This window comes from Lepus europaeus, chromosome 19 (assembly GCF_033115175.1).
Source record: "Lepus europaeus isolate LE1 chromosome 19, mLepTim1.pri, whole genome shotgun sequence".
Taxonomy (NCBI): domain Eukaryota; kingdom Metazoa; phylum Chordata; class Mammalia; order Lagomorpha; family Leporidae; genus Lepus; species Lepus europaeus.
This window is the reverse complement of record NC_084845.1, coordinates 17,444,617-18,014,951: the sequence shown is the minus strand read 5'-3', so window position 1 is coordinate 18,014,951 and position 570,335 is coordinate 17,444,617. Positions and strand designations below refer to the sequence as shown.

Genomic DNA, 570,335 nt, shown 5'->3' with positions numbered 1-570,335 from the left:
AGAGTTTGAATATTTTTCTTTTTTATTGTATTATTTATTTGATTAAATGAATCTAAAAAAATTCCTATACACATTCTGTAATTAACACTTTGCTACATATCAAAAATATTTTTTTCTTTTTCAATATTTATTTATTTATTTGAAAGGCAGAGTTACAGAAAGAGAGGAAGAGACAGAGAGATCTTGCATCCACTGGTTTACTCCCCAAATGGCAGCAACAGCTAGGTCAAAGCCAGAAGCCAGCAGCTTCATCCAGGTCTCCTACATGGGTGGCAGGTTCCACTGCTTTCCCAGGCACATTATCAGGGAGCTGAATTGGAAGTGGAGCAACTAGGGGGCGAGCACTGTGGTGCCAGCATCCCATATGGGTGCTAGTTCAAGACCTGGCTGTTCTTCTTCTGACACAGCTCTCTGCTATGGCCCGGGAAGGCAGTAGAAGATGCCCCAAGTGCTTGGGCTCCTGACACCCATGTGGGAGACCCGGAAGAAGCTCCAGCCACTGCAGCCATTTGGCATGTGAACCATTGGATGGAAGACCTCTCTCTGTCCTTCCCTCTCTCTGTAATTCTACCTCTCAAATAAGTAAATAAATCTGGAAAGGAAAGAAAGAAAGGGGAGCAGCTGGGACTTGAACCAGTGCCCCTGGTTTACTGGCATTGAGGTGGCGACTTAACCCAGTGCACCACAGTGCCTGCCCCCAAAAATATATTTTCAATGTTGTTATTGTTTAACTTTATTGATGGTATTTTATATATATATATATTTTTTTTAATTGGAGTCCAGTGTTGTGGTACAGTAAGTTAAACCACTACCTTCAGCGCTAGCATCCCACACAGGGGCCGATTCTAGTCCTGACTGCTCCACTTCTGATCCAGCGCCCTGCTACTGTACCTGGGAAAGCAGCAGCGGATGGCCCAAGTGGTTGGATCCCTGCACTCGCCACATGGGAGACCTAAATGGAGTTCCATGCTCCTGGCTTTGATCTACCCCAGCCCTGGCCACTGAGGCCATTTAAGGGAGAGAACCAGCAGATGGAAGATCTCCATGTCTCCCTTTGCCTGTCAAATATGTAAACCTTTTCTACAAAATTTCTTTAAAATTTGGGTCCCCTCGGTTGCCCCTCTTCCAGGCCAGCTCTCTGCTGTGGCCAGGGAGTGCAGTGGAGGATGGCCCAAGTCCTTGGGTCCTGCACCCCATGGGAGACCAGGAGAAGCCCCTGGCTCCTGCCATCAGATCAGCGCGGTGCGCCGGCCGCAGCACGCTACCGCGGCGGCCATTGGAGGGTGAACCAACAGCAAAAGGAAGACCTTTCTCTCTGTCTCTCTCTCTCACTATCCACTCTGCCTGTCAAAAATAAAATTAAAAAAAAAAAAAACTAAACATAAAATTTGGGTCCCCTCAATTTTTCTTCTATTGCTTCCAGATTTCTATCACGCAGATTACAAAACTCCAGCTCCCACATTCCCCTGCTACAACTGTAACAGTGCTTTGACTTTTGACTTTTAATCCACCCAGACTTCTATGAGTGACATGAAGGCAGAGAAGTAAATTCTCTGCCAGTGGATGGTCAGTTGTCCCAGCAACGAGCCTTGGCTCATTACTGAGTCGGTCCCCCCAAAGCACAGCACTGCTACCACAGAAGGAGGGATTCTGGGTAGAGGGAGAAACAAGTGTGTAGCCCGGGGCATGGAGGATTCTATCCTATGGAGGTGTCCTGGGCCCCCCTTCTGAGCGGAAACAGCCATTGTGGGGTCAGGAACCACCTCCAGCCCGCAGAGTGCTTCAATTATGCAAGGAAGACAAACCTTGTTTCACAGAGGAGACCAGACTCCTGGTCCCAGTCCAAGAAGATGGACCCCCCTGTCGCCAGCAGACCCCCTGGGTCTCAGAGAAAAGCGCCCCATGCTAAGTGGTGAGAACACTTCCATGGTGACCACCACCCCACGAAGCCATGTCCTCCGTTTTGACACAACTCAGCAGGAGAGGGGTTGCCATGGTAACTCCAAGGCAGCATCTCAGCCACAGACCGGTTGTTTAAACTCCAGAGGACAATCTTTTCCTCCATGGTGACAATTAGAACCCAACAGAGACGCGGAACCTGGCAGCACCAGGACCAACCACGGGGCGGCCGTCCCCTGGCTTTCAAAACACTTCAAAAATGGTCAAAGAGGGACTCGGAGATCTGCGACTCGCCTTGCAGAAGCCGAGTCAGTTGTGGCTTCACTGGGTTGTTTTACTATATGGGTATGAAGTGGTAAGAGATAAAAAGACAAAATGAACATGGTAATGATTATAGTATTATTACCACAAGTTTGCTTTTTTAAAATATGGGGATAGTCAATATTAAGTTAAAATACCCGGCCGATGCTGTGGCTCAATAGGCTCATCCTCTGCCTGCGGCGCCAGCACCCCGGGTTCTAGTCCCAGTCGGGGCGCCGGATTCTGTCCCGGTTGCCCCTCTTCCAGGCCAGCTCTCTGCTGTGGCCAGGGAGTGCAGTGGAGGATGGCCCAAGTGCTTTGGCCCTGCACCTGCATGGGAGACCAGGAGAAGCACCTGGATCCTGGCTTCGGATCATCGCAGCACGCTGGCCGCAGCGGCCATTAGAGGGTGAACCAACGGCAAAGGAAGACCTTTCTCTCTCTCTCTCTCACTGTCCACTCTGCCTGTCAAAAAAAAAAAAAATTAAAATACCCAACCAGGAGCTTTCTCTGCTCTTATCATCTTCAGCTTCCAAGTGATTGTCTTCTGTCTCCAACCTCCATCTGGACAGCGGGCACTGGGGAATCTGACGGAACTGGGTAGAATCCGAGCCCCTGCACCTGCCAGACGCGTGGCTACAGGAGGTACAGTCCCTGCTGAAAGTACAGCAGGGTTAAGGGAAAGCAGCTCCGAGAAGAGACTTCTCAGAGGTGTGCGCTGGGGTGTGGGAACCAACCCGGCGACAGCGACATCGTCAAGCTGCTCTCCCTCTGAGCCTGAAGGGGCAGGGCAGGGAGCCATCTGGCCTCCATGAGTACTGGGGTTGTGGGAAAGGAGACGCGCAATAGGCAACATGACCTCGGGCTGAAGAGGGCAGTCAGGTGCGGAACGCGGGCTCTGAAGCTTAAATCCTGGGTGGGGTAGGCTTCGTGCCGCCGTGGATTAAGCACTGCACGGCACTCCTGCAGCCCATATCCAAGTGCCTGAGACCCAGTCCCATCCCTGCTTCCCATCCAGCTTCCTGCTAATGCACATCCCGGGAGGCGGACGATGGCTCAAGTGCTTGGGTTCCTGCCACTCATGTGGGAGACCCAAGTGGAGTTCCAGGTTCCTGGTTTCTGTCTGCCCAGCCCTGGTTAAGTGAACCAACAGATAGAAGATATACACACCCACTCTCCCTATCTCTCCCTCTCTGTGTCTCTGTGTATCACTCCGCTTTTCAAGTAAATAAAGCTAAATAAACATTTTTAAATAAAGGGATGATTAGGGGATGCAGTGGGGATTCCTGCATCCCATATGGGAGCGCCAGTTCCAGTCCCAGCTCCTCCACTTTCGATCCAGCTTCCCACTAATGCGCCTGGGAGAGCAGTGGAAATGACTCAGGTGACTGAGCCCCTGCCACTCACATGGCAGACCTAGATGGAGTTCCAGGTTCCTGGGGCTTGAGCCAGCCCCAGGCCCAGTTGTTACAGACATTTGGTGAACCAGTAGATGGAAGATGACTCTCTTTGTCACTCTTTCAAATAAAAATAAATGAATTATTAAAAAATAAACCCTGCCTGGTGGAGGAAGGGGCGTTTGGTCTTGCGATTAGGATGCCTACAGCCCATAGGGAGTACCTGGCTCAGTACCCAGATCCGGCTCCCGACTCCAGCTTCCTGTCAATGCATACCCTGGAAGGCAGCAGAATGGCCCATGTACTTGGGTCCCTGCCACCCACTAGGGAGCTGGACCGAGTTCCCAGCTCCGGGTGTCAGCACCCCTGCCCTGACTGATTATTGCGGGCATTTGGTGAGTGAATCTGTGTGATGAAAACTTTCTTTCTCCACGTCTATCTCTTTGTATGTCTGTCTCTCTGCCTCTCAAATAACATTTTTTTAAAGTTTATGGAAAATGGAATTAAAACATAAGTCTATTTTGATGTGAAAAAAATTTTAAATCTATGTAGATGAATGAGTTCTTCAGAAGGATCATGGAAAATGCATGCTATGAAGAAATTATGTAGGGGCTGGCGCTGTGGCATCATAGGCTAACCCTCTGCCTGCAGTGCTGGCATCCCCTATGCATGCAGGTTCATGTCCCAGCTGTTCCTCTTCCAATCCAGTTCTCTGCTTATGGCCTGGGAAAGCAGCAGAAGGTAGCCCAAGTGCTTGGGCCCCTGCACCCACGTTGGAGACCCAGAAAAAGCTCCTGGCTCCTAGCTTCGGATCAGCACAGCTCTGGCCATTTGCAGAGTGAACCAGAGGATGAAAGACCTTTCTCTCTGTCTCTCCCTCCCTCTGTAACTCTAGCTCTCAAATAAAATTTAAAGAATCTTAAAAAAAATTATGTGTGCAAATACCCTCATACGTACCAACGATAAAGTTTAATTTACAAGATCGGCACAGGAAGAGAGTAACAGTGATATCAAACAGAATAATTACAAGAATACCCTGTAATAAATGTTATTTAAACCTTGTGAGCTGTAGGTTTCTGGAAATTTCCATGGAACATCTGTCAATCTGTGGTTGCCCTTGGATGACTGAAAACACAGAAGTGAAACCTCAGCCAAAGGGAGGCTCCCGTACTCCCACAAACCCTTGGAAGGCTGCTGCTCACACATCAGCACCCAGCGAGAGGGGAAGGTAAACGAGCCTCGCTAACGGCTCGGGCAGCATACTCTCAACACTGGAACTTCTAACCCAGGCCACCAGTGCTTCAGGTGTTTCCAAACACGTAACGATTTAGAGAACTCACCACTGACGCCTCATTCTGGGAGGAGTGGCACGTGGGTTCACTGAGTCAGTCACCAGGGACTCTGGTGAAAAGTATTCACATGATCGCAAACTTGCTTTTTTATAGATAGCACACAGCGCTGCAATGGGGTCTGCTTTGTGGATTAGCTTCCATGCAGATCAGGAAAGACACACACAGTTACAATGTTTTCACCTTGAACATAGTAATGGGTGGGAGGCACGTGGGAAAGAAGTGGGGAGATGTCAGCAGAGGTGGAGGGGAGGCAAGTCAGAGAGGGTCAGTACCTTTGCTCTCCATGGTGCCAGGCTTAGAAATATTCCTGAAAAGTGGGGGCCGGTGATGCGGCGTAGCCAGTAAAGCTGCCGGCAGCAACACTAACATCCCATATGGGAGCTGGTTCGTGTCTTGGCTGCTCCTTTTCCAACCCAGTGCCCTGCTAATGATCTTGGAAAAGCAGTAGATGGCCCAAGTGTTTGGGCCCCTGCCACCCACCTAGGGGACACAGATGAAGCTTCTGGCTTCAGCTTGGCCCAGCCCTGGCTGTTGTGGCCATTTCTCTGTAATTCTTTCAAATAAATAAGTAAATCTTAAAATACATGTATTACTGAAGATCCCAGAAACAAGGGGCAGATGCCTCTGTCAGCTATTTAATGCTGCAAAGGTAACTATTACCACTGCTGCTGACGTAAACAGGATGGGGGGTGAGGCCGGAGCCCCTCAACCTCCCTTCACATGGGGGCATCAGCTGTGACGTCGACGGACTGCAGATACAGGCATGTTAATTACAGCTATGCGTATACACACTAGAGCGACTGAATAGAAAATGTCAAATGACTTGGGAGAGAGAAACCAATGTAAGCAATTCTCTGTTATTTCAGGCTTCAAGCATGTGAACACATTGATAAAACGATTTCAATTTTTCTCTGTAGATCATCTCACGGGATCTAAACGCGTCCTTGATCACTTTCAACAGGTGGTGTCACCGCATGGGAGACCCACGTGCAGGAGGGCTCACAAAGAAAACTACCCGAAGAAAACTACCCGACAGTGCAGCTGGGAGAGACATTTACACACACCAGGGACTACCGGCGGCTGGGGTTAACCAGCGCAGGGGCGAACAAGCACAGGGAGGATTGTGATCAGAACAGCTGGGCGGGCAAGTCCCAGTGATCTGCGAGCCACAGCTGTGTCAGGCTCCCACCTGCTCCCCACCGGACTCCACTGAAGTTGGGAGGGAAGGCCTGCCTGGCCCGCAGGCCAGCCCCAGGGCGTGGAATGCTCCTGTTCTTGGGACAAGGCCAGCCTCAGGAGCTCTCCCCATGGATAGTCGGACCCTCTGAAGGGAGACTTGATCAGCACCCGGAAAAGGGGTGGACGTACAGCTTGAACAACATCGTGGGACCTCGTTGAGTTACAGCATGCGGGCTTTTATCTGGGAGTGACAGCAGCACTTGAAAAATAAGTAACTGAAATGGCACTTGCTGATGAGATAATTAAGGAATTTCAGGAGAAAAGGACGGACGCGATCATGCTCTATGGCTTCCTTTAATTAGTCCTTATTTTTCTAGAAACCTTGTATTCATCAGCCTTTTATTGCTAGAACAAAACACCTGATGCACCCTTATGAAGAAAAAGGGGTTTGTGGGTTTGTCTAGTTTGCGATTTTGCAGGTTCAAGGGCGTGCTGCTGGCACTGGCTGTCCTCTGGGGAAGTGTCCTCTTGCCTAGGTCGCATCAGGGCAGATGGCAATGGTGGAAGACCCTGTGAGAGCCAGTGCCTGACGATCCATCCAGGAAGCCGAGGAGAAGCAATCCTGGCCCCCAGTGACCTACCAGCTCCCACTAGGCACCACCTCTTAAAGGCTCCATAGCACCTCCCAGCACCACCACCGCGGGAACCAGGCTACCAACACAGAGACCCTAGGGGGCCCTCCAGCACCACCACCGCGGGAACCAGGCTACCAACACAGAGACCCTAGGGGGCCCACCACAGCCCAGTGATTACAGATACACACTGAAATATTACAGACGAGTGGATAAGGTATCTGGGAGTGCTTCCAAATCACCCGATAAGAAGAATGGGTTGGGGGCAGTGTTGTGGTACTGGGTAAACCCACCACCAGAGACGCCGGCACCCCATTTGGGCGCCAGTTCGTGATCTAGCTGCTCTGCTTCTGATCCAGCTCCCTGCAAATGGCTTGGGAAAGCAATGGACGATGGCCCAAGTGCTTGGGCCCCTGCTACTCACATGGCAGACCTGAAAGAAACTCCTGGCTCCTGGCCTAGCCCTGGCTATTGCAGCCATCTGTGGTAACCAGCAGATGGAAGATCTCTCTCTTTTTCTCTGTAACTCTTTCAAATAGAGTATAAATCTTAAAAAAGAAAGAAAGTGTGGATGAAACCAACTAGCTTGAGGTTGATATTTTAAAGATTTATTTATTTGAGAGGCAGAGTTACAGAGAGGTCTTCCATCCACTGGTTCACTCCCCAAATTGCCACAACGGCTAGAGCTGGGCCGATCCGAAGCCAGAAGCCAGGAGCTGCTTCTGGGTCTCCCACATGGGTGCAGGGGCCCAAGCACTTGGGTCATCTTCTACTGCTTTCCCAGGCCACAGCAGAGAGAGCTGGGTCAGAAGTGGAGCAGCCGGGACTGGAACTGGTGCCCATTTGGGATGTTGGCACTGCAGGTGGCCGCTTTACCCACTACCCCACAGCACCGGCCCTGAGGTTGATAATTCTTAAAGTGTGGGCTCCACCATACTATTTTCTCAGCCTGTGTGTATGCGTGTACTGTCCTGTATTGAAGACAGAGGAATAGAGATGTACAGTCTAAGTGATGAGAGCTCACATTTTGACGTCTCTTTAAATTAAATATAAGGAGTTCAGCTTTAAAATAGAGCTCTCGTTTGGGCAGACTGTCCCTTGCTAAGGGCTTTTACATAGGTTTCTGGACTGAACGTTTGCACTGCGGTCAGAACTCAGAACTCGGGCTCCCGAATGCCACAGAACAGAGAGGCCGGCGATGCACAAGAGGGGAGCAACGCACTGACTCCCACAAGGACTCCCGAGATGGACCTGAGCCCCTCTCGCCCCAGTGTGGCACCCCAGTTCCCGCGTCTGGCTGCATTGCAGTGCCAGGCTGACTTGCCACTTTTGGAGAGGGGGAGGAGACTCAAACAGGAGTGGGGGCAGGGAGGATATGGGCCAAGATTTGGAACCTAGAACCAGACTGTGAGCTGGAATGATGCATACAGCAGGCACTTAATAAACGTTTATCCGGATGGATGGGAACCAAAGGATAGGCACTGAAGAAACATTTGTCCAGGGGTGACAGAACAGGCCTGATGATAGAGCCATAGTAAGAAAGCACATAATTTTGCTGTGATCCGAACGTCCGTGTCCCCTCCAATTTAGACAATGAAACCCCAACTCCCACAGTGATGGTGTTGGGAGATGGGGCCCTGGGGTGATGAGATCGGGAGGACGGAATGAAGCGGCAGGATTGGGATTAGCACCCTTATGAAGGGGGCGGCAGGTGCAGCTCCACGGGCGGGACAGCAAGGTGCTGTGCAGGAGTGGACTCTCACGGGCACTGGGTCAGCCTGCACCTCCACCTGGGACCTCCCAGTCCCCAGAACTGAAGGAAACAAACCTATGCTGTTAGGGCAGCCAGCTTTCGGTATTTTGTTACAGTAGCCAAGGGTTTTCTAGCAGGATTGCCTTAGCCAATGTTCCACACATGCTACTGTTGCCTCTGACAGAGCCCAAGAAGTTTCTCTAGTTCTTAACTCTTTGTTGACCTTGCAGCTTTCTCTGCTATTTTTCTTTTTTTTTTTTTTAAGATTTATTTATTTATTTGAAAGGCAGAGTTACAGAGAGGCAGGGAGAGAGAGAGAGAGAGAGAGAGATCTTCCATCTGCAGGTTCACTCACCAAATAGCCACAGGAGCCAGAGCTGTGACGATCCAAAGCCAGGAGCCAGGAGCTTCTTCTGGGTCTCCCACATGGGTGTAGAGACCCAATGACTCAGGCCATTTTCTACTGCTTTCCCAGGCCATAATAGAGAGCTGGATCGGAAGTGGGGCAACCAGGACTTGAACCGGCGCCCATATGGGATGCTGGCACTGCTGCCACAGTGCCGGCCCCTCCCTGTTATTTTTCTACTGTTTGTTGATTGGCATAGTGCAGCCCCAGCAACCTACCCAGTACCATAAATGTGCAAAAGAAATCCAAGAATCTTAAAGAAATTTAAGATACACAACACTTTCCCAAAATATGAGTTAGGAAAGGCTGTGCGGTCCTGGCAAGAGTCCACATAAACTGTTCCAGCTGAATCTAAACACTCAATTAGGCACTTAATTATCCTGAAGCCCTATTGATCCCCTATTAGAAGTGACCCCACCCCCTTAGACGCAGGTTCGCTTCCCGGAGGAGCCCAGGGCACAGGGGACGCGGCAAGGGGGTGGGGACAGATCAATCAGCGGCTCCCAGCCTCCTCCCTCTGTGTTCTGCCAGCCACGCCACTCACCCACTCACGGCACAAGCCCTTCTCCCCGAATCTGAGCTCTAAGTGCAGGGTTGGTTTCAGGCACTCGTTCTGCGTAGCTCTCCTCTAAGGATGTCAGCCTTCGGCAGCACCCGACCCCTGCTGGACCTTCGCGGGGTTGCTCATCAGAGAGGCTCCCAAAAGCGGGGCCGGGCCAGGCTCTGACGGATGGGGTCAGTTCATGGTCCACGGCCCTCCCTCATTAATAATCCACCTCCACAGGCAGCCGGCTGCAGGTCCCTGCCCCTGGCATCACATCATAGGCTAATTACACTCAGATGCATTTTTTCATACCCTTTGGACAGAGGCCTGCTCATTTCGATCCTGAGACATTCAAGCCTTGTGAAGTTTTCTAGTGATTTTCGGCCCAGTTTCTTAATTTGAGTGCCCTGTGTGGAGAGAAAAGGCATGGCCACCGGCTTCCTCCGAGAACGGAGTCCTTGGGAGACAGGAAGAAGTGACTTCAATCAGAAGCTCCCCAGTGGGCTCACACTGGATTCCGTACCTGATTTCTTTCTTTCTTTAAAAATGTTTGTTCTTCGTCTACTTGAAAGGCAGAGTGACACAGATACAAAGAAATCTCTTCTATCCACTGGTTCACCCCCCAAATGCCTGCAAGATCCAAGGCCAGAACCAGGAGCCCAGAACTCCACCCGGGTTTCTCACAGGGGTGGCAGGGGCCCAGGTGTTTGAACCATCACCTGCTGCCTCCCAGGATGAATTCGCAGAAGCTGGATCAGAAGTGGAGTAGCGGAGACTCGAACTGGGCACTCTGGTGTGGGATGGGGGCATTCTCATGTGCTGGCTTAATTTGCTGTACCACAACACCCGCTTCTCAGCACCTGATTTAGACATCCCTCAGGAAAAGGCACCTACGATCATCCCCACCCCCACCCAACCATGGGACACTCGTCCCAAGGCCCCCAGCGGATGCTTGAAACTGGGTCACTGCTGACCCCTGTGCACAAGCTCTTTGATCTGAAAATGCCCAGGGTCCCCAAGGGACCGCCAGGCACGGCACTGCCGGATCTCACACACATGAAGGTGTGATCACAGCGTGGTCCCACCCTACGTGAAGTCTAAACAAGCCAGACTCACAGAAAGAGCGGTTTCCAGGAGTTGGGGGGTGGGTGGCAGAGATGGGGAGACATGGGTCAAAGGGCTCACGCTTAGGATGGACGTGCCAGGAGGTCCGTTGTGCAAGCTGGCGACGATGGTTAGGAGTGAAGTATCGCATACTTGGAATCTGCTGAAAGGGTAGACCTGAAACGTTTTCCCCGCTGCCCACCCGGAGTGATAACGAGGTAAGGCGACAGGTGGACTAACTTGACCGAGGTAATCGCGTGTAGACAATCCACGTGCATCAGATCATCGCCCTGTACTCTGAACTTTGCACAATTTCATTTGTCGACAATGCCTCAGTAAACCTGGGGGAAAGAGTGCCTGTAACCCGCGTACCGGCCACCTCGCCCCTCGCTCAACAGCAATCACCCTCCAGATCTCCGAGGCTCACAACACGGACAGCAACGGGAACGGGGAACCCGACGGCCGCCTGCGCTACTCGTTTGTTCGTTCCCTCGTGGTCCTCAGAAGCGGGACAGGATTCCCTCCTCAAGGTGGGACAGGACAGTCACAGCGCGGGCTCAGGGGCTGCAATTCAGCTCCTAGCAGAAGCAGCTGCTCAGCCTCTCCAGATTCTGCTTCCTGTTCTATACAATGGGGCTACTGGTGGGATTCACAGCAAATCCTTCCCAGAGAGCACGGAAGACAGAAAAAGAAAAAAAAGTTATATACAGTACTTGTATATTATAGAATAATATATTATGTATGAGGGTGTTTCAAAAGGTTCATGCAAAAATTTTGAAATCCATGCACACAATAAGGGTCTTGAAAAAGTTCATGAAAATGTGTATATTCTGAAAAAAATCATATATGGATTTTAAAAAATTTTTGCACCCAAATTTAGCTTTTAATACCATTGTTGGGGTCGGCGCTGTGGCACAGCGGGTTAAAGTCCCAGCCTACAGGCCGGAATCCCATATGGGCACTGGTTAGAGTCCCAGCTGCTCCATTTCTGATCCAGCTCTCTATTATGGCCTAGAAAAGCAGTAGAAGATGGCCCAGCCGGCGCCGTGGCTCAACAGGCTAATCCTCCGCCTAGCGGTGCCGGCACCCTGGGTTCTTGTCCCGGTTGCCCCTCTTCCAGGCCAGCTCTCTGCTGTGGCCTGGGAGTGCAGTGGAGGATGGCCCAAGTGCTTTGGCCCTGCACCCCATGGGAGACCAGGAGAAGCACCTGGCTCCTGGCTTCAGATCAGTGCAGTGCGCCGGCCCAGTGTGCCTACCGCGGCGGCCATTGGAGGGTGAACCAACGGCAAAGGAAGACCTTTCTCTCTGTCTCTCTCTCTCACTGTCCACTCTGCCTGTCAAAAAAATTTTTTTAAAAAAAAAGGAAGATGGCCCAAGTCCTTGGGCCCCTGCACCCACGTGGGAGACCCAGAAGCAGCTCCTAACTCCTGGCTCAGCTCTGGCTGTTGTGGTCATTTGAGAAGTGAAACAGCAGAATGGAATACCTCTCTCTCTCTCTCTCTCTGGCTCTACCTCTCTCTGTAATTCTTTCAAATACATAAAATAAATCTTTTAAAAAAATCCCATTGCTGCACGCACGTTTGAAGCACTCTCGTGTATGCATCCACTGCTTTAGGATGGCTGGACAAGCAAAGACCGTCCAGTTAGGCTCGGCCTAGTAGACATTCTCGTCAACTCTCCCTGCTCTTCTCTCACCTGACCGAGTCTGTCTGTCTCTCTCGCCGCCTTGCCCTTTCTCTCCACGAACTGCCACACACTGAGGTGCAACTCAGCTCCCACGAGCACGCTCTGAGCGTCGCCTTCTAACTTTCCAGCTCCCAACATGGGCTCCTTGTGCCTCCCTCTCCCCTGCTCTCCCCCACCTGCTGGCCCGGCTCCCCTCCCTGTCTGGACTCCCACACTGAACTCCAGGGCTGATCCCTGGCGCCCCTCAGTGTCCTTGTCTCAGTCCCACAGCCCACCTGCTGGGGTGGGGCCCTGTACCCCCAGGCTGCTGAGCCTGACCAGACGTTGAGGCTGCCAGAGAAGGCCATGTCCCCCAGCCCAGATGGACCCTGACACATGCCTTCCTCGGGACTCCATATGCCAGGGCTGGCAGACTGTGATTGGGTCAGACTATTTCATGATAGGATTTTCTCATCAAAAATTTCCAAACATTGAGCTTGAAGCTCCAATGACAGTTGTGGGGCAGCAATTTCCACAAACGTAAGGCTCCTCAATGGTACAGAGTGTACTTCAGAAACCAACATAGACATCAATGGCCTTTTTTCCTTAAGATTTGTTTTTATTTATTTGAAAAGCAGAGAGAGAGAGAGAGGAACTTCCCATCTATTGATTCACTCCCAAAATGGCCACAATGGCTGGGGCTGGGCCAGGCCAAAAGGTCAGGAGCCTGTCCTCCATCCAGGTCTCCCACGTGGGTGCAGGGGCCCAAGCACTTGGACCATCCTCCACTGCTCTCCCAGGCTATTAGCGGGAGCTGGATCAGCAGTGGAGCAGCCAGGACTCAACCCAGTGCTCATATGGGATGCCGATTTTGCAGGTAGTGGCTTAACCCGCTCACTACAACGCTAGCCCCAGTCAATGTCCTTTCAAGCTAGAATTGTGCACCTGGCTCGTGACGGACCCGATCAATGATATTTTCCTTTAAATTCATAAAGTTCTACCAAGTACCAGTGTGAAGGTTAAGGAAGCCTGGTATTCTAATTTTCTATGTCCAGACAGAAGGCTAGGAAGGACACAGCATTCTTTTTTCTCAAGATTGTTCTGCCAGCAAAACTGCACTCTTACAGAAGAGTCTTATAACACAAAAGAGAGAGAGAGAGATTTTCTATCTGCTGATTCACTCTTTGAGTGGCCACAACAGCCAGGTCTGGGCCAGGCCAAAGCCAGGAGCCCAGAACTCCACCCATGTCTCCCACGTGGGTGGCAGGGGCCCAAGTACTGGGGCCACGTTCTGCTGCCTTCCCAGGCACATTAGCCAGAAGCTATGTTGGAAGCAGAGCAGCAGGGACTGGAGCCAGCGCTGCAGAAGGGGATGCTAGCATGGCAAGTGGCAGCTTGACCCGCTGTACCACGGTGCTGGCCCCTTGTATAGGTTTTTCAAAAATCCTCTAGGAAAGCAAGGGGGAGAGAAATAGAACTCTCTTGAAATAAGTGCCATTCTTGAATTTTGAAACTGATTTAGAAGAGAGCCGAAAGTAAAGGAGTTGATACTCAGAAATGGTGACTGTGGGGGCACAGGGGCAAGGCAGGCAGGAAGTAAGAAGGCTGGGGAGGCTGTCAGGAGAGTCCCTAGACTGGGCAGAGCTGGGAAGGAGCTGATTCAAGGTGGCAGAATCTTCAGGACTCAGATTAACCAGGAGGGGAGATGGAATCTACAATGTGTCTTCTGTTGTGTTTGCTGGGGATGGAGGAAAAGCTGCCTTTGGGACCTGATGAATTGGAGGCACCTGCAGAAGGCTCCTAAAGAGAGGTCAAAAGACAAATGGATTGGCTGGCGCCACGGCTCAATAGGCTAATCCTCCGCCTGTGGCGCCGGCACCCTGGGTTCTAGTCCCGGTTGGGGCACAGGGTTCTGTCCCGGTTGCCCCTCTTCCAGGCCAGCTCTCTGCTATGGCCCGGGAGTGCAGTGGAGGGTGGCCCAAGTCCTTGGGCCCTGCACCCCTTGGGAGACCAGGAGAAGCACCTGGTTCCTGGCTTTGGATCAGCGCGGTGCGTCAGCCGCAGCGGCCATTAGAGGGTGAACCAACGGACAAGGAAGACCTTTCTCTCTCTGTCTCTCTCTCACTGTCCACTCTGCCTGTCAAAAAAAAGAAATAGGAGGCACACACAAAAAAATCACCCTAAAAATAAATAAATAACGAAAAACACCACAATCCAGTTCTGGGATGATCTTTGATCCTGAAGGGTCTGGGGTCACTTCCCAAGGCCAGAAGCTGAAGTCCTTGTTGAAAGCAAAGGGAGTAGTAGTGGAACAGGTTACATAAAGACCACATGATGTGGGTGCAAATTGTGGAAATCTTTACTTAGTATAGAGTTGGTCTGCTGTACATAAAGTTAATGAAAAACGAATCTTATTGAAGAATGGGATGGGAGAGGGAGCAGGAGGTGGGACGGGAGTGGGGGTGAGAGGGCAGGTATGGGGGGAAGAACTGCTATATTCCTAAAGCTGTACCTATGAAATCTGTATTCATTATATAAGAGCTTTCTTTTTTTTAAAAAAAATATTTATTTATTTAATTGAAAGTCAGAGTTACACAGAGAGAGGAGGCAGAGAGAGAGGGAGAGAGAGGGAGAGAGAGGGAGAGAGAGAGAGAGAGAGAGAGAGAGAGAGATCTTCCATCCGATGGTTCACTCCCAAATTGGCCGCAACGGCCAGAGGCCAGAGCTGTGCCAATCCGAAGCCAAGAGCCAGAAGCATCTTCAGGGTCTCCCACACGGGTGCAGGGGCCCAAGGACTTGGGCCATCTTCTGCTTCCCCAGGCCATAGCAGAGAGCTGGATTGGAAGAGGAGCAGATGGGTCTCAAACCGGCACCCATATGGGATTCCGACGCTTCAGGCCAGGGTGTTAACCTGCTGTGCCACAGCACCAGCCCCTATAAAAGCTTTCTTTAAGAAAAAAAAAAAAAAAAAAGACCATGTGACTAGTGGTAAGAAGAGGTTTTTATGGGCAGCAGGTGGTGGAGTGGTGGAGTATGTTTTCCTTGCTTTGAAATGGACGTATCCGTGTGCACATACATACAGTATATTCCTTGCCCCATGCCCCTCTAATCTAACACACAGCATGCTGACATGACAGGGCTACACACAGGTTTCAGTGTGTAAGTCACAGGGTGTCTGCAGTAGTTTGTCCCCCAGTGGGTCCACGTGCCGGGAGCTTGGCCCCAGTGTGGCAGTGTTGGGAGGCGGTGGAGCCTTTAAGAGGACTCACCTGTGGAAGGTGATTAGGTCATTAGTGGCACAGCCATCAGAAGAGAGCGATGCAGTTCTCACGGAACCTGAAGTAGTTCCTGCAAGAGTGGGCCGGGGGCTCAGATCTCACTGGCATCCTGTCTCACCACGTGCTTTCTCGCGATGTCTGCCATGTTGTGGCAGAACCAGAAGGCTCTCACCAGAGACCAGCACATGCCAGGACCATGCTCTTGACTCTCCAGAGCCGTGAGTTCAACAGACCTGTTCTCTTGATGAAGTACCCAGCCCTCAGCGGCAGCAAACAGCCTGAGACAGCAACAAGGGCGGACCGCGGCTCAGCTGGAGGAGGGATGCATGTCGCCTGAAGCCGGGACAGCCTGACCCTGCTGCTGTCTTTCTGTAGAACTTACACGTGGGCGAAGGAGCAGCGGACGCGTGCCAGTGACAAAGGGGCGGGTCTCTTGGATTGCAACCTGTCAGCCCCGCCCCTGGGAAACCCACTTCCTGCTTGGTCCTGGCTTGGAGTTGGCCGAAAGAAGACTTGTGTGATTCAGAAAGGGTGGAAATGAAGCAGAAATCATTTCTCTTGGAAGGTCTCCTTGGAGATTCACTGCCTAATTTCAGGTTCCTCCAACCAACAGCTGAGCCCAGGGCAAGGGGGCGGACAAGACACAGCTGACCACATGACTCCCACCCACACACCCTGCTTCCTGGGTCTTCCCACGGCCCAGCCCTGCTGGTTACACCTGTGAGAGACTTCGGACAGAACTTTGATCCCACACATTGGTGCCAACTCTACTTCTCTAGTGAAACCCCCTGTTTCTGTAAAATACAGTCAAATCAGAGAGGGACAAAAGATGGGAACAAGCAGTTCACTAAAAAGGAACCACAAATTGTTCTTAAACACACGGAAAGATGCACAACTTCAGTCATTCCAGCAAAGCTGATTCAAGTTGCACAAGATAACATTCCTCCAATCGGCAAACACCTACAGGTTTGTTGACGGGGCTGTGGGAAAGCACCTTTCTCCACTGCAAGTGGAAATAACACACGAAGGAGGTCTAAGGAAGCCCAGTGAGCATCAGCCGTCAGAATGACAAAGATGGGTCTTGGCAACTCGGCACTGCTTGCTTCTACAGATAGTCACAGCACACTCCCAGGTGAAAAGGTGTTCCAGGGTGTTCGCTCTAGTGCTGTCTGCAACAGCAAAACAGAGTAAACAACCTTCCATGTGTCAGGAGTTAAGTAGATGATGGTGTTTTCACACAGCGGAATGTTCTGCAACTGTAGTAAAGCCTAAAAACAAGAAAGCTCTTTGTGTATTGGTATGGAAAGATTTTTAAGACATTATTAAGTGAAAAGGGCAAGAGGGAGAGAGAGTGTACTATCGTGTGCAGCAAAGCAAGAAAAATAAAATATATTTTGTATTTGTTTTTGTATATGTAAACAATATCTAGAGGAGAGCACAAGAAACCAATGTCAGAGCATGAAATGGGCGAGAAGCAGAGCAGGCAGATGGGCACAGGATGGAAGGATATTTCGTTGTAAACCTTTTTTCCAATGATATGAACATATTTCTGTTCAAAAGTCAAATGTGCCCCCAAATTAACTGATTTAACAAAAGCAAGTCTTGTATATTTTAAAGACTTACTTATTTGTTTGAAAGGCAGAGTTACAAAGAGAGAGGGAAAGACAGAGAGGGGAGAGAGAGAGAGAGAGAGAGAGAGAGAGAGATATTGATTCTCCATCTGCCAGTTCACTCCCCAAATGGCTGCAACAGTCAAGGTTGGGCCAGGCTGAAGCCAGGAGCCTGGAATTTCATCCAGGTCTCCCATATGGGTGGCAGGGATCTAAGCATTTGGTCCATCCTCTGCTGCTTTCCCAGGCACATCAGCAGGGAGCTGGATTGGAAGTGGAGCAGCTGGAACAAGAACCTGTGCCTATATAGGATGCTGGCACCACAGGCTCCCAAAAGCAAGTCCTATTACAGTTATATAGACATTCCTTTAGAAGTCCATGTGCACATAAAATAATTATTTTTACTTAAAGCATATCAAATACATTTATATGGAGAAATAGTCACATTATTATTTAATTATTATTAAACCTTCAGAAAAGTTGAAATCATTATATGATGAATAGCCCTACATCCTTCTCCTAGCTTCACCACTTGCTAGTATTTCTACACGGTTCCACACTTGTGTGCACAAGCATCTTCACTCTTCCCTGAGCTAACTGACCTGAGCATTAGTTGCAGGATCTTGACACTAGACCCTAAATACTTCCACAGGTTGCTCTGGATAACAAAGACACAGCCCCTACATAACACGCACTATTGCAACAAGGATGTTTAAGTTTATCATCTAACTCATAAACAGCCCATGTTTAAATTTCTCCAGTAATGTCCTTTATACTCATTTTTTTCTGAGCCAAAATCTAGTCAATGAGCCCATATTGCATCTAGCTGTTATCTCTTTCTCTCTTTTTCTCTAGGTTTATTTTATTTATTTGAAAGGCAGAGCAACACAGAGAGGGATGGTGAGGGGAGACAGAGACCTTTCACCTGCTGGCTCACTCCCCAAATTGCCACAATGGTCAGGACTGGGCCAGCTGGAAGCCAGGATCCAGAAACTCCACCCGGGCCTCCCACATTGCTGGCAGGGGCCCAAAGCACTTGGGCCAACTTCCACTGTTTTCCCAAGAGCCTTAGCAGGGAGCTGGATTGTTTGCCAGCATTGTGAGCTGAGACTTAACCCACTGCACAATGTCAGCCCCAAGTTATGTCTCTTTTACACTAACCCTTCCTTGGTCTTTGTTGACATTGATGTCTTTGTGACTCCAGAGCTACAGCTTTGAGAATATTCTTAAATCTAAGTTTTCCAGTTGACTGCTGGAAAATTTTCCAGTTGACTGTTATGTGTATTTAGCAACAGTACTAGCAAGTGCTGCTGTACCCTGCTGGTCCCCCTTATTGGTAATGAAGTTTGATTAGTTGGTTAAGGTGATGTCTGCCTTGTTTTCATCGTAAAGATCCTCTTTTCTCTTATTATGGGTAAGATTTACAAGATGATGCTCTGAAACTTTGTGAATATCCTGTTCCAATGGCATATCACTTGGTGGCTTAGCATCTATGATGATATTTATCCATGGGTCGACTTTGTGGTGTGGTGCGCTAAACTGTCCATATTGGCGTGCTGGTTGGAGTCCCAGTTGCTCTGCTTCCAATCCAGCTTCTTGCTAACGTGCTTAGGAAGACAGCAGAAGAGAGATCAAGTACTTGTATCCCTGCCACCCATGTAGGAGACCAGTTGGATCTCCAGGCTTCTGGCTTTAGGTAGGACCAGCCCCGATCATTGCAGCTATTTGCGAAGTGGAGCAGTGTGTGGAAGATCTCTCTCTCTCCCTCATCACTCTGCCTTTCAAACCAATAAACCTTTTTAAAAATTTGCATGAAATCAATTATAAAAGAAGTTCTTGCAAAAGGTGATTTTCTAGTTGTATCAATTCTTCATTTACCTATTGATTGTCATTCTTTTGTATGTGTGGGGGGGGATGAGTGGTGAGGTGCACTATTGCTATGACTCAAAGTATTTTTTCAATGCATTATAATCTATCACCACCACAATTCTTTTTGCTCAAATTGATATGCCCACTGATCTGGTATCTCTTTGACATATTCCCGCCAACCTTGCAGCGGTCTTGGCATCAGGGAATGAGATGCTCCAGCCTCTGTTTATACATTTCTTGGACCAGACACGGAATCCATCATTTTTCAAGAAACCTTGGTTTCTTTCAGTAGAGAATGGTATTTAGAGACCACAATCTGTGTGCTTGTGGCTTTTGTTGCTCCAGGGTTCCTTATACTCAGTCTGGTTAAAACCAAACCAAAACAAAATTTAAAAACTAGTCTTTGATTTTTAGCTGCCTCCCAACTACTCTCTCTCTCCCATTTTCTTTCCACCTTTCTCCAGGATGTCCTTGGGAAAACATTGGAAGCACTGAAACCTTGAAATCTAAATGGTACAACACCGAAAGGGAGACAACCTCCCTTCTCAGTCCAAGCTGAAATGGGTTCGACCTGAGCCACTTGCAGGAGGCCTTGTAGAGAAAGGGGCTGGAGGTTCTGTTTCCCATCCAGTTGTCTTCCCTGGGGTGGGGTGTTGGGGGGTGGGGGTGGGGAGAAAGGAGAGTTCATCTAATACAAGTATCATTTGAATTTTAAAAGTCTATGTCTAATTGCTACTTATGACTACAGCAAAAATTGATTTTATACACTGTAATTGTATGGTTCGAATATGTAATCAGAAATGCAAAGCTTGACGCCGTTGATTTTAATTTCCATAACTAATGCCCCTCAGTTCACATATTTCAGTCATTTCTGGGCTGAAACATCTTTTTCTAATTAGTGATCAAGATGCACACAGCAGTTCAAGACCTCCTCGTGGCGCGGGCTGCCCTGAACTGCACATTTGAATCCCCCTCAGGATAATGCTTGGCCATTTGTTGAACCGGCCATTACCTTGGCCATCGAGAAATATCCCACAGGGACTCAGTTCTTAAATTCTGAAGTGGTCTGATATTTGCATCCCTGTGCGAGAAAAAGTGTCAGATTTGCCTATGAATTATCAAACATTTTCAAAAGGCACAAAGCTGGTGACAGTTTGCGACACCTGGGGTTGTACTCCAGCATTTCAATAAAAAGTTCTTGGTTTGGGAACAGTCTCAGGACACACCTGACTCTGTAAGACAGACAACAAGCCAGGGGGTGTTTGTCCTGTGAAAACAAAACTCTGGCCACCCCCAGCACTCTTCTATTGAGATCAGCCTTCGTGGTACTACATGTCAAAGTTCCCAAGCTGCATGGGCAGCCACCAGAAACTCTACAAGCAAAATGCCTCAACCAAAAAGGAGTCAGCTTTCCTGGGAATACTCATTTTCTGATGTACACTGCTTTTATGTGGTGTTAAAAATGACAGCGACGATGATGATAACAACTGTAAGTTCTAAAAATAATGTATGGATTCGGTTGCACAGAGCCTGTGTGGTTAAATAACATTCAATACACCTTTGTGAATGAGTAGCCTTTCTTTAATAATCTGTTTTTAAAGATTTATTTATTTGAAAGGAAGAGTTACAGAGAGGCAGAGCAAGAACAAGAATGAGAGAGAGAGAGAGAGAAAGAGAGAGAAAGAAAGTGAGAGAGAGAAGTCTTCCATCTACTGGTTCACTCCTCAAGTGGCTGCAACGGCTGGAGCTGTACTCATCCGAAGCCAGGAGCCAGGAGCTTCCTTCAGGTCTCCAATGTGGATGCAGGGGCCCAAGGACTTGGGCCATCTTCCACTGCTTTCCCAGGCCATAGCAGAGAGCTGGATTGGAAGAGGAGCAGCTGAGACTCGAACTGGGGCCCATATGGGATGCCAACACTGTAGGTAGCGGCCTCATCCACTATACCACAGCACCAGCCCCTCTTTAATAATCTTTGATAGTACCAGGACCACAAGAAGGGGTTGTTAAGCCAAAACTCTTGGGGCCAAGGGATCTCTGAAATAAAGGGTTTACTGAGCTGTTACAAATGCTAGCCCAGATCCTTCATGGGAAGCAGGATACACAGCAGACTCAGAATGGCAAAAGCCCTAAACAGCACTCTGGCCTCAGAATCAGTCTTTAAGGCACTCGGATATGGCTAAAAAGCCCATGAGAGTTTGCAGGCATGGAAAGCCAAGACATTGTGGCAAAAAAAAAAAAAATGACCTAAATGAAAGATCTGTGAGTGAGATCCCAGCGGAAAGAACGGGCCATCAAAGAAGGAAGTACCTTTCTCTGAAGGGAGGAGAGAACTTCAACTTTGACTATGGCCTTGTCTAAATAAGATCGGAGTTGGTGGACTCAAGAGGCTTCCATAGCCTTGGCAGCTCATGACAAGAGCCTCAGGTGATTACTGACGTCATAAATAAGAGTGTCAATTGTTAAATCAACAATGGGAGTCACTGTGCACCTGCTCCCCATGTAGGACTTCTGCCCTTAATGTGTTGTACTATGAGAATTAATGGTAAAACTACTACTCAAACAGTACTCTATACTTTGTGTGTCTTTGTGGGTGCAGTCTGTTGGAATCTTTACTTAGTATATACTAAGTTGATCTTCTGTATATAAAGATAATTGAAAGTGAATCATGGCTGGCGCGTGGCTCAACAGTCTAATCCTCCACCTAGCGGCGCCGGCACACCGGGTTCTAGTCCCGGTCGGGGTGCCGGATTCTGTCCCGGTTGCCTCTCTTCCAGGCCAGCTCTCTGCTGTGGCCCGGGAGGGCAGTGGAGGATGGCCCAAGTGCTTGGGCCCTGCACCCCATGGGAGACCAGGAGAAGCACCTGGCTCCTGGCTCCTGGCTTTGGATTAGCGCGGTGCGCCGGCCGCAGTGCGCCGGCCCCAGCAGCCATTGGAGGGTGAACCAACGGCACAAGGAAGACCTTTCTCTCTGTCTCTCTCTCTCTCTCACTGTCTACTCTGCCTGTCAAAAAAAAAAAAAAAAAGTGAATCATGATGAAGAATGGGATGGGATGGGATGGGATGGGAGAGGGAGTGGGAAATGGCATGGTTACAGGTGGGAGGGAGGTTATGGGGGGAAAAGCTGCTATAATTCAAAGGTTATACTTTGGAAATTTACATTTATTAAAGTTGAAAAGAAAAAAAATGCTAGCCCAAAAAAGAAGAAAGGAGCCAGCATTGTAGTGCATTGGGTTAAGCCATCACCTGTGATCGCCATTTCAAGTTCTGGCTGTTCTACTTCCAATCCAGCTCCTGCCTAATACATCTGGGAAAGCAGCAGAAGGCAGCCCACATGCTTGGGTCCCTGCCACTGATGTGGGATAGCCAGATGGAGTTCCAGACTCCTGGCTTCCAAGGCCATTTGGGGAGCAAACCAGCAAATGGAAAATATCTCTGTCTCTCTGTCTCTGTCTCTCTCTCTCTCCCCTTTCAAATAAAATGAATCAAGATTTATTTTATTTATTTGAAAGGCACAGTAACAGAGAGAGGAAGGGACATCTTCCATCCTCTGGTTCACTCCCCAGGCGTCCCCACTGAAGCCAGGAGCCTGGAATTCCATCCCGATCTCCCACGTGGGTGGCAGGGACCCAAGCACTTGGACCTGTTACTTTCGTTTCCTTAACTGGAATAGGAAGGTCCAACCACCAACAAAGAAACGCATCATGCTGTCTGCCCTGTTCCTAAGGGAACGCTGTTGCTTCCGTTAGGATCATTCTGAAGGGTATGTGACCCAGAAGGTTTGCGTTTTTCATGCACTTTTCTTCCTCTCCAGAGTTATTTTTCTCTCTTGGTCAACTCTGATTCTTATGAAAATCATCATTTCTAGATGTGTTTCAGCTCCTCCTCCCCCGCCCAACACAATGACTCCTAATTCTAAGTGCTACAAAGACCCCAGAGGAAATCACTGTCAATCAGGGTGGGCAGCTCTCAGTCCAAAGTTTGAAAATGCTCCAAACCCCAAAACTCTTTAAGTGCAGACATGATGCCACAGTGGGCAAGTCCAACCTGAACTCATGTGACAATCGAAACACAGCTGCAGGGCCAGCGCCATGGCTCACTTGGTTAATCCTCTGCCTGCAGTGCCAGCATCCCATATGGGCACCGGGTTCTAGTCCTGGTTGCTCCTCTTCCAGTCCAGCTCTCTGCTGTGGCCTGGAAGGGCAGTGGAGGATGGCCCAGGTGCCTGGGCCCCTGCACCCGCATGGGAGACCAGGAGGAAGCACCTGGCTCCTGGCTTCGGAACGGTGTAGCTCTGGCCATAGCAGCGATTTGGGTGGTGAACCAACGGAAGGAAGACCTTTCTGTCGCTCTCTCACTGTCTAACTCTGTCAAATAAATTTTAAAAATTGCTCTTTATAAAAAAATACAGTTGCACTAAAAATATATAAAATTGCCTTTGGGATACACATGTAAAGTTCACACAAAACCAACAAATTTTGTGTTAAGACTCGGGCCCCCTCCTCAAGATATCTCATTATATACATGCAAATATTCCAAAACACAAAAAACTCCCCAATTCAAAACACTTCTGCTCCCAAGCAGTTTGGTTAAGGGACAGTCTAAACCTGAACACATCACAAGTAGAGAAAGCAAACACAGAACATCTGAATAACATAAACAGCTACATTTACCAATGTCTGTACCTTGCAAGCAGCTCCTATCTTTTCAAATACCCATGACGTATTTAAGGCAGTCGTGCACTAAGCTACAGAGAACATAATTTCCAGAATAACAAGGCACAAATGCTTGCCACCACGAAACAAAAGAGTAATGTGATCAGTTACACAAGCTAATCTAATAACCTGTAAACTAAAATCACTCTTTTGGCCAGTCTGGAAATGAACAAAAGTTCAACAGCTATACATCCATGACAGTAACAGCAAGGCACATGGCATCTGTCAGATGGGACATAGCTGCTTAGACTGACAATCAAAGCCACAACACTTTACTAAAAGGTAGTGTTTACTCGGTCCCTGAACTTGGGCTATCCTCTGGCTTGCTTTGGTATGGTAGACTGAAGGTGCAGGAGTGACACTGTACGAGCTCCTGAGCCTAACAGTTCCAGCTTCGCTCTCTTGAAACACCAGCCCAACACTGCCTCTTAGGGGGCCGGCTCAGTGCCTGCAGTGTTGGTATTCCAAATGGGCACCGGTTCAAGTCCTGGCTGCTCCACTTCTGATCCAGCTCTCAGCTTATGGCCTGGGAAAGCAGAAGAGATTGCCCAAGTGTTTGGACCCCTGCCACCCATGGGGAGACCCAGAAGAAGCTCCTGGCTCCTGGTTTTATATTGGCCCAGCTCTGGCTGTTGTGGCCATTTGGGGAGTGAACCAGGGGATGGAAGATCTCTCTCCCTCTCTCTCTAATTGCCTTTTAAATAAACAAATAAATCTTTAATAAAAGAGAGCCAGTGTAGCCCACTGAGGAAGAGAGATCAAGTGGGGTACCAAGGAACCAGACTGACCACCTGACCCATGAGTGAGGCCATCTTGGACCTCCCAGGCTCCTTGATCCACCATCTGACCACAGCGCACTAGCGACACCAGGTGGAATAGGCCTAGAACCACTCAGCCACTAAAAAATTGTAAGACATAAACTGTTGACAAAGTTGTTAAGTTTTAGGACAGCTGCTTATGCAAGAGTTAACAAGCAGTAATTTTATTTATTATTAATCACGGAATTTTGAACTAAGCATACACACATGAAGCGACTGTAGTGGGGAATCTGCTGTGTTGGCAGGAGACCCCAGTTCCCCCTCCTCTTCTCCTGGAGCTCCATGGGCCTCCAGGAGTTGAGAGACTCAAATCTAAGTGAACCTCTGTGGTTCCACCCCTCTGGTGTGTGATTAGTTCACACGTGCGCCAGGTCCCCAAGGCGGCCCAGTCAGTGAATCCTAGCACTTTGTCGCCCAGGTGCTGCCTGTGAACAATAAGGCTGCTGCCGGTCCGGCCCTTGCAGGTTCAGCCAGAACCAGCCTCTCCTGCGGCCCCAGCTCACGGTTCCTCCTAGGCTCAGCTGGGTCCCTGAAGCCAGGGTATTAGAGACTTGCCGGCTCGCTCAGCCCTGGGCCCTTGTGTGCCTCCCTGGGAGCTGGGAGTTGAGTTCTCAGCCCTTGAGAATGTGTTCAGTATGACATTATCCATGTTATTCTTAGCTCCTGAAGAACTAAGAACGGCCGATGTTCCAGGTAAGGAAGAGGCCCTCATCAAGTTATTCCAGACTTCCTTATCCGAGCAGACGCTGAGGGCTGGGACACAGGACTTCATGATGCCCCAAGAGGCGAAGCTGGTCACTCCGTTCCAGACAAGTACCTAATGCCTCTAAAACATGTGCAGGGGGGGAGGGGGGAGGAGAGGGATTTTTTTTCTTCTTTTTCCTTCTGAAAAGTATGTTTATGTGGTTATCAAAAAACCAAATCAGAGCTGGGTGTTTGCCTATAGGTTAAGATGTCCCAAGTCACCGGATCCTGACCGGCTTCCGGGAGGCAGCAAACGACAGCTCTTTAGTACCTGGGGCCCGGCCACCCGCATGGGGGACCTGGGTTGAGCCCCTCCCTGGCTCCTGCCCCCGCTTCGGCCAGGCCCAGCATCTGGGGAGTGAAGCAGCAGGTGGGAGACACTTCTCTGTCCATATCTGCCTCTCAACTAAAGAAGGGGAAAGGTAGTACCAACAGCAGCTGTATCACACTCCTCCTCCAAATCGGGTCTCCTTATGGACGAGCCTGCGCCCCCCAATAACTGGAGGCCCCTTGAGCGCTCCAGAGGGGAAGACCCCAGGCCCTCCGACCCCGGCAGGGGCTGTACTCTCCCGCCCATCCTCCCCCTGGGGAACGCAGGGAGAGCCCAGGGGAAGGGACAGGAAGTTTAGAGGCCGTGAGGCCCAGGGCAACGTGGGCACGAGGGTTTCGTGGGACAGAAGTACACCCCTATGCCCAAGGGGGGGTCCTCGCCGTCCCTGCGCGCGCGGGTCCCGGGACCGCCTCCCCAGGACGCCGTCGGGGTGGCGCGCTCCGGGCGGGCCGAGCTGGGTGCGCAGGCGGCTCCCGGCGTGCCTTCCCCGAGCTGGCCTCCCTGCCCGGCCCTCGCAGGCGGCGGATCGCGGAAAACACGCCCACGCGCAGCGCGCACGGGTCCAAGCGGGGCGCGGGCTGGGGGCTCCGGCCGGGGCTGCGGGGTGGGAGGGAACGGAAGTGCCGCGCAAGCCCTCGGGGTTTCCGCGCCATCAGCGTCTCGGTGGCCAGGTGAACCGCAGCTGTGGGCGGTCGCGGGAGGCGCCGTGGGGCCAGCAGCTGCGGTCACGGCGCAGCCCGAGGCGCCCACTCGCTCCCTTCCCAGCACCACAGCCGCGCCCTCAGGGAACCACCAGGACCCAGCGTCTGCTGCTGGGCTCGCCGGGGTTCTGGGACGTAGCCAGGGGCAGGTCCACCCTGGACCTTCTAGGATAAGGGTGTGGGCTGTGAAGTTTCTCTCCTGCCAGGTCTCACCAGATAATATATTCATTTTTTTTAAAAAGATTTATTTATTTATTTGAAAGAGTTACACAGAGAGAGGAGAGGCAGAGAGAGAGACAGAGAAATCTTCCATCCGCTGGTTCACTCAGTTGGCTGCAATGGCCAGAGCTTTGCTGATCGGAAGCCAGGAGCCAGGAACTTCTTTCTGGTCTCCCACGTGGGTGCAGGAGCCCAAGGACTCGGGCCATCTTCTACTGCTTTCCCAAGCCACAGCAGAGAGCTGGTTCAGAGGTGGAGCAGCTGGGACTCGAACCAGCGTCCATATGGGATGCCCACGCTTCAGGCCAGGGCGTTAACCTGCTGCACCACAGGGCCGGCCCCAGATAATGTGTTCATATAGGGCAACATCGGACAACCTCAGGCACGGGCAGAGAAGACCGCCTGAGAGCTGGAGGTCCTGCCAGGCTGAGTGTCTGGAATAAGACTGAACCTGTCAGAAAAGTCTGTACACATTCCTTGTACCCTGGTCCACCTAAGAATATTCTGGGTGTTTTTTGTTGTTGTTGTTGTTGTTTGTTTGTTTGTTTTTTAATTAAAATGTTTCATTTACATGCACTTTGCTCAGAAATAAAGGCAGAAGCAAATCAGATTTTCTTCAGGAAATAAGGCCATGAAAACAGAAAAGACTCCCCTTGCTAGAAAATTAACTCTTCATCACAAGTCTTACAAATAAATACCTGTGTTGTTTTAAAATGTCTATTTATTTTATTTGAAAGGGAGGGAGGGAAAGAAGAGAGAGAAAAAGAGAGAGAGATCCCATCCACTGGTTAACTCTCCAAATGTCCAGAATAGCTGGGGCCAGGTCGAGCAAAACCAAAGCCAGGAGCCAGGAACTCCATCCAGGTCTCCCACCCATCACCTGCTACCCACCGTGGTGTGCGTGAGCAGGAAGCTGGAATCGGAAGTGGTGCCAGGACCCAAACTCAGGCACTCTGACATGGGCTGTGGGCAGCCTAAGTGGTGTCTTAGCCACTGAACCAAACGTGTGCTCCCAAGTAACAATTCTTGAATTCAAGGAATTTGTCTTACACACGCACGCACACACACAGTTTAACACAACGCTTTACGAACTTTGCCACAAACTAGATGTTGTGCCTAGTGAAACACACACAGAGGTGAAGATTACTGTTTCCTTACCAAAGTCAATGTCGTGTTTTAGAACCAAGATGATTCCAATATGGCGAAATAGGGAGAGAACTTACTGATCTAGTCTAGGGGAAGATAGTTTTTAAAAAAAGTGGAGAGACAGAATCAGCCCTTAAGGCATTCGGATCTGGCTGAAGAGCCCATGAGACTATTTTAGGCATGGAAAGCCAAGACACTCTGGGGAAAAAAAAAAAAAAAAAAAAACCTAAATGAAAGATCTCTGCGAGTGAGATCCCAGTGGAAAGAATGGGGCCATCAAAGAAGGAGGTACCTTTCTTTGAAGGGAGGAGAGAACTTCCACTTTGACTACGACCCTGTCTGAGTAAGATCAAAGACGACGAACTCTAAAGGCTTCCATAGCCTTGGCAACTCATGACTAGAGCCTAGGGAGATTACTGACGCCATAAACAAGAGTGTCAAATTGTTAAGTCAACAACAGGAGTCACTGTGTACTTACGTCCCATGTGGGATCTGTCCTTAATGTGTTGTCCAATGTGAAGTAATGCTATAATTAGTACTGAAACAGTATTTTACACTTTGTGTTTCTGTGTGGGTGCAAACTGATGAAATCTTTACTTAATATATACTAAATTGATCTTCTGTTTATAAAGATAATTGAAAATGAATCTTGATGTGAATGGAATGGGAGAGGGAGCGGGAGATGGGAGCAGTGCAAGTGGGAGGGAAATTATGGGGGGGGAAGCCATTGTAATCCATAACCTGTACTTTGGAAATTTATATTTACTAAATAATAAAAATAAATAAATAAAAAGAAAGACATGCAAAAAAAAAAAAAAAGTGGAGAGAACCCAATCTCAGGGAAAAGTTACAGAGAAAACTACAAAGGAAACTCTACCCAAATTAGAGGGACACTGGGGATCTGTGGCAGAGGCCTTTGTCTTTTAATTAAACTTGTTTCTAACTGACACCCTTGACGTTGTGGTAGAGGCCTTCCCAAGGTCAAAAGAAGAAAGAGAAATCTGCCTGGGAATGAAATGTGGCTTCATCTGCTTACCTATGAATGCTGCAACTGTAATCCCTGTCTGCTTATATGCAACCATGTCAGTTCTGCAATGATGTCAGCCCTTGACAGACAGCAGATGGCTCAGTATGTGTGTTAAAAAAGACATCTTGGGGTTGGTGCTGTGGCACAGTAGGTTAATCCTCCACCTGCGGTGCCAGCATCCCATACGGGCACCAGTTCTAGTCCTGGCTGCTCCTCTTCCGATCCAACTTTCTGCTATGACTTGGGAAAGCAGTAGAAGATGGCCCAAATCCTTGGGCCCCTGCACCTGCATGGGAGACCTGAAAGAAGCTCCTGGCTCCTGACTTTGGATTGGTGCAGCTCCAGCCATTGTGGCCATTTGGGGAGTGAACCAGCAGATGGAAGACACCTCTCTCTCTCTCTCTCTCTCTCTCTCTCTCTCTCTCTCTCCCCCTCTCCCTCTCCTCTCCCTCTCCCTCAATGTCTGTAACTCTATCTCTCAAATAAATAAATAAAATCTTTTTTAAAAGATCTCTATAATGAAAATTACAAAACCTTAAAGAAAGAAATAGAAGATGACACAAAAATATGGAAAAATTTTCCATGTTCATGAACTGAAAGAATCAATATCATCAAAATGTCCACACTACCAAAAGCAATTTACAGATTCAATGCAATACTAATCAAAAAACCAAGGACATTCTTCTCAAATATAGAAAAAACGATAATGAAATTCATATGGAAACACAGGAGACCCCAAATAGCTAAAGCAATCTTATACAACAAAAACAAAGCCAGAGGCATCACAATACCAGATTTCAAGACATACTACATGCAGCTCAATTCACGATAGCTAAGATATAGAATCAATACAAATGTCCATCAGCTGAAGACTGGATAAAGAAATTATGGGATATGTACACTATGGAATACTACCCAGTGGTTTAAAAAAGTGAAATCCTGTCGTCTGCAACAAAATGAATAAAACTGGAAAATATCATACTTAGTGAAATAAGCCACTCCCGAAACAACAAATACCACATGTTCTCCCTGATCTGTGATAACCAATAGAGTACCTAAAAGGTAATCTATAGAGGTGAAATTGACACTTCGAGATGCAGTGACTTTGAACAGCCCTTGTCTCAACTGTAGAGAAACAGTTTCTTTTTTCATACTATTTGTTGAACTCTTTACTTAATATAGAGTTAGTCATATGTGCATAAAGCTAATAAAAAATAGATCTTAGTGAAAAATAAGAATGGGAAAAGGAGAGGGAGAAGGAAGAGGGGTGGGAGTGTGGAAGGTGGGGCGGTTACGGTGGGAAGAATCACTAAGTTCCTAAATTTGTATTTATGAAATGCATGAAGTTTGTATACCTTTAAATAAAAGGTTTCTGGGTAAGAAAAAATTAGCAACAAATAATTGGAAACAAATTATTATAATAGCATTTTAAATATCATCAAGGATAATTTGTACTGACATAAATCAGATCAAAAAGTATGAAACACTTAGGAATAGATTTAATTAAATATATGCCAGACAACTAAGACCACAAAAGCTGAGAGAAACTAAAGAAGATCCAAATCAGAGGTGAGGAACCTTTCTCCTGCAAGGGCCATTTTGGATATCCAGAACACCATTTACAGGCCATACAAAATTATTAGCTGAAAAATTAGCCTGCTACAGATTTGTTATTTATTGTTTGTTTGCTAAAGATTTATTTGTTTATTTGAAAGAGTTACACATAGAGAGGAGAGGCAGAGAGAGAGAGAAAGAGAGAGAGAGAGAAAGGTCTTCCATCTATTGGTTCACTCCCTAATTGGCCTCAACGGCCAGAGCTGTGCCAATCCGAAGCCAGGAGCCAGGGGCTTCTTCCAGGTCTCCCACCTGGGTGCAGGGGCCCAAGGACTTAGGCCATCTTCTGGTGCTTTCCCAGGCCATAACAGGGAGCTAGATCAGAAGTGGAGCAGCCGGGTCTCCAACCGGCACCCATATGGGATGTCAGCGCTTCAGGACAGGGCATTAACCCGCTGCGCCACAGCGCCGGCCCCAGCCTGCTACAGATTTATTGAATATAGAATCCTGCAAGGCTATACCAAATGATTTCATGGACTGGGCATTCTCCATCCCTGAATAAATGGAGATATACACCAACTCAATGGACGGGAAGACTCACAGATTCAGAGTCACGGCCATTTGAACCACCAGTAGGTATTACGTAGAAATTGAGTCTAGCATGTATTTGGAAATTCAAAGGATCAGGAATGGCCACAGTGATTCTGAAAAAGAACAAAGACGAAGGACTGATTCAAGATTCCTGATCTTGGCAGGTGCCGCAGCTCACTTGGCTAATCCTCCGCCTGTGGCACCGGCACCCCGGGTTCTAGTCCCAGTTGGGGCGCCAGATTCTGTCCCAGTTGCTCCTCTTCCAGTCCAGCTCTCTGCTGTGGCCCTGGAGTGCAGTGCAGGATGGGCCAGATGCTTGGGCCCCGCACCCGCATGGGAGACCAGCAAGAAGCACCTAGCTCCTGGCTTCGGATTGGCACAGCGCACCAGCCGCAGCGCACTGGCCGTAGCAGCCATTTGGGGTGAACCAATGGAAAAGGAAGACCGTTCTCTCTCTCTCTCTCTCTCTCTCTCTCACTGTCTAACTCTGCCTGTCCAAAAAAAAAAAAAAAAAAGGTTCCCAATTTCAAGATTCGCCGTAAGCGGCAGTCTGGGCAGCAAGATCAATACAGAGATAAATGGAACCAAATAGGGACCCACAAGCTGACCCACACATATATGGTTAAGTGATGCCTGACAAAAGCACCAACAGATTGGAAAGGAGGAAGGGACAGTCTTTTCAACAAATGATGTTGGTACAACTTGGTATCCATATGCACAAAAATGAACCTTGATCCTCACCTCATAGTGTACACAAACATTGACTTGAAATGCATCAGAGACCTAAATGCAAAAGCAGCAACTGTGAAATTCCTAGAAGAAACATAGGAAGAGTCTTTGTGGCCTTCGGAAGGTACAGAGGATTTTTTTTAATTTCATTTGTTTATTTGAAAGACTGAGTTTCAGAGAGAGAAGGAGAGAGAGCGGGAGGGATCGTCCATCTACTAGTTTACTCCTCAAATGGCTGCAAAGGCCTGGTCCAACCAGGCTGAAGCCGGTTCTCCTACCGGGATGGCAGAGGCCAACCCCTCTGGCCATCTTCTGCTGCCTTCCAAGCACATTAGCAGAGAGCTGGATCAGAAGTTAGGCAGGGGCTGTCCCTTGGTCTGCAGTGCCAGCATCCGATATGGGCACTGGTTCAAGTCCCGGCTGTGCCAGAGAAAGCAGCAGAGGATGGCTCAAGTCCTTGGACACCTGCACCCATGTGGAAGACCCAGAAGAAGCTCCTGACTCCTGGCTTTGCATTGGCATGGCTCCAGCCATTGCAGCTGTTTTGGGAGTGACCCAGCGGATGGAAGACCTTTCTCTCTGTCTGTCTTTACCTCTCTTTGTAACTCTTTCAAGTAAATAAAAAAAAATTTAAAAAAAAAAAAGAAGTAGGGAAGCTGGGAAACAAACCAGCACCCATACAGGATGCTGGCATCACAGGTCATGACTTCACCCACCTACATCACATGGCTGGCCCTTAGAGGAGTTCTCGAACGTACAAAGCACTAAAGCCATGGGCCTTTAGCATAGTGGTTGAGACACTGCTTAGAACACCTGCATACTAGAGCCTGGGTTCAAGTCTTGGCTCCACTCCTCCCCCTAGGTTCCTGCTGGTGGGCACCCTGGGAGCAGGTGATGGTTCACCCTGCTGAGTTCTTGTCACCCATGTGGGAAACCTGGATTGAGTTCCAAGCTCCTAGCTTTGGCCCGACCCAGTCCTAGATGTTGCAGGCATTTGGAGGGTGAACCAGCAGATGGGAGACATCTCTTTCTGTCTTACTCTCTGTATTTCCATCTCCATCTCCATCTTTCTATAAAGCAAAATAAATAAATTTTAAAACATTAAATTTTTAAAAAATTGATAAATTTGACTATCAAAACTGAAAAGTTCTGCTTTTCAAAAATCACTGAAATTACTTGTATCTAGAATACATAAAAAAACCTGTACAAATCAATGAGAAGACGATAAACAACTCACATCTTTAATTTACCGAGATCTAATTCATGTGCTATCCAATCCACCCACTGAAAGTGTACAATTCGATGGCTTTTAGCATATTCACACAGTTGTACATCCATCACCATGATAAACTCTGGAACATTTTCATTACCCCCAAAAGAAAACCTATTTCTTTAGCCATTACCCTCAACCTGCTCCAATTCTCCAAGCCCTAGGCAACCACTAATTTATTTTCTGCCTCTCTATATTTGCCTATTCTGGACATTCCATATAAATGCAATCATATAATACGTGGCCTTCTGTGTCTGGCTTCTCTCAGCAAAATGCTTTCAAGCTACACCCGTGCTATCCCATGCTGTAGGACTCCATTCCTCTAGTTACCGGATAATATTCCTGGAAACGGGCAGATATGTCACCCTTTATGTATGTGTTCATCTGATGATAGACATTAGGGTTGTTTCTACAACTCAATTTTCAAAAATGCAGAAAAGACTTAGACACTTCACAACAGAAATATTCACATGGTCTGTAAGAACGTGGAAAGGCACTCAAGGTGATTAGTCATCACGGAAATGCAACCTGGAGGCACGGTGAGTCACCTACTCAGGTGGTTTAACATCTTACAAGGTGTTTGTGAAGATAAACCAACTGGAGCTCTCAAACTACGTAGGCATACAGAATGGTACAACCACTTTGGAAGACAATTTTGCAATTTCTTATAAAGTTAAAAATACATTTATAAAATGACCTCGCAATTTCATCCCTGGGTATTGACCCAAGAGAAATGAAAACACATCCAACACAGGGACTTGTTGCAAGTGTACATCACACCTTTACCTGTAACAGACCACAGTTGTAAACAACCCAAATGCCCATCAATAAGTGAATGCATCAATACCACTGGCGCATCTGCTCAATGGGATTCTCAGTAATAAAAAGAACAGCTATGAAATCGCACAACATTGTGAAAACATTATGCCAAGCAAAATACTTCCATGACACAGGGATTCATCCTACTATCCTGATTGGAAGACTACACCATGTATGGGAACATCACACGGTACCCCTTAAACATGTACTGTTTTTATGTATCAGTTAAAATTCAAATTAAAAATAAGAATGTATATTGTATGCTTCTATTTCCATCAGATTCAAGAACTCACAATATAGTGCACAGTGATAGACTCAGGTCAGTGGCTGCCTGACCCGGGACAGACCCCGCAGGTGGTTAAGTACTGGTGCCCTGGAGCCAGCTCCTACTGGCTCATGAATACCAACTGCTAAATTCCAGGAATTTGGTGAGCTGGTTCTTGAATATATCCACTATTAAAAAGTAAACTAAGGGGCCGGCGCCATGGCTCACTTGGTTAATCCTCTGCCTGTGGCGCCAGCATCCCATATAGGTGCCGGGTTCTAGTCCCAGTTGCTCCTCTTCCAGTCCAGCTCTCTGCTGTGGCCCGGGAGGGCAGTGGAGGATGGCCCAAGTGCTTGGGCCCCTGCACCCACAGGGAGACCAGGGGGAAGCACCTGGCTCCTGGCTTTGGATCGGCGCAGCACGCCTGTCGCAACACGCTGGCCATGGCAGCCACTTGGGGGGTGAACCAACGGAAAAGGAAGACCTTTCTTTCTGTCTCTCTCTCTCACTATCTAACTCTGCCTGTCAAAAAAAAAAAGCTATTGTCTGCAGGTGGGTGTTGTGGTGCAGTGGGTTAAACCACTGCTTGGGATCTCCACATCCCATATCAGCGCACCTGTGTTCCAGACCCACGTCTGCTTCTGATTCTGCTAATACTGATTCCTGCTAATGCACACCCTGGGAGGCAGCGATGATGATTTCTCAAATGCTTGGGTCTCTGCCACCCATGTAAGAGACCAAGATGGAGTTCCTGGCTCCTGCCTTCAGCCTGGCCCAGCCTCAGTTGTTGAAGGCATCTGGGGAGTGAACCAGTGAATGGAAGATCTCCTACTCTCTCTATCAATCTCTTCATTGCTCTGCCTTTCAAATAAATAAAAATAAATTAAAAATTTTTAAATAATCAACTATTATCTGATTCAGCAAAGAAGTTGCTTGTGCCACTGACAAACAAGTGATATTCTAAAATATGTCTTTGTTTCACTTTTAACTCTAAGTAAATGAAAACAGCAATCACCATGCCAGCCAGAACTACACTGATTAATTGCATCATTGGAATTGATTGGTCATAGATACAACACTGGCAAAAATCAATGAAAACAACTTGTGATGGGGCTGACACTGTGGCATAGTGGGTAAAGCCGCTACCAGCAGTGTCAGCATCCCATATAAGTGCCAGTTCAAGTCCCAGCTGCTCCACTTCCGATCCAGCTCTCTGCTATGGCCTGGGAAAGCAGTAGAAGATAGCCCAAGTCTTTGGGCCCCTGCACCCGCATGGGAAACCTGGAAGAAGCTCCTGGCTCCTGGCTTCAGATAGACGCAGCTCTAGCCGTTGCAGCCAATTAGGGAGTAAGCCAGCGGATGGAAGACCTCTCTCTCTCTCCCTCTCCTTCTCTCTCTGTGTGTAACTCTGACTTCAAATAAATAAGTAAATCTTAAAATAAAAACTTGTGACAACCAATTGGCTATATGGAATTTAGAATCAAGAATATCATACATTATTTTTTGACAGGCAGAGTGGACAGTGAGAGAGACAGAGAGAAAGGTCTTCCTTTTCCATTGGTTAACCCACAATGGCCGCTGGGGCCGGCGCACCATGCTGATCCGAAGCCAGGAGCCAGGTGCTTCTCTGGACTCCCATGCAGGTGCAGGGCCCAAGGACTAGGGCCATCCTCCACTGCACTCCCCGGCCATAGCAGAGAGCTGGCCTGGAAGAGGAGCAATTGGGACAGAATCTGGCGCCCCGACCGGGACTAGAACCTGGGGTGCCGGTGCCACAGGTGGAGGATTAGCCTATTGAGCCGTGGCACCGGCCAGAATATCATACATTTTTTTTGACAGGCAGAGTGGATAGTGAGAAAGAGAGAGACAGAGAGAAAGGTTTTCCTTTTTGCCGTTGGTTCACCCTCCAATGGCCGCTGCGGCCGGCACATCTCGCTGATCCAAAGCAAGGAGCCAGGTACTTCTCCTGGTCTCCCATGTGGGTGCAGGGCCCAAGGACTTGGGCCATCCTCCACTGCCTTCCCGGGCCATAGCAGAGAGCTGGCCTGGAAGAGGGGCAACTGGGATAGAATCTGGCGCCCCAACCGGGACTAGAACCCGGTGTGCCGGCACCGCAAGGCGGAAGATTAGCCTGTTAAGCCACGGCGCCGGCCAGAATATCATACATTTCATAAAGTACATAACACACTTTTTTTTTTAACTTTTATTTAGTAAATATAAATTTCCAAAGTACAGTTTATGGATTACAATGGCTTCCCCCCCCCCCATAATTTCCCTCTCACTCACACCCCTCCCATCTCCCACTCCCTCTCCCATTCCATTCACATCAAGATTCATTTTCTTTTTTCTTTTCTTTCTTTTTTTTTTTTTTTTTGACAAGCAGAGTGGATAGTGAGAGAGAGAGACAGAGAGAAAGGTCTTCCTCTTTGCCGCTGGTTCACCCTCCAATGGCCGCTGCGGCCGGCGCATCACGCTGATCCGAAGGCAGGAGCCAGGTGCTTCTCCTGGTCTCCCACGTGGGTGCAGGGTCCAAGGACTTGGGCCATCCTCCACTGCCTTCCTGGGCCATAGCAGAGAGCTGGCCTGGAAGAGGGGCAACCGGGATAGAATCCGGCACCCCAACCGGGACTAGAACCCAGTGTGCCAGTGCGCAAGGCGAGCATTAGCCTGTTAAGCCACGGTGCCGGCCAAGATTCATTTTCAATTATCTTTATAAACAGAAGATCAATTTAGTATATATTAAGTAAAGATTTCATCAGTTTGCACCCACACAGAAACACAAAGTGTAAAATACTGTTTCAGTACTAATTATAGCATTACTTCACATTGGACAACACATTAAGGACAGATCCCACATGAGAAGTAAGTACACAGTGACTCCTGTTGTTGACTTAACAATTTGACACTCTTGTTTACGGTGTCAGTAATCTCCCTAGGCTCTAGTCATGAGTTGCCAAGGCTATGGAGGCCTTTTGAGTTCGCCGACTTTGATCTTACTCAGACAGGGTCATAGTCAAAGTGGAAGTTCTCTCCTCCCTTCAAAGAAAGGTACCTCCTTCTTTGATGGCCCCTTTCTTTCCAATGGGATCTCACTCGCAGAGATCTTTCATTTAGGTTTTCTTCTCTTCTTCTTCTTCTTCTTTTTTTTTTTTTCCAGAGTGTCTTGGCTTTCCATACCTAAAATACTCTCATGGACTCTTCAGCCATATCTGAATGCCTTAAGGGCTGATTCTGAGGCCAGAGTGCTATTTAGGGCATCTGCCATTCTATGAGTCTGCTGTGTATCCCGCTTCCCATGTTGGATCGTTCTCTCCCTTTTTGATTCTATCAATTAGTATTAGCAGACATTAGTCTTGTTTGTGCGATCCCTTTGACTCTTAGACCTATCAGAGTGGTCAATTGAACACACATCTTTTTTTACCAATAAAATTTACAATATTTTTAAATGTCGAATTATTAATACGTTAAGTAAATAAATGTTAAATATCTAGCACTTTTTCCAAAGAGCCTGCTGATAAATATGTACCAGCAAACTACTAGGGCAAGGGAATATTTGGGGTGACAGAATTGATCTGTACTTTGGGGCCAGCACTGCGGCACAGTGGTTTAAGCTGCTGCTTGCAATAGCAGTGTACTGTATCAGAGTGCTGACTCAATACCTGGATGCTGTACTTCTGAGCCTGGTTTCTGCTAATGCACCTGGGAAAGCAGCAGATGATGGCCCAAGTGCATGAGCCCCTGCCATACACATGGGGATCCAAACGGAGTTTCCAGCTCCTGGCTTTGGTCTGGCCCAGTGCCAGCCATTGAAGCCATTTAGGGAGTGAACCAGCAGATAGATCTCGATCTCGATCTCGATCTCGATCTCGATCTCTATCTCTATCTCTCCCTCCCTCTCCCTTTCACCCTGCCTTTCAAATAAATAAGCCTTCTTAAAAAAAAGAAGAAATTATGTGTATTTTGATTGCAGTGATAGTTTCATCAACATTTGTTAAAACTCATCAAACTACATATTAAAGTGTGAGCATTTGATTGTGTGTAAATTATACCTTAATAAATTCGATCTTAAAAAATGTAAAATGGAGGACAATCCACTGACACACGGATGAAGACCGCAGTGAATTCCAGTTGTTGAGAAAATGCCCTGGGAACCACAGAACAGTGGGTTTCTGTGAACTTCTCTTGAGTCCAGAGAAGGAAGTCACAAAAGCCCCCTAAGCACCGGCCCGTGCCACGGTTGACGCACGGCTGCAACTCCAGGTCCCTGGTCCTGGAGCCATTGCACCTTTGTCTCTCATCCCCCAAAGACATCCCAAGGATCACTTGTCTGCTAAAACCATAATCCGTGATCACAGCCTTTGCAGTAATCAGCTGGAGTAAAGCAAGAGTGGATTTGCACTAAAACACCCTCTTTTATCTGACTCTTGGACAAATTACCCAAGAGAAGCACCTCAGTGCCCAGCTCTTGTGCCCTATGGGGGCATAGTGTGGCCACATACCAGCAAGGAAATCCAAGTCTGAAAGCCAAAGTCAGCCGGGTAAGGGGACAGTCACGAATCCACGTGCTCCATCTGAACGGAGATGAGCGTTCAGAGGGCTTGGAAATAGCCAGCTGCCCACAGAGGCATTCATTTTCCCTCCAGCCAGTTCAGTCTGCTGTGCCTGCATTTATGTACATGTAGGATATATTCGTCTGTATCACGTACACAAGCCAAGCACTTGGGCCATCCACTGCTGCTTTCCTAGGCGCTTTAGCAGGAAGCTGGATTAGAAGCAGAGCAGCCAGGACTTGAACCAGCATTCTGATACAGGATGCCGGTGACAGAGTCCAACCTTGCAACAGATATTTCTGATGTGCAGTTGGCTGTATCTGGAGTTGCAGAACCCGCCGATACAGAACACGGGCCAGTCAGTACCCAAGCCCTTTGCTGTCATTTATTGTGTACTTGTACATTATATTTGATGTGGGATGGGGTGCATTTCTGTATGACATTTTAAGTAGCTGGAGCTCCAAAAATAAAGGGGGTTGGGAGATCACGGGAATGTTAACTCCCTAGTTCACCAGAGGGAAGTCCTGACAGGTAATTCAGCTCCGCTCTTGCCCTCTGGCATGGAGATGTCACAGTGAGAAGGAAGCTGTCACCCCAGCTGGTGGCCATGAAATCTTGAGCTGAGCTGCTTCCGAGGGGAAGGATTCTGTAACTGGTTTTCGACGAGAAACTCTTTTCTAGATGTTTTCTGTCAGACCCCTTTCCCGCGGGACAGACACGATGGCTGGTCTGAAGGTCAGGAAAATGGAGCTGAGGTTTTCCCGCCTGAGGATTTGGGAAGGAAAAGTGGGAGTGCTCTGGGGGAAAGGCCGATGTTTTTCTCTTCCCCCAGAAGGAGCATTGTGAGGAACAATCGCGGCGTGTCTTAGTGACAAGACTGATCCTGGGGCCTGCGATCCTGACATCATACCTCGCTTTAGCAGTGAACGGACTCTGAAAAATAGCCACTGCATACCGCATGCAACTGCATATGAAATCCGGTTGCTCTGAGCAAAGCAGCATCAATATCTATTACTTGGAAACAGACAAGAGGCGAGTCGGCACCTGCTCGACAGACAATCCCACCCCACTCTGTTCTGTGCCTCCAGGTGTTCTTAACCATCCAAACTCTCCTTCTGCCTCTTGGGTCACGTAACAGCTGGATTCAGCAGCACATTTTTGCAACACAACAATTGATTGGCTGCAGTATCATGGCCAACACACGGATACAAGACAGCTTATTAAGCCACAACCTTTAAGTGTATGAGATCACGATATGCAAGACAGTGTGTGTACAAACAGCTCTGAAGCCCAAGCTCAGGGCCACGCTCACTGTGGCGTTCTCCAAGTGAATCCAGGCATATGGCGCCATAATGGAGCGTGAATGTACAGCAACGGAGATGCACGGGGGAGATTAAAGCCTCATCTGGAAGGACATTCTGTGTGGCAAAGGACAACAATTACGGTATTTTTCTGCTTTGTATTCTAATGAGCAACGCGATGCCTTTTGGTAGAGTGTGGGCTCCCTCTGCTGCTGGCAGGAGACAGCAGGACTCCAGGCACTTGGGGCTCCCTGGACACCCGGGCGGAGAAGGTGGCCTGCCCTGGGAAGAGAAAGTCAGGGCGGAACATGGCAGAAAGCTCACCTTTGTTCTGCCGGCGCTGCCCTGTGGGGTTTGGGGACCATCTGTGCTGCTTACAAGCATCAAAAAGTGGAAGTGACAGAAAACACAGAGGAACGGTCGTTGCTGTGATCCACTTTGTGGCTTGTCCCCCAAGGGCTCGTGTGTTTGAACCTTGGTCCTCAGTGTCGGGGGATGGTGGGGCTTTGAAGAGGTGAGATGATCAGAGTTCTCAGGGGACCCCAGGGAGTTCCAGCAAGAAGGCGTCTCAGCAAGACCAGCCCCTCCTGGCTGTCGGGACTCCTGCCTCACCGTGTGATCGCTCTCACATCTGTTCCTGCCTTATTGCAATCCGCCTCACATGAGGCTGAGCTGATGGGGCCACCCAGCTTCCAAAGCTCTGAGCTAAATAAACATCTTCTCCTGACAGAAGACCCAGCCTCAGGCGTGTTGTTATAGCAAAGGAAAATGGACGGACACAGAGGCTTCTGTCCGCATCTCCTGTGTTCAGACTAAATACGTGGCAGCAGAGAGGCCAAGTGGCGCCTCCACGGCCCCTTCTCTTCCTCCCTCACTCCCTCTCTCCTTCCCTCCCTCTCCCTTCCTTCTCTTCCATGAGGGCTGCATTTCAGAACTCTGTGGAGCATTTTGCCAGTTTTTTGGGATCTGTTTGCGTTGTCATGGACTCCCAGCAGCTGACATGTGGGGCGCCAGAGAGACTGCACCCCAAGAAGGTCTCTCCCTTCCCTACATCCGTAGGCAATGCTTCTCAAACCTGGCCATGACCGCTCCACCTCCCACCACCAGCTCCACCTGGACAACGGCTTCGGTTCAGCAATGGACATGTTATGAGAGCAGACACATTGCAGTGCCACAACGCTGAGGCGTCCCTTTGGGCCAAACCAAAAAATAATGCCTTCAACTCCGGCCCATGCTAGAGGTGAGAGGTCATAGACTCCAACCCCAGGAGATGGCCTGGTGTTTGGGGAGTGCAAAGGCCCAGGGGTGCAGGGCAGTCACCATGTTCTTTGAAACTAGAGCTGTGGCCAGCACTGTGCTACAGCAGGTTAAGTTGCAGTCTGCAACACCGGCATCCCATAAGGGTCCCTGTCTGAGTCCCGGCTGCTCCATTGCCAATCCAGCTCCCTGCTGCTGTGTCTGGGAAAGCAACAGAAGATGGCCAAAGTACTTGGGCCCTTACCACTCATATGGAAGACCCAGATGGAGTTTCAGGTTCCTGACTTCAATCTGGCCCACTCCCCAGGCATTGGGCCATTTGGGGAGTAAGCCAGCAGATGGAAGATCTCAATCTGTCTCTGTCTCTCTCTGTGTGTGTGTGTGTGTCTGTGTCTCTCCCTCTCTCTCTGCAACTCTTTCAAATAAATAAATATTAAAAAAGAAAGAAGGAAGGAAGGCCACCCTTGCACCTCTCCACCATCCACCATCCTAAGTGAAACATTCTCTGGCAGTCTTGTTCTTGGCATGATCAGTCTCTGGTTTCTCTCAAAGTTCTAATGGCCACACTTTCAATTAGGCAGAGACACCATGTGCCCATGTGCATGTGTGTGTGTGCCTCCTGGTGATGCTTTACTGGGTAGAAATTAGATACTGAGAGACAGAGGAGCAGCGACACTTATGTGATCACTTATTCTCACCTGCAACCTGCATGGGAAAAAGTCCAACGACATTTCCGTAGTGTGCTTGGTAAAACACACTTAGACTGAAATCTTCATTTCTTCAACACTCGTAGCGTATACTCACTTGCTCACTCAGCTAGGAAGGCACCCATCATCGAGATAAGAGAAGAAAACGGCTTGGCCAAGGCTATGTGGAAGAAAAGGCAGTGAGGGGTCAGATCCTGGAGGTATTTTGAAAAGAAAGACAACAGAATATTCAGGTGAGTTGGATGTGGAGTGGAACAAAAAGAGAGGCATCAAGGTGTACAGTTATGAGGGTGCATTTATTTATTTATACTTGAGAGGCAGACAGACAGAAATATCCCCTACTTCCCAAATGCCCATACCACCTAAGGTTGAGCCAAGCCAGTCCAGGAGCCTGTAACTCCACCCAGGTCTGTCATGTGGGTGGCAGGGACCCAAGTACTTGAGCCATCACAGGCGGCCTCCCAGGGTGTGTGACAGAAGCAGAGCTGGAACTTGCATGCAGGGACTCCAATATGGGATACAGGCATCCTAAGCAGCATCTTAAATTCTGCACCAAAACCCAAATCAATTCTTTTTTTTTTTTTTTAATCTTTACCTTTTAATTCCATCTTCCGCAAACTTTTTGAAGTCTCCTGATGTAAGCCGACCATTGCTGACTGAGACCTCACAATGCAGTGTGAGTGCACTCTGGTGTAGCAGAATGAGCAGCCCCAGCTGGGGCCTCACACAACAGGACTGAGGCTGGACATCCAAGAGCAAGTTGGCCGGTTTTGCTTCTTCTGAAGCTTCTAGTCTCCGCTTGCAGATGGCCACACCCCCTCTGTGTTACCATGGGGCCTTTTCTCTGTGTGCATGTGTCCCTGGGGCCTCTTCCCTTCTTTTAAGCACACGGGTCACATGGGATTAGGGCCACACTTTTCTGACTCCATTTAGCCATCTCTTTAAGGGCTCTATCTCTACATATGGTTGCATTGAGAGCTGAAGTCATGACATGAAGTGACCCCATATAAGGGACTCACACAATACTTATCTGTTTCTGACTGGTTTGTTTGACAAGAAATACATGGATGCTGCTCTCTTTTTTAAGATTTTTTTTTTTTAATTATTTGAAAGGCAGAGTTACAGAGAGACAGAAAGAGAGAGATCTTCCATCCACTGGTTCACTCCCCAAATGGCTCCAACATCCAGGCGTAAGCCAGGCCAAAGCAAGAAGGCAGGAACTCCATCCGGGTCTCCCATGTGGGTGTCAGGGGCCCAAGCACTTGGGCTGTCATCTGCTGCTTTCCCAGGCACATCAGCAGGGAGCTGGATCAGAAGTCGAGCAGCTGGGACTCAAACTGGTGCTCCAATATAAGATGTCTGTTTGCAAGCTGTAGCTTGGCTTACTGTGCCCTGTGCTGGGAGTGAGGTGGTATTTCACTATAGTTTTGATTTGCATTTCCCCAGTGATTAGTGATGTTGAGCACCTTTTGACATGCTTGTTGGCCATTTTTATATCTTTAGAGAAATGTGTACTTGAGGCCTTGGTCCATTTTCGAATTATGTTGTTTTCTCTCCCCTCCCCAGCTTGAGTGCAAATGTATTACATGTCCTCGACAATGCCTTATTTTTTCTTTTCAGTGTCTTGTTTGGCAGCTTCCTTGGCCCTTTTTGCTGGAATACCAAACAGCTGAGCATTGGCACAGGCCATGCAAAGACAAACACCTTGCAGCTCTATTCCTCGGTGATGACTCTGGCTTTCTCCTTCTTGCAGACATTCCAGGCAGGCATCCCTGGTCCTGTTGGCTGGGTGGTCGATCCGAGTGCTTCATCAGTGCTGTTCCCCTTCCTGGGGGCCCAGGATGAACGTGAGCTGTACTCCTTCAGCTGCTGCACAGAGGCCTGCAGAGACTCAGTGGCTTTGTCTGCCTCCTCAGATCCACGGAGTATCCAAAGATCCAGGCCACCGTTCCGTGGATCTTTCCGTGGATACCCACCATGGTCGGCCCACACCTTGGTGTGGAACTTCACAGTGGGTCACCACTCCATGGGCCTGATGGGTCACTGATGCACACTGCGGGGTGATGCAGCGGGATGGGATTCGCCAAGTCTTGTGTCTATAAATCTGTGCACCTGCTGCTTGAACCATGTGGCCACACGCCACGGCCAGTCCCTGTTCAAGTGGGGCTTTGGGGTTGTGCCAATCCGGCTGGGTACTGTGGCTGCCTACTCCACTGGAAAACAGACAAACGGGGAAGAAAGGTTTTTTGTGGTTGAGTCCTATATGATTTATTTAGGTATTCAAGCTATCAATCCCTTCTCAGATGATTTGCAGGTATGTTCTCCCACTCCAGAGGCTGCCCTTTCATTCCGTTGTACGTTTTGATGCAATTTTTAATTTTTTTTAGGTTTTAATTTTGAAGAAGTTCAATCTGTTTTTGACGACTGTGCTTTTGGTGTTATAATTAGGAAGTCACTACCAAATGCCGTTGTCATGAAGCTTTTCCTCGACGGCTTCTTCTAAAAGCTAACTTTCACATATGGTACAAGGTTAGGTTAGGTTTTTCTTGTTGTTTTTGAAGAAGGCAGATATGGGGTGGGCCTTGTGGCACAGCAAGTTCAGCCACCACTTGGCATGCCCACCTCCTGGCTGATCCACTTCCGTTTCAGCTCCTTGCTAATGCGTCTGGAAAGCAGCCTCTGCCACCCAAGCAGGAGACCCAGATGGAGCTCCAGTCTCCTGGCTCCAGCCAATGTGGCCATTTGGGTAGTAAACCAGCGGATGGAAGATCTCTCCCTTCCTCCCCTACCTCTGTAACTCTGCTTTTCAAAAACAAATCTTTAAAAAAAAAATAAGCAAGATATTATGGAGTATCACTGGGCTGACGGCAGTGATCCAGTAGAGACAGAAACATTGACATGCAGATGAGAGAGAGAGAACTGCAGAAGCAAAGTCCGTGAGAAAGTGAGAGAGCTGGGATGCAGGGACTCTCTCCGGTTGTGTCATCGCCTTCCCCTTGGCATCTGATCATCCTTGGCATCTGATCAAGTTTGTATCCACAGTTGTTAATGTCTAAGCCCTCAGCCTGAAATCCTCCTACCCTCGATGTCTCCTTGGCTATACATCCCCACTTGTACTCATATTCAGAGTAGAGCCTGAATTGGCAATAGTGTAAAGTCTTCCTTACCATGGTAACAAGTGTCAGAACAATTTTGCTTTAACTTGTTCAAATGGGGTATTATACCAGAAGTATAAATAGCAGCCATTTGGGGAGTGCACCATTGGATGGGAGATCTCTTTCACTCTTTGTCTCTTTCTCTGTGTCACTCTACCTTTCAAATAAATAAGTAAATCTTTTAAAAGTAAAGTGTGTATCCACTATGAACTGATACATGGCAAACAAGAGCACAAAACCATAATAAAGACAAGAAATCTATAGAAGCACAACACTGTAGTAAAAATCTTTTGAATGCTTCTTTAGTGTTTGATAGACTAGTACATTTTAAAAATTAAGAAGCATTCAGAAGATAAAAATAGCATCCTGTTGGGGCCAGCACTGTGGCGCAGCAGATTAAGCAGTCACTTGAAATGCCAGAATCTCACGTCAGAGAGCCAGTTCTTCCAGTCCCAGCTACTCTGCCTCTTATTCAGCTCCATGCTAACATATCTGGGAAGGCAGCAGAATATGGCCCAAATACTCGGGTCCCAGGCTCCTGGCTTTGACTTGGCCCTAATTCAGCCACCGCAGCCATTTAAGGAGTGAACCAGTAAATGGAAGTGCACGCTCTCTCTCTCTCTCCAAATAAATAATCTTTCAAATAAGTCTTTGTAAAAATAGTATCACGTTGGCTTAACAAGGATGTGCCAAACTTGTCCACAACCAGTAACGAATACATCTTTTATTCCCAGTCCCACAGAACACTTACAAGAATTGATCAGGGGCCAGTGCTGTGGTGTAGCTGACGTCCCATATGGCTGCTCCACTTCTGATCCAGCTCCCTGCTTTCCTGTGCCTGGGAAAGCAGAAGAGGATGGTCCAAGTCCCTGGGTCCCTGCAACCCCCATGGAAGAACCAGAAGAAACTCCTGGCTCCTGGCTTTGGTCTGGCCTAGCCCCAGCTGTTGAGGCTATTCGGGGAGAGAACCAGCAGATAGAAGATCTCCCTCTGTATGTCTCTCTCTCTCTCTCTCTCTCTCTCTCTCTCTAACTCTTTCAAATAAATAAATAAATATTTTAAAATTTTAAAAATTAATCAAATAATACAGTGCAAACCAACTGTAGTGAGCATCTGGCCTAGCAGTTAAGATGCTGGGCTAAGACACCTGTGCCCCATATCAGAGTGCCTGGGTTAGATGTCTGCCTCTGGCTCTGACTCCAGCTTCCCGCAAAGGCAGCAGCGACGGCTCAGACAACCGGGTCCTTGCTAGTCATGTGGAGACCTGTACTGAGCTCCTGGCTCCCAGCGTCAGCCTCAGCCAAGCCCCAGCCATTACAGGCATTTGGGGAGCAAACCATTGAATGCCAGCACTGCACTCACCTGTTTCTCTGTTCTCAAATAACTAAATAACTGTTAGCTCTGGTAAGCAAAATTCAGCAAAAGAGCAGGATAGAAAGTCAACGAACAAAAATTAGTTACATTGCTACATACAAATAACCCACAATCTAAAAAGGAAGCTAAGAAAATAACTCCAGGCCAGCATGGTGGTAAACTGCTTCCCGCCATGCAGTTTCTTGCTAATGCATACCTTGGGAGACAGCAGGTGATCAGTCAAGTGGTTGGGTCCCTGCCACGCACAGGGGAGACCTGGAATGAATTCCCAGCTCCTGGCAATGGCCTGGCCCAGCCCAGGTGTTACAGGGCATTTGGGGAGTGAACTGGAGGAAGAGAAACCTAAAATTAAAGAAATAAATATAAAAAACATCAAGAAGAGTAAAAATAAGTTTAAAAGCAATACTAATCACACTATTTTTGAAAAAGGGTAAAATACTTAGTAATTAACCAAGGAGGTGAAAGATGTAAATAACAAAAAATACAAAACATTACTGCAAGAATTATTTTAGACATAAATAAATGGGAAGACATTGTGTGTTTGTATATTTAGAAAATTTTGTATATTTAGAAAATTCAATATCACCCCCCCACCTCTGCCTCTCTGTAACTCTGCCTTTCAAATAAATCAATCTTTTTTTTAAAATATTTATTTTATTTATTTTAAAGACAGAGTTACAGAGAGAGGTAGAGACATAGAGAGAGAGGTCTTCCATCCGCTGGTTCACTCCCCAGATGGCCACAACGCCGATCCGAAGCCAGGAACCAGGATCCTCCTCTGGGTCTCCCATGGGGGTTCAGGGGCCCAAGGACTTGCGCCATTTTCTACTGCTTTCCCAGGCCACAGCAGAGAGCTAGATTGGAAGAGGAGCAGCCGGGACTCAAACTGGTGCCCATTTGGGATGCCGACACTTCAGGCCAGGGTGTTAACCCGCTGCGCCACAGCGCTGGCCCCAATGAATCTTTTTTTTTTTTTTTTTTAAGAGCACTCAATGGGAAATGGACAATCTTATCAATATATGCTGCTAGAAAACTGGATATCAAGAAAAAAAAAAAAAAGAAGAAGAAGGAGAAGCTGTACCCTTACCTAACATCAAATACAAAAATTCAAAACAGACCAAAGACCTGGGCACAAGAGCTAAAACTACAGAACTTCTAGAAGAAAACCTATGAGAAAAGCTTCATGACACTGCATTATTTCTTGGCCATGACACCCAAATCACAGGCAATAAAAAAAAAAAATAGACAAATTGAATTTCATAAAAATGAAACTTTTTGTGCATCAAAAAAACACAATAACAAGTCAATCCATGGGAGAAAAATTTGCAAAATCACTTATCTGATAAGGAATTGGTGTTTATTATATAATGAATTCCTACAACTCTAGGAGAAAAAAAAAAAGCCAACTTAAAAATGGGCCAAGGACTCAAGTACACCTTCTAAAAAAGATACCCACGTGGCCAACAAGCACATGAAAAGACGATCAACATTACTGTTAGGGAAATGCAAATCAGACGCACAAATCATGTTACCCCACGAGGACGGCTGCTGTGAAAAGGGATGCCTGCGTCCCATACTGAAGTAGCTCGGCTTGGTCCTGGCTGCACGCCCTAGCCCAGCCTCCTGGGAGCCGGCTGGTGATAGGCAGCTGGAGTCGTCCAGTCTCGGCCACCCACTCAGGAGACCCGTGCTCACCGGCACTGTGGTGGACACGGGGAGGGAACAAGCTGCTGGGAGCTCGCCCTGTCTGTTGGTCTCTCTGTGTCCCTCCAACAAATAAATAAACAACAGAAAATGACAAGAGCTGGTGAGACTCTCCGAGAATGTGAAACAGTGCAGCCACAGCGGAAGATGGCATGGCCATCGCTCAACTCCGAAGCCCTGAATGACTGGACTGTCCAGCAGTTCCTCCCCGAAGTGCACGTCCGAGAGGTGCTGTGAGACCTGAGCCTAAATCCAGGTGTAACTATTTTAAATTAGGCCTCCATCTTGTAACTTGGGCCTGACCAGGCCCTGAACCCTAAGCAAAAGTAAATAAATGAGCTCACCTTGCAATAAACTCTCCTAGCAACAGCCGATTAACAGATAACAGACAAATACCTAGAGTCCCTGGTGTCTTCTCAGGGCAGATAAGGCGACTGATAGCTACCTGAGACCCTGCAGGTTGGCACATACACCCCCTATGCTTCGGCCAATCAATTGAAAAGGCATCAACCCCAAAGCCATCCAACCACCTTTAGTAGGTCCGTTCCCGCCACTGGATGCACTAATCAATTCTAGGAGATGTCCTCTGAATTTCCCGTGGGGTGAGATGATTTGCTAAATGGTACCATGATGTATAGAATGTCTCTGAAAACCCTATAAAAACCCTGTTAACTGAAGGGTCGGGGCTCTCAATTCAGACCCAATGCGTCGGTGTTCATTGAGAGACCAGGCCCGGACCTGTAATAAAACTCTCGTGTGCTTTACAGCAGTATTGGCTCCTTGGTGGTCTTTGGGGACGACTGAACTGGGCATAACAGTGCGGGCAGGACCCTGAGCCGGCGAGCCCGCCGAGTGCCCGGGACAGGAGGGGCGGAGAACCCCGGCCTGGTGGCCTGTGGGGTTCTGGAAGATTCTGCCGGCTGCTGCCCCGTGGATGACGCCTGAAGGCATTACAGCCGGGAAAAGAGGCCAGCGCGAGAGTGAGCTCTGTGTGGGTTCACGGACACAGGGTACCCCAGAGCGGGAACGCGCCATGGCGGCAGTCAGGGGCACAGACGGTGACCAACTTCGCGTTGGTGTGCTTAACGCCACTGACCAATGGCGAATTGGCCGCAATTTTTAAAAAAAGCGAGGCGAGGCCCCCACCCACCCACCTTGGAAGTGGGGGGGCGCGGGGGCGGGGCTCACGGCCGCAGCCCCTCTCCCACTTCCGGGGTGGGCGAGCGCCGGGCCTCGACCTCCCGGCGCTCCCGCCGCCCCGTAGGCCACGTGCTTCCGCGTTACGTCGGTGCTGCGTAACCATGGCTACAGGCCAGCGTCAGGACGTTCCCATCACCCCGCGGGGCCCCTCGGAGCGCCTTGGTGCCGCCTCTGTAACCTGCGACAGTGGACGGCTGGCCCATTACAGGCCCACTAAGTGTACCTGTGACTGTTACCCTAGTGGACGCCTTAGTGTTCATTTCACTTTCTCCTCCAAGGCGAAGTCTCCGCCCCAAGCTTCTGCCCGCGGTCCCGCCCCCAGCCTCCATCCGCGCCAAGAATCGATCGCGGGATCAGGCCTCTCCCTGGCTGGATTGGTGACTCCGGGCTGGATTGGTGATGCCTAGGGCGCTGCGTGCGCCTGCGCAGTGCTGAAGGCCGCGCTCGCGCTGACGGGCTGCCGGAGCTCCTTCAGAGTGAGCGGGAGACTAGCCGAGGCTTCTCGTGCCTCCTGCGGACACGCCATGGCGGACGAGGAGCTGGAGGCGCTGAGGAAGCAGAGGCTGGCGGAGCTGCAGGCGAAGCACGGGGTGAGCGCGCCCGCCCTCGCCCAGCGCGGCCCCTGCGGGGCGCCGCCCTCGCCCGGAGCGGAGGGCGCGGCCTCAGGCGGAGGCTGCCGGCGCCGCGGTCCGGGGGCCCGGCCGCTGCCCCCCGGCGGCCTCGTGGAGGGAGGGCTCGGTCGCCCGCCTCAGTCCCCGTCCGCGTCCCGTGCGGGCTTGCCCGGGTCTGGGGGCCGGGCGTTAGTCCGCAGGTGCCCTTCGCGGTGCTGGCCGAGCAGGAGTCCGCTCTTGGAGAACCCAGCGGGCCTGAGCCCTGGAGAGGGTCCGCCCGGGTGGAGGCGGGGCCCGCGGACCTTGGACGCCAAGCCCCCTGATCCGGACTCGGGGCGGAGGGGAGAGGGGCGCCGTGGCGGGCCGGGGTGGCCGGGAAGCCCCTGGGGGGGGGGGGGTCCTCGACGTCCTGTCCCCGAGGCGCAGGTGTTCCCCAGAGTGACGCGAAAAGGTACGGGGGGGCTGGGGGTACAGGGAGCCCCTTCCCCAGTGTGGTTTGGATTCTCAAACATTCCATTGGATGATGATTTTCGAAGCCCGAAACACGAGGGGGAACTCGGTCTGCGAAGCCCCGTGTAGAGTTATTTGGTGAACCGTCGCCAGCACTGCGCGCGGCGGGAACACTAGGCCGTTCCTTGTGTGCAGTTAGTCGATTGAAAGGTGAAATTTTTTCAGGACCCCGGCGATGCAGCGCAGCAGGAAGCAAAGCACAGGTAAGAACTGGAACTCTGCACTGTTGGAAGCGTGGTTCTGCCACGTGTGCGTGTGTGTGTGTGTGCACGCGATATGTAACAGTGTGTGCATCTTCCTGGGATAGTGCTTTCCCCATAAATGATCACCAGGGTAGCTTCATTAGTGACTGGTTAATTAAGTAAACATGTATGGAGCCCCCCTTAAAAACTTGGATTGCAGTCAGGGGTTTATGTTGTTTATACCTAACCGGGATCATCTGAAAACGAGCAAAATAGTGGGAGCGCTCCGGGGGGTGCTGGGAGGATCCTGGGTCCGAGTGCTCCCCAGCTGGTGGTCCGTCAGTGAATACCATTACATGCCTCTGGCTGCTGTTTCACCCCAGCCAGGAGCACGCACTTCACACAGGTGCAGGTCCGTGACTAAATATCTGAAGACCCCAACTTGCGACCTGTTTAGAAATTGTGGTAAAAAACATGTAACATAAAATGTATCATTTCTGCCGTTTCTGAGTGTGCTGTTGAGTCGCTCTGGCTGTCCTGTGCAACAGCTCCCTAGAATGTCTTCATCTTGGAAAACAAACCCTGTGGTCAGCTCCCCTTCCCGCTCCTCCTGTCCTGCTCCCTGTGGTGCCTTCACTCACTCAGCAGACACTTTGTGCTGGTTTTGTGTGAGGCACAGTGCTCTGGAGAAATTGACAAGGCAGAGGAAAGCCGTCAGAAGCCCTGAGGTGAACGACATGACTTCCATCCCTTCTAAGATGTACTTTTTGTCTTTGTTTTCTTACAAGTTAGCGTCTGAATATGGGGTGCATTTTCTAATCAGTTACTTTTGTCCTGGATTTCCCCAGAGAGGATTTACTTTTGCGGCTGCCATCAGTGGGGCACATTTCGGAGACTTCTTAAATTCAAACTACCAACCTGGGAGTGCAGATTCGGATAACAGTCCTGTGAGAGCAGAGCTTGGAGTTCAGATTCTCAGAGGCCCTTTTTTTCCCGCCTCCCCTCCGGGCCAGACGATACAAGCTTCCTTGCAGTCCTTTTCAGCATAGTCGGGTTATTTCTTGTTTGCCTTGTACTGAGGATGTTGCTACTTGATTCCCCAGGTTCGACGTCATCTAGTGAGACTTTTCATTCATAGACATGAAATTATGGTCTATCTTAACAACCGGTAGTGCCTTCCCTTTGGTGAAGTCCAGTACTAGTAGCTAGTGGGCAGGGGTGAAGCATTCAGGAGCTCTAACCATACTTCCTGAACGAAGGGCCCAGCTCGCCCTCTGATTCAGCCAGAGCGTCTCTGTTCTTGTCTGTTCTGTGTATTAAGTTCCTTGAAGGGCTTTTGGGGGGGGGGGGGGCAAGTCTGCTACTTGGGTAGTGGGAAGAAGCAAGGACAGTGCGGAGTTACCATTTTACTCCCCCTCCTCATCTAAAAACAAGCTAGAGTCCTGAAGTACAGGATGGGAGTCTGGATGGCCAGTTGCCTGTGCCCGCTTCACGTAGCCTCCCTGGCATCAGCATCCTTCCAAATGCCGGCATCCTTTCCATAGCTTCTTTTTAATTTTCTTTTTTTTTTAAATTTATTTTTGGAAGTCAGTTACAGAGAGAGGGAGAGATCTTCCATCCACTGGTACATTCCCCAAGTTTTGGCCACAACGACCAGGGCTGGGCTAGGCTGAAACCAGAAGCTTCATCTGTGACTGCCAACTGAGTGCAGGAGCCCAGGGACTTGGGCCGTCTCCGCTGCCTGCCCAGGTGCATTAGCAGGGAGCTGCTGGATCAGAAGTGGAGCAGCTGGAACTTGAATTGGTACCCAGGTGGGAAGCTGGTGTCACAGGCGGTGGCTTAATCCATTAACTCCATAACACCAGCCCTCCCTCTTGTTTAAATATTTATTTTTGGAAGCCAGCATTATAGGCCAGGGGTGTGGGGGACCACCACAAGTTTCTAGCATCTGTCACATGCTACGCACTTCAAAAATCATTGGTAATGGTGGTTGAACTGAAGCTCCATCCTGAGTTATGAAAATGTAGCATTTACCTTCCAGCCTGATAGGCATACACCCATATATCGTAAGGTTGGTTGAGGGCAGAGCACGTACCATAGCAGTCCGTATATACCGTAGATGTCTGCTTGGGAAACACTGCATGAGTTTCTGTCTGTCTGTTCAGCAGAAATGCTGAGAGCTTAGTTCTAATTTTGTGTGACCTATGTTTTTGTTGTAGGGAAGCAGAAATGAGAAACAGTATCTTAGCCCAAGTTCTGGATCAGTCAGCCCGGGCCAGGTGTAAGCATCTTCAGCTTCCTGTTTCCATAACGTTGGCTTGTCAGTTTAATTGGGAGATGCGCATGCAGTTACTGCCGTATCTAGATTAAGTACACGTTTAACCTAAAAAACATGCAATAGATTTTTGTAAAAAGTGTAAAATCTGTAAACCTAGAGAAATGTATTTAACTGCTTAAATTACCTGCTCAGTTCTCTTAACCAAGGAAATATCCTCCAAGTGCACATTAGGTAAAATTTATAGGAAACACTTCTTAAATAGTAGCAATCAGAAAGCTGCTCGTATTGACAGGGTGTTGGAACTTAGAGGTGCATTGTATTCTCAATTACAGTCTGTGTTTGTGGTATTCTTAATAAAAACCAGAAAGAATAAAATGAGCCATTCAGACTAAGCTATGATTCTCGTCTTGCACCTTGAAGTCCAGTGTGAGTTTTGAAGAGACAGCTGTAGGTCTATCGTCATCACTACTGCACACTGCTAGACAAATTGCCTCTCAGAGGGCAGACTTATACTTCTGGAGGCTGAGAACTTTGTTTACCAGGTTTAACTGCAGGCCCATCGCTACCTCCATGTGGCTTTGAGATTGACAGGCCTGACCTTCAGTTCTCTCAGGTTCTGAGAGGGGTCACAACACTGTCTGCTTCACTGGTTGAGACACACGCGGGCTTGTGCAGTGCTTTGGAAATGTCAGCACATAGTTTAAAGGTACAATATAAGTGCATTTAATTTGGACACCTTTTGCATATGTATTTTTTTTTTTTTTTTTTTTAGTAAGTAACTTAGCACTTGTAAAGCCTGAAAAAACTAAAGCAGTAGAAAATTACCTTATACAGATGGCAAGATACGGACAACTGAGTGGGAAGGTATGTTAACCTGTTTTATCGAAACATGGCTTCAAAAGGTCAATTTCATATTCATCAGATGATAGAATTCTTGCTGAGTCATTCCATGAAGAAATTTTTAAAGGAGAGAATCATACCCACCGTAAATCCTAAATAATTGCCTTTCCCAAAATCCTTAGCTTCTCCTCATCACTGACACTGCTGTGGAACCTTGGTGCCTGTACTAGGTTAAACCGCTCCTGCACTGGAACCAGGTTTATCAGTAATGCCGGCGAACATTTATTTGCCAGTGTGGGGAAAGTTGGGCTTGTTCTGCAGAATCCCTCAGTCACTCTATGTGTTGCTATAACGCCGTGCAGGCTGCATGTATTCTGTGAAGCCCTCCTGCACTCCCAAACCCTCTGCTGCCCTCAGCCTAGCAGGATCAGCCCTTTCCCCTGAGCCCCTCACACCAGAGCCACACGTGTGGGAGACGGTGGGTGGGTGGATTTTGAGATTATTCCTTCAAGATGGCATCTAAGCTTCTCAGGGCAGAGGTGGCCTGTGCGTACCCCAGACAATACAGCAGTGAAGTGAACATGGTTGGTACTTCTGTTAATGGTAATGAAGATGTGCTTCATATTTTGTAACTTTGAAAGGGTAAATTCTTTGTTTAAAAAAGTCCTGTTTTTCCTTCTGGTTATCCTAGGTATCAGAACAAGGTTTAATAGAAATCCTTGAAAAAGTAAGCCAACAAACAGAAAAGAAAACAACAGTTAAAGTAAGTTTCCCAAATGCACGTGGCAAAAGAATGTTAGTGTTGGATGCACACCTGCCCTATCAGAATCTCTCAGCCCGTAGATACTTGCGTCTTGTAACACTGGGAAGTTTCGGAAAAAAGGCTGACTATATTGAAGGGGGTGGAAGGCTTTTGTCTCCCAGCCGCCACCCTCGTAGGTCACTGAGTGGTTTTAAGGCAAACAGAAGTGTCTTGCTAAAGAAAGTGGATGTTTTTCTTCTCAGGAATCTGAGCGATGATTTATTAGACATGTTATGACACTCATTTCATCTTCCCCCAGTTCAACAGAAGAAAAGTAATGGACTCTGATGAAGATGACGATTATTAACTAAAAAACTGTTCAGAAACTGGAACTTAATGTAACAGATCTGATAAATGTTTACCTTGTTTATTGTCTATATGCCTTTTAAAAAATAAACTTGTTATGCAAAATAAAGCCATTCGGGCAACTTGTTTTACTACCATAGCCAAGGGACCAGGAGATCTGCACTTTGACTCTTCCCCCTACACCATCAAAAGCTTTCAATGTGTAGCAGCATGGATTTATCCTTTAGAGTTGTGACTAAGTATTAGGTAGGGAAATGCCCTTAGCAGACAGAGAAGCTGCTCCAGCACTCTTCAGCGAGAAGAAAATAGCAGTAACCTGTTACATGGTGGAATTAAGACCCACGAATGGAACTGAATCAGCTTTAACATCTGACCACAGCTAGTATTTCCAAGACTAGGTTCTGAAAGCAAGCAAGCCATTTCTCTTCCTGCAGTACTTACATTTGGTATGAGGAAACTCCTGGTTTTAATCCTTCATAACCTGCTTTTTGAGGCATTGAGATTAAATTGTCTAACAAGTATCATTTCCATCCAACACAACTAAATAATAGTTAAATAATCAAATTCAGTAGGACATAACTGGTAGTACTTAACAATAAGAAACACATTGTAAGAGAAATGACTTAAAATTCAGTTGAGACAGTTCAACAGTTAAAATGTTTTGGTAGAAGTGTTCTGAGTTCTTAACTGATAAGGTTGCAGAAGGCTTCACTTCTCATAAATTGAACTTGTAAAGGATCAACTAAACTGTTTAGTGCAATCTTTTGGACATCTTCATCTTGTGAGACAACCCACGAATATGTTCATAACATGAGTAAGATGGATGGGATTAGTATCAGAACTGTGATGGGAAATGTGTTTCATAGTCCTCATCTCTGATTTAGCCAGCAGAGCTGTATTTGAGATTTACTGTATTTGAATTTGTAACTACAGTTGAAGAAAGTCAGTGCTGGAACAAATGTGACCATTCCTCAATAAACCAATGAGTAGAACCATCAAGAACATTTTTTGAAGGAACACAGGATTATCAGAGTCAAAATTTGGAAGGAGGGGTGCAGGAAGAGGGGCACACATATTTGGCACAGCAGTTAAGAGGTGGCTATTAGAGTGCCTGGGTCTGTGTCCTGGCCCTGCTCCCAGTTCTAGACTCATGCTAATGCATGCCCTGAGACTTGGGTCCTTGACATCCACATGGGAGATGGATGGAGTTCTAGGCTCCTGGCTTTGGATTGGCCCAGCTCTGGCTGTTGTGGGCATTTGGGGATTAAACCAGCAGGTGAGAGATTTCTAAGTGTAGGTCTCTCTCTCTCTCTCTCTCTCTCTCTCTCTCTCTCTCTCTGCCTTTCAAATTCTAAAAATTTTTAAAAATTTGGTCAGGAGTTTTAAAAATTCCAATTACAGGCTGATTTTGCTTTAGGTCTCATGTAAAAATGCTGGAGGGACATTAGACGATTTCTAGCAACTTTGTTATAAGCTGCTTGCAGCTACTGACAGGAATGGGTTTTTAAATTGTCAAATCTTTGAAAGGCACTTATGAATGAAAAGTGGTTCAAGCCGGCGCCGCGGCTCACTAGGCTAATCCTCCGCCTTGTGGCGCCGGTTCTGTCCCGGCTGCCCCTCTTCCAGGCCAGCTCTCTGCTGTGGCCAGGGAGTGCAGTGGAGGATGGCCCAAGTGCTTGGGCCCTGCACCCCATGGGAGACCAGGATAGGCACCTGGCTCCTGCCATTGGAACAGCGCGGTGCGCCGGCCGCAGCGCGCCAACCACGGCGGCCATTGGAGAGTGAACCAACGGCAAAGGAAGACCTTTCTCTCTGTCTCTCTCTCTCACTGTCCACTCTGCCTGTCAAAAAAAAAAAAAAGAAAAAAGAAAGAAAAGTGGTTCTGTACACAAGGATAGAGGTTCTCGAAGACGATGGAATACAGTCCACTCCGGGGACTGGTGATTCTGAACTTCCTCACTGTGAACTGTCAGTACTTGGAATTCAAAAACTTTTTTTTACACAAAATGGAGATTTGGGCATTACCAGTTTGTGATCTGTCAAGTCCAGTTGTTCTTTCCACGGGGAAAGCAATTGGAAAAAACACTAAAATGTTTTTTACTTGCTTCCTCATTTAACAATTCTGGTGCCGTGATGACTTTAGAATCAGATGGGTCTACATGAAACTTGTCAAAATTACATTGCATCACCCAAATCAATAAGTGCTATGGGATCAGAAGTCTGTGTTGATAATGCCTGTGCTGGTAAACTGCACTAGGATGGTACAGACCACAGCAACTTGAGTCAGTAAGGCAGTTTTGTCTAAAAGTAGGGGAAAGGAGGAGCAGTAAACCGCAGTAGCAAAACCGCAGTGCTCGCTTTGTCTGGGCTGGGAGGCCCTCGGCACTGCCTGCTGGAGTCAGCCTCAGTCCAGTGCGTGGCTGTGATCGCTCTGAGTGGCCACGACTGCATATTTCAGTCACACACCTGTAACTGAAACATCCAGTGTACACCCCGTCCAGTGGGACACGCAGAGGCTGAGCAACAGCTCTACAGTGCATTAGAAAAGTATACCATGACACACTCAGAATCATAAAGTTTACTATTTCTTTTCCATCATTTGGCACATTTCCAAGGCACATTAGAAAATTAGAAATCATAAATTACTTTGTAGAAAAATAATCACCGCTCCTTTCTATACATACACAAGCATTTCCAAGAACATGCACAAAACCGTTTCCTTATTACAAAGTTATCTGAGGAGGTACTCAGGACAAACCCATGTTTGCAGCTCTAGACCAGTAACATAAAAAAATAACAGTGTAATCTATAGAAATTTATAAAAAGGAATAAGTGGCCATAAATTCTAACCTAAAGTAACTTTGACCTGGTTTGTGCTGTTTGGATTTGAATCAGAAGACTAAGAAAAGATGTGCCAAATCGACTCTAGTAACCATCTGTCGGGTGTGACATTTAAGGGAGGTTCTCAAAAGAAAGAGACATTCCTGGAAACACTTCTGCGAGTACGCGTGTGCAGTGCTGCGGGAGAAAAATTATACCCAGCTGCTTCCATATTCATGGTGTGGGCTGGTTGTAAGATGTCGCTACAATGAACATCACGATGGCATCTAGGCATCTTTGGGTTCAAGTCTTGCTTTTACAAAGGAACGTTTTCCAGGCCCTGTTTCTGCATTCAGATGTGACATTTCTGCCTGGCCCCCGTGGTACCATGAAACCTAAACTGCTGCTCTTCAGCTCACCCCAAGTGGGGGGATTGTCTTAGCTTGCGGTTTGCTGGTTCTTACTGGTTCATACACATCCCAGAGGCGCCCTGTCAGCAGGAAGTGCTCCTGCTCTGGCGCTGAGACCCACACCGGACTTGAGGATCTGGCCATGAACACTGGAATTTCTGTCCATTCCTTATCACATGCGGTCATTAGCCTTGAAGAGGACGGCCGAAGGGTCTTGTCGCCTTCTTTCCTTCGCCCCAAAAAATCCTCTCTTCAAGCCAGTTATTTGAGAGTGCTAGCGTTAGCACCAGGCTGTGCTCATGCCCACCACCTGGTGTACTCACTTGGCCACAGATTTAACAACCCCTGATTACTGCTGGGACTGGGAATTACTGGCCTCTTGGGGCATGGCAGGGTGGCCAGCGGCCTCAGGGCCCTCGACTGTGTGTCTGCGCTGCAGGCGCCTGCTGCCCCCGTTTGCCGGAGCAGTCTGTGTGAGGCCGGGCGGCTCGCTGTTTCCCCCGTCCGCGGTCTGAGGCCGGCTCGGCTCTGGCAGGACGTTACTCTGTCTCAGGGTGTCTCCTTGCCTCTCTGGCTAAAGAAAAGGTACAAGTCAGCCGATGTCTGCACCGTCCTTTCGTCAGCCCCCGCTGCGCGCTCACTGTGGCAGGGCTCCGTCCTGGACAGGATCATCCCCGTGTGATGTCCCCGTGCTGACAGTCTCTGGGCCTCCCACCAATCTGCAGGCCTGTCAGCTAAGCTGTGGGACATTAAATATGAGATCAAGATTCTCCATGTTCGGCTGGTGCAGTGGCTCAACGGGCTAATCCTCTGCCTTGCAGCGCCGGCACACCAGGTTCTAGTCCCGGTCGGGGCGCCAGATTCTGTCCCGGTTGCCCCTCTTCCAGGCCAGCTCTCTGCTGTGGCCCGGGAGTGCAGAGGAGGATGGCCCAAGTGCTTGGGCTCTGAACCCTATGGGAGACCAGGAGAAGCACCTGGCTCCTGCCATCGGATCAGCGCGGTGCGCAGGCTGCAACACGCCGGCCGTGGTGGCCATTGGAGGGTGAACCAACGGCAAAGGAAGACCTTTCTCTCCCTCTCTCTCTCACTGTCCACTCTGCCTATCAAAAAAGAAAAAAAAAAAAAAAAAAGGAACAAGATTCGCTATGTTGAGAAGAGCCACTGATTGCTCTGAAACAACAGTTTTGAATTTTTTATGTGTTTGTCCCAGCAGGCATCTGCCACGGCTGTAAACTCTGTGTCTCACCAGCAAGGAGGGAAACTTTGTGCTGGCAGAAGTCACCTCACAGGCCCCTGGACTGTGTACCAGCCTCCCGTCTACAAGGTGGTGCAACAGGAAGATGGCCACAGAAGGAGCCTCCCCATGCAGCGTTACCCCGTGCTTGGGGGTGCTCCCTACTCATCCCTTCCCTTCGAGCTGACAGCACAGGGCGGCTGCAAGGATCCCATTACCCCACACACACACTGCAGCACCCCACACGTGCCTCACCCTGGCCCCTCGCACCTGGCTTTCTCTACCTGGAAAGGTATTAAATTTAACAGCCAATGATGTCTAGTCTGGACTGCTCTACTCAAGACTCGCATTTTCTGTAGCTGCTAACCCTTGTGTCGGGGATAAGGAAATGAAGATGACTACCAAGGGACGTGTGTTTACCATGGATTACTTTTGGAAAAGCCAGGTTTTCAAAAATAGGATTATCATGGCCGGTGCCACGGCTCAATAGGCTAATCCTCCACCTGCAGCGCTGGCACACCGGGTTCTAGTCCCAGTTGGGGCACCGGATTCTGTCCTGGTTGCCCCTCTTCCAGGCCAGCTCTCTGCTGTGGCCTGGGAGTGCAGTGGAGGATGGCCCAAGTACTTGGGCCCTGCACCCTCATGGGAGACCAGGAGAAGCACCTGGCTCCTGGCTACAGATCAGCGCAGTGCACCGGCCACAGCAGCCATTGGGGGATGAACCAACGGAAAAGGAAGACCTTTCTCTCTCTCTCTCACTGTCCACTGTGACTGCCAAAAAAAAAAAAAGGATTATCAGCCAGGGTTCAGTAACTCACCTCACGCAAAGAACCTTCAGTAAAATTAGGAACACTTCTACCTCTTGCCATAATCTCCCTTGAAGTCCTTCCCCTGAAACCCAAAATAAACTAAATATTAACCCAACAGAAAGAGATGTTTGGGATGGTGGTGTGAACACTCTGGCCACAAGGTGGCAGCATTAGATGACTGCATATGTGTCCACGGCCGATCAGAAGGGATTGTAAAGCCGCTGCAAAGCAGAGGCAGCTCCAGATACTCACTTGAACTGACCCACAAAGCAAAACTCTCTTGTGAAAGGTTCATTGGGGAGATCGTACATTTTTGAGTTCCCTGTAGAGAAAAGGATAAATTAAAATTGTAGTATATGGCTCGGTGCTGTGGCACAGTGGGGAAAGCTACCGCCTGCAGTGCCAGCATCCCATAGGGGCACCGGTTCAAGTCCCAGCTGCTCCACTTCTGATCCAGCTCCCTGCTAATGTGCCTGGGAAAGCAGCAGAGGATGGCCCAAGTGCTTGGGCCCTGCACTCACATGAAAGACCCAGAAAAAACTCCTGGCTCCAGGCAGGCCAAGCTCCGGCCGCTGTGGCCATTTGGGGAGTGAACCACAAGATGGAATCTCTTTCTCACTCTCTCTATAACTCTGCCATTCAAATAAATAAATGTATCTCTTTTTTTAAGCTTTATTTATGTGTTTGAAAGGCAGAGTTACAGAGAGGCAGAGGCAGAGAGAGGTCTTCCACCTGCTGGCCCACTCCCCAATTGGCCTCAACAGCCAGAGTTGTACTGATTCAAAGCCAGGAGCCAGGAGCAGCCTCCCAGTCTCCCACGCAGATGCAGGGACCCAAGGACCTGGGCCATCTTCCACTGCTTTCCCAGGCCATAGCAGAGAGCTGGATCATAAGTGGAGCAGCCAGGACACGAACTGGTGTCCATATGGGACGCCAGCACTGCAGGTGGCGGCTCCACCTGCTACACCACAGTGACGACCCCTAAATATATTTTTAAAAAATTGCAGTGTGAATAAACTTTCAATTTTTCTGTTCTAATGAAATTTAGAAAATTTTTGCTTACTTAAAAGAACATATTAGCAAACACCTGTTTATTGCTGTGTGAGCTCCCCTGCCCCCACAAGAAAATACATCCTTAACTCACAGATACTTCCTACATTCACTTCATATAGCCAATTATGGTGAGACAGTCGCAGGGTTGTGATTTTAAAAAGAAGAGATGGAACAAGGATCCCTTCTAAACAAACAAAAAAAAAGCCAAAACCACAAAATTTTTTAAGATGCACACATTCCATGTTGGAGGCCTGCTCTGAGAGCCACCTTCCTTGCTAATGTGCACCCCGGGAAGCAGCAGGCGGTGGCATAAATACTTGGGTCCCTACAACCCATGTGGGAGACCAGACCGAGTTCCAGGCTCCTGATTTTAGCTTGGCCCAGCCCTGGTTCTTACAGGCATTTGGGAAGTGAATCAGCACATGCAAATCTCTATCTCTGCCTTTCAAATAAAATGAAAGTAAATAAATTGATAAATAAAAAATTTTTTAAAAAACACCTGCTTTAGTCCCAACACTGCTGTTCTAATTATCATCAACCTCTGAATGCCTGCAAATTAAAAACAAAAACAAAAACAAAAATTTAAAAGTAGCATTTTTCCCTAGATGTCCAGGAAATGGCTTGGAACACCTGGCATGGAATATGAGGCAGGAGAGATAGTGTCAGCGGTTGCCCCTGGCTTCCAGCTGAGCCCTGGAGGTGATGCTGCGCCTTCCTGTCCTGCTTCCTCAGAAATGTCATTGTGATAGACCAGACAACCCGCACCAAGGGAAGCTTGGGGTCGGGGCTGTGGTGTAGTGGATAAAGCCACTGCCTGCGACACCGGCATCCCATATGACTGCCAATTTGAGTCCCGGCTGCTCCATTTCCAATAGAGCTCTCTGCTATGGTCTGGGAAAGCAGTGGAAGAAGGCCCAAGTGCTTGAGCCCCTGCACCCATGTGGGAGACCTGGAAGAAGCTCCTGGCTTCTGATGGGCTCAGCTCTGGCTGTTGCGGCCATTTGGGGAGTGAACCTGTAGGTGGAAGGTCTCTCTATTTCCTTCTCTAACTCTGCCTTTCAAATAAATACAATAAACCCTTTAAAAACTAAGAAACGCTCACCACTTACTTCGGAACACGGATCTCTTTGGTCCACGTATCCCCCACCAGAGTCCGGATCATAACTACATTTACGGTTACAGTTCAGAGGGAGCCAGCAAGTACCCATGCATTTCCAGATACCCCAGGCTGAGATGCCAGGATGAAGGTGAGCGCTCACATTTTTTCCTGATCTTCACAGTAACACACTCCTTGCTGTCTGGCTCGCCAGCAGCCTCTAGCGAGGCGACGCAGCTCGGGACGACCTGAAGTAACTCCATTATCTTGGAATTCTACGATTTGAAAGGAGAGGTGACCGTGACATTCTGTCCTTGTTGGGGAGCCACAGGTCAGCCCTGCCGCGGCTGGGCAGGAAGGGCTCAGAAACAAGTGCAGACAAAACCGACAGGCCCCAGAGCTGAGTGCTGAAAGCTGCCCGGCCTGGGAGCCCGGCTCTGCCTCTGCCGACCGCACCAGCGCCTGGTACTGTATGGCTATCCGGAGGCCTCCGAGGGCCCGCCAGGGAGTGGAGTCCTCAATGCCCATCCTCATCATCATCTGAGAAAGAATTTAAACAGGGTTTGAAATATTTCAAATTCTGTTAGGAAACATCCCTGGAAATAAGTGGGTTGGATTTATGGTGACTTTAACATCTCAACCGTGTCAGAAAACGAGATTAAAATTTAGAATGAAAGGGGACGGCGCTGTGGCGCAGCAGGTTAATGCCCTGGCCTAAAGCGCCGGCATCCCATATGGGCGTGGGTTCGAGACCCAGCTGCTCCACTTCCGATCCAGCTCTCTGCTATGGCCTGGGTAAGCAGTAGTAGATGGCCCAAGTCCTTGGGCCCCTGCACCCGCATGGGAGACTGGGAAGAGGCTCCTGGTTCCTGGCTTTGGATCAGTGTAGCTCCAACTGTTGCAGACAATCGGGGAGTGAACCATCGGATGGAAGACCTCTCTTTCTCTAACTCTCTTAAATAAATAAATAGGGCCGGCACCGTGGCTCACTTGGTAAATCCTCCGCCTGTGGTGCTGGCATCCCATATGGGCGCCAGGTTCTAGTCCCAGTTGTTCCTCTTCCAGTCCAGCTCTCTGGACTGGGAGAAGCACCTGGCTCCTGGCTTCAGATCGGCACAGCGCCAGCCAGAGTAGCCATTTGGGGAGTGAACCAACGGTAGGAAGACCTTTCTCTCTGTCTCTCTCTATCTGTCTAACTCTACCTGTCAAAAATAAATAAATAAATAAATCTGAGCTGGTGCCATGGCTCACTAGGCTAATCCTCTGCCTGCGGCGCTGGCACACCGGGTTCTAGTCCCAGTTGGGGCGCCGGTTCTGTCCCAGTCGCTCCTCTTCTAGTCCAGCTCTCTGCTGTGGCCCGGGAAGGCAGTGGAGGATGGCCCAGGTGCTTGGGCCCTGCACCCGCATGGGAGACCAGGAGGAAGCACCTGGCTCCTGGCTTCGGATTGGCGCAGTGCACCAGCCATAGCAGCCATTTGGGGGGTGAACCAACAGAAGACCTTTCTCTCCGTCTCTCTCTCTCACTGTCCAACTCTGCCTGTCCAAAAAAATAAATAAAAATAAATCTTCTTCAGTTTGTTAGTACTTCCATACTCTCTGCAATTATTTAGCTTTTATAGGTAGAATACATTAAATGGTGAAAGTTTTGACTTTATAAAACATCTTGTGTACTATAACGCATCTTGAGAAGAAAAGCTTACAGTTGTTTTGCATAGCTTCCTGTCTTTTATTTCAGTCTTTTTCTTTTTAAATCCAAGTGTTTAAAAAGGACATGAATAAAACCAGATTAGTTATTTCTGAGCTGGAAATTGGAAACTTTTGAAACTCAGGAAATTGCTCTGACAATGTTTTTAACTGCTCTCAACTTAAGAAAATTACAAAATGTATAAAAAAGACAAAAAAAAAATCTTTAAAAAAAAAATTTCAGAGTGAGAACTGGAAAAGCAAAGAGCCCCCTTCTGCCCAGTCCTCGGCCACCACCCATAGCACTGGAGAGGGCAGGACGCTGGAGTCACAGTTCTACAGAACCAGTGACGCCCACACACTAACACACCCTCCCTGGGCTGCGGCTAAGACAGAGGATGCCGAGACGGGAACAGCGGCCTAACTTGCTGCTTCCCCTCAAGTACTTAACACATGGAAGTGTGCCAGCCAGGTGGCAGCAGGGGACAGGCCTTGGAACGCCACCCCAAAAGGATGGGTCCCCGCTCCCGGGGCGTGCCACCTCTGCCTCGGTACCTAGGCCGCCCACAGGCTTCGGCACAGGGACTTGGAGGCCCCTGAGGCGGGAGTCCCCCGGCTCGGCAGCGCTCGCACTCACGCGTTCGGCACAGTCCACGGCCGTGCGCTGCCTCTTGTTCACGATGTGCACCGACGCCCCGTGCAGCAGCAGCAGCTCCACCACGAAGACGTGCCTCCCCATCACCGCCTCGTGCAGCGCCGTGTTGCCTTTGTAGTTGCAGGCGTTGATGGCGGCTCCGTGCTGGGGAGGGAGGGCTTACGTCAGCAGGGGCGCTGGGAAAGGGGGATGCGGGACCCGGCGGGGAGCATCTCCAAGTCGCTTCAGGTATCGTGGGGAGAGTGACCCTGGGAAGACAGGCTCAGGCACAAAGGCGTGCACCGTGGCGCCCAGTGCTAATGCAGAACATGGCAGAAGCGAGAACAGCCGACGCGCACGGTGCACCTGCAGCCCCACAAAGCCAAGGCTTGGATAAACAGGACAGTACATGAAAAACAGCCGAACAAACTGGGCTAAATGACACGCATGTCTGAAGGCCACCGAGATGAGTTGCCTTTGAGTAACGTGGATCGGGACAGGTTGGTTTTTCCCTGCTTCTTAAATTCTTTGTTCTAAAGTCTACACAGTTTTATCAAGAACCAGGACAGGGCCGGCACTGTGGCACAGCAGGTTAAGCCTGTGACACCGGCATCCCGCATGAGCGCCAGTTCAAGTCCCAGATGCTCCACCTCTGATCCAGCTCTCTGCTAACGGGCCTGGGAAAGCAGCAGAAGATGGGCCATGTGCTGGGTTCCTGCCACCCATGCGGGAGAGCTGGATGGAATTCCTGGCTCCTGGGTTTGGCCTGGCCCAGCCCTGACTGTTGTGGCCATGTGGGAAGTGAACCAACAGATGGAAGATCTCTCTTTCTCTTTCTCTCCCCCTCTGTAACTCTGCCTTTCAAATAAAATAAACTTTTTTTTTTTTTAAGATTTATTTATTTTACTTGAAAGTCAGAGTTACACAGAGAGAGGAAAGGCAGAGAAAGAGAGAGGTCTTCCATCAAATGGTTCACTCCCCAATTGGCCACAACGGCTGGAGCTGCGCCAACCCGAAGCCAGGAGCCAGAAGCCTCCTCCGGGTCTCCCATGCGGGTACAGGGGCCCAAGGACTTGGGTCATCTGCTTTCCCAGGCCACAACAGAGAGCTGGACAGGAAGTAGAGCAGCCGGGTCTCGAACCAGCAGCTATGAGATGCCGGCACTTCAGGCCATGGCGTTAACCCACCAGCCCCAATAAATAAATCTTTAAAAAAAAAAAAAAAAAAGAAGTGGGGGGGCTGGAGCTGTGGTGTAAGGGTAAAGCCACCACTTGCGACGCTAATTTGTGTCCCGGCTGCTCCTCTTCTCATCCAGCTCCCTGCTAATGGCCTAGCTGCTTGCACCCTGCCAGAGAGCCTGGATGAAGCTCCAGGCTCCTGGCTTTGGCCTGGCCCAGGCCCAGCCATTGCAGCCATCTGGGTAGTGAACCAATGGACGGAAGCACTCGCTCGCTCTCTCTCTCTCTCTCTCTAAGTGTGTGTGTGTCTAACTCTGCCTTGCAAATAAAAAGGAAGAGGAAGAAAAAGGAGCACTGGCAACCCACGCTTCAGGTCACAGCACCCCCAGAGGAAACAAGGTGAGGCCCCGGCCTTCAGCCACAGCAGTGTCTGCGTCCCCAACAGAGCAGTGCTGACGCTGAGGCGCCAGCCCAGGCCCATCGGAGAACGGTGAGCGGATCGTGTTCACGAGCCCCGTCCCAGCTCGGCACCCCCGGCACTGGCAGGAGCCTCAGCCGGCAGGGCTGGGGGGGGCCCTTACCTGCAGCAGCAGCGCCACGACTTCATGATGGCCGCCAGAAGAGGCATAGATGAGGGGCGTGTTCCCACTTCCGTCCTTCGTGTTGGGTTTTGCGTGAGAATCCAACAGATACTTCACCACCTGGACCAGACAAGAAGTCTCAACTCCAAGGGGAACGCGCGGCAGCCGGGGGTGGGGGCTGGGTGGGGGAACTCCTCTAACTTGGGACCCTGCTGACGTTTCTCCAGGCTTACGGGGAAGGCTCTCTGCACGGGGCCTCGCCTGTGGGAAAGGAGGCGGCTGGAGGCCGAGGGTAAACGCGGGCGTGGGCTCCGCCGGGCACTCAAGCTTTCGTTTCATCTCCGCACCCACGCTCTGCAGAGGTGGGAATAGGACCCATTTCACAGATTAGGAAGCTGACGCTCCAAGCGCTGTGCTGGGTGTTTATGAGATGGGAGACCTGAATGACAGTCCCTCTCTTCAAAACTCTGACAGAGGAAAACGCAGGCATACACACAAAGACCATTTTCTAAAAGTTCATCATTCAAAAATTATTTATTCTATGGTGCCCCGACTGTACTAAACTGTCTGGCAGGAGTAGAGGACTCTGGGTAGGGCCCTTGATGATCAACCCCAAGCACAGGAGCCAGCTCTCGCTGGGGTCAGAGGTGAATGACGACACAGGAAGGGAGCTGGCTCTCCCAGGGAGCACCGATCTCTTCACCTCTGGTGGAGGGCTGTGCCAGGTGCTGGGGGAGGAAGTGTGCCCATGCCCTGGGCCAGCCACCCCCCGGGGGCAGAGCCCGTGCCTGGAAGTGGCCCTTCTGGCAGGCCAGGTGCAGGGGGGTGGCCTGGCTCGCAGTGCTGGCGCCGACATAGGCACCGTGCTTCAACAGAAGGGGCACGAGGTCCGCCCGACCGTGCAGGGCGGCGACGTGCAGCGGGGAGCAGCCATCCTGGTTGGTCACGTTCACACCAAGCCCACTGGCGGGAACCTTTGCCAGCTTCTAGAGGGGGCACAAGACAGAAACAGAAATGTCATCAGTATTCAGGAAATCAGGCCGAAGGAACCAGACTCATCTGTCCAACAGCTCCCTGTACAAAACTGGAGCGCCCAGTGGGACCCAGACTCTCACAGCGCCCAGGTGAACCCCTAGTTTAGAAAGGTTCGTCCCAGCCGATGACGGGCTTCCACGTGCGGCAAAGCAGCCCCCTGCAGACTGCACTAGCATGCTGGAATGCTGGACAATTCCCTGGAAACCAAGGCTGGTCAACAAATGGTCCTGAAATGACTGGACAGCCATAGGTGGAAACACTCTATGTCAATCCTTACCTCACAGCAAATACAAAAGTCGAGGTGCCTCACCAGGGGCGGGCTTTTGGTCAGCTGACCCAAGTCCGAGTGCCTGGGCCAGTGCCTGGGCCAGTGCCGGGACCTGGCTCCCGAGCCAAGCTTCCCCCAGGGCAGATGCTGGGAGGCAGCGTTCTGTGGCTGAAGCAGGTGGGTCCCTAACACCCACATGGAAGAATTGGATTGAGTTCCCAGCTCCTGACCTCAGCCCGCAGCTGCAGGCACTTGGGGAGTGAGCCAGCAGACGGGAGCTCTGTCTTTTTTGTCTCTCTGCCTCTCAAATAGATAAAAATTTTAAAAATAAAAAAATAAGGGGCAGGCATTTGGCATAATGCTTAACTCAACACAAGTGTGTTTGTGTGTGTGTGTGTGTGTGTGTAAAATATGATCTTGTTTACATAAAAGTCTATAAAACATGAACTAATTCATTTTTAAAATTTTTTAAATATTTATTCATTTGAGAGATAGAGCTATAGACAGAGGGAGAGACAGAAAGGTCCTCCATCCACTGGTTCACTCCCCAAGTGGCCACAACAACTGCAGCTGGGGTGATCTGAAGCCAGGAGCTTCTTCCAGGTCTCCCACGGGGGTGCATGGGCCCAAGCACTTGTCCATCCTCCACTGCCCTCCCAGACCACAGCAGAGAGCTGGATTGGAATAGGAGCAGCCAGGCCGCGAAACGGTGCCCAAATGGGATGCTGGCGTTTACCCGCTACACCACAGAGCCAGCCCTGAACTAATTCATTTTTAAAAAAGATTTAGCTACTTATTTGAAAGGCAGAGTGACAGAGAAAGAGAGGAGACACACGCAGAGATATTTTCCATCTGCTGGTTCACTCCCCAAACACCCAAAACAGTCAGGGCAGGGCCAGGGGAAAGGCAGCCGCCAGGAGCCCCCCCTGGGCCTCCCACATGGCTGGCAGGCACTCAAGTCATCCAGTCATCATCTGCTGCTTCCCCCGTTACATTAGCCAGGAGCTGGATCAGAAGCAGAGTGACCGGAACTCAACCGGCACCGACATGGGAAGGCAGCATCGCCAATCAGCGGAGCAACCCAGCACAGCACTGGCTCCATAGCAAAGCTTTTTTTTTTTTTTTTTTTTTTTTAAGCAAGGTATCATTATTTTGCAATTCAAGGAAAATACCAGTCTATCCGTTTGGGAAAGTTAAATTCATTTTCCTAGTATGGGACATGTGCATCCATAGTGAGACAGCTAACACACAAGGACACACTGTGTACACCACACAATTTACAGCTGCTCAAAAGAAAATGAAATACTTCACAAAACACAGACTCTGTATGCTAAAAACCACAAAATGTTGATGAAAGACACCAGAGAGGACTGAAATACTTGCACAGTGGACTACTTCACTGAAGACAATATACAAAGAAGTTATTTCTACCCAAATTGATCTATAGTTTGTCTGAAGATTTATTTATTTGAAAGGCAAATGACAGGGAGAGACAGGGTTCGGGGAGAGCTGGGAGGTGACAGAGAGAGAAAGAGAGAGAGATATCTTCCATTTGCTGGTTCACTCCCTAAATGGCCACAATAGCTTGGATTAGCCAGGCTGAAGCCAGGAGCCTGGAACTCTATTTGGGTCTCCTGTGTGAGTGGCAGTGGCCCAAATCCTTGGGCCATCTTCCACTGCCTTCCCAGGCACATTAGCAAGAAGCTGGATTGGAAGTGGGGCAGTCGGGACTTGTACCAATGCTCATATGGGATGCTGGTGCCGGTGTTTCTGGCGCTGGCTTAACCTGCTACACCACATTGGCAGCACCGGATCCATAGTTTTAATGTAATTCCTACGAAAATCCCAGCAAGTGTTTCTTCAGACACAAAGTTACTCTAAAACTTAAATGGGAGGAGCAGGCATTTCGTGGTTGAGATCCCTGCATCCCACAGCAGGGTACCTGGGATGGGCAGCTCCTGACTCCAGCTTCCTGCTAACCCAGACCATTGGAGGCAGCCATGATAGCTCAAGCAACTGGGCTCCTACCACCCACATGGGAGAGACCTGGATTGCATGCCCGGCCGCGGGCTTCAGCCCGGCTGATGTGGATGTCTGAGGGGTGACCAGCGCATGGAGCTCCCTCTGTGGCGCCCCTAAATGAACTAACCAGCGTAGTCAATAACAATAAAGTATGTATGACAAGGCACAGGCGCGGGAACAGCTCACACCATCCTGGCAGAGAGGAATGACTTGGGAGGAGTCAGCCACCCTCCCCGGATCAAAGCTGCCTCTCCAGAGACAGGAATTAAGACAGGCAGGACGTAGCAGTGGGGGGACGTAGAGCCCGGAGACAGACCCACGCGATCCAGGGTCCACTGAGGCCCCGGGCAGGTCAGCGGGGGAGGGGCAGCCTTTCCAACAAGCACTGCTGCACCAAGTGGGCACCAGCGGGCAGAAGAAACAGGCAAGATGAAGCTCAACCGGCATCTCACACCTCGACAGAAGTTACCTCGAACTGCATCAAGGACTTAACTAGGAAATGTACAAGCAGCTTCCACAGCAGGATCCTTACTCACGGTGGCTTCTCTCCAGCCTGGGCTAATAAGGACTCCCCACGGCAGCTCCCGGGCTGCCTGTTAACAGGCACGCAGTGAGGATGTGGCTGAGGAGCCCAGAGCTTTCCCGAGGGAGAGACGCACGTGCCTCCCCCCCGCCCACCACCGCCAGCAGCAGCAGCAGCCGCGAAGCCGAACCTTCTGAGCTGGAGCACACTTGGGGCACTGGCACAGCGGGTGGCAGAATTCGAGATCCGCGGCGCTGCCGGCACCCTCCGCCTCATCCAGGTCCTCCTCTGTCCACTCCAAAAGGTAACGCACCTGGGGTGAAGAGCGGGGAGAAACAGGAACTCAGCATTCGCCCCGGGCAGGCCGCAGTGTCTTCCACAGACATGCACGTGCACACACACACGCGCGCGCACATGCTCCTTCATTCCTTCCTCAGCCACGGAGCCATTTCCACGACGTCTGCTACCCTGTGGACGCCAGGTGCGGCTGAGCTCAGGCCCTCCTAGGTCCTCCTAGTGGGGACCCAGAGAGCCGAGGCGGCCACTGTCACAGCTGACTGACGTCAGAGGGAACTTTCTTCTACCTTACAAAGGGCAGGCAGGGCGGCCGCAGTGACAGCCAACACCCCGGGCCTCCCGTGGGACCTGCTCGGACGCTTGTGCCAGCCTCTGCCCTCTCAGCTGACAGAAGCACACCGAATGGCCAACAGCTGCTCCAAGGGCGCCCGGCTAAGCACACACAAGGTCCCCAACTCCATGCTGGGGCTCCTTCCACTGCAATGCACCAGCCATGCACGGAAGCATGGAAAAGAACTCCAAACAGCCCGAATGTATGTCCTAGCAAAGACTTGTTTTCAGAACACGCAATTTGAGAAACAAAAACAAAACATGTGTCTAGACCTGGCTCTAAGTGTCGAGCAGCCAGGCGTGACGCAGGGCACTGGGGACAGCCACCGACTGCCAGCGCTCCCAGCTCAGGCCCTTCCACAGCCCAGACGACTGACCCTCCTCCCCGGGACACTCCCTGCAGAGCAGGGCCACGGAGCACAGAGGACAGGTGAGCTGGGGAGTGAGGGGCAGGTGGCACCTGCGGTTTAGGTGTGGACTCCAGGCACTGGGTAGTTGGTCTCTGCTTGGTCCCTTTGTGAGCGCCCTTGGCTCCCTGCCTGTTGGTCCCCAGTAGGAGGAAGTGCAGACATCAGGGCACGGGACAGCCATTGCTTCCCCACACACATGGTGCCAAGGCCTTCCACCAGGGAAGCCCCCAAAGAACACTGGGTCCTCCTGGGGCTGGTCTCATGAGGAGCAACCCAGCATCAGCCAGACTTCCCCCAGCCTCAGGAACCACACATCAACTTGATGGACCAACAGGGGCCTCTGGGCAATGCAGTGACAATGACATTCAGATTCCTGATATCCCAGTGATTTCTGTGCATACAACTGACTCAGGGCTCCTCCACAGGCCAGCCTGGGAAACCATGCACAGGAACCTCACGTGGGCTGCCTCCCTGCCCACTTAAGCCTATCAGGTGTGTCCACCACCCAGCAGTGATGGTGCGGACAGATGCAGTCCCTCAAGCAGCGACACCCTCTCCAGGTGCCAACTCCTCTCATCCACTCGGCCCTGCCCACTGCTGCTGCAGGTCCACGCCAACACTGGTGGTCTCTGCCCTTGCCTCCACCACCCTCCGTCTCCTTATAGCCCTGCCCGCTCTCACAACCGGCTACCTGCCTTGCTCTCTGGCTCAAGGGCCTGGCTCTGAGCCCCTGCACTTGGCCGGTATACCTGCCAACCTCTCACCACACTCCTGCAACAAGAACGGCCAAAGCACTCGGACCATGCTCACGACCCTCCTGCCAGTCCCCCGGCAGCACGTGCTCCTCGGAGGCGCCACCTTCCGTGTGAAAGCACACGAGGGCAGCTGCGGGAACCCAAAACTCACCATTTCCAGATCGCCATCGGCTACCGCTCTTAGAAGTTTTTCTACCTTAAGTAAAAGAAGCGGAATGTCAGAAACGTGATTTTAGTAATGAAATACTAATGGAAACACAAACCCTCTGCAACCCTAGCAGCTCTCACGAGTCTCTTCGTTTGTGGCATTTAAGTATCTCATTTAGTGTCTTTCAAACATATTCCTACACCTGCTCAGCCGGCACATCCCAGGAGGCTGCTAGCATGCAGAAGACTGGCTGTCACTTGAGATCTAGGGTGCGTGAGCATTACTCACGTGGGACGATGAAGGGGTCAGCTCAGCACTCGTGATCCAGGGGACAGGGCCACGCGGGCGGCCACCCCTCCCATCCCATGAAGGTTTCAGGTCCCCGTCACTGCAGGCCATGTCCCCTGGCCTGCCTTGCTGTGGTGCTGCATTGATCGGGCTCTCCGAGAGCAGGCCACAGCTCAGGGGTCGAAGGAGAGAGACACTAGGGTCAACCCCGTGAGGACCCACCCTGCGTGGTGTGGCCACACTGCCCAGTGACCGATCAACAAGCTGACACTCAAACAGACTCTAAGCTAAATGAGGTTTTTACAAAATGCAGTGTGTGCTCGCAGGTCAATGCTGGCACAGACTTTGCAAGAAGTGAGAGTTACTAACGGTTACTGACTGGAATGCTGTGGGGGTGGAAGGTGGAGGGCAGAGAACACACTCTTACAGATCTGAAGTCGGGGACCCACAGAAGATTCCTGCGCCCCACCCCCCTCACCCCCTCTGAAACACACGCACGCCACACCCAGCCAAGAGCTGCTTAGGGAACGGACCATGGAAGGCAGCACGAGTACAGAGCGCTCAGAGACGCAGCTGCCCCAGCAACTGGGGCGCAGCTGACCAGGCAGCCCTTGAACTGGCCGCCGCGACAGCAGGGCCGCACGTCGTCCCCTGCCTTCCATGGGGAAGCCTCACCTCTCTGTAGTCCTTCTTGGCCTCCTCCTGCCTGGAGCTCGCTGACGCCGACGAGAAGCTGGAGCTGGAGGAGCCCTGGCTGATGGAGTCCCCGGAGCGTGGAGGCGACTGCTCGGGGCCCTGCAGCGGAGCCAGACGAGGGGGACGAGGAGTGACCCACACGCTCGAGGACCAGCGGAGAGGCCCTCGGTCCCAGGGAGCTCACTCACCTCAGCGGACTTCTGCCGCCTGTCGAAGGATGGCTGACGGGCCTCCAGGATGGCCAGAATCTAGGTGGACAAAGGGGACACGGGAAGGGCAGCAGCAAGCAGCACCACCTACTCCTCCCCGTCCTCAACAGCCGCACAGCAAGGGCGTGACGTCCTGCGGGGCGGCCACAGCCCCGCAGAGGAACCAAGACCCCAGTGGGCGGGAACCCACTCAGGATGGAGCAGGGCTCCTCCAGGGCTCTGAGGGCAGGAGAAGCCCAGGCACAGACGGGGCCTCCACGGCACCCAGGCCTGTCCACATACATGAGTGTGAGATTTCTGGAACCCACGGGTCTGTGCAGGAAAGCTCAGGGCCTAGCCAAGAAGGGGCCTGCACCTTCCCTCTGCAGGGGTCCCCTGGCTCTGGCTGGAGCCAGCTCTGTCCCAGGCAAGGGTGGCCAGGCTCAGCTAGGGGTTCTGGGCAACGTGGCTGGGACCGCTGGGTGCAGGGGAAGGGTAAAGTGTGCTCCTGTGGGCCTTTTGCTAAGTGCTGTCACCCCCTACACACACACAGGGTAGACAAGGAGCACAGGAGACAGGGTGTTGGGTGTGCGTAGACAGCGGGGATGGCTTCATGGGAACACACTTGACTCTAAACTCATCCATTTGCATAAATTAAATATGCACAACTTTTTCTAGATCAGTCACATCTCAATATAGCAGGCTTTTTTTTTTTTTTTTTTTTTGAGAAAGAAACTATAACGCTCCCAGATTTAGATGGTGACCAAGCTGGAATAACTCCCTAGAAGAGAGCTGGAAATCATCCAAGGGATGCAGTGAAAGTGAAACACGGGAGCCCGCGTCGGTGCAGAGGGCTAAGCCGCAGCCCGCGACGCAGCACCCCCTGCTGGAGTGCTGGTTTGAGTCCCAGCAGATCTGCTCGTGCCCTAGCTCCTTGCTGCTGCACCTGGGAAGGCAGTGGAAGATGGCCCAAGGGCTTGGGCTCCTGCCACCCACACAGGAGACAAGGCTAGAGCTTCAGACTCCCAGCCTCAATCTGGCCTAGCTCCAGCTGTTGCAGCCATGGGGGGCGGGGAGGGGGGGGCAAAACTAGCAGATGGAAGATCTCTCTGTTGCCCTGCCTTTCAAATAAATAAAATAAAGCTTTTAAAAAAATCTATAAAGCAGAGAGTCAGGCCCGTGAACAGGAGGAGTTAGAGACCTGCTTTAGACAGAATCGCCGATGTGATGCTGGGGTGCCTGTGACAGCAGCGAGGGGCGGGGGAGCCTGCGTCTCTCAGGGGCCCTGCACCCACCAGAGCCGCTCCCCTGCCCCTGCCCTTGCCCTTCAGGTTGCAGAACTGTGTTTCCAGAAATTACACCCAGGGAGAGGTTTCAGATCACTTGTGAGAGAAAGCTACACGCAATGACGTTCAGAATTGAACGAGAACAAAGCTCGTGGCGCCCAAGAAGCGCTGGGAACACAGGGCTCTGGCACACTCTGCCTTCAGTCCCCATCCCCACAGCCTCCTTCCTCGTGCGGAGCCGCTGTCCCCTCGCCACCCACCCCGTGTGCTGGGAGATCACCGGCACTCCGAGGCTGCAGACAATATAAATAAGTAAAACCCATTAGCAGCGAGCTCCCAGATGCAGCTGAGACGGTGGGGGCCAAGCTCCACCCTCAGGCACAGATGCCATTTGTCCCTCAAGGCCAGCCTGAGAACATGGATTTTGGCAAGGTCACGCTGTGGCCGGAGAGGGAAGAGCTACCTTGGAGTTTAAGGCACAGGTGAGCGGCGTCTCTCGCAGTCTGTTCTGGGCGTCGGTGGGGGCTCCGTTTTGCAGCAGTGTCTCTATGATGCCCTGGTAGCCCCAGCGTGCAGCTATGTGCAGGGGGGTGTCTCCCTTCTCGTTGCCGATGTCTAGTCTGCGTGACTGCGCGTCATAGTAGACCAAAGCCTTCACGCACTGCAGAGAAACCAGGACGCGGGCCCACTTAAGAACCTGCCAGCCCTCGGCCACGTCTGCGCTGTCTCCTAGCCCTCAGCCCATTTCCCAGGTCGGCCAAGGTGCCACCCCCAAGCAGTGTGTAGCGAGACATACTTGGGACTCAAGAGGGCCACACTACCTGACTGCTACTTTTAAAAAGGATCCAAGTGCCACTCAATGAGAAATGGTAAAAAAAACAAAAATGACGTCTCCGTACACAGCCGGTTGCCAGAGCAGCCTGAGGCCGCCATCCCCTAGAGGGCCCGCGTGCAGGACTGTCCCCTGGCCTGCAATGTCCCTGGGCACTTGGGTTTGGGGACTGTTCCCATAGTTCCCTCACTGGGCCTCCACAGCTCTGCATGGCAAGGCGGCTGAGGTCGAATGCATGCTCGCCTTTTGGGAGCAGGCACTTGGGCACACGCTGGGCACAGGGTGCTTCCCTGACAAGCCTCAGCAGAAGCGTGGGCCCGGGTCTCTAAGGTGCGCCCCTGGGAGGCCATGCTTCCTACGTGCAGTCACAACGCACTCTGCAGGGAAGCAGCACACACATCCTGGTGACTCTATGGCCGGGGACTGCTGGGAGCTCACCCGGTTTCCTTGACTTGCTCCATGTGCCTTTTCCCTTGGAGGCTTTTGCTCTGCAGCCTTCCACTTTAACAACTCACAGCTGTGGGCGCAGTGATGCGCTGGTCTCATGAGTCCTCCCAGCCAATCACTGACCCTGGTCTTGGGAGACCCTGGCACAGCACCCATGATAGATCACTGCACAGCTGTTAAGAAGGGGCTGGACCTACACTGGCTCGCCTGGAGCATTCCCACAATGTGGTCCCAGGCTAGGACAAGCATGGGGTGTGAGCCCATTTTTGTACATCGACCACCTACCCAGCCTAGGTGTGAATCTGTGTAAGCACCTATGGAGAGAAGCGGCATGGAGAGTAGGTAGGAAAAGTCACACACACACAGTGAAACAGTCAGTGAAGAGAAATGAACATGTACAAAGGTAAGAACCAGATGGTGGCAGCAATGAATGGAAATGATTTAATTTCAAGACCAGTTACTGAGCAATTAAGTTTCAGATTTGTTACTTCAATACAAGCAGCTATAATACATTTTAAAATGTTTTCAGCTTTCACAAATTACCTCCCCAGTGTTCCAATAATCATCAAAACAGAAATGCAGCATTAGCACTAGAGGCAGGCACTTGCCCTGGAGGTTAAGGCGCCAGTCGGGACACCCATGTCCTCAAGGTGCCTGAATCTGTGTCCTGACCACACTCTGGCTCTAGATCCCTGCTGATGAGCAATCTGGGAGACAGTGCAGGTCCTGGCTCCTTGCCACCACCTGAGAGACCTGGATTCAGTTCCCAGCTCCACTGCAGGCATTTTAGGAATGAACAGGTGGATGGGAGTGTGCACCCTCACACACAGGTGCTCTCTCTCTCTCTCTCTCTCTCGATTGCCCTCCTTCCCTCCATCCCTCTTTTTACCTCCCAAATAAATAAATAGGGGCTGGTGCTGTGGCACAGTGAGTAAAGCCTTAACCTATGGTACCAGCATCCCATATGAGTGCAGTTCAAGTCCCAGCTGCCCCACTTCCGACCCAGCTCCCTGCTCATGTGCCTGGGAAAGCGGCAGAAGATGGCCCAAGTGCTTTGGGCCCCTGCACCCATGTGGAGACCTAGAAGCAGCTTCTGGCTCCTGACTTCGGATCAGGCCCAGCTTCAACTGTTGTGGCCATTTGGGGAGTGAACCAGTGGATGGAAGACCTCTCTCTGTGTGCCTCTCTCTCTAAGTCTGCCCCTCAAATAAATAAACAAATCTTAAATTAACCAAAACAAAACAAGATAAACAACAACAAAAAACCACCATTAAGCTAATCAGAAATCCACATTTCTCCACGAGTGGGGGTGGGGTGGGGGGACAGTGACTGGGGACCAGCAAGTGCCACTCACGTCCTCATGGCCGTAGGTGCAGGCCAGGTGGAGAGGGGTGTTGCCGTTGTTGTCCTGGGTGTCGGCGCTGGCCTTGTAGTGCAACAGCAGCAGCTTCCCAAGGAGAGAAGAGGGAGGGTGAGACCCGCAGCAAACACGCACACAGCACGCACAGCTGCCCCGGGAGGCACGGCCGTGAGTCTCACGAGGGAGGCATCACTCGTTCCCTTCTCCAACCTCATCCCCTTACACAGCTTGAGCAGCCCCAACCCAAAATCCAACACTGAAACGCCCCATGTAGGAAACCTCGAGTGCTAACAAGATGCCACAAGTGGAAAATGCCACACTTGACCTCACATTGCCGTCAAAACACGGCCAGCACCAGAACCATTGCAATTACCTTCAGCCTGTGAGTAAGGCATACAGATGTGGGTCCCTGCCCCCAGCTATCCCACCGTGTGTATGCAAATGTTCCAAAACCCAGAAAAACCTGAAATCCAGTACACGTCTGGTGCCAGGATTTAGGATAGAGGATGCTCAGCCTGTACCTCTATTAAAATTGTACCGCTGACCTCATCCTCCCTGTCTTACAAGAGTGGAGAGAAAAGGAGAAAATCATCCACGAGGGACTTTTTCTCTCTTACACGATGAGGAGGTCTCAAATGTAAACCTAACAACCTCGTGCGATGGACTCTGGGAGGCAGCTGAGGCTCGCAGCTCCCAGGGCGCTGCTGTGGCAGAGCCTCCCACAGAGGTAGCACAGCGTGGGAGGGGGGCCCGGCCAGCCCACTCACCGTCACGCTCTGACAGCCCTTCTGACACGCCAGGTGCAGCGGCGTCGCCCCGTGGTAGTCTGTGGCATTGACCGCGGCGCCCTTGGAAACCAGGAGGTCAATGAGGGAGGCCTGCCCTGCAGAACACAAGGATTCACAAGGAAGAAGGAAGGAGCCCGGGCAGCCCAGAGCCCAGCTGTGAAACAAACCACACTGTTTTACCCCTCCTTCCCTGGCATGAAACACACCAGGAGCTGTCTGTTCTGCGGAGATGAACCAGAGCAGGCATCACGCCAGGCTGTGCACACCTGGAACATTTGGGTGGCCCTGGCAGGGGACCTGGCTCGGGCCCAGCTCTCCGAAATAAAAGGAATGGCAAAGAGCCACAGGCATCACAGAAGATTCTGGGGTTGGCCGATTCACAGGATGGAGCATTATGCGGCCATTTAAGAAAATACTGATGAGGAGAAATGTCTCCGTAGGTCCCCGAGTGGAAAACCGCCCAGTTCAGAACAGTGCGAGCCCACACAGGTCACCTACTGTATACATCAGTGCACAGGGATTCCTGACACTTGGGAATCAAACTTCCTTAGAGAGAGGAGGGTGGCTGGTGACACTGGAGGAATTCGTGTTTTCTACCTTGAAGGTGCACTTTTCAAAAACAGTCAAAGTGCTGGGTAAAGACGAGGCTACAGGAACCCCCAGCTGGGGCAGGCATCTGGTGCTGTGGGACACCTGTACCTCACATTGCCGTGCCTGGGCTCCAGTCCTGGTTCTACTCCCAATTCCAGATTCCTGCTAATGCTTACCCCGAGGCAGCAGGGAATGGCTCAAGTAGATGGGTCTCTACCACCCACATGGGAGACCAACTTCAGCCTGGCCCAGCCTCAACTGCTGTGGAAATTTGGAGAGTGAACCGACAGGAGACTGTGCGTGTGTGTGTGTACGCATGCGTATGTATTTCTGCCTTTCAAATAAAATAAAATAAAACTTAAAACTTTTTTAAAAAGGAACCTCTCCCTGACAATTCTGAGGCTGTTCTCTGAGTTGGAGTCAAGCCTTCCCTTGCCAGCCCAGGTAGGAACCATAGACTCGGGCTCTTCAAGCCCAGGAGGCAGCACGGTGGCCATGCAGGCCTGTGGAAAATCTGCTGTTCTTGGGGCCGGCACTGTGGTGTAGCAGGTAAGGCTGCCGCCTGCAGCGCCGGCATCCTATATGGGCATCGGTTCGAGACCCAGCTGCTCCACTTCTGATCCAGCTCTCTGCTGTGGCCTTGGAAAGCAGCAGAAGATGGCCCAAGTCCCCGGGCCCCTGTACCTGTGTGGGAGACCTGGAAGAAGCTCCTGACTCCTGGCTTTGGATCAGCACAGCTCTAGCTGTTTTGGCCAATTGGGTAGTGAACAGTGGGTGGAAGACCTCTCTTTCTTTGCCTCTCCTTCTCTGTGTAACTCTGACTTTCAAATAAATAAATAAATCTTAAAAAAAAAAAATTGCCATTCTTCTGTTTCCAGCCCTTGAGGAGTAGGCCCACTTCACCTGCTTCACCGCACCTCCCCCCATCAGCCAGGCACCATCACTGTGCTTGACGACCCCAGAGACCACGTACCACAGAGGGCGGCCACGTGCAGGGGCGTGTGGCCCCTGTCATCTCTGGAGAACGGAGTGACAATGGAGGGATCGTTCAGCCTCCTGAAACAGAGTGGAGACATGGAGGAACCACCCCCGGCACGGCCTGGCCACGCCGCTCACCGGGGCGGGGACGAGTGCGCTCACGCTGCAGGGCCCCATGGCTCGCCCTTACCCGGACACGAGCTTCTCGCAGTCGTCGCAGAAGCACAGCGGGTGGCACATGGTCTGGGTGGCGTCTCTGTCGTGGTCTTCCTGGCTCAGGAGCCTTTCCACTTCCTTCTGGTCGCCTGATGCGATGTGCTAGAAAACGACACCCAGAACACCGTCCGTACGAAGGAACCGTCAGTGCGTTATGAAAGCATGAATTTTTTCAGAGTCCTCGTAGGAACATGCATTTTTGTTGTTTTTTTTTTTTTGGACAGGCAGAGTGGACAGTGAGAGAAAGAGACAGAGAGAAAGGTCTTCCTTTGCCATTGGTTCACCCTCCAATGGCTGCTGGCGCACCACGCCAATCCAAAGCCAGGAGCTAGGTGCTTCTCCTGGTCTCCCATGCAGGTGCAGGGCCCAAGGACCTAGGCCATCCTCCACTGCACTCCTGGGCCACAGCAGAGAGCTGGCCTGGAAGAGGAGCAACTGGGACAGAATCCGGCGCCCCAACTGGAAATAGAACCCAGTGTGCCGGCGCCTCAGGCGGAGGATTAGCCTATTGAGCCACGGCGCCGGCCGCATCTATGTTTTTATTTACGACATGATCAGCTCTTGGACACCTGCTTCAAAGCAATCCAGGTGAATGGGATAAGAAGGTGGGGACTAGGTGAAACCAGACTGGGGACGGCTGCACAGCAGGCTGCTCGTTTCACAAATGTCAGCAATCTCCCATAATTTAAAAAATAAACAAATAAACAGGGGCAGGCACGTGGCCTGGCAGTGAAGCCACCATTTAGGAGGCCACGGCCCATACTGGAGGGCAGGGTTCCACTCTCAGCCCGGCACCCAGCTCCTGCTTTCTGCCGATGCCCATCCTGTGGGGCAGTGCTGACGCTCACGTGTTTGGGTTCTCGGCACATGCACAGCAGACCTCATGGAGTTTCCTGGCTTTGGCCTGGCCCACTCCTGGCTGTTGCAGGCATCTGGAGAGTGAACTAGGAACCAGTGATGGCAGCTCTCTCTCCCTCTCTCTGTGCCTTTCAAAGGGGGGGGAGGGAACATGCAAAGCAGTAGGAATAGGGCGCGGGGAACGTATCTCTGAACTTTAGCATGGGCTCTGACCTCTCAAGGCCTAGTCCTCTTACACCTTTTTTTTTTTTTTTAAACTTTCATGTGTCATGAAATATTCATCATCTATTGTTTAAAATTTTTATTTCATTTTTAAAAAGTTATTTTATTTATATGAAAGGCAGAGTTACAGGAGATATGAGACAACACCTACCCCTAAAATTCTTATGTCTTCTTTTTTTTTTTAAAGTTACTTATTTATTTGAGAGCCAGAGTTACAGACACAGAGAGGGAAAGACACAGAGAGAGGTTGTCCATCTGCTGCTTCACTCCCCAGACGGCTGTGAAGGCCGGAGCTGGGCCGACCCAAAGCCAGGAGCCAGGAACTTCTTTCAGAGCCGTCCTCTGCTGCTCTCCCAGGCCATCAGCAGGGAGCTAGACCAGAAGTGGGGCAGCCGGGACCCACACTGGTGTCCATATGGGATGCCGGTGCTGCAGGCGGAGGTTTAACCTACTATGCCACAGCACCTGCCTATGTCTTTATTTTATTTATTTGCAAGAGAAGAGAGGGAGGGAGAATCTCATCTGCTAGTTCACCTGCCAAGTACTCACAACAGCCAGGAACTCAATCCGGGCCTCTCATGTGGCTGGCAAGGACCCAGCTCCTAGAGCCATCACTGCTGTCTCTGGGGTGTGCATCAACAGGAAGCTGGTATCAGGAGTGGGGCCAAGACCGGAACTCAGGCACTCCAACATGGGTTGCAGGCATGCCTGCGAGGCAGAGCTAGGCCACGCGCCAGCTCCCTTCTTCTATTCTAATAGCCTCAGCATCCGGAAAAGAGAACAGCTGTGATCAGCAGGAGCCCTCATTAACAGAGAACCCAGCAGAGCTCAGGCCCTGTGACTCCCGGAGGCGCTCCCTCCATGGAACCCACTCGGGCTCCACAAAGCCTGGCAGCATCAGTAGGCTCTCCAAGGGGATCTGCCCTCACCACCCAAGTGCTGCTTCCAGCCTGGGGTTGGCATTCGGCTCCAGCGCTGCCTGTCGCTGTCGCCGGCACGGTAATTAGGTAATTAGCCGTCACCAAGGGGGAGTGCAGCTGCCAGCCGTGAGCCAGACTCTGGCCTCCCTCCCAAGGAGGCCCCTGAGCTCTCTGAAGGGAGAGTGGCCGCCTGCAGTACGAGGGATGGCCCAAGCTGGTCAGTGAGTACCTTAGCTGCCTCCACTGACAGGTAACCAACTCACCAAGGAATCAGGCCCTGAGTGCGCGGCACACACACACACAGCCATCTGCAGCCTGCAGCTCCTCGGCCAGGGCCACCGGAGCGAACTTCACCAAACCAGGAGAAGGCGCCAAGCCCTGAGTCCTCAGTGCACTGCCCAGCACCAAGGGCATCGTGGGAAGTGGGAAGACACGCCGATTCCAAATTTAAAACCTCGGCATTCCCAGCACCCACCCTGGGCCCAAAACGAACGCCGGCGTCCACGCGGTCACCCTGGGGTCTCACCTTGAACAGGCAGTCGATGGGAGTGGAAGTCATCTGCGACAGTAAGCTCATTCTCTGCTTAAGGAACAGTCTGTCACCAAACCCCTCCGACTCCTGCAGGAAAGCCCAGACCGGGGGCGTGAGGTGTCAGGGCACATGCCCAGCCTCGCACCTCAGCAAGGGGCCAGGATGGCAGCCGCTCCCCCCCGACACCTGGCATGCATGGACCCCCCACCCCCACCAGGCAGGTTCAGGGCTCTCTGGAAGTGGCAGCTCTGGAGATGTTCCCCGGGGTGTGTGGAATGCAGCAGGCTCAGGCCATCACCTGGCCGCCTCCCTTCTCAAGCCTCTGCCCTAACACCTGCGTGGCCCTGCACACGAGGAGAGGCATGGGGCAGGCTGGTGCCTCCTTCCCAGTGCCAACCAGCGCCATAGTGAGTACAGCCCAGAAACTCCATCCAAGAGCAGGCGACACACGCCCAGGTCCCAGAAGACACTGGGGGAATGCCACACCAGGAGATTCAAATCCTGTTGTCAAATCCTCCTGTTCCAGGATCCACCCCACTTGGTACATTCAGCTGTCCACATTACCAAAGTCTAATCCTTACCTGAAGTAACTTCTAGCAAGATATTGCAATGCTCACTTGAGCACCTGGACTAAATCACTGAATGACAAGGTAACTTTCTAGAAAGATTCCTGGTGGGAAGTCAAGGGGATTTCTTCCCTGCCGTGCATCCGAGGAACTCACCAAACCCTGCGGAAATCGTGGGGCACCCCTGTTCGTACAGCCCCTGAGCCCTGACTTAGAGGTCGGGCTGAGGACAGAGCCATTCCTGGGGCCACTGCCCCTGGTTGGCCCTACAGAGAGCACCATGATGTCATAGTGAGAGCCAGTTCCACCCCCGCAGCCCTGCGCTATATAAAGCTCTCAATCTGCTTGACGCAGTGGCTTACACCTTAGCGGCTTAGGGCTGGAGAACCTCAGAGACGCTCCTGCCTCGGCTCGGGGCGGCCCCATCAAGGGCAGGCAGGTCTTCCCTGACTGAGTCTCCAGCGAAGGCCGAGCGATGAGGAGGGCCGGGCATCTGTCAGCACCCCGCTGGGAAGGGGCAGCAGGGGAAGGCAGGCAAGGCCTCCCTGCGCTCCCCACCCAGAGTGGGAGTCGCACTGACCCCCACCCGGAGCCATCGCGGTGGCACGGATGAAAGGAGGGTTCGTGGTCATCTCAAGTGTGAAACTTCAGTGCACAAAGAGTCAAGAGTGAAACCTAAATTGATTTCCTAACATTTAGCCCCTAATAACTTTCCAGAACCCTTGCCCTCTGTGCAGACTCCTTTTCCAGGAAGCAACACCTACACCCAGCACTGGCTTCACGCACTCCTAAATGGGACGTCCCCCCTAAGACAAGCCTGTGTGCAACTGGGACAGCTGCCGTTATCACAGACGAAAGCACACACCGGTGTCGCCAAAGACCAGCGGGCCCACAAGATGCACTCTGTCCACGACAGGCCGGCAGCTCATCCCAGGCCTGCCTCCTCAACACGCTAGGCAGGGACTACATCGACCACCACAGGGATGCACAACTTGTCCCGGCGCCTAACAGACAATATCCAAGCAGGAAGGCAGGGAAGGGCCAGACACCGCAGACAAGAGAGGTCTCTTGTTTCTCCCTTGCCTACCCCAGCTGAACACCATCCCTGGAGGCTTCCTTACAGGATACACCAGAGGGCCCAGAACCAGAGACACCCAGGAGAGGGACACAGGAGGAGCAAGCAAGGGCACTGGTGTCACACGGTGCTTCCGATGCAAGGATCCATCGGGAAGCCCATGGCAAAACGGAATTAGAAGGTGAGTTCATTTGGCTGCATCATTTTGAAATCCATGCTCATGAGGTGTCTTCAAATGTTCATGGGAATCTGTGCACATGGCCCCACCTGCCTGAGTGCCACAGAATGCAAGCAAGCAGGATGGCCACGCCAAGGGCAGGGGGGTGGACACCTCCCTCCGGGTGTCGCCAACAAGGAGCATGAGGCTGATTCCTCTGTGGGGCCGAGGAGCCAGGAAGAGGGGGAATTCTCAGACCCATTGGAAGGAACGAGGGGCAGGGCAGCCATGGACAACTCCCCCGAGAGCGGCACAGGTCCTCAGAGCCTCACAGAAAACAATTCACACTAAGAACCCTTATTCCCCAGCTGTGGACATGATTCTGCACACAGGCGTCACGCAGAGCCACGCCTGCACACATCCTAGAACGTTACGCGATCTCTCGCCACATCCACAAATAAACAAGGCAGCAGAGCCACGGCCACGTACACCGGAGATGGGATGGACCACGCTGAGTTCCACGTGACTCGGGGATCAGATCAGACCCCAGCCGAGAGCAGATCTTCACTCGTCATGAGCCCCTGCAATACTGTCAGGTTAGGTGCCAACACAGGCAGGCCGACCCCGAATTTTGGTTAAAAATGCAACTGTGTGGGCAAAGAAAAAGACCAAGTCATCCCTGGCTACTGAGTCTATGTGCTGTTGTCACATTCACTGCAACTTTACGAACTGCAACTGCTGTTTATAAGCAAACACTAGTGTTTTAATCTGTAAAAAACATAAGCTCTTCTTTCAGGGAAAAACATGTTACACTTTCAGTTATGTAAAATAGACGCGGATGGGGACAAGGCTGGAAAATGTGAACGTTCACAATGAGTGAGCTCGGGGCCCTGCCTTCACCCGAGTGCTCCCGCCCGGACAGCTCACACCACTGTCGAGGTGCTTCAGCTGCAGCAGAAAATGAGGGCAAACCTATGGTCCAGTCTCAGGACTCTTCACCTTGCCGACTTCAACTCTGTGATTTCTGTGAGCGCCAGCAGGTGTTGCTGGCTGGTGTGTAGTGAAAGAGGCCAGCAATGCAATCTTGCTTTAAGATCCCACAAGCCCTAAAAGCACTATCTCCTCCTCTTAGCCAAAGCTCACCAACCAGACAGCCAAGAACACAGTAACACAGCCACTGAGTCCTAAACCTGCACCTGTGGATAATCAGTCGCTTCTGGCCTACCATCACCAAGAAAGCCAGATCTCCACTCTGGCTTCCAGGGCTCCAGGAAGCAGGGCGTTAAGGGTGTGAATCCCAGGGACAGCGATCAACCAGGAGCTCGCTGCTCAGTTTGCTGCGTGGTCTTCAGGCCTCACAGCCCCCACGCAGCTGAGGGTGGGCCTCACTCTGGAGAGACCACTCGGGAGCCCCGCAGCCTGGAACCCTATCCCGGGGGCAGCGCAGGGGTGCGGCTCACAGGTGGCTTGGCGGAGAGGCTTTCCTCGCCGGATGTACTCGATCGCTGCCTCCACCGACGTCAGGCAGTAGCCCAGCTCATCCTTTGCTGAGCTGCTAAACCGGAAGTTTTTGATGTAACTCAGATTTGCCATCCTGACAAAAGAAGAAGACGGTTTCAACTGTTGGATACCAACCGACACTTCCGCAAAAACAGCGCTACTGGCGTGGGCGACTGGTCGAACACCTGCGGTCAGTCAGTCCACCCAGGGTGCTGCCTCCTCCAGCTCTATGGAGAGTGTGTGCAATTAGGAAAATGAGTGAAACCACGTGTTACTTCCCCAGAATAGGCTAGTGTCTAGAAAGCTTGTCGCTGTCAGGCAAGCTGTGGGTTCCTGTGGAAAGAGAATGGGCTCTGGGTCAGAAAAAAACTGGAATTAACCTCCTGCTCAGCCCCCAGCCAGGTGCACCACCTGGAACGAGAAGGGGACGCCCTCTGGGCCTCAGTTCCCCGGTGTGTGAGTGGAAGGACAGCCATCCCTGCAGGAGGAAGGGAGGGAGGTCCCTAGGACGCACACAGTCAAGGAGGCTCTTCCCAGGCTGCACTGAGGCTGCACGGCCCAGTGCTGCCATTTCAAAAGAGCATTTCGACAGAAATCATTACCAGTTAGGGATGTCTGTTTTCACAAGCAAATATAACAGGACGGACAGCAGATCGTCAGCACACATGGTCTCCAAGTTAACTGCAAGGGGGAAACACAAGTTCAGAGTCATCCTGAGACTCCAGTGGACCGGCAAGTGCACCAGCTCCCCATGAACACCCAAACCACAAAACCACACTCCAGTCAGGCTACACAGCAGGCAGCAATGAACTGCACCACCTCCCTCACAGGGAAAACCCACATCTTTGGAACATATGTGAAAGAAGGTCATTCCATGCAGACTGGGCAGTTATGGGCAGCCAGGGAGGCGGGGGCAGAGCCATCGCCAAAGCCTCTCTAGTCTCAAGGTCACTGTGTGGAGTCTAACGTCTACGTGAAGCATCACTCTATTTTTTTTTTTTTTCAGTTTGAAAGTTTAAATAATCCATTCCCAGGTTTAAAAATGCAAATACAAAAGAGGGAAGTGGAAACGCTCCCCCAGTGGAAGCCACCCAGTGGCTTCCTGTGCACCCTTGCGGGGACAGGCCAGGAACTCACCATCACACAGTCACACACACACACCCATCATCCCCTGCACACCCCCTGCCACTCGCACACACCTGTGCACTTCCCTCACACCATGAGCATCATCCTCCATCTATACCACAGACCTGCCTTCTCCTCATGAATTACTTCTCAGCTTGTTTTGTTTTACTTTTTATACTATAAAGACTGGAGGGGACAACCTGACGAGCTTACCCCTGTACGTGTCACCGGCGTGGCTCCTTTCTGAGCCTGCTGCCCCGTCACTATCTCCTTGCCCTGATCACGCCTGGCCTGGCTCCCCCACCCCGTCACTAAGCACCTGCTCCTCAGAACAGACGCTGGGACACCGCACCGCAATGCATTCAACATGGCCCTGTCTGCAGGAGCCCTGCGTGCTGACTTGCACTCGTCCCCTGCGAGACCCCCGCCCCAGCACCAACCTCGCTGGCTGGGAGACTGAGTGATGAGCTGCACTACCCTGCGCAGGCACAGCAGCTTCTGGTGAGGGGAGGTGCATCTGTTCAGCTGGGCCAGCTCTCTCTTGGCACGAGGGATGTTGAAGCTGTAAGACCATTCGGAAAGTGACAACTTCAGAGGGCGGCGGGAGGGGGAGGGGGAGGGCCCTCCCTCCCTGACCCAACAATGGACCTCGGGTTCATGCACTTCTCACAACAGACATGGTAATGAAGAACAAAAACAGGTACCGAGAAGTAATGTGACCCAAGGCACAACAGGACAGCTTTAAACCCCATTCAAGCTGCTTAGGTGGCAGAATTGTGGGGTGGGAAAAAAAGTCCTTAGCTCCAGAGGGACTTGGGTACTTCAGACATTTGTGTGCCCCAAGGAAACTTAAATGTGCCTGCGTGGCGGGGTTCCCTCTGATGGGCAGGTGTGGAGCCACATCCTGCACACACGGCCCAGCAGGACAAGTTAGGTGCCACGTGCAGACCGGCTGCTCAAAACTCCCTGCCCTTTAGCTCCCGCGCGGCTGGCACGCTGGCCCATGGGTGCAGGGGCAGTCACTGGGCCCCCCACCGCGGGCTGCCTTCTCTGGTCGTGAGTGACCACACTGCTCCACAGCACCGGCCGGCTCCCACTGGTGTGCCGTGAGGACACAGACGGCGCCCCGGGCCCCGAGCACACCCTTACCTGAACTCGGGCTTCACACCTATGTCTTTTTGCTGAAGATCTTGAAGGCTTCTTGTGATTTTGTTAAAGGCGGCATCCTAACAACAGATTTCAACGTGGCTTCAACTTTCTCATCAGAAAGCACGGGAGGGGGCTTCCACCCTGCACGAAGGTGACTCGGCACCTACCTCGCTCGCCTCTACGGTCCCCACGTACTTAAAGATCAGATCATAAATCTCATGGTGGACGTACATCTGGGAAAACGGCAGAGCCCGGGTCAGGAGGCGCCAGGCGCGTGGGGTGGGGCTGGGGGGCCCCGGCTGCTGCCGCCCTCCCCCTCCTCACCTCCACTGCCTGCTTCATCAGGTTCATCTGGGCCTCCTGCTTGGCAAGCATTTTCTAGAGACAAGAGAAGCACAGTTAGAGGGCCGGGCCTGGCATGGGCAAGCGCCACCGGCTCTGGGAAGGAGGTCCTCCGCTCGCTCACCAGGTGGGAGTCCCGCAGGAGCTGCTGCAGGCATTTGGTGTAGAGCGCGTTCACCGAGTCCTGTGCAACAGAGCAGGGGGGGGCACCGCCCTTACCGTCCGAGGCCACGGCACACAAACCTCGGCGTCACCCACACTGCGCTTCCCGCGTGAACAGCTTCCGGGGCTAAGGCAAGCTTTATCAAGTCAGATACGCGAGGACTTTTCCACTTTTTTTTTTTTTTAAGGTATATTATGCATTAGAAGTTGGCAGAAACTCCCCTCGGGGATTAACACACAGATGGTAACACTACGCATTTTTATACTTCACGGTTTTCAAATGCTCTGCAGTGCCTTAGGCTACGGTTGCCATCAGAGAAAAACATTTAAAGCAAAACTCCCAGCAGTGGAGGCAGCACCCAGGGGAGGCTCAGAGTAAGCAGAGAGGGTGCCGGGACCTGCAGCAGCCTGCGGCAGGCCCGCCCGGCACAGCACGACACGGCTACTGACTATGTGGTGACGGAGGCTCTTCCTCTCGCACTCCCGGCACGCCCGGTGGAAAGAGGCGATGTTCCTGTCAAACTTCTCAGAGTGTCTTCCCAAGAACTCTCTGACGTCCTCGATGGTTTTCAGGGAGAAGGGATCTGAGGGCACTGGAGGCTCCTCTGAAAGAGAGATGGGCGGTCAGGCCGGGAGGAAGGGAGCGCCCCAGCCTCGTCCTGCTCCCACGGGGGCCAGGGCACAAGGGTGGATAGGGCAGCATCCTGATCGTAGGGTACTGTCAGAAAACAGCTTGGTTGCAGGATGGCCTGGGACCCAGGGAGCAGCGTCTGCTCCAGGCCTCTCCCTGGGACAGGCGCCATGGATCTGGACCTGAGTGTGTGACAGGCGAGGCTCAGGTGAGAACTTGAGTGCACTGTGCACACCAGGTGTGACCTCAATTTCCTGGGGCAGCTGCAGAATTACTACTCTAAAAATAACGGACCCCCAAAGAGGCACAGCTGTGGGGCGCGGTGGGTGATCACACTGGGACAGCTGAGACCCAGAGACAAAGCCAAGGCTGTCCCTTTGCGTCATCACATCACAGGTACCACAGGAGCACCAAGGCGTATGTGAATGGTGCCCCTTGGAACTGGGCAATATCCAACCTCTACAACCATACACGGCAGCCCCGTCCAGGCCCCCTCAGCTCGGGATGACTGAGCACTGTAAGTAGTAGGCAGGTTTCTAGCAGGCTCCTGAGGATTTTCTGCGACTCGTAACTTTTAAACTCTGTGGTCAGGAAACAGTTCAGCCAACACATGTCTCCTACCTGAGCTCTCTCTCTTTTCCAAAGGATGGGCTATACACAAGATGCTGAAACTCTCTTCCTTCTCGTTGTAGAAAGTTTCTTCAAAGAGAATGGGCACCGAGAGCAGAGAGGCAAAGCCCGCCCCTAATTTGATCCTGTTCCCTTGTATGAAGACAGCCTGCAACAAGAAAGCTGTCAGTGCACCAGCAGCTGGGGGTGGGGTAGGGAGGGACCACTGAGCGCCTCCCAGGCCACCACCTTAGCTAGAGCCTGCCCGCCTTCACCCCAATTTGGCTTTGCTTGGGGCACACTCTCCCACTTTGTTCTCTGGGAGACTCAAATGTTGCAATGGAAAAAGCACTAGGTTATTTCTGGACTAGAAAAAATCCTGTGCCCTTGGGGGAAAAACCAAGAAGGCTCTCCTGTTTGAATGAGGCATCAAAGTGATGCCTGTGCCCTGTGGCCAGCCTCCCCGCACCCCTGCTGCCCACATCCAGCTCACTCTGGCCATGGCTCGGATGCCCTGGCTGCGGCAGCCCAGACACACTTTGCAGACTGGGTATCCAGAGAGAACCTACTCACTGGCGACCAATGGCTCGTGGTAAGCAGATCCTAAGCAGAACAGTGTCACGCCTGGAGAGCCACAGGGCTGCTGACCCCACCCCCCACCAGCAGACCTCTTGGACACCCCACCCTCCTGGCCCCCACCACCGAGTCCAATGGCCTCAGCTGCCGAGCTACGGGCCCAAGGGCTCAAACCACAGCACCAGCCCTAGCAAGGAGGGCAGTGTAGCCCGGCTCCCTCAATAAGTGTGTGGATTGTGGGGGAACCAGGCCAGGCCTGACTGCAAACAAAACATCCCTCTCTCAGAACCTACATGACTCCATTAAAGAAAAAAAAAAAAAGTTTAAATGCATATCCCAAAGTTAACACTGACCAAGACAACTCGCCATCACTGGCGACACTGACACTGAGAGAAACACCACACCCCTTCCGTGGCATCCCCCAAAGTGCACGACCGACTCTCATCAGACAAACCCCCACCCAGCGGAGGAGGGGGTGTAGAACAGGCCGGAAGGCCAGTGTTGTCAGAGACAGACCCAGAGAAGGCGGGCCGGCTCTCCGCGCCTGACGGCTGCGCCCAATTCACGGAACAGGAACGGGGCGACTGCAGCCCACTCGGGAAACAGTGAGGGGGAAAGAAGCGCGCGGGTGTATATGGAGAGGGGACCAAGGCAGCGAAACAGCCAGCGCCGACCAGGCTCCGGCCCCTCGGCACTCCACTGCCGCTTTCTGCAGACTAAAAATTATGTGGAAACAGAGAGTTTGTCAGAATGAAGATGATCATTCCTGAGGCTCAAGTTGTGTCAGAAAACAAAAAGGCCAACAAGCTCTCCCAGGCATGGCAAGAGCTCTCCCTGCCACAGGTGTACGGGGGAGAGGCACCCGGGCTAGGGGAGACGCCGGCCCTCCCCAGGCCAGGGCAGCAGCCTGGGACCCCTGTTTCTTTCTTCAAAGGCAGGAGTCCCTCCAGCCACTCCACAGGCTGCTCTGTGTGTGTGCGTGCGTGTGTGCGTCACAAGTCACATATGACGGAGCAGATGTCAAAGGCTGGGAACCAGGGTGCCTGCCCCTCCTCCCTAACCGCCCACCCAAACACCGGGGGAGCGACGCAGGCTGGCCCCTCCAGGCATGAATACCTTTCCATTTAAGGTCTGAAAATGCTCGTCCACCGGAATCAACACGTAGGACTCAAACTGACAAGTGGACTGAACGCTGCTCGTCAGGCTTCCTTTGCAGGGCACCAGCACCTGGAAGAAACCAGCGGAGTGAGCGCTAGACACGGGGGCCACTCACAGCTTCTGCAGAACCGGCTGTGCCAACGACACTCCAGCCGGGGTGCCCGGGGGACACGCAGGCCCAGAGCCACCCGGCATCTCTTGCCAAATGCCCACAGCTGCTGCGGCTGAGCTCCTGAGTCGCTGTGCGGGAAGCAGACACCCCCCCACACCAGGCAAGGACGTGCATAACCCTGTCCCACCTTCAGACCTGGGGCATGCTGGGTTCCTCCCAGACCCCAGAAGCCCCCTTCGGAAAACAGTCCAGTTCCCAGGACCAGAAGAAGAGAGGAGTTGGAGAGTCCAGAAGAGGGAAATGGAGCAGTCGCACATAATCCCACCACACGAACCAGAAACACTTCACACTGAGACAGCCTCCTATGCTTTTTCTGTTTTCAGCCACACTGGGATCACAGTTCGCAAGGACGCAACAGAGAGGCCAGAGACCAGGGCCCCTAGCACAGGCTGCCGCCTCCACCAGAGACCCTCAAGGTGCCAGACTTGGGCTGTAGGGCAGGTTCCATCCAAAATGTGCAAAACCAAACGCTGCTCAGAGCACACAGCTCCTCAGCACAGCACAGCCACAGAAGGGGGTCTGGCCACCAGGGAGGCACTCTGCCCTGGCCAACCACCAGCCATGCACAGAGCTCTGGCTCAGGGACTTTTTCTTTATTTAAGAGACAGAGAGAGACAAACACAGAGAGCACAGGCGCATGCCAGGGCGCTCTCATCCACTGGGTTCACTCCCCAAATGCCTGCACTGGCCAGGAGGCCGAAGCCAGGAGCTGAGAACTCAATTCAGGCTTCTCCCATGAGTGGCAGGAACCCAAACATGGAGCCGTCGCCACCGCTGCCCAGGATCTGCGTTGGCAGAAAGCTGGAATCAGGACAGAGCCGGGACCTGGCCCAGGTACTCTGATGTGGGACACAGGCATCCTAACCAGTGGTTTACCTGCCAGGCCAGATGCCCACCCAGGGCTCATCTTAGAAGGATTCTCTCAGAATGTGTGTGCCTCAAGGGATGCCCCAGCAGGAACACCCCCCAGAGGTCCACCACCGAAGGCAGCCAGAGCAAAGTGCTGGAAGCAGATGGCCTGGGCGCCTCTCCTGGTTGCACACTTCCCAGCCATGGCCGGTCACTGTTCCTTGGTTCCCATTTGTGTGGCTGCACACAGGAGTACTGGGAGTGTGAGGCAGGATCAGCGACACACTCAGTGCAGCGCCAGGCACACAACCCCACGGCATCACAGGTAGTCTTTTCCTATGTCCCATGGAGCTCCCAAAGCAGAACACAATCACCAGGATTAAACCAGTGCTCCTCAGGCTGTCACGGAAGAGGAATAACCTGGCCTGCCGAAATTCACTGGCTACCAGTGAAGCAGCTGACCCCAGCAGGAGGCAGAAATGTAAGGCCCCTCCCAGAGCTAAGACTTAATGATCTAAAGAGTTAATATTAAAAATCTTTTAGTTTACAGGAACACCAGAAAAAATGATGGAGTAGGAAGCTCCAGGGGTCAGGCCCTCCAATGCAACCCCTATGCTTGAAAAACCGTCACAGGGTTGGCATTGTAGCCTAGTAGGCTAAGCCTCGGCCTGCGGCACCAGCATCCCATATGGGCACCAGTTCAAGTCCCAGCTGCTCCTCTTCCAATCCAGCTCTGCTATGGCCTGGGAAAGCAGTGGAAGATGGTCCAAGTGCTTGGGCCCCTGCAGCCATGTGGGAGACCCAGAAGAAGCTCCTGGCTCCTGGCTTCAGATCGGCCCAGCTCTGGCTGTTGCAGCCATATGCGGAGTGAACCAGCAAATAGAAGATCTCTGTCTTTCCTTCTCTCTCTCTAACTCTACCTTTTGAATAAAATAAATACATCTAAAAATAAATAAATAAAAAGAAAGAAAAAAAATAAGAAAAGCCATCACAATAGACATCGCTGGAGTTCTGCAATGTGATCACACCACACAGCAAGCAGAGGTGCACCTGATGGAGGGAGAGGCTGCGGCCGGCCCTCTTCCTCCCACCATCTGCCTTGCCTTGCTGCAAAGACAGCAGCCCACACTCCAGGAGGGACTGGCTGGAGCCAGGGTGGGCAGAAGGGACCTTGTCCTCCCAAATGTTCAGCCAAGTGGGAAAGCAAAACAAAGGATACAGACGTTTGTCCTAACTCGTTCCTCCAATCTGCAAACAGTTTCTGGAGTTCCCTGAAGAAGTCCCCTTGAAATCTAGCAAGCCACCTAGCACATAGCAGGTGCTCAGTGAAAGTCTGTTGGGTGACTCTACACTAAATAAATGGTGAGAATTGGGCCACACAGGTACTCTGCTTGGAAGTCAGCTTTTGGGAACCCGGAAGACATGTTGCTGGATTCCAAGGGAGCCTCCAAAAGCCTATTCAACCAATAATTAAGAGACATTAATAAAAGAACTAAGCTTTACCTCCTTTTGCAATATTTGCTTTTCTTACAGCCAAATGGACCCACTCCCAGTGTACATTTCAGAAACATGGAGGATTTCCCCTTGCAGCCCATGGACAAGAGCCCCATGGATACAGACCTGCCTAGCCCAGTCTGAGGAAGCCACACGTGCATAACTAGCCAGCTGGTTATAAGAACAGGGTGACTGGGGCTGGTGCTGTGGCATAGCGGGTTAAGCCACCCCTGCAACACTGGCATCTCATATGGGTGCCGGTTCATGTTCTGGCTGTTCCACTTCCAATCCAGCTCCCCACTAACAGTCTGGGAAAGGCAATGAAGATGGCCCAAGTACTTGGGCCCCTGCCACCTACAGAGGAGACTCAGAAGGTTCTGGCTCCTGGTTTCAGCCTGCCTCAGCACAGCCATCTGGGGAGTGAACAAGTAGATGGAAGATCAATCAATTGATCGATCTCTCTCTCTCCCTGTAGCTCTGATTTTCAAATAAATAAATAGATCCTTTAAAATAGAACAGGGTGACTATTATTACCGTGTAGGGTGTCACAAGCCTTTGTGACTGGGACCCGGAACAGGAGCTCCCCCTGTGCAAGCAGAGAGAGCAGGTAGTTGCAGGAAAGCGAGGCCGTCCCCGGGAAAGGGGGCTAGGGAGAGGTCAGGGCAAGGCCGTCCCCGGGAAAGGGGGCTAGGGAGAGGTCAGGGCAAGGCCGTCCCCGGGAAAGGGGGCTAGGGAGAGGTCAGGGCTAGGTCCCAGCAGCCGTCAAGCTGCAGCCTCGGCTGCCATCCGCAGCTGTTACAGATGGGAAGAGGATGAGGGGCCATCAGCGTGGCCACAGGAGAACGTGAGGGGCGGTTACTCCTGCAGGACATATACTTGTTAAAAGTGGTGATTTCAGGACCGGTGTTGTGGTATTAAACCGTTACCCAAAACACTGGCATCCCATGGGGCAACGGTTCAAGTCCCAGCGGCTCCACTTCCAACCCAGCTCCCTGCTAATCTGCCTGGGAAGGCAGCCACATGGGAGACCTTGAAAAAGCTCCTGGCTCCTGGCCTCAGCCTGGCCCTGTCCCAGCTGCGGCTATCTGGGGAGTGAGCCAATGGCTCTCTCTCTCACTGTCTCACCCTTTCTTTCTCTCTCTCTCTCTCTGCAACTCTACTCTATCTAAAAAGAAAAAAAAAAAAAGTAGTGCTTTCACATTTTAAATTTTTTTTTAATTTTTAATTTTTAAATTTAAATTTTTAATTATTTGAGATACAGAGCCAGCTCCCATCTGCTGGTTGGTTGTGGCCCCCCAAATGGCCGCACTGACCAGGACTGGGCCAGGCCAAAGAGAGAAGTCAGAAACTCAATCAAGATCTCCCACGTGAGTGGCAGGAACCCAACAACCTGAGCCATCACTTCCACGTTAACAGGAAGCTGGAGGTGGGACTCAAACCCGGGTACTCTGTTTTGGGACACAGCATCCTAACAGCTAGGCCAACTACACACTCCTGATTTCATACTTTTTAGAGCTCAGAAAAGGACCCCAAGGAAGATTCCAGGGTAATAAAAACATGGCCTGTGGTAGGCATTTGGCCTAGTGATTAAGTTGCCAGTTGGGACTCCTCCATCTCTTATCAGAGGGCCTGGGTTCCAGCTCCAGTTCCAGCACCTTTGCAGATTCCTGCCAATGCACACCCGGGGAGGCAGCGGTGCTGGCTCAAGTAGCTGGGTCTCCACCATCCATGTGGGAGACCTGGATTGAGTTCCAGGCTCCCAGCTTTGGCCTGGCACAGACCCAGCTGCTGTGAGCATTTCAGGAATGAAACAGTGGATGGCAGTGCTGCCTCTCTCTACCAAAAAAATAAACATTTTAAGAAAAAGAAAGGGGGCTGGCGCTGTGGCATAGCAAGTTAAGCCACCACCTGCAGTGCCGGCATCCCATGTGGGGACCAGTTCAAGTCTCAGCTGCTTCACTTCTGGTCCAGCTCTCTGCTAATGGCCTGGGGAAGCAGTAGAAGATGGCCCAAGTCCTTGGGCCCCTGCACCCATGTGGGAGACCTGGAGGAAGCTCCTGGCTTCAAATTGGCACAGCTCTGGCCGCTGAGGCCAACTGGGAAGTGAACCAGCAGATGGAAGACCTCTCTCTCTCTCTCTCTCTCTCTCTCTCCTCTCCTCTCCTCTCCTCTCCTCCTCTCTCTGTGTAACTCTGACTTTCAAATAAATAAATTAATTTTTAAAAAAAAAGTAAGAACTTTCTAAGAGACGAAAAGGGCCCAATAGCCAAGGAGAGAAATTAGCATTCACCTGCTACGTGAATCACTTGAAAGTGACAGAAAGTGACAGAAAGGGCGAGCACCCTTCTAGAGATCCCTGGAACACAGACGTGGCTAGGGTCCCACTGCAGGTTGGACAGGGGCGGCCCAGTGCCCCATCACTCAGAAGGTGACAACAGAGCAGCTCCTCCCACGGCCGGCTGCTGCTGACAGGGTAGCCGCGCCAACTCCCCAGGCCACTGAGCAAGGCTGAGGAAGGCCAGGAATTTGGGGTCACTGAATGTGGACCCCCATGATCTTAGGAGACTGGAGTAAGAGCCTGGGGCACTGTTCACAACACAAGATGGCGTAACTTAAGAATCTCTCAGGGCCGGCACCGTGGCATAGCAGGTTAAAGCCCCATCCTGCAACGCCGGCATCCCATAGCGGCAAAAGTTTGAGTCCTGGCTGCTCCACTTCAGCTCTCTGCTAATGGCCTGGGAAAGCAGTAGAAGATGGCCCAAGTGCTTGGGTCCCTGCACCCACATGGCAGACCCAGAAGAAGTTCCAGGCTTCGGCCTGGGCAAGCTCTAGCCATTGCAGCCATTTGGGGAGTGAAGCAGCGGACGAAGATATTCTCTCTCTCTCTCTCTCTCTCTCTCTGGACTCTGCCTTTCAAGTAAAATAAATATATCTTAAAAAAAAAAAAAACAAAAAAACAAAGTGTACCCAAAGGAGGCCAACCAAGATTGCAAAGCCCTTACTCAAACTGAGCTCAAGTGGGGTCCATGATTTGCAGCTGAGAAAGGATCCTCCCTCTGGGCGACAGGAACTGTACTAACCGCCAGCAGCAGGACTCTGGTGTGCCAGACACACAGAGCTTGCTGAGAATAAGTGACATTCTGAGAAGATGCCACGCGGCATAGGAGCACACGCTTGTATCTAGATGGCACTTCTAGAGATGCCAGAGAACAAAGACGGGAAGGGTGGGAAGATCCCGCAGCCTGCACGCGTTCTCTGTGACACAGCCACCACCGCGGATGGTGTGACTCCCCCCGGCCGGTGACCACCTCCCGCACGAGAATTAAGCTCTGTGAGGGTGAAGGCTGTGGTGCTTGTTCCCAAGCTTTACTGAACCCTCAGCGCCACAGAGAAGGCCTTCACGCCAGCCATGACTGCCCCGTGGCAGGGGTGCGCTCTCAGGAACGACGCGCTGGGCAATATCGCGCTGTGTGCACACTGCAGAGCGTACGGGCACAAACCGGATGATGTCATCTCGTGGCCCCAACACACCCTTGTACAGTGTGTAACTGGCGTAGTGTTTCATAACTGCTGTGCAAGGAATAGATGACAATGAATGTCTTTGGTGGGTTTGACAAGGTCTTCTTGGGAAATAGGCATATACTTACTCAATTGTTATTTACAATGAACACCATGACTTCTAAAATCCAAAGTAACGCATTTTGGGCACAAACATATGAATCGCAAAACTTAATCGTGAAAACTGGAAGGGACTTTACGCCAGGCTTCTGGGAGCAGAGGCTACGAGTAAACCTAGCTCTGGTTTCCCAGAGGGGCAGCCAAACCCTGCAGCAACCTGTGCTGACCCGACTTGCGCTTGCACAGAACACGGCCTTGACACCTGACGCCCCTGGGCAGTCCACCACGGTGCAAGAGGTGAACAACACCCAGAAAGAAGGAGGGAGACTTCTCAAGCAGACACTGCAGGAGACAAAATGCGTCCAGGACTCCGTGTCCCAAGGTGCTGGCTAAACAAGGCGCCCACCAACTCTGCTGACCTGAGAGCCGGAAAGACCCGCAACACAGGGCCTGCCCTCCCTTCACGCAGCAGGTGCCCAGAGACAGGCTGGTGCCTCCTCCCTGTTCCTCCCATGCCTGCAACCTGGCTGCCCCCCAAGGCTTCTGTGGCTGCGGCCTCTCTCGCCTAAGTTCTTTCCCTTTGAGAAACGCCACCCCCCCAAAACTATGGACCCATGTGTCCACACGCTCCCTTCTCCTGAGGGACTCAGAGGAGGTGACTGGCCTCTGCTCTGCAGGGGCCCTCAGGGTCAACAAACAAGAGAGACAGGGAGATGCAGTGCCCTGCGGGGCACCCCACAACAGAGCCCGGCAACGGACGACACCTGGGCTGCAGGCCCAGTAGGCCTCCTGGAGGAGTTCCCACAGCCCCTTGCCACTCATTCACTGACACATGGGCTGGGGGCTTCCTGGAAACCTCCTCTCAGTCCTCCAGATCTCTGGCATCACCCACACCTGAGGACCACCCCTGGGACCGGGGTACTTACAATGCCGTGGGCCTGGGCCACCTTGCTGCACAGGTCGGGCCGCCACTTCTGAAGAGCCAGGTAGAAAGGATTTTTCAGGAGATCTTCATCATACAGAGCCATATGGACTGCAAGTGGGTCAAAGTGAGTCTCCTGGGACAGGGGAGGAAAAGGCAGTAAATGAGCCACCTTCGGACTTCTGGAACACACGAAAGTCTCCACCTGGCAACTTCCAAGCAGCATCTCTCACATCTCTTATTCTGCCCCAGACCTAACGTGCCGCCAGGGATCACCAGACATAACCCTCCAATGTCAGGATGGCCTATTTATTGGTTCAGTGACGTGTACATTAAGTTCAGAAATTCTTGTTAAGCTCCAACTCATGGCTGAAGCATACATGGCCATTTTCACAACATCCTCCATGACCAAACCCGTGACATTCTAAAGACACACATGTATGTTTAATGAAGTATTTTAAGTGCATGAAAAAGTACTGAGTAATAATGCAAACCTACCATGCAGAATTACCAAATCACAGTATAAGTTCTGTTTTTAAAGTTTATTTATTTATTCTAAAGGCAGAGCAATAGAGAGACAAACAGAGCTCACTGATCTGCGGGCTCACTCCCCAAGTGCCTACAACGGCCAGGGCTGGGCCAGGCCAAAGCCAGGAGCTCTATCCAGGTCTCCCAAGTGGGTGGCAAGGGCCCAAGTACTTGAGCCATCACCCACTGCTGCCCAGGGTATAAAATAACAGGAACCTGGACTGGAAGCAGAGTCTGGGCTCAATCCCAGGCACTCTAACATGGGATGCAGACGTCTCAGCTGGCAGTATAACTCACTGTCTGTAACACTGGGCCCTAAAGAAAGAAAGTAGAGCATATCAATAGACACCCACCCACACACACACACACACACACTCACCATTGTGTCCCTCCCTGGTCCCATGCTCTCCCCCCTCCCCCTTCAAAGGCAGCCACTATCCTGAAGGTATCTAAAGGGCACCTGGCATCTTGCTCCTCCTTCCCTTTCCTCCTCCTCCCCCTCACCGCCCCATTTCCTCCCTTTTGTTGAGACCCTTGGTGCTCGAACAGACCCCTCCAGACTCCTTGCAAAGCAACTGGCAAAACAGATGCTGCACAGGGCAGCTATGAAGCAGATAAAAGTCCCCAGAGGCTAGAAAGAGCCCCCTACTCCTCTGCCAGCTGCCTTCTACCCACCCACCCACCCCACTACACCACCATAGTGGCAAATTCCCTCCTTAACCGGATAAAAATTCAGCTCTAAACACTACAACCACATGCTAATTATTCCAGAACATATCCTTCTCAGTCAACATCACCTTTTCAAATTCCACCCCTGCTGAGCCACCCGGCTCACTCACCCGCTGGCCCCTGCTGCACAGCGATCTAATAAGTGAACGTGTCACAGTTTCTCTCATATCCTACATTTAAGTCGCACCCACCTCTTCAGGAGGACGAGGAGTGGTGCAAGGAACAGCCCTGCACACGTACTGCAGCACGCTCCTGGGAGAGCGCCGAGGGGCGCGCTCGCTCCTCACCGCAGCAGATGCCGGCAGCGCTGGACTCCTTTCTACGCCTGAGTGTCTGAGCGTGCGGCTCTCTTCACATCACACTTAACCAGTGCTTCTTGGTGTCATCAGATTGTTTTACTCCCATCGGTCTGAGCTGTGGTCTGAACGCACGTCCCACCCGAAGTTCATGTGCTGAAAGCGTCCCCTCCTAGGTGATGGCCTCCAGGGGGTGACGGGTTATGATGGCAGAGCTCTCGTAAATGGGATGAGCACCCCCGAGAGGCATGGTGCTTGATGGCTGCTTGCTGGCACCCCACACGGGAGTGCCTGCTCCGCTGCTCTGGCGTTCAGCCTTCTGTTCATACACATCCTGAAAGGCACCAGGTGGGGGCTCCAGTCTTGCCCCGCTGCCCCCCATGGGGGAGACTCATACGAGTCAGGGCTCCTGGCTTCAGCCGGGTCCAGCTTTAGCTGGTACAGGCATTCAGGGAGTGAACCAGCAGACAGATCTCTGTCTTTCTCGACTTTTCAAATAAAATGAAAGTTAAAAAATAAGAAAGACATGAGACCCCGAGAGAGCTCCTTCCACCTGTGAGGCTGCACGGAAGACGCCAGGTCTCTGAACCGGACACCAGGTCTGCAGCAGCCTCACCCCGGACTTCCCAGCCTCCAGAATAGCCAGGGCATCACCTCTGTGGCTTACAAGCCGCCCAGTCTACGGCACTTGTTGTAGCAGCCCGGATGGACTAAGACCGTCTGCGAGCACCAAGTACTGTCTCTCTGTGTTGAGTGTCCTTTTCTCTGATAACGAAGTCAGAAGAATGAAAATTAAATGAAGCTGAACATCATTTCTTTATCTTTTACAAATTGCCTAATTATGTCTTTGGCCTGCTTTTCTTCTGGGTGGTTGGCCTTTCCCCTATGATTAATGTTTTCATACTTCTGGATACTGAAATATGTTGCAAATATCCTCTCCCAGTCTATCATTTGTTTCATTTTTCCAAATGGGTGCTTTCAGAAATAGATGCTTTAGGATTTAGTGTAGTTAGATTTGTCAATCTTTGCTTTTTGGATCTTGGAAAATTGAGCCTTCCCCTCTCCTCTCCACCTCAGCTCCCTTACCTCTTTGCAAAGTGACTTCACCAATCCCATCAGAAAGTGGGGTCTCTTCCCCAGCCCCCTGAATCTGAGGCAAGAGAGCTGCTTCAACCAAGAGAACTGATACTGGGGCCGGCGCTGTGGTGCAGCAGGTTAACGCCTTGGCCTGAAGCGCTGGCATCCCATATGGGTGCCGGTTTGAGACCCGGCTGCTCCACTTCCCATCCAGCTCTCTGCTGTGGCCTGGGAAAGCAGCAGAAGATGGCCCAAGTCCTTGGGCCCCTGCACCCGCATGGGAGATCCAGAAGCTCCTGGCTCCTGGTTTCAGATTGGCACAGCTCCAGCCGTTGCGGCCAATTGGGGAGTGAACCAGTGGATGGAAGACACCCTCCCCTCCCCGCCTCTCCTCTCTCTCTGTGTAACTCTTTCAAATAAATAAATAAATCTTTAAAAAAAAAAAAAAAAAAAGAGAACTGATACTGTCAGCCTCAAGAGGCCTTGCAGACTCCACTCCTGGTGTGTCAGCATCGGACAGCACGGTGCTGGACAAAGTCCACGTGACACAAGAGGCTGGAGGTGGCCCAGGAGCACAGCCAGATTGTCAGCAGACCACCAGCCACATTGGTAAGGCCAGGTGAGGCCTGCAGAAGAACCACCAGGGCAATCCACACACCAGGAGAAATGATAAATTGTGGCAGTTTTACACCTCCAAGTTTGGGGCTGGTTATGTAGTAACAGCAACCCGAAACCACATCCTTTCCAACTCCAAAGCCAGCAACAGACTCTACTAACTGCTAAAAATCTTAAAGCTTGGCCGGCGCCATGGCTCAACAAGCTAATCCTCTGCCAGCGGCGCTGGCACACCGGGTTCTAGTCCCGGTCAGGGCACCGGATTCTGTCCCAGTTGCCCCTCTTCCAGGCCAGCTCTCTGCTATGGCCTGGGAGTACAGTGGAGGACGGCCCAAGTGCTTGGGCTCTGCACCCCATGGGAGACCAGGATAAGCACCTGGTTCCTGGCTTCGGATCAGCGCGGTGTGCCAGCCGCAGCGGCCATCGGGGGGGTGAACCAACGGAAAAGGAAGACCTTTCTCTCTGTCTCTCTCTCACTGTCCACTCTGCCTGTCAAAAAAAAAAAAAAAATCTTAAAGCTTTTCACATTTAGATCCTCAGCCCATCTGGATTTCATTTTTGCATTTACAGTAAATTGAGCATCTATATATATTTTGCCACATTATCAGTAATACTGTCCCAGCCTCATGTTCTGAACATTCTATCCCTTTCACACTGGTTGCTCATGCAATGCTACCTTTGTCACACTTCAAGTTCCCGCGTATGTTTGGCCTGTTTGGGGCTCTACTGTTTCGGTGGTCTAGGTCAGCACTGTCCCATGACAGCATGTGAGAACATAATTATACACACATTGCATACAACTATATATATATATGGTTTTAAATTTTCTAATGACTTTAAAGAGATGACATTGATTTTAATAATTTCTATTAATATATCCAAGTTATATTTCAGCCTGTGATCACCACTTTTAAATTACAGTTTACATTCTTTTTTATTCCTACCAAGTCTCCAAAGTTGGTATTTTACATTCACAGCACTTCTTTTTTCTTTTTTTACTTATTTGTAAGACAGAGAGAGACAGAGAGACAAACACAGAGCTTCCATCCATGGTCCACTTGGATGCCCACAGCAGCCAGTTCTTGAAGCTGGAAGCCAGGAATTTAATCCAGGTCTCCCGTGTGGGTGGACACAATCACTAGAGCTGTCACCACTGCCTCCCATGGCTGCATCCAGGAAGGTGGAGTTGGGAGCCAGGGCCAGGAACTGAATCCAGGTACTGGGATATGAGACACAGACATCCTAACCATTAGGCTAAACCCGGCTGCAAAGCACTCCTCAATTCATTTCAAATGCTCAGTAGCCACATGTGACCAGTGGCTACAGCACTGAACACAGCAGGGCCAGACCATATTATTATGCATGACTATAACTTTATAACAAGCCTTGATAACTCACAAAATGCCTCCTCCCCTCTCTCATGCTACAGAATTGTCAGATAGCAGCCGGCGCTGTTGCATAGTGGGTAACGCCACTGCCTGCAGGGCCAGCATCCCATATAGGCATCAGTTCGAATCCTGGCTGCTCTACTTACAATCTTGCTTTGGCCTGGAAAACAGTGGAAGATGGTCCCAAGTCCTTGGGCCCCTGCACCCATGTGGGAGACCCAGAAGAAGTTCCTGGCTCCTGGCTTCAGATCAGCACAGCTCCAGCCATTGTGGCCATTTGGGGAGTGGGCCAGTGGATGGAAGACCTCTCTCTCTCTCTCTTGCCACTGCCTCTCTGTAACTCTGCCTTTCAAATAAATAAATAAATCTTTAAAAAAATTGTCAGATTATTCCTAGCTCTTTACAATGAATTAGAATCAGATTGTCAACTCCAGGAAAAATCTTGTTGGGATTTTCACTGGAATTGCACTGAATTTATGGGCTGGAGTGTCAATATATCTGTAACAAGAAATCTTATTATCCATAAATATGATATGTTTATTCAGGTATGTCTTCTTCCAGGTCCTGCAATTCAAGTTTCCCATACAGATCAATCCCATCTTTGATTTATGTATTCTGTATTAATTTTGCTTCTGTTGTATGTGAGGTTTTTTTCTTAAGATTTATTTATTTACTTATTTATTTGCGAGGTAGAGTTACAGATGGTGAGAGGGAGAGACAGAGACAGAAAAGTCTTCTATCCTCTGGTTCACTCCCCAAATGGCCACAATGGCTGGAGCTGCGCCGATCCGAAGCCAGGAGCCAGGAGCTTCTTCCAGGTCTCCCACACAGATGCAGGGGCCCAAGTACTTGGGCCATCTTCTACTGCTTTCCCAGGCCATAGCAGAGAGCTGGATGGGAAGTGGAGCAGCCAGGAGAACTCACGCCCATATGGGATGCCAGCGCCACAGGTGGAGGTTTAACCTACTATGCCATGGTGCTGGCCCCGTGTATGAGGTTTTAAAAATGGAATCAGGTTCTGTGGGTACAGCTTTGAAAGCAAAAGCAAAATGGAGTTCTATCAGAGTTGCACTTTACAAATAAAGTAAGAATCAGTGTGGAAGGCACCTACCGCCACCATCAGAACTATGGGTTCTGAAGCCAGAGTTTGCCTTGGTGTTGTCTGTAATTGAAGGGTCTGTGAATACCTGAGCGAGGACCACAAGTCAGAGTTTACCATACCTGAGGAAACAAGCGGTTTTAAGGATGCTGCTGGGGCCAACATTGTGGGCAGCAGGTGAAGACCCTGCTCACAACACCAACATCTCATATGGGAGTGCCTGTCTGAGTCCTTGTTGCTACATTTCTGATCCAGCTCCTGGCTAACAAGCCTGGTAAGGCAGTGGAAGATGGCTCAAGTCCTTGGGCCCTAGCCACTCACATGGGAGACCCAGATGGAGTTCCAACCCCCTGGCTTCTGCCTGGCCCAGCCCCAGCCATTGTGGCCGTTTGGGGAGTGAACCAGTGGATGGAAGATACATATCTCTTTCTCTCTGTCATGCTGCCTTTGAAATAAATAAATCTAAAAAAAAAAAAAAAGTTGCTATCTGCAAATTGTTACCTATAGCTAATTAATGTGAATAGGTGTTTTGTACACTGTAAAAACATTCCACAATTGATCGTCCATTGCCCCTGGTCTGCTCTCCTGAAGACAAAGGAGTGTGGTTTTACCAGTCTATCAGAAAGTCTACAAAACAGGCAGAGAAAAGATGACAGGGGCTGGTGCTGTGGCACAGCAGGTTAAACCGCTGCCTGCAGTGCCAGCATTCCATATGGGCACTGGTTCAGTTCCTGGCTGCTCCCCTTCCTATCCAGCTCCCTGCTAATGTGCCTGGGAAAGCAGTAGAAGATGGCCCAAGTGCTTGGGCCCCTGCGCCCACGTGGGAGACCTGGAAGAAGCTCCTGGATCCTAGCTTCAGTCTGGCTCAGCTCCAGCTGTTGTGGCCATTAGGGGAGTGAACCAGCAGATGGAAGACTGATACCTCCCTCTCTCTCTCTGTAAACTCTTTCAATAAAATAAAATCTTTAAAAAAGAAAGAAGACAACGATGACAGCCCTAACCATGGCATTGCGCCCCTCTGGGCCTCCATCTCAGCCTGTGCAATGGAGAACACCAGTCTCAGTTATCAGGATTCCCGTGAGAGTCACTGTTTCTGCCATACTGCATAGCAATGCAACACCAATTACTGCTACCCACATGGTGCCTTCATGAGAATCAGAAAAAGGAAACCCATCTTCCCCACGGATGCAGTCCTGTGCCAGGGCATATAGCTTGGTAAGCAGTCCACAGGCTGTGTATTGGCCCTGCCTGCCAGCCCTGCTGGCCAGGCACCTCTGAGCAATGAATGACCTGTGCACTTATACACAGAGGTTCTGTTGTTAGTCTCTGATCTTTTCCTTTAAATAGCCACTGTCTTTTTTTTTTTTTTTTTAAATGTTAACAAAGAAACCTTATGACTACTTTAAACAGGGTAACAGAATGACTTCCGACAAAGAGGAAAATCTTAACATTTAAAATTGTAAAAACGGGCAGGTGTTGTGGTGCAGCAGGTTCAGCCACTGCGTGGGATGTCCATTTCCCACATCACAGTGCCAGTCTGAGTCCCAGTCAGTCTGCTTCTAATCCAACTTCCCGCCAAGCATCCTGGGAGACTGCAGATGATAGCTCTAGTACATGGACCCCTGCCACCCATGCGGGGGGCCCAAATGGAGTTCCAGCCTACAGCCCAGCCTGGCCCAGCCCTGGCTATCCCAGACAGGAAGTGAGCCAGCAGATGCAAGATATCTCCCCCATCCACACCCCCACCTTCATTGCCGTGCCTTTTTTAAATGAATAAAATTATAGAAACAGTTGATGCTACTTAAACCTTAGTTAGATACTATTCCCTTCCAAAGGTTTTGAACTTGAGCCTGAGGGCTTCTTTCTTCATTGAAAAAGAGAAATTAGAAGGCGTTTGGCACAGCAACTTGGGTTGCAGCTTAGGAAGTCCACATCCCACGTGGGAGTGCCTGATTAGGGTCCCAGCTCTCTCACTTCTGATCCAGTTTCCCATGAAGGTGCGTCCTGGGAGGTAGAAGGTGATGGCGCTAGTATGGGGACCCCTGCCACCCACACGGGAGACTTGGATAGAGCTCTGGGCTCCTTCAGCCTGGCCCAACCCTGGCTATTATGGGCACTTGGATAGGAAACCAGGGGATAGAGGATCTCTCTTTGTCTGTTTCTCTGTCTCTCTAATAAAAGAAAATTAGCATTAAAGAACACCAAGCAAACTGATCCCCAATACAGTAAATTGGAATAAAAATGAATGAAAACCTGAGTGACCGTCTCATACGTAATAAGTCCCATCATGCCTCCTTGAGAAAACACCAGGACATATGCAGTGTAAGTAACTGCAAAACGAATTCTAACCCTCAGGAACAATGACGAAAACAGCCACCACCGAGGAGAACCCTTGTTCCGAGCTCCGTGACAACTCCTGTACACCCTCATCCTACTGTGGCGCTCACAGTAACCCAGCCCCTTGTTGCAGATGAAGACACCGAGGGCCCCCTGTCTGCCTCAGGTTACACAGACACCACAATTCATTCTTAAACTCATCCCTTTACCCACTATGCCTGCCTGTCCTGCAGAACACATGCAAGAGGCCCCCAAGCTCCTTGCAAATCCTCTTGGGAGGAAGGGCTGAGCGTGAAAAATGCTGCATAAAATCCCTCCCTCTGCGGGCGCCAAGGTCAGCTCTGCAATGGTTCAGGTATCTGAATTCAGTTGTTACCAGAAAGCAGCTCTTTTTATGAGTCCCCAACAGAACTGGACAATGCAACTTTGCTCAGAGCCACAAGAAAACAAAGTTCTTCTCGGTTCCCGACACAGTCGTTTCTTTGTAGCACAGCACAGAAGTACAGATGCTTTGGTCAAAAACCACAGGAGAAACAGGATGTACGGTGTGGTCAGGCTGTAGCTGGGAAAGGGCACCGCTGCCCCGCAGACGGGCAGCTGGCAGAACGCCGCCACCGCCACCTCCGAGACGGAGGGACCAAGGGCAGGCTTTTACCGAGCAACTCACGAGCTCATCTGGAGGTGAGGATCAGAGACAGGGGGCGGGGGCACGGGCGGGGCTGGGGGCTGGGGGAGGCATGTCCGGCAGGGACGGGGCACAGCCCACGGATAAGGAGGCAGGAGCCCCTTCCATGTGGGCACAAAGGCCCCAGGGCAAACTCCCTGACTACAGAAGATGAGTCCAGGGATACACTTTTTCTTTTTTTTTTTTCCCCCTTTTATTTGAACTAAAGAGAGAGAGAGAGAGAGAGAGAATATCTTCCATCCACTGGATCATTCCCCAAATGGCCACAATTGGGGCTGGGCTGGGCTAGGCTGAAGCCAGGAACTTCACCCAAGTCTCCCATGTGAGTGCAGGGGTCCAAGGACCTGGGCCATCCTCCATTGCTTTCCCATGTGCATCAGCAGGGAGCTGGTTCTTCAGACTGGAGCAGCCAGCACTTGAACCAGTGCCAATATGGAATGCTGGCACTGCAGACAGTGGCTTATCCCACTGGACCACAGCATCGGCCCCCCAGGGATGTACTAAGAATCCAAGCAGGGTGGGCACGCAGGTGTCAAACCAGAAGTGAAAGGCCCTGAACGCCACTTCCAACGGCCACATTCTCCAACCGTGCAAACACCCAAGGCTCTCAGCAAGCGCATAGCCTGCTGGGGTCTAGTCCCAAGCCACCTGCTTGCTCGTGGACAGCAAGGCCTCTTGGTCGCCAACGACTGAACCCTTGTCCAGGAGGAGGGATTCAACGAGCTCTGTCCAGGACAGTTGTCAATCCTTCCTGTCTAGTGTTAACTGAATGTAACAGTCACACTTGCTCTGGTGCATAGTGCCAGAGCTGAATTCTTACAGGGGGGTAAATGCTTAAAAATAACTTAATTCCCTGACAAGTTTCCTTTTCAAAATTCTTGGGTTATAAAACCCAAGAGATAAGTGAACATGCTTACAAAACTCCTGGAAAAAGAAAATCCCATCCCTGCCTGGGCTCAGATGACAGGGTAATAAAGAAAACCCTGCACACTCAGAGACCCCAGTCGCCCCTGAAGGCGAGTAACTCTGTGAACGGGAGAGCCACGAGCCCTCAAGTTACTACTGGGCATTTCAGGAGGTAGTGTGCACACTTGTGGCTTTGTGGTCTCCAACTGTCCTGGGGGCCCATGGAGGCCTGAGTATCAGGAACTATGTGGTCATAGTGCATGGCCTGCCTCAGCAGAATCCATCACGGGGGACTGAGCCCACCAGAGACGCACTCCCTGCTCAATTCTCACCGCTGCCGCAGCTGCTCCCACCCTTTCAGGCCCCGCCCAAGGACCCAGACCAGGGATAAGCAATATTCTCCAAATTGTTTAATTTGTGATTCAGAAGGGGAGGGGGAAAAAAAATAAGGAAAACTTTACGCTCACTTCTCTTCGATGCCAGTGGGGAAGCACTTGGCGATGTAACATATGCTGTTAGTCCTTCCACATCTGTGGATCTTAGCCATATTTTTCTCAAAAACCCAGCCCTACATTTGGATTTGGGCCCACAGTAGCTGCTCACCCACTTGTACAAAATGACAGTAGAGTGTTAAGAGGAAGCTGTCTCCTAGGCAGAGATGCTATCTCGCTGAGGCAGGAAATCCACTGCTCCTGTCTAGCATAATTAAGGGACTAGCCCAAGACAGTAGCCAAGCAGGCACAAACCCAAAAAGCACAAAACAAATAGGGTGTTCAAATCTGGCCCAACACAGTGAAAGCTGGAATGTGCAGGGTCGAGGGAGCCCCGGTGCGGGAAGCAGTGTGGCCATGGATGGAACAGGGCAGTGTGGAGGAACACAACTCTCTCACAGAATGCCACCCCATCACCCAGCTCCTGGAGCTGCGGATGGAACCACCATGTACCCTTCTCTCCAACATGCATCTCACGCACAAGGCAGGAGCTCCAAGCTCAGTTCTCAGCAACTCTTGGATTTAGAATCAGCCCCAGAACAAATCAGGTCTGGATTCTTCTGGACTGCATCCTTGCTAGGTCTGGTATGCGTCATTACGTGGCCACATTCCTTTGCTCCTCTGTGAGAGGCCAGAGCTGCTGGACACCAGCCTAATGCTGGCAACCGATAAAACAGGGACAGCTCCACCAGAGCAGAGGTCACAGAAACATCAAGAACAAAACCCAGCAGCTGCCTTCGCCGGGGCAATGCAGTCCAATAGCTACAAGGAGTCACAACTGAGACCCTGAACACAGGCCCCAGGCAGACAGGGCGGCCTGCTCTCCCAGGAATGCTGCCGGACAGGATTATTTAGGGTGACAAGTCAGGGCTGCAAGTGCATAGCAAGTGTCCCTTGGGGATATACATCTACACAACTTCGGAGCCCCAAATGCTTCCCAGCCACTAGCGACACTCAGAAGCACTTGCTCCTGCTCTCCTTCTCCTCCTCCAAGGCCGTAGGGCTCTGTGTCCTCTCGGTCTGATCGCACCTGCCCAGCCAGACACACAACAAAGTGATCTTCCCAACACTGATGTCTGCAGCATTCCTCAAAGGGTTCCCCAACTCTGTAGTCCCCCACAGCCAAACCCTCTGGCGTCGTGGCTCTCACATCTGGCCTCCATCCACTCCACAGTCTTACCTCCCGCTGCCCCCCAACCCCAAAGCTCCCCTTCAAAGTCCCGTGTGGGCAACCTGGGCGTGGCTGAGACCCTCCCTCCCAAAGAATGGCCTCACACCACCGGATAAACTGGTTAAGGCACAAACCACTAAGGGAGAGCGAGCCCTGGGGTCCTCTCCCCCGTAAGACCCATAAACTTAGAAAGTCCCAGTCTGCGTGCACCCTCATAGCGCAGCCCCCTCCCAGGGCCGCCACTCCCTGCTCCCCAGGCGTCCTGAACCCTCACTGGGGTCAGACCACCACGGGCCTCGCCCAGTGCCATCTGAGGGCGGCTCAGAGGGGCGCCGCCTGGCTCGAGAGTTCCCTGTCAAAGAGAAATCCGAACAGACCAAGTCCAGGGCACCTCGGGGTGCCTAGGAGCACCCCTGCATTACTCTCTGCCACTGGGCACCGGGAGACCATCCCCACCCGCCGCCGCCGCCGGCAAGCAGAGAGCCCCTCTCTGCCGGCACCTTCCTCACCCTGGCGACCACCACTGCCCCGCGCCAGGGTCCGCAGCGCACCCCAGGAAACCCCGGCGGCTCGGAGCGCGAGCCACGCCCACAGACCCCACGCCGGAGCACCGGGGCCCCGCACCCGCTCCTCCGCCCGCCAGTCCCAGAGCCGCGGGGGTCAGAGAGCGCATTCACGACGCCGGCCCCCATCCCGCTGCACACGAGGGGCAGGGTGGGCAGAGCGCGCTCCACGGCGGCCGGGACCGGCAGAGGGGCACACAGGGCGGGTGGGGCGGCCCACACCGCGAGGGGCCTGGGGCGCCGGCCGCGCGGAAAGGCGAGAACCCCTCCCCCTCCGCGCTCCGGGGCCCCGCCCGGCCTCCAGGCCCCGAGCGCGGCCGTGCCAAGAGAAGGGAGGCACGGGGAGGACACTTACTTAAAAGCTACATAGTTTCACTGCCAGCCCATCTCGGGACTGCGGGCGGCAGCTCCCGGGTACCCGGCCCGCACCTCTGCGCCCACTACCCTGGCGCGGCTGCTCAGTTCCACAGCCCACCCCCTTACTCCACCGTCGGGCGGAGCCTCGCCCCCAGGGGCCCAGGCCAGCCCAATGAGCGGCCGACTCTGTCCAGAGTGACGTGAGCACAGAGCAATCACTGAGTCCGGCCCCACCGGGGGCGGGGCTCAGGCCGTTCGCCGCGCTTCCTACTCCGGCTGGCCCCGCCCAGCGCCACCAACTGCGCGTGTCCAGACCCGGAGGGGCGGGGCCGAGAGCCTGGCTGGCCCTAGAGATGGGGTCTGAGCTCGGTCGCCTAAAGGGAGTTGGACGGCTACGGACAGGGCAGCCCGGCTGGGAAGGGGCGGGCCTGCAGAGCGCCCCTCTCTGCTCCCCCCTGGACAACGGAGGAGCCCAGCCCTACTGAGCACACTTCTCCCAGTTGCCCGCGGGGTCCAGGAGTCAGTGTCCCCGTGTTCGGATCCCCTCTTTGGCTGGGACTGCGCGCGAGGGCCTTGGCTTCCTCATCCCTAGAATGGGGCCTGGTCGGATGTGCCGATCGTTCCCTTGGCAGGACTCCAATGCATGCGGAGGAGAGACAGATGGGCGGCCCCACGTGACCGCCCCCGCGAGGCCCCGCCCGCTCCGGGTGCGAGGGTGGAGGTGTCCGGCGGGGTGGGCGGGTCCTTGGCCGTGGCTCCGGAGAGGCGCACGGCTCCGCGGCCCGTTAGCCTCGGGGCTGGGGCCGAGGGACATGGGGGCTGCAGCCCCGGCGTCGCGGGCGGCCGCGGTGCAGGCGAAAGCCCGGCGGAGACCCCGCGCGTGACCCTGGGCGCGTCTGGAGAGGATGCCCGAGGCGGCGCGCGGCAGCTGACGGGGCGCACGTCGCGGGTCCGAGTGGGCGACGACAACAGCGCGCGGGGAGCGGGCCATGAGGAGCGCTCTGGCCGCCCGGCCCAAGGCTGGCATCGGGGCTGGCGGCGTCCTGCGGCGCTGAGGGTGTGAGGCAGCGAGGGGCGTGCGCGGCGCCATGGCGCGGGAGGAGTGCAAGGCGCTGCTGGATGCGCTCAACAGGACGACCGCGTGCTACCACCACCTGGTACTGACCGTCGGCGGCTCGGCGGACTCGCAGAACCTGCGCGAGGAACTACAGAAGACGCGGCAGAAGGCGCACGAGCTGGCGGTGGCCGCCGGCGCGCGGCTGACGGGCGCGCTGCGCGACAAGGGCCTGGCCGCCGAGGAGCGCGCCGAGTTCGAGCGCCTCTGGGTGGCCTTCTCCGGCTGCCTGGACCTACTGGAAGCCGACATGCAGCGCGCGCTGGCGCTGGGCGCCGCCTTCCCGCTGAACGCGCCGCGACGACCGCTGGTGCGCACCGGGGTGGCGGGCGCCGCGTCGGCGGTGGCGGCGCGCGCCCTGAGCGCCCGCAGCCTGCGGCACGAGGCGGAGCGCGACTTCGACGTCGCCGACCTGCAGGAGCTGGAGCGCGAGGTCCTTGAGGTGGGCGAGATGATCCAAGACATGGAGATGAAAGTCAACGTGCCCCGCTGGACGGTGCAGGCCCGGCAGGCGGCGGGCGCTGAGCTCCTGTCCGGCGCCAGCGCCGGCGCTTCTTCGGCCGGCGGCATGTCGGTGGAGGAGCGCTCCGGACCCTGCGACCCGAGCAAGGCCCTGGCTGCCACCCTTTTCAGCGCAGTGTTGCTGGCTGCCGTCGCCCTGGCCGTGTGCGTGGCGAAGCTGAGCTGACCCACACCCGTCTGCTACCCCGCGTTCTCCCTGGAGACACGACTACGGACGGGCCGGGGGTCCCGCCTGGTCAAGGGGAGAGGCTGTGAGCCCCGAGTGTGCATGTGTACACGCGCGTTTCAAGCACGCGTCTGCCTGGGTGCGACATGGTCTGGGAGGAGTTAACTTGGCGCGGGCCGCCGGAGCATTAGTCTGCGGGAGATTTAGACCCTATTAATAGAAACGGTCGCCAGTCGCCGTCCCAGATCCTTCCGAGTTAATGGGTTAATACGAGTGCCGCTGGGCGTCTTTACGCGGTGCCCAGGTTCGGTGCCCCCCCCCCCCCCGCGCCCTGCCAGCGTGTCCCATGCTCCGCGAGGGACAGTTTGGGGAAGGCGCTGAGATGGAGGGAAGCGTGGTGGGGGAGGGAGCTGTTTTGCTCCGTGAGAGTGGTGGCTGTGTTGCCCGGACAAGAAACAAATCGCCATGAGATATTGTTGTTGTTGTTGTTATTATTATTACCTTAATCCTTTGGGGCCTAAACTTCGGGGAGTGCAAGCAGTAGGAGTTTGCGCAAAGTGCTTCCTCTAACCGCGCGCTGTTGCGCTTCTTGGCAAGAGCTTATCCGTTATGCACTCAGAGCAGGTGGAAGATGCTTGTTCCTGGAAACCAAGCAGCCCAAGACCCACTGTGTTACACGTGCGTGCGGGAGCGAGCTCACTCCCCCCCTCACCCCCCAGCCAGCCCGGGATCAGAGGCTTTGGCAAAGCCCACGCGCGTTTAAAACGCACTTTCTCCTTCACAGGGGCTTGTTTTTTTGTTCCACTGCTCGCCCCGCGTGTTTGATCCTCCTTCGGAGGGGCGCTGGGGAATCCTCTTTGAAGCACTTAATCCTGTCTATCTCCCGGAATTTGCTTGCCGGCCAACAGAAGAGCCGGCTTTGCAGGGAGCTGCTCAGCTCCCTGCCCACCCCCCACCCCCGCAGGGGGTCATGTGGCATTACTGGCCCACAGATGTTTGAGCCACTCAGCTCCGGGACTGGGAATTTAAGAAGCTTTTTATGAATAGTCATATAAAGAAAAGGGCAGAGCCAGCTCACTTACTGTCAAAGGTGTTTTTAATAAAAGACATTGGGCCAATGAGTCAAACACAGCAACTTTACGAATACCAGTGTACTCATGATATTAAATATATGAAAGCCTCTGTTTACAGTCTACCTTCTGGAAGTCAGAGGTGATAGCAAACACTGGGACCACGGGGACAGACGACAGAATAGTTAAGTGTCCCTGCTTCTTTGGATCAATAAATGAGGCAACGTGGGAAGCCTCAGGTGGGGAGTAGCCAGAGCAGCGCTGCCATTTTACAGCTGGGGGAAAGTGAGACAGAGAACACGGATGCCCGTGACTTTCAAAGGTGATGTGGAATAAAACCCAGAGACTTTGGTTTGGCTGAAAACTGATAAGGATTATTATTTATTATTATTATTTAACCCGGGTGTGAGGAAAGGGATTAAAAGGGGGGACTGGCAGTTTTTCACAAGGGTGGCGGGGCCAAGGCCAGTGGCAGCAGGGGTGCTGTCTGGGTGCCCCAGCCTGAGCACCTCTCCCCACCGCCACCCCATCCCACCCCACGCCTGCTCAGCGTACAGACTCCAGGACTTCAAACAGGAAAAACTCAGGTTGTTTTCATGCATCTCTGATCAGGCTTTTAAAAGACTCATGAGGTCTTAAGCGGACTAAATATTTTATAGCAATAACTAAAATAAGAAGCTCTTCTTGCCTCGCCCAGTTTGAGGGTGGGGGATCTGAACAGGGGCCACACTGCCAGGTCCTAGGCACCTGCAAGCCCCGGTTGCCTTTGGAGAGACACAGAAACCTCCTGAACTCCTGTTCCCATGCACAACACAACCAGCAGTTTGTTCATCCTTCCCCAGGGTCTCTCTTAGGTAACAGGCTGGGATATTCTGTGACTCAGTATTGGGAAATAGGCCCAAAGGCCTAGCCCGAAAGGTGTTCTGTTGTTCCTAAGACTGTAACCCGTTCTTGTCAGGTGTTTTGGTTCATGAAGAAGAATTGTCCCGCAGAATGTATTAAGGACTCAGTCCATCAGTGTTGTATAATCCAGCTGAGACAGACGGGTTTCTCTCCTGTTGCTCTTGGCACCCCCTTGGCAGATCTGTAGGTATTTACCTACAATCAGGTGTGGACCTGACTCTGAGGGTCCTCCTTTCCTGAAATTAGTGATGAAAAGTTAACAACATAGCTGGATTACAATAAACATTCATACTGCGGCCCTGTTGACCCAAACGACTCTCTGACTTTGAAAATGGTAAGCACTAGGAATATCAGGCAGTGTCTGGAGCCACACTGTTGCCTGATAGAACTTCTGCTATGTAACACAAGAAAAATCACTTTCTGCCTTGTGTAGTAGACTGCTTTCCACCTAGTGTCTCTGTTCTGGTTTCTACATAGAATTCTAGATATTGCTTCCTGATAGACAACTGATTCAACTGGGATGATTGACAGCAAAGTTGTTAATCTTCTGTAAAGATTTGGTATGGTCTTATGGCATGATACAAGGGATAGGGCAAAGCATTCAATATGCAAAGACAAGTATTGGAATATCAAGGCACTGATTATCATGGGAAGATAATAGTTTACAAGAATGAGTTATGAATATTGGTAACATAGTATTTGTAGGAGGGGAAAAAGCTAGCAAATTTTTTCATGTGTTTTAACAATTTATGTTTTGAAATGCCACAAGGGAACAATGTCTTTGGTAAATAAGGTTTACAGTAATCTACATAAAGATGTGTGATGGTGAATGACAAGAAAGAGATGTGTGATGCTGAGTGACTTACAGGTGTTTTTGGCTGAGGTCGTGTGAGAACCCAATAATGTTGCATTTCCTTTCCAGTGTGCTCGATTGGTACATCTTTAGCTACTCAGTTCCTTTCCTCTGCTTTGTGAGGAATGCTTGGTAAGGATGAGAACCCCAAACTGTGGGCCTGTGTGTGGGCCCAAGAAGCAAAGTGTTGTAGGACTCCCCTCTGTTCCTTTGGGGGTACTCCTCCCACGAGGCCTGGCCGGCAGTGATGTGCAGGGGCGTCTGCCTCTCTCTCCAAGTACCTCAGCAGGTCATGGACCTCCCTGTGCCTCGAACCCCCCATCTGTGCAATGGGGGTCCTGACTGGTGAACTCAAAGATCCCTTCTGGAGCTGAAAACATTAACTAGAATGTAGTTCAACAACAGCAACAACAACAAAAGAGTTATTCTATTTGTTGGCTTGGTTCTGGATTCTTTTTGTAAGTTTGTTCATTGGTTTTGGTGCATATTGGAATACAGTTTTACAGTTTAGGGATGATCGTCATTTTGGTGAAAAATTAGTACAAAATTCTTTAACATTATGTAATTTTAAAAATCAGCATTGACTACGCTTACTTGATTTTAGTGCACATCAGAATTAGCAAAGGTTTCTAAAAATTCAGCTGTGTGTAAATACTACTTATTTATAGGGCTTAGATTAGGAATTTAAATTCAGAATGTTAAGTCAGATTTCTGTTTTGCTTAGCAGTCAGGCCACCTGAATGGATTCTGAGAAGTTACAGATATAAAATCCATGGGCAGGCATTGTGGTTTAGTGGACCAGGCTGCCTCCTGGGGTGCTGGCATTCCATGTGAGTCCCAGCTACTTCGCTTCCTATCCAGCTCCCTACTGATGGGCCTGGGAAAGCAGAAGAAGATGGCCCAAGGACTTGGGCCCCAGGACCCATGTTGGAGACCCAGGTGAAGCTCCTGGCTCCTGGCTTCAGCCTGGCCCAGCCCTGGCCTTTGCAGCCGTTTGGATAGAAACTGCCTCCATCTCTCTCTCTCTCTCTCTCTCTCTCTCTCTCTCTCTCTCTTTCTCCCCTCTCTCCATAACTCTGCCTTTCAAATAAATAATAAATATTTTTGAAAGATACGTATACAACACCCCATCATTAGTCCTGGAGGTGACTAATGGGTGAGCTGCAATCTGCCTCACGTTGGCCAACAGGAACACAGCCTGAGTTCTTGTGTGTGTGTGGCCTCAGATTTAAGGTGGCATTACAGGCTTCATGTCTACTCTTTTGAGTGAATGATTTCTCTGGAATGATTATTAATAAGTAAAAAATAAAGATAATATGTAACATTTATAACTTAGGGGGGAAAGTACCCTTAAACAATTTCAGCTATCAACTTGTGATTTAAAAAAAATACTCATTTTCTCTATGCACATTGGATTGGAAGTGACCCTCATGAGCCACATATTCACCTCACAGGCTTCATTACATACACACACGTTCAGAGATAACCAGGATTATAAGACTCTGGGTTTTAGACTCAGCTTCTTAACGCAGGTACGACCCGGGAAGAACAGGTCTCCACACGAAAGCTCTTTGTGCGTGACCAACACAAATCAAAGCTGTGTTTCAAGCGCCGCTTCCTCTGGCCTGTGGAAAGTGACCAACAGCTGACACCGCAGCCCCGAGTCCCTGAGGTCAGGAGAAGTTTTTGAGAAAAGCTTCCCATCCCTGACTGATTTTCCATCTCATTCCAGAGGATTCTGGGTGTTTTCACTGCAGTACTACGAGACCTTGGATATCCTTGTGCATAGTGTTTTAAGTTGAAAATGTTAAGACCTGAAGGCTTATATGACCTATTTAAATAAGTTAAACGATACCTCCCACTGTTGGAATGATTTTTAAGGCGTCCTTTTAATATGCTGGACCCCTGCGTGTATGTATAAGTTAGCATATGGAGAAGATTTATACGGAAATACGCAGAAATGAAAATATTTGTGAAGTTGGTGGGATTATGAAAGGTGTTTTTTCCAATATTTTTATGTAATGTAACATCACTTTTACAATAAAATTTTGAATGCTCTTACCATCTAAATGATGTTATTCTGTTATTAGAAATGTAAACTTTTTTTTTTTGACAGGTAGAGTGGACAGTGAGAGAGAAAGAGAAAAAGGTTTTCCTTTGCCATTGGTTCACCCCCCAATGGCCGCTGTGGCCAGGAGCCAGGTGCTTCTCCTGGTCTCCCATGCGGGTGCAGGGCCCAAGGACTTGGGCCATCCTCCACTGCACTCCCGGGGCCTCAGCAGAGAGCTGGACTGGAAGAGGAGCCACCAGGACAGAATCCGGCGCCCGGACGGGGACTAAAACCCGGGTGTGCTGGCGCCGCAGGCAGAGGATTAGCCTACTGAGCCATGGCACCAGCCAGAAATGTAAACTTTACAGTGAAGGTCTCAAATGTAATTACAAATAGTTTTAAAACCTTAACCCCAGAAGCAAAGCAAACCCTTTAGAATCTTACCTTAAGGAAGCACAGTTTGAAATGCAGTCTCAAGACCAAAAAGGTTAAGCCTCCGCCTGCCAAGCCAGCATCCCATATGAACGCAGTTTGGAGTCCTCACTGCTCCACTTGGGATCCAGCTCCCTGCTAATGCATCTGGGAAAGCAGCAGAAAATAGCTCAACTCCTTGGGCCCCTACTACCCACGTGGGAAACCTGGATGGAGTTCCAGGCTCCTAGCTTCAGCCTGGCCCAGCTCTAGCGGTTACAGCCATTTAAGGAGTGAACCAGTGAATGGAAGATCTCGGTCTTGTCTCCCTCTCTCTCTCTGTAACTCTACCCTTCAAATAATAAATAAATAAATCTTAGGGGAAAAAAGACTGAAGAGGAGAGACTCAGCTTAAGAGCACTGACTATGGAATAGGGTACATCTAAGGGGGCTGGCACTGTGGCATAGCAGGTAAAGCCGCCACCTGCAGTGCTGGCATCCCATATGGGTGCTGGTTCAAGTCCTGGTTGCTCCACTTCTGATCCAGCTCTCTGCTATGGCCTGGGAAAGCAGTAGAAGATGGCCCAAGTCCTTGGGCCCCTGCACCCACGTGGGAGACCCAGAAGAAGCTCCTGGCTCCTGGCCTCGGATTGGCACAGCTCCGGCTGTTGTCATTTGGGGAGTGAACCAGCAGATAGAAGACTCTCTCTCTCTCTCTCTCTTCTCTTCTCTTCTCTTCTCTTCTCTTCTCTTTCTCTCTCTCTGCCTTTCAATTAAATAAATCTTAGGTTCAGATCAATCTCATGAACACTCTCCTTCACACCTGATCCCAATTTCCTTATCTTTACAACAGGAGTAATAATAGGCTATGCTTCCTTCTGCAGGCACTGTGCTTTCCTCAGTGACTATCCTCCATGCTCCCTCCTGCTTCCCTGGGACTCCTCCAGGGACCAAGCCCAGCTCCAGTACCGATCGCAAACACACAGCTTCTTAGGAAGACACAAAGGCAGAGGGGAAGACTGGCGCTGTCCTCCTCTCAGCTCTCCTTCTGTTAGGACGCCTTGGGTATAGCCAGGGCTCCTTGCTTCCATCTGTCATTTCTACCTGCACCACCCCCTGCCCCGATCCCACTGCTGTCTCTTCTCAGAGCTTGGCAGCGAGGGGCTGGGCCAGTGCCCGAAATTCACAGTGAGGGATCTTGTCGTGGCTGGAGCTGCTGCCATTCCAACAACAGCTTCCTGCAGCTTCACCTCCCATCAGCTGGCTCCTGGGGGTCCCAGGGAATGTCCTCTGACATCTGTCTCACTGTTTATATAAAATGTTCTTGTTTTTCTTGTCTTGAAAGCCGTGCCCTAGTTTCTCTAATGCGTGGAAACCAATTCTCACCCTCCCAACACTCATCATGTCTTTGGCTTAGAATTAAAAAAAAAAACAAAAAACTTTTTTCTTTCTTTTTGACAGGCAGAGTGGATAGTGAGAGAGAGAGAGACAGAGAGAAAGGTCTTCCTTTTTGCCGCTGGTTCACCCTCCAATGGCCGCTGCAGCCGGCGCATCGTGCTGATCCGAAGCCAGAAGCCAGGTGCTTCTCCTGGTCTCCCATGGGGTGCAGGGCCCAAGGACTTGGGCCATCCTCCACTGCACTCCCGGGCCATAGCAGAGAGCTGGCCTGGAAGAGGGGCAACCGGGATAGAATCCGGCGCCCCGACCGGGACTAGAACCCGGTGTGCCGGTGCTGCAAGGCGGAGGATTAGCCTGTTAAGCCACAGTGCCGGCCACAAACTTCTTAAATTGTTTGTTTTACCATTTCCCCCCCAACCGCCTTTCTTTCTTTCTTTCTTTTTTTTTTTTTAAGGACAGGTACTTTTAAAACTTTTTATTGATTTTTTTTTCCTTTTGTTTGAAAGACAGAGAGACAGAGATCTTCCATCCATTGGTTCACTCCCCAAATGCCTACAACATCCAGGGCTGGACCAGGCAGAGCCAGGAACGGCATCCAATTCTCCTACATAGGTGGGTGACAGAGATGCAATAACTTGAGCCATCAACTGCTGCAGGATCCAGGATCAGAAGCAGAGCTGGGTCTCAAACCAGGAACTCTGATGTCTTATCCCCGGTGCCAAATGCCCGCCCCACCACTCAGATACTTCTTGGGCACTGGCCTACCATGGAGAAGCACATTTCATTAAGCTCATGTGTGCTTTGGGCATAACTCATGTGACACACCCAACTCTGGTAATAATGCTGGGTTTCCTGCAGGTCCATTTTCAAGTAAGCCAATAAGAGGGTACCCTTCATTGGGATATTGAGCTAATATTTTTCCTGAGCGCAGGGCTCATTAAGGTCAGCTACCACTGCTACTATTACTTATGACAATATATTAAAGTCCTAAAAATTGGATGGTTGAGTGAAAGAAACATTGTACAAGAAAAGATTCAATTTTCCATAAATAAAATCTGCTAAAAAGCCAATTGAAGGTCAAAGCTTGATATAGTTGGTAAAAATGAGAAAGAAGCTACGTGTGTAGGGAAAAACAATTTCTACTCGTGAAACAGAACATTCCTGTTACCAGATGTGGAGGGTCTTTGCCCTACATGTCAGCAGACACCAGCTCCAGGAAGACAGTGTCAGACCCCACGGATTAGGAGCTCAGTCCCTCAAGACCACCCTCGTCCACCCTACTTCAAACGCCGCCCCAGTTGGTTATAAATTGGAGTTCCCATGATCCTTCCTCCGGGGGCTTATGGAAGTTATCAGTATCAAAATGGAGTCACTTACATTAAAATGGAGCCAGTGGCCATGAATTCTTACACACACCTGCCAGTGGTGGGATCCATTCAAGAATCCTTCAGGGGCCCGAGGTGTGGTACAGTGGGTTACGCCACGGCCAGCAGCACCACCATCCCATATAGATGCCAGTTCAAATCCCAGTTGCTCCACTTCCAATCCATCTCCCTGTTAATGCACCTGGAAAAGCAGTGGAATATGGTCCCAAGTGCTTGGGCCCCTGCACCCACATGGGAGACCTGCAAGAAGCTCCTGGCTCCTTGTTTCAGCATGGCCTAGCTTTGATCATTGCAACCATTTGGGGAGTGAATCAGCAGATCTCTCTCTCTCTCTCTCTCTCTCTCTCTCTCTCTCTCTCTCTCCTTCTCTGTCTATAACTCTGTCTTTCAAATAAATAAATCTTAAAAAAAAAAAATTCCTAAAACTGCAATATTCCAGATGAGCCACTTGAGTTAATGCCATGAGTTAATGCCAACTCTTACAATAATCCCCAGTAACCAGGGGTCTTTGTTTCAGAACAGAGCTTCCTTGTTGCCCCAACCCTCTTGCATGCACCACCCGTGGTCCATCATAGCAGGTGTATCCTGAATTGTAAGCCTGAGTCTCTGTGTCAGCGGTTTCAATAATTTGCTAGAGTGGCTGTCAGAACTCAAGGAAAACCCTTATATTTGCCAGTTCATCTGAGCAGCCAGAAGAAGAGATGCATAGGGTAAGATACAGGACGTATTGGGAGGGGTGCAGTCTCCACGCCTGTTCTGGGCACACTGCCCTCCTGGCACCTTCTGGGTGTTCAACAACCCAGAAGCTTGTCCAATCTCTTTTTCATAGAGCTTAATTTCCAGCTTTCCTGGAGGTGGGTGGGTGGGGCTGAAAGTTCCAACCCTTTAATCTTTCACTTGGTTCTTCAGGTGATAGAACCCATCCTGAGACCCTAGGAGTATCCCCCAAAGCCACTGTATTCGTGTAAACTCTGGTGTTATCAAAGGTACTGATGACCATGGCAGAGGTCACTCTTTGCTGTAGGGGTTAAAGACAGTGAGGACTTCACTTGGGACGCCTCCATCTCCTCTTACTGTCTGGGCTGCAGTATCTGCTCTGCTTCCTACCCCAGCTCCCTGCCAGTGCACCTCTGGGGAGGCAGCAGGTGACAGCTCAAGAAGCTGGGTGCCTGGCATCCACGTAGGAGACGCAGACTGAGTTCCCTCACTAGCTTCTTCCTGGCCTGTCCCGGCTGCTTTGGGCTTTTGAGGAGTGAATCAATGCATGGGAGATTACCCCTACCCACTCCCCCTCTTTGTAGGTGTGTGTCTTTCAAACAAATTTAATAAGTAAACAAGTATTTTTTTTTTAAAAAGGGACTCACTATAAATAACAAAAGCTACTCTTATCACACAGGGAATCCCAGGGATTTTAGAAGCTCTATGACAGGAACCAGAAACAAAGACAAACATATTTCATATTACATCACAGTATATGTATCAAGGTCTGAGTTACAAAGGGAAATTCAAGTTGACCTACACATTTTTAAAGCCAAATTTATTGAAGTATAATTTAAATACAGTAAAATTCACTCTTTTTAGCCGTGCAGTTATGAGTTTTAACAACTGTATAAAGGGGCTGGCGCTGTGGAATAGCTGGTAAAGCCGCCGCCTGCAGTGCCTGCATCCCATATGGGTGCTGGTTCGAGTCCCGGCTGCTCCACTTCCGATCCAGCCCTCTGCTATGGCCTGGAAAAGTAGTACAAGAGGGCCCAAGTCCTTGGGCCACTGCACCCACGTGGGAGACCTGGAAGACTCTCCTGGCTCCTGGCTTCAGATCAGCACAGCTCCAGCTGTTGCGGCCAATTGGGAAGTGAACCAGCAGATGGAAGACCTCTCTCTCTCTGCCTCTCTGTGTAACTCTTTCAAATAAATAAATAAATCTTTTTAAAAAGTATACAATAGTCTCCGCTTATCAGTGGAGACAAGCTTTGAGACCTGTACTCGATGCCTGAAAGTGCTGAACTCTTTATGTACTATATTTTTTCTACACTTACATATCCATGATAAAGTTTAATGTATAAATCAAACACAGTAAGAGATTAACAACAATTATAAAATAGACCAATTATAATATACTGTAATGAAGTTATGTGAATGTGGCTTCAAACTATGATACTGTATTCACCCTTCTCTTTGTGACAAGGTGAATGATGTAGGTACTAGGTAGTGTTTACCTGAACAAAAATACTGCAATACTAGGACAGATCATTTGATACCCCGGATGGCTACTAAGCAAATAATGGGCAGGTAGCCTAATGGATGAGTCATATCCTGGGCAAGATGGAACATGCTGGCAAGTGATTGCATACTGCTTCTTTAAAAGATGTTCAATTTAAAATTTATTTGAGAGACAGAGAGAGTACCTATTGGCAGGCTCACTCTTCAAATGCCTGAGATGGCGGCCAGTATTGGACAGGGTCCCAAGTCAGGAGCTCAGAACTCAATTCAGATCTCACATATGGGCACCAGGAACTCAATTACTTGAGCCATCCCCACTGCCTCCCAGGGTCTCAGTACTGAACCCAGACATTCCAATAAGGAATACAGGAGTTTCTTTCTTTCTTTTTTTTTTTTTTTGACAGGCAGAGTGGATAGTGAGAGAGAGACAGAGAGAAAGGTCTTCCTTTTGCCGTTGGTTCACCCTCCAATGGCCGTCGCGGTAGGCGCGCTGCGGCCGGCGCACTGCGCCGATCCGATGGCAGGAGCCAGGTGCTTATCCTGGTCTCCCATGGGGTGCAGGGCCCAAGCACTTGGGCCATCCTCCACTGTACTCCCTGGCCACAGCAGAGAGCTGGCCTGGAAGAGGGGCAACCAGGACAGGATCGGTGCCCCGACCGGGACTAGAACCCGGTGTGCCGGCGCCGCGAGGCGGAGGATTAGCCCAGTGAGCTGCGGCGCCGGCCGGAATACAAGAGTTTCAACTGGTGTCCTAACAATTCAACTAAATGCTCACCCCTCTAATTGATTTTTATTTGTGAATTATGATTTAGACAGCCTCCATTCTCTTTTTTAAAAAGATTTATTTTATTTATTTAAAAGACAGAGTTACAGACAGAGGGAGGCCTTCCATCTGCTGGTTCACTCCCCCAAATGGCTGCAACAGCTGGAGCTGAGCTGGTCCGAAGCCAGGAGCTTCTTCCCGGTCACCCACATGGGTGCAGGGACCCAAAGACTTGAATCATCCTCCACTGCTTTCCCAGGCACATCCGGGACTGGAACCAGCCCCCATATAGGATGTCAGCACTGCAGGCTGGGGCTTTAACCTGCTGCACCACAGCACTGGGCCCCTACAGCCTCCATTCTACAAGTAGAGAGCTCCTATTGGGTAATCACAGAACAGTGGGTTTTGTAAGACAGGAACAAGGAAACAAAGAGAAAAAAACTAATTGGTTAACACAGGTTACTTTTTTGTAAGAGTTAAAAGAACCTCTTTTTTTTTTTTTTTTTTTTTTTTTTTTGACAGGCAGTGTTAGACAGTGAGAGAGAAAGAGACAGAGAGAAAGGTCTTCCTTCCGTTGGTTCACCCACAATGGCCACTGGGGCCGGCGCACCACGCTGATCCAAAGCCAGGAGCCAGGTGCTTCTTCTGGTCTCCCATGCGGGTGCAGGGCCCAAGCACTTGGGCCATCCTCCACTGCACTCCCGGGCACAAGCAGGGAGCTGGACTGGAATGGGAGCAACTGGGACAGAATCCAGCACCCCAACCGGGACTAGAACCTGGGGTACCGGCGCCGCAGGCAGAGGATTAGCCTAGTGAGCCGCGGCGCCATCCTAAAAGAACCTCTTCATAACTTTGACTCAAGCAGGCTAGAATCTCCTGTTTTCAGAAAAAAAACTGATCTGTTTGGAGATCTCTCTGCTTCCTTAAATCTTCAGTTTGATTTTGTGTCATTTAGCCTGAGTGACTCCATCTTGGATTGGTCTGGTCTGTTGGAGCCTAATGCAGGAACACAATCCAAAACAATGACCTGCCAAAATTTTTGTTTCACATAATTCAAATGGCACCTATACATTCTAAGAAAACAAAGCTGGGAGCCTGTATTTGGTCCGTTTTCCTTTGTTATAGCAAAGTATCTGAGGCTTCATATTTTATAACGAGATTTGTTTAGCTCACGGTTTTGGACTCTGAAAGTCCAAGATCAGGTGGCCCCATCAATTTGGCCAAAGGGGCCTCTTTGGCTGCATCACATTGTGGTGGGTTGGCACAATGACAGGAGCTCAAGTGAGAGGGAGAGATCTCCTGGCATGACAGGGAGCCAGAGAGCAGGGAAGGGTCAGGCTTACTCTAAGAATTCACGCTTGGGGAATTAACCATATGCAGGGCCCCACAAGAACTACTTTAATCTCTTCCAGACAGCGCCCCCAGTGACCTAACCAACTCTCACTAGGCCCTACCTCCTAAAAGTAGCACCCCGTCTGCCTTGCCACATTGGGGACCAAGCTTCTGACACATGAAACCTTAGGGGACACAATCCAACCACATCTAAATCATGGCAGAACCTTTGCAAAAACCTTCTTAAAAGGTTTTTACGGAAAATAATTTTGATGTGGTGATTCCTGGAGTATAGTATGTTACTGGTCACTCACAGGTGAATTTTGTTTATCCCCACTTATATGCCTTAGTTTTAAATTTTTATTCATTTATTTTATTTTAAGGGGGGAGAGAGGGAGAGAGTGAGTGAGAGAGAGAGAGAGAGAGAGAGAGAGAGAGAGATCTCCTATCTGCTGGTTCACTCCCCAAACACCCACCATAGCCAGGGCTGGGCCAGGCTGAAGTCCAAAACTTAATTAAGGTCTCCCATATGGGTGTCACGGACCCAAGTACCTGAGCCGTCACCTGCTACCTCCCAGGGTGTGCATTCACAGGACACTAGATTGGAAATGGAGCTGAGACCCGAACCAGGTACGAGTCTGCAGGCATCCCAAATGGTATCTTAACTGCTGTGCCCAACACCCGTCACCCACCCCTCCAGCTGGGTTTTAGAAAGGTTAAGCCAACTCACCTGTGACGGGTGAGTCTCAAAGCTGAAGTCATCACTCCATGGCTGGCTTCGTAGATCATAGTCTCTTTTCTTTCTTTTTTTAACCAAACAACTTAGTAATGAATAACAGAAATGAGTTTGGACATGCTGTACTAGAGATTGAAATAAAACCTGTTTGGAGCTAGGAGAACAGCAGTATGACCCTTTGTTTGTTTGTTTTTTGGGGTAGGGACTGAGGGGAGCACAGTTTTTTTTTCCTTTCAGGGTTACACATGTTCTAATCAAGCCCATAAGGAGATTTCTTATTATAAAGAGAGCTGGGAAGGACTGAAGAGTGGAAGAGTAGAGAGTTAAGTGTTTGGGTTGTAAAGTGAGCAACTGTTTGTACACAAAGCTGTCCACTCTCTGGAGACCGAGTGGCACATGAGAATTGCTAGGATCACAGGGGACAGCCGTGTGTGCTTTCTGTCAAGCCGGGGCAGCGGCACTGTGCCAGGCCACTGGAAAAACAGGACAGGGCACTCCGGGAACTCACTGCTAAACTTGGAGCCGCATTTCAAGCCTTGCTGGCTGGGTGACCTTGAGTAAATCATTACGAACTGTCTGTGTACCTCTTGCCCATTCTTCTGCACAGTTTTTTTTCCTTTTCCACTTTTTCTAACCTCCAATCCTTAGTGATATTATTCCACATAATTTTCCCAGATTGCTATTTGTCCTAGACTTTGCTAATGATTTTTTTTGTTATGACAAGTCTATATATATGGGGGGGAGGGGAGTCAAATTTCCTTTATTGAGTCTTGATTTCGAATCAAAAGTTACAGAGGAATTTACCTGTTTTCTTCTAATGCTTAGATGGTTTCTTTCTTTTCTTTTTTCTTTTTTTAATCCACTGTAATAGCCAGCCTTCAGCAGGACGACAACCAGTGACTCTCATCTCCTGGTGTTTTCTGCCCCTCACGTTTATCTAGCTGAGCAGATGATGGACCATGACTTCGAGGCCAAGTCACAAAAGGCATCATGGCTTCTTCCTTCCTCTCTCATGGATCACTCTCTCTAGGGAAAGGTAACCACCAAGTGCTAAAGACATTTAAGTAGCCCTATGGGGAGATCCACGTTGCAAGGAACGGAGCCCTCCTGCCAACAGCCATGTGAGTGAGCCACTGAGCAAATGGATCTGGCAGCCCTAGCCACACTCCAACTGACCTTTTGACCTCACTGGAGGCACTGGGTCAGAACCACTCAGCTGAGATGCTATGATTCCTGATCCACAGGAACTGTGCGATGACACCTGTTTGTTGCGTTAAGCCACCGCCTCATTTGGGAGTAACTTGTTAGGAGCAGAAGGTAAGTACTAATGTGTTCTGGAGGCCGAGCGTATTAGACTTGAACATGATCGCTGTGCCTTTTTTTTTTTTTCTTCTCATACTCACAGACTGTTCTTTGCTTCTGTCTGGTTCTTGGCTACCATGCAGATAACTGAGGTTATACGAGGTCATCACTAGATCTGTACAGAAAGGGGCACCACATTATCACAGAGCCTCCTGAGTCCTGCAGACATGCAGTGTGCTGGCTTTGGGGACTGTTATGTGTCGGTTATGATCCAGTTTCTATCACTTTGGTATATACTCCAGGAATCGGTCATCTCACTCAAGAGTGACCAGCACCCTGGAAAGTGAGCTAATACAAACATTCACATGGTGCTACTTTACAATGAACAGTGTGTCCTTTGTTAAGATACTTAACCTCTCCATAAGTGGTTAGTTGTCTGTAAAGTGGTGTTAGCTGTTCATTTAACTCAAAGACCCGAGAGGAGCTACTTAGAAGAAAGAGAGTTTACTTTGGATTACAGTTTTGGAGGTTCTCAGTCCAAGACTGGGCAGCCCATTAGTCTGGTGTCTGATGAGGATGGTGGGTTGCAGAATGCATGCAGAGCATCAGATGGTAAGCCAGAAAGCAGGGAGAAGCCAGGCTGAACTTGGCTTAAATAATCGCCTTTCTTGGGGGCCAGCGCTGTGGCATAGTGGGTTAAAGCTCTGGACTGAAGTGCCAGCATCCCATATGGGCACTGGTTCTAGTCCCAGCTGCTCCTCTTCTGATTCAGCTCTCTGCTATGGCCTGGGAAAGCAGTAGAAAATGGCCCAAGTCCTTGGGCCTCTGCACTCGCATGGGAGACCCAGAAGATGCTCCTGGCTCCCAGCTTCGGTTCAGCACAATTCCGGTTGTTGCAGCCATCTGGGGAGTGAACCAGCAGATGGAAAACCTCTCTCCCTGTCTCTACCTCTCCCTGTAACTCTGTCTTTCAAATAAATAAAATAAATTTTTCAAAAAAATAAAAATCACCTTTCTCATGAGATTTAACTTCCAAGGGCACACATCAACGACCTAAACACCTCTTTACTAGCCCAGATTAGATGCTAGAATTATATCATGTCTCCAAACTTAATCTGTTAGCATAATTCTGAATGGATGAAGGATAACATAATTGTAGCACATCTCCACCCTTGATCAGTTAACATAATCAACATAATTAACATAATAAGCTCTGCATAATAAATCAACTACCACATTGCATCAAGTTGACTTCCAAAACACTCTTTGGATCATCCCTTTCTCCCTACTCCTCGCCACTTTCAGGCCCTCATTGTTCCTTGCTGATCACACTCCATGGTCTTCCCGTACAGGCCCCTATAACTGAGTCACTGCATTGATGGTCACACCAGCACTGGAATCACCTGCATGGTAGGGGATCATTGACAGTGCAGGCTCCACAGTGCCACCTGGACCCAGCGGATTTGGAAATGACTGTCTCAGAACCACGAGCAACACTTCAGAGAGGTGTCCCCCACTACAGAGTCTGCAGAGACTCAAGGTGTGCGGAAGTTGGCGGAGTCTTCAACAGGCCATGGGTCCACTCTTGGCCTCTACATGTGCTTTTCTCAACACCTGGTCCCACATTCTGTTTCTGGAGATGTAATCAATACGCAGGCATTTGCCCCTTTTAGAAAACGAGGGGGCTTTAGAATCAGGGAGGGGGCTGGCACTGGGCTGCAGCAGGTTAAGCCACTGCTTGTGACACTGGCATCCCACATAGGAATGCACCTCCAGTACCACCTGCACTGCTCCCTACTGCTGAACCTGGGAAAGCAGTGGAAGATGGCCCAAGTGCTCCTCATACACAAAGCTATCCACTCTCTGGAGACTGAGCGGCAGGTGACAATTGCTAGGGTCCCAGGGGATGGCCATTGAATGCTTTCTGTCAGGCCAGGAGTAGTGGCACAGTGCAATGCCACCAGCAGAACAGGGCAGGGCACTCAGAGAACTCACTGGTAAAAATGTGGAGCCAGATTTCAACTCTGGGACACCCAGATAGAGTTCTGGGGTCCTGGCTTTGGCCTGGCCCAGTCTCAGCTGTTGAAGCCATTTGGGGAGTAAACCAGCAGATGGAAGATTTGTCTCCCTCTCTGTGGCACTCTGCCTTCAACTTCTAAATATTTTTTTTTAAGAAAATGAGACTAGCAAAAAGCAACGCAAATATTGGTAGTGACATTTGTGAGTTCTACCCAAGAAATGGCATATTAAAATGCTCACCCCTACATTCAGCCTAGCAGTTAAGATTGAGAGACCATGGGGCCGGCGCCATGGTGCAGTAGGTTAATCCTCTACCTGTGGCGCCAGCATCCCATATGGGCGCTGGTCCTAGTCCCAGCTGCTCCTTTTCCAATCCAGCTCTCTTGTGGACTGGGAAAGCAGTAGAAGATGGCCCAAGTCCTTGGGCCCCCGCACCCATGTGGGAGACCAGGAAGAGGCACCTGGCTCCTGGCTTCGGATCAGCGCAGCTCCAGTCGCTGCGGCCAACTGGGGAGTGAACCAACAGACGGAAAACCTTTCTCTCTGTCTCTCCCTCTCACTGCCTGTAATTCTACCTCTCAAATAAATAAAATCTTTAAAAAAAAAAAAAAAGATTGAGAGACCTAGGCCCCACAGAGTTGTACGTGGGTTCAATAGCCAGCTCCTGACTCCACTGTCCTGCTCGTGTACTACCCGGGAGGTAGTGGTGATGGCTCAGGTAATCCGGTTCCCATGACCAATGTGGGTGACCTGCAGATCCCAGCTCCGGGCTTCAGCCATTACAGGCATTTAGGGAGCTGAGGGTGGGAACACTTTCCCTCTGCCTCTCTGATAAGCCAAATAAAATAATAATAATAATAATAAAATACAATGGTTTATAAACTCAAAGAGTGTAGTCTAACTCACCCCAAACCATAATGAATGTATGATAACTTATAAATAGCAATGGTGGCAGAACTGTTGGTAACTCAGAAGGAGCTGCTAAGAGCTCAGATCTAGGCAGGCTCCTTCCGGAAGACAGGAACACTTGTCTGGGAGGTGGTAGTCGTCTAGCCACTGCAAAGAGGAGTGGAGACAAATCCTTCTCTCTAGGTCTGGACTAAATTTCACTTCCATGAAAGTGGAAGCCACCCAATGATGGAAGACGGCTAGGGCGGTTCCGGGATGCCCTGTCCAGGAGCCAGGAGACCAATGTACCCAAGAGGGCATGGGGCCAGGAAGCAGCTTTCACATTCGGGCTGAGCTGCAGGAAAAATTGGAATCTGGCATCTGGTTCATCCATTCGTTTCACATTAGCAGGGCTAACTTGAGATTGCAAAACTCGGGCATCTGCCCCTTGAACCTGTTTGCCTAAAGGAGAAAGTCCCAGCCCTCGGGTTTGAGCGGGGTAGGCGGCATCGCACCGGGGTTTGCACCTCGTTTCGACTACTGCACATCAGGGGCGCCCTCGGGGGTCTCCAGCTCTGTGTCCAAGCTTCCAGAATGGTGACCGTGCGGCCCTCCTTTCCAGCAGCGGGGGATGACGATCGCCGGCTGGCAGCGGCGACAGCCCCTTGTCCCGCGAGAGTGACCAGGCTGGGCCCCAGGACAGTCGAGGCGGTCTCGCCCCTCCCACAGGCCGGCCCCGAAGGCGACACAGCCCAGGCTTCCTCAACGCCTCGGACTCAAGTCCAAGAAGAGCACCGGGTGGCGCGGAGGTGGGTGCGGGGCCCAGCGACCGGCCTAGGCGCTCTCGCCGCGCCACATCCCGAAGCCGGAAGCCGCGCGCCGCCGCCGCCGCCAACGCCCGCCATGAGCGGCCCTCTACGGCCCGGCCCGACCAGCTGGCGGCGGGCGGCCTCCGTCATACTGGCGGCCGGCTGGACGCGCCCGGGCGCCGCCGCCCCGTCGCCGCCGCCGCCCGCCGAGGGCTTCCGGATGCTGCTGCTGCAGCGCTCCGCCAGGCAAGGCTTCATGCCCAGCGCGCACGTCTTCCCGGGCGGCGTGCTGGACGCGGCCGACCGCTCGGCCGACTGGCTGCGCCTCTTCGCGCCGCACCAAGGGCCGCCGCGCTTCGGCCTGGGCCCGGAGCCGCCCCAGCGCGGAAACCCCTCTCCGGTGCCGCCCGACGGCGACGCCGGGGCGCTGCCGAATGACGTGGCCTTGCGCATCTGCGCCATCCGCGAGGCCTTCGAGGAGGCGGGGGTGCTGCTGCTGCGGCCCAGGGGCCCCCGGCCGGCCGGCGCCCGCGGCGGGGCGGCTCCGGAGCAGCCGGGCCGCGCCCTCGAGCCGCCGCCGGGCCTGGCCGACTGGCGCGCCAGCGTCCGCCGCGACGCGCGCGACTTCCTGCGGCTGTGCGCGCACCTGGACTGCACGCCCGACATCTGGGCGCTGTACGACTGGAGCGTGTGGCTCACGCCGTTCTTCAGCCATGGCCACGGCTACAACCGCAGCCGCCGCTTTGACACGGCCTTCTACCTGTGCTGCCTGCGCGAGCCGCCGCTCGTCTGCCCCGACTCGGCGGAGGTGGTGGGATCCCAGGTACGGCGTGCTCGCGGCGGGCAGTGGGCAGCCAGCAGGACTTGGGAACCCGAGAGAGCGGAGAGCTGGACCGCAGGAAGAGCAGCCGGGACTCGATCCCGGGTCGATAGGGGGTGCTGGCGCTGCGGGCGGAGGCTTAGCCTTCTACGCCACAGCGCTAACCCTTGTTCTCCTTTTTCTAGAGGATTTATTTATTTATTTATTTGAAAATCAGGGGGCCAGCGCTGCGGCGTAGCGGGTAAAGCCTTTGCCTGCATCCCAGATTTGGTAGTGGTTCGAGTCCCGGCTGCTCCACTTCTGCTCCAGCTCCCTGCTATGGCCTGGGAAAGCAGCAGAAGATGGCCCAAGTGCTTGGGCCCCTGCACCTGCGTGGGAGACCCGGAAGAAGCTCCTGGCTCCTGAATTCAGATCAGCACAGCTCTGGCTATTACGGCCATTTGGGGAATAAATCAGAGTGGAAGATCTCTCTCTCTCTCTCTGCCTCTCCTCTCTCTGTGAAACTCTTTCAAAATGAATAAATAAATCTTTTAAAAAATCAGAGTGACAGAGAATTTTCTATCCGATGGTTCGCTCCCCAGACGGCTGCACCGAGCCAGGTGGAGGCCAGGAGTCAGGAGCTTCTTGCGGGTCTCCTTCATGGGTGGCAGGGGCCCAAGTAGTTGGGCCATCATTGCTTTTCCTAGGCCATTAGCAGGAAGTTGGATCTGGTGCCCATAGGGGATGCCAGCACCTCAGGTTTAGGCTGCTTACACAACAAGGCCGGCCACTAGACAGTCAAAGACAGTCAACATGAGAAGATGTCTTTTATGTTGACCTACGGTGTTTATCATTCATAGCACTCTTCATTCCTTTGAGTAGATCTGAATCTACGTCATGTCCCTCCACCTAAATAGGTTCCTCTAATATTTCATGTTCATGTCTTGTGATAATCCTATAAATTTTGTGTGTCTGATAAAGACTTGATGTTGCCTTTTTAAAAATGTTTTTAAAGTATTTTTTTTATTTTGAAAGTGAGAGTTACAGAGAGAGAGGGTGAGAGGTCTTCCATCTGCTGGTTTACTCCCCAGATGGCCACAACTGCCAGCATCGGGCCAGGCCAAAGCCAAGAGCTTCATCTGTGTCTCCCACTTGGGCAGGGGCCCAAGCACTTGGGTCATCTTCCACTGCTTTCCCAGGCCACCAGGAGGGAGCTGGATCAAAAGTGGAGCAGCCGGGACTCAACTGGCGCCCATACGGGATGCCAGCACAGCAGGTGGCAGCTTTACCAGCTAAGCCATAGCGCCAAAGCCCCCCTCCCGTTTTTGAAAGATAATTTGGCTGGGTATAGAATTATAAGTTGATAGATTATTTTCTTTTGAGAGAGAAAGATCTTCCAGCTGGTGGTTCATTTCCCCAGATACCTGCGGAGCCAGGACTAGGCCAGGCTGAAGCCAGGAGCCTGGAGCTCCAGCTGGATATTCCCATGGGTAGCAGGCCTGAAGTGCTTGAGCCGTCTGCTTCCTCCCAGGATGCACACTATCAGAAAGCTGGACTGGAAGCACAGTAGCCAGGATGCAAACCAGACACTCTTAATATGGCATGCTGTCAGCCCAAGCAACAGCTCAGTCTGCTGGGCCACAGCACCCCCCCCCCCCTTCTGTTAATGAAATGTTGAATGAGAAATCTGCTATCAATTTTATCTTTTTTTCTGTGTACTTAATATAGGTGCATTTTTGTGTGTGTGTGTGTGTATGTGATCTTTTAATACTTTTCTCTTAATGATTGTGTTTAGCAACTTGATTATGGTATACATTGATTTGTTTGTTTTATTATTTCCTTAACTATTTCATCTCTCTCCCTATCCCTATTGTCTGGGATTCCAGTCACACGTGTGTTAGACTGCTTCATGATGTCTTACAGTACATTGATGCCGGATTCCGTTTTTCTCGGTCTTTTTCTTTTCCTCTGTTTTTCTTTGTTCTATTGCTGTTTTCTAGTTAGCACTCTGCTTATAAAGCACCCAACCTGCTGTAAATGTCAGCCAGAGTGTTTTTCACTTCAGTTATTTTTCCTCTCTGGAATTTCCTTTTTTTAAAAAAGAAAACAATTTATTTTATGTATTTGAAAGACAGAGTTACAGAGAGAGAGAAGGAAAGTTAGAGAGATCTTCCATCCACTGGTTCACTCCCCAAATAGCTGCAATGGCTGGAGCTGGGCCAGGCCAAAGCCAGGAGCCACAGGCTTCTTCTGGGTCTCCCATGCAGTTGCAGGGGCGAAGCACTTGGGCCATCTTCTGCTGCCTTCCCGGGCACATAAGCAGGGAGCTGGATCAGAAGTGGAGCAGCCAAGGCTAGGACTAGCACCGATATGGGATGCTGGCATTGGAGGTGGTGACTTAATTCATTACACCACAGTGCTTTCCCCTGGAAATTCCTTTTAATGCATAAATACTGTTTTCTCTCATAATGATGATACTTGCCTTTACATCTCTGAACTAAAGGCACAACCTTATTTTAATTTAATTTAACTCATTATTTAAAGATTTATTTGAAAAGCAGAGTGATAAAGAGAAGGGGAGAAATAATCTCTTTGATGGTTCACTCCCCAAATGGCTGCAGTGGCCAAGACTGGGCCAGGCCAAAACCAGGAGCTTGTAACTCTGCCTGGTCTCCCATGTGAGTGGTAGGGGCCCAAGTCATTTGGGCCATCTTCCGCTGCTTTCTCAGGCACATTAGCGGGGAGCTGGATCAGAAGTGGGGAACTGGCACTCTGATATGCAGTGCTGGCATTGTAAGCAGCAGCTTAACCTGCTGTACTACAATGCTGGCCCCTAATCATTTAAAAAATGTATATAAAGGCCGGCGCCACGGCTCACTAGGCTAATCCTCCACCTTGCGACGCCGGCACACCGGGTTCTAGTCCCGGTCGGGGCACCGGATACTGCCCCAGTTGCCCCTCTTCCAGGCCAGCTCTCTGCTATGGCCCGGGAAGGCAGTGGAGGATGGCCCAAGGGCTTGGGCCCTGCACCCCATGGGAGACCAGGATAAGCAGCTGGCTCCTGCCATCAGATCAGCATGGTGCGCCGGCCACGGTGGCCATTGAAGGGTGAACCAACGGCAAAGGAAGACCTTTCTCTCTGTCTCTCTTTCTCACTGTCCACTCTGCCTGTCAAAAAATAAATAAATAAATAAAATTAAAAATGTATATAAATAAATATATATTAGGGCCAGTGCTGTGGCATAATAAGTAAAGCCACTGCCTGCAGCGCCGGCATCCCATATGGCTGCTGGTTCAAGACCTGGGTGCTCCACTTTCGATGCAGCTCTGTGCTATGGCCCGGGAAAGCAGTGGAAGATGGCCCAAGTCCCTGGGCCCCTGGACCCACGTGGGAGACCCAGAAGAAGCTCCTGGCTCCTGGCTTTGGATCAGCCCAGCCCTGCCTGTTGCAGCCATTTAGGGAGTAAACCAGCAGATGAAAGACCTCTCTCTCTCTCTCTCTCTGCCTGCCTCTGCCTCTGCCTCTCTGTAACTCCTCCTTTCAAATACATAAATAAATCTTTAAGAATAAAATAAATTAATATTCATTTAACCCTAAAGCTGTGAAATGCACAACATATGATAAAAGAAAAAGAAAGGTGAACTTCCTACAGACGCTAATACATGAGATCTGTGCAGCGCAGCAATTAACCTTCACATCCTGGAGTCTTGTTCAAAGACCCCCAGAAACTCAGATTACTGAAAATCACAAATGTCACCCACAAAAGGACTGTTGGTTAGGTTCAAAAGACTTCTCAAAGGGCTGCCTTCTTTGAAGGAATTGCAGAATGTTGCTAGCACAGAATGGCTGCGCTAAATGTCATTGATGGCCCCATGAGAGGATGAGAATGCCCCGGTCAGCCCTGTTTTCAAGGTGTTTTGGGTGGCTGCCACTTAGCGCAGTCCTTACGTCTCTTCCTGGGATGCCTACACACCATTTTGAAGTGCCTGGGTTCAAGTCCCAGCTCTGCTTCCCCTTCCACATTCTGCTAATCAGCATTCTGGGGGGTAGCAGGTGACAGCTCAAATGCTTGGGCCCAGGCCATCCATGTGGGAGTTGTAGACTGAGTTCCAAGCTCATGGCTCTGACCTGCCCCAACCCTGGCTAATGCAAGTGTCTGGGGAGTGGACCAGCAGGTGGAAAATCTGTCTGTCTATCTCTGTCTTTCTTTGTTTCTCTCTCTCTCTCTCTCTTTCTCTCTCTGTCTTTCAATTGAATAAAAATACATAACATAAAAAATACATAACATAAAAAGAAAAGTCTTTTTAATGATCTGGGAGGGAAATTAGAAACAAAACAATCTACTCTTCTCTAACTTGTATAGCTTAGCACACAAAGAAAGCCTCTGTCCCCAAAAGATAGGATTAAGCTTCCTACATAGGATTAAGCTTTCTACATAGGATTACGCTTCGTTAAACCAGGGATAGCCTTTCATTTTCACGGTATGTGTTTTCTTGCAAGGTCCTTAGAGGCAACAGTTCCACTTGGATCCTAATACACACCCTGATGAGCTCAGCTTCCTGGAAACACCTGCTGGGTTCTGGGTTCTCCCTCTCCAGTGACTGATTCGCTGCCTCACAGCTACCAGCATTGCACATCCACCACTAACGTGATGAAACAGACAGCTAGCTACTGCTGCAAATTGGCATTAGTGAAACACATGGTGGAGTGCTTTCATCCTGGCGGTGTTTCTTGGACAGACTGGACGGACTGTTAGTATTAGAATCCCATGCTGAGAGTGTGCATCCCCACGGAAACTTCCGCATTGGCCACAGTGATGCGTTTGCTGGAGCCCGGGTTCCTCTGAGGGTGACTGTAGATGCAGACCTTCTTGATTTTCTTAACGCAAGTTTCAAATTCAATATAGGAGCAAAGTCTAGACAGAGGGAGCACCTTCTTCCTGTGCAAAGTGGCTTAGCTCGCCTCTGGTGCCGTTGTGGGTCCTGCCCATACTGTCTGTCCTACTGGAGCGAGGCAGCCAGTGGAGCCCATCCGCCCTTTGGGCAGCCAGTGTAGGCAATACCGTCTTCACAGGCTGCAGGGACCCAGCACCGGCCCAGACGGCTGTAGCTGGAGTCCTCGCTCGCTCCAGTGTTACCACGTTCACCCCTGCTTCAGTTCCCAGAGCTCCTCCCTTGATGTTTTTCAAGTGTGAGTGTAGTTGGCTTAGGGTGGGTGTACAGTAGCCTTTATTCTAGTGCTGATGTAGCTGCACTTCTCACGTGACTTTTTTGGGTCTGCTAGAATACTCCTTATATTCTACAGGGCCCCTACGTGGTAGTTAGAGGGTAACTTATTTTCTCGGGAATCGTCTTTTCCTGGCTCGTGTGGTTTCGTGTTATGCATGTACAGATAAGTGCCTAGCAAAGATTCTAGGACACCAAATCTGAGTTCTATTAGCCGTGGGCCCCTCCTCGCAGGGCCTCCCCAACTGCACACTCTGCCCCCTGGGGTCACTGAGAGTCCTGGATGCTGACCAGACTCTGCCTCCTTGTGGTGCAGCCCTGGAATGACTTCAGGCAGAAGCCACAGGCAATGTCAGGGCTCGCCTTGTTTGTCCTTCCTCCGAGATCACAGCTCTGCCGTGTTCAGTGTCTGGAAACGGCTGTTTCAGAGCTTTTATCCAGTTCTCTGTTTGTTACATTGCAGGGGGGAGGGGAGGAGAGGGCATTCTCTCCCGGCTGGGAGAGGAGGTTCCAATGAACAGTTCTTTACCCGGTTTAGACCGGTGGTTCTCCGCAGGAGGCCCACCCGGTCCCCAGGTACATTTGGCAATGTCTGGAGATGGTTTTGGTTGTCACTGCTGGTGAATTGCTATTGGCATCTGGTGGGTAGAGCCAAGGAATGCTTCTAAACACCCCTGTTTCGGGCATAATACAATAAGGAATTATGCGGCTAGAATCATTAGTGCTGAGGTTCTAAAGCTTAGCGGAAAGAGTAGAATTTGGGGGGCTGGTATTGTGGGATAAGCCCCTGCCTCCCGTGTGAGCACAGTTCAATTCCTGGCTACTGCTCCACTTGCAATCTGGCTCCCTGCTCATGCACCTGGGAAAGCAGCAGGAGATGGCCAAAGGACTAGAGCCCCTGTCACCCATGTGGGAGACCTGGATGGAGCTTCAGGACCAGTGAATGGAAAATCTCTTTCTGTCTCTTTCTCTCTCTCTCTCTCTGTAACTCTGCCTTTCAAATAAATAAATACTTAAAAACAACAACAAAATGTAGACTTTGGAGCCAGGCACCTCCAGAGTTTTATGCCAAGACTCTAGTCAGAGGAGCTGCCTGAATTTCTCTGTCTATAAAATGAGAATATGCAGCATGACCCTGAGAAGTGGAAACATCTGACGTGAAACATTTTAGGTTTGGTGCAGCAGTAAAACCACCACATGGGATATCTGCATCTCAGAGTGCCAGGGTTCATGTCCCAGCTCCACTCCTATTCCACCTTCTTGCTGGTGTGCACCCTGGCAGTGGGGATGATGGCTTGAGTACTTGGATCCCTGCCACCCACATGGGAGACCTGGGTGGGTTACTGGGTCCCAGCTTTGGCCTGCTCATGCCCTGGCTGTTGTAGACATCCAGGAAGTAAATCAGTGGCGAGCTCCATGTGTGTGTGTGTGCATGTGCATGTGTGTGCGTGCCTGCCTCTCTGCTTTTCAAAAATGTTTTTAAAAAATTTAAAAAGCAGGGGCCAGCACTGTGGTATAGAGGGTGAAGCTGCCACCTGTGGTGCTGGCATCTCACATGGGCGTTGGTCCCAGCTGCTCCACTTCCGATCCAGCTCTCTCCTATGGCCTGGGAAAGCAATAGAGGATGGTCCAGATCCTTGGGCCCCTGCACCCACATGGGAGAGCTGGAAGAAGCTCCTGGCTCCTGGCTTTGGATCTGTTCAGCTCCAGCCATTGTGGTCATTTGGGGAGTGAACCAGCGGATGGAAGACCACTCTGTGTCTCTCCCTCTCTCTCTGTAACTCTGCCTCTCAAATAAATACATAAATAAATAAAATCTTTAAAAAAAACTTATTTATTTGAAAGGCAGACTGACAGAGGGAAATACAGAGAGACTTTCCCATATGCTGGTTTACTCCCAAGTAACTATGGCTGGAGCTGGGCCAGGCTTAAGCCAGGATCCTGGAACTCCATCATAGGTGGCAGAGGCCCAAGTACCTGGGCCATCATCTGCTGCCTTCCCCGGGCCCATTAGCAAGGAACTGAATCAGAAGCAGAGCAGCTGGGACTCCAGCTGTTGCTCCAATATGGGAAGCTGGCATCGCAGGCAGCGGCTCCACCTGCTGTGCAGCCACGCCGGCCTCTTCATTCCATCTCCCGTGGCCCTTGTGGAGCACCCTCATATTTGCTAGTTCTCAGGGTCAGTGGCCCAGCAAGCAGCCTCTGAAGAGGACCAAGTCAGCTCCCTTCACAGATTTCTTGTAGTCTCAGAGGGATCTGGAAGAACGCACGCGGGCATCAAGTTTAAATCTCAATGAGATCTTGGGCACTGACCCAACAACCTCAAATCTCACAGTATATATGGAATGAACCTTAGGAAACCCTCCCTTTGTCTTCCACAGTGGTCCTCTCCTTCAGAGGCAACCAGAAGTTTAATCTCAAAGGAGATTTGGCTGCCTCCACCACAGTTCTACGAAATCAGAAGACTTGAGAACTTTGCCTCCCTGTCTGACTTGCACATCTTTTGTTTGGACCGTGCATTGGAAGGAGTGGAAAGATGGCTGCCCATCAGCTTGTTAACTGCTGATGGGGTGGTCCAGCTTTTACCTGGTAAGTTGTGATGCCCCCGTGCTTTTGTTAGAACTCACGTTCGGTATGCTGGGCTGTGCGGCATGGGAATGCCCAACACAGAGACATGAAATACAGTCTGGGTTTTAGAGGCTACAAGGTGTGTATTCAGTAAGGTCAATGCCTATAAAATAGCCCTAGTACTTGTTATAACGAGAATTCTGGATAATATGTTATACACATATATTGTGCTCATTTGCTTTTTCTTTTTTAAAGGATTTATTTCATTTGTTTGAGAGAGAGAGAGAGGGAGAGATAGGGAAAGAGTTCTTCCATCTGCTGGTTTACTCCCCAGATGGCTACAACGGCTTGGGGCTGGGCCAGACCAAAGCCAGGAGCTTCTTCCGGGTCTCCTGTGTGGGTGCAGTGGCCCAAGTACTTGGACCATCTGCTGCTGCTTTCCCAGGCCATAGCAGAGAGATGGATTGGAAGTGAAGCAGCTGGTACTTGAACTGGCACCCATATGGGATGTCAGCATCTCAGGTGGCAGCTTTACCTGCTATGCCGCTACACCAGACCCCACTTTTTAAAAAAATATTTATTTGGCTGACAGAGAAAAGGAAAGAGAGAGAGGGTGAAATAGAGGAAGAAAGAGAGAGCTCTTTCATCCACTGATTCACTTGCCAAATGGCTGCAATGACCGGGGCTGGTCCAGGCCAAAGCCAGAAGCCAGGAACTCCATCTCATAGGCTACAGGGGCCTTAGTACTTGGACCATCCTCTGCTGCTTTCCCAGGAACATTAGCAGGAAGCTGGATCAGAAGTCAAGCAGCCAGGACTCAAACCACCACTCTGATATGGGATGCCACTGTTGCAGTCAGCAGCTTAACCCAGAGTCACAATTATGGCCCCATACATGTTTACTTTTATGTAAATACATTTCCTAGACATTGACAAAGTTCTTTTTCATCTGTGTCACTTTAATTCTGAATTGTGAGCACTGGGAAGCTGGCAGCTTGTTTGAGCTGGTTATTGTTGGCCTGGTGCACATCAAGAGTACTGGTGGTGCTCCACACTGGGGCTTTGTGGCCTGTCTCCCTTCATGGCTGCCGGCTCGGTTCCTGAGAATAGTGATAACGTTTGCATTGCAACCTGCAGAGCCACGATTCAGCAACATTTCTATCAGTGGTGGTTTTTTTTTTTTTTTTTTAAGGTTTATTTATTATTTTGCAAGGCAGAGTTACCTCTCAGAGAGGCACAGGCAGAGAGAGAGAGAGAGAGATCTTCCATTTGCTGGTTCACTCTCCAAATGGCACAATGGCCGGAGCTGAGCCAATCCAAAGCCAGGAGCCAAGAGCTTCTTCCGAGTCTCCCATATGGGTGCAGGGGCCCAAAGACTTGGGCCATCTTCTACTCCTTTCCCAGGCCATGACAGATAGCTGGATCTGAAATGGAGCAGCCAGGACTCAAACCTGCACCCATATGGGATGCCAGCGCTGCAGGTGGTGGCTTTACCCGCTTCACCACAGCACTGGCTCCAATGGTAATTTCTTTAGATTATCAGAACACAATGAAATAGCAAAAGATACTGAGAGTCATTATCTAATATACAAGCTACTGTTCACGAACAGTATACCAGTCATAAGTGCTTATGCATGCAAAGAAAATCTTTGCGGGGGGATGAAGGCGGTGAGGTATTCAAAATATAAGAAGGGAGGCAGGCTTTGGAGATAGTGGTTAGCACGTTCATGTCTCATATCAGAGTGCTGGGTTTGATACCCAGCTCTGGCTCTTGATTCCAGCTTCCCACTGGGGATCCGGGGGCCCATGGTGCAGGCTCCAGTAATTAGGTTCCTGCCACCTGCCTGGGACGCTGGGACAGAGTTCCTGGCTCACAGCTTTGCCCTGTGAGTGAGACCATTGCAGGCATCTGGGGAATGAGCCAGCCGCTGGGAGAGCCGGATGTGCACTTCCTCTTTCTCTTTCTGCCTTCTGCCTCTCAAACTGACAAAGAAAAATACAAGAAAGAAATTGAGAGAAGCTCATATGGTTAGGACCATTTAGCAACTATCTTAGTCCCAAACAGTGATTCATGTGCGAGCAACATATTGGAGTTACTTGTAAAATAATACTCAATGGAATTAAAATTTTATTGTTTTTCAGGGGATGAGCTATACTTGAAAGATTCAGACTTTTTAGAAAAAGTTTTGTCTACTGAAAAAAGTATAGAAGAAGTCATGAGGGAAGGCAAGAAATTTCACCGAATAGTGATCCACAGCCGCCATCAGTATAGCCTTCACGTGACCATTCAGCCGCAGTACAAGCACATCTATCCCAAGAACTACGTGGCGAGTAAGAGCCACTTGTAGGGCGCCGCTCGTTGGCACGCTGGCCTGCTCGAGGTGGTGCTAATAACAATGAGAGTTGATTAAACTTACTTGAAATGTAAGAAACCTGTAAAAGTTCTGATGCAGTGATTCTTAGCTCTCTTGCTTTTTTTTTTTTCTGTAAACCTTACAATATGGCACAAGTATAAAGTTTATAAAGTATTAATGATCTTGCTACCAAGAATTCCATGGGCGATTTCTCATCTCAGAAGTTTAAATAAGATGTTCGACTGCTGTTGTTCTGCTGGGCCACTGTATTTGCACTTTCTTTCCCAAGGTGCTTTACAGAGTAACCCACGAGTTCCTCACACTTGCTGCTGGGAATTAACTAAAAGGATGTGTGATTGGACGGTGAGCAGTTGACTGCGACAGCCTCCAAATGATGATGTCACTGTTTTCTTTCGCATTTTATCTTGTCGATTAACATGCAATAATACAGTTGTACAAGGAAATCTATTTTAGTTAGTATTTTAAAGAAATATGAAGCCATAACAAAAGCCATCACTGTTTTTACTCCAGAGTGGTAGTTAATGAATGCAGAGAAGTTAGAGAGATGTGGTATTTAATTAATGAGTTTTATTTTTGGTACATTTAATATAAGTATTTTTCACCTCCTTTTGGAGAGGAATGTTTACTGATTAAAGGTGAGAAATGATCATTCTTTTTCAAGATCTTGACTGTATCATACAATTGATTGCATTTTTCATGAAATGTCTCCATTCCCTACCAGTAAAATAAAGACATTGGTAAATACAAATGAAGTATGTGTTATTTAATCCTGATTATAGGAAGTGGTTTTCAACCCCTGGCATTTCACTCTCAGAGGACATTTGCTGATGACTGGAAGTCACCACTCCAGGGGACGGGGGTCTGCTGCTGGCATCTAGTTGGGAGAGGTGCCCAACACAGATAGCGTTACCTGGCCAGGAGTGAGTGCTCCGAGCTGAAGTCCATCAGCGTACACTGTGGCTTTGCCAGTGAGGACACCGGGAAACAGACCCATGCCACTCGTCAGCACCACAGCCAAGAGCAGAACCTGCCTCCCAGCCCTGCACCCTTTAACGGGTTAAAGGTTAAACAGGTGGTTTAGATGTCCCGGTAGTTATGTGACTGGTCTTTCTCCGTGGAAGAGCTACAGTTTTGTCGTTAATCTGAGTAAAGCTGCCCCTAGGAATCCCTTCTGGGAGATTGTCACCTAACTTCCTACTTGTGATAGCCTGCTCCCCAGCCCCAAATAAGAGGGTTGTCCTCATGCATGGAAAAAATTAGATTGTTTCAGAGCCCAGCTGGTGCTCACAGCAGCTTTCTTACCTGATGCATTCCAGCTGCCTGGGCCCCAGTACAGAAGCAGGAAGCACACAGGTGTCCCTGCCCCATGCCTAGGATGCCGTCTGTAACCTCAGGAACAACGACGTTTCACATTATCATGGCCTCTGTCTGTTCTGAGCCTTTTGGGTGATGACCTCTGGAACCACCCAGAACTAGGCTGGCCTTGGCATCTGTCATTATTTCTGAGTTTTCCCTCTCCACACCGTACGGTTATTCCACTCCTCCTTGCCCCTTCTGTGGTCACAGCTCTGTTGGTTGCTTCCCCTCTAACTGACCTTTAGACACCCAAGCCCCTCACTGCATACCCTCAGACCCTCTTCTCTCTTTGAGGGAGGTAAGTGCTTCCGGGTCACATCCTTTAAGGAGGGAATTGTTTGCCTTTTACCTTGTTGTTTCCCCTCTCACTGGTTGGAGTGCTTTTAGTGTAGGCAGGCAGATAGGATACAAATCGATTAGATTTGTGAGCTGGAAGACCATGCGTTCACCACGCCCTGTGTGAGCTCATGCCCCTACCTGACCCCACCTGTATGCCCACCTGCCAATCAGACTATGTAATCACTCCCCTTTGGGGCACGGTGGACCCCTCCCTAGTTTGCCCTTGTTCCCCTTGTTGCCCTTGGCCTTGGCTCTCTGCTCTCCTGCCTGTACGCTTGCTCCTGGTCTGCTCTCTGCCTGGTATGGATCCAATTTGGCTTCTAGACTTCTCTTTTTCCTCTAAATAAAGCCCTCACTCTCCTGCACGTTTTTCTCACTGAATAAAAAGCTTAAAAACTTACCATGTTATCTGGTCTATTTGAGCCAGTATTCAGAATTCTTCTCTGAATATGTGGCAAGAGCCCACAGGCTTATTAATATTGAAAATTATGAATAAGCAGTCCGATATCAGTTTAATAATAGGTCTCACAATAATTTTTTTAAAGATTTATTTTATTTTATTTTATTTTTTTATTTAGTGAATATAAATTTCCAAAGTACAGCTTATGGATTACAAAGGCTCCCCCCCCAACACAACTCCCCCCCACACACAACCCTCCCCTTTCCCACTCGCTCTCCCCTTCCATTCCCATCAAGATTCATTTTCAATTCTCTTTATATATAGAAAATCAGTTTAGTATATATATAGATTTCAACAGTTTGCCCTCCCATAGCAACACAAAGTGAAAAAAATACTGTTGGAGTACTAGTTATAGCATTAAATAACAGTGTACATCACATTAATGACCGAGATTCTGCAAGATAATTTTTTTTAAAAAAAAGATTGATTATTTTTCTATGTAATTTCCAATTTAAAAACCAAGGGTTTTTTTTTTTTTTCATTTTCAATTATCTTTATATACAGAAGATTGCTTCAGTATATACTAAGTAAAGATTTCATCAGTTTGCACCCACACAGAAACACAAAGTGTAAGAATACTGTTTCAGTACTAGCTATATCATTACTTCACCTTCGACAACCTATTAAGGACAGATCCCACATGGGACGTAAGTACACAGTGACTCCTGATGTTGTTTTAACAATTTAACACTCTTGTTTATGGCGTCAGTAATCTCCCTAGGCTCTAGCCATGAGTTGCCGAGGCTATGGAAGCCTTTAGGGTTCGCCGTCTTCGATCCCATTCTGACAAGGCCATAGTCAAAGTGGAAGTTCTCTCCTCCCTTCAGAGAAAGGCACCTCCTACTTTGATGGCCCCGTTCTTAAAGATTTATTTTATTTATTTGAAAGAGTTACAGAGAGAGGTAGAGACAGAGAGAGAGGTCTTCCATCTGCTGGTTCACTCCACAGATGGTTGCAATGGCCAGAGCTGTGCCAAACCGAAGCCAGGAGCCAGGAGCCTCTTCCACATCTCTCATGCGGGTGCAGGGGCCCAAGGACTTAGGCCATCTTCCTACTGCTTTCCCAGGCCATAACAGAGAGCTGGATTAGAAGAGGAGCAGCTGGGACTAGAACTGGCACCCATATGGGATGCCGGTGCTTCAGGCCAGGGCTTTAACCCACTGCGCCACAGCGCTGGCCCCCAAGTCTCACCATATTTTTGTATTAGGATAATTTATTTGAGAGGCAGAGAGGTGGAGGTCCCACCTGCTGGTTCATTCCCATATACCTGCAATGGCCAGAACTAGGCTGGCCCGAAGCCAGGAGACAGGAATGTAATCTGACATAGGATTAGGCAGGCAGCTAATTAGGATAGCTGGAGCTTGAGGTACCTTGGGAGCCACAAGCGCCCACTCCCTGTGTAATTCTAGCCTACTTGTCAATCAAATCTATTCTACTTCCCCCTTTCCCAGGATGCATCTGCTTCAGCATGCAGGACCTGAAGGGGGATTTGCCATGTAAACATGCCTAAGGCTCCATTTTAGGATTTTATGGAGGTAACAAATAATGCCCAGGTAGTTTCATATCTGCAGAGGCTACACCACCCCAACCCACACGCCACCCAAAAGAAGGTGCTGGGATACACTCTCCCTCTCTGTCACCACAGACCAGGACTGGAGGAGGTGCTGGGGAGCTCTGTGTTTTCCCTCTCCCACCCTTTTCTCTCCTGGCCACTGCCCACTCATGATGGGTATTTCTTTGTGTGGGACAACCTATGCTGGAACTCCAACCAGTGCCCACATGGGATGCCGCACCGTATACAGTGGCCTTACCCCCTACACGCCATGGTGCCGTCCCCAGCAGGCTAATTTTTAAGTTGGTAACTTTGTGTGGCCTGCAAATGATGTTCTAAATAACTAAATGGCCCTTGGCAAAAAGGAAAAAAAAAAGTTCCCCACCCCTGACTTAGGCCAAGCCAGTTAATTATCTCTTGCCTCTCCACTTTTATTCTTTTCCTCACAATAGATTCTCCGTTGAGTTGGAAAAATGACCTTGCAATTGAAATGTAAGTCAATGTCAAGTCACTGCCCTCATTAAACGTCACCAGTTGAGGGTGAACATTTGGCATGGTGGTTAAATGCCGCTTGGGACAACCACATCCCATATTAGAGTGAAATCAGCTCCTGATTTCAGCTTCCTGCTAATGCACACCCAGGGAGGCAGCAGGTGATGATGGCCCAAATAGTTGAGTGCAAGAGACCCAGATGGAGTTCTGGCTCCTGTTTTGGCCTGCTCCAGTGCCAGCCAACGCAGGCATTTGGGGAGTGAACCCACAGGTGGGGGATCTCAATAAAATAAAAACATGAACCATAATAATAAAAAAATGCCCAATGGCTTCTCTTCCCACTTCAAATGTACATATACCATGCCGACAAGGCCTTGCTGTTCCCTCTGCTCTCATCACGCACCCCCCTATGTCTGTCCTCCCATCAGCAATGTCTTCTCTTCTCTCCTCAAAGCTCCTTCCCGCTTCAGAACCCTTTGCACTGACTGCTGCCTGGAGACAAAACTCGACCTCAGAACAACGTTTGTCCCTGGTTCTCTGTCACTGCAGGCTCAAACAGGTTAAAGACGGAGGAGGCCACCTAACATGTGGGTCAGCGGCATAACTGGAAGAAAAGTTCAGGACAAATGGAAGAGACACATTATTCAAAGAGAGTTTTCCTTTTTTTTTTTTTTTAAACGATCTTTTTAAAAGAGTTACACAGAGAGAGGAAGAGAGAGAGAGAGAGAAAGAGAGAGATCTTCCATCCACTGGTTCACTCCCCAAATGGTCACAACAGCTGAGGCTGGGCCAGGCCAAAGCCAGGAGTCAGGAGCTTCTCTAAATTTAAGTTTGTGGAGGGGCAGGTGTGTGGCGTAGTGGGTCAAGCCACCACTTGGGACACCCACATTCGTATTGAAGTGCCTGGTTTGAATCTGAGCTACTCTGCTCATCCAGTATCCTGCCAGTGTATCCTGGAAGGTGGCAGATGATGGTTCTAGCTGGATTCCTGCCACCCACTTGGGAGAACTAGATTGTATTTCTGGCTTCTGACTTCACCTTGATCCAGCCCGAAAGCCACTGAACGAGCCAGTGGATGGGAATGCTCCCTCTGACTCGCAAATAAATGAAACATTTTTCACATAAGTAAAGTCTATTAAAAATTAATACCTGGTGTGCTAACATTGTTTTAAACATGTTTATTTGGGAGCAAAAATATTTGAAACACATTCATAGTTTTCTCATAATACGCATTTTCCATGAACCTTTTGAAGATTTCTTACAATATATTGAGGGGGAAAGGATGAATGTGCTCAATAACTCTGTATCAACGATATGTGACAGGGGCTGGCGCTGTGATGTAGTAGGTAAAGCTGCAGCCTGCTGCAGTGCCGGCATCCCATATGGCCGCCGGTTTGAGTCCCAGCTGCTCCACTTCTGATCCCCTCTCTGCTATAGCCTAGGAAGGCAGTAGAAGATGACCCAAGTCCTTGGACCCCTGCACCCACATAGGAGACTGGGAAGAAGCTCTTGGTTCCTTGCTTCAGATCGGCTCAGCTCTGCCTGTTGCAGCCATCTGGGGAGTGAATCAATGGATGGAAGACCTCTCTCTCTCTCTGTCTCTTTCTCTCTCTGCCCCTCTGTAACTCTGCCTTTCAAATAAATAAATAAATATTTAAAAAGCAAAACAAAAAAACCAATATGTGACAGTCGCAGAAAGAATTCTCTTTTTTTTTTTTTTTTGACAGGCAGAGTGGACAGTGAGAGAGAGAGACAGAGAGAAAGGTCTTCCTTTTGCCGTTGGTTCACCCTCCAATGGCCGCCGCGGTGGCGCGCTGCGGCCGGCGCACCGCGCTGTTCCGATGGCAGGAGCCAGGTGCTTCTCCTGGTCTCCCATGGGGTGCAGGACCCAAGGACTTGGGCCATCCTCCACTGCACTCCCTAGCCACAGCAGAGAGCTGGCCTGGAAGAGGGGCAACCGGGACAGGATCGGTGCCCCGACCGGGACTAGAACCCGGTGTGCCGGCGCCGCAAGGCGGAGGATTAGCCTAGTGAGCCGCGGCGCCGGCCGAAAGAATTCTCTTGATCATAGGCTCTGAAGATTCTCCTGCTAAAAATACTATAGACGAAAAAACAAACAAAAAAGAAATGCTATAGACTTCTAAAAATTAATCAGAATCAAAAATTTTTAATCAGCAGTGTATGGTAGAAGTCCTGATGATAAGTGTCAAAGTCAATTAATTATAGGAAGTAAGTCTGGATAATCACTCTAGATAAAGACACTGTAGGGGCTGGCACTGTGGTGTATTGGGTAAAGCCGCTGCCTGCAGTGCTGGCCTCCCATATGGGCACTGGTTCCAATCCAGCTCTCTCTTTTTTTTAAGATTTAGTTATTTATTTGAAAGAGTTACATAGAAAGATAAGGAGAGACAGAGAGAGAGAGAAAGGTTTTCCATCTGCTGCTTTACTCCTCAATTGGCCGCAACAGATGGAGCTGTTCCAATCCGAAGCCAGGAGATAGGAGCTTCCTCTGGGTTTCCCACATGGAAACATGCAGAGAGCTGGATTGGAAGTGGAGCAGCCGGGACTTGAACCAGCACCTCTGCTGTGGCCTGGGAAAGCAGAAGATGGCCCAAGCCCTTGGGCCCCTGCACCCGCATGGGAGACTGGGAAGAAGCTCTTGGCTCCTGGCTTCAGATCGGCACAGCTCTGGCTGTTGCGGCCAATTGGGGAGTGAACCAGCGGATGGAAGACCTCTCTCTCTCTGCCTCTGCTTCTTCTCTGTGTGACTCCGACCTTCAAATAAATAAATAAATCTTTTTTAAAAAAAGACATTGCAAATGTTAAAAAATAAAATTTAACCTGTTTTGTTAAAAACAACCTTTTAAAGATAAAAATAATGTGGCTGTAGTTCAATTATTCCAGACTATATTCTCATATATAGGGGTAGTGAAAGGAAGAATAGGAAAAAACATGAGAGGACAGAGTAAATACCTGAGATAATAGAGAAATATCTGTTCAAGTGCCCTTTTTTTTTTTTTTAAACAGGCAGAATGGACAATGAGAGAGAGAGAGACAAAGGTCTTCCTTTTTGCCGTTGGTTCACCCTCCAATGGCCGCCACGGCAAGCGCACTGCGCTGATCCGAAGGCAGGAGCCAGGTGCTTCTCCTGGTCCCATGGGGTGCAGGGCCCAAGCACTTGGGCCATCCTCCACTGCACTCCCAGGCCACAGCAGAGAGCTGGCCTGGAAGAGGGGCAACCTGGACAGAATCCAGCATCCCGACCGGGACCAGAACCCGGTGTGCCGGTGCCGCAAGGCGGAGGATTAGCCTATTGAGCCACAGCGCCGGCTCAAGTGCTTTTAAGTGCAAGAGTAGCTAGTAGAATTAAAGACAGCGTGTGATGTTTCAAATCAGTCAGAAACAAGAGTATAACTCCTCATGCAAAAGGGAGAGCAATGAAAGTAGCAATGAAACATAAGCCAAAAACTTAGAAGAAAGTGACTGAAATTAGAAGACACCAACCACAACCACACAAAAATGGGTTAAATTTATTACAAGAATCTCAGAGTAAATGTTTTAAAAGCCAACTATAGGCCGGCTCCGTGGCTCAATAGGCTAATCCTCTGCCTTGCGGCGCCGGCACACCGGGTTCTAGTCCCGGTCGGGGCACTGATCCTGTCCCGGTTGCCCCTCTTCCAGGCCAGCTCTCTGCTGTGGCCAGGGAGTGCAGTGGAGGATGGCCCAAGTGCTTGAGCTCCGCACCCCATGGGAGACCAGGAGAAGCACCTGACTCCTGCCATCGGATCAGTGCGGTGCGCCGGCCGCAGCGCGCCTACCGCGGCGGCCATTGGAGGGTGAACCAACGGCAAAAGGAAGACCTTTCTCTCTGTCTCTCTCTCTCTCACTGTCCACTCTGCCTGTCAAAAATACAAAAAAAAAAGCCAATTATAAATTGTTAAAAACAGCTTTTTCAGAAAGGCTAAAATTAAAACGAATGAAACACAAAGGAAGTGAAAAGAGCTTAGAGAATATTGATCAAATGAAGAAGTCATTGTTTATACAAAAAAGCAATAAATGAGACAAGCTTAATTTTAGTTCAATAGTGTACAGCTCAAAATGCAAATAGAGGCCGGCGCCGCGGCTCACTAGGCTAATCCTCCGCCTTGCGGCACTGGCACACCGGGTTCTAGTCCCGGTCGGGGCACCGATCCTGTCTCGGTTGCCCCTCTTCCAGGCCAGCTCTCTGCTGTGGCCAGGGAGTGCAGTGGAGGATGGCCCAAGTGCTTGGGTCCTGCACCCCATGGGAGACCAGGAGAAGCACCTGGCTCCTGCCATCGGTTCAGCGCGGTGCGCTGGCTGCAGCGCGCCTACCACGGCGGCCATTGGAGGGTGAACCAATGGCAAAAGGAAGACCTTTCTCTCTGTCTCTCTCTCACTGTCCACTCTGCCTGTCAAAAAAAAAATGCAAATAGAATGTTTGCAGTAAATAACATTGAGTAAAGAAACTGTTAGAAACATCAGGATGACAAATGTATACTGGGGGGACCATGAGCAAGGCTCACTCTAACAGAGGGAGGCTCTTAAAGACAATCGGAGTGTTGGAGGAAGACCCTGGGCAGGCTCCAGGTGTCTACTTCTGGTTTGATTCCGTAGTTGCAATGTCCCATCCCTCTCAATGGTACAGCATGAGAAAACTAGAGAAGTTCTGCTCTACTTCCCATTCTGCTCCCTGCTGGGATGCCTGGACGAGCAGGAGAGGATGGCCCAATTACAAAGTCCTCAATATATAGAACTGATACTTAAGAAGAGAGAAATATGAATTAGCCTGGTCATTACTTGTATCAAATTATAATACTGTACCCCATAAATAAGTACAAAAAATTTTAAAATGAGTATGAATTAGGATTCAACTCAATAGATAATTTATCTTTGTAAATCTGAATATAGATACAGTCAGTGTTTATTATTAAGTTCTTATTTTTTCAAAAAAGATTTTCTTTATTTATTTGAAAGGCAGAGTTACAGACAGAGAGGGAGGGAGAGATCTTTCATCCGCTCATTCATTCCCTAAATGGCAGCAAGAGGCAGGGCTGGCCAAAGCTGGGAGCCTGGGACTCCATCCAGCTTTCCCACATGGGTGGCAGGGGCCCAATCACTTGGATCATCTTCCTCTGCTTTCCCAGGAGCATCAGTAAGGGAGCTGGGTCAGAAGTAGAGCAGCTTGGACTTGAACCAGCAGTCCCCATAGTGGATGTTGGCGTCACAGGCAGTAGCTTTACCTGCAGCGCCATAATACTGGCCCCAAACATCAAGTTCTTTAAAGGAGAAGGTACAATTTTTTCTTAGTAAACTTATTTTGCAAAGTGCATGGTCACGTTATGCCAATGTCACATTATAAGATAATTTGAGTGATTTTTTTTTTTTTTTTGACAGGCAGAGTTAGACAGTGAGAGAGAGAGAGACAGAAAGGTCTTCCTTTTTCTGTTGGTTCACCCCCCAAGTGGCCGCTACCGTGGCAGACTCTGAAGTCTGCAATAACTGGGGCTGGACCAGGAGGTCTCCCAGGGCCCGAGCACTTGAGCCATCATCTGCTGTCTCCTGGGTGGGCACCAGCTGGAAGCTGGGATTGGAGGTGGAGCTGGAACCTGAACTCAGGTATTTTTTTTTTGACAGGCAGAGTTGGACAGTGAGAGAAAGAGAGAGAGAGGTCTTCCTTTTTCTGTTGGTTCACCCCCCAGTGGCTGCTACGGCAGGCATGCTCCAGTCAGCGCGCTGCACTGATTTGAAGCCAGGAGCCAGGTGCTTCTCCTGGTCTCCCATGTGGGTGCAGGGCCCAAGGACCTGGGCCATCCTCCACGGCACTTCAGGGCCACAGCAGAGAGCTGGACTGGAAGAGGAGCAACTGGGACAGAATCTGGCGCCCCAACCGGGACTAGAACCTGGGGTGCCGGCACCACAGGCGGAGGATTAGCCTAGTGAGCCGCGGTGCCGGCCCTGAACTCAGGTATTCTAATATAGGACATGGATGCAGCAGCTTAACCACTGCACCAAGGGCCTGCTCCCACTTCTGTTTCTTAAGCTTTTGGTGTTGTAGCACTAGGACAGGTGTGGCAAATCCAGACCCAAACTACAGAGTCATCATAATCAGTCATTGCTTTCCTTTTCCACTTAAAAGGACCAGTTCTTTCCTGGGCTCTCCTGGGGGCTCCTACAGACCACAGAGCCTGAATCCCCAGCTGCTTTACTCCAACGTGGCCCAGACACCAAATAGGGAAGATATGGCAGCACCATACTAAGTCTTCCTTTTTTCACGACCTTGTTCTCTACCTTTTATGTTGTAAATTTTAGAATTTTTTTTTTTTACAGTTAGAATTTTTATTTACATTTATTTATTTGAAAGACAGAGAGACAGAGATCTCCTGGCCACTGATCCATTCCCCAAATGTCTGCAACAGCCAGGGCTGGGCCAGGCTGAAGCCAGGAGCCTCAAACTCAATATGAGTCTCCCGTGTGGGTGACAGGGACCCAAGTATTTGGGCTATCACTTGCTTCCTCCCAGGATGTATGCGAGCAGGAAGCTGGAATTCAAAGTGGAGCCAGGACTCAAATCCAGGCACTCTGATATGGGATACCAGCATACCAAGCTGTGTCTTAACTGCTGCACCAAATGCTGAAACCAATGGTGCAACCTGCCTGTGTTCTCCATCTCCTTCCGGGCTTGGGACCTTCCACTTACTTCCTGTTGACAGGTGTGTTGGCCCTGCCCGGTATGTGGCCTGCTTACTGGCCGTCAGCACCAGGTGAACGCCATGCTCCCCATCAGCAGCTTCCTGCCTGACTCGCAGGCGCACACCTGTCCTCTCCCAAGGTCCTGCCCCAGACTTCAAGCACACACCTGTGGGGCCTTGTGGAATCAAGCTTTTTTTTTTTTTTTTCTTGAATTTTTTTTTAAGGTTTACTTGAAAGTCAGTTACAGAGAGAGTCGAGCTTATTTTTTTATTTTTCAATATTTTTTTCTATGTGACTTATTTTTAAAAACTGAAGGCTTACTTGAACATCTTGCTCCCCCAAGTACAGAACCTAACAATTCCCATGCTCTCTCTAAACTGGTCTTTTACTATTTTGTTGGTTGTCCTAATCAGCCAATTAACACATTTTAACTTAGAGCTTAAGAAACATTACCCCTACCCCCCAATTGAAATATTAAGGAATTCAGCTGTAACAGCTTCTAGGCCCAGCATCTTTTGGGAGGGTTGTCGAGGTTTATTTTTTAAAAAATATGATTTATTTGAGTGCTAGTTACAGAGAGAGGGAGAAACAGAGAGAAAGGTCTTCCATCAGCTGGTTTAGTCCCCAAATGACCCGAGCTGGGCCAATCAGAAGCCAGAAGCTGCTTCTGGGTCTCCCATTTGGGTGCAGGGGCCCAAGCACTTGGGCCACCTTCACTGCTTTCCCAGGCCATAGCAGAGAGCTGGATCAGAAGAGGAACAGCCGGGACTTGAACCGGTGCCCATATGAGATTCTGGTGGCAACGCAGGCCCAGGGTTTACCCGCTGCGCCACAGCGCCGGCCCGTTTTCCTTCGTTTTTAGGGGACATTATTTTCCCTGCTTGTCTGCTGGATTACTCCTGTCCCAGGCGGTACTCAGAGCCAGGCTTCGCTGCGCTTGCTGGGGGTCGTCTCCTCCGATTCGGAACCACGCGGAGAGCCCTAACTGGGACACGGAGCCGTGGAAGTGAGAACCCTGGGGGCTGCTTGTCACAGGAGCTGCCGACCCCGGCCCACCAGGAGGACGGCACTGGTGCAAACTTCCGCTAAGACAAGCCAGCCACGCACAGAGAGCTGGGGAGCGCGGCCCGCTGGACGCCGGGGGTGGACAGGCCAGCAGGCCCTGCGCGCTCGCGGCGGGGAGGCCAGCCCAGGGCCAGCCTGGGCGCGGGGGCCGAGGTCCCCAAGCCCCCCGGGCGCCCAGGCCCTCGGCGGCCCCACGCCCCTCCCCGCCGCACGGCGGCGCTGCGCGCAAGGCCGGCCGTTGTCCGGGGCCGTTGGGCGCCCCACGTGGCTCCTGGACGCCTCGAGGCCGGCGCGGGGGCGGGCGCCATTACGATAGGCCGGGGTGGGGGGCGCGGTGTGGAGCCGACGGGGAGCCCGGAGCGCGCTCGCGGCGGCGTCGGGTGGGAAGACGAGGCGCGTCCCTGGTGGGGCGTGGCGGCCGGGCCTGCAGGCGCGGGGCGCGTCGAGGGCGGGAAGCTGGAGTCCCCGTGGAGCCGGCGGGCGCGGCCCCCACAGAGGCCTGAGGCGTCCGGCGCGACGGCAGGGGCCGCCCACGGGGCTGCGTGGCCCGCCACGTCCTCCACGCCCGCCACGCTCCCCGCCGGGCGCGCCGTTCAGGGCGAGCGGGCCGGAGGCGCGGCGAAGATGCTGGAGGTGCTGGTGCTCAAGGTGAGCGAGCGGCCCGCGGACGCACGGTCGGGGCCCCGCGCGGAGGCTGGGCTTCAGACGGGGGTCGCTTGAGGAGGTGACGACCCCGGAGGGCGGTCGCTGCGAGCTGTCCTAGGTGTGGCGTTCCCGACTCGGGCACGTTGGCAGGTGTGTCGCTGCCCCGCACACCCCAGCCCACGTCCGCCCTAGGTTAGGGCCCCTCGCGGGGGACCGCGGACCTGGCTCCCGCCCTTCCCCCCGGCGCCCACCGCCCTCGGGGCTCGGCCTCTGCGGCCCTCCCCCCCGCGCCGCCCCCTCCTCACGCGGGTGTCCTGGTCCCCACCTTGGAGACTTCAGGTGCGGGAGGGCTTCCGACGAAGCCAGAGTTTACAAACCGGAGCTAGGGCGCGGGATGGGGTTGTCTGAGTCAGGAAATAATTGCCTCTGTTTGGAGAGGGACGCCGCAAAGGATGGGGTTTTGTGGTGTTTGTGTTATATGGATTTACTCGACCAAAGGGTCACACACCCCGGAAGCCACTGACTCCTTGCAAGGAGGCCTGGCTCTCAGACTTTTAAATTTATTTTAATTTATTTATTTGACAGAGTTATAGACAGAGACAGAAAGGGCTTCCTTCCGTTGGTTCACCCCCAAATGGACGTTACAGCCGGCACACTGCGCCCATCTGAAGCCAGGAGCCAGGAGCTGCCTCCTGGTCTCCCATGGGGATGCCGGGGCCCGGGCACTTGGGCCATCCTCCACTGCCTTCTGGGGCCACAGCAGAGAGCTGGACTAGAAGAGGAGCAACTGGGACTAGAACCCAGCTCCTCTGCACTAGCCAGATGTTATCCATCAGTCCTAAATATGTTAGTCCCAATTCCTCATTGTAAAAGGGCTCTCACCCATCCTGCCACGTGCACACCCGTGGGTGCAGGACTTGGGCAAGAAGTGCTGGGCTCATGCCCTCCTGCTTGGGAACCCGTCTTTGGGTCTGGTCCTGGAACCTCATTATTTATCCCCTCAGCTCTGCCCAGCCTCCACTTATGACTCCGACCTGGCTCACCCTTGGAGCAAATCTTCTGTCCCTTATAGGAGTATTTGCCCCAGTGAGATACAGGTTCTGGCTGTCCTGATCCAGATTGATGTGGTGTTTCCATGGATACGGTGCCCCCTCCCACCCTGTGCCCATCAACCAGTGATGGGGTACCCTCAGGGTGGTGTGCATATAGGATGGGAAATTATTTAGCTTTAAAATTATTTAGTTTTGAGGTGTCCTCTTACACATGAGGATGTCATATTAAGTGAGGTGAGCCAAGCTAAAAGGCACACGTGCTGTATGATTCTGTGGGAGAGTTGAATGGCAGCTGCCAGAGGTTGGGTTTGTGCTTACAGGGTAGAGATTCGGTTTTGCAAGGTAAGGAATTCCGGAGGTGGATGGTGCTCATGGTTGCACAACAGTGCCAGTCTACTTAATGCTACTGAACTGTACACTTAAAATTGCTCAAAATGATGAATTTTATCTGGAGTTTGCCACGACTTTTTAAAAAGATTTACTTATTTGAAGAACAGAGTGACAGAGACCAACAGAGAGGGAGATCTTCCATCCACTGGTTCATTCCTCAAATGGCCGCAACAGCCAGATCTGGGAGAGTCTGAAGCCAGGAACCAGGAACTCCATCATGTGGGTGGCAGGGGACCAAGCACTGGGACCCCCAGGCACATTAACAGGGAACTGGATCAGAAGTGGAACAGGCAGGACTCGAACTGGTTCTTGGTGGTCATGAGACAGGGAACCCGGCAGAGAAGAGAAGCAGCGACCCAGAAGACAGCGGCACTCCCTGAGTGACGCAGACAGAGGCGAGAGCTGTAACCTGGAGAGAGCTGCATCACAAGGCGCCCTGTAGCAGGGCAGCTGTGCTGTTCCTGAAGAGTCTGGCACGCAGGAGACTGCCGCATCTCGTAGGGACGAGACCTCTCCTGGCTAAGGAAGGCAAAGAAGAGATGTTGGCTGACAGTAATGTGAGGAGGGGCTCGCATGCCCCAGCTGGTTAGGTGCCGCTTGTGATGCCTGCATCACACATCAGGGTGCCTGTTCAAGATCTGGCCGTTCGGCTTCTGGTCCAGCTTCCTGTGTGCTCACATGGGAAGGCAGAGTATGATGGCCCAAGTACTTTGACCCCTGCCACCTGTGTAGGAGATCAGAATGGAGTCCCTTCCCCCCTCCCCAGACTTGGCTGTTGAGGGCATTTGGGGAGTGAACCAGCAGATGGAAGAGCTCTCTCCCCCCATCCCCCACCTTGCTCTTGCTGTCCATCTCTCTCTGTCACTCTGCTTTTCAAATACATATGTACACACAACAGCCCGGGCTTTCCTGGGAGGCCATAGCACCCTGATGACTGGGCACATGGCCTTGGAGCAGTGGCAGAAAGCAGTGGTCCTCGGCCTCCCCTGGGAAGCTCCTGGAGGAACTGGCAACTCGAACTGTGGATGTTGCTGTCTGGTAAAACTGGGCCTGGCTTGCATTTTACAGGTTTTAGAAGCAGATTTTTTTTTTTTTTAATGAAACGTTCTAGCAGCCTCAACATTTAACATTTAAAAAAATTTTACTTATGTATTTTCTTTGGGAAAACAGGAGAACAGAGTTCTTACATCTGTTGGTTTACTCTAGAATGCCCACAGCAGCCAGGGCTGGGCCAGGCCAAAGCTAGCAGCCTAGAACTCAGTCCTGGTCTCCCACATGGGTGACAGCGGCACAGTACTTGAGCCATCATCTGCTGCCTGACCAGTAGGTGCATTGGCAGGAAGCTGGCTTGGTGGTTGTGTGGCCTGGGGGTGAACCAGGCACTCTGAGTATCCCAAGCCGTGACCTGACTGCTGCCGCAAACGCCCACCCCTAAGAATGCTTTGTAAACGTCTTTCCTAAATTACTCTCTGGAAAATTTTCAAACACAAAAACAGCATCATGAATGACTGTATGTTCTACACCCACACTAACTGGTTGGTAACGCTTTGCTGCGTTTGCACTTTAGAAATACGTGTATGTAAAAATTACTTTTTCTTTTTTGGTTGAGCTATTTGAGAATGAGTCTAGAACTCAAAGCACTTAAATGATTTTTCTAAGAACAAAGACTTCCTTTTATAGAACTATAATGTAATCATTACACTTGAAAAATTTAATGTTGGTGCAACACTGTTACCTGATATACAGTCTGTACTCCCATTGTCCTGATAAGGTCTACTGTAGCTTGTTTTTTCTGATAAAGAACCCAAAACTACACACTGCATTTAATTGTCATGGCCTTTTAGAGTTCATTAAGGCAGTACATTGGTCTGTCTTTGATGATACTGAAATTTCTGAAGAATAAGGGCAGTCACTTTGCAAAATATTCCTCAATAATCATAATTATAACTATATTAATATATTTGGGTTAGACATTTTTAGTAAAAATGCTACATAAGTTATGCCACATTAGAGGACAAGATGTTTAAAAAAAAAATTGATGCTGGGGCCAGCATTGTGGTATAGCAAGTTAAGCTACCACCTGTGATGTCAGGCTCCCATATGGGCACCTGTTCAGATCTCATCTGTTCCACTTAAGATCTAGCTCCCTGCTGATTGTGCCTGGGAAAGCAACAGAAGATGACACAAGTGCTTGGGTCTCTGCCACCCATGGGGGAGACCCAGATGAAGCTCCTGGCTTCAGCCTGGTCCAGCCCTGGTCATTGTAACCATTTGGGGAGTGAATTGGTGGGTAGAAGATCTCTGTTTCCCTCCCTGCCTCCCTCCCTACCTCTGCCTTTCAAATAAATAAGTAAATATTTTTTTAAAATTCAGATTAATTTAAAATTTTTAACTTTTTATTAGAAAATACATTGGAGATGCAAAAAAGTGTGGAAAATAGTATCAATATTGGGACACCCACCAAACTCTTTTGTTTATTTGAAAGGTAGAGACACAGGGAAAGACAGCTGTCCCATCCTTTTGTTCACACCCCAGATGCCCACAGTAGCCAAGGCGGGGCCAGGCCAAAGCCTGGAGCTGGGAACTCCACCTGAGTCCCCCACACTGAGGACAGGGACCCAGTCACTCAAGCCATGGTCAAGAGGCCTCCTAGAGTGTGCACTGATTAGCGGCAAGCTGGAATCTGCGTCAGAACCTGAACTCCCGTGTGGAATGCAGACCCTACTTGAGGATTCACTGCTATGACAAAAGCCCACCCCTCTTTTTTAATTTTTGTATAACTTAGAGAAAAATTCATTCCTTTTTGTGTAGAATTCTGTATTTTGAAAAATGCATAGCATCATGTAATCACCACCACAGTGAAAATGCAGCAGTTTCATCACTCCCCCATTTTACCATGATGGAGCTCCTTTGTGGCTGTCTCTTTCTCTACCTGTAATGCTTTATAAACAGAAGATTGCTGTTTTCTGCTACTGTTAGTTTTTCCTTTTCTGGAATGTCACAGAAATGGGTGCCTGCAGAGTCACACAGCAGTGGTGGCCTTCCACTGTGGCTTCTTCAAAGACAACACGTTGGCTACTCCTTTGTGCTGCTGCACAGGGTCAGTGGCAGGGTAGTATTCTGTTGTGTAGATACACAACAGTTAGTTTACACTCACAGGCCACTTGAGTTGTTTCAGTTTAGGGAGATGATGAACAACATTGCTGTAATCTTTGCATACAGGTGTTTGTATGGACTCCAGAGTTGATTTCATTTGGGAGAATAACTAGGATGGAATTACTTGTGTTTTAACTTTATGAGAAACTGATGGACTGTGTTCCAACATAACTGCCATTTTGCATTCTTGTCAAAAATGTCTGAGTTCCCTTTCTCTCCTGTCTCTTTCTCTCACTGTCTAACTTTGCCTGTCTAATAAAAAAAAAAAAAAAAAAAAAAAAAAAAGGTGGGGGGGCCGGCGCCGTGGCTCACTTGGTTAACCCTCCGCCTGCGGCGCCGGCATCCTATGTGGCTGCCGGGTTCTAGTCCTGGTTGCTCCTCTTCCAGTCCAGCTCTCTGCTGTGGCCCAAGTGCTTGAGCCCTGCACCCACATAGGAGACCAGGAGGAAGCACCTGGCTCCTGGCTCGGATCTATCTGCACAGCACGCCGGCCGTAGTGGCCATTTGGAGGGTGAACCAACGGAAGGAAGACCTCTCTCTCTCTCTCTCTCTAAAAAAAAAAAAAGACTGAGTTCCACTTGCTCTTCTTCCCTGTATACAATTAGTATTGTCAGATTTTTTTGTTTGTTTTTTAAAGATTTATGATTTTGACAGGCAGAGTTAGAGATCTTCCATCTGCTGGTTCACTCTTGAATTAGCCGCAAAGGTGGGAGCTGGGCCAGGCCGAAGCCAGGAGCCCGGACTCCATCTGGGTCTCCTTTGTGGGTGCAGGGGCCCAAGTGCTTGGGCCATCCTCCACTGCTGTCCCAGGCACATTACATTACCAGGGAGCTGGATTGGAACCCACGCCTTTATGGGATGCAGGCGTTGCAGCAGCTTTACCGGTAGGCCTTAGCGCCAGTTTATAAATTATAGCCATTCTAGCAGGTGGGTAATGGTATCTCATTGTGGTACTAATTTGCATTTCTTTGTCACCAGCTTGTTTACCATCTTTGGTGAGGTATATGTTAAGATTTGTACATTTTTCTAATAATTATGAATTCCTTAAAGTTCTTTATATATTACAAAGTTCTTTGTTAGATGTATGATTTATGAATACTTTCTCCCAGTTTCCTTTCTCTTACGTTTTTCAAGGAGCAGAAGGTTTTAATTTGGATGGACTTTAATTTATCAGTCTTTGCTTATATGAATTATACTTTTGTTAATGTTATCTCTGTCTAATTTAGCCACAAAGATTTCCTCCTATTCTTTTAGGAGTTTTACATTTAGATATGTGATCCATCTGACTTAATTTTTTATCTGGGATCAGGAATGGATGGAGGTTTTGTTTTATTTGCAAGTGGGTATCTAATTGCTGCAGGACCATTTGTTGAAAAGACTATACTGTGTACATTGCATTCCTGCACGCCTTTATCAAACAGGAGCTGACCATGTTCGAGTGCGTCCCTTTGTGTGTTTGTGTCCTATGGAGTTCAGCGCCTGTGCTTTCTCCAGCGCCACCCTCACCTGATGGCTGTAGTCTCACAGCTGAGACTGGGACTTGAGGTCAAATAGTGAGTCCTCCAGTCGTGTTCTTCTTTCTCATGATTATTTAGGCTGTTCTAATTCCTTTGTCTTTTCTTTTTTTTAATAAAAGATTTATTTTTATTTATTTGGAAGAGTTAGAGAGGTAGAGCCAGAGAAAGAAGTCGTCTTCCATCCGCTGGTTCACTCCCCAAATGACTGCAACAGCTAGAGCTGATCTGATCTGAAACCAGGAGCTTCTTCCAGGTCTCCCACGCGGGTGCAGGGGCCCAAGGACTTGGGCCATCTTCTGCTTTCCCAGGCCATGGCAGAGAGCTGGATCAGAAGTGGAGCAGCTGGGACTTGAACCGGTGCCCATATGGGATGCTGGCGCTTCAGGCCAGGGTGTTAACCTGCTGCACCATAGCGCCAGCCCCTAGAGGGCTTTTTTACAATAGAGTCCTTTTTCCCCACTTTGTGGCTTTCCAAGTCTGGAATTTGCAGGTCTAACAAGCAAATTAGGTACAACAGGATCTAAAACAAAAAGATTGAATCGTTATTAGAGTACCTAGGAAATGTGTTCTCTAAACCAGGAGCAGGTTTTCTCACGGAGAGAGGCGTGTAGGCCTGGCCAGGTACGTATGAGGCCCGACCTCTCTCAGTCTTTAATGGGATACTGGAAGAGACATCATAAGGAAGGTGTGAACCTCTTTAGGGAAGACACCCTGTTGACTCCATTACCTAGCCGGCCTGGGAGAAGAGCTGGCTTGGACAGGAGGTTAGTACAGATCAGGCGGCATTTCTAAAAGGAAGATTGCAGTCCTGCCTGTACTGACCCTAGGCCTTGCCCTCAACAGCAGTAGTTATCTTGGAAGCTGGGCAGAGTAGAGGGCTCTTTTAGCTTGGAGCCAGTAGGGTCTGTGGTTCTAACCTGGGATCCCTTCAGCCCAAGGCAGTTTCATTTACCCAGCTCTTGACAGAATTTGGTAGAGGCTGGCTTTTGTCAGGATGGCTGTTTGCCTGGTCTCCTGGCTTTCCAAATTGAAGCCTGATGCCATTTGGTGCCTCACTGGGCTCTTTGATGGCAGAACACTGTGTAAAGTAGCTATTATTTGTCTTGCCACCCATCTTTACATTGCTCCTGCTAAAGCAGACCACAGAGGCATCCTCTAGGATGTCAGTCAAGGGGTTGTTCAGTTCTGTCCTTAATCTTTGGTGGCCGAGCTAGAAGTCTGTAGTCACAGGCATGTTTTGACAGTTTTTTTTTTTTTAAACAACGCAATGCCCATGAGGAGAGCTATGTTCTTTAAGATCAAAACATGAAGATCGTCTGCCTAATTTGTCTATAAATTTTGTTATTAATTTGCCAAAGAACAACTTTAAATTGGACTTTAGAGGGAGCAATGAGCACTGTATTATACCTTTACCTATATTATTTTTAGATAAATAATATATCTTTATGGTTGCAAATACCTAACACAAGTGCAACTTGTTTGACCAGCAGGCCCAAACACAAACATGTCAATGACTTAAAAAAAATTCTTTTTTTAAGTTTTTCTTACCAACAAATTTAGAACAGCCTATTTATCAGATTTATTTAAGTCAGGTGCACCAGAAAGGTAATTTGTGTTAATTTAGCAGTCTTATATGAGTGTTTATCCATAAGCAATCAAAACAAGTTTTTAACAATTTTTACATAGACATACAACCTGCACATACATAACATGTATAATAGATAATATATAAATATACATTGTAAGACTGAACAATAAAGCAGTTTTAGTAAGTTTTTTAAACTGCTTTTAAAATTACCATTTATTGATTAGAATTACCTTTTGTTTTTAGTAACGTGGATTAACCATACCTTTTTAGTTGGAACCTATAGTTTATTGTTAAACTTTTTTTTTTTTAAAAAAAGATTTATTTATTTATTTGAAAGAGTTACACAGAGAGGGGAGAGGCAGAGAGAGAAAGGTCTTCCATCCGATGGTTCACTCCCCAATTAGCCTCAACGGCTGGAGCTATGCCAATCTGAAGCCAGGAGCTTCCTCTGGGTCTCCCTCGCAGGTGCAGGGGCCCAAGGACTTGGGCCATCTTCTTCTGCTTTCCCAGGCCATAGCAGAGGACTGGATCAGAAGGGGAGCAGCTAGGTCTCAAACCAGTGCCCATATGGGATGCCAGTGCTTCAGGCCAGGGCATTAACCCACTGCACCACAGTGCCGGCCCCTATTGTTAAACTTATAATTTTTATCCATTTACAGAGCTGTCCCAAAGTATTGAATACAATAGAGGCATGGAAAAAAGTTCTTTGGGACCTAGAAGAGGAAACATTTAAACTCCGAACCAACAATATTTTAACTTTTATAAGGAGTTTGGTTTTGTTTTGGAGACTTGAAGCCTCTTATTAAGGGAATATAATTGACAAGAGGCACCTGTTCACACAGTGTTTTAGAAGGCATCCGTTGGCCGGCGCCGTGGCTCACTTGGTTAATCCTCTGCCTGCAGCGCTGTTACCCCGGGTTCTAGTCCCGGTTGCTCCTCTTCAGTCCAGCTCTCTGCTGTGGCCTGGGAGGGCAGCGGAGGATGGCCCAAGTGCTTGGGCCCTGCACCTGCATGGGAGACTGGGAGGAGGCACCTGGCTCCTGGCTTCGGATCGGTGCAGCGCCGGCCATGGTGGCCATTAAGGGAGTGAACCAACGGAAGGAAGACCTCTCTCTCTGTCTCTCTCTCAAAGTCTAACTCTGCCTGTCAAAAACAAACAAAAAAATCCATAGGATTTTGTAAAACATTTACCTTAATAAAAAGGCCTTTGAACCTTTTTATTATATCCATTATGACTGATAACAACACAAGAAGATTAGTAGACCTTGTAACTTTGGACATTTGTATGTTAGTATAACAAAGTTTAGCACCATTTTACATCTTGACAGTACTTTTTTTTTTTTAACAGGCAGAGTGGACAATGAGAGAGAGACAGAGAGAAAGGCCTTCCTTTGCCGTTGGTTCACCCTCCAATGGCCACTGCGGCCAGTGCACTGCGCTGATCTGAAGCCAGGAGCCAGGTGCTTCTCCTGGTCTCCCATGGGGTGCAAGGCCCAAGCACTTGGGCCATCCTCCACTGCACTCCCTGGCCACAGCAGTGAGTTGGCCTGGAAGAGGGGCAACTGGGACAGAATCCGGTGCCCTGACCGGGACTAGAACCTGGTGTGCCGGCGCTGCAAGGCGGAGGATTAGCCTATTGAGCCGCGGCGCCAGCTAGTTCTTTTAATATAATCTAAAAAGCCTAAGTAGTTGGTGCCTCTTAAGATGAGAGATATACCTTTTGACAGTTCCAGGGGTCCAACTGAAAATATTAAAGTCCAAAAAATTTGTAACTTTGAGTTTCTGAATGTCAAGGATGTCAGGAAGGCTTAATATATCTGATTGAAATGGGATCTGTTAACATTATGACATAATATAGATCAGATTTAATCATTGTTATAAAGTGATCACTAAAATTCTTTAAAACAAGTACATATTTTTTTAAATTTATTTTTTAGGAATACAGGTGTCATAAGTACAACTTTAGGAATATAGTTGTTCTTTCCACCATACCCGCCCTCCCACCTTCACTCACATCCTCCCTCCTGCACTCCCACCCCTCCTCCTCCCTCTCCCATTGCCAGTCCCATTCTTCATTAAAATTCATTTTCCAAGAACTTTATACACAGAAGACCAACTCTATACTAAGTAAAGACTTCAACAATTTGCATACACACACACGCACACAAAAACTGTTTGAGAACTGGTTTTACAGTTAACTCTCATAATGCAACTCATTGAGGACAGGGGTCCTGCATGGGGAGTTAGTGCACAGTGACTCCTGTTGTTAATTTAACAATTAATGGGGCTGGCTGTGGTGCAGCAGGTTAACGCCCTGGCCTGAAGCACTGGCATCTCATATAGGTGCTGGTTTGAGTCCTGGCTGCTCCACTTCCGATCCAGCTCTCTGCTATGGCCTGGGAAAGCACTAGAAGATGGCCCAAGTCTTTGGGCCCCTGCACCTGCATAGGAGACCAGGAAGAAGCTCCTGGCTCCTGGCTTCAAATTGGCGCAGCTCCGGCCATTGTGGCCAATTGAAGAGTGAACCAGCAGATGGAAGACCTCTCTCTCTAACTCTCTAACTCTGACTTTCAAATAAATAAATAAATCTTGAGTGTTAATTTTTTTTATCTATGACGTCAGTGACCACCCGAGGCTCTTGACATGAGCTGCCTAGGCTATGGAAGCCTTTTGAGTCCACAAACTGTCAGTATTTGGCCATAAGCAAAGTGGAAGTTCTCTCCTCCCTTTAGAGAAAAGTACATCCTCTTTTGATGGCCGCTTCTTTCCACTGGGGCCTCACGGAGATCCTTCATGTAGAACATTTTTTGCCACAGTGTCTTGGCTTTCTATGCTTGAAATGTAAAATACATACATATTTAAACAGACTTTTAAAACTTTCAAACTTTTAAAACTCAGCTGTTTTTAAACAATTGGAACTTAATGAGACAAAGATTATCTCAGTAGGATACAAAAAGACCATTTTCCCAAATATCTACTAACACATATGTATTTCATAAACCTCATTGCTTTTACAGAGGATCAGATTTTAATCTTACATCAAAGAAAAATAGATTGATAATTTTTGTAGCTAACAAAAATTTTTTATAACCATTTAAGACTTTCACACACCTTTTTGCAACTTACCTATAAACCATTTTATCTTTTCCATTCCAATCTTACAATCCATGTCCTTTCTTTATTATTTCACTAAGAAGCACAGTTTTGACTTGGCAACCTTTTTTCCATCTGTTGATTTTCTTGATTTACATTGAAAATAACAAAAGAATATCCCGAATTTCAACCTTAGTTACTTCTGAGCAGTGTTGAATTATTTTTTTTTATAGACAGCTTATGAAAGCCTATTTGTCAACAAATCCAAAGTTTTTCATAGACTGTAAGGTGTTAAGAGTACCTAAGTTTACATGTAGACACATGTATCTCATTTACCTCTACCCAATTTACATTTAGCAACTAAATTGTTGCTAAATTGTTAGGGTTGGAATAGCTGGGGTTCTGGCCTTTTATACCCCCAGGGATGAGAGAACTGACATCAACAGAGACAGGTTACTTTATTAAGGTAAAGAGGGAGCAGCATCCTGTTCTAGAAAAGTCTGGTCTGGAGTGCACTTCGTTCTGGGGTTTTATCTGGTTAAGGGGGGAGTTTGCCACTGTGGGGCAGGGAGAAGACTTTGCAGCTGGTGGATAGTGGAAATAGGGGGCTCTTTGAAGCCTTTGGGAACTTTCCTCAATCTAATTAGAAAGCTGCCCTGTGCAGCTCAGCTATTTAATTAGTTGTTTTGCAAGGAGTCTGAGGGAGGTTGCACCTGGTTCCCCACCAGGGGTCTCAGAAGGGAGGAAATGGGGAGGGGGTGAGCTGAGGGCAGAAGGAATGGGGAAGGGGCAATGAGCCCTTTACAGATAACTTAAGATGCTGGCATTGTATTATACTTTGTCCGAATTAAAGTCAGAATTACATTTATATGGAATTTTATTTTTTATGAAACAACTGGAAATCAGTTTTATCAGCCTGAGATCTGTTAAATGGCCGTTTTTCATTTAGCCATCTGCTGTCTGTCAAGGGCTGACATCATTGCAGAACTGACATGGTTGCATATAAGCAGACAGGGATTACAGTTGCAGCATTCATAGGTAAGCAGATGAAGCCACATTTCATTCCCAGGCAGATTTCTCTTTCTTCTTTTGACCTTGGGAAGGCCTCTACCACAACGTCAATGGTGTCAGTTAGAAACAAGTGTACTTACGTCCCATGTGGGATCTGTCCTTAATGGGTTGTCCAATGTGAAGTAATGATATAGCTAGTACTAAAACAGTATTTTTACACTTTGTGTTTATGTGTGGGTGCAAACTGATGAAATCTTTACTTAGTATATACTGAATCGATCTTCTGTATACAAAGATAATTGAAAATGAAAAAAAAAAACTTGGTGTTAAATTGGAAATTACATAGAAAATCAATTTTTTAAAAAAATATCGTGTAGGATCTCTGTCATTAATGTGCTGTACACTGTTATTTAATGCTATAACTAGTACTCCAACAGTATTTTTCACTTTGTGTTGCTATGTGAGGGCAAACTGTTGAAATCTTTATATATACTAAACTGATCTTCTGTATATAAAGAGAATTGAAAATGAATCTTGATGTGAATGGAAGGGGAGAGCGAGTGGGAAAGGGGAGGGTTGCGGGTGGGAGGGAAGTTATGGGGGGGGACGCCATTGTAATCCATAAGCTGTACTTTGGAAGTTTATATTCATTAAATAAAAGATAAAAAAAAAAAAGACAAAGGCCTCTGCCACACTTTGGGAGGCTTGGTTCCTGCACCCCTGCTTTGCTGTTGCCGTGAGAGCACATGCTCTTGTTCTGCAGGGAGGGCTCTGCTCCTCCAGCACTGAGCACTGTACCCTGAGCTGCTTCCCGCCCTCTGCTTGGCGGGGCTCCCCTCTTTTCTTGTGATGACTGTCCGAGGTTTTTGGTTTTTTTGTTTTTTTTGTTTTTGGAGGCCAGATACTAGTGAAAGCAGTGAAAACAGATTCTATTCAATACTTCCTGAAGAGAGCTGAGCTCCCTTACCAGAGGTACAGAGGTGCCTGGGTGTTTTAAAGGGAGGGCTGGGATTGGCACAGCTCAAGGGAGGAGTGAGAAGAGTTCATTCAGTGTAAATGCGATTATCCCAGCTGTGTGTGCTAACTGGAAATTATGGAAGTTAGCGCGCTGTCTTCTGCAGAGGCTGGGCCTGGCGGCCCTGGCCTCACAGGAGTGGCTACTGAGCAGGGATACACTTCCAGATTTGTAAGCTTTTTTGAGTGAAGTCTGGGGCCTGCCTCAGATGATAGCCAGAACAGTCAGTTCTTCTGGCATTGTGGAGCTTTCTCAGGCAGGCAGGCTTGCTTGCTTATTTATTTATCAATTTTATTTAAGAGTGACAGGGGGCGGGGGAGAGAAATAGCTCCTAACTACTGATATACTTCCCAAACGCCTGCCATAGCCAGGACTGAACTGAAGCCAAAGCTGGCAGTAGGGAGCCCAGTCCAGGTCTCCTACATGGATAGCAGGAACCCAGTTGAGCCATCACTGCTGCTTCCCAGGCTCTGCGTTAGCAGGAAGCTGGAGTCAGGAGCTAGGACTGAATATTGAATCTTTAGCACTTTGGCGGGGGATTCATGAGTGTCATGACTGTTAGGCCAAATGCTCGCCGCTCAAGTAAGCACTTTTTTTTTTTTGACAGGCAGAGTGGATAGAGAGAGAGACAGAGAGAAAGGTCTTCCTTTTTGCCATTGGTTCACCCTCCAATGGCCGCTGCGGCCGGCGCATCACGCTGATCCGAAGCCAGGAGCCAGGTGCTTCTCCTGGTCTCCCATGCGGGTGCAGGGCCCAAGGACTTGGGCCATCCTCCACTGCCTTCCCAGGCCATAGCAGAGAGCTGGCCTGGAAGAGGGGCAACCGGGATAGAACCCAGTGTGCCGGCGCCGCAAGGCGGAGGATTAGCCTGTTAAGCCACGGCGCCGGCCTCAAGTAAGCACTTTAATGAATAATCGCAGTCATCGCAGGGTTGTGGCCTTGTGCTGCTGGAAGCTGGAAGCTGGTTGTCTGAGTGCGGAGGACTGAATAGAGCCACATGCCCAGAGTGCTGTTGCTAGGGGCAGCAGCTGTAACTGCTTACTTACTCTGTGCTCCTTGCCGTCTCCCCCATTGCCGTTCAGGACTTGGCAAGGATGGGAGGGGTGTTGATGTGCAGACATCAGGGCTCCCTCTATGGCTCTGTTTCAGAATTTCTCCCCCTAATCTTCACTGCCGCCGGCAGCTCTGATTCCTCGAGCCACAGTGTGGCTTTCTGTTGAGTTGTTGCCACTCTGTACAACTGGGAAGTGTTCTGGGATAGTGCCCAGTGAAGTTCCTTGTTTCGAGGGTCAGATCACCAGTGTCTGTTGCTTTTGATAGCTCTGCATTTATTTTGTGTTTTTTCAGGGTTCATAATTGTGATGTGTGTGTAACTTATAAACTATTTTGTCATTGCCAGAATGACTGCTGTTCATTTTTCCAGTTATTATCAGAATAGTCAAACATTCAGAAAAATAATACGATTACTAAGATGAACTATTCCTGCCACTGGTAACTTAGACTCCATATCTCTGGGTGTTTCTGCTTCCATACCTTTTCAGTAGACAGAGTTAGGAAAAACATCTGAAAAATCGTGAGTTCTGGCCGGCGCCGTCACCCTGGGTTCTAGTCCCGGTTGGGGCGCTGGATTCTGTCCCGGTTGCTCCTCTTCCAGTCTAGCTCTGTGCTGTGGCCCAGGAAGGCAGTAGAGGATGGCCCAAGTGCTTGGGCCCTCCACCTGCATGGGAGACCAGGAGGAAGGAAGCACCTGGCTACTGGCTTCAGTTTGGTGCAGCATGCTGGCTGTAGCGGCCATTTGTGGGGTGAGCCAACGGAAGGAAGACCTTTCTCTCTCTCTCTCTCTCTGTCTCTCACTGTCTAACTCTGCCTTTCAAAAAAAAATCGTGAGTTCTTTTTTTAAATTTTATTTTATTTATTTGAAAGAGTTACAGAGAGAGGTAGAGACAGAGAGAGAGGTCTTACATCTGCTGGTTCACTCCCCAGATGGCCGCAATGGCCGGAGCTGTGCCAATCCAAAGCCAGGAGCGTCCTCCAGGTCTCCTACATGGGTGCAGGGGCAAAGACTTGGGCCATCTTCTACTGCTTTCCCAGGCTACAGCAGAGAGCTGGATCGGAAGTGGAGGCCGGGACTCGAACCGGCACCCATATGGAATGCTGGCACTTCAGGCCAGGGCTTTAACCCACTGCACCACAGTGCCAGCCCCAAATCATGAGTTCTTAGTGATGTTGTCAATCAAACTTAATTTTGGGGGGCTGGTGCTGTGGCATAATAGGCTAAGCCTTTGCCTGTGGTGCGGGCATCCCTTATGGGCGCCAGTTCATGTTCTGGCTACTCCTCTTCTATCCAGCTCTATTCTATGGCCTGGAAAAGCAGTAAAAGATGGTCCAAGTATTTGGGCCCCTGCACCTGCATGGGAGACCCAGAAGAAGCTCCTGGCTCCTGGTCTCAGATCTGCCCAGCTCTGGCCATTGTGGGCATTTGGGGAGCGAATTAGCGGATGGAAAACCTTTTTCTCTGTCTCTCTCTCTCTGTAACTCTACCTCTCAAATAAATAAAACCTTTTAAAAAATTTAATTTTCTATTTTATAATTCTTTCCCCTGACAATAAAAATCTTGGTTTCTAATAACAATAGTAGATAAGACCCATTCAGAGAAGTCAGTCTGAGTTTCATCTTCATTCTTTCTACTCCATTCTTTTCTCCTGTAGGAGGTAATCTGTATTTGTTTTGGTTCATCTGCTGTCATTTAAAAAAATATGAGCAGGCTGTATATATATATTCATATTTATTTTTCTTACACAAAAAGCGTACTAAAAATGTTCTGAACCTTTTGTATATATGTATGTTTTAATAGGTATTTTAATAATAAGAATATTTTTAATATTTATATTTTTAAGCTACAGGAGACCAAGTAGAACTGATTGCTTTTTGAGTTGTAATACATAATTGAGAATTACATATTATTGATTACCTGTTTTAAATTTTATCTTTGGCTCTTTGGTATGACCATTTAAGACAAAGGTAGTTGTCAAAAATGATAGATCACTTAAATTAGAAAGTTACGTGGTTCTAGGTTTATTTGGTTTTAAAATAAATCATGCATTATTTTATAATCTTTTAAAAATTCTGCAGGTTGAAGATCCAGATTGCTTCTGGGTTATTATAAAAGGATGTAGTCCCTTTTTGGATCATGAAGTCGACTATCAAAAACTAAATAGAGCCATGAATGACTTCTATAACAGCATGTGTAAAGATATAGAAATAAAACCATTAATGTTGGAAGAAGGACAGGTATGTATCTAAATGCACTTTATTTATTGTATCTTTATTATTATTTAAAGATTTATTTAGTTGAAAGGCAAAGTTAGAGGGACAGATAGAGAGATCTTCCATCCTCTAGTTCAATCCCCAAATGGCCATAATGACCAGGGCTGAGCCAGGCCAAAGCCAGGAGTCAGGAGTTCCATGTGGATCTCCCACGTGGGTGCAGGGACCCAAGGACTTAGACCATCTTCCTTTGCTTTCGCAGGCTCATTAGCAGGGAAACAGACTGGAAGTGGAGCAGCCGGGACTCGAACCAGCACCAGCCTTTAATTATCCTATCTTGAAACACTAATCAGGATGTAGGGGTGGGTGTTTGGCCAGGTAGTTGAAACACCACCATGTTAGAGTGTTTGCATTCGGTTCCTGATTCTAGCTTTCTGCTAATACACAGACCCTGGGAAGTACCAGATGATAGCTCAAGTAATTAGGTCCCTGTTATCCACCTGAGAGACCTGGATTGAGTTCCTAGCTCATAGCCTTCACCCCCCTTGGCTGTTGTGGGCCTTGGGGAGTGAATCATTGGGTGGGAGTGCTCTGTCTACCAGATAATTTTTAAAAATATTTCAGAAGGTTAGAATGATGAATGTGATTAGAGTATTTTAACGTTCATGGTTGTTGCCTTGTGTTAGGTTTTTGGGTTGCATGAGACTCAGGCTGATGGTGGCAGGGGGTGGTGCTTGTGTAAGGTCCAAGTGGGGCAATGGGGTAGATGTCATCCAGATCCAGATGTTAGGGCTGTCTTCCTGGCGGTGGGAGCCAGGGCAGGTATACAGACCTTGGCAAAGAGGACCTGGGGTTTGCAGTTCTGGGCCAGTGCCTCCCTCTTTGGTTGCTCATGGCTTTGACCGACTTGGGATTGTTTCTGCTCTGTGCTCCACATCAGGGCTTCTTTGCTTTCGTGCAGCCCCAGCCACCATTGCTGTGGTTTGATTTTCTCTTGGGTCAGCCATCGTTCCAAGTGTGAACTTCTGTAATAGCACGGAGGGGAAGGACATGAACACTCGTTAGGAGGGAGATAAGACCTCATCTGAATTCCTTCCCTCGTGCCCACAAATGTCATTAGTGACCAATTTGTTATTTTTCCATACCAGTGACTTACTGGAGGGATGGAACAGGGTCAGTGGTCCTTTAAGTGTAGTCTGTGTTTGGGAAAGCATGATGGCCTCCTCACAGTGAGCATTTAACCAGGAGGTTAGCACTTTCTCCCTTGTCCTTTTGTGGAGAGGTGGTTAAACAGGACACTGTGAATAGATTTAGGGTCACTTGTTTTTAAGAACAGGTGTGCTGTTATCTTCACGTGGGTTTAACATGGGAGAGAGCGCCACTTGCAAGCCTTGCTAGGGTGGCCCCTCCTTCGTGGCACTGCTGTGAGTGTTTGACTTCATGCTCTCTCCATTCAGTGACTGTCACTGCCCGAATCCACTTTCATTTGTTTTCTTTTTTTTTTTTTTAAAGATTGATTTATTTATTTGAAAGTCAGAGTTATGCAGAGAGGAGAGGCAGAGAGAGAGAGAGAGAGAGGTCTTCTACTCCCTGGTACACTCCCCAGTTGGCTGCGAGAGCCAGAGCTGTGCCGATCCGAAGCCAGGAACCAGGAGCTTCATCCTGGACTCCCACGCCAGGTTCAGGGGTCCAGTGACTTGGGCCGTCTTCTACTGCTTTCCCAGGCCATAGCAGAGAGCTGGATCGGAAGTGGAGCAGCCGGGGCTCGAATCGGCGCCAATATAGGATGCCAGCACTGCAGATGGTGGCTTTACAGGATATGCCACAGCATGGGCCCCTCATTTTTTTTCAATATGGTGATTTCTCCCATTCCTTCTGTATTGGTGAGCTGGAATTCTTCCCGTTTGGCACTTTCCTTTCAGCTGATCTCTGTTTTCTGGGGGGCCTTTTCCTGGGAGACAGTGCTCAGTTTGGGCAGGCTCCTACACCTGTGTCATCTTCTGTAAGTTGGGTATAGGCTGCGATGATTTTGAGAGGGCCTTTAGAGCTGTCATCACGTGACTAGAGGTTTTACTGCTGAACGTAATAAAGCCTGCCTTCTGTTTTGTAGGTCTGCGTGGTTTATTGTCCGGAGCTAAAGTGCTGGTGCAGGGCCGTCATTAAGTCAATCATGTCTTCAGCAGACCATTACCTGGCAGAGTGTTTCCTTGTAGACTTCGCCAGGTACATCCCAGTAAAATCTAAAAAGTACGTATGTGTGGTTTTATGTCTGTTTGCCTTACTCTCTTTAAGGAGATAATTATGAATTTTAAAGGAGGATGTCAGTTTTTAAAGTAAGGGGATTACCTTTGGCGGAAAGAAGAAATTGAGAGTTTTTGTGCCTTAAGAAATGAAAACTTGGGACAGGCGTTTGGTACGGTGATTAAGTCAGATTTGGATGCCTGTGTTTCACATGAGAGTGCCTGGATCACAGCTCCACTCTCCAGTCTAGCTTTCTGCCAGCGCACCCCCTGGGAGGCAGCAGATGATGGCTCCAGTTGCATCCCCGCCACCCACATGGGAGACTGAGTTCTGGACTCCTGGGTTCAGCCTGGCTGTTGCTGCATTTGAGAAATGAATCAACCGTTGGATAGGCACCTGTGTGTCTGTCTCTGACTTTCAGACAAGTCACGAAGGAAGACTGCAGTTCAGATCTGCGTTTATTGACTAGAGGAGCAAATGGTCCTAATGAGGACGGAGAGAGTGACTGTGGCCTTTCTCCACTTGCCTGCCTAGGGTGGGGCCAGGGCAGGTTCAGGCTGTTCCCTTCTCATCTCCTGGGTGCCCTGTGCCAGCTGCTCTCTGTCCTGTTCTCTTAGTGGGATGGTGTGGTTTGCCTGTCAGAAAGACGCTACCAGGAGGTAGAGAGAAACTCTCCGTGTCTCCACAGAGGAGGAAATTGATGGCCAACCTCAGGTGGCAGAGAGCAGATTATACACCCAAGTGCGTATTCCTGATTGTTCTGCTTCACAGAGTAAAGGTTTGGCTATCACATAGGGTGCGGAGACAGTTCAGGCTCATCCTGACTGTAACCTTCATTGACTGTGGGACTGCATGTACCAGCTCACTAGAAAACATTAGCACATCACTGTGTTCCTAAAGTTGTATTTATAAAACATGCATGAAGTTTTAATAAATGGTTTTGGGTGGGGGGGAACATGCCAGCACACAAGGCTGGCGCTATGGTATAGTAGGTTAAGTCTTTGCCTGCCGTGCCAGCATCCTATATGGGCACCTGTTCAAATCCCAGCTGCTCCACTTCGAATCCAGCTCCCTACTCATGGCCTTGGAGGACAGCAGAAGATGACCCAAGTACTTGGGCCCTTGTACCCATGTGGGAGACCCAAAGAAGCTCCTGGCTTCGGATTGGCCCAGCTCTGGCCATTGTAGCCATTTGGGGAGTGAGCCAGAGAATGGAAGACCAACCTCTCTGTCTTTCCCTCTCTCTGTCTATAACTTTACCTCTCAAATAAATAAATGTTAAAAAAGAGAAAAAGCTAGCACAAGTCACTGTTGGTGTTTAGTGATAATTGTCCCATGGTTTGTCCCAGAGTAAGAGGATGTCCATTTAATAGGCAAACACAAGGACTCTTATTCCACTGCAAAAAGAGCAGAGCCAACTAGCCTTCGGTGCAGTAAGAGGTCTCTCACGTAGAGGAGTTTCGTGGCAGAAGGGCTCATCAGACATGGAGGGTTTGCAGATACTTAAGGGAAAAGTAGGTGCCTCCCCAGCTTGGGATTCTGCACCTCTGTGACCATAATGGTTATAAAAGTACTTGGGGTCAGCGCTGTGGCATAGCGGGTACAGCCACCAACTGCAGTGCCGGCATCCCATATAGGTGCTGGTTAAAAAGCCAGGCTGCTTCACTTCTGATCCAGCTCTCTGCTATGGCCTGAAAAAGCAGTAGATGATGTCCCAACTCCTTGGGCCCCTGCACTTGTGTGCAGGAAGACCTGGAAGAAGTTCCTGGCTCCTGGCTTCAGATCTGCACAGCTCCAGCCATTGTGACCAATTGGAGAGTGAACCTGTGGATGGAAGACCCCCCCTCCCCCCCCCGTGTAACTCTTTCAAATAAATAAATTTTTTTTGACAGTGTGGATAGTGAGAGAGAGACAGAGAGAAAGGTCTTCCTTTTTGCCGTTGGTTCACCCTCCAATGGCCGCTGCGGCCAGCACATCGTGCTGATCCGAAGCCAGGAGCCAGGCACTTCTCCCGGTCTCCCATGTGGGTGCAGGGCCCAAGCACTTGGGCCATCCTCCACTGCCTTCCCGGGCCATAGCAGAGAGCTGGCCTGGAAGAGGGGCAACCGGGATAGAATCCGGCGCCCCAACTGGGACTAGAACCCAGTGTGCCGGCACCGCAAGGCAGAGGAATAGCCTGTTAAGCCATGGCGCCGGCCAAATAAATTTTTTTTTAAAGTACTTACTGTGTTTAGCCATCTGGGGAGCTTTTCCTTTTGTATTTGGTGTTTTGAGTTTATTTTTGGCAAGAGAATCAAATGATTAAGTAGAGCTCTAACCTGTCTGAGACAAAGGGTAGGGATTTAGGGAAGAGAGCTGCTTGACGGTGAAGAAATATGTTGACATGTCTGTTGCTTGCCTTATTTGTCATCTTGCTGTCCATCAGCTGTTTTGTGCAAAGTTGGCAAATACTAATTATTAAAACAACTGTTCATAGTCAGCAGTGTTGGGGTAATTCTGTTCATGTATTAGATGGAATTTATTTCACAGGCTTATTCATTGTTATTCAGTGTTTCCTTTTATTTTTAACTTTTTATGTATTTGAAAGGCAGAGAGACAGAGAGAGAGAGAGAGAGAACGAGAACGCGTGCCTTCTTGTTTCACTTCCAAAATACCTACAGTAGCCCTGGGTAGGCCATGCTGGAGCCAGGAACTGGAAACTCAATGTGGTCTCTCCTGTGGGTGGCAGAGACCCAGCTACCTGCTGCCTCCCAGGGCCTGCACCAGCAGGAGGCTGAGATTGGGTGTGGAACAAGAACTGGAGCCCAGGTATTTTGACACAAGATCAGGGCATCCCAAGCAGCATCCCAGCAGGTTGGCCACATGCCTGCCCCTGGGCAGTATTTCTGTTCCTTCTTTCCCTCCTTTCCCTTCTCCCTCCCTCCTTCTGATTTATGGTATGAAAGGCAGAGTGACAGAAAAGGAGAGAAAGAGAAGTGTATCTTTCATCCTTTGGTTTACACCTGCAAACACCCACAACAGCCAAGCCAAAACCAGGAACCCAGAACTCCATCTGAGTTTCCCACGTAGGCACAGGGACCCAAGTACTTGAATTGTCTTCCACTGATATCCCAGGCGCATTAGCAAGGAGCTGAATTGGCAGTGGATCTGGGCCCAAGCTGGCACTTGCATGGACACAGGTGCCACGGGTGGTCCCTTCACCTGCGCCACAGTGACAGCTGCACAGTGTTTCTTAACCTTAGGAGCCTCACCAGATACAATCTCCCTAAATTCCTGCCCCTGTGCCATGAAATTTCGATGCCACAGATACACTGAGTAACTATGTAGGATCTCTCTGTGTTTACAGAAAGATTTTTTTCCACCCTCCGAGAAGCAGTTTTTGTCCCCTTGGCCAGATGTCTCCAAGCATCTGTTGGAGGCTGTGTTAGAATCAGAAAGGGATGTCTCTTTACTTTGTTTTATGGCAAGCATGTTAATTACATAGGTGAACTATAAAGGAGTCTATTCTGTATTGTGTTTGTTTATAATGGAACTATCTCTGCTTCATTTGTAAGCATCCGAGTTGCAGTGGAATCATTTATGCAGCTTCCCTACAGAGCAAAAAAATTCCGGTTGTACTGCATGAAGCCTGTTACGTTACACATTGACTTCTGTGAAGACAGCGCCGAGATTGTGTAAGTACAGTTCTGAAGTCACGGGAATCATGAGTAAACGCCTTCAGTTCGTGTCTGCATTTACGTGCCATCAGTTACCCGTGAGCAGGTTTTGAAGTTCTGGGTTCTGCAGGAGGCAGCCTCTGAGTCAGTGCTGGTCAAACCTGGCTGTGAGCAGAATTCTCAGGCACCCCCTCCCGGGCCTGAGCTCCTTGCCTTTTGACTTAAAAAAAACTTACAAAAAGTAGTAGAGTCATTCTAAAGAAAAGCTCTCATGAAATAAAACTGCTGGAGCATTAAAAAAAAGTTGACCACATGCCTCTCTCCTCCTGGAGGACTCTGTGGGCTGTGCAGGCTGTGACCTTCCCACCCTCCATTGGTGTACTTACACACCCCTGTGAGCCTGGATCCTACCCTCTTTCTGCACTTACACACCCCTGTGAGCCTGGATCCTGCCCTCCGTCAGTGCACTTACACACCCTGTGAGTCTGGATCCCACACTACTGTGAGCCTGTAGCCTGCCCTCTGTTGGTGCACTTACACACTCCTGTGAGCCTGGATCCTGCCCTCTGTCGGTGCACTTACACACCCTGTGAGTCTGAATCCTACCCTCTGTCGGTGCACTTACACACCCCTGTGAGCCTGGATCCTGCCCTCTGTCGGTGCACTTACACACCCCTGTGAGCCTGGATCCTGCCCTCTGTCGGTGCACTTACACACCCCTGTGAGCCTGGATCCTGCCTGTCGGTGCACTTACACACCCCTGTGAGCCTGGATCCTGCCCTCTGTCGGTGCACTTACACACCCCTGTGAGCCTGGATCCTGCCCTCTGTCGGTGCACTTACACACCCCTGTGAACCTGGATCCTGCCCTCTGTCGGTGCACTTACACACCCCTGTGAGCCTGGATCCTGCCCTCTGTCGGTGCACTTACACACCCCTGTGAGCCTGGATCCTGCCCTCTGTCGGTGCACTTACACACCCCTGTGAGCCTGGATCCTGCCCTCTGTCGGTGCACTTACACACCCCTGTGAGCCTGGATCCTGCCCTCTGTCGGTGCACTTACACACCCCTGTGAGCCTGGATCCTGCCCTCTGTCGGTGCACTTACACACCCCTGTGAGCCTGGATCCTGCCCTCTGTCGGTGCACTTACACACCCCTGTGAGCCTGGATCCTGCCCTCTGTCGGTGCACTTACACACCCCTGTGAGCCTGGATCCTGCCCTCTGTCGGTGCACTTACACACCCCTGTGAGCCTGGATCCTGCCCTCTGTCGGTGCACTTACACACTCCTGTGAGCCTGGATCCTGCCCTCTGTCGGTGCACTTACACACCCCTGTGAGCCTGGATCCTGCCCTCTGTCGGTGCACTTACACACCCCTGTGAGCCTGGATCCTGCCCTCTGTCGGTGCACTTACACACTCCTGTGAGCCTGGATCCTGCCCTCTGTCAGTGCACTTACACACCCCTGTGAGCCTGGATCCTGCCCTCTGTCGGTGCACTTACACACCCCTGTGAGCCTGGATCCTGCCCTCTGTCGGTGCACTTACACACCCCTGTGAGCCTGGATCCTGCCCTCTGTCGGTGCACTTACACACATCTCTGTGGGCCTGGATCCTGCCCTCCATTGGTGCACTTGCACACCTGTGGGAGCCTGGCTCCCACCCTCTGTCCGTGAGGTTAGGCACCTCTGTGGGCATGGACTTTCTTAGGAAGAGAACAGGCTCTCTTGTTTGCAGAATTAACTTAGGAGTAGCTGTGGAGGTTCTTTGCCAATCCATATCCCTCTCCTAACCACTTTGAGTCTTTTTCATGGTTGGCTATGACCGATATGGTTATTGAATTTAACCAGTTCCTTCTTGACAGCCAGCTGGATTTTCAAGCCATTTTGTGCTGTGTGTTCCCATAAGAATGTGGGTATATCCACGTAACTTACATAGCTGCTGAGGTATACACACATCCCTGTCACAGCTCCTTCTTTCTGGTATGTGGTTATTGTGTGATGTTTGCCTAGAGTGGGCCCCTGCACCAGGTTGTATTCTGTGTGCCTGTGATCTCTGCTCTTTAAGGAGCACTACTGAGGGCTGCATTTCTGTTTCTGTAGTCTGTGGGGCAGCCACTCTCACCTGGAGCTCCTCTGTCTCTCACTTCCCAGACTGTGGTGTTAATGGAAGAAAGGCTATATAGGGAGCAGCCCAGTCCTGTCTCCATTTGCATAACCTGGTACTGGTGCACTGTGCACCCTGAACTCGGAAGTTACCTCTGCTCTGTGGCCCCTTTGGAGACCTCATCCTCCACTCCCCACCATGCCCATCACCCCAGTTCCCTTGGGAGGTGAATGCATCACTCTTGGGACCAGCCTCAGAATAGTATGCTCTAATAAGCCAGCTTGTCTCTGCTTGGGTCAGTGTGTCCTGCTTGGCTGCTCTCTGGCCATCCTGCTCCATGCTTGTACACTTTTGCTCTACAAGTGAGGAGACCAGGCAGAGCAGCCCCTGTGCTGCTCCTCTTGCAGAGCAGCCAGCTGCAGGCCATCCAGGTGTGGTTGGGGCACCAGCTTGTGCTACCTAACTACCCCTTGGGCAACCTGTTTCCCGTCCTTCTCACCCCCTTCTTAATAGGACCCCCTTTCCAGGACTACTGGGGTCTTTTCCACCATCAGGATACCCCTGGGGTAGGTGAAGGACTTAAGAGTAATTTTTTTTTTTTAATTTCCAAGAAATTTTTTTTAAAGAGTTAAAAAGAAAGGGAGAGAGAGATCTTCCATTTGCTGGTTTACTCCTTAGATGGCTGTGATGGTTGAGACTGAGCCAGGCTGAAGCCCGGAGCCTGGAACTCCATCTAGTTTCCCAAACATGTGGCAGGGGCCCAAGGATTTGGTCCATCTTCCACTGCTTTCCCAGGAGCATTAACTGTATTGGAAGTGGAGCAGCCAGGACTTAAACAGGCACCTATATGGGATGCTGGTGTTGCAGGCAGCAGCTTAACCAGCCATGCCATGGTGCCGGCCCCAAGAGTAACTTTTCTCACTGGGTTTTCATCATCATCTTTGGCAGGTGATATCTTTGCATTCACATGTTATTAAAAATAGTTTTCTTAATGTGTATTATAGTTTTTGACAGATTTGTCAGATTTCCCTCCAGAAAGATTATAGCAATTTATACTATCATTATTGGAGTTTCTTTTCCTATACAACCTCATTAATGGGCTTTTTTAAAAAAAGATTTTGTTTATCTACTCGAAGGAGTTACACAGAGGAGAGGCAGAGAAAGAGGTCTTCCATCTGCTGGTTTCACTCCCCAGTTGGCTGCAATGGCCAGAGCTGTGCCGATCTGAAGCCAGGAGCCAAGAGCTTCCCCCAGGTCTTCTCACATGGGTGCAGGGGCCCAAGGACTTGGGCCATCTTCTACTGCTTTCCCAAGCCATAGCAGAGAGCTGGATTGGAAGAGGAGCAGCTGGGACTCGAACTGACACCCATATGCGATGCCAGCACTGCAGGCAGTGGCTTTACCTGCTGCACCACAGCACCATCCCTGTTAATAGGCTTTTTAATTTCTGCTTGTTTGCTGGGTGAACATGATCTCTTGTTTTAACTTGCATTTTTTCACTTGCGAAGCTGGGTAACTCTTTAGTGTTTATTGTGTGTGTGTGTAGAGAGACTGATCTGATTTACCTGTTATTTTAGATTGATATTTCTCTTCATTTATTTGACTTTATCTTATTAGAAGTTTAATATTTGTTAAAAAAGAAAAGCTCATTAAGTATTTTTTATGTGAGCAGTTTTAGAACTGCTATATTGTACTTTATCCTTGTAACTTTTTTATTTGAAAGTCAGAGTTAGAGAGAGAGAGAGCGAGAGCGCGCGAGCGAGCTAGAGAAGTATCTTCTATCTACTGGCTTACTTCCCAGGTGGCCACAATGGCTGGTTCTGGGCCAGGTGGAATGTGGGAGCTTCATCTGGGTCTCCCATGTTGGTAGCAGTGGCCCAAGCACTTGGGCTACCTTCTGCTGCTTTTCCTAGTCCATCAGCAGGGAGCTGGATTGGAAGTAGAGCAGCCTGGAAATGAACCATAATGGGATGGTGGCTTCACAGACGGTGGCTCCACCTGGTACACCACAACACCTGCCCCCTGTAATTTTCTAGATGTAGTGTAGACAATACCTTTTTTAGTAAAAATAACTACTACTTTTGAACATTGATTCTGTCTAGGCTGTGGGGTAAATGTTTTCTATATACTTCCTCATTTGATCTTTTTTTTTTTTTTTTAAGAGTTAGAAATAGAGTCAGAGAGAGAGTGAGGTCTTCCATTCCATTGGTTCACTACCCAAATGACCGCAGTGTCCAGAGCTGAGCTGATCCGAAGCCAGGAACCAAGAGTTTCTTCTGGGTCTTCCATGCAGGTGCAGAGACCCAAGGACTTGGGCCATCCTCTACTGTTTTCCCAGGCCATAGCATAGAACTGGATCAGAAGAGGAGCAGCCAGAACATGAACCAGTGCCCATATGGGATGCCAGCACTGCAGGCTGGGGCCTTAACCTGCTGCGCCACAGCACTGCCCACCTCATTTGATCTTTAAAACAACTCTTGGAAGGAATGGATCTTGTGATACGGCAGATTAAGCCACTGCTTGGGGCACCTTTGGTTCCATACTGGAGTACCTGATTTAAGTCCTGGCTACCCACTTCCAGGACAGCTTCCTACTAATGCCCTAGGAGACAGCAAATAGTGGATCAAATCCCGAGTACCTGCCACCTATGAGGGAGACCTGAATGGAGTTCCTGGCTCCTGGTTTCGGCATGGTCCAGGCCCAGTTGTTGGAGACATTTGGAGAGTGAACCAGGAGATAGAAGATTTCTCTCTCTTGCCCTCTCTGATGCTCTGCCTTTCAAATAAGTAAAAATGAATAAACATTTAAAAAACTAATATAACTCTTGAAGTATGGTGGTAGCATAACTGATAGATCCAAACAAGAGAAATGTAAAATATATTATTCCGATCTTGAATTTTTATTTTATTTTTGTTCCTTCTAAATACTGGTTTCTCCTGATTTTTACTGCCTATACCTTTTCCTGTGATTTTCTTTCCAAAGCATAGGCAAGATGTAGAAAGGTTAAGCTGATGAAGATCACATGGGAGGTGGCGAATGGGTGCTGTAGTGGGCAGAGTGAGGACCATAGCAGCCACTTCCCCACAGCCGCCCCTACACTGTTGGCTTAGCCAGCGTGTACTGATCCCGCTCTGTGCCAACCTGTGGAGACGCAGTGATCTCAGAATCGCTGCCCCAGGGAGCTTGTGTTTTGATTTGTCACAGGTAACTGATGTTGCAGCAGACGGTGCCAGGTGGTGAGCACAGGTCACCTCAGTGGGACTCCTGGGATGTGAGTTTGTGTTGGTGCAGGCAGCAGTGTGGGGAGGGGTGTGTCACAGGAAGCAGCTGGGGTCTTCATCCCTACCCAGAGCAGGGCCAGAGCTATGCTCTCTGTTGTGTGCATCGTGTGCTTGATTGGTCATGCAGAAAGAGCCCTGTGTGTGGTTTACAAAGCAAGGTTAGTGTACTAGCCTTGGGGTTTTGTTTAATGAAGTTGCCCTGTTCACTGTTTCAGACCTGCCAATAAGTGGGACAGTGCCGCTATTCAGTACTTTCAGAACGTCCTGAAAGGTAAGCCGGTGCGCACTCAGAGCCTGCTTTGAACTGCTGCCTAGGTCGCTCAGCCTTCTGTGGCTGTGGGCTTGGCCAGATGCCTGCCTAGCTGTTTGACCCTCTTCGCAGGTTTCCCTAAGTTACCTGCAGCTGCTTCTGCCCAGTACTCAGCACCCCTGCAGCTTTGTAGGTGAACGGGGAGGTCAGTAGTGACAGCTGAAGTCAGAAAGGGGCCTTTTGTGTGGAGGGATGCCTGCACGGTAATAATGTCCACTTCTTTGCTTGCATAAAAGCTGCAACTCTGCAGAGTAAATGGACACGGATTTTATTAGACCAGCAATTGCTGGAAAGCCTAGCTTTCTTCAGTGAGCGAGATGATAGTGAGTGTTTGCTATATAATAATCAGTTGCTGATTTAAGATGTGTAAAGTGTCATTGACGACCTGTTTAGTGGGCTCTCTTAATTTCATGCCAGTGTCTCTTGTGGCATCTGTCCTAACCGCTGGCAGTCAGAAGCCTGGTGACTCTGCTTCTTAAGGCTGTAGGCTGTTCAGAAGAGTTAGGGAGTGGGAAATGCCTGTGGGACTGCCTGGTGCCTAATTGGGTCCTGCCTTCTCTTCTGGGCTGTCCTGCGACACTGGGGAAAGGAAAACCAAGTGCTCTGATGTTGGAAGGAACTGGAGGTTGGAGGGGTTGCTAGGTTTGGAATTTGGGCCCTTGAGAGCCCTCTGGGGCTTCTGGGAAGTGAGAATGGGGGTTTGCATGAGGCCGAGCATTGGGCGGACCAAGGAGTATCCTGGAGGGGGAGGCATTTGAAGGGCGGCAGGAGGATGCTGTTGATGGGGTAAAGGGCTTACTTACACCACTGGCAGAGGAGCCTTTCTCATGGCTCCTGGGAAGGCTTTGGTCATTTTGGCACTGGGAACTTTATCGTGGTTGGCAGAGATTAACAGTTGGGAAATAGCCCTGATTTTCTCAAGAACGCTTTTAATGTCAGCTGATTTGGGTTTTCTTTTGTGCCATCTAGCAACTACCCAGGTAGAAGCCAAATTATGTGCTGTGGAAGAAGACACTTTTGAGGTTTACCTTTATGTAACCATAAAGAATGAAAAAGTAAGTTGTATTTTAAATTTTAAATTCTATTTTAAATTCTACTTTAGTAAAACAATGAATAAATGCCAAATCAAACAGTATAATTCATGCAGCATAGAAATCATCTGAATATTTCAAAGTCTAAGTTAAAAGTAGCCAGGACTGTGTATTTTCTTTTTTTTTTTAACTTTTATTTAATGAATATAAACTTCCAAAGTACAGCTTATGGATTACAATGGCTTCCCCCTCCCATAACTTCCCTCCCACCCACAACCCTCCCCTCTCCCACTCCCTCTCCCCTTCCATTTGCATCAAGATTCATTTTCAATTCTCTTTATATACAAAACATCAATTTAGTATAAAGATTTCAACAGTTTGCACCCACATAGAAACACAAAGTGAAACATACTGTTTGAGTACTAGTTATAGCATTAAATCACAATGTACAGCACATTAAGGACAGAGATCCCACATGAGGAGCAAGTGCACAGTGGCTCCTGTTGTTGACCCAACAAATTGACACTCTAGTTTATGGCGCCAGTAACCATCCTAGGCTGTCGTCATGAGTTGCCAAGGCTATGGAAGCCTTCCAAGTTCGCCGACTCTGATCATATTTAGACAAGGTCATAAAAGACAGAGTGAGGATAGTAACCAATGATCCTAAGAGTGGCATTTACCAGGTTTGAACAATTATACAGCATTAAGTGGGGAAGAGGACCATCAGTACACACAGGTTGGGAGTAGAGCCATTGGTGGTAGAGTAGAGGTTATGATTACAAAGGAATGAGGCCCAAGTGCACTAGACAGGGCCTAGAACAAAGGACAGAGTCATTATTAGAGGAGCTAAGAAAGGTGCTGTCTAAGCTACAAGTAATTTTTCTGATTGAGAGGCAAATAGAACCTGACAGAAGGGGCTTGATAATAATCTGGTGGGCTTTAGGCCTTGTAAATTCAGAGGCCCAGACCTATCTATCTCTTCACATGGGGTATATCCTAAGGGAGGTGTGAACCTCCTAGGGGATGGCACTCTGTTGACTTTCATTACTTGGCTGGCCTGGGAGGGGAGCTGGCCAGGTAAAGGCAGGTGGCATCTCTAACAAGAAATTTACAGTTCTGCCTGCAATGTTGCTGACCCTACTTGACCACCCCTCAGCTGCAGTGGTCACTTTGGAAGTTGGGCTGAGTGAAGGGCTTTTCAGCTTAGAGCCAATAAGATCTGTGGCTCTGACCTGGGCATCCTTCGACTCCAGGGCAGGTCCATTTCCAGTGATCCAGCTCTTGGAAGAGCTGCCAGGGCTCTTCACAAGCTGACTTCTGCTGAAGCCCAGGCTTACCACATTGAAAGCCACTGCAGTGGACTGGCCTGTTGGGTCTCCTTGAGGGCAGATCACTGTACAGATCAGCCATTAATAGGCCTGCCACCCATTGCTTCTGATGCCGAGCTTTCTTTTCCTCCTGGTTTGTGTTAAAGCAGACCAGAGGATGCAAGTCAAGGGAGTGCCCAAGTCCCATCTCTAATCTTCGGTGGCCTGAACTACAAGTCTATAGTCACAGGCATGTTCTGTAGTAGTTTTTCTAAGGTAGACAATGCCCATGAGGAAAATTATATTCTCACTTTAAAACTTTCTTTCCCTTTGGTCTGAAAGGGAGTTTTTTTCCTACTTACTGTATACTTCGCTGATGGCGAAGTGAATCTAGCTGTGAAATTATTATTTAAGTTCTTATTTTGGCTATGCTATTACAGAAAAATGTTAGCCATCTCTTTTATAAGGTCTAAAGATTAAATTGTGCGTCCTACAGATTCCTTCATAATAGAATTAGTTTCCTACCTTGAAGAGAATAGAGAAATGAAAGAACAAGTTGGGCTTAGAATAGAGAAATGAGGGAGCAAGTCCTAGATCGCTTGCTGACAATAGCAATATTACATGAATACTTAGCAAACCGTTTCAACCATTAGATAACAACTTAAGAAAACATTTACCAGAAGGTCCAATGCCTTCTATAAATTTTAAGAATCATGTATTTGAAAACACCTCTTAAATATCTAACATGGTGTAGTTTGTTTAGCCAGTAAACTTAAGCACAACCATCTAAAATGTTTTTAGTTTCTTTCTACCAATACGTTTAAAACATATGATACACAGATTCAGGTCACACAAATTAAAATGTATCTTTGATTGATTTTAGCAGCTTAAATTTATGAACAATCTTATCTATAAGCCATTTAAAATAAAACTCTTAATAAAATTTCCCCATGTGGACATACAATATGTACACACATATAACATAGCATAATAGACCAATATAGCAATTTTAATAATAGCTTTTAAAATCTTTAACTCTTTTTGTAGATTGCCAATTGATTTGAATTGCTTTTTGTTTTTAGTAACCTCAGTTAACCATACTTTCTCTCAGTTGGTACTGTTAATACATTATTGGCTTCATCTGTTTATATAGAGCCATCCCAAAGTACTGAATACAATAAAAGTGGCTGGAAAAAGTCCATAGGAACCTATAGGAGGACAGCTAAACACAGAACCAACAACGCTTTAGTTTTATGAGCAGCATATCATATATAACTATGGATGACAAAAGACTTTAAGTCGCCATGTTTAAAATTATAAACTCATCAACCAACAAGAGGCACTTGCTTACTTCACAGTATTTTTGAAAGCACCTGTAGGATTTTACAAGTATTTAACCCTTTAGGCCTCTGGGGCTTTCTCATTAAGATAACTATCATGTCTAGTAACACAAGATCATTAGACTTTTTAATTCTCAAACATTTGTATTAATAGCATTTTCCATTATAGAAACTTAAAGTCTGGTACCACATCACATCTTGACAGTCCTTCTAATATAATCCAAATAGCCTGATTAGTTGGTGTCTCTATAAGATGAGAGACATAGGTCCTTCGATTTTTTCAGTTAGGCCCAAACTGGAAAAACCAAAGTCCAGGATTTACTGGCAATTTTAGAGACCAGATTGTTTGAAACTTTGATTTTTTGAATGCCTGTCAAGAATGCCAAGAAGGCTCAAAATCCAAAATGTCTGGTTGAAATAAGATTCCTTAAAATCATGACATAACATAGACCAAATTTGATCATTGTTACAAGGTGATTATTCAAATCTTTGAAAATAAGCACATATTTAAATAACCCATAGCTCTTAATAAAAATTCAGCTGTTTTTGAACAATTAGAATTTAACAGACATCAAGAGAACATAATAGACTACTTTAACACATTGATTTAACAGAGCATCAGAGTTTAATTCTATGTCAAAGAGAAATTGAGCTTCCTGTGATCTTTTGCTGTGAGGTTTCCTTCCTTTACCTTCTTTCATATTGGTGACCATGTTTCTGTGTTTCTGTGTGTAACACATCTTTAAGCATCTTTTGCAGGGCAGGATGAGTGGCAACAAATTCTTTCAATTTCTGTTTGCTATGAAAAGTCTTAATTTCACCTTCATTCACAAATGAGAGCTTTGCAGGATATAGTATTCTGGGCTGGCAGTTTTTCTCTCTTAGGACTGTGTATTTTCTATTCATTATTTTAAAAAATTACTTCATTTTATTTAGTGATAGGCAAAAATTATTATAGTACTAAGTCTGAACTGTTGTTTTCTTATGATTTGTATAAATGACTCATTGCTGCCATGTCAGGTCACAGCTTACCCCTGCTTGGAGCTTTGTTCACAGTGTGTTTGTGGCCTTTTAAAGAATTCACGAGTGCAGAGAAGGAGATGGCACACATGAGCCGCTCCTGAAGTACCTGCTGCTGCCCTGGGTGCAGTTCTGCACCTGGGACAGAGTGGCAGGGTGGTGTGGATCCAGGGCCTCCTGGAGCCCACACACAGTGCCTTCCTCATGAATTTAATTTTTTAAAAGAATTTTAGATTTTCAGAGGAGCTTCAGAAATAGTGTGGAGATATTTGGATGTGGTTTACCTTGTTTTCCTAATGTTAGCGTCATACAGAGCCGCAGTGTAGTCATTAAAACTGGCAGATTAACATGAGTAAATACTGTTAAAGAGACCTTGGCCCTCACCGGAGTGTTGCAGTGTTCCCACTGGTTTCCTTTTTCTGGTCCAGGGTCTGAGCCAGGCCCCCACCTTGCCTCTAGTGTCCTGTCCGGTTAGTCTCCCAGAGTCTGGAACAGTTCTTCAGTCTTCCTCCGTGGCCTTGACACTTCTGAAGAGTCCTGGTCAGTTATGCTGCAGAGGAATGTTCAGTTTGACTTGGCCTGATGTGCTCACGATCAGACTGAGGTCGTGCGTGTTGGCAGTGGTACAGAGGTGATGGTGATTGTGCCCCTCTCAGCGCCTCACTGCAGGGGCTGCAGCTGTCCAGCTGTCTGGTCACTAGTGGCCTTCAGAGTTGGTCACCTGGTTAATGTAATGCTTGCCAGGTTTTTCCTGTACAGAGTTGCTGCTTTTCCTTTTGAAATTAGTATCTTACAGGGAGATACTTTGAAGCTATGCAGATAACTGCCATTTTTTTTAAAGATTTATTTCTTTTGTTTGAAAGTCAGAGTTACACAGAGATAGAAGGAGGGGCAGAGAGAGAGAGAAAGAGAGAGAGAGAGGGAGAGGTCTTCCATCTGCTGGTTTACTCCCCAACTGGCTGCGATGGCTGGAGCTACGCCAATCCAAAGCCAGGAGCCAGGAGCTTCCTCTGGGTTTCACACAGGGGTGCAGGAGCCCAATGACTTGGGCCATTTTTTGCTTTCCCAGGCCATAGCAGAGAGCTGGATCAGAAGTGGGGCAGCTGGGACTAGAACTGGCACCTATATGCCATGCCAGCACTGCAGGCAGCAGCTTTACCTGCAACACCACAGCGCCAGGCCCTATCAGACATTCTTAGTTTGCTACGGTGAGGTTTACTTTTTCCATCATTCCTTCTACAGTTTTTTTTTTATTAAACTTTTATTTAATGAATATAAATTTCCAAAGTATAGCTTATGGGTTACAATGGCTTCCCCCCTCCCATAACTTCCCTCCCGCCCGCAACCCTCCCCTTTCCCGCTCCCTTTCCCCTTCCATTCATGTAAAGATTCATTTTCAATTCTCTTTATATACAGAAGATCAGTTTAGTATATATTAGGTAAAGATTTCAACATTTTGCCCATATAGCAACATAAAGTGAAAAAACTACCATTGGATTACTAATTATAGCATTAAATAGCAATGTACAGCACATTAAAGACAGAGATCCTACATAATTTTTTTTCAAATTAATTAATTTTCTATGCCATTTCCTTTTTAACACCAGGTTGTTTTTTTTTCATTTCCAATTCTCTTTATATACAGAAGATCAATTCAGTATATACTTAGTAAAGACCTCATCAGTTTGTGCCCACACAGAAACGCAAAGTATAAAAATACTGTTTCAGTACTAGTTATAGCATCACTTCGCTTTAGACGACACATTAGGGACAGATCCCACATGGGGTGTAAGTACACAGTGACTCCTGTTGCTGATTTAACAATTTGACACTCCTGTTCATGGCGTCAGTAATCTCCCTAGGCTCTAGTCATGAGTTGCCAGGGCTATGGGAGCCTTTAGAGTTCGCTGACTTTGATCTTATTCCGATAGGGTCATAGTCAAAGTGGAAGTTCTCTCCTCCCTTCAGAGAAGGGTACCTCCTTCTTTGATGGCCCCGTTCTTTCCACCGGGATCTCACTCACAGAGATCATTCATTTAGGTCTTTTTTTTTTTCCATGATATCTTGGCTTTCCATGCCTGCTATACTCTCATGGGCTCTTCCGCCAGATCCGAATGCCTTGAGGGCTGATTCTGAGGCCAGAGTGTTGTTTAGGACATCTGCCATTCTATGAGTCTGCTGTGTATCCCGCTTCCCATGTTGGATCTTTTTCTCCCTTTTTGATTCTATCAGTTAGTATTAGCAGATACTTGTCTTGTTTGTGTGATCTCTTTGACTCTTAGACCTATCAGAGCTATCGATTGTGAGCTGAAATTGATCACTTGGACTAGTGCGATGGCATTGGTACATGCCATCTTGATGGGATCGTGTTGGAATCCCCTGGCACATTTCTAACTCCACCATTTGCGGCCAGTCCGATTGAGCATGTTCCAAATTGTTCATCTCCTCCCTCTCTTTTTCCACTCTTAGATTTAACAGGGATCACTTTTCAGTTAAAATTTAAACACCTAAGAATAATTGTGTGTTAATTACTGAGTTCAACCAATAGTACTAGAACAACAACAACAACAACAAATACTAAAAAGGATAAAGTATTACATTGTACATCTAAAGTCAGGACAGGAGCTGATCAATTCATTGTTGCTTATAGTGTCCATTTCACTTAACAGGTTTCCCCTTTGGCGCTCAGTTGTCACCGATCAGGGAAAACAAATGATATTTTTCTCTTTGGGACTGGCTTAATTCACTCAGCATGATGTTTTCCAGATTGCTCCATCTTGTTGCAAATGACTGGGTTTCGTTGTTTCTTAGTGCTGTATAGTATTCTATGGAGTACATGTCCCATAATTTCTTTATCCAGTCTACTGTTGATGGGCATTTGGGTTGGTTCCAGGTCTTAGCTATTGTGAATTGAGCTGCAATAAACATTAATGTGCAGATGGCTTTTTTATTTGCCAAATTAATTTCCTTTGGGTAAATTCCAAGGAGTGGGATGGCTGGGTTGTATGGTAGGGTTATGTTCAGGTTTCTGAGGAATCTCCAGACAGACTTCCATAGTGGCTTAACCAGTTTGCATTCCCACCAACAGTGGGTTAGTGTCCCTTTTTCCCCACATCCTCTCCAGCATCTGTTGTTGGTAGATTTCTGAATGTGAGCCATTCTCACCGGGGTGAGATGGAACCTCATTGTGGTTTTGATTTGCATTTCTCTGATTGCTAGTGATCTTGAACATTTTTTCATGTGTCTGTTGGCCATTTGGATTTCCTCTTTCGAAAAATGTCTATTGAGGTCCTTGGCCCATCTCTTAAGTGGGTTGTTTGTTTTGTTGTTGTGGATTTTCTTGATTTCTTTGTAGATTCTGGTTATCAATCCTTTATCTGTAGTATAGTTTGCAAATATTTTTTCCCATTCTGTTGGTTGCCTCTTCACTTTCCTGACTGTTTCTTTTGAAGTACAGAAACTTCTCAATTTGATGCAATCCCAAATGTTAATTTTGGTTTTGACTGCCTGTGCTATTGGAGTATTTTCCAGGAAGTCTTTGCCTGTGCCTATATCTTGCAGGGTTTCTCCAATGCTCTCTAATAATTTGATGGATTCGGGTCGTAGATTTAAGTCTTTAATCCATGTTGAGTGAATTTTTGTGTAAGGTGATAGGTATGGGTCTTGCTTCAAGCTTCTGCACGTGGAGCTATTAGGCAAGAAAAAGAAATTAAAGGGATACAAAGGACGAACTCAAACTATCCCTCTTTGCAGATGATATGATTCTTTATTTAGGGGACCCAAAGAACTCTACTAAGAGACTGCTGGAACTCATCGAAGAGTTTGGAAAAGTAGCAGGATATAAAATCAATGCACAAAAATCAATAGCCTTTGTATACACAGGCAATGCCACGGCTGAGGAAGAACTTCTAAAATCAACCACATTCACAATAGCTACAAAAATAATCAAATACCTTGGAATAAACTTAACCAAAGACGTTAAAGATCTCTATGATGAAAACTACAAAACCTTACAGAAAGAAATAGAAGAGGATACCAAAAAATGGAGAAATCTTCCATGCTCATGGATTGGAAGAATCAGTATCATCAAAATGTCTATTCTCCCAAAAGCAATTTACACATTCAATGCAATACCCATCAAGATCCCGAAGACCTTCTCAGATCTGGAAAAAATGATGCTGAAATTCATATGGAGACACAGAAGACCTCGAATAGCCAAAGCAATCCTGTACAACAAAAACAAAGCCGGAGGCATCACAATACCTGATTTCAGGACATACTACAGGGCAGTTGTTATCAAAACAGCATGGTACTGGTACAGAAACAGATGGATAGACCAATGGAACAGAATAGAAACACCAGAAATCAATCCAAACATCTACAGCCAACTTATATTTGACCAAAGATCCAAATCTAATCCCTGGAATAAGGACAGTCTATTCAATAAATGGTGCTGGGAAAATTGGATTTCCTTCTACAGTTTTAAAACTTTAATTATCTTTTTTTAAAAAAAGATTTATTTATCTATTTGAAAGTCAGAGAGAGAAGGAGAAGCAGAGAGGGAGAGGTCTTTCATCCACTGGTCCACTGCTCAACTAGCTGAAATGGCAGGAGCTGGGCTGACCCGAAGCCAGGAGCCAGGAGCCTTCCCTGGGCCTCCCACACAAGCACAGGGGCCCAAGGACCTGGGCCATCCTCCAGTGCCCGCCCAGGTCATAGCATAGAGCTGGATTGGAAGTGGAGCAGCCAAGACCTGAATTAGCACCCACATGGAATGCGGGATGCTGGCACCACAGGCCTGGACCCTAACCTGCTGAACCACAGCGCTGGTCCTTTATCTTTTTTTAAAAATATTTTATTTATTTATTTTAGAGGTAGAGTTACAGACAGAGAAAGACATAGAGAAAGGTCTTCATCTGTTGGTTCACTCCCCAAATGGCTGCAGTGGCTGGAGCTGAGCTGATCTGATCTGAAGTCAGAAGCCAAGAGCTTCTTCCAGGTCTCTCACATGGGTGCAGGGGCCCAAGCACCTGGGCTATCTCCCACTGCTTACCCAGGCTGTAAGCAGAGAGCTGGATTAGAAGTGGAGCAGCTGGGACACAAACTGGCCCCATATAGGATGCTGGTGTGGCAGGTGGAGGCTTAGCCTGCTTTACCACAGCACAGGCCCCTATTTATCTTTTTATTTAATTGAAAGGCAGAGAGACAGAGATCCTCAATATCCCGGGTCACTCTCCAAATGCTGTCATTGACAAGCCTGGGCAGGCCAAAGCAGGGAGCCAGAAACTCAATCTGGGTCTCCCCGTATGGGTTACCAGAACTCAAATACTGGAGTCATCATCTGCTGGCTCCCAGGGTCTGCATTAGCAGGAAGCTGAATTGGAAGCAGAGCTGGGTTCCAAACCAGGCACTTTGATATGGGATGCAGGCATCCCAAGTGGTGACATAAATAATCACTGTACCAAATGCCTGCCTCTACATTTTTAATTAGAATTTTTAATTAAAAAACTATCCCTCCTCCCTCACTTACTGAGTGTATTCAGCAATATCTATTAGTATGGACTTTGGATTATTTGTTTTGTTTGGAGGGTTGTAATCCCCTTAAATTATCATTACCATCTTGCTCAGTTGTCTCAGGTTTGGGTCATTAAGGGCTTCCTTGTGTGTTCTTCCATTGTAACCCCCTCATTGTTTACACACAGCTTTCTGGGGCCACAAGATGCCCCAAGATCATTTTCCAGACCCAGCTGTATAATCAACCACTTCTTCAAGAAACTCTGGTTCCTTTTCTTAAAAAATGATATTTAGATACCCAGATGAGGGTATAGGTTTTGCTGCTACTGGGGTATCAGGGATTGACATTCCTCTCAGCAGAAAGAGTCAGGAATACAAATATGCACACACTTTATAGCTGTGTGTACATGCACACACACATGTCTTTATTGCTAACCTATCCATCTATACTTGTGTTAAGGACTCTGATACTTTGATTTCAGTCCAACAACCTAACCCTCCCCTTTCCTTTTTTTATAGTTATTATTAATTTATAATATATTTAATTCACATTATATTTAATATTATATAATTTATAATAATTATATAAATTGTATAATATAATTTATAATATAGAATATATAATATAAATAATTAATTATTGATATTAAGACAGAGAGGGAGAGATGTAGAGAAAGAGATTTTCCATATGCTTGGATCACTCTCCAAATGGCTGCAATGGCCAGGGCTGGGCCAGGCTGAATCCAGGAACCAGGAACTCCAACTAGGTCTCCTACATGGGTATAAGGGGCGGGTTCAAGCACTTGGACCATCTTCCACTGCCTTCCCAGGCACGTCAGCAGGGAATCAGATTGGAAGCAGAGCAGCAGGGACTTGAGCCAGTGCTCCAGTAAAGGGTGCTGGCATCCACAGATGGAGGCTTAACCCACTGTACCACAACACTTGCCACTTTCCTTGTTCTTGACACTTTGCTCTAACAGTATACTTACCTGATTCACGTAAAGAAATCTCAGAAATGCCAACATTGCTGTAAGAGATTTGTCTTTAACCTATTATATACAGCCAAAATACTGTTTTGAAAGTTACTGATATTAGTGTTTTTCTTTCCCAACTTCTTCAGTGTTAGTGTTTATTTTGTATTTTAGATTTCTCATATTCTGGTTGATTTTTATCTATGATTTTTCATTGTTTATTTTATATTTTGGTGAAAACAAACTATCAAATTGTTGATTATGAGGGCCAACCTTATGTCTTTGTTTTAAAAAGCCTTTATCAACTGCTTTATTCTTGCTGTTTAAAAATAAGTCTTTCTCACCACATGGCTTGGTGTGCTGGTAAGACTTGCCTTGACTGAAGGCTGGGAGGTTTGTGCTTAACTGAGGGAGAACTGAAAAATGGATGCATGAGGTCATGATTGCCAGAGAAAGAGGATTAGGGCTGGCTGGCATTGTGACTCAGTAGGCTAATCCTCCACCTATGGCGCTGGCACACCGGTTCTAGTCCTGGTTGGGGCGCCGATTCTGTCCCAGTTGCCTCTCTTCCAGTCCAACTCTCCACTGTGGCCCAGGAGTGCAGTGCAGGATGGCCCAAGTCCTTGGGCCCTGCACCCACATGAGAGACCAGGAGAAACACCTGGCTCCTGGCTTCGGATCAGCATGGTGCGCCGGCCGCAGCGCAGCATGGCAGCCATTGGAGGGTGAACCAACGGTAAAGGAAGACCTTTCTCTCTGTCTCTCTCTCACTGTCCACTCTGCCTGTCAAAAAAAAAAGAAGGATTAAGGCCATCAATCCCCTTCAGGCTCAGAAAGGAAACACCAGCATGTGTCCCAGGGTGTTCTGTTTTTTGGGCTGGCAGCTTTCTTTCAAGATGATTTTAAGGTACTTCCATGTTGTTGCATGTGTCAGTGGTCTCCTGTTGTAGGGATGTGACATATGTGCATTTATCCCTGCACTTACTGATGGTGTTTGAGTTGTGGCCAGCTTGGGGCTGTTAGCAATATTCATGTAAAAGTCTTCCTGTGGACCTGTGCTTTTGTTACTCCTGAGTAAATACCTAAAATGTTATTTTGGGTGGGCCGGCACTGTGGCACAGTGGGTAAAGCCATTGCCTATAGTGCTAGCATCCCATATGGGCACCGGTTAGAGTCTTGGGTGCTTCACTTTTAATCCAGCTCTCTTCTATGGCCTCAGAAAGCAGTAGAAGATGGCCCCAAATCCTTTGGGCCCCTGCACCCATGTGGGAGACCTAGAAGAAGTTCCTGGCTCTTGGCTTAGGATCGGCGCAACTCTGGCCATTGCAGCAAATTGGGGAGTGAACCAGCAAATGGAAGACCGATCTGTCTCTCTCTCTTTCTCTCTCTGCCTCTCTTTCTCTCTGTGTGTAACTCTTTCAGATAAATAAATCTCTTAAAAGGAATATTATTTTGTGTAAGTTATGGATAATACTGTAGATATTTAGGAACTGCCAAATTGTTTTCCAAAGTATATCATTTTACATTTCCAAAGACAATGTGTAGGGATCCAATCTCTCTACATCATTTTTGTTTTAAAGATTTATTTATCAGATTGGATTAAGGTGGCAGAGTAGAGAGGGAGCTTACTGCTCTAGTCCAGGAGAAGATAGTTTAAAAAAAGTAGAGAGAGTGCAGTCTCAGGGAAGAGTTAGGGAGAAAACGACAGAGGAAACTCCATGCAAATTAGAGGGACACAGTAGGGAGGGTGTGGATGCCCATAGCTGAGGATCCCAGCAGCCGAGAGCATCAGCACCAGCTTTGGAGACTGAGGTGAGACTAGACTGCAGCAGCTCAAACCACTGGTGATAATGCTGCAGGAAAAGCCTAGAGGGAATCTGGCTTGGAGCTCTGTGGAGGATGGCATACCTGCCAAACTAGAGGAGGAAAATGTTTCTCTCTCCCCAATCACCCTACAACGACATCCTACAAGAAGCAAATAGAGAGCAGGCACCCTTTTGGACATACATAACAGCTGTGCCAGGTTGTGTCTGCACACAGGACCAGACCAGCAGAGACTTCTGAGTCTGGTGGGGAGAACGATGGGGGCTGGATGCTCATGATTGTGGGAGGCTTTTATGCCAGGACTGTGAAAACAGATAGGCTGTGTGGGAGGGCTCAGGGTGTGGCTGGGACTTTGGGCAGTCACTGTGGGAGACTCCACATGCGCAGGGCTCCCTGGTTACCTGGTGAGAGACATTGCTGGGGAATCTGCTTATACCAAGGCCTGCAAAGATCCTTTGTGTGATCCTAGTGGCAGAGTGGATGAATACTATACCCACTGTGGCTAGTACCCAGGCACTGGTGTCGTTTGAAGAGAGGAGGTGAGCTGAGTCTATGCCAACAGAACAGAACAAACCTCCCCTCTGATTAAAATAATAAAGATTTACCACACCCAACCCAGTGTCACCTTAGACACCCCCTTCAGCCTGGAATACTGAACAGAGCCCCTGGCCATACCCACCTTGTGCCTCTAGGTATTTGCTGAAAAAAGTACTCTGCTAATCCACAGAGGCATAATCCAAAGATAAAAGCCACCACAGCTAAAAACAAAGAAGAAATCAATGAGTTAATCTTAAGAAATGCCAAATAAATGCACCAATTCAAGAAACAAGAATAAGGAAGACAACATGATGCCCTCAGAAGACCATAACACTTCAATACTAAATTGTGAAGATGATGAGATTGAAGAAATGCCAGAAAGAGAATTAAAAAAATTGATTGTAGGATTACTTAAAAGTAATCAGAAGCAAATGCACAAACTAATGAAATCCATACATGCTGTGAAAGAATATTTCTCCCACGAAATTGAGATCTTAAAGCAAGATGAAATTTTGGAAATGAAGAATTTAGTAGAACAAGTAAAAAATGCAATGGAAAGCCTTAACAGAATTGATGAAGCAGAAGAAAGACTGACTGCGTTTAGAAGTCAAATCGCAGGAAATTATACAGTCAGATCAAAAATAAGAAGAAATTGGAAAACTAAAAAGAATTGTTGGGAATCTTAAGGATCCTATCAAATGACCCAATATATGGGTCCTAGGAGTTCCTGAAGGTGTGGAAAAAGAGAAAGGATTAGAAGGCCTTTTGGTGAAATAATAACAGAAAACATCCCCAATTTGTAGAAAGGGACATCCAAGTACGGGAAGCACATAGAGCTAATAGACATGACCAGAAAAGATCTTCACCACGACACATTGTAATCAAACTCTGCACATTGTAAAACATAAGGAAAAGATTCTAAAATGTACATAAGAGAAAAGCCAGATTAATTTCAGAGGATCTCAAATTAGACTCACAGCAACCTTACCATCAGAAACCCTACAGGCTAGGAAAGAATGATGAGATATATTCCAAGGCTTAAGAGGAAAAAAAACTGTCAACCCATAATACTGTACCCTGCAAAGCTCTCATTTAAAATGAAGGTGAAATAAAGACCTTCCATAACAGAAATTAAAAGAATTTGTCACCACCTGTCCAGCTTTGCAAAAGATGCTTAAAGATGTGCTACACACAGAAACACAGAAACATGGGTATAACTATGGAAGAAGATGAAGGCAGAAAATCTTTCAGTAAAAATACAAAGGAAATCCAAAGGAAACAATAGGAATATTTATGGGAAAATGGCAGGGCAAAATTTTTACTTATCAATAGTCACTTTGAATGTAAATGGCCTCAACTTTTCAGTTAAAAGGCACAGATTGGCAGAATGAATTAAACAGAACCCATCTGTTTGTTGCCTACAAGAAACACATCTCACCAACAAGGATGCATGTGGACTGAAAGTGAAAGATTGGAAAAAGATATTCCATGCTAACAGAAACCAAAAAAGAGCTGGTATAGCCTTCCTAATATCTGACAAAATAGAATTTAACACAAAAGCTGTTAAGAGACAAAGAAGGTCCCTATGTAATGATTAAAGGATCAATTAAACAGGAAGATGTAACTGTTAAAAATATATATACATCTAATTACAGGGCCATTGCTATTTAAAAGAAACGTTAAGGAATCTAAAAGGAGACAATACAGTAATGGGGACTTCAAAACTCCCTTTCAGCGATGGACAGATCACTGGACAGAAAATCAAAAAGGAAACAGTTAATTGACAATATAGACCAAATGGACCTAACAGATACCTATAGATCTTTTCAACCTACAGTTGCAGAATACACATTCTTCTCACCAGTGCATGAATTTCTCCTGGATTGACCACATGCTAGGCCATAAAGCAAGTCAGCAAATTGAAAAACATCGAAATCATATCATGCATCTTCTTGGACCACAATGCAGTGAAGCTGGAAATCAGCAACTCTGAAATCTCTAGAACGTATGCAAACACATGGAGACTGAACAGCATGCTCCTGAATGAACAGTGGGTCATTGAAGAAATCCAGAAAGAGAAATAAAAAAATTTCTGGAGGGGCCATCGCTGTGCTGTAGCATGTAAAGCTGCCGCCACCAGTGCCTGCATCCCATGTGAGTGCTGGTTCAGTCCCAGCTGCTGCAATTCTGATCCAGCTCTCTGCTATGGCCTGGAAAAGCAGCAGAAAGTGGCCCAAGTCTTTGGGCCCCTGCACCCACGTAGGAGACCTGGAAGAAGCTCCTGGTTCCTGGCTTCAGATCACCACAGCTCTGGCCATTGCAGCCAACTGGGGAGTGGATCAGCACAACTCTGGCCATTGTGACCAATTGGGGAGTGAACCAGCAGATGGAAGACTCCTCCCTCCTCCCCTCCCCCATAGCAAATGTCCACACTACTGAAAGCAATACACAGATTCACTGCAATACCAATCAAAATACCAAGGACATTCTCAGATGTAGAAAACATGATGGTGGAATTCATATGGAAACACAGGAGACCTTGAATTAACTAAAGCAGTGTTACACGACAAAAACAAAGCTGGCGTCACAATACCAGATTTCAAGACATACTACAGGGCAGTTAGAATCAAAACAGCCTGGTACTGGTACAAAAACAGATGGATAGACCAATGGAACAGAATAGAAATGCCAGAAATCAATCCAAGCATCTACAACCAACCTTATATTTGACCAAGGAGCTAAACCAATCCCTGGAGCAAGGACATTCTCTTCAACAAATGGTGCTGGGAAAACTGGATTTCCACATGCAGAAGTATGAAGCAGGACCCCTACCTAACACCTACACAAAAATCCACTCAATGTGGATTAAAGACCTAAATCTATGACCTGATAGCATCAAATTATTAGAGAATATTGGGGAAACCCTGCAAGACATTGGCACAGGCAAAGAGTTCTTGGAAAAGGCCCCAGAGGCACAGGCTATCAAAGCCAAAGTTAACAAATGGGATTACATCAAATTGAGACACTTCCGTACTGTAAAAGAAACACTCAGGAAAGTGAAGAGGCAACTGAGTGGGAGAAATATTTGTGAACTATGCAACTGATAAAGGACTAATAACCAGAATATATTAACAGATCAAGAAACTCCACAACAACAAACAACCCAGTTAAAAAATGTGCAAAGCACTTAAACAGACATTTTTCAAAAGGGGAAAAGAGACACATCAAAAAATGCTCAGGATCACTAGCCATCAGGGAAATGCAAATCAAAACCACAATGAGGTTTCACCTCACCCCAGTTAGAATGGCTTACATACAGAAATCAACAAACAACAAATGCTGGCAAGGATGTGGGAGAAAAGGTACCCTAGTCCACTGTTGGTGGGAATGTAAACTGGTACAGCCACTATGGAAGACAGTATGGAGATGGAGATACCTCAGAAATCCTGAATTTAGATCTACCATATGACCTAGCCATCCCACTCCTGGCAATTTACCCAAGGGAAAGGAAATCAGCAAACAAAAGAGTTATCTGCACCTCCATGTTTATTGCAGCTCAATTAACAATAGCTAAGACACGGAATCAACTTAAATGCCCACTAACTGAAGAGGGATATGTATTCTGTGGGATACTACACAGCTGTAAAAACAAAAATGAAATCCAGTCATTTGCAACAAAATGGATGAATATGGAAAACATACTTAGTGAAATAAACCAATCCCAAAAGGACAAAAACCATATGTTCTCCCTGATCTGTGATAATTAACAAAGCACCTAAAAGGCAATCAGTCGAAGTGTAATTGACAGGCAGAGAGAGAGCGAGGTCTTACATCTGCTGGTTCATTCCCTAGATGGCCACAATGGCTGGAACTGCACTGATCTGAAGGCAGGAGCTTCTTGCAGGTCTCCCATATGGGTGCAGGGGCCCAAAGACTTGAGCCATCTTCCACTGCTATCCCAGGCCGTAGCAGAGAGCTGGATCAGAAGTAGAGCAGCAGGGACTCAAACCAGTGCTCATATAGGCTGCCCACACTGTGGGCGGCAACTTTACCTACTATGCCACATCGCCAGCTCCTAAGGGTACAGTTTAAAAACTTGCCATGGGACCCCAAATCCTTTAAGCTTGGTGGTAAAAATACCATCTTAAATGTTAAAGTGATTGTATGAATAGAATTTAACTGTCTCGTAATAATAATAGATAAAATTAATAAGGAGTAAATGCTCCAACATGGGAAGCAGTCCACACAGCAGACTCATTGAATGACAGTCACTTTAAGTAGCATTCTGACTTCAGAATCAGCCTTTAAGGCATTCCAGTCTGACTGAAAAGCCCACTAGAGCATTTCAGGCATGGAAAGCCAAGACACTGTGGCAAAAAATGTCCTACATGAAGGACCTCGGTAGGTCAGATCCCAGTGGAAAGAAGTAGTTATCAAAGAAAGAGGTACTTTTCTATGAAGGGAGGAGAGAACTTCTCCTTTGCTGATGGACTTGTCTAAATACTGACGGAGTTTGTGTATTCAACAGGCTCCAAAACCTAGGCAGCTCATGTCAAGAGCCTTGGGTGATCACTGATATCATACATAAGAGTGTTAATTGTTAAATTAACTACAGGAATCACTGTGTACTAACTTCCCATGCAGGACCTCTGTCCTCAAAGAGTTATAATTATGTCTAAGTGCTCACAAGAGATGTATCATTCTTGGTTGCTTCTTTAAAGTTATTAAATTTCTAAAAATAAATTAACTTCAAGATACGATGACTTTGAAAAGCCCTTGTCTGGACTGTTGAGGAACAGTTTTTGTTTTGTTGTGTTTGTTCCAATTGTTGAACTCTTTACTTAATATAGAGTTGATCTTCTGTGCATAAAGTTAATCAAAATGGATTTTAGTGGAGAATGGGACTGGGAATGAAAGAGGGAGGAGGAGGAGGGGTGGGAGGGCAGGTGTTATGGGAAGAATTGTTATACTTCTAAAGTTGTATTTATGAAATGCATGAAGATTGTATTCCTTAAATAAAATGTTTCTTTGGAAAAAAAAAGATTTATTTATGTATTTGAGAGGCAGAGTAGTAGAGAGGGAGAGCGATCCTCCACTGACTCACTCCACCAAATGGTTACAACAGTCAGGACTGGGCCAACCTGAAGCCAGCAGCCTGGAACTTTGTCCAGGTCTCTTACGTGGGTGGCAGGGACATGAGCTCTTGGGTCATCCTCTGCTGCCTTCCCTGGCACATTAGCAGGAAACTGGTTTGGAAGCGGAGGAGCCAGGACTTGAGCTGGCACTCTGATAAAGGATGCCAGCAGGGCTTAATCCACTGCACAGCAACGACTGCCCCTCTCCACTTCCTTTCTGATGCTCTGTGCTTGTTCTGAAAGATGAGTAGTGGTGGCTCCCGGTGGTTTAAGTTTACCTTTCCCTAAAAACAAAAAATGTTTTCACATTCTTTTGCCATCCTCTGTCGTCTTCAGTGACATTAATTGAGACCTTTTGCCCGTTTTTAATTGGGTAGTTCTCTTTTCATTGAGTTTCAGAGAGATACATGTTCTCTATTCTAGGTACGTGTCTATTCAGGCACTTGGTTTTAAAATGTTTTGCCCCATCTTGACACTGTCTTTGGAAGAGCACAGAGTTTTCGTTTTGATCAAATCTCATTTGTCAGTCTTCCTTTTATGGTTAGTGCTTTGTCCTTGTTTTCCCACCAGATCTCTGCCTGGCTGGGTGGTGTTGGCTCTCCAGTGCCTTTTCGAGGATTGTATTTCACACAGATCACTGCTGTTTTCTTAGCAGGAGGCTCGGTGAGAAGTATTCAGTTCACCATTACCACAACAGAAGTCCTGAGATCAGCTTTACCGTGTTGTGTTCTGTAAAGTCCTCTTGAGTTGAGTCTGAAACGCTTTCTTCAGTCATGTGACCGTACTGTCTTACCCTTCATGAAATGTGTCGCATTCTGCAGGTTTGTGTTAATGACGACCTAGTTGCAAAGAATTTCGCTTGTTATGTGTCACCCATGGAGAAGCAGCAGCTGGATTCTGTAGAAAAACCAAGATTAAATATGAACTCAGCCTCCTCCAAGAAACTCAACCCAGCTCTTACTCTTTGGCCAATGTTTTTGCAAGGAAAATATTTCCAAAGAATGGAAGGTGAGTGAATTCTCTGACCAACTTGTATTTCTCTCAGATTGTTTGTTTACGACCTTACTGTATTGATAGGAGTTATTGTGCCAACTTTTCCCCATGTGGAGACAAAGACTTGGACTGTTTAAAGTTTAATCCTGATGAGCCTGAGATAGGTTTTAAGGTCCTGAAACTGCTACAGTCTGTTTACATGAGACCAGGAAGAAACAATTCTGGTTTCTTGTTAACATTATGTTTTCAGAAGTCCAGATGTCTGCAGCTTAAAGTTATTTGCAAAGTAAGTTTTTGAATACGTTTTAAACACATTTTAAAAAATATTTATTTATTTGAAAGGCAGAGTGATGGAGAAGGAGAGTTGAAAAAGATCTTCTGGGGCCAGCGCTGTGGTGTAGTAAGTAAAGCTGCCACCTGCAGTGCCAGCATCCCTTATGGGTGCCAGTTCAAGTCCCGGCAGCTCCTCTTCTGATCCAGCTCTCTGCTATGGCCTGGGAAAGCAGTAGAGGATTGCCCAAGTCTTTGGGCCCCTGCACCCGCGTGGGAAGACCCGGAGGAGGCTCCTGGCTTCGTTCGGATAGCACAGCTCCAGCCATTGCTGCCAATTGGGGAGTGAGCCAGCGGTTGGAAGACCTCTCTCTCTCTCTCTGCCTCTCCTTCTCTCTCTGTGTAACTCTTTCAAATAAATAAAATAAATCTTAAAAAAATAAATAAAAATAAAATGTAAAGAAATCTTCCATTCACTGGTTCACTTCCCAAATGGCCACAACAATCAGAGCTGGGCCGCGCCAAAATCAGGAACCTGGAACTCCATCAGGGTCTCCCATGTGGATGGCAATCTTAGCCTGTACTCCACAGCAATCAATTTATTAAATGAACATCTTTAACTTTGCTCAAATATTCATCAGTTCTAAGGAAATTGCAACCTCGAAATTGCAATGTGTTTTAGCTGTAAAACTCAATTTGAGGAAAATCCACTTTTCAGTGACTTTAAATCAGCAAAAGGAATATCCTTTGGATAGTGAGTCAACAGATAGAAGATCTCTCTCTTTGTCTCTCTTTGTCCCCTGTACTCTGCCTTTCAAATAAACACAATGTCTAAAACTGGGGGCAGTGATGTGGTGTAGTGGGGTGGGTTGAGTGGCTACTTGTGACACAGAGTGCCAATTCAAGTCTTGGTGATCCAGCTTCCTGCTAATGCATATGAGAAGGCAGCAAAAGATAGCCCAATTGTTTCGGCCCCTGCACCATGTGGGAGACCCGGAAAAACTTCTTCCTGGTTCCTGGCTTCAGATCGGCCCAGCTATGGCTGTTGCAGCCATTTGCGGAGTGAACCAGCAGATGGAAGACTTTTCTCGGTCTCTTCTTCTGTCTGTAACTCTACCTCTCAAATATTTTTTTTAAAGAGTTATTTATTTAAAATATCTTTTTCTATAAGGTATGAGAAGGGGCAGTTGTGGACTGTGGAAATGATTTTTTAAATGTCACTCACATTCCTGCCCCCGCCCAGGTATTTTGTTCTTTAAAGCACCAATAAGAACAGAAATCATGTAATTTGGAGTTTTATTTCAAGCTTTAATCCTAAAATTTGTTCTTTTGATCAGATTCTCATGGTTTAAATTTGCTGACACATTCTCCGCAGCATACGAGGTGCAAGGATGTTGTTGGTGACCTAGAGCCAACTGCTGCGGTGCTGGGTGAGTTCTACTACTTTGGCTTATTTCATAGGCAGAGTAAAAGAATACTCTTATCTGTCTAAAGCTTATGAAGGTTGTTTGGAGGGGCTGTGGTAGCTTCTCTCGCTTTTGTGTGCTCTCGCACTCGCTCTCTCTCTCTCTCTAGTGGAGCCAGTAGGTGCTGTCAGTGATAACTGGCCCTATGGTCCATCCTTAGAACTTATCTGTGTGTGGTACGGATTTTTCTCAGCCTGGCCGAGGCCAGTGGTGTGTTTTCATGCTGTACATATGCTTTTGTGGCTGAGTTTTTTTTCAAGCAATAGAGCGTGTACAGGTAAGGTGAGGAGGGCAGAGATCACCAGTCTTTGATTTCATATCTTGTAGATATTTGGTGAATTAGAATGTTGCACCAGGGTGAAATCTGTTGGCTTCTTTCTTTCTTTCTTTCTTTCTTTTTAAAGTTTTTATTAATTTATTTGAAAGGTAGAATGAAATGTGCAGCCACTTGCAATGCGCACATCCTGTATCGTAGTGCTTGTTTGAATCTTGTTCCTTTGCTTCAGATCCAGTTCCCTGCTAATGTACATTGGAAAACTGTGGAATCAGAAGATGACCCAAGTAAGTGGGCCCCTGCACCCACATGGGAGACGCAGATGGAGTTACAGGCTCCTGGCTTCAGCCTGGGCAAGTCTCAGATGTTGTGGCCATTTGGGAACTGAACTAGCAAGTGGAAAACTTCTCTCTCTTTCTCCCTTTTGAATAAATAAATAAATCTTTTTTAAAAATATACATGGTTCATACCTTACAAGTGGCTGCTTAACCTGCTGTGCCATAATGCTGGCCTCTCATGCATATCTTTGAAAAGGAAAAGGTTATAGTGAACCAACAAAAGCTGATGTGAAGTATGACTAGATGGTTATGTAAAAAAGCAAAATTGTTAAATGTTGTTTATGCATGTAAAGATTTTCCTTTAATCATTGTAAAAAGCTATTTAACTGTATTTCAATTAATTTTTGGTATTTCTCTTTGAAATTGCCTTATATAATTTTATTTTAATTTTTAAAAATTAAGTTATCTGAGAGACAGAAAGGGCATGTGTTGTCTCCATGTGCCTGTAACAGCCCAAGGCCAGGTTGGGGGGTGCTGAAGTCAGGAGCCAGGAACTCAGTCCAGGTCTCCAACATGTGTGGCAGGACCCTGATCACTGAAGCCATCGCCGCTGTCTCTCAGTGTCCGCATTAGCAGGAAGCTGGAGTCGGGAGCCTAAGTCAGGCATTGAACCAAGGCACCACAATATGAAACATGAGCATCAGCTGCTAGGCCAAATGCCCATTCTACATTACATATATTTTTTAAAACCAAAGAGTAATGCTTTGCTAATGGTTGGTCAAATAAATAGCACAAAATGCTGTCATGGAAAGTGCTTTTCTCCTGTTCATACTTTTTTTTTTGTTGAAAGATTTATTTATTTATTTTTTTATTTGAAAGACAGAGTTACAGACAGAGAGGTCTTCCATCCACTCGTTTACTCTCCAGATGGCCGCAATGGCCGGAGCTACGCCGATCCAAAGCCAAGAGCCAGGAGCTTCTTCCAGGTTTCCCATGTGGGTGCAGGGACCCAAGCACTTGGGCCATCTTCTGATATCCCAGGCCATAACAGAGAGCTGGATGGGAAGAGGAGCAGCCAGGACTAGAACCGGCGCCCATATGGGATGCTGGTGCTTCAGGCCAGGGCTTTAACCCACTGTGCCACAGCACTGGCCCCTTCTGTTCATACTTGTCTCATCCTAGGTTGCTCCCCAGACATAAACCTTTTTATTTTAAAACTCTTTATTTTTATATTTAATTCTGAACTTGAAAAATAATTGCATATGTGTATTTTTTACTGTTTTGAGGCTTGTCAGCTGTAGACATTGTCATGATTTCTGTGACAGATGAGCTCCCATAACCCTGTCCACAGTCATTCATTCTGAAGACCTTTATGAAGCACTTACTCTAAGTCAGGAGCTATCCTGGGGATTCATCTGCTTCTGTGGAGTTGGCATCCATCTTCTCAGTAGAATTATTTTTAGAATAATCCCAAACATACTAAAAAGTTGGAGAACATTGCAAAGAGTGTTTTTCCCAAAACCACTAAAAAAAAAGTTGCTGCCTTAATGTCCATCGTTCCCTGATACCTGAGTGTTTCTTCATCAAACAAGGACATTCCCTAAAATATCCACAACAGCCATCAAAAGTGGAATGTTAGCAGGCATCCATTGTGATCCTCTAGCCCTCAGACCCCAGTCAGATTTTGCTGATAGTGCGGGGATGGGGGTTAGTGCCACTGAACTGCTTTAGTGATCGTCTCCTGAGTCCTGTGCAGTCGGGAGCTGTTCCTTGGTCTTTCCGGATGCCTTATCAGATGACGGGCCAGTTGCTGCGCGCCGTGTCCTTCAGCCTTGCCTTGGGCTGTTGATCCTGTCCCGTCCCGTCAGATGACCCAGGGTTTCACTTGGTCCTGTTCCTGATGGAGTTCACTGTATCGCCTGAGGAAGGTGGAGCCTGTCAGGCTTCTCCTCTGAAAGTTGTGCTCTTACCCATTGTGAGGGTTTTGTAGACAGGGGCTGGGAAACCATGTAAATACTTCTGTCCCTTGTATTTGCTCATCTATTTATGAGCATAGTAGTGTGGATTCCTATCTGTTACAGAAATCAGCAGCTCTTCTAAATTGCCCTGGCTTCCATTCATGGGGAATGGCATTTTTCAGCCAAAATCTGGGAGTCAGGTGTGGTTGTTAGGGTACCACTGCTCTGAGGCACTCCCGTGGACAGAACCAAGGATATGTATGTTTTTGTCTGGCGTGTGTGTACATCTGTACATCTATTATCTTTTCTATGTCTGTATTGAAAATCAGGAGTTGGGGCCGGCGCTGTGACACAGCAGGTTAATGCCCTGGCCTGAAGCACTGGCATCCCATATGGGCGCTGGATCAAGACCCGACTGCTCCACTTCCGATCCAGCTTCTGCTATGGCCTGGGATAGCAGTAGAAGATGGCCCAAGTCCTCGGGCCCCTGCACCCACGTGGGAGACCTGGGAGAAGCTCCTGGTTCCTGGCTTCGGATTGGCACAGCTCCGGCCATTGCGGCCAATTGGGGAGTGAACCAGCGGATGGAAGATCTCTCTCGCTCGCTCGCTCGCTGTTTTGAACAAATAAATAAATCTTTAAAAAAAGAAAATCAGGAGTTGGTGTGTGTGTGTGTGTTCATACACACACATATTTATATCTGTCTCTATTTTGGTGTCATTAGAAGTTAACTTTTTTAAAAAAATTATTTATTGAAAAGGCAGAGTTACAGAGAGATAAAGAGAGAACAAGTGGCATCTTCATCTGCTGGTTCATGCCCTAAATGGCTGCAATAGCCAGGCCTGGGCCAGGCCAAAGCCCGGAGCCCAGAGCTCCATCTGGGTCTCTCATGTGTTTGTCAAGGGCCCAGGTACTTGGGCCATGGTCAGCTGCTTTCCCAGGAGCACTAGCAGGGAACTGGATCAGAAGTGGAGCAGCTGGAACTCAAACTGGCACTCAGGGAATGCCAGCTTCACAGGCAGCAGCTTAACCTGCTATGCCACAATGGCCCTGATCTTAATAACATGTTTGACGGATTTTTTTTCCTCCTTTCCTTCTGTAGACTAGTGTTTCTTCATCTCTCATCCTTTTCTCTTAGCCTTCTTTTTTCTTTTGAAAAATTATTTATTTGATAGGCAGAGAGAACACTTGCATTTGCTGTTTCACATCCCAGAATGCCTGGGCTGGACTGGGGTTGAAGCTGGGAGCCTGGAATGCTATTCAAGTCTTCTAAGTGGGAGGCAGGAATCAGATTACTTGAGCTATCACCACTGCCTCCCAGAGTCAGCATTAGCAGGAGGCTGGAGTCAGGAGCCAGAGCCAGAGCCAGGTAACCTAGGTGTTCTGACATGGATGTGTGTGTGTCTTAACTGCTAGGCTAGGTCCCCACCCAGCTCCTTTTTTTCTATTTTGTATTTACTTTTACTTTAAATGAACTGATTTCTGAGAGGTTTTCTTAATTTTTTGAATGTCATCCTCTTTGTTTCTAGTCTAGTATTTATCTTTTGAGTTTTCAGTTTGAAGACTTTTTATTGCCTATTTTTTTTTCTTGTTTGTTTGCCTGCCTTTTTATATCCAACTGTTTTGTTCCATGAATACTATTCCTTATTATTCTTGCTGGTGTTCTAAATAGTTTTACAGACTTTTAAATCTTTTTAAAAATCCTTTTCAGACTGTTGTTTTATTTCAGGCGTGAATCTCCCTTCCCACGCTTTGTTTCTTTATTGCCATGTATTGATGGACTACTTTGTGCTTTTTGTTTGAGGGCTGCTCTTGTGTGGACATTTTCTCTTTGTGAATTTCAACTACCACTTCTACTCCAACTCCAGATTGGAGTTTGTGTTTTCAACTGAGAGGCTGCACCCCAAAATCACACTACCCAAACAGGTAGTGAAATTCTAGACCCCAGATATGCATGCCTGGCCTCCACAGTACCTTAGAGAAGGATTAGACCAGAATGCGGTATCAGCTCACATTTCCCGTGTTAGCTCTTGGTTTCAGTAGTTTAGTGTTTAATGGCTGGTTTTCTTATTAATACTTAGAGTGAGCACTGCTGGAATTGCCTCTGTAGGCACCTAGGAGATGATGTGGGGTTGGATTCCCTTCCTTGGAAGTCATGCCTCAGTTTTTACGACCTGTAAATACCCAGCTTGATTATCTGTAGTATTCACTAAATGATTGTTTTCACTTCTCAAAATCAGATTTAGGTTTAGCTGATGAAGATTTATTTAAGATTTATTTCTTCGAAAGGCAGAGTTACAGAGAGGCAGAGGGAGAGAGAGAGGTGTTCCATCTGCTGGTTCAGTCCCCAGATGGCTGCAATTCCAGGAGCTGAGCCTCTCCCAGGTCTCCCATGCGAGTGCAGGGGCTCAGAGACTTGGGCCCTCTTCTGCTGCTTTCCCAGGCCGTAGCAGAGAGCTGGATCAGAAGTGGAGCAGCTAGAACTTGAACCGATGCCCAAATGGGATGCCAGCACTGCAGATATTTGAAAGAGAATGCTTTAGAATTTTTTGATACCTCCTGGGTTATTTAGATTCAGCTTGTTTACTTTCATCTTAAAAAAATTTTTTTTAATTATTTTAAGGCATAGGGAGAGAGAATTTCTATCTGCTAGTTTACATCCCAAACACCCACAATGGCCAAGGATGAGCCAGGCTTCAGCTGGGAACCAGGAACACAACCCAGGTCTCCCATGTAGGTGGCAGGTACTTGAGTCATCCCCACCGCCTTCTGAGGTCTGCATTAGGAAGAAGCTGTAATGAGAAGCTGCAGCCAGAAATCAAGTCCAGGTTCTCCTATGTGGGATGTGGGTCTTATAACCACTAGGACAAATGCAGGTGCCCGTCATCCTATTTTCTGGTAGCTTCTGTGTCTTTTTATTTTTTTAAAAAGGTTTATTTTATTTATTTGAAAGAGTTACAGAGAGAGGCAGAGCCAGAGAGAGAGATTTTCCATCCACTGCTTCATTCCCCAAATGACCGTGATCGCCAGAGCTGAGCTGATCTGAAGCCAGAAGTCAGGAGCTTCTTTCTGGTCTCCCATGCGGGTGTAGGGGCCCAAGGACTTGTGCCATCTTGCACTGCTTTCCCAGGCCATAGCAGAGAGCTGGATTGGAAGAGGAGTAGCCGGGACTAGAACTGGTGCCCGTATGGGATGCCGGCGCTGCAGGCCGGGCCTTTAACTCACTGCACTACAGCAATGGCCCTCTGTGTCTGTTGCATGATAAAGTGAGATGCACAGGACAGAGCTGGTGTAGCAGAGAGATGGCTGTATATCAGACGACAAGGAACTAGAGTTATATTTGAGGAAGAACAGGGCAGAGAAGGGCCAATGGGTCCTTCAGAGCTCATGTAGTGCAGGTATGTATTGTTCTGTGCACCCCCCAAAAGAAGTGATGTGCATAGTTGTGAACCTGAACTTGGCTGAAGCTGACTTACAGTCAGTATTCCAGTTACAACAAATCTCCCCATTTTATAATGCTCTGGATTCTGTGATCAGGACCTCAGAGTGGCCCCCAGGAATGTTTGTCATTGTTTCTCAGTGTCTTGGGCCTCAGCTGGAAAGACATAAAGGCTGATGGTAGCCAAACACTGGAATTCACCTGAAGACTGTGTAGTCAGGCTCTGGCAGTTGATGCTGGCTTTGGGCTGGAACCTCAGTTGAGGCTGTCATCTGACCTGTAGCAGCCTTGTGTGGTTGCTTGGGCTCCTCCCAACCTGGTGGCTGGGTTTCAACAATGAGTGTCCAAGAGAGCAAGTCTTGTTGTGATCTAGCCTTAGAGTCACGCAGCATCACTCCAATGTCTTAATAAACCCACTCAGGTTCATGGGAAAGTAAAATACTCGTAGATCCCATCTTGCCGTGGGAGTCAGAGTCACATTGTAAGTAGAGCATATGTGTTGGGAAATAAGACTGTGGCCTTCTTTGGAAAAGATCTCTGCCAAGTTGGGAAAATTATGTTTCATTTTCATTAAATTGATAATGGGAATTTTTAGAACCTTTTTCTTAACAGTCAAGGTTGAGACAAGATTTTAAATTCCATATAAAGCCCTATTTTGTAATGATTTCCTGTATTAAGATTTCATAATGGTGTTTATTTTTATTAAATTTTTTGGTATCCTTTCTGTCAATAGAACCTTTCAAAGTAGCTTTTTTATCACTGTTTTTCTTTTTCAGATAAAGCTGTGAATTGTAATATGGATTCATTGAGAGATTCACCTAAAAAGAAATCTGAAAAGAAACAGCAATGCCTCTTTTTCAAAGATGAAAATAAGGTTGTATTTTTCTTTAAAGATTTATTTATTTATTTGAAAGTCAGAGTTACACAGAGAGAAGGAAAGGCAGAGAGAGAGAGAGAGAGAGAGAGAGAGAGAGAGAGAGAGAGAGAGAGAGAAAGAGGGAGGTCTTCCACCTGCTGGTTTACTCCCCAACTGGCAGCAACGGCTGGAGCTGCACTGATCTGAAGCCAGGAACCAGGAGCTTTTTCTGGGTCTCCCATGTGGGTGCAGGGGCCCAAGGACTTGGGCCATCTTCTGCTTTCCCAGGCTGTAGCAGAGAGCTGGATCGGAAGTAGAGCAGCTGTGACTCAAACCGGCACCCATATGCATTGCTGGCACTGCAGGCAGCAGCTTAACCCACTACACCACAGCGCTGGCCCAATAAAGTTGTGTTTTTAAAATGCCCATTTTATACAAAATTTGTAAAATTTTAATAATATTCTTTTAGAGTCTATTAGGAACCAAAAACATGGTTTCTATTAGAAAAATCCTTGGCTATGATAGTTTTGTTTATGAAACCAGACTTTACATGTTTGGTTACTTTGGAAGAGCTCCAGCTCCCCTCCTACAAAGCTCTTGTTTGTGGGACTAGTGGCCTCTCTGCAAAATTAAGTGTTATCAGTTTAACAAGACTGTGAAAACCTGGCATTCTGGGGCACTCTTAATAGTTTATTGCAGGGGTTGGTATTTTGGCTCAGCCAGTTAAACTGCCTTCAGCACCAGCATCTCATAGGGGTACAAGTTCTAGTTCCTGTTGTTCCACTTCCAGTCCAGCTCCCGGCTCGTATGTCTAGGAAAGCAGCAAAAGGATGGCCCAAGTCCTTGGGCCCCTCCCTTGGGCCCTATGTGGGAGATCTAGATGGAGTTCCAGGCTCCTGGCTTTGGCCTGGCCCAGTCCTGGAAGTTGAGCTATTTAGGGAGTGAACCAGTGGATGGAAGATCAATGTCTTTCTCTCCCACCCTCTCCCTTTGTCTCTTTAACTCTGCCTTTCAAATAAATTAATTAATATTTTATTTTAAAAAAGTTTATTTCAGTTCTAACTGCCCTGCAGTTGTTTTGGCGAGACTGGTGAGTATCATCATGGGACATTGTAAAGCTATCTTCTCTTCGGTCTAGTGGCTGCACCAAGGGTGTAATCTGTAATCATCTGTCTTTGTGTTCTTTGTCTCTGCAAATTGTTGTGTATATGAAAATTATCTGGATTGGTTCCTCTTAAGAATAATTCCCATGGATTTTTATTTAAAAAGAAATGTCTATATCCATATCTATATGTTGCTGACATATTTTTTTTTCTTTTTGAAGGGTATTGAATCTTCAGCATACTGGCCAACAAAAAGAGGAATAACCATATATGCCGACCCAGATATCCCAGCAACAAGGTATGATTTGAAAATGCAGTGTGATTGGGTAGAGCCTTTAGTGTAATGCTGTCTTCTCTGTGGGAGACTGCTTCCATGAAACCAACATCTACAGACACTCAAGTCTCTTGTGTGACCCATGCACATCTCCATGTGCTAAATCATCTCTAGATTACTTCTATGACTAATACAACGTGGTTGTTATGCAAGTAGTCTAGACTGTATTATTTGGGGCATAATCACAAGGGAAAGGCATCTGCGCATGTTCAGTGCAGACATAGATTTTTTTGAGTAGTTTTTTAAGGATTTATTTTATTTATTTGAAATTGAGTTATACAGAGAGAAGGAGAGAGGGAGATCTTCCATCTGCCAGTTCACTCTCCAAGTGGCCGCTGTGGCTGGTGTTGGGCCATACTGAAACCAGGAGCTCCATCCGGGTGTCCCACAAAGGTGCAGGGGCCCAAGTACTTGGGCCATCCTCTGCTGCTTTCCCTGGTGCATTAGCAGGGAGCTAGATTGGAAGTGGAGTGTCTGGGACTCGAACCAGTACAGATATAGGATGCTAGTGTCACAGGCAGTGGCTTTATCCACTACACCACAACGCTAGCCCCATCTGAGTGTTTTTTGATGTGTGGTTTCTTGAACCCACAGATTTAATACCCAGGGATATGAAGGGACTACTGTTGTGGCACAACAGGTTAAGTCACCACTTGAGACACCCATATCCCATATCGGAATGCCAGTTTGAGTTTCAGCTGCTTTGCTTCCAATCCAGCTCCCTGCTAATGTTCATGGGAAGGCAGCAGATGATGGCCCAAGTGCCTGGGCCCCTGCCATCCATATGGGAGACCTGGATGGCATTCCTGGTGGCTTCATCCTGACTCGACCATGCTTATTGCAGGCCTCTGGGAGGTGGACCAGGGGCTAGACAGTCTCTGTCTCTAGTTGCCTCTGTTACTCTGCCCTTCAAATAAATAATCTCACATTTATTTATAAATGGTATACATACATATATATGTATATTTGAGAGGCAGAGAGACAAGGAATGAGATAGACAGCTTCAATCCACTGGTTCCCACCCAAAATACTTGCAATTACCAGGACTGAGCCAAGCTGAAACCAGGTATCCAGAACTCAACTCAAGTCTCCCGTGTAGGAGGCAGGAACCCAGCTCACATCACTGCTGCCTCCTAACGTCTGCATTGGCAGGAAACTGGAATTGGGAGCTGAGACTAGGAATTGAATCTGAACACTCTGATGTGGGACATGGGCCTCCTAACTGGTGTCTTAACCACTAGGCCATATGCCTATCTGATTTAACATATACTAATGTAAAGGAAAAATCTTGTGACGATTGCTTAGCAACAAAACTCACTGAAAATGGGTGCTGAATGACTTTGTTTCCTTGTTGGACAAAGTTGTTTCTATAAGGAAGGTCCAGTGGAGGCCAGCATGGGGTGGTCTGGGTGTGGAGCATGGGTATACACAGACCAGAGGGCAGGACTACTTAGGGGGTTAAGAGTTAGTAGGTAGCAAAGACTGGATTGTCATCTCCTTAAAGATGAGTATCAAGGGTTTTGACTATAACCTTGTCTCATCAAGATATGTGTCCGTAACATTAAAGAAACCACAGAAAAGCCATCACACTATACCACTTCTTTTGTAGTCTAAGAACTTAAGATAGTGTTCTACTTTTCCCCTCCTGGACTATATGCTGTGGTTGTCATGTGATGTATTTATATACTAGATTCTATCATGACATTATTTTTTCCCAAAGAAACCTTTAATAAGTACAAATTTCATAAGTATAGCTTTAGGAATATAGTGATTCTTCCCACCATACCTGCCCTTCCACCCCACCTCCTCCTTCCTCTCCCATTCCTAGTCCCATTATCCATTAAGGAAAAGAAAAAAATGTTCCTTGACAGTCAAGACAAGTGCTGTTCAAGTCATTGCTTCTCAAAGTATCAATTTCACTTCTACATATTTCCTTTTAGGTGCTCTGTTAGTTATCACTGAGAATATATGCTATTTGTCCCTTTGAGACTTCATCCATTTTGTTGCAAATGACTGGATTTCATTTTTGTTTTTACAGTTGTGTAGTATTCCATAGAGTACATATCCCATAATTTATCCAATCTTTAGTTGATGGGCATTTAAGTTGATTGCATGTCTTAGCTATTGTTAATTGAGCTGCAATGAATATGGGGTGCAGATAACTCTTTTGTTTGCTGATTTCCTTTCCCTTGGGTAAATTCCCAGGAGTGGGATGGCTAGGTCATATGTATCTCCCTGCTGTCTTCCATAATGGCTTTACCAATTTACATTCCCACCAACAGTGGACTAGGGTACCTTTTCTCCCACATCCTTGCCAGCATTTGTTGTTTGTTGATTTCTGTATGTAAGCCATTCTAACTGGGGAGAGGTAAAACCTCATTGTGGTTTTGATTTGCATTTCCCTGATGGCTAGTGATCCTGAGCATTTTTTGATGTGTCTCTTTTCCCCTTTTGAAAAATGTCTGTTTAAGTGCTTTGCACATTTTTTAACTGGGTTGTTTGTTGTTGTGGAGTTTCTTGATCTGTTAATATATTCTGGTTATTAGTCCTTTATCAGTTGCATAGTTCACAAATATTTCTCCCACTCAGTTGCCTCTTCACTTTCCTGAGTGTTTCTTTTACAGTACGGAAGTGTCTCAATTTGATGTAATCCCATTTGTTAACTTTGGCTTTGATAGCCTGTGCCTCTGGGGCCTTTTCCAAGAACTCTTTGCCTGTGCCAATGTCTTGCAGGGTTTCCCCAATATTCTCTAATAATTTGATGCTATCAGGTCATAGATTTAGGTCTTTAATCCACGTTGAGTGGATTTTTGTGTAGGTGTTAGGTAGGGGTCCTGCTTCATACTTCTGCATGTGGAAATCCAGTTTTCCCAGCACCATTTGTTGAAGAGAATGTCCTTGCTCCAGGGATTGGTTTAGCTCCTTGGTCAAATATAAGGTTGGTTGTAGATGCTTGGATTGATTTCTGGCATTTCTATTCTGTTCCATTGGTCTATCCATCTGTTTTTGTACTAGTACCAAGCTGTTTTGATTCTAACTGCCCTGTAGTATGTCTTGAAAATGACTTTGATTTAAACACTCAGCTATCTTTACAAAGATCTAACTAACTACACTGTAGCCTTACGTATGTAGTTAAGTTGGAGCATTTGCCTCTGAACCAGACGACATGCTGGTGATAAACTCTCTTAGCTTTGTATGTCTGAAAAAATTACTAGTTTCATTTTTGAAAACAACATTTTCACTTGGTCTAGAATTCTACATTAACAGTCCTTTCTTTGCTGTATTTTAAACTTACTGCTTTTCTGCCTTCTTGCTTGTATCATTCTTGGTGCAAAGTCTGTCGTCTTTTTCTCTGTTCTCCTGTTTGCTGTATGTCTTTTCTTGAGTGCTTTTAAAATTTTATCGATAGTACCAGTATGAGCAATTATTATTTGTCTTGATGTAGTTTTTCTCATATTTTTTAAAGATTTATTTATTTATTTGAAAGTCAGAATTACACACAGAGAGAGGGGAGGCAGAGAGAGAGAGAAGTCTTCCATCTGATGGTTCACTCCCCAATTGGCCGCAATGGCCAGAATTGCGCCGATCCAGAGCCAGGAGCCAGGAGCTGCTTCCAGGTCTCCCACGTGGGTGCAGGGCCCAAGCACTTGGGCCATCTTCTGCTGCTATCCCAGGCCACAGCAGAGAGCTGGATCGGAAGAGGAGCAGCCAGGACTAGAACCGGCGCCCATGTGGGATACTGGCGCTTCAGGCCGGGACGTTAACCTGCTGTGCACAGCGCTGGCCCCAAGATATCTTCAAAATTGGGGCAAATAGGTTCACAAATTTTAACAATGCTTTCTGATTTCTAGTGCTTCAAGTCAGAAACCAAATGCGAAACCACTTTGCCTGGCTGAGAAGAAGGATTATGCTGAGAAGAATGGCTGTGTGAAGTAAGAGTTTTTGTTTGCCCGAGTTGTTTATTGAAAGGATGGTAATAAAATTATAAGGAGGAAGTGATATATTTTATTATTAATTTCAAACCTATGTTCTCATCAAAAAATATCTGTACAGTAAGACTCCTGCAGGCTCTGAGCTGTGCTTTTCCTTCCTGATCACCAGGGCAAGTTTCTCTGTGCAGGGCTTTGTTCCAGAGTGTCGTTTTCTTCCCATTCCTGAATCTCTTGTGAAGTGAACAGTTTAAAAAATGAAGTAGATAAAATTGGGGCTGTTGATTCTCTATGGGTTGGTATCTGCTTTCCTCCTAGTTTTATGGGGTTAAACAGGTCTCCTACCTGCTGGAGGAACTGTTGGCAGCAGGACAGTAACTTACACTTGTGTGGGCCACAAAATATTTTCCTGTCGGTTTTCTTTATTATTATTATTATTATACCAGCCTGAGCAGTTTTATATTTGAAATAGCAACAGCTGCACTGGAGCCTCTAGAATGGCAGACCGTTGGGAGGTGAATGAGTCCTAACCTATCCACTGATTCAGCTAGGGAGTCGAAGTGGGGGTGGTGCTGGCTGTACTCCCAGAGGCCTCTGGCATAGCAGGAGCTCCTCACAGAAGTCCAGGGCCAGACTTTGAAGGCTGCCATGGAGTCCACAGATCTGGAGGTAGCTGTTAATGCACCTGATTTTATGTCTCCCTGCAGTTGATTTCTTCTATTTTAAATTATAACCTGCTAAATTAACTCTGGAATGTTATTCCCTTTTATTTCTATATTCGAAAATTCTGTCTTGTCTCCCACTCAGTGTCTTTTACTTAGAACCCTGTGGTTAAATGACATCAGTTATTCTAGCAGTCTTATTTATGGTGGAACTTTGAAGTGGCTCAAGATTAAACAGAAGAGAAGGAAGAAAGCAGTGGGTTTCCTAGAAACCCCAGGGTGGCCTGGTGATCCTGCTGTCCTCAACCAGAGTGAGCGGCCTGAGACTGGCTATGCCATATCCAAAGCCTGGGGAACTGAGTGCCTGTCATATCTGGCCCTCTGGTGAGGGCAGCCTGAAAAAGAAGAGTCCTTTTCTCAAGTATGATCTGCAGGTGTCACATCCCCGTAATGAAATCTGTGTTGAAAACAGTAATAATGTCAGGAAAGGTGACACATACTGCCCGGCCAGTAAGGACCATGTTAAAGGTCGAGCATCCACCAGCCTCCTCTGTTTGAAGCTTGTTTGCTTTTCCTGCCAGTTTCTGGCACTGATGGTGTTGCTCAGCCTGTAAGTACTATCATGCAGTTCTGTTTCTTTCTCCTTAGAATTGTGTCTTTCACATAACTCATTTGGAAACCTCCAAATTATAGTGAGCTCAGGAAGAGGTCACCCCAGAGTCAGTCTTCTTGCCCACTCTGGGAATGCATGCCACTTGTCCTTTGGGATCTCGGATCATTGGGTGACAAGGAGATTGTCAGGATCCACTCCAGAGTTGAAGGGCCCACAACTGCAAGAGAAGCCGCTCCCCTTGGAGTAGTGTCAGCTGCTTAGATTGTGCCTGAGATGCGATTTCTAGCCTGTTGTCAACTTCAGCAGTGGCCCTCGGTGTCTGCTGGGAATGGTGGTGAATTTCAGCTCCATTTTGGTTGGTAGCAGCTCTCCGCGGCATTATTTTGAAGAGGGTGTTGTTGCTGCAGCCAGAGGTGCCAGGGAGAGTACTTTCATGAATGCATAAGGTGGTGGTCTGGGTGCAGGGAGAATGGAGTGGTGGCCAGTTGGCCCCTGTGTGTCATCTGGAATGTCTATGACCCTGTGGCTTTCTTTTCAGTTCTTAGCCTGTCTTTCCTCTCATTCTTACTATAATATGTTCTTTATTATTCAGTTGTCTACCATTAAACATTTTCACATTTGCCTACTTTGTACTATCTGCTTACTTAAAATGGAAATTTTTCTCTAAATACATGTGTTCTTTTTAAAGATACATTTATTTGTTTGAAAGGCATAGCCGTTGGGCAGCAAGGGGTTGGGGGAAGTAGAGAGATTTATCTGCTGAGTCACTCCCCCCAAATGGCTCCAACAGCCAGTTCTGGGCCAGGAACTCCATCCAGATCTCCCACATGGGTGGCAGGGGCCCAAGTGCTTGAACCATCTTCTTTTGCCTTCCTAGGCCCATCAGCAGGAAGCTGAATTAGAAGCAGAGCAGCTGGAACTTGAACTGGCACCCCACTACGGAATGCCATTGTTGCAAGCAGCAGCTTAACCCAGTGCACCACAATGGTAGCCCCCAAATACATGTATTCTTTATAATACTGTCTCAATATCAGGGTTTCATCACCAGTGCTTAGTAAAGCTTTATAGACTGAAATGAGCTTCACAGAGGCTGTGGAATCCTGATGCTGGGCAGCTGTCTTTCCTAACCAGAAATCTCTGCCAGAGTACACTGGCTGGTGAGCACTGGTTACCACTTCTCTTCCCTCTTGAAGTCACATGTGTTCCTCCCATGATCCCATCCTCAGACATCCTTATTCTATGAGATGGACATTCAGTGTCCACAGGCTCTGAACACGGAACCGAGAGTGATGGAGTTCCTTATCTTCTGTTGCTTTTCCTGTGTGTGTGTGTGTGTGTGTATGCGTGTATATGTATGTGTGCGTGAAAGAAAGAGAGAATATGTGTTTCTTTACTGATGTAGCTCTGGATTCCCCTCTGTTGTCTACACGTACTCCTTGCATTTCTACTTGTGTCTCCTTGGAGACCTCCCCAGAGCCTCTGGCATGCCCTGGTTTGTGCCTGAGGAGCTCCATGTTTGGGAGACACTCTTGAGCTGAATCCTTTCTTCTAGACCTCCCAGCTTTCTCTTCCTTGGTTTTACTCTCTTATTTTGGTAGAAAACATCCTTTGGTAACTTCCAGAGAAGGGAAACATGAAAGATACAATTTTTGAAACTTTCCATAAATGCTTTTAAACTATTGTCACACTGGATGCATAGAGTGGGTGAACATTTCGAATGCATTTCTACTTCGTCCTCTGGTTTCCAGCTTCTGTTGCTGAGAGGTCCTCCCCTTTCTGATTCCTTATTTAAGAATCTTCCCGCTGTTTCCCTCTGTGGGAAATAAGCCCACCTGAGACCACCTGTCCACCAAAGGATGGACTCAGACACATGAAAGTAGCAAGAAGCGAGGCTTTATTCGTGACTTGGCAAGGCAGTGTGTGATGGCAGGCACACCTGAGATAAGAACCAACACCCTTTTATCTCCTAGTGCACACGTCCCTTACCCAGTTCTTCACTGGCCGAGTCCTTCGGGAGTCACGATCTTCCCAGACATTGCCCAAGACAGGGCAGGCGACTGGGTGCCCAGACCAGTTGCTAGGCAGACAGGAAGGGGAAGGAGATTGGACGGGATTAAGAGATGGGGCAAAACAGAATTGATTGTGGCGGAGGCCTTGTACCGGAGGACTTGTTAGAGTTATGGAAAGTTTAGCAGTTGAGGGTTTTTTTATACTTTGTGTTAAAATTTAAAACTGTGTTAGGTGTAGCTGGAGGTGTTATGCCAGATTGAGGGTGGTCACGCTCTTTGAAAATAAACCATAAAGCATTTTCTTAAGCTCTTTGACACCGTTAGAGCCAGTGTGTGGAGATTTCATGCTGCGGTGCCAGTGGATCCCTTTCATTAGTAAACTCATGTCTCTCACTTTGGAAAGTACTCTTGCTTTTCTATTTTATTGATCTCTTCTGCACCACATTCTTGTCTTTCAAAAACCATGAGTCACATCTTGGACTTTCTGGACTGGTCGTGGAAATTTTTCTTTAATATTCTTCTGGAGAGGCTGGCGCCGTGGCTCAATAGGCTAATCCTCCGCCTTGCGGCATCGGCACACCGGGTTCTAGTACCGGTCGGGGCACCGATCCTGTCCCGGTTGCCCCTCTTCCAGGCCAGCTCTCTGCTGTGGCCAGGGAGTGCAGTGGAGGATGGCCCAAGTGCTTGGGCCCTGCACCCCATGGGAGACCAGGAGAAGCACCTGGCTCCTGCCATCGGATCAGCGCGGTGCGCCAACCGCGGCGGCCATTGGAGGGTGAACCAACGGCAAAAGGAAGACCTTTCTCTCTGTCTCTCTCTCTCACTGTCCACTCTGCCTGTCAAAAATTAAAAAAACAAAACAAAACAAAAATATTCTTCTGGAGAAAATGTATTATATATTAATATATTAATACCACTTGAGACACCTACATTCCATATTGGAATACCTGGATTTGAGTACTGGATATGCTTCTAATTCCAACTTCTGCTAATTTGTACCCCAGGAGGCAGCCAGTGACGACCCAAGTGCATTCCCATGTAGGAAACCTGGATGGAGTCCTGGTTTTGGCCTGGTCCAGCCCTTACTATTGCAGGCTTTTGGGGTAATGAAGTAATGTGTAGAAGATTCTCTCTGCCTGTCTTTCAAATGAATTTTAAAAATGCTAAAAATACAAATACATTTTTTCTTCTGTTATTTCATCTCTTTTTGCTCTACTTTTGGAACATTTTCATAACTATCTTCTAATTTTACTGAGTTTTTAATTTCAAATATTAAATTGTATTTTGCTGGAGTTTTCTCTCTTACGTGATGTCCCACCCTTGTTTCTTCTTTGTGATGTTTTCTCTTATTTCTCTAAGGATACCACTAATTTTGTGGTGACTTCTCCCTGTAGTGTTTCTATTTTTTGCAAGATACAGTTATTTTTGTCTCTGCAAGGTGAGATGTTTTCCCTAGGTGGCTTGTGGTCTTTGTCTGCTTTTATTTTCATGTAGGGGCCTAACCAGCCTCCTAAGGCTTCTGAGTGCCCAGCAGCTTGCTGACTGTGAGTCTCATCGTGGAGTTAGCTGCTGTGGGGGGACCTCTGAAATCTGTCTCTAGTCCTTCCTCCTCAGTAGGTCAGATGCCCCAGGAAAAGTCCTCCTGTCTCTTGCCATGGGACAAGATCTGCTTGCCAGGGTCCTGGGTGCTGAGTGACAGAAGCCAACCAAACTGTCATTTTTCAGTTGTTAGCTTAACTTCCCTCTTTCTAAGTACAATCCTTCTGAGACAGGATGGAAGCAGGGGCTATGCAGTCAAGCCCCTCCCAACCTGACGTGTCCATATCCAGCTTGAAACCAGTCAGGAGCAAGGAGCATCAGATCCTAACCACAGACGACCCCTGCTGCCCTGCTTAAGGACTTCCTCAACCTGTACCTGCTCTCTATAACTCATGCAACAATAGGTGACTTTCCTGGGGTGGTGGTAGTAACGCCACCGTTTTGAGGGTGTTGTGTGCAAAAAGAAAAAACAAACAAACAAACAAACAAGAGCACCTCTGCACAGGACACTAAGCCAGGTGCAGACCAAAATGCTTTGTGCCAGCAGGGAACCACCATACCTTCCCAACCCCATAAAAGCACCTGTTCAGCTACTGTTGGAGAACCAGTTGGCAGAACCTCTTCATGCCATGCGTTCCACCTTGTGCTCCAACACAAGACCCCCAACGAATCTTGTGTGGGTTGCACATTGGCCTCTTGTGCGTTGATACTTGCAGGTGAGCCAAAGGGGTCAGTAACATGTTTCTGGTGACTCTGGTGGAACCTGGAAAAGGGAATATTCCCCCTTGGAGAAGGTGAAGATTGGTGGGTGTACAGACAGATGGAACCCTCTCTCAGTGGGCCAATGGCTGCCTGTGCCTTTACTTCAGGGTCTCTGCTGTTGGAGAGTTCTCTGACCTCCCAGAATCCTAGCTTACCCCACCCACTGTTTTTCTTTCCTCTCACATGTTTTTCTTTCCTCTCTTTTTCCTCTTTAAGTCCTCGGGCTTGGTTTTTGGTTTTAGTTTTGGATTTTGATTTGAGGCACCTTAGCAGACATCACGTGGGGTGGGTTGAAACTCCTGGCTCCTGGCACTGATCACGCAGCAGGGGACAGGTGGGTTGCCCCTGTGCACTCTGGTTACTGGGTAGAATCAACACAGTTGACTGCTGGAACTGCAGCTTTGGTTTTGGTTTAGTCCTGTCTGAAAACTCCCAGTCGTTGTCTTTTTACTCTGATCTTGCCTCCCAGGACATCATCTTGCTCCTGCCCTCCAGCCATGGCTGCCACTAGCCGCAAGGTGGCTGGAGCTTCTAAGCCATTCAGATTCAGGTGCCCCATGGACATCACCCAGCAGGGATCATGGAGAACTGGTGGGGATCATCCCCTACCACACAGAGTCCATAGAGGCAGATTTGAGATTTTTCCTCCTGATCCTTCTGCCTCTCTGATCTTGACTGTTACTTTGTTTCTCGCTGCTTATATCTGCAGGTGGGTCAGGGCCAAGGTGCTTGTATTCATGGATAGCTGCCCACTGGTGGAGATAATACCCAGTCCCAGGACCTTTAATAATAGGCCACAGACTCCATTGAAGGGCCCATATGGGAAACACTTCAAGTATCCCAGGCGCTGTCCCCTGGGTTGCATCTTAAGCACTTGGAACAGTTTAGGTTGGATGGCTGAAAAGGAAAAAGTAACTTTTTATTCAACATGGTATGACCTCAATACAAGGAGAGGATCAAGAGACATGGCCCATGAACAGGTCACTAATTTATAACACCATTCTTTAACTGGGTTTTTGTGTTTTGAGGGAAAATGTGGAGAAATTCCTTGTGGTCAAGATGTCTTTGAAGCTCTGTCGGGACCCCAAGCTTCATGATTCCTATTGAGGCTGCATGGCTGCTGTTCCTCAGCCACTCCGTCCTGCAGTCCCTGACCATTAGAGTTACTGACCTCATGTTTAGAACCCCAACTCCTTGACCCCCATTGGCTTCTACCACTTCGTCCTCGTCCTATTGGCATCCCAGACGCTAGCCCTGGTGTCACCTCCTCCATGCCTTCCACCCCTTCACAACCACCATCAGGAACAACCCACCTGTGTCCCCTTCCTGATGGGCCTCCACTGGGCTGCAGAAGCAGCTGTCTTCTCTCCCACCCCACCTTCTACGACCCAGACTGCTTTCCTTTAAGAGGAGTAGCAGGTGGGGAAGGTCGAGTCCCAAAGTCCATGCTGCTTTCTCAGTAACTGAGCTAGGGCTACCTCAAGAACAGTTTAGCTGGCTTTCTGAGAGCGTGGAGGTTTAGGGGTGAATCTACCAAGCTAAGCTTGACCTTCTTACTAGGCAAGATGTTGTTGTTTGTTGTGCCCCCAGTGCATTTCCTCAAGAAGGCCAGAGAACGAGCAACCAGTTTTGTCACCACTCAGTATCCCAGGTAGGGACAGAGTGGTTCCAGATCAGGAACACAGTGGGATTGTAGATCAGACTGAGAGACAGGATGGTACAGCTTATTGCCTTATAACAGGGGGGATGAAAAGGTGTGTGGTGCAGCCTGTTAATTATGACACAGTTAACAGGGATCATTCAGGAAAAGGAAGAGAACCGGCCAGCTTTTGGGGCTGGCTCACTGAGGCCTTTAGGAAAGACACGAGCACAGATCCCGACTCTGCTGAGCATGAGCCTCACTTGCTGGGCAGCCCCGACATTAGAGGAAACAAACACTAGAGGCAGGACCTCAGACCTCATTGTCGACCATGGTGGAGGAGGACTTCAGGGTCTTCCAACAGTTGAGACAGGGCAGAGGAGGTGAGCAGAGATAATAGGTTGGCTAAAGTGGTGCAGCTTTCTGCTGCCCTAATTAATTAGCCACTCTGGGAGGAACCCCCAAAGGCCCAGAAGACCAGACAACCAGAGAGGGTGCACCAGCCACGGATGCATCTACAGTGCCTATTGCAGGCTAGAGGGCCATTGGGGGACCCTGGCAAGAGACCCCTCCTGGCCAGCCTCTTGGATGGGAGGCAGGCGGTCACCTCCTGATGAGACCCAGGCACCTGCTCGGCTCCGACTTCAGCACGATCTTTCACCATCACTCCAGCAGAACCCCAGGCACTCTAGAAGTGGCAGGTAGGGGAACTGAGTTCCTTGTGGACACCGGAGCCGCCTACTCTGTCCTGACTCATCCTGTCGGCCCCCCTCTCCAACTGCGACTGCATGGTAACAGGTACAGACAGTCAACCTAAGGTAAGAGTTTACTTTCCCCCTTGCCTATGAGACCAAGTCTAACCCACTCCCTTTTATATGTTCCTGAGCTAAATTTGGGGTTACCGTCTTCCTAGAAGGGGACCAGGAACAAGATGGTGAGCCATCACCAGGCAGCTGCCTGTCAGTACTTCTCAACCCCAAGAACCCAGAAAGTGGCAGAATTCCTGAGAGTATTAAAAATCAAGTAGGCCCATCTGTATGGGACACTTTCACCCCAGGGCTAGCCCACGACATTTCCCCAGTAGAGTGTTTGTGAAAGAGACAGTGCCCATCAAACAGTGGCCACGGAAGGAATCTGCCCCTGCTCTGGAAGTCCCTGGGGCTTGGGTTATTAAGCCTGTCAGTTTACCCTGTAGCACCCTGGTTCTCCCAGTCAGGGAGCCAAACAGGGAGTAATGCTTAGTGTAGGACCTGTGGGTAGTGAGTGAGGCGGTTTTCCTGTCAGTATGTTATCCCAAACACATACACTCTACTTACTCAGATACCTGGAGAGGAAAGGGTCAGTTATATACTGTCCTGAACCAAAAAGATGCCTTAACTCAGAGTCCTAATACCTTTTCACCTTTGTGTATAGAAACCTGGACACTCAGGAAACTATACAGTCCACGTACACCATGCCTCCTCAGAGTTTCAGAGATAGACCCACCATTTGGGACCGTCTTAGAGAACTGAGAGAACTCACCCTAAAAATGGTCCTTATCATAGGTAGATGGTTTGTGATCACCAGCCCCTCTCAGTGAGATTCTGATTATAATACTATAAAAAATAAATAAGGTACAAAGTCTCCCCCTCAAAAGCCCAGGTTTGTCTACATGTAGACCCAGGGTCTTGTGTCCTAACTGTGGAGTAGAAAAAAGCAGTTATTTCCTGTTGGTTCCCAAAACCAGGACAGCTTCAAGGATTCCTGGGAATGTCAGGTTTCTGCTGCATCTGGATCCCACATTATGGATTATTGGCAAAACTGCTATGTGAAGCATGAAAGCATGAGGAGCAAGTACCTCTGGAACCCAGAATGCTAGCAGGCCTTGGAGGCCCTACAGCCAGAGCTGGGCCACGCCGTGGCTCTAGGACTTCAAACCTAGAAAAGCCATTCATTTTTATGTCTGGTAGGTTAGGAGCTGTTTTAGGAGTTCTGATTCAAGGACTAAGAACTATCGAGAGACTGGTGCATACTTTTCAGAACCACTGAGTTCTCTGGTTCAGGGGTAGCCCAGTTGCCTAAGAACAGAGCTGCCACTCCCTTGTTGGTCAACAAGGCCTCTAAATTGGTGCTGGGACAACCCATAGAGGCACAAACCCTTCAGCAGGTGCAGACAGTGTTAGAAGTCAAAGGGCACCATTGGCTGACAGAAAGAAGACTTCTACCAGATTGCCCTGACAGGTCTGTCAGACTCTTAAACCTGAACATCCATCTGCCTTCCAGCCCAGGTGAGGGGGCCCTGCAACATCAGTGTGTTGATACTGTAAGACAGACCTTCTCCAGCAGGCCTGACCTCTGGGATGAGCCCCTCGAGAACATGCATGCTGAATGGCACACGGATGGAAGCGGTATTACAGAGGGAGCAGTGTGGGTGGCAGGCTATTCTGTGGAGAGTTTAACTGATGCCATAGAGCAGGAGCACTATCATCCCAAACCTCAGACCAAGAGGACAAACTGATTGCTCAGATTCAGGCCTTATAATTGGGAAAAAGTAAAACATTCAATATTTATACCTATTCAAAGTACAGGTTTCTTTTTTTTTTTTTTTTTGACAGGCAGAGTGGATAGTGAGAGAGAGAGACAGAGAGAAAGGTCTTCCTTTTTGCCGTTGGTTCACCCTCCAATGGCCGCTGCGGCCAGCGCATCTCGCTGATCTGAAGCCAGGAGCCAGGTGCTTATCCTGGTCTCCCATGGGGTGCAGGGCCCAAGCACTTGGGTCATCCTCCACTGCCTTCCCAGGCCATAGCAGAGAGCTGGCCTGGAAGAGGGGCAACCAGGATAGAATCCTGCGCCCCGACTGGGACTAGAACCCGGTGTGCCGTCGCCGCAAGGCAGAGGATTAGCCTGTTAAGCCACGGCGCCAGCCAAAGTACAGGTTTCTAGTAACTGCATGCCCACACCACCCATATGGTAGGAAAGGGGACTGTTACGAGCCGAAAACTCTGGTATTAAACACAAAGACCTAATCGTGCTTCTTTGAGAGGCAGCCCAGCTTCCTCAGCAGGTGGCAGTTGTTTACTGAGAGGATGCATCCAGTGTGAACCAGGGAAACAGTAGGAAGAGAAGGCCACCAAATGGGGGAGGGGGGTCAGCCTGCGGAGTCTGACAAGGTGCTGACCCCAATGATAGATCCTTCCACCTTCCCCAGCCGTCCCCATTAGCCCCAGCAAGAATATGAGGAGGCTGAGGTTGGGATACGGAGATAAGGATATTAGTGGTTCCTCAAAAATAGTGGAGTTCTCCCAGGATCAGACCAACAGAAGCTCATTAAACTCTTCCATGATGCTGCCCGCTGTGGGAGAGAGGACTGGTAGAAACTGATCTATGGGGTCTTTACAGGGAAAAACCATAAAGTAGGTGACCCTGCCCTGTGAAGTCATGTGTCCACAATAATCCCCTAGACCATCCTATCTTACCTTCATTGATAAAACCACTCCAACATGGAGGGACATACCCAGAAGACTGGCAGATGGGTTTTACACAGATGCTCCCTAGATCTGGACTCCAGTACTTTTTGGTGTTCACCTGTACCTTTACAGAGTGGAGGATGCTTTCCCACTGCACTGAAAAGGCCATAGAACTTTGTAGACTCCTCTTTTGGGAGATAATCCCTCATTTTAGACTTCTCAATCCCTCCAGAGTAATAATGGGTCATCCTTCTTAGCAAGTGTTGCCTAGACCCTCTCAGGGCCCCAGGAATATGCTGTAAGTTGCATGCCTCCTGTCTCCCCCAGTGTACTGGAAAGGTTGAGCAAATGAATCACTGTTGGGTCGTAGTCCACCCGTACAAGGATGGACTGGGTCCGAGGAAAGGTAAGCGCGCCGCTCGCCCGTTCCCCAGCCTCCTGGTCCCGGAGACTATCAGACGCAGCGGGGAGCCAAGTCTAGCAAGGACTCAGTCACCTTCTGCATAATAGTACCTTTTATAACACAAAACTGCAGAGTCATTGGGGCAGGGCTAAGGACCAACCAATCACTTAAAAAATCACCTTATGGGGGGATTTCTATAGGACTAGCCCTATGTCTATACACTTGTTACTAGTTTTGTTACCTCCCCTGATGTTGCGCAGCCAGTTAGTTTTAGTGGTAAACAACTTTGGATTCCGCCCATCTTACTTCCTCTGGGCGCCATCTTACTTGGCTCTGCGTGGCTTCATTCTGCACAGCTCGGGCGGGGGCACCCTGGAGCAGCTGCGCATGCGGAGCCCCCGGGCCTGGCCTGGCCTGGCCTGGCCGGGCTCATGCCCCACAAATCACATCCTTGAGCTCTGCCAAGAAACACACAAACCATGGACCAAAAGCTTCCCAAAGCAACCCTCAGGGTCCCACTGTCCCCAGGGGTGTGATGTGTGGAAGACCTTTCCTTACCATTGACCTCACAGACAGGGGACTGATCAACCTGGGACAGGTCCAGAGAGCCATCCTGGAACACGGAGTGCAGGTTTGCCAGCTCCTCAGGAGACATCATCCCATTCCCAGTTTCAACCAGGGGACCAGGTTTTGCTTACAACTTAGAATGGAAAGGACCATTCTTGAGGGATCTTGGCCACCCTTACTGCCGTAAAATGCAAAGCAGTCCCCAGCTGGGCCTACCTCTCCCAGTAAAACAGGTCTCTTCTAAGCCCCATAGGCCGTTCCCAAGGAGCCCACCTACTGCTGCAAGCCAGTGACGGAGCTGAGACATCTCCTCAAGGGAAGAACAGATGAGCTCCAGCAGCTCTGTGTCAGGCTGACACTGGCTGGGGCTGTCACCCACCCCTCCATCAGAAGAGCCAAGTTCTAATAGAGGGCAAGGGATTTTTACACCTCCAAGGTTTAGAGTTCAGCTGTCCTTCCTCAGCAGACAGCACTACACACGATGAGACCTTTGTCTCCCTCTCCTTAAGAATAAAGAGGATGGGAATGAGATAGGAGAGAAGCAAGGGTCACTCTATCAAGCTCTTCCTGACTTACTGTGTGTCGATCCCCAGCTCCAAACCAGTCAGGAACAAGGAATATCTAAACCCTGACTGCAGAAGATCCCTACTGCCATGATAGGAACTTCCCCAGTCTGCATGCCTGCCCAGAACACCCCTGGGTGACCCGTATGTGGCCTTCCTGGGGTGGTGGTAGTGAGTAGCACCCTGTTTTTTGAGTGTGTCATGTGTACAGAAACCCATAGTCGCCTACACAGAACACTGAGCCAAGTGCAAACAAAACCAAAATGGCATGTGCCAAGGAGAATGAGCCAGAAGTACAGTCTGGGTGCTGATCCAAATGCTGTGTATAGAGGGGAGTTCACCACACCTCTTCAACCCTGTAAAAGTACCTGTTCAGCTCCCGTGAGGGAATCAGGTGGCAAAACCTCTTCTTGCTGTGCTGTCTCTTGTGTTGGAGGATAAGCCCCCAGTAAGCTTGTCTGGGTTGCCTGGTGGCCTCTTGCCAAATGCTGCTTGCAAGTGAGTCAGAGAACCTGGAGTTGGTAACACTTCCTCCTCGGCTGTGCCTCTGGTGCCCAGTGTGAAGACTGCTTTCATTCTCTCCAGAGAACCAGCCCCTGATAGTTCCCTAGGGTGGGAGCACTGAGAAGAACCAGGGGATCCAGAGATTGCCCCCTTTGTTTTAGTTCCCTGTGACATTGCCATAACCAAAGGAGCCTGGTCCTCAACCCTGGACTTTCTGGAGATTTCTCTGTGTAGATAGAGTCGAGCCTCCCGTGGCTAGCTCAGCATCATTTGTCTTGGGTTGGCCATGGCAGTTAACCACCTGCCCATCTGTTTTCTGTCTTCTTAGGTTTTGTTTTGGAATGTTGTTTCTTCTATGATTCTCTCTTCATCTTTAAAAATAGCTTTACCGAGATAGTCATATAACAAAGTTTACCCTGTATAGTATTAATGAGGGTCTTCAAAATGTTCACAGGAATGCATATTTTGCAAAAAGCTATGCATGGAATTCAAAAATGTTTTGTATCAAGACTTTATCTCTTAATTCCATTTTTTATGAACTTCTTGACGTACCCTCATATACTTTATTTTTTTTTAAAGATTTATTTATTCGAAAGAGTTACACAGAGAGAAGAGAGGCAGAGAGAGAGAGAAAGAGGTCTTCCATCAGATGGTTCACTCTCCAATTGGCTGCAACAGCCAGAACTGCGCCAACCCAAAGCCAGGAGCTTCTTCCTGGTCTCCCACATGGGTGTAGAGGCCCAAGGACTTGGGCCATCTTGCTACTGTTTTCCCAGGCCATAGCAGAGAGCTGGATGGGAAGTGGAGGGCCGGGTCTCGAACCGGTACCCATATGGACGCCGGTGCTTCAGGCCAGGGCATTAACCCACTGAGCCACAGCGCCGGCCCCACCCTCATGTACTTTAAAAGGTACATAGTTCAGTGGCTTTAGTATATTCAGAGACTTGTACAACCATGAGCATGGTCTAATTCCAGAATGTTTTCATTAGCACAAAAAGAAACTCGGATCCATTTGCAGTAGCCCCTGGCAACCACTGATGTACTTTCTGTGGGTTTCCTATTCTGACCATTGTATATAAAAGGAAACATGTAATATATGTAACTGACTTCTTTCATTTAGTACAGTGCTTTCAAAATTCATCTCTGTCATAGTATAGATGAGAACTTTGTTCTTCTTTATGACTCAGTAATGTTCTATTGCATGGATACAGCACATTTTCTCTGTCTTCATCAGTGGGTGGACATCTGGGTCTTGTGGCTTGTGCATTAAGCAACTCCATTTCCAGGAATGAAGTTTCAGGAAAGAGGACCCCTGGGTGTGTGTTTTTGTGTTTGTGTGTGTGTGTGTGTGTGTGATCCACCATCTGTGATCTCTGGCTTGTGAGTTCTCTGTGGCTGTCACTAGTCCTTACCCACTTGGGCCTGGGGCCAAGGCTGAAGGAAAGCAGTGTTGATTTTCTTCTCTGAGTTAGCAGAAGCTGTAGTGGGCAAGTCCTCCCTGGTCCTGTCTTCTCAGCCATAGAATAGATACTGAAGTAGACCAGTCATTCCCGAGCATGGTCTGGCCCCCTTTCTGCACAAGAGCCTAGGCCAGGGTTGCTGCAGCACAGATGCAGGCTTGGGGGTGGGAAGTGGGAAGATGCAGCTGGCATGGCTCCCATGGCCGTGGCGTCTTCATAAACCAGACACAGCAGGGCAAGCCATGAGTTTATAGCTTTGCCTTGGGATGTGTAGTCCATTTTACCTCTACTTAGGGAGAATTAAAACAACAATGCAAGGGAGGAAACACACACTTTTTCCTTCAGGTCGTTCCTTCTCAACTGTTTTGCAGACTACTGCAGTTTTTAAATCCGGACCCTTTGAGAGCTGATGGAATCTCTGATCTACAGCAGGTATTTCAGGCCCTAAAAATGTTAGAAGAGAGAGGGAACAGTTTTCCCTGTCAGTCCCTCACTTTTCTCCCTCCAGACTTGGTATGAGGAGAGAAACTCATAGATGAAGGACTTTAGCTGGAGACGCCTTTTCAGAAATTACCCAGTGTATCACTGCTTTAAAGAAATGGTTATTTTTTTTAAACTTCTGTGGGTATTTGGTTATTGTGTTTTCAACTTGGCAGTGTGGGTGCTTTTTGTAAGTTAATGGACTTGGGTTTTCACACGGGGAACTTTTTTTTTTTTCCGGTTTTGTAAAGTTGTTGCTACCCTGTAATTCAGGCCAGACATGGTTGTGTGATGCCTGTATCTGCTTAGTTGCAGAAGTTGAAGTCGGCTGTGCAACCACCTGTTGCAGTGCTCTGGAACAGGATCGAGCCCTGCTTGACCATTGACACGTCCCCTCTCTCAGCAGACCTGAAAAAGGTAAGTGCGCTCCTGAACCCAACTCCTGAAGAGGCACCGTCCTCCTCCAGCATGGAGTTCTTCATAAACACATCTACGGTTCTTCTTTGCATTGAAGTCCTCCCCTAAGCTTTTTTTTTTTTAATAATTTTTTTAGAGATTTATTTTAATTATTTGAAAGTGTTACAGAGAGAGGTAGAGAAGAGAGAGAAGTCTTTCATCCACTGGTTCACTCCCCAGATGGCTGCAACGGCCGGAGCTGCGCCTGTCCAAAGCCAGGAGCCAGGAGTTTCTTCCGGGTCTCCCACATGGGTACAGGGGCCCAAGGACTTGGGCCATCTTTCACTACTATCCCAGGTGATAGGAGAGCGCTGGATAGGAAGAGGAGCAGCCGGGACTAGAACCGGCGCCCATATGGAACGCCGGCTTTAACCCACTGCGCCACAGCGCTGGCCCCCTCCCCTAAGCTTTTGCTACTAACTTCTCGTTGACTCTTCAGCCCAGGCTGAGTCTAAGTGAACAGTACTTTTGGGAGAAGTCATTTTGTGACTACAAGCCCATGTTCAAATGTGCCTCTGAAAAGGGGCTCCAAGGAACAGCCAGTGGCCAGGGCAGATGTAACACACGTACTTCTGAATTGGTCGTCTTGAAACTGCCTCACAGACGATGCTTTCACTTGGCAAATTGATCATGTATGATTACTTCCTGGTAGAAAAGAAAGGTTCAAAATATTTTTTTAAAAAATGGATGCAGGAGTTTTCAAGATGGTGTATTATGGAAGGAGCTTACTGCTCTAGACTAGGGGAAGATAGTTAAAAAAAGAAGTGGAGAGAGTACAATCTCAGGGAAGAGAAAATGGCAGAGGAAACTCCATACAAATTAAGAGGGACACCGCAGACCTAGGTGGAGGGTGTGGGTGTGCACAACTCAGGACGCCAGCAGCCAAGAGCCTTAGTACCAGCTTTGGAGAGTGAGGTGAGCCAGACTGCAGCAGCCCAAGCCACTGGTGATAAAGCTGTGGGAAGAGCCTGGCGTGAATCCAACTTGGAGCCCTGGGGAGGACAGTATACCTGCCAACCTAGAGGGAAAAAAATGGGGCACGTTTCTCTCTGCACAACCACCTGGCACCAGTGCCCTGTAACTAGCCAGTGAACATACGTAACATCTGCACCAGCTCATGTCTGCATGCCCAGCAACCAGCTGAGAGGAGATGCCTGAGTCTGGCTGGGAGAATTGACAGGGTACTGGGGACTTGTAACTGTGGGAGCCTTGTGTGCCAGGATGTGACTGCATGGGAGGGTGCAGGGTTTGGCTGGGACTTTGGGCAGTCACTATGGGTGGTTGCTGCACATGTTCAGGGCTCCCAGATTGCCTGGTGAGGGTCACTGCTTCAGGATCCGGGTTTACACCGAGGACTGCACAGATCCTTTGGGTGTTCTTGTGGCAGCATGGATGAAAATTGTATCTACTGGGGCTAGCGCCCAGGCATTGGTCTACTTTGAGGAGAGGAGGTGATGAGCTGAGTCTACACCAACAGAGCAGAACAAACCTCCCCTCTGATGATAATAATAATAATAAAAAAGATTTACCATGCCCAACATGGGTGTAACCTTGGGGACTCCCCTCACCCTGGAGCACTGAACAGAACTTCTTGACTACACCCAACTCATGCCTGTATATATTCACTGAAAGAGCAGACACTCCACAAAGGCATAGTCCAAAGACAAAAGCCATCACAGAGAAAAAAATAAGAACAAAAAGTATCACCATAGACGCCTAATAATAAATAGCAATTCAAGAAACAAGAATAAGGAAGATAACATGACATCCTCCAAAGAACATAACACTTCAACACTAAAATGTAAAGATGAAGAGATTGATGAAATGCCAAATGGAATTCAAAAAATGGATTGTAGAATTACTTAAAAGTGATCAGAAGCAAATTCAAGAGGTAAAGAAATCTGTACATGATATGAATGAAAAATTTTCCCATGAAATTGACTATTCAAAGAGAAATCAAAATATTAGAAATGAAAAATTCAGGAGGTCAAATAAAAAATGCAGTGGAAAGCCTTAACAACAGACTTGGTGAGACAGAGAAAGAATTTCTGAAGACAAGTATCTGGAAATTTTACATTCAGACCAAAAGAAAAAGAAGAAGAAATTAGAAAACTAAAAAACACTGTTGGAGATTTATGGGATACTAATAAGCGACCCAATATATAGGTCTTAGGAGTTCCTGAAGCTGTGGAAAGAGAGAATGGATTAGAAGGCCTTTTTAATGAAATAATTACAGAAAACTTTCCCCAATTTGGACAAAGGGATGTCCAAGTACAGGAAGCACATAGAACTCCTAATAGACATGACTAGAAAAGATCTTCACTGTGACACATTGTAAACTCCCCACAGCAAAACATGTGGAAAAGATGCAGGAGAGAAATGCCAGGTTACTTTCAGAGGATCTCCAGTTAGACTCGTAGCTGACTACTCATCAGAAACCTTACAGGCTAGGAGAGAATGGTGAGATATATTCCAATTTGTAAGAGGAAAAAAACTGTCAACCCAGAATACTGTACCCTGCAAAGCTCTCATTTATGAATGAAGGTAAAATAAAGACCTTCCATTACAAACAAAAATTGAAAGAATATGTTGGGGCCGGCGCTGTGGTGTAGTAGATAAAAATGCCTCCTGCAGTGCTAGCATCCCATGCGGGCACCATTTCTAGTCCTAGTTGTTCCACTTCTGATTCAGCTCTCTGCTATGGCTTGGGAAAGAAGTAGAAGATGGCTCAAGTGTTTGGGCCCCTGCACCCACATGGGAGACCTGGAAGAAGCTCCTGGCTTCAGATTGGCACAGATCCAGCCACTGGGGAGTGAACCACTGGATGGAAGACATTCTCTCTCTCTCTCTCTCTCTCTCTCTCTCTCTCTCTCTTTCTCTTTCTGCCTCTGCCTTTCTGTAACTCTTTCAAATAAATAAACAAATCTTTTAAAAAAAAAAAGATTATGTCACCACTTGTCCAGCCTTACAAAATATTCTTAAGGATGTGCTACATAAAGAAACACAAAACATGGTCATCACTGTGAAAGAAAGTGAAGGCAAAAAATCTCCCAGTAAAAGTACAAAGGAAATCCGAAGGAAACAATAGGAATATTTATGGAAAAATGGCAGGGCCAAGTCAAGTCGTTATTTATCATTAGTCACCTTGGATGTAAATGACCTCAACTCTCCAGTTAAAAGATACAGACTGTCTGAATGGATTAAAAAATAAAACCTATGTATTTGCTGCCTACAGGAAACACATCTCACCAAGAAAGATGCACGCAGACTGAAAGTGAAAGGATGGAAAAAGATATTCCATGCTAACAGAAACCAAAAAAGAGCTGGTGTAGCCATCCTAAAATCAGGCAAAATAGACTTTAACACAAAAACTGTTAAAATATACAAAGAAGGGCACTATGTAATGATTAAGGGATCAATTCAGCAGAAAGATGTGACTATTATAAATGTATATGCACTTCATTACAGGTCACCTAGTTGCTTAAAAAAATATTAATGAATCTAAAGGGAGACATAGACTCCAATACAGTAGTAATGGGGGACTCCAATATCCCACTTTAAGCAATGGAAAGATCAACCAGACAGAAAATCAACAAGCAAATAACACAGTTAATGGACACTACAGACCAAATGGATCTAGCAGATATCTACAGAACTTTTCATCCTACAGATGCAGAATACATTCTTCTCACCAATGCATGGAACTTTCTCTATGATAGACCACAAGTTAGGCCATAAAGCAAGTCTCAGCAAATTCAAAAATATCAAAATCATACCATGCATCCTCTCGAATCACAGTGGAATGAAGCTGGAAATCAACAACTCAAGAATCTCTAGAACATAGGTAAACACATGGAGACTGAACAGCATGCTCCTGAATGAACAGTGGGTCATTGAATAAATCAAAAAATTTCTGGAAACAAATGACGATGCATCAGAACTTATGGGATACAGCTAAAACAGTGTTAAGAGGAAAGTTCATAGCACTCGGTGTCTACATCAAGAAGTTAGAAAGGCACCAAATAAATGAGCTGTTATTGCATCTCAAGGACCTAGAAAAACAACAGCAAACTAAACCCAAAATTAGTAGGAGAAAAGAAATGATTTTTTTAAGATTTATTTATTTATTTGAAAGTCAGAGTTACACAGAGAGAGGAGAGGCAGAGAGAGAGAGGGAGGGAGGTCTTTGATCCGACGGTTCACTCTCCAGGCGGCTGCAACAGCCGGAACAGTGCAGATCTGAAGCCAGGTGCCAGGAGCTTCTTCTCGGTCTCCCATGCGGGTGGACCCCATGGACTTGGGCCATCTTCTAGCTTTCCTGGGCCATAGCAGAGAGCTGGACAGGAAGTGGAGCAGCCGTTTCTCGAACTGGTGCCCATATGGAATGCCAGTGCTTCAGGCCAGGGCGTTAACCCACTGCGCTACAGCGCTGGACCCAAGAAAAGAAATAATTAAAAATGGAGAAGAAAAAACAAAATTGAAACCAAAAAAGTGGTACAAAACATCAGGGAAGGGTCTAGCGCCGTGGCTCACTTGGTTAATCCTCCGCCTGTGGCACTGGCATCCCATATGGGCACCGGGTTCTAGTTCCAGTTGTTCCTCTTCCAGTCCAACTCTCTGCTGTGGCCCAGGAGGGCAGTGGAGGATGGCCCAAGTGCTTGGGCCCCTGCACCCACATGGGAGACGGAGAAGAAGCACCTGGCTCCTGGCTTCGGATCAGCGCAGCACCAGCCATAGTGGGCATTTGGGGGGTGAACCAATGGAAGGAAGACCTTTCTCTCTGTCTCTCTTACAGTCTATAACTCTACCTATCAAAAAAATAAAAAACAAAACAAAAAAAAAAAAAAAAAAAACAGAGAAACAAAGAGCTGGTTTTTTGAAAAAATAAACAAAATTGACAGACCATTGGCCAAACTAACCAAAAAGAAAAGAGAAAAAAGAGGGAGAAGACCTAAATCAATAAAATCGGAGATGAAAAAGGAAATGTAACAGCAAACACCACAGAAATAAAAAGAATCTCAGAAATTACTACAAAGAACTATATGCCAACAAATTGGGAAACCTAGAAGCAATGGATAGATTCATGGACACATACAACCTACCTAAATTGAGCCATGAAGACACAGAAAACCTGAACAAACCAAAAACCAAGATGGAAATTGAATCAGTAATAACTGATCAAGAAATGCCCAGGACCAGATGGCTTCACTGCTGAATTCTACCAAACTTTTAAAAAACTGACTCCAATTATTTTCAAACTATTCAAAACAATTGAAATGAAGGGAAACCTCCCAAACTCTTTCCATGAAGCCAGCATCACCTCAATTCCTAAACCTGAAAAAAACACAACAGTGAAAGAGAACTATAGACCAATTTCCTTGATGAACATAGATGTAAAAATCCTCAGTGAAATACTACCCAACTGAATGCAGCAACTCATAAGAAAGATTATTCACCAGGACCAAGTGGGTTTTATCCCTGGTATACAGGAATTGTTCAACATTCACAAATTAATCTATGTGCTACCTCACATTAACAAACTGAAGAACAAAAACCATATGATTATCTCAATAGATGCAGAGAAAGCATTTGATAAAATACAGTATCCTTTCATGATAAAAACTTTGAGCAAATTGGGTATAAAATGAACATTCTTCAACACAATCAAGGCAATTTATGACAAACCCACAGCCAGCATCCTATTGAATGAGGAAAAGTTGGAAGTATTCCCACTAAGATCTGGAACCAGACAGGGATACCCACTATCGCCATCATTATTCTATATAATCCTGGAAGTTTTAGCCAGAGCCATTAGACAAGAAAAATAAATCAGAAGAATATAAATTGGGAAGGAGGATATTTGCAGATGAAATGATTATATAGGGCATCCAAAAGACTCCACTAAAACTATTGGAACTCATAAAAATGATTTTGGTGAAGTGGCAAGATAAATCAACACAAAAAAATCAGTAACCTTTGTATACACAGACAATGCCATGGCTGAGAAAGACTTTCTAAGATCAATCCCATTCACAATAGCCACAAAAAAATTAAATACTTCTAAATAAATTTAACCAAGGATATCAATGAACTCTACAATGAGGATTACAAAACATTAAAGAAAGAAATAGAGGAAGAAAAAAATGGAAAAATCTTCCATGTTCATGTATTGGAAGAATCAATATCATCAAAATGTCCATACTGCTGATAGCAATTTACAGATTCATTGTGATAGCAATCAAAATACCAAAGACATTCTTAGATACAGAAAAAATGATGCTGAAATTCATATGGAAACACAAGAGGCCCTGAATAGCTAAAGCAATCTTATACAACAGAAACAAAGCCAGAGGCATCACAATACCAGATTTCAAGACATACTACATGCAGCTCAATTCACTATAGCTAAGATATGGAATCAACCCAAATGTCCATCAGCTGATGACTGGATAAAGAAATTGTGGGATATGTACACCATGGAATACTACACAACGATTTTAAAAAAGATGAAATTCTGTTTACAACAAAATGAATGAAACTGAAAAACATCATACTTAGTGAAATAAGCCAGTCCCAAAAAGACAAATACCATATTTTCTCCCTGATCTGTGATAACCAACAGAGCACCTAAAAGGTAATCTGTAGAAGTGAAATTGACATTCTGAGATACAGTGACTTTGAATAGCCCTTGTCTTAACTGTTGAAGAACAGTTTTATTTTTTTCCATGCAATTTCTTGAACTCTTTACTTAGTATAGAGTTAGTCATATGTTTATAGGTAATTGAAAGTAGATCTTAGTAAAAAATAACAATGGGAATAGGAGAAGGAGGAGGAAGAGGGGTGGGAGGGCGGGTACTGTGCGAAGAATCAGTATATTTCTAAAGTTATGAATTGCATGGAGTGTATGTTCCTTAAAAGGTTTCTGGAAAAAATGTATACAAAGAGAGACAGATATTAGTAGACAGAAGTGTCTACAGGCCTTTGGAAGATGGCAAAACAAGTGATGCACTGTGGCCGATGATAGTGGACGGAGTGAGGCTGTGAACTTTCCTGTCCTGTTCCCTGAACATGCAGAGCCAGTTTGTATTGTTTCCAGGAGAGAGAGATTGGAGGCTCTTTCTGGAAAAAGCACATGGCCCTGGAGAAGTAGCCTCTAGATGATTCTGTCTGGAATTCTCCCAGTGCAGATGCCCACCTCCTGGCCTGTGTTCCCTCAGTGACATGACACTCACATGGTGACAGGTTGTCCCACCCACCATGCTTCTAGCCAGGTTTTAGTGTTGGCCTCTGTAATAGGAACAGATTCAGGGGTCATGGACATTTGAAGAAAGCCTTCAAGTTCACAAACAGGAGAGACCAAACTCTGAAGGAAACAGACAATGCCAGGAGTAGAAGAACATGTGAGAAAGAATCCTCCAGAATCAGAGAATAAAACTGCATCCAGTTAGCATGATGCGGTGCTATGAAAAAAGGAACAGTGAGAAACTAAAAACGTGGACATCCAAGCAATTACAGAAACTTTTCAGAAGCAGCAGTTGGTTTGAGATATAAAATAGAAGCTAACTATCAAAGTAGAACCACAAAGGCAAAGAGATGGAAATAATTTTAAAAAACAAAAAAGAATTTTGACCAGTCCAAGGTCTGAAAGTGGGATTTCTAGAGAGAGATGGAAGGGGGCAGGCGGTTCTCTGAAGGGTGAGCTGTGGCCATTGTCCCACCTGCAGCCATGACTCTGCAAATTAGTGGTTAGTCTGCCATCACAGACAGAGGATGGCAGGTGTGTGGCTGTGAGGCAGCAACACCCAAGGGTCTCAGAGATCATGGAGGCTTCTAGAAGGAAAGGACCTGGTCCTCCCAGGACCAGCAGTCAGAATGGACCTCAGACGTCTCCACAAGAACAAGAGGTATGGCCTTGAGCACTCTGGTGAGAAGTTAGTCCCTTCCTCATTCTGTCAGGGAGGGGTGAGGTGGAGTGAAAATGTCTTCAGATGTTCAGAGCTCCACAGAATGTACTTCCCCTGTTCTCCATCAAAGCGAAGGCTTAAGCCAAGAAGGGAACTCCCAGGATGGCAGTCGAATACTGAGTGCGGAATAAGCAGCCTAGATCGCAGTGGCTTTGGGGAGGAGGACGTCACAGAGAAATGGTGCTGAGGAGCCCAGCCTTTGGGAAGATCATGACATGGTGGAACATTTGGATTTTAGTGTCAGATTCGTAGGAAAAGAAGCAAATAGAAGTATGTTTTTAAAAAAGCCTTCCAAGGCCGGCGCCGCGGCTCACTAGGCTAATCCTCCGCCTTGCGGCGCCGGCACACGGGGTTCCAGTCCCGGTCGGGGTGCCGGGTTCTGTCCCGGTTGCCCCTCTTCCAGGCCAGCTCTCTGCTGTGGCCAGGGAGTGCAGTGGAGGATGGCCCAAGTGCTTGGGCCCTGCACCCCATGGGAGACCAGGAGAAGCACCTGGCTCCTGCCATCGGATCAGCGCGGTGCGCCGGCCGCAGCGCGCCGGCCGCGGCGGCCATTGGAGGGTGAACTAATGGCAAAGGAAGACCTTTCTCTCTGTCTCTCTCTCACTGTCCACTCTGCCTGTCAAAAAAAAAAAGCCTTCCAAGTGAAGCTGATAGACGGACTGATTATTAGACAAATGGGGGGAAGAGCCACATTGATGTCCCAGAGTGCTTGAAGCAGAGGCCAGTGTGCCACCTATGGGGAGTACCATATTCAGTAGTGGCTAATCTGTAGTGGTTATTGGAGTAAAGTGAACAATGACATGGAGTTCTTGTTGGTTTCCTGTACTTTATTGTGGTTTTGGGGTTTTGTGTTTCGTAGACTCTTCAAAGAAACAAGTACCCTGGACCCAGCCACACGGAATCCTACTCGTGGCCTCCCATAGCGCGTGGTTGTGATGTGGTGGTCATTTCTCACTGTGGAAATGACCCTTTGCTGTACCTCCCACCAGTTCTCACAGTTTTGCAAACGGGGGGCTGCTACAAGTCGCTGCCAAGTAGAAACGGAGTAAGTTGAGATGGTTTGGTTTCCCAACAAAGCAGATTAAGTGTTTATTTTTAACTGTTGGTGATCATCTAGTGACAACTTATTCAGTTTGTTTTCACCATTTTATAGATAAGAACATGAACTCATGAAAAGTTACTTAGGTAAATTCTTAACAGCTGACAAGAGGTAGAAGTAGAATATAAGTATCTACTGTTATACATTCTTTAAATTATTTCATAACAACCATATTGCTTTATAATCCTGCTTTGACCACATGAGGGGATCTGAAAATAACTGAGAAAGATGATGGGATGGAAAGGAATTGAGTATTAGGGTCGAATGATGGTGGGTAGAGACAGCTACCCTTACTGGGCTTTGTCTTATGGGTGAACTGATGGATCTAAAATCTCTGGCACAAAGGGTGCAGTACAAGTAGTTCTGCCACTCATCATCAGGAGACAAAGAGTAGGCAGAAACATGCAGTAGTTTGTTTTCTAATTATGCTGTGCAGTTTAATGATTGCCCTTTGGACACCTGCATCATATTATATATTGATTTAATCAAATGAGTAATTAACCAATTTTTAATTTATTTGGAAAAGAGAGATATAAACAGAGATCTTCCATCTACTGGTTCATTCCCAAAATGCCTGTGATAGCCAGGACTGAGCCAGGCCAAAGCCAAGAGCCCAAAATTCAATCCAGATGTCCCATGTGGGTGGCAGAGAGCCAAGTTCTTGAAGCTGTCACATGCTGTCTGCTAGAGTCTGCATTAGCAGGCACCAGAATCAGAAGTAGAACTGGACTTGAACCCAGGCACTCTGATAATGGGATGGTGGGCATCCCAAGTGGCATCTTAGGCACTGTGCGATCCCCACGGTCACCACGAATACATACGTGTCTATCCCCAAACTGGTGAACAGCTGAGCCGTGCTGGTGAGACGCCACTTGGGTTAAAGTGAAAGGGATGTCCAGGTCTTCCTCCTTGTGCCCCCCTCTGCGTTCTCCACACCTTTGTGGCTGCCCTGTTCTTGGCCCTTTGTCTGGAAGTTGGCACCCACCTGGGTTCTGTCTTCGTCAGTGGAGGGCATGTGTCCGGGAGGGTATTTGGCAGCAAGTGCCTGGGGGCTGGTGGACTGCCGAATTCAGAAGGGGGTCTCCTCAGGAAGAGGTGTCAGCCTTTGGGAAGGCCCTTCTCAGGGGTGCCTCCTCGCCCTGCGGGGTCTGGGGCCAGACTACCGTGTACTAGCTGTGCAGCTCTGGGCAGCTGGCTTACCTCTCTGTGCCTCAGATCTGCCATCTGTGAGATGGAGTAACAGTAGACCCCACCGTGAAGGAGTGTCCAGAGGACTCAGTGAGTACTTGTGAAGTACTAGGTTCAAGTCCTAGGGAAATCTCACTCAGTGTGTCTAAATCTAATGAATTTTGCTGAACTCTTCAATGACGATGGTAGTAAAAACTCTTGAGAGGCTTATGCTGTGCAGGGAGATGTTCTGGATGTTTCCATACACTAAGTTTGATTCCTAACCAGTGTCCACAATTACTTGAATTTGCTTGTCTTTGCAGCCTCTTGCAGTCATCGTGTGCCCTGGGTGGAAAAAGGCCCAATTTACTTTTGAATTATTGGAAGACTATAGCAAGTCCTCGCGGCCTCTTCATCCCATGTTGTTAACAATCGGACTCCACAAAGATGAAGCCAAAAATTTGAAGCTCCCCAGGGGATGTAAGCGTCCTTTCCGGTCTGTGGGTTTTCCTGGATCCCTGTCCAGCGGGCCGTGTGATGACGGGGCCCTCGTTCCCCATCAGTCACCAGTGGGTGACCTTGAGACAGCGGTGTGAATTCGTTCATTTGGCAGCTCTTTGTCGAGCATGTGGAGTGTGTTAGGTGCTGGACACAGGGTGTGGACTCCAGCCTTGCCTGCCTTTCAGGAGCACGAAGCCTGGTGGAGCCCGGCACTGGATTAGATACTGGCGGGGAAGAGCCTCAGTGGGCAGGGGCTGGCCGCACCCACCTGAGTAGGCAAACCGCCTCTTGAAAAACATCGGAAGATCAGTAAAGGAAATGTTAGAGAAATTGTGGAAAATCTGATTTTTTTTTTCTTTGAAAATGCAGGCGATGTGATTGTCACAACCCCACAGAGCCTCCTGCGGCTGCTCACCTACCAGAGTTTACTGTTTCTCAGGCTCTGCCACCTGGTCCTGGATGAGGTGGAAGTGCTCTTCTCGGAAGCCAATGAGCAGGTAGGCCGTGGGAAGGGTTGCAGTCCTGACCGCTCTGAAGGGTCGGGGAAGTGTCCCGTTGGGGAGCAAAGGGGCTAATCCACGCTCCCTTCCCCTTGTGACTTCTGTAATGGAGAGAATCATCTGGAATTTCCTTCCCAGTGTTAAAGTTCTCACTGATAAGCAGTTCTTCACAAGAAGATTTTTCTGAATATTTAGTATTTTTCTGATTATGGAAGCAGGAATTCTTAGAGAATTTGAGCAGAGACCAGGGAAAAGCCCCACATTCATAATCTCACATTCAGAGGAATCGCTTCAACTGTTTTGAAGTATTTTTTTTAATTCCTGTTTTTATTGATGCATATATTTTATATCAAGAACATAATTTAGGTACAGTTTTGTAACTTGCATTTTGCAGTTAACACTGTTGTATTGTTAGTTGCTATTCTGCAGCATGATTTTCATTGGCTGTATGGCACTGAATCACATGCATGTAACACAACTTACTCCAAAATTGTCTTATTTTTGGACACGTAACCTAGTTTGTGTATGTCTTTGGCTAAAGATCTTACCTTTTTTCCTCTGGGGTTACTGCATTGTACATTTGCCTGTGAAAGCACAAACCGGTTGACACTCTCCCTGTGTCACCAACCCTGCTCCCGCGCTCCCGGGGCCAGCTTGCTTTGCAGTCTAATTAGTAAATAATGAGATCTCCTTAGCTTGGTTTGTATTTCCCTACGTTGAACATTGTGTCCATTCCTCTATGATTTGCATATTCATTTCTTTACCTTCTGTGGGTGGGATGATCTTTGTCACCAGTTTTTAGAAGTTTCTTTGTGAACAGCTAATCCTTTGTTACACATATGTACCAAGATTTTGTTCGTGCTCCAGTTTTTTTTTTTTAGAGTGGGGGTTTTTGGATGTTTATTGACTTGAAATTTACCATTTTCTCCGTTTTATATTTTATGTTCTGTCAAACCAGCTTATTCTCTCTTAAAATGAAATGAATTATACTGATTTTTTAGATGCTTGCTATATTAGATAACTTTAAAAAAAGTATTGACGTTGAAGAAAGAGAGTCTGCCCCCCATCAGATCGTTGCAGTTGGAGTTCATTGGAACAGACATATAGCGCATTTAATCAGAGAGTTCCTGAACGAGCCCTGTGTCGTGATCACAGCCATGGAAGAGGCTGCCCTCTGTGGCAACGTCCAGCAGGTACCAGCCGGGGGGCCGGGGGGAGGGGGAGCAGGGCTGATGAACACAGCAGGCAGCTGCATCACATGGGTTGATGTTAAACCATTACACTCTGATTTGACTTGATACACAAATTTGTGATCATGTATAAATTTGTATTGATTTCCTATGCATTATTTCCTTTGAGAATCAGAACTTATTTACAGAAAGTGAAACTGGAGCGCCTTGAACTTTTAGAAAATGATACTGTTGTATGTCATTACTAGGTTGTGCACCTTTGCCTGGAGAGTGGAAAAACTTCTACTTTACTCCAAATTCTTGATTTCATTCCAAGCCAGACACAGAAGACCTTGATCTTCACCTGCTCCGTGGCTGAAGCAGACATGGTGTCTAAGGTGAGCCCTACCACACGTTAAAATGTCCCCGCTATTTAAACTGTGGTTGAATCTCATGTCATCAGAAAATGACCAGGGGAGTTGAGTATGCGAAGGGGGAAATCCGAGTCCACAAATTTAACATCAGGCCGCAGGGGAGTGGGCTCTGCTCCCGGAAGCACTGGTGCTTGGAGGCCTGGCAGTGGGTCTGGTGCCCCAGGGGTGCAGCCAGCCTCGCACTGTAGCAGCGCTCCCCTGGGGAGCAGTGCTCACGGCTTTGTCGTGGAAGAGCAGGGAGAAGATCCCACTTGTGAAGAAATGCCCACATTTTGTGTTCCCTTTTTTCAAGAAGATTGAGAAGATAACAGTTACTGTGTAGCTAGAAAGATCAAATATTGGCTACAAGAACCAGATAAACTGGCTTAGGATATATCCAGCTTGATCTGATTTTGTCTACATAACTGCTCAAGTATAGAAACCAAGCCAGATACGGGAGTCAGTTGTATGTCTACCTTTCTGCAGTGATGACCTAGAAGGTAGAATTCAAAAGGGCGGGGCTTGACCTTGTTGGGACGCCCACATCCCATTTCGGTGCCTGGGTTCAAGTCCTGGTTCTGGCCCTTGATTCCAGCTTTGTGCTAAAGCACACTGGAAGGCAGTGGTGCTGGCTCAGGAGTTAGGTTCCTGATACCACGTATCTGGATTGCATTCCTGGGCTCCTAGCTTTGGCCTGGCCCAGTCCTGGCCATTGTGGACATCTGGGGAGTAAACCGGCAGATGAGAGTTCCTTCTGTCTCCATCTCTTAAAAAAAAAGTGCTTATTAACAAAAGTGCTGTGTATTTGATGTGTGTATACATATATGTTCACACCCATACTTGGTACATTATATAGATAAATATATACATGTCATTTAAAAGGGATTGAAAATATTTTATCAAAATAATATTTTAGCAGATTTTTAGATATAGATCACAAAATTGGGAAAATATATTTATTCAAAACTTACAGTCATCTCATTAGTAAGAATGCCTAATCAGGGAGGTAGTAGTTTCCCAGATAATGTAAAGTGGCTTATGTTGATAATTATTATTTTTTTTTAATTATTTTTTATTTGAAAGGCAGAATTGCAGAGACAGAGGGAGAGACAGAGAGAGAAGGAGCTTCCCTGTGCAAGTTCACTCCCCGAATGGCTGCAACAGCCAGGGCTGGGCCACACAGAAGCCAGGAGTCCAGAATTCCATCCAGATCTCCCAGCTGGGTGGCAGGGGCCCCAGTACTTGGGCTGTCTTCTGCTGTTTTCCCAAGTGCATTAACAGGGAGCTGGATCAGAAGTGGAGCAGCCAGGACTCAACCAGTGCCCATGTGGGATGCTGTATCACAGGTGTTGGTTTAACCACTACACTACAACTCCAGTCCTTACGTTGATCGTTCTTGATGGAACGAATGGCTTTGAGCTTGTTCCTGACTGTGAAATGGCCTCTTTGGTTTCTCCTTTAGGTAGTGGAAAGCAATTCAATATTTTGCTTGAAAATGCACAAAGAAATGGTTTTTAACTTAAAAAGTGTTTTGGAACAGTGGAAAAAGAGGTTGAGTTCTGGCTCTCACATTGTCCTAGGTAAGTGTTTTAATTTCTAACTAATAGGAATCCTGTCTCTAATTCATTTGTACCTGTGTTTCTCATCTCCAGAGTTCTCATTCTTTCCCAGGTTGTCTGGGGGTTAGTAATGTTCATTTTAAGCTGGAGATTAACCTCCGCTATGATTTTCCTGTTGAGGTGACTCTAGGGCCCCCAGGCTCTCAGGTTGGTAGGCAAAAACCCTCGGTCTAGACTTTCTCCCTGGAGTTGTGGCTGGAAGATCCCTGTTGGGTAGGTGGGTGGGTGAGTAGGCCTGTAGGGATCATTATCAGATACATGCCTGTGCCGAAATGTGGTTGTGAATGATAGTTAGGTTGAACATCAGAAATATGAAAGGCAAGATGCACAAAGTAAGTGAAAAGTATACAGGCAGCCTGAGCATTGGAATAGAAAGAGGCACTGTTGAACTGGAAGGGAGACCACTTCTCTCTAGAGTTTAATTACCACGGGCTATGGCACTATGGGAAGGAAGTTTCTTTGCAAGTGTGAAGTAAAATGCACACGGCAGTGTTGTGTCGTGTCGTGTGGTTTCTGGAGCGGCTCGTCCCCGGCTCACGAGCGGTTGTTGGAATCCTCTCCCCCAGCCTTGACGGACGATTGCATACCACTCTTGGCCATCACTGATGCCACATGTGTGATTCACTTCAGCTTCCCCTCCTCGCCAAAAGTTTTTGGTGGACGCCTGTATTGCATGTCTGATCATTTTCAGAATTTAACCGAACAGGTTTGCTTACTTTTTATTATCTTCAGGGTGTCACGGTGGGTTTCTGTGTAATGACATGTTTCCCCGTTTAGACTGGTGTGGGTGACCCCATTCCTGTGTTCACCCCGGTGTTAAGGGTTCTCCTGCAGAACAGGGAGACAGGAAGACCAAGTCTATCTTGCTGCTGACGGAGAGAAACGCGAGCCATGCCATGGGCGTCCTGCGCTACTTGGAGCGAGCAGATGCCAAAGTCCCGTCGGAGCTGTACGAGTTCACTGCAGGGGTTCTGGAAGCCAAAGAAGATAAGAAGGCCACAAGTCCTCTTTGTCCGTACCTTAAGGCTTTTGGATTTTGCAAGTAAGCCGGTGTTCTTGTTCTAAAAGGGAGCTAGCCCGTGCCGTCAGGTGCACAGCTGCTGAGTTTACCGCTGGACGCGTGCACCCTCCCAGCACTGAGGGGCACCAGAGGTGACTGCCCTCTCGGCAGCTGTCAGCCTGCAGTAATGTTGCTTGCTTTTGAGCCCCATATAAAGGGACTTGTAGTAGGTACTCTTTGTGTTTGGTCTCTTCCTCAACCCAGTGTCAGCAACACCTGTCTGTTGTTGTGGTTTCTGTATTTTACTGAATGTAATTTGTGGCTGAGTGTTGCGTTCTCTGACTCTATCACAATGTGTGTGTGTCCCTTCTGCTGTTGCTGGTTTCTGGCTATTGTGTGTGAAAACTGCTGCGAGCAGCCTTGTTCATGTCTTCTTGTTGAAATTTGCATCCATTTCTCTTTGTCTGTATTAAGGAGTAGAATTGCTAGGTCACAGGATGGGTGTCCAGCCACCTCCTCCTGGTAGTTAACCTATTGGGATCCTGAAGGCTGTAGAACACAGTTTGTGCTACTCCACCTTGAGGTATAGTGGCAGACCACTGTGACTTTAATTGGATTTCCCTACAGTGAGGTCAGACATCTTTTCATATGCTTGTGGGACATTAGACTATCCTCTTTTTGTGAAATGCCCGTTCAGATTATTGACGGTTTTTAAATTGGGGGCTTTTGAGGGCTGGCACTGTGGCATAGTGGGCTAAGCATCTGCCTGCAGTGCCGGCATCTCATATGGGCGCTGGTTCTAGTCCCAGCTGCTGCTTTTCCAATCCAGCTCTCTGCTGTGGCCTGAGAAAGCAGTAGAGGATGGCCCAAGTGCTTGAGCCCCTGTACCCACATAGGAGACCCAGAGGAGGCTCCTGGTTCTTGGCTTCAGATTGGCTCAGCTCTGGCCATTGAGCAGATGGAAGACCTCTCTCTCTCCCCCTTTCTCTCTGTAGCTCTGCCTCTCAAATAAATAAATAAAATCTTTAAAAATAAATACATGAGAACATTTATCTTGTTCTTACTGATTTATGGGTGGTGACTATATAGACACATATATACGTGTGTATAAAACATGTATATAACATATATACACATATATGTACATATACACACAGATATGTATATATCTGGGATATGCATCAAGAATGTCTTCTCTCAGTCTGGCTGTAGTTTTTCACTCTTTTCAACAGTCCTTTGGTTAACAGACACTTGGTTTGGTACAGCCTTTTAGGGTTGCTGTCTTGTATGTTCTTTCATGAGAAATATTTGTCTATCTCTGGGCCATAAAGACATTCTCCTATGTTTTCTTCCAGAAGCTTTTAGCTTTAACGTCTAAGTCCGAGATCCACACTGTGTCAATTTGTGTGTATGGTGGGAAACAGGGCAGAGTTGGCATCTTGCAAATGATGCTCCCTCACCATTTATTACATGGGGCCAGCGTTGTGGCACAGCGGGGTACGCTGCCACCTTTGATGCCAGCATCCCACATCAGAGTGCTGAGTTGAGTCCCAGCTCTTCTGCTTCTGATCCAGCTCCCTGCTAATGTGCCTGAAAAGGCAGTAGATGATGGCCCAAGTTTTGCCACCCACGTGGGCAACGTAGATAGAGTGCCAGGCCTCTGACCTTGGCCTGGCCTAGACTTGGCTGTTGCGACTATTTGGGAAGTGAACCAGCAGATGAAAATTGATCCCCTCTCTCCTTCTGTCACTATGCCTTTCAAATAGATAAATCTTTTTTTAAAAGAGTATCTACTAGAAAAGTAATCAAGTAATTCGTTAAGTTTATTCAGTGTTAAATTTTAGAAACCCTTTCAATTATTTATATGTTGTATGTGTCATGGTTACTTAACTTTTAAGGTGTTTGGGAGAAAAATTCTCTGATGATGGTAGATTAATTTTCTAAAGAACACTTAAAAATTTGTGGCAACAATTATTAATAGTGTTTTTCTGGTTATAAAAATTTAGTGTTCTCCTTTTTCTCAGAGACCAAAGGATCTGTCCTGACCGACATCACATTAACCCAGAAATGGACATGCCCAGGAAATTATCCAACCAAGCCCTGCCCATGTCTGGATACATTAAAGTAAGTTCTGGTAAAGATCCTTTTTCCCGCTGAGTAGTGGCCATCTCAATGAAGGTGCTCCTGAGTACCAGAATCTTACAGGAACACAATTAGGACTTTGTAGTCAGTGCTAGGGAACAGCTGCTTATCTGACAAGTGACCGGGCTCCCTAGAAGCAGCCTCATTTCAGGGCCCCAGTTTATTGGTAAAAGCAAGGTCAAATTAGACAAATGGAGGAAAATTTAGGGATTATATTTTTCAGTTATATTTTTAAAATATTGTTTCCATTTGGGGCTATTAAAATAATGCATTGATTACATGAATCTTTTCAAAACATCCAAGATTATTCCTTTGAGGAAAATCCTTGAGATGCAAATAGAATGGCTGAGTTAAACAATTCATTTTCTTTCAATCCTGGATGTCTTCATTTCTTTTTGCATTAACATATTTTCTCCCATTCACCTCTTTCCATAAGACACTGTCTGTTGTGTTAGATTCTTAGGGCTGCTATAGCAGGTTACCACAGCAGTAGTGACCTAGAACAGCCTCATTGACGTTCTCGTGGTTTGGAGGCCGGAGGTCCAGGATCAAGGTGTTGGCAGGGCCGTGTTCCCTCCACAGCCAGCACAAGACTGCCTGTGCTACCTCTCCCAGCTTCTCTTGACCCGGCCATTCCTTGGTGTGTCTTGCTCGGAGCCACAGGGCCCCCATCCCTGCCGCCGCCTCCTTACCGCCCTCCCCCTTTTTTCTGTGCCCCTCTGGAGAAGGGCCCACCCCCGACCCGGCCTATCCACGACATCTCCTCGCCTGCAGAGACCCTGTGAATGTTAGGACACAGACGCACCTTCTTGTGGGGCTGTTTTGCAAACTATTACGGTTTTCATTATTGAGATAATTTTTTCTTTAATTCCTCATTCTTTCCTGGGTTCTGTCACTCATTTCTAAGCTTGTCTAATTCTGATTTATGTTATTCTTTTATATCATAATATTTTTTAAGCTAAACTGGGCATGCCTAGAAATTGCAGATTACAGTTTTGGTCTCTGTGTATCCATCTTGCTAGTGGCTCTCATTGTCTGTAGAGGCTGTTCTGCCTCTTACTATCTTTTTAACTATTTTATTAAATATTTTATTGCTTATTTCTTATTTTATTATTGCTTAATGTGAGATTTGACTTTTACTGTGATTTGAATGTTGAGTGCCCCTGAGTTCCGTGTGTTAAAGGTTTGGTCCCCAGCATCTTATGTTAGTGGTGCTGAGGAGGCGGAAACTTCACCCAGTTGTGAGGGTTGAAGGGTTGGCCTTCAGGAGGTGATTGCTTTTAATGGGCTCTTAGGGTGTTGGGATTGACTCACAGGGAGACAGGGAGACCTGTACTCCGTCTCACTGGGTGATGTGCTGCGCCTCCTTGGGACCCTCCCAACAACAGTGCCCTCACCAGATACCCGCTTGATGGGGCTGTGGATTTTGACTTGAACCTCCAAGTCTGTGATCCAGAATAATCCTCTCTTTTCCTTCATAAGCAGTTTGTTCCAGGTATTTTGTTACAGTGACAAAAAGCTGATTCATGTAACCTCAATTCTTTGTCTTGCTCACTTTTATGTAAATTCCAGTTTCTGAAAATTTTAGGAGGTGTGGGTTAGGGTAATTTTTCTAATTTGACAGAGTTCCCATTTCTGTTGTTGATGTGTTCTGTGTATATGTGTGTGTGTGTGTGTATAGTATATATATATATAGTGTGTGTGTGTGTGTGTATATATATATATATATATGTAGTATGTGTACGTTGATAAAGTGTCTGAGGTTTGGAAACATCCCGGCCGTCTCCCTCCGCACTTCGGTCTGGCCATTCTCTTGCCCCTGGAGGGTCAGTAGGGTGTGTCATAGCAGCAGCAGCCTGCCCCGCTGCGGAGCAGGTGAGGGCCTTCCCAGTGCAGCTGCTGTTGTCCCACAGGCCACAGCATCTTCCCAGACGCCTGCCGCCTCCCCCACAGTTCTCCATTCCTGAGCCCATTGGACGCTCTGCCACTTGCCACCCAGACACGGGCACCAGGCGGCTTTGGTGGATGTGGGTGGCTTTTGCTCTACTTTTAATTGTTTTTTCATTGTTTTTTTAAATTAATAGATACTAGTTTTTGGAGCAGTTTTAAATGTACAGAAAAGATGGGATTCCATAAGCCTCCCCGCCACACACAGTTTCCTCTGTTACTAGCATTTTGGGTTGGTGTGCCACATTTGTGACAACCAACAAACCAGTATTGCTGCATTTTTATTAACTGAAGTCGGTGGTCTCCGTGCCGGCTCCCTGTTGCTGGTGTAGAGTTGTGACAGATGTGTGGTAGTGCCTGTCCCCCACCGCGACGTCAGCATACGGAGTCCTTTCATTGCCTCGAGCTCCCTGCGCTCCGCCTGCACGTCCCCCTCCGGCCCCCACACTTAGGACAGCCGTTCTGCTTTCCCTGAATGTCGTCTATTTAGGGTCCTTTTCAGATTGCTGTCTCTCGTGTAGTCATTAATACATGTCTGCAGGGCCGGGGCATGTGGTACAGTGAGTTCAGCCACCACCTGCCATGCTGTCTTCCCGAATCAGAGCACCACTTTGAGTCCTGACTGCTCCACTTCTGATCCAAATCCCCACTAATGCACTTGAGAAGGCAGCAGAGGATGGGCCTCTGCCACCTATGTGGGAGACCTGATGGAGCTCCACAGCCTGGCCTTGGCTGTTTGTGGCGAACGGAAGATCTCTGTCACTTTGCCTTTCAAAAAAAAAAAAAAAAGAATCTTAAAAAAAATACACATCTAGATCTCTGTAACTGTACCTTTTAAATAAAAATAAACAAATCTTTAACAAAATCATACACATCTATTTTTCCTCCAGCTCTTGCCATGGCATGAGGCTTCATTCCTTTTCCGAGCTGAATAGTAGTTGGCTGTCAGTGTCACAGCTGGCGCGTCCATTCACCTGCTGCATCTGGGCTTTGGCTCTGAGTAAAAGCGCTGCAGACACCCATGTGCAGGTGTTTGGCGTGTGCTCGCTGGATCAAGGGTACACGGTGTTTAGTTTTATAAGACACTGCCAACTGTTTTCCAGCACAGCTGTGTCAGTTTACATCCCCTGAGCAGTGAACGGGCCTTCCTGTTGCTCACTTCCTCACCGGCGTTTGGCATAGTCAGCGTGCCGGATTTCAGCCATTCTGTCAGCGTGTGGTATTTTTAATTTCCAGTTTCCTCATGACACACCGTGCTGAACATTCCTTCTTTTTTAAAATATGTCTTCATTTATTTGAAAGGTGGGAGGGTAGTAGATAAAAATATACAGAAAGAGCGAGCTCCCATCCGTTGGTTCTCTCCCTAAATACCCTCAGCAGGGGACCAGGATCACTAGCCAGGTCTGCTGTGTGTGTGGCAGGGAGCTTGTCACTTACCCTGTCACTGCTGTGTCCCAGGATCTGGATTAGTAGGAGGCGGGAGCCAGAGCCAGGGACTGAGCCCAGGAGCACCAGCTCTGGGGCGCTGGCATCCTAACCTCCAGGCTCACTGCCGCCCTGAACAGGTTTTCATTCGTAAATATGCCATCGGTATGGAGTCTTTGGTAAAGTGTCCATTCAGACGGTTTTAGTTGGTTGGTTTATTTTCCTGTTATTGAGTGTTAAGAGTTCTTTGTATGTTTTAGACACAACTTGATCAGTTAAGCATTTTGCGGAAGTTTTCTCTCAGTCTTGGTCTGGTCTTTTCATTCACTTTATAGTAGTTGTGTCTTTTGCAGAGCAGAAGTTTCTGTTTTTAATGCAATCAGCTCACTGATTTTTTCTTTCAGGATGGTGCTTTTGATGTCCTATCTTAAAAAGCCGTCCCCGGGACTGGCACTGTGGCGCAGTAGGTTAATCCTCTGCCTGTGGTGCCGGCATCCCATATGGGCGCCAGTTCTAGTCCCGGCTGCTCCTCTGCCAATCCAGCTCTCTGCTGTGACCTGGAAAAGCAGTAGAAGATGGCCCAAGTCCTCGGGCCCCCACTCCCACATGGGAGACAGGGAAGAAGCACCTGGCTCCCGGCTTCGGATCGGCACAGCTCCGACCGTTGCGGCCATTGGCAGTGAACCAATGGATGGAAGACCTTTCTCTCTGTCACTCCATCTCACTGTCTGTAACTCTACCTCTCAAAAAAAAAGCCGTCCCCAGGCCCAAGGTCACCTAGGTTTCCTCCTATGTTATTTTTCTATCTGCTTTTATTTGAAGCCCAAGGAGATATTTTGTTCATAACTTAGAACTTACTGCTGTTAAGTTCTGTTCCGGTTTTGGTGTTGCTCTCAGTGGGGATTTAGGGAGACAGAAATATGACACTTCCTTGCTGCCAACTCCTCAGAACCCCTAACCAAATCTCTTTTTAAAAACAATCAGGGCTGGCGCTGTGGCTCGACAGGCTAATCCTCCGCCTTGCGGCGCCAGCACACCAGTTCTAGTCCCGGTTGGGGCGCCGGATTCTATCCCGGTTGCCCCTCTTCTAGGCCAGCTCTCTGCTATGGCCCGGGAAGGCAGTGGAGGATGGCCCAAGTGCTTGGGCCCTGCACCCGCATGGGAGACCAGGAGAAGCACCTGGCTCCTGGCTTCGGATCAGCGCGGTGCGCCGGCCGCAGTGGCCATTGGAGGGTGAACCAACGGCTAAAAGGAAGACCTTTCTCTCTGTCTCTCTCTCTCTCTCACTATCCACTCTGCCTGTCAAAAAAAAAAAAAAAAAAGGTATATTGTCCGTGCCCAGGCGTGCTGATCCCCACGCGAGACTGCTAGACCTGCCGCCGGGTGCAGGCCTGCATTCCGGTGTTTGCTGAGCATGCAAGGCCCCAGGCCGGCACACAGTCTTACAACTGCGGCGTGGGCGCGGGGAGCGCACCCTTTATACCCATTCTCCTGAAACTGCCACCACTGGGGCCTCAGTGTTTTCTCTGTGCGTCTTTTTATAGTTCCGCTACTGCCGTGTGTAATCACATTACGCCCATTCAGGTCTCATGACGTGGTAGTGCATGTTTTCCTCAGGCCGTGTCTGCCTTCACCAGGTGGGCATGCAGATGGGGGCCCTCTCCACAGGGGGAGCCTACCTTCCCCAGCACCCCCTGGGCCAGGACTGTGTGTGAGCAGGAAGGAGAACGGCGCACGCGGCCTGAGGACACAGGATGCTCCGGGTTTGTTAGGGCAGCTTCCCCGAGCTGCCTGCCAGACACGGTTCCTGTGTCTTGGGGCGGGCGTTCCCGTGGAGGTGGTCAGCAGGAGGCGTGAGAGAGGAGTTCTGTGCCTTGGGGCGGGCGTTCCCGTGGAGGTGGTCAGCAGGAGGCGTGAGAGAGGAGTTCTGTGCCTTGGGGCGGGCGTTCCCGTGGAGGTGGTCAGCAGGGAGCGTGAGAGAGGAGTTCTGTGCCTTGGGGCGGGCGTTCCCATGGAGGTGGTCAGCAGGGAGCGTGAGAGAGGAGTTCTGTGCCTTGGGGCGGGCGTTCCCGTGGAGGTGGTCAGCAGGGAGCGTGAGAGAGGAAGGTGACTCGAGGTGGCAGCAGGTGCTGTGCAGAGCTAAGAGGCGGTGAAGTACCAGTGGGTGTCTTGGTGTGAGTGTGCCGGGGCAGGGGGGCACTGTCTGCAGAGGCGTTGACGAGCACTCAGGCCTGAGTAACAAGGACCCAGCAATGGGAGGATCTGGGGAAGAATATCCCAGGCACAGGAGTGAGTGAGTGCAAAGGCCCTGAGGCAGGAGGTCTGTGGCGTGCTTACGGGGCAGCACAAGGCTCACGGTGATGAGAGTGCGGAAGTGGCAGGTGATAAAGTTAGAAGGGGCCACAGAAGTGGCTGTGGGCTGTCAGCCCTGGGAGTCCCCATACTCCTCTTGATCCCGGCCTGCCTCCCCGGCCTTACTCCCAGTCAGCGCTGGCCTCTCCGCCATCCTGACAAGTAACTCCTCCTCACTGCCACCTGCCGGGCAGACAGGGCGCCCTGCCTTAATGCAGATGAACGCCCTCCCCACACTCTGGCAGGTGTGCCGGTGCCTCCCCGCCTTCCCCCTCACACACCAGCAGCCCTGCTGTCTTAACCGTGCCGTGCCGTGGCTGTGGCTTCTGTCCACGCCCTGTCACTGCAGGCCCCTGGGGCTGGTTTGCGGAAGGCTTTTATTAAAGCACTTCTGCTTATTTACGTGGAATCAAGTAGAAGTGGCTCGAGACAGCAGTGCTGTTCCAAGGAGAACTGTTACAGAAGTGCAGGTGGGAAGTAGACGATGGGATGCTTCTGTTTAAATGGAGCCTTTAAAATAATGGAATTTCTGGCTGGCATTGCGGTGCAGTGTGTTAAGCCACCGCTGTGACACCCGCATCTCGTATCAGAGCACTGATGTGAGTCCCTGCTAATGCAGCCCGCACAGCAGTGGAAGATGGGCCACGTTCTTGGGCCCCTGCTGCGCGGGTGGGAGACCCAGAAGAAGCTCTGGATCCTGGCTTTGGCCTGGCCCAGCCCTGGTTGTTGTGGCCATTTGGGGAGTGAACCAGTGGATGGAAGATCTCTCTCTGTAATTCTGCCTTTCAAATACATAAGATAAAATAAATCTTAACAAAAGTGAATGTTTTTTAAAAATTAGAGAATTTGGAAAAAATCTTTTTTTTTTTTTTTTTTTTTTTGACAGGCAGAGTGGATAGTGAGAGAGAGAGAGAGACAGAGAGAAAGGTCTTCCTTTTTGCCATTGGTTCACCCTCCAATGGCCGCTGCGGCCGGCGCATCTCACTGATCCGAAGCCAGGAGCCAGGTGCTTCTCCTGGTCTCCCATGGGGTGCGGGGCCCAAGGACTTGGGCCATCCTCCACTGCCTTCCCGGGCCATAGCAGAGAGCTGGCCTGGAAGAGGGGCAACCGGGATAGAATCCGGCGCCCCGACCGGGACTAGAACCCGGTGTGCCGGTGCTGCAAGGCGGAGGATTAGCCTGTTAAGCCATGGCGCCGGCCTTGGAAAAAATCTTAAAGTGAAATTATCTGTAAATATGATGAGGCATTTGCCTGCGTCCTAGTTTAAGAGTTATTTATTTATTTGTATATTTATTTTAGTTAGCTAGCTAGCAGAGTTACAGAGAGAGAGAGTGAGAGACAGATCTTCCAGCGGCTGGTTCAGCCCCAGAGGGCCACAACAGCCGGGGCTGGGCTGAGTCGAAGCCAGGAGCTTTTTCTGGGTCTCCCACGTGGGTGCAGGGGCCCAAGCACTTCTGCTTTCCCCAGGCCATGAGCAGAGAAAATAAGCTAGGTTGGAAGGAGAGCAGCCCGAGCTCGATGGGGTGCTGCAGGCAGTGGCCTAACCCGCTGTGCCGTGACGCCGGCCCCTCACGGTTAACGTTCAGTCCCCGTTTGCTTGCATCGAGGTCTCAGGTCAGGTGTTGTTTTCTGCAAACACAGGGAGTGTGTGTGTTTTTTATTTAAATTTTGTTTTCTAGATTTGTTTATTGTATGTGTTTCAGGTAATACCATTTTATGTTTCAAATGCAACAAATTACTTTGGCCGTGTAATTGACAAACATTTGGATCTTTTTGCGACTCTTAATGCCGAAATGAATGAATATTTTAAGGATTCCAGTAATAAAACAGCTGTTGAAAAGGTGGAGAAATGTGGATTGTATGGATTAGCAGAAAAAACACTTTTTCACAGGTAAGATACCTGTGCGTTCCCTTCCTGAAGTTGCGAAGCAGGAAGTGTTTTTATATTTTGCGAGGTATTGAATTCCTCTTTCCCCTTGTCAGAGAGGCTGCCCCCGGGGAGGTGGTGCTGGTGCAGTGCCTCCCCCGATGCCCGGTTCAGTTCTCCATGTGAGACTGTCTCCTGTGCAACCTCAGATGGTTACTAAGCTGTCACCACGTGTGACATACCGTGCAGCTCCCTATCCCATTTCGGTCAGATGGGTGCCATTCCCATTTCCCAGAGAAGCACACTGAGCCCTGGTGACCTCACATCATTGTTCCAGCGGCAGCTCAGTGGTTGGTGCTCTGCCCGGCTGCTTGTTGCACTCATTGGCTGAATCTACCTGTGAGAAGTGCTCCGCGCTATATGCCTGGGCTACTCTGAGTGACGCTCCACTGGAAAGCCCTCGTGTTTTAGTTCCAGTGTAGGGCAGAACTGCAGCGTAGGGGTCTCTCCAGGTTCTGCAGAGGCCACGGTTCTGTCTTTCTGGAATTTCTGCCGCTGTCGCTCTCCAGGGTTCAGGTGTTGGAGATGAGCCAGAAAGAAGACACTTGTGTCCTGAACAGCGTCCTGGTGAGGTTCATAGACGAAGGCAGAACTGGACTCGTCCCCAGAGACCAGCTGTGGCGTCTCCCGGGACAGTTCTGCACGCTGCCGCCGCAGGCTGTGGAGTTCGTGGTTTGCAGAGTGAAGCCGGCAGATAACGAAGTGGAGTGGAATCCGAAGGTGAATGGTCTCAGCTGCTAAGATCTCTTTAGCCCAGAGTACACACAACGGAGGCCCTTTGGGTTCGGGTGTTGATTTCGGCGATGGGCGTGCCTGGAGACGCCCAGCGACTCACGTGACAGCCGGTGGACAAGGCGGAGAGGTGGTGGCCAGAGAAGCTTCTGAAGGAGGTGGTGTTTCCTTTGGGCCCTGCGGGTTGCTAGGATGTCACCCAGTAGAATGGGTGGGGCACTGCCAGCCAAGAAATCTCCCCATGCCAGGACATGGAGCACAGAAGAGTGGCCCTGCGTGGCCCCGTGTGTCCATCCACGGTGGGGTGGAGAGAGGCTAGGCACAGCCCCGCTCAGCACCAGAGCAGCCAGGTGCTCTCGTAACGATGCCCCTGACGCTCGGTGTGGGCCGGGGTCAGGGAGTCTGGTCTCAGACTACTAGTTGGTTGCCTGAGTCGGCTGCACCACCAGCCTGGGTTTGGCTGTGGTTGACAGTTTCCTTACAGGGTGGGTACGTGCTTTGAGCCACTCTTAAACAGTGCAGACTTAGGTGTGGTTGCCAACCACGTTGCAAGTGGGAGAGTATCAGAGAGCAGATGACAGACTTGACGACTGATTAAGGAGTGACCCCCCGCCCCAGCCCCGCGGCAGGGGGGACAGGGGGGCAGACAGTGTAATCACTCTCCTAGACGGTGGCCCGGTGCTTAGTAAAGTTTACTCCTTGCTGTCCAGAAGTCTCCCTGCTCACGGTTCAGTTCTTCTAAAGGGCGTGTCTTCTAGGAACAGCTGGGCGGCAGCCTTCGCGGCTCGGGCCTTCGCGGCTCGGGCCGTGTCCCGGCTGACCTTAGTCCCTGGACTCCTCATTCCACTCTTACGTCCACAAAGGGAAGGTTACATTCTGCAGAGCCTGATTGATGGGATCTGGAGTAAGCCATTAGAATTGGCAAAATGAAAAGCTTGCGTTATAAGTAAGGTTAAACACTGCCTGGGAAATACGCGAGGGAATGTTTCCACAGCGCAGGAGGAATACACAGCCCCCCAGCGCTTGAGCTCAGTGACGTCAGCGTTTATCAGACAGCAGTCTTCTCCCTTGCTTCTAATAAGTATTTACCGAGTGTGCGCCGGGAGCCACGTGCCGTGCGGGTCCGGGGAGGCAGCCGTCAGCGAGGGGTCATGGTTCTCGTCCCCAGAACAGCAGGCGTCTCGCAGCCTTGTGCAGACGTGGGGAGAGTTCCCTCTGGGTGTTTGTGCAGTCCATTCACAGAGCTCACGAGAGATGAGACTAACACGGGTGGGCCAGCTCCCTCCTGTTCTGCTTCATAGAAGTGACATACGCAGGACAGGTGAGCCCCGACTCGAGAGGAGAGCGCACACAGGAGACCTGGGTCCTCAGCTGTGGTCACCGCCTGTGGCGGCCTCTGGAGCAGACACCGCCTTCCCTGCCCTTCCTCCCCCTCGTTGAGCTCTCACAGACACATTGACAGCTGGTAGAAGGCATGGGGCGGGGGGCACACACAAGACTGGATGTCCAGGGGCATGGGCCTTGTCTGTTCTCGGGGCCACGGGCAGCCTCCTGCGCGCGTGTGAATCTGTCCTTGTGAACCTCTGCTGTCTGCCTCGCGGAAAGGAGGGTGATGGCCTTGTAAGCCCAGAGGTTGTCAGGCTCCAGTGACACGTTTGCAAAGTGCACAGTGCACAGAACATGGTGCTCAACCTCGGCTAAATAACGTCACGTGCTTTTTTTTTTTTTTTTTTTTCTTCAGGTTACTAGGCACATTCATAATAAAATTGTTGGAAAACTGCATGATGCAAAAGTGATGCTGGCCCTGGGAAATACAGTTTGGGTTGACCCGATGGTAAGTATGCTGCTTTCTTATAAAGAAGATTCTCGATGGATCCCTACAATTATCTACTAGTCCCACCTGTGGCTTGAAGAACGGAGGTGCTTCTTGTGCTCTGTGGCTCAGGAGTTTCGCTGTAGGTTTGGTTTCTGGGTAGGGAGTATTCGATGTGACCCAGCGTGCACCTGTGTTTATGTGTGGTGCGCATTCACTCAGACACAGCTGTGCGCAGCTGGATGAAACCGTCCTCACTGATGGCACTTTCTCTGATATTTACAGTCTCATCTTTTCAAGTGTGGATCATGAACCATTCAGCTGATTTCACAGGGCACTGTCCACACGCTGTGAGGCCCTGGTCGATGACTGTGGGGGCTGTGCTGGTCTTCCCTGGCTTGCAAATGGCCCTGGGGGCCTGAGTTGTGCCAAGGAGTCTGGTCCTGGGGCCTGCAGAGATGGGTTTACCGTGTGTGACTTCCTCCGTGTTCAGTCAGCAGATCCTGTGTTGAGCATCTCCTGTGCACTGGGACCCATACTGGATGCTTGGGTTCCCTCCCTGAGCAAAGCCAATGGGGCCTCCTGCCCTGCCCAGCTGGGGTGGGGTGGGAGTGGCAGACAAGGACCCAGGCCTCCCAGGGCCTCTTTGCCCTTCTGCTGCTGCTGGTGCCGTCCTGGGTCTGCATGCTCCCCAGGAGCTCCAGTTTTCAATGCAAAGTTTCACTCTATTAGATGTAAATCTGAATTAGGATGATGATTTCTAAGTTTGAAAGGAATTCTAATTCTGTTTCTAGAATCTGTTTAGCTGACAGTTACTTTTATAAGATTTGGAGAATTTTAATACATTAGAAGGGGAGTTTGGGCATAAGAATTAAGGGCTCACTTGGGAAGGTGCCCAGCGCCCCTCACCCCCCACGGGAGGGACACACAGGCATGAGACTTGCAGATTTCCATGTTTTGCTTAATTCTCTGTAAGCTGAAATGGATTAGAATGTGCTGATTGCAGAAGAGACAGTGGGGGAAGCAATCCAGACACAACAGTGCTGTGGTGTGGGCCCTTTCCAGACACGGGGGGACTCGGAGCCTTAGTGGCCTGCTTGTAAACAGAGGCAGAATCAGGAAAACAGTTTCCTGCCTGGCTGGGGACTTTACTATGGGACTGGATCTCTGGCTGACCCCACACCTGATCGTATTTCGGGCAGTCCTAGGCTTTGGAAGATTCTCGGGCAACCCTGGTTATGCCCCAGTCCACATTGTGCGCAGGGAGCCCTTGCCCCTGTGGAAGCGGCCGGAGCACACCAGCGCTGCAGGGACAGGCCGAGAGGCCCGGGGAGAGTTCGTGATTCAGTTAGAATTCAAAGTGTGACTCTGCAGATGTTATGTTTTCTCTCGATTCAAGGTGCATGTTACAAAACTTTCAAATTTGAAAACATCTGTCATTGATTATAATGTTCGAGCTGAAATTTTGTCAATGGGAATGGGCGTTGATAATTCAGAACATGTGGAACAACTGAAAAAATTATACAAAGAAGCTAAAATGCCAGCTTTTGAAGAAAATCTAACCCAAACCCCGTAAGTTGATTTCTGTGTCCTTTGTTGGAGCTGTTTTGTAGAAATACAACTGACAGCGTTGAGGGCTTTTTTTATGAAAGGAGTAATTTGCATCTGCGTGTTCCCATCAAACTTTCCTAATTACCAGGGTCTAGCAATCGTGTTCCATTGGTTCCCCACACTCTTGCTTTTGGAGGGGGATCATGAAATCACCGTGTCCCCTACAGAAAGGAATTTTGTTACCTTTTTTGATTGTTGAGAAGTAGCACTGTGCACGCACAGCCAGCCCAGGAGCAAGGGGACAGCGTGGCTCGGGGCTGCGCCCCCTCCCCCGAGGAGCCCATCTCCTGACCCGGAAAGGCAGAGGTGGGTTATCCTGAACGTTGCACTTGGAGCAGATCACGCAGCATGTTTGTCTTGTGCCTCCGCATCGGTTGTGATCCTGGCTCTCACTGTGCGCACAGCAGTGTGGGGCTCAGCTCCTGTGTGGGGACACCATCACTGCTTTACCCACTGTGCTGTCGAGAGTCCCTGGGCTACCAAGGAGCGGTTAGCATTCTGCTGCGTGTCTTTGGGTGTACTTCCTGGTCCATTTTTCATAGATTGGAATTGGCACTGCAGCCCACCAGCTGTTACAGGGCTGTGCCATTTATGTCCCCGTAGGCAGTGTTTCGAGACTGAGAAAGTATTCTGCAGCCCCCAGAGGGAAGACGGACAACAGACACAGCCCGTGTCTGCCAGAGGATTGGGGCAGGAGCTCCTGCTGGTCGGGACACCCCAGAAGGGAGGGCCCATTCACAGCCCCTAGCTGATGTGTGAGAAGTTGCTCACCCGGCTTGGGGAAATGCAGATTGAAACCCCAGCGAGCAGTGCTGCCGTAGACCCAGCAGAAAGGGTGAAATGAGAGGAAGACAACACCAGGTGTTGAGGATCTAGAGCAACAGGGCTTTTCACATCTGACTAGACTGCTGGCCTCCCATCTCAGAAAATTAACAGTCATGTCTGAAAGGACGTGGTCTTTTAAATTGTGGTAAGGATACACAGAATGGGAAATTTGCCATTTTGGCTGTTTCTAAGGGTGTCTCTGGGGTGGCATTTAGTACCCGCTCAGTTGTGTGTGCCCGTCACCACCATCCCTCCCCAGAGCTCCGCCATCTTCCCAAGCAGAGACTTCCTGTTGGCAGGGAGCCCTCTGCCCTCCCCTCTGCTCGTCTCTGTAGACTCCTGTGGCTTGATCTTTGTGTCTGGCTCAGGGCCCATTCCAGGGCTGAGACGGTTCCTCTGTAGGTGGTGCGACGCCCTGTTTACCTGTTCAGTGCAGGTGAATGGTGCTGATGTGAACACGGGTCTGTCGGAGTCCTTGCTTTCGCTTCTGTGGGCATGTGCTCAGAAAGGGAGTCGCAGGGTCGTCTGGTCACCCTGTGTTAGTTCCCGCAGGAAGCCCCGCTGCACGTTCCTGCAAGCACGGCGTGCAGTCTGTCCACATCCTCTCCCCGGGATCAGCCCAGGTGGCACTAGGGGTTCCTCTCCAGGTGCTTTGAGCGTGCATCTTGCCTCTGTGTGTGTGCGACTTTGAGTTCCCCTGAACAACCACTGGTGAACGCCCGCATTGCCCAGAGCCTCAGCCGGCCTCTCCTCCAGCCCCTGTAGCATCTCCATCTGTCCTGGGTGGCAGCCAAGGAAGCTCTTGCCACAGCGGCTAGAAGCTGTGCTGGGTGCAGCCCACACAAAATGAGCACAGAGAAGTTGGCCACTGGTTTGGTGATGGGGTCATTGGTGACCCTGGAAGAGTTCTAAACTGCTGCTCAAAGTAGAGGAATTTTAAGAGAATGGGGCAAAGATTAACTACTTGACATTCTGAAGTTTTTTGTTTTGTACTTTAACAAAACTGGGTACCATGGGATTAGGATACAAGTTAGTTTCTGTACATTTTCAGGAAACCGGAAAAGCGCATCCACACTAATTCACTCTAGCTAGTTACTAAGGACAGTGAAACCGGGGCAGGGGCTGGCATGTGGGACACGTGCACACCATACTGCAGTGCCTGGTTTGCGTTCCAGCTCTGCTCCCAGTTCCAGCTGCCTGCTAAAGCGCACCCTGGGTGGCAGCAGGGATGTCTCAGTACCTAGTTCCTGCCACCCATGGGAGACCCAAATGGAGTTCTGGGGTCCTGGTTTCAGCTTGACTCAGTCCCAGCTGTTGCAGGCATTTGGAGAGAACCAGCAGATGGGAGCTCTCTTTCTCTGTTTCTCTCTCTCTCTCTCTTTCTCTCATATTTAAAAAAAAAAAAAAAAGGAAAAGGAACAAATAATAAGTGAAACAAGGGCAGCCCTTCAGGTTTAGTAGTCCTGCGTGTGTGTGGTTTAAGTAGAAAGACGTTGTCTTAGTCTGGTTTCTCTTGCGTCATCATGTACTCTCTTCCCCCTGCCCAATACGGCATTTACTCTGCTGTATTTTCAACATCCAAGGTCCACCTACCTAAGTGCCACACCTGACCACTGAGACGTATCAGAACATAGAGAGAGGTCTGCCTCTTCCTTTAAAATTTTTTAAATTTTGAATTGTGGGTTGTTGTTGTTGTTGTTGTTGTTTTTTTTTTTTTTTTTTTTGTGAGGATTCATTTATTTATCTGAAAGGCAGAGTTGGAGAGAGAGCAAGTGAGAGCGGGAGAGGAGGGAGAGAGACAGATCTTCATCTGCTGGTTCACTCCCCAAATGGCTGCAACAGCCAGGGTTGGGCCAGGCCAAAGCCAGGAGCTTCATTAGGGTCTCTCATGGGTGGGCCATCTTCTGCTTTCCTAGGTGCATTAGCAGGGAACTGGATCATAAGTGGAGCAGCCAGGACCCAAACCAGCACCCATGTGGGATACTGGCACTACAAGTGGTGGTTTAACCCATTACACCATGGTGCTGGCCCCAATCTGTGTAGATCTTTTGGTTGAGTACATACCTAGGCACTCCGTATGGATTGTGGGTATCTCAGGTGGCATCCTAGTCACTGTGCTGTTTACTTTTTATTGCAAAGAATATGTTAGAAGCAGACCAGAACTGCTAACAGGTGGTCTCGGAAGATTGCCCGAGACTGGGCCAAGAACGGAAGGGAATGTGGCCTCTCGCTTTCTGCCCTTTTATCCTGTTGGAAGTGGGTGCTTGTGTGGGTGCCCTTCTCACGGTTCAGTGAATCTGGAAGGAAAAGTCTCCTGTGTGTGCCAGCCCTGTCCTGGTCACGTGAGAGTGAGCTGTGAGGCGTCTGTGGTGAGCGACGCCTGCCGTCCTCTTCCTGTGGAGCCAGGGGTGCCCAAGCGTCCCCCAAAGTCCCCGGGGCTAACCTGTGCCTCTCCCGCCCAGGACCGCGCCTTTGCCAGAGGATACTGCCAGTCTGCACTCCCAGCAGGGGGCCGGTGGCGCAGAAGGCGGCGCCGACGCGGAGACAAGCGCAGAAGACCCAAAGCCAGGTGAGTGCTCTCGGTCCCAGGATGGCCGACTTCCGGTCTCGGCTGTGTCGGAACGCGGCGCCCTTCCACTTCTGGGGGTCCAGAGAGGCCACAGACTGCCGTGCCCTTTCCTGCGTTCGCCAGCTCAGCTCTCGGGTCTGCGCCGTCGCCCTTTGGCTACTTGAGGTAGGACAGGGATTCGGGGGGGTTCGCAGTGTTGATGTGTACCTCATGTCCGCTAGCTGCTAGTTTGGGAGTGTGCCCAGTGACCCCTGCACCGCCAGTGCTGCTGAGCCGGCGTGCGCAGTGTGCACCGTGGCTCCTTTCGGGAAAGTCGTGACTGTGAAGTTCATGTCTGTCACGGCAAGCGGTGGGAGGTCTGTTTTCAAACGCCAGCCTGTGTTCTGCAGTCACCTGCACCACAGTTTTGCTGTTCTCCGTGGGGGCTGATGTGATGAAAGCTGCTGTGACCGTTGTTCCGGTTTGGACAGCAGCCTCACACCTTGTTGATGGAGACTCAGGAAATACGGTGTTCGGCACCTGCTCCTTGTGCGCTGACTGCGTGGAAGTCACCTCTCGTGGGGTCCTGGTGGGTTAAGACAGCACTGAAGCAACTTAGACACTTAGTGTACCCTGTGGCCGGCAGTTGTAGTGCAGGTTCTCCTCAAAAGAGGAACGTGAAGTCCCTGGTGGCTTAGTTTTAGCATTTGTCAGAGCCTGTTTATTTTGACAGCGTGTTAATTTTATTAAATGGTGTGTATTTTGATTTTCCAGGGTTACCACCGTCCCTCAGTTTCTGTAGGGGACTGGTTCCAGGCCTCCTCGTGGATGCCAGAACCAGATACTCAAGTGCCTTGCAGAAAATGATATCTGCTTGCATAGAGCTACACACTTCCAAGTACTCTGTTTCTATTATTTTTTTTATTGGTGTGTTTTCTTGAGAGAGTTCCCGTCTACTGGTTCACTCCTCAGATGCCCGCAGTTGCCAGGGCCCAGGCCTGGAGCTGAGAACACAGTGCGTATCAGCCACGTGGGCAGCAGGAATCCAGTTACTTGAACTGTCACTGCTGCCTTCCAGGGCCTGCAACAGCAGGGAGCCAGACACTGAACCCACGCGCTCCAGGATCCTGAGCAGTAGGCCAAGTGCCCATGCCTTCCTGGGCAACTTGAGTACTGAATACAGTGTGGATGCCGTGTAAACAGCCCTACTGTGTTGTTTAGGGGATGACGACAGGGAAACAAACCTATGCATGCTTATAGACTCGGTTGATTTTTAAAAATATTTCAGTCTGTGGTTGGTTTAATCTGCAGACGTAGAACCCACAAATACAGAGCACCAACTCTGTTTTCAGCTGGATGCTCGGGTCACTGTCGCAGTCACACTCTTTAGTGACTAATTCCTCATCTAAAGGTTGTATCAGTGCAAATCTATATGTTCGTTACAGAGGTGCATATAAACCACCTGTAAAAATCTGACTTTGATTTCCCACAGAAACGTTGTCTGCAAACACTGGAGACGCCCCCATCAGCAAGCCCCCACAGCCACATGTGAAAAGGTACGGTGGTCAGCGCCCGGAGGCCCGCCTCTCAACACTGGATAAACAATGAGCGCTAAAGACCTCCTCTTTCCTCCTAGCTTCCATCCACAAATAAAATGGTTCCAGAAAGACGATGTTGTCATCTTGAAGATACAAGTAAGGAATGTCAAGGATTACAGATGTAAATACTTCAGAGACAGGGTCATTTTCAGGTGGGTTTATATGCGCCGTGTGCAGGCCACAGGACTGGCCTCTGGCACTGGAAAGGCTGACTCGATTCTCTCCTCCTAGCGCCTGGGTGGGAGACAAATTCTACAGGGCTGATTTGGAGCTGCAGGGCAGCATCAGAAAAGACGGCTGCAGGTGCGTCATCAGCAACGACGAGCCGGTGATTACTCTGGCCAAAGAGAGAAGGGAGCCGTGGCGCGGCCTGCTCCGACGCAGGGTGAGTGCGAATGAACGGAGGCTGGCGGCCGTGGCTCCGAGGGTGAGCGCTGTGTTCACTTACGGCAACTGTTCTGTTGGGCAGAATCCGAATGTGGCTTTTGATTTTGACCACTGGGAAGAGAGTGAAGAGGACAGCCACTTCTCCAAGGGTAGGACCTGGGCACCCACTCCCTGGAGGGAATGGGGCCCTGCGTGCCGGCATGGTGGACACATTCCTCAGCTGACTTTAGGGAAGCCACCTCTATGGAAATAGGCTGTTAATAAAGCCAGCCTGCAGAAATCAGTGTTCTCCTTATGGGTGTCCTGGTGCTAAATGTTCCAGTCTGGGGACTTACTGACCTGTGGTTAAAAACATAACCTTCTTACAACACTTTCACAGATTCTCTTCCCTAGAATAACTTACTTACAAGCAGACCTGCTCATTTCTTGCCTAAAATAATGAAAATATAAAATAAGCCACAAGGTGGAGCTAGAGGCAAAGGCACGTCTTTGGGTGGGGGACAGATTTGCTCATTACCACGTACTCAGCATGTTTCTGATGATGCCTGACTCTTGCAGCTGTGACTTCTAAGAGGCTGCCCTGCAAAGTGGCAGAGGTGGTCGGACCCAGCAGCAGCGCTTCGGAGGGTGACGGGAGTGAGAGTGAGTGAGACTGAAATCCCGCCGGCAGCCCGAGACTGGGAACAACCGTGGCTGTTGCCGTGTGTGGGAAGTTAAGAAAAGAAGCGATGCTATCCAAACCGTCTTTCACCTCAAGGAGGAACTATTGCCAAGGGTCACCTTATGCTTCAGGATTGGTAATGGTGACAGATTCCCTGGTCAATTAAAAACAGGCTGATAAGACCAGCATTGTGGCGCAGCAGGTTGGGCCTCCGCCTGCAACACTGACGTCCCATGTGAATGCTGGTTCCAATCCTGGCTGTTCTACTTCTAATCCAGCTCCCTGCTAATGCTCCTGGGAAGGCAGCAAAGTACCGTGGGTACTTGGGCCCCTGCCACCCACGTGGGATGGAGTCCTGGGCTCTTGGTTTCCATCTGGCCCATCCCTGGCTGTTGTGGCCATTTGTGGAATGAACCAGCAGATGGAAGATATTCTCTCTCTTCTCTTCTCTTCCTCTCTCTCTTCCCCTCTCTTTCTGTCCCAGGGCTGTCACTCTGCCTTTCAAATAAATTTTAAACTGCGGTTGCTATGAGAAGGTTGTCAGGAGGGTGGGAGCAGAGGGGCAGCGCGCTGGCCCTCCAGGCCTGGCTATGCTGCCTGGCCCAGCCGTCACCTCGGCTCATCCTGACGCACTCAGCTCTGACTGGCAGCGCAGACCCTGCCACTCGGTGAGGAACGTGCTGGCTCGAGTCGGCCACTCGCTGCTCTCACCTGCTGTGCTGAATGGCCTCGGACCTGCCCTTGGCCCTCAGCAGCGGCCTCGCCGGGTCGCCATAGCTGCCTCCGAGCACTGCTGATAGTCCCCGCCGGCTCCTCAGAGTAGGTCTGCCTCGGAGCCGGGGTGAGTACCGGTGGCCGCACAGTGCCTGCTGGCAGGCCCAGCGCCCTCTGGAGAGGCGGCTGCTGCTTCGGAGTGACCTGCGCTCCCAGGTTCTTTTGTGGCAGAAACTTACAAGGACCTGCGTGGTGCCCAGAGGGAACTCAGAACACCTGCTGAGATGGCCTGGACACGAGCACGGCCCCGTCCTCGGGGAAGGCTGCAGCACGTGGCGTCACCGAGGTCTGGGAAGAAGCGTGGGCTGCCCGGGGCTGCCCCTCGTGCTGTGGGCTTCTTTGTTCATGGGGAAGGTTTAAGGTGAGCTGTTGGGAACCGTGAGGCCCCCTGGACTTCCTCGGGAGCAGCTGAGTGGGAAACACGTTGGCCCATCGCAGCTGCACGGAGATCTTGGTTCTTTACGTCCTGGAGCACAGATGCCTGAGCGCACGTGCTCCAGTGAGCGGCCTTGGGTCATACTCTGGCCCTCAGTTTCCTTATCTGTAAAGCGAGGCCCTGCCCACCTCGGGGAGCCTGTGCAGAGCCAGAGCCGCGCGTGCTCTGCGTGGGGGCTCTGGGGGCGGTGCCTTGCTGCTGCGCCTCCCTCTCACGGGGGACCTGCAGGTGGCAGACTGGTCAGGAAGGGAGGGGTGGTTTCCTTGTTCTCAGCGGGTTGGACAGGCTCTGAGGACGGAGAAGCGTCAGAGTCTTCGCTGGTGAAGCTGTTGACGCCTCCTGTGTGTCGGTTTCTGCAGACGGAGCTCTTGCTGCTGCAGGCGGGGTCGTGGACAGAGGCCCCCGCGCCGTGTCCTGTGCTCACCACGGCACAGGCTTGGGTTGGGTCGGGTCTCTTGTACCGCACAGCAGCAAGGGGTTTTTTTGCTGTCTGTGTCCCAGCCAAGCAGTGGGGGCCCTGCCGTCCGAGAAGAGACGATGCGGGCCAGCTCCCCGGTGTGGCTCAGTCGGCCGCGTGGAAGCCCCGGGCAGGCAGCGGCTGGGCTTAAACCTGTTTCTTTTCCAGACGTGCAGCTTTTCCTAATGTCTGTGGAGCACGTGTCACCGCCTCTCTGTACTGCTGTGGCGTCTGATTTCATGCGTTGAGTAATTTCTGAGGTGCAAGGGGAAAGCACCTTTGTCGTGGCTTCTGAGGTTGTGCACAGTCATGGGTGTGGGGGTGTCTGTTGTGTTAGCAATAAAGCTTCCGTGTTCTGACAGAAACGTGTCCCGCAGTGTTTCCCCCCGCGTGCCCCGTGCAACATCAGGTCCCACACACGGCCCCTTCTGCCTGGCCCAGGAGGCCAGAGAGGGCTGCTGGGGGCCCGGGGGGCCCGGACCTGTGAGTGCATGGCGGCTCTGCTCCAGGGCCGCCTCCTTCAGCCTGACGTTGCCCGGCCGTGCCCTCTGCTGGCTCAAGACAGAGGTGGCAGCACGTAGACAACACACTTGTGCTGGCGGCGATGCAGGAATGCACTTTATTCGCAGGGGCGTGTTGTGTCCCTCGGGCAGGCACACAGCAGCCGCCGCTGGGCCATGGCTGCACCTGCCGAGGTCATTGTACACGCCTGGAACCCACCCAGACAATTAAGGATACCAAAAAATAATATTACATAAACATCTGATACAACTCTTCTTAAGAAAAAAAATCAGGAAGAAATACCACAAATATTGCTTACAAAAATAAACTGCTCACAGCTTTGAGTTGGTTACAAGACACAGACTTGTCACTTGGGGTCTGGCTCCGGTGGCACAACTTCCATGAGCATCTGGAGGTGCATGGTGATCGGCTCTGGAACACAAGCCAGCAGACAGGTGGTTGGTTAGTGCAGCGTGCCCACGGACGGCTGTCCCAGGAGCCATGCTGGGTCTTTGGAGCTGAGCTGTTTCCATTAAGGAATTAGGAAGCTGCCAAGTATTTTACTGCCACTAACCAATAATGCACACTCTAGGAAAACAGACTAAGTTACACATATACTCGCTACCAGTGTCTAAGTCACTAAGACTTCTATTTATTTAAAGTGTAAGATCACTCACTGGTTTTCACCACCTTAACCCAACTTCCTACCAATTTTTGTAGGAAGCAGCTTGCTTAATATTCTAGAGCTGAGGCCGGCGCCGTGGCTTAACAGGCTAATCCTCTGCCTTGCGGCGCCAGCACACCAGGTTCTAGTCCCGGTTGGGGTGCCGGATTCTATCCCGGTTGCCCCTCTTCCAGGCCAGCTCTCTGCTATGGCCTGGGAAGGCAGTGGAGGATGGCCCAAGTCCTTGGGCCCTGCACCCGCATGGGAGACCAGGAGAAGCACCTGGCTCCTGGCTTCGGATCAGCGAGATGCGCCGGCCGCAGCAGCCATTGGAGGGTGAACCAGCGGCAAAAAGGAAGACCTTTCTCTCTCTCTCACTATCCACTCTGCCTGTCAAAAAAAAATTCTAGAGCTGAGAAACAAGATCTATTTTGTGTCGTTGGCTTCCAAAGCCTGATTCTGTCATCCTGGCCAGATTCTCTGTTGGCATGATCAAATTCAAGTTTCTTTTTTTAAGACTTCCTTATTTATTTGAAAGTTAGAATTAGAGCTATTTGCTGGTTCACTCCCCATATGGCCACAATGGCCAGGGTTGGGCCAAGTCCCCACATGGGTGGCATCTTCCGCTTTTCCCAAGCCACTGGTAGGGAGCTGGGTCAGAAGTGGAGCAGCCAGGACAGGAGCCAGTGCCCACATGGGATGCTGGCATCAAAGGTGGCAGCTTTTCCCGCTACACCCACTACATGGGCCCAAAAGGCTGTTTTCTCTTACACAAATACATTTCCTGTCCCTTCTGTAGGAGCGCCCACAACCTCACTCCTTCCCAGCATAGGGTAGGTCAGAGTAAAGAGATGGGGGAGGGGCTGTTTCAGGATAGGGAGGGGCGCTTGGTGGAAACACCAGTATGTTGTTGCTGCAGTTCCACTCAAATCAACATGAACTAAATTCTCTCACCACTGTCAGGTCAGCAGCGGCACCGGATCTCATGGCCCAGCGAGTGGAGGTGGAGCGGACCCAGCATCCTCGGGCATTCTCAGTCCCTGCTGGCCCTCTGGTTGGGTTCTACTCCTCCTCCCCTGGCTATTCCCCCTGTTTGTGGTCTATAAATAGCACGCATAGGAGTGCCTGCAGGGGAGGCTGCGTCTTGCTGGTGAGACAAAGTGAACAGTAGGCAGGTTTTCGGTCACAGGACTCCGTAAACACCATGGGGCTGTGATAGGCCAGACACTGCTGGATCCGGGATTACATCGTATACAGCCCACTTCCTGTCTCCAGGGAGCTTACAGAGCAGGAGACAGGCCCTGGTGGGGATGTGCGGGAGCCTGGGAAGGCTTTTATGAGGAGGGTTGGTGCACTTAAATTGGTCGTACAGTTTACAAACGATGAATATAATAGTGAAGTAAAGAAAATAAGTGTAATTCAGAGTCTCGGAGGCTTTGGCACAAGTGGATTTTAGGTGTGAAAGTGGCTTATGCAGCTAAACTTTGAGACAACAGTTGAGGGCAGGCACTTGGTGCCATGATTTAGATGCCACTGGAGAGACCTGCATCCCAAATTGGAGTGCCTGGGTTTGCGTCCTTGCTCCACTTCCCATCCAGCTTCCTGCTAACAACGCACATCCTGGGAGGGAGCAACTGATGGCTCAAGAACCTGAGTCCCTGCCACCCCGTGTGGGAGACCCACATGGAGTTGCAGGCCCTGGCTTTTTGGCCTGGCCCAGCCCCAGTTGTGGGCATTTGGAGAGCGAACCAGAAGATGGAAGATTTCTTTCTGCCTTTCAAATAAGTAAAAAGTAGAATACATTTAATAAAAATAGTTATCTTAAAAACAGATGCAAATGACTGCCGGACGGAGGAGAGACCTGCGGCCAGCACAGGCCTTGTCACTCCCAGCCCTGGCTGTCACTGAGCGACTGGCATGGCACTGAGCTCTTAGCTGGTACGCGCGTGTCAGGCAGAGGAACGTGGTGCGCCGAAGATAAACGTACTTAACACTAGCGAACCGCACTCAACAGAGGTCACGGTGGCAATCTAAGCTTACAGGTATTTTAAGTTAAAAAGGAAATGAGGGACAGGTGTTTAGCCTAGCAGTCAGGACCCCATGTCCCACACGGGAGTGGCTGGGTTCAGGCCCTGGCTCTGCCTTCTGAAGCCAGTTTCCTGCTCACACAGACCGTGGGAGGCAGAAGCGACCGCTTAAACAAGGGAGGCCTGGGCAGTGAGGCAGCAGATGGGAGCTGTCTCCCTCTCTCTCCTCTCCCCCCTCCCCCCTCTTCCCCCTGCCTCTCTCCACCCTCTCCTTCTCCCTCTCCCTCCCTCTCCATCCCTCCCCCTCCCTCACAAATATTCTGTTTAAAATGCTTTGCTTTCCCTTCCTGCCTCGCAGGCCAAGTGATGGAAACAGGTGGCCCAGGATGGGCCCGGAGGTGTTAAGCCGGGGAGAGTGGTGCACTGTGGGGCTGGGGTGAGCGTGGGACGCTGCATCTCTGTGCTTTCATAGCAAGACCACCCTGATACTTACTTGAGATTTTCTGAGCCCATTCAAACTTGTAGTAGACGAAAAGGAAGTAAAATACAAGGCCGCTCAAGATAAATAACACACAGTAGAGATACTCCCACGCTGGCTTAGTGATGACTGGGGCCAGGACCAGAAACACAGCTATGAAGGTCACCAGGATGGGGATGAAGATGGGCACCTGCAAGCAGAGCAGTGTGGGGTCAGTGAGGGGTCAGGGCTGGCTGTGCGGCTGCATGCGTCCGTCCGTCCGTCCGTCTGTCTAGCTGTCGAAGTTTTTCACTGAAGAGGAGCAAGGCTGATGGAGTATGGTAACCTCTGTCAGCCTGACAGTCTTAGTGCATCTGCGCCACCTTTTCTTTTTCCTAAAATACGAAGAACCTACTGGACACCGTGTCACTGTGACAGATCTCGGTGTGTCTCTGATGAGTTCGGTGCCATTATTCTCCCTCCCTTTTGTGGTAAACAAACTGGAAGACTGACCCTCTATGCTCGACATAGAGCTTCTGTGACAGCATCCTGCTGCTGCCATTGACCTTGGCCTCTGTCCCCCGTATTCCCTTGCACACTGGTAGCTAGGTTTAGAGGCACGAATACTTCCTGGTGGAGCAGTGCACTTCCATCAGGCACATGTCTGTCCACTTTGGGATTCCTAAGGTGTGTCAGCGGGCTTAGGAGAGGGAGAGCGGTCCAGTCCCACCACGAGAAATGTCCCTGTGACGTCATGGTGTTAAACTAGAGGTGAAGCTTGAGTGGTTTTAGCCTCCACTGCTAACCATCGCCTTCATTCATTACTTCACCAGGGGATACAAAGGAGTCACCTAACGATGTGGAATCGTATAATGAAGAACTTCATCTGCCGTGCGGTCATTCTGCATTAGCGTTTATGCAGGGTGGCTATGCTTGATTCTTGGTCTCAGGTGTCAGGGGCTCAGGGACTCTGTGTATTTGGCCAGCTCCAGCCCACGGCGCCGTGGCATTCTTCACGACGGCCACGTGTCGTGTCAGTGCCAGCTCCCAGGTGCTGTGCTGTCCGTGCTCATAGAAAGCCCTGGGTTCATCCGTCTCCCCGGGGAACCCTGTTTAGTAGGAAGTGGGATTCAAAGACCATCGTGCAGGGTCTGGAGGACTCTCTGTTCTTTTGCAAGGACAGAAAAAACTTTTTTCAAGAAGGGAAAAAATTTCATATATCCATACTGACATTTCCAATTCCAATGTAAGATTATATGTATTTTTTATGTCTGTGTTTTTTTTCCTGAAAATCTTGTTTCTTAATCATGTAAACATAATTCCTTATTTGCTGTGTTCTATAATGCACCTATAAGAGATTCCACAGAAACTACATGAGTAGGAACGTTAGTCATTGGACATTTAAGGCGCTGTGTGGTTGGTTAACCCACGAGGGGGAGGAACAGTCTTGGTAATCCCCTTCTCCGTGGCTGTCATCTGCTTGTCACACAAGCAAGGCTTCTTTTGCTCCTTTGTTAATTTTGGGGTTTCATTTTTTCCCTTTTCATATTTCTTCCATTTTTTTTGAGAATAAACACATATACATAAACTTATATGTTCACCTTCCACTGCTGTTTAGGAAGTAGCAAATGACATAATAATAGCTTTGCCCCTGGCCTTGTTCCTGCAGTACATCCCAGAGATAACATAGTAAAATGTAGTTAGTGATCATCCGTTTTCTGGTGCTGCAAACTACTGTATCTGTGGATGAAACACCATTTGAGTGTTGCCTGTTAGCTTTTGGGTTGTGTTGAACCTTTTGCTGATAGAATTGGTGCCTCAAGAAAGAACCTTGTGTATATGTCACATGTCTGCAATTTCTCTTTGGGATTGGGATAAAGGGCCAAAGAGTAAATGATTGGATAGTTTTGCCAGGTAACGCCCCTGAGGGGCGGGGCTCCACACCCAGTGCCAACAGGCAAGGGAGTGAGCTCCTCTTTGCTGCCCACCTGATGGGCCGCAAGAGCTACTTCTCTTCATTCTGGCCTGCTTGTTTGATGAGCTTGCTGGGATTCGGAGCTTGTTTGTTTTCATGTGTAAGTGCCTTTGCATTTTTCTTTGAACTTTAAAAAAATTTTTTTTTCTTCAAGGACTGGTGTTTCCCATCTCAATTGTTGGGAACTCTTTCTTTTGTGGGGGGCAGGAGAGGATATCACCTGCAAAGACTGCCCCCATTCTGCTGTGTGTGTGTTTCACTTGCTTTTTAAAAAGACTGATTTTTTTTCTCTTTATTACTTCTGGAATCGGAGTCCTAGGCAAGCTGTCTGATTCATGGCTTACAGAGCAGTTTACACTTCATTCGCGCATCAGCACCCTAAGTTTAGAGTCTGTGGTCTTTCAGATGTAGTTTATAGTTTCCCACCTAGAGATCTAACCTCCTTACATTGATACGTAATTTAAATTTTAAAGAGACAGAGGGGGAAAACTTTCCAGATTCCTGCTGGGCATAGTCAAGGGCCAAAAACTCAATCCAGGTCTCCCACATGGGTGGCAGGCACCCAGCTGGCTCTGACTGGCAGGTCCCACGGAAAGGGATAGGACGTGGGCATCGTAATGCCTACAGCAGGGGGATTATTTTTGCTTTTTTTGTGTTTAGTTTTATTTTGAGGACCAAGGTATTCTTTTCCATTATCTTTTCATTGGATATCATTTGTATAAAGGCTGTTGATTTCAGTGTGTTGATGTTATATCTTACCACTTTATTAATAGTTTGTTCTTTGATTCCTTTGTATCTACCAGATACGTAATTATACAATCTTCAAAAGGTTTTAAAGACTTTAAAAATTCTTTTCCGCCTCTCACACCCCAAATTGCTTTCTTCTTTCTATATCCCTTTCTAGTATATTCAAAACAATGCTAAATGGGGATCAGCATTGTGGTGTGGTGGGTAAAGCCACCACCTGCACTGTTGACATCCCATATGGACACCGGTTCGAGTCCCGGCTGCTCCACTTCTGATCCAGCTCCCTGCTAATGCACCTGGGAAAGCAATGGAAGATGGCCCAAGTGCTTGGGTCCCTGCACCCACATGGGAGACCTGGATGAAATTAATGTTCCCATAATATTCATTTTCCATGAACTTTTTAAAGATCCCCTCATTGGCAAGGATTTAAAAAAAAAGTTGCACCAAAATAAACTTGCCTTTAAGTATCTTCATATAATTTACTGGGAAATTCTTTTTTTTTTTTTTTTTAACAGGCAGAGTTAGACAGTGAGAGAGACAGAGAGAAAGGTCTTCCTTCTGTTGGTTCACCCCCGAAATGGCCGCTACGGCTGGCATGCTGTGCCAGTCTGAAGCCAGGAGCCAGGTGCTTCCTCCTGGTCTCCCATGCAGGTACAGGGCCCAAGGACCTGGGCCATCCTCCACTGCCTTCCCGGGCCACAGCAGAGATCTGGACTGGAAGAGGAGCAACTGGGACAGAATCCAGCACCCTGACCGGGACTAGAACCTGGGGTGCTGGCGCCGCAGGCGGAGGATTAGCCTAGTGAGCCGTGGCGCCAGCTGGGAAATTCTTAAAATCAGATTTTCCTGGTATTCATTTGTTCCAGATCATTGAAAAAGGAGAACTCTGAATGAAGCCAGAGTGATTGCTTATTCCTTACTGTCTCTCCTTCCTGACACCTCAGCTTCTCACTGTTAGGTTTTTCTGCTCTTGGTTTTCTGCATTCGTTATTGTGCTTTCTGAGTTGCCTGTTTTCCTGTCTATTCATCCAAGTATCGAATGTGAGGAAGTTCTTCACGTGCGGTGTAGACGGTGCCCGGGCCTCCGTCTCCTCCCACTGTTGCTCCAGCCATGTGCGCGCTCATAGCGCCCGTGTCCTCTTGGCCCCACAGGTTTGTCTTCTTGAGTTCCTGTTTTGCCTCACAGAGAATGTGACTTGTATTATTTCTTGAAATATTAAATTTTCCTTTGTGGTGGTAGAGGAGGTCACTTGCCAGTCCTGTCTTGGATGCACTTGAAAAGGTGCATGTTGGGGGGTTCGGAGTTCGAGCCGTAGCGGGTGATGTTTCCAGTCCCGGGTCTCTTCCTAGTGGCGTGTCTGGCTCCATGCTGGCTGGAGGAGGTGTGCTCAGTCCCCGTGCTCGCTGCTCCCGGCCGGTCCTGTGCTCTTTGCTTACAAGCACTTCCCAAGGGTGTGGAAGCTGGATGGCTGGGTGGATGGATTTTCATCATCATCTCCTCACCGGGAGATTTCGCATTGCTAAATGATCTGGCTTTGTCCTAGGCAACGTTGTAGGCCTGGGTGCTTGTCTGACACGTCTCGCCCTTGTTTTCTGAGTTTTAATTTGCCTGCTGCTGCTTTGCCTATCCCTTTATGTTTGATTTTCTTTAATTAATTTATTTTTACAGATCATTTACTTGAGAAGCAGAGTTACAGAGGGAGAGACAGAAAGGTCTTCCATCCACTGGTCCACTCCCCAAATGGCCACAACGGCTGCAGCTGGGCCGATCTGAAGCCGGAGACAGAAGCTTCTCAGGTCTCCCACGTGGGTGCAGGGGCCCAAGCACTTGGACCATTCTCCACTGCTTTCCCAGGCCATAGCAGAGAGCTGGATTGGAAGAGGAGCAGCCGGGACTCGAACTGATGCCCATATGGGAAGCCATGCAGCAGGCAGATGCTTAGCCCACTGTGCCACAGCGCCAGCCCCTTATTTTTGATTTTCCACAGCTTCATAAACCTTCCTGAAGAAAACCTCTCAATAAGCCAGCTGTGCACAGCTGACAGGCTCGTTCTCCCATCTCACGTCACTCGTATTTCTGTCAACACTCAGCGTGTACTTCTGTCAGTCCTCCGCCCTTGAAGGGAGCCAGTGTGTGGGAAAACTCCCTAGGAGAGTATTTTCCTTATTTCAAGTCGGAAAACTATCTTGCATTATAAAAAAAAAAAAAAATTCAAATTCCCAGCTCAAAAACAGCTAAAGCAACAGTGGAGGTCTGCATAGCCCACGCAGCCAGCACACACGTCACAGATGTCTGCACTGAGCAGAGTCGTGTGGCTCTCGCAGGGCCGCCCAGCCTGACACTCGTGCTTCTCGCGTCCCTGTGCTGGCACACAACCCTGGCGTGTGTGGTGCTTTGGGACGTAACTTCAAACCTTACACGCATGTTTTGTTGAAAACTTCCTGCTGCCCTTTGGCAGTTTACTCATTTTCTCATATAAACATGAGCTGGAAGTGAACGATTAGGAGATTCAAGATTACACAGAGCTGTTGGGACCGGCTCTGTGGTCGAGTCCTGGCTGCTCCACTTCCAATCCAGCTCCCTGCTAATGCACCTGGGAAAGCAGTGGAAATTGGCCCAAGTGCTTGAGCCCCTGCACCCACGTGGGAAGAAGTTCCTGGCGCCTGGCCCAGCCTGGCCATTTGGGGAGTGAACTGGCAGATGGAAGATCTCTGTGGCTTCCCTTCTCTCTACCTTTCAAAGAAATAAACCTTTAAATTTAGAGCTGTTACAAACTTCAAAAGGCAACAACAAAGGAGCCTGACACATATTCTCCCAAGAAAACATTAACCAGGAAGATGTTCTTGTGGGCACCCCCATGCAGCTCATTATCCAGGGTCTTATATGATGTGCTCCATTTCTTTTGTCACCTCCTCCCCTATTTTAGAAATGTGTCTTCTGTGGGCAGTGCTGTGGACCCATATGGATGCTGGTTCCAGTCCCGGCTGCTCCACTTCCAATCTAGCTCCCTGTTAATGCATCTGGGAAAACAGTGGAGGATGGCCCGAGCACTTAGGAGACCCAGAGGAAGCTCCTGGCTTCAGACTGGCCCAGCTGTGGCTGTTGGGGCCATCTAAGGAGTGGACCAGTGATGGAAGACCTCTCTCTCTCTCTCTCCTTCTGTCTGCATAATGGACTTTGAGATTAATAAATCTTAAGAAAATAAAGTGTCTTCTGGTAAAGGCTGTGCCTTTGTTCTGAGAGTCACCCTAACCGTTAGAGCTACCACAGCTGTCAGAACCAGTGGTATCCAGGAGGTGTTGACCCTTAGATATTTTACATGATAGATTATATTATCTCCTATAAATGCCCACATAATACTGTTAGGCCCCTCCCTTTAGGTGTTGTCTACAAGAAGCAGTAAGGAAACTGGCTAGGAGTCCTCGCCCCACAGCTGTGCACACGCTGGCCTGGCCTGCGGCCTGCACTGACCACACGCTGCTCACTGGGCTCTTGCTCCAGCGCAGAGCCGTTTACGTCACCGTAAGAAACCAAAGCCGCTCGTGACCACGGGACGCTCAGCTTACCTTGATGGGCCTTTCCAGTTCTTTCCTTGTAAACCTCATCACGATGAGTCCTAGAACCGTCAGGCCATAAAACAGCCATGTGGCAAAACTGAAGTAATTGACGAGTGAGTTTATGTCCCCAGGAATGATATAAATGGTCGCAATGATCCCCTGTAGACAGAGAGCAAATTTTAGCTCATCAGTGCATGAAAACCTGGTCCTCGCCACTTGGCAGAAGGCCGAAGCAGCGGTTTCCCTGTGCACAAGCACTAGCGTGACAGAGGCCCCGGGCAGCCCACCCGGGCAGGGGTTAAACCGGACTTGGCCGTGGGGTCTGCTCTCTGAAGCCTGGGCAGCGGCTTGGGAAAGCCGAACATCTGAAGTTGTGGTAGAAGCAAGGACTGAGTGTGGACGGGTCTGACCAGCCCTGCCTAACGGTGACTTTGCCTTGCAGAGTTCTCACAGGCAAGGGCCTCAGACGATGGAGCTCAGGTCTGGTCTGGCCCTGTGCTGGTTGCATGGCCCTGGACTTGTCTTTCCCCGCTGTGGGTCTCGCTGTCTCCATGGTGAGCAGGTTGATGGACAGCGAGGGGTGGGGAGCTTGGACAGGAGGCTAGGAATGTGGGTGTCTGGGGACCCCAGCCAGAGTGGCTACACACAACCGAGGACCATCCCCCACAGAGGCCCTGACCTCTGAGTCGGGAGTGGCTGCTGTCAGTCACCACTAATACAATGCATCAGTCTTCTCTGGGCCAGTGGGCCAGTGTCGTTTGTTAGCAGGACCCGGGACAAGGCTGGCGCCGCTGCTAACTAGGCTAATCCTCTGCCTGCGGCGCCGGCACACCGGGTTCTAGTCCCGGTCGGGGCGCCGGATTCTGTCCCAGTTGCCCCTCTTCCAGGCCAGCTCTCTGCTGTGGCCAGGGAGTGTAGTGGAGGATGGCCCAAGTGCTTGGGCCCTGCACCCCATGGGAGACCAGGAGAAGCACCTGGCTCCTGCCATCGGATTAGCGCGGTGCGCTGGCCGCAGCGCGCCAGCCGCGGCGGCCATTAGAGGGTGAACCAACGGCAAAAGGAAGACCTTTCTCTCTGTCTCTCTCTCTCACTATCCACTCTGCCTGTCAAAAAATAAAAAGAAGGACCCAGGACAAAGGACACACGTGGAAGATCCACACAGGGGCTGTCGTGGATAAATTCCGGGCATGCAGCCAGGTGAATTGTTTGTTTGAACTGTCCTGGGTTCTGTTACAATGCGAGGATCTTGGGAACCTGGGCTTAGCGGTGCGCATCTGTCACCGTGCAAGCTGGGGGGCCCTCTGCCCTCCAGGTGGGCGCTGTTGTGCAGGTCCCATACATACGTAAAAGATGATGGCAGGGGCTGGGGTCAGGCGCCTGACACTGATGTAAGAGAGCACTTTGAGCATGTGGCCTTCCCGGCCAGCCACGTAAACGAGTCTGAAAAACAAGCACACGGCCATCAGCAGCTTGTCCCACAGGCCCTGAGTTAGTGTCCCGAGTCCCACTCCTGAGGCCACAGAGGGCCCGCTGGGCGGCCTGGTTGCCCTCCTGGAGGAGGAACCAGGACCGAAGAGCGGCAGAGAGGAAGGCACCCGGCGTGAAGTCAGCAGAGCAGGAAGAGACAGTTGGAGAGGCCCCGAGGTCTTTGCTCTGAGGCTTAAAACATGCCAGAAACACGGGTCCTGGGGGGAAAGCCGGGGACCTCAGCACCTAGGGCTGCCGGCAGAGGCAGACAGGCGGTGCTGATCCTATGCTAGGAAACAAGCCAAATGAGGGGCGGCTCCGCACACGGGAATAATCCGGTAATCTGGAGGACTGCTTAACGCCTTCGAGAAAGGCACTGCGTCCCGCGTCCAGGTGCCGGCTGCCCCGCCTCTGGGTCACCCGAGTCCCGCCTCAGAGTGCCTCTGAGCCAGCAGCAGACAGTGACTCAGGTGCACGGGCCCAGCCCCAGCCGGCCCCTGCATATGCATGTGGGAGTGAACCAGTGGATGGAATGCAGGTTTCTCTCTCCGCTAGTTCACTCTGCCTCCCGAGTAGATGAAAAAATAAACAGAGTCGAGAAGAAGATGGTCTAAGCACTTCTTCAAAAAGTGGCCACAATTAAAGTTACCGTTAGAGACCAATGAAAAAAATGGGTTGGAACCTGGATCTGAAGTACAGAGAGGTGGAAAACGCAGGTGAGAAATACGGGAAATTCACGATCAGAAACAACGTAAGGCGAATTTAAAATGCAGAAAGCTTTACGACACGGAGAACAGCGCTGGACCTGAGACACCGAGAGCCCCGGATGTAGACATCGCAAAGAAGGAGAATCTTCCAGGCTGCTGAATTTAGACGATGAGCCCCTGAGTTAGCATGAGCTATAGCAAACGTCATGAGGAACGGTATCCTGAGTGATGAGGGAACATCTTCAGATTGGAATCCGATGTAAGTCAGCTGGCGTTCAAGACGCTGGCAAGGTAAATGCGCTTTCAGATGGACGGAGGCACCCACTCTGCACTCCCTAGTCTTCTCTAGCACGAGGACAGCTCACAGCAGGGGATTTCAAAGAGCCACGTTAGGGGCCGGTGCCGTGGCTCACTTGGTTAATCGTCTGCCTGCGGCGCTGGCATCCCATATGGGCGCCGGGTTCTAGTTCAGGTTGCTCCTCTTCCAGGCCAGCTCTCTGCTGTGGCCCGGGAAGGCAGTGGAGGATGGCCCAAGTGCTTGGGCCCCTGCACCTGCGTGGGAGACCAGGAGAAGCACCGGGCTCCTGGCTTTGGATCGGCGCAGTGCTGGCTGTAGCGGCCATTTAGGGGGTGAACCAACAGAAAGAAGACCTTCCTCTCTGTCTCTCTCTCTCTATCTCTCTACCTGTCCAAAAAAAAAAAAAAAAAAAAGAGCCATGTTAAGGAAAAAATGAACACATGTTGGCATGTGCTAAGTCCTGGGCTTTGCTTGGTTTGGTAATGACGTCACTTTTTTTGGAGGCAGGGGCTTGTCATAAACCAGGTATAGCTGGAAATACTGGACAGTGTGAAAGGGATTAGCTCTTGTAAAGGCAGGGAATTGGAACACCAGTCTGCCAGTAGGCAGTGATGTCAAATAGAGCATACTCACTAAAAGAGCAAACATGTAACCTGCACATAAAAATAGGGGGAATAAGGAAACTTTGATGGACTTAATTCAGGATGAGATTTTTAACAAGCCAAGGAAATAGAGTAATATGTTAGAAATTAAATGTCAATGACTGGCGCCACAGCTCACTAGGCTAATCCTCCGCCTGCGGCGCCAGCACCCCAGGGTTCTAGTCCCGGTTGCCCCTCTTCCAGGCCAGCTCTCTGCTGTGGCCCAGGAAGGCAGTGGAGGATGGCCCAAGTGCTTGGGCCCTGCACCCGCATGGGAGATCAGGAGAAGCACCTGGCTCCTGCCTTCGGATCAGTGCAGTGCACCGGCTGCAGCGGCCATTGGGGGGTGAACCAACGGAAAAAGGAAGACCTTTCTCTCTCTCTCTCTCTCTCTCTCTCTCTCACTGTCCACTCTGCCAGTCAAAAAAAAAGTAATCACATTGAATGTAAACACAGTGTTTGCCAGAGACAGGTTGGATTTGTCCAGACAGAATGAAGCCCGAGGACACTGAGAGGTTGGAGATAAGAGGAACCTGTGACCAAAAACAGCCCAAATAGAGTACCCACAGTGGCAGCAGACCTGTTAAGGCTTTAAAAAGACGGAGAGTTTCAGCTCACAGAAGGAATCATCTACCGAGATAGCAGAAGCCAGGGCCTTCGAAACAGCAGACAAAAACTGGGCCAACTGCTGTCATAGCAGAGGATGTGAACAGTACGAGTAAAAGGCTTGATAATGATACAAAAATATGAAGCAACTGTAGAAGATACATTATTGTCAAAGCCATAGAAAACGAAAGGTGACCCACAAAATAAGGTCTTTTAAAAATTTTTTTTCAGTGATGTGTTTACTTAATTTTTTATTTGGAGGGCAGATTGACAGAGCTTCACTCAATGCCACAACAGGCAAGGCCAGTCCAGGCCAAAGTCAGGAGCCCCGAGCTCCATCTGGGTCTCCCGTGTGAGTGGCAGGGGCCCAAGCACTTGGGCCATCTTCCACTGCCTTCCCAGATATGGATTGGAAGTGGAGCAGCCAGGACACAAACTGGCACCCATATGGGATGCTGGTATTGCAGGCAGTGGCTTGTTTACATGTCACTGCTGTGTTTACCTAATGATTTCATGCCTGTGCGCTTGCTTTATTTGAAAAGCAGAATGGCAGCTCTTTCACCTGCTGGTTCACTCCCCAAATGTCCACACAACGCAGGGCAAAGCAAGGAGCCAGGAACTCCATCAGGGTCTTCCGCTTGAGTGGCAGAGACCAAGTGCTTGAGCCATCTTCTACTGTTGCTCAGGTGCATGAGCAGGGAGCCGGTCTGAAAGAGGAGCAGCCGGGACTGGAAAAGGCACTCTTATGGATCACAGGTGTCGCAAGTGGCGGCTCACCCTGCTCTGCCACAGTACCCACCCCAAGTTTTATAACTTCTTTACAACTGGTGCAGAGTTCACATTCTATGACGCTACAAAGCAATAAGAAGGCAGGAACATACAGGCCAGTAAGACCCACCTAGTTAGAATTACATATTGAACTTCAAAACAGGCAGTGAAACTGGAAGGGCATTGATGGAAGGAAGATTTAGGCCCAAGATGATGCTGTGAACTACTTAAATTTCATCAGCTCTCCATAAATTAATACGTAAATGCCCTACATGGGGAGGGTGGGCTGGTGCTGTGGCACAGTGGGCTAAGCCACTGCCTGCAGCATCAGCACCCCATATGGGTGCCCGTTTGTGTCCCAGCTGCTCCACTTGCAGTCCAGCTCCCTGCTAATGTGCCTGGGAAAGCTGTGGAAGATGGCCCACGTGTCTGCACCACTGCCACCCGTGTAGGAGACCTGGATGGAGTTCTGGCTTCAGCCTGCACCAACCTGGACAGCTGCGGTCATTTGGGGAGTAACCAGCAGAGAGAAGATCTCTCCCCGCCCCCCATTGCCTTTCAAGTCTTTAACACATTTTTTTAACAGAAGTAGAGGTGGCACAGTCGTTAAGTTGCTTCCTGGGGTGCCTGCATCTCATATTGGGGTGCCCGGGTTTGAGTCCTGACTCGGCTTCTGATTCCAGCCTCCTACTCGTGGGCACCCTCGGGGCCAACAGATGACGGCTCGGGCACACGGGTCCCCGCCACCCTCATGGGAGAACCGGGCCGAGTGCCAGTCCTGGCTGTTGAGGCCTCTGGGGAGTAAACCAAAGGACGGAAGATTGCGCTGTGGCTCTGCCTTTCCATTTTTTTTAATGGAAGTAACTTTTGTAATTGGATTTAATTATGATAAACACATCTGGAAAGCTAAACAGGCCAGGAGAAGTCTGACAGCAGCATGAGTCCTACCAGATTTTAATCACGAAAGCTATAAACTGTTTTAAGAAGCATGACAATAACAAGAACAAAGCACAGTGAAACAGTGTAACAGGTACACATGGGAATGATAATGGCATTTCAAACCAAAAAGGAAAAAAAATGATTAAAAAATAGTAGTAGGGGCTGGCGCCGTGGCTTAACAGGCTAATCCTCCACCTTGCGGCGCCGGCACACCGGGTTCTAGTCCCGGTTGGGGCGCCGGATTCTATCCCGGTTGCCCCTCTTCCAGGCCAGCTCTCTGCTGTGGCCCGGGAGTGCAGTGGAGGATGGCCCAGATGCTTGGGCCCTGCACCCGCATGGGAGACCAGGAAAAGCACCTGGCTCCTGGCTTCAGATCAGCGCGATGCGCTGGCCACAGTGGCCATTGGAGGGTGAACCAACGGCAAAGGAAGACCTTTCTCTCTATCTCTCTCACTATCCACTCTGCCTGTCAAAATAAATAAATAAAAAAAATTAAAAAAAAAAAAGAAAAGAAAGTGATTTTCTAAGATATCACATGAAAAGTAAAAAAAAAAAAATAGTAGTAGGACAGCAGGTAAAGGATTGGAGAAAATAAAATTATAAGGGAACAGCTCAGTATATAATCTTAAAAGAAGGGAGGAAGATTTGTCTATGTGAGATAGAAAATTAAGAGTCCATTAGGGCAACATCCCCGATTGGACTCCATAAAAATGGTATACAACAGGGGCTGGTGTTGTGCAGCAAGCTAAGCCCCGACCTGCAATGCTGGCATCCCATGTGGAAGGGCTGGTTCAAGTCCCAGCTACTCCACTTCCAGCTCAGGTCCCTGCTAATGCACCTGGGAAGGAGGCAGATGCTGGGCCAAGTACTGGGTTTTGCCTCCCACATGGGAGACCTGGATGGAGTTTCTGGCTTTAGCTTCAGCCTGGCTCAGCGCTGGCTGTTGGGGACATTTGGAGAATGAACCAGTAGATAGAAACTTGCTCGGTCGCTCTCTCCCCGCCCCCTTCCTCCCTCTGCATTTCAAACAAACAAAACCCTTTTTAAGAAACATATACAGGGGCTGGCGCTGCGGTGTGGTAGGTAAAGCCTCTGCCTGCAGTGCTGGCATCCCATATGGACACTGGTTCATGTCCCATGTTCCAGTTCCCTGCTAATAGCCTCAGAAAGCAACAGAAGATGGCCTAAGTGCTCTGTACCCACATGGGAGACCCAGAAGAAGCTCCTGGCTCCTGGCTTTGGATTGGCCTAACTCCAGTGGTTGCAGCCATTCAGGGAGTGAAGCAGAGGATGGAAGACCTTTGTCGCTCCTTCTCTGTAATTCTGCCTCTCAAATAAATACATAAATACATATTTCAAAAAAATATATATACAACATAAATCAGTGTAACACAATCCCAACTGCAAAGGACAGGTAACTCCACTGAGATGGAATATTAGATCTCGCCTGGGCCTGGAGGTAGGAACAGAGATCAACGTTCGGCATGAGGGAGCTCTTGGGTTGATGGGAATGTCCTGGGATTGATTGTGCTGGGGTTCACACAGCTTTATAAACCTGCTAACGTAACTGAGCTGCACCTTTACTAAGGGTGAGTTTTATGGTACTTATACCTCAGTAGGGCTATTAAAGTTGTGTTTTTATATACTCAGAGTGAGCCATTGTTACTCATAATAGCATGAAAACATATGACTTCGGAATAAATCTGACAAAAGATGTGTAAGAACTGTAAACCCACAACTACTCCAGAACATTTTTAGAAAAAATCAGAGATGACCCAGGTAAACAGCAGTCCACGCCCGTGGAGTGGGAGACCCAGCACTTCCCCGTGCAGCCCTGCCCCCGAGCTCCCAAAGGCTCTACAATCCCTACAGACACAGGAAAACTGGTGACGCGTACGCTGATCCTTTGTCCCCCTTATCCAGATGGACCAAAGACCTAACTGGGAGACCATGCAAAGGTAACGGGAATGCCACAGGCCATTGGTCTGGACAATAGCTTCTCGTGTGTGACCCCAAGAGCACAAGCGGCAAGTGCAGACATTGACAACTGGGGTGGCAGCCAACTGAAAAGCCTCTGCACAGGACAGAAAACAACAGAGTGAAGAGGAAACCTTCCAGCTGCGAGAAAATACTTGCAAAGCACAATCAGACTGAAGGCTGACTTCCAGAGTACACAGGGAACCCCAGAGAACACGCAAACAACTGTGAAGGTGACAAAGGACCTGAACAGAAAGGAAGGCACACAGAGGCCACAGCTCCATGAAGTAGGCTCAGCATCACTTGTCGTCAGAGAAACGGGAATACAAACCGCAGTGCACTGTCTCACACCTGTTCCAGCGGCCGCTATCCAAAAAGTGAAGGTGAGGAGGTGGGGAAGACGCTCTTGGTGGGAACGGGAATTAGCGTAGCCATTTTTGAAAACAAAACAGGGGTTCCTCAAAAAATCAAAAATAGGGTTACTGTGAGATCCAGCATCCCACTTCTGGTTAAACTTCCAGAAAAGTCTAAATCAGTATGGCAAGGTGTTCATTGCAGCAGCAGTCACAATAGCCAAGATACAGAGGCAGTCCAGCACCCAGGAACAAATGAAAGGCTAAAAATGTGCTGTGAAGACTGGCTGTGCCAAGGGAAGTAAGCCTGGGCACAGAAAGGCAACCATCACATGATCTCACAGGTGCAATCCCAAAATTCCAGACTCCTGGAAGCAGGGAATGGCAGAGGGGAGGTGGCCTTGGAGGGGGTGCTGGTAGCCAAAGAGAGGCCAGAAGAAGGGGTTCTGGCACCTGTTGCCCGGCAAAGTGACCATGGTTAATCACAGTGTGTCACACAAGGGGACTTCAGGAAGGTTGTGGGAACTGGACTCAAAAATAAGTTTGTTTTGGTGCAAAAAGAATTCTGAAATCCATATTTTTTTTTCCATCACAACACATTTTCCATACACTTTTTAAAGACTGATATATTTCAGAGTTTCAGAATTCAAAGAATAGGTTCTAGGGGCTGGCGTAGCATAGCAGGTTACACTGCTGCCTGTGACGCTGGCATCCCATATGGTCACCGGTTTGAGATCCGGCCGCTCCACTTCTGATCCAGCTCTCTGCTATGGCCTGGGAAGGCAGTGGAAGATGGCCCAAGTGCTTGGGTCCCTGCACCCGCGTGGGAGACCTGGAAGAAGCTCCTGGCTCCTGGCTTTGGCCTGCCCCAGCCCTGGTCATTGCAGGCATTTGGGGAGTGAACCAGAAGATGGGAGACCTCTCTCTGTCTCTACCACTCACTCACTCTAACTCTGCCTTTCAAATAAATAAAATTTTTTAAAAAATACCATTCATATAGAAAGGCAAAAATCTAAAAAAAGAACACAGATGGAGAACTGGTACTGCATGCACTTGGCTTCAGCAGAACGATCTCTGGCGTGCCTCTCAGCTTTTCAAATGGGGACGTTGAGGTGGGCTCCGCTAGAGGCGTCCTCTGGGCCCCCTGGACTGCTGAGCGCAGGCTTTGGTGAGTGTGGCGGTGCTTCCGGGAAGGACCCCGCCCGGTGCGAGTGGACCGGGCTGCCACTGGTCACTGTCCAGCCATGTTGGGTCTCGAGGCCTAGAGGCCCGGCCTGTCCATCAGTGAGGTTGTATGGGAACTGACCGACAGCTGCTGCTGGCTGTGCCCTGCGACGGCAGGCTGGAGGAGCCACAGACGCTGCCAGGGCCCGCGAGCCCGGGATATTAACTAGTTGGCCCCTTAAATTCCTGGTCTAGTGCGTGTCTGTATTTTGATGCTTGGCGAATCTCAACAGGTGGAAAAATACAACATAAAACGTCCAATGCGTAAAGTCACCGGGCCGGTGGCACTGCCCCTGTCCCTCCGCCAGCCCCCTGCTGGGTTCAGCTGCGCCTAGTGTGGAGTGGCAGCCTTGCTGGCCAGTTGGCAGCATGGCGTGGAGCCCGGTCCCTTCTCTGACTGCCACGGTGCTCCCAAGGGCCCCGAGAGAAGGGTTTCAGCTGGCGGAGCCCCGGGGGCCTAGGGAGCTTGTCTTCTCCCGGGTAGGGTTATGCCCACCCTGGAGCCAGGGCCCCTACCTGCCAGCTGTGAAACAGGTCCCGTTAGCAGCACCGATGGTTGAAAACGCCACGAACACTGGGACAATCCATGCGGCTGGGTAGAGGACACGGTCCCCAAAGGTCTAGGAGGGAAGCGAGAGGGGTCCTGGAGGCCTTTCATGCCTCCAAGAGGCGCCCCCACCCACATCCCCCGTGGGCTCGGGTCCTCTGAGGATGGTGGAGAGAGCTGGTCCTGCAGAGCCTTTTTCCTTTGCCTTTTTCCTCTTCAGCGACCACAAAAATCCCCCGCTCCTGGGCCTCGCGGGTCCTTGAACCCTCTCTGGGACTGGCCCCGTACCCCAAGACTTAGTCACCCGGCAGTGGCCCCAGGGGACCCAAACCATGACCCGCCCTCACCTGTCTGTTCTGGCTGCCCTGGGGCCAGCCCTCAGCCCCCGCACTCACCACAGCCACGGCCTGGGACTGCAGCAGCTCCGTGGGCGTCATCACCGTGAAGTAGGAGATGTTGATGAGGATATAGCACACGGTCACCAGCGGGATCCCGATGATGATGGCCAGCGGCAGGTTTCTGGGAGGGCGAGAGCAGAGGGGCCGGCGGAGGCACTTCCTCCACGGTCCAGGGCCGCTCCTGCCCTGTCCCTCGGGCAGAGCCAGGGGACATTTTCACACTGGAGTTCTCCCCCTCAGCCGCTTGTGCAAGGCAACACCACCCAGAAATAAAGGCAGCTAGGGCTCTGCCTCGGGCCAGCTGCCAGTGAGAGGGGCCCTGCCCTTCCGGCTCCCCTACCTGAAGGGGTTCCGGAGTTCTTCTGTGATGTAATTGAGTTGATTCCTGCAGAGCAGACAGAACCTTGAGTTTGGTTTGTTTTGCTGAGGCATGTTGGAGGCTGTCTCTCTCTCTCTCTCTCCGTCTCCCTGCCTCAAGGTGTGGTCTCTGCCTCCCACCACAGCCAAGTCCATGCTGCCCCACGCCCTTGAACCTCCAGAGCTCTGGGCAACATAAAGCTCTTCTCTTTATAGTTACCCGACTGCAGCCATTTCACTATAGCAATGAAAAAAGGTTCTAATGGAGGAGGGAAGCACACGAAACATTGGCCTCATTCAAGATTCTCCGCCATCAGGAAACACCCCGGCAGGAATTCAGGGAAAGTTCTGGAAGGCCTGGTGACAGCGGAGTTCGGGGTTCTACCACGACCTGCACCTCTGGCAGTTTCCACAGGAATCCTGTGGATTTTCAAAAGTAATCAGGAGCAGCAAGAAGCCAGGTGCTCTGAATAAAACGGGAGATCCTTTGTCTGCAAAGGGAATGAAACCTAGAAATGGTTCTCGGGAAGGAAAGACCAGCCTGGTGGGCGGCCGCCATTGCCCCTTGAGACCCATCAACAGACTCTCATCAACCAAGCCCACGAGTCTCGAGGTGGAAACACGAGCGCTGTTGGATGTTCTCAGCCTTGGTGAGTGCTTGGGCATCGTGGCTGCCTCTCATCCAGCTGCGCCTGGATTTGCCAGGGAAGGACCGTGCTCGGGGCCCCACCACTGCCTGCCCTGGGTCAGGGACAGGCGCCCCGCCAGAACTGGGGGAAGCACGGGTGTCTGGGTGTCTCTGGGACCTCAGAGGAACAAAAGATAAGGAGTTGGGTGAGTCACATACGGGAAATGTGAAGGTGACTTTGAGGGTTACACTGAACCCCAGAAGGGGGAAGTCCCTGCAAGAGATGAACTTAGTCTGAAGGAACCCCGCCCGATTCGTGCCATCTGAGGAGTGCCCAGCTCACCAGCCATCGTAAGCCCAGAGCCCATTGTACAGTGCCAGACTGATGGCTCCCACTGAAACTTCCGCACCTTCGAAGGAACGTTCGAAATTCTTCGTGTTTCCTGTAAGTGAGCCAGACAGCACAAGGTGGGTGTCAGCTGAGCACACGGCAACTCTGCGCTCATCTCTGTGTGAGAGAAGGGTTCCTCCGCTGGGAAGCGGAGACCACTGGAGCCCTGCCAGGCGTCCTCCGAGACAGGCTCCCGGGGCAGGATGGCTCTGGGTGGCGGGCCCGCCCTCCCGTCCTGCCGCTGGTCACCTTGGGCCAGGAGGACGAGGCCACTGATGATGATGATGGCCACGATCACCAGCTTGGCCGCTGTGAAGAAGTTCTGCACGTAGCTGCCCAGCCGCACGCTCAGCGAGTTCACCGTGGTGATGAGCACTGGGGGGGGTCAAGGGGGCAGCGCTCTGCTTGTGGGGTTTCCAGGAGGCCCTGCCGGGAGCTTCCTTTCTGCCCCCCCCCCCCCAGTGGGATTTATCTCCTGCATGCCAAGAGGGTAGGATCCAAACAAAGGGGTTTCAGGACCTTGAAGATGCCCTTTGCGACCCAGGGCCCTGCTGCAGCCGCAGCCTGCACACGCGCGGCTTCTCAGCACCACAGGGATGGCCAGGGCCAGGAGCCAGCCCTGCCCTGTCCCCCCCTCACCCCCAGAACGGCTTCTCTCCGGACGTGGAGGACCAAGGTCAGACTCCCTCTGTGCTGGGGCTGCCCGGGTGGCAGGTGTGGGTACTCACTGATGGCTGCGGCGGCCAGGCACTTCACGACGACTTTGGGAGGCTCGCAGCCCGAGTAGAAGGGCGTCGCCACGTACTCAGAGAAGCTAAGGCAGATGATGGCAAAGGACGAGGGCTTCATGACCATCAGGCTGGTCCAGGAGAAGAGGTAGGCGGGGATGGGGCCGAAGGCCTCCATCAGGTAGGGGTACTCACCCCCCGACTTGGTGATCATGGTGCCGAGCTCCGCAAAGCACAGAGCCCCTGGAACACACAGAGGAAGGGTTCCCCAGAGCCCACTGTGAGGTCTGCCCTGGTCTGAGGAAGGCTTCAGCCCCCCGTGTGAAGGCTGGTGCTCAGGCCAGCCCGGCATGGTCCTCTCCCTCCAAGTGGCCCCGCAGTCCAGCCCTGGGTCACTGAGTCGCAGCCTGATTGGCCCTTCCCTGCCCAGGCCCATGGAAGGGGAGCCCAGCATCAAAGGCAGGGCACAGACAGCGCTGGGGGCACGGGGAGCGGCACCCGATACCTAGAGTCCCAAGGACCCCGCAGGCCGCCCAGACGATGAGACAGGGTCCCACAGCTTCCGTGTTGCTGAGCACAGACTTGGGGGAGATGAAGATCCCAGAGCCGATGATGGTGCCCACGATGATACAGATGCCACTGATCAGACCCACCTGGCATGTGAGGAGGGAAGGGGAGAGTCCACGCTGCCAGAGACCCACTCAGGGCCAGAGGGGCCCCCAGCTGAACCCGGGCCCAGGGCCCAGACACTTGCAGTTTGTACTGCTGCAGTGACAATAGCTGGACACTGTTCCTGGAGCTTGGCTTAGAAGAGTGTCAAGTCGGCGCCAGCCCTGTGGCGTAGCGGGATAGGCCACTGCCTGTGATGCCGGCATCCCATATGGGGGCACCGGTTCATGTCCTGGCTGTCCACTTCTAAACCATCTCCCTGCTAATAGCCTGGAAAAGCAGCAGAAGGTGGCCCAAGTGCTTGGGCCCTGCACTCCTGGCTCCTGGCTTCAACCTGGTCCAGCCCTGTCCATTGCAGGAGAGTGAACCAGTGGATGGGAGATTCTCCCTCCCCACTCCTCTCTCCTTCTCCCTGTCCCTTTAACTCTTTTAACTAGATAAATCTTTTTTAAAATGTATAAAGGAATAGCTTGCTGGGAAAAAAGAACATCAAGCGGATGAATCCCCAGTCCAGTGCGTTTTTTTTTTTTTTTTTTTTTTTTTTAAAGACGGATCGATTTGAAAGGCAGAGTGACAGAGATGTTCTGTCTGTGCCTCCACACCAGCCCCCGGCCCCATGACTCAGCATGCCCCATCATCCCATCTTACAGAGGAGCCAGCTGAGGAGTGGAAGGTTAGGTCGCAGCCTGTAGTTATGTAGCCAGGCAGGACAGACCTGGCTGGTGTTCCGCGTGCCTAACGGAAACACGCAGGCGCGTCGAGCAGTCAGGTCAGCGTCAAGAAAAGCCCTTCTGATGCGTCCCTTACTGGGCACAGCAGAAAGTTCTTCAGTAGAGGAGAGCCAGAGCCTGCAGTCCTGGCCAGAGGCGCCACGTGGGGGCGAGCAAGGGAGGCCTCCCAGGGACAGACACTCTGGCAACCCAGAACTTTCCTTGATGCCATTTTGCAGAGTGCGCTTTCTGAGAACACAACCTGGAGCAGGCCCATGCTCCTATGAAGCTCGCGAGCAGGCAAAACTGACCCGCAGGGATAGGAACTCAGGGCTGGGGGCCTTCCTGGAGAGGGGGCGAGGGGAGTTTTCTGGGCCGCCACATTTGTCAAGATTCACTACACTGAGCCCTCATGATGCACGCATTTTGCCATTCGTAAGTTACGTACCAATCAAGGCAAGAAGCCTGACCCAGGACCCTGCTCAAAGCCTCAGCCCTTGGACGTGGCCAAGGCCTGACATCCAGAGCCCCAGGTCAGTGAGCCCAGAAGGTGGGGATGACCTGACCTGGACTGCAGGCTGGCCACGCCTGAGCACACCTGGCACACCTGAGCAGGGGTCCCTCTGAGCTGTCCTCTCCTGGGCCCTCCTAAGAGGCCAAGGTTTGGCTTACAAATGTCTGTCCCAAATCCTCCCTCTGGCCCACGGATGCTGGTTCTGAGTTACCAAGCTCTGGAGCCGCCTGAGTCTGGGACAGGCTGCGGATTTGCTCAGCTGTGCCCTGCTGCAAGGCCACCATGGCTCCCAGACACCATCACTGGAAGCAGGCCTGAGACTGGCGGCGGCAGGGCGGGTGCTGCTGCCCCGTCGCCCAGGACCCCAGGACAAGCAGTCAGGCCAAGCCGCTGAGTCTTGGTGAACCCCTTCCTCTGTCCCTGACACTGCCAGGCACCCCCGCCCAGACCTCCACCGCCTATCCTGCCCTTGAGGCCTTCCCTGAGCCTGCCCTTGTTCTGAGAACACTCTGGGGCCCTGCTCCCCTCGTCCTGTGAGCCAGGAGCCTCCCTGTCCTCCCGTGTCTGGCCCCTGATGTTCCCATACAGCGCGGACTGGCACAGCGTGGAGCCCCGGGCCCCTTCCTGCTCCCACTCCACTCTGAAAGCGCCCCTCCTTCCAGGCCCGGACCAGCCCCAGCTCCCTGCCACACCGCAGCCCCGCCTGTTTATCCCTGTTGAGCCCCACGAAGAGAGAAGTGGCTACTGCTGAAGAGACTCACACCTGTGAGGACAGGTGCGTGGCCAAGGTGCCCCAGCGGAGACCCCAACCATCACCAGGCCCTCTCTGACCAAGTGCAGGCCTTCCACATGCTGGGCCAGCAGGCAGAAACACACACATGAACGTCATGTCTGCCTGTGTGAAGTTCAAGAGACTATGCCGAGTCCAGGGTGGGAGGGAAAGAGGGACACAGAAGTGTGGGGAGGATTGCTCGCTAGAGATGTGGCTGACGAAGGAAACCACACCATCGGCTCACCCTAGGCACCACCGGGGACCCTCCTGCCCCTGCCCCTCCTCCAGACACCCCAGGCCTGGGAGGACCAGCCGGGGGCGAGACCACCTCACCTCCTTTTGGAGGCTTGTGGTCTTGGGTTCGTCGCTCTGGATGGACTTTTCATCTTCTCGCCGTCTTCTCGGGACCGTCTCCCCCATTCCTCCCTCCCGCTAGCTCCAGGAGGCTGCAAATAAAGCACAGGTGGGGTCTGGATCCCGCCAAGCGGACCAGACACAGACGGCAGCCCCGTCAGGGCCCTGCCTTGCTCAAGGGTCTGGGACTCCAGATACAGCCAGTGTATTTAAAAGCAAGGTGCCATTGTCAGCCTCTTAGGCTTAGTCCCAAGGAACAATATGCCGTGAGTACAAAGCTGCTTCAAAAGATTTATGGGAAATAGAATGAAAAGTTTATACAGGGCTCTTGAAAATGCATAGTAAAGGAAAAGCTATGCTCGGATTTCAAGGTTTTCTGGCATCCAAGTAACCTGTCTTTTCATTTGATTTTTTCCATGAGGTTTTTGAAGTTCCCCTGGATTGTTCACGCAGGGGGTGGGGTGGGGTGGAACCTGCCTCCAGGGTCCATCCCCAAGCTCCAGGGCTTGTGTTGCACCTGAGTTGCCTTTGCTGTCGCTCCCAGTCCTCAGCTGTGACGCCCTTGGAAAGGATGCTTCCTCCAGGGGCCAACATGGCTGTTTCCAAAGTCAAACTGGCTTAACGCACACTGGACTACCCTTAGCAGAATCAAGTCCAATGCAGGAATTTTTTTTTTCCCTTTTACAACTCCTTTGCAAGACTAAGGTACCCCTTGTGGGATAACACACAAGTTCACTGATGCAATGCATGAAAAATTCTACTGAGAAAACCGGTTCCAGGCTGAACTAGGTGATGGTCATGTCGGTGAATCCTCTTTCCAGGCCCCTGCAGGACGGCGGCAAGCCCTCCCGTCACCCCGCTGGCCTTACCTTCCTCCTTGACCTTGCCGTGCCAAAGGACCTGCCGACCCGGCTAACTGCCCGTGTCTGCACAGCTGAGCCCTAGGAATGGCCATGTCTTGTGCCTGGGAGTGAAGGAAGCCAGCAGGTACAGAGGTCAGCCATGGTAATTATTAAACTCCACGGTAATTATTAAACACCTTTGTTCCCCCTTAGAAAGCAGCTTAAAAGGTGAGAGTCAGGAAATCCCACCCCACTCCCCACCCCCCCTGCCATCCAGATGTTTTGTTTACTTTTCACTCCATTTTTCTTAAAACCAGATTCTCCTGCATCAGTTGCAGAACTCTCTCCATAGAGCAGAAATCCTGCTCTTATTTGTGAATCAGAAGAGATAAGCTTTGCAACCAACTCTTTTGTTACCCTAACAGGCTGTGTTCCCCATTGGAGCCAAGCAGGGCCCACAAGAACTGCTGTGTCTGTAACTTAGCTACGGCTTCTTCCCCGCCCAGGATCCTCCCACGTCCCCTGTGGTTCTGAGCAGGTGGAGGGTGGGCAAGGGCGTCCTGCTCACCGCTGCCAGGACTGGTTGTGGTGCCACCTGGAACCCCAGTGGGGCCTTGCGGGGAGGCCTGGGGCCGGCTGCTCTACACAGCTCTGCACAGTGCCCATCAGGGCTGGCACTGGGGCCGTTCACACAGGTCAGACCCCTGCTCAGTGGACGACAGACGCAAAGGGGGTCCCAAAGGGCACCAGTCCCACAATCTCATTTGCCTGATGGGGAAACTGAGGCCACAGAACTCGGACTCTTGACATGGGACGTGCATTTGAGTCTGGCTCCCCTGGGAAGGGGACGGAGGTCATGGGTGGACCTTGGCAGCTGCTGTAAACCCTACTGGCAGGCAAGGCCAGTCTCTGGGAAGAAGCTCCTTATCAGCGAGACAGGAGGGAACAGCAGAGGCTCAGCATCAAGTGTGGGAGCCAGGGCATTGTCACTGTTATCTTCAGTCAAAACTCCCTGATAGCAGGATGGGCACAAAGGTCACCCAGGCAGGGCCTGGCCAGGCTCACTTTGGGGCAGCCAGGCCTGTTCTCTTCCGGAGGGGCCTGAGAAGCTTGTCCCCTTCCCTTAGGAGGGCCAAGGCTCCTCAGCTGCCCCAGGCTTGTTGGGGGTGGCCCCGGAAGTATGTCCTACCACAGCAGCATGTCCATCAGAGCGTCCGGCCCATCTGTATTTGCAAAACACTACAGAGTGCTCCCTCGGTCAAGGATGTCCCCCCATGGGTCAGATACCAGGTCAGGGTGGAGCCAGACAGCCTCACAACCCCACCCACCAGCCCCAGGGCCTCAGGCTCTGAATCTGTAAAGAAGGGTCAGGGATGGCATACGCCTCCACCCTCCCCCACCCAGGGCCCTTGGGAAGGGCTGCAGGTTTCCCATTGGACTTCAGCCTTTTATGAGTGCAGAGGAGCTGCTGGGCTTCTAGGGACAGGCACTGGTTTGCCACACCTGGGCATGAGGGTCCTTTGTCAAGTCAGAGATCTCTGCGTCAATTCATTTGAGGCCCATGTGAGCATTTTCTAAAGCTGTGTCTCTTGGGGGCCGGCACTGTGGTGTAGTGGGTAAAGCTACACCTGTAGTAGGTACACCTGTAGTGTTCAAGCTACCGCCTGTAATGCCAGTATCCCATATGGGTACCGATTCAAGTCCTGGCTGCTCCACTTCCTATCCAGTTCTTTGCCATGGCCTGGGAAAACAGTGGAAGATGGCCCAAGTCCTTGGGCCTCTGCATTGGGGACACCCGGAAGAAGCTCCTGGCTTCGGATCGGCCCAGCTCTGGTCATTCCATCTGCTGGGATGGAAGACCTCTCTGCCTCTCCATAACTCTGCCTTTCAAACCAATAGATCTTAAAAAATAAAAATAAAATAAAATAATTCACTGTATTATAAAAAATAAAGCTGTGTCTCTCACCCAACTTCCAACCCAACAGAGCAAACATTCAACCAATTGTCATGTGCTTTTTTTTTTTCCCTTACGGCAAATACCAGGTATTTGATTCAAAAACCAGAGATGTTCTCCCATTAGGCATAGGAGCTTTGTGCTTCTGGGCCTGAAGTTTGCCTCCCTGCAGTCAGTCTCTTTTTCTAGTTAACCTCCTAGGAAGCCTCCTTCAACTCTGTTATTTCCTAAGACTCTGCTAAAGCTTTTGACCTTCACTTTGAAACTGCTTTTTCCAATTGCAAAGACACTCCCAGTTTGCTGATGCTGACGCCACCTGCGTTTTTTCTTCTCTTCGGCTTGTATCAGGTCCCCTCTTCCTGTCATGGTTTTTAAAAACGTGTTTACGCTGGCAGCGTGCCTCCTCCTGCAGTCTCTGGGCGTCTTATTCTCTGGCTCCCTCTCCTGAGACAGAGGCAGGGTCTTTGGCCGACGTTCAGCCAGGGGCCGGATCCTCCCTTACCACTTACCAGGCTGGTGCTCCAGTCCTGCCTGAAGTTTTCAAATGTTCTTCCAATGTCTTGCGTCTGAATTTGCTGGGCCCTATATTCCTTTCTACTGATGCTGGCAGTAGTTTGGGATCTTGGGGAGGTCTGATAGACAGCTGTGACAGGAATGACAGATGCTCACTGACCTGCTAATTTCCAACCAGAGGAACTTGTGTCAAGGCTATGGAATGTGCAAAGTCTTTCAATATCAAGGACTGATAGTCATACCATAAAACAATTACCAGGAAGAACAGGAATCTGAAACTCTTATCTGGGAACCATCTATGTATCACTCCAGGAACCACTGGCAGGGCGCAAGGCTGCCTTAGGACTTTGTCAGACATTTTCATGTGTTCCAAGTAATTTTTTTTTTTTTTTTTTTTTTTTTTTTAGTGGCTAATCTCCTTGGGAAAATCAGTGCTCTTTCTTGGAATTTTCTCGTTTTCCCCTACAACATGATTTCCTGTCCTGCTCCCTAACCCCACACCTCCTCACTGGTCATAGTCATTACTCCTGATCTCCTGATTCCATGGTCACCGTGGGGAAAGGCTGTTAGCTGGTGAGGTCAAAGAGAATTCTATGTAATCAAAAGATTTTAAAAACAAGTTATCATTTGGGGGTTGTCTGGCACAACAGCTAAGACATCACTCGGGATACCTGTGTTCTGTATCAGAGTACGTGGGCTTCTGTTCCAGCTCTGATCCCGATTCCAGCTTCCTGCTAACGCACACCCTGGGAGGTGGCAGGTGGTGGCTCCAGTACTTGGCTTCCTGCCATCCACATGGAAGACCTGGACTGAGCTCCTAACTCCTGGCTTTGGTCTGCCCCAGGTCCGGCTGTTCCAGATAGGAGATCTCTTTCAATTTCAGATAAATATTTAAAGAAAAAACGACTCGCATTTTTGGTCATCCGCCTTCCGTCTGCCTGGCACACCACCCTTCCTTACGGGACTCTGGAGGGCTGCTGACCAAAGGATCCTGGGTCTCCAGCCGCAGTGGAGGGCTCAGGACTCCAGCTCAGCCGAGGGGACTCCCTCTGCCAGGCCTCTGCATCCTGAGTGGAGAAGTGAGGGGAAGGCTGACAGCATCACCCCCCGCCAGATCCTGGTTTGTGTCCTTCTCCAGACATTGTTGTGAGCACCCACTGCACATTTCCAAAATATTCCTGTTTCCCTCAACACTAGGCAGCCTCCCTCCTGGAGACTCGCAGCAGAGATGGACAGAGCCCTCCCGGCAGGCCCAGCTCCCCCAAGCCCGCCTGGCCTCATTTCCCCTCAGCCTCCGGCCCCAAACCCCCTGCTCCTCTTGAGGTCTCGCGTCTGCTGACACTCCCCGTTCCTGCGTTTCTCCAGCTCCCCAAGCCCTGCATATTCTGCCACGTCCACGGTTTACCCAGTCCTCCAGGAAGCAACCTAGCGGCCTCGGTCCCTCCCTGGCGCCTCGAGCACGCTCCGTGCCTCGCAGCTGTCTTGTCTCTCTAGGCCTTGCCTCCTTCGCCCTGCTCTCACCCTGGGCTCTCAGCCCATCTGCCTGTTCCCTGTAGCATCCAGCAGGAAGCTGGGCAGAGGCCCAGTGCTCTGTGACCCCCACCCCTGCCCTGGGTGGGGGCACCAAACTGGGAAAGTACATCTGTAATGTATGGTCGACTTAACGCAGAATCTAAGACCTCACTTCTCAAGGGAATAAAATGCTCCCATAAAAGGCGGGCAAAGATGGGGTGTCAAAAGTAGGGAATGATTTCTCTCCAGGGAATGACAACGGCAGCGTTTCCTCTGACAAGCCAGCCCTGGCCATGCCACTGGTCAGCTGGGCTACAGGTTACTGGGTGGTGGGTGCACATCTGTGAAGTAGCACCCAGGTTACTTACAATGCCATCTCCTGGGGAGATGATGCTCCGCTGGGAATCCTGTTGAGTCTTTCCATCCTTTCTAAGAGAAAATTAAATGAGAATGGTTTACCTGGTGAACAGGCTTAAAAAATGGAAAGAGCTATGGTGTTCTGTATGGCTACCCACGTGCATAACTTCTGTTCACAAACCAAAAACCTGCGCTGGGGCCTACTTCACGGCTCAGCACTTGCCTGCAAGGGGACTGGGGAAGGACATGTCCTAGCACCTGCCCCTTCACCCCATAGCTTAGGGCCCTGTGCATGCTTGGGGCGAGTGGCCCTCAAGAGCTGGCATGTCCCCACAGGAAGGCCCAGTGTGTGGGTCTGCAAGGTGGAGGTCATCCTCCATGGGGGTGGCACATACGGCACACAGTGGGACAGTGCCATGGCCCTCTGGCATCTTTCCAGGTGGGGGGTGGGGATTCCACCCTGTTGCTCAAAGTCAGGCTCTCATCAAAGGGGTGGGGCCCTCTGTGGCCCAGGATAAATGGGCTGGGAGAGAGGACAGAACAGGTTTTGTACGACTTACCCAGGACTAGAGCTTGTTATTCCACTGAACAACAAGACACAACCCTCAGTGCGCACCCGGCTGCCGTGACTGCTGCTTCCCCATGGGGCCTGTCCTCACATCCACCCATCAGACACACAGCACGACTGCTCGGCCCGCCCCTCCGGCCCTCCAGGCCTTCCCCGGCTGTAGATCAAGAGCTGGGAGGAAGGCCAGCACAGCAGGCCACCAGCTAACCTGAGCAACGGGTACCATACAGCCAGCTGGTCTTGGTGGCAACACTGACAAAAGAAATATTTCGGCAGTTACAAAAAGGAGAGAGGCGGTAAATTTTCAGCAGTATTATTAAAATAAAGTAAAATGTTAAAAACAGACTAACGTCCTGGAATATCTTCTCTTCATGCCCCCAGCAGTGCCCTGCATCTTCCTGGCAGTGGCTGCCTCTCCTGCTGGGGACTGGGCGCCCTTCCTGGCTGGTGCAGGGCATGGCTGTCAGGCTCTGGGCCTAGTCAATGGGCTCTGACAGACTCTGGTGGGCGGTGGAAGGAGGCGTCAGGTCACAGAAGCCATCCAACATGTCTCCCTGAGTGATGCCACTGAGGCAGGCGTCCTCCGGAGGTCTGCTGCTGTCCCACGTGCCTGTCCTCCCCGGTGTGGCCTGCAGAAGGCCGCGGATTCTTTGGTTTTCCTTGGAGGTGGACTCCCAAACAACCTGAAGTTCACCTTCCATTTTTCTGAGAGAAAGAAACAAAACAAAGGAGAAGAGCACAGTTTAAAACATACGGATGTGGTGAGCGCTTGGTGCAGAATTCACTTGCTGCTTAGGGGAGGTTTTTATCACATACTGGGAGTCCGAGCTCAAGTCCCGGCTCCGCTGCGGATCCTGGGAAGCAGCGGTGATGACCCGAGGAGTCGGCTCCCTGCCCCCAGGAGCGCCTGGCCTGCCTTCAGCCCGGCCCAGCCTGCTTGTTCCGGCCTTCAGATGGAAGATTCTCTGGCTCTCTGCCTTTCAAATTAAAAGCAATGAAGAAACTAAAACATATTTATGGAGCTCTATGAATCCTGAGTAGAAGAACTTGGTTGAGGGCTTGGCGCTGTGGTGCAGTGGGTAAAGCCGCCACCTGCTAGTGCCAGCATCCCATATGGACACTGGTTTGAGTCCCAGCTGCTCCACTTCTGGTCCAGCTCCCTGCTAATGGCCTGGGAAAAAAGCAGTGGAGGATGGCTCCTGGCTTCGGCCTGGCCCAGCCCTGGCTGCTGTCACCTGGGCAATGAAGCGGAAAATGGAAGATCTCTCTGTGTCTCCCTGTCTGTGGCTAACTCTATAAATAAACAAATAGATAAACCTTTCATAAGAAAAGAAAAAGAAAGAATGCTTGGTGTCAGAGAACAAAGGCCCCTGTGCTCGGGCTCTGAAGCAGCAGACTCCAGTGTGAATGAGGCACCCAGACCCGGCAACAGGAAAAACAAAAAGGGATTTCTTACTTCTCCCTCTTTAAGTTTTGCCAATTTAAAAAAAATTAAACATTTTGTTTATTTATTTTAATCCACTTGAAGGGCAGGGCAAGAAAGGGAGAGAGGGAGGAGAGGGAGAGAGAGGGAGAGAGGGGGGGAGAGAGGGAGAGAGAAGGAGAGAGAGAGAGAAATATCTCCCATCTGCTGGTTCACTCCCCAAATGCCAACAATACCCAGGGCTGGGTCAGGCTGAAGTCAGAACCCTGGAACTCCATCCGGCTATCCCATGTGAGTGGCAGGAGCCCAAATACTTGTGTCTCTCAGGAAGCACCAGCAGGAAGGTGATGGGAAGCAGAGCAGGGTGGACTCAAACAAGCATTCTGATCTGGGATGTGGGTGTTCCAAGGGACAACTTAATCTGCTGCTCCATACTATCAGCCCAGCCTTTTCCTTACTCTGGCATCAACGTCAATTTGAAGAATTAACAGGTGCATGTATAATCATAAAATATGGTAACTGTGGGTGGATCTAAGCCAGCCAGAAGCCACAGCACCTTGGCCTGGCTGAAGGTACCCACCCGGCACAGGTCCTCCCCAGGTGATCTGGTCAGCACTCAGGGACTTTTCCCAGGGATCCATCCACAAAGTCTTGATGGGCCCACACATGAACAGCAAGTTAGGGGACAACAGGGGGAGGGGTTTGAGGAGTGGGACTCACCACTGAGGACACAGAGACCCCCAGCCTGGACCCTGTGCCCAGAGGAAGCCAAGGCTTGTGAGAAATAAGGGCAGCAAAGCAGTTCTTTCCTGAGCCACCAGGCGCCAAGTTAGGGCCTGGCAAAGGTATCCACGTCCTCCCAGGGCTGTGGGCCACTCAGAAAACAGACCAGGCTACCAGCCTGCGCTTCTCAGGGCAGTGAGAAAGCAAGCCTCTGCGGGGGAGGAGGAGCAGGCCTCGCCTGGGTGGTGGGGTAGAGAGGTCACTCCACAAACACTGCCAGGCTGCTCTGGCCTAGCAGGGAAACGTGGCAGTACTATTTAGTGGGCAGGGCAACGAGGTTCAGGGAAGACAGTGACACGCCCACTTGTCCAGAGTCATTTTTCTTGTCGACTGTTGCTTCCTTCCAAGGTCCATGATGCCCACTGAGTGCTGGGCACAATTTAATTAGACTATCTCTAAGAAATCCTCAGACTTGGGTTCCTGGCACAAATTACCCAACTACTTGATAAAGCACAGCAATCATATTTAAATGTATGAACTCAAAGAACAGGAAATCTTTAAGGGCAGAAAAAAAAAAATAAAAACTAAACTGAAACCAAAGAGACAGTCAAACAAAATGTCAGTATTGTGTGATGACAAGAGCCAATGCGCCAAACCCAGATGTTTGTAGAAGGGAGTAGATTCTGAGTGACATAAATTCTCGGGACTGACTCAGCCCCACATTTCTCTTCTTCTTAGAAATGCTTCCTAGAACATGTCACAGAACCAGGCAGGTGAGTGGAGGCATGTGAAGGATGTATACATAGAAGATCTCTGAGATTCAAAAGAAAGCTGCTCTAAGATGCTAAGGGTCTCCCAGAGACAGTCCCCACTGGGTCTGTTCTCAAATGGATCTAGAGTGTCAGTCTACACTGTTCTTTATGATTGAGCATTCCCAGACTCTGATTACCTAATCAAGGGTAAAGGCATTTTTGAGACAATCAGGAAAAAAATTCAATGACTAGATTAAAGAGGACATTGAACACAGCTAAAGAGAGAATTAGTACACTAGAATATTGAGCAGAAGAAATGATCTAGAATATAGTTCAGAAAAACATAAGATTAATACATTATTAAACTGCCTGCAGTACTGGCATCCCATATGGGCACCGGTTGGAGTCCCGGCTGCTTCACTTCCGATCCAGCTCTCTGCTATGGCCTGGGAAAGCAGCAAGATGGCCCAAGTCCTTGGGCCCCTGCACCCACATGGGAGACCAGGAAGAAGCTGCTGGCTCCTGACTTTGGATCGGTGTAGCTCCGGCCAATACAGCCATCTGGGGAGTGAACGAGCGGATGGAAGACCTCTCTCTCTCTGCCTCTCCTTCTCTCTGTATAACTCTTTCAAATAAATAAATAAATCTTTAAAAAAAATTATTCCAGGCCGGCGCCGCGGCTCAATAGGCTAATCCTCCGCCTTGCAGCACCGGCACACCAGGTTCTAGTCCCAGTTGGGGCACCGGATTCTGTCCTGGTTGCCCCTCTTCCACGCCAGCTCTCTGCTGTGGCCCGGGAGTGCAGTGGAGGATGGCCCAAGTCCTTGGGCCCCGCACCCCATGGGAGACCAGGAGAAGCACCTGGCTCCCAGCTTCAGATCAGCGCGGTGCGCTGGCCGCAGTGCGCCAGCCACAGCGGCCATTGGAGGGTGAACCAATGGTAAAGGAAGACCTTTCTCTCTGTCTCTCTCTCTCTCTCACTGTCCACTCTGCCTGTCAAAAAAAAAAAAAAAAAATTCCAAATATGCATAGTACAGACAAGGGTGAATTTGGTCCAGACACATTCTATGGAAGCAACCCATTTTTAGACATTGAGAATAATGCTAATAAAAGGAAAGGCTCGCATTTATCTAGATGTGACTGAATTCCATGGAAAATTTCAACATCTAAAGTGTAAAGACAAAATGACTGTGGCTCTTCTTGCCACATGAAATATTGATAGCCTACTCCTAACTGTTAGTTGGGATGTCAAATAGATGATATACTGAATGTTAGAACTAGGGCTCTACTGGACAAGGTGAGAATAGGAGAGGGCCAGGGAGGGGATTAGAAGGGATAGGGTCAGGCAGCAGGATAAATTAAACCTTAGAAGAGCAAACTGGCTTTGATCCCCAGTCAAACCAAAGGCCAAACGAGTGGACCGTTAGAAATACAAGTTGTAGTATCATATTTAAAAGGGCTGGTGCTGTGGCACAGCAGGTTAATCTGATGCTTGCAGTGGTGGCATCGTATATGGGCGCCAGTTTGAGTCCTGGCTGCTCCACTTCTGATCTAGCTCTTTGCTAATGTCCTGGGAAAGCACTGGAAGATGGCCCAATGCGAGGAAATTAGGTACATGAGGTAATTCAAAGGTGGCGCACAAAGCAAGTAAGGTGGGCGGAACTCAAACTTGTAATTGGCTATGCAACATCAGGGGAAGTGGCAACAACTAATGACGAATATAAAGACATATGGCTAGTCCTTAAGAATTGCCCTGTAAAATGACCTGTTAAGTGATTGGTCGGTCCTTATGCCCTGCCCCAGTGACTCTGCAGTTTTGTGCTTTAAAAGGCTTTGTTACGCGCGAAATAAATGGGTTCTTGCTTGACTCGACTCCCCCGCTGCATCTGTCTGTCTCCAGGAACAAGGGAGGCTGGGGAACGGGCGAGCGGCACACTTACCTTTCCTCGGACCCAGTCCATCCTCATACGGGTAGACTAAGACCCTGCAGCCCAAGTGCTTGGGCCTCTGCCACCCAGACTTTTCTTTCTCACTTTCATGTATCTATAACTAGCTGTAATGACATTAGACAACAACAGTATAGACAGTGGGAAAACATTAGCCTCAACTGTTTTGTTTTGTTTTTTAAAGATTTTATTTATTTGAAAGGCAGAGTTACAGAGAGATAAAGAGAGGGAGAGAGATAGAGAGATCTTTCATTCGCTGGTTCACTCCCCAGATGGCTGCAACAGCCAGGGCTGGGTCAGGCTAAAGCCAGGAGCTTCTTCCAGGTCTCCCATGTAGATGCAAGGGCCTAAGCACTTGGGCCATCTTTCGCTGCTTTCCCAGGCACATTAGCAGGGAGGTGGATTGGAAATTGAGCAGCTGGGACTCGAACCAGTGCCATACAGGATGCTGGCACTGCAGGCTGTGGCTTTACCCACTATGCCACAGCACATTCCCCCTTTTCTTTTCTTTAGGTTCAAGTATTAATCTTGCATTTGGGGAGGGAAATGCAGAGATGCTAATTGAATTTAGAGTTTTAAAAATACAAGTATTCGTGGTGGAAATTTCAAGTGTAACCACTAAAAGAGAAACAGAACATCAAACTTTCAAACCATTAGAGAACAGAAAAAAAAAAAAAGGAAAAACAAAGTAAATAAATGTCTATTTTGTTAATGTAGTTCTAAACCTTCCATTTGGAAGGAAACTGGTATTAGCTCAACTCTGTGCAAAGTGACTTTGTTGGTGGTATGACCTTCTGCCAGAGGATCGTGTTGGATAGATGTCAGGCATTGTGTTGCCTGCCATTAAGAAGAATCTGCCTCACGGGTAATATAAGCAGATACCTGTATTCTGCATGGCATCAGATATGCTGACCGTATTTTAAAACCACATCCAAAAACGATTACCACACCTCTGCATGCATCAGTTTACATCCCATCCTGTCAACGACAACACAGCCGTTATGCGCAGATCAACTTGGGTGTGAAACCAACACCCAAGGGAACTTGGGAGGGGACTCCCAAGTTCATCTTCACAAAGGTTATGATAGTCTCTAGCAGGTTTGTTTTTTATTTAAAGATTTATTTATTTGAAAGGCAGAGTCAGTAAGAGAGAAACAGAGACAGAGAGAGTGATTGAGTGATTTTCCATCTACTGGTTCACTACCCAAATGCCCACAACAGCTAGGACTGGGCCAGGCTGAAGCCAGGAGCCAGGAATTCAATACAGGTGTCCCACATGGGTGGTAAGAACTCAAGTACTTGAGCTACCAACCACTGCTTCCCACGCATATTAGCAGGGAACTGGTCTGTAGGCAAAGTAGCGAGGACTCAAACCAGCACTCTAATATGAGATATGGGCATCCCAAGTGGCAGCTTAAGCCACTGTGCCACTCAACCCAGTCCTGGTGTTTTTAAAACACAGACAAGAGGCTGGTGCTGTGGCATAGTGGGTAAAACCTCCGCCTGCCATGTCGCTATCCCATATGGGCACAGGTTTGAGTCTTCGCTGCTCCACTTCTGATCCAGCTCTCTTCTATGGCCTTGGGAATGCAGTAAAAGATAGCCCAAGTCTTTGGGGCTCTGCACCCGCGTGGGAGACCAGGAAGAAGCTCCTGGCTCCTTGCTTCGGCTTGGCCCAGCTCTAGCCACTGTGGTCATTTGGGTGGTGAACCAATGGATGGAAGACTTCTCTCTCTCTCTTTGTAACTCTGCCTTTCAAATTAGTTAATAAATCTTTAAAAAAACAAAAAAGACAATAGTTTATCAGATGGTTGCAGGAAAAAGGTGTGAGTGATGTAATAACTGACAGCCACAGGAAACATACTGCATCCATTATCTTAGAGTTATGATCTTACTAAAAGGGAATGATCCAATATTTTAAAGTTTCCAGAAATTAAAACATTTAATCAAAAACTAATAAAATCTCCCAAGAAAATGAAATAAAGCAAAAATATCGAAGAGGCAGAAAAAAAGGAGGGGCTAGTGCTGTGGTACAATGTGTTAAGCTGCTGTTTGCAGTGCTGCCATCTCATATGGGCACTGGTTCAAGCCCTGGCTGCTCCACTTCTGATCCAGCTCCCTACTAATGCTCCTGGGAAAGCAGTGGAGGAAGGCCCAAGTGCTTGGGCCCCTGCACCCACATGGGAGACCAGGAGAAGATCCTGGCTCCTGGCTTTGGTCTGGCCCAGCCCTGGTCCTTGTGACCATTTGGGGAGTTAACCAGCGGATGGAAAGCTTCTGTCTGTCTCTCCCTCTCTGTAGTTCTTTCAGATAAAGAAATCTTAAAAAGGGGTGAGGGGATGGAAAAGGCACTTAAAGAACTGGGTTATTTAGGAAGTCCAATTCACATAACAGGGATTTTTAAAATTATTTATTTATATACCTATTCACTTGGAAGGCAAAGCGATAGGAAAAGACAGATGGAGTTCCTATCCACTGGTTCATTCTCCAAACACCCACAACAGCTCCCATGTGGGTGGCAGGAACCCAACTATGTTAGCTATCACCACTGCCTCCTGGGGTGTGCATTAGCAGGAAGCTGTTGGAGCTAGAGAGAAACCCAGGCACTCTGCTGTGAGAGATGGGTATCTTAATAGGTGTCTGAATTGCTAGGCTAACTGCTCGCTAGAAGAACAAAATTTCTTTTAGATTTATTTTTATTTATTTGAAAGGTAGAATTAGAGAGAGAGGAAGAGTCAGAGAGAGAAGTCTTCCAACCGCTGGTTCACTCCCCAAATGGCCGCAACAACTGGGGTTGGGTCAGGCAGAAGCCAGGAGCCAGGAGCTTCTTCTGGGCCTCCCAGGTGGGTGCAGGGGCCTAAGGACTTGGGCCATCCTCTACTACTTTCCCAGGTGCATTAGAAGGGAGCTGGATCAGAAGTGGAGCAACCAGGACTTGCATTGGCGCCCATACAGGATGCTGGCGCAGCAGGCCGGGGCTTTTAACCCACTGCGCCACAGCGCCGGCACATAGAAGGAACTTTCAAAAAGAACAAAAATGAGGAGTAAATGAAAATCAAGACAAATATTAAATCTAGATAAAACTAAGATGTAAAAGCAAAATTAAGCAATCAAACAAAAAAGGTCCAGATGGTTTTGCCAGAAAATCCCATCAAACAGTCAAAAACTCCACAAATGTAGAGGCCTGTGTTCTCCAGGGCTGGTGCGGCCCTACCTTTTCTGTTGCAGTGCCTCGTCCAGGACCTCCTGCTTGTTCCGTAGCATCTGGTGGAGGTGCCGTACCTCCTGCTGATACTGAGCTGCCTGGCCAGCAAAGAGCTCCCAAATGTCTTCCAGCTTCAGCTCTGTCTCCTTCTTATACCCCTGTGGTGGGGAAGGAGAGAGAACGGCATGAGATGCCCACAGGAGATGCCCCTCTGGTCTCATCCCCCACCTGTGCCTTGCAATGTCAGAGCCCCCTTAGAAGCACAGGATAACCTGACCCGGGGAGGGCATGTCTGGGTCATCAAAAGATAAAAAGTGATGAAAGGCTCTCAGGTGCAATAAAACCAAAATGATGGTTTTTATTATACCAGGTGTTCTATAATGCATGCTACAAATAAAATCATAAAATCTCACCCACAGAACAACTAGATGCTTTTATGGGTTAATCTCCTTTTGTGGGTTTTTTTTTTATTTCCCCCCTACACAGGGCAATGTTAGTCCCCTCCTCACTGGGTAACTTAAGAACGAATGTTGACACTTGTCAGCACTGTGGTACCAGAGAAGCCTTCAGAGTAGCCCAGGGAACTGGGTCTCTGCTGTGAGGCAGGTGATGGAAATAAGTGCAAAAAAGCTCGACTCTGGTTTCCTTCTTTCACTTTATTGTATGAGTTAAGGTACTGACGAGTGCACCAAGCAATTTTTCCCATTACATTATTTGTATTTGAAATATTTTCTATCTTTTTCATTATCTTTTTATTTTTTTATTTTTTTTATTTTTTTATTTTATTTTTATTTTTGACAGGCAGAGTGGACAGTGAGAGAGACAGAGAGAAAGGTCTTCCTTTTGCCGTTGGTTCACCCTCCAATGGCCGCCGAGGCCGGCGCGCTGTGGCTGGCGCACTGCGCTGATCCGATGGCAGGAGCCAGGTGCTTCTCCTGGTCTCCCATGGGGTGCAGGGCCCAAGCACTTGGGCCATCCTCCACTGCACTCCCTGGCCACAGCAGAGAGCTGGCCTGGAAGAGGGGCAACCGGGACAGAATCCGGTGCCCCCACCGGGACTAGAACCCGGTGTGCCGGCACCGCAAGGCGGAGGATTAGCCTAGTGAGCTGTGGCGCCGGCCTTTTTCATCATCTTTAAATAGAGTTCAACTTTCCTTTTAAAGATTTATTTAAAAGGCAGAACAATAGAAAAAGAGGGAGAGACAGAGATTTTCCATCTGCACGTTCACTCTGCAACAACTAGGGAGAGACGGGGACGGAGAGAGAATCTCTTCAATCTGCTTGCACACTCCTCAAATATTCACAACAGCCAGGGCTGGGCCAGGTCAAAGCCAGGAGCCTAGAACTCAATCTGGGTGTCCCACATGGGGGGCAGGGAGCCAATCACTTGAACAGTCACCTGCTGCCTTCCAGGGAATACTTTAGCAGGAAGTTGGAACTGGAAGTGGAGCTGGGACTTGAATCCAGGCACTCTGACCTGGAATGCAAGTGTCTCAAGTGACTGTTGTATTAATCACTGGCCCCTAGTCCTCTCTCTTTATACAGTATCCATTGGTTCCCTACCAAAAGCAATAACACTGGCTTATAACAACCTTTTCTCACTCTTGCCCTCCCTGTTCACCTACATACATGTGCTTTAGCTCTTAATACCAATTTTTCGGGGGCTGGAACTGTGGCATAGCAGGTAAAGCCACTGCCTCCGATGCTGGCATCCCTTACGGGTGCCAGTTCAAGTCGTGGCTGTTAGACTTCCGATCCAGCTCCCTGCTAATGTGCCTGAGAAAGCAATGGAAGATGGGCCAAGTTGCTTGGGCCCCTGCACCCACATGGGAGACCCAGAAGAAGATCCTGGCTCCTGGCTTCAACATGGCTCTGCCGTGGGCATTGTGGCCATTTGAGGAGTGAACCAGCGGATGGAAGATCTCTATGTCTCTCCCTCTGTCTCTCTGTAAAGCCAGCTCCAAAATAAATCTTAAAAAACAAACAAAATACTTTAAAAAAAAAAAACCCTAAATTTTCAGCTCTAAATGATATTGACTCTTTCAAACATAGCAGTTACTACACATGAAGCAACCAGCATGTTTACCCCACTTTCTACTTTCCTTCCCCTTTTCACATCCTTTTCCCTGGGCTGTAATTCCATATTGTCAGAAAACATTTACATTCCATCAGCCTCCTCCCTACTTTAAGTCTTTGCTCACTACAAGTTAATTTTGCCAGTTCCCCCAATCATTTCCTGGTTGGCTGAACTCGGGATGCTGATCCTCAGGAGAGGATCCTGGAAAAAACACTCCCAGAGCTCCTGGAAGTTCCAAAGCATCCTTGCCCCACTCGGGCTCTTCCCCTGGTGCTCACGGGTGGCAGGTGGCATGCCACTCTCTTCTGGCACTTGGTGTCGCTGCTTTACTTTTTCTTGAGCCTTGGTCTTTCGCCTGAGTCTCCAAGGTGTTTCTTTATACCTTCAAGTCTTGAGGTCAACGTTTGGGTTCCATTCCGGGTCAGTTTGTTCTAGGATACAAGGTGCCTCTTCACTATGCAGACTTATGACTTTAAAGTTTTTTTATGAAATACAGTTTGGAGTGAATTAAGCCATTGTTCTTGTCTCTCCTTTGGGGACTCTGACAACAGGGATATTGGATCTTTGTCACTCTCTACTGAATTCTTTATCAAGCTTCATTTCTGCTTTCTTGTCTTTTTCATTTCTAAGAGAAATTTCTAATTTCTAAGTCCCTTATCGTGCTTTTGTGATATCGCCTCATCATTTTGCCTTCATTTCTGAAATGGTTGTTCTTGCCCTATTTCTTTCCTGTGTTTCCTGTCAGTTCCATTTCACATCCTTCTGGGTCTGGTCATCTGTTGTTGAGGTTCCTGTTATTTCTTCCTACCTTGACTGCTTCATTAGCTTTACCTATGAGAGTGCTGCAAAAAACTTTATGGAAAATAGAATTTAAATATTTTTTTTAAAAAAGATTTATTTGAAAGGCAAAGTGAGAGAGAGAGAGAGAGAGAGAGTGAGAGAGAGAGTGAGTCTTCCATCCACTGGTTCATTCCCCAAAAGGCCACAGCAGCCAGAGCTGAGCTGATCTGAAGCCAGGAGCTTCTTCCTGATCTTCCAAGTGGGTGCAGAGGCCCAAGCACTTGGACGATCTTCCGCTGCTTTCCCAGGAACATTAGCAGAGAGCTGGTTTGGAAGTGAAGCCGCTGGGACTTGAACCACGCCCATGAGGTGCCAGTGCCACAGGTGGTAGCTTTACCAGCTATGCCTAGGTGCTGGACTCTAAAATGTTTCTGCTGGTATAAAATATTTTGAAATAATGCATAGTTTTTTCATGATATGCATTTCCATGAACTTTTAAAATACCTCACATAGGCATGAATATCAAATTTTTTTTGCACCAAATACTTATCTTTTAATTTCATCTTCATGAACTTTTAAAAGTATCTTTATATCTATGTCCAGCTATTTAGATGCCTATCTACCTACTTAACTACCTGTCAGTTAACTTTGAACAGTTTTGATCTCCTTTGTGGCAACATTTTTTTCAAATAAGCCTTCATCAACTTTCATCAACAGGCAAATTATGCTCCCATATTTTCTTCAAGTATTTTTGTACAGAGGCCACTGAATTCTTTGTTCCTTGAGTAACAGTGGTTGGGCGAGGGCTTCTTCCAGGCTCTACATGTCACCCCTCTTACAGCTCCCTCTATCTCTAAGTCCAGTCTTACCAGTTGGGCTTCCGTCTGTAGCCTCAAGGTTCCCAGCTCTCATCGTGGCCCCTGATGTCCAAAGTAATGTTCTTATTTTTAGAAGTCATGTTTTTATTTTAGGTTTTCTGAGATGTCACCTCTGGATTTTCTCAAGCCTTTTCTTCGCTTCCCCGTAGATGCTGCCCTAGCTTGGGTCCTGTTCATAGGTCTCTGCCATAGCTGAGCCCTTCTTACAAGTTCTTTTCAGATGGGTGATAATGACATGGATTCCCCAGACAAGGCCACCTAATCTAAAGATCACGCCTCCTCTTCTGGAAGTAAAAAATTTTAAATTAAAAGGGGGAAAAAAAAAAAAAACCACAGAGGAAAATTACCCATAATACTTCTATGCAGCCATTAACAGTATGGTATACTCCTAATCTTTCTGAGGCACAGTTGAGATATCAATTTGCACACTGTTTTTGATTAGCTGGAATTTTTTTTGTTGTTGTTGTTAAAGATTTATTTATTTATTTGAAAGTCAGAGTTACACAGAGAGAGAAGGAGAGGCACAGAGAGAGAGAGAGGTCTTCCGTCCACTGGTTCTCTCCCTAATTGGCCGCAATGGCCAGAGCTGCGCCGATCCAAAGCCAGGAGCCAGGAGCCAGGAGCCAGGAGCCAGGAGCTTCTGGATTGGAAGTAGAGCAGCCAGGACATGAACTGGTACCCATACGGGTTGCCAGCACTGCAGGCAGCAACCCCACCTGTTACACCACAGCGTTGGCCCCAAGCTGGAGTTTTAAATACATTATTTAATTAATTCCCCAAATAGTTATTGAATTACAGTTTACTGTACACAAAGTGTTATCTAGGTGCTTGGGATCTATCAGTGACTAAAAACAGACAACATCTCCTACACTTGTGCAGAGTACAGCCTGGTCAGGAGACAGTTAATAAACAAGAAACAAAGTGAATGAAGTACACAGTCTGTTAGAAGGTGCTGGCATATGGGGAAGAAATAATAACACAAGGTAGCAAGAACCACAAGATCAGAGGTGCTTATTTCTGCCAGCAAAACCTTATGCTGGCATAGTCTGGATGATGAGACACACACAGAAACCAGCAGTTCTGTTCAATACTGACAGCTGTGCCAGCAGGCCCCGTCCCACGGGAGGACGGCATCGCTGAGGCTAGGGGACCACTGACCTTGAACTGCTCCTCCAACTTTCGAAGTTGAATTTTGTTTTTTATGCTTTTGTTGATGACTCCATTCTTCTCGTTGTCTAAATATGTAGCCTTTGGAGAAAGGTAAAAAGAAAAATAAGTGGATCCCTGGTTTTACAGAAAAATTAAAATAATGAAAAATTCTTTTGCAAAGAGTATTACTAGCCACAATGAAGCTCTATCCTGCCACCTGTCCTGCCCCAACCTCCCCGCTTAGCACCTTCCGCACGTTTTGCTCATTATGGACACAATTCAGGCCAACAGCTGAGGAGGAGCCAAGGCAGGGACCAGCACGTAGACTGTCCTCCTGGGCACAAATAAAGGACTTCCAACTCAGAAAGGGAACAGAAAAGGGTGTAAGGGCTTACAGAATGCCTCTCAGTCATCATGCAATATGTGAAGGAATTTCAAAAAGCTCATGGAAAATGGAATTAAAAATTAAGTTTAGGGAGTATGCACATAGTTAGCAGTTAAGATGCCTGTTCCACACTGAACTCTCTGGGTTCAATTCCCAGCTCAGGCTCATGACTTCAGCTTCCCACTACTGCAGAACCTGGGAGGTAGCAGGGGATGGCTCAAGTGATTGGGTCCCTGCCATCCATGTGGGAGATCCGGATTCAGTTCTTGGCTACTATCTCTGGCCCTGGCCCAGGTCCAGCCCTAGCTGTTGTGGGCACTTGGGAAGTAAAGAAGTGAATGGATGGCAGCTCTATCTCTCTGAACCTTAAAGAATAAATAGTCTTTTTAAAAAAAGTTAAGTGCCAAGAAGCAAATAAACTTGTAACTTAGCTTAAATATCTATATGATTAAGGATAATTTAATAGGGCCACAAAATGCCATTCTCCAATCCAAACATAATAGGTAGTATATCCAAGAGGGATGTCATCTGAAATTGATTTAGATTAATATCCACTTAGAATTAAATTAACTATGTCAGATGCTAAAATTAAATAAAGGTGAGCATTCCCTGTAAGATAGCCACTGATAACAGTTGGACTTTCTGGAATGGATGGATAAGAAAAAGTTAAATCACTTGCTCCAAGTCACATGGAAAAGCTAGCCTAGGGGCAGGATTAGACATCAAGCCCTCAGTAGATAAGACTATTGTGTCTCTCACAGAAATGTGATAAATGGAAAATGGTGAGACAGTACTTGAGGATTTTAAAGTTCTTTGTAGCCACAGGTGATCAGTGGAAGCTTCCGAAGGCAGAGAAAGAATTCTTTCCTGCTGAGCTTTAAGGGGGTGGGGTGGAGTCTAGAGCTCTCACAAAGCCTGGCTAATGCAGCTGTACAAGGCCCAGAACTAGGACAGGGCAGAGACTAGCAGGGTAACCACTACCAGACAGACCTGTGCTAGAGGGGGCAGCCCAGGTACTCCAAGGACAAGGAGCCTGCAAGGGGGCGTGTCTATCTGGGCCTGGCTATCTAGAATCTGCAGTGCCCTGCAAAGACGTCCTGACAACTCCCATTGCCCTCTTTGGATGGACAGTGGGGTCTATGTGCACATAGGTCCTGGTGACGGGTGGAATCAGAGTGGATGAAAGCAGTGCCCGAGTCCTACGTTTCAGCTGTGAATTTGAGAGGTCTAAAGATTGCACATCGGAGCTTGGCTCTCAGGCCATCAGAGGGCTGTTATTAACAGTCTGTTGGCTTCACTTGTAGCTTTTAAATATTTGTGCATGGGGCTGGTGCTATGGCGTAGTGAGTAGAGCTGCCACCTGTGGCGTCGGCATCCCATATGTACCAGCCGCCTCACTTCCAATCCAGCTCCCTGCTGATGCGCCTGGGAAAGCAGTGGAAGATGGCCCAAGTCTTTGGCCCCTGCACCCAATGCGGGAGACCTGGAAGAAGCTCCTGGCTTCGGATTAACCTACTTCTAGCTGTTGTGGCCATTTAGGGAGTGAACCAGTGATGGAAGACCTCTCTCCCCCCGCCTATGCCTTTCAAATAAATAAATAAATCTTTAAAAAAAATTATGCACACAGTGTGGGATCTCCATTTGTATTTCCATCCCAAGACCACAAAGATGAGAGATGGATCTAAGGGAGAACTTCGACTGCATCAGTAAGCCCGTGGTGCTCCCAGGACCACAGGGGAGGCACAGGACCTGCCTCCCAGGCCCTGCCTTGTTAACAAGAGCCTTCATGTTTTGAGTGGCACCAACAGTTGGCGGGCAGGTTGCCAGCAATGTCTGGTAGATAAACGGGTTTGTTTGGCACTTCACATTTTTCAACATGCCCTTTCAATAACATGGTGGGTAACAGAAGGGAAAATGAGCACTTGGTGCTACTACAGAAAATGCCAGTGTTCAGCACTTTGGTTAGGTCAGTAACTCGTCAGGATGGGATCAACTGGCTCAGAAGCTCTGGAGGTTTTTCAAGTTATCAAGGACTTAGAAATCACTGGTAATGTACGAGCAAGCTTACCACACCCCTACCAGCAACTATCGTGATTTTAAAAAAATCTCTTCGAGCCAGTGTTGTGGCACATCAGGCCATCAGGCTAAGCCATGGCCTACAACTCTGGCAACCCATATCGGAGCATCAGGGATGCACCTAGGAAGACAGTTGCCAATGGCCACCATGCAGGAGACCAGGATGTTCCTGGCTTCTGGTTTTGGCCTGGACCATCTCTGGCCATTGAAGCCATTTGGTGATTGAAGCAAGGATGGACAATTTCTCTTTCAGTCTGCCTTTCAAATAAATAAATAAATCTTAAACTAAAAATAGAGAGAAAGTCTTCTGGTTTCTTTTCTAATGACATTCACTAAACTATTACTCTAATCCTGTGTGATAAGAGATCTGCAACACTGCTTAAACCAACATGCTTAAATTAAGTGTTCAATGTGGAAAAAAAACCATAAAATACAAATAAGTAAAAACAATCTTTTTTTTTAAAGAATCTTTTAAAAAATCACCTTCAAGGCCAGCGCCGCGGCTCACTAGGCTAATCCTCCACCTTGCGGCGCCGGCACACCGGGTTCTAGTCCCGGTCGGGGCACCGATCCTGTCCCTGTTGCCCCTCTTCCAGGCCAGCTCTTTGCTGTGGCCAGGGAGTGCAGTGGAGGATGGCCCAAGTCCTTGGGCCCTGCACCCGCATGGGAGACCAGGAGAAGCACCTGGCTCCTGGCTTCGGATCAGTGCGGTGCGCGGGCCGTGGCGGCTATTGGAGAGTGAACCAATGGTAAAGGAAGACCTTTCTCTCTGTCTGTCTCTCTCTCACTGTCCACTCTGCCTGTCAAAAATAAAAAAAATTTAAAAAAAAAATCCCCTTCAACTCCACCCTTGGAGACATCTCATTCTTCCATTTCAGGGGAAATCCTGCAAAACTTTCCCATGCATCTAGCTTTGGAAACCATCTGTCTTCTTTTGCTACACACTCTGCTGTAGATGTCTTTTAAAGTCAGGGTGGAGATGCCTCCAATCATGTCCCTGGCCCCATTTTTATTGTAAGATTTATTTATTTATTTGAAGAAGAAAAACAGTGTTTGTGTTATCTTCTATCACTCTCCAAATGGCTGCAATGGCTGTGGCTGGGCCAGGTCAGAGTCAAGAGGCTGGAACTGCATCTGAGTCTCCCACATGGGTAGTGTTTGTATGAATGCCAGGTTATGAATACCACTGTCACTTTGGCTGAACTCTATTTAATCTATGATTCTTATGTTTGATCTTTTTAATTTTTTAAAAAGATTTATTAATTTGAAAGTCAGAGTTACACAGAGAGAGAAGGAGAAGCAGAGAGAGAGTCCTCCATCTGCTGGTTCACTCCCCAATTGGCCACAACAGCTGGAGCTGCCCTGATCCAAAGCCAGGAGCTTCTTCTGGGTCTCCCACATGGGTGCAGGGGCCCAAGCACTTGGGCCATCTTCCACTGCTTTCCCAGGCCATAGCAGAGCGCTGGATCGGAAGCGGAGCAGCCGGGACTCGAACTGGTACCCATACGGGATGTCGGCACTGCAGGCGGCGGCTTCACCCATTATGCCACAGTGCCGTCCCATTTGATCTTCAAACAGGGAAAATTAGATGGCGTTACAAAGATATATGAAGAGGAGCTGGCGCTGTGGGGTAGCAGGTAAAGCCACTTCCTGCAGTGCCAACATCCCATATGGGCGCTGGTTTCAATCCCGCTGCTCCTCTTCTGATCCAGCTCTGTGCTATGGCCTGGGAAAGCAGAAGATGGCCCAAGTCCTTGAGCCCCTGTACCTCTGTGGGAGACCTAGAGGAGGCTTCTGGCTCCTGGTTTCAGAATAGCACAGCTCCAGCCATTACAGCCATGTGGGGAATGAACCAGCGGATGACAGATCTCTTTTTCTCTGCCTCTGCCTCTTTGTAACTCTTTCAAATAAAATAAATAAATCTTTAAAAAAAAAAAATATGAAGTTGGGCCGGCGCCACGGCTCAATAGGCTAATCCTCCGTTTGCAGCGCCGGCAAACCAGGTTCTAGTCCTGGTTGGGGTGCCGGATTCTGTCCCGGTTGCCCCTCTTCCAGGCCAGCTCTCTGCTGTAGCCAGGGAGTGCAGTGGAGGATGGCCCAAGTCCTTGGGCCCTGCACCCCATGGGAGACCAGGAGAAGCACCTGGCTCCTGTCTTCGGATCAGCACAGTGTGCCAGCCGCAGCGGCCATTGGAGGGTGAACCAACTGCAAAGGAAGACCTTTCTCTCTGTCTCTTTCTCTCACTGTCCACTCTGCCTGTCAAAAAAAAAAAAAAAAAATGAAGTTATCTCTGTAGTTATAATAAAGACTAATTCCCTTATTTACCTTCTTATATCATTTGCCATTACTGAATAGGTTAATTTGCCTTTTTTAAAAAAAGATGCCAGGGCCAGAGCTGTGGCATAGGAGGTTAAGCCACTGCCTGCAGTGCCAGCATCCCATATGGTAGGTGGTTCAAGTCCCAGCTACTCTACTTCTAGCAAGTTCTCTGCCAATAGCTTGGGAAAGCAGTGGAAGATGGCCCAAGCGCTTGGGCCCCTGCACCCACATAGGAAGCTCCTGGCTCCTGACTTCAGATTGGCCCAGCTCTGGCCACTGCAGCCACTGGGGGAGTGAACCAGAGGATGAAGACCTCTCTGTAACTGTGCCTCTCAAATAAATAATTAAATCTTTAAAAAAAAAAAAAAAAAGATTCCTCCCTCCTTTCATCCTTTGAAAGGCAGAGCATCAGAGACAGAGGGGATGACAGAAAGAGAGTGCTATCTTCCACATCCTGGTTCATTCTCCAGTTGGTTCCCATAGCCAGGAGCCTGGAACTTCATCCTGGTCTCCCACAGGGGTAGCAGAGATCCAAGCACTTGGGCCATCTTCCTCCACTGCCTTCCCAGATGTACTAACAAGAAGCTGGATCAGAGGCAAAGCAGCTGGGACTCAACTGGAACTGCTGACTTGGGATGCCAACATCACAAGTGGCAGCTTAGCTCACCATGGCATGATGCTTGTTAGTAAAATGGCGCAGTCTTATCTATGGGGCAATCTACACCCGACACCATCTTAGGCTCTAGCTCCCCCCCCCCCCCCCCCCCCATTGCTGGAAGCCAGGTGGCCACATGGTCCAACCACAGGTGTCAGCTCCACCCCCATCCTAATGGGATTCGATGCGCCTACTTCCTGCCCACCCCTCCCCCTGCAAAGTTTGAAGAGAACCTGTTCCTGGACATGTGGCTCTCTGTCTCTCTCTCTTTCTCTCCATCTCCTGATATCTCTGTCTCTCTCTCATTCTCTCTCTGGATCTCTCTTGTTCTCTTTCTGGATCTCTCTCTCTTTCTCCTTCTCTCTCTTTTCCTTCTTTGCCCCTTCCCTCCGGCTGTCGGGTTTCCCCCAATAAACCCTTCCCTTACTCTGGTGTTTGGTGTGTTTTGTGGCAGCCTTACAATGCTGGCCCCTGTGTGCATTCTAAAAATGTTTTTCCCCATAGTTAAAAGATAAAACTTTATAGAAATTGAAAATATGCATCTGAAATTTCAAAATATGAAGTTCTGAATAGACCATTTAAAATACTCTTAAAATAACATTTGCCTATCAACTAGCAGTTAGTTTACTTGACAAACTTTGAGGACACTTACCAAAAACCTAAGACTGTCACGTTCCTGGGTTACACTCTCTGCTAGGCCAACAATGTTTGCCAAGTATTGGTGAGAACACATTTCGTTCCCCAGGGCTTTCTCCACCTGCTTTTTGAGGAGATCAATTTTCTTCCGCGATTTCCTAGAGTGTAGTCCCAAATGATGGAATAAAACGTGAGTCTGCATGACTGAGAGGAGTGGGTGTGCTTATTACAACAACAGCAAGCAGCTCAGCATTTAAATACTATTCTCCAGGAGCCTAAACCTCCCATTAGGTTCCCAGGGCAGAAAAGGTCAATGAATTTAATTTGAAATCAGGCATAATTATTGACTCCAAATCAAGGTAACAAGACTCACAAAATGCCTAGTAATGAATAGGCTGATGAAATATTATTCTATAACACTTTTGGCTCATGTTCTAAGATACACTTTTGAAAAAGGAATTCAGGGCCGGCGCCGTGGCTCAACAGGCTAATCCTCCGCCTTGCGGCGCCGGCACACCGGGTTCTAGTCCCGGTCGGGGCACCGATCCTGTCCCGGTTGCCCCTCTTCCAGGCCAGCTCTCTGCTGTGGCCAGGGAGTGCAGTGGAGGATGGCCCAAGTGCTTGGGCCCTGCACCCCATGGGAGACCAGGAGAAACACCTGGCTCCTGCCATCGGATCAGCGCGGTGCGCCGGCCGCAGCGCGCTACCGCGGCGGCCATTGGAGGGTGAACCAACGGCAAAAGGAAGACCTTCCTCTCTGTCTCTCTCTCACTGTCCACTCTGCCTGTCAAAAAAAAGAAAAAAAAAAAAAAAAGAAAAAGGAATTCAGTAATCCCAAAGTAGACTTTTGGGAAATGGTTAAGAAGGAACTTCCAGGACTCTGAGTCTTAGGGTCATTATATCAGTTGCATTCGAACTACAGACTTGAGAGATATTGGTTAATGTCAAGGGAAAAGCTTTTGCTCTACTCATATTCTAATATCCAACAATCTCAATTATTCTTTTCTATTTTACAGCTGCTACTGGGGGGAAAAGACAAAAGAAATGAAATGGAATATTAAAGAAAAAAACATATAAACCTATTTATTTTCTGTGCCTTTTTAAGTTCAGCTTCCAGGGCTTGGTTTTCAGCTGCCAAATTGTTTTTCTCTAAAAGCAGGCTCTTCTGACGTGTTTGCAGAACTGTGAACATTTCCATCACCTCTTCCAAGTCAGCATTTAGTTTCTCATCTTTCTTCTGTAACTGGCTGAAGGAAAAAACAAACAAACAAACAAAAGAAAAAACAGCAAGGCTTGTATACTGAGGCTAAAACAAGGTAGCTTATTTACTTATTTATGTACTTATTTACATCCTATGCCTTTCAGAAAACAAATCTAAGACAGCTCAAGTTTTTAGATGGTTTTAACTGCCAGGGGAAAAAACCCTGCTGCCAAAACAAACTTCATTTCAAAATAATGTCAATATATGCACATGTTTTTACATATATTTTAAAGTTTTTAAATTATATTTGTTTCCATTTTGTATGAAAGGCAGAGAGACAGAGATGCTCCATTTGCTGATTTGCTCTACAAGTGCCCTACAACAGCCAGAACTGGGCCAGGTTAAAGCAAGGAGCCAGGGACTCCTTCTAGTCTCCCATGTGAGTGGCAGGGAACCCAAGTATTTGAACTCACCTATTGTCTCCTCCCAGGGTATGCGCAGGCAAAGAGCTAGATCAGAAGTAGAGGAGGTGGGACTCAAACCAGGCACTCTGACATGGGGTGAAGGCATTCCAAGCAGCGTCTTAACCACTGCACCAAATACCTAATCTTATAAACACATGGAAACAAAGGAGACGCTTGTTTCATTGAACACCAGCTTGGGTGTCAAATTTGCATAGATGGGATTAGGACTGAGTCAGACTGGGTTAAGTTGCTGTATGCTGTGCCAGCCTCTCCTATTGGAGTGCTGGTTTGAGTCCTGGCTGCTCTGTTTCTGATCTGGCTCTCTGCTAATCTGCCTGGGAAAGCAGTGAAAGATGGTCCAAGTACTCGGGGCCCTGCCACCCATATGGAGTACCAGGCTCTTGGCTAAAGCCTGGCCCAGCTCTAGCCATTGCAACCAATGGATGGAAGATCTTTCTCTGTGTCTCTCCCTTTTTCTGTCACTCTGCCTTTCAAATAAATAAATAAATCTTTAAAAATAATTTTTGCATGGATGGCACAGGAGCTGCATACTTGTCAGACATAGCAGCAATTCACACTGATAAATTATTATGTTAGTTAATCAACGTAACTCCAAAGCATGTAAAATTCAGACTTCAGGACTGCCTGAAGTTAAGACACCATTAAAATGCCCACATCCCCATCAGAGTGCCTGGGCCCAGCGCCTGACTCTGGCTGCTGTTTCTACCTTACTGCTAATGTGCACCATGGGAGGCAGCAGGTGAGGGCTCCAGCACTGGGTTCCCGGCACCCACATGGAAGACCCTGGTTTCTAGCTTTGGTCTCCAGTCAACATTTGTGGAGTGAACCAACAGATTGGAACTCGGTTTCTCTCTCTCACACACACACACTCTCTCTCACTCTCTGAATCCAGAATTCAAGACAGGAGTTGTGGCACAATGGGTTAAGTTACCGCTTAGAACACCCAAATCCCATACTGGAGTGCCTGGTCTGAGTCCTGCATCCAGTTCCAATCCAGCTTCCTGATAAATGTGCACCCTGGGAGGTAATAGATATGAGTTTAAGTACTTGAGTGCCTGCTACCTATATGGCAGACTCGCATGGAGTTCTTGGCTACTGGCTTTGGCCTGGCCCAGTCCTAGTTGTTGTGGTCACTGGAGCACTTTGATATGGGCCCCTGGATTTCTTCTTCTTCTTCTTTTATTTATTTTTTATTTATTTTTTGTTTTTTGACAGGCAGAGTGGACAGTGAGAGAAACAGAGAGGTCTTCCTTTGCCGTTGGTTTACCCTCCAATGGCTACCGCGGCTGGCACACTGTGGCCGGCGCACCGCGCTGAACCGAAGGCAGGTGCTTCTCCTGGTCTCCCATGGGGTGAAGGACCCAAGAATGGGCCACCCTCCACTGCACTCCCGGGCCACAGCAGAGAGCTGGCCTGGAAGAGGGGCAACCAGGACAGAATCCGGCGCCCCGACCGGGACTAGAACCCAGTGTGCCGGCGCAGCAGGTGAAGGATTAGCCTAGTGAGCCACGGCGCTGGCCTTCTTCTTTTATTTTTTTAAGATTTATTTATTTATTTGAAAGGCAGAGTTATGGAGAGGCAGAGAGTGCGAGACAGAGACAGAGACAGGTCTTCCATCTGCTGGCTCACTGCTCAAATGGCTGCAGCAGCCAGAGCTGGGCCAATCTCAAGCCAGGAGATTCTTCCTGGTCTTCCACATGTGAACAGTGGTCCAAGTACTTGGACCATCTTCTTCTGCTTTCCCAGGCGCATTAGCAGGGAGGTGGATCAGAACTGGAGCAGTCGGGACTTGAACTGGCACCCATATGGGAAGCCAGCACTGTAGGTGGCAGCTTTACCCGCTACATCACAGAGCCGGCCCCTTTGGGTTGGTTTTTAATCATTATTTTCTCTATATGAGTTTAGAAATTATAGTAGTCTCCCCTTATCCAGTTTTGCTCTCTGAGGTCTCACTTACCCATGGTCAATTACCAAATGGAAAATTCTAAATATAAACAATTCCAGGGTAGGTGTTTAGCTGGTGTTTGAGTCAGGGCACTCATGTCCCACTCAGACAGTGCCAGGTTTCAATGCCCACCTCTGTTTCCTGACTCCAGCTCCCTCCTAAGACCTTGGGAGGCAGAGGGGACAGCTCAAGTGACTGAGTGCCTGCCACCCATGTGGGAGACCTGAAAGCACTCCTGGCTTCTGGCTTTGGCCAAGTTCAGCCCTGGACACTGCAGGCATTCGAGAGGGTAAGCCAATGATGGGAGCTCTTTTTTTTTTTTTTTTAAAGGATGTATTTACTTATTTGAAAATCAGAGTTACAGAGAGAGAGAACTTCCATCTGCTGGTTTACTTCTCAAATGGCCACAATGGCCAGAATAGGGCCAGTCTAAAGTCAGGAGCCAGGAGCTTCTTCTGGGTCTCCCACGTGTGTGCAGGGGCCCAAGCACACTTGGGCCATCCTCTGCTGCTTTCCCAGGCACATTAGCAGGCAGCTGGATCAAAAGTAGAGCAGCCGGGACACAAACCGGCTCCCAAATGGGATGCTGTCACTGCAGACAGTAGCTCAACCTGCTGCGCCACAGTGCTGGCCCTGGGAGCTCTCTTTATCTCCATCCATATTTTTTTTCAAAAAATAAACAAACAATAGTTTTAAATAACTTTTATTACAGCGTGTTATAATTGTTCTATTTTATTACTATTATTGTTAAATGCGCACAATGGTTAGGGCTAGGCCAGCCTGAAGCTGGAAGCTAGGAAGACAATCCAGGCCTTCCGTGTGTGGGCAGGACCCTAACTACTTGAGCCATCACCACTGCCTCCCAGGTTCTGCCCTGGAAGGAAGCTGGAGCAAGGAGCAAGGGGCTGGGACTAGTGCTGGGATTCAAACCAAGCACTCTGCTAGGGGGCGCTGCTAGGCCCAACGCCTGCCTCTTGAAAGTCTCTTCTCTGGTGATCAAGTCTTAGGTGTTTTGTTTGCTTTCCAGCGCTCTGAGGCTAACACTCAGTATCTGCAGTATCCCCTGTCGACTGCTGCACAGCCTGTTGTACGGCAGCCCTTTGCGGGAATGTACTTCCTGCAGTCTCACTCGGATGTGCCTGGCGGTGACTTCCCTGCGTGGTGCCTGCTGGGCCAGCACTGTCCCTGTACTGCTGTCTGTCTTCAGCTAGGGAGGTTCTCAGCCTCACATCTCTGGCTAGTCCTTCTGATTCACAGGCCCTACAACACTCACCGCCTCTGACCTATGGACCATTCCAAGCCATTCTGTGGTTATTTGCTTCTGGCCTTTTTTAGCTCACAAATTCACACCTCATCTATAACCTATGGTTAAGCCCATTTATTCTGAATTTTGGTTATTGCATTTTTCAGTTCTAAAAACTATGTATTGAAGTGATTTCCCTCTGCCAAAAAGAATCTCATGTGACATATTCAATGGCTGCATTTTATACCATTATATGGCTATATCCTTCCATTTAACCAGTTCTGTTACTGGATGTCGATGAGTGTTCTTCAAAATGTTCACAGAAATGCACATCATGAAAAAACTGCATATGGATTTTTTAAAAGATTTGTTATTTAAAAGGTTTTGTGTGTTGTGTTTATGTGTGTGTGTCTATGTGAGGGAGGGAGGGAGGGAGAGAAAGAAAGAGGGAGAGAGGGGCCGGCGCCGTGGCTCACTTGGTTAATTCTCCGCCTGCGGCGCCGGCATCCCATATGGGCGCCGGGTTCTAGTCCTGGTTGCTCCTCTTCCAGTCCAGCTCTCTGCTGTGGCCCGGGAGGACAGTGGAAGATGGCTCAAGTGCTTGGGCTCCTGCACCTGCATGGGAGACCAGGAGGAAGCACCTGGCTCCTGGCTTCAGATCAGCACAGCACCAGCCGTAGTGGCCATTTGGGGAATGAACCAACGGAAGGAAGACCTTTCTCTCTGTTTCTCTCTCACTGTCTGTAACTCTACCTGTCAAATAAAAAATTAAAAAAAAAAAAAAAAAAAAAAAGAGGGAGAGAAGAGAGAGAGAGAGAGCAAGCAATTGACAGAGAAAGGTAGAGGTCATCCATCATCTGGTCCACTCCCCAAATGGCCACCAAGAACTCCATCTGGATCTTCCACCTGGGTATCAGGAGCCCAAGCACTTGGGTGCTGCTTTCCCAGATGCATTATTGGGGAGTTGGATGTGAAGTGGAGCAACTAGGACTCAAAACAGCACTCTGATATGGGATGCCAACGTTGCAGACAGCTTTGCCACACTGCTGGCCCCTGCACATGGATTTAAAATTGTTCATACCAAAATAAACTTATTTTTAATTCCATTTTTCCATGAACTTTTTTTTTTAAGGGCTCTTGTTGTTTTCTAGGTCTACTACCTTATTTATTTATTTATTTATTTATTTATTTATTTATTCTTATTTTAATTTCTGTTGAAATGCAGAGAGACAGAAGGAGAGATCTTCCATGTGCAGGTGTACTCCTTAAATGCCTGCAACAGCCAGGGCTAGCCAGGCTGAAGCCAAGGGTCTAAAACTCAACCCAGGGCTGCCTCCCAGGGTGTGCATTAAGAGGAAGCTGATTGGAAACACAATTGCCAGGACCTGAACCAGGTACTCTGACATGGAATGTGGGTGTCTCACGTGACGACTTAACCACTGTGTCAAACACCTACCCTAAGTTTCACTACTTTAAATTATCTTTGATTCTAAAACTAATAAAGGCAGAGACAGCAGGAGAGAAAAACACACATACCAAGAGCAGACTGAAGCTCTCTAGGACATCCAGGTTCTCCATTAATAAAATAGTACCATTCTCACCCACGGACACCAGTGCTGGGATAGGTTTTTAAAAAATTCAGAAAAAGACCAAGCAACCTCTCTCCACTCTGCTTATAACAATACACACAGTGACTCATTAATACAGGCAGCGACTTAAATCCTTACCTCTTTAATTTATTTACAATCAGTGTATGAACTCCTGCATCAATTGTGCCTTCCAGGTGTGTTTTGAGTTCCTGGCATTGAGCTTGTAAAATCTCCACCTGCTCCTTGCTGGCACAGAGCTCCTTTTCCTGGGTCTGTGTTGTAGCTTCCAGCAGCGTCAGTTTTTCATTCAGCTTAGAGACTGAAAAGCAAAGAGAAGGATGCAGACTTGCATGGAAGGGCTAGTAATATACATATATATACCAATGCAACTCGGCTTATCAAATGTCCTTTTTAAGACTCTTGCAGAGTCACACATTAATGCTAAGAGCCTGGCTCATGAAAATGACTGTGTTTATATTAAGCATTCACTAAATACAGTCATGGGTTCTACATCCAGGGACTTGACTGACCAGAGATCAAAAATATTTGGAAAAAGAAATTATGCCTCTAATGAACATGCACAGTTTTATTTTTATTTATTTCATTTATTTGAATGGCAGAGAGATAGTGAGAAAAACAAAGATCTCCTATCCACTGGCTCACTTCTCAAATGCCTACAGCAGCCAGGGATGGGCAAGGTCAAAGCCGGGAGCTGGAAAACCAACCCAGGTCTCCTAAATGGACAACAGGGACTCAGTCACTTTGCCTGCTGCCTCCCCTGCACACCAACTGGAAGCTGGAATCAAGATCAGACCCAGGACTCAAACCTAGACACTCTGATATGGGATGTGGGCATTGCAAGAAGCATCTTAACTGCTATACCAAATACCCATCCTACAGATTTTTCTTGTCATTATTCCCTTTAAAAATACAGTATAACAACTATTTACACAGTCTTCATATTTCATTGGGTACTATAAGTAACCTAGAGATGATTTAAGGTATGGGGAGGATGTATGTAGGTTCTATGCAAATCCAATACCAGTTCATACAAGAGACAGGAGCATCTGAGGATCTTGGTTTCCATTGAGGGTGGCGGGGAGGAAGGGGGAAGTTGTTATGGAATCAGTCCCTAAGCACACTGAGTACATTTTTACACTAGGGCTCACTACAATATTTTTAAGATATGATTCCAGTCTCCAAAGAACTGACTTTCTGAAGACTGATGCCCTAAACCACATACAGATATGCAAACACGTATCACGATACCACTAAAACTGCAAGATTTTCAAGGTTTTCAAGGACATAACACATGGCCAAACTCTGAACCAAATTTATTCTTCTTCTGTTTTTCATGTCTCATGTCCTGTATTTAAAGGAAGACATGCAGTGGCATTTGGTACAGTGGTTAAGTTGCCACTTGGGACACCCACAACCCCATATCAAAGTGCCCGGGTTCGAGTCTTGGCTCCTCTGCTTCCAGTCCAGCTTCCTGCTAATGTATATCCTGGGGAGACAGATTTTGGCTCAAGTACTTGACTCCCATGTGGGAGACCTGGATGGAACTCCGAGTTCCTAGCACTTGAGGAATGAACCAGAGGATGGAAGAGCTCTCTCCATCTCTCTCTCACATTCATTCAAAATAAAATGAAAAAAGGTAAATCACAAATATTTTCATCCTACATGACAAGGCAGTATGTAATAATAAGACATTCTCTGGGCATGTTGACACTAGCACTTCGGAATGCTACCGCATAGAACTTTACATCTTTCTACTCAATGGAAACATGTAATTGATTAAAATGAGCCGCTGTTTCCAGGGAAAACAACATTGGATTGCTGTTTGAATCACATAAGCCTGTCCCATGCAACTTGAAGAGTCATCATGCCCATTCAGATCTGGTATATTTGGGAAAATTAAGTTCAGTATATAAACAAGTAATTTCCCCATTATCTCTAATCCTGATAACAAAGACAGGAGGCTCAACAACTTGTCCTCCAGCCCCAAGAACACCAAGTGCTATGGTTTGGATGTGCTTTGTTGCTTGGAGGTTTTTGTGCTGGAAGCTCAGTCCCCAGCGTAGTGGTGTTGGGAGGGAGTTAAATCTTTGAGTGGGACCTGGTGGAAGGTGGTTAGGTCACAAGGGGCGTGTCCTTGGAAGAGATTAATGTAGTTCTCTCCAGGCCCTGGTTAGTTCCTGCAAGAGTCAGCTGTCACTGGCTCTCACATACACATTCCCACCACTGTGATGCCATCAGCCATGGGGTCCCCACCAGAGGCTAAACCAGTGGGACAGCTAATCTGGGACTTTCAGCCTCCAAAACTGAGTTAAATAAACCTCTTTTCTTTCTTTTTATTATTTATTTGACAGGTAGAGTGACAGAAAAAAATAGAGCGAGCCAGCTTCCATCCACTGGATCACTCCCCAAATAAGCCACAACAGCGAGGGCAGGCCAGGTCAAAGCCAGGAGCCTGGAACACCATCTCAAGCCATAGCCTACTGTCTCCCAGGGTGCACATCAGCAGTAAACGGGATCAGAAGCAGAGCAGGGACTCGAACTCTGGCACTGTGGGGTCCTAAGCGGCATTGTCACTGCTGAGCCAAATGCCCACAGCAGCCTCCTGGGTATAAAGTACCCAGCCTCAGGTATTTTGTTAGAGGAGAGAGCATGGAATAAGAGTAAAGGCAAGTACTCCAAGCTCATGCAGACCTATGGAGAAGCCGTCTGGAAGAAACTCCTGTGGGACTCTTTCTCTACATGCTCTCATGTTTAAACGTGGTGTCATTATCATAAACAGGTGCAATGCTAGCCTGGTAGCTTCAGCAACAGGAAGTATTGGCTTCACAGTGTGGAAGGGGGAATCATTACACACACAGGTGCAGAAAGGTGCAGAAAGGAAGGAGGGGTTACACTGGCTCATGCAAGGCAGCTGGTAGTTTAGCTTCCTGTCCTACACTATTCTTTACTGGAAAAGAAAATCAGCAAAGCAACAGAAAAATGCTACTACTCTCTCAGGCTCATAAATTTGGGTTTTCATCAGAGCAGAGGAAATAGCTCTTCAAGTGTCCCACTTGGAAGTCCACAGTCACATGCTATGAGGACCCTCTGCAGGGAGGGACGCACAGGGAAGGTATCTGATGGAGGTCTAATCCCCAGAGATGGAAGCCACAGTGTTCCCACCCGTGGAGGAAGGAAGGAAAGAGCACAAAGCCAGTGTTTAGAGTATAAACTGTTCTAATTATTTACTCATTCCACAAATATTTGGAAAGGGATTCTTGTGTTATTTCAAGAATTTACCTCACATGATTTTTCCCACTTTTCAGGCATTGTTTACTCTAAAACCAGTTCTGTTGAGTCTGTCACCTACAACTGATTACAAAAACACACAGACTGATTAGAGACACTGAGCAGTCTAAGAAAGCAACCAATGCATGAAGTGAAATGACCACAAATGTTATAAATAGCTGCATTTCAGTAAAGAATATGTGAAGTGGAGCTGGCGCTGTGGTGTAGTGGTGCTGTGGCTGCTCCACTTCTGATCCAGCTCTCTGCCATAGCCTGGGATAGCAGTGGAAGACGGCCCAAGTCCTTGGACCCCTAAACCTGCATGGAAGACACGGTGGAAGCTCCTGGCTCCTTGCTTCAGATCAGTGCAGCTCTGGCAGTTGCGGCCAATTGGGGAGTAAACCAGCAGATGGAAGACCTCTCTCTCTCTCCCTCTCTCTCTCTCTCTCTCTCTCTCTCTCTCTCTCTCTCTCTCTCCTTCTCTTTCTGTGTAACTCTGACTTTCAAATAAACAAATCTTTAAAAAAAATAACATGTGGCCGGCGCCGTGGCTCAACAGGCTAATCCTCCGCCTAGCGGCGCTGGCACACCGGGTTCTAGTCCCAGTCGGGGCGCTGGATTCTGTCCTGGTTGCCCCTCTTCCAGGCCAGCTCTCTGCTATGGCCCGGGAGTGCAGAGGAGGATGGCCCAAGTGCTTGGGCCCTGCACCTGCATGGGAGACCAGGAGAAGCACCTGGCTCCTGCCTTCGGATCAGCGCGGTGCGCCGGCCACAGCACGCCAGCCGCGGCAGCCATTGGAGGGTGAACCAACTGCAAAGGAAGACCTTTCTCTCTGTCTCTCTCTCTCACTGTCCACTCTGCCTGTCAAAAATAAAAAAAATAAAATAAAATAAAAAGATTTATTTATTAAAAAAATGTGAAGGTACTTCAAAAAGTTCATAAAAATTGAATTAAAGGATAAATTTACTCTGGTGTAAAATATGTTTGAAATCCATGTTTTTTCATAATAGGCATCTTCTATGAACTTTCTGAATATCCCTTGTAGGCATGAATTTCAAATATTTTTGCACAAAAATAAACAACTTTTAATCCTATTTTCTATGAACTTTTGGGAGTACCTCCATATTCTAGAAAACTTGACTGGGGTGGGCACTGTGGTACAGCAGGTGCTACATCCCATATAGGAGCACTTGGTTCAGGTCCCAGCTACTCTGCTTCTGATTCAGCCGTCTGCTAAAGTGCCTGGGGAAGGCAATGGATAATAACTCAAGAACTTAGATCCCTGCCACCCATGTGGGAGACCTGGATGGAGCTGGTATAGCCCCAACTGTTGTGGACATCTGGGAAGTGAACCAGTGAATGGAAGATATCCCCCCACCCCCAACATTCTACCTTTCAAATAAATGAATAAATAAATACATTTTCAAAGAAAAAAATAACCAAAACATGGTTTCTCTCATTTCCAGCGAGACAACAGTGACATCACACTATCACCACTGGAAAGACTTTACCTTCTTGGCGATGCTCCTCATGGGTCTCTGTGGCTTTCCTTTGCTGGACCTCCAACTGCTCCAGCAATAGCTTGTTTTCCTCTAAAACCAGTTCTGCTTGAGCCTGAAGCTGGTGCCTATAATTGATTGACAAAATCAAACATTGCCAGTGAGGTACTGAATGACTACAGAAACACTGCACATTCAAAAAGAAAGCAACTGATGTGTTGTAGGTAATGAATGTCTGGCCATGTTTCCATGTTGAAGACATCATTGGTACAGCAAACCCTGCCATTTAAACTGAATAGGAGAAAGAAATGCAACGAAGTTTGGACTATGGATTGTTTCAGTGACTTTTTCCAGATACGATACTTTGAACATACAAAAATAAAGAGAATAATAAACTTCCATGTATGCAATACCTAGCTTACACCATCAAATAGCCAATCTTGCTTCATCTGTATAAATCTCTAATCCCCCTCCCACTGAATTATTTCGAAGGCCATATGGAATATTTTTAAAGAACTCAGAATGTTCCCATTTTCTTTAAAAATTTTATTTATATGAAAAGCAAAGAGACAGAAAGTGTCAGACAGAGACAGAGAGAGATCTTCCATCTGTTGGTTTACTCCTTAAATGCCGTTGATAGCTGTGGCAGGGCCAGGTCAAAGCCAGGAGGCTGGAACTCAATCCTGGTCTCCCACATGCTGGCAGAGTCCCAAGTACTTGAGCTATCACCACTGTCTCCCAGAGTGTGTGTTAGCAGGAAGCTGGAATTGGAAAGTCGAGTTGAGACTTGAACCCAGGGACGTGGAATCTCAAGTGGCATCTTTAATTGCTATGCTTAATGCCCCCTCCAAATTTCTCATTTTAGTTAAAAAATACTCATGATGTGTAGTGTATTTGCTGAAAAATGATTATTTTGTTAGAAGGCTTTGAAATGGTTTCTTAAAGCTGCAAATACACCCCAGCTTTAATTCTGCTACAAAAGCAAACCCTTTCTTTGCAGATGGTGCAATCAAAATTTTGGCCCAACTCAACCTTCTGATTGCAAATTCCAATCAGAATGAGCTGAAGGGACCTTAGAAATCATCTAGTTAAATGTTTACCACTCAAAGGACATAGTAAAACAGTAACCTATCTTGATTTTCCACTTTAACTCAAAAGGTCAGGTAGAAGGAGAATAAAAGTGAGGGTCTGGGGCTGGTGTTTTGGTGCAGAGTTAAGCTGCAGCCTGCAATACTAGCATCCCCTGTGAGTGCTGGTTCAAGTCCTGGCTGCTCCACTTCCAACCCAGCTCCCTGCTAATGCACCTGGGAAAGCAGCTGGAGATGGCTCAAGTAGTTGGGACCCATGCCACCAATATGGGAAACTTGGATGGAGTTCCAGGCTCTTGGCTTTGGCCTGGCCCAGCCCCGGCCATCATGGCCATTTGGGGAATGAACTAGAGGATGTGAGATCTCTCTCTGTCTCTCCCTCACTCTGCCTTGCAAATAAATAAATATATCCTTAAAAAAAAAAAAGGAAGGAAGGAATATCTAGCAATATATAAGCTACAGCAATGACCTCATGCCGATGGTGGCTGTGCACTGGCTCCTTGGTGCTATGGAGGTGTCCCTACTTGCTATCAGCACCCATGGTCGGGTGGAGGGTGCTGCCATGCTCTCCGGGAGGGGAGCTCAACCAAGCTGTTCACTCCAGCTCCTCATTCCTGCCTCAAACAGTGCTCTACTTTGCTCTGTTTTACATTCTGAACTTCCTTAGATGACTTTTCCTTCCTCCCTCCCTCCATCCCTATTATCTCTCCCTTTATTCCATTCTTTTTCATCAAAATGTTTAAAATTTATTTGAAAGGCAAAGAGAGATCTTTCACCTGCTGGTTCACTCTCCAAATGCCCACAACAGCCAAGGCTAGACTAAGTTGAAGCCATAAGCTGGGAATTCATCTGGGTCTCACATGTGGGTGGTCGGGACCCAAGTAAACACTTGAGCCATCACCTGCTGCCTCCAAAAGTATTCATTAGCAGGAACCTGAAATCAGAAGTGGAGATAGGACTGCAATCCAGGCACTCCAATAAGGGATGTAGGTGTCCCAAGCAACAGCTTACCCACTGCTCCTTATTTATTTGAAAGGCAGAAATATAGAGAGAAGAAGAGAAGGAGGGAGGGGGTAAGGGGAGAGAGGGAGAGGGGGGGGGGAAAGAGGGGGAGGGGGGAGAGGGTTCCCACATCTGTGCAGGAAGAGGAAGCAGCCAGGAGACTCAGGGGAGGAGCTACTCAGGGGAGGGCTTCACATGCTCACTCCACAGCCCTATGACCCCTTCCCCCCAGCTAGAGGAAAGCAAATTCAAAGTAAGGGGAAGTTCAGCTAGGGAGGATTGGGAAACATAGCAGAGCTGTGGATTGCAAAGTAGGGGATGTCAGGGCCAGTGCTGTGGCACAAGTTAAGCTGCCATCCACAAAGCCAGCATCTCATTTAAGCACCGGTTCAAGTTCCGGCTGCTCTACTTCCAATCTAGCTCCCTGGGAGCTAATATACCTGGGAAGATGGTCTAAGTGTTTGAGCCCCTGCCATCCACATGGGAGACCTGGATAGAGTTCCAGGCTCCTGGCTCTGGTCTGCCCCAGCCCCAGCCATTGATGGCATTTGGAGAGTGAACCAGCTGATGGAAGATCTCTTTCCTTCTGTCTGCCCCTGTCTCTAGCTGTGCCTTTCAAATAAATAAATAAACCTTAAAAACAAACAAACAAACAAACAAAAAGAAAGTAGGGGATGTAATTCTTACGTTTAAGGAAAAATAAACAGGTTCATCTATAGTTATAAACAAGGTTGAAGAAAGAATCTGAGGTCATAGGGTCTCACAAAGGCTCTTAGAAAAACATGAGAGCCTAGCTGACTGAGCTGCTTCCCAAGGAAGGTTTTGGGAGAAGACATTTTAGGCATCCTGACAGAATCCAAGTTCTACAAAAGTCACAGTGCCACAAGATCCAGACCTGTCCAGGCCAGAGTCAAGTGACATACCAGTGACCAGAAAATCAGGGTGCACTGACCTAACAGTGGGAATGCCATTGACTCCAGATTTCTGGATGTCACATATGGAAAATACTTCATTTTTTCAGTGTGTTAAGACCTTTCTAAAAAACTAAATATAGAGCAGGCATTTGATACGGCAGTTAAGACACCACTTGGGACAACCACATGGCGTATTTTGGAGTGCCTCTCTCAGGTCTCAGCCCTGCTGTGGCTCCTAGCTTCCTGCTGACGCACGCCCTGGGAAGCAACAGTGATGGCTCAGGCAGCTGGGTCACCACCACGTGGGAGATCAGGATTGAGTGCTCAGTTCCTGGCTCTGGCCTGCTCCAGTCCTGGCTATTGCAGGGATCTGGGTAGTGAACCAGCGGATAAATGCTTTGTCTTTCAAGTACATGAAATTAATTCGTTTTTAAAAAATATATAACATACCTATCACAAGTGAATGAGTTTCATTTTCTTTGTCTAGCATGAATACGGCCTTTAGACTTGCAAAGACATTTACTTCCTCTGGTTCTATGTAATGGGCATTTGTTGCAGCGGTACTGGCTGTGGGGTCACTCACAAAATGGACTGTGGTGATAGCTGGCCTTGAGGAGTTCACCGAGGAGAAGCAGGAGCAGAGGACAGACAGACATAGAGTGGCAGGGTCAGGGCCAGGGCTGTGTTTTGGGCTACGCTGGCAACAATGGAGCACTGACTCGGCCCCTCCTGAAGGGAGAGCTACTGTCAGGCAGGGCCGAGGGCAGGACGTGGCACAGATAACAGGACAGAAGAAAGGTGACCTATGTCATCAGGGAACCAGCGGCAGATGGGAGCTGACTGAGCAGGCCTCATCCTGGGCTTTCTGTCTCAAAGCTCTGGGAACCACAGGAGGGGTCTAAGGTTTGGGGTGGGAAAATCACTCTAGGAAAATCCCCAGCTCAGAAAACAGAAATGGAAAGAGTCACAGTGATTTCAGGTTTGAGAACCTATTTAAAATTCTAAAATTTGGGCCGGCGCCGTGGCTCAACAGGCTAATCCTCCGCCTAGCGGCGCTGGCACACCGGGTTCTAGTCCCAGTCGGGGCGCCGGATTCTGTCCCGGTTGCCCCTCTTCCAGGCCAGCTCTCTGCTATGGCCCAGGGAGTGCAGTGGAGGATGGCCCAAGTGCTTGGGCCCTGCACCTGCATGGGAGACCAGGAGAAGCACCTGGCTCCTGCCTTCGGATCAGCGTGGTGCGCCGACCGCAGCGCGCCGGCCGCGGCGGCCATTGGAGGGTGAACCAACTGCAAAGGAAGACCTTTCTCTCTGTCTCTCTCTCTCTCTCTGTCCACTCTGCCTGTCAAAGAAAAAAAAATTCTAAAATTCATCTTCAAAATATGTTTAGGATGTCATTATACCTTATTGATTTTGCTCTTAAAATAGTCTAACTCACCAAGACCAGACAATGCATTTATGCGTTCAATGATTACATAAAGTTCATTCCTGGTAGCCTTTGTTTTAAATTAGCAAACCAGAAACGCAACACCACTTGCCATTCCTCGCAGGATACAGGACTGCTCTTATTTAACTCCTGGTGCAGCACTTCATTTTCTTTCACCACTTCTTGGACTCGCACCCTAAACATTCTCATTTCCTCCTGAAACAAAAGTTATGTACATTGTAATACACACAGACACACATCTATAGTTCTTAGTCCTACTGTGTTTTGTGGCTGAAAACATCAATAACCTTTGAACAAAGTCTCATGGCAGCAACAGCCTTAAACTCTGGACCCCAGCACCATGTGCCTGCTCTCAGGGAGAAAACAAAGTAACAACCACAGTCACATACAAAGGAGAAGAATACTGAGTCTCAAATAATTCCTAAGGTGATAGCATTTCTATTACAGCCAAATACTTGAAAATTTTATTTATTTATTTATTTGAAAGGCAGAGTCACAGAGGAAGAAGCAGAAAGAGGGGTATTCCATACACTGGTTCATTCCCCAAATGGCTTCAACAGCCAGGAGCTGGGGGCCTCCTCCAGGTTTCCCACACAGGTACAGGAGCCCAATGACTTGGGCCATCTTCCACTGATTTCCCAGGCCATGCAGAGAGCTGGATTGGCAGTGGAGCAGCAGAGACTCAAACTGGCACCCACTTGGGATGCTGGCACTGCAGGTGATGGCTTTACCCACTACATCACAGCGCTGGCCCCTTGACAATTTGAAAACTTTAAATTTAGAACAGCAGAGTGCCCATAAACACATAAATTTTCCTTTGTTTGGGGCTGGCATTGTGGTACAGTGGGCTAAGCCACTCTTGTAACATGAGCATTTGTGTGCTGGTTCAAGTCTCAGTTGCTCTGCTTCCAATTCAGCTTCCTGCTAATCACCTGGAAAAGCAGTGGAAGATGGCCCAGGTGCTTGGGTCCCTGCCACCCACGTGGAAGACCAAGATAGAATTCCAGTCTCTTGGCTTTGGCCTGACACAGTCCTATCCATTGCAGACATTTAGGGGGTAAACCAGTGGACTAAAGATCTCTCATTCTCTCTCTCCCATTTCTGTCACTCTGAGTTTCAAATAAATAAAATAAATCTTTGAAAAAAAAAGTTTTTCCTTTGTTTAAGGACATTATGGGGCTGGTGCTGTGGCACAGTGGGCTAAGCCTCTGCCTGTGGTGCCAGAATCCCACAGGGGCACAGGTTTATGTCCTGGCTGCACCTCTTTCGATCCAGCTCTCTGCTATGGCTTGGAAAAGGAGTGGAAGACGGCCCAAGTGCTTGGGCCCCTGCACCCATGTGGGAGACCCAGAAGAAGCTCCTGGCTCCTGGCTTCAGATTGATTCAGCTCCAGCTGTTGCAGTCACGTGGGGACTAAACCAGTAGATGAAAGACCTTTCTAACTGTCTATCCCTCTGTAATTCTACCTCTCAAATAAATAAAATATTAAAAAGGAATTTGGAAGATAAATTGGAGTTCTTTATATAAAAATAAGAACTTTCCACCGCTAATTAAGCTGTTTGGGTGGAAAAGAGATTGGTTGGTGTGGGGGCTGGAGGTTCTTATTTTGTTCCATGGCAACCACAAGAAAGCCTGTTATTTAAAGTCACTACAGTAGATGACAGTGCGAGTGCTTGAGGCCCTGCTGAACATATGGAGACCTAGATGGAGTTCCCAGCTCCAGGTCTCAGCCTGGCCCAACCCCAGCTGTTGTAGCCTTTTGGGGGATAAACCAGTGTATGGGAGATCTTTCTCTATCTGCCTTTCAGATAAATTAAATTAACATTAAACACAACCACAACAAAGTGTGACTGAGACAGAGCCACGCCTATCGTCTGCACACCATCCACAGCAGCTTCCAAGCTACAGTGGCGGAGCTGAGGACTTGTAAACGGAAGCTGAGCAGCTCCCGGTGCCTGAAACGTTTATTAACTGTCCCTTTGCAGTGCTGACTTCGACTCAGAAGCAGTACCAAACAGCAATTTTATTACTAGGACTAATTTTTAAGCAGTTAGAAGATTAATTCAGCCTTTTAGAAAATTAAGTGTGGGGTGGTATTGAGGCACAGTGGGTAACTTTTCCTTATAAGTTCTTGCTTTTGTTTTTTTAATTTCAGAGGTCAAGAAATGAGTGTGTGTGTAGAGCTGGAATAGGAGTAGGGAGACAGAGAGAGCGCTAACATGCTGATCACTCCCCAGATGCCAGAAATAACCAGGAGAGAGAGAGGGGGGAAAAAAAAAAAAGACAGAGAGCTCCCATCTGTTGATCACTCCCCAAATGGGCTGGGCTACAGCTGGGATCAGGAACACAACCTAGTTCTTCCACAGGGGTAGCAGGGAGGTATCACTGCTGCCTCCCAGGGTCTGCTCTGGCAGGAAGCTGGAATCGGGAGGTGGACACAGGAGTCGAACCTAGGTACTCCAGCATGGAATGTGCATGTCTGAACCGCTGGGCCTTAGGACTCTTTCAGCTCAGAATCCTACAGAAATTAATACACATCCCTCCTTGGATCCTTCCAATTCCAACGGTCCCTAAGTGAGGAACCCAGAGGAATGCATCACAGAAAGGTAGGAGCTATACCTACAACGCCTACACAGGCTTGGTCTCCCGCATAACTGGAATGCGCTCTGCTGCCAGAAGCCATTCCCACCAAGCAGAGGGGAAGGAGGTAGAAGAGAACAAAACCTCACTTCCTGGAGTGAGTGTTTAGCCTAACAGTTACGATGCCTGTGTACCACACTGGAGAAAATTCCTGGCTCCAACTCTGGCTCAATCTTCCTATTAATGCAGATCATGGGAGACAGCAGTGAAGGCTCAAGTAACTGGATTCCTGCTACCCACTGTGGAGACCTGGACTGCATTCCTGGCTCCTGGCTTCAACCACCTGGCCACTGCAGGCATTTGGGGAATGAACCAGTGGATGGGAGTACTCTATTTCCATCTCTCAAAAAATAAAACAAAACAGCTCACTCCCCAACCACTTCCAACAGTTCAATACCTGGACTTCCCTAGAATCAGCTCTTCTAGAATTAAGAAGCATCTAAGGGGACAAGCATTTATTACAGCAGTTACGATACTCACATCCCATTTCAGAGTAGCTAGTTCAAGTCCTGGGTTTGCTTCTGAGTCCAGCTTCCTGCTAATGGGTACCCTGGGAGGCAGCAGGTGATGGCTCAAGTACCTGAGTCCCTGCCACCCACATGGGAGACCTGAACTGAGTTTCGAGCTTCCCACTCTGTCCTGACCCAGTTCCAGTCATAGGGAGCATTTGGAGAATGAGCCAGGGAATAAGAGTTCTCTCTCACTCTCATTTCTCTCTAAAAGAGAGAGTGAGAGAGAGAGAAAGAAAGAAAGAGAAAGAAAAAAAAGGAGGGAGGGAACAGCATCTAAGATTGTCCAAATCATCCCCAACTGATTACCTTCCCCTGCCTGCCCATTATCTCCCTCTTAATGGTGCTGGTTGCAGCTGCACAGTCCCAGAAGAGAAATGTTTCCCATTGCTGCTTCCTCTGCCCTCCAAGGTCCCAGTCCTGCCTGTTCAGGAAACCACAGCCTCCAATGCAGCCCTACTCGGTCCCTCCCTCCCTCCTTCCGTGATCCCTACTCACCCTGCCCCCTGCTCTGTCAATCACTCCTTCCGTTCCTCCTCTGTTCCCTCCTCCCCTCCCTCATATCCTAACACACTCCTTCTTCACTTCCTCCTGACTGTCCTTTAACAAGCCTTTAGAGTATCTACCACATGTTGGGCACACCTAGCTCCAACACATTTCCTCCAAGTTTGCAACCATCTGACTTCTTATAAACCCTGTCTCTCCTGAGATACTGCCAACCTACCTCGAGGGTGGCACTGAGCTCATCCTTCTCTTTCATTCTGTCCTCATAAGCCAACAACAATGGAGACAGGTACTTTATATCCAACTGGAGAGAATGGAACAAAAGGTGATTACTATATTTCTTACACACACAATCAGCAATTTTAAAAAAAAGGCAAGAAAATACATTTATTTTAGAACAGTGTTTAATAGCCATGCATATATAGTCTAGAAAATATGAGGATGAAAGTGAATAATGTTTACTTACCAACCAGGGTGGTATAGGGCCCTTTGATGGGAGGCCTTCAATAGTTAAACTCTAAGAAGGAAGCACACATTGAAGACAAATTAAGCTATACCTCCTCTGAAGTATCAGGTCTTACATGTTAATCTACAATAGGCATCATCCACCTAAACGGATTAAAAAAATCCTTTTTCTGCAATGTTTGAGAGTAATTTATAAATACAAGGCCCCCTTTCCTCTAAATAGTGTATATTTCCTAAGAACAAAACTTTTCACTTACTTCACCATAGTGTTATCATAAAATCAAGAAACATTGCTCTAACACTGTTTTCTAACCTAGGGGACTATCTTCCAACTCACGTCATGGCACACAGGACTAGGCTGCTGCTCGCGACACCACCATTCCACATTCTGCAGTGCTTGCTACTCTGCGTCTAATACAGCTTCCTAACCAATGTGCCTGGGAAGGTTACAGATGATGGCCCAGGTACTAGGGCCCCACCACCCAGGAGGGAGACCACAATGGAGATCCCGGATCTTGACTTCCATCTGGCCCAGACCTGGCTGTTATGGCCACTTGGAGAGTAAACCAGGAGATGAAGATTTCTCTCTCTTGCTCTCACTTTGCTCTTACTTTCAAGTAAGCAATTTAATAATTGTGGGGAAAAAAAGAATCCACACTGGTTACACTTAGCTGTCCAGTCTTTTTCATCTTTTAAAATCTGAAACACATCTAGTAACATTTTATGGGATGCTGCACTTTTTGAGTATTTGGTGAGTGTCCGGATTTTGTTGTCCTCCTTTAAACGGCGCTGGCTTACTTTTCTCTGTGCAGGCACTTAAGTTACTAGTGGATGGGCTTGATGAATTGGAGGCTTGCTTTCTCCTCTGGTTATGGCGGTCTGGGTGATCTCTGCTGAAAGGCTAGGTTAGCTATACTACTGAAGTGTGGCCCTTCTGGGCTCCTTGCTCAACGGCACAGCATTCAACAAGGGCTCCGTGACGTGGCTGGTCAGCACGCACAGGTCTCCCAGTGCCACGGGAGCTCCCAGCTCCCTGTTTGTTTTCTGCCCAGCCTCAGAGTTTCAACCTAAACATGTATAGGTTAGTATTTAACAAACACCTCCAAGCAATCTCCTGTGGGTTTCTACACTTCTCTCTCCCCAGAGCTCCTTTCTGGTAGCCTAGCCCTGCACATTCTAGTCTCCTCAGCCTCTCCAAGTCTATCCCGTGAACCAGCAAGATCGCTGTGCTGTTCGGGTTCACTGCCTCCGAGCAGAAAGCAGAGGTGATCACAGGCCCACCTATGCCCCTGCTCCCAGGAACCGCAGCCCAGGGCTGCCTGCAGCACGAGGCTGATACACTTCCCTTACAGTCTGCCTAGTGCTTCAGTTGTTTATAGCAGGAGGGCAAATCTCACAGGCAAGCAATGGCCCTGACAGGATACTTTCTTGTTGAACAAAAACTTTCCAATGCGTTCACCTTAACATCTACCTCATCACTCATGCATTCAGTCAACATTGTAAACTCATTAAGTCCTTGCAGACATTGTGAAACGATCCTTGTTAAGGATTTTATGGACTAATTACAGAGATAAGTCTTCCAACATACATGAACATAAAACACAGGAAAGTGTACAGGGCAGCAAGCTATCAATCTCTTAAGACCAACACAACAAACAAACAACAACAACAACAAACACCCTGCAATAGTTTAAGAGATATCACTTCCAGCTGTAGTGATCAGGGAAGACTCTCAAAGAGAATGTGGCATTTGCACAGGGCAGAAAAGGAGTGCCTAGGGCGGGTGGGCTGTCCCTGGGCCTGCTTGCACAGCCCCCATAGCCCTGCAGAAGGCTCGGACCTGGGAAGTCTGTTCCCTGAGGTTCTGGTTCTCTTGTACTCCTCACAGCATCTGAGCAGCTTGCTCAGTAAGTCTGTGCAATTGAATTCTGCAGTCATTCCCAAAAAGTAAGAACTCATTTGTTTGTTTTCTGAGTTTGTGCACTGACGAGCACCAACTGTAACCTTGAGAACAGGTCTGAGCATGGAGCAGCAGACAGACTTTTCTTCCGTTATACGTTTCTCCATCAGCCCACTGTTTCATATGGAGTGTCTACTGGATGTGTTTGGGAAAGGAAGGCAGGCAACGGAATGATCCTCACAAAGACTATGCTTCGGATGCATCTATTTTTTATACCAGACTATAATAAACAACAATGCCTGAGAGTTGAGAATCAATTCATCAGTAAGGGATAAAAGAAAACCCGAGAAGCTTGGTTTTTCATAACTGGAAACATTACCTCTTCCTTGGACAAATGCCTAAATTTTGTTTGATATCGACTCAGTTCTACATTCAAACGATGGATGGTCATTTTCAACCCGTCGTTTTCATCCACCAATTCTTGAGCTTGTTTCCTTAGATAAAGTAATTCAGATTCAGCAACTACCGAAAAAAATTAAGTTAATATTATAAGAAGTTTATGAAAATTTTATATAATTGCTAATCATTTTAGGCTTGTATAGGCAGTGAAATGTGTGTGGTAAATAAAGTTACTAACATTGAATAGTTAATTGTTTTTAAAGTTTTTACATGTACAATAATGTAAAATAAAATTTTAAATTGAAAAGAAATAGCCATTGTGTCACATGATAGAAAAACGTATGCACTGGGGATCAGCACTGTGGTGTAGCAGATAAAGTAGCCGCCTGCAGGGCCGGCATCCCATATGGGTGACGTTTCGAGGCAGGCTAATCCACTTCCGATCCAGCTCTCTGCTATGGCCTGGGAAAGCAGAAGATGGCCCAAGTCCTTGGGCCCCTGCACCCATGTAGGAGACCCAGAAGAAACTCCGGGTTCCTGGCTTCAGATCAGTTCAGCTCTAGCCATTGCAGCCATTTGGGGAGCAAGCCAAAGGATGGAAGATTTCTCTCTACCTCTGCCTCTCTGTAATTCGCCTTTAAAATAAATAAATAAATCTTAAAAAAAAAAAAAAAAGAGAGAGAGAGAGAAGAAAAGAAAGAAAGAAAAGAAAAGAAAGGAAAAGAAAACAAAAGAAAAATATTTGCCTAGAAAAATCATGTGCTGTGGTGTAGTAGGTAAAGCTGCTGCCTACAGTGCCAGCCAGCATCCTATATGGGCACCGGTTCGAGTCCCAGCTGCTCCACTTCTCATCCAGCTCTCTGCTATGGCCTGGGAAAGCAGTGTAGGATGGCCTGGGTCCTTGGGCCCCTGTACCTGCGTGGGAGACCAGGAGGAAGCTCCTGGCTCCTGGCTCTGGATGGGCACAGCTCCAGCCATTGCTGCCATTTGGGGAGTGAACCAGCGGATGGAAGACCTCTCTCTCTGCCTCTGCCTCTTTGTGACTCTATCTTTCAAATAAATGAGTCTTTAAAAATAATGGAAATTTTAGAACTTATAATCTTCCCAAATAGCATTGTCCTATTAGAAAAAATAATAGTAAACAGATCCCACAGGGTAACAGCACAAATAACAGTAGGTATCTAGAAATAAATGTGCCTAAGACAAGAAAGATGCAGGGTCTACATGAAGAAAACTTAGGTCATAATATTAGTCTTACAGACATATTAAAAAAAATTGGTGAATATTTTATATAAGCTTAGAGTTAAAAAATGATTTAACACCAAGGTATAAAGTAACAAAAGAAAAAATCCTATAGATTTAGTTGTATTATCATTAAACTAATAAAATATTACATATGTTGACAAATGACTAAAATCTTCAGTATATAAAAAGTTCCCACAAATCAATAAGAAAAACCTGAAGTATATAAATTTAAAGGTAGAAAGTTTATGAAAGAGAAAGAAAATGACCTGTAAGGATATGAAAAAAATTCAAACTCATCAATAATAAAAGAAATACAAGCTAAAATATAATTTCTTTCTCTTTGTGCTTATCAAATTAGCAAGGAGAATGCTGGTTAGTATGTGGTAAAAGAGACACTTTTATGTGATGCTCACAGGGATAAAAACTGACATGAGATACATGTAAGACATTATGCTGGGAAGGGCATTTAGAGCAGCAGTTAACACGCCACTTGGGATGCCTGCATCTCATATCAGAGTTTCTGGTTCAAGACCTAGCTCCTCTGCTTCCAACCTAGCTTCCTGCTAATATGCACCTGGGAGGCAGGCATGGGTTAAGTTAACATGATGGGTTAAGTATCTGGGTCCCTGCCACTCCTGCCACCCACACGGGAGACCCAGATTGTGTTCTGAAGGCTCCCGGCTTCATCCTGGTTCAGCCCCAGCTTATGGTATGGGCATTTGGCAAGTGAACCAATGGACACAAGATTTCTCTGTGTGTCTCATTCTCACTTTCCAGTCAAATTATTAAAATAATAATTTTTTTAAATGTTTAAAAGGTGCTATGCCAAGCATCAAGTTCCAAGAGAAGTATCAGAATTTCTTTAGCTAAACAATAGTAATGACATAGCAGATGAAACCAAACTTCAAAAAGCATAATATTAATGAAAGAATCTTCAGTATCACATATAAAATAACAATATGTACAACATACAATGTCAACGCTGCAATAATACAAGGAGTGAAGTGTTACGTATTCCTTAGCAATGGAACAACCGTGCGCCTGGCTCACCTCCCTGGGAGGACGCTTTCTCAGCTTCCTGCAGTGCACAGCTGTCGTCTTCCAGCCTCTTGCATTTTAAGTGCAGTTCTCTCATCGCTTCTTTCATTACATGCAGTTCAAGGATAAGTTCTTGATTTTTATTGTTCAGGAGCAAATTTTCTTCGCTTAATTCCTTGAACTTTTCTCGGGCTTTTTTTTTGCATATCTGACATGCTCCACCAGTTATATCTGAGATGGGATGAGAGAAAGCTTTAACATATTAATTGCTACTTATCCCTCTCCATCATAATCTCCTAAGGCTTCATTGCACAAACCATGTGAGCATCTACTTCCTACCAGGCCTGGTGCTGTGGTCTTCTGTCCCTGGAAAGGGAATGGCTGCCCAGGAAAAGGCATGTGCATGGCCGCAAGAGAGATGACAGAAGGGAGCTGAAAGCAAGCCCTGTGTTTGTGAGACAGCGTGGAGGCTTCATCTGCAGGTCACCAGGAGTCAGAAAGGGTTTGAGGTGACACCTGAAGGTCAATCGAGCACCTAATGCGCCCCACCCCCATCTGAGAAGGAATCCTGAGACTCGCTATCACACATGCAGGATCCCAGAGCGGGGAGGGTGCTGAGGCCGCACTGCCATGGGAGAGGCAAGGTCCTACACAGGTGTGGGCTGGCAGGGAGCTGGGTGGGAGCACGTGCACAGCGTCCCTTTACTACGCTGTAGGAGCTAGCCCCTTGGGCATGCTGCTGTGCTTGCAGACCTTATCAGCCAGCCTTCTGGTGACTGCAACTTTATGGGTGGAAAGTGGGGCCGGTTGGGCTGCCAGGTGGGCAGTGTCCTTCTGAGGGTGAGAGGGAGGTCGGAATGGAAAGGTGAGACTCAATATGGTGTCACTATGGCTTGCTGTCACACAGGCAGAGGTGTGAAAACTGGAAGAATGGATCGCAATGAGATCCAACTGAGAGGCTCCAAGGGTCAGCACTAGAGTGGAGACAGAGAGGAAAGGAAGTATGACAGAAGGTCAGCAGATAAAACCTGACAGGCATCAGGACTAGGTTGGTGTGGGAAGCAAGGGGGGGAGCAATTCAAGAATGACCACTGTCAAGATAAAAATTATAGGAGGGGGCCAGCGCTGTGGCGTAGCGGGTAAAGCCGTGCCTGCAGTGCCGGCATCCCATACGGATGCCAGTTCAAGTCCCAGCTGCTCCACTTCCCGTCCAGCTCTCTGCTGCGGCCTGGGAAAGCAGAAGATGGCCCAAGTCCTTGGGCCCCTGCACTGGCATGGGAAGACCCAGAGGAAGCTCCTGGCAGCTAGCTTCAGATCAGCGCAGCTCCAGCCATTGCAGCCAATTGGGGAGTAACCCAGCGATGGAAGATTTCTCTTTCTGCTTCTTCTCTCTCTTTCAAATAAATAAATAAATCTTTTAAAAAAACTATAGGAGGCCACTGTTTTGGACTAACTCCTATAGTATGAGCAGACTAAACATGAAAGTGGGGTTACTCAACTGAGCAAGCTGTTACCTGACCTCAGGGAGGAGAAAGAGACAATAACCAGATTTCTCAAATAGGCCTGACAATCTCTAATCCTTATGAAAAGCAGCCCGACCTTAACTAATCAGTTAACTTTCCTATTGTTCTGTCTCCCTGGCCCTGCCTTCCAAGGATAGTAACTTGTAATTGTTTCTGCTTTCTTCAGTCCTCTCTGTCCATAAAGCCAAACTTTTCTGCTCAGCTCACTGGAACCCTCATTCTATTTTTTTACACTTGATCTTAGCCAAAAGGCCGAGAAGCGATCTATTTTTTTAGAATGAAGTATTGCCCCATTCTCCAATCATTAATACAGCCAATTAAGATTTTTAGTTAAAGGTGTTGTAATTTGGTCCTTTGACACTGACCCTGACAAGGAACACAAAGTGAAGGAGAAGAGTGGGGATGGAAGGGAGAGGGGCAGGCAACTCGGGTTACGATGTGGGCCCAGAGCTCCAAGGGCAACCTCAGCTGGAGAGAGTCAGTGAGGAGCTGTCAGCACCAGAAGAGAAACAGAGTCAGAAAGGATTTGAAGAAGGAATTGATGCTATTGCACACCCTGGAAGGCAGCTGCTGATGGCCTAAGTACTTGGGTCCCCACCATCCACTTGGGAGACCCAGATTGAGTTCTGGGCTCCTGACTTTAGCCTGGCTCCACCCCAGCTCTTGTTGGTATTTGGGAAGTGAACTATCTCTCTCTGCCTTTCAAATAAATTAAAAACAAAATTAAGAGGCCAGTGTTGTGGCACAGTGGGTTAAAATGCCACCTGCAGTGCTGGCATCCCATATGCAAGTGAGTTTGAGTCCCAGCTGTTCCACTTCCAATCCAGCTCCCTGCTAATGCACCTGGGAAAGCAGCAGAAGATGGCACAAGTACTTGGGCCCCTGCACCCCGGTGGGAGTCTCGGATGAAGTTCCTGGCCTGGCTCCTGGCTATGGCCTGGCCAAGCTCTGGCCACTGGGGCCATTTGGGGAGTGAACCAACGATGGAAGACTTCTCTCTCTGCCTCTGCCTCTCTCTCTCTGTGTAACTCTGCCTTTCAAATAAATAAATAAATAAATCCTTTAAAAAATTTTAAAAGTAGGAATAGCAATAAAAGTTGGAGGACAACAGAGATAGGTATTCTATGGAGAGACACTCATTCTAAATATGGAGTAAAATAGTTAGCTGTGCGGGAGGTCATAAACCACATAGCCCTGCCCTCTGCAATTCTATCCTATTTGTCTGTCAGACCCTTTCCAAGGATACCCAATTTTCATCTGGGACCTGAGGAAGGGCTGCCAAGTAAAAATGCATATTAAGCTCCACGTGAAATTTCAGGGAGGTGTCATAATCTCCCAGGTGATGACACTACCTCATAAAAGAAGGCACTGGAACGTGCTTGCTCTCTTCCAAAGAGAGAAGGTGTTGAGGGTGTTCCTTCTCTACTTCCTCTCCCTCATCCTCTTCTCTCTTTGGCCCACTCTAACTATGCCTGTGTGTGTGTTTGCTTTCTTACCTTCTGAATAAACTTTATCACCTTGTGCACTATATATGTGCCTGTGCTTGAAATACTTTTTAAGTAAGAGCTAAGGACCTAGATTAATAAAATTAAACCCTACTTCTCCCACATCAAAAGGAGGGCACACCTCCCAGTAGAGGTAGAGGCAGATGTCCCGTGAACAGACAAGAGTGGGAGAGCTGGGGGCTTCAGAGAGCCTCTCCTGACCCAACATACATACACCCAGTCCCTAGAACACGAAAGGACAGGCTAAGAAATGGGTAATCCCACAGCTACACTGGACACAAGAACGGAACCACAAGGAATTCCAGAGGGAAAACAGAGGAGATTAGATTGAAGACAAAGCCACGGCCTACAAAGTACAAGAGGTGAGTTACAAAAAGGGGAGTGGTTGCAGGGATACACCTTGACCCGGTAGGAGCAGTGATACCACACAGCCTGCAAAGAGCTGAGGCAGGGCTAGTTACAGCACAAGAGCAGAAGTAGCAAGGGAATCACCTCCCTGGGCCAGGCAGCACCAGTAAAATGTGGGCCCCTCCCCGGGCAGGACATTCAGAATCTGAGGTCAGAGACGCAAGGTAGGTCAGGGGTCTGTAGAAGCCCAGGAGGAAGAGAGGGATCCCACATCGCCTGGCTGATTGTACATCCTGCCCCTGCCTGTCAGTCATAGGAGACAAGCTGCACACCTGGCAGTCTGGCTGGTCTCCCCTCTCCAAGCAGCCTGTAGTGGACACACAACATCCTAGACAGGCCTCTAGGGACCAGGATGTGCCTACACCATAAAGCATCAAGTAACTGAGCCAACAGATGCACCAAAGTCAAACAAGAAAGGAAAGAGGGGCTGCAGCCCAGACAGTAACACCGGAATGAGTGTAGTAGGATTCTCAGAGATGCAAGTCAGTATCGCACCAGAGTCAACATTTTGATTAATAACATAAATTCAAGTCATGGGCTAGACAGCAGAATACCTGTAACATAGAATGGACCTAACTTATGGACCAGAAGCCAGAGTTCTGGCGGTCTCCCAGAGTATGGCCCTAAAGATGTTGAGACAGAGGGTGAAAATCACTCCAATCTGACCTGGAGGATGAACGGTGGGGGTATAGACAGGGTTTGGGTTTGTCTCTCAAAGGCTCACGTGACAGAGGCGTGGTCCCCAGTGTGATCATATGAAAAGGTGGTGGGGCCTTTAAGTGGTGAAGGGGGGGAGGGGGATGGCTGTAGTCCTTGGAAGCGATCAAGAGAATTCTTACAGGAGCCCCGGGCAGCTCCTGCGAGAGCGAGCTGTTACAGAAGAGTGAGCCTGGCCGCAGAAGCCCTCTGATGTCCTGTTTCACCGTGTGATTCCTCTCACACATGTCCCCCGCTCCCACCCCCTCACATGCTGCCTGCCACATAGCCCTGACCAGAGGTTGAACAAAGCAGGCCACTTGACTTTAGACTGTTATCCTCCAAAACTATGAGCTAAATCAGCCTCTTTGCTTTATGCGTGATCCAGGCTCAGGTATTCTGTTATAGCAACAGGCTCAGACTGGGATTTTCAGATTGGTGATATGAAACACAACAGCCAAACACTGCAAAAATCCGCTGTGGAAGATACTAAAGTGCTCCAAATTACACCCAGAGTGTACCCCAGAAAGCACCTCAACACCTCTCCCTTGGCCTTCAGTCCCTGAGCAGAGCCCTTGTTTGTGCCACTCATCCCTAGGGGATACACACACACACACACACACACACCTCTCAGGGTATGGACCCTCCTTGTGAGGAAAAGACAGAAGTTCAATACTTAATACCTCTTCCCAATTCCAATAACAGGGGACAGAAGCAGCAGCATTTACAGGAAAAAGCTTGAGTTTCATCTTCAGCTCAGAGGGTCTGAGTGTTCTCTAAAACAGTAAGCTTTTCGGGGCAGGCATTGTAGCACAGCAGGTAAAGCCTGGGATACCGGCATCCCATGTGGGTGCCGGTTCACGTGTCAGAGGCTCCGCTTCTGATCCGGGTCCCTACTAATGGCCTGGGGAAAGCAGTAGAAGATGGCCCAACTGTTTGGGCCTCCGCCACCCACATGGGAGACTCAGATGAAGCTCCTGCTTCGTCCTGGCCATTAAGGCCATCTGAGGAGTGAACCAGAGGGTGGAAGATATTTCTATTTCTCCCTCTCTCTGTAACTCTTTCAAATAAATAAATCTTTAAAAAAAAAGTAAGCTCTTCAATCATAACAACATTCAAAAGGCCAATACCTGGGGAGGGTGAAAGCTTTTCACACAACGACATCTCTTCATCCTAGGAAGGAAAAACGCAAGAGTATGAACACAGAGCTTCCCACCTCCCAAAAGTGGACACGGGCAACTGGGACGTCACTCTTCAGGTGTTATCAGCACACCTCCCCCTTCATTTTGCCTCCTGTGGTTTGGTGTGTTTTTGTTTTTGTTTTTGTTTTAGAAACTTGAGTGTCCAATGTTTTTTTGCTTTTGTTTTTGAGAGCCCAACAGAGAACTCCCACCTGCTGATTCACACCCCAGACACCAGCATCAGCTGGGACTGAGTTGGGCTGAAGCTGGGAGCCAGGAATGGAATCTGGATCTCCTCCAGGGTTGTCAGGAACCCAATCACTTGAGTTACGGCCACTATGTTCCATGGTCTGCAGTAGCAGGAAGCTGGAGTCAGGCATCAAACCCATGCATCTTAACCACCAGGCCAGATTCCCATACCTCTACTGCTTTATATAAGTGACTCAAACCTGCAGGGTCTTTCTTCCTGGTGGGTTCTCTGAGGCAGCGAGGGAAGTCCTATCTGCACCCTCCACCTGCCTTTTTGCCTGTGAGTTCAGTGACTGGGTCCTTTCACACAGTCATAGGAGCAACAGGCCATCCGTTTACTTTCCAAAACATGTGAGAGGAGGCCCTTGGCCTAGCAGTTAAGACACCCACATCCCACCATCAGAATACCTGGGTTCAGTGCCTGGATCCAGCTCCTAACTCCAACTCCCACTGACACGGACCCTGGGAGGCAGCAGTGGCTCAAGTAAGTGGGTTCCCACTACACATGTGACCTGGACTGAGTTCCCAACTCCCAGCCTCATGCTGGCCCGGCCCAGCCCAGCCTGTTGCAGGCGTGTGGAGAGGGAACCAGCAGATGGGATCTCCCTCTCAATTGCTCTCTCTGCTGCTAAAACAAACAAACAAACAAACAAAGCGCATGATATGGCTCAAACGCAGAGCAGAGATGCGCAAGGCAGACGCCAAATGGGCCATTTCACATTTTTGCCATGTGCAAAAAGGACCCCACCAAATGCAGTGAGGCAAGTTTTAAAAATGCTGACAAAAGAATATAAAAAACCTTGCTTCTCAATCCACACTTAGAGGAAGAGGAAGCCTTTAAACTTTTGTTGATTTTTCCATTACACATTAGTATTACAGGAAGCTTAAAATTTCTGCTGAAAAAGCAGATAAGTGTATAAGTTCTACTAGAAATGTTCAATTTTTAAATTAGTATGACATCACATTATTAAAAACTTAAATTGCAACTATTTCCATGTTTTCAAGGTAGTTACTGTGTATTCATTCTAGAAATTATGTGATTTTAAACCTTTCAGTACTTTGCTTTCATTATTAAAGTATGGAAAACAAAAGTTTCCTCGTTGACTTAAAAGTATTTAAAAGAAACATTCAAGAAGAAAGGACACTTAAGGGAAGATTTTCTTCCCCCCACAATCATAGGAGATGCTTAAAAATTATGGAGGAAATTCTATCTACTGAGAATATCAGGTTTTTTAAAAATCTTACCTTTAAATTTAGAACCACATGTGTATCATCTGAGTAAGAAAAAAAGGAAAAAAAACTTTTAAAAGCAGATAAATTTGACAGCTCAGAAGACTTAAATCACAGAAACTCAGCTCCTGCACCAAGGAGGACATGGGTGTGGCGAGCGGGGAACGGGTGAGGCAGGGAGCCTGCCTCTGCTTTGCCCATGGCTCTTCACAATGCTTGTTCACGTGCACCTCTGGTGGCACACGTGATTGTGGAACCAAGGCCAAACGTCACCGGGAACCTGAGTCCTTGCCGTGCTGGGCCCCTCCCCCTGTGCTCGCCACACATCCACCTACTGTTGTTCAGACGGGCTCAGGCTGACTCCTCTCATGGCTCTGCTTAGAAGTAGCATCCAACTGGGCCAGAAAAATAGGATGGGATTTCAAAGAGTTCATGGAAAATGAATTAAAGTCTATTGCAGTGCAAAAAAAGAAAGAAAAATCTGAAATCCACATAGTTGTGTTTCTTTTCTTTTCTTTTCTTTTTTTTTTGACAGGCAAAGTGGACAGTGAGAGAGAGAGACAGAGAGAAAGGTCTTCCTTTGCCATTGGTTCACCCCCCAAGTGGCTGCTACAGCTGGCGCGCTGTGCCGATCTGAAGCCAGGAGCCAGGTGTTTCCCCCTGGTCTCCCATGCGGGTGCGGGGCCCAAGCACTTGGGCCATCCTCCACTGCCTTCCCGGGCCACAGCAGAGAGCTGGACTGGAAGAGGAACAACCGGGACAGAATCTGGCGCCCCAACCGGGACTAGAACCCGGTGTGCCGGCGCCACAGGTGGAGGATTAGCCTGGTGAGCAGCGGCGCCAGCCCATAGTTGTGTTTCTTAAAAAAATTTTTTTTAAAGATTCCTTTATTTATTTGGAAGTCAGAGTCACAAAGGGAGAGAGATAGATCCCACACCCACTGGTTCACTCCCCAAACAGTCACGACGGCTGGGGCTGTGCCAGGCCAAAGCCAGGAGCCAGCAGCTTCTTCTGGGTCTCCCACAGGGTGCAGGGGCCCAAGCCCTTTGGCCATCTTCAACTGCTTTCCCAGGCCATAGCAGAGAGCTGGATTGAAGCACCTGGGACACTGAACTGATGCCCATATGGGATGTCAGTGTCACAGACAGAAGTTTTACCAGCTATGCCATAATGACGGCCCAAAACAATTTTTTTTAATAATAGATACTTTTCATTTAACTTTTGGAAGTCCCCTCATCATTGTTCCTTGAAAAAAACTGCTCAAATGATGAAGGTGATGTATACTCTGTTGCACTGAAATGCTGGACGTGACTTTAACTTTCTACTGTTAGCTTACAAAGCATAATAACTGGCTGAAAATACATTAGAAACCAATGTACCAAATACAAAGGGCACAATCTCTACAGAATTCACAAAACAGGGGTTGGCACTGTGGTGTAGCAGGTAAAGCTGCCGCCTGCAGTGCCAGCATCCCATATGGACGCCAGTTTGAGTCCCAGCTGCTCCACTTCCAATCCAGCTCTCCGCTAAGGCCTGGGAAAGCAGTAGGAGATGGCCCAAGTCCTTGGGACCCTGCACCTGCATGGGTGACCTGGAAGAAGCTCCTGGCTTTGGATTGGTGCAGCTCTGGCCATTGCAGCCAATTGGGGAGTGAACCAGTAGACAGAAGACTCACTCTCTCTCTCTCTCTCTCTCTCTCTCTGCCTCTTCTTCTCTCTCTGTAACTCTGCCTTTCAAATAAATAAATCTTTTTAAAAAATTCACAAAAAAAGCAAAAATGATTAAAGACACATGAAAATTCTAAATCTACTTCCTTATTTGTTACAATTACCAAGAGTTGAACAGTTAATCATTAAAGAGCTTTTTTTGTTTTGTTTTTACTAAAATAAGATTTTTTTAAAGACTCATTTATTGGGGCACCACTTGCAGTGCCAGCATCCATATGGACTCTGGTTGGAGTCCCATCTGCTCCACTTCTGATCCAGCACTCTGCTACCACCTGGGAAGGCAGCAGAAGATGGCCCAAGTTCTTGAGCCCCTGAACCAGCATGGGAGACCTGGAGCAGACTCCAGGCTCCTGGCTTTGGATCGGCTCAACTCCAGCTGTTGAAGCCATTTGGGGAATGAAACAGCATATAGAAGACCTCTCTCTCGCTGCCTCTGCCTCTGTAACTCTTTCAAATAAATAAACAAATCTTAAAAAAAAAAAAAATGGACCAGCACTGTGGCACAGTGGGTTACAGCCCCAGCCTGCAGTGCCCACATCCCATACGGGAGCTTGTTTGGCTTGTTTGGGTCCCAGCTGCTCCACTTCTGATCCAGCTCTCTGCTATCGCCTGGCAAAGCAGTGGAAGACGGCCCAAGTCCTTGAAGACCTCTCTCTCTCTCTCTCTCTCTCTCTCTCTCTCTGCTTCTGCCTCTCTGTAACTCTGCCTTTCAAATACATAAATAAATCCTTAAAAATAAAAGATTTGAAAGGCACAGTGACAGTAGAGAGGGAGAAACAGACAGAGACAGAGAGAGCTCTCCCATTCTCTGCTTCACTCTCCAAATGGCCACAACCACCAAGGCTGGGCCAGGCTGAAGCCAGGAGCCCAAAACTGCATTCAAGTCTCTCATGTGGGTGGCAGGGGCCCAAGTACTTAGACCATCTTCCTCTGCTTTCCCAGGTGCATTAGCAGAGAGCTGGATCAGAAGCAGAGCAGCTGGGACTCGACCCAGTGCCCACATGGGATAACGGTGTCCTAAGTGGCATCTAACCTGCTGCGGTGCCACCATGCCAGCCCTGATGAACTGCTTTTAAGCAAACCATTATCAGGTCAAATGTCCCGGGACAACTTAGACTGTCAACTGGTAAAACCCTACCCTTTTCTTCCACATCCAGCACAGTGAAACCTCCTCTCCTTGCCGCCTTCTCTAAGGCAAACAACACTAACTGCTCCCCTGGTCTTTGTGCCCACCTCCACTCCTTGGTGTTCCAGAGAACAGTCCACTGAACATACCCTCCTCCACTATTGGAATGTGGGGGGAAGAGCCTGTGGCTCTGTCATCTCTGATACACAGTAGGGACGCTAAATAATTTCTGATGAGTGAACATTTCAAGTGATAAATAATAAATTCACATCCTTAAAATAAATAACATCCTTAAAACAGTTTTGATACCATCCCCTACAATGCTACATTGGGTCTTATTGCTTCTATAAATTTAATGGAATTTTCTAGGTCCTCTTTAAATTCTTCACAAAATAGAGTGGTGCCAATATGGAAATAAATTAAGAAGAAAGAGAAAATGCTGAGGCTGGTGCTGTGGTGCAGTGGGGTAAGCATCAGTCTGCAGCACCAGCATCCCATAAGGGTGCCGGTTCAATTCCTGACTGCTCCACTTCTGATCCAGCTCCCCACTAATGCGCCTGGGAAAGAAGTGGAGGATGGCCCAAGTCCTTGGGCCACTACATCCATGTCGGAGACCTGGAAGAAGCTCCTGGCTTCAGATCGGCTCAGCTCTGACCATTGCAGCCATTTGGGAAGTAAACCAGCAGATGGAGGACCACTCTCTATCTGTCTCTACCCCTCTCTGTAACTCTTTTTCAAGTAAATAAAAATAAATCTTTAAAAAAAAAAGAGAGAAAATTCTGGCAGTTCCAGAAGCTGGGTGATGAGCAGGTGGGAGTTCATTCCAGTCTTCTCTCTACTTTTGTCCATGTTCAAAATTATAATAAAAGGTTTAAAAGGAAAATTCAAATATTTTCCCCAAGAAACTAATAATTTCTCTAGTATCTTAGTTATCACTTATCAGAAAAAGAATATGATGGAAATCAAAGCTACGCTTTCTATCACCCAAGTTCTCTTTGGTATGGTGCGTCTGTGCTGCTCCTTTGACTGATGTACACATTTCTTCCCCATTTCCTTATTTCATCCCTCACAGATTTCCACAGTCTTCCCTTCTGCAATGCTATCATGGGCTAGGAGTACACACAATTAAAACAACACAAGTCTTCCACACGGGCATCCTATTGCAAAGATTATCATGCTAGGGACCGTCCCAACCTTTACAGAAATACATTCCTGTTGTCAAAAGTTTTAATGGGGGTGGGCACTGTGACACAGGTTAAGCCACCCTTGGGATGCCTGGTCCCACACTGGAGTGCTGATTCAAGTCCCAGCTACTCTGCTTCCAATCTAGCTCTGTATTCATGTGCCAAGACAGAGTGGATGAAGACTGAGGGAAGGCACTGGGATACACACGTGTCATTCCACGTATCCTTACTGTAACCTGACAAGAGAGACCATCCCAGACGGTGTCGAAGAAGGGTGCAGTCACTTCACTATGCTTCTTGTCACCCGGAAATGACAGAGGGGAAAACTGGAACACTGAGAGCCACAGAAAGGTTCCTGACATGTTGTCTGTGGATCACCCACATCAGACTCCCCAGGCACTTGCTGCAAAGACAGCTGAGGGCCTGGCCCGGGGCCACAGAATTAGAATTTGACATATGGAGATTTTCCACCAGTGACCAGAGCCTTTCAATGCCTTCCACAAACCAAGGACCACTGCAAGAGCTGCAATCCCGCACAGCCAGCACCTGTGCTCCAAGCTCATGTTTCAGGATCCACCTGTCACTGCCTGCTTGTTACATTTTATCCCTGCCAGAGGCATCAGACGCTTCATCGGTAGAGGGCGCTGGAGAGACACGGGAGAGAAGAATTTGCCTCAGGATTAGACTTCTTTTCCCTGTGCTCCTTTTTTTTTTTTTTTTTTTTTTTTTTGGTGGCCAGCAACCGCAGCAGCTGCCCATGGGTGGCTTCCCTTGACACACCCTACCTGAGAGGAGAGCACCTTAACTGCCTGTGGCAGGCCATGGCTACCCTCTCTCCAACAAGGTCTGGACACCAGCTCTGGGTAAGGCTCTCCCGGGTTTCTCTCCTCTCAGAGACTGCATCAGCAGCCTAGGGAGCAGCTGCTGGTGCTGCGTTCTTGAGTGTTCTCTTTACCTCTCAGTAGGCAATCCTGCTGTAATCAATAATTCTTTATTGGAGGAGGCTTCAAAAAGTTCAAAGACATGAATGGCTGACACAGGGATTAGTCGCCACTGGAACGCCCTCATCCCTCATCAGAGTGCCTGGTTGGACTCCTGGCTCCTCTGCTTCTGATCCAGCTTCCTGCTAATGTGTGCCTGCCCTCTGGGAGGCAGTGGAACACGGCCCAAGTCCTTGGGTATCTGTCATCCATGTGGGAGACCTGGATGGACTTCCAGGCTCCTAGCACTGGCCTGGCCCAGTCCTGGCTGTTGCAAGTATCTGGGGAGTAAATGGGCAGATGAAGATGTGTCTCTGCCTCTCTTTCAAATAAAATTAAAATAAATATTCTTTAAAAATCCACAGAAAACTGAATTAAAAGATAAGTTTATTTTGGTGCAATAAAGTTAAAATCCTTGTGAGTTTTAGCCTAACGTCCAGTTTTCATGAACTTTTTGAAGATTTCCTACATTAAATTTTCTCTCTTTAGTTACTTTTGAGGTCTGTCTCTTGACTGGATCCTGATTTATAGGTGACACATCAGGCCACCTAGCAGAGATGTCATAAAACAGAGGGGGGCCGGTGCTGTGGTGTAGTGGGTAAAACCCCACCTGCAGTGTCAGCATCCTATATGGGTGCTGGTTCTAGTCCTGCTGCTCCACTTCTGATCCAGCTCTCTGCTATGGCCTAAGAAAGCAGTGGAAGATGGCCCAAGTCCTTGGGCCCCTGCACCCGCATGGGAGACAAAGAGACTCCTGGCTTTGGATCAGCGCAGCTCCAGCCATTGTGGCCAATTGGAAATGGACCAGCGGATGGAAGACCTCTCTCTCTCTGCCTCTCCTCTCTCTGTATAACTCTTTCAAATAAATAAATAAATCTTTAAAAAAAAAAAAAGAAAGAAAACAGAGGAAGAGGCCACACAGACATAGGAAGATCTTTAGGATGCACTGTGAGATGAAAGAGACAGGGGATACTGTGTGGCACAGTGGGTCAGTTAAACCATCACTTGGGACACCTGCATCTTATATCAGAGTGCTGAATTGATTCCTGGCTATTCTGCTTACAATCTATCTTCTGGCTAACGCATCTGCACCTGGGAAGGCAGCATGAGATGGCTCAGGTGCTTGGGCCCCTGCCACCCATGTGGGAGACCTGGATGGCATTTCAGACTCCTGGTTTCAGCCTGGCCCACCACCTAGCCATTGTGGTCATTGTGGAGTGAACCTGTGGATGGAAGATCTTTTTCTGTTTTCTGTCACTATGCCTTTCAAATATATAGATGAGAGAGAGAGAGAGAGAGAGAGGAAGGAAGAAAAAGAAGAGAAAAAAAAAGGCAGGTAACAAAATAGTATGTATCTTATATACACATACTTAAAACTGCTAAAAATCATCATCTATGGGAGTATAAGATTTGTATTCGATTTTTTTTTTTTTTGCAAAGACAGATATTTCTTCTCTAATTAAAGAAGAGATACACTTTTTACATGGATTCAATATTCCAGTGTTACTAGGCTAGCATTCTGTCTTCCAGTCACAAAGTCTAAGAGTTTCTGGAGCCCAGGCAGCTCCAAGGGCCCTGATAAAGGAGTTTCCTTTTGCTCACTATGTGTCAGGCTCTCTCACTTCCTAGATGTAAGGTACCTCTTGGGAAACTGAAAACTGTGTCCTACCGTGCCATAATGTGCTGCCTTCTCTCTCTCATTGTGCCAAATAAAATACATAAGGACTGGTAATGCTCACGTACAGAACTGAATTGGAAATACCTCCACCCACCCACTCACCTAACAGCCCTCGCCCTGGGCCCAGCATGGAAGACTGGACAGATGATCTTATCCACTCATTCCAGGGAGCACCAGGCACCAGGAAGACGAGGAAAGGTACAGGCAGAGCTTCATGGCAGAGCCAGGAACCCTCTTCCCCCCACCCTGGTCATGGGTCCCCTCACAGCTCAGGGAACAGACAACAGGGGCTGTGAGCACCCTGTACTTGGGGCAACTGAGTGCTTATTTTCAATGAAAATAAATTTTAAAATATAATCCTAGTTAAAACATCATAGAGCCACAGTATGGAGGGGAGATGCCTGCATCCCCCCAAAGTCACCATTGCTTATAGCAACAAACTGCTCTTACGTTTTGAAGTTATTTGCTTTTTGGTTGGTTGCTTACCTTTCCGTTGTGCATGCTGTGGTGCAGGAGGTGAGCCTGGAAATCCATCTGGCTCACACGGATTTTCATCATCGTCACTGTCCACCCACTGTGACAAAAGCACCTTCTGTTGTTACAAAAGACAAAGGAGGAGTAAATACGTGGCAAATGTCACCAGTATAAAATGTCCTCCTAACAAACTCAAAGGTCTTCTTTCACATTCTTTCTACTGCTATCCCTAGCCCTAAGCAACTAAGGTGTTTTCCTCCTTGAGACACAAAAGCCTACACTGGTGGGGCCAGATGAGCCTTCAGGCCTGGGAAAAGCCTGATTGGCAAAGGCATTGCCATCCAGCTTTTGCTGAGGCCGTACAAGGCTTCACATCCCAGCCCTGCTGCCCGGGGAAGCTTCCCTTCCTCATTCCTGCTGGGGAGCTCAGCACAGCACCCAACACCATCTTACCTGGTGCAGTAGTGACCAGTAATACCTGATCAGTGCTACTGACACTGTTACTCACTTGTCCATGGGACAAGAATGGCTGACCTGCTGGGAGAAGCTTCATCCAGGCACTTGTGTGGCTCAAGGCCCATCACGTGTGCTGACCAGGTGAGTCTACTGTACATGTGGCTTCCTGGGAACAGAACCCCTCTCTCTGTGAGCTACTCCCATGTGGGAGTCGGAAATGGTAACAGCCACAGAGGTGTCCCTCAGAGACCCCGGGCAGGAATGGGTCTGTCACTGAAGGAAGAACACTTCCAACAGCAAGGAGCAGGGATAGAGGCTGCCCAAGAGGAAGATCAGGGTAAACTAGGACCAGAGCTCTTGGGGTTGGCTTCCTGTCTGCCACCCTGAATCTTTGGTAAAATCTTGCTTCCGCAATCTGCTTAGCTTACTACACTGTGCTACAGGCAATGGAGGGCCACCCCACGGGCTGGCAGGAAGGTAGTGGCAACCACCAGCAATATAACTGTGAGAGGGGGTATTTCAGAGCCAACAGCTAAGGCCATGAGGTCCAGCAAGCCCTGCACACATGGCCTTCAAGATGACCCCACTCAGGAGCAGCAGACAGGTCTGTCAATCTAGTCATCATTTGAAGGAAGAAAACAAATGACCCCTGGCTTTTTATCTCTCAGAAACAAACTCCCTGCTCACCCTGTCAAAGACATATTAAGCTGTTCACTATCATTGAAGAAATGTAACACTGATCAGAGACTCAAATGGCATCCTGAAGACACCCTGTATGGAAAACTACTTGGTAGAACCTACTGGTACTGAGGTAGCTCATGTATATCCCAACCCTCAGTGTACACCACCAGAAGTATGGACATCGAAGGACACATCCATCAAAGTCCTCAGTAGCACCACTCCTGAGAGCCTATAACTGGAAACCAAGTATCTGTCATAGGCAAATAATTGAATGGTATAGTTGCAAAATGGGATATTACACAGCAACACAAATGAATCAACATGGCTACACATGAAACTGAAGACTCTCTAGAACCCCAAAGAATGCATACTCTGACTAAATTCATCTCCTTTTCAGAATAGGCAAAATTAATTAAGCTCACTTATAGAGTCTGAATCTATTCCTGGACTCAGGACAATAGTATGTATTTTAAATCATATGCTACTGACAACATAGAAGCAAAAGGCTATGTATTCTATAACTTCACACATTTAAAGTCCAAGAGCTTATAAAGCCAATCTGATATCAGAAGCCTTCTATTACTTGGAAATGAAAACAAGATGCTGGGAAACCTGACAAAAATGCAAGGACGCTACAGAGGCTACAGAGTCCAGAATCTTGTGACTGTATGTGTGACGCGACTGTAAGGCCACCGAGTGATTAACTCCAGTGACGCACAGGATCCAGCCCAGAACTGCACAGCACCTTTCCAGATACCTGCCTCCCCCCCCTCCCACACACAATCCACTGCACAGTCACTAGAGATGTAGCACACAAGGCTCTGGCTCCACTGTGGGGAAAGTTTCCAAGAAGTACGGGCAGCGAACCGAACCAAGGACCAAGTCTACAAGGAGCGGTTTTGATCCATAAGGCAGAGGGACTGCTGGGGCCTGCACTGGGAACTTCTTACGTCCAAGGACATGCGAAACCTCCCCCCTGACTTGGTCACATTAGGATGCATGAGCTGGGTTTGTGCATCCACACCTCCTCACCTGCTGCCCAGGAGACCCTAGCACTAGAAGTTAGAAGTCATTGTACATTGGCTGGAGTGACAGCCTGATGCGTCGCCTGCTATCCTGGCCTTCTATTGCTCCCAGTGGGGGCCAAGTTCACACAGAGATGTTCACACTGGTAGAATAAACCGACAGTGGAAACTTCTACCTGCACACGTATGTATGTTTGTAGGTATATAAATGCAGATGGAGAGATTGCAGAAGAATGCATGCTGTGGCTGCCACTGCTACACTGCCCTCCCAGCAACCAGCTCCCTCCTTGGTTTCCTGCTAAGAGATCCTGATTTTGTTCACTACAAATGGGCTCAGCCTCAGCGCTTGATTCATGGTAATTCTATCCCCTTAAGCCAATGGTTGTTTAAGGGATGGGAGTGTGCCCAGTGAACCGCATGCTGGGATGTTTCCAGGAAAAATGTTTCTCACAATCACAATAAAAACAGAGCAGCCTGATGAGAAGACCCTCCCCCACCTCTTCCTTTCTGCTCTGGGGCCAGGAACTGCGGTAAACACCTGTGACCCTGAAGAGGAGGCCAAAGGACTTTACAATGCCAGGCTTCAGAAGCAGCTCAAACAATTTTCTAGTCCTCTGCCTCTTGGCTTTATGATGGCAGAGAGTTAAATGTCTACTATTGAATCCTTATGTCTATCTATTCCATTACTTGCAGCCAAAAAAGAGTAATAATAAAACAGATATCACACTGACAACAGAGGCTTCTCCAGGAGAGGGGAGGACTGGAATAGAGAGGACAGAGTTTCAGGAAGGACTTTTGTTTATGTACAGTATCAAAGGTTCTATAAGAAATGTGTATCCGGCCGGCGCCGTGGCTTAACAGGCTAATCCTCTGCCTTGCGGTGCCAGCACACCGGGTTCTAGTCCCAGTCGGGGCGCCGGATTCTATCCCGGTTGCCCCTCTTCCAGGCCAGCTCTCTGCTATGGCCCGGGAAGGCAGTGGAGGATGCCCAAGTGCTTGGGCCCTGCACCCGCATGGGAGACCAGGAGAGGCACCTGGCTCCTGGCTTCGGATCAGCGCGATGCGCAGGCCACAGCGGCCATTGGAAGGTGAACCAACGGCAAAAAGGAAGATCTTTCTGTCTCTCTCTCTCACTATCCACTCTGCCTGTCAAAAAGAAAAAAAAGAAAAGAAAAAGAAATGTGTATCCATGTATTACTTGTGTAACAAAAAGAAGACAGCCCAAGTCCTTGGGCCCCTGCACCTGCGTGGGAGACCTGGAAGAAGCTCCTGGCTTCAGATCGGCGCAATCGGCGCAGCTCTGGCCGTTGCAGCCATCTGGGGAGTGAACCAGCGGATGGAAGACCTCTCTCTCTGTCTCTACCTCTCTCTGTAACTGTCTTTAAATAAATAAAATAAATTTTTTTAAAAAAAGGAAAAGTGCAATCAATACAGAAGGACAAGTTACTAGAAACAATAAAATGCAGTGAGCAAAGTGCTCAGAGAGAAATGCAGGAAGTACACACACACCCTCCCCCCCAAAAAAAAAAATCACAAGAAGTGACATAAATGGACCAGTGTTGTGGCACAGCAGAGCCCCAGCTCTGTATTTCCAATCCAGATCCCTGCTAACATGCCTGGGAAAGCAGCACAATATAGCCCAAGTGTTTGGGCTCATGCCACCCACATAGGAGGTCCAGAAGAAGCTCCTGGCTCCTGGCTTCGGCCTGGCCCAGCTACTGCAGCTGAGGTCATTTGGACAGTGAACCAGGGGATGCAAGAGCTCTCTGTGTAACTCTTTCAAATAAATCTTTTTTTTTAAAGTGACATAGAAAAAAGAGGGACAAGTTATCAAAGAAAATATTAGACATATAGAAGACAAATTAAGACAATCCAACTAATATTCCCAAAGGAGAACAGAATAAATAATATAATTATTCAGTTATGCAAAGATAAAATAGGGAAAGAAATCCCCTCAAAACAAAAATGGGAGATAAATCTATGTCTGCAGAATTAAATTACAGACAAATTTCAGGAGGAAAATGGATAAAAAATAATAAATACCACAATAAATTGTGGTGAAGTTACTGAACCTAAGAGGATACAAAATAAAACCTAGAAAAGTGTCAGGTACAATAATCAAGTCACCTAAGAGGGAACAAGATCAGGCCACAACTACTTCCTATCCTTTCACTGGTACACTCTCGGCCTCCTAAAAAGGGTGGGGTCCCTGCTGCATGTCCCACATCACCCTGTGCCTTTCCTTTCTAATACCTGCAATCCTTGCTGGGCCTGTACTGTGGCACAGTGAGCTAACCCACTTCCTGACACACTGGCATCCATACACAGCCAGTTCAAGTCCCAGCTGCTCCACTTCTGATCCACCTCCCTGCTAATGCACTTGGGAAAGCAGCAGAGATGGCCTTAAGTCCTTGGGACCCTGCCACCCACATGGGAGACATGAATGGAGTTCCAGGCTTTTGGCTGCAGATGGAGGCTCTCTCTGTCTCTGTCTTTCCCTCTTTCCCTTGAACTCTGCCTTTCAAATAAATAAATCTTTAAAAAAAGTTTGATCATTCATGTGACTGGATTCTGTGTGGCTCACACAGAGTCTCCTACTACAATGCCTGGTTCTCACTTAGACACTCAATTAATACATACTGAGCTATCTATCTGCCCAGACAGCTCCTCCCAGATATAGTCCCTCACAGGTTGAAGAAACTGAGGTGCAGAGAGGTTACCTGATTTCCCTAAGCCACACGTCTGAGAGGTAGAGAAGGTGGGACTTGAACTCAGGCTCTGAATGGTTGGTCTATTTCCTTAATATAGTTTTGCTTATCTTAATAGTAAATAATTGTCTGCTTCAGAGAAGTATGAATGACCTCACAAAAAGGCTAAAAGTATAAATTACTTCAGAATACAGAATATCTGCAATAAATATAAGAAAGACAATCTCATATTTTTTAAGAAATTAAAATGAACCTCCATGGGCAACATCACTTTCAGAGCTGGTACTATTGATTAGTGATTAAATACCGTTCTTTTTGTGCTCCACACATCAATCTTTTCAAAGATATATTTAGGGATTATTTTATTTATTTTATTTTATGTTTTATATTTTTATTTTATTTTATTCTATTCTATTTTATTTGAAAAGCATAGTGACAGAGAGAAGAGACAGACAGTGAGATCTTTGATCCACTGATTCACTACCTAAATGGCCACAAAGCCAGGGCTCAGCTTGGCCAAAGCTAGGAGCCTGGAATTCTACCCAGGTCTCCCACATGGGTACAGGGGCCCAAGCACTCAGGCCACCTTTTGCTGCTTTCCTATGCATATTAGTAGGGAGCTGCATTGGAAGTGGAGCAGCCGGGACTCAAACTGTTGCTTATATGGGATGCTGGCATCACAGGGGGCAGCTTAACCTGCTGCACCACAACCTGGCCCCAGTGATATATATTTTAAATAATATTATATCAAGGGCTTCAAAAAGTTCATGGAAATTTTTCATTACCTTTTTAAAAGAGATGTATTTATTTATTTAAAAGCCAGAATGACAGAGGGAGAGGGAGAGAAAGAGCTTCCATTCACTAGCTTACTCCCCAAATAGTTGCAATACCCAGGGATGGGCTGGGCTGAAGCCAGGATCCAGGAACTCCATCTGGGTCTCCCCCTGGGCTGGCAGGGGCCTGAGTACTTGGGCCATCTTCTATTGCCTTCTTAAGCACATTAACAGGAAGCTGGATTGGAGGTGGGGGAGCCAGGACCTGAACCAGCACTCTCATATGGGATGCCAGTATCACAAGCAGCAACCAAGCCCACTGTGCCACAATGCCAACCCCTACATTATTTTTTAATTCCATGTTCCATTAACTTTTTGAAGACCCTAGCAAACTCAGGGATACTTGGTCAATTAAAAATGAAAGACTTAAGTCTAAGAAATATTCTTGCTAGACCTGAGAACTACAAACACAAATTTTAATTCTCAACAGGGACACTGGTCATCCTGGTCTGAATCTTGTCTCTGCCACTGGATGCTTGGTTGGTTGATGCTGGATGAGTCAATCATCCTGATTCTTTACATACATGTCTCAGGTATGTGGAGTGGATGAGATGGTACATATAAACTGCTTCACATAGCATAAACACATTTTCTCCTATTATCTCCTCCACCAAAAAACACCAAGACTGTGGCAAACTGAAATCCCCTTCTATCTTCATTCATGCCAGCTGTTCTTGGCAAGGATAATGTGCAGGTGATAATGAAATCTTTCAATGGCTGTCAGTCAGTGCAACTCAACCTTTGGATCCTGGGCTATACAGGGGGATGGACTTTCCTTTTGGCTGGGTAGTAGTAGAGAAACATGGAGATTATCATACACACACTGACAGTACATTGGAACAATTCTTTTTAGGACAATTTGGCAACATCCAGCGTGGTCCGACACACCCTGGTACATGCATCAGACACACACAAGGAAACAACCTAAGTGTCCATCAATACGTGAGTAGGTCAATAAATTAAGGATTGATGTCAAAACAGGAATGCTAAGCGAAAATGCAAAGAAGTGGAATCATTGGTTCAGTAAAGTGACCTTTATAGAATTTAAAAATACAGGACTGTTGTTTACTTACACTTACTTGTTATAAGAGAAAATAAACATAGACTTCTAGAATGTACTCCAAATCCAAGAGAAGATGGCTTTTAAGGGGCAAGGGAGGTTCAGGGTGAAAAATAAAGATTTTAACCTAATCTGTGATGTTCTATTTAACAATAATAAAAAAGAGAATGAAAAATGTCAATATTCATTCTGGAGAAAGAAAACACTAATGTTTCATAAGAGGTCTTCAAAAAGTTCATGAAAAAAAAAACCATGAAAAACTGCAGATTTCAAAATGGTTTTGCACCAAAATTCATATTTCTAATTCCATTGTACACGAACTTTAAAAATTTTTATTTGAAATGCGGAGAGACAGACAACAGATCTTCCATTTGCTAGTTCTCTCCCCATACACCTATAACTGCAAGGACTGGGCTAGAGCAAAGTCAGCAGCCCGGAACTCAATCTGGGTCTCCCATGTGGTTGACAGGAATCCAATTACTTGCGGCATCACCTGCTGCTTCCCAGGTGTATATTAACAGGGAGCTGGAATTGGAAGCAAAGCCAGGACTAGAACACAGGGACTCTGGTATGAGATATAGGACCTAAAGAGACCTTCCTTCCTTTTATGCCAACTGCTCTTAAACACCAGCCAAATGCCAGCTCCCCTCATCCCCACAAACTTTCTTTTTTACTATTTATTTATTTGAAAGGCAGAGTGACAGAGAGATCTTCCATCTGTTGGTTCACTCCTCAAATGGCCACAACAAGCCAGGAGCCTGGAATTCTATCCTGGTCTCCAGGAAGGCAACAGGAACCAGTACGTACCACTTCCCAGCAGCATTAGCAGAGAGCTGGATTGGAAGCCAAGCATCTGGAGACTCAAACTTGTTCTCCAACATGGGATGCCTGCATTACAAGCAGTGGCTGAACCCACTGTGCCACAACGCTGTCCCCTTAAGTACCCTCACATCACTTTCTACTTCCAAAATTTTAAAATAACTATGACAGATTTGCCTTAAAAGAAAAAAAAAAAAGGTTTGTGGGGCTGGTACTGTGGCATAGCGGGTAAAGCCACCACCTGCAGTGCCAGCATCCATATGGGAGCCAGTTCAAGTCATAGCTGCTCCACTTCTGAGGCAGCTCGCTGCTGTGGCCTGGGAAAGCAGTACAAGATGGCCCAAGTCCTCGGGCCTCTGCACCGGCATGGGCAACCTGGAAGAAGCTTTGGATCGGCCCAGCTCCAGCTGTCATGGCCATTTGGGGAGTGAACCAGCAGATGGAAGACCTCTCTCTGCCTCCACAATTCTGCCTTTAAAAATAAATAAAAAAATAAATAAATCTTTAAAAAAAAAAAAAAGTTGTACTTTGAATGACAAAGGAGGCTCTGTAGGGCCAATCCTACATCTTTCTTCTCTCAGTGTGACATTGGTTCAAAGTTATGGCCAGAAACTACACAGCTAAGGAACAGCAGGACTTCACCCAGGCGTTCCAGAGCCGTGCAGCAGCACTCTCAGTGCTCTGGGCAGAATTTGTTCTGGCACTCCTTGTGTAGACAGACTTCATTCTAACATACACAGACTTTAATGTGCAGAATTAACAGTTTAGGAGCTGGCAGGTTAAGCTGCCAACCATGACGCCAGCATCCCATATCAGAGCACCAGTTCAAGTCCTGGCTGCTCTGCCTCCAATCCAGCTCTGTGCTAATGTGCCTGGAAAAGCAGTGGACGATGGCCCCAACATCCACATGGAGATGCAGATGAAATTCCAGGCTCCTGACTTCAACCTGGTCAGCCTGGAGAAAACCAGAGGATGGACAACTGAGCTCCTCCGCCCCCACCGCCCTCCAACTCCGTCACTCTGCCTTTCAAATAAATAACTAAATCTTAAAAAAAGGAAATTAGTAGTTCATTTATGAAATATACATATTCCTTAAAATATGACTGAATGCAGTAGAGGATAATCAATATATTAATGTAGTTTATGTATAAATATATAACAATATATTTATAAAATATAATATATAAAATTCATATATCATATTAATGTATTACATATATTGTGTATATAATATACAATATAAAATATATAGTTTATAAACATCTCATGTCCATAAATAATATTAATGTAGGAAGTCTGCATGTCCAGTCATGATGGATAACACATGATATATGAAGGTGAAAAAAGAAGAAAGATTAAGGTACTACCTCCTGCTATTAAAGAAATGGCATTATCCAGTTTCCAAAACCATAGGCGCATAGCTTAAAACTCAGGAATAGGGTTTGAGCATCTGGTGCAGTGGTCAAGACACTACTTGGGCTGCCCCATATGTCATAGCACAGTGCTGGGATCCAAGTCCCAGCTCTACTTCCTTTCCAGCTAATGAGGACCATGGAGGCAGCAGTAATGATTCAAGTAGTTTGGTCCCTGACACTCAAATGGGAGACCCGGACTGAGTTCCTGGACCCTTGTTTTGGCCAGGTCCAGCCCTAACTGTTACAAGGATTTAGAAGTGAATCAGGGGCTGGCGCTGTGGCGTAGCAAGTAAAGCCGCAGCCTGCAGCACCAGCATCCCATATGGGTGCTGGTTTGAGTCCCGGCTGCTCTACTTTCAATCCAGCTTTCTGTTATGGCCTGGGAAAGCAACTGAAGATGGTCTAGGTTCTCCACATGGGAGACCCGGAAGAAGCTCCTGGCTCCTGGCTTCAGATCAGCCCAGCTCCGGCTGTTGCAGTCAACTGGTGAGTGAACCAGCGGCTTCAAGACCTCTCTCTCTCTTTCTCTCTCTCTGCCTTTCCTTCTCTCTCCGTGTAACTCTGACTTTCAAATAAATTAAAAAAGCTGGCGCTGTGGCTCAATAGGCTAATCCTCCACCTTGCGGCACCGGCACACCGGGTTCTAGTCCCGGTCGGGGCGCCGGATTCTGTCCCGGTTGCCCCTCTTCCAGGCCAGCTCTCTGCTGTGGCCAGGGAGTGCAGTGGAGGATGGCCCAAGTGCCTGGGCCCTGCACCCCATGGGAGACCAGGAGAAGCACCTGGCTCCTGGCTTCGGATCAATGCGGTGCGCCGGCCACAGCGCACAGGCCGCGGTGGCCACTGGAGGGTGAACCAACAGCAAAGGAAGACCTTTCTCTCTGTCTGTCTCACTGTCCACTCTGTCTGTCAATAAATAAATAAATAAAATCTTTAACAAGAAAAAAAAGTAAATCAGCAGATAGAAGACCTCTCTCTGTTTTTAATTTAAAACAATAAATAAACAACAATGTAGGATTAGTGGAGCGGCTAACAATGGAAAAGTGCAGCTCCTTCAACCTCTCTGTGCCTTGGGTTTCCATGCATCATAAGGGCAATGAATGGAACCCCTCACACTTAGAGGCCAGCTTAGTTAAACTCACCTAGGGCTACAGATGGAGTTGCACATTTCTAGTAGGCATCAAAAAATGTCAGCTACTATTGAGAGACATGGGGTGACATTCCCCTTCTCAGGCAAGAATTTGAAGAAAGGTTTCAATGTGCAGACTGATCTTGGATAAGGGATAAGAAAACCAGTTTAGAGGGTCAAAGAAAAGGACAGGGAGCCAGCGCTGTGGCATAGTGGGTAAAGCTGCCACCCATAGTGCCATCATCACATATGGGCGCTGGTGCAAGTCCCAGCTGCTCCACTTCCAATTCAGCTCTCTGCTATGGCCTGGGAAAGCACCAAATCCTTGGGCCCCTGCACTCGCATGGGAGACCTGGAAGAAGCTCCTGGCTCCCAGCTTCAGCCTGCCCCAGCACTGGCTGTTGCAGCCATTTGGGGAGTGAATCAGTGGATGGAAGACCTCGGGCTCTGCCTCCCTGTAACTCTGGTTTTCAAATAAATAATAAATAAATCTTAAAAAAAAAAAAAAAAAAGGACAGTATTATGAACTTCTGAGGGAAATCTACAGTAAGAATATGAAGATTTTTTTTCTTTGTCTTTGAAACATAAAGGAAAGAAGTTTAAATTTTAGAATAGCCAGGTTAAAATGATACTAAATACTGGAGCAAAAGTCATCAAATGCAGAATAGAGAAAAGGAAATCCTTACTCCATCAGGGTACATGTAAAGAAGAAACTCTGGCATGCGCAAATCACCTGATTTTTGTGTGGCTTCGCATACTCGGCATCATGGCAACCTCCCTCTTCTTTCTGGGCACTGCCATCTCCCACCTCCTCGGAGCTGGAGGAGAGCTCTGTTTCATCATCCTCTTCCTCTCCACAGCTCAGCATCTCAAAGGATGGTAAAGAAGTTCTCCTTTCACTCTGCCAACTTTGCCTGTGTTAGAACATGAAACAGTAAAGCAAAACAAGCCATTCATAACTTGACAGCAACATGTATACACACGTGTCAAATGCCATGCCTCCGGACCCTCAACATAAAAGTACTGTAAGGTGCTACAACATATACAGGAGCAAAAAGACTGCAGTACCCACTGTCACTCCTCTTTGTATACTCAGCATTTGTAGTTTTTCTTGTTTGTTTTTATAGTTATCTCTGTTTTTGATACAATTTGCCTACATAGTCAACATTTTAAAGGGTAAGAATCAAATAGAGAGGCTGTGGTTGGCATAGCAGGTTAAGTCACTGCTTGTAATGCTGGCTTCCAGTATTGGAGCGCTGGTTCTAGTCGTGGCTGCCCCACTTTCAATTCCAGCTCCCTGCTAATGTGCCTGAGAAAGGACTGGAAGATGGCCCAAGTACTTGGGTTCCTGCCATACAGGTGGGAGACACAGATCCTGCTCCTGGTGTAGGCCTGGTATAGCCCTAGCTGTTGTGGCTCTTTGGGGAGTTGGAAAGTTAATCAGTGGATGGAGGATCTCCCTCCCTCTCTCTGTCACTCTGCCTTTCAAATAAGTAAATCTTTTTTTTTTTTTTTTAAGATACCTTTCTTTTAAAAAAATATTTACTTATTTGAAAGGCAGTCACAGAGAGAGACAGAAACAGCGAGATCTTCCACTCACTGGTTCATTCCCCAAATGGCTACAAAGGCAGGAACTGGGCCAATCCAGAGCCAGGAGCCAGAAGCTACTTCTGGGTCTCCCACATGGGTGCAGGGCCCAAACACTTGGGCCATCTTCCGCTGATTTCTCAGGCACTTCAGCAGGGAGCAGGATTGGAAGTGGAGCAGCCGGGACTTGAACCAGTGCCTACATAGGATGTCTGTGTCTCAGTCGGTGGCTTTACCCACTATGACACAGCACCCAGCCCCCACTCCTATTTTTAACCTTCTAAATTCTTAGCTTAGAAGTAAATAGCAGTCATCATCCATGAAAATTTGTTAAAACTGGATACTGGAATTTATGGTCTTATTTGTGTGTACATACCTAACTTTGTCATTCAATGGGAATTTATACTGGTGTATGACTTAGGCAAGGCTGGAAGCTGAGTTGTTTCTTAATACCACTGATCAGCACTGCTGAATTCTTTCCTTCCCCTTTGATCTTATCATGGATGCAGTATGCTGTACACACTGGGCTTACTCTAGGGCATTCCAGGGCACCTTGCTGCCACTGCACCAGAACTTGCAATTTTATTTATTTAATTTATTTATTTGAAAGTGTTACAGAGAGAGGTAGAAACAGAGAGAAAGAGGTCTTCCATCCACTAGTTCCCTCCCAAATTACAGCAACAGCCAGAGCTAAGCTGATCCGAAGCCAGGAGCTTCTTCCGGGTGTCCCACATGGGTACAGGTCCCAAGGACTTGGGCCATCTTCCACTGCTTTCCCAGGCCCTAGCAGAGAGCTGAATCAGAAGTGGAGCAGCTGGGACTCGGCGCCCATATGGGATGCTGGCACTATAGGTCAGGGCTTTAACCTGTTGCACCATAGTGCTAGCCCTAGAACTTGCACTTCTTTCCACTTCTGTAATATGTTTTGAAATACAAGGGAACTAGTATTCTCTCCAGATTTTCTTTTTTTTTTTTCCCCCACAGGCAGAGTTAGACAGTGAGAGAGAGAGACAGAGAGAAAAGTCTTCCTTCCATTGGTTCACTCCCCAAATGGCCGCTAAGACTGCGTCAATCCGAAGCCAGGAGCCAGGTGCTTCCTCCTGGTCTCCCATGTGGGTGCAGGGCCCAAGGACCTTAGCCAAACTCCACTGCACTCCTGGGCCACAGCAGAGAGCTGGACTGGAAGAGGAGCAACTGGGACAGAATCCAGCGCCCCAACCGGGACTAGAACCTGGGGTGCCGGTGGCGCAGGTGAAGGATTAGCCTAGTGAGCTGTGGCGCCAGCCTCCAGATTTTCTGAAAGTTTTATTTGCTTATTCTTTTGGGTGAATTTTTGGACCATTTCCTTACTTTTTTTTTTTTTCCCAAGAGGTGTAATGTAATGCCTGCAATAGCCAACAATCTGGGTTTGGAACCAGAAACTTGGAATGCAATCCAAGTCTTCCACATGGGAGGCAGGAATTCAACTTCTTGAGTCATTATTGCTGCCACCCAGGGTCAGTACTGGTGGGAAGCTAGAGTAAGGAACAGCATCTGGGAAATGCCCCCAGGTACTCAGACGTGGGATGGGGGCGTCGTAACTGCTAGGTCAAATGCCCACTCCTCATCTTTAGTTCATGTTCAGCTAAGCATAATTCTTAACTGAAGAAAATGGGCCACATTCAAATATCACAATAAGGAACAAGGACTTAAATGTAAGAAATAAAAATCAAAACAGGGCCTAAAAGAAAATGCATTAAGTATAGGGGTATTTTTAAAAGTTTATGAAAAAAGAGTATGTTTTTAGCACAAAAAATTTAAAATCATGCTTATATTTTTCATAATACACATTTTTCCATGAACTTTAAAAAGACCCATCATATGCATGGATTTAAAAAAAAAAAAAATGGGGCTGGGGCTGTGGCACAGCAGGTTAAAGCCTTAGCCATATATATATATATAAAATACACACACACACACACACACGACAGTTAAGAAAGGCAAATTTGGGGGCTGGTGCTGTGGCATAGCGTGTAAAACTTCTGCCTGCAGTGCCGGCATCCCATATGGGCACTGGTTCTAGTCCTGGCTGCTCCACTTCCAATCCAGCTCTCTTCTATGGCCTGGGAAAGTAGTAGAAGATGGCCCAAATCCTTGGGCCCCTGCACCCACGTGGGAGACCTGTAAGAATCTCCTGGCTCCTGGACTCAGAAAGGCACAGCTCCAGACATTGCGGCCAATTGGGGAGTAAAGCAGCAGATGGAGGACCTCTCTCTCTCTGCCTCTCTGTAACTCTGCCTTTCAAATAAATAAATACATCAATCTTAAAAAAAAAAAAAAAGCAAATTTGATATTCCCTGCTCCTACCCCACAAACACCAAAAGCCCTTCAGCATCTTGCTGCCACTCATAAAGGAGACACCAACCCTTTCAAGGTGCCCAGGGCACCCTCATCTCAGTGCTGTCCTCCACCCCAATCTTCAGGCATTCTCCAGCTCACGGGGGTTCTCCCAGGTGCAAAGATCTTCCTGCAGTTGCTCCTATGTCATATCCTCTCTTCTCCAACTGTAGTGCTCATCCCAGCCCCACACTGACCTCCTGCAACCCTCGAGCTTCCCCTGGTTGATTCCTGCACCCCCAAGCTCTCCCCTCGGCCTTCTCTTCCTCAGGAGGGAGCCTTCCTGACCCCCTGGCCCTGTGTCAGCTCAAACCCAGCTTGAAAAGGAAAAATGTTAAAGAAAAAAGGCTTAGGACAGACGGCAAGGAAAGAAAAATTAGTAAGTTATACCCAGAGGACAGCCATGTGAGAGGTGATGAGTGACAACTCTGTTGAGGTGCGACCCACAGAATCCTTCTAAGGGATAAAGTAACTCAAGTCACTGGCTCTGTGCAGCCATGAGAAGCACCACTGTTTTTAAAACAAGTCATAACTGAACAAGATCCACTCTGGAGAGAATTTTGATCTGAGAGTAACTAAGGTCCCTGGACAGTGCCCCTTTGACACTGGTGGTGCAAACCTGACCTCTAGCCATAGACACATGCACATGTGTGCACACACACACACACACACAGAAACCATGCTGGGCTGCTCCTCTTGTGCCCTGACAGGAAGCAGAGCCAGGGGTCCCATCCCTACCGAAGTCTCTGCTCCGAGGAGGTGGCATAGGGCTCGATGAAGCTGTCCTTTTCAGCGCAGATCGTGTTGTTCTCAGATTGGGATCTCTGGCGAGGCTGAGGAATGGCGACTGTCCGCCCAGTCAACGTTGTTGCCAGGATGGCTGCAGCCAGAGCAGACCTAGGCACAAAAACATCATTGAGACAGTGAAGCGTGAACGCCGTGGGGGAAGGCTGAAGCCACACATATGCATCACTCGAGGTTTGCCTCCTGCCCTGACTCTGTGCCCACAGTCTATGTGCCATCAGAAAACCTCATCTGATTCTCACATCACTTGCATCAGCACTTACTACTGGTGTCTCATTTTTCATGGAAATCCAATGACTTGTAAAGATTTCCTAGCCAACAGATAGTGGAACCAGGTCTCTAATTCAGGCGGTCCGACTCTAGAGCCTTTATTCAATTTCTGTGCTAAAAAGTCAGAATAGAAAATTTTAAAAAAAGAGAGAAAATAAAAGAATTTCAAAACCCTTGAAAATTTTCCAAAAACATAGTGAAGACAAAGCAACAGATTTACCTCCTGCCTAAAAAAGAGCAAAACAGGGCTGGCATTGTGGCACAGTGGGTTAAACCACGGCCTCCAATGCCAGAATCCCATATGGGTGCCAGTTGAGTCCTGGCTGCTCCTCTTCAAATTCGGCTCCTTAATAATGGCCTGGAAAAGCAGAAGATGAGGGTCTAAGTGCTTGGGCCCCTGTACCCATGTAGGAGACCTAGAAGAACCTCCTGGCTGCTGGCTTTGGACTGACCCATATCTGGTTGTTGGAACCATTTGGGGAGTGAACCAGAAGATGGGAGATCTCTATCTCTCCCTCCCTCCCTCTCTCCCTGAAACTCTGCCTTTCAAATAAATAAATCTTAAAAAAAAAAAAAAAAACACAACTGTCCCAACTTACTGCCTGGACAATTTCCAGGTCACAGCAAGAGACAAGAGATGAAGTGGATTCAGGAAGTCTCCCTGATGTAGGGAGATGGAGGTGACAGTCTGGGAACACCCAGGCAGATAGAATTTGCAGGAAGGGGTATTAGAGAAGGAGTGGCAAACAGAACCCAGGAGATCTGCAGAAGGTCCCCACGGGTGTTCAGCAGAATATTCCTTGGTATACACATATGAGAAAATGACCCAAGCTCAGGGGAAAAACATCCGAAAGGAGTAGAGGCACAGGTGCTTACATATGGTCTAAACAGTGCCTGTTGCCACCAGACAGAAATGTTTTTAATTTTTATTTATTTTTTTGGACAGGCAGAGTGGACAGTGAGAGTGAGAGTGAGAATGAGAGAGAGAGAGAGAGAGAGAGAAAGGTCTTCCTTTTTCCGTTGCTTCACCCCACAATGGCCGCTGTGGCCAGCGCACCGCGCTGATCTGAAGCCAGGAGCCAGGTGCCTCTCCTGGTCTCCCATGCGGGTGCAGGGCCCAAGCACTTGGGCCATCCTCCACTGCACTCCTGGGCCACAGCAGAGAGCTGGACTGGAAGAGGAGCAACTGGGACAGAATCCGGTGCCCCGACCGGGACTAGAACCCGGGGTGCTGGTGCTGCAGGCGGAGGATTAGCCTAGTGAGCCACGGTGCTGGCAGAGACAGAAATGTTAAAACTTACCACTCACAGGACATGGAGCACAGGGCTCAGAACAGTGGGGGAAAATTCACCCTGGCTGAGCGCCACTCCAGATCCCATGGAACAGGTCCTAAGGACAAGACTCAGACGGTCACACTATTTCCTTTAACCGCATCCCAGAACAAAGTCCAAGAAGATTTATAGGAATACAAAAATATCCAGCACCCAGCAAGCTAAAATTCACAACACCTTATAACCAATTCAAGATAACGAAGCACGCAGAGTCAGGAAAACATGACCCATGTTAAACCAGAGCTCTTGAGATCGAGATATTCGAAATAAGAGGGTTCACTGAACCATTACAGATGGGTTGGAAACATGTCCAGGCCTACAGCTGAAAGTGTTTTTATGAACTTTGGAGAAAGCTAAGTTATTTACATTGAACCTGTATTAGCTTCAGCTAAAAGGGGCAGGAAAACAAGAAGGGTGAAGGGCCTTTGGGATAAGAGAAGTATGTGTTGCATCTGGGTTGACTGAGGTTAACAGTTCCACAAATTAATTTTAAGCACGAAGCAGTGGCCCTGGTGGGCAGTGATGGGATTTAAATCAAGATTTCTACATACATACTGGGAGTTAATTAAATTTAGGACATCACAGAACTTTTCAGGATTTGTTTATTTATTTGAAAGTGGGGGTTGGGGGGAGAGAGAGAGATCAATCTTCCATCTTCAGGTTCATTCTCCAAGTACCCACAACACTAGAGGCTAGGCCAGACCACAGCCAGGAACAGCATCCAGGTGGCAGGGAGCCTAGTACTCAAGCCATCAGCACTGCCTCCCAGGTTCACTAGCAGGAAGCTTGTTTGCAGTGGAGATAGGACTGAACCCTAGGCACTGAGATATGGGATGTGGGTTAACCCACTGTACTACATTAACTGCCACAGAATTTTTTCTTTCACCATTCATAATAAAGAGACTATCAATCAACTGAAACCTATTCCAAATTACACACACACGTTAGAATTTTTGGAGAAGACACTGAGACAGCTATTATAATGGTATTTCATATGTTCAAAAAGCTACATAGAGATATGGAAAATTTTTTATAAAGACCTGAACTTCAGGGGCCGGCGATGTGGTGTAGTGGGTAAAGTTGCCGCCTGCAGCGACGGCATCCCATTTAGGCACTGGTTTGAGACCCAGCTGCTCCACTTCCAATCCAGCTTTCTGCTATGGCCTGGGAAAGCAGTAGAAGATGGCCCAAGTCCTTGGGCTCCTGCACCCACATGGGAGACCCGGAAGAAGCTCCTGGCTCCTGATCAGCTCAGCTCCAGCCGTTGTAGCCATCTGGGGAGTGAACCAGCAGATGGAAGACCTCTCTCTCCCTCTCCCTCTCTCCTCTCTCCCTCTCTCTCTGTGTAACTCTGAATTTCAAGTAAATAAATAAATCTTTAAAAAAAAAAAAAAAAAAAGACCTGAACTTCAGGAGATGAAAATAACAATATCAGTCATGAAAAATACACTAAGATTAACATCAGATTGCATACTGCATAGGAAAAAAAAAATCAGTGGAATTGGAATGCTATTGTTTTGGCATACTTTATTACATAGCAATATATAATTAGTATATCTCACCACATTGATGTGGTGTAACTAGGTGGCTAGTTTAGGTCTGAGATAACTGGAAGTCCTTGCAAGCCCCCAATATAATGCTATCCCTCTACCTGTCAATCAAAATGCACCCTTTCCCAGGATGCACCTTGGGACATTGAAGCGGGAAGGGAGAACGCCATGAAAACATGGATATTAAGGTCCACATAGAATTCATGGAGGCATCATAAAATTCCCAGGTGGTTTCATGCATGTAGAGGTACCACCCCCTACCTCACAAAAGAGGCCAGCAACTGAGCAGAGCTCTCTTTTGCCTTGGAGCAAGGATGGAGGTGCTACTCGGGTACTCTCTCTTCCCCCTTCGCACCTTTTCCCTTGGAGCAATCCTCTGGCCCACTCATAAGGGATATTTCTCTGTGTGCAGCAATCCATACTCACATGTGTACATGTGCTCACTTTCTTATCTTTTGAATAAATCTTATAACTTGGTGCACCTTATAAATGTCTGCATTTAATTCTTATCTTCAAGGACCTAGAAAAAGATTAGTATATAGCCATGCCCAGGGCCCGCATTGTGGCATAGTGGGTAAGACCATTGCTGCCTATAATACCAGCATCCCATATGGGTGCCAGTTCATGTCTGGGCTGTTCCACTTCTGATCCAACTACTTGCTGATGGCTTGGAAAAAACTGCAGAAGAATGTGCAAGTGTTTGAGTCCCTGCCACCCACATGGGAGACTCAGATGAAGCTCCAGGCTCTTGGCTTTGGCCTGCCTCAGCCCTGGCCATTGTGGCCATTTGGGGAATGAACCAGCAGACTGAAGATCTCTCTTGTGTTCTCTTTTGCTCTGTCTCTGTCATCCTATCAAGTAAATAAATAAATCTTAAAAATAAATATATATATATATATATATATACACACACATCCATGCACACAACAAAACAGTGCTGGAACAACTTAATTTCCACATGGAAAACAAGCAAACTTGGATATATACCTCCCACATTTAACTCCAAGTAGATCACACATCTTAATATAAAGCCTAAAACTGTGACATTTCTAGAGGAAAATATGGAGAATGGCTTTGTGACCCTGGGGTAGGTAAAGATTTCTTAGTTATGACAAAAAATTTATAAATTAGATTTCCAACAAATCAAGAATTTCTGCTCTTTCAAAGACACTATAAAGGGACCTGCAGCACCAGCATCCCATATGGGCGCTGGTTTGAAAATGTTTGCATTTCACATATTTCATAAGAGACTTGTATCCAGAACATATAAAGAACATTCAGAATACAATAAAAGACAAAGAACCCAATTTTTTAAAAAAATTATTTTAAAGGTAGAAATACAGAGAGAAAAGGAGAGAGAGAGATAGCTTCCATCTGCTGGTTCACTCCCCAAATGGCCACAACGGCCAGGGCTGGGGCAGGCTGAAGCCAAGAGCCAGGAGCTTCATCCGGGTCTCCATGTAGGTGCAGGGGCCCAAACACTTGGCCACCTTCCACTGTTTTCCCAGGCAAACAGCAGGGAGCTGGATCAGAAATGGAGTGGCCGGGACTCAAACCGGCACCCATAAGGGATGCCAGCAATGCAAGAAGAAGCTTAACCTTCGACACCACAGTGCCAGCTCCACAACCCAATTTTTAAAATTTAGAAAAGATTTGAACAGATTACTTTGCTACAGAAACTATACAGATGATTAAAAAAAACTTGATATAAAAAAATTAAAATTGTAAATAAGAAAAGTATACACATGACAAACAAGCAAAGGTCCCGGCACCATTAGTTATTAGAAAAACACAAAATAGGGGCCTACACAGTACAGCAGGTTAAGCCTCCACTTCTGACGCCTGCATCCCACATTAGAGTCCCAGTTTGAGTACTGGCTACTCTGCTTCTGATCCAGCTCCCTGCTAACACACCTAGGAAAGCAGTGGATGATGGCCCAAGCAGTTGAGTCCCTGCCATCCACATGGGAGACCCGGGTGGAATTCTGGGCTCCTGGTTTTGGCCTGGCACAGGCCCAACTGACCATTTTGTGAATAAACCAGCAGATGAAGATGTCTCTGTTTCTCTGCCTTTCAAATAAATAAATCTTTTTTAATGCAAAATAAAACCACCAGGAGACACAACTACTATGAGATTAGCACAGGCTGATGCCAATCAGCTCAGTCCTTACTATGACTCATTTCTGTTTCAAGACTTTAAAAGCACCTGATGTTCTCCCAAGTTTCCTTCTAGGTTTTCTGTCACATTCCATGAGAGATGCAATCCCCAGCCACTGGACCAGCCCAGACCCTGCTGTAAGAGCAACACCTGTGGAGATGAGTCAAAGAGTAGCCAAAGGCCCCCTTTTGCTTCTTTTTAATACTAAGATCTCTGCCCCAGGAGAAGCTTACACCTTATTACCGTAACATGTAACTTGTGTTGGAGCATGTTTCTGAACTGTGCCTGCCATGAGCTTGCACCACCCCTACATGTGATGACAGGAACCCTCCTTCTTCCATATTCAATTCCCTCTAAAATAAAAGATAAACTATTTCCTCTACTCTGGGAGTCACAGCTTGGGAGCTTTGGGCATTATGCCCAGGGTTCTCCGCATTTGCTCTAAATCAATTATTTGCATGACAGCTCCTTCTGGTGCATTTCTTGATTGAACCCAACAGGAAGTGGGCCAACAATCTGGATAGTAACAAAATTATGATATACACAGATTTCTGTCCTGGCTCAAGGCTCCCATAACCCTTGCTATTTCTTAAGTGATTAGAGCAGCAGGAGCATCTTTTGTTCAACTTTTCGGCCTTTTTCTCCTTGGTTCCAGAGTAGCCCTGGAACAGCTTCAGAACTGAGTTTCTGTCAAGTGATTGTTGGAAACTTCACAGATAACCACAGGATAGGGACCCGCTTGTCTGGGGATCCAGCCAGGCGTACAGAGGTCAGGAATTTTCAGCCCTAAACCCTAAATTCTGGGGAAGGGAGAGAGGCTAAAGGTTAAGTTGATCACTGTTAGCCAATGGCTTAATCAATCATGCTGATGTAATAACGCTTCCATAAAAATCCAAAAACACTGTGTCCAGAGAGCTTGCAAACAGCTGAACACATCAAAGATTCCAGGAAGATGAACACAAGATGCCCATGTGTCAGGAGGGTGGAGAACCCCAACTCCACAGGGAGCACTCGCGTGCTCAGTGCCCATCCAGACCTCACCCCACATAGCTGTTCATCTGGCTGCCTGTCTGATTTGTATCCTTTAAATACTCTTTATAATATAATATGTAGATAAGCATGTTTCCCTGAGATCTGTGAGCCACTCTAGCAAATTATTCAAACCTAGAAAGGAGACTGTGGGGATCCTGATTTACAGCCAGCCAGCCAGAAATGCAGGTCAAACAAATGGCTTGTGACTGGCATCTGAAGGGGGACATGGGCAGTCTTGAGAACTGAGCCCTAAAACTATGGGGTTTGATGCTATCCTCAGGTAGACAGTGTCAGAAGCAAACTGGAAGACACCTAACTGCTGTCCTGTGCAGAACTGATTATTTGCTTGCTAGCAGGAAAAAAAAAAAATCCACACATTTTGAGTCAGAGAAGAGCTCTGTGTTGATTGCTGTTGGATGAGAGTATAAGAGAAAAGTGAGTTTGGTTTTTTCTATACTCTCAGAACTACACACCCATTACATGTCTAAAAATTTAAAACCTGGCCAAGACTATGCCTCTGTGCTCTTCCTTCTCAACCTGGGCCTTGGCAGGAATAATGACTCCCACAGCGAAGGGTGGTGAGAAAGTCAACATGGACCAGGGACACCATCGACACATACAAGCACGTCCATCAAGTGTACTTCAACGTGACGATGGGAACTCTGGATGTGCACATGGACATGAGGCCCAACAAAGCTGTTGCTGCCAAAGGAATATGCCACACCCCACACCCCACATACATATACAGAAAGCACAAAAAAAGATGAAGGTTCACCAAAGAAGCACTAAACACTGGCTACCTGTGCACCTGTCACCACTTTCAAGAATCTGTATACAGAGAGTCATTAGAGAAAAAAGTTAACTAACCACTGATTGTCAAATAAAGTTAACCACACATACAGGGCCAGCGCTGTGGTGCAGCAGGTTAAAACTCCAGCCTGCAGTGCCGGCATCCCATGTGGGCACCAGTTTGAGTCCTGGCTGCTCCTCTTCCAATTCAGCTTTCTGCTATGGCCTGGGAAAGCAGTTAGAACCTCTCTCTCTGGCTTTACCTCTCTCTGTAACTCAAGTAAATAAAATATTTAAACACACACACACACACACACACGGACTGCCCCACCCAAGTGGCTGGTGAGGATATGAAGGAACATGTCTGCTGGAGTAAACATGAGTAGATCAGCAACTACAGAAAACAGTTCACCGGTTTCTTATTAAATTAAGTACCCACCTAGCGTATGATCCAGCTACTCCATTCCCAAATATTTATCCAAGACAAATGGAAGCGTGCATCCAAGGATTTGTGCATACATGCTCACAGCAGCTTTATTCCAGTAACCAAAAGTCAGAAACAATCCAGATCTCATCAGCAAGTGGATGGATAAACAATGATGGCCTACTCATATAATGCAATATTATTCAGCAATAAAAAGGACGTGTGGACTTTTACAAAATGGATTATGCTGAGTGAAAGAAACCAGCAATAATTTTTTAAAAAGATTTATTTATTTATTTGAAAGGCAGGCGGTGGAGGGAGGATGGGAGAGAGGGAGAGATATCTTTCATCTTTCATTCCAAATGGCTGCAACAGCCAGGCCAAAACCAGGAGCTAAAAATTCCATCCAGGTTTCCCACATGGCTGCCAGGGACCCAAGTACTGGAGCCACTGTCTACTACTTTCCCAGGCACATTATCAGAAAGCTGGATCAAAGCAAACTAGGACTTGAACCAGTACTCTGATATGGGATGCTGCTATCACAAGTGGTGGCTTAACCCACCGCACCACAATGTAGGCCGTAGCAATAATTATCAGTTACATAAAATTCTAGAAAATACAAACTAATATACAGCGATGGAAATCAGGTGAAAGTGAAATGGCAGAGAAAGGTGGAAGGAAAGAACTGCCAAAAGGCACAAGGAATCTTTTGGGAGCAATGGATACATTTAATATCTTGATTGTGATAATAGTTTCACAGGTATAAGGATACATCAAAACTTGTCAAATTATGCACTTTAAATAGTTAATTATACATATGTTACCTCACTAAAACTACTTTTAGAATGATAAGTGACTAACTAATGCACAAACAATAACAGCATATTATGGAGTTTCTGCATACAGAATTAAAACCAACGACAACAGTAGGAGCCAATGTGCCGGTGCAGGTTAAGCCACTGCTTGTGAAGCCTGCCAGTGTGAGTCCGGCTTGCTCCACTTCCAGGAAAGCAGTGGAAGATGTCTGAAGCACTTGAGCCCTCACCATTCACATGGGAAACCAGGATGGAGTTCCTGGCTCCTGGCTTCAGCCTGGCCCAGACCTGGCAGTTGTGGCCATTTGGGGAGTGAACCAGCAGATAGAGGACCTCTCTCTCTCTCTCTCTCTCTCTCTCTCTCTCTCTTACTCTTTCAAATAAATAAATCTGAAAAACAAAACAAAAAGTTGCTCACACAAACACTGAATTGTTGGATAGACTCATATTTGTGTCACAGCAAGGCCACTGGGGACCAGTTACTAACACTTGAGCCTCACAGGTGACTCAAAACAGAGGTGACAAGAGGAGTTCTCCCATGGGGTCACTGAGAGGATGAAATGAAACAATGTTTCTTAAGCAGGTTTCAGAGTACTTCACACAAAATAAATATCCCCAAACAGCTCTTCAGTTACCAAGCTCCTACTGAAGAAAGAAACAAAACACCAAGGTATTTCAGAGTGTTTGGTATCAGAAGGCATACAAGGGTCTAGCACCAAAGAACACAGGCAAGGAGGTATCATCCCTAAATGAAGTTAGCTCTCCTTTACTGTTGGCAATGTTTAAGTTTTTAAAAATTTAATTTTTTAAAAATTTTTATTTTTATTTTTTTGACAGGCAGAGTGGATAGAGAGAGAGAGAGACAGAGAGAAAGGTCTTCCTTTTTGCCGTTGGTTCACCCTCCAATGGCCGCTGCGGCCTGCGCATCACGCTGATCCGAAGCCAGGAGCCAGGTGCTTTTCCTGGTCTCCCATGCGGGTGCAGGGCCCAAGGACTTGGGCCATCCTCCACTGCCTTCCCGAGCCATAGCAGAGAGCTGGCCTGGAAGAGGGGCAACCGGGATAGAATCCGGCGCCCCAACCAGGACTAGAACCCGGTGTGCCAGCGCCGCAAGGCGGACGATTAGCCTGTTGAGCCACGGCGCCGGCCATAAAAATTTAATTTTTAAAAAAATTTATTTTGGAAGCAGAGAGAGAGCTCCCATCTGCTGGTTCACTCTTTAAATGTCTGCAACTGCTCCTGGGAGCAGGAAGTGCAGTCCGGTCTCCCATGGGGGCAGCAGGAACCCACTACTTGAGCCATATACCACTGCCTCCTAGGGTCTCTGCTGGCAGGAAGCTGGAGGCACTTCAATGTGGCATGTTGGGGTCTTAACCAATAGGCTGAATGTCTGCCCATTGTCCAACGCTAATGGCTTAAAAATAGTCTAAAATTCTCCTGTGTCTAAAGTCATGGAAGGCACAGCAGGGCTCTCAGGTACATCTAGGAATGAAAGTCAGCTGGTGGTGGGTTGGGAGCACCTGAGGATGGGGAATCCAGGTGAGAGCAGTGAAGGGGCTCTTTCTCCCTGCCCAAAGCAGTTCCTGGAAAAGGTAGACTTGTATTTAAAGAAAATTACGTGCACCAACTCAAAATTCACTTTAAAGCACTATTAACCTGAACACTTGGGCCTGACTGCTCATATTTTGAAACATATTAATTACATTCAATTGTGCAATGGGAGAATCTCATACCCATGTAAGTGTACATTACAGGACTGTGGTACAAAACTCAACACACAGGATTCTAACCCCCCCACTCGTGACTGTGTAGACAGTTCAAACAGTTCTAGGATCCAGGGCTTGGCGGCAGGTACAGTGCTGCTCCTCTGGGACTCACCTTTGTCTCTCTGGAGACGGGTTGGGGCTGCGGGGAGGAGGTGTGCGGGGCACAGCTGGCTTTGGGGCGATGCTGGCTGCAGGGAGAAGGCCATGGATGATGTGTTTCTGCACAGATGAAATTAGCAGAGGTCATTGGGATGAAGAGGAATCACCTGGGTCCTGCCACCACCACCCCTCCCCCAGGATCACTGCACTGTCCACTCAGGGATCCAGCCAGCTGAGGAGCCCCACTCTTCCCTAACACCCTCAATCCCCATCTGGCCAGACAAGCACAGCCACCCAGCGAGCAGCATTGTGGGGCCCGTTTTGGCCCTCCATGCGCGGAGCAGCTTCCCTGACCACTCCCTAGGGTCACCCTCTAGCCCGTCCACTCATCCCCCAGCACCGTCCCCAGTGATGTCTCATGTGCCTCCCTCTGCAGGGCAGGGAGCCTTCCTGAGAAGCAGGCTGCTTTCTTCAGTTGCTAGCCCTGGAACTCAGTCCTGACACCCTAACCCACACCTGGCAGAGACTTAATCAAGATTCTCAAGGATGCAGGCAATGAAAACTAGCTCCTGCACACAATGGGAGTCACAGCACAGCACACTGCTTTAGATAACTGGGAGGCTCTTGGAGGTTTCTGAGGCTAGCCCAATCTTCATTTTCTGCGCACCAAGCATTCTTCACCCCACTAGAGGCAGAACACCATGAGAACCATAGAAAGCCAGTCCTCACCCTTGAGGTAGAGTACTGGGGAAAACCGCCCAAATGGAGCACTGAATTCTGGGAAGTGCCAAAGGAGCGGTAAAAACAAAATGTTGAGGTTGTCGAAGGCGGGGAGGGCTCCTTCGTATCTGGGGACCAGCAAGGAGACCTCAAATGTTCACCTTGGAGGAAAGCCCACAGGCACTTAGACTGGGTTTTCCAAGACAACCACTGCTCTCACTTGGAAATGTGATGGAAAAGTACTCCAAGAAGAAGGAATAACATGAAGAAGGGAATGGAGCAAGACGCTGGTGGCAGCGCTCCTGGAGGTAGCACCCACTCCAGCGTCCTGGCGTGCAGACACACATCTGGGAAGGGGCAGCCAGAATGACGGGCTAAAGACGACTCCGTCTGAAGGGCTCTGATTCCAGAGTGGGCAGCGTCACTCCCTGATGACAGGTAAATGGTCCGGCGTGTCACAGAAAGTCTCCACTGGTTGCTTCCCACCAATGGATCCACAGTCATCTCTTGCTCCCCTCTTTATTCCTGCATATATTCCCTATGCCTTAGCACTCAGAATTGCCATCCTTTTCCTAAAAGCAAATAATTCATTCTTTACCAGGCCTCAGTATATGCTGTACTCTCCAGCTGAAATTCCCTTTCTGTACTTAATCCCCAAAAGCTAATCCTCTGGGCCAGCGCCGTGGCTCACTAGGCTAATCCTCTGCCTGCGGCGCCAGCACCCTGGGTTCTAGTCCCGGTTGGGGCGCCAGATTCTGTCCCGGTTGCTCCTCTTCCAGGCCAGCTCTCTGCTGTGGCCTGGGAGTGCAGTGGAGGATGGCCCAAGTGCTTGGGCCCTGCACCCACATGGGAGACCAGGAGAAGCACTTGGCACCTGGCTCCTGGCTTTGGATCAGCACAGCACGCTGGCCGTGGCGGCCATTTGGGGAGTGAACCAATGGAAGGAAGACCTTTGTCTCTGTCTAACTCTGCCTGTCAAAAAAATAAATAAATAAAGCTAATCCTCTGGCCAACTCCCCAGTAATTACAGATGGAACCTGCTTACAATGGTTCAACTTAGGATATATGTTTTTAAATGCATCTTTTAAAAAATGATTAATTCATTTATTTGTGAAGCAGAATGGGAGAGAGGGAGGGAGGGAAAGTGCTCCCATCTCCTGGCCTACTCCCTAAATAGCCCCTAGTTAGGGCAAAAGCTGAGAGTCAGGAACCCAACCCAGGTCTCCCACGCAGGCAGCAGGAACATAATCACTCGAGCCATCCCTGCTGCCTCCCTGGATCCACATTAGCGTGAAGCTGGAGTCCGGAGATGAGCATCAAACTCAGGCATTCTGCTGTGGGACCCCACTGGCGTCCTAACCACTAGAAGAAATGCCTGCCCTCTGACTTTTCAACAGTGTTGTAAAGGCAACACCTAGTCAGTAGAAGCAGTACTTCAAAATCTGAATTTTGGTATTTTCCAAGGCTAGCGATACCCTGTTAAGATCCTTCCCGGAGATGCTGGGCGGCCGCAGCAAACCACAGCTCCCCAAAAGGTGCCCAAGTGATGTTCGACAGCGTGCTGTGTGCCTAAGTTAGGGTCGAGGGATCCACGGGTGGTTAAAAAGACTGGCAGGCTCAGCAGGTGGCAGGGGAGGAAGTTAACGGGTTTCTGAAGTCAGCCCCCTGCATCAAAGGGTAGGAAAGGAGCGGTGCTCAGGGAGTGGGGCTGGGAGTACAAGTGGCTGCGGGGTACGTGGGTGGCGGTGCTGATGCTGGCGACACTGCGCGCTAGGGCAGCGCGGTCAGATCCGCACACGAAAGGACGCCTTTGGCGCCGTCTGCAGAACGTGAACCAGCGAGGCGCTAAGAACCCAATCCAGGGAGCTGCTGGAGGCCAGGGTGGAGCCGCTCGAGGCGTGGACGTGGCGGGCGGCAGGGGAAGGAACCACGAGCGACTGCCCAGCAGGGATACCGAGCAGCGCAGCGGGAGCGAGCTCTCCGGGCAGACAGAGGGATTCCCGTGCGACCGCGGCCCACGCGAACTCAGGGCTTCCCGACTGAAAACCCCTCTCTCCTCAGCCGCCGCCTCGCCTCCATCACAGGCCTCATCCCAACCGCTCCTGCCCTCGCCCCTCAGTTCCGGCCCCGCGCGGGACGCGCGAGGATTTACTCACAAACTGGTCCTGGCGGCCTCTCCGAAATCCCGGGAACATGCCTGCTGCGGGGCTGAGCCTACGAGAGAAGTCCCTCCGCAGCCAGGAGCCCGCGCTACTCCAGCCAAGCTCCCAACGCTTTTTCTTCACGACGGACCTCGCAGAAACCCCCGTCGGCCAATGGCTCTGTTTCCTCTTGAACCAATCAGCTCCCGGGTTACTCCCACACCCGTCGCTCTGGGCAACCAGCGCGTCCCGTTCAAATCCCACCAGTGCGGGAGGCGGCTGAACTGTCTGTTCTCTAATTGGCCGGCGCGGGTGTCCATCCCTGACGCCACAGCCTATCCCACGCTGCAGGGGGCGGAGGGCGGGCAGGATGAAAAACTGGGCGCGCGCTGCTGACGTACACGGAAGTGGCGCGGCCTCGGGTGGTACAGGAACCCCCAGACTGGGAGGCGGAGGCGGGTCCTGCCAGCTCCGCACCGGCCCTGGACTAGAATGGAGATCGGAGGCGCGTCCGGGGCCAGGCAAGTCACAAAAGTGAGAAAGGCGGGCACTGGGGCAGGAATTTGTTGGTTCTTACGCTAATAATTCAGGTTTTGAAAGAATACTCTGCAGAGGAGATCCTGCCACAGAGGGCTTGGCGTTCAACGGGACGCGGGGCTGTGTGCGCCTAAGTGCCACCTGCATTGCCGTCGTTAGAGACCGTCGATGGAAGGGAAGCCCCCCGGCGGCCCAGGCCCCGTGCACGTGCCTCTTGGGCACGTGGTAGCGAGTGAGAAGTGGCGGGGGTCGCAGCTGGCACAGGAGGTGCAAGGTGAGTGGGCTCCCCACGCGCTGGAGCGCGCTGCACCCTGTTGCGCCGTTTCTCCCAGACTTCATGGAACTCATTTTCTGGTCTGTATTTTAAGGGAAAATTAAGCTCGTTTTTGAGGATGGCCTGGCACCGGTAGATTTTTACCTGTCTAACAGATCTTGCATTCTTTATATCACCGAAGCTGATTTGGTGGCAGGAAACGGCTACAGAAAGAGGCTTGTTCGGGTTAGAAATGTAAGTACTGAACTGGAAGAAACTGAACATTTCATTTGCACGCATACCCCTCCATCCCTTGGAATAATTGCTATGAAACCACTGGCCAATCCAAACACAAAGCTTTCTCCACCTCAGAAGGCATCTTGTTACCAAGCGGACTGCTGTCTTTTTTTTTTGCAGTCCAATAACCTACAAGGGATTGTGGTAGTTGAGAAGACACAGATGAGTGAACAGTACTTCTCAGCCATACAGAAGTTTACTGTGCTGGACCTTGGGATGGTGTTGCTTCCCGTGGCCAGCCAGGTGGAAGCGTCCTGCCTCATTGTCCAGTTAGTAAGTACCACTTCCTGCTCCTTTATTGCTGCCCTCTGTCCTGCAGATTCTCAGCTCACCTGTACACTAGCTCTGCCCCTGCTATAGTTGCAACCCATCAATCCAGCCCATGGCATCCACCACGCTAGTGTCTAAAATCGCTTTGAGGACTTGGAAGCTCAGAAGCTGCCTCTGTGGCCAGCTGGGCTTGCACACACCCCCACCCCCGCCAAGGGAAGTGTCACAGAGCAGACGAGTTAACCTGCTTTAGACTCCCAGACCCTGATTACTGCCATGATTCACCGTCCTGCTGTTAGGCTGGTGAAAATGTCGCCTGGCAGCTACTTTGCCTCATCCCCACAAGTCCTTCATTGAACGTCAACGAACAAAAAAAACCTGGTTCTCTGATTGCCTGATTTTGCACACATTAGAATTTCCTGGGGAGCTTTTTTTTTTTTTTTTAAGATTTGTTTTATTTATTTGAAAGACAGAGTTACAGAGAGAGAGGTCTTCCATTCCTCTGGTTCACTCCCCAATTGGCTGCAACAGCCCGAGCTGCACCAATCCAAAGCCAGGAGGCAGGAGCCAGGAACTTCTTCCAGGTCTCCCACGTGGGTGCAGGGGCCCAAGGACTTGGACCATCTTCTACTGCTTTCCCAGGCCATAGCAGGGAGCTGGATCAGAAGAGGAGCAGCCAGGACTAGAACCGGCGCCCATATGGAATGCCAGTGCTTCAGGCCAGGGCTTTAACCCACTGAGTCATGATAAATGAGCCTTCCTTTCTGCCCAATTAAAAAATTAGAACAGCAGAGGAGTTAGGGACAACCTGAGCATCAGTTGTGTGTTTTAAATTTCCCCCTCTGGTGTGCAGCTTGAGTTGGAAATCAAATTGGAAATGCAGGCAACCCTGCATGGCTCACAGATCCCTCCCCACCACGCCCCTTGCTTCACGGTTCCTTCCGTCCCTAAATAAAATAGCTTTATCAGCCTTCGTGTAAGCACCACTCTCTGAGAACAGTTTCTCTTTTGGCAATTTCTTGCAGGCCCTCCATGAAGCAGATCGAGTTCAAGTATTTATCCATTTATCTTTTTTTTTTTTTGACAGGTAGAGTGGATAGAGAGAGAGAGAGAGACAGAGAGAAAGGTCTTCCTTTTTGCCGTTGGTTCACCCTCCAATGGCCGCTGCGGCCTGCGCATCGCGCTGATCCGAAGCCAGGAGCCAGGTGCTTTTCCTGGTCTCCCATGCGGGTGCAGGGCCCAAGGACTTGGGCCATCCTCCACTGCCTTCCCGGGCCATAGCAGAAAGCTGGCCTGGAAGAGGGGCAACTGGGATAGAATCTGGCGCCCCGACCAGGACTAGAACCCGGTGTGCCGGCGCCGCAAGGCGGAGGATTAGCCTATTGAGCCACGGCGCCAGCCTATCTATTTATCTTGCATAACCCAAATGATCCATAGGAAAATGTTTGCATTCCTCAGATTAGTTTTATTCTAAACATTGTGATAACTTGGGTTTTTTTTAAAAACTACCCATTTTTATCTTGCTCTTTGTGTAGTCATATGCCTGATCTTTCAACACTTTTGCTGATGTCTGAGAACTTGGTCTATAAGAATAGTCAAGCCTTAACTGGTTTAGGTCTAGCTGAACCAGACTTTAAGAATAAACTGCCGGCCTGCCAGAGGGCGCTCATGTGCTTTTATTTTAATTTCCGATTCAGGTTCAAGAGCAAACCAAAGAGCCCAGTAAGAACCCTTTTCTTAGGAAGAAACGGACTCAGTTCTCTGAGCCGTACCTCCTCCGAACTGTGCAGCAGATCCCAGGAGTTGGAAAGGTCAAAGCTCCCCTTCTGCTTCAGAAGTTTCCAACCCTCCAACAGCTGAGTAACGCTTCCATCCCAGAACTGGAGCCAGTCGTCGGACCAGCCGTAGCACAGCAGATCCACGCCTTCTTCACACAGGCCAGGTGACAGCTGGCCAAGTTTAATCCTTTAGATCACGAAGAATGGGATCTTGTTTTCATATTTAAAAACCGAGAGGAAGGGGCAGGTGTTGTGGCATAGCAGATTGAGCCTGCACTTGGGAGGCCCAAATCTTATACTGGAATGCGTGGTGTGAGTCCCAGCTACTCCATGCCATTGTGCCTGGGAGGCAGAAGATGGCCCACGTACTTGGGTCACCCACATGGAGTTCCTGGCTCTTGGCTTTAGCCTGGCCCAACCCTGGCTATTGCCAGGTATTTGGGAGAGTGGACCAGCAGATGCAAGGTCTCTCTTCCTCAGCCTTTCAAAGAAATAAACAGCTGGAGCGAGCCTGTGAAGTGTCCTGCCTTTGCTGTCTGGGCTCAGGCATGTCAGTGGGCCAGAGCTGGCACTGCCCTCTTTGTACTAAGACCAAAGGGGCCTGAGTTTCCTAAGAGAGTCAGGGACTTGCATGCTCAGCAAAAAATCAATTAGGGCAGATTGTAATGAGTGACCTTGACCTGCATCTATCATGGAAAAGTCTTCTGGAAAGTTCAGGTGGTGGGTGTGACCAGCTAAGAGGAAAGAAACCTACAGTGGAGCACTGTGTACTGCCAGTCTCTGGTTCCTGTGTCACAGCTCCTGTCCAGGGCTCTGGGGGCTGCTGCCAATATAAATAAACAATTGTACAACAGCTCCCTCCTCCCTGTTTTGTTCTTTTTTTTTTTTTATAATCACTGGGCATGTCTTCTGAACACAGAAAACTTGGAGTTCCCATTTAAAGATTCAAAATTGATGTGTGTGAAGAAAAAAAGAATGTGTGTTTATGTATGGCCTGACAGTGGGAGAATACACAAGAAACAGAGCCAACTGTGTCCAGTGAGGGGACCCCTGGGCTAGGGATCAGATGGTACAATTTCCCCTTCAAAAAATTAAAGATGACATAACTTCAAAGCTCATTTGCTTTGTGTGCTTTAGGATAGAAACGATTTGAAACAAGCAGAGAAAGTAAAGTCAAATGTTCACTTAGGTAAATGAATGTGTTTATTTAAATACTTACACAAACACGACCCAGGAGCCATGGCTGCCCTTGCCCAAAGGCAGCTACTTCCCTTAAGATATTGCACAACAGAAAATATTTAAATCCTCATTCTTAAAGTTAGATTTCAATGCTATATTTTTTACCTAGGTAAGTTGTACTATGTCAACAGTGAATCTTACTAGAGTCACAGTATCATCCAACGTATAGCAAGAGAAATCAGTGGGTAAGAATGTCATGTTTAAAAGCCAAATAGAGCTTTACACTTGAATCATTTACATCTTTACCTTATAAAATGCAAAACTACTTTTTTACCCAACACTTAAAATATACAATTATGTACTTTCTACTTTAAACAAAATGAAGAATGTTTTGAGTATCAAACAGTATATTATCTACCTTGTAGACAGCATCTTCACCTAACACTGCCACTGTGTTAGCAACTCTTGAATGACACCGAACTTTAGAAGAAAAGCCGTTCCTAAATTTTATATTTAACTATACAAATTTGGCACTAGACTATCTGGAAATAGCATTCATATAATGTAAAATTACAGTAACATCTGTCATTTTAGGTTAATGATGACCAATTAAGCAGCTCATTGGAACAGCTTTTAGTAACCACTCATTTAGTCTATCGCTAGAGTCCTTTGACCTACTTTCAGTCAGGGATCATCTGAGTTCTAGGTTGAGGAATGATTATTACCCAAACGTGGAAAGCGTGGCAAACAGTGCTAACACAGGTAACCCCAACCCAACTGACAGGGACCACGAGTCTTAACTGTAACCATAAAAACAGCCATAATCTCAACACTAGCCTATGTACAAGACATAATAAATAACTTGCAGCAATATAATAATGTTCATCAAATAAGTTTGTTTTCCACGAATTTCTAGAGGTTTCTTGTTACCTTCCTTCATAAAAACACGTCCAATGCAAGTTTACACAGAAAAATGAGATTCAAGAACATTCTGACATTTTCCGTCATGGCACTGATTTGAAGGCCGCGTCGGCGCTGGAGACGCTTCGGGTCTGCCGCCTGACTTCCCTGCGTTAGTAGAGAAAGCTGTCGGAGTTGAGGAGGCTGAAGGGAGCGGGGAGCTTCTTCTTGCTTTGAGGCCTGGCGACCCCAACGGACGGGAGGCACAGGGTGCTGGCTGACTTCTGTCTGTTCTTGTTGGTGCCCCAACTCAAAAAGGAAAGCTTCTTTGAGATTTTCTTGGTTTTGTCAGTTTTATCGTCATCCTCTATGGCTAAGCAGATCATGGAGTAAGTCTTCTGCATTCCCACGGAGTATGTGGCACATTTACTATGCTGCACATAGAAAAGGGAGAAAGAGGGCATTGGATGACTCCAGGCTACCCAATATGTCATCGCAGAGTCTGAGGCTCACGTTCTACGCTTACAGGACCCTCTTATAAATTAGGTGGAGCTAATTCTGGAACTCAAGTGGTTGTTACTTACATTTTAGGACTTCAAAAAATTAGGCCGGCGCCGTGGCTTAACAGGCTAATCCTCCGCCTTGCGGCACCGGCACACCGGGTTCTAGTCCCGGTTGGGGCGCCGGACTCTATCCCGGTTGCCCCTCTTCCAGGCCAGCTCTCTGCTATGGCCTGGGAAGGCAGTGGAGGATGGCCCAAGTCCTTGGGCCCTGCACCCGCAAGGGAGACCAGGAGAAGCACCTGGCTCCTGGCTTTGGATCAGCACGATGCGCCAGCCACAGCGGCCATTGGAGGGTGAACCAACGGCAAAAGGAAGACCTTTCTCTCTGTCTCTCTCTCTCACTATCCACTCTGCCTGTCAAAAAAAAAAAAAAAAATTTGTGTAAAATGGGATTAAAAGGGCCAGTGCTGTGGCATAGTAGGTAAAGCTGCACCGGTTCAAGCCCTGGCTGTTTCACTTCCTGTCCCACTCCCTGCTGATGCGCCTGGGAAAGCAGCAGAGGATGGCCCAAGTGCTAGGGCTCCTGCACCTATGTGGGTGATCAAGAGGGAGTTCCAGACTCCTGGCCCAGCCCCAGCCTCTGCAGCCATTTGGGGAGGGAACCAGTGGATGGAAGCACACTCGCACTCTCTGTGTTACTGACTTTCAAATTTTTTTTTTAAATGGGATTAAAAGATGGTTGTTTTGGTGCAAAACATTTTGAAACCCAAGTAGAACAGGCCTTTAAAAATGTCCTGAAAGACATATCCTAGGAAAAAACTATGCATGGCTCCAAAACTTTTACACCAAAACAAACTTTTAATTCCATTTCCCATGAATGCTGTGAAGTATGTCCGTATATAGTAATGAAAACACAGTGGACAGCAGTGCCCTGCCCACCGTTGCTTCCAGGCCCTTCTAGCAACAGCTGTGTTAGTTCTAGAGATAATAGGCCTATACAAGAACATAAGTATATACGTAGAAAGACCATTTGTCTTCCTCTTTTATAAAGATCGATCGATTGATTGATTGATTGATTGATTTGAAAGGCAGAGTGGCAGAGAGAGAAAGAGATCTTCCATCTGTTGGATTCACTCCCCAAATGGCAGCAACAGAAAATGCAGGCCCAGGCTGAGGCCAGGAGCTTCACCCAGGTCTTCCACGTGGGTGGCACTGGCCCAAACACTTGGGCCATCTTCCAGTGCTTTTCCCAGGCCATTAGCAGAGCTGGGTCAGAAGTGGAGCAGCCAGGATAGGAACTGGTGCACTATCGCAGGCAGTGGCTTAGGTGCTACACTGCAACGCCAGCCCCAAGTTCATTCTCTTTAAAGATAATACAGAGCCGGCCAGCGCTGCGGCTCAATAGGCTAATCCTCCGCCTTGCGGCGCTGGCACACCGGGTTCTAGTCCCGGTCGGGGCGCCAGATTCTGTCCCAGTTGCCTCTCTTCCAGGCCAGCTCTCTGCTGTGGCCAGGGAGTGTAGTGGAGGATGGCCCAGGTGTTTGGGCCCTGCACCCCATGGGAGACCAGGATAAGCACCTGGCTCCTGCCATCGGATCAGCACGGTGCGCCGGTCGCACCTGGCATTTTAGCTGTTTTCAGTGCACAGTTCAGCAGCATTAAGCACATGCACACTGCTGTGCAAGCACTAGCACCATCTACAGAACTTTCATCTTCCCCAACTGGAAGTACCCCCACTCAATATTCTCTGCAAACTCGGAAAGAATTATGGACGTGGGGCTCAAATGGGAAATCTGAGAAAACCTGAGTTTTAAACACTTCCTTGTGAAGTTATAATTTGCTTCTATTATTGGACTAGCATTGAGATTGTTTCCTTCACCAAATGTTTATTAAGCAGTAAGATCAGGCAGTTTATAGAACATACATAGGATATATCCCAAGTGGTGGGCTACATCGTTCCCAACATACATCTCCAGAGGAGGAATTGAAGCTACACGACAACAAAGGAGGGGTTATCCGTCATGATGCCCCTTAGAGTTTGGTTCTCTGCATGAAGACGACCCTCCCTTTCCTGTAAAACTGACCCTTAATCCCACCTTGCTTCCCAGGGCACACACACCTTCGCTGAAACCAAGAATAAACCATCCTGGAGGGAGATCTGAGCAGGTAGATGTTCCAGCCTTAACCTGCTCAGTGTCTGTTGTGTGTCATTAGAACCACTCCTTTAGGCTGGCGCCGTGGCTCAACAGGCTAATCCTCCGCCTTGCGGCGCTGGCACACCGGATTCTAGTCCCGGTCGGGGCTCTGGATTCTGTCCAGGTTACCCCTCTTCCAGGCCAGCTCTCTGCTGTGGCCAGGGAGTGCAGTGGAGGATGGCCCAAGTCCTTGGGCCCTGCACCCCATGGGAGACCAGGAGAAGCACCTGGCTCCTGCCATCGGATCAGTGCGGTGCGCCGGCGGCAGCACGCCAACCGCGGCGGCCATTGGAGGGTGAACCAACTGCAAAGGAAGACCTTTCTCTCTGTCTCTCTCTCTCTCTCACTGTCCACTCTACCTGTCAAAAATAAAAAAATTAATTAATTAATTAATTAAAAAAAAAAAAAGAACCACTCCTTTGAAAACACCCTCAATTCCCTGCCATATTCTGCTGGCAAGATGTCAACTCCAGTTAAACCCTGTCCTGTGCCTCCCCTGCCCCGCACCTGTGTGCAAACAGCAGCTCATGGCTCCAGGATATTTACGGCTTCCCTTCCAATTCTAACCCTGACTTCTAACCTCTTACCAGGCACCCCACTACCTGGCACTCCTGCGTCTCCCCTGTAAGCGATTCCTCTCTGCCCAGCTGCTGGCCTTGGACTCTCACTTCCCAAGCTGCCCACATTCCCTCCTGCCATCCTGGCCTCCTGCTTCATCACATCCACCCCCAAGACCAAGCCCTCCCTCCTACGTGCCTGATTCTACTTCCTCTCCCCACCCCACTCCTGCATTCCCGCCTCACAGACATTCCCAGCAACACACAGCTTGCTGTGGTCCCTACGCAGGCACTATGCACACAGGCCACCCCACCTCCTGTGAAAAGCCTGCCTGCCTTCATCCTCCTCTGCCTCCCAGGACCCTCGTGGTCCTCCCACGGCCTCTGCTCCCCTTCGTGAAATCTTCCCTTCTTTCCCTCCCTTCACTTGTGCTCCCAACACCTAGCCAGTCCTTGTGTCTTCTTGGGGCACCTCTCTGGAATTCTAAGGGCTTCAGGGAGCCAGGCCCAGACTACGGCACTAATCCAGCTCTTAAAACTCCGTGGATAAGGAAACCAAGGCCCTGGGATGGTATGAACCTGCTGAAGGTCACACACGGCTTGTTAATGGCAGCCAGGGCCCAATTCCAGGAGTTTGCAAAATATGAGCCGTTGTTGGGTACCAGGGGTTGCACCGAAGTTAAGACAGGGAGGGGCAGCAGGTCAAGCATTCAGCCAGGGCACTGGGCTGCACTTGGTCTCACGACTCGACTATGCCTGAAGAAAAGCATCCAGCAGCTAAAAACAGCCCTCAATCATCACAATCGAAATCCCCTGGGTTAAAAGGATAACCGCTGGCTCCACAGCTCAATAGGCTAATCCTCTGCCTGCAGCACCAGCACACTGGGTTCTAGTCCCGGTCGGGGCTCTGGATTCTGTCCCGGTTGCCCCTCTTCCAGGCCAGCTCTCTGCTGTGGCCTGGGAGTGCAGTGGAGGATGGCCCAAGTCTTTGGGCCCTGCACCCCATGGGAGACCAGGATAAGCACCTGGCTCCTGGCTTCGGATCAGCGCGATGCGCTGGCCACAGCACACCAGCCACAGCGGCCATTGGAGGGTGAACCAACAGCAAAAGGAAGACCTTTCTCTCTGTCTCTTTCTCTCTCACTGTCCACTCTGCCTGTCAAAAAAAAAAAAGAAAGAAGAAAAGGATAACCACAACAATCATGATGATAACGTTTCACACGAATTCCAAACGTATTCCGTGCCAGGCGCGGGTGGAAGGGCTTTTCATAAACAGCTCCGTGCACCCTGGTGACATCCCTGGGAGACAGGTATGGTTGTCCCGGTTTCCCTGAGCAGAGCTGCCCAACACTTGCCCAGGGTCACACCACATGCAAAGCCAGGGTTCAAATCCAGGCAGTGCGAGCGTAGACTCCCCCATGCTGGCCTGGTTCCAGGACAGACAGCTGCGGATCTCTGCAGGCCAGAGGCTGCTCTGTGAAGGGAGCCCGTCCCAGGCTGTGCCCTGTGCGGAGCTCATCAGGCCACACAGAGCTCTTCTATTTAACCTCCATCCATCCAAACTTTTCCCTTTCTGGCTGGGACCACGAATCACTAGTCCGGACACTCCATTAATTATGCTCTCAAAAATACCATTTCTTATGATCCTTTCTCCCAAGATGCTTTGCATGTTCCTCAGCCTCTGTATCTTCTTTTCTTTTTTTTAAAAAAATTGAGATATAGGGGACAAATATTGTGGCATAGGAGGTTAAGCCACTTCCTGCAATGACAGTAACCCATGTGGGTGCTGGTTCTAATCCCAGCTGCTCCTCTTCCAAACCAGCTCCCAGCTAACATGCCTGGGAAAGCAGGAAAAGATATCCAAAGTGTTTGGGCACTTGCCACCCACTTGGGAGACTCAGATGAAGATCCTGGCTCCTGGTTTTGATCTGGCCCAACCCCAGCCACTGAGGCCATCTGGGGAGTGAACCAGCAGACAGAACAACTCCCTCTCTCTGTAACTCTGCTTTTAAAATAAACAAACAGGGGCCACCACTGTGGCATAGCGGGTAAAGCCGCTGCCTGCAGTGAAGGCATCCCATATGGGCACAAGTTCAAGACCTGGCTGCTCCACTTCCAATCCAGCTCTCTGCTATGACCTGAGAAAGCAGTAGAAGATGGCCCAAGTCCTTGGGCCCCTGCACCCATGTGGGAGACCTGGAAGAAGCTCCTGGCTCCTGGCTTCAGATCGACACGGCTCCGGCTGTTGCAGCCAATTAGGGAGTAAACCAGCAGATGGAAGATCTCTCTTTCTGCCTCTCCTTCTCACTGTGTAACCCTGATTTTCAAATAAATAAATAAATCTTTTAAAATAAATAAATAAAACGGGCCGGCAGTGTGGCACGGTGGGTTAACGTCCTGGCCTGAAGCGCCAGCATCCCATATGGGCACTGGTTCGAGTCCTGGCTGCTCCTCTTCCAATCCAACTCTCTGCTATGGCCCGGGAAAGCTGTGGAAGATGGCCCAAGTCCTTGGGCCCTGCACCTGTGTGGGAGACCTGGAGGATGCTCCTCGCTCCTGGATCTGGCTCTGCACAGCTCCAGCTGTTGCAGCCAATTGGGGAGTGAACCATCGGATGGAAGACCTTTCTCTCTCTCTCTTTTTCTGTAATTGTACCTCTCAAATAAATAAAATCTTTAAAAAAAATTAAAAATCTTTTTTAAATTGAGATATATAATTCATATATCATAAAATAACCACGTTCTACAATTCAATTTTCTAAGTTGTGCAACCCTGACCACTACTTAATTCCAAAGCACTTCCATTCAGCTATTCCCTACATGCTATTCCCCGGGCCCCAGCCCTTGGCAATCACCCATCTGCTATCTGTCTCTGTGGATTTGCCTATTCTGGGCCTTTTCTGTCCATGGAATCGAATCCTGCAACCCGTTCACTCCCCAGCCCTCTCTAACCTGCTCTCTGGTGCTAATTCTACCTGAAAAGTGTCCTTTGGTCCTGCTGCCAGCTATGGCCTCCCTCCTCCTCCACCCGGTCACCGGATACAACACACGTGACCACTCTTGCTGCAGAAGGGACTTCATTTCAGTAGCTCGTAGCTGACCTCTCTGAACCCCTCCTCTTCCAGCTGAGAGCGCCTCAGGGATCAGTACTGGGCCCTCAGCCCCTAGTAGGTGATTCCATTTAGTCTCCCAGCTTTAAATATCTCTATACTGATGACTCTCAAATACGTATTTCTACCTCTCAACTCTCCCCTGAATGCCCCACTGCCCACTTTACATTGACGTCTGGTATTTCAGAGCTGATGGCACCTGAAATACCCAAAGCGCTCTCTCCTTCACCTTCTTCCCCCTTTGGTCTGCACCCCCACACCCCCCTCCCATTATGAACAAATGCCACCACCCACGCAGGGGTTCAAGCCAAGTATTGGGGCAGCCTCTCCCTGTCTACCACCCTTTTGCATGAGGCATTCATAAATCCCCACCGTGAATCCCTCCCAAAATGCCTCAGGTGCATCCGGGTGATCCGGCTCTCTCTGCCACTCCTACTCTAAGCCTTCAAGAGCACTGGCCTGGACAACCTCACAGCCGACCCCTGTTTCCTTTTTTTTTTTTCTTTTTTAGAGGTTTATTTATTTATTTGAAAGGCAGAGTTACAGAGAGCCACAGGCAGAGGCAGAGAGAGAGAGTTCTTCCACCCTCTTCACTCCTCAAATGGCCGCAATGACCAGGACTGGGCCAGGCTGAAGCCAGGAGCCACTTGCAGGTCTCCTGGCAGGGCCCCAAGCACTTGGGCCATCTTCTAGTGCTTTCCCAGGCCATAGCAGAGAGCTGGATTGGAAGTGGAGCAGCCAGGATTTGAACAGGCACCCACATGGGATGCTGGCAGTACAGCCAGTGGCCCTACCACTATGCCACAGCGTCAGCCCCAGTTCTTATACAGTTCAATGGCCTCCAACCCCAGCACCGCTGGCGACACCCTGCCTTCCTCTCACCTCCCTCCTGCAGCCCTCCCTGGAAGCCCTCCTTTGCCCCTCTCCAGCAGAAGCTTACTCCTGCCCCAAGGTCTCTCAGTGCCACTGCCCAGGATGCACTCCTGGGCCCTCTTCAGTAGGCTCCTTCCTCCTCACCATTCAGACCCAGGTATCCTACTACATCACTTTTTCCTTTCCTTAATGCACCCATCAAAATCACAGCCACGGAGCTGGTACTGTGGCACAGTGGGCTAAGTTTCCGCCTGCGGCGCTAGCATTCCATATGAACACTGGTTTGAGTCCTGGCTGTTCCACTGCCCATCCAGCTCTCTGCTATGGCCTGGAAAACCAGTAGAAGATGGCCCAAGTCCTTGGGCCCCTACACTCGTTTGGGAGACCCAGGAGAAGTAGCTGACTCCTGGCTTTGGACTGGCCCAGCTCCGGCTGTTGCAACCAGTTGGGGAGTGAACCAGTGGATGGAAAACCTTTCTTTCCTTCTCTCTTTCTGCAACCCTACCTCTCAAATAAATAAATAAATCTTAATAAAAAAAATCACAACCATTTCTTTGTTTATTTAGTGTCTGTTTCGTGGGGGCACGGACTTCAGACTGTCTAGTCTAGGCTGGAACTCCAAAACCTAAGGGTGTCTGGCACACAGCTGGTGCTTGGTCAACATTTGCCAAATGAATAATAGGGCAGTGCCTAGGGTACGGCACACAGATGTTTAAGGGTGGCAAAGTGCAGAAGCGAACCTACAGCAAGACTCTGCCCACTTGGGAAGAATTAGGGGATCTAACTGTGCACGTGAACTTGCAGAGGGATCAAACACCCGCCAAGAAGATCTCACAGGAAACAGTTCCGGGGTAACGAGAGGGATTTTCACACCTCGTCTTTCACGCTCCTATAGGATTTGAACTTTTTTTTTTTTTAAATCAGGAGTATTACTCTGGTAATTAAACAGAATTTAACCAGAAAGATAACTCAATGAATTAATTTGTCTATCAGATTAAGTTTCCCGGTAATGTTAGCTCAAGGTGAGCACATCCTAGTGACCACAAAGCTTAGGAGGTTGGGTGTGTGCTCCTGGTTACACAGCTGGAGGCAGAGGCCTGGCAAAGCCCTTGGTGGATGAACTCACAGTGATGTTACTCCACGCCACCTTCCACCACCACTCACCATGGACGATGTGGAGTCCAGGAGGCTCACGACCTTCATCTCAATCTCTTCCTCAGCAAAGCTCTTCAGCAGTTTCATAACCTCGCTCACCGTCAGCCACTTACAATCCACGACTTGAATAGACACAATATAGTCTCCTTCCTTGGCTCCTGCCAGCTACAAAAAAAAAAAATAACAATTTAAAAAAAATGTTTGTTGATGTTTACTTTTTCTTCTTTCTATATATGAAAAGCAGAGCGACAGAGAGAGATCCTCCATGCACTGGTTCACTCCGTCAAACAGCTGTGACAGCTGGGGCTGGGCCAGGCCAAAGCCAGGAGCTCCATCTGGCTCTTCCGAGTGGGTGGCAGAACTCTGTACTTGAGCCAGCACCTGCTGCCTCCCAGGCACATTAGCAGGAAGCTGGATGGGAAGCAGAGGAAGAGGTGGGACTCGATCCCAGGCACTCTGATAGAGAAGATGGACAGCCCAAGTGGTGGCTTAAACAGCTGTGTCACAACACTCACCCTAAAAGTACTACTGAAATAAAGCTCAGTGTTTTGTTCATTCAAATCCCTGAATCAGTTCCCAAACTGGTGAACAAAGTAGATGTTTGCATAAATTTGCTTCGAGAAAGGAAAACTTAACCCTTTATTCTCTGGGCACAGTATTCATGAGTCCTTTTGCATAAAGCCAGGCCTGTAACACAGACGAACCCTAAAATCAATCACCCACACACATACATATGCTTGGGCTGCTTTCTATGCATTTTCCCAGCCCAACTCTGTCATGCTGCCAATCAACAGGCGTGGCTCTCAACCTAGCAAGTTGCCCACTTACCGCAGCAGAGCAGTGGGGATCCAGGAAGTGGACCTGAACCGGGGCGTTCCCTCTCAAGGTGAATCCCAGGTCCCCTTCTTCTGCAGCAAAGCGAATGGTTCGAGGAGGCGTCCACCTCTTGTTGGCTGAAAACACAGACAGGGGGCCCTGTGGAAGAGAGCATCATCAGGTGTAGGGCTTGGAGGCGAATCAGACAGGTGAATGCTAAGGGACATCTGCTTAGTGTCTCTGAAGACTCCCCCAGCCTTATTCAGAGACATCACAATGACAGCATCTGGGGTAGTACATGTGTAGCAGCCACACAGGAACATCAACTGCCACAATATATTCCATATACATAAACAGCTTTCAATGTGTGCTATGGCCTGAATGTTTGTGTCGCTTCCAAAATTCCTTTGTTGAAATCTAATCACCAAGGATTACTAGGAGGTGTGGGGCAGAGGGGGGTTCTTCTGAGAGGTGATGAGGTTCGCCCTCATGAATGGGATAGGTGCCTTTAGAAAAGAGGCTTGGGGACTGGCGCTGTGGCATAGCAGGTAAAGCCATTGCCTACAGTGCCAGCATCCCATAGGGGTGCCAGTTCGAATCCTAGCTGCTCCACTTCCGATCTAGCTCTCTGCTACGGCCTGGGAAAGCAGTAGAGGATGGCCGAAGTCCTTGGGCCCCTGCACCCACATGGGAGACCCAGAGGAAGCTCCTGGCTCCTGGCTTCAGATTGGCACAGCTCCAGCCATTATGGCCACCTGGGGAGTGAACCAGCAGATGAAGACCCCTCCCTCTCTCTATCTCTGCCTCTGCCTCTCTGTAACTCTTAAAAATAAATAAATAAATCTTAAAAAAAGAAAGAAAAGAGGCTCACAGGAGCTGATTTGCCTCTTCTACCAAATGAGGTCACAGCTAGAAGGCATCTCTGTGAGCCACAAAGCGGGCCCTCACCAAACACCAAACCTGCCAATGCCTCAATCCTGGCCTTCCCAGCCTCTGGAACGCTGAGCAATCAGTTTCTGTTGTTTACAAGCCATCCTGATTACAGTATTTTGCAACAGCAGCCCAGATGGGCTAAAACAGCATATTTGCAAAAATTTAAGAGCTTTCCCCTTAGGCCGTTCATGAAATAAGCGTGCAACATACCAGCTTTTGAAAGAAGTCCGTTACTGTCAACTTGGAGAACTGGGGCAATATCATTTCAACCTCTTGCTCGGTTTTAGCTGCAAAAGATCAAAGTGAAAGGATAAATGTTTGTGTGATTGACAGTGAGCCTTGAAAACTCAGGTCTACAGTCACCCCTCTGCCAGGAGGAGGAAGCAGCACTTTCTGTATCCTTTGTCCTTCTCCTTGGTCCAGACCAGGGGTAGGGAACGCCCAGCCCACAGGCAGCCTGCCTAAGGCCCATGCAATCGCTGGGCCAGGCCCTGCCAAGGCAATCACAGGCAGGACTCTAAATTCAATACACCTACAGCAGGCTCATTTTTAAGCTGGTAATTTTGTGCAGCACGTGAATGATGTTGTAAATATCCAAATTGTCCCTCGCAGAACAAAGGTTCCCCACCCTCAGTCTAGACACATCTAGAACAGAGGATGGGCGCTGTTCAACTCCTGGCTGGGGTGGACTCTACCTTCCACCTGGGCACCTACTACAAGCCATCGTCCTGGGGCTCGGACACAGGCACGCTGATCAGACAACCTCTCCACGTGTGAGAGAAGCTTCTGATATTTCAGCGGATTTCCTTTGGCCCTCATAAAACCCCCCCTGTAAGGCAATCTGTGTTCTGGGCATGGCTATTACGGAAGTTCTCTGTCTCTCGATGCACGGGCCTGGGGCATAACATGCTTCCCAATTGCAGTAGTCACATGTGATGTGAGGGATTCACAGTGAGAAGTGGGTTTGCCAAGTCACCTGCAGCAATAGCTTTCTGTCCCCCACAGCACCTCCCTGGCAGGCTCAGGCCCACCCTAACCACAAGGCCATCGGTGTGTAACAAAGGTACCCAGCACCGGCAGACTACACGGGAACGGCAGTACAGAAAGGAAACCTTGGAGAGGATGAGTGGCACCAACAAGACAGATCATAGCCCTCGACCTACAAGACGACCCTGTGGCTTCTTCTATTATTATTTTTTTAAGGTTTATTTATTTGAGAGGCAGAGTTACAGAGAGAGGGAGAGACACAGAGAGAAAGGCTTTCTATCCGCTGGTTCACTCCCCAGATGGCCGCAATGGCTGGAGCTGAGCTGATCCAAAGCCAGGAGCCAGAGGTTTCTTCCAGGTCTCCCACGTGGGTGCAGGGGCCCAAGGACTTGGGCCATCTTCCACTGATTTCTCAGGCCATAGCAGAGAGCTGGATCAGAAGTGGAGCAGCTGGGTCTCGAACTGGCGCCCATATGGGATGCCAGCACTGCAGACGGTGGCTTCTTAGAAACCATTTGATGCAGGCTGGGCCCAGACAGGCTCCTCATCTCCCACTGGGGCTGTGTGTCCCCCCTCCTCTGTGGGGTTGATATCTCTGCACCAGGCATTTGGTGCAAATGAATGCCATTCCTGCTGCCACCTGCCGGCTTGGTTCCCTGTGGCAGGAATGTTGATCCCTATAAGCCTTCATTTCCTTCCCTTTAACATGAGGGCAATGCCAGTACCTCCCTCAGCACTGGGAGATTCTGTATACAGATGGTGCTAACTGTGGCACCTGGCAGATCCCAAATGCTGGGCTAACATTGTTAAAATCGAGTCTAGGATTCTAGCTTGAACAGGGCTGTCTCTAAAGAGCTGTTCCCTGAAAATCAGGAAGGAGCTCCAGAGACGGAAGCAAAGGCGTAGGAAGGCAGTGAGAGGAGGTTTTGCCCACAGTTCCTGGCTCAGAACCTCCCCTCCAAGGTGGGCCACAGAACCAAGGGTCTCCTTTCCCCAAAGCTGGTCACAGAAACTGTAATCTTCCCCCACCTTTTTGTTTGGTGGGTGCTGGCCATAAAGATGCTCTGACCCAGCTTTGCCAATAGAAGGTCATTAAGATCTTCCTTGTTCTTCCAGAAGGTTCCACCCTATACCTGGCAGGAGGAAACGCTAGCACTGTGAGGCCAAGAGGAGTCTGGACAGACAGGCCCTGCAACATTAGCCCATGCCCCTTCTGTCCAATCACATTTCCACACAGTTGTCCGTGCTTCACTCATGCTTGTGTGACGAAGTCTTCATGAAAATCCAAGAAAACAGTTCAGAGAGCTTCTGCAGAGCTGAACACAGGGAGCTTTCTGGAGGGTGGTGCAACTGGAGCGGGCCTGGGAGCTCCACGCGCTTCCCCCACCCCGTGCCCTACGTGTCTCTTCCTCTCTGTATCCTGTGTAAGACCCCGGACTACTGTCCCAGGAGTGTGGTTCCTGGGGTCCCGTGAGCTGCTCCGCAAATCAATCAAACTCAGAGAGGGCATCACAGGAACTCCGATTCATAGCCTGTCAGTCGCAAACACAGGTAGAACACCCGGTGGCGTGGGGCAGGGTGTACTGCCCTGGGGGCTGAGCCTGTGGGACCTGATGCTGTCTCCAGAACTGAATGAGACTCCAGGACAGCCAGCTGGTGCCCGCAGCAGACTCGTGTCCGAAGGGATCCGTGCAGTGAGCACCCAGCATGAGAAACAGAGTTGCGTTGGTTTTTCAATCAGTATCCTCAGGGGCTCTGGACAAAGAGGGTTCCCTCAACCAGGCGGCCCTCTGTCCCCCACCTGATTTCCAGAAAGACCCTAACCAAGCCTCGCTGCAAAGCTACCTTCAGGGGAGGCCCTGCAGTGACCCCACCTCCCCGAGGGCAGCAGACGCTGCCGAGTTCACCACTGTACTCCTGAGCACATGAGACCTGGGAGAGGATTAGAGGAGGCGCTGACCTAAGAGGGAGAAAAGGGGGATAGGAGCAAACCCAGGAGAGGGAACTGGAACACATTTGGCTTTCAAAGTAGGGAGCCAGAGGTCAATTCCAATTTCCCAGAAGGCAATGGGACATGTGGGAGCTGGGGAACTTAGACCAGGACATCAAGGGGTCTGACTAGAATGACCCAAAAGTTCTGGAGATCCTATGGAGAGGGGTTTGGAGAAAGTGAACCAGGGAGAGCAGGCCCCTAGAAAATGCTGGGGGGCTGGGCGGCATTGACCAAGAGGAGTCGGGGGCCGGTGCTGTGCCATAGCAGGCTACGCTTCCGCCTGCAGTGCCGGCATCCCATATGGGCGCCGATTCGAGTCCGGGCTGCTCCTCTTCCAATCCAGCTCTCTGCTATGGCCTAGGAAATCAGTGGAAGATGGCCCAAGTGCTTGGGGCCCCTGCACCTTCATGGGAGACCCGGAACAACTCCTGGCTCCTGGCTTTGGATTGGCTCGGCTCCAATCACTGCAACCATTTGGGGAGTGAACCAGCGGATGGAAGACCTCTGTGTGTCTGTAACTCTTCCTCGCAAATAAATTTACTTAAAAAAAAAAAAAAAAAAGAGCGAGAGCACTCAGGCTGGGGGGAGGGGCTGGAGGATGGGACCAGGAAGGCAGGTGTCCTGATGCCAAGGGAGGAGAGTTGAGGGGCAGGAGGGGAGGCAGGTGATGGGTAGGTAAGGATGAACACCCTGGATTTGGGAATTGGAAGAGAAAACTCCGGGGCAGGCACAGCACCCAGGTCCCGATACGGCCCTCCCAGTGCCCAGCACGCAGCAAGGGTTCGCCCAGCTCTGCAAATACAGACTGTGTGCAGCTGAGCACCCTGCCTCTGCACCCCACACAGACAGCCTGCCGGGGTCACTCACACAGAATGTCGGGAGCATCAATCAGGGTCAGGATGTCGTCTTCCTCTTGGTGCTGGGCGTACTTGAGCCGGGAGCGCTGGTGTGCCGCAGACAGCACCTCCTGCAGCACCTCGATGTTGCGCAGCTTCCTGCACAGGCTGGCCTCCCGCACCGACTCCTCGTGGAGGGCGATGGCTCTGCGCAGGTGGGACTTTCCTGCAGGCGGAAAACCACCACCCACGTGACAGGTGAATGCTTCAGGGACAGCGAAAGGGCCCTGGGGTCAGCCCAAGGAGAGGGAATTCTCCTTTCTAAAGGACCAGCCTGGAATATGCCTACTAGTATCTATTAACATTCACCCAACAACTCTCTACTGTGTGTTCCAGGAGCTACAGATAAACCAAACACTGCCCCCTCATCCACAGGCTTTACACGCTAGGGGCTGACGAGCAGATAATGAACCAGACAAGCTGCGCATCACAGATGGTGTGGAGACGAGGTTACACAGGATAAGGAAGCAGGGCAGGCAGGTGGGGCATAAGAAGGCTGGCCGTGGGAGCTGTCCCTCTGCGGTGGGGCCATCGAGGAAGGCTTTTCTGATCAGCTGGCCTCTGAGCAGCCATGTGGGCAGGTGACAGAACATTCCTGTAAGGAGGAGCAGCAGGGCAGGTGGCCTGGGGCGGGAGCAGCCTTAGGGGTCCCAGGACCAGCAGGAGTTGAGGGATGTGGCTGGAAGGACACAGGTGTAGGGAATGAGGTCAGGGGCCAGGTCACCTGTGAGTTTACAAGTTCTGGATAATGACGTTTGCTTTTCCTCTGGGTGAGAAGGGAGCCCATGAGGGTGCGAGTAGGAGTGATGTGATCGGACACCTGTGACCAGACTCCGAAGGAGCATAGAGAGGCAGGGAGAGCAGCTACGAGCAGGGCAAGCTGCGTGCCCACTCCTTCCTCAACTGTAGAACGGGGACCACGGGACCAGAGGGCTGTGCAGGGCGCAGGGGAGTCAGAGTGTGCGTGGACACGACGTGTGTTGGACTGGGTGTATGTCTTCTAGGGAGAGTCAATGGGGTTAAGAAAGACAAGTGTGCAGAATCCAGGGTTTCCAGCTGGCACCCTGAGGGGGATGGAGCTGCCATGACCAACATGGGGAAGGCATGTGCCTACGCATGGATGTGGGTGGGTGGGTAGAGGGGCTGGAGGAAGTTGGGTTTGTACAAGGAAGGAGATATGCATGCTGAGACATGGTGGGGACCACGCCAGCGCAAGTCATCACCAGTCCTCAGGTGTTCCATGTGATGAAGTGGAGGCATAAGAAATGGGCAACAAGCTCTCCTGCATCACGGTGGCAAAGCCCATCCGTGGAGCACCTGAGTGCTGGAGTCCTCCAAGCCCTGGCTGCAGGGTGGGAGGCCTGAGACTCTCAAAATTCAGGGAACACAGCTCTGGAAGCCCTGCTCTTCCAAGCTCTCCCCCTGGAGACCGGTCCGGGCTGTCCACGAGCAGGGCTAGCTGACACAGTTAGTGGGACATGGCTCTGGGGCAGGGCCCACACATACCCAGCTGCCGGCGCTGCTGGTCGTTTTTCAGTGTGGCCAAGGGCGTGAGCCCCTCTGGCATGTGGTGGTAGAGCTGGGACAGGCACTTCTCCTGGTGGTCCTCATCCGCGCCGGGCTTCACTGCGACAAGAGCCACAGGTTAAATCCCCTCCCGTGGCTGTGGCCGTGGCCTCTGAAGATGGCGCCGGAGACTCACTTAGAGGTTTCTCTTTCAACTACATCTCCGGGTTTGTCTCATTTTTCACTACACGTTCAGGATAACCTGTTTGCCTTCTGCCCCTGGACATAGCCCAACAATCCAGGCCCTAGCCCCTGGGTGCAGGATGTGGCCCCAAGCCCCACACACTACCTCCTCCAAGTCCCCCACTGCTCAGAACCTCTCAGCATAGCCCTAGCTCCGTCACTGCCCAGCATGAGGGCCTCTCGTGGCCTCCACAATTTCAAGGATAGCCCCTCTCTGCAGCTTTCCTGGTGCGTAGCCCCCTCTGCAACCTCACCAAGCCATTACCCAATGGCCTCGGCTCTGTTCTCACGCTCGGACCCCATGCCTGCTCTTAGCTGTTCTTCCCCACTGTGCTGAGCTGGAAGTCCAGGCCAAATGCCACTGCCTCTGAGACACCATCCATGACTACACAGTGGGGCCCAACTGCTTCGTCATCTGTGTCTCTACAGCAACCACCAAGGCACTACACTCCCATTTGTTTGCATTGGAGGATACTTCAAAAAGCTCAAGACAAACCAGAATTCAAGATCCTATCTTGGAGCAAAAAATAAAAAAATGTGGAATCCATGCACAATGTTCTTCTTCATGTGCATTTTCCACAAGCTTTTTGAAGGCCTTTATTTGTCCTGCCTGGAAGATGATACAGTCCCAGGAACTGTGGCTCTCACTTTCAGGAAGCCAACGTAAGGCACTCTTCAGCTTTGCATGCTGGTTCTTAGCTTTCGCCACAGTCCTGCAAGGTAGGTCTTCCTCTTACCCGCATTTTGCAGATGAAGGAAGTGAGGCACGAGCAGCTACACAACCGGTCCAAGGTCACACAGCTCCAAATGCAAGCAGTGTGGCTCCAGAGTCTTAATTACTCTGTGGCTGCTGTGGTTAGCACTAATTATACCCCAAATCTCACCCGATCCCTAGAAGAGGGCCCGTACAAGCGCAAAGGCCAGAGAGGCACTTACCCCAGAGTAACCAGATGCCAAAAACTTAGCAATATTTTAATGCAACTTAAAATATATCAAAATAAATGCAAAAAAAAAACCCTGTGATGAATAAACATCAAAATTTCTTTTTGCCTCGGGCTCCAATAGGGCTCAGCACAGATACGTAAGATTCCTGTCTTTATTTAAAATTTTGACCATCACAGATTCTATGCATTAGCTTTGATTCATGTAAAATATTACCTTAAAATGCTGCTGGCTTTGATTCCTGAATTTTTTGCACCCCTTTAGGTTCTAGAATCCAGGTGAAAAGTCACCTGTTTGATCCCTGGCAGAATTAACACCACCTCCACCCCTGTGAGCTCTCAGCTCACCCTGGCCTGTGGGATAGCTGCCTGGGTCAGCGTGTGCTCCCAGCCTCTGCCTCCCTGCTGTGAGCATTGCCAGGGCAAGCAGGCCACTCCTATTCAGCCTAGGATCTTTCTGCAGCAGCCAGACCACAACCCGACCAAGCCCCAGCACCCCGAGTCCCCAAGTCTTACACTGATGGTCGATGAGCAGGGTGGCAGTGAAGTAGTGGGCCAGTGCCCCATAGTGGTGGGCCTTCACCCGCGCCACGCTGGCCCAGGAGTAGGGGATGTTCTCTCTCACGGGCACCTGGCTCATGGCCGCATGCAGCTGCTGGTACACCTCTCCCACCTGAAATAGAAGGGACGCTGGGGACGGCAAGTCCAGCGCAGGGGCCCTCACACACCCAACTGCAGGACTGGGGCCCTTTTTCCCAGGCGGCAACCTCTGCCCGAGGCCACTCCACAACCTGGGAGTGCTTCTAAGAGACTCCTCATGCTGTCAATGTCAGAGTTAGCAGAGGGCTCAGGCAACTGGCATCAGACTGGTTTTAGGCTAAGCTGCCGATGGAAGCAACCATCTGTATGGCAAACACTGACACTCACCAAGAAAACACAGGCCAGTGGCCCCAGCTGGGGCGAGCTGTGGCCAGGGAAGCCCCTGCTGCTTCCAGGGGCACCTGCACCAACACATCCCGCCGGCCTTCGGAAACCGCAGATCCAGGGAGTCCTCACCTTGGCCGCTTCCTGAGCCACCTTCACCAGCGCAAAGAACTCATTGCGGATGCCGGGAAGGCTGATTTTCTCAAACACGCACTCCTGGGCCTGCGCAAGCATCATTTTGAGCAGCACGCTGAGCATGGCGGGGCTCATGTCATAACTCGGGGTATGTGTAAACGTCTCTTTCAGGTAGTTTAAAACCCCTAAAATTGCAAACATTGTACTTATTAGATTGGCGATCATTATTTCACTGAGCTGCTACAGAGAGCATGACAGACGCAAAGACGTACAACTGGTGTCCCGGACTATCTCAAAGGCCAGTCTGCTCCTATGGAAACCCTAAGAACTGTAAGCAGAGACAGCAGACGGCTGCTCAGAGCGGCCTTATTCACAAAAGCCAAAGGGTGGGAAGAAAACCCATTGTCCACCGACTGATGGATGGTCTAGCACATGGTGGAGTATTTTTCTGTCTGAAAAAGGAAGGAAAGCCTGACACACGCTAAGACATGCATGAAGTCATCATGCTTGTAAAAGGACACATGTATGATTCCACTGCAATGACATACCTGGACTAGCAAATTCACAGAGACACAGTACACTAGAGGTACCAGGAGCTGGGGGAAGGTGAAGACAGGGGGTTATTGTTGAATGAGAACAGAGTTCCTATGATGAGAATTTCTGGAGACAGATGGTAGTGATGGTTGCATAACCACAGGAATATGCTTATTGCTACTGAAACGCACACTCAAAAAAAATGGGTAAAATAGTAATTTTATGTTAGATACATTTTACCACAATAATAATAAAAAACTGGATTCTCTCTTGCAAAACATATCTGTAACAAGTAAGGAATCCAGCCTGCCTCCTGTCCCTGTCTCACCTGGGACAAGTCTGAGAAATTTCATCTAGGACCAGGCACTCATCCAACGGAGGGAAAAGCAGAAACCAGACAAAGACCGAGGGGCTCCCAGGAGGCTGTTCCCCAGGAGCCCAGGAAAGACCAATCCGGCCCCCTCCACTGGAAATGTTCAAGCTGTGGCCCTTGGCTGCCTTTCCTATGCTTTGGGAAATTCACTGTTTCGACTGACAGTCTGGAGCTGAAACAGAATCTGCCCCATGAATCCCATCCAGCTGGTTCCTCAGGTTTCGTGGCCCCACAGGAGGCTGTTTACTCCCCTCGGGGCTCCCTCGGGCTCTCCTCTCTTCTTAAGCTTCCCTGTCTGCGGCTCTGTAATCCTGGAGGCAGGTCACTAAGGGTGTGTGCTTGAGACTCCCCAGAAAGACAGGCAAGTCCAGAAAAGGATTCACAGAGACAGAAACGCCACATGGCTTCTTAGCACAGCATTTCAGCCTAAGGGACCACTGTCTCTTTAAAATCGCAGAAAGAGGGAGAAAAAGAGAGAGCAAGACAGACAGCAGAAAGCCCTCATCAATTGGTTCACTCCCCAAATGCCTGCAACAAGTCTGGGCGAGGGCCAGAGCCGGGAGCCAGGGACACAATCCACATCCCCCATGAGGGTGGCAGGAACCCAGTCATTTGAGCCATCTCCACTGTTTCCCAGGGTCTGCCGTGGTCGGAAGCTGGAGGCAGGAATGGAAACCAGGCACCTGGATATGGGGTATGGGCAACCTAACTGCTAGGCTAAACGGCTGCTCCAGAACCATCACTTAACACAAGACATTTTATGAAGTCCTTCACAGGCTTGCACAGCCAAGGGAGCATCCAGAAGGTTCTATGTATGTGTATGTGGGGAGGTAGTAATTCCACCCCAAAGCATAACAAGGAACAACATAGAAGGCCAGAGGCTGTGGGGTCCACCTGGGGGTCAGGCCACGGTCTGTACTGTGCTACTGCTCTTGCCCTATGCCCCATGCTCTGAGTTTGTCCCCAGACAAGGCCTTGCCAGCAGCGAGCAACACTGTCCCTTTGGCCACACATGCAGGGTTGCCCACTCCACCGGGTCTGGTGACCCCTGTCCTCTATGGGTGGATGCTAAGCTGCTGTTCTCTTCCTTCCTGCGTTTGCTTCCTACCAGAGGGGGAAAAAAAGGCTGAGGTGGAGAAAGTATTTGGAAATCCCAGAAATAGACAACACCCTCCTGTTAGGTACCCTCCTGTCTACATCACTAAAAACCATCTAAAAACTTGAGCTGCCTTAGATTTGTTTTCTGAAAGGTATAGGATGTAAATAAGTACATCTACAAAGATACAAGCAAAAACTGGCAGAGAAAGAGGGTTAGGTTACCACCAGCAAAGGAGGGTCTGTCCAGCAATGTCTGCTCGCCTGTCCCCCAGTAGTGAGATGTAGGGCCAGTGGGGCCTGGGATGGGAGAAATGGCCACAGAGGGCTGGGTGCGTTGCTATCACTTGTCTGGTGCAGCTACCTTGTTTTAGCCTCAGTATACAAGCCGGCGCCACAAGGCGGAGGACTAGCCTGTTAAGCCACGGCGCCGGCTGAGCTCTCAGCCTTCTGAGGACCCCTAGGAAGCACCCACACCCTCTCTTCAGCTGAGGCACGCTGTTGCCGCCTGGCGGGGCAGGGCTCCGTCCAGGGGCCCCTGCAGACACACACCTGCGGCTCTCTGGAAGGCGTCCACGGCGCTCTCCAGCCCGGCCTGCGTCTGCCGATTGCAGCGGGTCCCGATCTGGGTGTAGAGCGCCCCCACGTTGAACAGGATGCTGGCCTTCTCCAACAGCAAGTTCTGCTGGCTGACCGGAACCCCGGTGAGGGAGTCGTACCTGTCCGCAAGACACGTGCCGTGAGGACACTGATGACTTTTAGGCGTGAACACGGACAAAACTCATTTGCTGAATGAAGTCCAGAGATGCACATGCAATGAGGCTTTTATTCCCAAAATGATGAGCACACAGAATAAACAGCCACCCCACTCCACCCCCAGTCACACACGCAAATGATCACGACATCCTCCAGCAGGTGACTGGAGAAACACACCATGATACACCCAGACGACGGAGGACCACTCGGCACTAGGAAGGAATGAGCTGGCGATCCATGGAAAGACGTGGGAGAAATCAAACACACATGACTAAGTGAGAGAAGTCATCTAAAAGGCCACCTACTGTACGCATCCAACTATGTGGCATTCTGGAAAAGGCAAAACCATGGAGAGAGTAAAAAGATCAGTGGTTGCCAGAGGGAGGGGGAGGGGAGGGAGGAACTGGCAGCGCCAGAGGACTCTAGGGCAGAGCTGCTACGTGTGAGACCACAACTCTGGATACGAATCCGCATACATTTGCCAAAAACCACAGAATGCATGCGGGTCCTTTAAAAAGTTCATGGAAAATGGGATGAAAAGTAAGTGGAGGGGCCAGCAATGCAGCGCAGGGGGCTAAGCCGCTGCCTGTAATGCCAACATCCCACATGGGAGCACCAGTTCGAGTCCCAGCTGCTCCACTTCCAATCCAGCTCCCTGCTAATGCACCTGGGAAGGCAGATGAAGATGGCCCAAGTGCTTGGGCCCCTGCACCCACATGGGAGACCCAGACTTGAGTTCCTAGCTCCTGGTTGAGCCCTTGCTGTTGCAGCCATGTGGGCAGTGAACCAGCAGGTGGAAGATCTCTCTCTCTCTGTAACTGTGTTTCAAACACATAAATAAGTCTTCCTAGGGTTACTTTGGCCTGAAGTCCATGCACAGTTCTCTCCCAACAGGCATATTCCAGGGCCTTCTCAAGTACTCCTAGTCCAGGCTAAGGCATGGACTGCAGGCAACCACAGCCTGGCAAGGCAAGTTTACCAACTGTAATGAACAGAGGGCCGTGGCGGCAGACGGTGGGGCTGAACGCACATGGGGCCAGGGGATACGTGGGAACTTGACAGTCTCCGCTCGATTTTTCTATGAACCTAAGACTTCTCTTAAACAATAGTGCCTGCTAAATATACACACAAGACTTCTCCTAATTGAAACCTAAGCCACTGCCAACCCTTTGTAGTTCTGCCTGAAGTCACAGTTTTTAGGTTCACATGTGAACCAGGAGCAGGCAGGGAGCTTCTTCCTACTTCCGGACTAAGGAAAAAGCCCCCGTCACCCCCTCCCTGTCCTTCCCGCTCCTAAGCACGCTCAGAAGAGAGGCACAGCTCCCCCAAGGCTCCCAGATAACACTCATCTTGGCAATTCTCAGCTGTCAAGAGGAAGTCAGATGTCCAGCCTCTGCTGGTAAAACCTGGGCTAATTCTGCTCGCTGCCTGCACACTGGGACAAAACCCGATGCCCACCGGCACTGAAACCGGGCTCCTTGTTCATTCCACCCCAGAGCCCTGGTGTTTCCCCAACGCCGGCACGATCAGGAAGGAACTCCGCCTCTCCCTGGCCCCCTTGTGCTGAGAAGCAAGGGGCCTCGCTCTGTTGGAGCCATAAACATGGATTTCCTGCCCCCATTCTGGATGCTGCTGCTACACTGGGTTATGTAGGAAAGAGGTGCTGCAATGCAGAAGGCTCATCTGGGCTGCACAGACCGCCCCCCACCCCCACCCCCAATGGCTGATGCAGGCAAGCACCCAGGCAGACCTCAGGTACCTACCAGGTAAACAGAAGCCCCATCTGGCGGGTGGGCGGGAAGAACCGGCTCTCCACAAATCCCAGCTGGATGAAGTAGGTCATGAGCAGCTCCACCCCAGCCTCATCCCGGCTGGGGGTCCGACAAGCCTGGAAAAACCGCCGAGGGGGTGAACAGAGGGGCACAGAGCAGCCAGCCCAGCAGTGCACCCACAAGCAGGCCTCTCTGGCTCTTTCTATGGTGTGTGGGCCATAAGCACTGGGAGGGATGGAAAGGGCTTGGGAGGAATCCAGGATTCCTGGAACTTGGCCCTATACCTCCGGGTGAGCAGGTCTCTCCCGTTCTGTGGTTTTCTCCCACAGCAGGTGGAAGGAGTGAGTCTAACAGCCCCTCCCCCTCACCGCCAACCATCTTCGGTGCTGTGAGACCCCAAGTCTGCTGCCACGGGGGTACTCTGAAGATGGAGCAGGAGCAGCAGCCGCCCCTCCCGCCCCCTCTCCTACTGCCCACAAGAACGTACCTGTCTCAGATCCATAAGGTCTGCGATCTCATCTTCATACAGATAGCTGTCTTCACTGTAGTGCTCCAGGATGAAATCCTTCGAGAAAATGAGACACGGTAAGATGTGATTCAGCCGCAAGCATGTTTTGTGTGTACCGTGACCCTCTTTTTTTTTTTTTTTTAAATATTTTTTATTTGAAATGCAGTTAGAGAGACAGAGAGGGAGACACATACACACACAGAGGGGTTGGGGGGAGAGGGAGAGAGGGAAAGAGAGAGAGAGAGAGAGGTCTTTCATTCACTGGCTCACTCCCTAAACGGCCACAATAGCCAGGGCTCGGCCAGGCTGAAGTCAGGAGAAGAGCTTCCACCAGAAATCCCCCATGTGGATGCAGGGGCCCAAGCACCTGGGCCATCCTCCACTGCTCTTCCAGGCATGTTATCAGGGAGCTGGATTGCAATTCGAACAGCCAGGATTCGAACAGGTGCCCCTATGGGATGCTGCCACTGCAGGTAGCAGCTTAACCCGCTATCCCACAACACCAACTCCAACTGTGACCTTGTTTTAAAAAAGAAAAAATGCAGGATACAGAAAAAACTCAGGAAAGACTGTGATTTTCAGAGTGGGAGGATTTGTTTTCTTAATTTTGTCCATTTAGATTTACAAATATGGCATTTGTTGCCTTAGTGAAAAGGAAAGTTTATGCTACTTTCTACTCAAAAATATTGTTGCAACGGGAAACCTCAAATAACTCTGGCTAACATTACAGTTACTCGGGGGCTAAGACCTTTACATTTTGGGGTGTCCTCAGCACTCAGGCATAGGGTCTTTCTAGCAAAGGAAACTTGAGTCTGGGGACCACTGTAGGGACAATGCCACCTCAGCGTCTGTGATTGGAACCTTCGTGAGAGCAGCTCTGGGCATCTCCACAAATGCAATACCCCAGTAAAATCCCTGAGCCTTAACTGGGTCAGAACCACCCTGAGAGTTCATTGTATTATTCAGCAACCAACCAGTGGGCACTGCACAGAGCTCCCTCCCTCACAGGGCTTCTATTCTCACCAGAACAGAGAACAGTATTAGGCATAACTGATAATTAAGTTACACAGTACATAGGCTGAGTAGCCCTTCCGCCAAATGCTTGGGGCCAGAAGTGTTCTAGCTTTCAGATTTTCTTTTCCAGGTTTTGGAATATCTGCATATATGCAATGAGATATGCTGAGGATGGGACCCAACTGTAAACACAAAATGCATTTGGTTTTATTTGCATCTTGTATGAGAGTACTTCAGAAAGCTCTCATAAGGGGTGGATGTTTGGCACAGAAGTTAAAGACACCCTTGGGAAGCCTGAATTGGACTGCCTGGGTTCAAGTCCCAGCCCCACTCCTGATTCCCGCTTCTAATGCACACTTTGAGAGGCAGCACGTGACAGCTAGAGTAGTTGGACCCCTGCCATGTACATGGGACACTCAGATGCAGTTCTGGGCTCCTGGCTTTGGCCCGGCCCAGCCTTGGCTATTGTGGGCTAGTGAACCAGCAGATGGAATACCTCTCTGTGTCCACCCTTCTAATAAAATGGAAAACATTTTTTTTAAGTTTTTGGAAAATGGAATGCAGATTATTTTGATGTTGAACATTGTAAAAGCCATGTATATGAGGGAAGATCAAAAATTCGTGGAAAATGTTAATTACAAAAAAAAATTATGCATGGCTTTCAAAAAAATTTTACACCACAATAAACTTTTAATTCTATTTACTTCATAAGCTTTTCTTTTTAAAGAGCTATATACTGCTTAGTTTATTTTCTTGTGATGTCCTTTAAAACATTTTGTTATTTTCATTTTATTTGAAAGGCAGAGAATCCTCGGTTAAGCACTTCCTTCCCCCAATGCCCACAACACTCCCAAGGCTGGGCCAGGCTGAGGCTAAGAGTCGGGAACTGAATCTGGGTCTCCCATGCGGTGGCAGAGACCCAATTACTTGAGCCATCCCCTGCTGCCTCTCAGGGAGAACGGTATCAGGAAGCTAGAACTGGAACCGGAGCCAGACTTGGGCCCAGGTGCTCCAGTACGGGATGTGGGCACCTCAAATGTCATCTTAACCTTTGTGCCCAAAGCCCACCCCTCCACAAGCATTTGGAAAGGTCCTCGTACACACAAACTATATATAATATTTTAAATAATTTTGTGCATTAAAACAGTTTCAGGGTATGGAGTTTTCCACCTGCGGCATCATATCCGTGCTCAGCAAGTTAGAGCTTGCAGCTCTGCAGGTGTTCAGGTCAAGGATCCTCAGTATTGTAAGAGTAGTATAACAGGCATCAAGAATGGTCCTTTTAGGAGCCAGCACTATGGCTTAGTGGCACTGGAATCCCATATGGGAGCTGGTTCATGTCCCAGCTGCTCCTCTTCCAATCTAGCTCTTTGCTATGATCTGGTAAAACAGAAGATGGCCCAAGTCCTTGGGTCCCTGCACCCAGGTGGGAGACACGGAAGAAGTTTCTGGCTCTTGGCTTCAGATTGGCTCAGAGCCAGCATTGCAGCCATATGGGGAGTGAACCAGCGGATGGAAGCCCCCTCTCTCTGTCACTCCCTCTATCTGTAACTCTACCTCTCAAAAAAACCTAAATAAATAAAATCTTTATAAAAAAATTTAAAATGGCTCTTTTTTTAGAATGGTTCTGCACTAGACAGTGGTTCAGTTATGTTTCCCCAAGTGCCTGCAAGCATCTTTACATGCTGTGCACAGTAAAGCGCCTTCTGCTTTGTAGAGACACACACACTCACACAAACACACATACACACTCACACAAACACAGACACAGACACACTCAACTCACACATACACACAGCCTTGTGGACAAAAATCAAGTCTTTACTTAACGACTTTCATTTTTTTTTTAAACCTAGCAGTGTATCAAACCTATGCCATAAAATAGTCTAGAACATGACCAACTTTTAATGGCTCTATAATCCTCCAATGTAATGAGTATACAGCTCATGCAATCAACAAATACACTGAACACACCTGTGAAAAGACCCTTGGTGGTTCCCAGGGTTTTATGACTGAAGACACCATCCCAATGACCACCCTTGGCGCACACCTCTGACTAGCCCCTGGGGACAAGTCCCTAGACACTGTCTCGCTGGGTCCAGGGACGTGCACAAGTTCCTTATGGTCTTTGATCTGCTCATGTTTAACACAGGGCTTCCTTATGGTTTTATGATGCTGTTGCAGATTTCCTTGATGTCTCAGAGTGAGGATGTCTGGAATCAGCTCCTCCACTAACATAATGGCCATTTGTAACATCTGCAATGGCTTCTAAAGGCTACTGTGTTCATCAGTGATGCTAGTTAAGGTGAGGATAGCCTGAAGGTCAGAGTCCACCTGGGCTCCACCCTCCCTGGCACCCCCAGGAGCAGTGGTAAAGGGGTGACCAGATGTCCTACCAACTTCTACTTCAAATGAAATTTGGCAAAAATTTCTCAAAAGGGGAGAAATTACACTTAAAATAAGAAATTAAGAGAAACTTTGTTTATTTCATACAAGTCAAAGAAAATTATAAATGTGTTCCTAGCTTTTGAAACTTATAGGATATGTGAAATCTACTTAGTAGGATAAAAAATAAGGCTATCTACCACCACTACTAGTATTTAGCATAATTCTGAATGATCTCTAGCTAGCAAATTAGAAAAAGAGCACAAATATCAGAAAGGAACAAAATAATATTTTTTGACAAAATAAATATGCTTACAAAACCAAAGGAAGTCAATGGAAAAATTACTAAGTGGCCAAAAAGTTGATATATAAGTCAGTAGTAACAAAAGTCAATAATCAGAAAAATATAAGAGAAACAATCACTTTGACAATAGCCAACAGAAGTACAATATGCCTGGGATTATAAAAATTAACTAAGCAGACATCTATTAAGCTTTACTGAAGAATCTAAGTTATTTCATTCTTTCATTTACTCATTAAATCACTGTCAGAAAAGACAGGCATGGCCCTGCCCCGTGCAACTTGCCATTTAGGGGTAGCACTGTGGTGCAGTGGGCTAATCCTCTGCCTGCAGTGCACCGGATCGAGTCCCAGCTACTCCTCTTCTGATCCAGCTCTCTGCTATGGCCTGGGAAAGCAGTAGAAGATGGCCCAAGCCCTTGGGCCCCTGCACCTGCGTGGGAAACCCGGAAGAAGTTCCTGGTTCCTGGCTTTGGATTGGCTCAGCTCTGGCTATTGTGGCCATTTGGGAAGTGAACCAGTGGATGGAAGACCTTTCTCTCTGTCTCTTCCTCTTTCTGTCTGTAGCTCTACCTCTCAAATAAAAAAAATAAAATCTTAAAAAAAAAAAAAAAAAAACTCGCCATTTGTTGGCCTCCACAGTTAGAAATGCATTCATAGATGAAAATGTGCAGTAACTGTAAAGGTGCAACGCTGTGCAATCACACAATTTCTGCCAAAGCCCAAAAGTACTGTTTCAGGGGGAATTTAGCAAACTATGGAAGAAAAAACATGGGACCCAAGCCAAGAACATTTAGAACAGCACAGCACCAAAAGAGGCTTGCTCTACTTGGCGTGAAAACCCACAGGGATAATACAATGGTGAGAACACGACGGAAGCAGCTGTGGATCATACACTGGTGAGAAATGGCTTCACGGTGGAACCAGCTATGGGTCAGAAACAGGCTTAAGCAGATGTGAGGACCAGGCAGATAACGCAAGCCAATGATGTCAACAGAAAGGCGGCTGTCAGATCCCACTTTGCCATGGACTGGCCCTGGGGCTTTGGACAGGTCACTTGGCTGTGCTGAGCCTCAGCTGCCCACGCTGTGAAATGGGATAATGTCCAGGACTCAGAGGTTGGAGTCGATATGTTCAGTAGTTTCCCAACATAAATGGGGAAGACTTAGCCTATCCAACAGGTCTAGGTAGGATGGAGGTGGCACACATATGGTACAATTGATGTGTGTTTAAGAAGGGGTGATTATGGTGCAAAATACCCCAGAGCCACTGGAACCACAGAGCTGGAGGGTCAAGGGGGTGAAGCAGCTATGGAACCCAGGAAAGGTGGGCACTGAAGAGCCAGCAGGAAAGGGCTCCCCCCACCCCCCAATCCTGGCCATGCAGCAGGAGCCTGTGACGGAGGAGGGGGATGGGGCAGCAGCGGTTGCCACCCAGCACTCACAGTCCCTTCCCAAGGCAGGCCTTACCCCTGCTATAAGGAAATACCTGCAGCTGAGTAACTTACAAAGAAAAGGGTTTATTTGGTTCAGAGCTTTGCAGGTTCAAGGACACGGCACTGGCACTGGCTGGGCTCTGGTGAGGACCTCAGGAACAATGACCTCACAGTGGGAGCACATTTGAGGGTGAGAGGGGTCACAGGGCAAGACAGGAAGCCAAGGCTTGCTCTTTGACAACAACCTCCCTTCAACAGAACTACATTAATCCGCTCCCTTCCAAGGCTCTCCTACCAGCCCTATCTCTTAAAGGCCCCACCACCTCCCAACACCACCATGCTGGGGACCAAGCTTCCAGCACAAAAACCATTGGGGAAACAAATCACATCCGAACTACAGCAGGGGCGGGGACGGTGCACCCCGAGAGAGAACACTGAGCAAGTTACAGAAGGGATTAGTTTATGTGCCATGGTGCTTCCAGGATGTTCTGTCAGGATGTTCCCAGTCAGAGAAAATAGGCTCTATTTAAAATCAAATCAGTACAGGGGCTGCAACATGTTAAAACCCTGGCCTGTAGAGCTGGCATCCCATATGGGTGACAGTTTGAGTCCCGGCTGTTCCACTTCTGATCCAGCTCCCTGCTAATGTGCCTGGGAAAGCAGCAGAGGATGGCCCAAGTGCTTGGGCCCCTGCAACCATGTGAAAGACCTAGAAGAAGCTCCTGGCTTCAGATGGGCTCAGTTCCACCAATTGTAGCCATTTGGGGGAGTGAACCAGCAGATAGAAGCTCTCTCTCTCTCTGCTTCTACCTCTCTCTGTAACTCTTTCAAATAAATAATAAAAATAAATAAATCTTTTAAAAAAATAAAATCAGTACAAAACAAAACTTCGATTTCTGGGAAGGGAATTAAACTTGATGGTGCTTTTTAGTGAAGCTGCCCTGACTGCTACATATCACACCGTCCTAATTAAGCCAGCAGAACCACTTCTGCCGTGTGTGCACTGCCGGTGTGCACTGCTCTTCAGGCACAGATGCGGAAGGGAGAAAACAGAAGTCCCCAAACGCTCTCATTTTTGTATGACTGTCATTTGTGGTGTCCCTTTTAGGCTACAAGGACATGGTTGGCAGCCCCAGCTGAATAGCAGTTGGCCATGCCCACAACATGTGATTTTTTTTTCACTTGCTTTTATGTGGAATTCGGCATGTGACCTATTGGGTTCCTTACGGATGTCCATGAAATTCCTAGGTTTCTCCACGAGAGTCCCCTGCATTCTTGTGCTCCAGCACCAAGCAATAGACAAACTAAATCTGCAAGAAACTGCTTTGCAACAGCATCTGCAGCCACCTCTGTAGACATGGGGATTTGCGAGTCCAGGCAGTCTGGGGAGGCGGCAGGAGGCGGCTGCCCCTGAATTTCCTTCTACCCTGAAAAGCAACTTGCTGGTAAACCTGAGTCCTGCAGAATTACCAACTTCCCTTCTAGAACTCCGAAATAAACCCCAAACTCAGAGGGGCCAGCACCAGGATTTAAACAAAGCAGCAGTGAAAACATCCATCCACTGCCCTGGGTGGATGGCTCACTCGTGGCAGGGGACTCACTGTCTGCGTTTGAGAGTGGATGTGTTAGGTAGGAAGTTAGGTATGAGCTTATGTGTGTATGACAGGCCTAAAGAGAAGGCATCTGTGTCCAGCATATGCATCTACATCTCAAAGTCATCTCCCGACAATGTTTCAGGGGCAGCCCAGCCCTCGAATCCTGCCCTGCCCCCTTCTACCTGATAACCTGCCAGGTGGAGGTCCCCACCCATTCTGCCTGACAAATCTTCCACAATCTCCCAGGTGCAGCCCAGTATCTGCATTTCAAACACCCTGCTCCAGATCCCCATTCTCTAGGGGGTCCTGCCCACCCTTCCTCTGAACCCAGGATGGTGCCAACTAGGCTTCCTCCTGTCTGATACCTTGAAGGGAAAACTCAGATAGGAGCTTCTTAATATTTACAGCCATAAAATCCTTTGTTCCAGGAGATGTGTGAAGACAGAGACCCATCTCCTTAAAAACCCCTGGCCTCAACCGGACTGCGCTCAGCCCTCTGCCTCTCTGCTGAGCCGCCCGCCTGGCCTGCCCAGGTGTAATCTCTCTACTCACCCATGTAACCTCACTCCCCACCTCCCCAAGTCCGAGCGACTGGGCACTCTCAGGTCCTTTCTGGAGAGGTGCCCATCCGTTCTTACGGATGTCCCTACCCTAATAAACCTTGCTATTTTACCTCCCACTACTCTCTGTCTCACGCCTGAATTCTTTCTTGCGCGAAGACAAGAACTCTGCATTTCCTCTGGTAACAGATGGAAGTCAAGTGCAGGAGCTTTCAAAGTACTGCTTTCACAAGGATCAATTTTGTCATAGCCAAAATGCCATGGTAACTTTCTTCTTTTCTAGGTTAGTCCAAGGTGAGTCAATGAACAAGATGCCTATAGAAACTAGTCTTATTTTTTAAAAATGTATTTACCTGAGAGGCAGAGAGGCAGACAGAGCTCCTATCCATTGGTTCACTCCCCAAATGCCTGCAATGGTCCCTCAGGCTGGGACCAAAGCTGGGAGCCAGGAGTTTAATCCTGGTCGCTCATGTAGGCAGTGGGAACCCAATCAGGCAAGCTGTCCCTGTTGCCTTCCAGGGTCTGCATTAGCAGGAAACTGGAATCAGGAGCCAGAGCCAGGAATTAAATCCAGGTGCTCTGATGTGGGATACAGGCGTAGCAGGTTGCTTCACCAAATACCCATCCCAGAAACATAATTCTTCCTGCAGAGCCAGCAGCCCATGTGGGCACCAATTTGAGCCCCAGCTGCTCCACTTCTCTTTTTTTAAAGATTATTTATTTATTTGAAAGGCAGAGTTATAGAGAGGCAGAGGCAGAGAGAGGGAAAAAGGGAGAGAGAGACAGAGGGAAAGGGAGAGGGCGAGCTCAATCTTCCATCCGCTGGTTTACTCCTCAGATGGCTGCAACGGCTGGAGCTGTGCAGACCCAAAGCCAGGAGCCAGGAGCTTTTTCTGGATCTCCCGCATGGGTGCAGGGCCCCAAGCACTTGGGCCATCTTCTACCGCTTTCCCAGGCCATAGCAGAGAGCTGGATCAGAAGTGGAGTAGCCGGGACTCAAACCAGCGCGCATATGGGATGCTGGCACTGCAGGTGGTGGCTTTACCCACTATACCACAGCACCGGCCCCTGCTCCACTTCTGCTACAACTCCCTACTAATGCACCTGGGAAGGCAGCAGAGGATGGTCTAAGTGCTTGGACCCCTGCCACACATGTGGAAGACCTGAACGGAGTTCCAGGCTCCTGGCTCCAACCTAGCTCAGCCTCAGTCATTGTGGCCAACTGGGAGTGAACCAGTGGAAGGAAGCTCTCTAACTCTGCCTTTCAAATAAATAAATAAATAAATAAATGAGAGAGAGAGAGAGAGAGAGAGAGAGAGAGAGAGATCCTGTCCGATCTACAAACTCAAGAATATGATGGGTGGAATGAAATAAACCAGAAACTCCAGTTATTCAGGTATTTAAGAGCAGTGAATTGACAGCATTGATTTCCCTTGAAATACACCAGGGATGCACAGATGCACAGATATGTAATACAGCGACCACAGCAGCATGTTCATAGAAGACTCTAGGCGGAGTCACTGCAAAATTTTTCCAAGTTTTCCATAACTTGGGAAATTTTCATAATAAAATGTTGGGGAAAAAAATTCTAACTATTCTTTCAAAAGCATAGCCTAAATTGGCTATGGACACAGCAGGAAGATCCTAACATAAGATGTAGTTTGTAAATTCAGGAGCATGTCCACCACAGACCCTCTCTGCCACAGCTCCCAGCGGAGGTCGGCCTGTGATTCCGACCTGTCCTCTCCAGGCACCCAGGAGCTCTGGACGTCCCCAAAGAAGAGAGCAAGAATATCAGGGACAAGCACCCAGACACCCACTGACACTTGGCCGTTGGGCCCCAGGCCACTGCAAGGGACACACAATTCCTTTATTCTCATCTGGGGCACACAGCTTTGAGATTTACCTTGAGGACGACAGAGAAGTCAACGTCTTTGGTTTCCTTCAGGCCGAGAGGAATCAGGGGAATGGTAAAGGCCTCCCTGAAAGGAACACAACAAGGTCCATGAACACCCCCAGCCTTCCCCCAGCACAGGGTCCATGAACACCCAAGCCCCAGGCCCAGCGGCCTAGCCCAAGGCCCTACCCCTCTCCTCATGCCAGTCTAGCACACACCTGGCTGACAAGTTCATGTTCCATAAGGTGACTCTGGCAATGCACCTCCCTCTGTTCTCAAAGGGATCCCAGCTCACTTATGACTTCTGATACCCCAGCCTAATACAGGAGGCCCCCTCACCACCTCGATCCTGATGTACCCCTCCATCCTGGAACCTTCTTGTTCAACCACAGTGCTGAGAACTTCTTGTGCAGCAGGGTCTGTGCCTGGGGTACTCAGGTACTGATACCCCACAGGGCACTCCACCTGCCACTGGGCCTTCCTCAACAGCTCCCCCCCCCCCCCGGCCCTTACTCTTCTCCTCTGCCTCCTCTCATCACTGCAGTGGGTCCCACCTCTCTCCAACAGCCCCCATGTTCATAACCCAGGGTCCTTTGCTGCCTCCTTTGGGGACTGCACCTGACACCTACGTGCACCTGGCTCCCAGCCTAGGGGCAGACCCTGGCTTGGCTTCAGCTCCACCCCCAGGAACCACTGGGTCACCCCACAGGTCACCCTGGGAGTACAGCCTGAGCCTACATTCCTAGGGGCAGGGCCAGCAGGAAGTGCATCAGGCTCAGGCACTGTTTTGCAAACAGGGACTTAGCCCCCTGACCTGTAACAAGAGACCTCCTTGGGCTGTTCAGCCCAGCCCAGAGAGAAGGCCAGGAATGCAGGCTGGGTGAGTGGACAATGCAGCTGTAAACTGAAACTGCCCCCTGTGGTGCAGCTGTGCTAAAAGCAGGTGATACCCAGCCTGGGTGTGTGGCTTCCCCAAAGTTCCTCCTGGGAAGCCCTCCCTCAGTGCCCTCCTGTCCTCACACTATGCCGGGCTGAAGGCAAAGTCTGCTCTCTCCATGACTGTCCAGGTCACAGGAAGAGGAGCAGTGAGTGTCCAGCACACCCACACCAGGGCATGCCAGCCCCAGTGTGGCCCTAACATGTTGCCACAGGGCCTCCCTGAGTTTTCTGATCACAATAAGAACATTGCTTTCCTGCCTACCTTACAGAAGCGTTTAAAAGATCCAGTGCAAAAAAGAGACGATCTACTTTGAAAACAGGACACCAGTGGCAGGTGGCATTTGAATGTGCCTGTCTCTTCTCTTCTCTCCCCAGTGGCACAGGAGAGCAACTGTGACCACTCTACAGAGCCACAGTGACCACACAGGGGACATCAGTGCACATCCCAATGGGAAGCTCCCACAATGGACTCCCCTGCTCTCGCACACAGCGAATACAAGCACCAAACAACCTTCACTTATTACAGAAGTTTGGCCCTGCCTTGCCTTCTCGAGGAACTTGGACTTGATGGGCAAAACCCTGGAATTTAATGCAGGATGCAGGCTGGGAAAACCTTCTGGCTAGCTGTCTAGATCCACTCTGGGAGCCCCTGGGTAAGCGAGCCGGCAGGCCTGGCTGTCAGGGAGGGAAGGACGCCTGCACCAGGGCTTTCCCTCTGCAAGATGCAGCGCCCGGGGTGCCACTCAGGGGATTAGAATCAGGAAGTGCACATTCCAAGGTGACTCAAAGTCCCCAAACATCGCCCTTCTGTTAATCCAGGGAACAATTTTCTGATGGAGTGGCCCCTGGGGTTGCCTACTTGAGATGTACTCTCCCTTCCTCATATGCAAAGTCAGGCCGTGGGTCTTCAGGTGGGCATTGCTTTCAAAGGTGGGGGTGGGTAGACTTTCTGGGCTTTGCTGAAAGCCACATCTCACTACTTCTCCTGCACTTCCTAAAGGCAGGCCTTGGAATTAGAATACCTAGTGGGACAGAGCCTGGATAAAGCCTACACCTGCAGTGCAGGTGCTCCATCCAGCTCTCTGCTACCACCCGGGAAAGCAGTAGAAGATGGTCCAAGTCCTTAGGCCCCTGCACCCAGGTGGGAGACCTGGGAGAAGCTCCTGGCTTCAGATTGGCTCAGCTGTGGCTGTTGCAACCATTTGGAAGTGAACTATCAGATGGAAGACTTTCTCTCTCTCTCTCTGCCTCTGCCTCTTTGTAATTCTGCCTTTCAAATAAACAAATAAATCTTTAAAAGTAAAAAAGAATATTTAGTGGGACACACTCCTCCCGCAGTACCACCTCTCAGGGGACTCACGTGGGCCCCTTAATCTTTGACACAGATAATCCCTGATCAGGTGCTTTTGTGTATTCTATCAACAGAAGGACAAGAGCCAGGCCCTGTGCTCGGTGACAGGCAGAGGGGGAAGAAGGCAGAGCAACCTGGGTCCCATCAGCAGGTCAGCTCTTGCAGCTGTCCACAGAAGCATATCCAGGGTATCGTTAGGGCAAAGCCAACTGCCTGCCTGAACCCCAGGCATTCAGTTCTCAGAAACCACAGCCCAAGGGGTCCCCAAGACAAATGCCTGTTTGTCCATCACCCCAGGTACTCCCCAACCAAGCCCATGGGTTCTAGCACCATGCTCTGCCCCAAACCTGTTCATTCTCTCACTTCCGGAAGAAAGGGCTTGCCAGGCTTTTAATCCATAGCCCCCTGCCTGGCTTTCCACACCCATCCCTGATGTAGACCCACGCCCGGGCTCAGAGCGCCACCCCCCACTTACTCCGTGCTCTGGTAGACTCCCACGGAGATGTTGAGGCCCTCCAGCTCTTCCTTGAGCATCTGCAGGTCTGAGTTGACAAAGCTCAGCTCCAGGCGCACCTGTTCCTTCACCTTCTGGTTCGTGGCTACTCTGTTCAGAGAAGAGGGGGAAGTGCTTGCAGCCAAGCAACCTAGCTGCTGGGTGAGAAGACCCAACCCCCAGTCCCTGCAGGGAAGTTCTAACAGGCCACGCACAGACTGTGCCAGCTGTGATCAGATAAGGCTTCTCAGGGACACGTGGCACCTGCCCCATGGTGAGGCACACACCTGCCAGCGAACGGACCTGGCTGCATAGCCAAGGACGCTGTGAGATGTCAGACAGGACTCCTAAGATATGCGCACAAAGAAATAGCCTTGAAAAGGGAAGATGCTGCCAGTCACCCTCCACAGGGCCGTCAGTGATCCCCCTTGAACAAAAACAGGTAAGAAAATAAGAGGTCACGCTTCCTAACTAACTCTGTGAGGCTAGTATTTTACTCTGATCCAAAAGCAGAGAGAGGCAACACAAGAAAACAAAACAACAGACCAATCCTCTTCAAGAACAAAATATGCAAAAATCCTCAACAAACATTAGCAATCCAAACCTCCCAGCACATAAAAAGCATTGAGGCAACATTGTGGCGCAGTGGATTAAGCCACCAATTGAGACACCTTCATCCCGTAAAGGAGTACCAGTGGAATTCCAGCTACTCCACTTCCAATCCAGCTTCCTGCTAATGCATCCTGGGAGGCAGCAGATGATGGCTCAAGTACTTGAGCCCCTACCATTCATGTGGAAGACGTGCATGGAGCTCCAGACTCTTGGCTTCAACCTGGCCTAGTACTGACAAGTGCAGCTATCTGAGGAATAAGCCAGCAGATGGAAGCACTCTCTCTCTCTCTCTCTCACTCTCACTCTCACTCTCACTCTTTCAAAATAAATACATCTTAAAGAAACAAAAAACATAAAACAAAAACCTAAGTTTCCAGATGCTAGCCTAAGGCCAAACTTTGCAGGCCTTTCCTCCCTCCCTCCCTCCCTCCCTTCCTTTTTTTTAGAGGCACAGAGACATAGCAAGAGAGCTCCCATCTGCTGGCTTGCTCCTCGAGCGCCAGGAACAGCTGGAGCCAAGAGCATGGGCCAGGAACTCAAGCCAAGTCTCTCACGTGGGTTGCAAAGACCCAGTCACTTGAGCCATCACTGCTACTTCCTAGGGTCTGCTTTAGCAGAAAGCTGCAATTAGGAACCAAAGCTGGGTATCAAACCCAAGTACTGTGATAGAGACACGGGGATCTGAGCTACCAGGCCAAATGCCCACCCCTTCCAGACCTTCCTAAGAGCAATAGTCTCAGGGCTGCTACGTCAACTCTTCTGCACAACAGGGAACGAATTAACCTTCATTTAAATCTCATATCACACACAAACATGAAGTTAAAATGGGTCAGACACCGCAGTGCACCAGCTACAGATCAGGAACACCGATTCAGCTCTGGACCCGTGTCTCCTGGACCGCAGTTCCTAAGACTCCAAATCAAATCCTGCTTACATTATTTGATGGGGGCAATGGGGAGAAGCTACATGTTTTTGTTTTTGTTTTTGTTTTTGTTTTTCTTTTTGACAGGCAGAGTGGACAGTGAGAGAGAGACAGAGAGGAAGGGCTTCCTTTGCCGTTGGTTCACCCTCCAATGGCCGCCACGGTTGGTGCGCTGCTGCCGGCACACCGCGCTGATCCAAAGCCAGGAGCCAGGTGCTTCTCCTGGTCTCCCATGGGGTGCAGGGCCCAAGCACTTGGGCCATCCTCCACTGCACTCCCAGGCCACAGCAGAGAGCTGGACTGGAAGAGGGGCAACCGGGACAGAATCCGGTGCCCTGACCGGGACTAGAACCCGGTGTGCCGGCGCCGCTAGGCGGAGGATTAGCCTAGTGAGCCGCGGCGCCAGCAAGAAGCTACATGTTTAAAACTTCCCATGAAAAGTCTGAAATGGATAAAGTATTCTTAGCTATACACCAAAAGCAGAATCTATAAAAGAAGAAATTGATAAATTGGACATTGTCACATTTAACATCGGCACAACAGAAGGCAGTACTGTGAAAGTGAAAAGACAAGCCACAGACTGGGAGAAAATATTTACAAGTTAAGCATCTGATAGTGGAGTTACATCCAGGGACCTGGCGTTGTGGTGCGGCAGGCGAAGCCGCTGTCTGCCATGCCAGCTCCCCACATCAGAGCAATGTAATCACCTGGGGAGTGGACGCGCAGACAGAAGATCTGTCTTCTCCTGTCAGTATGCCTCTCAAATAAATAAAATAAATTGTAAAAAAAAAAAAACCAACAGAATTTACATCCAGGACAAAGAGTTCTATAAATTAATAATTTAAGACAATTAAGTTACTTTTTAAAAAATTACTTATTCTTTTGAAAGGAAGAATGACAGAAAAAGAAGGAGAAACAGAGAAGAGAGAGAGATTTTTCCATCCACTGGTTCACTCGCCAAATGCCCACAAGGCCCATGGCTGCTCCAGGCTGCAGCCAGGAGCCCAGAATTCCATCCAGGTCTCTCATGTGGGAGGCAGGGACCCAAGTACCTAGGCCAGTATCTGCTCCGTTCCCAGGCGCATCAGCAGGGAGCTGGGTCAGAAGCAAAGCAGCAAAGACTCCAATCTAGGATGCCTACACCACAAGCAGTGGAATACAATGCCTGTCCCCAACTATCTTTAAACGCGCAAAAGACCTGAACAGACATTTTACTAAAAAAAAAAACTATACAAATAGCTAAAAGCACATGAATGGAAGATCAATAGCATTAGTGAATAGAGAAATGCAAATTAAAATGATATGAGATACCAATACACACCCACTAGATTGGCCATAATAAAAATGATAGGTAACAAGTATTAGTGATAAACTATCAAATACTGCTGATCGTAAATAGCAAAATCATTCTGGCAGTTTCTACAAATGCTAAACATGAAGTTAACCATATGATGCAGCAATTCTATTCTAAGGAATCCTCCAAGAAAAATGATAATGTCAATCATGGTTGCCAAAAGGTAGAAGAATCCCCAATGTAGCATATTCATGGGGAATATTCACAGAATTGAACAGTATTCAGCAATAAATAGGAATCAACTTTATCCAGGTTATTTATTTATTTTAAAGATTTATTTTATTTATTTGAAAGGCAGAGTGACAGAGAGGGAGAGACAGAGAAAGAGACCTTCCATCCATTGGTTCACTCTCCAAATGGCTGCAACAGCCGAGGCTAGTAGTCTGGAACTCCACCCCGGTGGCAGGGGCCCAAATATATGGACTATCTTCCATTGCTTTCCTAGGCACATTAGCTAGGGGCTGGATTGGAAGGGGAGCAGCCAGGACTCCAACTGGCATCCTAGGCAGTGGTTCAATGCACTGTGCCACAACACTGGCCCCTGACCAAGTCTTCAAGTGGAGGTTTTGTTTTTGTTTTTGTTTTTGTTTTTGTTTTTTGACAGGTAGAGTTACAGACAGTGAGCAAGAGAGAGAGAGAGACAGAGAGAAAGGTCTTCCTTCCGTTGGTTCACTCCCCAAATGGCTGCCATAGCCGGTGCTGCGCCGATCCGGAGCCAGGAGCCAGGTGCTTCTTCCCGGTCTCCCATGCGGGTGCAGGGACCCAAGCACCTGGGCCATCCTCCACTGCCCTCCCGGGCCACAGCAGAGAGCTGGACTGGAAGAGGAGCAACCAGGACTAGAACCCGGTGCCCATATGGGATGCTGGCACTGCAGGCGGAGGATTAACCAAGTGAGCCACGGCGCTGGCCCCTAAGTGGAGGTTTTGACACCTACTACAGACCCAACATTGGGGTAGGCATTTGGTGCAGGGGCTAAGATGCTGCCTGGAATGCCCTCAATCTATATTGGAGTGCTGGCCCAAATTCCAACTCTTCTGATCCAGCTTCCTGGGGGGCAACAGATGATAATTTAAGTAGTTGGGTCTCTGTCACTCATATGGGAGACCTGAATTGAGCTGTGGGCTCCTAGCCATGGCTGTTGTGGGCATTCGGGGAGTGAACCAGCAGATGGAAGATCACGGTCTCTCTGCCTTTCAAATTAAAGAAGAACCATCCCTTAGACAGGGTCCTAAACTGGTCATTTCATGGATGAGAAAACCTGAGGCTCATCAGCCAAGAGCTACATCCAGCCCACAAGACGTGAGTGTGTGACTACTGCCCCCTCCTAAGCTGATGACAATGCAGCCACCTGTCACCTGCTTGCTTTGCTCACCACCAAACAGCAAAATGCTCCTCAACCATCTGCCATCTCCACTGGGGTTCTCTCCTACCTCGCCCCATGCACAGCTGGACTCTCCAGCCAAGCAATGAGATATTGGAAACTAAGCCTAGTGAAGACCGCTGGCGGGGGAGGGGGAATGATCCAACAAGTAAGAAATGCATTTTGTGGCTGCAACTGTGACATAGTGGATAAAGCCACCGCTTGTGGCACCAGCATCCCATATGAGCGCCAGTTCAAGTCCTGGTTGCTCCACTTCCAATCCAGCTCCCTGCACCAGCTCCAGCTAAACAATGATGTTTGCAAGTCTCTGGTTCTGGTTCTCAGATACTGAATGGGTATCCAACAGTTCGATTTAATCCTGACACCTATTCCTGAAGTCAGTGCAGACTCCACAGGTTAAGGGCCCGGTACCACTTCACCAGGAGAGGGGAAATACCAGTGTTTCTCACTGACCAGCTACACATAAATTGGGGCTTCTCACGACCCCCTCATCAGGTTCAGTAATTTGCTTGAATGCACGCGGAACTCAGATTATACACAGTATAATCTTGGGAGGGCCAAACGGAGGTGCTGCAGGCACAGGGTGTAGTACAGAGCACCCCTGCCCTGCCTGGTGGGCCACCTCCCAGCACCTCCCTGTGTTCACCAGCCTGGAAGCTCACTGAATGCCATCACCATCACTTGGAAGTTTGTATGGAGGTTTCCTTAAGCAGGCCTGATTAAATCTTTGGCCATGTAATCAATCTCCAGCCCCAAGCCTCAAACCCACCAGCTGGTCTTTCAAAGCCTCCCCATCAAGAGCTATCTCATCGGCATATGAAAGATACTCTTATCACTCAGGGAAATCCAAGGGTTTGAGCAGCTGGGTGCCAGGAACACAGGGAACAAAGACTACATCTTTTTTATTATTATTATTATATGGCAGCAACCCACTGAACTGATTTCATCACCCAGCATGCTCACAACTGCAGCTTATAAAACCTGGGCCACAGTGATGCTATTGAGAAAACGAAGGATTTACTAGCTAGCAATGTCCACAAAGATCCAGGAAAGAAAATCCTCTTGGCGCTCAGTATTGGGTATGAGTTCTCTTCTTCTTAGCAATCTGTTTCCTTTGGCTAATGAGTATGTGTTCCAGATCATATTCCCTTCTTCACACTGACTGCTAGGAAGCTCAGAGACAAACGGGGGCTCCCACCATAGGTTATTTTGTTTTGTTTTCTTTTTTTCTTTCCTCCTTTCCTCCTTTCTTTCCTCCTTTCCTCCTTCCCTCCTTCCCTCCTTTCTTTCTTTCTTTCTGGCAGAGTTAGTGAGAGAGAGAAAGAGAGACAGAGAGAAAGCTCTTCCTTCTGTTGGTTCACCCCCCCAAATGGCCACTATGGCTGGCGCCGAGGCCAAGAGCCAGGTGCTTCCTCCTGGTCTCCCATGCTGGTGCAGGGCCCAAGCACTTGGGCCATCCTCCACTGCCTTCCTGGGCCACAGTAGAGAGCTGGACTGGAAGAGGAGCAACCGGGACAGAATTCTGCACCCCAACTGGGACTAGAACCCGGAGTACCGGTGCCACAGGCGGAGGATTAGCCTATTGAGCCGCAGTGCCGGCCTTTTCTTTTTTAAGACATATTGGAGCTGGGTGCTGTGCCATAGCAGGTTAAGCCTCTCTGCCTGTATCATCAGCATCTCATATAGGCACCAGAGATGGCCCCAAATGGCTGCAGAGACTGCAGCTGGGCCAGGCTGAAGCCAGGAGCTCCATCCTGTTCTCCCATTTGCATGGCAGGAGCTCAAGCACTTGAGACATCTTCCACTGTTTTCCCAGATGGATTAGCAGGGAGCTGGCACGGAAGAACAGCTGGGACTCAAGGTGATCTGACATGGGATGCTGGAATCACAAGCCATGGCTGCACCTAACACCAGCCCCTCACACGGAAGTTCACAGCACTGTGGCATGTACTCGCTCGCCTTACCTCCAGCTTTTTACCTTCCTCGTGCCCTCAAATCCTCACTCACGCCAGCTTAATCTTACATGCCGTAGGAGTGTGCTAATGTGCCTCGATTCCCTTGTTTGGAAGAAGGCAAGATGAACAATCGTAACTCCTGGAGGACAAGCCTTCTATTTCTTTGCATTTCTCCTGGAACCTGGCATAGTCCTCTCCTCCATGTGATGCAAGTTACAGTTCATGGAAGGACAAATGTCAGAGTGCAGACTACTCCCTGGAGGCAGCAGGGAGCTGAGAGCATCCGACTTAAACATAACTGAGACCCTAAGCTCCACCCCAAATACCTGGAGAGCTTCCAAATATTGCCAACTCTTGCTTTTTCCACCAGTATAAATATATCAGTTTGCCACTTCTCTCCCCACCCCACCGGCTTCAAAACCACTTATGGTTTAAGATTTTGCAACAAATCAGCCATCTGCTCTTTAGATGGGGACCCCCTGGGGTGGGTCACCCTGACAAAGGCTGGTTGCCAGGCGGGGTCTCAGGGTTGTTTTCCACAATGCTGACCACTGGGTGTCCAAATGCCTCAGATACCCTGGGTTTGAGCTGTGTTACCGGTGCAGGGCAGGTGTTTCCCCTGATTCATGGCTAAAAGTAGGATTCTCAAATAAGATGCACCAGTTCAAGATGGTGGGTATGCTAGGGCTCTGGTTGCAACAATGGACAAAACAGAACCAGGGACACAAATTAGAGACTCAGCCAGGGCCTGGGTCTCACCAGTATGGACCTCAGTACCCAGGCTGCCTTTCTGGATAAAAACTGCTTCCAGGGCCCCTTCCAGCTTCCCCTTGGGCATGCCACCTCCTTGGAGGCTCCTGTGGTCTCCTAATTGATGTTTCAGCCAGAAGAGAACTTGAGCACACCCAGAGTGGGGCTGAGGGGTATTCCTGCCCACAAAGGCTTCTGCGTGGCCACCCTCTGGCCTGGATCCCCAAGGGAAGGCAGGCCTGCTCCCCTGGGTTTTTCCTGCCAAGGATGATAGAAGGGTTAAGAATAAGAAAGTGTCCCACTTACTCTGCATGAGTGACCAAGCCACCAAGTGCGGACAGGAGAAGGAAGGCCACATCAACCATGCCCTCTGACCACACACCGCAGCCACACACGTGTGTGCTCCAGTTGGAGCCTCTGACACCCCTGCTGCCATACGAAGCCCCCAGGCGACAACAGCTCTGCCTCAAGTCCAGACTTCTTTACTGGCCCCATGTGTTTTTTTGTTTTGTTTTGTTTTTTGACAGGCAGAGTGGACAGTGAGAGAGAGAGAGAAAGAGAGAAAGGTCTTCATTTTTCTGTTGGCTCACCCCCCAGTGGCCGCCGCGGCCGGCGCACCGCGCTGATCCGAAGCCAGGAGCTTCCCCCTGGTCTCTCATGCAGGTGCAGGGCCCAAGGACCTGGGCCATCCTCCACTGCACCCCCGGGCCACAGCAGAGAGCTGGACTGGAAGAAGAGCAACCGGGACAGAATCCAGTGCCCCGACCGGGACTAGAACCCGGGGTGTCAGCGCTGCAGGCGGAGGATTAGCCTATTGAGCCACGGCACCGGCCCCCATGCGGGTTTTCTGTCTTCAAGATGCACTTGGCTTTTGCTCTCTGACCCACACGTCCCCATTTCTTTCAGTGCAGTTTTCTCCTCCCAGGCTTTTCAGAAAATTGTCCCTGCAGCAACAGGAACCATATCAACCTAAGGGCTTGCACGGGCTTCAGAGAGCTTATGGGAGCCTTTTAGTAAGTCCGTCTGATCCCAGCCCTCTCTGCTGGGGGTTCGGGAGGCTGGGGTGAGGAACAGCCCAGGCAAGCCCTTGTGGGCTGGGGCAGCAGCTCAGGCAGCTGGCAGGACGCCTGCTCCCGGCACAGAAAGGCAGGTCTCTGAGTTGGTGCCAGGTCCCACAGCTGTGAAGGGGCTCACATCCCGCGCACCCCACAGCACAGACACACCCCAGCCCCTCAGAGCTGATGGTGTGGGCAGTCAGCAACCTCAGGTCACTCTCATCACAGCCAAGGCAACCCCAGGTCACTCTGGTCCAGAAACCACAAACTGACCTGCAGGTGCTTTGGTTTGGTTGTAGTGTGAGTGTCCCCCATGGGTGTGTGTGTTGGAAACTTGGTCCTCAGAGTGGTGAGGTTGGGAGGCGGAGGGGGCAGAGCCCAGGGGGTGACTGGGTCACTGTGGGTGCTGCCTTAGGAAGACATCAAGGTGGTTCTCCTGGGACCCCAGTTGGTTCTTGCTACGGAGGAGCGAGAGCGGCCCCTCCCCTCTCTCTGGCTTGCCACCTTTCTACACGCTATCTCCAAAGCACGCCCCAGGAAGCTCTCAGGAGAGCCAGGGCCGAGCTGTTTGCACATTCAGCCTCAGAAACTACAAGCTATATAGACCTCTTTCCTTGCGCATTACCCAGCCTCAGGCATTCTGTTATAGCAGCCGAAAATGGGCTAACACAGGAAGTTATGTTCACTAGGCTCTCAGGGGGTCTCTCCCCTTCAACTGGCTGCAATATTTAAAAACTCAACAACATTAAAAAAAAAAAAAAAAAAACTCTAGTTTCTCTGGGGGTGGAGTGGGCAGGTTCAGAAGACCTGGCCACCTGGGCCCTGCCCTACGGACATCGCAGTTGCCCACTACAGAGTGTGCACTCTGCGTTTCACCACAATCCCCACCACTCCCTATCACCTCACAGCGCTGAGCCAGGCCCATTCACGCATTTCCACGCCCACAGAGGAACCTGAAACCCACAGAGGTGAAATGACCTGCGGTCGCTCACAGAGCCACTGCGTTAAGACAGGCCCATGTGGCAACCTGCCTGAAGTCTCGCGATGACCGCCTCATCCTCAGAGAGATCATCACCCTTCTACCCCAGCTTTTCTCAGGGGAGAGAGGCGAGTTAGGAGGGGAGACAGCATTGTTCTCACCTAGTCTGACAAGACATACTTAAAACACGTCCTGTCTTCCGAATCAAACCCCAGGAAGCTCACGGACTCTCGGCTGAGACGGACCAGAGGAGGAGATGATCCTGCCAGCACACAGAATCCGCCCGCCCTGCCACCAGCAACCTTACCAGTGCAGACAAGGGCTGGGGCCCTCACTGCCACTCCTGCATTTCCGGGGACATTCCACCTGCTTTGCCTTCACCTGGGAACCAGGAGGACAGTGAGGCCCAACACACAGCAGAAACAAGGCAGGGACAGCCGCATCGTCACTGCCAGGGACACCATGGGCCAGGGCTGGGCTTGGCGAAACACCCTGTTTGTTTTTAGGAAGCGGTTGGTGTCGGTTGAGTCAGATTAATAAATACCTTCAGGGGTTCCTCTGACAACATTCTCGAGAGAGGGGCACTTGGAACTTTCAGGGCACTGCGAGAATCATTAACAACCAAACCCCACCCCCATCCCTGCCAGTGTAACTGCCAACATGACCGTGACCGGAGTCTGGCGGGGCCTCCCAGGGGCAGCTGCTGGCGTCCTTAGCAGAGCCAGCCAACCAGCACCGCCCCAGCCCCTGCCTGGTCAGAGGCCTCCCCTGTAGGAAGCATCACCTCCTGAGGCACTCAGATTAGTTGGGGGGGGGGGGTACTAAGACCCTCCCTGCCCCCGTCCCACCTACCATGAGATTGGGCCTCATGGTGAGCTTCTCGTCACTACAACAAAGTACCTGAGGCCGCTAACTGTAAAGGCGTATTTAGCTCACGGCTCTGGACGTTCCCAGCGCAGGAAGAGCTGGGGTGCACTGGGCTAGCCTCTGATCATGCAGCCCTTGCTAACGTAATCCTAAGGGGAGGGCATTGTGGCACAGTGGGCTAAGCCGCTGCATGGGACACCCAAAACTCATACTGGAGTGCCGACTTGAGTCCTAGCTACTCCATCCAGCTCCCTGTTAATGTGCCTGGAAGACAGCAGGTGACAGCCCTCCTACCTGAGCCTCTGCCACCCACATCAGAGACCTGGACAGAGCTCCTGGATCCCTGATTCATCCTGGCCTACCCCTGGCTGTTATAAGCATTTTGGGGAATGAACCAGCAGGCAGATGGAAGATCAATTTCTCTCTGTCTCTCTGTGCTTTTCAAATAAATAAAACAATCTTAGGGGAAAAAAATCCTAAGGCACTACAGTGTATTACGTGGCAAGAGACAGAGAGCTGCTGTCTATGTCCACCTGGTCTTCTATGAGGCCACCAGTATTGAATTATGCACATGGCACCTGATGACCCAACCCAATCACCTCCCAAAGGCCCCCACCTCCCATCACCATAACTGGATGAAGTTTCCACTCTCTTAGTATATCTAACAGAAGACCCAAACTAAAATCCAAACTATAGTATAGGGCCTGTTGTGGGCAGCCTCGGCTTTGGCCTGCCTCTTAGAAGTGCTCAGCAAATCCACAAACAGGCCAATCCACTGTAGCCTGCTCTAGGGGAGGCTGCAGCATCATGGCTGGCCCAGAGCCAAACTGTCCAAGCGTCCACCAGGACCTGAGGCCACAAAATACACCACAGCCTTCTCAGCACCACCGCCTGAAACACAGCAGCAAACCCCAACATCCAGGCGCCTCTCCAGAGGTGCACAGGTGTCCAGGTACAGACTCTACTAACAGCTTCCTTCATTGTCCTTTTGTGATTACACAAAAATATTTGTATGGGCATGGCAATACGGCCCAGCAGCTTAAGCCACTGCTTGTGCCTCGGGGGACCCACGCTGGAGCGCCCATTCAACTCCCAGCTACTCCACTTCCAATCCAGCTCCCTGTTAATGTTCCTGGGAAGCCAGTGGAAGATGGCCCAAGTCCTGGGGCCCCGTCCACACAGCCTGGCCTAGCCCTAGCCATTGTGGTCATCTGAGGAGTGAACTAGTGGATGCAGAACTCTCTGTAACTGACTTTCAAATAAATAAATCTATAAATCTTAAAAAAAAAAAAAAAAAAAAAGCCACAGCCGCCACCTCTGGGCTTCCCAAGGTCTCCAGCAGTGAAGCTGACACACTGGGAACTCTGTTACCCATATCCAGATGTGCAGGCATTTTCGCACTCCTCTCCCCTGAACCCCCCAAAAGTCACAGGAAGATCCAAGGGAATGGCAGTTTCTTTTTTTTTTTTTTTTTTTTAAGATTTTATTCATTTATTTGAAAGGTAGAGTTACAGTCACAGAGAAGGAGAGACAGAGAGAAAGGTCTTTCATCTGCTGGTTCACTCCCCAAATGGCCTGAGCTCAGCCAATTCGAAGCCAGGAGCCAGGAGCTTCTTCTAGGTCTCCCACATGGGTGCAGGAGCCCAAGCATTTGGCCCATTCTCTACTGCTTTCCCAGGTACATTAGCAAGGAGCTGGATTGGAAGAGGAGCAGCCGGGACTTGAACCGGCATCCGTATGGTATTCCAACACCACGGGTGGAGGCTTAGCCCGCTACGCCACAGCGCTGGCCCCAAGGGAACTGCAGTCTCAAGCAGGTATACCGAGCCACTTCCCTGGGACTTCCTTAGACTACAGGAGGAGCCTCGGCCACTTACCTGGCCTGCAGCATGTGGTGTGCCTCGACTGCCCACTGTAGAAGGCCGCGTGGGGCCAATGGGCCTCACCCCCAGAGCTCTAAAGGAAGAGGGAAACTGGCATTGGCTGTAAACAAAAGGAAGCTGGCACACCGGCTGTGGCATTTACGGTGTGGGGAGGTTTACAGCCGCCGAGACACAGGGAAGGCTGCACTGAACTCTGCTTGCTGAGTTAACTGTGTTACCACCAGAACAAACTAGCGAGTGCTCCGAGAGCTGGGCCCTGCACTGGACCCTCTCACTAGAAAGACGGACACTCTGGGGCCTGTGCTGTGGCTTGTAGGCTGAGCACCTGCCTGCGGCACCAGCATCCCACATGGACACCGGTTCGAGTCCTGGCTGTTCCACTTCTGATCCAGCTCCCTGCTGATGGCCTGGGAAAGCAGCGGAAGATGGCCCATGTGGAAACCCCGAGGAAGCTCCTGGCTTCTGGCTTCGGAATCAGAGCATAGCTTTGGTCATTGCGGCCATTTGGGGAGGGAACCAACAGACAGAAGACTTCTCTGTCTGTAACTAAGCCTCTCAAGTAAATAAATTAAAAAAAAAAAAAAAGAAAGAAAAAGATGGATACTGAGGACCAGTGTTGTAGCAGAGCCTGCAACACCAGCATCCTATGTGGGCACCAGTTTGAGTTCTGGCTGTTTCACTTTTGATCCAGCTCCCTGCTAATGTGCCTGGGAAAGCAGCAGAGGATGGTCCAAGTCCTTGGGCCCCTGCACTCACATGGGAGAGCCAGAAGCTCTGGGCTCCTGGCTTTGGCCTGGCAAAACCCCAGCTGTTGCAGCCATTTGGGGAGTGAGCCAGCAGATGGGAGATCTCTCTCTCTGTCTCTCCTGCTCTCTAATTCTGCCTTTCAAATAAATAAAAATAAATAAGTCTGAAAGAAAGAGACAGAGAGAGAAGGAGGGAGGGAGGGAGGGAGGGAGGGAGGGAAGGAGGAAGGGAAGGGAGGAAGGGAAGGGAGGAAGGGAAGGGAGGAAGAGAAAGGAAAAGAAAATAAGAAAAGGAAAGAATAAAGGACACAGGGGCAGGTTTCTTGCAGCTCAGACACTGGTCAAGATGCCCATGCCCCCATCTGAGTACCTGGATTCAATGCCTGGCTCTGCTCCTGACTCCAGCTTCCCCCTAGAAGAGCCTGGAGTTGTGGTGCAGCAGGTTAAGCTGCTGCTTGCAGCACCTGCATCTCACACAGGAGTGCCAGCTGGAGTCCCAGCTGCTCCACTTCTGATCCAGCTTCCTGCTAATGCACCTGGGAAGGCAGCATATAATGGTCCAAATCCCTGGGCCCCTGCATCCACACGGGAGACCAGGATGCAGTTCAGGGCTCCTGGCTTTGGCCTGGCCAGCCCTGCCTGTTGCAGCCATTTAGGGAGTGAACCAGCAGATGGATGGAAGATATCTCTCTCTCTCTCTGACACATGTGTGTGTGTCTGTCTCCATCCATGTCTGATACTCTGTCTTTCAAATAAGTAAATAATTTTTAATTTTTATTTATTTATTTGAAAGGCAGAGTTACAGAGAGAGGGAGAGACAGAGAGGAAGAAACACCTGTTTCATTCCAAAACAGCCACAAAGGCCAGGCTGGGCCAGGGTGAAGCTAGGAGCTTCTTCCAGGTCTCCCATGTGGGTGGCAGGGGCTCAAGCACTTGGGCCACCTTCCACTGCTTCTCTAGGCCAGCACCTGACCAGAAGCAGAGCAGCCAGGACGTGAATGGGCATCCATTTGGGACGCCAGCATTGCAGGTGGCAGCTTAACCCACTGTCCCACAATGCTAGCCTCAATAAATTTCTCTTAAAAACGCAGGTCTGAGAGGCCATGGTGATGGCTCAAATAATTGGATTCCAACCTGGAATCCAACCTGCTTGCATTCTTGGCTCCTGGCTTTGGCCCCAGCAGCTGTGGGCATTTGGAGAGTGAATCAGTGGGTGGGACCTCCCTGTCTGTCTGCCTCTCAAATAAATTTTTTTTTTGACAGGCAGAGTGGACAGAGAGAGACAGAGAGAAAGGTCTTCCATTTGCCGTTGGTTCACCCTCCAATGGCCGCCGCCGTAGTGCGCTGCGGCCGGCACACCGCGCTGTTCCGATGGCAGGAGCCAGGTGCTTATCCTGGTCTCCCATGGGATGCAGAGCCCAAACACTTGGGCCATCCTCCACTGCACTCCCTGGCCACAGCAGAGAGCTGGCCTGGAAGAGGGGCAACCGGGACAGGATCGGTGCCCCGACCGGGACTAGAACCCGGTGTACCGGCGCCGCAAGGTGGAGGATTAGCCTGTTGAGCCACGGCGCCAGCCTCAAATAAATATTTTTTAAAAGGTGGACACTGGCAATACAAAGCCCCCATTCCCCGCTTGCTTTCCTTTGACATTCAACACACATTTACTAAGCAGTGATAATACAGCAGCCAGAGGAGAAACATCAACAGGTCCCACGGAAAGCAGGGAAACAGACAGAAAGACAATGAATGGACTTCCCATCGGGTGGCTGAGAGGACTGGGGCCAGGCACCACCTGCACTGCAGACACACAAACAGCTGGGTGAAATATCAGTCTGTCACACAACCAAGCCCCAGGTGCCAGCAATGAGGACAATGCACAGAGCAACAGCCCAGAAGCAGGCCCGGGAGTGCAGGTCTCAGGAGAGGCTGAGCTCCCGGCCATGCCAGGGCTGGCAGCAGTCACGTACTTCAGAAGGTTTTCTGCTCCTGTGCGCAGCCGCACGGCCTTCAGGATCTGCTGGTTCAAGGCGGCCCTCTGATTCTGCAGCTTGCTCCGGCCAGTCTGCGCGAGGGGGTTGCATCCCTACGGGAAGAAAAGAGAAGCCCCTTCAGTCGCCCCTCTAAAAATGACATCGTTCAACAACAACAAGAACCCGCTAAGTAAACACAAGCAACACCCACAGAGAAAACATAGAAGGTATTGAAAAGCCCGAGGAAGGAAATAAAAGCCACTGATAACAACACAAGTCCTAAACAGCCGCTGTGGGGCGGTTAATGCTGCTTGGGTGGATGGCATTCCATAGTCCCCTGCTACAGTGCCTGGGTTCGAGTCCCAGCTTTATGATTTTAGCTTCCTGCTGGTGCACAGTCCAACAGGCAGCAGGTGATGGCTAAAGCAGCTGAGCCCCTGCTCCTCATATGGGAGCTCTGGAATGAGTTCCAGGCTCCTGGCTTTAGCCTGGTGCACCCCTGGCTATTGTAGGAATTTGAGGAGTTGAACCAGCAGATGGGAGAGATTCATTCTCTCTCTCTCTCTGCCTGTCAAATCAATAAACAGCTTTAGAATGAAAACAAAAAAGGAAACAAACCTGTATTAAGGAAAAATGCAAACCCAAAAGCCTGCCACGGTGCTCTGGTGTCCTCCCTTCTCTGCATGGTGTTATTTTCCACAATAGTGGCTGTACCAGGAGTCCCCAAGCTTGTGTTGGGAGATCTGCTAGAAGGCCCTGCAGGACTCAGCATTGAGTCCCTACTAAGATTTAAGACAGCGGCTTCCTAAGGATGTACAGCCAGGTCACACAGGGCACAGGCAGGCTGGAGGAATCCACGTGCAGCCTCCCCGATACGCTCTCCTTCCCATGACGGGGCACACAGCACACCCTTCCCAGGGACACAAATCCAAGGTCCCAATCAACGCCTAGGGTTCTTACTGGCGGGAGAGGGGTGTGTGATCGCAAAGGCAGCCACTGTCTGCAATTCCAGACTGCCCGCAGGGAAGCAGGTGTAGGGGCAGCGCACTGACCTTCCCACTTAGGGAAGGGAGGGAAGGCTGCGAGAACCAGGCTTCCAGACGCCAGGTGAGGGCCAACCTTGCAAGCAGCTGTCCCAAAGATGGCCTACGGGCTGCTGTGTGCTCCTTTTCTTCACCATGGCACACAAGTTTGGCACATGCTCTCAGGACTCTACTGTGAAGTTTTCCTTTATTATGAAATGTGCCTCAAAACAGGATTGTATTGACTGTATGATATTGCCTTTTTAAATACGATTTACCAATTGCTTATAGATTAAGCATTTGGATTGTTTCCAAGTATTTGCTTTTACAGATAACAACTTGGTGCACATTTACAGACAGGAATCTTGATAAATCTTGAGCAAATCTTTAGGGCAGAGTTATGGGGTCAAACCTCTTTAATTCTCCCTGTATACCACCCCAGTCATCTTCCAGGAAACAGAAGGACACAAACCTCACCAGCAGGCCACCCCTCCATCAGCTACTGAATCTAAGTCTACATTTTAAAAACCAACAGCTTCCGGGGACCAGTGCTGTGATGTAACAAATTAGGCTGCCAGCAGCATCCCATATGGGTAACAGTTCACTTCCCATCTGCTCCACTTCTGATCCAGCTCCTTGCTGGTGCGCCTGGGAAGGTGGTAGAAGATGGCCCATGTGCACGGGCCCCTGCACCCACATGGGAAACCAGGATGAAGCTCCTGGCTCCTAGCTTTGGCCCTGCCCAGCCCTGGCTGTTGTGGCCATTGGGGAGTGAACCAATGGATGGAAGATCTCTGTCTCTCCCTCTCTAAAACTGCCTTTCACCAGCTCTCTGCTATGGCCCGGGAAGGCAGTGGAGGATGGCCCAAGTCCTTGGGCCCTGCACCCGCATGGGAGACCAGGAGAAGCACCTGGCTCCTGGCTTTGGATCAGCGCAATGCGCCGGCCGCAGCGGCCATTGGAGGGTGAACCAACAGCAAAAGGGAAGACCTTCCTCTCTGTCTCTCTCTCTCTCACTATCCACTCTGCCTGTCCCAAAAAAAAAAAAAAAAAAAAAATTAAAACTGCCTTTCAAATAAAATAAATCTAAAAAATAACAGCTTCATGAATGTGTCTCGTATATACCATACAATCCACTCAGCTGGGATAAAGAAACTTTGGTATATGCACACAGCAGACTAATATTCGGCCTTGAAAAAGGAGACCCTGCCATTTGCCACAACCCAGATAAGCCTGGAGGACACCATGCTAAGTGAGATAAGCCAGACACAGAAAGATAAATACTGCATGATCTCACCTACAGGTGAAATCTTACCAAAAAATAAAAAAATGCCAATCATACAGAGAATAAAACAGGTTACCACGGGGTGAGGGAGGAAATGTGGGTCAGAGGACAGAGAGCAGCAGGCAGGCAGAATGGACAAGTCTAGAGAGTTAATGTACAACGTGAGGACTGCAGGTAATATTGTACTGGGATCCCTGCCAAATGCACCTTTCGGCGGTTCTCGTGGAGAGGGAGGGGCAGTAACCATGTGAGATGCTGCGTATTTGTTTGCTTCACTATAGCAACTCTTCACCATCTGTATATACCCCATAACACCATGTTGCATTTCTTAATATATACAATACTTTTAAAAAACTTACCCATTTAAACACCTGGTAGTTTTTTTGGTACATTCAGAATGGTGTGACCATTGCAGCTGATTTTCGGATATTTTTAGCATCCCCCCAAAAATACCAAGTGTGCATTAGCAGTCCATGTCCCCTTCCTCTTTCCTGCCCAGCCCTAGGCAACCCCAAATCTCTGTCTGCACAGGTGTGAGCATTCTGGACATTTCATACAAACAGAATCATACACTAACTACATGGCTTTTGGCGTCCGTCTTCTTTCCTACCGCACATCGTTCGCCCGCGTTGGAGCATGCAGCAGTACCCGATTCCTCTCTGTCCAAGAAGAGCATTGCATTGGATGCACACACCATGCTCTATCCCTTCAGGAGCTGGGGGACATTTGGGATGCTTGCACCTTTTCACTGTTGGGAGTAAGGCTGCTTCTGTGGGTACGAAGGGATACAAACAGCACAAAGGTGTGTTTCTCTGATTTCCCTGGGCATGGGACTGTTGGGTCATGTGGTTAATTCTTTGTTTAATCAGCATTTCCCAAAGTGGCCACTCCATCTTACACCCCTGAATTTCCCTGACGGCCATCGATGTGGAATCTGGGCTCACTGGTTATTTGCATATCTTCTTTGGACACATCCATTAAGACCTTGTGTCCATTTAAAACTGGGTTTCTTTTTTAATTTGTTGAGTTGAAAAGAATTCTTTTTAATCTTTACCATGTTGACATGCAAACATGTGTCCCATTCTTCCAATTCGCATGTTCTACTATTAGTGAAGGTAAACTCTTCTCTCTCTCTTTTTTTTAAAGATTTATTTTTATTTATTTGAAAGGCAGAGTTAGAGAGAGAGGGAGAGACAGAGAAGTTGTCCATTTGCTGATTCACTCCCCAAATGGCTGCAATGTCTGGGGCTCGACCAAGCCAAAGCCAGAAGCCAGGAGCTTCTTCCCGGTCTCCCACATGGGTGCAGGGGCCCAAGTACTTGGACCATCTTCCACTGCTTTCCCAGGCACATTAGCAGGGAACTGGACCAGAAGTAGAACAACCAGGACTCAAACTGGTACCCATATGGGATGCCAGCATTGTAGGCAGCAACTTAACCCACTGCACCATAGCAACAGCCCCAAAAATTTTTTAAGATGTATTTGCTTATTTGAGAGGCGGACTTAGAAACAGAGAACAAGAGATATGTCTTCCATCCAAATACACACAATGGTCAGGGCAGGACCTGGCCGAAACCAGGAACTCCATCCAGGTCTCCCACATGGGTGGCAGGGATCTAAGCACTTGGGCCATCTTCTGCTGCTTCTGCTCTCCCAGGTGCATTGGCAGGGGGCTGGATGGGAAGCGGTGCAGCCAGGACTTGAACCAGCGCCCAGGGCTTTGCCGACTTGAATTTCTTTGTCAGCGAACTGTCTGCATTTTCTGTCCATCACTTCCGGGAGGGTCTGGGTCGTCTGGGTCACGACATTCCATCCCATGGCTTCCTTTTCACCTAAGCTGTTCTGCCTCCCTCCGCCAGGTAGAAGCCTGAGCTCTGGTTTAGGACTGCATTCCTTTCTGAAGCTTTTTTTTTTTTTTTTTTTTTTTTACAGGCTTATCTGCAGGTCCTGCCCGCTGACCACTCCCCGGGTGTGGCCTGGCCAGCGGGATTACGCAAGGGCACTACCCTCTTTCTCTCCAGCTGCGTCACTGCCATCTCAGCTCTATACACACCTCACCTCTCCCACCTCTGCCCGAGCCGCACCCACACCCTGGGCCCCAAAAGGGGCAGGTGGGTGATCTGCAGTCCCAGTCTTCTCAGGGCCCCTTATCAGTGGCCTTTGGACTAGCAGGTTAGAAACGAGTTAAATTTCTCCTTCCAGGAAGATTTCTCATTCTCACTTCCCCGCAGGTCACCAACGCTTGTCCCCACCACCAACACCCCACAGCCCCTCATCTAATTGTCCAGGTCCCACAAGGACACTTTATCCCAAATTAACACTGTACAGACATTCAGAACCTGAAACTGGGGGTCAGCGCTATGTTGTAGTAGGTTAAGCCTCTGCCTGCGGCACTGGCATCCTACCATCGAGTGCTGGTTTCAGTCCTCACTGCTCCACTTCTGATCCAGCTCTCTGCTGTGGCCTGGGAAAGCAGCAGAAGATGGCCCAACTGCCTGGGGCCCTGCCCCCAAATGGGAGATCCGGAAGAAACTCCTGGCTCCTGGCTTTGGGTTGACCCAGCTCTGGCCATTGCAGCCAAGTGGGGAGTGAACCAGTGGATGGAAGACCTCTCTGTCTCCCCCTCTGTCTCTAATTCTGCCTCTTAAACAAATAAATCTTAAAAACAAACAAACCTGAGTTTGGAGCAAATCTTAACATTAATAGCCATTAAACAATCCCTAGCTTAAAATAAAAAGCAGGAAACTGTCTTTTTCAAATGTAGGATAAAAATATCTTTAATGTGAAGCGAAATTTAATAGCACAGGGCTACAATAACTACGGGTCTGCTTTCCTTTCCACTTTGAAAAATCCCCGCGAAAGGATGGTTGGGTTGGAGTCACAGGTCCGTGGGTTCACCAACGCTGCATTTTGTTTTATAGACAGGCTTCAGTGACTAATTTCTTTATGTAGACTCCCAGAGCTCAGAACTTCCTCCTGCTCCTATACTTTACCAACTTTGGCTGGCCTGGAACCGGCCCACAGATGCGGGGTCAAGTTCCTAGATAAGACTTGGGAATGCTCAGGGTGAGATCTGACTGAGTAATCGGACTCAAGACAACATTACTTCTTACTGACAGGCAGGAACGCTGGGAACACCAGAACCGCCCATGGGGCTGTGCCAGACCTGACCAGAGAGGCAGATCTGGCCAAGACCTCCTGGCATTCCCAGAAGCAGTGAGCCACCCTCCAGCACCTGCAGAGGTGGTGCAGGGCAGGGGGAGAGCCATAGCCCTCACCCGCCTGTTTCTCCTCCCTGGTCTCATCAAACAGCTAGGCCCCAGCCCAGAACAGCTTCCAGACCAGCCCCCACCCACCCAATTCAGCGGCAAAGACTGGTTCTCGATAGGATGCAGCTGGTGCAAAACTAGAGGCTTTCAGGGTCGGCTCTGTGGTGCAGCAGGTTAAAGCCCTGGCCTGAAGCACCAGCATCCCATATGGTGGCTGGTTCGAGTCCCAGCTGCTCCATTTCCAATCCGGAAAGCAGCAGAAGTTGGCCTGGGTCATTTCAGCTCTGGCTGTTGCAGCCATCTGGGGAGTGAACCAGGAAGATCTCTGTCTCTACCTCTCTCTAACTCTGTCTTATAAATAAAATAAATTTCTTTTAAACAACACTAGAAGATTTTGACCAGGGCAGCACCTGTCACTACACTGTGTCCTGGCCTCGAGGGTCACTGTCGACAGCCCTACAGTGAGGTCTCTTTGGCTCCCTTACCAGACTAAGGCACGGGCTCTTCCATCAGGTCTGCAAGCAGGCAGCTGGGAACAGCAGGCACTGAGGTCCAGTCAGTGGACCCTGGCATGGCACTGCAAGTCCCACGGCTCTGAGGCAGGAGGCTAACTGAGCTACTGAGGTCCTAGGGGGTGGGTGGAGCCTCAGTGAGGCCCATGTCCTTTCTGTCGCTCTGAGATGAGCTGTGAGGCAGCTGGCACAGTGGGCATGCATGGGAATGCTGGGGCAGCTCACCTGCCAGCCCCCAGACCTTGCCCCTCCCCAGATCCTGGAAAACAGCGACCATCCCCTCCCAACCCCCCACCTCTCAACCCAAGTTCAGGGGCAGAAAACCCATGCTCCCCTCCCACCTCCTTTCCAAGGAGATTCTGAGAACCTCTGACTCAGGCCTGGCCAGTTGGAAAACCAAGTCCCTGCCCCTGAGACTGGATCAGGGATAATACCTGAAGTATGACAATCAGGCTCAAGCAGAGCCCATCAGGAAGGGGCCCTCACTGGCCCTGAAACATGGAAGATATAAGACCAGGTCACTGTGGCCACAATGCCACCAGCAGGCGAGTGCCTCTCCAGAAGCAGAGCCAGTCAGCAGGAGCAGAGCTGAGAAACAGCTTTGGTGACAGCATCTGGGCCCTTGATCAAGCCCAACCTGAAGCCAATTCTTCAGACTTAGCTATAGCAGTCAATTCATTTGCCTCCTTGCCTAAGCCATTTTTTTAAACTGAGATTTAATTTAGACATAACAAAATACACAGATTTCAAGTTCGCTGAATTTGTACAAATGTTTACACCTGTGGAACCCCCAATCTAATCAAAATATAAAACATTTCCAAGGCTGGAGTTGTGGCATAGCTGGATAAGCTGCCAGCTGCAATGCCAGCACCCCATGTGGGCACCACTTCATGTCCTGGCTGCTCCACTTCTGATCCAGCTCGGCCTGGAAAAAGCAGCAGAAGACGACCCAAGTGTTTGGGCCCCTGCCACGCATGTGGGAGACACAGGTGAAGCTCCTGACTTCAGCCTGGCTCAACTCTGACTGCTGCAGCCATCAGGAGAGTGAACCAGCAGATGGATGACATCTCTCTCCCTCTCTCTATAGTTCTTTCAAATAAATAAATAAGCAAGTAAACCTTGAAGAAGAAGCAGAAGAGAGTCTGCAGTCCTTGGGTGGGGCTATTTCACCCTATACCATGTTGAGATGCACCATGCTGTTGTATTTACCAGGGATTGACGGTCCCTTCTTGATTGTTGAGTAGAATCTCACTGTAGGGATGGAGCAGGGTGCTTATCTGCCTGAGCCGCTTTGCCTGGGGCTTTCTGGCATCTGCAACTAATACAGTCCCATTTAGAGTAAGTTTACCTACACTGAAAACTCCCCATATGTGTCAACCTACACGCACACACATATCCTTAGCGTGTAGTGTAAGGGTTCACCTGGAAGACTACAGTTTCTCAACTGCACCCAAGGAAAAGGGGGGAGGGGCGCTTAAACTGGAGGGGAGGGAAAGATGGGCACTCCCCTGCAGATCTTCACCCCAGGCAGTGCCTGGCGCCTGCCTCCCTGCCTTCCCTCTTTCCCCAGGAACCAGTGGGGGCCCTGCTTCCACTCAATCAAAAAAAAAAAAATCTACACTTGTGGATGTGCAAGCCTCGGGGCTGGAGGTCAGGAGTTAAAGCCAGGGCAGCTCCCAGCCACAGGACGGCAGGTGCTTTAGCCGCTTCTCCAAGCAAAGACATTTTCTTTGCCTTTCTCGCTCTTTTCTAGTTATGTAACCCCTCACTCAACCACTGACCTCTGGAAAATAGAATTGTTTGTTTCTGCGTTCGCTGGAACTGTCAACCAGAGAGCACAGAAATAGCACGAGGCACCCTGCAATACACACACATCTAATTTAACTTCGCCACACTGGAGTGCAGGGCTGGCTGCATGATTGGCACAGAGCTTTTCCATGTCCGTAAAAACAAAATCCTGTCGACAGCCCTCCTGCCCGTGCAGGCCCTCTACCAAGCCTGGGGGCTGGAGGTCGGGGTCCCGTTGCCTCTTTCCAGTGACTTGATACCCCTCACACCGACCAGGGGTGGGTGACATGATTCAACACTCAGCCCTGATCTTTTATCCAGGGGCTCCCTCGGGCAAGCTCACACCTGTTGTGCACCAAGCAATGTTGCTTCTCAACAGGAGTTACTGTGCCTCCCACACCACGTAAATCACCCAGATTTTCATGAATCCAAGGGATTTCCAGACCCAACGAACCACCAGCTTATTTCAACATACAGGATGACATTCAACATTATTGAATTTCAACATACACCAACGACAGTAAACAATCCTAGAAAGTGTAGATGTGTCGGGGTCAGGGGCTGGTACATGTAGATGACCTTGAAATTTGTATATTTCTGTGATCACCTTTTATTACAACAACGTACACTATTTTTGTAATGCAAATAATAGCAGAAAAAAATAAACCTCTGATAGTGTTGTGGATCACCTGCTCTGTTCTAGTCTTACAATGCAATCAAAAGCTGGGATTTTTCCAAAAGCTTATGGCCACGTCGAGCAAACTCCATGAGTCTCTCTGTAAAACCCACACAAACCCACATCATTCATTGTTTTGTCTCTGTCCCAAGCACTGTAGGTGGGAGACCTTGGTCCCAGCCAGTATCCCCTGCTGTCGCCCACTCCACCTGACACCCAGCCCTCTGGCTGAGCTGCACCTGTGACTTGACTGTGCTCTGTGACTGTCTCCAAAGCAGCCTTTGTGTCCTGAGACTTTAGTACCTGAGCCAAAGGAGGAAGTGTTGATCAGGCCCAGTAGCATCAGGTGGTGTCTTGGCAACCGTCCAAATAGCCCCAGGAAACAAGGGACATTTACAGTGTTACAGCTCATCACTTTAACTCTCCTCTGAGTCACCCTGAAAATTCCGTTTCTGCCAGGGGACTCCTCCCGGCCAGGATCCCACAGTGTGAGGACGGTTGGTTAGGCAGGCCCCCTGGGCTGTTGATGGGCTCCAGTGCAGCTGAGTGGACCCTCCCGAAGGCCACGGTCAGCCTGAGTCCAGTCTGGCCTTTTGGAATTGTCTTAGACACAGCAGGTTATCAGGGATGGGATCAACATCAGCAACTTTCTCATCCACCCTCCAAGGGCATGGCTCCAAAGACCTCCAAAGACTATCTCAGTATGCAATACAGCTGGAGCCGCCAACCCCCACGACCCATGCTGTGCCAGGTGGACTTGGTCCAGCAGAGGGCCTTCCCCCACACAGATGTAGTCATCAGGGATGCACACACGAAATCAGATCCCTCTGAGATGAACCATGCAGAGAAAGAACTCGGAGAAGTTTCTGGGTTAGTACAAACAAAAGGAAGAATTTTCCTCCTCCTTTCTCTGCTGGAGCCACCAGGAAGCCCAGAGCAGACAGGGGCCATCAGCCAGGACACAATGAACCTTGGGGCCCTGTCCAGCCTGGCAATTTCTGTGAACAAGAAACAACTTCTCCTCCAGCTCTTGGGTAAAAACAATGGAGCTAAATTCATTTGGGCCATCAGTGTTCCCTGAGGATGAACAGGCAGAGATAACAAGCGACAATGCTGTACTTTGTACCCACTCCCTTCTTCCACGGAGCTGAGCCCTTTCATTTAGGGCCTTTCAACAGCCCTGGGGAAAGGCTTTCTCTGGCTTTTTTTTTTCTCTCCAGCTGGTTTTTCTCACGGCCAAGAACAGGTTTGCTGGGGAGGGCTAGGACAGCAGCACTGTGGCAGCCCCGGAGAAGGGATCTGTTAGCCAGACACAACCTCCTGAAAACTGCATTTAACCACAGCTCAGGGCACACACCCTCCCAAGACTCTCGGTGCAGCAGCATAAATGTCTGTTGGAGGAAACGAGGTCGCATTTCCACGGCTCACTTGATTACTGGACAAAGTCACTCAGAGACGTCCTGCTGCACCAGTATTGAAATGCAAGAGCTCAATTCCAGATAAACAGGGAGAAGCCAGAGAAAGGGTGATATTGTAATAGATCTTTTTTTCAATTCAAAGACCCCCTAAGTTGTCAGTTCACAGCAGGAGGAGGACTGGGGGTGTCCCTGCACAACCTGGGCTGAGCTGTAGGCTCAGGCTCTGGACAGTCAAGTGTTACACAACCTCAGGAAGACCCTGACCCACGGACGGACACCCCCTCCACCCCGGTCTTGCTCATTCAAGGCTCAAGCCCACTGTCACAGGCACTGCAGGGCAATTCAGATCGGTCTGTGTGCAAAGCACACACAACACAGTTGAAAATCTGGATATGGCCCCCCTGGGCCACCCCAGTTTTTGCTCTCTGGACTGACATAGAGAAGCTAATTCCTCTTCCAGCATGGCCTGAGCAGCCCCAACAAGGCACCCCAGGAAACAAGAACTGCTGGGAACCACCCCAGCCACACAGCCACACGAAGTCAGGCACCAGCTACCACGGCATACTGGCTTTTAAATGCATGGAGCAGAACAGCTTCTGGGGATGGGGAAGGCACATACGACAAAGAGAACAAGGATGGAAGAAAAGCCCAAGTTAAATCTAACATAATTTACTCTTGTATGTATGTGCAAATCCCCGAAAGCTCCAAGACAGGATGGGGGGAGCCTGATTTGGGGGCAGCTGTGTGATGCCCGGACTGCACTCTCAGCCTTGAGGGCCCTCGCTGTCTGCCCTTGGCTGGCTCAGCCACTCACATCCATGCACAGCTGCTTTCATCCTCACCTCCCTCCCGACTCCTGGAACCTTCCCCTGGGCTGCTGCTCTCTCCCCTGAATCCCCAGCAGTCCCTTCAGCTCCAGCTTTAAAAAGGCTCTAGATGTCCGCAGTGCAAAACAAACCTGCCCCATCTCTTCTCTACCCCATCTTCCTCCTGCAACTCTCTGTCCTCCCACCCATTGTATCGACCACACCGACTTCGGTCACCAACTCTCCAATCACTAACACCCCCCTCTCCAAAGTACTAAATCCAGAACCTTCTAGCACTCTCTGGCTGGCTTGTCAACCTCATCTCTCCACTTCCTTCCACAGCCACCCTCCCAGCTGCCTCCTATCTCTCTGCCCCAGGTCCCTTCACTCAATGTCTCCAGTGCCTCCCAAAGCTGCATGTCCGGCCAGGGCTCTCTCATGACTGCCTGATACTCTCCAATGAGCCCCACAGAGGGCCTCAAAGCCTCTTGGCTCACCCCATCTCAGAGAGGCTCAGAACAACACACTTTGTCGTGGACCCTGTGGACTCCACCCCACCACAACCTGACAGTCCCTCCCATCCCTGCACCTGCTGCCTGACCCAGGCCTTCATCACTCCACCCTTTTCACTGGGATCCCTGCTTTCAGTCTGGACCTTGGTCTGAGTCTGGGGTACCAGCTGGTGGGAAGGAGGGGAGCTAAGCACTTGCATAACCAACTGAATTCACCAAGAGTCTGCATCAGAGTGGGAAGGGGCAAAGACGATGGGGGTTGCAGGGATCTAAAACCCCCCCCCCCCGACTCCATGTCTAGCTCCACACTGCCTCTCCTCCATCCCCCACTCACTGACTATTCAGTGGTCAAAGTGATCTTTCTCTAACACGAATCTCACACGTCTGTGGTTTTGTTTTAATGATTTATTTATCTGAGAGGCAGAGTGACAAAGAGGGAGACACACACATAGGTAGGAAGATAGGTAGATAGGTAGGTAGATAAATAGATTGATCGATCGATCAATCTTCCATCCTCTGGTTTACTACACAAATGGCGGCAACAGCCCTGCTCGGTCAGATTGAAGCCAGGTGCTCCATCCTAGTCTCCCACAAAGGGGCCAAAGTACTTGGACCATCTTCCTCACCCTTCCCAGGTGCATTAGCAGGAAGCTGGATTGGAAGCAGAGCAGCTGGGACTCAAACCAGCACTCTCATTTGGGATGCCAGCGTGGCAAGCAGCAGCCTAAGCCTCTGCTGTTTATCACCTGCCCCGGGCCTGCTTACATACGCTGATGGGGGTTGGCACTGTGGTGCAGTGGGTGAGTCCTCCCCTTGTTCCGGTTGCTCTGTTTCTGCTTCATCTCCCTGCTAACGTGCCTGGGAAGGCAGCTGAAGACAGCCCAAGTACCTGGGTGCCTGCCATCCATGTAGGAGACTGGGATGGAGTTCCTGGCCCCTGGCTTTGGCCTGGCCCTGACTATTACAGCCATCTGGGGAGACAATCAGTGGATGGAAGACTCTCACTCACTCTCTCTCTCTCTCTCTCTCTCGTTTTGCTTTTCAAATAAATAAATCTTTAAAAAATAAAATATTTTTGATGGATTCCCTCAGTCTCCTGGTTCCTTAGCAGGATGTGTGGCCCCGAACTGCCTAGTTCCCACTTACACCTAAGCACAAGCACTCACGATTCCACACCTTGGCCTGTGCAGTTGCCCTGGCTCTTCCTCCCCTTGGTCACCTGTATAACACCTGCCTTTCATCCAGCGAGTATTTGTTTTAGGTCAAACTGGCTCGGGTCACAGATCCGGAAAGAGTCAACGTCAACACCATTAGCTTCCCGGTACAAAGAACACTCTCTGGACTAGAAAGATGGAGCACAATGGTCGTGACAAGATCTCATTTTCAGAACAGATGCAAAGCAGTGATTCATGGTATTTTGCACCCTACCACCTAAAAAACACCCAACAACTGTGCATCCTTTTTCTGGCTCCCTTGCCAGCCACATTCCCTGGGACTCACAGCCGGGGAGGCTTTTGCAGTGGGAACACCTGTTCTGGAAGGGCTGGGACCATCACCTGCACAGGTGTGCTCCATCCCACCTGCCTTTTTTCCCCCTAAGTGCTGCTAAGGATTAGAATTTCACCTGTACAGTGGACAAACAACCCAGAGAGGAAATGAAGTCCCAAGAAAGCAGCAGCAACTCACTGGAAGTCACACAGTAATTCTGTGGGGGTGGCAGTTGGGCCCCGGGGGCCCCAGGACCAACTGCAGGGATTCCCAGGCCTCCTCCTGCAATTCCCTGGCCTGTGGTTCTCAGTCCCAAACGCCAGGGATAATTAGAAGTTATACTCCTGTAATTCCATGATGACATCCTTGAACTTAAATATATCTCAAAACTGCTCCTTTTAATGCTAAAAGCAACTTTAAAAAGAATCGTGCCCACTCTGTCCCCACCTGATTCCAGAGTCCCTCTCGACCCTCACCAACAAGCAAAGGCCAAAGTCTTGTCACGTGATGAGCGGGGGAGGGGACGCCAGGCCCACTTAGGAACCGGATCGTTGGGCTTTGCACAATTGAGAATTGATTGTTCCGAGGGCAACAGTTTCACTTCCCTATTTCTAATTACGCACACTGTATCTTCAGCCGCATCGGTTATAAAAATATCAAACACAATCTCTCTACCTACCCAGCGCTCCCTGGCCAAGCGCCAAAGGCTATTTTTAGACTCTCCCCGCAACCTGCGAAGAGAAAGGCGTGGAAGGTGTCGCTGTGGCTCCCGGGAGCCCAGGCCCTGCCACCTGCGCGCATCCCGCGGGCGCCGGGCGCGGCTGAGGGAGCGAGCTCCTCGGGCGCTGCCCGCCACGCTCCTACTGTGCAGAGGGGCGCTCGCGCCATCTCCCCGACAACCAGATAAATCCGCTTTAGCATAAAGCGCCAGGGGACTGAACCGCAGCCCGCGCCCCTGCCGCGCTCACGTCCTCGGGAGCGACCCGGGACACCGGAGGGGTAACGACGCCGGACCGTCCCCTCCCGCCAGCAGCCCCTAGCCCGACTAAAAAGTCTAAGAGGCGGGCACAGGAAGCCTTTGGGAGGCCAAAGGAGAACGACTACCCTCCTGGGGTCGCCCCCCTCCATCTTCGCAGGCACCCCGGGGTCGGGGGGGAAGCGAGGCCCGGGTCCCCACGCGCCCCGAGGCGGAGAGCGGCATGCAGCCGGGAGCAGGTCCCTCCCGCAGCAGGTCCCGGCTACGGCCACCCCGCATCCTCCGATCGCACCTGCGCCGGGAGTCCTCCCCCGGCGGCAGCCACCTGCTCCGAGAGCCCTCCACGCCGTCGTCTTCCTCCTCCCCACCCCGACCCTCCGCCCCGCCGGCGCACTGGCCAGCGCGCCCCCTCCCCCTTCCTGGTGTGGTCGACCCCGGCCGCGCGCCCCTGCAGCCCCCTGCACCGCCGGAGAAAAGGGGGTCGCCGACTCCCCGCGCGCCTCAAGCCGCCCACCTTGCGAAAGTAGCCGTCGCCCTCCTTCTCCAGCGGCTGGGGGGCCGCGGGCAGCAGCGCGTCGGTCATGCTGGCGGTGCCGGCGCGGACCACGGACTGAGGCGCCGCGGCCGCCGCCGGCCCCAGAGGGCGCCCCTGCCCGGCCCCGCCCCCGGCCCGCCCCCCACCAGCGCCGCCCGCGGCCCAAGCCCGGGAGCCCTGGAGACCGCCCCGCCCCGGCTCTGCAGCGTCCCTCGTCCCCTCCCACCCTCCAGGTCCGAATCTGCGCGTCCTGGCCCGCTCAACCCTCGGACCGCAGCGGCCGGGGCGGGGGTCCAGCGGCTGCGGCAAAGCCCAGGCTGGGAACTCGGCCCCTCTCCAGAACCCCGGGAGTCCATGCGGAGAGCACGGGGACGCCACGTCGAGGGCGCGCAGGAGGGCAGGGCCTTGGACTGGGTGGCCAGGAAAAGTTTCCTGCAGGCTAGGAGACCCGGGCGCCGCGCCACCGAGCGCCTGGGCCAGGCGGATCCGCTCCGCTGTGGGGTGCGGACGTCCTGGGAGAGGCCGCCTCCCGAGGGCAACCGAGGAGGGGTTCTGTTTGGGGAGAGAAGGCGGGCATCCTTGAGCACGTTCTTAACCGATGCTTCCAGTCCAGCCTCAGTTTTCTCATCCGCAAAATGGGGCCCCAGTGCTGCTCCCCGGGATGGCCGAGGGTGCTAGGAGCAAAGTGCGTGATTAAAGTTCGTGGTTGATGCGGGAGGGGGACGGACGCACGTGGATTTGCACCGGTGCCCCCTATCCCCACTGGCGGGTGGGCTGCGGGAGCCGACGCCCAGCTCGCCCCTGGAGCAGCTGCCCCCTTCCTTTGTCTTGCACGCACGTGGGGCACAGTCTCCTTTCACGGCAAGCCAACAGCCTCGTGTTTTTGTTTTTTTTTTCCTTTAAGAGCAATTGAGAATTTGATAGTTTTAAAATAAACCATGGTAACAACCAAGGGCCAATGACCAAATAAATATAAAGCAAAAAAAAAAAAAAAAATCCAGATCATCGCTGCTGACCCTTCAGCTACACAGTCCCTCCCTCTCTGCTTGTTTAATTCAAAGAACCGGCGGAGTTCTAACCGGCTCCGAGCTGAGCCTGGTGTTTGAGAAACTGGCAGGGTCAGAAGTGAGTGTCAGGCTGATTTCGGCACCCATGGGTTATATCCTCTCCTTTAATCCATCGCCCTGGAAATGTCCCAGCCCCAGAGCTGGAGTTAAAGACAGTCACTTCCATTTTCGAGGATGCCAGGGTAGTGGGTCACTATGACTACATTTGGAATACGAATAAACTTACCGATAATAGAACCTCTACATGGTCGGGAGTTTATTCTCACTGTCTCTAGCTGCAAATAAAAGGATGAGATCATCTACATTGGCAGGTTGGGAAGACCAAGGTTGAGAGGAGAGGAGTGGCCCATGCTGAGAGCGGTTCTGGCTCAGGCTCACCGCCTCCAGTCAATCCCCATCACCTTTGGATTTTCGCCATCTCTTTCTACCACCCTGAAGCTCGAATTGCCTTTGCAATTTATCATATATACATTTTCACTTATAGTATTGTTGACATTGTTCTTTAAAATTAATCACCTTATTTAAAATACATTTTTAAAATTTATTTATGTATTTGAAAGGCAGAGTTACAGAGAGAGAGCTTCCTCCACCTGCTGGTTCAGTCCCCAAATAGCTGCAACTGCCCAGGCTGGGCCAGACCGAAGCCAGGAGCCAGGAGCTTCATCGGGGTCTCCCACATGGGTTGGATGGCAGGGGCTCAAACACTTGGGCCGTCTTCTACTACTTTCCCAGGTGCATTAGCAGAGAGCTGGGATCAGAAGTGGAGCAGCTGAGGCACAAACCAGCGCTCATATGGGTGGGATGCCAGCGTTGCAAGCAGCTGCTTAACCTGCTGCACCATAATGCCAGCCCTTTAAACACATTGTGAAGGGCAACCATGTCATAAACTGTAAGAGGAAAAACTGTGGTACTTTGTCCTATAGGGAGAAACCCAGAATACAATGGAAACGAAAGTGAGTTATTTCATCTATCCAGACATCATTGCTTTCCTGCACTTCTGATTTTGTTAAAAGGGAAGAAGAGGAAGAAAAGGAAGCATAGTGTATGAGTCACAGCAGTCCACCCTAAGTGGATCACCTGTGCCTCTCTGTGAGTCTCCGTGAGGCATCTCCTGGCTCCCTGAGCCACGTGAGCACCACTCTTGGCAACTACACTGCAGCATGTATCTTTGCATGGTCTCATGACTCACTGTAAGGGACCCACAGGTCTGACCCCTTATCTCTGATCCCATTGTCACCACGAAATAATGTCAAGAGCCTCAGTCAGCCTCCTGCCGGTCAACCCCATTGGTGGGCTGGGCAATGAGAACATTGCAGTGAGGCCCCGTACTGCCAAGAGAAGGGGCTAGGGTGGGAATTTTGAGACAGGTAATAGACTGGAATCTCCACTTCAAACAACTCTTCTATCAAGTCTCATTTTACCATGTGGGTTAAGTCCAGCACTTGGCTGTCTAGGGACCCAGTTCTTCAAAGTAAAATGCAGAGGCCCACACTGTGATGTAGTAGGTTAAGCCTCCACCTGTAGTACCGGCATCCCATATAGGCTCCGGGTTCGTGTCCTGGCTGCTCTACTTCCTATCCAGCTCCCTGCTAATGTGCCTGGGAAAGCAGCAGAGGATGGCCCAGGTCCTTATGTCCCTATACTTACGTGGGAGATCCAAAAGTAGCTCCTGGCTCCCGGCTCCTGACTTCGGCTTGGCCCAACACCCAGTCATTGCAGCTATTTGGGGAGTGAACCAGTGGATGGAAGATCTCTGTCTTTCCTTCTCTCTCTCTCTGTAACTCTGCCTTTCAAGTAGGTAAATCTTTTTAAAAAAAAAAATGAAAACTAAGCCATTAACATAAAAATGCTTTGTGGAAAGACCAACATGAATGTAGCTAAATACAAAAGTTCAACTACAGAGCATGTACACTTCTGGATCCATGTATTCCTCCTACCCAGATGACCCCCCCCCCTTTTTTTTTTAAGATTTACTTAAAAGAGATGGAGAGAGACAGAGAGATAGAGAGAGAAATCTTCCATCCACAGCTTTACCCCCCAAATGGCCACAATGGCCTGCCAAGCCCTGGCCAAAGCCAGGAGCTTCATCTAGGTCTCCCATGTGGGTACAGGGACCCAAGCACTTGGGCCATTTTCTGCTGCTTTTGCAAGCACATTAGTAGGGAGCTGGATCCGAAGTGGAGCAGCTGAGATTCAGATCTGGCCTTGCAGGTGGTGGCTTTACCGGGTACACCACAATGCTGGCCCTACTTGTGTTTTCTCTCAACACAAATGTTAGCATTGTGAGTGTTCTGTCTCACTCTGCTTTGCTTATCTATCAGTACATATTGGTGATCTTTTCTCATCAGCATTTTTTTTAAAGTTGAGATCTAGAGATAGAGAGAATGAATGAATGAATGAGGGCGCTCCCATTCACTGATTCATCCTCAAATGCCTGAAACAGCCAGATAGAGAAGCTAGAGGCTGAATGCTACCCAAGTCTCCCATGTGAATGACAGGAATTACTTGGGCCAACACTACTGCTTCCTAGGGTCTGCAACAGCAGGACGCTGCAGTTAGAAGCCAGTGTTTATCAAACCCAGGTACTCTGATGTGGGACACTGAACTCTTCACCACTAAGCTAAATGCCCACCCCAACAGCAGCGACATTTTTTCAGTGCTGGTAGGTTGTGCCAGGTACCTATTGCTATAAACAAACTACCCCACATCATACTGGCTTACAACCAGAAGAATCATTTTATTTGTTATCTCTCATGATTCTGGGAGGTGGCTGAACTCAGGGATTCTTGCTTGGGGTCTCCCAGGCAGCTGCAACCAGCTAGCTGCCCCCACTCACATAGCTGGCAATTGTTATGCTCATGGTTAAGCAGGGCCTCAGCTGGTGATGGTCTGGGCTTCCTCACACCATGGAGGTTGGTGTTCAGAGCAAGCATTCAAAGAAACAAAGTTAAAGCTGTTGGTTTCTTAAAAATTGTCACTTCCAATGTATTCTTTTGATCCAGGAGATGCAGAACCCCGATTCAAAGGGAAAGGGTATAGAGTCCACTTTTCTGTGGGAGACTTGCAAACAATATCCAGGTCATGTTCTAATGTTTGTTTACTTATTTTTATTTATATCTACTCGTAAGGCAGAGCTAGTCGGAGAAAGAGACAGAAAAAGAGATACAGGGGGAATTTTCCATCCACTGGCTTACTCCCCAGATAGGTGCAACAGCCAGGGCTGTGCTGTGCTGAGCAGAAGTCAGGAACCCAAAACTCCATCAAAATCTACCATGTGAGTGGCAGGGGCCCACTAGAGCTATCATCTGCTGCGTCACAGGATGCATTAGCATAAAACTGGATCCAAAGCAGAGCAGCCAGGACACAAACTAGTATTTTAGTATAGGATGCAGTCCACCTTCTATCTGCTGCTCGTCTATTCCTAATACCTGCAATGGCTGGGGCTGGGCCAGGCTGAAGCTGGGAGCCTGGAAGTCCATCTGAGGTGGCAGGAACACACGTACTGTGTCCATCGCCTGCTGCCTCCCAGGGTGTACATTTGCAGGAGTTTGAACTCAGGAGCCTAGTCAGGACTCAAATCCAAGCAATAAAACACGGGACCATCACTGTGGCATAGCAGGCGAAGCTACCGCCTGCAGCGGCTGCTCTACTTCCAGACCAGCTCTCTGCTATGGCCTGGGAAAGCAGTAGAAGATGGCCCAAGTGCTTGGGCCCCTGCACCTGCGTGGGAGACCTGGAAGAAGCTCCTGGCTCCTGGCTTTGGAGCAGCGCAGCTCCAGCTGTTGCGGCCAATTGGGGAATGAACCAGCGGATGGAAGACCCCCCCCTCTCTCTCTCTGCCTCTGTAACTCCGCCTTTCAAATAAATAAATAAATCTTTAAAAAGGGGGGGGGGGGAGGGAAAATTAAGGCATCCCAAGCAGCCTGTTAACTGCTAAGGCCAAACCCACCCACCCCCCAAAGTTTTTCAGTCCTGTACCACGACTCACTTAACTGGACATTCAATCTTTCAGCAACGTTTATTGAGTGCTTAAGTGAGGCTACTTCAAAAATTCATGGAAAACTGGAATCAAGAGTAGCTTATTTTGGTGCAAAAATGTTGAAATCCAGGCATAGTTTTTACATGATACGTGTTTTTGATGAACTTTTTTTGAGACTCCTAATAGGCATGCACTTCAAATTTTTGTTTTTGCTTCAAAATAAACTTGTCTTTTAATTCCATTTGCCATGAGCTTCTTGAAGCTGCCACTTATGTGCCAAGTGCCGAAGCCGCAGCCAAGAAAACAAAACCAAAAAGTGCCCCCTACCCCCCATCCTTGACCTCACACAGCTTACATTGCCAAGGGCAGAGACAGACAAGTGTAAAAAAAAAAATCAGCAAATTCAAGTGTCTGTTAGAGAATGACACGGGCAAGAGGGAGTAGGGGCTGCTTCTGAAATGGTCAGGGGCAGCAGCGTCCGGGCAGAGACCTGTGGGAAGGGCGTCCACGCAGCAGGAACTGCGTGTGCAAGGCCCCGGACGCGGGACAGCCTGGAGCCGCCCGACCGGATTGAGGACGCCGAGGGGTGGCGGTGGGGCCTTCCTCTACCTTGAAACCATGGGCTTCCAGGCCAGGCTTTTCCATCAGCCTCAGCCCCTAACAGCGGTTCCGTTTCGTAAAAGGGATTTTTGGGGTGGCGCCACAACGCCCCATTCGACGGCTGCTCTTCAGGTGCAGCAGGGACCCCCTCCCCGGCCCCAGCGCTGCTCCCCGTTTCCCTTCTTCCTTTGCAGTTGGCTTTCTCCCTCTTCAATCCTCGTGGCCTCTTCACCACCGGCCCGCGGCTCCTTGCAGAGGTCTGGACGCGGGTTCCACTTCTGCCTGCCCAGGGAGCCCTCCACAGGGAGCTTGTGCGTGTCCCCGCTCCCGTCCGCACTTTGCAGTGCAGCCTCCCCCGTCTCCAGCCACCGGCGAAGCCATGGCGCGGCGAGCGCGCACATCCAGGAGCCCAGGCGCTTTCCCGCGCTGGTGGCCGGCGTAGGGGTGCGATGGAGGGAAAAGCGGGGCTGGGGCTGGGCCGCTGTCAGGGGACGAACTGCCTCATGGCCGCGCAGTTGTGTGGGTTTCAGCTTCTCCCAGGGGTCTCCTCACGACTTGCACGCACATCGCAGACCTAGGACATCTACCGAGATCTGCCCACTGAGTCTTAGCGCGTCGCGACGGTTCGCGGAGGAGAAAGAGCGAGAGGAGTTTGGCCCGCCGAGGCCGCCGTAGCGAGGGGGCGGAGCCCGGAAGGAAGCAGGATGGCGGCGCTGGGCAGTGACAGCGATGAGGATCTGGTCAGCTATGGCACGGGCCTGGAGCCTCTGGAAGAAGGTGCGAGCAGGATTGGTCGGCAGGGCCTGTGAAAAAACAGGTCCAGGATTCGGGGCACCAATGCGGAAGTCGTTCCCGAGCCATGGGAACAGCCAGGAGGGTGGGATGCGTGCGCTCTCGGGTACCCACGTTTTGGAGGTGTAGAGGGAGACCCAGAATAACGAAGCAGCTCGAGTGAGAGCGGCAGGTGGACAGGCAGGGTCTTCTCTGGGGGGACTGTTTGCGCTCAGGCTGGTAGTGAGGAAGAAACCAACCATAGGTAGACCTGGGAGGAAGGCACGTCAGGTGGAGGTGGCGGCGAGTGCCAAGGCCCAGAGGTGGGAGCCAGTGTGGTGAACTGCCGGACAGACAGTGCCAGTGTGGACTGACGGCGCCGGCGAGGGACCGTGGAGGATGATGCCCACGGGGCAGGCAGCGGCTGGAGCTCCCGTGGGTGATAAGGAGTTTGATTTTACACTAAGTGTAGGAATGTCTTTGCGGTTCACACAGGGATCTATGTTACACACATAAATACATACATATATATATATATACACACACATGCTTATATACACATGTGTGTACATAGGCATTTTCCACGAATTTTTTAAAAGCTGCATTAATTTATTTGAAAGGCAGAATTACAGAGTCAGAGGCAGAGAGAGGGGGAGAGAGATATTCCATCTGCTGGTTCACTTTCCAGATGGCTGCAATGGCCGGAGCTGGGTCGATCCCAAACCAGGAGACAGGAGCTTCCTCCGGGTCTTTCCACATGGGTGCAGGGACCCAAGGACTTGGGCCATCTTCTGCTTTCCCAGGCCATAGCAGAGAGCTGGATTGGAAGAGGAGCAGCTGGGACTTGAACCAGCATCCATAAGGGATGCCGGCACTATAGGCAGTGGTGGCTTTACCCGCTAGCCACGGTGCTAGCCCCCACAAAATGTTTTAAGATTTATTTTTATTTATTTTAAAGGCAGAGTTACACATACACACACACACACAGAGAGAGAGAGAGAGAGAGAGAGAGAGATGTCTTCCATCCACAGGTTCATTCCCCCAAATGGCTGCCATGGCCAGGGCTGGGCCAGACCAAAGCCAGGAGCATCTTCCCAGTCTCCCATGTGGGTGTCAGCAGCCCAAGCACTTGGACCATCTTCTGCTGCCTTCCCCAGGCCATTAGCTGAGAGCTGGACCAAAAGTGGAGCAGCCGGCCTGAACCAGCTACCATCAGGGATGCTGGCTTCCCAGACAGCAGTTTAACCTGCTGTGACAAAACACCAGCCCTTTAAATTTACTTATTTAAGACGCACACAGAGTGAGAACTCTGATCTACTGGCTGGTTCATTCCCTAAATGCTCATAATGGCTGCGGCAGGTGGAAGCCAGAGCCAGGAACTCCATCCACGTCTCCCACGGGGTGGCAGGAACCCAGCTGCTTGAGCCATTGCTGCTACCCCCCAAGGTCTGCACTGATAGGAAACTAGAGTCGGGAGCTGGGCCTGGATATTGAACCCAGACACTCCCATGTGGGACGTGGGTGTCTTAACTGCTACCCCAGAAGGTATTCTTGATTTTAAAAACAGTCTGGTTGGGGTTGGGCAGGACTGAAGCAGGCAGATGGGTAAAAAGGCTTGGAGACAAGGCTGGTGTGGACTGGAGACTTGGCAGTGGTGGTGGGAAGCAGTGCTGTGAGTGGGGTATACTGTGAAAGCAGAGCTGACCTGACTTACTGGTGGAATGTGGAGGTGAGGGCAAGATGAACCCAGATTCTTTCCCTGCTTTCTGGTCCGTTCCACTTAATGACTTGCAGTGTCCAGCGAAGTAGGCGTCGAGTATCCCCGACAGACTGATGGCGGCGCTGGTCCTGTGGGGACAACAGAGGTAGCAGAGCAGAGCTGTCCAAGCAGAAGTTTCTTGCAGATCTCCTGTTGTTGGGGGTCCCCTCCATCTTCCCACCCTGCCAGGCTGCTTGGACTTCTGATAGGGCTTTTTTTCCCTACAAATAGTTCTAATCGTTAGAACCTCTGTCATTTGCTGACTCTACTTCTACCCTCTGCTTACGAAAGGCAGAGGAAGGCTATTCTGAATGTGTTGAAGGCAGCCTTTACGTTTCCTCTAAGACTCCTCTGTTCCACATCTAGCCTCCTCAGTTCTGTAATAAGCCCAGTTTGAGTCCCTCAGCCCTGAACTGTTGAGAGTTCTCCAAGTAGATGAGACTGTGGGTAGAGCCGTCATTGGTATGTCCATTCCACACTGCATTTCTTTCGTACAGCCTAAGATCACTTTAGCTTTATTGGCAAACATGTCATGCCCTGGCCTCAAAGCTTTTGTTGACAAGAATCTTTTCTTCAAGGAGTTTCAAATCTGGTTGAGAACAAAATCACAGGTTCGCAAGTGCTAACATGTAGGATGTAGACAGGAAATATCCTACACAAGCTGAAGAGAAGCCTGAGGAGGCAGGAGCAGCCCCTTGAAGCCTGGTTAGAGTTTAACCAAGCAAGAGGAGGACAAGGGTCACCTGTGCCTGGGTGGAGGTCGTTAAGATGGCGTGTAGGTAGGGTATTTGTATCATTTCCGTATTTCTGGTCTCATGGCTGTTGCCTTGTGATGTAATATGTTGTTAAGTCATCAACTGTTTGACCTTGTATATTTCTAATATTGATGTTGCATAAAAACTATGAAGTAAAGCCTAGAGGTTTGGCCATGGTTGGAAGTAGAAGGAAGGGACATTTGATCATTTGATCTGTAGCCTTATTTTTTTTTCTGGCCTAAAAAGTCCTTTAATTCTTGGGGTATTAAACATTTTTGAATATTAATTCATTATTTTCTAAGCACTTTGAAGGTGAAATATACTCTGACTACATTTTGTAATATATAGGCCAATAATCACTTTTCCTTCCTGCTTTGAAGCTTTAGTGCAGGTTATACAAACATTGGTAGAGAAGAGATCCACACCTTAATTAAAGTTGCTGGCCCTGAGTGTTTAGAATTATCCGGGGGTGGGGGTGGGCATTGTGGCACATCTGGTTAAGCCACTGATCAGAAGACTGATCCTACATTCATCCTACGTCCCGCTTCCCATATGGGAGCACTGATTGGAGTCGTAGCTACTCTGCTTCCAAATCAGCTTTCTGCTAGTGGATCCTGGAAGATGACATTTGATTGTTCAAGTGCGTGGGCCCCTGCCACCCACATAGGACAGCCAGATGGAGCTCCTGGCTCCTGGTTTCAGCTTAGCCCAGCCCTGGAGGTTGTGGGCATTTGGGGAGTGAACCAGTGAGTAGAAGAACCCTCTTTTTCTCTCTCTCTCTCTCTCTCCCTCTCTCTGTCACTCTGTCTTTTGGATAATAAATCTTTTATTTATTTAATTTTGAAAAGATTTATTTATTTATTTAAAGGGAAAGTGACACACATGGGGGGAGGGAGGGAGGGAGAGAGAGCAAGATCTTTTATCCACTAGTTCAATCCTCAAATAGCCACAGAGGCTGGGGCTGGGCCAGGCTGAAGCCAGGGGCCTGCAATTCCATCTGGGTCTCCCTGTGGGTGGCAGGGGCCCAAGTACTTTGGTCATCTTCTACTGTTTTCCCAGTTACATTAGCAGGGAGCTAGATTGGTGGAACAGCCGGGACTTGTACTGGCACCCATATGGGATGCTGGCATCTTGGGCAGTGAATTAACTCACCATACCACGACACTGACCCCATAATTTTGTATTTTTTATTTTTTAATAATTAGCCAGGGAGCCTAGAGACAGTAGCTGAACTTTATAGAACTTTATCGAGGGGGCACCAGTACTTAACTGCTCTTTGCTTAAACACCTTCGTTTCATTCTAGGATACTCATCTCTGACTCATTTTGTGCCTAGATTAATTTTAAGGCCCCCCACTTTGATGCTGTGACTGTTACATTTAAAACTATCTGTGGCTTCCGTCACCATGGGGCATTCCACAGAGGCTGCGGCATCAGGTTCAAGGCCCTCTGCACTGTCTGGTTCCATGTCCTACTCCTTCCCTGTCCTCCAGGCAGGCTGGACTGCTTTCTCAGTACACCTGGCATTGCCCTTTTGTGCCTGCTTCTGTTTCCTGATGGGAATCCCTGCCTCTGTTGGGAACCATGGCCTTATTTGCAGCTATCAAAGATCTGCTCATTTGTAAGGGGGCTGATGTGGTCCTTTACCTCATCAGAAGCGCTTCTGTACATGCAAGTCCCCCTCTGCTGGGCTCTGAGTGCCTCTAAAACAGGGACAGAGTTGTATTTAGTTTTGTTTTCTTTCTTTCTTTCTTTCTTTCTTCTTCCTTTCTTTCTTTCTTTCTTTCTTTCTTTCTTCTTTCTTTCTTCTTTCTTTCTTTCTTTCTTTCTTTCTTTCTTTCTTTCTTTCTTTTTTTTAAGATTTATTTATTTACTTGAAAGGCAGAGTCACAGAGAGACAGAGGCAGAGAGAGAGGTCTTCCATCTGCCGGTTCACTCCCCAATTGGCTGCAACAGCTGGAGCTGCACTGATCCAAAGCCAGGAGCCAGGAGCTTCCCCCAGGCCTCCCATGCGAGCACAGGGGCCCAAGCACTTGGGCCATCCTCCACTGCTTTCCCAGGCCATGGCAGAGAGCTGCATTGGAAGTGGAGCAGCTAGGACTTGAACCAGTGCCCATATGGGATGCCGGCACCGTAGGCATAGCACCGGCCCCCTTTTTTTTCTTTTTGTAAAAAATATTTATTGATTTATTGAAAGGCAGAGTAACAGAGAGAGGTGAAGAGACAGAAAGAGCTTCCATTCTCCTGTTCACTCCCCAGATGACTAACAGCCAAGACTGGGGCATCATGATGCCAGGAGCCAGGCCATCCTGGTCTCCTATGTGGATGGCAGGGACCAAAGTACTTGGTCTATCTCCCACTGCCTTCCCAGTGCATTGGCCAGGAGCTGGATCAGAAGCAGAACTGCCAAGAGTTGAACTGACACTCAGATTTGGGATGTGTGCTTCATAAGTGTTGTCTTAATGCCTGGCACCACAACACTGATCCCTGTGTTTTCCATACCTAGGGTCTAGAACCAGACTGCCTCCACGGCAAGGCCTTCAATGTAGGTGGCATCCCTGGCTTACAGACAGAGTTGAGTTCTGGATTCAGCTTTGTACTTATCCGTGGTGGACTTCAGGGCGGTTACTTAATCAGGGTTCTTATCATTGGGCTAACGTGAGATAACCCATGGGAAAGGAAGGGATTAACTGTTATTAGTGGCAGTAATTATAGCCCAGCCTCACTAAACTGCCACTTCCTCTCTGGAGTTTTCCTGTCACTGTGGTTAGAGGTGTCACCTTCTCCTTGGGTGCCCTGTGGGACCCAGGCGGCCAGGTTCTTGGCCCCCATTAACTGCTGCCAAAGGTTCCACTTAGTTGTCTGAAGGGCTTATCTCCCCTTCCAGGTCAGCAGCACTAAGGGAACAGATCGGCAATAGCACCCAGCACTGGAAGCTTGGCCCTCTCCTACCTTGGTCCAGTAATTCTTGCTGTGGAAAATTGGCAATGTCTGGGGACATTTTTGGTTGTCATGCGTCTTGGGGGAGTGGGAGGGAAGCTGCTTCTGGAGTCTGATGTTACAGGCCCGGAATGTGATGCCTGTATTCCACATGAGTGCCGCTGTGAGCCTTGACCGCTCCACTTCTGATCCAGATCCCTGCTGAGGCACCTGGGAAAGCAATAGAAGATGGCCCAAGTGCTTGGGCCCCTGTACCCATGGAGGAGACCCAGATGAATCGCCTGGCTCCGCCCCTATGGTTGTGGTCATTTGGGGAGTGAACCAGCGGATAGAAGATCTCTATCTCTTCCTCTCCCTCTATAACTCCACCTTTCAAATAAATGAAATAATTTTTTTAACATTTATTTATTCATTTGAAAGCCAGAGCTACAGCGAGAGAGAGAGAGAGACAGAGAGAGCTTCCGTCTACTGGTTCACTTTCTAAATGGCTGCAACAGCTGGGAGCCAGGAGCTTCCTCCTGGTCCCTCATGGGGGTATAGGAGCCTAAGGACTTGAGCTGTCCTCCACTGCCCTCCCAGGCACATTAGCAAGGAGCTGGATTGGAAGTGGAGCAGTCCAGACTCAAACTGGCACCCATATGGCATGCTGGCACTGCAGGTGGTAGCTTTACATGCTAGGCCACAGTGCCAGCCCCTAGAATAAATCCTTTAAAAAAAAAAAAAAATCAGGCCGGCGCCGTGGCTTAACAGGCTAATCCTCCGCCTTGCAGCGCCAGCATACCGGGTTCTAATCCCGGTCGGGGCGCCGGATTCTATCCCGGTTGCCCCTCTTCCAGGCCAGCTCTCTGCTATGGCCCGGGAAGGCAGTGGAGGATGGTCCAAGTCCTTGGGCCCTGCACCTGCATGGGAGACCAGGAGAAGCACCTGGCTTCCTGGCTTCGGATCAGCGTGATGAGCCGGCTGCAGCGGCCATTGGAGGGTGAACCAACGGCAAAAAGGAAGACCTTTCTCTCTGTTTCTCTCTCTCTCTATCCACTCTGCCTGTCAAAAAAATTAAAAAATTAAAAAAAAAAATCTCAGTTCCCTCTGTTTGAACCTTTCCCCTAATGTAACTGTTTTTGTGATGAAATTAAAGGCAGACCATTTTTTCTGGAACATATTTCTATCATAAACTTGATAAACTATTATTTTCTAGACTATCTAATATCATATTTAAATTGTTATATTTGAAACTGGAAGAAGCGAGCGTTTCATTATATTTAAGAAATTGTATCTTCCCTAAATTCTAACTGACCATTCCCTTCTCTCTTTTTTATTAAACATTTTTTTCTTTTGAAATTTTCCAGGTGAAAGACCAAAGAAACCGGTTCCTCTTCAGGATCAGACGGTCAGAGATGAGAAAGGAAGGTATAAGCGATTTCATGGAGCCTTCAGCGGAGGGTTCTCTGCCGGGTACTTCAATACTGTTGGCTCCAAAGAAGGTATGCTTGTCTTACTAGAACTCTTATGTTGTTAAAGCAAAGGATTCAGATATCATAGGATACTTCTCCCTGGCTCTCTCTCTCTCTCTCTCTCTTTTTTTTTTTTTTTGTAACTTACTCTTTGAAACTTTTAGTGCATACACTGTAGTCATTTGTGTCCTTTGAGTGTTTGGAATGTGTTCAGAGTCAGTTAGTATGTTCACAGCCTGTAACCTGAAGGTGAAAGAGTTCTTTCACTGTGCAAAATGGATACGTTCTAACCAAATGATTAAGTGATGAAAAAGACTCCCCTTTGTAGTACCTCTTGTCATGCACGCAATACTCTCACAGATTCAATCTGTTAATCATTGACTGTCTCCCATGACTCTGTGTAAGGAGGACAGGTGTCACAGGTGTTGTGCAATTGAGGCCACCAGAGGTCACAAGGGTTACAGAACCAGCATAATGTCAGAGAGGTGGGGGGAGTTAACAAGTGGGGTGGTCTCCTGATGTTGGAGACTACCATGGCTGGTTTTGTTACATGGTCTCAACCTGGAGAAAGATCAATTTAAAATTTCACATATGTGGTTTAACAAACCCCATCTTGTTTAAAGTAAAGGAATGTGTGTTTTAATCTAGAAAGTTTAAAAAATATTTAAAAACGGTGGGAGCCAGAACTGTGGTGCAGCAGGTTAAACTGACACCTGCAATGCTGGCATCCCATATGGGTGCCTATTTGAGTCCCGTCTGTTCCATTTCTGATCCAGCTCCCTGCTAATGCACCTGGGAAAGCAGCAGAAGATGGCCCAAGTGCTTGGGTTCCTGCATCCACGTCTTCCACTAAGCTCCTGGCTTCAGCTGGCCCAGCCCCGGTCTTTATGGCTGTTTGGGGAATGAACCAGTGGATGGAAGATCTCTCCCTCTCACTATAACTTTGTCTTTCTAATAAATAAAATAAATTAAAAAAAAAAAAAGAATTACCAAAAAAGAAAACTACTTTGTTAGGAAATTAAGCTACCACAAAGTGATCAGTTTTTAAAGATTTATTTATTTATTTGAAAGTCAGAGTGACAGAAAGAGAGGGAAAATGGGAGATGGGGTCGGGGTTGAGCGGGAGAGAAAGAGATCTTCTACCTGCTGGCTCACTCCTCAAATGCCTGCAACATCTGGCACTGGGCCAGGCCAGAGCCAGGAACCAAGAACTTCATCTGAGGCTCCCCATAGGTGGCAGGGACCCAAGAACTTGAGCCATCATCACAGCATCCCAGGCGCATTAGGAGGAAGCTGGAACCTGGAGTTGGAGCTGGAAAGCGAACTTACGTGTTCTGATGTAGGGAATGGATCTACCAACTGATGTCTTAGCCACCAGGTCAAAGCTCACTCCTCAGCATATAGCGTGGTTTTTGTGTGGTTCCACATTCCCATGTGGATGCCTCAGTGTGTATCCACTAAGTTCTTTTTTTTTTTTTTTTTTAATTGAAAGGCAGACCTACAAAGAGAGAGAGAGATCTTTCATCCACTGGTTTACTCCCCAAATGGCTGCAATGGCCTGAGCTGAGCTGGTCCAAAGCCAGGGGTCAGGAGCATCTTCTGGGTCTCCCACATGGGTGCTACTTTTCCCAGGCACATTAGCAGGGAGCTGGATTGTAAGTGGAGCAGCTGGCACTCAAACCAGCACCCTAATGGGATGCCAGTGCCACAGGCAGCAGCTTAACCAGATATACCACAGTGCCAGCCCCCCACTGAGCTCTGACAACAGAGGATAATCAGGGTTGATAAGAAACTGCTATGGAATAATGGTATCTAATGAGCAGTGGGATGGAAAGTAGTTGAGACTCCGGAGTGCATGGGAGTTTCAAGTCTGTATATGTTACTTCGTTATTTTGTTATAAGCCAGAATGCTATCTAGGACTGTAAAGTTTAAACTCTTCTTTGTAGGATGGACACCCTCTACCTTTGTGTCTTCTCGCCAGAACAGAGCGGACAAATCTGTTCTCAGTCCTGAAGACTTCATGGATGAAGAGGTGGGTGTGCAAGACTTCAGCCGTCCCTTAGTTAGTGGGGTGTGTGGTGGCTGTAGCCACAAAGTCCAACAATACATGAATTCCTTTTGTTTGTAAGGCTTTATCTTGTAGGTATTTGTACTGCAGCACCCTGTCCATCTGTGGATTCTAGTTTACTGGTGTAGCATCTTGTGCTGGGTCAGTTTCTAAAGTCAGAAATGTAAAGGGAAAGCCACGTATAGGCAAATTTACTTGAAAAGCCACATTTGCCCCAAAAGTGCACTCTCTGTGGTGCTGAGCCTGCGGCTTTCCACAGCAACTCTCACACACACTGCAGTTTGAGGAACAGGGAGCAACTGTGCTACCTTAAAACCCAGTCATGGACTGATACACAATAAAGTTTGTACAAAATACTTATATTGGCTACTTAGGCTGCAGGTAAGAAGAAAGGCAGGTGCCCTTCCTGTTTTAGTAGCATAATCTGTAAGGAAACAGACACCTAGATGTCAGTGGGGCCCCCAGCTGTCCCCTCTCAGCCGTCTCCTGCACGTCAGCTGGTGCCTGCTGCCTCTCCTCGTGTCACCGCATGGTGCGCTAGTTCCAGGTGGCACAGCCAGAACGACTGGACCACAGCGGGAGGGCGTCTTCCCTTTTGGTATCCTTTCTTGAGAGCAGTCCACAGTCCTGCTGTGGATTTTCCTGCACATCTGCTGGGGGCCATCGTTTCACATGTCCATTCCTGAAGCAGTCCCTGGCAAAGGGAATGGGACTCAAATGACTGGCTTGCACAAGACAATAACCCCCACTCCCTAGCCCTGCTCCCCTGATATTGGGGCACCATTCATGACGCGGCACAGAGGAAAACAGGTGCCTGGACAACCTCACGACTCTTCAAGGAAAGAGCTTGATGGTGGCTTTTGCCCACTGAGGATTAGCTGCTCACGTTTTTGTGTAAAGTCTGCCGCTGTGCTGCTCCTGGGCTAAACTTTGTAGTGTTAACTTTTTGTTTTATAAAAAAGAAATAAAGCTGGGTAGTGTGTCACTTTTAATTAGTTTCCAAATAAGGTTGTTCTGTGTGAATTTTTTTTTCTTTTCCTGAAGGATCTCAGTGAATTTGGAATAGCACCTAAAGCAATTGTTACCACAGACGATTTTGCTTCCAAAACCAAAGATAGGATCCGAGAAAAGGCCAGGCAGTTGGCAGCTGCTACTGCCCCTATTCCTGGAGCCACTCTGCTCGATGACCTCATATCACCAGCTAAGTGAGAAGAATTTGATTCTGTTCTGCTCTGGGCGTTGTGCTTTGCATCTGTAGGATTGTCTTACTTGGGGATAATTTGGTTGCAAGTAACAGATGCCTCATTAGACTCAATGTCTAAGTGAAAGGTTCAAAAGCATGTTGTTTTATCTCTGTGTGGTATGCCCAGGAGTCCCAGCTGCTAGCTGTGCCATTGGTGCTCAAGCAGGCTGGAGAGCTCCTGGGAACTGGGGTGGCTTCTCTCCCCAACTTCCCTCGCAGGTTCTCTCCTGCCTGCCTTGTTCTACCCTCTCTTCCCATGTTCCTCCTTGTTCGACTCCTGGGCACGAGGCCTGATGTGGCAGCTTCAGGCCTTCGTGTTTCCCAGGCCTCCTGCTCAGCACAGACAACGCAGAGTTCCCACATGCCCACTGCAGGCCCAGGAGAGGGTGTCTGACTGATCTCCCCAGCCCCTCAGGCTGTGCAGCCGTGGGGGAGACAGCAGGCCGTTCTAATGTGGGCAAGGGAGCGGGCCCAGGCAAGACAGGTGTGGGAGCTGGGCAGGAGCTCAGACACTGCTTATCTCATACCATTGCTGATGGCATCCAAAAAAGTTCATTTTCTATGCCTTGATATCCTAGATTATCTATTGGTTTTGAATTGCTAAGAAAAATGGGTTGGAAGGAAGGGCAAGGAGTTGGCCCTCGAGTAAAGAGAAGGCCACGCCGACAGAAACCAGGTATGTGTATTGAGTTGCATGAATTCTTTATTTAAAAAAAAAAAAAAACTTTAATGAATTGATTTTATTTTAAAGGCAGAGAGACCAATAGACATATATTTCCCATCCTTTGGTTCATTCTCCAAACGTTCACAACAGCCAAGGCTGAGTCATGCTGAAGCCAGGAGCTGGAACTCTGTCTTAGTCTCCCAGTGTGGGTGGCAGAGACCTGAATGCTTGATCCATCACCTTCTGCCTTCCAGGAAACATGTTAGCAGGACTTGAAGCTGGAACTTGAAGCCAGGCATTCTGGCATTTTAAGGATTTGTTTTCTATTTATTTGAAAGAAAGAGTAGTAGAAGGAGAAACTGAGAAAGTGATCTCCTATCCTCTGGTTCACTCCCCAAATGGCTGCGATGACTGGGGCTGGGCAAGGCTGAAGCCAGAAGCCAGGAACTTCACCCAGATCTCCCACACAGGTGGTAGGGACCCAAGCAGTTGTATCATCACCTACTGCCTCTTAGGTGCATTAGCATAGAATAGCTGAAACTCTAACTGGCACTCTGATAGGGAGGCGGGAGTACCAAATGGTGGCTTACCTGCTGTGCCAGGATGCCCGCCTCTAATTATTTTTTTGTTTGAAAGGCAGAGAGAGACAGAGAGAGATCTTCTATCCACTGAGTCCCTCAAATGCCAGCAACAGCCAGGGCTGGGCCAGGCTGATGTCAGGGGTCTAAGAACTCAGCGTGGTCCTTTCATGTGGGTGGCGGGGATCTAAGTACTTGAGCCACGGTGTGTACCAGCAAGAAGCTAGAATTCGAACTGGAGCTCAAGCATCATTCTAACCACTATGCTGCATGGTGCCCCTTGAACACTCGAACATACATCTTCCTTTTTTTTTTTTTTTTTTTGATTTATTTACTTGGAAGGCAGAGTGACAGAGATAGATAGAGATATCTTCCATCCACTAGTTCACCCCTAAATGCCCACAGCAGCCAGGGAAGGGCCAGACCAAAGCCAGGGACCCGTGTACTTAAGCCATCATCTGCTGCTTCCCAGGTACATTAGAGGCAGAGATGCCAGGACTTGAACCAGCACTCTGATGTGGGACACAAGCATCCCAAGCAGCAGCTTGACCCAGTGTATCACAATGCCAGCCCCAGCAATATCATTTTCCACTTACTTTTTCACCCTTATTCTCCTGGGACATCCAGATTGTGAGTAGATTTTGTGAGGACAGCAGTAGTTTGTTTTGGGTTTTCCATGGTGCCGAGGCAGCAGTGGTTCCTCACTGAGCATGAGTAAGGTAGAAAGCTGGTAGGAATCTATTTCCTGGTGATCTGCCTCTACCCCTGCAGCTATAGCACCTTTTACAGGTGCAGCCAGGTACCTCTGCAGAGTGTAAGTGAGTAACACCTTCGAAATCTCTGTTACAGATCCTGGAGTCAAAATCTATGGCTGTGCCTTACCCCCTGGAGGCTCAGAAGGGTCTGAGGTATGGTATGGGAAGGGAGGGCTGGCCTTCAGTTTGATACTGTAGCACCTGTTACTTTATGATTGCAACATTTTAGGGTTGGAAGCAATTTTAGACACCAGTCAGATCCCATTAACATTAATACCCGTAGCCTAAAACTGCGCTCATTCCGTCAGATAATGCCTTCAGCAACATGTCAGCACCGTAGACACCCTGGTCTGCTCAGATGCTTCTCTTCCAGGTGTCTGTATTGGTATCATTGGTTCAGAGGTGTGATTTGGTCATTTTTTTTTTTTTTTTTTTTACAGGCAGAGTGGACAGTGAGAGAGAGAGAGAGACAGAGAGAAAGGTCTTCCTTTTGCCGTTGGTTCACCCTCCAATGGCCGCTGCGGCCGGCGCACCGCGCTGATCTGATGGCAGGAGCCAGGTGCTTCTCCTGATCTCCCATGGGGTGCAGGGCCCAAGGACTTGGGCCATCCTCCACTGCACTCCCTGGCCACAGCAGAGAGCTGGCCTGGAAGAGGGGCAACTGGGACAGAATCCGGCGCCCCGACCGGGACTAGAACCCAGTGTGCCGGCGCCGCAAGGTGGAGGATTAGCCTAGTGAGCCGTGGCGCCGGCCTGATTTGGTCATTTTTATTTTATTTTTTATTTGAGAGGCAGAGGGAGAGATAAAGCCTTCATGTGTTGGTTCGACTCCCCAAACACCCACAGCAGCTGGGGCTGGGCCAGGGCTGAAGGCAGGAGCTGCTAGTTCAGTCAAAGTCTCCTGTGTAGGAATCTAATCACTTGAGCTATCACTGCTACCTCTGAGATCTGCTTTAACAGGAAGCTAGAGTCAGGAGTTGGAGCCAGGTATTGAACCCAGGTATTCCAGTGTGGGACAAAGATATCTTAACCGATGTTTTAACCACGAGGCCAAATGGCTGCTTCTGATTTAGTCATTTGTACCAGCACAAATGGCAGTTGGAAATGTTCTGTTTGGAATTAATCACTGCATTTTAAAGTAGTATATTATGGGTTTACTTTATGCCACACACTGACTCACCTTTATTCTACTTTAAACATAGGATGAAGAAGATGACTACTTGCCCGATAATGTGACCTTTGCCCCCAAAGACGTCACACCTGTGGATTTCACACCTAAAGATAATGTACACGGACTCGCTTACAAGGGCCTGGATCCCCACCAGGCACTGTTCGGAACTTCAGGAGAACATATTAATCTCTTCAGTGGGGGATCTGAGGGGACCAGCGATCTTCTTGGAGATGTTGGACTGAGTAAAGGGAGAAAGCTGGGCATTTCAGGCCAGGTAAAAGCGATCTGTCTCATACAGGTGGAACCACGGACAAATGAGTGCCCTTTCCATGTTAGGAGTGCCCCACGGCAGACACTCATTAATTGTGGAACAAATGAGGACGTAAATTTTTTTTGTTTTAATTTTATTTGAAAAGCAGAGAGAGAGAGAGAGAGAGAGAGAGAGAAACGAGCAAGAGTGCAAGGCAAGAGACAGACAGGGATCTTCCATCAGATGGTTCCTTTTACAAATGCCTGTGACAGCCGGAGCTGGGCCGGGCCGAAACCAGGAGCCAGGAACTCAATTCAGGTTTCCCACCAGGGTAATGGGGACTACCTCCCCCGGTGTGTCTTAGCAGGTAGCTGGAATCCAAAGCAGAGCTGGGACCTGAACCCAGGCACTCTGATATGGGATGTGGGTGTCCCAGGCAGAGTCTTAACTCTTGTACCAGACGCACACCCCTAGTTGAGGACTTTGAAGCGGTTATATTTCCCTTGTGGTACTTTTTGGGGACATGTAAAGCATACCTTCCTGATTTTAATGATGGGCTCCTGAGAGCTGGTGCCTAATGTTTTTGGTAGAGTTTGCCCTGCCAGGGTGAGGACTGCCTTACTACCCTTTGGGGCCACACAGAAGACCACTCTTACTTCTTTGTTTTAATAACAGACAATCTGCAATCTGCCCCTCTGAGTTTAGGTCCACATTTTTCTACCTCTTGGACTACTGCAAGCCCTAAGTCCTGAACACAGAGTTAATTTTTACTCAGGGAACTTGCATTCTGCTGTTGGGAGGATGGAGAGCTTGTGCTCTCTAGTCTGATCCAGACGTTCTTTCTTAAATGCATGTAGATGATGGTGACTTTGTCATTTCACTGTTACCTTGTCTGTCTATACGTGTTTTTCCCCAAACCGTTTAACAAAAGTGAGCTTGGAGGCTGTTTCCCACCAAGATAAGGAGTTCCCACAGCAGCTGTTAGAGTAGCAGTGTCCTCAGCACCAGCCCAGGCCTCAGGGATCCGTAGATGAACATTTCTGCCCCTGCCCCGCTGCTTGGGTGTAGTTTTCACCTCTCTTCCTGTGCTAGGACCTGAATCCAAGGCCGTGGAGGAGTGGCTTGCACTTCTGCTGATTGTTTTCTGTCTTAATCTGGGCCTCCCATTTGTTATTCTTGGTGATCTTGAAGTGCTAATGTGGTCTGTTCCATCACATCCTTCAAGGACCTGTATCCTTCAGGGCACACCTACCCTAGAACCTGCAGTTGCTCAGCTTGAAACCTTGTTTTTGAAGGCTTTCGGTGTGGGTGCCCTGGAAGAGGAAGATGATGACATCTATGCCATGGAAACTCTATCCAAGTATGACACTGTGTTGAAGGATGAGGAGCCTGGAGACGGACTCTACGGCTGGACAGCACCCAAGCAATATAAAAGTCAGAAAGGTAATTCCATAGACCCATACTCAGATGGTAGGAACAGATGTCCGTGTATCAGGAAGAAGGAACCGCAGGACTGACCCTGCAGTATCAGCCTCCGTGGAGAAGGGGGAAGCTGGTAAAAGATCCAGGGTCAGAAACAGTGTGGGGAGAAGGGAAGCTCAAGTGTGAGAAGTGAGACAGAAGTGGACTTCAGAGCAGGTCAAGCCCAAAGCCAGCTGTCAAGGTGGGGCTGGGGCAGGGAGGAGGGAGAAGTCTGGAATCAGGGCAGGGCTAATCTGTAGACAGGTGCCCACGTTGCAGGGTGAGCTGGAAGTGGGTCAAAGGGATACACTCAGAGCTCCAGAAACTGGGCAGGCAGCCAGAGGAGGCCAACTCAAGTGACAAGTGGGAAGACCAGGCCTGGGACTGGATGGAGGCCTTGCAGCAGCCTGTGGCAAGAGGGACTTTGGCCTAGTATATCTCCTCATCTGAGTCCCTGGCTTGTAGGGGGCTCTGCTTCAGATAAGAGGTGGGCATCTTGCAACACAACTTGAATTCCAAGTCAAAGTCCATGTTGACTCACTTCCTTTGGCTCTAAGTAGTATTTCAGTTTTTCTGTCCAGAAAAGGTGCAGGGGAAGACAGTGTGGAGTCAGTATTAATCACATGACATTTGGCATCAGTCAGCTCTGTATTTGGATCCCAGCTGTCAAGTGCCCAGCTCTGTGACTTTGGTTAGGTGAGGCTCCTGAGCTCTCTGGGCATCAGAAGCCTTATTTGTAAAGTAAAGATAGAGTCCACTCTGGATGTTGTCGTGAGGGTTAAATGACATAATCCAGTGTTTGGCACAGTACCTGCCCCAGAGACTGAATAAACAGCACCTACTGTTCCTTGGTTATGGTGATAACACCAACGTACATAAGTGTGAGGATGAGACAGAGAAAACGATCGATTCTTGCATTTTAGCTGTAGTTGGGTAAATTTTGACCTAACACTTGTCAAATACGTCTAAGGTATACGTATTGAAATATGTCAAAATATCATAGAAGAGTATATGAATTTGAGCATCACCTTCATAAGTAATGTCTACTTTTCATTTCTATAAGAAAAAGAGCAAGTGCAAACAGTTTGTAGAGGTATTTGTTTAGTGGTTATGAACACATATGGGATAGTCTGCTTGGTTCCAGTCCTGGATCTCCCTGTTTGTCAGCTGTGAGTTGGGGCAAGCTGCTTAACCTGTCTGTGCCTTGGCATCCACTTCTGGAAAACAGGAGTGATAGTGGCATGCCTAGCTCATGGAGAGTTCACTGGACGTAAAGGCTTTAGGACGAGCATGGCACATAGCGAGCACTATGTAGGTGTGACTGGTCTCTGTTGTCATCGCCACAAAAAGAACCCAGGGTTTTATACTGGAAGGGTGTGTACTCCGTATCAGTAGGCATTTCCTCTGGGTGGCAGTTAAGTTATTTTTGCTTTCTTCCTTTCGTCATTTCTGGTTTTTCTACCAAGACTATGTATTATCTTTATAACTTAGAAGATATATATATATAATACTAACATAATATATTAATTGTTATATTACACTTTAATGAATATATAATTATGTTTTAAATTATATTTTTCATTTTATATATGTAGCATACTAGGAATAATATATTTATTCTATAATAATGTAATAGTTGCTACATGCTAGTTATTAATTAAAGGTACATTGGAAACTGGTGGGAGAATGAGAGGACTTTCAAAAATTCACAAACCAGGGGCTGCCATTGTGGCGTAGTGGGTAAAGCTGCTGCCTGTGGTGTTCCAGTCAATGTTCTGGACGCTCCACTTCCATTTCAGCTTCCTGCTAAAGGCCTGGGAAAAGCAACAGAACAGAAGATGGCCCAAGTGTTTGGGCCCCTGCCACCCGAGTAGGAGACCCGGATGAAGCTCCTGGCTTCTGGCTTTGGCCTGGCTTAGTCCTGGCCATTGGCAGCCACTTGAAGAACGAAGCAATAGATGAAGGATCTCTCTCTCTTTCTCTCTCTCTCTTTGGCTGTAACTCTGACTTTGAAATAAATATTCTTTGAAAAAAAGAGTTCATGAACAGTGGAATTAAAAGATAAATTTATTTCAGTGCGAGTGCTGGCATTGTGGTGCAGTTAAGCCACAGCTTATGATTCTGGCATCCCATATCAGAGTGCTCCACTTCACTGGGCTCCTGCCACCCATGTGGGAGCTCAGGATTGGAGTTCCTAGCTCCTGGGCTTGACCTGCCCTAGACCTGGCTATTGCAGCCATTTGGAGAGTGGACCAGTGGATGTCAGGTTCTCTCTCTCTTGCTGTGCCTTCCAAATAAATAAATAAATCTTTAGAAGAATTTATTTTGGTGCAAAAAATTTTGAAATCTGTATATACAATGTATCTTTGAAAAGTTTGTGAAAAGTGTTTATTATGAAAAAACTATGCGTGAAATTTTTTTAAGTCTTATTTAAAAATTTTTAAAATATGTGTTTCTTTATTTATGTGAATGGCAGAGTGACAGAGAGAGAAAGATCTTTCATCCTCTAGCTCACTCCCTAAATAGCCACAACAACCAGGACTGGTCCAAGCTGGAGCCAGAAACAAGGAACTTTATCCGGGATATGGGTGCATGTGGGTGGCAGGAGCCCCAGGTGCTTTAGCAGGGAACTGGATTGGAAGCGGAGTAGCCAGGATTAGAACCAGTGCTCCAATATGGGATGTGGATGTCCCAAGTGGTGATTTAGCCCATTGTGTCATAACTCCCAACCCTTAAACATTTTTAATTTCATTTTTCTACAAAATGTTTGAAGTACTCTTATATTAACATGTATTATTAGTGGTATTAACTATTACAATAATAGTAATAAATAATAATAAATATAGTAACCAGTGTATTATAGATAACACTATATATTAATATTAATACATTGATATTAATAAGCCAATGCTAGTATTCTGTAATAATGAGTGATATATTGTAGTATGTATATTTGAATCTGCCTTCTGAGCCAAAGCTTTCACTTTTCCCTTTTACAGTACCTTTGCCCTGGCTGAATTACTCTCCTGCCCAGTGAGCTCCCCAGCCTCCCATCATCCGTCTCTGCTGTGACCCCTCTTGAAGCGGCCTCTTTCTCATTCTCAAGACCACACTATCTATAGTTGTTTTTTTTTTTTTTAAAAGGTTATTTTTCACAATTTATGTACATAAAACCTTTCTTTTTAGCAAAGCTATTTATTTATTTGAGAGAGGAAGAGAATGCTCTCAGACACTGGTTCACTCCCTGGCGGCCTTAATTGGAGGGACTGGGTGGATCTGGAGCTAGGAACTCAATCCAGGCTTCCTACGTGGGTGGCAGAGATACAACTGCTTGAGCCGTCACCGCCACTTCCCAGGGTGTGCGTTTGCAGGAAGCTGAGGTCAGCAGCTGGAACTGGGTGGCAAAGCCAAGCACTCCAATATGAGATATGGCATTTTTTTTTAAAGATCTATTTGTTTATTTGAAAGTCAGAGTTACAGAGAGGAAGAGGCAGAGACACACAGAGAGACCTTCCATCTAGTGGTTCACTCTGCAGGTGGCCACAACAGCCAGGGTTCCGGAGCAGGAGCTTCATCTGGGTCTCCCACGTGGTTGGCAGGGGCCCAAACCATCTTCTGCTGCTTTTCCCAGGAATTAACAGAGAGATGAATTGGAAGTGGAGCAGCTAAGACCCAAACTGATGCCAGTATGGGATGCTGGTGTCACAGGCAGCAGCTTTACCCACATCCCTAGGATGTGGGCATCTTAACTGTTGTCTTAACTGCCAGGCCAAATGTGTACCCCACATCTATAGTTTTGATTATGAGTTTCTTTGAGTGGATCTATCTTTATTTTACTCAGTCTCCATGATTGGTTTTTAAATTGTGCTTTGTTTTTCCATGATCAATACAACTATAATGAGTATTCTTATGTTTCTCTCTTTATGTACATTTGTTGTTTATTTCATCAGAATTCTTCAGAATAGTAAAATTCTGGATTATAAATGAATTCAAAATTCTTAGAGTGTGAAATTTTATCCAGGTTACCTACAGAATTTTAGGCACTCTAGAAACTGGTAGAAACAAGAGCTGAAGTACAAAGAATGACTCTGTGGGGAGGGTGGTTACACAATGGTGCTGTGTTATCAGTGGTCAAAACCCTTAGCTCACCTGCACTGCAGGCTGCACCTGCTTCAGGGCTGAGCGCCTTACTGTGTAAGTGCTCATGGGTGTCAGGTAGAAGAGGCTTTTTGGTACAGAAATTGCAATTCGTGTGTCTGTGCTTTTGGTGCGACCACTAGGTGCAGGAAATCCTTGAGAAGCAGCCTTTGTGGCTGGGGTTGTCTCCATCACCAACAGACAGTGCCCAGCTCCAAGTCAGAGGGCGTTGGTCATTCCATGTCCTAAGTTTGTGATCTTTATCTGCTGTTAAAAATTTGATTTGAGACAAAGACAAAAATGCCTTTCAATCTGTACTAAGATTAGATTACAGGCTGACCTGGTTGTATTGCCTTTTGTGCCTTATTTGGATTGTTCCTAAGGAAACTGGGAGATAATATCCCATGCTGCTTCATTTAGTTTTAGAAGTGACTCTCCCACAGTTAAGATTTTAAGTTTTACCCTCTTTTGTTTTTCTTGATCTTTCACTTCTTAGGGGGTATCTTTGATGCCACTTGGCCTAGAACCTATGGTCCTTGTCTAAAAATTACATTAAAGTGCTGCCTGGGAGGGTTGTAGCCTTGTGATCTGGCAGCCTAATCGGCTCAGGGTGGTGTGGGCTGGGCTGCCAGTCACTGAGTCAACAGGGGTGTGAACACCTGACATGCCTTTTCTGCTACCTGTGAGTGATATCACGTTTGACACGCACTGTTTATGTTCTTCGAGAGAAAAAGCTCATGTCTTATTCTAGTTGTTTCTATTTCGGAAATTAACTAGTGACATCATTTTTGTAGAATCAGAGAAAGATCTTCGATACGTTGGCAAAATTCTGGATGGATTTTCCTTGGCTTCTAAACCTTTATCTTCTAAGAAAGTAAGAAAAACTTTTTTTTTTCTTCCTGATTTACTGCTTAAAAATTTGCTGCTGTGTAATCTGTGTTATCATATTAACCATTGAAAAGATACATAGATTCTGTTTTCTTAAAAGCAACAGCCTAGTAACCTGTGATTGTCCAGGAAAACATCATGTATAGTATGCACTGGCAAGGTCTAGTCAGTAGCCACATTGTTTCAGAACATCTAATTGCCGACCTCTGAAATCCGAATTTCCCATTCTGAGGGAGTGCTATTTCCTTTAGAAGAGGTGTACATTAGAAACTGGTGGGAGAATGAAACTGATGTGCCTTTTAAAAAGATTTATTTGTTTATTTGAAAGGTGGAATTACGGAGAGCGGGAGAGAGGGATGGAGAAGAAAGAGAGCAAGCCTCCATCTGCTGGTTCTCTCTCTAAATGGCTGCATCAGTTGGGCCACTGATGGCCAATCCTGGCCAGACTGAAGCCAGGAGCCTGGAACTCCATCCGGGTCTCCCACATGGGTGTAGGGGCCCAAGCACTTAGGCCATCTTCTGCTGCTTTCCCAGGTACATTAGCAGGGAGCTGGATTGGAAGTGGAACAGCCAGGACTGTAACCACTGCTCACATGGATGCCAGCATTGCAGGTGGTAGCCTAACCCCCTGTGCCACTGGCAGGCCCCAGTTGATGTAATTTTAAGGAAAAGGAGAAAATGTTTAAAAAGCCATCATAACCCTCAACCCTGACTCCTCCCAAAGCCAGTGTACGGTCCAAGGTATCTGGACCGTAGCGGGGGCTAAGCTGAAGGGGGATAAGAGAGACGGCCACGCTCACTGCAGATGGTCCTGTTTGTGGGATTCTGTTATGGCCACAAGCGAAGATCCGCTCTTAGGCCCAGTGATGCCCTCCCTTTAACGCCCACCAGAGCCGCGTGCTCACAAGCGCGTGCTCGGAGCCAGTCGTGAGTTCCGGCCGTCTGCCTTGTTGGCTTTCCTTTTTCAGATTGCTCCTCACAGCAGACAGCTTTTTTTGTTTCGATCAGCAGACATTTATTTGCCAGGGACCTCTGAGACCTGGCCTGTGACCCTCACGACAGGACTGACCAGGGACAGCACAGTTGAAAAGCCACATTCACAATTCCAGTGGCTCTTAGTCCTTTTGTCCTGAGCCTTACCGTGTTCTAACAGGACTGGGGTGTATTTAGAACAGCCTTGGGCACAGAGGGAGCCTCTAGAATGACCAGAAATGTCAAATGACATTAAAGGAGAATGCAGGTTTTATATGTATGAAAAAAAGCACAGTTTAAAAAATGGCAGAGAAGTACTCTCCCGACTGAGGGTTCAAGGATAAATAATACTAATTCCAGCCCCAAATAGCTGCTATCCTGTGAGAGTGCCAGGCACCTAGATGTGGAGTGGAGGGTGCTAACCAGCCCCCTGCTAATGCACCTGTGCCCTAACTGGAGAGACAGGCGTGGGAGGCTACGGAGGGGCTCCTGGCTGAGGAGTCTCAGGTGGGGATGGCTCAGGGGAGGGCTGTGTTCACCTAGCCTTTCACGCGTGGGCGAGTTTTCTGGACGGGTGGCTAAGAGACCCAGCTTGCGGGTCTAGAGCTGAGCGGAGCCATTTGGCCGAGGGAAGGAAATGCACCAAGTCGACTGGCGGATATAAAGGGGAGTTGTGGACAGCCTTCAGGCTCCCCTGGACTTTTGTGCGGTGGTCATGTGAGAGTGTTTACTGGCTGACTGGGGGATCTGCATGTTTCAGAAGGGTGGTCGAGCTAGACAGTAACAAGTGAGGTTTCCTGACAGTGGTAAAGCCCTCTGTTGTGGGCTTTTCTTTCTTTCTTTTTCTTTTCTTTTCTTTTTTTTTTTTTTTTTTTAAGATTTATATATTCATTTGAAAGGCAGAGTGACAGAGAAGCAGATGCAAAGAGAGACAGAGGTCTTCATCCACTAATTCACTCCCCAAATGACCAAAATGGCCGGAGCTGGGCTGATCCAAAGCCACTTCTTCTGGGTCTCCCACACGGGTGAGGGGTCTAAGTACTTGGGCTATCCTCTGCTGCTTTAGCAAGGATCTGGATGGGAAGTGGAGCCAGGACTTGAACTGGCCTCCACATGGGGTGCCAGCACTGCAGGCTGCCACTTTACCCACTATGCCACAGAGCCAGCCCCTCTCATAGACTTTCATAGTGCTAGCTGCCCAGCCCAGGCTGTGCCTCACCACCCACTGGGGAGCTTGGAGAACTCCAGTTAAATCAGGCTGTCTGGGGTGGGACGTAGGTGTCAGTAGTTCTTTTTTTAAAATTTATTTTCTTGATTTGAAAGGCGGAGTAACAGACGTGACAGAGAGGTCTCCCATCTGTTGGTATACTCCTCAAATATCTAAAACAGCCAGGGCTGGGCTAGGATGAAGCCAGGAACCAGGAACTAGAACTGGTGCCATATGGGATGCCAGCATTACAAGCAGCAGTTTAACCCGCTGGGCCACAACACCAGCCCCAGGAGATAAGAATTCAATCTGGGTTTCCCACGAGGGTGGCAGGGACCCAAGTACTTGAGCCATCACCTGCTGCCTGCCATTAGCAGGTAGTTTGCACATTAGCTGATAGTTGGAATGAAGAGCAGAGGTGGGACTCAAACCCAGGCACTGCAATACGGAATGCAGGCATGCTAAACAGAGGCTTAACCGCGTGCCCAATGCCCACCCTAAGGCATTAGCATTGTGGAAATTCCACGGCAAGTTCAGTGTGCACCTGGGACTGAGAGCCACAGTGAGCAGGGGTCAGGGCTTCACATGTTACCGAGTTTCAGAACTTTTAAGTAGTTTAAAAACCTGAAAAAATAGGTGTGTCCATAAATATGTGTTTGTTAGACCAAGAGCAAAAGAGACCACATAGTGTAGTTGTTTAAAATATCCAGTACCATACTTTCTTTTTTCTATTCTATCATTAATGCCTGTTAGAATTAAAAATACCTGAATTTCACAAATATATTTCAATTTCAGTTTAGTCAGCTTTTGAATTAAAAATACCTGGGATTGAGGCCAGCAATTTGGCACAGCAGGCTAAGCCACTGCCTGCGGTGCTGGCATCCCATATTAAACCACCAGTTCAAGTTCCAGCTGCTCTATTTCTGACCCAGATTCCTACTAACGTGCCTGAGAAGGCAGTGGAAGATGGCTTAAGTACTTGGGCCCCTACCAATCACGTGAAAGTTCCAGTCTCCTGGCTTTGGCCTGGCCCAGCCCCTGCCGTTGTAGCCATTTGGGGAGTGAGCAGCAGATAGAAGATCTCCCTCTGTGTCACTCTGTCTTTCAAATAAATGTTTATTTAAAAGAAAAAAAAAAAAAAAAAGCAAACAAACCTGGGATCAAAAAACAAGGTCTGAAACTTCAATTTGGAAATGAAATATAACCTGCAAAAAAATTCTGAATTTAAATTTAACTAATTTGAAATTATTGCAAAGCTTTGAATCATACTTTTTCAAATGTTCTGCCTTATAGCAGGCCAGATGTGCAGGTGGGCTGCTGTGCCGTGTTACCTGTGATCACCCTCACTGCTCTCTTCATATAAACGTGTGTGTTAGCATCTCTGTGTAGAAGAGGGCAGGGATGATGTTTCGAGCATCTGACCATTGGAATGGTGTGGTTCTGGTGACCCTCTGGGGTCCAGGATGGGTGCTGGCTGGACACCGGGCTGGCCTGTTCTGGTGCCACCTCCTTTCTGAATGTTAACCTGGAAGGGGTGGGGTTAGCAGTGCTTGGGAGTAATGGGTTTTCTTGATGAAATCAAACATGATATTTTTGCAGACTCCGTGTTTTCTGGGTTTTGTCTTGTTAAGATCTATCCACCACCTGATTTGCCAAGAGACTACCGCCCAGTGCATTATTTCAGACCTGTGGTGGCTGCAACCTCTGAGAACTCCCACTTACTTCAGGTGTTATCTGAGTCTGCTGGAAAGGCAACACAGGACCCAGGGACACACAGTAGGCACCAACTGAATGCCTCCAAGCGTGGGGAGATGCTAGGAGAGACACCTGTTCAAGGTACGTGCCAAGGAGAAGATTAAAATCATGACTTTAAAATAATCTGAATTCTCAAATCAAAATGGAAACTCTTTTCCCACGGAACAGCAGATAGAACCGTGGGCAGAGCGTCTCCTGGAAGCTTATTTTCCTTTCCAGTTTGGGTTGTGTCACTAAAATCACAAGCCTTGCCCTAAGCTCAACTGTTTTCAGACTTAATTAATCATCTAAGAGTAGGGTAAAAGCCAGGGACTGCTCAGCCGGGATGTGGGCTTTTCCTCTCTGGGTCGCAGAGAGGTTGTGGAGCTTTTCTCCCTAAAGCCTGAGGGGGCAGTTGTGTCTGAGCAGATGTGGAAGTGTGCGAGTCCCCAGGAGGCAGCAGACAGACCGCTAGGAGAAGTGGCCGTGGATCCTGGGGGCTCATGCCCAGCAGCTTTGCCATTTGGGAGTCTGATCATCGTCTCAAACATGAGAAGACTTCAGAAAGATCGCAGGAAAATGGAATTAGAAGTTTATTTGGATGCAAAAATATTTGAAATCCATACATAGTTTTTTTTTTCATAATACATACTTTTCATGAGCCATCTAAAGACTTCTCATATAATTAAGCCAAACAGAAGTCTGAGTTCCCCTCGATTTTCCCTGAAGTTGCTCTTCCCCCAGTCTTCCCCATCTCAGTAAGTGAACCACCAGTGAGCACTGCTCGGGCCAGCAGGTAGGAATCTTGATTGCTGGCCTCTTTCCCTCCTCCCCTAGCCCTACCAGCAGTTCCCTCAGTTCCTCCTCCGAGGCACATGGGGATTGCATCCACTTCTCTGCATTTCTGTCATTTCCACCCTGGTCTAACCAGGGCTCTGGCACTGCCTCCTCTTTGGTCTCCTCGTTTCTCCCCCTCCCCCTCTGCAGTCCATTTGCTCGACTGCAGCTTGCTGGGCCTGGCTGTGTCAGTGTCCTCTTACAGCGCTGCCACTTACAGAAACATCCAAACTCGCGCAGGCCCATGCGATCCAGCCCCTGCCTGCCTTTCAGGCCACATCTGCCACTTTCCCGTCATTCCCTGCAGTACAGACTCATGGTCTTTCCCTCTGCCCTTGAACTTGCCAACTGATGCCATCTCAGGGCCTTTGGGTTTGCTTTTTCCTCTGTCTCTGTCCTTGCCTGGTATTTTTGTGAGTCTGGCTCCTGTTGTTTTACTTACAACTTCTCTCAAATATCATTTCCTTTAGAGGCTTTCCAGGCCTACCCTGGCTATCATATCAGCTGGCTGCCTCTTCCCCCTGAATCCCCAACTACCAGCCCCTTCTTTTTCATTTTATTTTATATTTTATCTTTTTATTTATTTGAAAGTCAGAGTTACTCAGAGAGAGGAGCGAGAGAGAGAGAGAGAGAGGTCTTCCATCCGCTGGTTCACTCACAACAGCCGGAGCTGCACCTATCCGAAGCCAGGAGCTTCTTCCGGGTCTCCCACATGGGTGCAGGGGCCCAAGAACTTGGGCCACCTTGTACTGCTTTCCCAGGCCATAACAGAGAGAGAGCTGGATCAGAAGTGGAGCAGCTGGGACTAGAACTGGCGCCCATATGGGATGCTGGCACTTCAGGCCAGGACATTAACCCACTGCGCCACTGCGCCACAGCGCCGGCCCCTACCAGCCCCTTCTAAGTCAACCCCGCACATCACCCTATTTGTTTTTTCCTTAGCACTTCTCTGGTGTGGCTCTTTGCTGCCTTCCTACCCATCTCCCTCTCTAGTGAAAGGAAGGAGCTTGTCTGAGCCAAGCCTAGTATGGAGCTGGTACCCAGCAAGCATCCCTCCCTCCCTCCCTCCCTTCCTTCCTTCCTTCCTTCCTTCCTTCCTTCCTTCCTTTTATTTTTATTTGTTTATTTATTTATTTAAGAGGTAGAGTTACAGACAGAGAGAGGGAGAGAGAGAAGTCTTCTATCCACTAGTTCAATCCCCAAATGGCTGCAGTGGCCAGAGCTGGATCGATCCAAAGCCAGGAGCCAGGAACTTCTTCCGGATCTCCCACGCAAATATAGAGGCCCAAGGACTTGGGCCATCTTCTACTGCTTTCCCAGGCCATGGCAGAGAGCTGATTCAGAAGTGGAGTAGCCAGGACTTGAACCAGCACCCATATGGGATGCTGGCACCGCAGGCTGAGGCTTAACCTACTGTGCCACAACACTGGCCCCCAGCAAGCGTTTCTGACATGAGCACGTGCTGACTGGGTCTCTGTGCTCTGTACCAAGGCTTGTACTGACAGGACCAGAGCCCGATATCAGCTTCCTCATCCCAAGACTATTTGCCTGTCCTGCAGATGGCCAGGAGTTAACCTCCATTGTAAAACAGTAGCCTTGTCTTTGTATTATTGTCTAGCTCATGGGGAAATACGGATATAAACAAAACGTTAAAATTCATGTCTCTATGTAAATTTGTGCTATTGAAGATGTATGTACAGAGAAATGTAAAAGTAGTTGTCTGACAGTAATGCTCATCTCTTCTTATTACTGTTTTTATTTAGGGGCAAGTACATCAGTGTTAGAGTTTCTGTCCCAGAAAGATAGGGAAAGAATTAAAGAAATGAAGCACGCGACTGACCTTAAAGCAGCTCAACTCAAGGCCAGGAGTCTGGCCCAGAACGCCTCCAGCAGCAGACTGCAGCCCTCCCCCCCCGAAGTTGGACATAGCTCATGGCACGTGGCCTTGGGTAGTAGGACAGCCACCACAAGAGCCAGCAACTTCAAACCTTTCGCTAAAGATCCAGAAAAGCAAAGACGATACGAAGAGTTCTTGGTACAGATGAAACAGGGTCGGAAAGGTGGGTGATAGGCCTGTGTCTCCCACGTCCCACCAGGGTGGGCTGGCATTCTTGCTGTTTTCACCCTGGTCCCACATTTGGGGTTGAAGTGGCCTTTCCTGCCAGTGTTTTTGCTTTGTCTTGCTGCAAGCAGTACGAAGATTTCAGGCCCTGAGCTGGGCCTTATGCAGGGGTAGGGAGCCTTCTTTCTGCCAAGGGCCATTCGGATATTTATAACATCATTTATGGGCCATACGGGATTATTAGCCGGCTATAGATTTACCTGCAGTTGCTTTGGCAGGGCCGGACCAAATAATCTCATGGGCCTTATATGGCCCGTGGGCTAGACATTCCCCACCCCTGCCCTGGAGGGTAGTAACGGTTAGCTTGTTCTTCTCTGTGTCTCAGGTCCAAAGAGAACTCTCGGTAGGGAACATACCTTGGCAGTAACTCATGCTGACTTCTGTGTGTTGCATTTCACACTAGGAGAACCTCATCTCCCACTTTATTTTTTTTTAAAGAGGATATTTCTTTCTTTTTCCTTTTCTTGTCTTTTTTTTTTTTTTTTTAAGATTTATTTATATATTTGATATACAGGGTTACAAACAGGGAGGGAGAGACAGAGAGCTTTTCCTGATCTCCCACATGGGTGCAGGGGCCCAAACACTTGCTTTCCCAGGCCATTAGCAGGGAGCTGGATTGGAAGTAGAGCAGCTGGCACTCAAACTGGTGCCCATACGGGATGCTGGCACCACAGGGGGAGGCTTAACCTACTACCCCACTTTAACTTAACAATACTAATCATCCTGCCGTCAATCACAGTCTAACATTTGATTTATAAAACTATTTGGCTGTTGACCCGTTACGTGGCAGGGGGTGGGGTGGGGTGGGTGGGACCACTCTGTGATCTATGAAGTAAATACAGCAAGGAGGAAGGAAGGGATGACTGACCTACGTAGTGGCTCTTGTGAGAGGGGTCAGCAAATTAGGAGTATTTTTTGAAAGCAGGGCATTGGGGAATATGAAGTGCCTTTGCTGTGCCTTCACCCTTTTCTGAGAACTCATGCTTCTAATATTTATTTGTTAAATGATAATACTACTAATAATAAAGTTCAGAAGTATTTTTCTGCCAAAACATAGGCCTACTGTATTTGGGATGAACTTAGCGCTCTCTGGGAGTGGTGACAAGTTTCTTGCTTCTGATTTAACCAAGCATTAGCCAGCTCCCAGATGGTTTTCTGTGTCACGTGTGGTAGACAGGATCCAGTAAAAGCATCATCTTGAAGGAAGGAGAGAGCAGTGTTACCTGCCAAGTCCCCCGCCGTCCCCGCCCCAGCCCGTGAAAGCGAGGGTAAGGACTTGAGTTTTCTGCGGGGAAACACACAGGGATGCGGTCACGGTCGCCACGTGCTCTCCTTTCAGCCCTCTGTTTTCCCTAGAAGTGCAGCAGTTTCTTGTTTCCTGTATCACAGATGCCCTGGAACGTTGCCTGGATCCCAGCATGACCGAGTGGGAGCGAGGCCGCGAGCGGGATGAGTTTGCCCGGGCAGCCCAGCTATACGTGTCCTCCCATTCGACCTTGTCCTCCAGGTTCACTCACGCCAAGGAGGAAGACGATTCAGATCAAGTTGAAGTCCCTCGAGACCAAGAGGTCTGTCACCCCCGTGTTCCTACCTGGTGAATTTTAAAACCAGAACACTATACAGCCAAGTATTTCAAACCCTTCGCTGAAAAGATCGAAACATACACGGCGTAGCAGAATAAGATATTTTTTTAATAAGAACTTTAGCTTTTAAGATACTTTAGCAAAAATGTTAGGGTAGAGCAGAGCAGCCAGGCCAGTCGTACGGCCGCCTGATGAAAGCGAACGTGTGTCTCTTCCCAGAATGACGTCAACGACAAGCAGTCAGCTGTGAAGATGAAGATGTTTGGGAAGCTCACCCGAGACACGTTTGAGTGGCACCCTGACAAGCTTCTGTGTAAGAGGTTTAATGTCCCTGACCCTTATCCAGAGTAAGTTGGATAAACCTGCCTTTTACATTAGTACAAACCACATTCTCCCATAGGAAAGCTAATATGTCCCCTTCCATATGCCTGTACTTTCCTGTTTTCTTGATAAACATACTTGGGAGTGCTTGGGGTTGCAAGTTTTACAGATTAACCTCTCTTAACTTGTTACTAAACAAATAAAATACCCAGACAGCAAACTTTTATTTTGTATTGAAGATACAAAACTCAAGTATGTCAAATTAACAAAACGTAATGCCTTTATTTGGCATCTTTTTAACGCTGCTCATGTAGTGTACATTTAAAACATGACCCATATTTCCTAATTCTCTTTATAAAACTCTGACACCTCTGTATTTGATTATAAACACTGCAAGAAAGCATTTACAATGAATGAAAGGCTGTGTGGGGAATTGCAGGTGGGACTTTTCCTTAGTGTAAATCCATTTTCAGAGTTAGATTCCCTTACTGTAATAAGGAAAAACCCATGGGTCCTAAGGTCAGCCGTTGAAGTCTTGAATTGCTTTGGGAAGTGAACATACCTTAGGGACCCTTCTGTCAAGTGGGAGAGCTGGTGAAAAACTTGAGATGTGAGATGGGAGCTTTGTAGGAGGTGGATGGCATCCTGGCAGCTGTTATTAAAATGCATCCTTTTTTCTTTTCATCCCCCAGTTCAACTTTAGTTGGCTTACCACGGGTGAAGCGTGACAAGTACTCGGTCTTCAACTTTCTGACGATCCCTGAGACAGCCTCCCTGCCCACAACGCAAGCATCAAGTGAAACCACGCCACAGCACCGAGGTCCCGACAGTGAGTAGGGTCTCAAGCTCTTGTCCTGAGGATACTCGTGGCACAGGGCCTCCCTCTCTGAGCAGAATCGCTCGGCATGTGTAAACAGGTTCATATTGTAGTGGTCCAGGTGTTTACTCTTTGGGGCTGGGACTCTGTCTCTGCTACATCCCCAGCACTGGCACAGCCCGTGACCCCCTCGGAAGTACACCGTGTCCTCAGCGAAGGAAGGAGCAGTGGTGAAGGGCTTGCCTCTGGCTCCCTCGTTCCGATGTTTTGTCTGTGCCATACTTTTTCAGAATCCCGAAAACCATCCAGGTGGGATACATCTAAACAAGAAAAGAACGAAGATTCCATTAGTGAATTCTTAAGTTTGGCTAGATCAAAAGTTGGCCCACCTAAACAAGAGTCCAGTCCGTCAGTAAAAAGAGAAGAGGAACCTGCTCCGGAATCACTCTCAGATAAGGTATTCGGGGCTTTCACGTTCTCTGGCCGGCTAACCCGGCCTTTGCCGTTCTCTGTGCTGATGCCTTCTCCGCATTGCTTGATGGCCGACTTCTCTGTGAGGGGCCACGTAGTTAATATTTTAGCCTTGTGCACCAGATAGTCTCCATTACAGCCTGTCAGCCTGGCTGTTGAGCGTGAGGGGAACCACAGGCCATGTGTAAATGGCTGGGCACAGCTGCACTCCAGTAGCACTCTGTTTCCAGAAACAAGCAGTGGGTGGGAGGTGCCCGTGGGCTGGCCTCTGCTGGCATCCATCTTACATCATAGCTTTAACCACGTGACGAGGGGTTCTTAGACTTCCCTGCCTAAAATGGCCTTCACTTGTCAGCCATTGAAGAAAAACTCAGTGTTTTCCTACCAGAAACTACCATTTTCCAATTACTAAGTATTTTGTGGAGAATTAGGGAGGATAGTCATTCTTGTTTTCTTTAATCACTGCTTTAATAGTTGGAAATTGAACTCATTAGAAAGTTTTTATTCCTGATAATAGCCTCTTATAGACATTGTTGTGTTTTTTTTTTTTTAAGAATAAATGAATATGTGAAAATTGCCTTATTTTTGGAAGTACAGTTCAGTGAGTTGTAACACCTGGATTAATTCACGTAATGACCACCATGGTCCAGGTGCAGTGTTATTATCACCCCCAAAACCCTCACTATCCCTTTGTAGTCATCCCATGCCCAGGTTCCAGACCCTTGCCAACTACTGATGGTTTGTTCTCTATCTCTGTAGTTCTGCCTTTTCCAGAATGTTATGAATGTCCATACACAGTCTTATGAAACTGATGTCTTTCATGCAGCATCCTGCCTTTGAGATACAGCAATGCTGTGTGTGTGGGACATGCCTGTTTATTGCTGGGTGGTACTTCATGGTATGAATGCACAACAGTTTGTTGAACCATATACCCTGTAAGGACATTTAGGTTATTTCCAGCATTTGACTATCACAAATAGAGCTATGAGGAGAATTCATAGGCAGGTTTTTGTATAAACATAAGTTTCCATTTTTCCAGAATAAATACCTGTAGTTGGATTGCTGAGTAAAATCAGGGCCCTCCAGAAAATTCATGGAAAATGGAGCTGAGAGTTTATTTTGCTGCAAAAATTTTTGAAATCTGTTCATAGTTTTTGCCTTTTTTTTTTTTTAGATTTATTTGAAAGAGTTACAGAGAAAAGTAGAGACAGAGAAAGAGAGGTCTTCCATCCTCTGGTTCACTCCCCAAGTAGCCACAACAGCTGGAGTTGAGCTGATCCAAAGCCAGGAACCAGGAGCTTCTTCCAGGTCTCGCACCCCTTGGGCAGGGGCCCAGGGATTTGGGTCATCCTCTGCTGCCCTCCCCACATGCAGCAGTAGGGAGCTGGATTGGAAGTGGGGCAGCCGGGACTTGAATTGATGCCCTTAGGAGATACCAGCACTACACGCAAGGGCTTTACCTCACTGCACCACAGCGCCAGCCCCCTAGTTTTTGATGACAGCTGTTCTCCACTTTTTTTTTTTTTCAAAAGATTTGTTTATTTGAAAGAGTTACAGTGAGAGAGCAAGAGACAGAAAGAAAGAGAGGAGAGAGAGCTTCCATTCGCTGGTTCACTCTCCAAATGGCCGCAATGACCAGGGCTGGGCCAGGCCAAAGCCAGGAGCTGGGAGCTTCTTCTAGGTCTCCCACATGGGTACAAGGGCCCAAACACTTGAGCCATCCTCTGCTGCTTTCCTAGGCATGTTAGCAGAGAGCTGGATCAGAAGTAGAGCAGCTGGGCCTCGAAACAGCGCCCATATGGGATGCTGGTGCTGCAGATGGCAGCTTTACCTAATACACTACAGCACCAGCCTCCCTCGATAAACTTTCTGACGAACCCTCATATATACAGATATATTTAACTTTATAAGAAACTGCCAAGCTATTTCCAGAGTTACTTGTGTTTCATGTTTTGAAGCTCTCTTGTTCAGTGCATATGCATTTATTTCTGATGAATTGACCTCTTTTTCATAATCTAATATCACTCTATTCCTGATGGGTTTTTTTGTTTGTTTAGTTTTTGCATAGTAAATATTTGTACATCTTTTTATTTTTTACCCTTCTATTCCATTAAGTACAAGAGTATTTCTTTCTTTTCTTTTCTTTTTTTTTTTTTTTTTTAAGACATTTATTTACTTGAGAGGCAGATTTAGAAAGAGGGAGAGACAGGGAGAAAGGTCTTCTATCTGCTAGTTGGGTCAATTTGAAGCCAGGAGCCAGGAGCTTCTTTTGGGTCTCCTACGTGGGTGCAGGGGCCCAAGCACTTGGGCCATCTTCCACTGCTTTCCCAGGCCACAGCAGGGAGCTGGATTGGAAGTGGTGCAGCTGGCACTCAAACTGGTGCCCATATGGGATGCCCACCCTGAAGGCAGATGCGTGACTTACTGTACCACAGTGCCAACCTCACAGGAGGATTCTCTCTTTCTTTCTTTCTTTCTTTCTTTCTTTCTTTCCTTCCTTCCTTCCTTCCTTCCTTCCTTCCTTCTTTCCTTTCTTTCCTTTCTTTTTTTTTTTTTTTTTTAAGATTTATTTAATTTATTTGAAAAAGTTACAGAGAGAGATAGAGCCAGAGGGAGAGGGAGGTCTTCCATCCACTGGTTCACTTCCCAAATGACTGTAGCGGCCAGAGCTGAGCTGATGAGAAGCCAGGAGCCAGGAGCTTCTTCTAGGGGCCCAAGGACTTGGTTTATCTTCTACTGCTTTCCTAGGCCATAGCAGAGAGCTGGATTGGAAGAGGAGCAGCCGGGACTTGAACTGGCACCCATATGGGATGCTGGCGCTGCAGGCTGCGGCTTTACCCTCTATGCCACAGTGCAGGCCCCAGGAGGATTTCTTATAAATGACATGTCATTGGGTCTTCTTAACTTTTTAAAAAGTTTTCTTTTTATTTAAAAGGTAGACCATCAGAGAGAAAGAGAGGGAGGAAGGGAGGGAGGGAGGGAGAGAAGGAGGGAGGGAGAGAGGGAGAGGGAGAGGGAGAGGGAGAGAGAGAGAGAGAGAGAGAGATCCTCCATCTGCTTGTTCATTCAGGACTAGGCAGGCTTAAGCAAGGGCCCAGGAACTCCATCCTGGTCTCCCACATGGGTGCAGGGATCCAAGCACTTGGGCCATCTTCTGCTGCCTTCCCAGGTGCATTAGCAGGGAGCTGGATTGGAAGTAGAGCAGCTGGCATCACAGGCAGTGGTTTAATCCACTGTACCAGAATTCTGGTCCTTATTGGGTTTTAAAAATTTTTTTTAATTTATATTTTTAAAGATTTAGTATTTATTTGAAAGGCAGAGGTACAGAGAGAGGGACAGACACAGGGAGAGAAACTTTCCTTCCCTGGTCTCCATGGTTTCTGACGAGCAGTCTGCAGTCATCCATCTATGTGCTGAGATGAGTTTTCCTCTGGCTGCTTTCTGCCCTTGGGTTTAGCTGTTTGATTATAAAGCTGCTGGGTGCAGATGTTTTTGGGCTTATTTTGTCTGGGGTGTGCTGAGCTGCTGCAGTCTCTGAATTTGTCTTTCACCAAATTTGGGGCATTTTCGGTCATTATTTTTTCTTTTTGTTTTTTTTCTTTGCACCACACCCTAACGTCCCTTCTGGGATTTTGATGGCATAAATCAAATGATAGGCATTTTGGTATTGTCCCACAGGACTCTGTTAATTTTTTCAGTCTGTTTTCTACCCCTCTCTAAAGTTTACATCAGATATTTTCCATTCATCTTTTTTTTTTTTTTTTTTAAGTTCTCAACCTCTTGCCAGGGTCACCTCCCTTCTGAGAGCCCACACAATGAGTTTCAGTTTTGCTTACTGTATTTTTCATGTCTACAATTTCCATTTCAAGGTGGGCATTTGGCATAGAGATTAAATCGCTACTTGGGACACCCACGTTCCACAATCCAGGAGTCCCTGGTTCAAGTTCTGGCTACTCCACTTCTGACCCAGCTTCCTGGTATTGTGCACCTGGGGAGGCAGCAGGCGATGATGGTGCCTGCCAGCCACGCGGGAGACCCAGCGTGAGTTCTGGACTCCTGGCTGCAGCCTCACTCAGTCCGGGCTGTTGCGGGTATTTGGGGAATGAGCCAGAGGATGAAAGATCTCTGTCTTTCTGTCTCTCTGCCTTTCAAGTGAAATGAAAATAAATAATACTTCCATTTGGTTCTTCTTTATGTCTTCTATTTCCTTTATGAGACCCTTTCTTTCTTCTGTTCATTGGCCCATATTCTTGGAACAAGGAGACTTTAAAGTCTTTGATAATTCCAAGATTTTTGTCATTTCAGGGTTGATATGTTTGTTGTCTTTTGCAAGTTGACATTTTTTCCCTTGTTGTTTGCCTACCAAGTAATTTTGGAGCATCCCGGGCATTCTGAATATTTTTATGAGAGCCTGGGCCTTGTTTAAATTCTGGAGAGAGTGTTTCTAATTTGGTTGGTTTTGCCCTAGCAGACAGTCAGCCCAACTGTAAGGCCCAGCCCACCCTCCTGGCTGTGGTTCTAACGTCATCTCAGCTTTCAGAGCCTATGTAGCACTGTCCATGCCTGTCTAGGGTGTGCACGCCACACTGGCTGGTTTGGGACCCTGGTGGAAATTAGTCCCACACTGCTGCTATGGGATGCTTTGCCTTGCTGTTCAGAGTCAGATTCCTGCCTTCATGGCTTAGGGGCTAGCAACAGTTCACAAACCCCTTTGAAGGAGCACTCTCTAGAGCTCTTGAGTTATGCGTGGCATTTTCTGACCCTCGGGGCTCCTCCTGCACGTCTTCCAACAGCTGGGAATTCAGTTTCCAGACTGCCTTGCACTCCGAGACTTTATCTGTGTCTAGAGTTAAATAGCAGGTGGGCAAAAAGGGAGGGAAAAGCAATGGGATTCACTCCAGACTGTTGGGACCATGGCTCCTAGGGTCACAGAAAAGAGCCCCCACTTAGAGTTTTAGATTTTTGGCCTGGCAGCTGCTGCCACCACCCCCACCACCATGTTTAGAACCAGCCCATTGGTTTTATTATTATTATTATTATTTTAGGATTTATTTATTTATTTGAAAAGCAGAGTGACAGAGAGAAAGGTCTTACATACGCTACTTCATTCCCTAAAAGCCCACAACAGCTAGGGCTAGGCCAGGCTGAATCCAGGAGGCAGGAACTCCATTTGGGTTTCTCATGTAGGTGACAGGAACCCAAAGACTTGGGCCATCATCCACTGCCTCCCAGGTGCATTACCAGGAAGCTGGATCAGAAACGTAGAGTAGCTGGGACTCAAACTAGTTGTGAGCATCCCAAATGGTAGCTTAACCTGCTGTACAATAACATCCGCCCCTACTGTGCGTTTTTAAAGGCAAAAAAAAACAAAACAAAAAAAACCTACTTAGGGGTCCTGGCTCTGTGATGTGGTTAAATTAGAAAGTCTTCTAGCGTGTGTCAAAAATCACGTTGAGGTAATATTTGTGTATTGTATGCTAAAAAGTCTTGCTTCTTTTTCACTTACCTTTCATGTAACTTTAACAAGGTCTCTTCCCTACTGGATTATCTAATTTCTTTCTTGAAAACTTTCTGAGTCATTGCAAATGTGAATGTGCCCATCTATTAGTGGAACGTGAGGGGGTTCTGAGGAAGCTTTGCAAATGCAGAACTTATGTATGTTTGCTGCGTATTGTTGTTTAATTCTAGTGTAAGTCTTTTCTACTCTGGAAAGAAAGAAAAGGAAAAGGATCAGCTCCTCGTTGTATCTGAGTTGAACAGCTCCTGTGTGCGTGAGACTCTGCCTCTGCATTTCCTGTTAAAGATACTGTGAAAGGCCAGGAAGTCTGTGGCATGCCATAAAGACGTCAGAGTCATGACTTTTCTTCAGTTGTTGCCATTATTTCCTGTGATTCACTGTCAGACCATCTCCCTCGCTCTCCTTTTTTGTGTAATTAAAAAAAAATTTTTTTTGAAACAATCTCAAAAGTTTAAATGCAGTTCAAATTTTTTTTTCCCTGACCAACTTGAGCATAAGTTGCCAACCGGACGCCGTCACCCCTGTGCTTCCATCAAAGATGCACCTCCTCCTGTATAACCACGGCGTGTCCGTCAGAATCAGAAACACCACTGCTGCCTACCCCGAGACCTGTCGAGTTCCCTCTGATGTCCTGATGGTGTTCTTCGTAGCACTAAGGATGATGCTGAGCCTCATCTCTCTCCAGTCTGGAACAATTCCCCCGTCTGTCTCTGATTTTTTTCATGGTCTTGGGGCTTTTAAAGATTTATTTATTTATTTATTCGAAAGGCAGAGAGAGAGAGAGAGAGACAGAGGTCTTCCATCTGCTGGTTTACTCCCCAGATAGATGGCTGCAACAGCTGGAGCTGTGCCAATCCAAAGCCAGGAGCCAGGAGCTTCCTTTGGGTCTCCCATGTGGGTGCAGGGGCCCAAGAACCAGAGCCATCTTCTACTGCTTTCCCAGGCCATAGCAGAGAGCTGGATCAGAAGTGGAGCAGCCAGGACCTGAACCAGTGCCCATGTGGGATGTGGCACTGCAAGTGGCGGCTTTACCCGCTATGCCACAGTGCCGGCCCTGGGGGCTTTTAAAGATTCCAGGCCAGTACTCTGTGGAATGTCCCTCAGTTTGGGCTTATCTGCTGCTTCCTCAGGGTTCGATTCAGGGCTGCATCTTTGTCAGTAAAACCTCAGAAGGGGTGCTGTGGTCTTGTCACATCCTGTCAGGTGCCCCTCACTGAGGTTCACTGATCACCTGAGGAAGGTGGTTTCTGCCAGGTTCTCCAGCTATAAAATCAGTCTTTTCCCTTTATAATTACTAAGTCCTTTGATGTATTAATTGCTTATACTTAATTATTATTATTATTATTTTTAATTTGAAAGACAGGGAGTAGGTACAGGTTCCCATCTACTGATTCACTCCCCAAATATCCTCAATGGCCAGAGACCCAGAGCTGGGAATCAAGAATTCAGTCTAAGTTGTGCACATGGATGACAGGGACCCTACACTACTTAGTTATCACTGCTGTCTCCCAGGGTGTGCGTCAGCAGAAAGCTGAAAACAGGAGCTGGGGCCAGGGCTTGAACCCGGGCACTCTGATATGGGATATGGGCCCTGGATTTTGTGTTGCAGTTTAGGAACTTTCATCTGTGTCAGTGCTCTGTTCCTCATAAACATTTATGTTCCCGTGGACCCGCGGTTTCCTGTTTCATCCAGAGTGAGGACTCTGGTCCTATTGATACTCCTTTAATTGCTCGAATGGTCCCAGGCTTGGCTCCTTGGAGCCCTTCATGTTGGCCTGAGTCCCTCTGATGTGTTCCTCTTGTTCTCTGAGCGTGGCTTTGCTTTCTGGACACAGGAGGGTTGGGCTCCCCTGCTCCTCTCCCAGTCCCAGCTCCTGAAGCACTTCTTACTCCAAGATGCCCTGGTTATTTTCAGTGGGGAACTGTATTTATAAAACAAGATCTGGGCACACTCTTGACATTTAAAAAGACCACTTTTCCTCTTTTGTTTTCTGTGAAGAAAGTCCTTTAAAGCTTCACATTGCACTATCTCAAGTGAGTTTTTCTCATGTGGGTGTTTGTCCCTCTGCTCCAGAAAGCAGAGGTCGTGTACAGGGAGTGGCCAAGAGCCACAGAACCGCAGAGCAGAGCCCAGTCCCAGCCCTGGGCGCAAAGCCCCAGTGCCTCTTTGGCAGAGCATCCTGTCATCTCTAACCGTCTTGGTAACGAGGGAGGACTGGGTGGCTCCTGGGGTCCTGTAATAAGCTGTAGGGGGTAGCAGCCGTGTCTCCGTCTTACCTTTACTGCTTCTTTACTGAATTAAGTTTTCACAGGGTTACTGCCTTTTTCTTGGGTTAGTCTGAATGTCCATAACCCAGGCCTGTTTTAGGGAGGCTGATGTGTCATGGCAAAGGGGAGTTCCCTGGCCATGTTGTCCTGGTGTCCCAGCCCCGTGCCCATTGCATACAGGCCCACTGTGGTCTCTTCAGCATTTCCCACCACAGACCATCTTCCCCATGCTGCTGCTGCTGCTTCTTTTTTAAAAGATAGATTTATTTATTTATTTGAAAATCAGAGTTACAGAGAGAGGCAGAGGCAGAGAGAGAGAGAGAGAGAGAGGTCTTCCATGTGCTGGTTCACTCCCCAAATGACCACAGTGGCTGGAGCTGGGTCAATCCGAAGCCGGGAGCCAGGAGCTTCTTCCAGGTCTCCCATGCAGGTACAAGGACTCAAGGACTTGAGCCATCCTCTACTGCTTTCCCAGGCCATAGCAGAGAACTGGATCAGAAGTGGAGCAACTGGGACTCGAACTGACACCCATATGGGATGCCAGCACTGTAGGCAGCAGCTTTACCTGCTAAGCCACAGCGCCAGCCCCCACCTCCCCTTCTTATTGGCCTTCCAAAGGCCAGGCCTGAAGCACTGGCCTCCACCACCTTTGCCTGGGTCCTTTGCAATTTTGGTTGATGACAAACCTCCCAGTGAGGCATCAGCTGCTCCTGCCTAGCTGGCCCATTCCACACTCCTTGACTCAGAAACACCTTGAGAATAAAGGCTGTGTGAGTGATGGTTGTCTGGGTAGGGGGTGCGTGGCCACGGATACCCACTGCTGTGCACATGCACGCTGGCGTGTGAGTGTGGGTCTGTGGATGTGACTGGGCCCTTCCAGCCCTGCTTTGTCACCCCTGACGCTTCCTTCACTGTGTGCAGACGGCAAACCAAGCTGTGGATTCGCAGACGGAGGGGGAAGGAAGCCGCCCCTCCATGGACTTGTTCAAGGCCATCTTTGCCAGCTCCTCGGATGAAAAGTCCTCGTCCTCCGAGGAAGAGCAGGGCAACAGCGAGGATGACGAAGAGGATACTGGAGAGGCCGAGGTCAAAAGTTCCCAAGAGACTCCCTTGGAGGCCTCGTCCTCTGCGGAACCAGGTAAGTCAGTGTCTCCGTTGTGGGTAGGTAACCCCAGGGTGCTTAGCAATCAGTGATCTAGAATGTTTTGTGTTTTTGATTGGGGTGGAGCAAAGTTCTTTTTTTTTTTTTTTTCCTATCTAGCATAAATCTCTGGTGTTTGATAAAATTGACTTTCTTACTTATCCTAGTTGAGAAGAATGTACAAATAGTATAACTTTCCTTTAAGGAAATAGCTGTTTTTTTTTAACCTGTGGATGAGGAGGTGCTGGGCCATTGGAAGGCATTTGGTTGTGAGGTGTGCAGGTCCCCTCCTGCTTTCCTCTCTCAAGGGCACGCTGTCCCTTCTGTACCCACCATCAGGTGGGCGTGGCTCACAGGGCCGTTCCTGTCACTGTGAGTCTCACATTTGGTTCGTGGCCTGTCTGCTTGTTCCGTTTATTCCCACCATGCGTTCCAGGCATAGGAAAGGGGCCTGTGTGGTGTCCACAGTGGTGGGGCGGCAGGGAGGAGTTTTTAGATCCTTGGTGGTGGACACAGTTTCCCACCGTGGAGTGTTCTGCTGGCCCAGTCCCACTGTGGTGGACTTGGGTGTACTTTGAGGACCTTTAACCAAAAAGTTACCTAGAAATATAAAATATTTCTCCTCAGGTGATTGCAAGTATCTGCCTTTAAAAAAAAGATTTGTTTATTTATTGGAAAGGCAGAATTATGGTATGGGGGATGGGGAGAAAGATGGCCACTCCCGAGGTGACCACAACAGACAGCGATAGGCCCCCTATTTCTTTTTTCTAGGAAAAAAAAAAGTATTTTTTTTTAATTACAGTGGCACATATACATGAACTTTAAAAGTGCAGGAATGTGGCCGGCGCTGCGGCTCACTAGGCTAATCCTCCGCCTTGTGGCACCAGCACTCCGGGTTCTAGTCCTGGTTGGGGCGCCAGATTCCGTCCCAGCTGCCCCTCTTCCAGGCCAGCTCTCTGCTGTGGCCAGGGGTGCAGTGGAGGATGACCCAAGTGCTTGGGCCCTACACCCGCATGGGGGACCAGGAGAAGCACCTGGCTCCTGGTTCGGATCAGCACGGTGCGCCGGCTGCAGCGCGCCGGCCGTGGCGGCCATTGGAGGGTGAACCAACAACAAAGGAAGACCTTTCTCTCTGTCTCTCTCTCTCTCACTGTCCACTCTGCCTGTCAAAAAAAAAAAAAAGTGCAGGAGTGTAGAAAAAAGTCCCTTTTAATCCCATCTACCAAGAATAGCCACTGTTAACACTCTGATGTGTATTTTTCTTTTTCCCATTTTTATGTATCTTCCATCTGTGAACATAGTAATCTGTTTAAATAATGATCTGGAAGGAATGTAATCTCATGTTTTTAGTTCTCCTTCTGTTGATTATTTATTTTGCGTGGTGCTCGTCTCCCCCAGGCTTCTGGGACAGGACATGATCTTACACCCATGCCTGTTCATTTGCACGTTTTTATTTCTTCTCAGATGGCCCTTCCTCAGGAACACACTTTGCCCTTGAGGTCTCAGTTAGTGATCCAGAGCATGTGGCCCGGGGCACCCTTGCCTCCCTGTGTTACAGCCCTTGGTGCACGTGGCTGTGGGTGCCCTCATGTGATTGACATCCCAGCTCCAGTGTCCCTGCGGGCAGAGACAGGATTCTCCGAGTTCACTACCTTGTCCTCAGCACCTGGCTTCACTTAAGCCAAGTGAAGAAATCACACGTTGTCTGGTGGCTACAGACACTAAGACTCAGACAGGGGCCAGCATTGCAGCCCAGCAGGTTAAGCTGACATTTGTAGCACTAGAGTGCCACTTAGAGTCTCGGCTGCTCTGCTTCTGACCCAGCTCCCTGCTAATGCACCTGGGAGGGCAGCAGAAGGAGGCTCAAGTACTTGGGTCCCTCCACCCATGTGGAAGACCAGGATGGAGTTCCTGGCTCCTGGCTTCAGACTGACACAGTCCCTGCTGTGTTGGAGCCATCTGGGGAATGAACCAGCAGATGGAAGATTTCTCTCTCTCTTTCTCTGTCATTCTTCCTTTCAAATAAAAAAATAAATCTTTTTTTTTTTTTAAATACTCAAACACATTCCTATTGGGCAAGTGAATGAAAATAAGGCATTGCTGTTTTTCAGCCACTGAGCCAGCACCCCAAGAGCCTGCACCTCCCTTCCCGATACAGAAGATGCAGATGGATGAAAGAGAGGAGTTCGGCCCGCGCCTGCCACCCGTGTTCTGCCCCAGTGAGTCGAGAGCTTCCGGGCCCGCCTGTCCATGTCAGCTGTGTCTCTCCTGACCCGGGACCACTCCAGCAGTGGGTTTACACCTGCACGTCTACATTTGTGCCTTGGCGAATGCAGCCAATAAAGCTAGTCCTCTCAGGAGTACGTCCCTGCCCCAGCCCTGTCACCAGCTTCCGACCAGTGCCTTCTTAAATTGGCACCCTGCGCTAAGATGTTTAGACTGGCTTGTTACCTCTCTGAGGGCTGCGTTAGCAAATACCTGTCCCACAGCCCAGAGACAGAAATAGTATATAATCCCATTATCCTCCTTGCTGTTTCCTGGCCTGTCCATATGTAACACTGGTTTGATTAATTAACCTGGCTTTCAAGAAGATGATAAAAAGGGGTGAAGAATAAGTAGGAGGTTTTAAAAAATTGCAGTAAATGTGTTTCTCATTTGCTTTGGTTGTTCCGCTCTTCAGTTTAAAATAGATATCAGCTAAGTGATTTATGGCCGCTTACCAGAATGTCCTTAATACCCTCGTAATAGTAACTTAGTCTGGTCTAGAGGTTATTTTTGGATTCTCCAAAAACTAACATTAAAACAAAAATTGGAGGAAGTCAGATTTTGAAAAATTTTGAAAAATCTGACTAGCTATAGGACTAGAAAATTGGAGGTTTGGAAAAATGTCCACGCTCCTGGAACAGCTTGATATTTTCCTTTAGGTAGCAAAAGTTGACTTGGCACCTGCATATTAATGACCTATGAGAACGTTTTGGCCTGAACTTGGAGGTGGAGAATCTAGGCGCGTGCCATATCTTTGGATGTTTTTAATAATCACAAGCATCATGTTGTTTTGATGTTTGTATTTTGGTGTTTCCTCTTCTGAGACAAATTCTTATGAAACACATTTTTGTAAGGAGAGGATCAGATAAGAACCTGATGTGCCTGCGTCAGGTTCTGGACGTTGGGTTTGTGTGCAGGGTCCCATCTCAGTCTCCTTCCTGTGTCCCTCCCTCAGCAGATAGGAGTTTCTACTATCCCATTTTACAGGTGGAGACACCGAGTCGGAGAGGTTGTCAAGGTGCCCCAGGTCATGGAGGTGGCCATAGAGCCTTGGTCAGAGTCTGTCCAGCTCCGTGCTTACCTGAGCTGTCAGACTGCAAAAGACTGTGGGCATTCTTCTGACTCTGTCTTCATTTGATGTCAATTGGCAGATAGGCTAAGGCAGGATACTGGTTGGATCTCATGGTCTGATATGGAAGTTTCTGGCAGCTTCCAAAAGTTAGTCTATTTTTCCCCCTCTAATTCATGTGTTTATTATGGCCCTGTTTCAGATGCTCGTCAGAAACCTGAGGCTCCTCAAAAAGAGAAACACAAAAAGAGCAAAGAAAAACACAAAACCAAGAAAGAGCACAGACGGAAGAAGGAGAAGGTGAGTAACTGCTGGGTGTCAGTCACCCCGGCTTCTGTCATCTGGTGAGGCCCCACAGCGGCCCTTAGAGCCGGGTGGAGAGGATGTCTCGTGGCCCGACACACAAGTCTCTCTGCACCCCCAGCAGTGACAGGCCGTGCAGATGCTCCATTTTCCAGAAACTTTTTGATCTTTCAGAGCAGAAGAAATATCTTAATTTTCAAATTATGGTTTAAATTTCTTCAGACATTTAATATTTCTTTATGGGAAAACATCTAAAATCCTATCTCCTAGGTTGTATTGTTAGTACAGAAATATACCGTACATTAGCATTATCTGTAGTCACTCTCCTTTGCAAGAGAGCCCCAGAACTTCCTACTCCTATCTAATTATAACCTAGTACCTGCTAACCAACTTTTACCCATCTCTCCTTACCCCCTTCCTTCCCTGGCCTCTGTTACACTTGTAACTCCTGTGGGATCACTGTTTTCTAGACTCCATATGTGAGTGAGATCATATGATGTGTGCGTGGCTTATTTCAGTTAATATAATGACCTCCAGTTCCACCCAGGTTGTTGTAGATGATAAGATTTCAGGCTTCTCTATGGCTGAGTAACATGCCATTGTATATATACACCACATGTTCTTTATCCATTCATCTGTGGGTGGACACTTAGGTGGTTTCCAGGTCTTGGCTACAGTGAATAGTGCTGCCATAAACGTGGGAGTGTAGATGTCCCTGGCAGATTTAAGTTCCCTTCAATATGTAGCCAATAGTGGAGTTGCTGGATCATACAGATCTATTTCTAGCTTTTTGAGGAACCGCCATACTGTTTCCCACAGTGGCTCTACTAATGGACATTCCCACCAACAGTGTGCAGGGTTCCCTTTTCTCCACATCCTCACCAGTGCTGGGTTACCTTTTGTCTCTTTGATAACAGCCAATCCAACTAGAGTGAGGTGGTGTCTCAGTGTAGTTTTGGTGATTTGTGATGAGCGTTTCTTCATGTACTTGTTACCATTTGTATATCTGCCTTTGAGAAATGTCTGTTTAGGTCTACTGCCCTTTAAAAAATTGGATTATTTGCTTTTTACTATTGAGTTGTTTGATTTCCTTGTATATTCCGGATATTAACTCCTTGCAGATGTATACCTTGCAAATATTTTTTCCCATTCTCTAAGTTGTCTCTTTATTGTTACCTGTTGTTGTACAAAAGCTCTTTAGTTTGATGAAATCTCATTTGTCTATTTTTGCTTTTATTTCCTGTATTTTTGGAGTCTGATCCAGAAAACCCTTGCCCATTCCAGTGTCCTAAAGTGTTTTCCCTGTTTTCTTCTAGTTTTTTTTCAAAGTTTTGGGTCTTATATTTAGGTCTTTTTATGTATGTATACCATTTAATTATTTGAAAAATAGTGAGAGAGAGAGAGAGAGAGAGAGAGAGAGAGATCTTCCATTTGCTGGTTCATTCCCCAAAGGCCCATAACAGCCAGGGCTGGGCCATATCCAGGAGCCTGGGATCCATCTGGATCAAGGACCCTAGTACTTGGCCCATGATCTGCTGCCTTTCCAGGTGTATTGGCAGGAAGTTGGATTGGAAGTGGAATAGCTGGGACTTGAACTGGCACTCTGTTATGGAATGTGTTATGGAATCCCAAGTAGCAACTTAACACACTGTGACATAATGCCTACCCCATATTCAGGTTTTTAATCCATTTTGAGTTGATTTTTGTACGTGGTGAGATATAGGGGTCTAAGTTTATTCTTCTGTATGTGGAAATCCACTTTCCCCCACACTGTTTATTGAAGACTTCCTTTTTCCAATGTATGTTCTCAGCACTTTTGTTAAAGATCAGTTGGCTGAAGATGTATGTTCCATCGGTCTATGGATCTGTTTTAATGTCAATTACATGCTATTTTAATTATTGTTGCTTTGTAATTTTTAAAGTCAGGTAGTTTGATGCCTCCTGCTTTGTTATTTTAGCTCAAAATTGCTGTGGCTATTTGGGGTTTTGGTGGTTCCATATGTTTTGTGAAAAATATCATTGGGATTTTGATAGGGATTGCTTTGCATCTGTAAACCACTTTAAGTATTATACACATTTTAGTGAAATGGATTCTTCCAGTGCATGAACATGCACTTCCAGTTCGCAGGATGTCTTTCTACTTCTTTGTGTCTTATAACATGTCTTTCATCAATTTTCTTTCATTACCTCTTTGGTAAAATTTATTCCTAGGTTTGTTGTTTTGGCGTTTTTTTTTTTTTTTTTTTTTTTTTTTTTTTTTTTTTTTGTAGATATTGGAAATGGGATTGTTTTCTTGAGTTCTTTTTCAGATGACTGAAAAAGATGGTTTATAACAACACTATTGATTTTTGTATGTGGACGTTGTATCCTATAATTTTGCTGAATTTATTAGTCCTAACAGCTTTTTGGTGTGGTCTTCAGGGTTTCCAGTATAGAAGATCTTGTCACCTGTGAACAGTGACAGTTTGATTCCCCTGTTCTTGATTTGGATGCTCTTTCTTTCTTTTGCCTAATTGCTCTGGCTAGGACCCTGAAGTACTATGTTGAATACATATGACAAAAATAGAGATCCTTGTCCTGTTTCATATCTTAGAAAACCTTTGGTTTTTCTCCATCCATTGTAATGTTAGCTGTTGGCTTGTTATATATGGCCTTTATTATGTTGAGATATGTTCCTTTTATACCTAATTTGGTCTGAGTTTTTTGTCCTGATGGTATTTTGAATTTTATTGAGTGCCTGATCATGTCACTTGTGTCCTTCTTTCTGTTGCCGTGTTGTATCATGTTTATCAGTTTGATATGTTGAACCATCCTTGCATCCCTGTGGTGAATCCCACTTAATCATAGTCAATAGTCTTTGTAATATGTTGCTGAATTCAGTTTGCTAGTATTTTGTTCATCAAGGAAACTGGTCTGTAGTTTTCTTTTTTGTTGTGCCTTTGGTCTTGGTGTCAAGATAATTGTGGCCTCATAGAATGACTTTGGAAGAATTCCTTCCTCCTGTATTTTTTGAAATAGTTTAAGGGGGCAGATGTTGTACAGAAGGTTAAGTCACTTCTTGGGATGCCCGTATCCCATACCCTGGCTATTCTGTGCCTCTAATCTAGTTTCCTGCAAGTAATGCACCCGGGAGGCAGTAGATGATGGCCTAAGTACTTGGGTTCCCGCTTGGATGGAGTTCCTGGCCCCTAGCTTTGGCCTGGCCTGTCCCCAGCTGTTGCAAGCATTTGGGGAGTGAACTAGTGGGTGGATGGAAAATCTGTCTCTGTCTCTCCCTCTCTCACTCTACCTTTCAAATAAATACAAATTTTAAAAGAAAATAAATAGTTCAAGAAGAATCAACATTAATTCTCCTTTAAATGTTGGGTAGAATTCAGTAGTGAAGCCATCTGGGCTTTTCTTTGATGGCAGACTTTTTTTAAATTACAGACTGAATCTTGCTACTTGTTATTAGTGTATTTAGGTGTCTTATTTACTAATGATTCAATGTTGTAGGTTTATGTGCTGGGAATTTGTCTATTTCTGTTCTTCAGTTTGTTGTCATGTACTTGTTCACAGTAGTTTCTAACAATCTATATTTCTATGGAATTAGTCATAATGTCTCCATTAAAAAATTTCCATCTCTCTCTCTTTAAGATTTATTTTATTCATTTAAAAGGCAGAGTTAGAGAAAGAGGGAAAGATAGAAAAAGATCTTCCATCCACTGGTTCACTCCCCAAGCGGCCATAATAGCAGGAGCTTCTTCCAGGTCTCCCACGTGGGTGTAGAGGTCCAAGGACTTGGGCCATCTTTGGCTGCTTTCCTAGGTGCATTAGCAGGGAGCTGGATCTGCAGTAGGGCAGCTGGGACTCGAACCAGTGTCCATATTGGATGCCAGTGCTGCAGGCTGCAGCTTAACCCATTATGCCACAACGCCAGCTCCAATTTTTTGTCTCTGATTTTATGTGTTTGAATTTTCTCTCTTTTTTTATTAGTCTAGCTAAGAGTTTATCAATTTTGTTTATCTTTTCAAAGAAACCAGCTCTTCATTTCATTGTTTTTTAGTCTCTATTTTATTTATTTCTGCTCTGAGTTTTATTATTTCTCTTGTCCTATGAATTTTGGATTTGATTTGTTCTTGTTTTGCCAGTTCCTTGAGGGATAGTGGTATATTGTTTATTTGAGATCTTCCTGCTGTAGATGGAGGCTGAACTGAATATTTTAATTTGTTCAACTGTACTTAAAAAAAAAAAAAAAACTTGTGGACATTAAAAAGTAAGAAAAGGGGCATGGAAGTATTTTAGAGAAATAGTGGAGTATTAAGGAATCCACTGGGGCGCCCAGGAGCACCAAAGCCGCAGAAGCCGCACGGAGGGCAGGCGGCTGCCAGCACCAAGCCCAGGCTGGTGCGGTGCGATCTGCTGCTGCCATTCTTCCTGGATTTCTCCCGGTGTGCTGCCGTAGTAGAGCTGGAGTTCAGAAACTTCCTTTCCTTGGCTCCACAGCAGAAGATTTTGTTCTCTACATATAGAATTGGCTTAATGTTTAAAAACAACTGGGTGGTGTTTAAAGCTGAAGATTGTCATGGCTGTTTAACCTAAGTTCTAGGCGGAAGTAAGGTTAATTGTCTTGGAAATGCTAATTTGGGACAATCCAATCTGTTCCTGGAACCATGAAAATGTTACTGGTTTTTGATTTTTGACAATACAATCATAGATGACAACAGTGACACCTGGATTGAACAGTGTGCTCCGTACAGAAAGCTTCCTGTTGAACTACAAGATTCTTATCAGAAAAGGATTTTAGACAGAATTTATGGGCAGAGTTTTTAAATATTTGGGAGATGAAGGTATAGGAGAAAATGAAATGAAAAAGCAGTTACATCAATACCTTTCACTCCAGGGATGGTGGAGCTTTTCACCTTTATAAGAAAGAATAAGGATAGATTTGGCTGCATCATTATTTCAGATTCAAATTCAATCTTCATAGATTGGGTTTTAGAATCTGCCAGTTTTCACGATGTGTTTGATAAAATGTTTACAAATCCAGCAGCTTTTGATAACAATGGTCATCTCACTGTGGAAAATTACCATACTCATTCTTTTTTTTGACAGGCAGAGTTAGTGAGAGAGAGAGACAGAGAGAAAGGTCTTCCTTCTGTTGGTTCACCCCCCAAATGGCCGCTACTGCCAGCGCTACACCGATCTGAAGCCAGGAGCCAGGTGCTTCTCCTGGTCTCCCATGGGGGTGCAGGGCTCAAGCACTTGTGCCATCCTCCACTGCCTTCCTGGGCCACAGCAGAGAGCTGGACTGGAAGAGGAGCAACCAGAACAGAACCAGCGCCCCAACCGGGACTAGAACCTGGAGTACCGGTGCCGCAGGCGGAGGATTAGCCTAGTGAGCCGCGGCACCGGCCCATACTCATTCTTGCAATAGGTGCCCAAAGAACCTTTGAAAAATGTAGTATTAATAGAATTTATAGATAAACAGTTACAACAGGCAGTGAATTATACACAGATAGTTTATATAGGTGGTGGTGGAAATGAGGTTTGTCCAGTAACATTTTCAAAGAAGAAAGATGTTGCCGTGCCACAGGAAGGATGTGCTTCACAGAAAACTTTCCAAAGCATCTCAAAATCTTGAGCCTTTAGAATCTTCTGTTTTGGTCTGGTCTTCGGGTGTTGAAATAATTTCTCGTTTACAGTTTCTAATAAAGGAGTAATATGAAAAAGTAATCCAATAAGGGTGCATATTTGGCGTAGTGGTTAAGGCATACTTGGGGCACCTACATCCCATATTGGAGTACCTGGGTTTGAGTCCCATCTCTGCTGTGTTCTGGCTTCTCACTAATGCATATCCTAGACAGGACAGCAGATGATGGCATGAGTAGTTAGGTCCCTGCCACCCACATAGGAGACCTGGATTGAGTTCCACACTCCTGGCTTTAGCCAGGCCCAGTCCTGGCTGTTGCAGGTGTTTGGGGAGTGAACCAGCAGATAGGAATTATCTCTGTATCTTTTTCTTTTTCTCTCTACCTTTCAAATAGATAAACTAAGTAAATAGAAAATTTAAAACATAATAAGACAGGCTTATTCACTCCACAGTAGATGAAGGGATTATTTTGAACATTTCTGAAGTACTTTGTCTTTATTGCAAGTTGACATCTCACTGAATGCATAGCTTGCCATTTGAAGTGAAGTAGACTTGAATAGATACACAGTGTGTTCTTTTTGACATCTCTTATCTCATCACCCATGTCTTCTGGACCAGGGGCAGGCATGGAATGAGGTTAATGTTGTTGTTGATCTGGGCTCTGGTGGAGAGATTAGGAGCAGCTCCATTGTCAGCTGCCGGAAGAAAGGATTCCTGAGTGTAGTGAAAGGAAAAAACTGAGCGCTGACAGGTTCGAAAACAAGTCCCACTCATTCTCACCGGCGTGTGTGCTGGTCCTGGACTTTCTGCCAGTTTCCTCTTGGGGGTGGGGAGGAGGGGCTGCTGACACTCACTCTGCGTGAGGCTTCGTGATTGGTGTTTGAATGACTGCAGCAACCGGGTGCCTTGCTCAGCCATTTACTGTACTGCATTAGGGAGGAAAGCACCTATTTGTTAATCCTACTGCTGCCACCTTTTTTTTTCTTCCTACAGAAAAAGAAACACAGAAAACACAAACACAAAGGCAAGCAAAAGAGTAAAAAATCAGAGAAAAATAGTAGTTCTGAGAGTACTGACAGCAGTGACAGCTCGAGTGACGACGAAGGAGCCCCTGACCTGTCACCCCAGGAGCTGCTGAGACGGTAGGCCCCGGGGAGGGTGGGATTCCCAGTATTCAACTTGATATATTTGCTTAGAGGCAAATTCAGAAATGGGAAACTTGTGGATTGACAGGTTTTTAAAAAAATTAATACTTAATTGCATAACAGTACGTGAATATCTCACCATTATGAAAATCCAGACCTCACAGAGCTTCAAGTAGCCCTTGGCCAATCCACACCTCTCCTTTCTGCACAGTGGCCTCTGCCATCGGTCTCATATGTAGCCCTCCAGGCTGTTTTTCTGCAATCACACATCCATGCAACCATATGAGTACACACACATCTATACATATACACATATTTTTGTGTACATTATTAATGTAAATGATGTAACTTTATGTACCATAAATTTTTAGGGTGTGAGCATATTTAATGCATAAACACTGCCAAATGGCTATTCAGAGTGGCTGTGTCCCTTGGTTTAGTCAGCCTTTTGTCACTGTAACTATGATATTGGTTTAGTTAGCTTTTTGTCACTGTAACTGTGATTTCTAAGGAAAGCTAACTAGGAAGGTTTTTTTTTTTTTTACAGCCTACAGTTTTAGAAGTTCAAGTCCAAGATTGGTAGTGCCCATTGATCTGGCATCTGATGAGAGTGGTGGATTTATTGACCTTATTTGAAAGGCAGAGAGTGACAGAGAGAGGGAGATGGAGACATCTTTCATCCACTGATTCACTTCCCAAATGCCTGCCACAGCCAGGGCTAGGTGAGGATAGGTCAGGCTAAAACCAGCAATCTGGAACTCCATCTGGGTCTCCCGTGGGTTGCAGGAACCCGTGTACTTGGGCCATCATCTGCTGCCTCCCTGGAACATTAGCAGGAAGCTGGTTCTCAATGCAGAGTAGCTGGGACGCGAAATGGAACATGGGCTGTGGGCATCTCAAGCAGCAGCTTAACCAGCTTCAAAAATTCTGCACCTGAGTAAACTTTTAATTCCATTTTCCACGAACTTTCTGAATCACCCTCTTACAATGGTTGAAGTGAGTGAGTGAAATTGGAATTAGAATTTTGCCTTTATAAATTGCCCCTAATACTCGACGTGGATGAGCAAGATTGTGTGTGTACTTAGGAGGTAACGGAGCATTAAAGGCAGGCGTCGTGGTGCAGTGAGGTAGACGGCCACTGGGGGTGCCCGAATCCCACATTGGAGCGTCTGGGATTGAGTCCTGCCTCTGCTTCTGACCCAGCTTCCTGGGTAGCAGGGGATGATGGCTCAAGTACCTGGTTCCCCCAGACAGAGTTCCTGCCACCTGGCTTCAGCCTGGCCCAGCTCCAGATACTGCAGGAATTGGGGGATGAATGGGAGACTCTCTCTCTGTCACTCTGTCTTCAGATAATTAAACACAACTTTAAAACACCACAGATTAAGCAGTGCTTCATCCTAGGTGGTCACGCCCGTGTTCTACAGGTGCTGTGAGGTGGTGTCTGGTGTACTCAGCACTCATGGAGGGCTTTGGTTTTCCAGGTCCCGTCTCACGTTCCTTCCCCTCCCTTTCTGTTTTCTTTTCCAGGCTGAAATGTCTTCCCCTAAGGAGGCAGTGAATGAATTCTGACCTGCCCTGGCCGGGCCCAGCGTCAGATCTGCCTGCTGGAAGCTTGCTGGCTGTTCAGTTAATGCGTTGTACAGATTGTATTTCTATGTAAATTCCTGCTGTAAAATAATTTTTAAAACCCTGACATTTCAAAGGCTGCCCTGAGAGGTTGTAGAAATTGATTTCTATTTTTAACTTCGGTTAGTGTCAGAGGAAAAGACTCAGCCTGAACAGTTTAATTAAAGTGGAAGTTTTCTATTTTCTTCTTGGTTTTTGAAAAAATTTCCTGGAACTTTCAAAAGTATTCAGAAGTGAAGGCTGTTCTCTCTGGTTTTGTTCTGAGGAAACCTGCGTCCCCGGGAGGGCAGTGAGACTCACCGAGGGACTGCGTGGGAGGGAGGCACACCTGCTGCGGTTGGCCTTGGCCGTGAGGCTCCTCCCTCTGCCATGCTGGTGGCCGCCAGGGAGCAGGGGAGCAGCACACAGCCGGGGCCTTTAGCCCCTCGTGGAAGGTGTCACTCTTGTTGTGTGTCTGCGGCCAGAAGGGCCCTGGGTCACACGGCCTGCAGCCCTGGGTTCCTGCTCTGAGCCACCTTATGTGCACTACTGCCAGGTGGAGGCCGCCAGGCCCTGGGCAGCACGTGGTCTCAAAGGGCCGGCTGTGGCTGTGGGCGTGGCGCGTGGCGCCGCCGTTCCCAGCTAGGTCTGTGGGTGGACGGCCTGGTCTGCGGGTGGGCGGCCTCCGGCGGCCGGGCTGCCGGGAAACCATGGGTGAGGACTGGAAGAAGCCCTTGGGCCCTGACAGCACGCACCGCAGGATGCCTCTGGTGACCCTGGTGCGAACTTTCGGCGGCTTCAAGATGTCCACACCAGAGGCGCGCCAGGATCGGCTCCTGGCGACCCTCGACCCACTGGCCTTGGGCAAGAGTTCGCTGCCGTCGCCGCCGCAGTCGGATATGTACTACATGCAGGAGGAGGTCTGGGGTGACCAGGAGCCCCTCTCCAAGGTCAGGATCGCCCTCGGCGTGAGAGGGCAGTGCACGCATGGGGAGGGAGTTCGGGCCAGTGAGGCACCTGCAGGGGACTCACCCGGCTTGCCAGGATCCCCCCCAGCCAAACCCTGGGTCTGCTACCCCTATCTGCCGTACACTCAGTAGGCAAAAAGTCTTAGAAGTGGCTGCCGCAGATCCGCAGGTCCTTGCTCTCCCCAGCCCGAGTCCCTGCGCCCCCTGGAGGTCACTGGTAACCCGCACAGACAGCACCCAGCGTCCTGCGAGCCTCAGCTGGCGTTAACCACGTCCCCCCTTCCCCCGACCCCGCTGGCGAAGCCCGACCCCCGGTCTCCATGTCCCACCTTCCCCTCGTCCCCTCACAGGCTGCCACCCAGCACCTCCACATTTCCTGCCACTGCCTGCGGGGAGGACAGTAGGGGAGTGGAATATGTGGCTTGTTCGTCTAGTTTTATTCTTCCAGGTTTATTGAATTATAATAATGCACACACCATATAATTCAGCTATGTGGGGTATGCCATTGGATGCTGTTGAGTGTATTCCCACGGTTTGCAACCATGGCCACAACCAACCTGAGAACATTTCCATCACCCCAGAAAGGAAATCCATACCCCATTGCCTACCCTCCCAATCCCCAGTCTACTTCCTGTCTCTACAGATTTGCCCACCCCGGGCCAGGACAGCAGGACATCAAGGGGCCGTGGTCTTTGTTGGCTGCCTCTTCCTCTTAGCATCCTGTTTTCCAAGGTTCATCTTGTTGAGACATGTAGGCATGTAGGAAGACTTCAGTCCTTCTTGTCAATGGCCATAGCTGGGCCAATCTGAAGCCAGGAGCCAGAAGTCAGGAGCTTCTTCTGGATCTCCCACATGGGTGCAGGGGCCCAAGCACTTGGGCCATCTTCCAGTGCTTTCCTAGGCCATTAGCAGAGAGCTGAATTGGAAGTGGAGCAGCCAGGAATCAAACCAGTGCCCATATGGGATGCTGGCACCGCAGGCAGAAGCTTGATCTACTGTGCCACAGCTGCAGCCCTGCTGTGAATGTTCTACATGTAGAGATGCAAGTTTGGATATTTTCATTTCTCTGGGGTATTCACCTAACAGTGAAATTGCTGGGTCATATGTAAATGCATGTGTTTAACTTTTTTATTTTCTAAAGATTTATTTGAAAGCCAGAACAACATTGAGAGAGAGAGAGAGAAAGAAAGAAATATTTTTCCTCTGCTGGTCCTTCCTCAAATAGCCACAATAGAAACATCTGGCTAGGATGAAGTCAGGAGCCAAGAACACCATGTGGGTGGCAGGGGCCACCCAGGTACTTGGGCCATCTTTCAGTGCTTTCTCAGGTGATTAGCAAGGAGCTGGATTGGAAGCAGAGCTGGTACTCCAATATGGGCTGTAGTGTCACAAGCTTAACCCACTGTGTCTTAATGTGAGCCCCTTTGTTTAACTTTTTGAGGAATTATCAAGCTATTTTCCAAAGTAGCAGAAAAATTTGACATTTCTACCAGCAGTGTATAAGGGCTCCAGTGTTTTTACATCCTTATTTTTTTTTTCAAAAATTTATTTTATTTCAAAGGCAGAGTTACAGAGAGAGAGAGAGAGAGACAGACAGAGAGAGAGAGAGAGAGGCAGAGGTCTTCTGTCCATTGGTTTATTCCCCAAATTGCCACAGTGGCCCTGACTGAGCCGAGTCAAAGCCAGGAGCTTCATCTGGGCCTCCCAAGTGGGTGCAGGGGCCCATGCACTTGGGGCACCCTCCACTGCTTTCCCAGGCACATTAACAGGGAGCTGGGTCGGAAGCAGAAGAGCTGGGACCTGAACCAGCACTCACACAGGGTGCCGGCACTGCTGTGGCGACTCAACCCACTGTGCCACAATGCCTACCCCTCTACATCCATATTTTTATGTGACTTTGATTGCAGCCATCCTTTTGGATATGATGGGATACCACACTGGTTTGCATTTCCCAGTTGACTAATGATGTTGAGAATATTTACATGTGCTAGCAATCATTTGCATATATTCTTTGGAGAAATGTGTATTTGGAGTCTTTGTCCATATTTAAATTGGTTTGTCTTTCCATCATTGAGTTGTAAGAGTTCTTTATGTATTCAAGATATAAGCCCTCTTCTTAGATATAAGATTTTCAAGATTTTTTATTAAAAAAATTTTTTTAATATTTTATTTACTTGAAAGAGAGAGAGAGAGAGAGAGTTCCCATCCATTGGCTTATTCCCTCAAATGCCTGGGATAGTCCAGGCCTAAGCCAGTGGGAACTGAAGCCAGGCACATGCAGGAGCCCAACCACTTGAGCCAGCACCATTGTCTCTCAGGGTCTGTATCAGTGAGGAACTGGAATTGAGAGCTGAGCCGGCACTTGGCTCAGTCACTCCAATATGGGACACAGACATCCCAAGTGATGGCTGAACCACTAGGCTGAATGCCCACTATCAAAAAGTTTTTGTTTCTTACTTTCTTGGTGTTGTCCTTTGAAACACAAATGTTTTTAATTTTTATAGCATTCGGTGTTGTTTTTGATTTGTTTTTCTTGTGCTTTCAATGCCATATCTAAGAAACTGTGCCTAATGCAAGGTCATGAAGATTTATGCCTATATTTTCTTCAAAGAGTCTTGTACTTCTTGTACTTCAGCAGGTTAAGCTGTCTCTTGCAATACTGGCATCCCATATTGGAGTGTAGGTTCCTGTACCAGCTGCTCCACTTCCCATCCAGTTCCCAGCGAATGCACCTGGGAAAGCAGCAGAGGGCAGCTCATGTACTTGGGCCCCTGCCACCCACGTGGGAAACCCGAATGGGGTTCCTGGCTCCTGGCTTTGCCCTGGCCCAGCCGTTATGGTCATTTTGTGAGTAAACCAAGGGAAGCATGATCTCTTTCTCACTCTGTCTCTCCTTTCTCTTTCTGTCACTCTGCCTTCCAAATAAATAAAACATCTTTTTTAAAAGTTCATGGAAGACTGGATTATGATGTTCATTATAAGTTTATGTGGATTTTGTCACCTTTTAGTTATATTAATATGTGATTACCTGCCGCCCCTCCCCCCCCACCAAAGCTTGCTACTTCATTAATTGTTTCTTTTCCTTGATACCTTCCATGTAAGTAATGAAAGTATGGCCAAATACTATATTGATAATATAGATGCTTAAGGTGGGAACATTACCCAGTTGGAGGTAGCATGAAGGCTATAATCTCATTCTTTTTTCTTCACATGTGACTCAAGGTGCACGTAATTGTTGCCCCTTTTGGATGCCACAGCTTGCCCCCTGTGGATATCTGCAGGAGGTGTGGGAGCTGCTGCTGAGTTACCAGGGGCCTGTAGGCATGCAGCAGTTTGTCAGACCAACAGTCAACACAGCCACTTGGCAGGCCCCAAATGAGAGTGTTGGCTGCTCCCAGAAACCACCTCCCAGCCCTGGACCAGCATCCCCTGCTGTCCTGGGCTTTGTTGACACCTGGGAGCAGCAGGTACACCCAGCACCATGGTGACATCAGAGCTTGGTTGTGCTAGTAAGGTCTACTTCTCTGAAATGCTTCTGATTAGCTGTTAACACATTGCAAGTTCATCCACATCTCCCTGCAGAGACTAGCCAGTTCAACTCCAGCTTAACGAGTGGGCAACAAACGCAAGAAGGAATGGTTAGGATATATTTTGTTCTTTCAGAGTTTAAAAAAAATTTATTGGATACACTGTGTGTAGTAGTGCTTTGTTGGGCCATATTTAAGACTGCAAACATAGGACTTCGTAGGAATGCATGGTGGATGAGAAACAGAAGGGGAAGGAAAATATTTCTATCTGCTCTGCAAAGAGATGAAAGGAAGGAATACTGATTTAAACCTCTACTAGCGGGGACGGCGCTGTGGCGCAGCGGGTGAAGCTACCTCCTGCAGTGCTAGCATCCCATATGGGCACTGGTTCAAGTCCCGGCTGCTCCACTTCTGATCCAGCTCTCTGCTATGGCCTGGGAAAGCAGTAGAAGATGGCCCAAGTCCTTGGGCCCCTGTACCTGCATGGGAGACCCAGAAGAAGCTCCTGGCTCCTGGCTTCAGATTGGTGCAGCTCCAGCCATTTCGGCCATCTAGGGAGTGAACCAGCAGATGGAAGACACCCCTCTCCCCCCACCGTGTGTAACTTTACATATGAATTTTAGCATCAGCTTCTCAATTTCTACAAAGATGTCAGCTTGGAACTTGATATGATGGTGTTGAGTCCATGGAGCATTTTATAGAATGTTGTCATTTTAACATTAAGTCAGCCCATCTAGGAATAGGGATCACTTTCGTTTGATTAGGTCTTGTTTAATTTCAACAATGTTTTGTAATATTCAGAGTATAAGTTTTATGCTTTCATTGTTCAGGTTATTCCTACATGCCTTTTTTTTTTTCAAAATTGAATTGGTATTGTTTTGTTTTTAAGATGTATTTATTTATTTGAAAGGCAGAGGCAGAAGCAGAGAGAGCTTCCATCCACTGGTTCACTCCCCCAAATGGCCACACAGCTGGTGCTGAGCTGATCTGAAGCCAGGAACCAGGAGTCAGGAGCTTCTTCTGGGTCTCCCGTGCGGGTGCAGGGGCCCAAGCACTTGAGCCATCTTCTACTGCTTTCCCAAGCCATAGCAGAGAGCTGGATCAGAAGTGGAGCAGCTGGGTCTTGAACCAGCACCCGTATGGGATGCTGGCACTGCAGGCGGCAGCTTTACCCACTGTGCCACAGCACTGCCCCCCCCCATATGTTTTTGATGCTTTTGTAAATGGATTTTTTTCTTAATTTTCTATTTAGGTTGTTAACTGCAAGTATTTAGAAATGCAGGCTTTTTTTCCTTTTTAATATATTGACCTTGTCCCCTGCAACCTTGTTGAACTCTTTTGATCGGTCCTTTTTTTCAGATCCCGTTTAAAATCCTGAGTGGGCACGACCACGTCGTGAGTTCGTGCCACTTCTGTGTGGATGACACGAAGCTCCTCAGTGGCTCCTATGACTGCACTGTGAAGCTGTGGGTAGGTGGCTCCTACAGGCCCTCCCAGAACGAAACGTAGGCACTGCTCATGCAGACCTCCCCTGGACTGAGTTCCCTGACGCCCACAGATCCCAGGAGTTTGTAAGGGGCTTCCGAGCACAGCGTGAGGAGGAGGAGCCCACCCCAGGGTCAGAGCAGAGATGAATTAGTGCAGCTGCCTGTGGATCTGGACACAGTGGGAACCAGGGATGGAGGTGATGGGACTGAGAGCCAGTTGGGGGAACCCCAGTGGCTTTGAGGGCCTACCTGGGACCTCTGAGTTATGTCATCATTTGAGGCCTCCTTCTCATCTGAGAAACTCAGTTGCACCCACAAGGATGCTATGGCCAGGCCTGGGGAGGGGGTGGGGGAGGTCACAGACAACTGAAGGTAGCTTTGAAAGAGGCGTGCTCAAGGGCAGATCAGCACCCCAAGATGCAGGAAGCAGGGGCACAAGGGATGGTATAGTGATGTTCCGGTCAATTGCAGAGAGGTGGCCATCCGGAGCCCTGCTGGAGCCCTGTGAGTGTGACCAGCAGACCCTAGGAGGAGTGGGCAGGGTTGGGAGGTGGCAGTGGCCATCAGGGACCAGGACACCTCCCTGGGGGAGAGCAGTCAGTTCTGAGTTTTGGTGTCTTGTCTGGCTTGTAGGGCAGGATGAAGACAGAGTGGAGTGAATTTAAGGCCGGTTCCCCAGATTCTGGATCGAGTCACTGGGTGGAGGACAGCCGCTCACCCTGCAGATGACCTCAGAGGAACATCTGTGTCATCAGTGGGTGCCAAGGCCTGGCCAGCCAGGCAGTGGGGTTGTGGGGACGGACTGTACATGTAGGTCCCACCAGTTACGTGACTTTTTCTGGTTACTTGACCCCTGGGCCTCTTTGAGCCTCCCCCTGCCTCGGGGCCCCAGCTGTGTGTTAGAGCTGCCCCAGGGCCTGCCTGGCCCACACCAGGCCCCAACAGACCTCTCCTCCCCCGATCCCAGAGCCCTGGAGTCCCCCCTCTTAACACTTAGGAACCCTAAGTCCTTTCTGAACCTTCTGGGCTGGTGGAGAAGCCCTGAGGGTAAGTAAGGAAGTCTTCAACATGGTTGTCATCCAGGGGATGGGGCTGCTGACTCCTCAAGTGTGCATTTTGCTTTGCTGTCTCCAGGCGCTTCCCTTGCTCTTCTCACTCTGAGCTGGGGGGAAGGACTTGCGGGGTTTCCGTCTGTTTTGGCTGAAGGTCTCTTGTCTCTGAAAGGAGACATCTGCCTGTTTCCACTTGAGTTGGTGTCCCAAGGTGAGGGACTGTCCCCAGAGATGTGCTTGGTCCTCACAGCAGCCTTGTGCCCTGGTCCCTTGCCTGCATCAGTTAGATTGTCATGACGACAGTGAAATCCCAGGGGCAGCTAACTTGATAAAGAGAAAAGGTTAACTTAGCGCAGTTTTGGAGGTTCAAGTCCATAGGCAGGCAGCCGCATCAGTCTGGCCTCTGGCTGGGGTGGTAGTAGCAGTGGTGGAACACATGTGGGGAGGATCACAGGGCAGGGCAGGGCGGGAAGCAGAGTGGGCGGCTGTCCCTGCACACACCTTCATGGCAGCTCTCTCCTGAGAATGAACCCCAACAGCACGCCCTGGTGACCTCAGGACCTCCCGCTAGGCCCACCTCCTAGCCTCACAGTCAGTGGAGTTCCCTGCCTCTCAGTTCCAGGAACTTACTAAAGTTCTGCGTGAGATCCAGAGCCAAATGATACCCGGATGGCAGCACCCGCCCAGGACGTGCTCACTTCCACCTCTGCTGCCACAGCCATCCTTCTCCCCGTCCTAGGAAACACATCGCAGTACCCCACCCTCACTGCTGGGCACACTCGAAACTCACTCCCTGAGCCCCCTGCTCCTGCCCTCTGCCTCTGCCTGTCTCACACCTGGACCCCCAAGGCTGTGCCCTCGGCTCCCAGCCTTGGCTACCCTGTTGACTGCCCCCTCCCAGGATCCCCATCTCTCCCCCTGGTTCTTTTTTCCTATTTTCTTCCCCTTCCATGGGCTCCTCCTGGTCCTAGCCATGGCTCTCCCCACCCACCATCTGCCCTCGTCATGCACTATGCATGACGGTTGAGCCATTGCCCGACACAGTTGCTCTCTCTTGTTATAGCGTGTTGGCCAATATGTCTCCTTGCCTCTGTCTCTTCTTTCCCAGTGATCCCACCTCCAGTCTCTTCCTGCCACCTCACCCCAGGCCCATACACCTGTCTTGATCTTTGAAAAGCTGCCTTTCCCCTAATTGGAGCGTTTTGTCAATAACTTGGAAACCCCATAAATGAATGAAGAAACTGGGGGGAAAATAATTCTTTTTTTTTTTGAAAGGTATAGTTATAGACAAAGAGAGATAGAGACAGAAAGAGAGGTCTTCCTTCCATTGGTTCACTCCCCAGATGGCTGCAACGGCTGGAGCTGCACCAATCTGAAGCCAGGAGCCAGGAGCTTCTTCCTGGTCTCCCATGCAGGTGCAGGGGTTCAAGGACTTGGGCCATCTTCTACTGCTTTTCCAGGCCATAGCAGAGAACTGGATTGGAAGAGGAGCAGCCAAGTAGAATCGTGCCCATATGGGATGCCAGTGCCATAGGTGGAGAATTAACCTGCACCACGGTGCCGGCCCTGAAAATAATTCTTGATCCCATACCCCATCTCCCTCTCATATGTTGACACTTCTCTTTCCGGTCATTAAAAATATAAGTTTGGGGGCCAGCGCCCTGGCATAGTGGTTCAAGCTGCTGCCTGCAGGGCCAGCATCCCATATGGGTGCAATTCCTGTCTGGCTGCTCCACTTCCCACCCAGCTCTCTGTTGATTTGCCTGGGAGAGCAGGCCTGGGCCCTGTACCCATGTGGGAGAGCCAGAAGAAGCTCCTGGCTCCTCGCTTCAGACAAGCCCAGCCCTGGCTGTTGTAGTCATTTGGGAATTGAACCAACAGATGGGAGATCTCTTTCCCTCTCTCTCTGTAACTCTGCCTTAAAAAAACAAAAACAAAAAAACAAAAGAAACCCTTTGGAAGTTTCTCTCACATTACAAAGGTAACCATTTTATTTTAAGAAAGATTTAAAAACACAAGGGGAAAAAAATCTTCACTGTTTTATGACCCCAGAGTTAACTGCTATGGAAATGTTGGAGTGCGTTTTTTTTTTCTTGTATACACAGATAAATACATTTGCAACATTGGGACCATATAGAAATTCTGGGTACTCGTCATGAACTTGGGCTACAAACAGTATCACCTCTCCTTTATTTTCCCCACTATTTATGAGAGCCCCTTGCTGTACATTCACTCCAGTCTGAGCAGGACCTGCCTGGTTAAGTTGTCCACAGGCAAATGAAGAGGAAGCTGGTTTACCTGTCGGTGGTCGCTGTTCCTTCTTTGGCCATGGGGTGTCACTGTTGGATGCTGAACCTGTGCAGCCCCATGCACACTCAGTGTCCATTCCAGCGCTGTCCTTAGCTTGCCCAAGACTCTGCCCAGACTGCATGGCCTAGATCCTAGGCTCCAGATCATTTTCTTAGTCCACAGCCACGTGGTTTTTGACCAGAGCAGCACATCAGCCAGGGAGGCTGGACTCCAGGCTGTCAGAACAGCCCTTTCTTCCCAAGCCATTAGACTCCTGAGCCCAGGCTGCCTGCCTGGATGTATCCCACCTGCCCCCTGGGGTGACTTCCCCTGGGACTCCTGATGTCCTTTCCTGCCATTGGGCTTCGCCTGGAGCCTGCTGAGTTCTCTTAAACATGGTCCCATTGTTTTGAGTCTCACGGAGGAGGAGTTGAGGGAGAGGGTCTATGCAGGAAAGGGGTAATCACTTCGCTGCAACTGTGCGAGCCTTTCCCTGAGTGGTGGGCGTGGCTCGCTTTGCCTCAACCACTTTCCTTCTGAAAGTCGAATTTTGGTGCATGCTAGACAGACCGTGCTGATGTGGGCAGCCGCAGATTAAAAACAAAACAAAATCCCTGGACCGCTAGGCTCCCGTGCACCTCCCTGGTGGCCAACACTTCCCAGGTGGAGCCACTTCCCGAGGGACTCCCCCGGAGAAGACTCTCAGAAGATTGCCTGGCTGCCTCTGCACGTGAAGTGCCTTTGCCTTTGCTGGCTCGGTTCTGTGTCCTTTCACTGTGATGACACTCAGCTGTGAGTGTAGCTTTAGCAGGAGCCCAGTGCATGCTAGAGAATCCCCAAACCTGGGGGTGATCTCAGGGACCCCTCCCGGAAGGCTTGAAGTCCTAATGCAATATGGTCCCTGAATACCAGGGAATGTTGTCACAGACCTAGCCTAGTCAGGTCCCAAAGCTCCCACACACATAGAGCAATAAGGTCCTGCTAGTGATTCATTGCCTTACCAATAACGTTTGTGTCAAGGGGACCTTCCATCCTGGTTGGAGCTGAAAACAAAAGCTGTTGGCACATTTCACTTTTTTTTTTCTTTTTTAAAAATATTTTTATTTATTTGAAAGGTAGAGTTACAGAGAGGCAGAGGCAAAGAGACAAAGAGAGGTCTTCCATCTGCTGGTTCACTCCCCAGATGGCTGCAATGGCCAGAGCTGCGCCAATCCAGAGCCAGGAGCCAGGAGCTTCTTCTGGGTCTCCCATGCAGTGGCCCAAGGACTTGGGCCATCTTCTATGCTTTCCCAGGCCATAGCAGAGAGCTGGATGGGAAGTGGAGCAGCTGGGTCTCAAACTGGCACCCGTACGGGATGCCGGCATTGCAGGCAGTGGCTTTACCCACTAAGCCACAGCGCTGACCCTAGTGTTTCCTACTGCAAACACTTTTACCCGCCTGGGAGCTCTGCTTGCTTCTCATCTCAGTCTCTTGCTCTTCACCTTCAGCAGGGCTGTTGGCAGCTGCTGTCGCCCCACTGCTGGATGTGCTTGGTTTGTTTTTTTTTTTTTTTTTTTGACAGGCAGAGTGGATAGTGAGAGAGAGAGACAGAGAGAAAGGTCTTCCTTTGCCGTTAGTTCACCCTCCAATGGCCGCCGCGGTAGGCGCGCTGCGGCCGGCGCACCGCGCTGTTCTGATGGCAGGAGCCAGGTGCTTCTCCTGGTCTCCCATGGGGTGCAGGGCCCAAGGACTTGGGCCATCCTCCACTGCACTCCCTGGCCACAGCAGAGAGCTGGCCTGGAAGAGAGGCAACCGGGACAGGATCGGTGCCCCGACCGGGACTAGAACCCGGTGTGCCGGCGCCGCAAGGCAGAGGATTAGCCTGTTAAGCCACGGCGCCGGCCGGATGTGCTTGTTTTAACCACCCCCCTTTAGAGGGACACCTAGGTTACTGGCCTGTGCTTTTGCCATCATTTATTTTGCACATTGAGTTTTTCATTCCTAAGTCTTTGATCACAATTTTGATTATTTTTTAGGACACACCCCCACCACCACACCCCAGGTCAAAGGCTGTGAGCTTAACAAAAAGAAGTGATTGAAAGAATTTCTAGATGCTGCAGTCTCTTTGGCCAGTAGAAAAAGAGAAAACTCACCCATTTGGAGCTCTGCTCCCTGGGTGCCCAGTGAGCACCCAGTGCCTGTGGAAGTGTGTGTGTGGGGGGGTTTCCATGGCTGCTGTGGATGGCAAGGGGGTTCCCCCTGCTCGGGGAGGTGTTGCGAGGTCCTTTGTCTCTGGGCAGTAAGTGGCAGTCCTAGGGCCCTGGGGTTCATGTGCTTGGCTGCTATAGATGAGCTGAGGGCTGCTCATGGCCTTGGCTCACAGCTTCAAGAAACGTGGTGGTGGCCAGTGCCGTGGCTTAACAGGCTAATCCTTGGCCTTGCGGCGCCAGCACACCGGGTTCTAGTCCTGGTTGGGGCACCGGATTCTATCCCGGTTGCCCCTCTTCCAGGCCAGCTCTTTGCTATGGCCCGGGAAGGCAGTGGAGGATGGCCCAAGTCCTTGGGCCCTGCACCCGCATGGGAGACCAGGAGAAGCACCTGGCTCCTGGCTTCGGATTAGTGAGATGAGCCGGCCGCAGCGGCCATTGGAGGGTGAACCAATGGCAAAAAGGAAGACCTTTCTCTCTGTCTCTCTCTCTCACTATCCACTCTGCCTGTCAAAAAAAAAAAAAAAGAAAAAGAAAGAAAGAAAGAAACGTGGTGGTGACCACTCTCCCTTCGTCTCCCATTGATTCAAGGACGCTTTCAATGGAGCTGTGGAGCGGGAGTTTGAGCACGGGCCCGAAGCACCTGTCGTGGAGTGTAGCGTCTCGGCTGACAGCAGGAGGTGACTTCCCCACAGGCCAGGGTGGAGGCAGGGTATACACACGTGTGGGTTTCTTGTTTTTTAAGTTTTAGTTTATTTGCAAGGGAGGGAATGAAAGAGAGCTAGAGAGCAGAAGAGCCTCCAACTGCCGGGTCACCCCCCACTTGCCTGCCAGGAGCTGGGAACTCAATCCAGGTCTCGCATGGGTAGCAGGGACCCATGACTTGAGCCGTCACTTGATGCTCCCAGGGTCTGCAGTGGTAGGAACCTGGGGTCAGTAGCTGGAGCTGGGATTTGAACCCAGGCACTGCAATGCGAGATATGTAACAAGGACCTAACTGCAGCATCAAACTACCAAATGCCTGCTCCTTGTTTGTTTTTAATTGATTTTTTAAAAAGAGATTGTATATATTTATTTGGGAGATAGAGTTACAGACAAATCTTCTGTCCACTGGTTCACTCCCCAAATGGCCACAATGGCTAGAGCTGGGCCGATCCGAAACCAGGAGCCAGGAGCTTCTTTTGGGCCTCCCATGTGGGTGCAGGGGCCCAAGAACTTGAACGATCTTCCACTGCTTTCCCAGGCCTTAAGCAAAGAGCTGGATTGGAAGTGGAGCAGCTGAGACATGAACCAGGACCCATACGGGATGCCGGCGCCGCAGGCAGAGGCTTATCCTACTACGCCATAGCACTGGCCCCCTTTAGTTGATTTTTTTAAGCAACTATGCAACCATTTCCCCATTTATGAGTCTAAGGACTTTTCCCTGTGAGAATCAAGTAGCTGTGACAGCACTTTTTCAACTTAAAGTGCTTAAAAAAGAGCCCATTTATTTTAGCTAGTACAAGGCCAGTCTGAAGTTTCTCTTTCCTACTCAGCATGTGGCTGTCACAGCAGCAAGCAGCCTGAGCAGCTTCGTCCAGACTCCCATTCTGCAGGGGAAACTGAGGCCCTGGGGGGCAAAGGCCTGCTGGGCTGTCCGCCAGGAAACATCAAAAGTGAAGAGGCAGCGACACAGAGAAAGGTTTTTGGAATGTGTTTGCTTCAGTCTACTCACACAGATGGGAAGGCTGGGACAGCCTGGGGAATTTGCTTTCTGTTTTTTAAATTATTTCTTTAAAAAAATTTTTAAGAGCAATTTTTAAAAGTTTTATCTATTATTACTTATTTGAAAGTCAAAGTTAGAGAGAGAGAGAGAGATCTTCTATCTGCTGGTTCACTCCCCTGATGGCAGCAATGGCCAGGGCTGGACCAGACCAATGCGAGGAGCCAGGAGCTTCTTCTAGGTCTCCCACATGGGTGTCAAGGGCCCAGGAATTTGGGACATCTTCTGCTGCTTTTCTCAGGCTGTTGGTAGGAAGCTGGATCAGAAATGGAACAACCAGGGCTTGAACTGGTGCCCATAATGAATGCCAGCATTGCAGGTGGCAGCTTTACCCTCTGTGCTACAATGCTGGCCCCTAAAATATTTATTTATTTTAAAGGAAGGGCGACAGAGAGAGAGAGAGAGAGAGAGAGGGAAACTTCCATCTACTGGTTCACTTACCAAATGGCTATATAATAGTCAGGGCTGGTCCTGGCTTCAGCCAGGATCCAGGAACTCCATCCAAGTCTCCCACACGGGTGGCCGGGGCCCAAGCCCTCAGGCCATCCTCCACAGCCTTCCCAGGTGTGTCAGCGCAGAGTCAGTAGGGAATCGGAGCAGCCAGGATTCCAGTGCAAGTAGAGCCGCACCTGCTGCCCCACGAGGCATGCCTGTGGGAATTTGCAGCTACAAAATCAGTCTACTGGTAAAAAAGAAAAAAAAAATTGGACTAAATTTAGTACAGAGGACAAACTTTGCCTTTGAAACATGCCATAAAGATTTTTATTTATTTACTTGACAGCTAGAGTTACAGTGAGAGGGAGAGACAGGTCTTCCTTCCGTTGGTTCACTCCTCAAATGGCTGCAAGGGCCGGAGCTGTGCCGATCGGAAGCCAGGAGCCAGGTGCCTCTTCCTGGTCTCCCATGCAGGTGCAGGGGCTCAAGCACTTGGGCCATCCTCCACTGCCTTCCCAGGCCACAGCAGAGAGCTGGACTGGAAGGGGAGCAACCGGAACTAGAACCCGGTACCCATATGGATGCTGGCGCCGCAGGCGGAGGATTAACCTAGTGCGCCATGGCGCCGGCCCCTCACAGGGCATCTTTTGTATTGTTTGGAATCTTGGTCCTAAACTCGAAGAAGCCCCCATGGAAACTATAGGCGTAACTGCCTCTGCATTGTGACCCAGCATTTATTTTATTTCCAGAGTTATTGCAGCATCCTATGACAAAACAGTGAGGGCCTGGGACCTTGAAACAGGCAAAATGCTGGTACGTATGCCCTGCCCAGCTCGGGATCTTTACTGGGCCTGGGCCTTGGGCTGGACACAGGGAGGGAGGAGATGGCAAAAGCCCTAGGTTCCGCAGGGCCCTGAGATGCAGGCGTGAACAGCACCCCACAGCAGGCGTTGCTTGCAGAGTTTGGAGGCTGCATGGGCTGATGGGGAGGTGTTGGGGAAGGAAAGCTTCCTGGAGCTGGCAGCTTGGGGGCTGCTTGGATGGTGGGAGGGGCTTCAGACACAGAAAGAAGCCAGGGCAGCTGTGTGGATGGGGGGAGGGGGATGGCGGTTCAGGGCTCCCCCATGGGACATTTGGATTACATGAGGCAGGAACTGGGGCTGAGGCCGTGGATGGAGGCCATGTGGGCAAAGAACCAGGGCTGCAGATTCCTCCCAATCCGTCCTCTTGTGTCTTGGAGCGGGCTCCTGTCCATCTCCACCAGAGAGGCCTGGATCCCTCCCTGGCCCAGGCAGCCTCCGCCCTGCTCCGGGGCCTCCTCAGGACCCCAGCCCCAGGAGCTCCTGACCACTTCCCTTCATCTTCCTTTCTCTGTTTAAACAAACAAAGGAACACCCTTCCCTCTTATTGCAAAGATCAATTTATATTCATAGCCAACATTTTTAGAGAGATAAGATAAACTAAATTTTAAAAAAGAATCCAAGGAACCCGCTTACAACCACCGTTCAGGGATGACAGCCCCTATCTCGGTGTATTTTTCCCTATGCATGTTCCCATAGGAACACAGGCAACTGGGTTTTGTTAGCAAACACATGAGGGTACAACCAAGAGTTTGTGGACAAATGGAATTCAAAGAATTTTATTTTGTTTCAAAAATATTTTTACAATTTGTGAGTAGCTTTTTCCTAATGCGTATTTTCCACAGACTTTTTGAAGACCTCAGTTATGAATGGATTTCAATTTTTTTGGCACCACATTTCTTTCCATTCAATTTCCCATGAACCTTTGGAAGTACCCTTGGAGTGTCATTTATTTACTCTCTGGATTCTAACTTTCTCTCACTTGACAGTAAGTTGTGAATAACAAGTCATCTACAGGGGTGTATGGAGGGAGGTACCAGCTTGTGGCTGGAATCCCATGTCAGAGTGCCTGGCGGAGTACCCCCCTGCTCCACTTCTTATCCAGCTCTCCGCTAACGATCCTGGGAAAGCAGTGGAGGATGGCCCAAGTGCTTGGGCCCCTGACACCTGTGTGGGAGACTAGGACAGAGTTCCAGGCTCCTTGCTTCAGCCTGGCCCAGTCCTGGCCTTTGAGGCCATTTGGGGAGTGAACCAGTGGATGGAAGATCTCTCTCTGTCTCTCCCTCTCTCTGTCTCTCTCTGTAACTCTGCCTTTCAAATCTCTCTGTCTTATCTCCTCTCTCAAAAAGGAATACATCCACTTCATCCTTTTATTTCCTTTTTTTCCCAATAAATATGTAACTAGTCTTTTTTTTTTTTTAAAGATCTATTTATTCTGAAAGGCAGAGTTACAGAGAGGCAGAGGCAGAGAGAGAGCGCGCGAGAGAGATCTTCCATCTCACTCCCCAAATGACTACATTGGCCAGAGCTGGGCTGATCTGAAGCCAGGAGCCAGGAGCTTCTTCCGGGGTCTCCCACATGGGCACAGGGACCCAAGCACTTGGGCCATCCTCCACCACTTTCTCAGGCCATAGCAGAGAGCTGGATTGGAAGTGGAGCAGCCTGGGATTGAACCAGTGCCCACATGGGATGCTGGCATTGCCATCAGTGACTTTACCCACTGTGCCACAGCGCCAGCTCCCTCATCCTGCTATTTCTAAGAGAGAGATCTTCTAGGGCCAGTGCTGTGGCATATTAGGTTGGGCCGCTGCCTGCAGTGCCAGCATCTCTTATGGGCACCGGTTTGAATCCTGGCTGCTCCATTTCCAATCCAGATCCCTGCTAATGTGCCTGGGAAAGCATGGAGGATGGCCCAAGTACTTGGGCCCCTGCACCCATGTGGGAGTCATAGATGAAGCCTCAAAGGGTGCTTACCATCTCCCGCCCTCTCATACTGGTGCCATAATTTGATTGACATGTTAGCCAGTTTGGTAGGTGAACAGCGAGACTTACAGATTACTCCTGGCTTCGAGTGTTTCCGCAGATGTCTGTTCCCTGTCAGGCAAATCTTCTGTTCTTCCTTTCCTTGCTCTTTGTCTGACTCTGTGATCTGCCAACCTCCCCCTGGTGCTCTGAGGGCCACAGCACAGATATCCCGTCAACGCTTGTGTCCCGCTCTGAGCAGGGGCAAAGTGGCCCGTGATTACAGCCTTGTGGCCACTTGCACTGGTTCCTTCCTCATCCCTCTTCCTCTGTGCAGGACACAGATGGTTCATTAAAAGTATCCATTAAATTAATCAAAACTAAACAGACCTAAGAATTCAGCTCCGTCTCCACACTGGTCCATTATGTACTCAGTGACCCCATGTGACCCAGGGCTACCACGGTGGGCAGTGCACAGACAGGACATTCGCATCATCACAGAAAGCTCTAGTGGGCAGCTGGGCCTGACTGCAGCCCCATTTCAGTGGAAGATCAGCCACGATAACTTCATAGTGTCCTGCAAGCTCTCTCCGGATGGCAAATACGTGGTTTCGGGCTTGGACGTGGACCGTGGGATCTGCATCACAGACATGGAAAACGTCACCACGGTGGCTCATGTGAAAGGTGAGGCTGCAGGGGTTCCTTGCTCTGTCCCGACTCCTAGAACAGCAGCCGCCCATCACTTGACGGGTGGCGACTTGCAATGGCTTCCTCTGGTGACACTGGCGTTTGGGGGGGGGGGGGGCGACTCACAGAAGCAGCAGTGAAGGTGGACCCTGCAGGTGGACCCTCTCCCGGGAGTGCTCTCGCCCTGTCTGTGCTTTGTGCCAGAGGCCATGGTGCACCTCTCCCACCCCATGTGCACACTGAAATCCAGCCCTTTGGAGAGCAGAGGCTCAGCTTTCTTCACTTTTTGTTTTTGACAGGAAGAATTAGACAGTGAGAGAGAGAGACAGAGAGAAAAGTCTTCCTTCCGTTGGTTCACTCCCCAAATGGCTGCTAAGGCTGCGCCGATCTGAAGCCAGGAGCCAGGTGCTTCTCCTGGTCTCCCATGGGGTGCAGGGCCCAAGGACTTGGGCCATCCTCCACTGCACTCCCGGGCCACAGCAGAGAACTGGACTGGAAGAGGAGCAACCCGGACAGAATCTGGTGCCCCAACTGGGACTAGAACCCAGGGTGCCGGCACCGCAGGCGGAGGATTAGCCTGGTGAGCCACGGTGCCGGCCTTCTTCACATTTTTTTTTACCACTCTCTTCTTTAAATTATAAAAATAAGAATCCCTGTATGTCAGTGTTGTGGTTGCAATCCCACGAGCTTGGTGTGCAGATGCGGGAAGCTGGGGCAAAGGCACATGGGACCTCTCCGTGGTATCCCTTGCCCTGGCAATGTGAGTTGGCAGTTGTCCTAAAATAAAGCGTTGAAAAAAAATACGTGGTCATTGTAAAGAAAATCTGATATACAAAGGAAAAATTGCAAGGAGCTGGACCTGTCCTGGCCCTCCACGGGAGGCACCTGGTATTAGCCTGAGGGTCTTTGGAAATTTTTTGCAAAAATGGGATCAAAAGATCAGTTTATTTTGGTGCAAAATCTGTTTGAAAGTTTTGCATACAAAGGATTCTCAAAATGGCTGTGGGCTGTAGAGCCAGCAGTGTGGTTCACCACATTAATCCACAGCTTGCTGAGCCCGCACCCCCTATCAGAGCACCTGTTTGAGCCCCCAAGCCAGCTCCCTACCAAAGTGCTTGTGCAGGCAATGGCCCAAGTGCCCGGATCCCTGCTCCCCAAGTGGAAAACATGGGTGGAGTTCCTGGCTTCTGGCTCCTGGCTCTGGCCTGGCCAAAACCTGGTTAATTGTAGGCATTTGGGGAGTGAACCGGGGGGTGGAAGATCTCTTTCTCTCTTTCTCTCCCTCTCTGCATCACTCTGCCCTTCAGAAGGATAAAGAAATAATTAATTTAAAAAGAAAACACTGTGCATGGATTTCAAACGTTCATCGCCCTTGGCTGGCGGTGGGTCTCTGCCTCCTACAGACGTCTCCAGCTCTGCAGAAGCCAAGCACCCAGCAGGCACTAAGAGGTGTCTGTGCAGGTGGGCGGTCCTTTATGAGAACTGAAATTCTGCTCCTATAAAGCTCTTGGCCTGGAATGCAGGGCTGGGTGGGGTCTCAAGTCCCTCCCTGTGCTGCAGATCACCACCAGAGGTCCCTCACGGCATGCTGCTTTGACCCCGACAGCCAGAAGGTGGCGTCTGTCTCCCTGGACAGGACCATCAAGATCTGGGATGTCACCTCCCAGGCCACGCTGCTCACCATCCCAAAGTGAGGTAGACCCTGGCGGGGAGGCTGGCAGTTGGGGGCCAGGGTGGGGAGTGGGGGCGGGGGCGGGGGTGGGTACCATAAGCCTGCCCACCTTCCAGCACGCTGCGTCATCTCCAGCCTGGGCCTCCCATGCCTGTATTTCAGTGTGAGCCAGCACTAGGAAACATGTGCAGAACCCTTGTGAAAAAGGGAATTTCTAGCCTCCTATAACCTGATAACCCCATGCTCTGATAACCCCAGAGCTCTGATAACCCCAGGCTCACCAGATGGGATGAACCCCAGACTGTGTATCCGCCTGTCACCCTGCCGTACTCTGGTCCCTTACCCCTGCCTGGCCCGGCCTCCCCATGGCTAGGCATGAAGAGGATGTCGTTTCCCATCTTGTGCGACCGTGTACACCCAGCAGAGGTGAGGTCTGAAGGACGTGCCCCAGGAAGAAGGACCTTAGCACGGGCTGACCCCACACTGGGCCCCCAGCATGCACTCTGCCCTTGAGAGGGATGCCCAGGGAAGGCCTGGGCCCAGGGGCCATGGACACCCCCTTACCCTGCTCCTTAGTGCAGGTGGGCATGGCATGAAGTGAGTGAGGGCAGCAGAGGCCCCACAGTTGCAGCTGTGGGAAGTGTCCTAGAGCCTTCTGGTGCCCCAGTGGGATGGTGGCAGGACAGGGGATTCTGGGAAAAGTCTACTGGCCACTTTGGTTTACCTTGAATGGGTGATTTTTCAGGAAATGTAGCCTTCAGCAAGAAAAGAAAAGACAAAGAAGCACAGGACAAGCTGGCTTCAAGACACTTGACCTCTGAGGTCAGGCAGGTGCCCAGGCTAAGAAGGGCCCCGCGCTGGGGTCTGTGCTCTGCTGTTGGCATCCTGGGATTCTGGATCATTTCTGAACAAACTCCTTACATGGTTTAATTTCAAAATGTGTAATTTACTCTTTGAAAATGTAAGAAGGCAACATAATACAAAATTCAATGGGCACAAAAGGATCCATGAATATAGTGAAAAATACTAGTCTTTTTTTAATAACAGATATATTTATTTATTTGAAAGGCAGAGTAACAGAGAGGGAGGGGGAACCAGATCTTCCATCTGTTGGTTCACTCCCCACATGGCCACAGTAGCCAGGGCGGAGCCAGGTTGAAATCAGAAGCCAGAAACTCCATCTGGGGCTCCTACGTGGGTGGCAGGCGCCCAGGTATGAGGACTACCATCCTTCCCAGGTGCATCAGTGGGACGCTGGGTGGGAAAGCAGAGTAGCTGGCACTCCCATGTGGGATGTGGGCATCCCCAGTGGTGGCTTAATCTGCTGCAGCCTCTCTCAGGTCCACTCCCCTTCCCCAGAAGCCTCCCTTCCTTGTATAAAAATTTTATTGAGATGTAATTCACATACCATACAATTCTCCCAGTTGAAAAGGAATTCAGTGATTTGGGGGATATTGCATCATTCCTATTTTTAATGGTGATAACATACATACTACATAAAACTTGCTGTTTGAAACACCGTGGGATTCCCTACCTTCCCAGTGCTGTGCAACCATCACCACTCTGTTTCTAAAGTCATTTCATCACCCCGAGCAGAAACTCTGTACCCAGTAAGCAACAACCCCTCACCCCTCTGCCCGCAGCCTCTGGTTTCCTTTGTCCTACTTCCTGTCTGTATGAATTTGCCTAACCTAGATATTTCATCCAAGTGGAATCATTCATTATTTTTCCTCTTGTGTCAGGCTTAGCCCATTTAAAAGAGTGTCCTCGGGTTTCATCCAGATTGTAGCATGCATAAGAATTTCATCCTTTTAAAAAAAAAAATCTCTATTTATTTGAAAGGGGGAGGGGAGAGAGAGAGAGAGAGAGAATCTCCCATCTGCTCATTCACTTCCCAAATGCTCACAACAGCCAAGGCTGGGCCAGGCTGGAGCTGGGAACCTGGCAACTCCATCCAGGTCTCCCATGCTTTCCCAAGCACTCCAGCAGGGAGCTGGATAAGAAGAGGATGAGCCAGGATAGAAACCAGTGTCCACACGGGGTGCTGGCATTGCTTGAGAAGGTTTAACCTAAACAGTGAGCCCCACCACCAGCCCCACCTCTGCACCAAATGCCCCGGAAGTGCATTCCTTTCGATAACTGGGTGACACTCTAATGTCCATGACATCACATTTTGTTCATATTTTCAGCTACTGATGAACACTTGGGTTATTTCTCCCTTTTAGCTGTTGAAAGTAATACAGCAACGAACATTGGCATACAAGTATCTGTTTGTGTTCCTGCTTCCAATTCTTTAGGAAATTGGAAGGAGTAGAAATGGTGGGCCATAGGGTAATTCTATATTTAGCTTTTTGAGGAACTGTGACCTGGCATTTTAAATTTTGCCTTGGACCCTGAATTAAATTCATGATCTCAACTGGTTTTGAAACTTGCAATGAGCAATTATAAGTACTTTTTTTAAAAAAGATTTATTGATTCATTTATTTGAAAGCTAATGTGCCAGGGAAAGCAACAGAAGATGGTCCAAATGCCTGGGCCCCTGCCATCCATGTGGGAGACTCAGATGGAGCTCTCGGCTCCTGGCTTCAACTTGGCCTAGCCCTGGCTGTTGTGGCCATTTGGGTAGTAGATGGAAGATCTCTCTGTCTCTCTCTCTCTGTCTCCCTGTAACTGCCTTGCAAATAAATAAATAAATCTAAAAAAAAAATTTTTACAAAAATGAAAGGAAAAAAAAAAAAACCAAAACCACCCATCAAGTCACTTTCCTGTGGTCTTGATGGTTTCCGACAAGAAACCCACTGTCAGTCATGTTGCTCCCACCTGTGGGTAAGGTGTCTCTCCTGCTGCTGGTAAGAACTTTTGTCTTTAATTTTCAGGAGCTCAACTGTGCTGGGCCTGGGTTTAGATTTCTGTGTGTTTATCCTGTTTGGGGGTTACTCAGATTCTTGACTCCTTTGCCAATTTGTTAAAATCTCAGCCGTTGTTTATTTGATTACTTTAAAAAAAGATTTTATTTATTTATTTGAAAGAGTAATAGAGAGACGGAGGGACAGAGATCTTCCATTGGCTGGTTCACTCCCCAGATGGCCTCAACGTCCAGGGCTGGGTCCGACTGAAGCCAGGAGCTGCTTCTGGGTCTCCCACGCGAGTGCAGGGGCCCAAGGACTTGGGCCATCTTCTATTGCTTTCCTAGGCCATAGCAGAGAGCTGGATTGGAAACGGAGCAGTCAGGACTAGAACCAGCACCCATATGGGATGCCGACACTGCAGGAAGTGGCTTTACCCGCTACACCACAGCGCCGGCCCTTCATCACTTTCTAATGTCTGCTTTACAAATAGTGTCCAGGGTCATTAGCTATACTCAGCAGAAGGAATAGGAAGAGGTGTGTGGACACCATCTGGTCCAGAACTGCAAGTGCAACATAACAATTGTCCCATACTTCCTAAAAAATATTTATTATTTATTTGAAAGGTGGAGTTATATAAGAAGGAGGGAGGGAGGGAGGGAGGGAGGGAGAGAGAGAGAGAGAGAGAGAGAGAGAGAGAGAGAAAGGCTTCTATCTGCTGGTTCACTCTCCAAATGTCTACAATGGCCAGGGCTGGAACAGGCTGAAGCCAGGAGCCAGGAACTCCATCTGGGTCTCCCATGTGGGGGTAAGGGCCATCTGCTGCTGCTTTTCCAGGCACATTAGCAGGGAACTGGATTGAAAGTGGAACCGTGCAGACTCCAACCCGTGCTCATACTGGATGCTGGTGTTGCAGGCAGTGGCTTAACCCTCTGTTAAGCCACAATGCCAGCCCCTCCCCGTACTTTCATACAGATAAACTGGTCTTTTAGGAGGAGCAGAATGTATGCGATTCAAGAGTCCATCCTGCAGAATCAAGATGGCCCTGGTTTAACCCCCAGTGGCAGTGTCTGTGTTCTGGGGAGGCTTTGTCAGCTTCAGTGCGTGCCAGGGTGGCCTTAGCCCATCTGGTACTGGATTTGGGTAAAATTTTCTTCGACACCCAAGAGGAGGTGACATTTCCGTTCTTTTGAACTTTCTCAATTTGTGCATTTCAAAGACCTGAAAGAGGATCCAGAACTCTCAAAACTCTAGAAAAACATTTTGCTCAACCTTTTATGACCCAGGCTATTCAGAGATGCATGGTTGTGTTTTTAGGGTTCACTTAAAAGATCTGTTTACAAGAGGAGATGAGAGCCATGGGAAGAATACTTTGAGGATCACAAACAAAACAAAAAGTGGCGAGATTTTTTTTTCTTTTCAAGAAATGAAGGCAGGGCTAGGATCGTGGCACAATGGGTTAAGCCGCTGCTGGCAATGCCAGCATCCCATGTGAGTGGTGGTTCTAGTCCCGGCTGCTCCTTTTCCAGTCCAGCTTCCTGTTAATATACCTGGGAAGACATTGGAGGATGGACCAAGTACTTGGGTCCCTGCCACCCATGTGGGAGAGCAGGATGAAGCTCCTGGCTTCAGCTTGGCCTGGCCCTGGCCATTGCAGCATTTGAGCAGTGAACCAGTGGATGGAAGATTCATTCTGTGTGTGTGTATGTGTGTGTGTCTCCCTCTTTCATTCATGCTATATTTGAAATATTTTTAAAATGAAGACAGTCAAAAATTCAGAATGAATAACCCAAAACTTCATTAAATAGATGTCACCACAATATGCTTTGATCCCACTGAAGACAGATGAGGAGAGGAGTGGGAAGAAGGGGAGAGAGAAGTTTTGGACAAGTTGGAGGAGTCGGTCAGAGGAGTGAGGATGGACAGAAGGAGAGGGAACCAGGCCCAACGTCATGGGGAGGAAAGAGAGGTGGGGATCAGGAAGCAGGAGGGAACCCCTATGGGGGGCCTCCCAGCCCCACCCCTGACAGCCACGGGCCACTGACCGCCTCCGACAGCTCTCCCAGCTGCCTGTTCCCCAGGTCACACGCATCTCTGAACACTGCAGTGGTTCTCAGCTGGGAGCCGGTTTTGCCCCGCAGTAGACATTGGGCAGTATCTGGAGACTTTTTTGGTTGTCACAGCTGGGGGTGTAGGCTACTGGCATCTAGAGGGTAGAGGCCAGGGATGCTGCTGTACATCCTACAGTAGAGAGGACAGCCCCTCCTAGCAAAGGAGCCCCTCCTTCTGCACACAATGGCAATAGTCATTCGCAGGGCTGAGACATCCTGGGAGAGTGTGACAGTCTGACCAGTTCACGCCTGGACTACGGCAGGCAGCTGTCCCAGGGCCGACGTCCCCTCCCGACACCAGCAGCCGCTGAAGCAGGTCCCCGGGTCCTCTGGGGGTGAGGCAATAACGCGGACATCCCATCCACCCCTATTTCAGGGCACACGCCAACGCAATCTCCAACTGCTGTTTTACCTTCAGCGGTCATTTCCTGTGCACCTGCTCCTGGGATAAAAGCTTGAAAATATGGAATGTCCACACGGGGGAGTTTCGGAACAGTGGAGCGTGTGTGACTCTGATGAAGGGCCACGAGGGTTCTGTGAGCTCCTGCTTCTTCGCCAGAGACAGTGAGTGGTTTCCCACCGTGGGACTCTGCGCCCGTGGGAGCGCAAGGCAGGGGTCCCCAGCTCCTGTCCATAATGACTTAGGACAGCACACACACACACAGGCCATTTCCCGTGATGCCAGCCACGAGGGTGGATATTGTCCCCAGCAGAGCAAAGCGGCCCAGAGGGAAATTCACAGGCACAATTTCACACGTGGCAGAGACACAAGATGACTTAAGCAACAACAGAAACACATTAACCCCTGTGACGGAGAAAGCCAGAAACAACTGTGACTTCAGGCATGGCTGGATCCAGAGACTCAGACACAACCATCAGGAACTCAGCTCTCCCACTCAGCTTCCTGCCTTCTGGGAGGCCAAGATGGCTGCTGCTGGGCCAGGCCACGCTTGTTCTGGCCACTGAAAATCCCAGAGAGAGAGAGAGAGAGAGAGAGAGCGCGAGAGAGAGAGACCTTCTATTTGGTGGTGCTAGCAAAAGTCCCAGGGAGACTCCCATTGCGTCTCCTCTGTATATAACTCAAATACATAAGATATTTTATAGAGCTGCCGTGAATTTTGAGAGTTGGCTGTACCTGGCAGGGGGCCGTTGAGCCACACCAGGAGGGGTCTCGGTGTGGTCACAGAAAGCCACGGAGGTGCCTTCCACGCATCTTCAGCCCCCTTTGGCCTCACCAGAGGAAGAAGCACTCTGCTGGGAAGGCGAGTCCCTGGTCTCACTCCTTCATTTTGTGTTGCAGGCTCTTTTCTCATTTCTGGAGGGTTTGACAAGACTGTGGCCATTTGGGATATAACAGAAGGCTACCGGAAGCTGGCCCTGAAGGTACAAGTGGCAGCATGAGATAGAGGGATCTGAGCTTTGTTCCTGCGTCATTCCACGCTGGGGGGCTGGATGCCGGGGGGTGACAGACCTGGTGCCTCCTACGGGAGCAGACGTGTCTGTGGGGAAGAATAGACAAGAAGCCAGCAGGCACATCGCCAGCAGAGAAGAGAAGGCACAGGACAATGAGCTAGGAAGACTTCAGGGACCAGTCCACAGTGGGTGGGCAGGGCGGGCTTCCTGGAGGAGACACTTGAACTGAGAGGGACTTGGTAAGGAGGGACTGGATGGGTCGGTGAGGATCTTGGGGAGGGCATTCCAGGCAGCTGGAACCACAAATGCAAAACCCGGAGGTGGGAGGATGTTGGGTGGGGCACAGAAAGGCGTGCAGAGATCGGGGCTCCAAAGCGGTGTCGACTGAACGCAAGTTAGAGGAGACTGTGATAAGGGAACATGGCCTGTAACTCAGCAGGAAGCCAAAGTGGGCTCAGTCAGGGTCCCCGTCCCAGGAGCCCCCTCGGTCAGGAGCTCCACCTGCTCCCTGGCCTTGCGATCTCACAGTCACCTCCGACTCCTGATCTGTCTGCCCCTGAGACCCATAGGGAGCCTAGCACCCTGAGCTGCAGCACCTGCGCAGGCTCCCAGGCCCGTCCGTCTGCACCATCTCCTAGAGCGTGGGGAGGCCTGGACCGTGCTGTCCTGAAAAGTGCCTTTGTCCCCTGTTGGGTTGTCCTCTTCCCTCCCCTTCTCTCCTCTCCATTCTTCCACCCTCAGGTTCCTATGCCCCTTCCTCCCACCTCTTCCCATACGGGAGAGGCCAAAACTCAACAAAGAGGCTGATGCAGAGCCCTGGTGTCACGTCAGAACCCTAGCCATGCACCTACCTCCTCTGACCTCCTTCCTACCTGCAGAAAACAAGCCTCCACGTGCCGAAGCCACAGGGGAGCATCCGAACTGACTGGAAGCCAAAAGCCCCCTGGCTGATGGGACCTCCCAGTGGGTTTCCTAGAACAAAGAATGCACACAGAAACCTCGGGCCAGATGGGAATGTAATCCCTCCCTCTTTTTTTCCCCCAACCTGCCAACTACCACAGTACTATTTAACATTTTTGAGAGACAGGGAGACAGAGAGAGTGTGTCCGTCCATCTGCGGCTTCTCTCCCCAAATGCCCACAACAGCAGGGGCTGAGCCAGGGCTGAGCCAGGGCTGGCGCCAGGTGCTAACTCAATCCGGGTCTCCCACGTGGGTGTCAGGAACCCAATGACCTGAGCCATCACTGCTGCCTCCCAGAGTCAGCATTAGCAGGAAGCTGGAGTCTGGAGCCAGAGCCGGGACCCAAAGCCAGGCACTCTGCTATTGGATGCAGGCGTCTTAGCCATGAGGCTACATGCCCATCTCACAGTATTATTTTAAAAAATATGTATATACACTGCCATGATACACGCGTTTCTCACCTGTCCTTACACTGTGCATTCCTCTTTAAATGTTGATGAAACCGGGGAAGCTTTATAAGCTGCACTTAAACATCAGCAACCGTGGGCTCCTGACTGTTGGCTTTCATTGATCTTATCCGGGCCTTTTCTCCAGGTTCTTTGTGAGACATTTATTTTTCTTTAGGGTCACAAGGACTGGGTAATGGATGTTGCCATAAGCAGCAACAAGAATTGGATTCTGTCTGCTTCAAAGGTAAAAGTGGCCAAGCGTTGAGTGACTGAACATGTCTGTTGCATTTGTCAGAATTGGTGGTAGTAGAACTGTTGTTATCAGGGCAGAGCTCCTGGGCGGGCTCAGTCTGGCATCCACACCTGGCCGCCCTCCCCACCCTGAGAGCCACTGGGATTGTGCAAAGCACACCCTTGCATCTGTAGATGTGGGAAGTTCCCAGAGACCCCTGGGTCTGCATCATGGACATTTGACCTGATTACTGAGTGGTGGAGCCAACAGGGGTCTTGTTGGGAAAGTATCAGCTGACAGACAAGTGGTAGAGACCACCTGGGATTTCGGGGGAGGACCCCTCCTTGCATCACTGCACCCAGCCCAATGGCACCCAACACTGGCCTGCATGAGACATCTAACTTCTGAGGGCTGTAGCATGGATGTGAGCGCCAGAGGAGTGGGGTCCCACCTTGCCCCTCAAACTTTTCTTGGTCACATCACACTCTAGGCTGGAGGTCCACACAAAAATCAAATATTATTCAGATTTATTTTTATTTATTTGATAGAGTTACAGAGAAAAGGAGAAACAGAGGTCTTCCATCCGCTGGTTCATTCCCCAAATGGCCACAATGACTGGAACTAGGCCAGGCTGAAATCAGGAGCCAGGAGCTTCTTCCAGGTCTCCCACATGGGTGCAGGGGCCCAAGCACCTGGGCCATTCTCCGCTGCTTTCCTAGGCACATTAGCGGGGAGCTGGATCAGAAGTAGAGCAGCTGGGACTCAGACAGGCGCCCGTATGGGATACCTGCACTGCAGGCTGGGGTTTTAACCCGCTGTGCCCCAGCCCCAGCCCCTTATTCAGCCTTCATAAAGAAAGGGAAGTATGACATAGGTTAAAGCAGCACACACACTGCATGAGGCATCTACAGCAGTCCGACTCATGGAGGCAGGAGGGAGGGTGCTGGCTGCCAGGGGCAGGGGGACGGGAGGGGGCAGTCCCTGATCGTCACAGTTTTTGTTGCGGATGATGAGAAAGTTTCGGCTACACAGGGAGGTGATGACACCAGATTGTGAATGTATTTAATATCCCCGGATTGTACACTTACCAACGGCTAAATTGGTATTGCGATGTACATTTTACTACAACACATTAAAAGACAATGACGGGAGCCGGCGCTGTGGCACAGCAGGTTAAAGCCCTAGCCTGCAGCGCCAGCATCCCATATGGATGCCAGTTTGAGTCCCAGCTGTTCCACTTCCAATCCAGCTCTCTCTTGTGGCCTGGGAAAGCAGTGGAAGATGGTCCAAGTGTTTGGGTCCTTGTACTCCTGTGGAAGACCCGGAAGAAGCTCCTGGCTCCTGACTTCAGATCAGCTCAGTTCTGACTGTTGAGGGCATCTGGGGAGTGAACCAACAGATGGAAGACTTCTCTCTCTCTCTCTCTCTCTGGGCCTCTGCTTCTTTCTGTAACTCTACATCTCAAATAAATAAATAAAATATTTAAAAATAAAATAAAATGCCCATTTAAAAAAAGATTTATTTATTTATTTGAAAGGCAGACTTACAGAGATTGGGAGGGGGGAGGGGAAGAGGGGGAGAAAGAGAGAGAGAGAGAGAATGAGAGAGAATGAGAATAAGAATATCTCTGGCCGACGCCATGGCTTAACAGGCTAATCCTCCGCCTTGCGGCGCCAGCACACTGGGTTCTATCCCGGTTGCCCCTCTTCCAGGCCAGCTCTCTGCTATGGCCCGGGAAGGCAGTGGAGGATGGCCCAAGTCCTTGGGCCCTGCACCCGCATGGGAGACGGGGAGAAGCGCCTGGCTCCTGGCTTCGGATCAGTGTGATGTGCCGGCCGCAGCGGCCATTGGAGGGTGAACCAACGGCAAAAAGGAAGACCTTTCTCTCTGTCTCTCTCTCTCTCTCACTATCCACTCTGCCTGTCAAAAAAATTAAAAAAAAAAAAAAGAAAGAATATCTTCTATCTCCTGGTTCACTCCCCAAATGGCTGCAATGGCTGGGGCTGGTCCAGGCCAAAGCAAGAACCCTTGCTCTGATAAAGGATGCCAGCATTACAGGCAATGGCATAACTCATTGCGCCACAATGCCAGCCCCTTAAATGTCACTCAAGCACACTGGATGTCATCACACATTAAACCCATCATTCTCAGGGAGTATTAAAATGGTCTCACTTCCAAGAAATGGAAAAAACTCATGGTGTGAGTTTTTGTCACAACCTGTGCCACAGCTCAAACAATTCAGGTACAACCCCTTTAGCTATTTTTCTATTTATGGCTGGCTGTGGCCTCCTCAAAGATCACCAAAGCTCTAGAAAAATAGTACAGAAATTTCTATTGTGATACTCCTTGTCTCTGTTCTAATCCTCATACATTTCAAAATTAAGAGACATTCTTCCTGTGCCAACCAAAGGTACGATTTTATGGCAGGGCAACCTTTTAACGTGTCCCCTATGTCCAGAGATGACAAGAGCCATTGTGTAGGTATGTATTTAAGGGAGGACTCGCCTTCCATTTCTATAGCGTAAAACTTCAGTGAGTGCTTCTGTACAGTGGAGGAAGGTAGAGGCAAAAGTGGCCAAGAACTCTTATTGTGAAAGACCCAGCATCACAGGTGAGCAGTGCACAGGTGTTGGGGATGTTGTGTCCCTGGTGTGCAGGCCACTCAGCCTTTCGTTTCCTCCGGCAGGCAGTTTATAGAATGAATGGACTTTTCCAAAGTTGACATTTACGTTGACTGAGGAGCAAGGTCTAAGTTGTGGTTAGATAAATGTCAACATGCCTTCATGTTTTCTGCAGTTTTAAGATTTATTTTTTTTGAAAGTCAGAGTTACATAGAGAGAAGGAGAGGCAGAGAGAGCGAGAGAGAGGTCTTCCATCTGATGGTTCACTCCCCAGATGGCTGCAACGGCCAGAGCTGCGCCCATTTGAAGCTAGGAACCAGGAGCTTCTTCTGGGTCTCCCACGTGAATGGAGGAACCCAAGGACTTGGGCCATCTTCCACTGCTTTTCCAGGCCACAGCAGAAAGCTGGATCAGAAGTGGAGCAACTGGTACCCGAACTGGTACCCATATGGGATGCCGGCACTGCAGGCGGTGACTTTACCCGCTACGCCACAGTGCCGGCTCCTGTTTTCTGCAGTTTCAATAACATCTTCATAGAAACCCAGAAGATGACTTGAAACTCCAACTTTTGCATCAAAGTGTCTAAGAGCTAGAGAGGACATATTGTTGCCATGAGTTGACAAATCCCTTCATGCACTAGAGAAACGTATGATAGTTGGTAAAATCGGACAGCGCTACAGGACAAGGGGCCAACACACCTGCTACTAAAGTTTCCACCAGAGGGCATTTAGCGGCAACTGCCGAGTTAGCAAAGGTGACATTCCTCAGTGTGCTTTAATTAGCCACAGATGCGGTCATCTTACCAGTTCTGCAGGCTACAAGTCTGCAAGGTCTCCTCAGGCTAAAATCAAGTTGTCAGCAGGACAGCATTCCTTTCTGGATCCGTTATTTTTATTCCCCAACGGGCACAGTTTACACGGCCTCACCCTTGGCGTTGCACAGTTGCATGGATTTTGTGAAATGCATGCCATCTATCTGCCATGACAGTGTCACAGTGTCACAGTCCTCGCTGCACTTCACCTGGCCCGCCCTCCTCCCCCAGAACCCTAGTCAGGGCTTCTCCTGTCTCTAGTTCTGCCTTTCCCAGAGCATCCTAGGGTGTGTGTGCCCTTTTCAGATGGTTGTTTTTTTTTTTTTTTTTGTTTTTGTTTTTGTTTTTGTTTTTTTTTTAAGATTTACTTATTTATTTGAAAGAGTTACAACCAGGCTGGGCCAGGCCAAAGCCAGGAGCCAAGAGCTTCATCAGGGTCTCCCGCATGGGAGCCAAGCACGTGAGCCATCTGTTCCACTGCTTTCCCAGACCATTAGCAGGGAGCGGGATCAGAAATGGAGCAGCTGGGCCTCGAACTGCTGCCCATATGGGATGCGGGTGTTGCAGGCAGTGGCTTTTACCTGCTGAGCCATAATGCTGGCCCCAGAAGGGCTTCTTTTGCTTACCCATAGGCATGCAAGGGTCTTCCAAGCTTTCGTCGCCCGACAGCTCATTTCTTCTAGTGTTCAGTAGCTTTCCACTATATGACGTACCCCAGCCTGTTCTGTGACTGTTGGTTTGTTGTTGTTTTAGGATAGAACCATGAGGATATGGAATATTGAAGAAATTGATGAGATTCCTTTGGTAATCAAGCAAAGAAAGGCCATGGGCTTAAAAGTGCAACAGGTTGGTATTGGGTAAAACGAAGCCCAGTGAAGGCCTCCACTCTCCCCCTCCCCAAACACTCATTTATTATTTGAACGAACATCTATTGCACGGTTGGGGGCACAGCCCTGAGCAGAGTGAAACTCTTGCTGTGCAGGACCTTGAATTCTAAAAGGGGGCGAAAAACAGGAAAAATGTGTAGAAGTCACAGGGTGAAAGTAATTTGGAGAGCAAGCACCCAGGAGAGGGGAGTGGGAGTGCTGGGGGTCACAGTAGCTTCCCGGGAGGTCAGAGAAGGCCTCCCTGAGTAGGTGCCATCTGTGCAGACTGGTCGGCTGTGTGGACGTTTGGGGAGAGCACTTGCCTGCAGGGGCCTGGGGTGAGGCAGGAGCGAGCCTGCTGTGTCTGAGTGGAGTGAACGAGGGGAGACGAGGCTCCGGGAATGCTGATCAGCGCACAGCTGGACGGCCTGTGTCCTGTTTCTCACGCAAGAGGTTCCGGCAATTCGGATTCTCTAGTCCCAGTGGGACAGTGGGCACACCTGCTTCCCCAGGCCCGGCCCAGAGGCCATCCCCGGGCAGTGAGTGGACACACGTGTCTGCTGCCTGGAGAGGCCGAGCGGTATAGTGTCCTGGGGCCCCTGGAATCCTCCCTCCCTCTCTTGGAACCCAGCTGGGAGCCGCTGCTTCTGGCAATGGCTAATTTGGGAGCAGCGCTGCAAGGCAGGGAGGGGAGGGCTGGGACCCACGTGGACCTTGTCTCTGTGGCCACCTGGTCCTCAAGGCCGTCACCGCTACACAGCAGTGACGCTGACAGCCAAGGAACTGCCTCCTCTGTGACCCCTGTTCCGGGGTTGGACCATGGGAAAGAGGCTGTGGGATGGCGGGGACGGAGAAGAGAGAAAAGGAGAAAGAGACCTATCTGAAGCTGTGGCAGAGCCGGGTCACGAGAAACCGGAGGCCGGGTGGCCTAGATAGCTTGCCCAAGGCATAATGTGCCCCCACTTCTCCTGCAGTGGCTTGGAGTACCCCGCAGGCTCGTCACAACGGGACCATGCTGGGGTGGGAGCCCCGGCCAGGCCTCCACCCGTGGCCCCAGGGTCCCTGCCCCACGCTATTGCTTGCTTGCCAAGTGGGAAGCAGAAGAGTTGGCGAGCGCTGCCATCCTTGTCCACTGTTCTCTGTGCATTCGGGGGCAGAGACAGGCAGCAGGAGGAGGGTCAGTACCTGGGTCAACCTGGTTAGAGCCCCTGCCTCGCTTAGAAACCTTGCCTACTTGCTTCCCCCGGTTCTGTGAGTGACCAATCCCCAGGATGTTGGGGACCCAGGACACTTCCTCCATCCCACAATAGACTCTGCATACCGCAAGGGACAGGGCTGCACACCTACCCCCGTCCGCCCCACCACCAAGTGGCTGCTCACCCGTGCCCTCAGGACCCCCATGGCAGGGGACATGGGATGGCAGTACCTGTGCAACCTCCGAGAAGCCTGGGCCTCTCTCTGCAGCCTGCAATGTCCTCCCTTGTGGGGTGAGAGGCTCCAGCCAGGGAAGCGGCTGCCCGTCCTCTCTGCCTTGATCCCCACTGACCAGCACCTCCTTTCTTTCATAAAAACTTTTCACGCCAGTGCGAAGGATGTGACAAGCCCTTCTCCATCTTCGAGAGCGACTCCTCTTCTGAAATATTCACTCAGTGTGTGTTCTGCCGGATGGAAGCCCAGGACTTGCTGGAAGATTCTTTGTCACAGTCGGAAGGGGACAGCAACAGCTGATGGCCCCTGGGCCCTGTAAGTGACCTGAGCACAGGCCACCTGCCACGAGGTTGCCGGCTCTGCAGGGACCTTCCTGCTGGGCCCCTCCCAGGCTCAGCGACACTGGGCTGGGCTCACGCCACAGCACCGTTAGGGGAGCAACGCCGAGTTTTCATGCAGAATAAATCGAGATTCCTTTGGAAAACAAGCGTGCATGTGGAGAAGCATTTTTGCCGCTCCTGTTTCAGGCCCTGGTGTTCACCCCTTCTCTTTCTTGGAACTCGGCGTAGCAGCAACAGCACCTCCCCAGGAAGGGCTTGGCACATGAAGATGTGTCTGGGCCCCGGCAGATGAGGACGGCGAGGCATTGTGGGTGCCTCCCTGGCTGCTGGAGTTTGGGTGTGGTTTGTCTCCCCCATGTCTCCCCCAGGCTCATGTGCTGGAAGGCTGGGTCCTCACTCAAACAGTAGTGGAAGGTGATGGGGAATTAAGGCCCTTGGAAAGGACGCCGCCCGCGTGGAGAAAGCGGGTTGGGTCCCCCCAGGACTGGATGAATTACTGAGGATGGGTACCACCCTGACGTCCTCCTCAGGTCTGGCCTGATCTTGGACTTGCTAGAACCTTGAGCTCAGTAAACCTCTCTTCTTCCAAAGTCCTCGGCCTCAAGTATTCTGTTACGGCAACAGAACCGGGGCTGCAGCCCCCAGCTGGCCACCTGCAGAGCAGAGGGAGGTCTGAAAGCCTGGTTCTGGCTCCCAGGAGGCCCACGCAGATACCCTCTGCGTCCACAGCCCATCACGCAACACACAATTTAGAAAGGGTGAGGGGCTCCCCTTTCCGTTTGCTATGCTTCGCGTGATTTTCTAACTGCAGGACTGACTGCCAGTGTCAGTCTCTGACCGCGGTGCATGGAGCCACCACAACCCGAGAACCATCACTTGGGCAGGAACCACGCTGGGACACGATGTGGGGGCTGCTCAGCCTTTGTCCACGTGCTCACACGGCGGGTGGACGGACACTAGGGCTTCCTCAAGCCGACCCACTGCGAGCCGCACCCCCACCGACGGGCCCCGGAGGCTCCTGCTGCACACTCCCGCGTGCAGGCCGCCCGCGAGCCAGCTAGCGGAGCTGGGCTTGGTCAGGGCCCAGCAGCCGGTGCAGCCGAGGGGCGGAGCCTGGGGGGAGGACGCCTTGTCCCGCTCAGGCAGCCCCCCGACGGTGCTGGGGCTCCAAGGCCACCGAAGCCCTTGGTCCCTTGGGGTCTGCTCCGGGTGCCCGGCCCCCTCGGCCTTCCCCCGGCTCGGGGAGAAGCGGCCCAACTTGGCGTCACGGGCCGGCGGCGCGGAAGGCGCCTGGCTCCCCAGGGGCTCTGCAGCCCGGCCGCGCTGGCGGAGCGACGGGCCGGAACGCGCGTGGGGAACCGGCCGCGTCCGCCCCACTTCAGGCAAGGGAGAAAGCCCGACTAGGCGCGAGCAACCCGCCGACGCCCTCCCGACTCTCCGCCAAGTGGGTACCACGGCGCCGCGGAAGCCCGGGCCGCCCAGGCCCCGCCCACCAAGCCCGAGTTTCCGGTTTCCGGGAGCGCCTTTTGCTCGGGTCTCCCGGGGACGCGGGAACTTGCACCGCGCACGCGCAGGTGGCAGACGCGCTCTCTGCACATGCGCAGGGCATCTGGGATAAATAGTAATGAGGAATAGATTCTCGCGGTGCCCATACAACTGGCGCCGTGGCTTAGTTGGTTAAAGCGCCTGTCTAGTAAACAGGAGATCCTGGGTTCGAATCCCAGCGGTGCCTCTACCGGATGGAGTGCTTCGCACTTTTTTTCCACCTGGCCTGTCTGCATGATTTTCAGAGGCCGTTTCAGCCGGGGAGGGCGCTGTCTGGCGTCTGTGTCCCACATGTCGTCTGGTTGCGGGAGCTGCGGAGGGCAGTGGGCGCCACGCTGTTCCCCGCGTGTGGAGCAGGCCGGCGAGGAGCCAGGGCTTCCGCGCGGGATCTCTCTTCCAGCCTTGAGCATCGCCAGGCCTAGCCAGGCCCTCCCAGGTCTCCTCGCAGGGGCGGCGTGCCGGGCTCAGCCCGGCCGCTGGGACCTGCAGGCGGCTGTCCGCGTGGCCACCCGCAGGGTCGGGCCGTGGCCGAGCCCCCAGGACCTGGGCTGTGCACGGCCGGCTGGGGCTGGTGACGCAGAGACACTCCTCAGGTGCCCACGACGGCTGGGGCTGGGCCAGGGCTGAAGCCAGGATCCCGCACCAGGTCTCCCACGTGGGTGGCAGAGACCCGAGAGCGGGCGGCTGGAGTCAGGAGCCATGGCATCCGTCCCAGGCTAAGCGCTGCTCCAAAGCCAGGAGCCAGGAGCCTCTTCCTGGTCTCCCACGCGGGTGCAGGGGCCCAAGGACTTGGGCCATCTTCTGCTTTCCCAGGCCACAGCAGAGAGCTGGATCGGAAGTGGAGCAACCAGGGATTGAACTGGCGTCCATAAGGGATGCTGGCACCGCTGGTGGCAGTTTTACCCACTACGCCACAGCGCCGACCTCAGGTCAGGGCTATGCTAACTGCTAAACGCTCACCCCGCGGAGCATTCTGGGTTTTCCTGAAGTCCCCAGGGACAGGACGGTTCCTGGTGGGAGGCTGAGGTCCAGGCAGCCGCATGCAGTCCCTTCCTCTGCCTGTCTGTTGGGCCTGGGTCCGTTTTTTCTTTTAGTGGGGATGGAGCTTGGGGGTGGCCAATCTCAGCTGCTGGCAGCTTGGTTTTTGCCGGACAAGGCCGAGAGAAGTTGGCAGAGGCCCCCTGGCTTTGCAGTGCAGACAGACACATTCACCTGAATCCAGCTGGGGTGAATTCTGAGGCCGGCCACTGGGGCTGGGGGCATGGGGGCCCCTCAGACGTAGGCAGACTGTCCCTCGCAAGCAGGCCGTCAGCTGTGGCTGGACAGCCGTCTCCGGCCCGGCCAGCGTCTCCCCGCTAACAGCTCCTTGTGCTGCATGTGTGACCTTGCGGCTTTAAATCACACCTCCTGGGTGGGTGCAAGCTTCCACCCAGAGCTGGCAGGGGAGGGGGCTGAGCCCCTGGGGAGAGTCGGGCTGTCTCAGGAGACCCCTGCTATCTCCATGAGCCCCACGCCAATCAACACACATATGTGAGAACCCCGCCCAGTGGGCACCCCCAGTAGAATGACCCAGTGAACAGACGGCCATGCCGTAAAAACCCTGGGCACTTCCTCAAAGCCACTGTCCTGTTTGGGCACTCCGCCTGGGCTCCTCCGGGACCAGATACTTTTCAGTCACTTGCCAATCAAACAAAAGTTTCTGCCTCTTTGCAAATTGTTTCCTGACTTTTTATTTCTATACTGAGCTGAGGAAAAGAACCCAGGAGATTCGCTCTGGCAAGTGCCCTCCCCTCTGTGACCGGTAATACATTCATGGGGAAGTGGGCCTGAGCCATTGTGGGGTTGGCCTCCGCATCTTTCCCCCTAGCTGGAGGGATTTAGGATCAGTTTTGAGCATTTGTGTGTTAGGTGGCTGAGGGGAGTTGTCGATGGGAGGGAGCACCCCCGGGGCAGTGAGCAAAGGCAGAAAAGAGAAATGGGGCCAGGGTTCTGTGGACCCCTCCTTCTGTTAGGCGGGAAGTTAGAAACTATGAGTGTGGGCGGGGCCTAAAGCAAACAAGGCTTCTGCAGATGGGAGAGCCCTGGAAGCCCACCTTGGAATCCGCCCAGGATTTTATAGTACACAGTCCTGCGGTACCCCAACAACTTTACAGGTGGTCCCACCTCCCCCCAGCCAGGGAAATCTCCCCGGGAGAATCCTCTCTGCTCAGCACCAAATTCGTTACCAAGCCTGACAACAATAAAACCTTCACAGCCAGGAACACTTCTGTTCCTTAACAAAGACTCCCTTCGCCCGTGACAGGGCCTTTGCACTTGCCACGCCAGGCGTTTTGAACGATGGCTAGTGGAGATGAGTGCAGTAAAGGTTCTTGTCTTCACACAAGAAAGAATTCAGATGTGAGAGGGTCGTGGCAAGCAAGGTAGCAAGGTGTCATGGGTCAGGGCATCATCGGAACCGATGGGCTCCTCTCCAAACGCAAGGTGACGCAACTGCTCTGGCCTTTAGGCTGGGGCAATCAAGAGTGTGTGGTTCGATGGAGAGGACACATGGACGGGCCAGGCGGCAGCTCAGGAAAGAGCCGAGAACCGGGAACAATGCACCCGACGAGCAGGTGGGCGTCTCAGGAAGCAGCCGAGGGTGCAGTCTGTACTCACACCGGGGCTTACGGGGGAGTGGGCTCCCGTCCTCTCCATGCTTCCTGCCCCTCCTGCCTCTTCTCCTGGACAAAGGATTTGCTGAGGATGAGTTAGGGGAAATTTCTCTCAAGGCTTCACTACCCAGTGCTGTCAGACGGGGCAGCTCACCTGGCTTCAGGCAGAGGGGATTCCCCTTGGGTGTCTTCCTTGGCTGTGTGTGTGTGTGTGTGGGGGGGGAGATGGGACCACCTATAATGCTGTCAGGATATGGGCAGGACTGGGTATGTGGGGGAAGCTGGGACCACCTATAACATCGGGGTATGGGCAGGACTTGGAATGTGGGGGAAGCTGGGAGCATCTATAACATTGTCAGGGTATGGGCAGGACTGGGTATGTGGGGGGGAGCTGGGAGCACCTATAACGTTGTCGGGGTATAGGCAGGACTGGGTATGTGGGGGGGAGCTGGGACCACCTATAATGTTGTCAGGGTATGGGCAGGACTGGGTATGTGGTGGGGAGCTGGGAGCACCTATAACGTTGTCAGGGTATGGGCAGGACTGGGTATGTGGGGGAGGGGAGCTGGGAGCACCTATAATGTTGTCAGGGTATGGGCAGGACTGGGTATGTGGGGGGGAGCTGGGAGCACCTATAACGTTGTTGGGGTATGGGCAGGACTGGGTATGTGGGGGAGGGGAGCTGGGAGCACCTATAATGTTGTCAGGGTATGGGCAGGACTGGGTATGTGGTGGGGAGCTGGGAGCACCTATAACGTTGTCGGGGTATGGGCAGGACTTGGTATGTGGGGGGGAAGCTGGGAGCACCTATAACGTTGTCAGGGTATGGGCAGGACTGGGTATGTGGTGGGGGGGGAGCTGGGAGCACCTATAATGTTGTCAGGATATGGGCAGGACTGGGTATGTGGGGGGGGGGGAGCTGGGAGCACCTATAATGTTGTCAGGGTATGGGCAGGACTGGGTATGTGGTGGGGAGCTGGGAGCACCTATAACGTTGTCGGGGTATAGGCAGGACTGGGTATGTGGGGGGGAGCTGGGAGCCCCTATAATGTTGTCAGGGTATGGGCAGGACTTGGTATGTGGGGGGGAAGCTGGGAGCACCTATAACATTGTCGGGGTATGGGCAGGACTTGGTATGTGGGGGGGAAGCTGGGAGCACCTATAACGTTGTTGGGGTATGGGCAGGACTTGGCATGTGGGGGAAGCTGGGACCACCTATAACGTTGTCAGGGTATGGGCAGGACTGGGTATGTGGGGGGGAGCTGGGACCACCTATAATGTTGTCGGGGTATGGGCAGGACTTAGTATGTGGGGGGGAAGCTGGGAGCACCTATAACGTTGTTGGGGTATGGGCAGGACTTGGTATGTGGGGGGAAGATGGGAGCACCTATAACGTTGTTGGGGTATGGGCAGGACTGGGTATGTGGGGGGGGGGAAGCTGGGAGCACCTATAACGTTGTCGGGGAATGGGCAGGACTGGGTATGTGGGGGGGAAGCTGGGAGCACCTATAACGTTGTCGGGGTATGGGCAGGACTGGGTATGTGGTGGGGAGCTGGGAGCACCTATAACGTTGTTGGGGTATGGGCAGGACTGGGTATGTGGGGGGGAAGCTGGGAGCACCTATAATGTTGTCAGGATATGGGCAGGACTTGGTATGTGGGTGGGGGGAGCTGGGAGCACCTATAATGTTGTCAGGGTATGGGCAGGACTGGGTATGTGGGGGGGAGCTGGGAGCACCTATAACGTTGTTGGGGTATGGGCAGGACTGGGTATGTGGGGGGGAGCTGGGAGCACCTATAACGTTGTTGGGGTATGGGCAGGACTGGGTATGTGGGGGGGAGCTGGGAGCACCTATAACGTTGTCGGGGTATGGGCAGGACTTAGTATGTGGGGGGAAGCTGGGAGCACCTATAACGTTGTTGGGGTACGGGCAGGACTTGGTAGTGTAAAATCCCGGACTGCTTCCAAGGCTGCTGGAGGCTGCTACATGCCTGTCCACAGGTGCTTCGTTTTTCTTAGGCCCCTCTCCCACGTGTAGGCTACTGTCCGCCTTCCTAGGACAAAGCACAAGGAGGCGATTCAGGGTAGCTGAATGAGGGAAGGAAGCAGCCCAGCATCTGAACATCGAAAGCCTTGTCCATGTCCAATAACCTGGTTAGGTGGGTCCCACCTACTCCCGGAGGTATCTTAGGTGAATTCTCCCTACCCTGCACCAGGGAGGCTGCTAGGCCCTGTAACACTGTGCCGATAAAGCCCTCGGAGGAATTTCACCACTTCCATGCCCGATGAGCCATCCCAGCACTGTCCCAGGGGAGGGAGATGGGAGGAGAAATGGTGGCCCCATACCCACACAAACTCCAGCCTGGGTGCATGCCGGCTGTCCTCTCCTTGGTACACTCTGCTAGCTTCCTTCCTGCCAGTCTCTGCCTCACGGCTGAAACTCTCGTGGATGACTTGAACCTCTGTTTGGCCACGTCTGGTAACGTATTTTTTGGCAAGCCGGCCAGGAGGGAGATCAAGAGTGGCAGTGAGTCTGAGCAGCGGCACCTGTGGGCTTGAGGAGTGCTCCACGCCCAGCCTCTTTCTACCCTTCCTCCTGCCTTGTCTGCTTTTAGGCTGCTCACTGCCGGAAGACTCCATGGCAGAATACACCGGGGGTAGACAGGGAAGATGCTGGCATGAGGACAATGTCCACAGTTGCCTGACACCATGCGCCTACCCAATCCCCGCAGCCAGTCCCATCAGTAGGACCCTACAAGTGACCAAGGCACGCTCACCTTTCTTTAGACGGACTCTCTAGACTTTGGCGGCTGACCCTCTGAGCTGACCAGCCCGGCGTCTGGCCACTAGCCCCTCTCATTCATCTCAAATGTCAGGAAGGTTCGGGGCTGTTGTATCTGTTCAGCGGCCAGGACCCAAGACCCAGCCTCAGCTGGCTCCCAAATCGTTACTTCTTACTCCCCACTGAAGGAAGCCACGGGCCTCATTCTACTGCTTCCTTTCCCACCATCTTATAAAGCACTTCTATTTTTAAAGACAGAATAACACAGAGAGAGGGAGTAAGAGAGCAAAAGATCTTCCATCAGCTGGCTCACTCCTCCAGTGGCCACAACAGCTGGGGACTGGGCCAGGCCTACTCCATCCGGGTCTCCTGTGTGGATGGCAGGGGCCACGTATGGGACGGTGGGTGAAACCCTGCTCTGCCTTCAGAGTGTGGTAAGCTGCTGAGTTGTTAGAAGTGTGACCTCTGTTATTTCAAGTCTGAGTCCCTTGAACTATTTCCAATGACATCCATGGATCTATGTCTTTTACTTAACACATTGTTGGTTCTATACTTAAATGTTTCGACTTCTAGGGTTGAAGATTTTCCTGAGACTTCTGGGGTTTGCAACACTTCGGTAAAGTATAATTGTGTAAACAAAGATTGACTTGTTTCCTGCCTAATTTTTAAAAAAAAAGATTTATTTATTTATTTATTTTAAAGGCAGAGTTACAGACAGAGAGAGGGAGAGACAGAGAGATTTTCCATTTGCTGGTCCACTCCCCAAATGGCCATAATGGCCAGAACTGGGCCTGATGGTATTTCTTCCGAGGGGGAAATGTTAGGTAGGAAGGCTGACGTTAGCCTACGTGTGTGAGAGGCGCCCAAGAACAAACAAAATAGTATCAACAAAATCCTGTAATCCTACGACCTGGAGGGAAGTCCGTACCAGCCAGTGCCTCGTGGGCAGTGCGGGTGTAGGCTTTTTCCTGGTGTGTGTGTGTGCGCGCGCGCATGCAGGAAATGCTTCGCATTGTAGTCTCATAATTTGGGGGCCCCTGTTGCCCCTGGGAAAGTCTCTCTACCTGGGGCGCGAGCGCCCAAGCTCAGCCAAGCCTACGGCCGCAGCCGCCGTGCGGGGTTCGCCTGCGCCCTCTTCCGGACGCATGTGAGAAAGGCGTCTTCCTGGGGGCAGAAACCCGGGAGCAGGTGCATCTGTTCTGTCTGGTTCTCCGGGAGCCCCGTATGGCTGTTTAGGAGGTGCAAAGGCTAGGAGAAATGCGTGGGCAATTTTCCCCAAGTCCGTCTGATCTTAGAGACGGCAGAAACCCGCAGGAAACCCACAGCCTCACTAAGAGAGGTGGGAGAGGAAGGCGCATTGTTTATCACGTGGCTGGCGCTGAGTGCTAGATGGTGGCCTGAGTCCAGAACCCTGCATACTAGTGGGACCGAGAAATGTTGGAGACGTGGAAGGGATTATGTCAGAAAGCCAGAACTGACCTGCCCTTGTACTGTGGTACTCTTCCTCCTCTTGTGTTCATATGAGCTACCCCAAGTCTGCTTTGCAATATGTGAGTTATAAATTGCAAATAAAATCCTACAGAAGATAGATTTTAATAATTTATATATTTTAAATAATTTTTATAATTTAAATAATTTTATAACATATAATTTTAAATTTTATAATTTTAAAAATTTTATATTTTAAATAATTTTTATAATTTCCTATAAAATTTCTGTTTGAGAGGCAGAGACAAATAAAGTTCCCATCCACTGGTTCACTCTCCAAATGCCCACAACAGCTAGGACTGAGTAGGGCTGGACCTGGGAGCCAGGAACTCCATCCGGGTCTCCCATGTGGGTGGCAGGGACCCAGTCACTAGAGCCATCACTGCTGCCTCGCATTAGCATCAGCAGGAAGCTGGAGTCAGGAGCCACACAGGGACTTGAACCCATGCACTCCCATGTAGGGCACAGGCACCTAGCCAATAGGTCCAACACCCCCCACACTCTCCTGAGAGCCCATTCTCTGGGTGACTAACACATTCGGTGGGACCAGCATTCATGGCTTCCAAGGGAGTTTCCCCCATGACCTAACCATCATCCACCAGGGGACGAAGCTTCCAGAACAGACACACTTAGCAAAATACCACATAGCAAATGCCACAACTGAACCCTGCCTTAAACCACGATCAGAACCCCTGGCACACCACTCCTCGGTCCATCCTGTAGTCGTCCTGACAGGCTGCTGCTCACCTGAATTTAGTCTTTGTCATTCCTCTATTTCCCTTCCGACCTTACTAGGTATGCATGCACTCTCTGACAATACAGAGGCTTCTTTTGCACACTTGACACCTGGTGTGCGGGGGGGGGGGGGGGGGGGCTTCTGCTGTGAGTTGCTTGTTCTATTCAATCACATTTGGGGTGAGATTGATTCATGTCGCTACAATGTTGCATATTTTTTTTACTGCTGTAGAGTATTCCATCATGTGACTAGTCCAGCTCGTATTTATGCTTATATTTAATGTTTTACTATTGTAGGAAGTACTGCTGAGGGGCCGGCACTGTGGAACAGGTTAGTTCTCTGCCTGCAGTGCCAGCATCCCATATGGGCGCTGGTTTGAGTCCTTGCTACTCCGCTTCCAGTCCAGCTCTCTGCTATGGCCTAGGAAAGCAGTAGAAGATGGTCCAAGTGCTTGGGCCCCTGCACTCATGTGGGAGACCTGGGGGAAGCTCCTGGCTCCTGGCTTTGGATCGGCCCAGCTCTGGCCATTGTGACCCTTTGGGGAGTAAACCAGTGGGTGGAAGACCTTTCTCTCTGCCTCTCCCTCTTTCTGTAACTCTGCCTCTCAAATAAATAAAATCTTTAAAAAAAGAGAAAGAAAGAAGTACTGCTGGGAATCCACAGTGCCACTGTCTGTGCACCTGGGCCCGGGGGGGGAGGGGGGAGATGCCTTGCTGGCTCCCAGTGTCAGTCCTCTCATGCGAGCACCCTCCAGGGAGGTGGAAGAGCTTAACAGGGCCAAGGCACAAGATTCCTCATGGCTCCAGATCTCCACCAAGTGATTGGCTTGGCAGTCTCAGTCCCCACCCCAAGTCTTGGAAGAAGACATGGGGTCTTGTTGTGGTTCTGGTTGGCAGTCCCCCAAGCTCTTGGGAGGTAGTGTATTTTCTTATATTTATTGGTCATATATTGTTTGGTTGCCCCCTCTTAATCTTGGCGTGTTTTCATTGGTTTGTTCAGGGAACCCTTCTCTACCCAGCAGCATGAGATATTTTCATCTAGACATGCTTTAAAAGTGAGTTTACAGCTAGAATTTTTTAAAAAAATATTTATTTGTTTACTTGAAGGCAGAGTTACAGAGAGAGAGAGAGAGAGAGAGGTCTTCCATCTCCCCAGATGGTTGCAACGGCCGGAGCTGTGCTGATCTGAAGCCAGGAGCCAGGAGCTTCCTCTGGGTCTCCCATGCAGGTGTAGGGGCCCCTACAGCTAGAATTTTAACCCACCTCTCTTTGAGTTTTGAAGGAATGGTGTGAAGTAGCGATGTGAGAATATAACCTCTAGGGCCTCTGGGAAATATTTACACACCAAAAACATCAAAACCAGAATTTAAATGGAGCCCCAGAAACAGTTCATGTACCCCCAACTGAGGCAGAAAAAGGGAAATAGAGAAACTGAAGCCAAATGGCAAGAATGAGAAACATGTAATAAACTATGGACACGAATCTACTGTACCAGCGATCCCATTAAATGCAAACACGCCAAGCACACTGGCAAAAGACAGATGGCCAGGATGCTTGGGAAAATATGCATTGTTTTGCAATAGTTACTGTAACAGATGAACTCTATGCATAGAAGTCTATATGCAGAGCAGCAGAAAATTTTTTTAAGATTTATTTATTTGTTTGAAAGAGTTACAGAGAAAAGAAAGACACACACACACACACAGAGAGAGAGAGAGAGAGAGAGAGAGAGAGAGAGAGAGAGAAATCTTCCTTCCACTGGTTCACTCCCCAAATGGCTGCAATGACCAGGAGTAAGCTGGGCCAAAGAGAGGAGCCAGGAGCTTCTTCTGGATCTCCCACTTGGGAAGCAGGGGCCCAAGCATCTGGGCCATCCTCTGCTGCTTTCCCAGGCCATAGCAGAGAGTTGGATTGGAAGTGGAGCAGCCTGGACTTGAACTAGTACCCATATGGGATGCTGGCATTGCAGGAGGTGGCTTTACCTGCTGTGCCACAATGCTGGCCCCAGCTGAGCTATGTTTTAAAAAACAATTTTGGGGTTCGCACTGTGGCACAGAGGGTTAAAACCCCAGCCTGCAGCACTGGCATCCCATATACATGGTGGTTGGAGTCCTAGCTGCTCCACTTCCGATCCAGCTCCCTGCTCAGCTCCGGCCATTGTGGTCATTTGGGGAGTGAACCAGTGGGTGGAAGACCTCTGTCTCTGTCTCTGCCTCTCTCTGTAACTCTTTCAAATAAAGAAAATAAATATTTTTAAAAAACAAATTTTATGCTCTCTACTAGGAACTCACTTCAAGTGCCATGAAGCATATAAATTAGAATAGGAAAAGTATGAAGGGAAATGTGCCACATGAACACTAATGAAAACAGAAAGTGTCTGTATTAACTCAAGACAAAGTAGACTTCAGAGCCAAAGAAGTGACCAAAGATAAAGAGGGATTTTCCATAATAACTGAAGGATCGATTTATCAAGAAGCCACAATCCTTTTTTTAAAGATTTATTTATTTATTTGAAAGTCAGAGTTACACACAGAGAGAAGGAAAAGCAGAGAGAGAGAGAGGGGGGGGGGGGTCTTCCATCTGCTGGTTCAATCCCCAGATGGCCACAACAGCTGGAGCTGCACTGATCCGAAGCCAGGAACCAGGAGCTTCTTCCAGGTCTCCCACATGGGTGCAGGGGTCCAAGGACTTGGGCCATTTTCTACTGCTTTCCCAGGCCACAGCAGAGAGCTGGATCAGAAATGGCGCAGCTGGGTCTCAAACTTCCGCCCATATGGGATGCCAGCACTGCAGGCGGCTGCTTTACCCGCTATGCCACAACGCCATCCCTTGCCACAATTTTACATGTGTATGCTCAAGCCTGACACAGGAGCTTGAAAAGATAGGATGCCACAAGGGACACAACTTAAGGAAGAATTTGACAAATGCCCCGAGAGCTGGCGACAGGACTGGAACCGAGAAAACTGGCAGGGGTGCAGACCAGACGCTGCCAACCGACTGGATCCGATCGACACTGTCAGCCCCTCCACCCAGTGCGGGAGGAGACACGCTCTTGTTCTGTTCTCCAGGACAGAGCGTATGTCTGGCCACACGGAAAACCTTAGCATATTTAAAAGACCAGAAATCATGTAACATACGTCATTGGCCCTAATGGTATTAAGCTAGAAATCGCTCACAGAAACACAACTTGAAATTCTCAAAACACTTAGAAATGAACAAGTTTCCTTCTGCAAGTTCATGGGTCAAAGAGGGGGCCTTGGGAAATTAGAAAATATTTTGAACTAAGCACAAATGTCCAAATTGATGGGGATGGTTAAGAAGTGGGCAGAGGATCTGCATGGACATTTCTCAGAAGAAGAAATACAAATGGCCACTCAGTATGTGAAGAAATGTTCGGTATCACTAGCCACCAGGGAAATGGAAATCAAAAACCAAAATGAGGCATCCTTTCACTCCAGTGGGGTTGGCTATGATCAAAAGGGCTAAAAGACGAAAAACAAACAAAAAAACAAAAAAACAATGCTGGTGGGAATGCAAACCAGCATGGCCGTGATGGAGAACGTGTGGAGTTTTCTCGAAAGCCTGAAACTAGACTTACTTGCCAGCTTGCCCAACACACACTCGAAGGAAATGCAGTCAGCTTATGAAACAGACACCCCCAGTTCCCTGTCCACGGCAGCGGCGCTCACAGTAGCCGAGACCTGGAATCAGCCTAGGTGTCCGCCGATGGAAGACTGGGTAAGGAAATCATGGTGCACACAGTGGAATATTATTCAGCCCTAAAAAGGAATGAAATCCTAACATTTGCAGTAAAATGGATGGAACGGGAGGGCATTCTAGTCAGTAAAACAAGCCATGGTTAGACAAATATCGAATGTTCTCTCTCCTACATGGGGGTTTCAAAAATGTCCTGTGAGTTTAGAACAGTGATCGCTGGGAGTTGAATGGACGTTGGTAGGGAGAGAGAGCAAGGGTGGATGACAGCTACTGAAACCCAGACAGAAGTCCCAAGTCCCAGTGTTCCTTACCACACAACAACGTATGACACACGGCACAAGGACCTGGGAGAGAGAGGCCGGGAGGCCCCGCCCGCAAAGACAAGGTAAGGAAACGGAAATGCTAGTTGCCTGGTCTGATTGCTTTATGCTGTGTGTTTGTATTGAAATGTTGCACTGCACTCCATAAAAACAGACTAGTGTCATGTGTTCATTGACACCTTTTAGGGATGCGAGTTTGGCTCAACAGTTGACACCACGTGGGACACTCGCGTCCCACAGCAGTGCCTGCCTTCAAGTCCAATCACCCGGCCAGCTCCAGGCCTGATTCTCCCAGGTGTGGATTGCCTGTCTGAGACTCACCTGCTCGGCTGCCGCCCAGCTGCCTGCCCATTCACCCTTAGCCGAGTGGCCCTGGCTGAGCCACGGAAGCTCTGCGCACTGGCTCCCCCCGGGGTCATCCAGCCTCCAGCAGCCTCGGCAGAGCCTTGTGCTGATTAAGCACCGGTCCCCAAGGGCTCTGCCACACAGCAGAGAATGCCTAGCTAGTGACTGACTTTGTAGCACTTAATTTTAAAAAATAACTGATCGCCAACAGCCCTCTAAGGTGCCACTTGGGGGTTCAGAGGGAAGTGGCAGAGGATTTCGGGGACACCTGTCAGTGGGGAAGGAAAAGGCCAGGCCACATTGATTCGTGCACCTGCCCTGGGCTGCCGGTCTGGACGCGCCTCCAGCATGGCCACGGGCAGCCGCCAGCAGATGCCCTACCAGCAGGCTGCCCGATGTCAGACTCCAGAGGCAGGACCAGAGGAGTCTCTCTCTCCGTCATAGGGAGCTTGTCCCCAGGTTTCACTGTCATGACGAAAAACCTCTCTAGATAACCTGCGAACCGGGATCGTCTTCCTGGGAAGCAGCAGACAGCCCGTGCGCACCTCCGCCCGCCCGCCTCGGTCTGGAGATCTTCAGGCCAGAATCGCGCAGAAGGTAGAGAAGGGGGATAGTGAAGAGTTAGAAGGTGCTGGCGCCGTGGCTTAGGAGGCTAAGTCTCGGCCGATGACACTGGCATCCCATATGGGTGCTGGTTCGAGTCCCACCTACTCCATTTCCTATCCAGCTCTGTGCTGTGGCCTGGGAAAGCAGTAGAAGATGGCCCAAGCCCTTGGGCCCCTGCACCCGCATGGGAGACCTGGAAGAAGCTCCTGGCTCCTGGCTTCGGATCGGCCCTGCTCCGGCCATTGTGGCCAACTGGGGGGTGAACCATTGGATGGAAGACCTCTCTCTCTCTCTCTCTCTCTCTCTCTCTCTGTAAGTGTCTACCTTAAAAATACACAATGAAGACTAAATGAGCTGAAAACAACAGATGATAAAATTGAAAATAACAGAGAAAAAGCAAGGTCTTGTTGGGAGAACGGGGGGGCGGGGGGAAGAACAGTTAACTCCACAGGGAGCTGAGGCAGGCTGCGGTGGAAATCGATTTTCCATCCATATGCCTTCTATTGTTTTAATAGTTTGTTAACTTTCATGCAGCGAGATGTATAGATCTCAAGTACAATCTAATGAACTTTGCTAAATACACACCCTTACCTATGCCAACATAAAGAACTTATCACTCCCCAAATTTCTTTTGTGCCCCTTCTTAAGAAGTTGGTCTCTCTGCCACGTAGGCAGCCACTGATCTGCTCTCACTGTGGGTTCAAGTGCATTTCAAGCGAGTATCTGTGGCCCATTCCTCACCCTGCTGCACAGTAGTCTGTTGCCAGGGTAAACCACAGTTTTTTGTGGACTCCTGTGGATACCTAGGCTGATCCGAGTTTTTCCTATTGCATTCAGAGCATCTGTGAATATTCGTTTACAAATCTTCTTATGGATACTATTGTCATCTCTCTAGGATAAATACTGAAAACCAGGATTCCTGATAAGTTGGTGTTTCTGATAAATTCTGATAAAGCAGTGTCCACTACCCTGCTAAACCCATTGGGCCCCTCCTCTACGGAGAGTTATTTTGTCACTTTATATGTTTGCAGATAGCTTTTTCTGCTTTGTATTCTCTTTCTTTATTTTAAGATTAAGTTTATCATTCAATAACCCAAATTTTGGCATGGCCAAGAATCTGCCAAAAAATTTAACAAACTATTGGTAAGATTGTCAGCAGGAAGGTTTTTTTTTTTTTTTAAAGGTTTATTTATTTGAAAGGCAGTTACAGAGAGAGAGAGAGAAGGATCTTCCAACACACAGACAGAGAGAGCTCTTCCATCTGCTGGTTCAATCCCCAAATGGCCTCAACAGCCAGAGGCCAGGAGCCAGGAGCTTCCTCCAGGTCTCCCATGTGGGTGGCAGGGGCCAAAGGACTTGAGCCATCCTCCACTGCTTTTCTTAGTTGCATTAGCAGGGAGCTGGATTAGAAGTGGAGCGGCCAGGACTCAAACCGGTGTCCATATGGAATGCTGGTATCGCAAGAGGTGGCTTTATCTGCTGCTCCACAGAGCCTGCCCCAGGAAGGTTGTTTTAATAGTCACATTCAAACATCAAAAACATTTCTTACCCAACAGAACTGTGCAGTTTTTGAAAATTAGGAGAAATATCTATCCCTCATATCTCAAAATGAATCCAGCAAGAAATAGATAAGACCTAGATGAAGAGCATTAAACTTCATCAAAGGACAAGAAAGGTGACTTGGATGAATGAAAAGATAAAAGACACTGTAACAAAGTTATAGTGCTGAAGACAATGACAGCTTGAGAGCTAATATTGATCACACCCATAAAAGGCAGGAGACTCTTATCTAATATAAATTCCACCTACAAATCAGTAAGGAATACAGGCAAATTATGTGAGCAGGCGATGCACAGAAGGAATACAGATGTCCAATAAGCATACAGGGGAATGTCTGCGCTTACTTGCCAGCCAAGGAGATGCAGATTAAACAGCAGCGAGATGGCATTTTGCAGAATGTTCCCTGATTTGCCCAGATATCCTGCAGGAAGAACAAGAGAAGAGAGGGAAATCAGAGTGGCCTTCGGAGAGTTGTGTGGCAGAGGCTGTGACCCGTGAAGGGTGTGCACGCTGTGCCCAGCTGTGACCTGTGAAGTGTGTGCACTACACTCAGCTGTGATTGGTGAAGGGTGTGCACGCTACACTAGGCTGTGATACGTGTTGGGTGTGCACACTATGTTCAGCTGTGACCCATGAAGGGTGTGTACACTACACCCAGCTGTGACCCCTGAAGTATGTATGTTGTACCCAGCTGTGATCCATGGAGGGTGTGCATGTTGTGCCCTGTGTTGACCTGCGAAGGGTGTGCACACTGTGCCCAGCTGTGACACATGGAGGGTGTGCACTACTCCCAGCTGTGACCCGTGGAGGGTGTGCACACTGTGCCCAGTTGTCTCCTTTTGCCTCTGTCCTAGAAAAGCTCATGTTGGTGGTGTTTCACTTTGGGGTTAAGACAGCCATATCCCACATTAGACATGGTATGGGGTTGATTTCTGCTTCCGCCTCCTGACTCCGGCTTCCTCCTGATGCAGCCGCTGGGAGACAGTGTGATGACTGAAGCAGTTGATTCCTGCCACACATGTGGGAGACCTGCATCGAGTTCCCTGGTTCCTGGCTTTGGCCCCAGCTGTTGCAGGCATCTGGGGGGTGAGGCAGCAGGTGGGATGTCTCTTTCTCCATCTCTCATTCTCTGCCTTTCAAATAAATAAATGAACATTTTCCAGGAGGTGGGCATGATAACAAGGTTCCCATGAGGGTGCTCCATCCCCCATGGGAGTACAGGTTTAGGTCCCAGTTCCTCTGTTTCCCACCCAACCTCCTGCTAATGCATCTAGGACGGCAGCAGATAATGGCCTAAGTACTTGGATCCCTGCCACCCATAAGGGAGACCTGGATGGAGCATTTCAGGTTCCTGGTTTCAGCCTGACCCAGGCTTGGCTATTGCATATATCTGGGAAATGAACCAGCAGATGGAAGATCTCTCTCTCTCTCTCTCTCTTTCCCTTTCTTTTTCTCTTTCTCTTTGTCATTCTGCCTTTTAAATACGTAAGAACTCTGCATGTGAGGGAGGTGTCATCCTAGCTGGGTGCACTGTGGTGAGATTCAGACACAAGCCTTGCACCTCCGCAATGCCCACCTGTAAGGGAGGGGAAGGCTCCCCTAGTTCACGGACAGTCCCGGGCCAGCCCAGAACGCTGCAGAGCAGGATCAGGAGCATGAGGAAGCCAAGGGCATTCGCCCAGAAAGACTTCTGAGTTGGATGCATTGCTCACTCACATTAAAACACACACCTGGGTTTCACTTCTAGGAGTACAAAGCTGCCTTAGCCTCTGACGCTGAATTATTGTATTCCACCATATCAGAAGTGCTAGACAAACCCAACAACCTTTCATGATAAACACACTCAACAAACTCAGAGTAGAAAGGAACTTCTGTGCTCTGGCACAGCGGGTGAAGCCACCGCCTGCAGTGCCAGCTTCCTATATGGGTGCCGGTTCAAGTCCCGGCTGCTCCACTTCCGATCCAGCTCTCTGCTATAGCCTGGGAAAGCAGTAGAAGATGGCCCAAGTGATTGGGTCCCTGACACCCATGTGGGAGACCCAGAAGAAGCTCCTGGCTCCTGGCTTCAGATCGGCGCAGCTCTGCCATTGCGGCCAATTGGGGAGTGAACCAGTGGATGGAAGACCTTTTTCTCTGTCTCTGCCTCTCCTCCTCTCTCTGTGTAACTCTGACTTTCAAATAAATAGAAACATCTTAAAAAAAAAAAAAAAAGGAACTTCTTCAACTTGATAGCAGCCAACTATGAACGACCCTCAGCCCGCACCATACCCAGTGGTGAAAGACTGGATGCCTCGTCTGTAAGATTAGGAACAAAGCACAAACGCCTGTTCCTACCACTTGATTTGAGCATTGTACTGGCGGTTCTAGCCAGAACAACTAAGCAAGAAAAGTGTACACAGAATGGAAAGAAAGGACTAAAACTACCCCTATTCACAGATGACATGACTGGTGTAAGAAATATCAAGGAATTCACTTTATTTGTTAAAAAAAAAAGATTTATTTATTATTTGAAAGGCAGAGAGGCGGGGCGGGGGAGGTCTTCCATCCGCTGGTCACTCCCCAAGTGGCCACAACGGCCATTCAAGGTGAGATTAGGCCAGGCTGAGGCTCGGAGTCAGAAACTCTGGCGGGGTCTCCCGTGCGGGTGGCAGCACGAGGGCCGTCGTCCGCTGCCTTCCAGGTGCACCAGCCCTCTGAATAGATGCCCGCGTCGCAAGCGAAGACTTCACCCACCGCGTCCCCACGCCAGCCTCCCTCTTGGTTTCCCAAGTAGTATGGGCTGTTATTTAAATAAACAGTCGGATGAACTTTGGTTCTGGACTCTGCTGAGAAGCCTGCACGGTCTCCTTGGCGGACAGCACGGGCTGGGAGGAGAAAAGCCACCAGAAATCTGCAAGACCGCCGTCTGGGCACGGTGCCTTGTGCCAGGGACAAGGTTGAGCTGAACTTGGCTTCAGCTGCAAGTGGGAAAGCAAAACTGTAATTCCAATGCCAAACAGCTTGCCTTCCCCCCTCCATGTGATTTTTTTTAGGTTTAGAAGTGATTATTTCAGCTGCTGTGATGTCAATGACTCACTCATTAAAAAGCTAACATATCCTGGAAACACCCTGCTCATCTTGTTGACAGCCATGCCCTTCTAAGAAGGCTAAGGAGGCACAGTTTCTCTCCGCCTTGTTCCCGAGGTTGGTACACGAACCTCCCCCTATTTCTGAACACTTTTTTCTCTTGGAAAAAAAATCACAAAAGGGAGGAATAGCAATTCGCCAAGGGAGAAAGGCGACCAGCCAAGAACATGAGAAAATATGTTCAATACAAGAAATGCAAATTGACGCAGTGAGGTTTTTTTCTCTCCTGCCTCGTAAGAGAAAATGTTACACACAGGCTGATGGGAATTCCCAGAGCTGCTCAGGAAGGGAGAATCTTTTTTTTTTTTTTTAAGATTTATTTTACTTATTTGAATGACAGAGTTACAAAGAGAGGTAGAGACAGAGAGAGAGGTCTTCCATCTGCTGGTTCACTCCCCAGATGGCAGCAACGGCTGGAGCTGTGCCGATCCGAAGCCAGGAGCTAGGAGCTTCTTCCAGGTCTCCCATATGGGTGCAAGGGCCCAAGGACTTGGACCATCTTCTGCTGCTTTCCCAGGCCACAGCAGAGAGCTGGATCGGAAGAGGAGCAGCCAGGACTTGAGCGGACACCCATATGGGATGCCAGCACTTCAGTCCAGGGCATTAACCCGCTGCACCACAGCACTGGCCCCGAAGTGAGCATTTTTTAATATTGCATTGAAGGATACAAAATCCAGAGACCTGGCCCATCTCCTAGCATCAGCATTCAAGCCTGCGCCCATGGTCTGAACCTGTCCCTGCACTTACTACGGGTTGCTCAGGAGAGAGACTGGATGCAACTAATGGTCACCAACAGGGATGGATCCGGGACTGTGCAGCTGTCCCCGGAGTGAGGGTGCAGCACTTCCTATGGGAAGGTGGAACAATGTCATGGGCCTACAGCCAAGTATGAGAAGCTGCAAAATAGTCCCGATGGTGGGCCCATTTGTGCAGAAACACCTGTTGATGTGCATTTTCCCAAGAGATCTGGGCAGCTGCAAAAGGGAAGGTGCCATGTGGTTCCACTTCCCGGAGGTACCTACAGATTCACAGAGACAGATGGCAGGCAGCAGGTGGCCAGGGACTGGGTGGGGAAGGTGGGAGGAATGGGGAGCTCCTTACTGTGAGATGGGCCCGGAATGTCAGTCTTACAGGATGGAAAGAGCTCTGGGGGTGGTGGCGGTGATAGCTGCCCGGCAAGGCTGGTGTTAATGTCACTGACCTGGACACTCCAAACAGTTGCTTTTTAAAAACAATATTTATTGATTTGAAAGGCAGAGTTACAGAAAGGGGAGGAGGAAAAGGAGAAGGAGGAGGAGAAGGAGGAAGAGGAGGAGAGAGAGGATGAATCTGCTATCTGCTGGTTCATTCCCCAAATGGTAACGAAGGTCACGGCTGGACCAGGCCAAAGCAAGGAGCCTGGAACTCCATCTGGGTCTCCCATGTGGGTGCAGGGATCCAAGCACTTGGGCCATCTTTTGCTTCTTTCCCAAGGCCATAAGCAAGGAGCTGGATTGAAAGTGGAGCAGGGGCCAGTGTTGTAGCACAGTAGATTAATCCTCCGTCTGCTGTGCCGGCATCCCATATGGGAGCCGGTTTGAGTCCCAGTTGCTCCTCTTCCCATCCAGCTCTCTGCTATGGCCTGGGGAAGCAGTGGAGGATGGCCCAAATGCTTGGGTCCTGCACCCATTTGGAAGACCCGGAAGAAGGTACTGGCTCCTGGCTTTGGATCGGCTCAGCTCTGGCGTTGCGGCCGTTTGGGGAGTGAATCAGTGGATGGAGGACCTTTCTCTCTGTCTCTCCCTCTCACTGTCTGTAACTCTACCTCTCAATAAATAAATAAATAAAAATCTTTTTTAAAAAGATCATCTCATTTATTTATTTATTTTAAAGATTTATTTATTTTATTTGAAAGAGTTACACACAGAGAGAAGGAGAGGCAGAGAGAGAGAGAGAGAGAGAGAGAGAGAGAGGTCACTTTTATCTTACGCATTTTGCACCACAATAAAAACTTTTTAAAAAATCTGGAAGGATGTTTGCTAAAACAGCCATGTTGTTCTCTGAGTAGCCAGTCTTCTTTTTCTTCACAGAGAGCAAAGCAGACTTTTACAATCAGTGAGCCCATCTTGGCCAGCCAGTGACATGTGGATTCATTCAATACCTCGACGTCTGTTTAAAATTAAAAAGTCTGGGGACCAGCGCTGTGGTGTAGATGGTTAAGCCTCTGTGGTGCCAGCAACCCATATGGTCATTGGGTTTGAGTCCCGGCTGCTCTACTTCCGCGCCAGCTCTCTGCTATGGCCTGGGAAAGCAGCAGGAGATGGCCCAAGTGCTTGGGTCCCTGCACCTACGTGGGAGACCTGGAAGAAGCTCCTGGCTCCTAACTTCAGCATGGCCCAACCCTGGCTTTTGCGGCCATTTTGGGGGGTTAGCCAGCGGACGGGTGATCTCTCTCTCTCTTTTTATCTCTTTCTCTCTCTCTGTCTTCTCTCTGTATCTCTGCCTGTCAAATAAATAAATCTTAAAAAACATTAAAAAATCTCCACTCAGACTCAGAGCCCACCCCCTCCATATTCTGGAGCCCTTCTGCCTATTTTAACTTTGGAGTATGTAATTCCACCTTCCCTCCTCCCTCCCACCCCCACCTTCAACTCCACACAGCAGAGGCCGAGGGGAGAAACCCCAGGCCTGGGTGCTGCCGCCCAGCTTGGAGCTTGGCCCATTGCTCTTCACTGCAGTGGACCCTCCACTTCCGATCCAGTTCTGCCGCCTCTTGGGGAAGTTTGTGTGCATTGGGGGGCGCCCTCCGGGTGGTCTGTGAAACCCACAGCACCAGCCTGGCACTGGCAGAACGAGGGCTTCCCCAAGTCCAGACCCCAGACCGCCTGCCTACTATTTGCCACCTTGTCCTTCCGCTCAGAGCCAAGGTCGTGTAGGTGGGGTGGGGTAAGCCCCTCAGCCACTGCTCAGCTTGCAGGCCACCTGTGGAGGCTGGGGCTTTGGGGGCCACCTGGGACCCTCCAGTGTGCCTTCCCCTCCCATTGGTCCTCAAAGCCCCCCTCCATGCCTCCACTGCCACATTCTAACGGCATTCAAGGGCACATCCAGACATTTATGGGAAATGGAGTTAAAAGATAAATTTACTCCAGTGGAGAAAAAATGAAATCCACACATGTGCGAGAGCTCCAAAAAACTCTTGGAAAACATGTGATACGTGTGGATTTCAAAACACTTTCATCAAAACAAACTTCTCTTTTGGTTTTGTTTTCCGGACACTTTTGGAAGTGTCTGGCGCAGGTTGGGAGCTCAGACAGATTTGAAGAACAACAGAATGAATGGGCGTGTGCGGGGCATTCCACAGAGGAGGCTGGGCCTGACGGCTGCGCCCCGCGCTGACAGTGCTGTCCCAGCAGCCTCTGCGGCTGACAGAGGAAGACGGGGAGCCCTTCCTCGTGGGACAAGGCCTGGGAGCCAATGGGAGCTCGAGGGCAGGGGGAAGTGCCCAGAGGTTTGTGAATGCATTCGAACACTGGTACACAGCTCTCCACTACCCTGCACAAACCACTCCAAAGCTCCCTGACTTGGGCAGTGGGCACAGTGGGTTAAGCTGTTGCCTGGGATGCCCAGGTCAGCACCAGCATGCTGATTGGAGCCCTGGCTCCCCTGTTTCTGATCCAGCTTCCTGATAACGCACCTGGGAAGGCAGTGGAGGAAGATGGCCCAAGTACTTTGGTCCCAGCCACCCATATGGGAGACCTGGATGGAGTTCCAGGTTCCTGGCTTTGGACTGTCCCAGTCCTGGCTGTTGTGGGAATGAACCAGTGGGTGGAGATATCCTCTCTCTCTCTCTCAATCTCTTTCTCTCTCTCTCTGCTCTCTCCTTCTCTCTTCCTGGCACTCTACAATTCAGACAAATAAATATCACTTTTAAAAAAGATTTATTTATTTATTTGAAAGGTAGAGTTACAGAGAGGCAGAGGCAGAGGGAGAGAGAGAGAGAGGTCTTCCATCTGCTGGTTCACTCTGCAAATGGCCGCAATGGCTGGGGTTGAGCCTATCTGAAACCAGGAGCCAGGAGCTACCTCTGGGTCTCCCACACAGGTGCAGGGGCCCAAGCACTTGGACCATCTTCTACTGCTCTCCCAGGCAGCATTAGTAGGAAGCTGGATCAGAAGTGGAGCAGCCGGAACTCGAACTGGCACCCATGTGGGATCTCAGTGCTGCAGGCTGGGACTTTTACCTACTGCACCACAGCGCCAGCCCCTCATAGGGTTTATAATTTATAACCTGAGCTTCTACCGCATTTGCTGTTCACTAGAAGAGCCACTAGGTCTGGTGCACACTTGAGCGGAGGGGCGGGGCTATGGGCATGGCTCCCAGGAGTTGGGGGTCACCAGGGCTCTCACAGAGGCAGCTGGAGCCAAGCTCTGGGGGGGCAGGCCCAGTTGTGCGTCCCCCATGACTCAGAAATGATCTGTGTCGTATATATCAGTTTCACAGGCAATTGAAAAACACCAGGACGGTGCAAATGTCCAGTGGCAGAGGAATGGGTGCCCAAGCAGTGGCGTTCTGTATGCAACAGAGCCGGGAGAAAAAGCTCAAAGGAACTGTGTGGGTTTGGGTCCTTTGAGAAGACGATACCAACATGGGATTTGATCTGCAGGGCATTTACTGGGGAGAACATCGTTGGACAAAGGGGAGGGGCTAAGGGGCAAGGGCCTCGGGGCCATGACGCAAGCAGGCAAGACCCCTGTCAAGGAGGGGGCAGGCAATGTCTCAGACTGTGGCACAATTTCAAGCAAATCTCAGCAGGCATTTGGAGGGCAGGGGGGTGGCTTGGAGCTGAAGCCGTGTGCGAGGAGCCCCACGACTCACGGGAGCGGACTGGCGTTCGCAGCCCTGCCGTGCCCGGCTGCTGGCTTGGGAGCAGCACACAGCAAGTGTGGCCTGGGAGCCCTGTGTTTTCAAGGCTGCTGGGAGAATGTGTGTGCGTAAATCTTAAAGACATATGGAGGGAAAGCAAGGTATTGGAGGATATAGGTGATCTAGCCGAGATGAAAGGATGTGGGGCACCGGACGTGGCTACGTAAGTGCACGGTGCACGCTCGGGCACGCATCACCTCCTGATAGGACATGTTCTGGGAAGTGCAGCTCGAGGCTGCTACATCACTATGGGAACATCGCTGGGCGCACTTCCACAAACCTGCAGGGCCCGTGTCTGTCAGAGCATCGCAAGATATGCTAATCCGGAAGCTGAGGCTACTGCCAGCGTAAGCCAGCAAACCGTTGTGTAGTGTGGGCTGGCTTTTTTTTTTTTTTTTTTTGTAAGTAGAAGAATTACACTCTAGCATAATGACAGAAAGTATAGTAAGTATATACATGAATAACACAGCCATTGTCAGGTCTCATATACTGTACGTGATTGCACAAGAGGACTTTCAAAAATCCCCACAATTTCAAAATTCCAAAAAGTTCATGGAAAATGGAATTAAAAGACAGACTTATGGGCTTGCACTGTGGTGAAGTGGGTGAAACCGCCCCTTACAACACCAGCATCTCCTATCAAAGCATCGGTTTGAGTTCTGGCTGCTTCACTCCCGTCCAGCTTCCCGCCGATACGCCTAGTAAAGCAGTGAGTGACGACCCAAGTGCTTGGGCCCCTGTCACTCACGTGGGAGACCTGGGCGGAGCTCCTGGCTTCTGGCTTCAGCCTGTCCCAGCCCTGGCTGTCGCAGCTATTTGGGGAATAAACCACTGGGTAGATACCTCTATCTTTTTTAAAATTATTATTTGAAAGAGAGAGATGAAGAGAGAGAGAGAGAGATTTTCCATCTGCTGGTTTACTCCCCAAATAGGCTTCAATGGCCAGGGGCTGGGCCAGGATCCAGGAGCTTCTTCTGGGTCTCCCATGTGGGTGCAGGTGCCCAAGCACTTAGGCCATCCTCTGCTGCTTTCTCAGGCACATTAGCAGGGAGCTGGATTGGAGGTGGAGCACCGGGACTCAAACTGGTGCCCATATGGGATGCCAGCACTGCAGGTAGAGACTTAACCTATGCCAGAGCGCCAGCCCTCTCTCTATCTTTCTGTCTCTATCTCTCCCTCTCTTTCTGTCACTCTACCTTTCTTTTTCTTTTTTTTTTTTTTTATTTTTGACAGGCAGAGTGGACAGTGAGAGAGAGAGACAGAGAGAAAGGTCTTCCTTTTTGCCGTTGGTTCACCCTCCAATGGCCGCCGCGGTAGCGCGCTGCGGCCGGCGCACCGCGCTGATCCGATGGCAGGAGCCAGATGCTTCTCCTGGTCTCCCATGGGGTGCAGGGCCCAAGCACTTGGGCCATCCTCCACTGCACTCCCTGGCCACAGCAGAGAGCTGGCCTGGAAGAGGGGCAACCGGGACAGGATCGGTGCCCCGACCGGGACTAGAACCCGGTGTGCCGGCGCCGCAAGGCGGAGGATTAGCCTAGTGAGCCGCGCCGGCCTCTACCTTTCAAGTAAATAAATAATTCTTTTTTTAAAAAGATACTTTTGGTGCAAAATTTTTGAAATCCATGAGTAGTCTTTTCGTAACCCTCATTTTCCTTGAACTTTTTGAAGGCCTCGTGTGTGTGTGTTGCACATGTATACAACACAGCATCACCACGCACAGGTGAGCAATGCATTGACCACGGCATCACCACGGCTCGGACGTCACCAGGCAGTAGCCGTGTTTCCGCTCCACAGTAACTTTATGGGACCTCTGCTGTATGCGTAGCTTGTTGTTGACTGAAACACACGACTGCATGAAAACAAAGAAGGGAAAGTGTGCCTGGGCTGGGGAGGGAGGAGACTGGGACAGGGCAGGCTTCCCGAGGTCAAGGCGAGCGGCGCCTTCTCCGCAGACTGTGCTCTTCGGAAGGAGAGAGTGCAGGTGCAACGAAGCACCCGCTGTGGTTCTTCAGCCTCTGTGGGTGGGCAGCTGCGGATCGCACCTGTGTGCAGTGCTGGGCGGGCTGCCGTGTGCTGGAGATGTACTGGCTAGGAAAGGGGGCAAGGACCGGATCATCGTGAAGATGAGCCTGGAAATTGCAAGAGGAGGATGTGCTCCGCAGGTGCAGAGGCAGCAGTGAGGTGGGTGGGGGTGGCGGGCTCCCTCGGCGAGGGCAGAGGGGGACAGACACCCTGGGCTCTGGACACCGCCCAGGAGCTTTCCTGGAGGCAGGCCACCATGTCTAGTGTGTCCTGGTACTTCCTCTGTGCCAGGCGCTCTCCTAGGTGCCTGACGGTTATCAATTCTTTTACTTCCTACCTCCGAGGAGGTTCCCCATTTTGATGCCGTGTGCCTTGAATATTCTAGATGACTCTAAATCTGACTCGAGGTTGAGAAAGGGAGTGAGAGTGAGACCCAGCTAGTGAGCGAGAGAACAGCATCTACAATCTACATCTTATTTTGGTCATGCTTATATTTGTGGTTACCTAATTCATGGTTAGTGGCTGGGCTTTTACAATTTACTTATTTATTTTCATTTTATTTGAAAGACAGAAAGAGAGAGAGAGAGAGAGAGAGAGAGAGAGAGAGAGACAGAGATCTTTTATCTGCTGATTCACTCCCCAAATGCCCACAACAGCCAGTGCTCTGCCAGGCTGAAGCCAGGAGCCCAGAATTCCACCGGGTCTCCCGCTGGGATGGGAGGGACCCAAGCACTTGAACCATCAGGGTGTACGGTTAGCAGGAAGCTGGATTGGAAGCCACAGAGCCAGGATTCAAGCCGGGCACTCAGAGGTGGGATGTGGTGACTTAGCCACTACGTGGAACACCTGCCCTTGGCAGTCCGCTTGACGCTGACGGTCATGGTGTAGAAGTTCCTTTAGAAGTAGAAATATTTACAAGCTTAAATTGAACTTAAATTCTCAAACTACTTAAAATTAACCTCTTAAATTGAACTGTTAAGTCTGTAATACAGATTCGCTGTCTGTGATGGTGGTGGGGTCCGCTGCAGGAGGGCGGAGCACTGCCTGAGCTCACTGTGGCCAAACCCTTCCCCCCCGCCAAAACGGGGACTGTGGTCTCACGGCCAGACAAGCTGCTTCCGTCTCCCCCCTGTGCTGGACGTGAACGTGGCCCACCCCTCTCTGATGGACTGGCCGCCCTCCGAATGTGAGCGCCTGGCCTGACACTGTCCTAACCCCTTCTCCAGCCTCCATATCCTCACCTCTGCCCCTGGGCTCAGTGCCTCCCCATGCCTCACCTTCCCCCGTGGAAGCACAGGGCTAAAGAACAAACCCTGCGGCTGGTGTTGGGGAGCAGTGGGTTACCCTGAAACTTTCAATGCCAGCATTCCATGTTGGCACACCGATTTGAGTCCCCACTGTTCTGCTTCCAGTACAGCTCCCTGCTAATGTGCCTAGGAGAGCAGCAGAGGACGGTCCACGTGCTAGAGTCCCTGCACCCACATGGGCAATCTGGATGGAGTTTTGGGCTCCTGGCTCTGGCCTGGACCAGTTTCAGCCATTGTTGGGGTGTGAAGCTGTGGGTGTGAAATCTGTTTCTCTCTCCCCATCTCTCTGACTTTCAGAATAATCAATCAACCAATGATTTCTCTTTCTTTTTTTAAAGAACAAACCTTGGGAGTGTAATGGGTTAAGCTGCAGTCGGTAGCACCGACACCCCATATGGGCGCCAGTT

The 570,335-nt window shown here is 49.2% G+C and overlaps 11 protein-coding genes, 1 non-coding gene and 1 pseudogene across 20 annotated transcripts; 9 read left to right on the top strand and 4 right to left on the bottom strand.

Annotated features, from left to right (window-relative positions):
- The first annotated feature begins 49,579 nt into the window (after positions 1 to 49,579).
- PDCD5 (programmed cell death 5) lies at positions 49,580 to 54,800 on the top strand. Its single transcript, XM_062176833.1, has 6 exons — positions 49,580 to 49,752; positions 50,449 to 50,486; positions 52,685 to 52,746; positions 53,516 to 53,607; positions 54,275 to 54,346; positions 54,645 to 54,800. The coding sequence occupies exons 1-6, from the start codon at positions 49,687 to 49,689 to the stop codon at positions 54,690 to 54,692; spliced, it is 378 nt and encodes a 125-aa protein (XP_062032817.1). The 5' UTR covers positions 49,580 to 49,686; the 3' UTR covers positions 54,693 to 54,800.
- Positions 54,801 to 57,254: 2,454 nt separating this feature from the next.
- Positions 57,255 to 110,636, bottom strand: ANKRD27 (ankyrin repeat domain 27). The gene is given in 30 exon segments (XM_062175789.1): positions 57,255 to 58,495; positions 59,974 to 60,046; positions 60,217 to 60,286; positions 62,277 to 62,388; positions 64,434 to 64,595; positions 66,190 to 66,309; positions 66,978 to 67,175; positions 70,228 to 70,350; positions 71,981 to 72,025; positions 72,941 to 73,060; positions 73,150 to 73,209; positions 74,899 to 75,096; positions 77,069 to 77,161; positions 77,842 to 77,957; positions 79,427 to 79,509; positions 79,622 to 79,749; positions 82,174 to 82,266; positions 85,438 to 85,458; positions 85,460 to 85,571; positions 86,080 to 86,158; positions 87,043 to 87,164; positions 87,752 to 87,828; positions 87,919 to 87,984; positions 88,076 to 88,129; positions 88,218 to 88,277; positions 88,706 to 88,860; positions 89,508 to 89,664; positions 91,188 to 91,298; positions 98,289 to 98,420; positions 110,525 to 110,636. Coding segments are annotated over 29 exon segments (3,135 nt in total). The 5' UTR covers positions 98,391 to 98,420; positions 110,525 to 110,636; the 3' UTR covers positions 57,255 to 58,270.
- A 978-nt stretch (positions 110,637 to 111,614) lies between these two features.
- RGS9BP (regulator of G protein signaling 9 binding protein) lies at positions 111,615 to 117,206 on the top strand. The gene has a single exon (XM_062176472.1). It carries the CDS (start codon positions 111,615 to 111,617, stop codon positions 112,326 to 112,328), a length of 714 nt encoding a protein of 237 aa, XP_062032456.1. The 3' UTR covers positions 112,329 to 117,206.
- Positions 117,207 to 130,346: 13,140 nt separating this feature from the next.
- On the top strand, positions 130,347 to 142,166 carry NUDT19 (nudix hydrolase 19). Its single transcript, XM_062176442.1, has 3 exons — positions 130,347 to 131,290; positions 138,874 to 139,081; positions 141,202 to 142,166. Exons 1-3 carry the CDS (start codon positions 130,562 to 130,564, stop codon positions 141,405 to 141,407), a joined length of 1,143 nt encoding a protein of 380 aa, XP_062032426.1. The 5' UTR covers positions 130,347 to 130,561; the 3' UTR covers positions 141,408 to 142,166.
- A 27,833-nt stretch (positions 142,167 to 169,999) lies between these two features.
- TDRD12 (tudor domain containing 12) lies at positions 170,000 to 266,333 on the top strand (the record flags this gene model as incomplete). Its single annotated transcript, XM_062176006.1, has 31 exons — positions 170,000 to 170,167; positions 172,254 to 172,390; positions 175,939 to 176,058; positions 181,641 to 181,696; positions 182,705 to 182,790; positions 201,236 to 201,422; positions 203,015 to 203,107; positions 209,869 to 209,966; positions 211,273 to 211,349; positions 215,237 to 215,317; positions 229,853 to 229,913; positions 230,271 to 230,378; positions 239,241 to 239,426; positions 240,971 to 241,127; positions 241,518 to 241,645; positions 242,650 to 242,841; positions 243,087 to 243,215; positions 244,693 to 244,810; positions 245,416 to 245,555; positions 245,671 to 245,891; positions 247,874 to 247,973; positions 255,420 to 255,607; positions 256,153 to 256,363; positions 258,117 to 258,209; positions 259,588 to 259,760; positions 263,087 to 263,193; positions 264,665 to 264,728; positions 264,809 to 264,922; positions 265,002 to 265,155; positions 265,240 to 265,306; positions 265,716 to 266,333. Coding segments are annotated over 31 exons (3,906 nt in total), but the record flags the coding sequence as incomplete, so codon positions are not given.
- Positions 266,334 to 268,230: 1,897 nt separating this feature from the next.
- SLC7A9 (solute carrier family 7 member 9) lies at positions 268,231 to 298,641 on the bottom strand. Of its 7 annotated transcripts, none has more exons than XM_062176144.1 (16): positions 298,559 to 298,641; positions 298,417 to 298,460; positions 297,652 to 297,712; positions 293,332 to 293,426; positions 292,442 to 292,554; positions 289,949 to 290,096; positions 289,444 to 289,686; positions 288,965 to 289,090; positions 288,668 to 288,767; positions 287,680 to 287,724; positions 287,337 to 287,460; positions 286,911 to 287,014; positions 278,758 to 278,854; positions 277,424 to 277,573; positions 271,171 to 271,345; positions 268,231 to 268,418 (listed from the first exon to the last, which is right to left on the bottom strand). In XM_062176144.1, the coding sequence occupies exons 5-16, from the start codon at positions 292,526 to 292,528 to the stop codon at positions 268,354 to 268,356; spliced, it is 1,464 nt and encodes a 487-aa protein (XP_062032128.1). In that variant the 5' UTR covers positions 292,529 to 292,554; positions 293,332 to 293,426; positions 297,652 to 297,712; positions 298,417 to 298,460; positions 298,559 to 298,641; the 3' UTR covers positions 268,231 to 268,353. The 7 variants fall into 7 exon arrangements, with proteins under 7 accessions (XP_062032128.1, XP_062032130.1, XP_062032131.1 ...); XM_062176146.1 differs by lacking the exons at positions 297,652 to 297,712; positions 298,417 to 298,460; positions 298,559 to 298,641 and adding exons at positions 295,768 to 295,934; positions 296,443 to 296,621; positions 296,732 to 297,007; XM_062176147.1 differs by lacking the exon at positions 298,417 to 298,460 and having other exon boundaries at positions 298,559 to 298,584.
- CEP89 (centrosomal protein 89) lies at positions 298,495 to 383,724 on the bottom strand. The gene is made up of 19 exons (XM_062176150.1): positions 383,571 to 383,724; positions 380,708 to 380,814; positions 370,395 to 370,553; positions 366,427 to 366,607; positions 355,583 to 355,688; positions 348,417 to 348,445; positions 346,872 to 346,914; positions 341,622 to 341,840; positions 339,307 to 339,449; positions 337,029 to 337,079; positions 336,783 to 336,866; positions 333,001 to 333,104; positions 328,475 to 328,590; positions 323,814 to 323,994; positions 318,292 to 318,459; positions 317,229 to 317,370; positions 311,151 to 311,240; positions 306,267 to 306,415; positions 298,495 to 298,913 (listed from the first exon to the last, which is right to left on the bottom strand). The coding sequence occupies exons 1-19, from the start codon at positions 383,607 to 383,609 to the stop codon at positions 298,685 to 298,687; spliced, it is 2,340 nt and encodes a 779-aa protein (XP_062032134.1). The 5' UTR covers positions 383,610 to 383,724; the 3' UTR covers positions 298,495 to 298,684.
- A 245-nt stretch (positions 383,725 to 383,969) lies between these two features.
- FAAP24 (FA core complex associated protein 24) lies at positions 383,970 to 387,577 on the top strand. Of its 3 annotated transcripts, none has more exons than XM_062176672.1 (4): positions 383,970 to 384,366; positions 384,548 to 384,600; positions 384,763 to 384,915; positions 386,610 to 387,577. In XM_062176672.1, the coding sequence occupies exons 1-4, from the start codon at positions 384,261 to 384,263 to the stop codon at positions 386,856 to 386,858; spliced, it is 561 nt and encodes a 186-aa protein (XP_062032656.1). In that variant the 5' UTR covers positions 383,970 to 384,260; the 3' UTR covers positions 386,859 to 387,577. The 3 variants fall into 3 exon arrangements, with proteins under 3 accessions (XP_062032656.1, XP_062032655.1, XP_062032657.1); XM_062176671.1 differs by having other exon boundaries at positions 384,461 to 384,600; XM_062176673.1 differs by lacking the exon at positions 384,548 to 384,600 and having other exon boundaries at positions 384,276 to 384,366.
- Positions 387,578 to 387,870: 293 nt separating this feature from the next.
- On the bottom strand, positions 387,871 to 452,393 carry RHPN2 (rhophilin Rho GTPase binding protein 2). The gene is made up of 15 exons (XM_062176670.1): positions 452,287 to 452,393; positions 438,018 to 438,133; positions 423,525 to 423,653; positions 420,769 to 420,844; positions 411,553 to 411,630; positions 411,057 to 411,181; positions 409,090 to 409,256; positions 406,533 to 406,720; positions 405,993 to 406,149; positions 404,293 to 404,412; positions 402,758 to 402,952; positions 399,121 to 399,197; positions 397,990 to 398,136; positions 397,171 to 397,326; positions 387,871 to 389,203 (listed from the first exon to the last, which is right to left on the bottom strand). Exons 1-15 carry the CDS (start codon positions 452,353 to 452,355, stop codon positions 388,943 to 388,945), a joined length of 2,061 nt encoding a protein of 686 aa, XP_062032654.1. The 5' UTR covers positions 452,356 to 452,393; the 3' UTR covers positions 387,871 to 388,942.
- Positions 452,394 to 458,642: 6,249 nt separating this feature from the next.
- Positions 458,643 to 510,078, top strand: GPATCH1 (G-patch domain containing 1). The gene is made up of 20 exons (XM_062177072.1): positions 458,643 to 458,730; positions 465,524 to 465,658; positions 467,576 to 467,661; positions 468,742 to 468,902; positions 469,519 to 469,616; positions 471,032 to 471,090; positions 472,140 to 472,382; positions 473,654 to 473,801; positions 478,751 to 478,830; positions 482,655 to 482,859; positions 485,358 to 485,654; positions 487,106 to 487,284; positions 487,519 to 487,646; positions 488,313 to 488,449; positions 488,728 to 488,894; positions 497,616 to 497,832; positions 499,947 to 500,054; positions 501,372 to 501,469; positions 508,098 to 508,246; positions 509,777 to 510,078. Exons 1-20 carry the CDS (start codon positions 458,658 to 458,660, stop codon positions 509,805 to 509,807), a joined length of 2,799 nt encoding a protein of 932 aa, XP_062033056.1. The 5' UTR covers positions 458,643 to 458,657; the 3' UTR covers positions 509,808 to 510,078.
- On the top strand, positions 506,125 to 507,174 carry LOC133748786 (pyridoxal phosphate phosphatase PHOSPHO2-like; annotated as a pseudogene).
- A 486-nt stretch (positions 510,079 to 510,564) lies between the features above and the next one.
- Positions 510,565 to 542,912, top strand: WDR88 (WD repeat domain 88). Its single transcript, XM_062176005.1, has 11 exons — positions 510,565 to 510,804; positions 515,709 to 515,819; positions 521,956 to 522,044; positions 524,311 to 524,374; positions 526,929 to 527,067; positions 528,631 to 528,760; positions 534,076 to 534,263; positions 535,000 to 535,082; positions 536,698 to 536,766; positions 540,940 to 541,032; positions 542,637 to 542,912. The coding sequence occupies exons 1-11, from the start codon at positions 510,565 to 510,567 to the stop codon at positions 542,778 to 542,780; spliced, it is 1,350 nt and encodes a 449-aa protein (XP_062031989.1). The 3' UTR covers positions 542,781 to 542,912.
- Positions 542,913 to 544,479: 1,567 nt separating this feature from the next.
- On the top strand, positions 544,480 to 544,553 carry TRNAT-AGU (transfer RNA threonine (anticodon AGU)). The gene has a single exon. It is a non-coding gene; the product is annotated as a tRNA-Thr (tRNA).
- Positions 544,554 to 570,335: the final 25,782 nt, after the last annotated feature.

Bases quoted from the DNA above. Each gene is read 5' to 3' on its own strand.
- PDCD5 (XM_062176833.1), top strand. From the start codon at position 49,687: ATGGCGGACGAGGAGCTGGAGGCGCTGAGGAAGCAGAGGCTGGCGGAG. The intron at 50,487-52,684 runs GTAAGAACTGGA...TTTTTGTTGTAG, and splicing joins CAGCAGGAAGCAAAGCACAG to GGAAGCAGAAATGAGAAACA. The intron at 53,608-54,274 runs GTATGTTAACCT...TGGTTATCCTAG, and splicing joins ACGGACAACTGAGTGGGAAG to GTATCAGAACAAGGTTTAAT.
- RGS9BP (XM_062176472.1), top strand. From the start codon at position 111,615: ATGGCGCGGGAGGAGTGCAAGGCGCTGCTGGATGCGCTCAACAGGACG.
- NUDT19 (XM_062176442.1), top strand. From the start codon at position 130,562: ATGAGCGGCCCTCTACGGCCCGGCCCGACCAGCTGGCGGCGGGCGGCC. The intron at 131,291-138,873 runs GTACGGCGTGCT...TGTCTTCCACAG, and splicing joins CGGAGGTGGTGGGATCCCAG to TGGTCCTCTCCTTCAGAGGC. The intron at 139,082-141,201 runs GTAAGTTGTGAT...ATTGTTTTTCAG, and splicing joins GGTGGTCCAGCTTTTACCTG to GGGATGAGCTATACTTGAAA.
- SLC7A9 (XM_062176144.1), bottom strand. From the start codon at position 292,528: ATGGGGGAGACGGTCCCGAGAAGACGGCGAGAAGATGAAAAGTCCATC. The intron at 290,097-292,441 runs GTGAGGTGGTCT...CTCACATGCCAG, and splicing joins CCACAAGCCTCCAAAAGGAG to GTGGGTCTGATCAGTGGCAT. The intron at 287,725-288,667 runs GTGAGCTGGGCA...TCTGCTCTGCAG, and splicing joins CTCTGGGCTTACGATGGCTG to GAATCAACTCAATTACATCA.
- CEP89 (XM_062176150.1), bottom strand. From the start codon at position 383,609: ATGTTCCCGGGATTTCGGAGAGGCCGCCAGGACCAGTTT. The intron at 336,867-337,028 runs GTAAGTAAACAT...CATTCTCTCCAG, and splicing joins GCCCTATACCACCCTGGTTG to TTGGATATAAAGTACCTGTC. The intron at 328,591-333,000 runs GCAAGTGGTGTT...AATCAATTATAG, and splicing joins CCTGTATCCTGCGAGGAATG to GCACCAGCTTCAGGCTCAAG.
- FAAP24 (XM_062176671.1), top strand. From the start codon at position 384,261: ATGGAAGGGAAGCCCCCCGGCGGCCCAGGCCCCGTGCACGTGCCTCTT. The intron at 384,367-384,460 runs GTGAGTGGGCTC...CTGTATTTTAAG, and splicing joins GCTGGCACAGGAGGTGCAAG to GGAAAATTAAGCTCGTTTTT. The intron at 384,601-384,762 runs GTAAGTACTGAA...TTTTTTTTGCAG, and splicing joins GGCTTGTTCGGGTTAGAAAT to TCCAATAACCTACAAGGGAT.
- RHPN2 (XM_062176670.1), bottom strand. From the start codon at position 452,355: ATGACCGACGCGCTGCTGCCCGCGGCCCCCCAGCCGCTGGAGAAGGAG. The intron at 409,257-411,056 runs GTAGGTACCTGA...TCTTGCGGACAG, and splicing joins ATGGGGCTTCTGTTTACCTG to GTACGACTCCCTCACCGGGG. The intron at 406,721-409,089 runs GTGTGTGTCTGC...TTGCAATTTTAG, and splicing joins CGCCTTCCAGAGAGCCGCAG to GGGTTTTAAACTACCTGAAA.
- GPATCH1 (XM_062177072.1), top strand. From the start codon at position 458,658: ATGGCGGCGCTGGGCAGTGACAGCGATGAGGATCTGGTCAGCTATGGC. The intron at 469,617-471,031 runs GTATGTGTATTG...TCTCTGTTACAG, and splicing joins GCCACGCCGACAGAAACCAG to ATCCTGGAGTCAAAATCTAT. The intron at 488,895-497,615 runs GTATTCGGGGCT...CACTGTGTGCAG, and splicing joins CGGAATCACTCTCAGATAAG to ACGGCAAACCAAGCTGTGGA.
- WDR88 (XM_062176005.1), top strand. From the start codon at position 510,565: ATGGGTGAGGACTGGAAGAAGCCCTTGGGCCCTGACAGCACGCACCGC. The intron at 510,805-515,708 runs GTCAGGATCGCC...CCTTTTTTTCAG, and splicing joins ACCAGGAGCCCCTCTCCAAG to ATCCCGTTTAAAATCCTGAG. The intron at 528,761-534,075 runs GTGAGGTAGACC...CCCCTATTTCAG, and splicing joins ACGCTGCTCACCATCCCAAA to GGCACACGCCAACGCAATCT.